The 576,716-nt window shown below is 39.9% G+C and overlaps 5 protein-coding genes and 4 long non-coding RNA genes across 31 annotated transcripts; 4 read left to right on the forward strand and 5 right to left on the reverse strand.

The window, feature by feature from the left end:
- Positions 1–391: 391 nt before the first annotated feature.
- Positions 392–49,716, reverse strand: EPSTI1 (epithelial stromal interaction 1). 3 transcript variants are annotated; one of them, XM_086881217.1, is made up of 13 exons: positions 49,611–49,716; positions 49,400–49,518; positions 39,268–39,326; positions 37,216–37,299; positions 33,287–33,360; positions 32,572–32,655; positions 26,973–27,046; positions 15,779–15,872; positions 12,461–12,544; positions 9,674–9,747; positions 7,633–7,730; positions 2,493–2,524; positions 392–999 (listed from the first exon to the last, which is right to left on the reverse strand). In XM_086881217.1, exons 2-12 carry the CDS (start codon positions 49,489–49,491, stop codon positions 2,505–2,507), a joined length of 837 nt encoding a protein of 278 aa, XP_086737343.1. In that variant the 5' UTR covers positions 49,492–49,518; positions 49,611–49,716; the 3' UTR covers positions 392–999; positions 2,493–2,504. The 3 variants fall into 3 exon arrangements, with proteins under 3 accessions (XP_086737343.1, XP_023791480.2, XP_086737344.1); XM_023935712.2 differs by having other exon boundaries at positions 49,400–49,643; XM_086881218.1 differs by lacking the exons at positions 39,268–39,326; positions 49,611–49,716 and having other exon boundaries at positions 49,400–49,543.
- A 3,395-nt stretch (positions 49,717–53,111) lies between these two features.
- LOC147654173 (uncharacterized) lies at positions 53,112–57,140 on the reverse strand. The gene is made up of 2 exons (XR_015284579.1): positions 56,652–57,140; positions 53,112–55,501 (listed from the first exon to the last, which is right to left on the reverse strand). It is a non-coding gene; the product is annotated as an uncharacterized LOC147654173 (long non-coding RNA).
- On the forward strand, positions 57,131–79,627 carry DNAJC15 (DnaJ heat shock protein family (Hsp40) member C15). Of its 3 annotated transcripts, none has more exons than XM_023935804.2 (6): positions 57,131–57,470; positions 63,800–63,851; positions 65,230–65,303; positions 71,943–72,019; positions 73,890–73,960; positions 77,050–79,627. In XM_023935804.2, exons 1-6 carry the CDS (start codon positions 57,369–57,371, stop codon positions 77,118–77,120), a joined length of 447 nt encoding a protein of 148 aa, XP_023791572.1. In that variant the 5' UTR covers positions 57,131–57,368; the 3' UTR covers positions 77,121–79,627. The 3 variants fall into 3 exon arrangements, with proteins under 3 accessions (XP_023791572.1, XP_023791649.1, XP_023791725.1); XM_023935881.2 differs by having other exon boundaries at positions 57,351–57,640; XM_023935957.2 differs by having other exon boundaries at positions 57,363–57,759.
- Positions 79,628–80,666: 1,039 nt separating this feature from the next.
- LOC147654174 (uncharacterized) lies at positions 80,667–93,922 on the forward strand. Of its 2 annotated transcripts, none has more exons than XR_015284577.1 (6): positions 80,667–80,866; positions 82,700–82,813; positions 83,342–83,432; positions 87,433–87,572; positions 88,534–88,831; positions 90,310–93,922. It is a non-coding gene; the product is annotated as an uncharacterized LOC147654174 (long non-coding RNA). The 2 variants fall into 2 exon arrangements; XR_015284578.1 differs by having other exon boundaries at positions 80,678–80,866; positions 87,446–87,572.
- A 16,903-nt stretch (positions 93,923–110,825) lies between these two features.
- ENOX1 (ecto-NOX disulfide-thiol exchanger 1) lies at positions 110,826–463,443 on the reverse strand. 16 transcript variants are annotated; one of them, XM_086881222.1, is made up of 17 exons: positions 463,147–463,443; positions 389,857–389,933; positions 351,150–351,227; positions 241,469–241,603; positions 240,500–240,637; positions 209,220–209,393; positions 207,321–207,527; positions 200,397–200,630; positions 190,053–190,265; positions 176,620–176,726; positions 173,190–173,307; positions 153,121–153,305; positions 137,939–138,046; positions 133,399–133,455; positions 117,901–118,003; positions 114,835–114,920; positions 110,826–111,780 (listed from the first exon to the last, which is right to left on the reverse strand). In XM_086881222.1, exons 4-17 carry the CDS (start codon positions 241,476–241,478, stop codon positions 111,649–111,651), a joined length of 1,872 nt encoding a protein of 623 aa, XP_086737348.1. In that variant the 5' UTR covers positions 241,479–241,603; positions 351,150–351,227; positions 389,857–389,933; positions 463,147–463,443; the 3' UTR covers positions 110,826–111,648. The 16 variants fall into 16 exon arrangements, with proteins under 16 accessions (XP_086737348.1, XP_086737346.1, XP_086737354.1 ...); XM_086881220.1 differs by having other exon boundaries at positions 463,143–463,222; XM_086881228.1 differs by having other exon boundaries at positions 240,500–240,634; positions 463,143–463,221.
- On the forward strand, positions 277,141–281,481 carry LOC147654175 (uncharacterized). The gene is made up of 4 exons (XR_015284580.1): positions 277,141–277,249; positions 278,025–278,066; positions 279,727–279,926; positions 280,340–281,481. It is a non-coding gene; the product is annotated as an uncharacterized LOC147654175 (long non-coding RNA).
- Positions 463,444–483,613: 20,170 nt separating the features above from the next.
- Positions 483,614–493,134, reverse strand: CCDC122 (coiled-coil domain containing 122). Its single transcript, XM_023936858.2, is given in 5 exon segments — positions 483,614–485,954; positions 489,197–489,313; positions 490,418–490,816; positions 492,457–492,589; positions 492,863–493,134. Coding segments are annotated over 4 exon segments (792 nt in total). The 5' UTR covers positions 492,571–492,589; positions 492,863–493,134; the 3' UTR covers positions 483,614–485,792.
- Positions 493,135–494,676: 1,542 nt separating this feature from the next.
- Positions 494,677–507,245, forward strand: LACC1 (laccase domain multifunctional purine nucleosidase 1). 3 transcript variants are annotated; one of them, XM_086881234.1, is made up of 7 exons: positions 494,853–495,045; positions 498,383–498,978; positions 499,262–499,431; positions 499,550–499,731; positions 500,212–500,377; positions 500,940–501,165; positions 501,614–507,245. In XM_086881234.1, the coding sequence occupies exons 5-7, from the start codon at positions 500,239–500,241 to the stop codon at positions 501,786–501,788; spliced, it is 540 nt and encodes a 179-aa protein (XP_086737360.1). In that variant the 5' UTR covers positions 494,853–495,045; positions 498,383–498,978; positions 499,262–499,431; positions 499,550–499,731; positions 500,212–500,238; the 3' UTR covers positions 501,789–507,245. The 3 variants fall into 3 exon arrangements, with proteins under 3 accessions (XP_023792459.2, XP_086737360.1, XP_023792531.2); XM_023936763.2 differs by lacking the exon at positions 499,262–499,431 and having other exon boundaries at positions 494,878–495,045; positions 501,614–501,823; positions 506,416–506,513; XM_023936691.2 differs by lacking the exon at positions 499,262–499,431 and having other exon boundaries at positions 494,677–495,045.
- A 37,002-nt stretch (positions 507,246–544,247) lies between these two features.
- LOC147654176 (uncharacterized) lies at positions 544,248–546,075 on the reverse strand. The gene is made up of 2 exons (XR_015285477.1): positions 545,673–546,075; positions 544,248–545,484 (listed from the first exon to the last, which is right to left on the reverse strand). It is a non-coding gene; the product is annotated as an uncharacterized LOC147654176 (long non-coding RNA).
- Positions 546,076–576,716: the final 30,641 nt, after the last annotated feature.

The following is a 576,716-nucleotide window of genomic DNA, read 5'->3' on the forward strand; positions in this document are numbered from 1 at the left end:
GCTCCCATATTGCAAGGGCTATATCATGGTATGCCTGCATGCTGAACAAAATTGCTCAGGAGACCTTTAGCTTGGCCTAAGACACACTTAAAAATGCCACAGATACTTTTTCTTCTCTGTGTGGTTTATGTAACATGTACAGTGAACCCTTCTTTTACATTAGAAGTATCTTGGTCATGCAGGTGACTTTTACAAAGCATGTTGTCATCTGTCTCAGGGACAAGGAGACAGAAATTAAATTCCACTGGGCTAGAGGGACAAAGAAAAGCAGGAAACTAAAGCTAATGTTGGAGTAGTGTTCCCCACTCCTGTGACAGAAGTTACCATGGTAAAACAGGCAAAGAGAAAAGATCCTATCACAAAACATATGGAGAGATCAAATACACCTCAGTGTTATTTCAAACTGTATTTATTTCTTTCATGTGTTGTATTTTTCTAAGAAGTTATTTAAAAGATACCATCTACAATGCATATTTTTCTTCTTGAGTGTCTGCTGTTGAGTACAACAGTAAAATAATTTCACAAAACTTCCACAAAAACAAATAGAAAACAAACAAAACCCCAGCAACATTTCTCCTTCCCTTCCCAAAAGAAAACTCTCTACCTGCTTTTTTAGATTGTCTCTGAAATGTTTTTTTTCTGCATATAGAGTAGCAAGTAAACACATATATTACTACAGTTTCTGCAGTCACTTATGTCTTCTTTTCTAGAGATCAGGAAGACCAGGATAATTACATTTTCCAAGAGGCAAAACAATTTATGAAAAAAAAAAAAAATACACGTATTCTTATAAAAAATTAAAAAGGACTTTCATAATCAGCTGTTTCAAATATGTATGCATGAATAATGACATCTGAAAACCAGTCTCTGCAGATTGCTTATGAAGAGTGTGCAGCTGAAGTCAGAGTAAGAAAAGAAATGCAATAAAGAGCAGTTTCTTGGAGCTTTTACGAGGTCATTCGGCCTAGGCCAGATAAAAGTGAATATTTCTGCAATACCCTGTAACAAGAGAGAAAAAACAGAATTAAGGTTTATCTTTTACAGCAAAAACAAAATTCAAAGTCAGCTTCTCAGGGATTAAGTCCACTGGAAAATAAAGTCTTCCTTTTCTTCCAACAGGTTTTAGCTTTTAATTATGTAAAGCCTTCATGAAGGGATTTCTATCTTTTTGTAAATTTAATTCACAAAATGTCCTAATTATCTGCAGACGTATTAATAACTCTTTGAACAATATATTAACATAGCAGGCTGAAATGTGTTTTCAGAACAAGAGTTATGCAAGGCTTAAAAATACACCCATCCATATTTCGTGAACACTTCATAAGTAAATACATTATTGGTATTGTAAATATGGTGAAAAACAACAAAGGATCCACTGTGTTGAACTCCTTCAGCTGTCCACAGGTTATAAAACCTAAAAGAACTGTGGACTGCAAAAAATAGCCATTTCTGCCCCTCCAGGGAATTGCCTTTATCTACACATTGTCCTTTCCTTAGTGAATTTGAGGAAATTTTTTAGTAATAATTTTACTTCTCATAAAACTGAACAGACAACTCATGGGGAGTCAACAATATTATTTACATACTGTCTTCAGAATAAAGCCCTGCTGCAAAAATATTAACATAACTGTTGGAGTAGCAAATGATGAAGAAAGTCACATAAGAATATCTAGATTTATGGGAGAAGTGTTGGAAGCAAGAGGCTTTTAAAAACTTGATTATTTTAAATTTGTTTTAATAAAATGCCAGCTCTCAAAAAAAAAAAAATAAAAAAATAAAAAGAGTTATCTGAAGCCATCTCCTAAGGAACAAAAAATCTTTGTCAGTACCTAAACTTGCTTCAAAAGTCTCCAGGCCTAGAAGTAAAGGCTCTGCAGACATACTTGTATCAGAACTGAGAATCAGAGTAGGGGATCCCTTTCAAATAGGAACACAGCTGCAGTGGGCCTTAAGAAAAGCACATTTTAAAACAGAGGGCCTGATTTCTCTGATTCAATAGTGGTGTTTTCCTGAGAGCCTCCACAGATATGAACACTCTCCCTTTCTGTTCATGAGAAATAGTTGGAAGAGCATGGCCCACGACAGTATCCCCTTTCACTTAAGAACACCAGAAGTTTACAGGTCACCTCCTGCACTTCCAGCCACACTCCTCAGCTGTTCAGGTTTGTCTAGGCACAGTCTATAATGCAGAGAACATGGCTGCAGTGAAGTTTTAGCCTAAATATCAAGGCACTCCCAGAAGATGCCTTCAATGCCATAATCTATTCTTCTTACCTGCAAAACATGTTATGTGATTCTTTACAAAAATCATGTTTCAGATTAGGTATGTACCATTGCATGGCCCCCAAACACAGTGCTGGAATGCATACATTTTAAGATCCCTTTTCATATTGTTTCAAAATTAAACTATGTAAGTAATCATAATGAGATGTCAAATTCAAAGCTAAATTAATACTGGTCCTAAAAAGAACAAACAAATTTATTATTCTTACCTTGCTCCTCTTTTATTCCAAGTAGTTTGACTCTTGGATAAAAGAAAAAAAATGCATTAGTATGGTATAATGTGCAATACAATCACATATTTATGCAGGGAATTATGGTTTTCTAGTTGTGTGGAGCTTTCTTAATTATTTGAAGCCCTTTTGAAACTCCACTTAAAATAACAAGCAAGCCCTTCTGCAAGATTCCAGTCCTAGGAAGAAACATATTTGATTGGAACTCTAAATAAATAGCAGGATGTATTGACTCAAGAGATAAACATATCTTGCTTCTGCTAGGGAAAAAAAAATCTAAAAGTATTTCAAATATCTTCAGATACTTCAATCCTTAACCTCACACAATTTGAAAGAGTGAGAAGTTTCTTCTGTTCCTGCCCAGATTGCCACTATTCTCATTTAGGACGAGACTCAGAGCAAAGAATGATTGAGCTCAAGATCAAGGCAGGTGGAACACATCTGCATATGATGTTTGACAGCCTTGCCAGAGGCTGTAAATTGCTAAACTGAGCTATAGCCTGCCTGGACATACTCATGTGAAGTCCCTTTATTGATGCTGATACTTCTGCTAAGTAGTTTCCATATTTTCTGCCAGGAAGGATAAGCATGTTGTTCTCAGTAAAAAGAAAATCCCAGCAAATAAGAAAACAGCCAGTTTTAGGAAACAAATTAATAATCTTTTCAACTCAGATTGCACACAGACTAACCAAGTTAAAGCTAAGTTAGCAAATCACATTATTCATTTAAACAAATGTAACCACTGTGGATTGCATTCTAGAACCTTCTTATACAAATATTATTTTCTCAACATTCCCATGTTAAGCGAAAGCTTTTTCTTTGTTTTGAGAAACCAGCATTTTTATGCAACTTGATCCTTCTGAAAGTATATTAAAGATGGATTGTTTACAGAAACCTGTGGCATGCATGCTGGCCTTGTGGCTTCAGGGGCCTTTGAGCTGTGGCTCTTTTTGCTGTGCAACAGTAAACTTCATGACTTGTTCCCCCTTCAACTGATCACAAATAGCATAAATCAAGTACTGGTTGAGACTCCAAAGAAACTTTCCCATGGGTCATTCTGAAAGAACTAAACAAAGTGCAACCCACAAATCATGTTTATTTAAAATAGTTTTATCTGTAAATCATATTTCCTCAAAAGAAATTTATCCAGCATCTTATTGAGTTCCTGTTCTGCACATGGGAAAGGAAGAGAATGGGGTTTCCTGTCCCACTACACCTGTGTATTCAGGGCATAGTTGCTTTCTACAGCAAATATCTAAAATTATGCACCCACTGAAAGAGCAGAGTCAGCATCCAAGGGAGCATTTCTCATTCTTATGCATCACACTGGATATAATGGACATATAAGAAAGGAATATGTAATATGTCACCTTGCCTTCTAGGTCCTGGGTTTGCTATGGCTCAGCAAGACAACTAGTATTTCATTAAAGAAGAGTAGACTTATAAATTTCATATGTTCATGATGTGACCTCTCCCTGTTTACAGAATAAACAAAAGGGTACTTGACAGTGCTCTGTTTTCATGCAAAAAATTAACAATGTCTCTGTTACAGGCTTGGCATGCATTGCTTATGGTCTCTGCAAATCCCTACATCCCTGAATATGGGCAAATCTCACAAGGCAGTGGAAAACAAAAGGTGCAGCTGTTTTAAAGTCATTCTTTTGTAACAACAAAAGTGTTTTACTGATCATTTGTGCCATAACAGTGAACAAATACTGTCTCAGTTCTAAGTCCTGGCTGAGTAATGCGTAAATTAAGAAGAAATTCTTTACAGTGAGGGTGGTGAAGCACTGGAGCAGGTTCTCCAGAGAAGCTGTGGATGCCCCATCCCTGGAAGTGCTCAAGGCCGAGCTGGCTGGAGCTTTGAGCAACCTGGTCTAATGGAAGGTGTCCCTGGGCCTGAGGCAGGCGGGTTGGAACCAGATGATCTTGAAGGTCCCTTCCAACCTAAACCATTTTGTGATCCCATGACAAAACCTTATTTATTAAACTTTGATATTGAAGGGACAATGGTTATCCTCCTATCCTAAAAGGTTTATCCTTATGTCAAAGGCAGTGCAAAGGGCATTAAAACTTTTTTGATACCATACAGCAAGACTCGGAGCTTTCTCAAGGGTGCAGTAGCTCACAGACAGAAGTGGAACATCTTTATGTTGTTTACCCATCAAAAAAGGAAACTACATAGCCACCCAGAGAGTGCCCTGACATTTATAATCAAAATGGCAGAAAAAATTACATTCATGAAGATCCTTCATGATACAACAGCTTATAAATATTCCTAATAAAACAGAAAATGTCTGGAGGGCATTTGAATAAATGAAAACTCATTTCCTATTGCTTAGGGGACAATTGGACAATGGAACTGCTCTCCTGCCCTCTGCCCACACATATGCAGTATATTCAGCCTCCTCCCCTTTTCTCCATGCCTTCTGTGATACCCAAGTCCCTTCCTGAATCCCCTAGCCCCCAGGAAACCAGGGCAGAGCTGCAGCTGCTCTGGAGCTCTGCCCACGCTGATCTGCCAGAGGGCTGCAGTCAAATAATGCAGAGAATGCACCACCCCTCAGAGCAGGCACTGTTTTAGGCTGTCTCCTATGCTAGTCACTGCTTTTCTCAAAACACACAGAAATTTAATTATCTCTGAGACTTATAATCCCTTTTAAATTTGGCTAAGATTGGCCAGCAGCTGGAAAACCTTATTACATGCAGACAGACAGCGTGATTGTACAAACTTCATTTCTTCAGGAAACCAGGCTAATAGAACTAACAGTGAAAAATAGAGTAGGTGCATCGACAATAGAGCACAACTTTCAGTTTCTGTTAAGTGTGAAGTTGCCGTGACTGTAAAGAGTTCAAACAGGAAAAAAAAACAAACAAGCACGAAAGAGAACAAATATTTCCTCTTTGGTGCCACTGCACAGATGGAACAGGCTCAAAAATTACCTTCAGGTCTTTACTTTGGGAACCTTTTTAACTTCTTTTAATCTTAGTATATAGTCTGACCTGTTTCAGTTAGTTCCCTTGTAATGTAAAATGCCAGGCTGCAGACTACATGACTTGTAAGCCCTGCCTGGAGTTCAGTCCTTTTTGTTTAAAATCCCAAAGGAAAGGAGAAGAATTTTGGTATAATCAAAGGCACTAAGATTGCTGCCTCCAGCCTATCTTTTAAGAGATTATTTTTCTTTCTTGTACTTGTTACCAATACTCATTTTTAAATTCCTATCCATTATGACATATTCTTTCATAATTTAATTTTTTCCTGCTCTGTTTAGGCTTCAAATCTCACATTATAACATAAAGGCAAAATAGATCTAGCATTACCCAACAGAAGGCAGGCTCCTTGGGAGTCATTAAGTAAATAACAGAGCAGTAGATTTATCACTTCTATACATGGGGTTTTATTGCATTTGTGTTGATGCATTCTTTGAATATATATGTAAAACTCCCCCCTCACATGGGTTGGCTGCACACACCACTGAGTCATCTGTTGTTAAAACTGTGCCTGGGCTGAGCACTCTCGTTTCCTGGAACCAACACCCACGCTGTGAAAGAGGGCATGTGCATCTGGCTAAAGGCAAGCCCCTGCCCCCTCTGCAGACAATGGCAAGGTTTCCAGGGGTGAAGGCAGGTGCTCTGATGGAGATGCTCGAGTAAGATATTGGGGCTCTGGGCTGTGTTATGCATTTCCTTTGGAGTTTATCAGGAAACAGTACACAAATGGGGATAAAAGACACAAAGTGCCCTTGCTGCCTTTGTTAACCAGGCACCATGCATCAGGCTTTACCTTTTGCACTTTCACTGCGTATCAGGTGGCTGTGTCCTACCTGCAGCTTCTAATTCTGCTATCTGCAGACTTGTTGTCCTTCAGGAGGTGGCTCAGGCCTGCCATACACTCTGCTCTCTCACTGACACTCTTTAGCTAGCCTGGACATCTGCAACTTGTCTTCCATCAGTTTCTGGGCTGCCTGACGTGTTTCAGATGAGTAAAGCTGCTAATGCCTGCTCACAGACCTTGTCGGAGGTTGAGCTAACCTGTCCTGTCTCCTCTCACCAAGACCAAGAACTAGTACAAGGTTCTTGAGCCCAGGGCTTGCCCAAAGCTTGTAGTAATGAAGACATCCTTTTCCCATTTCCAGTACATGGAAAATTCCACTATCAAGAATATCTGCTTTTTAACCATGCCTTGACTTTGGAAATGCTTGAACTGAACTCTTTCTGGTATTCACTGGCCAACATACACACCTTCACCAACTAATCCAATTCAAGATTTTACATTTTATCAGCTAAACACCTTTATCTACATTATCACACACACTAAATACTCCTAGACTCTCATCATTTTGCTTCTTAGTCTTCCTAACTCTTCCATTTCTGTACTAGGGTCCTTCCATCAATAGAATTTCAATCTAAGGGAAAATTTATGATGGGGAACCTATATAATTTTTTTTTTTTTTTTACATTGAAAAGTGAAATTGTAAACAACAGTCACATTAATATCTCATTATGATAGTTGAAAAAATGAATGGATGTTTAATAAATTATGGTCAAGATATCTTTTCTTCAAAGAATCCTTACAAATACTGATTTTAAATCAAATGTAGCTGAGTCTTCTTTGTCATAATTTTATATAGGTAAAAAATGAACAGCTATACATGGAAAGATATAGATAGATAGATAGATAGATAGATAGATAGATAGATAGATAGATAGACAGATAGATATAGAAATTTGGGATTTTTTCCTTCCAACTTCAATATCATATTAAAGTATTTACAGCATATCCAAGCATCTTTCATTCAAAGACTTAAAAAAAATCCCAAGTGATTTCACTATCCCAGTACTGAATTTAAGGGAGTGCCTTGGATGTGGCCCCTTGAAGTGAGTGCCTCACACACAAGGCCACTGGGTTCTGCTGGAGGAGCAGCTGTTCCTTTCTTCTCCCATTTGAACAACTTATATTTTAGACAGAATTTCTTCTTGAAAGGTACTGAGGACATCCAGCAAGGGCTGTAAGTTCTATCAGGCAGGCTAAACACACACAGACACACAATAGTGTCTGGAGAAAAATTCAACATTTAAACAATCTCATTGCTTCTACATTCTGTACCAAATAACTTACCAAGATGCCATTGTTGAGGTAGTCCAGTATTTCCAGGGTGGTAGATATTATTAGACTGTGTTTTGTTTTGGAGTCGGTCCAGGAAAGCATTATTTACCCTTAAAGTACAATAAAAAATGAATAATGACTGAAGGCACCTGAGAAGTTCACAAACTATTGAAATTTAACATTCTGTGAGTGGCTTTCCCTTCCCATCTGTTCAGTGCCCTATATCTTCTATATTTTTCAAGCCTGTGCTGAATAACCATGGACAGGCATGAGATCAGGTGGATTGAATTTTCAATTCACCAGATGCATCCTTATCCTGGGATCAGCCTATTGGGATTAAAAGGCACACCTCTGTGCGCTGTCTAAGGCACACAGCTGTCTACACTGCTGTGCATAATACACTATAATTCTCCATAGAAAGATGACCTGTGTGCCACCACCCACCTTTTTAGGGAGGTTACATATCTTGAAAATTCACCTTAGGTGATCTTTCAGCCTTCAGTGCACAAGGAAAGTTTCTAGAAATACTGATTTCCTAATAAAAATGTAAAAACCCACTTAAGCTTGTTACTAATAGAGACAATTTATGCAGCTGACAACTTTTTCTACCATCTAGCTCTGAAATTCTAGCATTTTCTTGCACTGCTTTATCAATCTGGAAAACATGGACAAATACAGAGAGAGTTTTCTTCAATTTGTTTTAAATATTTTCACATTGGGATTGTTCAGCATGGAGAAGAGGAGCCTGCAGTGTGACCCCACAGCAGCCTTTCAGTATCTAAAGTGGGCTACAAGAGAGACAGAGAGGGACTTTTTACAAGAGCACGTGGTAAGGGGCAAGGGAGAATGGCTTTAGTCTGAAAAGGGGTAGATTTAGATTGGATATTAGGAAATATGAGGGTGCTGAGGCACTGGTACAAGTTGCGCAGAAAAGCTGTGGATGCCCCATCCCTGGCAGTGTTCCAGGCCAGGCTGGATGGGGCTTTAAGCAACCTGGTCTAGTGGAAGTCTCTACACATGGCAGGGATGTTGGAACTAGATGACCTTTAAGGTCCCTTCCAACCCAAACCATTCTATGATTCTTTGGAAAACTCTTTCCCCTTGATTACTGCTTAGGACTGACACACATGCTTGGACATGACTGCTGTTTTACAAGGATGTTGGTAAGAATGAGATAAGAAGCAAAATACTGGGTTATTTCTGTCTAGGGATATGAGATGGATTGAATCAAAAATCCTTCATTAACTTCTATGGGTAATTATTTCAATGTCTTTGCTGGAGAGAAAAAAAAAAATGAAAGCAGTCTGTAGAGTGGTTGCCTACAGAAGTTTTTTTTTAATATTTACATAATGATTAAAAAAATAAAAATAAACAAATGGTGGTTTTACATTTGAGCCTGAGCATTGTTTCTTTTTACCAGCAGAAAACAAAGCTGAGAATAAAGCTGTGCTTCAGGGTAATGAAAAGTCAGTTAAGTAACAGAAGTGGAAGATGAGAACTGTTGAGCACAGAGAGGTCACAGCAGTGAGGCACAGCCTGGGGTGCAAAGAGATGCAGCTGCAGAAGGCCTTGCTGCACTGCAGGTTCCATCTGAATTGATATCAAATCCCACATTTAGCTGTCTGCTAACCTCAGAGACAGTCAACCACAAGATGAAGCATGGACAAAGTAGACCATTCTAAAATAAAAAAAAAGATACAGATATAAAAATATATAGATACCTAGGTTCATACACAGGTAAAGTGTGTCCCAGCTGAAGCTAGTGTACTAGTAGTCATCCATGAAACTACTAATCCTTTCTACCCTATGCTGTATCCTATGCTGATAGGATAAATAAAGTGAGAAAGGCACTCTGGGTCATACTGCATGCAGTGAGCAGTTGTAATGGTGGACATTAGTGGTTCATTTGAAAGGAAAGCTAAACCAGAGATACCAGAGATGAGGTCAGGGATCCTCACTGCAATAGCCCTCTAAAGCATGAGTGCCTGCAATTCTGAGACCCTTTCCAGGTGGAAATTCAATTTGAGTGTATTCTGCATTTTTTGCATCATACCTCCTCTGTTCCTTTTTAAGTGCTCTTGTCCTTGTTTCATCTTCCTGCTTTTGTTTAAATTCCATTAATTCAGCCTGGCGAAGATAAAAGTGAAAAACGAACAAATAAACAAACAAACAAACTTACTTTTAATTAACACATTTATGCTGCAAACCCTATCAATTCCACATGATGTTAACCTCAGTTAGAACCAGAACTTCTCTCAGCAGCATTTTACTTATGTGGCAGCACTATGTTAAAAACTGAACTGGTTTTTCTGTTCAGCACATGGATGATTTGTTTGTGACTTAAGAAGTGGGAAGTTATAGGATTCAGACATTTGCAGTCTTACATTTAAGGGGGTGTGCCAGACACACACTTTGGCTTCCCCTTGTCCCAAAACACAGATTTGAATTTCCCGATGTGTCCGAGGGGGACAACAGGAGCAGACACAGCTGTCATGCTCACATGGTAGGAAGGAGACATGTCCCTGGCCTCCTGCCTCTCCAGAGTACAAACAGAGGATGAGATCTGGGGTATGTGATGTGGTGTGTCACCTCCAGCTCCCTGGGGCTCCCCAGGGTGAGGAGGGAAAATGGCACTTGTTGAAAATGGTGTGGTGGAAACATATACAAGCTCCCAGCACTACAGCAGACTACCAGCCTTATGTAGTATTAAGGTATATAAACAGTGTCAAAGGGAATTATTTTCAGAGGAGAGTTTGCTCATGCAATTTCAGCCAGAACTGTGAGGAAAACACAGTTGGTATGACTCTGCTCTGTACATGTGCTTGTTTGCCCAGCTCCTTCTGCCTGCAATGCACCCAAGAAGTCGCAGATCTTTCTGCAAAGTAGATTTGGCTTGCAGGGCAAGGGGGAAGGCATAGGAACAGACACATTTTTCATATTTTCCATAGCAACTGCATAGCAGTAGGAATAGAAACTAAAATAAAATGATGTGGTTAGATAAAAGTTTCAATAACTGAATGGAAATACAAGATTTTTTTTTTTAAATCAATTTAAGTGGAACATTAAGTAAAAACTATGCAATAAATGTATGGAGAAAATCAATAACTGAGAATGTGTTGTGTATCAATATTTGTCTAGCCCTAAAAGAAGAAACAGGATTAAGAAATAAAAGAGCCAACCTCAATTTTCACTATTTTAAATAACTATTCAACCTGAAAATTAAAAGTCAGTATCTGACTTTCCAATATGCCGACTCCTCTCTTGGAGTAATGTTCTGAAATATATTGTGTGTATATGATGCGGTGTTCAAAGTGTACTGAAAATTTCTAAATCAAGCAATACATACTAAAACCTGTTCTGAAGAAGAAAAAAGGGAACTGACAATACCTACACATTTTATAGCTACACTGTGCTAGGAGGTACACACAAGACAGAATTCACAATTACTTTAATAAATATTAGTTTGAAGTCGAAACGAGCCAACATATATCTGAGGGACAATTATTGGAGCCTTTAAAATACATATTATTTACAGTAGGTTTGTAAGTAGTGCATTACTCTGCACAATAGGTAGCAGCAACTGTGAAGGCAAGGAGACCTTGGAACCACACAGCAAACAAGAGCAGCCTTAGAAGCAGCCAACACCTCCTTAGCAACCCATGGAAATCACTGAAGAGTATACAGCTCTTCTCAAGTCCCTTAAACCAAACCCATGAATTAGGGGCATGCTAATTTACATCTGTAACGATTTTCTCTTTGGAAGAATCCATGTACAGACTACAACAGAAACCAGCCTTACAGCTATCCAGTCTGGCTTTCAACATTTTTCTTCTCTATAGGCTCTGGGAATAAGCATGTACCTGGTGGGATAGCAATTACAAGGCTCCATTTTGCCCCACCTTTTTTTCCAGTATCATAGCTGTTAGAATACTATGAAATGAGGACACAACCCCAACATGCAAAGAAAGATATCCATGAGAGGGGATGAGTAACTTCTCCAGCTCTAGAAGAAACTCAGTGCATGGAAATTATTTTGCTAAAATTCTCCAACTGAGGAAGTATCTTAATTTGTATGTTAGTAACAGCAGAGGCACAGCAAGTGGCTCAGCATGTGCTCACATGTTTTCAAATGATTTGCTAGATTTTCAAGTGCTGTTCTCCCTGTACTTTCACAGTCAGACCTGGAGCCAAGACCGGTAACTTTGCACAGTGCCATCATCCTTGGTAGAGTAACTTTATGTGGGTATGGTACCCAAATCTATACCAGAGAGACTACACATTTCAGGCAATGCATGATGCATGTGCAGAATACGGAGTCCAAAGTTGCAGTTATGACATGCCTGCCTTTTAGACAATTCAAAACTCTTTAGCTAGGTAGTCAGCAAGGGCACAGAGAGGCATACTATAATTAACAGCAAATCTGAGAATTTCCACATCCCCTTTTGAAAAAGCAGCTCTCAGTTCTCTAGAAACAGACAATTCAGAGAGATCACCCTAGATTTCTCAGTCAGATGACTTCTGCCTGCAAGAGTAAACTGGTTTCCTTAGCCTATGAAGCTGGTTGCCGTGGTCAAAAAGCCCTCTGCACAATTATTCAAGTGGAGAAGTGAAAAGGAGCTCATTTTCCAGAAGCAAACAGCCTTGAACTCAGAAGATAATTGTCCTGTCCCTGTTCAAATTTTACAGCTTGACTCATCTCTCTCACAATATTTGAAAACAGTGACTGAATCACTTTTGCTAAAGAGAAACTCTGTGCATAGGCTACAAGTAATCAATGTATTTAATTGGTTTCACAGCATGCAAAAATGATACAATATGCAAACTGTTAATGTATAATTACCTTCCTCCGTTGTTCTTGCTTCATTTCCTCTAATCTTCTGTTTTCTTCCTCTCCAAGAGCTTGCTTGTAAGCATGGCTTCTTTTCTATAGTTCAGCAGAAAATAAAAACATATTGGTGTGGTGAGAGAGGGGCCAAACTCCCAAACCTTATTCTCAAATTGTTATATGGGTAACTAACAAACACAAATAGTCAAATTATTCCAGTTACTTAAGAAACAGATTAGTCTCAAGACTAGAATTTAAGCAAGAAGTGGCCTAAAGCCTCTCAGTCACTCTGTTTGAATATCCACCTGTGCACCACACCCAGGTAGTCATGGCAAGTGCTATTCTGTGTCCCAGTGACAACCATAAAGATTCCCTGAGCAGAAAACACACAAAACACAGAAAACACAGTTAGGATATATGATAGTGAGATGGGGTATTCTGGGCAGAAAGAAAAGAAAATATTACCAAGATAAAAAAGAAAAATGGAGGTCTTGTTACAGAGGGGAAGACAGGATTTTTTGTGGAGGTAGGGCAACAGGAGAGATAAAACCTGCCATTATTTGTAAGGCATCAAGAAAGTTAAAAATGTGAACTACACATCATGAATAATGTACTAACTGTGCAATAGGTTTTCAATACAATAACTACCCCTTAAAATAACTTTACAATACACTACAATACTACTATAACTAGCCCTGGTCTTTCACAATTTGCAATTGTTTGCAGAAAGTCAATCTACAATTAGGGTCTTTGAGGATCCTTAGGATATTATACACTGGAACTTCTACTGTAAGGTCTTTGAGCAGGGACATAGTGTAGCACACTAAAAAATGAGCCAGAATAATTTAATACAAGAATTGTGCAGGTTTGACTTTAGCGAGGAATTTGTTACAGGTCTACAGAACATTCCCAAAACTTGATATATGTGTGCAGAATGACACCATTAGAACAACAGGCACATAATTTGCTAAAAAGACTGAATAGAGAAAGCAATTATTAATAGCTCAATTTTGAGCTAGGAGAAGTTGCTACACGTGTCCAGGGAGACTCATTCTGGTTCTGATATTATTCATTACTCTCCTTAATGGCTTTGAGAATTGTGTGGAGAGTATGTTAATCAAGTTGGAAGACAATAAAAATCTACACAGGATTGGTCACACTTTGAAAGACAGGATTAAATTTAATTATGAGCTTGATTAAATAAGCAGGGCCAAAAAGTCATCAATGACAGAGTCAATCAAAATAAGTCAAATTTGTTCATGGAGGTGAAGTAACATTTGGCAAGGATAGTTGAGCTAGATGTGCTAAATTAATATCACTATCCAAGAAATTATGTGAGAGGAAAAAACTTTGATCTGCATCACATTGTCTCAGATCATTTTCAGAACAAGATTTTCAAATTTTAAAAAATCACATACATGTATATATATTCCCCCTTTTAGCATGCATGTTAGGCACATCCTAAGCTTAACTCTTCACTACTTCAAATACATTGTTCCTGAATCTTTTAATTACTCCAGGCAAAGGACACATTCAAGGTAACATCCAAATTAGAGTCCTAGTTTTCCTACTGGTTTTGCATTTTGGTGCTATGCCAAGTTTATTTAGATAAGAACTCACTGCTTATTGTGCTTTGGATTCCTGGCTCAGAGGACATGTGTATACCTATAGACAGGACCTTATCCAGGCTGGGAAGACTTTGCTAACTTCATTGCTGCATTACAAACAAGTGATTATTTGATTCACAAAGCTACAGAAATGCAGCCACACAAAGGACAAGTATAATGTCAGCTGGTACTAAAGAGCAATACAGATAAATGTTGTATTTTATCTGCTTGGACACTAGTGGAGTGAAAGACGAACTGTGGGATGTAATTTGGCACAAGGTTTTGAGAGACCTGTCAAAACATGGAATGAGAAACCCATGCACAGGGAGGTGAAGCAGAAGGCCAAGGCTAAAAAGAAGACCTGTAGAACTGAAAGAGATCAGTGTTCCTTCAGCCATCCACGCACTTCTGTATGGCTATGAAGACAGCATACCAAAATGCTGAAATCCAAATCAGTCGTGGGGACATGACCTCACTCGTCTTCACAGTTCAATGCTCACACCATACAAAGGCTGCAGGACTAGGCCTTCCCTACCAAAGAGCAAACTCCCCACTGTTTGGAGCGCTGGATGCTTCAAGAGGGAGGTAGAAGTGGCTTCAAGACATCTTTTCTCCCTTTTCATATCCCTTCATCTTGGTTGTTTATCCACAAAATACAGTCTGAAAGCCACTCTCCTGCAACTGACCTTCTGTCCAGCGGTGCTGGGCAGAAATTGGCACTTTCTAGCTATAAATCTGCCCACATTTGCTAAAATGTCTTTCAGGTTTTCAGAGATACAAAATATCCTGAAGAACTAAAGGAGAACGGAACCTATTTTCAATATCACCTTCCCTTTTCATGCAATGAAAACCAGAAAGAGGTACACTAGAGGCAAGACAGACGTGTCATATACCCTGTTGGCAGCAAATTTCTATAAAGGGAGGATTTTTTTCCCATTTATAAGGCATCTGAGGATGATCTTCTCTTCCTGTTACCCAGCAGCTGGTGCTCAAGGCTGTATACAACAGAGGGCTGCCCAGACCAGATAGTTCCAAACTTCTGCTGAGTTCTTCCCAATGTAAATTTCTGTCCACCTAGCTCCCTGTTCTCTGTCCTTCCCCAATTACAAACCTCTCTACAGGAGAAATACTTCTCTCTCAGGGTTAATACTCCTCACTGAAACTTTTTACATTAGTAGGAAAGCTTGGTTTAGACATGAAGAGACTAATTGTATGTGAAAAAGCCTCTTAGAATCAATTAGAAAACTGAAATTGAAGCAATACTTTATCTATTTCCTAATTACACTGATACTTACCAGACTAGTTCAAACTGGGACAAAGACCCCAAGCAGTGTATGGAATCACTTTTAGGATGCAGTGAGAAACTAGCTTCTCTTTTGACTAGATTTTTAATGCAGTAAAGCATCTGCTCACATGAACTGAGATTTCATAAAAGCTTAGCACCAATGGATGGGTACAAGGCATACGTAAGATTCTCACCTAACCAGAATATAAATCTGGTTCTCATTTATCAGAAAGAGATCTGTGAGCAGTCCTCTACTATGCATAATACCCTGCCAGTCTGGAAGAGACAAGGTATGCAGTCTCATTCACCCAAGAAAGGCTCCTTGGTACTCACTGAGTTACGTCTTGGCAATTAAGTTCAATTAGGATATTCCAACATTACACTATTGACAGCACCTGGAAAGTTGATAGAGAATACAGCACACGCTATGGTTTTGCTTACCCACGCTGTAGATTCTGGGCCAGGATTAGCAATCTGACAGGAATCACTCTTTGGCAAACCCACGTCCAATCTGTTCAGTAATTCATTGGTTTTGCTGTGAAGAAATTCAATCCAAATAGAATTGTTAGTGCTTCCATAAAGATAAACACAGCTTTTTATTCCACCCTTGGAATTGAGCCTAGACATTTTATCATGTGTCTGCTGAAAAACATCACAGGTAGAAAAAAAAAAGGTTATGGAAACAGACAAATGGGTCAGAGGATACAGAACCCATACAGTAGATAAGACATTTGCTGGGATGATTTTTTAAGCAAACAGTTATGGTCATTTGCACACTTGGGGTGTACAGTGGCTATGCTTTCCTCATTGTAAAGCTCCTATAAGACAGAATCACATACCACTGGACTTCATGAGGATGCAACTCAGCTTCACTGAAATGTTGCAAATCCTTCTACAAGATCTATAAATCTCAGATAAGTACTTTAAAAGATTATTTTCGGGAATTTTCCTTCACAGTTAATGCAATGCAGCCTTACAACAGATTACTTTATCAAGCAGGAAGGCTTTCAAGCATTTTGTACAATTGAAAAAAATTATTGTCTTTAGTTAATGCACAACATTTTCACTTCTTATTCTGGCAAGGACAATTTTCTTTTTCCAGCTGCATGCCTAACAAACCCAGAATTTCAAAGTAGCATCAATTTGCTCACAGTTTTGACCAAGTACAATTAAATTAGGTCACAAACAAAAACAAAGAATGGGAGTTTGTGTGCTGTGGTGAGGAATCAGTTTCTTAACCTGCACTCCCAGGCACGTATATTGAAGTCTTTTCTCACTCAAAGGAACAGAGTTAGAGGAAAGAGGCAATTTTATTTCTGTGTACAGCTTTGGAAAACATGAAAGCATTGAAGTGAGAGCAGAAAGAGTGCTTCAAGAGATATTGAATGCAAAGATTTACTCTTCTCACAGGGCAACCAGCTAGCTCTGTGTGGGAGAAGATGCCACTGCCAAACTTAAACTTAGGAAAAAAGCTTTGGCTGCTGAAGAGTGACTCTGATTAGCAGCTGAAACAGACTACCAAGTGTGTTTTTATATTTCACTCCATGATCTAAAACTGTGAGTAAATACTTTATCAGTAAAGTATCCTGCTGGTCAGTGAGGAGTGATATATTGAGAAGCTGGGAAAAAGAACAAGAAGCCACAAGTTCTTCTCTGCTACTCTATGCAATACAAAACCATGTTACCACTTCAGGTATGAAGTACTTGCTCAGGTTCTAGCAAGCCAAGCTTTTAGAGTTTCACCATTTCCAGTTCACTCCCTTTCCTCCATCACCTAGGTAGTTAACAGACCTCAGAGAATGCACAATAAAGAAAGAACCGGATGAAATACTGATTTCCCTGATCTACAAAGTACCTGTATATAAAGGTTGAACAAATTAATCGTCCTCTTATACAAGTGTTAAGCACTCAATTTTTTTTCACAAAAGACGAGTTATTAAGTGGTAAGATGGCACAGAATAATTTTGGGAATGTGAAGATTTAAATTGAAGATTTTGTGTTTCCTTACCTAAGATAAAACTGATCAAATAATAAATTTTATACACCAGGAAGACTAAGAACTCCTACAGAAAATCTGGAATATATTTGAGAGGGTTGAAGGTCTGTAAAAAAACATGTGGCAACTTGGTACTATACCTAGATGCTCTAATTCCTTATTGACAGTAAGACAATGGCATGGAGTATGTGGAATTTCTCATTATTTGCATAAAAATGTGGTAGAAACCATTGAATTTCCCAGGTCAGTACACTGCTAGGTGAAAAGCTTACTCAGTTTTAGTATCAGAAAAGATGAAAAGAGTGGAAGCAAATAAAGCTACTCAGCACGACTGTGCACTGCCTTTGAATAGAGAAATACCTGACTTCACCAAATTAAGTAATACATTAATGAAGTGTTCCTGTCACAAGAAAGGGACTCAGATTTCTGAGTTTTCTGATGAAAGACAGGTCAGGTCTTATATATATTAATCTGTTATGTGCCATTTCTATGGAAACCCAGCAATGTACTCAGGGCTGCCAGACAATGTTTGAATGGTATTTTTCATAATACTAAACCTGCAGTTATAACAATGCAGAGCATAGCTTAAACCAGGCTGCACAGAAAGAGAATTCAGGGAGATTACTGTTCAATTAATGTTCTGGAAAGGAAAGTAGTATCTCCAGAAGGAAATCAGCATATCAATACACAGTCAGCTGGAACAACATCTCATTCACTTGCTAAGACTTCAAGGGCTAATCAAAAATGCTAAAATGTGCTCCTCTAAGCTTAGTAACATTAAGGAGAGTATGAGATGAAGAAATTGATTTGAATACAGCAGAATCCTCATACCCTTCAAACAAAGCTAGGCAAAAGGAGATGACAAGATTTAGACCAACCAAGAAGGCACCCTACTAGTAGGCTGCTAGCCTGAGCTCTGACTACACCTAAGCATCAGTCTGAATAGAACCACTGACACTCCAGTTAAGCTGGAGAGATCTTACGAGGATATTTTGTCTTGGTACCCCTGTCTCCCATTACACCACTGGGAAAAAACCTTTTGCTCTACTAATTAAAACAGCTTCCTCCTATACTGTGCTCAATAGCACCAAGCACTACTCTTAGCATGGGAACTCAGCCATCTATAGTGCGGTAGCTACTCTGGAGTAGTTTAGACCTGTCCCAGACAGCACTTTCACAAATAACTCCTGGCTTCTGTCCAGGAATGAATATGAACCACAGCTCCCAACAGGCATTTTAGATGCTGCCATACCATTTTGGGAGATAAAAAAGTTTTCTAGCAATGGAAGCAGGTACTCCCAGGCCTCAGAAGTGACAGTGTTTGACAGTGTTTAATTTATCAGTACAGATGCAGAAGTGGGGGAATGAAGCACAATACTGGATTTGGGGTTTGAATAACTATTAAGAGCTGTCATGGGAAAATACTAACTGCTACCAGGATCATCGAGTTATGTGCTAGAAGGGGTTGGTGCATTACAGTGGAAGTCAGCCCATGTTGCAGATGCTGTCTGCATCCTCAGATCTATGGCTTTACATTCCACAGCTACTCTTCAGGCAGAGTCCTTTTTTAAAAGCTCCTATGCATAGCCATTTATTTGAAGCTCAACAAGTATGTGTAAAGTGCAGAGCCACGAATTTGCTAGGTGTTCCACTGTGAATGGTGTAATTGAGGCAGCCTGCACTCACAAGCTACTTGTGAGCCCACATGCATTTCTTACTCTTTGGGACTAAATGCTGTCCACATTCCCTCTAGGGTGAGATATGGGGATGGTTATAAAAGCCAGAGTGAGCCAAGGTTCCTCTGGCCTGTGGAGTTCACATGCTCCAACAAGTTCACCAGTTCTGACAGCTGAGAAGCAGGCAGCTCCACAGCTGACTCCAGAATGCAACTGCAAAAAATCTGAAGACCCACAACGATCTCATTGCAGGATCCAAGGTCTGAAATCCTCTGCAGAGTAAGGTCTTCAATTTTGTGTGTCATCTGCTTTTAAGTACTGTCTCATCTACAAGGAAACAAAAGTCTTGAAAGGGATTCATCCTTAGGGGCATGAATGAGGATATGGAATCAGAACCCTGCATTTTCCTGCGTCCAGGAGTTGCACAGCAGCACTTGCTAAGCCTTTCATTTGAGACTGTATTACTCTCAGAACAAAGACAGAGAGAAAATAATTTTTCTGCCTACACATGAAGTTCTCAGCTTTAGGTCTTCTTTAAAGACCAACATTAAAAATGCATTAATTAAAAAGATTTCTTGTAATCTTCATTAGTTCTTCCCAATGGAACCAGTGGCAATTAATTCTTTTGCTTTAATTGATGGATATTGAAATACCCATATATCAAAAAATACACTGGCTTTTATGCCAGTACGTTTGGGAAAAAAGAAAAAAAAGCAGCAAGATACTTTTGCATATATCATAAATCTATTTATTTCTCTTGACAATTTGTAAAATATAATGGCCAATTCTGAGTGCTTTTGAAAACAAGATAGCTCATGAACTTCTTGTTTTCTCAAGCTGCAGGATCTCCACCATTACAATCCTGCTCTAATGAACAAGCACAAATGCTGAGTCATTCAAAATTAGTAATAAAAAAATTGAAATAAAGAACACCAGAGCAGGTAAATCATCATAGTCATTGCAAAGAAGAGAGTACTTGAGAAGAGAAGAGAACTTGAGTAGTCACTAAGACTAGAGAAGAAGCATTTAGTGCTGAGTAACACGGACTCGTGAGTTTCCAAATTAATTGCCTGCAAGCAACACTAAAGTGACATTTCACCATTTTCTTCCAATTCTGCTGGAAAACTAAGAACCGTGTATGATGCATATATAATCTTAGTTTCACAAATCTACCCAGAAGTTTCATGACAATTTTTAAAAATAGCAGGACTCTCCCTCTCAGAAAAGAAAAACAATCAAACAACAAAGAACTCAACCCCAAATTTCATTCGAGACACCTTTTTGCAGCACCAGCAACTTCTTCCCACTCCAGCATACTTAATTGGCTAAGCATAACAACTATTCCTCAGCTATTGCAGAAATTAAGATCAGTTGCATAACCCTACAAAAGCCTACCCAGAAGAAAAGCTGCTTTTCATTTCAGTAAGATCCATGGTGGGTGTGTTTTCACTGATGCCCTTGTTCCTTCCTCAGTGAGAGCTCTGCCTTGTGCATTGCCACGTGTATCTTGGTCAGGCATTTGCTGTGACCCACAAGGTAGGCTGGCTGGTACTGGGGCCACTGGCATAACAAAACCAGATGTTAAAATAGAAGAAGCTCTCCAACACATTCTTGATTGGAACATGGAGAGATAGACTCCAAGAAGAGGTGTAGGTGGGAATTTCACTACTGAAAATAATTTGGTAAAGTGGGAATGAAGCTGGGGGGCCAATAATACCATTTGTGAAAATAATCCCACCAAAGATACGTGGCTTTTGCTAGTGCACAATTACACATGCTTTCTCTCACGTCCCTTCCTCCTTGCAGAGATGTGCCACAGTCAGATTACTCTGTTTAAATAAATTCAGAAGTTTACACGCAACTGCCCTGTTTCCCACAGCTGGACCATGGTGAGGGGCAAGGTAGTAAAAACATCTTAGTCTGTCAGGAACAAGCATGCCTTCAACTCCACAGGGATCATGGCTCTCTTGTACCTCAATTCTTACCCTGAGCTGCAGGGCAGAGTCCACTTTTTGGGTAAGAATAATAAAGAGATGTCAGCCATGTGCAGAATTTCCAGCATGAACTAATGTTCATTTCTGGAGTGTGTCTAGGTTGGGGACCCATCTTTTGTTGGAAGCTATATGGTAAAAATTTACATTAAATTATTAACACATCAAATTCATGTATGATGTTGATGGCTCTTTTACAATGCCCTTTATGATGAAGAAATGTCATTCTCTGGATATTTAGTCCACCTGCTTTCCTCACAGAAATCATCCCAGTAGTCACATACCAAGCTTAATACAGTATTCACAGATTTCACTGGCAGGAATGCAAGATCATAGTACAGATGACTTGGACAAACCTAATGATAGTTTTCAAATACTGCTATCTTTGGCTAGGAGGATTTCTTGTCTGCAAGTTCTTGAGCATCTGTTCCTGAATTTGAGGATAAGAACAAAAAAAGTGGCACTAGTTCATTTGAGGTATATGGCTTCAATAAAGTATAAAGATAGGTTGTTTAAAGAAAAATAAAAAGCAACTTTCTCAGCAGAATTATTTTCATCACTTCCTACCCACACTCAAAACTAATCTATCCTCTCAACCCACCTGCTTTTTTTTGTTTCCCTGACTGGATGAAATAACACAGCTCGTCTATTCGTTCCTCCCACCAACGCATCCAGTATTCCTGGATGTTATTTTAGGTGTGAGCTTCATTTATTATCTGAAGTAATAAGCATAAATCCAGTTTTAAGGAAAATGCAGTTTTGTATAAGTCTATTGCATTCCATTCTGTGTGCTCCATCTGCATGTGCAATCTGCTTCTATATTTTCAGCCAGCTTGCATGGGCAGATTAATGCGCACAATTAGAAAGCAACCTCACAGGCGTTCAATAAACTCCTTTCATTATTACACTCAAGAGAGTCCCTTTGGATGTCTATAAAAGCCTAGTTTTCTGCCTGTTAGCTAAATAATTGACAACGCTTAAAATAATCAGGAGCAAATGAACAAAACTAAGACAATTGTGGTGAAAAGAAGCAAACAAAGGATTCTCAAGGCTGCAAATGCTTTTTGTGCGAGCCTTCTTTCATTCTCTTTAGCAACCTGTATTAAAAGTCTGGTCAGGTTTACACTTGCACTTCTGTGGGGAAAATTTGTTGCCAGCCTGCTGTTTGAACCACACATCATAGGGGACTGAAAACTGGCAAGGACACTAGCATTTATCCTGTAAAAATTGATAAATAAATAAAAATTCTGTTTTGATTCAGGTTTTATTCTCCTGCATTTTATGACTTTTGAGAAAACTGCTTTGGCAGGCAAGTGTATATCAGTTTGGTTTGGTGAACCTCCTGCATTGTGTTTGGAATATGCACTCAGAGACACTCTGGCAAATTCTGTTTCCAGCTCCAAATTCTGAGTAGAATTTATTGAGTGTGCACATGTACCCGAGTGCAGTAGTGCCAGGAAATTTTACAGGAATACAACCTTCACAAAATAAAGAGGCATGAATATGTAGCAAAGGGAAAGATGAAGTGACTCAACAGTCATCACGTACTATTAGAAAGTAACCCTATTTTTTAGACTGCTTTTTCCATTACATAAATAGGTAGGTGGCTATTACAAAAACAGTGTAGATGGGTATTAGAAAAACAGTGGACTCCATCCAACACTACAATTTCTGGAAAGTTGAACACAAATATAATAAAAGCATCTAACTAGAGACCTGAGTTAAACCGCCTGGTAAGACACCCTAGAGTTCAGACACAGACTCACACAGCCTGCACAGCAAGCCTCTGTAAACACACAGTCATGACATATCCATCCTCATTACTGTTTAAATGACAACTGTGGTGTGCTAACTAAACAGGGATCTCCTGAAAAGTCCTGTTCCTTGTTTCCTTTTGGAAAGATGGGCACTCAGTTCTTCCCTCACATGGATTAGCAATTGCAAAGTACAGACTACACGAGCCTCCGTTACCTTCTAATGCTCTCTGACAGAAACACAATCAGGCATATAATGCAAAATGCATCCAGGGTACCATGACTTAGAAGGAAGGACTCCATTTCATGTGTAAGCAGTTTCTGGTAAAAATCAATACATACTTCCCATTTTCTAAATCTGGCATCTGCAGGGGCAGAACCACAGCAAACCAGTCACCAACAAATCCCTCATGTGCTTCTCCTCTGTTAGCATAAACTACAGTCATCCTGCTATGCAGCAACTTCTCCACCCCAAAGTCTGCTCCTGTGTGCCCTTAAGGCTTTTAATACACAGCAACTTCAGGAGACACCCTGTGAGTTTTTTCTGTTTTAGTCACTGAACAAAGCCTGAGTCCACTGGGGTCAGAGGAGGAGGTGATCCCAAAATTGTGAGGCTTGCAGACTTCTTCATGGCAGTCTGCATGCCTGTCTAGACTACATTCTCACAAGGCACAAACACATATTCAAGCAGCTGTGGTAACAGATACAGCTAACTTTCAAGGACCTGTTGTACACAAAGATAACAAGGCTTTCAAGAGATAGGAAAAAACTATATTCTGTAGACAGCACACAAGGTTACAGACAATCTTTCTTTTTAGCACTCACTTCATGTTAGACCCTTTGAAAAGGGATTTCAGTGAGAAGTTCTTGTTTTTAATAGTGAAAGGAATTTAATCAGAAAAACGAAATTCTGGGCAGCATCATACTTTATTGTCAGAGCATGTTAATGACATGAGAATCTTAAGTGCCTTTCCTTATCAAATAAAAGGGACACTTCATGCAGGAGAGGTACTGATTGGGCTGTACCCCTTGGAGGCTGATACAGCTGGAGGTGGTGATCAATTTTAAAAGGTTTCCCAGTTAATGAGACTGCTGGTAGGCATTGATCTCCTCAGGAAAACTGTGATGTTGCAGCTACAGATCTTACAGAGGACAGACTAACAAGGGAGCTTATCTTTTGAAATGGCTCTATAGGCCATGACTTTGCAGAGGTCACTGCTTTATATGCAGCACATGACCTTCCTTCTCCCATTCCCAGCAGGCAGTGGAGATCAAAATACTCCAGCAGAGACAGTGAGGAAAGGGGCACAACCTCATATTTGTTCTCTTCGCCTCTAGACGAAGGGTCTTAGAGGAAGGAAGTAATGAGTCACTCATTTTTGCATGGTAGGCAAAAGCACATCTCTAAATACCAAGCACTTCTATGTGAACGTGTCACTAATAACCAGCAGTACTTCAATGGAGTAACTTCACAAAATCTGAAATCTCACTTTTCATTACTCTTGGGTGCTGCGCTCCTTAAAGCCAACGTCTCTTAGCAATGCATCCTCAACAACCTCCAGTGGTACACCATCCTCCTCCTGTGCTCACCAGAGAATTCCTTCAGACCAAGGAAGGCACTAGCGTCACTGTGTCTGCTGAGAAATATATTCTATGAAGGTAGCTCAATGTCCAGCTGCAGGTTGAGCTCTGAGGGGCTGGAACCTGAGCCCCAGGCAAAAGGCCATGAACTGCCAACCTTTTGCATAACCAAGGGCCTGAGAGCCTGTCACATGGCCAGGGGAATGGATACTGGGAGAAACAACAGGAGCTGACAACCCCCAGACTTCCCTGTGCTTAGACTGTGAGGAGAGAAGAGCCGATGGGTTCCTTTGTTCAGAGTTCCTCCTTGGACGCACAAGCTCAAGCTGCTATTTTATTATTTAGTTACTGCACCATGATTAAATTATTTTAAGTATCTGGACATCTGAGACAATGCAACAGGAAACCTGGCTTGAACCTGGTGTGACTGTGTGAATGTGGGGGTGTAGCTGCAAAGGGGCCTCAGTCCCAGCTCAGGTACTGCGAGGGCGACTGACAGAGTGGCTCCTAGATGGCCAGACAGGAAAGTTTCCTGAGCACTGCAGCATGGGAGGGATTTGCTTAACCAAAATTGTATTCACTGGAGGTAGGTTTTCCTCCAGGGGAAGCATCTACAGGGCCCTCCTGGTGTATGTTCAATACATGGCACATACAAATAAAGTTCTGATAGCTGAACTCAAGCAATGAAGCTTGAGACACTCTAGTGATGAGTCCATCTTCACTTTCAGTTGCATCAGAGATGACAGAATGGCACCAGGTGCCCAGGCAGCCAGAGCTCCTGCACCACCTGGGGACTACCTGACTGCCCACATAGAATCATTTGTGCTCTACAATCATCAGGTCCAACCATTAATGCAGCGCTGCCAAGTCCAGCACACAACCATTTCCCTATGCATCACACGTACAGGTTTTCAAATACCACCAGGGATGGTGACTCAGCCACTTCCCTGGGCTGCCTGTTCCGATGCTTGGCCACTCTTTGGGTGAAGGAATTTTTCATATGTGGCCGTTTCCTGTTTTCCTGTGTTTCAGAGGCTTTGGGCCTGCTTTTGAAAAACCAAATTTACTTTTAATGGAAAAGAACACTCAACAGCAGAATTCATTTCACCCTAAGCAAAAAAAAATAAAGACAAGAAAGATGAAGGAAGGTATGTGTCATTCATAACTGAATATGCTTTAAGAGAAGAAATCAGATTAAATGGGACGCCAAGAGCCCTGACAACCGCCTGAGGAAAAGCAAGGCCCACAACTGAGGACCTGGCACTGCAAAGATCTGATGTGTCTGTTGTTGATTTAGGCTCAAAGAGAATCAAAATGTCTAGTCTGTCAGAAACAAGTAGAGATCTAAAGTTGTGAGTTCTTCAGAATTCCTGAGGAATCAAGGTGTGTGTGTGTGGGTGGGTGGGTGGGTGTGGGTGTGTGTGTAGGCATCCACACCAGGATAAACAGCAAGCCAAACACCAATATCTAGAGACAAATACTGGCAACATATTAAGGGAAAGAGCTATGCCTAAAGCCAAATGGGAAGAAACAAAAGGAAAAATACAAGAAAAGCTGGAATCAGTGACAAAGCACTAAAATGTCTGTAGCTTAGAGAGCAGAGCCTGGGCAAACGATGAAGGAACTGGAACTAGCATGGGACAGAAGGGATTTCTTTAAAGGTCACAGAGGAGGAAAAAGCAATCAATCAGGCTAAGAATACTGGTGAGTAATTTCAGAAGCCAATGATAAAAAAGGTAAAGGTAACTAAACAACATTGTGTGCTAATTATGTGATAGAATCAGTTTAGATCAGTTAAAAACAAATAAATGGGATAGAGTGAATGGGAAAGGCAGGAACTTCACTGCCAATGGAATTAATTATACCAGGACTTAGGCCGTATCTAAATCTGACATTAAGGAGGGATTCTTGGGAAATAAGTCTTTACAACAGATCTCCATATTTAAGTAGGACTATGCTAAACTAAATAGAAGAAGTCCTCATTATTTACATGTGGGTTAGACATCTTTATTAATCAACAAAATAAATGGGTGGAGATGTAATTTAGATTCTGTTTTGATAATTAGTCTTGGATTGAATGATTATGTATCGATTCTGTTAGAAAACGAAAGCACAAGGTAATTTTATAATTCACAACTTTCATTTCAAAGTGTATGGTTTAGGAAGCTAAGAGAGGTCTACAGGACAAGATTTCTCACAGAAAGGTGTGGAGGAGGCTTGAATATTTCACAGAATCATAAAATCATTGAGGTTGGAAGGGATCTTTGGGTGTCATCTTGTCCTACCCTCTACTCAAGTGGGGCCACCTTGAGACAGCTGCCCAAAACTTGTATATGTCCAAGGATGGAGAATCCACAACCTGCCTGGGTAACCTGTACTCATGTTCAGCCACTCTCAGGGTAAAAAAGTGTTCAGTTGGAACCTCTTGTGGTTCAATTTGTGCCCATTGACTTGAAGTCAATTAAGTCAAAAACTGAAAAAAATAGCAACAGAAAACAAATCTTTTCTGAGCCCCAAACCAGGAAAAAAATTCAAACAAATAAGATAATATTAACTAATAATTAAAAACCCAAAGAAATAAAACAGAAAGACAAGTAGATAAGGAATTTTAGGTAATAGGTTTCAAATTTTACTTACTACTTTTGATCTTCAAGAAGCATCTCTCTTTTTTGCATTTCTTCTTGTCTTTTTTTAACTTCAAGTCTTTCTGCCTAGAGCATTAAAACCAGGAAAAAAAACCCAAAAACAAACATCATATATTTCAATTCCAATATTTCAATATTCTGGTTTTTAAAAGATCTATAGCAGGTGCGTACAGAAGTGACACAATCTCAAATTTAAAAGTATTCACTCATGAACAAACATCTCCTAGTCAAGAGACCTGTTTAAATTAGAAAATGACCTGGTGCTCCTAGTACCCATGTACCCAAAAGGCCTAGTGAGCCTTCACAGCTGTCATGTCACAGCCCTGCTGAGGGACATCTTGGGGAGCAACTGATGCAACCTTGGTCCTTGCAAGAAGGTAGAAGGCCTAAACCACTGCACCAAAGCAGATGATAGTCCTGTGGCACTGACAGTGCAGTGATGTGAATACATGTAGCCCACAGACCTGACCGGCAGGAGCATTAGGTACTGGATAGTTGAATACATGCTAAGGCGGATGAAAGTGGAAGACATTTGTACTTCACCAACATTCCTCTGCCTCAGATACCATATCTGGTGGAAGAGCCAACCAAATCCTTGACACGTAAAACTCTTCTGTAAATCTGGATACCACACAAATGATTAAGTCTTTTAATACAAAATTGCGCATAATTTCCAACATGCAGTTCAAGCTAAATTCCCATGAAAAGGAGGCCAGCCAAATTTTTTGGTTTGTCCATAGTATGCAGCTAGGTCCAGAGGGAAGAGCAGTTAAAAGGCAGTTCAGTGTATGAAAAGCAGAAATTAGAAGTGGCAACCTGAGATTTCAGCCTGCTATATTTCAACTCCCACACTGCAGTTGGTGGGGGGATGCTCCAGTAAGAGCTCCCAGGAAATGATCACAACAATTCGCATGTGGAGCAAAATACAGCCTTGGACTGTCACTCTGCTTGTTGCCCACCCTCAAAATGAAAAAAGGCAATTGCTTGGTAACCCAGCAACCAGACATTGCTCTGAACAAAGTTCCCTGGAAATTTCAGACAATACCTTGCAGAGATGAGGAGGGAAATGTAGGTGAAAATGGCCCCTGTGGCTAGAGCCCCAAACCAGGGAGAGAACACTGCCTGAGCAGAGATACTTTGCAAGGAGAGGTAGAACAGGGAGGAAGAAACATGTAAGGGGGTAAGGGGTGTTAAGAATAGAGCTGAAACTCCCATTTCCATAATCTTCTTCCTGTCCTGCAATGAAAAAACATTTCAGAAAAATTACAATTCTACTGGCAATTACTCAATTACTTTGCCTTTAGCAATTTCAGGATGTGTATTTTTTAATTGGATAAAGAATGTCTGTCTGGAAGAGATTTGCAAAACAAGTGCAAATTCCTCCTTTGCATGCATTCGATTAAGAAAAAAAAAATCCTTTCAGATGTCTGCAGATAGGAAAAGAGCCACTATGTTGTGTGATGATATAAACTGCTGGAAGGCAAAAGACTTAGAAGCTGCTATTTGGAAAAAGGCAGTGAGAAATAAACAAAGGAGGAAGGCGAATCTCTGAAAAAGATCTCCTGTTGTTCACTCATTTGACATGCAGAGACAGTGACAGAACGTATCACATACTGACGCAATTCAAAACTTTAACCAAACTGTAGTAAGGAGCATCACTACACAGTATGGGTGATTTTAGTGTTCAGGGGATATATTGTTTGCTCTTAACCTAGACACAGTTAATGTTTTAGGCAAAAAAACTCCCACTCATTTATGCAGCTTCACAGCTTAAAGGAAAAGAAAGGAAGGAGGCAGATAAGAAATCTTATGGCTTGTGTTATTGGCAAAGGTGATGCTGGTACCCTCAAGGCACCAGCCATAGCTCCCAGGATTTTCCCCAATACTGCCCAATACCGCAAGCTAATGCCTTCACCTCTGAAAAAGCATTGGATGTGGGATCCACCATCATATTGCAAGGCTCATGAAAGTTAAAAAAAAAGAAATTCAAAAGGTTCCAAAAAAGTCTAAAGCTCATGGGGCTTGTTGTGGTATAGCTCCTAGCTAGTGATATCTAGAGAATGGTGATATTAACTTTGATAAATACAAACCTTCAGTAGTAACCCTGTCTCCCACTAGATGAAAAAATAAAGGAATATCCTGCAGCTGCTCTACCACCAGAATAGTGGTACCTGAAGAAAACTCCAGCATATTAAAATTACTCACTTGTGGCTGGCATGGCTATTTTTCACTCTGGAAGTTTACTCTAGGACACCTGCTTAAGGATGCACACAAGTGACAGGCAACAGGACGGGGGCATTCTCTAACTAATGACAATGTATCAGTAGACATTGCCAAAGCACTCCACATTTGGCACCATGTTCAAAAAGCCAAGAGTGGAACAGCTGTGATATTGAAGGTAAACATGTTGAAAAATGTTAGCAGAAGGTCTGTAAAGTGCCTGGTTTTAACAAATTCCTGAAAAAAGGCCGCTCATGCTGATTAACACAGTCAAATTAAAGAGTGCATGATTTGATAAAAATAAAACTAAATTACAGCTTATCCTAAATAAGAAAGTTTCTGAAGATGGCAGGATATGGTTTACTACATAATGTAAGAGAAAAAACATTGCATGCAGTGGAATTACTCTGAGCTTTTTCACTTCATATTGTTTGAATCTCCTAATACTCAGTCAAGACTTAAACTATACAAGGGAAGACTAAAGGAAGGGTAACAGCAATAGAAATTCAGTGACAGGAAACAGAAATATCTGTTGCACTGGAGTCATCCAATTTTACATACAACACAAATGATAAATGTTTAACAAGAAGGCCAGTATCAGCTGCTTGCTTATTTTTTGGGGAACTTTGACAGTCCTTTCACCCAATAGACACAAAGAAAATTATGATCCAATCTGGTCAAACACTGTGATGTGAAGGGCTGCACAAAAGATACCAACTCCAGATATCTACTACTAATGAGCAAATAATTAAAAAAAACTACCTCTCATGTACTCCAACACTTTCTGTGGATTAGACACGCATCTCAGAATCAGGGAAAAATACAGAAAAAGGGAATTCCCTGCTCATGTTGCAAAGCCTTTTCCGAATTATTTCACTGAGCACTCAGATCATTAGCTTTGAATACCCAACCTTAGGCAGCCCATGCTTACCCCATGAACAAACCCCAACAATCCCAGGACAAACTGCCTGTCAGGAAGTACGCGGGAGACCTGAGTATCTGTTTGCACAAGGTGGCCCTGTGGAGCATAGAATGAAGAATCTTTCTTCTCTCTGGAAGCTGGAGAGACACAAGGTAGATGCCAAGCTGGTCTTCCTGCAGCTAATAACCCCATGGTTAATTAAGACAGGCAGGTGGACTTGTACAGATAGTAAAGCAGACCTTCTGTATTTGGGTAATGCTTTGGCAGACACAGTTTTCACTTGTTCACAAAGATAATGGGAAAGGGGATGCTGCTTTTCTCTGCAAAACCAGCATTAAAACAGTAACATCGACAGATCCTAAGTTCACAAGCAGCACTGGCTTATAGTACATTATCCTTACAATCAAGGAAGAACTGAGCTGAGTGTCAGCACCCATTCTAGTCATCGCACATTAGTCTGTAGGGCTTCACCATTCAGACTGTTGGCAAAGAAGCCTTCCAGCTGTGAAAGTTCCAGGGCTCCTGCTGATAAAGCTGGCTAGCTATTATCTCCTCTCAGACTGTCACACAATTTGGTTTTTATTGAATGAATAATAACCTTAAGCAAAAGAAGGGCTGGCCAGCAAGGAAAGACGGCCTGTGAACTTGCAGAAAGACATGCTCTCAGCCAATGCCCTACAGGTGCAGTTGAATACAAATCTATCACTTCAAATAAAAAGCTCCTTTCCTCTGGTAAACAGAACCCAGCGCTGGTTGTACAGCACCAATAGGATCAGTGTCATTCTCAGGTCTTAGGAGCCTTTCATCTGTAGACAGGGTGAGATAGCCAAATTGACACCTTCTGGTGGCTTCTTAGCATGCTCTTCTTAAACACAAGGTTGAATTTTTAATACCCAATCATCTTCCACGAAGAAATTTCCATCAGCTCAATCATTATTGTGGAAGACAATCTGAATAAACAAATTCAAACTAAGAGTTCCCTTTCACACACCTCTGTTTTGTTCAATTGCTTTGTGGGTATCTGTTTATTTAGTCAAATTAGACAGTCTGTTTGGCAAAGATGTTTGCTGTGATGTTGCATCCTCCTTCAGAAAAAAATGGATACTTACAGTTTTACTACCTACAACATCTATAAAGATTTTATAATCTGTGGGAGTGAAGGTAAGGAAATTAAAGAGCATGAAAACAAACCTGATACATCAATATATTTTCCAGGTATAACTAGAAATTATAGCAGTCTTGTAACATTTTTCTTGTCCAATGGCCGTGGGCAAACAACATATATTAAATAATTAATGCGCTCTCTTCCACTGCTATCATCACTGCATCTTGAGCTATATGTGGGATGGTAATGTTAAGCTAATGACATTTTCAGGTAATAATATTTATTGTCCCTGTGAGGTGTTGTGTATGGGCTTATGCCCAAGGTATAATACTAACCACTGAGAGACCAGGAACAGACTAACCCTTACATAGAGGCAATTACAGTTGTTTTTGTTTATGCATGCCTTTGTACGCCAATCAGTATTGATGGCTTTTTAATTAACTCTCAACATTCAGCCTCTGCACAGAAAGCAATTTTTACTGTTGCGGAGACAAAATTTGCAAACCTGAAATCTCCCTTTCTCTCCTTGTTAATGAGCACATCAGTATTATGCTCCCTCCCCTTTAATTTTTCATTTAAATTCCACACTGCATTCTCAAGCAAGTATTACTTGGTTGCCACCAAGGAGACACAAATGAACTTTTACAAAGGGTTGTGCAGCACAAAGGACAAGAAGATGCTTTGTGAGAATAACTAGGGAAAGCAAACAAATTCAAACTAAAAAAAAAAGAAATTTTGAAACTGGGCTATCATTAGTGTCAATCATATGGAGAATATTAGAAGGAAGAGTGGTCTGACCTATTAGCAAGACACTTGTGTTTGCAGGCAGGGCTGGAGGGGCAGTTGAATTTCAGGGTGCTCTTAGTACAAAGCAGGTAGACTACACTAACCTTTCCATGATCTGGATATCTTTTCCAACCTGACAGGCTAGATTTTCTAGTATTCCCATGTGCACAGGCAGTTATGGATTTCTGTAAGGTCTTTGTGCCAACTGCTACAATCCAATCTTAGAGAGGGAGCTCATGCCAAAGTGAACCATATAACCTGCACACAATGTTACTCCTGACCTTTGTGTTCTCCCCTTCTGCTAACTCTGCCAGATAGATACAACTGAAAGGCTGGAGTTTCTGATGAGCCAAAGGAACACTCAAGCCCACAAAAACCCCAGGCAGGCATTCTTCAGTCAGCTACAAAGAGGAGGAGGAGGAAGAGGAGGACTACTTTTCCTAATTCCTCAATACCACCCAGGACCACTGTTTAATTTAATTAGCAGCTCCATATAGTTCCGCAACCATCAAGACATGAACTGTTATATGTCTTCAAATCTGCAGTAACCAGATTTACCTTTTCTCTCTGAATTGCTTTCTTTTTCAGGATTTCAGCTTCTTCAGCTGCCTTTTTTGCTTTTATATACTCTTCTCTCTTGTGCTGCATGACATAAACATGGGAAGTTATTTTATGTATTTATGTATATCAGGAACATATAAGGGAACTTGATTGCTATAATGTACGTCTTTCAAATCTAAAGTGTGTTAGGGGAAAGTTTCTGGATTTTTTTCCCCTAGAATAAGAAACTGAATAATGCAGGCTGCACAACAGCTACTCCAATATTGGCTTTAAGAAGGCTGAGAAATCCAGGACTGATAAATGGGCATCCATGCAAGGACTCACACAGCTGATTGATAACTTACAAGCATTTATACCTCTTGTAGCAAGAACAACATTTCCACATAAGCACGGGACAGGATGGTACATTGATCAATTAGTCCAAGCGTAAGCAGCATGCCGGAAGATACAGCACAGCATTTAAGTTGCTTTACAACTGTTCTGATTGTTATTTGAGATATCATCTGTGATACAGATTGCTACATATTTATGGAAAGATTTCTCATTTTCTTTGGTGCAGAACATTAGTTGCTGATTTTCTGCTGCTTCTTTCAAGTTTTGTGACTTTCTCCTGTCAAGCAGCTGCGAGTTCATTTTATAGTCATACGAAACACTATAAGAAAAATTTTCTTTTGAGTTCTAAAAATAAACAAACACATTTATTCTTACTGACCTTTTTCTGGTATTTAGATTGCATGAGACTCATTTGCTGGTTTTGTCTTACTTGAGTCTCTGATTCGTTTCCACCTTAAAAAAAGCAAAAGCACTTTGTATGCACATTTTAAGTACAAATGCCGGTCATTTCAGAATACAGCAATATAACAGATTGGATGTATGTATATACAGGAAATTTTTCATAATTACAGTAGCTGCCTGACATTAAAGAGAACAGATAGGAGACCTTTTTGATAATTTTTTTCATCCATCAAAAGCACTTGCCTCTTATTTACAGAGCACCCATTGTATCATCCATTCTGCCAACAAATATGTTCCTACAATATATGATCAGTTTACTGAGGAACTATTCAATTTTCAGAAAATCAGTCATGCTTTGCAAGTAAGTTTTCATTTTCACATCCAGCTATCCCCACCTTTGCTCAGTTTGTCACACACATACATTCAGATAGTCTATTGCTCAAAAGTTTCTCCTTTATCAAACTTAGGATCTGGGACTCTGCCAGCTCTAATGGGATGCTATAATTTTAATATTTTCTAAGTAATGTCTTGGGGCTTAAGGAAGAATCTCCTTTATGAAATGGAAGTAAAAGCCTTTTTCTACAGACCTCACATTCATATCCAGGTAGTAGAAGGTGTCCTTTTCCAAAGCCATGGACTCTCTTTTGTGAATATCTAAAGCTCTAGCCATGATGTTCAGCCTTCTATAAAAAGAAACAAAACCCCCAGTAACAAAAAAAAACCCAACCACACAAAGAAAGTGATACTAGGTCTTAAGGGATGGAGTGACTTTGATTCTATTATTCTGCTCTATTTTCCAAAGTATTTTATTGCCATAGAAAAGGAAATAACTTATTCCCTTCTGTTGTTGCAAAAAATAACAGCAACCTTCACTCTGTTCTGAGGACGGGGGCTCTATTTTTCCAATTTATTGTTCTCATGAGAAATTCCCCTCTATGTGACTCCTAATTCTATAGAAGCAGCTGGACCAATCTGTGCTACCTTAGGTATCCTGATATTCTGGGCTGTACCGAAAGCAGCATGGGCAGCCAGTCAAGGGAATGTCTTCTGCCCTACTGTTCTGCTCTGGTGAGACCCAACCTGCAGTGCTGCATCCAGCTCGGGAGTCCTCAATCTAAGAAGGATGTGGACCTGCTGGATTGAGTCCATAGGAGGGCCCCAAAGATGATCACAGGGCTGGAACACCTCTCCTGTGAAGACAGGCTGAGAGAGCCAGGATTGTGCCCCCAGGAGAGGAGAAGGCTTCAGGGGAGACCTCCTGGCAGCCTTTCAGTACCTGAAGGGGCCTACAAGAGAGCTGGAGAGAAAATTTATGCAAGAGCACACAGTAGGACAAGGACAACAAGGACAAGACAAGGAGGAATGGCTTTAAACTGAAAGAGGTGAGATTTAGATTGAATATAATAAAGAAATGTTTCACTACGAGGTGCTGAGGTACTGGCAAAGATTGCCCAGAGAAGCTGTGGATGTCCGATCTCTGGAAATGCTCAAGGCCAGGTTCAACTGCATTTTGAGCAACCCGCTCTAGTGGAAGGTGTCCCTATCCCTGGCAGGGAGGTTAAAATTAGATTATATTAAGGTTTCCTTGAGACCCAAACCATTCTATGAAATGTAAGACAACTATACTAGGCTTTTCAGGAGGGATGACTCTGTCCAAATGTAGCTCTCTCCTTTTACTAATGGAAGGTAACTAATCTTTCGGAGCTGTTGTGACATTCAGTGAATGGGAGATCAATTCCCTAAGTGTGGCAACATTTCTATGGACACAAATAAATCCCTAAGGTAAGTTCTTAAAAGAGGGTGGCCATGCAGTATACAAGCAATAAGCTTAGAGTAGTAATAAGCACACAGCTGCCATTGTAGAGTGTCTCTTCCCCAGGTCCAGAAAATAAAACTGCTGCTAAACAGGTTTTGAAACCTCTTGGATGCCTAATCTTCTCTACTTTTAGCCTCTTATTGACAACATTTCCTTTATGCACTGTAGTGTTTTTGCTGGTACTGGTGGATATTGTCTTGGAACAAACATTTTTCCAATCATTATTAGAAATTGCCTATAGCCTTTCAGCCAGGTTTAATTCATTCAAGTTGGCTTGGCTATAACGTGTCAAACACTTCACTGAAGCCAAAGGGTGTTGTGATCATATAAATAATGCCAGAAAAGAGACTGTTGCATTTATCAGGCATGATTTGTTGCTCCACTTGTCCTCTCCACGGAGGAGAGCAGAACTTACGTCCTTCATTGCTCTCACCTCTCCATGATGCCTGAAAGTTTTCCAATCAAATATTACAGAGTTGAAACCCAGAATACTTATTTCCCTATGGAAAGAACAAGTGTTAAAAAACTTCAACTTTAAAAAACTTCAACTTTAAGGAACTTCAACTTTATTTAGAGATTTGAATTAGATGTGTAACCCCTTAAAATGACTCTGAGAAAATAACACGATACTTTTTTCCTTTAATGAGTACCTACAGCGGTGAAATTAGAGATGCCGTTTTAGGTCCAAATTTGTCCCTGTGTGAATGATATGTTCTAATAATCTTTGCACCTCAGTTCTTTTCAGAGGCACTGAACACAGGTGCCTGTGTCTCAGTCTCAGGAGTCTAAGTGGCAGCTAGAGAGTGACTAATGACATCATATTTTCTTACTTTTTTTTTTTTTCCCCTTAAGTTGCTTCTTTGTCAAGATGGATGTGGGGCCAGAAGTTAAGACTCCCAGCACTCAGTCACTGAAGCTTTAAGGGACACCCTCAGTCACACAGCCAGCACATACAGACCGCTCTTTTTTTTTTTCCAGATGTCACTTTCTTCAGCAAAAAGCTCTGTGGTCTTCTTGTGACAGAAGTATGTCTTCCAGGAGCTACTCACAAGCAAACGGCAGATGTTCCACTTGAACTCACAAAGACTGTGGCCATACAACTGCACATGATGGCAGGAATACAGGGCATTGCCACCACTGCAAACAGCTGTGACTCAGCTGCAGGGCAGAACAGGTGGGACCAGGATCACCTTGACCCAAAAATCACCTCTGGGTTGGAGTCAGTTCAAATTCCACTGCTGTCTATTTTTATGCACTGTATACCTCCACAAACTTGTGTAGCCTGACAGAGAAAGAACTTAATTTGCAGGTCAAAGCAGACCACATCCTGCCCTGTGTACCCCAAATTCTCCTACAACAGCCACAGTAAGGAAGGGCAGCTCTTCTTTTCTAAAACTTTTTTTAACTAAGTCTGAAATGTCACTAAATTCAATACTTTATAGTGGTTGCAATTCAAGATATTTCCTACACTTTCCCTCACCCATCTAGAGAACATTTTGGTTATCTTAGAAAACACATCAGTTATGTTCAGGGTGTCTTAAATTCTTGCAGCTTTTTACCCTGTTTTTCATTTACTTGTCTGTTTTTATCTTTATAAAATTGATCATACAGGGCTTCATGCACATTTAGCCTGCAAATGCTGAAGCTGCAGGGATCACTTTCGCCTCTTCAAGAGCCAACAGCCAGAGAAGCACACATAGTAAAACAGAGGAGTTTTTTTATGGGTAACTGGAGGATCTCCAACATGCTGTCCATCTGCACACTAATGACAAGTGTGTGCCCCCCTCCGAGACATCAACCACAGACAGTGTAAACAGCAGGAGGGTTAATCCACCTGTTTTCCCCAAATGTTAGTACAGATTTTCTACTCTGATCTTGACAGATTTCGTGAGTGACAATCTGTGCTGTTTTGTTCAGAAACATCTTCCTTGCCATGATCATCAAGAAGTACAGAGCACATACAATGGGCTCATGTCAGCCTTTATTGACACTGAATTTCTTTATAATAAGTAGTGAGAAAAAGTGAAAAATGTCTCATGTCTTGGAAAATTAAATTCTGCATTTCTCAATTGCTGATTTACATGTCTTACCCAGTCTCTGTGGCACCAACATAATTGGCCCTGGCCTGTGTTCTTTCTTCCATTGCTCCAGGTCATCAAGCTCTTTCTTAGCAACTGGGCAGGTATAAAAAGAAATAAATATACAGAAGTTAGGGGAATACTAAAAAGCAGCCATTACTACTAATTGCATGTAATCCTGAAGACCATCCAGGAACTTGGTCTCGAGGGATGCAGACAATCCCACAAGAGGTTATGCAGTCACTGCAATGATCAGCTAATAAGGCAAACATTTTCCCTAACTTGAGACTGTAATGGTGAGCAACCCTAGGACTCAACCCCAAAAATAAAGCTGAAACCAGCTAGAAGAGTGATAACAGACTGCTTTTTAACCTCTGGAAACCTACAGGTATATGCCACAGTATTTACTCCTGCAGGTAAAGCAGAAGTTGTTACGATGAAGATGTTATTGCTGCATAGAGGGAAATCCTTGTGGTGTAATGCTCCCCAGCAGGGAAATGAAAAGTAATTTTCCCTCCCAACCACATGCTCCCTAAATAAAAACAGGCAGAATGCATGAATCAGCTTCAAATTGAGACACTTCAACATAGGCACCCACATGTGAGATGGGCAGCAAGCTCCCAGGGTAGTCAGTGGAAGTCAATAGAGCTGGGGTGCAGCCATATGCTCTAGGATGGCTAATTTCACTTCTCTATTTGCTGACTGGCAGAGGAAAAAAAAAAAACACAATTACTTTCAATAGCAAGGCAAATGAAGCCTATGGAAAGAGGTGCTGTGTTTTACACTAGCACTTGAGCTGCTCTAGGGAGCTTATTTCAGTCTTACTAACTGTATATCCCAATGGCTGGCTATGGCTATCGGAGGCTAACACCAGCCCTCCTCTAAGAGGATAAAGCCAGTATTTGGGTAAGCTTCTAAAGAGACCCAAAAGACAGAGAACAGCTTTTTATTTCACCTTTAAAACAAGCATTTAAGTAGAGACTGCATTCAGTGAGGTCCTGTTCCCGCCAGTGTCTGAGACAGAAATGCTTGACATACTTCAGACCTTTCACACTGGTGCCACAAAGTGAAAACATATCTTTATCACAGCAGCAGCATCTTTGCTGTTAACATTACAGTCAGGTCTAAGATGATCTGCTGCTATTCTTCCTTCAAAAAGATTTTAAGTCCATTTTCTTTCTTGCAACCGAAGAGGAAACCCAACCCATACCAGCCTTCTGGTAAAGCATTTCAGGCAAACTCACAATGTTTGAGAAGAAAGGATTTAATTGCACTGTTTCCTTGAGGACTCAACACCTGAGAAATGCTGATTCACATTCCTTCAGCTTTCATGTCTTGCATAAATCCATGTTCAGGTGTGTAGGACTGCTCTGCTCAGTCAGTCACCTCTGAATATAGAATTTATTTCACAACTGACCCTTGCTGTAACTTTGCCAATAAAAGATTTCAACATATGCCTGATCTTTCTGGTAGAGGCTTAGTGTGTTCATTCCTGCTTAGCTACTTTCACCAGCACGACTCAAAGCCAAGCAAAAGTGAACATATATCCACAAATACTTTCCATCTATAATGACTTTTACCAGATTCTGTAAAAGACTCACCTGCAATCCTTAAATGCATGTTCAAGGACCAACAGCGTCTGCAGTTACTTTTGTTTCCACATGGGAGTATCTTAAAAAATATTTATTTATATTTTTGTTCTTCCTCCTCCTAACTCTGAGACTGTTCAAAGTTACCCAATATTAATTCAATCCTGTAAAAGTTGGATAGAGCTAATTCCAGCATAATCTTGTAGAAGACATCATTAACAACTCTTGCACTGAAATTACCAAAACCCTTCCAAACAAGATTTATTCTGCATGAAGTGAAGCCAGATGATGAGTCAATCTTAAGAAAAGCTACATGATCATGGAAAATGCTCAGAGCACTGGCATTACTGTCATAGCTGTACGTATAAAACCGTTGTAAAAATGAGGATAAAAATCGCAAGAGCAATAAAATGCTAAAGCCCTGAAATTATTCAAGTAGAAATAATGTGTTACGAGATTACACAACTGAACTTACTTTGTTGCAACTGTTTTCTTCTGGTTTCATTTGGAGTTACCAAGACATATGGGCCAACACTAAAATAAAAGAATACACTCTTATTTTTCCTGTTTACATAAAATCAGGACTAGAAAGAGTTCCTTCATCAGCAGAGTCAGTTTTCTCCTCTTGTAGCAAACAACTTCATATGAAAACTAGTATTTATTCTGATTCAGCCCTTTAGGAATTTTTGGTAAGTACTCTAGAAATACTTGTTATATTTAGAATTGGCAGCAGATAGCAAAGATAATATTTTCAGGAACTTATAGCATAGCCTTTGCTGTTCTTATTCAAGACTTACTCTAGACGGCTGACCTCAGATCTCATGCATTTCAAATCAAATCACTTCCTTGAATCAAAATGTTCCATGTGGAAGACCACTGTCTACTGGGAAGAGCTGGAAGGCCCACCCCTTACCTTGTGGGCACCAAGCACCTTGTGGGCTTAAGCAGTCTGCCCAGAAGCTGCCCAAGGAGTGTGCAAAGTCACACTGTTTGTGATGGACCCAGAGGACTTACTCTCAGCCGGAGCCTCAGTTTCCTTCTCAGCCTTTCATTTTCAGGCACCGGGAATTCCTGGGGCATATTCATCTTGCTGTGTGACTCACTGAATCAGGACAAGGGCCTGTTTTGCCAGAGTTAATTCAAAATGCAGTTGCTGTCTCAAGGAGCTATCGATCTAATGTGACAGCAAAGAGGCAAGACAGGGTTCACAGTGTATTAAGAGACTCGAGGTGATCAAAAGAGTGATGAAAGCATGTCAGTTCCACTTGGAGAAGACAAAGGGTTTTATCTCCATGGTGTATTGTGTGAGTAGGAGTTTACATGGCTCCCACTCAGCAGAAGCTGTGCCATGGGGGTGAAGTTTACCAGAAATGCACTAAGTAGCAGTTGGCCCCACACATCAGAGTCTTGGCAGGGTTTTATACGCACATGTGGACGCAAATATTTCATCTGGCTGCATTGCAGGGAAAGCACAAGGAGAACAGCTAGCAAGGAATAATTAGGGGTGAAGGCTGAACCTCTTCAGGAAGGGCCATAGGGAGTGGCTAGAGGACAAACTAGTTAGCAGAGATTGAAGTTGGCAGTGGAAAAGTAATGGAACAATAAGGCCCAAGACTAAGGCTTAAAAGGGGAATGAAAATCATGCAAAAAGATCAAAGCGCCCAAAGCTGCCTGCTGCCATATCAGTGTAATTCAGCATTTGGTAAGAGAGTATTTATATCCAATTACCTCTTTCTCTTTGAAGACTTATTCTAGGAGGATGTGGATTAATTTATGAGATTAAACTAGTAAAGATAGAGCCGTGAGCTTTAATGGTGCCATTTAATATGATCTTTTCCCTTTCTGCCAGCATACTCTGGTGCCCCCGAGATGGTGAGACTGTTCTGCACGTCTCCCCTGAATCCCAGACCCTCAAAGGCAGGAGTGAAGAGAGCAGCAATGCCCCGCTGGCATTCACCACACAACTGCAAACATTGCTTAAAAGAAGCTTTGACAACACATCTTGCTTATGGCTTAACATTCCCTATCAGAGATGTTGTTTCAGATTTTTCTCTGTTTGATTGAGTAGTAGCATTTCCAATTTATCCCAAAGTGCCTTTAACAAGCTGCTGCACAATTTATCTGTTTCAAGACTTTTTTAATAGCTTTTGTTTTTGCTTCAGATATTAAGATCATATTTCTCTCAAGTTCATACACAAAAATTATTAAGTACCTTTTAAACTCCCCTCCCTTCCCTTTGGCAGTGATAAAAGTGGATGAAATTGTGGGTTGCAATGCTACATATCTTCCCCTCCCAAAAATCGATCAGTATAGCTAAGATATCACACTGCTTCACAGCACTAGAGGGCAGAAGAGTTTTTATACCATGTACTTTGATGATTTCAAACAGCATTTGCTGGTTGATTTAAGTTATAATCAATTTTTTTAAAAAAGATCTCAGCTTGTCTGAACATGTATGAGAAATCACGGTATCAAATCTAGCCCTTTTGGCTAGATTTCCTTTATCTGCTTCTGCTTTTTGGCTGGAAGGCTCAGACCTCAGGAGGCCAGGTGGGGCCCATTCTTGTGGTACCTGACCGTGGCCTCATCATCAGCACCTCAGAAGGACTGTGCCTGAAATATAGCAAAGATCAATCCGTTTACAAAAGAGGTAGAGGTGACAGTACATTTACCATCTGTTATCCAGAGAGCAGATTAAGACTCAGTGTGTTTAAAACAGTGCTTATCTAAAAGCCAGACTGGTTTCCATTTTATTGAAAAAAAGGCAAATAAAGTGAGGATGTCAAGTCTCCAACAGGGGAGGGAAGGGGAGAACGGAACACCAGGTTTTCTTTGCCTTTTATCTAATGCTTTTAGTTTTTAGAAATTATAAGGAAAAGAAAAAAAGGTGGTGGGGAAGCATTATTGAGTTTACCTAATTTTATGGCATTCACCTTGGTCTCTGGAAAGATATGTCAGAGTGTGGATTTGGGTACTGGTATCAGAATGGCCTATGCTGAAGGAGGGCAGATTTAGGTAAGATAGTAGGAAGACATTCCTTCGTGCGAGGGTGGTGAAGCACTGGCTTAAGTAAGTACATGGAGCATGTACATGGTAAGCTTCCTGTGGGAGGGGTGAAAGTCAGGGTACAAACTGGCTTCTTGCCTTTTAACCCTACAGGAGAAGAGCCAGATGAGCTGTTGCCTGAGGAACTCTGCCCTACCAGTTCTAAAATCCGCACCTAATATCCTTTGTTTTCTTGAGATTCTGTTTTTGAAGGGAGAAAAGATAATACAAAAACCCACCACCAGCTTTCACCTTGTGTATTTATCCAGTTTGCAGGATATTGTACGTCATTTCTTTGTTCAGGAAAAACCTCTGATCCAGTTAAGCCTATAAAACCCACTACAGCCTGTCAATTTAATATTCCAGTCAGTTTCTAAGTTGCCACAGTAGCCATAAGTCTGGAGCAAATTATCCTACTTACCTGAGGAGCAATTAAGGAAATGTGAAGATTTTAAGCTATCAGTGGTGTGCAGAATTTTGTGCTTTATACCAATATATGAAGTGCTTCAAAATCCACAGACAGAAAAGATTATGAAGAATTTAACTTTACAGTTTCCCTAATAATGATTCTAATTGTTACAAGACTTAAGCATATCTTTGAGGTAGGGTTGTTTTATAAATACAAATGCAGAAGTCACTGGAAAGGGGAGAAAGAACATCTTACCCCAGTTACAGCTCTTCAAAAAAGAAAAATCATCTTCTGCCTTTATGGATCATATTAATCTTGATGAGTGTTTTTTGTTTTATTTTCTCTGCAGAAAATGGGAATGTATTGACTCATTACACAGACTGAACAGATATTAATGAGAGTAAGAAAGTTATAACCCAATAAGACAATGTATCTATATTGAAATTTAAAAAAAAAAGTAACCTCCTATGATTTTTCAAGCAGATACACATAATATATACCCTTGTATATAAATACCTAGGTAACAATCTATCATTGTGGTTTAACCCCAGTCAGTAACTAGGTACCACATGTCTGCTCACTCACTCCGCCCCTCATGGGATGGGAGGGATAGTTAGAAGGTTTAAAGTGAGAAAACTCATGGGTTGAGATAAATACAGGTAAAGCAAAAGCTGCACACAAAAACAAAGCAGGGCACAGAATGGATTCACCACTTCCCATGGGCAGGCAGGTGTTCCACCATCCCCAGGAAAGCTCCATCACATGTAGTGGTGACTTGGGAAGACAAACACCATCACTTTGTGCATCTCACCCTTCCTCTTCCCCCAGCTGTGTATGCTGAGCATGATGCCATATGTTGTGGGGTACACCTCTGCCAGGTGGGGGTCAGCTGTCCCACAACTCTCACAACTTCCTGTGCACCCCCAGCCCTCTCTCTGGTGGGGTGAGAGATAGAAAAGGTCCTGGCTCAGTGTCAGCCCTGCTCAGCTGTAACAAAAACATCTCTGTGTTATCAACACTGTTTTGGTCACAAATCCAAAACACAGCCCCCAGAGTGACTACTATGAAGAAAATAAGCTCCACTCCAGTCAAAACCAGCACATACAGAGAGAGATACATAACATTTCAGTCAGGAGAAACATGCAATTCAGTCATAGATAATCTGTAATGATCGTTTATACTTTGCCTGATCAGTAACATTAGGAACACCATGTCTGAACACTTAAATTCTGATTCGTATGTGTAAGTCTACTCTCCTAACTAGCTCAAGGACACCTTTTCAGTGCTTACAAGGCATTGACCATAGCAACTTTTGTTCTACTTTCTTTCAGGTTTGTATAAAATAGTTTATTTCTAAAACTGAAAAAAACATCTGAGGACTGCTCTTCACTGGTAATAGTTTTTGCAGAGCTGTGCTCTTCAGTTTTTCCTCAGGTCCACTCTAGCCATCTGCCACAGGAGAGATTTTCAAATGAAGTGTGAAATAGTTTAAAGAGTTACAAAAGGAATGGGTGTTACAAACTATTTCCAGTTCCACTGCGTTTTATACCGTGGGTGCATTGGCACATGAATATCACAGAGCTGAAAGCCAAATATCTTGCTCTGCTGGGCAGAGTGCTCTGCATAACAGACAGAAACTAAGTAGAATAAAGTTGGAGAGCAACACAAATGACTAAAGCTTGGAAGGGAGACATGGGTAGATTCAGTCTGAGGAGGGACCTAGGGAAAGATGCAAGTGAGATACTGCATTAGATAGTATGTTAAGACTGAATTTAAAAGATAAAAGAGACCAAACTTCCAAAGTCAACTCCTGAATTTCCTTTGAAGATGCAATAACCTGAACTTTGTGTTCCTTTATTAGGAATTGCTTTAAGAGCAGTCAAATCCAGACCACCACAAAGTATTGTTTTCACCAAGGCTCCTGTGCCTGTTGGAGCAGCCACATGCTGCTGAGCAGTGCAGAAGCTGCCAAATTAAAGGACTACAAGATGCCAAAATCCAGCAAGCAGACAACTGTCCTGTAGGTATCCCTATTTTGCAATGCACACACAGCCAGATGCTAATGATAATTGACAGCCACAGCTCTAGACCTCAGCTGAGCAATATGCTCTGTGTCCCAGCAGTGTCATAAGCAGAGCTTGAGGAGAGCGTGCAAACCTTGCTTGCAGGCTTGGAGCTCTGGCTTTCCATCTTTATCAGTGGCAGCATCTTACCAGTTTGCAGCTCAGAGGCAAAAGTGATTTACTGGGGCATAGCATTACACACTGTCTGATTCATCCTCACTGCGTGTGTGCCCTTAACACAAGAGGCAGAAAATGAACTACATTAGCAGGAAATGTTTATCACCAAAAATCTACCTCCATGGATTTTATCCTGTGTTTTCCACAGGCCAGGAATGAACTTAATTACCACAGTTCAAATTATGCCTGGAAGATTATTAAACCAGGATAACTCACTTCTGTGTCTGGTCCCTTTCATTAAGAACAGACAATATTTTTGGCCTTGTGAGGCTTTTGGTTAAAGAAAATACTTAAATCCTGAAGAAGTGAATTTGCAAGGGGGAAAAGTGAGAAGGGAAAGAGCAGCAGAGAGCAGCCCAGGAGAAAGCAAGAGTCAGAAATCTGCAGGAAAGAAACAGACCTGAGGTTCTGCTGTTACCCACACTCTTGTAGAGAAATTCCTGAAGTTAAAATTTGGTCCAAAGACTAAAACTTAAACTTGGAACTGAATTTCTAACAGTTTAGATGAGGCTCAGACTCAGCAGCTTGTTGTGGTCTTGGCACATCAGAAAGAAGGGCAGGTGCTTCAGCCAGTACTCTGTTTTGGACAATCTCAACCAGCTTCTAATGATCCAAGGAAATTGCCACCCTGAGGGATCAAATGCTGTCAGCCCACACTTGGCTCACAGCACAGCTTTCCCTCCTCTGAAAACAGTAATGTGCTATTAGTCAGCCTGTGATTGTGGTCAGATTACACCAAAGGGGCAGATTTCACTGTGGCAGTGTTGTAGATCAGCATCAGACCCAGCAAAGTCTAGAAAAGCCAGACATGGCCAGGCTCATGCTGTCCTAGGGCAGCTCAGTTCCCTCAGTCCAGCATCATGTCAGGGATGTAGGGAGCATGCCAGAGCCAGCTGGAGCCGCCGGTAATCCCTAGCTGTGAGGAGCATGGAGCATCGTACGTGGGCAGGCCAGGCACTGGGCTTGGCAACACCGAGGGCTGAGCCGAGCTATCCCCTGCAGAGGTGTGCAAGTGTTGCATGTCAGGCTTGCCAACATGCCTGGAGAGCTCCACAGGTCAGATGCCATGTCACATGAACACTGAGATTTGAGATAGTGGCGTGTTCATCTCTGCTTCCTCCCTTTCCTTTTCAACAATGTATTCCCTCCTCTGCTGTCTCGGCATCAGAGAATTTGTCCTTACATCGCCCCTGCCCAAACGCAGCATCCTCCAATACATTCCTTATTCATCATCTCACCACTGCTCCTCATCAAGCTATGCATCAAGAGAACCTATCAGGGCTTGTGCAGAACAATCTCTTCCAAAAAAATCTTCTAATACAGAATTTGGAAGGACTTCCTTCCCTCCCCCAGGCACTATACAGAACAGCAACCCCCACAGTCCAGACTAACAGTATAGTTATTGTCTTACATAGACCCTGCCACCAATCCTGTGCCTGGAGAAAGGCTGGCTACTGACCACAGGAAAGCCAGGCATCTCTGAATTGCTCCACTGGGTTGTAAACATTAGTACATCAGCCTAAAAGACAGAGTTGGGAGATTTCTCCTGTGCAGCAAGTGGAAAGCTAAACTCTGAACAGATATTCTATAATTCAAATTACCTGTCTTGCACTCCCACCTGTGCCTGGGCAGTGGGCAAAACAATCATTTTGCTAAAAATGTACCTACATTGCTGTAGACTTTTTTTTTTTATTTTAAAGAAACTTCAGTTCATTAAAGAAATAAGAAAATCAGAACTGCTAAATATAGTCTGTCAGCAAAAGGATGAGGGGTCTTATAACAACATAGATATTTTGGGGTTTTGTTTTGTTTTAAATTCAGGATTAAGATTGGAAAAGGAAGGAAAGAAAACTGATAGATTTGGCTCCAGCAATCAAAGAATACAATTTCTCAAATCAAGCACTCTACCAAGTTCACTCTCCTTTCAAACAAAATGATGAGGGACTGTTACCAGCTGTGCAGCAATATATCTTCAGGCTTTATTATTTTGAATTTCAGTTTTTAATGGATTTTACCAGAACCAGTATTATTCCTGGCAGCTTTAAAGGCGCTAAAGGCAGACTGCTGAATGGGGGCAGCAGTTTCTTTTTCAGGCACTAGCTATAGTTCACCCTCTAATTTCCCCACTTTCCTCCACCTTTCTTCTGTACAGACTTTTGTTTCTGAATAGGTATGAACGGGGGCAATTTGGGAATTTGCTTTCCTCAAGTTAATTTCATGGCACTTAGCAGACACATTTAAGTGAAGCCACTTAAATGCAAGCTTATTATATGCAGTTTCAAGTTCTTGTAATCCTGGTGACTTTTTTGTCCATGCATGGCCTGAAACCACATTCTATGTATAACTGGATGGGGATCTGCAAAATGTGACTTCAATTTTGCATTTAAACAAGAATTTTTCTTAATAAGGACCATTTTATTGTCACTTCTCGTCCTTGATATATCATAGAAGGGTTTTCCCAAAGCAAAACTACCCTGTAATATCAGCTTTCCACCTTGCATTTTTAATAGTCCAGTTTGAATATTGAGCACTGAACAGGACTGCAACATGCTACATCCCACACATATTTCTTGTGTCCAATCTAAACAAAAGGTCCCCTGATCCAACCCTAAGATGCTCCTGAGATGTTTTCCCACTGCCAATTTCTCTCACAGCCTGAGACAGAGAGTTTGCATGGAAACAATTTACACGGAGCCTTTAAAAGAGACTCCAACTCCTGCTTTGCTGGCAGCAAAACCATATGCCTGTCTGTTTCCAAAAAATAGCAAGCAGAAGCTGGAATAGAGACACTACTTGGCACAGAGGCATCCTATTTGGGCCCCTCATGTTTCCCTCTGCTATGCATATTCCAGAAATCCTTTAGTAACACTAGTCTGAGCTTTTTTTTCTTTTACTGTCACCCCATGACTTCAGCTCTCCAACTGCTCTTGTTATCCCAGAGCCTGAAAATGTGGACCACTCTAAAGGTGTCCCAGTATTTTAGTTTTAAAGGTCATATTAAAATGGGTTGGTGGCTAAAAAGGTGAGTCAGCTTTATCACTGCCAAAATGATATTTTAATCTGAAATCTTTCTTGAAATGTAACTTGAGCAAATAAACAAAGTAAAAATGAATGAAACAATTTTTTTTTTCTTAAGAATAAAGATCTCCACTCCTCTGTTTCAGTATTTCAGATGCTGTCTTCTCCTTTGATCTGTGTTAGTTAAGGAAATTGCAGTTTAAGTGGCTTCATCCCATTCAAATGCCTGGTAGCATCCCCCTTCTCAAGGGACAGATGCAAACCCCACTCTCTTTCACTACATTTTTTGAGTACATACTATGTGGTTTCTGTTTCAACCTGCCTTTCCCCTATCCCTCTTCTCATTAACTGAATACTAATGCAGATTTTAATTTGTACATCTAAGATTTAGGAACTAATTCTTTGTTAGAACTTTATGAACTCACAGAGAGAATCTTTTCACATGCAAAAAATACTACTTAGTCTTTGCAGTGGATGCACACCAGCTTTATGTCTGCAAGAATCATGCAAGATGAAAGAGGGAACAGTAATTATACGTGCCCTGGCCTTAAATTCTGCAGGGAGCTCTGGCAAACCAATTGATTAATTATTCACCTAACCTATACCAGGGGGTTTGTATGCCAGACAAAAACTGGGTAAAGGCAGTCATGCCAATTGAAAAACTCCCACTAGCCCTGCTGCCCCCTCCTCCCCCGGAAGAAAACCCAAACAGCAACAAAATGCACACATCACAACTACATAAACAAGCTGGGGCTGTCCTTGCTCTACTGTGGATACCTGGCACTGTGAGAGCAGGCAAGCCAGAGCATTTTTCACATTTCGAAGTGGCGGAAAATAAACAGACTATAACTAAGGAATTGCTGTTTGCTCTCCTGAAAGTCAGACATTAAAGCACTGATGGATTTTAAAGGGGCTCAGCTCTTAATAGTCCCTGTGTCATTACTACCCAACAGGCAAGCATTCATGGGTTTCAGTGGAAAGCTGCTGACCTCTGCTCACCATAAGCTGCCTGCCACCTGCTTCACAGGTGGCTCCACCTTCTTCATCCAGAAATAAGGGAAAGGAAACTGAAACAGTTTGCAGTTTTGCCAGCTGCACTTTGAAAACCGGAAAAAAAATAAGCAAGCTAAGCAAAGTCAGCACATAACAATAATGACAATCTTAGCATTATATGCACTGTTACTGAGAACTCAGAAAAAGCACATTTGGGGAAAAAGACTAAACACTTAGCTATGGTCATCTAAGCATATTTAGATTAAACGCATGTGTATAAAATACACACACACACACACACAGAGCTTTCAGTTTCTATTCTGTATTATATCTGCAAGACACAGTTTATGCAAGCTATTGCAGGATTGCCACTGGAAATCCAGAGATGGACTAAGCACAGATTCCAATAAAGCATAAAATAAAATCAAGAGCTGAATCTTTGGTTTTAGTTTTGTCAGCATGAAGTTTCTGGAAGCTGTTCTGTGTCCTTGACTGCATTCAGAGCAGTGCTGGAATGCAGCCTATATCCATTTCTTAAGCCAAAGTAAGTATTTTTAGACTTTTCAAGATGAAATATTAGGAGAAACAGAAATCAAGGAGATAGAACCAGATTTGAAATTTCACTTTGAAAAAAGATGCCAAGAAACAAACACCACATATTCCAGTATCCAAGGTACAGAACTGGCCACACAGCACAGGGTGTAAGCCATGCCACCAAGAAGCCTGCCAGAACAATTCAGGTCTCATGTAGGAGGCTTCAAGAAGATGATGACATGCTGCTTGTGTGCTCAGCCACATTTATGTTCTCTATAAAGTATTTACACCCTTAAAGGTGTACACTTCGAGTAAGCTGGAGAGCAGACACCCAGTACAGGTGAACCATCTTAGTCCTTGTTACTTACTACTGATGTTGCTGCTGTGGGTGGGATGATGCTTGGCCTCTTCGTTTCTCTTCAGAAGCTGCCAGCTTCTGGGCATTTTCACCTTTCTCCATTTCACTGTTGCCGTGCCAGGGGTTACCCTGAGAGGAAGATGGAGTATGGGAGGCAGTAGCTGTCCTGTACCTGCTGCCTTCCTTCCATCCCCCAACCCCAGACATGGTTTTACAAGTACCTTCCCTTGATAGAAACCAGTATTGCTGCTACAGCTAGGGAGGCATTCAAAACTTTGGAGTTACCACAAATCAGTTTCAATTCCTGGTAAGCACCTCCCCTTCCTGAACTTTTGACTGGCAGGCATGCCAATACATGTACTGCTTTCTGAGGATCCTCCAGCTGAAGCTGAAGTTTCATCATCTCAGTCACAGCACTCAGGCAGAAAGGGAGTCAGAAGGTGACAGCAAAGCTGATCTGTACTAATAAACCAGGTGACAACAGAAGCAAGGGGAGGTCTGACATTTTTCTGATATATTTCTGACATACATTTCTGATATATTTCTGACTTTTTTTTTAACCCAGCCCTTCCCTGTGACAGAGGGAATAACTCCTGGGGGTGACCCAGGAGTAGTTATTATTATTATTATTATTATTATTATTATTATTATTACCCATCCCTGAAGGTGAAGGTAACCCAGATTTTTGCTAATAGATCTCTTGGGGCAGGTTTGAGTAAAAAAACACTGAATGATCAGTGTTTGCAAATATATATATATATGCACATATATATATATGCAGCTATATAGCCATTTTTGGTTACTATTATCTACAGTAATATGACAATATGATAGAATAAAGATATAACTTAAAATGTGCAAGAGTTAAAAAAGGAAGAAAGAGAAAGGAAGCCTAAGAGTAGGAAGATACATAACAACCACCCCTGGATTTACAATGAGACTTGAGTGTTGCTGTTGGTGGAAGTGATGATTGAAGGTCTTGACCCATTGATGGGGGGTGTGTGTAAGAGTGGGCAATTTGGCGTGGTGAAAAGCACCATCCTGTCTCCACAAGATCTGCCTCTCATTGGCCTCAAAGCCCAGCTTGCAGGCTCTGACAGTTATAAGTTCACCCCCTCTGTCTCATGCAGACCAGAGGTTTGCCACTACACACCCAAAAGCTCATCTCTTTCTTGGGGGGTTACAAATGTGGTCTCAGCAAAGCACCCTGGTGCCTTCACAAATGGACAGGTTTTTTGAGTCATAGTCCAGTCTCTCATAAGTTATTTTTCTGCATGAGTGTACAAAGAAAGATGAAAAATAAACTAAAAACTAACCTTCAGGTAAATTTCAATGCAATGGTCCAAAAAATTCTAATTCAGCCTTTCAATTCTGCTCAATCAGAAAACTTCTTTACTTTGACTTTCCTAATTCTACCTGTATAGAGGAAAAATACATGATCCACTTATTAAAAATAGAGATCCTTTGAGTGATCACATCTAACCAGTGGTAGTGTATCCATGGGATCTGCAGGGCTGGGGATAACCAGCAACCTTCTTAATATCATAAGTAAATAAAAGACGTTTGGCAACTTCTAAGCCAAATGAAAAAGAGCTAGCAGTGCTACTCGAGGTTAACTCAGCAGAACTAAAGAGATCCAGCTCTGCACATGCAGAGCTCATCCCTCTTTGTCCTCAGTTGATCAAGGTGCACTTAAAACACACCACTGGCCAGGTGTCCTGACTTCCCAGACCACCTAGGTCTTAGCAGCACTCTACACACACACAGGGGAAGGAGTAAAGTAAAATGCCATATGGAAAACCACAGGCTGCCTGATGGTTATAACACTTCTTGGGACCCTGCCACCAGCAGCTCACCTCCCAGAGCTTCCATATCCACAAGGTTGCGTCTCCTAGGGCTGCCCCAAGAAGGCAGCACCAACAGTCTCGCCCTCCCCCTGTCCCTCCTAACATGCTCTGCAGCAGAGACGATCTTCATTTGTACACAAATCATTCTGCAGACTTTGGAGACTGCAAGGGCAGTGTGCTGTAAAGGGATGGACTGGTTCATAGTCCCTTGCATCACTTCTCTTCACAGATAGATAGATAGATAGATAGATAGATAGATAGATAGATAGATAGATAGATAGATAAATAGATATTTAATGTACCAGGTGCTGGCAAATGAAAGCAAGCATGAAGCTTATTTCCTTCTGTAGAACTGCAGGGTCAATACAGGAGATGCAGAAGCACTAGAAGTAGCACAGAAATGATACCAAAGTCATGTCTGATGACTGCAAAGATTTGTGGGATAACAGCTGTGCCTACAGACACCCTATCTGGTAAAAATCCAGCTTTGACATCTGGAGTGTTCTTATCCACGCAGATTGATGTCTTAATAACCCATATTTAATTACGAAAATTGATTATAATTAATGTGGCCACTGCTGCTGTGTCTTCAATCCTATAATCCTATATTGTTATATAAAATTCAGATCTAGTGTCATTTTCCTGTTGAAATTTAAAAACTTTTGGCTGAAAACAGTAACTGTAGAATCTAAATATTTATAACTATATTGCTCAAAAAACTGGGATGTGATATGAACCTAAGCACTAGAAGCTTGATCACTTCTGTTCCTTCCAATCCCCATTTATTTCATAGCTCTGTTGTGAACAATCCAAACTAACTCTGTCCAGGACAGCATCCAAGTTTGGCTCTAAGGATGGTTCATGCAAGACATGACTCTCAGACAGTCAGTATTAACAAGTGTACCAGATTTACTTTGTCCACCCTAAACATCTCTTCTTCACTATCCCAGCAATCTTAAACTCAACCCACAGCCCTTGTGTAATACTCCAGTGTACCATTCATCAGCCCTTCAGTTTCGTGCTACTCAACCACAACATTTCACAGGATGCAACCCAGCTCTTACCTTGCTTAAGATGCATTGAGCTGAAATATCCCCAAAATAATAATCAAGCTCTAGCATCATGGCAATACCACCTAAGGCTGTCAGGACACTCGGAGTTTGGTAAGGCTGTGCATATTGCCTTCACTAAGATCAACCCAGCTGCTTAGCTACTTCTAGCCTAGTGGAGGCTAGTCTTGGGCAGCATATATATGAGACTGTACTGGATGTATTTAGGAAAAAGGATCAGTCTCCAACCCTGTTTTATTTAGAGTTGTAGATGTTAAATAAACACTAAAACGTCAGAGTGCCAATGTATTCAGTCTCCTGAAACATGCAAACACCACCAAATTTCAGCCCTTCCCAAATCTTCCATAAGGATTTTAATTCGGTACTTCTATTTTTCTAGACCCACAAAATACTAGCTGCCAATTCTACCTGAGGGGCTGTATTTATATTTTATTGTTTCAGATCCCTAACTGGATCCGAGGCTCGATGCACTGGCCCTTGCTATCAAGTGAGCACTCACACAGCTGGTGTGAGGACTCCTCCCTCCCCACCAGTAGGAGAGGGGAGAAAACAGGAAAAGGAGAAAGAAAATTCATTTGTCGAAATAAAGCCTTTTTGTCTGTAAAGCTCTATTGCCTTCAGCTATTAACAGCCATTTTTTTCTTTTATTTTGTGGGAGAAAGAAAGACAGAAAATGATCTTTCTTTTGCTCTGAGAAAATTCCTCAGTGGACATGTGAAATATTAAGAATCGTCATATTCCCTCCCTCACCTGTGTTTCTCATGAAGTTGCAATAATAAACCAAAATAACTTCTGTGGAGGAACATTTTGTATTAAACCTTTATTTCCAACTCTGCAGCACCATGAACTATACCAAAAATGAGAGGTATCAGAGACATTTTCTCACTATAAAGGATCTGGGTCACCCATGTCATCATTTGTTTGGGAATTGTTAGATAGGATAAAACTCTCTTCTGTGAAAGAAATAGTATGTATCAAACCCCCCCATGAAATTAAACCACTGTAATGTTCCCTATCTTTTTTCCTTGAAGACGACTGTTCATTCTTCATTATTTCACTGATTGGTTTATGGCATTTTAAGGTTTTGCATTTTTAAGGGTTATTTTTTTTCCACAACTACTGACACGTTTCATTAAAAGCTAAGATTTTTATTTAGCCCAAAGATATTAGAAGCCTAAAGCCTGAAGAAAAACATCAAACTGAAGGAGACCTTTGAAAGGACAGCAAGGACAGGCAAGCTTTTTTACAGCCCACTCTCTATTTTTCTCAGAAGCCAGGAAATGGTATCAGAAGGCCTTGATTGCTGGAGAAATGCTTTTTCCTTTGTCATCAGCACTAAAACACTTAGTCCAACAGCTGAATATAATGCTCAAGGGTTCACATACAAAGCTTTTTTCCCTGGATATTTTGTCTAAGTAGGTAAGACACATAGCTGAATATACTACAGAGCATATTCAGTAATTGATCATTGGGAACATATCCCTATATTTTAGAGCAATGGCAAATGAGGGCAAATATCCCTAGAGGAGTATCTATAATTAGAAATGCTTATAGAGTTGTTATACCGTGGTGGCAAAATAAGAATTGAATTTTTAGAGGTGCATTTTACCCATGTTTTCCTGACTGAGTACTTTACCTTGCTGTACAATTAGTCTGATTGCTTTCTGCAGGGTTGATAGCACTAATTGTTACAGCTGTGGGTGCTGGAGAAGAGAAATTTCTCTGCTCCCTGGAGAGGAGCCCCGGGAGGAGGGTAAAATGTCAACATTTTGTTTAGATTTATTCTTGTTTAGATTGAGGACTGGAATTTGTCAGGTTCAGCAGAAAGAATGCCATTAGCTTTGACAAGTGCGTGTGTGTGGATTTGTTGGGTAATCTATTTAGGAGATGTAAAATGCTGCACACACTTCCCATTTTATTGCAAAAAGCTGAAATTGACGGTACCTGTCAAAAGCTATCATCTTCCACTCTCTAAAAGAAAATTGACCCTTGCTTTCTCTACAGTATCCTTCAGTATTACAGCAGGTCCACCTCTCCTTTAGCTAATACTGCTTCAGCAAACAGAAGTGGGGATTGAAAATATAATTAACTGAAGTCCAGAATTTGCTGTATTGATGTCCACTGGCTGAAGATTATTGCCATGTTTTAGGAGCAACTCTTTATCCAGAAGAGCACTACACATATCTATGTTTCTACATAAATAAGACTAAATAATAAAGTAGGGTTGTTTAAAAGGTCTGATGTTACAAAAACAATCAGGACTACAAATGAATGTTTTATACCATTAAAAATGCCTGCAAAAATCTACTGGAAAAGGCAAAATTAACTGGTAAACTGCACAAACAGTATCAGAAACAAAGACCTCTAAGAGCTATTGCTGCAGCTGTGTGTCTGGAAGGAAAATCCTTGAGAAGACCGGCAATATTAAAATAGTATTTGCAATATTCCTGAATAGATCTTTTTCTTAACAGCTCTTAAAGCATAGATTTACTTATTCACAAAAGCTATGTGAGCTTTTTGGCATATCTACCATCTTCTTCAAGGAATAATTATACTCTTTAAATTCCTAAAGCCCGTGATTAGTTCCAGCTTAGGATTTTATATAATATACTACTTTGTGGTACCTAGTCAACCAAAGGTGTCATAGAGACAATTATAGTGTCTAGAAAGAACATTACATTCTTTATTGTGTTGTTTCCAAATACGTTACCTAAAAAAATTTGTAGAAGTCCACAGCTCATGCCTCTTTTTACTTTTATAGTGTATTGTGGTAATTAAATACTCAAATGCTTGTAGGAGAATTAACTCTTCCGACTTCTAATCCTGGCTGGGAAGATTTATTCTTCATTCATTTGTATGCACATGACAATTCAGCAAGGCTCAAGCACTGACTTTTCCAGTTTTATATGATATGCCTCATGATTTCCTTGATAACTTTCAATTATACTCTCTTCTCTGCCTGACCTCAGAAACTTTTAATCTTTAGGATGAAACTTTGGTCCCTGCCATTCTAATTTCACTGATCGGGTGCTACATTTACAGGTTCTTAGGAAATTCTCAGTGCTAAAAATCCCAAACACACGCATGCTCCTTGTTATCAATTTCACAAGATTTAACCTGATATCCATTTCTAGATTCTCCTTCATTCCTGACAGAGACTCTTGCCAGCGTGGATCCTGACTGCAACATGGAATACTGTAGCACAGACTGTTTAGGAAAATAATTTATAGGAAAAGTATGCAGACAATTAACTTCAATGACATAAATCTGGACAACCTTGCTACACATTAATAGTGACAATATGCTGGAACGTACCAGTGTTTAGGATTGAATTAAATAGTAATGGACAGATTGTCTCTACCAGCACCATCCTGTGCATAACGTAGCACACAGCTGTGCCACGCTGAGAGGAGCTTCGGGAGAGAACCATAACCAAAGACCCAGCTGCTTTCATTCCTCCCCTCCTTGCTTCCAAGGAAAACAAACTACACTGTTTCACTCCTGGCAGGAGATACATTTTCCTCCTGTTGATTATCTGGTTTGCTCTGAGTAATCGATACGCTTCCTGTGGCTCTCTGTCCGGAAAGCAGCAGCGGCAGTGTGGCTGGTGATATGAAAAAGATGTTTTGAGCACTGTTCTCCATCTAACAGCATGCCTGGATGTATTTGTATGGACCATATTATGACCCAGTATCTTTAAGAGCCTAATTTTGCTGCACTTACAATGGCATAAAATATTTCCTGAATTCATAGATTATAGTTTCTTTCCAAAGGTGATCAAGCACCTGTCAAAAGGGCAGATGCTTTTCTGGATTTGATGCCAATAAAGGAGGAAGAACTTGGCTGCTGTGACCAAGAGACAGTAGTATTTGGGCAAAAAAGCAGAATTACAGCATTGGATTAATGAGAAGAGAATCTGACCTGTTAAGGAGTCTCAGAGATCAGCCTGGAAAACTAAGAGACCCTAAATTCCAAAACTTTCAATTTATTGTTTTTTAAGCTGTGCTTGTTCATCAATAAAGTAGCAAGTGACATACTATTCTGCATCAGTTCTATGCAAATAAATTAATAAAAAAAATAGTTGGGGACATTTTTATTGATTCTAAGATAAGTTTTAAGTTTCTGAGAAATCCAATTCCACTGAAGGTCTAAAAGAATTAATCATACATGATTGTATGCAGTATGCCCAATGAAGAAGTAAAAATGAATGCATTTCTTCACAAATGGATCATCATGCAACTTACAATGACTTCTGTTCAGTAGAAAGTTAAATTTATACGTCTTTCTAAGGTTAATGAAATGCTGAATGTGGTCAGCTCGCCTCTATGGTACTTTAGAAAGATACTTAGGAGACGCTCAGAAGAGCAATCGTCGTTTGAAATAGGAGGTAAGAAGAGTAACTCTTTTTGTCCAGTCACACCTCTTAGCACCCCGCAGATAATCCAGTTCCATCGCCAGCACTACCAGGCAGGAGGGAAGGAAAAGCAGAGCAAGGAAGAGCCACTTCAGTGCTGTACGGACACGGGGCTGAGCATTTTACTGATTGTGGTCCGGGACGAAAGGCGATGGACAACTTCTGCACAGGGAGGCACCGGACGAGGAGCACTTCCAGAAGGGTGAACTACGATTCAAAGCGGCAGCATTTGCTGGGAGTGAAAGTATAAACACAATGAAACATGTACAGACATCGGCTGAGGTGCAAGCATGTAAATTTTAAAATGCATTTTTAGAAGTTTATTTTTTCTTCCCTCAGATTAATTACGCGTTGTCCTTTACGTATCACCCCCCGCCTCCTTTCTAAAATCCTGTCTCCTGAAGATGGGCAGGAATAATTTCCGTGTGGCCTGAATTTCCCTGTTTTCCCCCCTCCTGACTTATTCGTTAATGCATTGATTATCCCTAATGTCTACATTTGATTATCCCTTATCGCTCCGTTTCCCGCTTATCCCGGCTCGCGGCGCGCCTGCCTTAGCCGCGAGGGAGGAGGCGCTTCGCGCTCCGTCCTGCCGCGTTTGCTTGTCCCTCCGGCCGACCCGTAGTGTTCGCTCCTCTTCTCGCCATCATGGAGGGCGCTGCGGCCTCCGCCGAGGGCCTGCGCTACGCCGAGTACGCGCGGGCCCCTACGGGCGCCGGCAAGGGCCAAGCCGAGCTGGACCGGGGGCTGGTGAGCGCATGGCGGGACCCCCACCCCCGGGGCCGTGAGAGCGCTGCTGCCCCCGTTCTGCGCTGCCCTGCGGGCCAGGCAGGGAGCTTGGGGGACAGAGGGTGCTTGGCTCGGTGCCGCGCATGCAGCAGGCGTGGCGTGCCAGCCGTGAGGGGAAGGGGGCACACGAGGTTCGTAAATGCTCGTGGTCCCAGGATCGACGGAAGGCAGGGGCTCCACAATCAGAAAGTTTTATCACAGTTGTATCGATGCGTAACACGGCGGGGAAATGTTCGCTCTGACCTACTGCGTAAGGACACGGCAGAGAGTTGTGGATAAAGGGGTAGGGTGAAAGGGAAGAGGGAAAAGAATATGTGAATTAAAGAAGAATAGAAAGACAAAAAGAAAGAGGAAAAATGAGAGAAAGAGAGCGAGAGAGAGTAAACGAGATCACCAGTCCTGGTTCCAGCCTCATTTCAGCTGATGAAATGTCCTGGGGGCACCTGGGGTTACATGTATGGATATGTTTCCTCTGCCAAGACGACAGATTTCTTGCTTTCTGCCCAATTCTGGAAACAGGCTGGAGAGCTTGGGAGGTCTTTGGTGGTCTTGATCCCCCACTGCAGTCTGTGCCCACTTTGCTTCATCCTTGCACTGTACCGTGCTGTGCTATGTTTATCTCCAGGAACTAGAACAAGGAAAAGCGCTGCCCTACCTCTGCATGCGCCCCTTCTCCAGACACATCTTGTTCTTTCCCAGGGCATGTTAATACCAACAACCCTTGGTGATTACCAGCAGTTCTTGTCTGTCACTACCAAGAGTCCTTGGTTGGCTCCACAGCCAGTGGGTGTTTGGAGCATCCACATTAGCTCCTTATATTCTGGGCTTCCACAGCAACTCATGGGAGCACTTTAGCCTGAGCATATGCAAAAAAGGCTGAAAACTTGTTCTCTGCCATGAAAAGGTGATACCTGACGTGTTTTCACCCACTGTGCAAATGTTACTACCACTGGCAGGTTTGAATCTTGAAGGTTTCGTAGAGCTCTGTTTCAGAAAAGTAATTCTCATCCAGTACTTAGTAATGTGGGAAAGGCTGGGTGGAGGCAGAGTGTCTCCAAAGTTTCCTATGCTGCATCGTGCTCTCGAGGAAAGGATGCTGCGACTTTCTCCCACTTTTTCATTCCTGCCACTTCAGCTAGTTCAGAGAACTGTGAGTTCCCATTGAAAAAGATGATTGGGAAAAACACACGGCTTAAAGGCCCAGATGGTGAAATTTTCACATTTTTTAAATGGCTTAAAAGTCTTACTTGCCTAACCTAATTGTGTATGTGGAGTTGACTCTACAATATTTCTACTTTTTTAAAACACAGTTTTAAAAATCACAGTTCTCTAAGTTATTTATTCATTGTTACTACAGTCTAGGACTTTTTTTTTTTTCCCCATAGAAGAGTCTTCTTATGTTTTAACAGCAAGTAAGTAATCTTAAGAAGCTGTCTCTGAAACTCCTTATTGTTATGGCCGTTCTCCCTGTGGAATGCTAGCAGGGAACTCCTAGAATTTTGTCTAGTCTTTGGGCCTTCTTACCTGTCTGGGATAAAAGTTGCATTTGGAGTTAGCGTGGCTTGCTTTGTTGTTGTGAGTATTGTCATGTTCTTACTGAGGTCTGAAGACTGAGGTGGGGCTTCAGAGGACTAAAATCTGGACATCTACAGTTTTCTATAGAAATTTATTCTTTAGTCCAGGGTATTAGCTGAAAGTCACTTGATCAGGGTCACATTTACTCTTGTGGTTGTATTGCAAAAGAATTTGGAGCAATGGAAGAACAGTAGCATCCTCAAAGATCATCCATAGGAGCCTTTGTTAATTAATACATACTGAAGAAGATTGATTTGAATACCTTATTGTAATTTTTCTATTAGTGAATCTTGCCCTGATTCAATTTTGTTTGAAAAAACCACCTGGAACTGTAGCGGTAGCTTTATGTACAAACCAAAAAGGTTGCTGTAAATTAAAGGACACAAAATGACATGAGAATTGTGTCAGTATGGAAAACAGCATCTAGCTGAAATTACTTTTAATTCACGATTGGAAAACAAATTAAATTTCATAGGAAGGACAAGACTGGGGGGAAAACACTAGATTATGAAATCAAATCAGTTGTGCAGAATTTATAATATAATCCCACTTCAAAATGCCTCCATATAGTGTTAGTAAGGTGGTTTGCTCTAGAGCGGTATTCCGATAAACTGTAGCTACTCTTCTGAGGAATAGAAGCATTATTCTATCTTCCATACCAAACAATCATTTATATTTCAAGTCAATAATTTTTATTTAAGGGAATATCTATTTGCAGAAATACTTTTGCACACTTTGTTAATATACTTGTGTCTCCTACTTCTTGGCAGTGTACAGAACTAAAAAAAAACCCACAACAAACAAACCAAACAGTGAAAATTTTCAGTTAAGCAATATGTACTTGTGTATTTATGTGAATATAGCTACATACTTCCTATTTTGCTGGTCCATGATTAACCATGGATTAATTGCAAAATGTCATTCAACCCGTGAAAAAAAATTATTATTTTCTCTCTACTTTTTATTCTGTTCTGCTCACTGAGGCAAATGACTGTAGGGCTCCTGCTGTGTATGTGAAACTTAGTGGTGAGGAGAGCAAAATATTTTTAATTTGACTGAGAAGGGTGTTCCACAGGCTGTGGTAGAGGAACCAGTATAAAATCCAAATCCTATGCAGGCAGATAGGTTTTAACATTTGGAAAGCATTAGCATTTGTAGTCCATTGTCAGATGTAAGAGTGTTGTGCTGAAGTTTTAAAATGATGCATTTGAAATTCTCCTTTTGTTTTTATATTTAACTTTTTTTTACTTCATAGACGCTCTAATGCTAAGAATTACATATGTAATTTTATTTTTTGGATATGTTTAAGTTAGAAGGGCACCTTGCATTGAGGATTTGCAAAAATAATATCTCATCCTCACCTGTTTCTTCTGCTAAAAAGTTAAGGCCACTGGAGAATTAAAGGAATAGGCAGAAAATCTCTGTTCTCCAACATACTGTGTGTTAATATGCTTTATCTCTTTTGTTTGCCAAATGCTTAGGTAAATCAGGTCTTGTAGTTGCCTTTCTAATGCTTGTGTTTTCTTATAATCATATCTGAAAAGGATTAAGAAAATTCAGGTTTTACGGATTTAGCATAACTTTTTCATTAGTTTCCTTTAACAGGGTTTGTTGCCGAAGACAGAATTATATAGTAAAATTAAAATACCAAGATCAGCAGAATAGCATGGAGTTGATGACTAACCTTTGGGAGCTGATTCATTGAATAAAGAAAGGGACAGATGTTAGTTTTTAATATTCCATTTCTTTATTTTTCCCTCTTGGATCTTAACGTAATGATTTCATTTAAAATCCACATCTTAGAGGTTTCTTAACAGCATTTTTGGAGGGGGAGGAAGGTCAATTCTGTCATAATTGAAAGTCAGTGTGTATGCAGTTATTTATTTATCCCTTATGAAGTGCAGTTTCAAGCAATAGGAGACAAAAATGATCATGGTGGTATTTGTATTAGCATGCTGTAAATGAACTGCTGCCTTCCACAGAGAGAGTGAGTTGCTTTCATTTAATATTGACGTGAAAGGAGTGCATTTAATTAAAGCTTTGGACTTTACATTTCAAAGCACCAGCCTAACCTTGACTGATTCTTTTAAATATTCAACTGAATTGAGTGAGCATGGAAAAGGAAACTGAGTCAGGTTGGACTTAAAGAATTTACTGGTTAGTATTTGAAGTTGCCACTGTTTTTATGAGAGTCTGTGTCAAGAAAAAGCCAAACCTGCAATCTCACACTGATCCAAATTCCATTTTTATCACATATATATGGTTAGAATGCATGTATACCATAACAAACATTCAAGATGCTTTGATGTGTCAAGTTATCACTTATGTGCTAATATGTGGCAAGAGACTCTTCTCTAAGATGCTTATAATGCAAATACATTGAGTTACCGTAAACCAGTATTTCTCAAGATTTTCTGTTGCCTGTACCTTACTTAAATGTGTGGACAGTCTTTCATTCCTCTCTGGCTTGAGGTTTGTACCGCTTCTATGAAGTTTTCTGTCGTGTTTTCATTTTCCCCTTGGTCCTGCATCCAGCTTCTATTCAGGGGCTGCTGCTATGATTTGTTTTTACCTGCTGTATTCCTGGCAACAGTGGCTTTCCAGCAGCTGTTGGTGCTTTCCACTGAGATTGGACTATAGCATTCCAGCAGACATGGCCGACTCTGTCAAAGGCCCTCAGGGGTCTCTGCATTGTGCTCCCTTGTGCAAAAACACTTAAGCTACTTCTACACTGAGCTGACAGAATCTTGCTATTATTTATTTGTCTCTGCTTGGTCTTGCCTGTCATGAGCATGAGGTGTCTGCTGCTAATGCCTTGTTGGAGCCTGCATGTCTTGTAAACTGGTGACTTAAACCACCTTTCTGGTGGCAAAGCAAGTATAACTTAATTTGGACAATCACAGGCTAATAATTATTTCCTTTTTTTAATTTATTTATTTTTTTTTGCCAGCATCATCTCTTTCACACATTGTTGAGCTCTTAATTGACTGTAACCACTTAGTAAAAGATTCTTGCTGTCAGTATAAATAAGTCAGGGAAACTCTTGAATATTAATCCACGGTCACAAACCACAGGACAGAATACTATGGAATTCCTATAGGGTTGTGCTATTTCCAGAAAGGTCGCTGTTTGTGGTTCATGTCCAAGTGAAGGAATTTTTTTGAATGTTTGAATATTGAGAGCCTGGGAAATCTGATTTGTAAGAAGAAATGAAAAGAGTTTTAGTTTAGTGAGGAGATGAACCGTATGCTTCACAATTCTGCATCATCTACCATTTACGATAACATGCTTAAACTTTTTCCTGGGGAAAAGATGAGAGGAAATTTTGTGGAACTGAAAGGAACAACAGACATAAAGCTACTACATTATTTTTACATTCAGAAATGAATGCTAATATTGAGACTGAAGACTACACTGAAATGGAAGAGCTAGATTACTAAAATGTAATATATATGCCTAAATGTAATATTTGCCTAAATGTATAGGCAAATTTCTAAGGCAAGAATTCCTCCTCAGGTAGGTGGGAAGTCCAGATGCTAGATCCAGAGGAGTACAGCTGCTTCTCGGAGACCTCAGAGGAGGCTGCGACTTCTGTCCTGAGTTCACAGCCAAAGCTGTAGGAGCCACTAAGCATGAGGGCAGTGCCTGCATCGTGCACAGCTGCCTGTTTGCTGGGCAAGTTGCCAACCCATGATCTAGGCCCTACTAAGCCAGCTCTAGGAAGGGTTTGAAAACAGTAGTTCTGAACTCTTCCCCTGCTCCCACAGTCTAGAAATGAGGTTGGGTACAATCAAAACCAGAGTATTTTAGCCCCAGAAACCTTAGTGGCAAAGGCATTTTGGCTCCAGATGCAGTTATTAGGGCATTCATATTGAAGTTGGAGCTTTAAAATCCTGTCAGAATTGCTTGTATAAAACGTATAAACCAGTTATGGGATAATTGTGGAAGTAAGTCATATATAGAAGAGATAGTCTCATGATAAAAGCATTTTTACTGCCATTATGTTTTGAATTCAAGATAAACCTAATCTGATTTCTCAGGTTTCCCGGGGGAAAATTCAAGGCATTATTGAACTGTCATATGATAAGACAGGTAATGCCGCAGATGTTTATTTCCTTTGTTTCAAAGATTACATGGAGGCTTTTCAGAAGTGGAGAGCTTGTTACCTTTCCTGAATTCTGCAAACATGTGAGAAGTCAGTCCTTTCTTCAAGGTGTACTTCATGCCTTTCATCAGCTTCTTCATCAACACAGGGATACTTCTTACCCTTCTTGAAGTGCCTGACTTTTTCAAGCACTGTGTAGGAAAATACATAACACCTGATGGGAGTTTTGTTAGTTCTTCATGTTTTTGTAATAAACTGATACTTTGTTATGTACTGTATTGAACTAGTCTGCAAAAGTAATTTTGAGTTATCCTGTATGGCTGTGTGCCTTGTGTTTTTATCAGTGCATACTATTAGCTGCTTTTAATGTATGTTCACTGATTTGCTAGTGGGTACTTCAAGTTAAACCTGATGTATTGGTGTGGGTTAATATAATGAACTATAAAATCTAATGCAGCCTGTGGAATACAGAACTTACTTTGATCCCTTTCATAAGTTATAAATGAAATGTCCACATCAGACATCAGAAATACTCATTGTTACAGTAGAAGGTACATATATACCAAATTAGGACTTGCTTGTTATTCTGATTCCTGTTTCTCTGCTTTAGGCCAGGACTATGATAGCACTTGGGCTTGGTGTTGCGACTTTTGCATTTGCAGGTAAGGTAAATTACCAGTGAAACTCTCACTTGTGAGCTGCAGTTTCTGAAAGGGTTAAGGAAGTTTTTATGAATATAAATAGTGGAAAGTGGAAAGGTTACTTGAGAGTACTATGGAGAATTATGTCCACCTACAGTTCCTGTCCCTTCAAAGTCATAAATTCCGAAATTATTTTTGAAAAAGGTGAAGAAAGCTGAAGAAGGTAATTTTTTTGACAGCAGCTAAAATGCTCCATCTGCTTTTTGTCTGCAAAATAAAAGGCAAAAAGTTTATTTACTTAATAACATACTGCAATGTGGAGGCCCTTTAGTACGGAAGAGTACAACAAGATGCTGTGATGTGAAGGTGATGCTCTACAAATTGAAACAGAGGAAAATAAAAGGTTTTAGTGACTATCGTGATTTATCATACTAACTGTTTCCATACTACATTGTTTATTACTCTGAAAAATAGGTTCTAGTTTGAACACAGGGCATGAGTTTAACACGAAATAATGGTTAACAGAAAGCATTAAGAAGAGAATGAAGTAATGGTACATCACAACATTTCAACAGAGATACTCTAATGTGGTTTTAAATTCTGTGTTAACATAGGCACATGCTTAGATCGCTAAAACTTACAGACACAATATGTGTTTTAAGAATGAGTGTGAGATGCTATTTGAATGAAGCAGATCCACATTTTATAAATAGTTTTTCTAATGTGTATAATAGTAAGTTACATTGCTAAAGAATAGTTAATAAGAAGAGAGGATTTACATGGAAAATCCTCCAATAACATGGCATAAATCTTGATTCTGGTATTGATAGACCTTCTTTGTACTTCTGGGAACACAGCCTTACAGGAATACCTCCAGTCTTTCCTAGCTATAAGCATTCAGTGCTAGTGGGGAGTTGAATGGTTCTGAATCCCAAAAGATCATCTTTTTGCAACAAAATTAAAAATGCAGCATGTACAAGGTGTGTAATTAACCATACAGCATCACAGCAAGAAATGTGTAGTACATGGATTTCTTTTTTTGAAGATACAACCTTTGAACAGTATTTAATAAATAATGTATTCCCAAAGCTAATGTTTCAAGCCACCGTTTTTCTTAAAGTTCACAAGGAGATATCTTCATTTACCGTATTGAAATGTATTTAAAACTATTTATTAGTGAGTTAAATAGTGAGTAAGCACAATGGGTCTTTGCAGTCCAGGACTAGGTTTTTAGATGCAGTATACTAAAAATTCTCCCTCTCCCAATAGTTAGGGTTTTTTTTAAACCAAAATTCTTTCTGCTATAAGCTGGTGGACATAAGTTTGAGCTTGTTTGTGGGTTGATTTTTTTTATTTTTGCATTTCAGTGAATATTTTATTTAACCTCCATCTTTTTCAGGTCGTTATGCTTTCCGTGTTTGGAAACCATTGGAGCAGACAATTACAGAAGCAGCAAAGAGGATTTCAACTTCTGTAAGTTTAGATACTACTTCATGCTAAATTTATGATTTTGTATTTCAGGTATTCAGAAAGGAGACATTTTATGTTAAATAAAGTTAAGTGCCAGGTAGATAATTTTTTTCCTAGGATAGGGATGCACCCTACTGTGTAAGTTCTGGCATGCTGTCTGCTATATTTTAAATCCCTGTGGATGAAGCTGTATCAAACAATGTTTATGAGTTTGATAAACTCAGTTGCAGTTTTTTCTGCTGATATTCCTTGTTTTAGAACCCGTTACTAGTAAGTATAAAGATAAATTGTTCAAGTACGCTGTGAGAAAGTCACTAATTCCTAAATACTGCGAAGTGATGACATGCAGTTTTATTTCCAGCAGCTAAAAGTGAAAGAATTTAGTATTTTAGATACAGTGTTAAAAATCAAGAAGACAAATTGATTAACTTCTAGGATGGGTTGCCATGGAGATGGGAGAGCTTATGTGCTGGTTAACATATGAGTTGTCTTTTTCTTGTTCCCCAGCTAATTTGAACTTTCAACCAGGTTTTTGTTCTTTGGTTTTGCCCTGTTGGTTAAAAAATACAATAATGAGGTGAAAAATCAGGAAGTAGAGTGTTGTGGGGGATGCATATGCAGGGAATATTTGAGAGTGTCTTCTTACTGCTTCAGTGGCTATGTTTTCCTCTGGTAAATAAATGCATGTGTTCCATCCTGCTTGATGGAAGTAATTCCCAATAAGATAGATGTCTGCTTGTAGCAGTGTGTTCCTTCAGAGTTCATAGTCTGTGTACACTTAACCACTGCAAAAGAATGCTATTCCCTTCAGGATGCTGATGGGTGAGCATGTTCAGGCAGTAGTTGTTGCAGATTATTATTTTCTGAAAAATATACTAAAGGTAGTTTTTTTTAAACCATGATTTTAGCATTATACCTACTAATGTTAGGCCAGTTGCAACACAGAGCCTGTCTAGACAGACACTGTGGTCCAAATTTATTTGCCATCTGTGCTTGGTGTTCCTGTGCTAAAGGTACAAGCTTGATCAAGGCAAGCTTCCTGGGGAGGAGATTCAGTTGTCCTTTTGGGGCTGGTCCACATTTGCTTTTGCTTGCCAGAAACAGTGCTCCTGGAAAACTCTTTTTGCTCTCTGTCCCTCTTGTTGCATTGCTGTTGTGAGACCAATGCCAAATTTTTTTTTCCTATTAAAAAAAAAAAAAATAGATTTTGAGATATTCCCAAGTTTCCTGCCAAAACAACAGAGGGGACTTGAGGTACTGTGAATTAAATTGCTTTCAGATGATACAGATGCAGGCTGACTTGCAGGCTTGCTAGATGTAGCTAGCAGTACATGTGGCTTCAGAGTATGGAGTGCTTCAGTCTTCACTCTCCCTCCCTAGCAGTTTTACTCTAGCAATTCTTTTTCTATCCATTTGTAGATATAGGCTAGAGAATCTAAATTCAGATGCATTCACATAAGAAGGCAGGCAGTGACTCTTCTTTAACACATTGAAATGTGACATGCTACTGCACGGAGAGGTGTCTGTTCCTAGGAAACTGCACCCCTCAATACTGACTGAGCCAAGCTCATTACAGACCTATCTCATTTTTACCACAATGACTTTGACTCCTGCAGAATTCATGAACAACCATAAAGAGCAAACCAGGAGCTTCTGCATTCTAAGTGTTCCTAGTCCCTGGAGCAGTATCCTCTGTCTGCCTTCACATCCTGCCTTTCTGCCCAGAATTGTGTGTTGTTTTCCAGTAGGGTATCTCTTCTGCTATTCTATTTCTGAACTTGAAAATGCAAGTTTTCAGTGTAAGATGAGCTCTACTGGAGACAGTAAAAACTCTCTTCCTGTTTGCCATTTATTTTGTATGTTTGCTGGCTCTATATTTGTGAGAGGATAGTGATAATATTTTTCTTCTACAGCCATGGTCCAAATTGAAGATACTTCTAAAATTCTTAGCCAAATTGATTTGATTTTTACTACTGTACAGTTACTGCTGTCTTGGTTTGTATTTTTTAATACTTTTTTCTTCTCCCTTTAACAATGAATTTTTTTCTTTGAAACAATAGAGAAAATATTAAATGCAAAGGTCCTATGTAAGTGCTTGTTCTTCAAACTGCTTTTAGTAGTTTTACATTACTTTGTGGAATTTGAAGCTGCTGGGTATAATTTGTGAATTAGCGCTTTTGTCTGTTTCTTGGCAGCTTATTGCCCTTTACACTGTAATGACAAAGGTTGTCAAGCAGTTGGTACTTCTTCCTGTGCTTACTAGAAAAAGTATCTCGTGACCCTTAGTGTCTGGGCTCAGTGTTACTTTGCTGGCTTTCTATGCTATTTGAAGGGACCTAACTTGGTCACTGTAATTTTCAGTGCTTATTCTAGCTTTCTAGAATGAAACCTTGTCCCTCATGGCCTCCTTTTTCTTGAGAGTCTGTGAAAGCTGCCTGTTTAAAATGTAGCTGCCTCCCTCTGTATGCCCTCACTCTTCCTTCTCCTTTTACAATGCATCCCCTGCTCTGTTTGCAGTAGAAATCAGAGCTGATGTTGGTCCCTCCCAATCAGACAAGGTAATACAGATGCTGTTTATTCTTTCTGTCTGCTCACTAATAAATGACTTGGGAAAGGTCAAGCTGAGCAATTATGAAGTGATCATTTAAAATGCTGCTTGCTGTATCTTGAGGATTTTACATTTCCTATTTACTTATATAAATAAGTAACGTGTTCAGTCAACAACTGCACTTAATCTCTTCGTCAGAAATAATAAGCAGAGACAAATAACAGCTTTATTCTTAATTTTTACCTCTCATTTAAGATAGTTACTTCATATTTAAGAATATATATTTGTAAATGCTTCTGTAATTTAGTCTTGAAGTTTTCTACCATCTTTCTTTTAGTGGAGAGGGACACCAGAGGAAACATTGTCATTTCCACCCTATGACAAGTCATAATGCCTGCTCCCACAGAAGTGATTTTTTAGTTTGAGCATTGTTTTGCCACTGGTGTCACAAATGGCAAACAGGGACACTGTTTTGTTTCTGTGTGTAGTGAGAAGAGTCTGTTGCTGCTAGAAGGTGCATAGCCCTAAATAGTCATTTGGCTTGTCTTCCTCAGAATTAATGCCATTAATTAAACTATTAATATTTCCTTAAAGTGTGAAATAAAGAAGCAGGTATTTTAGTAGCATTCATTACCTTTCTTTGTGGAATCAATGATACTGAGGATTGAAAGACAGAGAGACAAATAGGTAGAAGATATTGAATATAGAAACAGCAATTCTAGGCCAGATGAACTGCTAAAATACTCAAATCCCACAGCCATGAGACTCTGTGTTCCATAAGAAAATGATGTCTTCTGTAGCACGTCATTACGTTTTCTCACTGCACTTCCCTTATTGGATCTGATTCTGCTCAGACTCAGAGAGTTCTTGATTGAGAGGTAAGGGTAGCAGCCATCTCTCTTGTCCTTAATTGAAAATAAAGTTTCCAGAGAACAGTGCAGTCCATTTTATAAGATTTCTTTTCTAACTAAAGTTAAGGAAATAAGAGTTGATATTAGCAAAATTGTATATTATATCACAGCATCTAAATAGTTTGTGGTTGTGGTTTTTTTCTTGTGGGTTTTTTTTTTTTTTCCCTCTGGTGTTTGTTACCTTTTTGGTGGAGGACTGTATTGGTCCTGGAGCAGCAACATATAGTTTCCAGAAATATTCAGTAGTCCATATAATGTAATGTATGATCTCAGTTTTGGTGTTTTCAGTCTCTTAACTGGCATGGAAACAGTGATTTTGCTTTCCTTGTGGTATGAAAGAAAAAGTATCTTGGAGATGTCATGGTCCCTATGCATTGGATTTTTGTATCTGGTTGCTTTTGTGAAGATCTGCAAGACTAAATAGATGTTTGCAAAGCAAGTGCAGCCATTTTCTGGCCCTCCCTATGCCCCAAACCTATTAATAGCATTTGTTCAAAAAGGAGAACTCGCATAAATTCTTAAACAGTAATAATGTGCAAGGAAATTAAGTAAATTAAATGATACCTCCCCCCCTTCCCTCAAATAATATAAAAGAATGAAGAGCTCATTTCAATGATTTTCCAGTACAGAACTTTCTTTGCAATTGCTGGAGCTAATAAATAATCAGGTGTCTAGAACTGTCTGTTCATCAAGTTCTCGTAACAGAAAAATATCTTTCCAGCCATTAGAATTTGCAACTAGGAAAAAAATGTTTCAGTTTGAATAACGTGCAAAAGTGGTTTCATTAGGGAGCTAGAAATTTGCCAAGGTATTGCCTAAAATGAAGTCTCAGTGTTTCTTCCTCTTTTTTCTAACCAACAGGAAAAAGTTGATTAGAAACTTAGGAAAAATTTCCTTTTGCTTTAAATTCTGCTTAGGGTGGAGATCTTAATTTAAGAATTGATTATTGTTTCTACATCCTTCACTTATGAGAAGAAAATATTTTTTCTTGGAGACCAATTCAACAAACTGTTTTTGTTTGTGTGTGGAAAGACAGAGGTAACAGAATTTCTTTTTACATTCCTTTTGGAGGTGAACCAAGGCTTCCTAAGGTTAGAAAAGTGTCAAAGAAGTAGGCTTTAAAAACATGAAAAAATATTTCTGAATGTAAGCCTGCAGCCGTCCCTCCCTAGTCTCTCATTTTAAATAGTGTTTTAGATAAAATCTACCAAGAACAGAGACAAGCTATGTTAAAGAAAATTCAAATGTTGTTCTTCTGTACATTAATAGCAAACTAGTGTTCTCCTGCATTAGAGCTGTATGTCAGAGTTGAAGGGCAGAGAAGAATTCAGGAAGCCATCTGCACCTAGACTGCTCTGGGAGCATTTGTTTCTGGAAAAACTTCAGAGAACGTTAGAGTACACTTTTCTCTTTTGCTTGTAGTAATTGTTGAGCATTGTTGCAAATTTCTGTGCAGTTTTGCTCTTCAAGGGTGTTAGCTGTTGGCCATTAAATTATTGACATCATTTCCCTTTTGAGAACCAGAGAAGCGCTGTGTGTTCCCTTAGTGTTGTACCCTCTAACCTGTCATGCCCATGTGCACTATTACAGACCTGGCTTGTGGTACCCTGTAGTTACAGAAGCGGCTGCTCCACAGATTCTCATTGTTGGCATGGCACATCCACTATCCTTTCAATAGTGTTACCATAGTGGTTACTTTATTCATGGTTTGGGCTGGGAAGAAGGAAGACAAAATTAGTCTTGGATCATAACAGCACACTAAAAAATCTCTCCTGTGGTTGCATGTGAGTTTATGGTAGCAATTGGTGAAGTATTTCTGAACAATGCTTTTGGGTGAATATCTCTCCTAAGCTTAAAGGCTTTGCTTAGATATCACAGACAGAGCCCTTTAAATGCTATATAATGGTTTTGAAATTGTATAAGAGAGCTTGTGTAGACATAAGGCAAAATTCTCACTGAATATGAATGGCTGTATTTAGTGAGAAGAGTGTTTTTTCAAGGGCCAGGCATATTTTACTTGGGGGTAAAGGGAATACTTAAAAATAGTCTCAGCTCTTGGGCCAGACTTCCCTTTGATAGCAACAAAAGAAACCGATTTTCCCCGGTTGATAGGTTTTGCATTGAGGAGAAAACTTCAGTGTTGTTGAGCAATTTCTGTGTGCCAGTTCCCCAAGGCTTGGAGATACATCTGGTACCTCTGGGACTTACAGAAACATTCACATTGTGATCACTGCTAACCATCAGTGTTGGGTTTTTTTCATAATTTAAAATAGAGTTATGGTTGACAAATATACTTTCAACCCATTCTCAATGACAATTGCTGTAATGATTTTCTCTCATCTCCATCTCCTTTTTAATGTTCTTTTCCCACTGTTTTTTCTTTCCCTCCTAAAACAGTGGATAGAGTTTCATACAACAGTGAGTTAAAAAAAATTAACCCCAGATCCTGTATCTAATAGTTGTCAGTCACTGGTTCTGAAGGAAGGATGTAAAGGCTTAGGATTTCCCAATATATTTCACTATTTTCCAGTGTTCTCCAGCTCAGTGGTTTCCTGAAATGAGGAAATTGTGGCTTTATGCTAAGCCTTCTTTTTTTTCTTTTTGTTTATTTTCAGAGTTCCTTCAAAGAACTCATAATACACTTTTTTGAAGTAATGTGGAAAATCTGTTCATGTGGAAATCTGTTCTTGTCTCTGTTGGGGTTTTTTACATACTTTCTTTGTAGAAATATCTGGAGTAATTGTCCATAACATCCATAGATGCCAAAGTATTGTCACTTTTGGCATTTTCCTTTGCGCTGGTACCAGTGCTGTTCTCAAGAATTATCCTACTTTCCCTCCCATGCCCTCCCCAACACATGCACTGTACCTACCATCCTATGCTGGTATGTGCTTTGATTCCAGGCTTTTTTGCCTGGAGGCAGGATTTTAATGGTTGTAGCTATTAATATCCCTTATTAGCAGTAGAAAATTGTGAAGACACAGGTATTTATTTTTAAGCTGTTTTTCATATGTGTTATCACTCAGGAGAAGTCCTTTCATATTATCCGATTTCCAGTCGTTCCATGCCTTCAAAATAAATTATAGACGAATATAATGCTCTAAATGAGGTCATATAACTACAGTTTAGTCCCTGGCACCTTGTACATGAACTAATTATTGCTTTTTTTCCCTTTCTTCTAAGAGTTTTTCGTCATACTATAAAGGAGGATTTGAACAGAAAATGAGTAGGCGAGAAGCAAGTCTTATTTTAGGTGTAAGGTAAGTGTGTTGCATCAATATGTTTTTACTTTAGCAAGCATTGAATGAAGTAGATGCATGTTGCAAGAATGTGGAATACTCTTTCCAAAACAATTTTTGTAAAACCAAAACTTTTTTTTGTAAAATACTTAAATGCTTAGAAATTATTCTAATACTCTGCTTAAACTAAAAAGCAAACAATAAAATGATCATAAAACATGTGACTTTTGTTTGTATTGAAGGCATGGTAACATACTGCAGTGGAGAATTGTTCTTGCTGTACCCTGGGTCCCTTTCAGTTGAGCTACTCCCCAGCCAGGATTTCCTACCCTATAGCATTGCAAGGGAGACTTCATCCCAAGTACCAGGCTCTGCACCTGTCCTTGTGGAAATTTGTGAAGGGTTCCATTCCTGCAGCCTCTTGAGGTGCCTCTGAATATCAGCCCTGCCCTCCAGCATATCAGCTGTTCCCACCAAAGTGATAGACTTCTCGGCCAGTTGGTGATGTTAGAAGGCTGTATGACGTTGGTGTGACTCAGATTGTGAGTCAAGGAAAATGTGATTTTGATATTATTTTTTTTTTTCCTAGTGATAAAGAATCTTTAGAGCTTATTGCGGGATAAGCAATAGCTCATAAACCAAGCAAATTTGAAGTAAACCCCTCTTTTCACAGTTGCTTCTTTGAGCAGACCTGCATGATTGTCTGTAATATGCAATTGCCACTTTTCCCCAGCTATGGTCTGGCCATCTGAGGTTCTAAATGTGGTATAACAGCTTTCCTTTTTAGTGTTAAAAACAGCTTTACAAATCAAAATATAGATGATTGTTATTTATAGTTGTGTGATAAATCATTTTGGTTTTGTGTTTATATAATCCAAGACCTTTCACCCTCTGTTTGTTTCTTACTTTCTAGGTTACTTTCTGTTCAATTGAAGTATTCTTTTCTTAAGCAGTTCTGTGAACTATTTTTGCAACATACCCTAATTTCACTGTGACAGAATAATAATTAGAAAGGTTGTTTACCTCAGGAATTTAGTTGGGCTGACACCTTGCATTCAAGCTGTATCTACAGAAAGATTAATTAATTGAATCATCACTGATTAAGAAGTCACCTGAAGTGGAAAACACTTATTCATTTCTGCATACTAACAAATTATAAAAAACTGAACCATTCAAACTGTCCTTTTGCATACAAGAGCCTTACAGTGTTGGCATAGTGCATCAATAAGTGGTTGTTTGTCTGGTAAGGTACCTATTCTGTATTTAATTTAGGCCAAATACATATTTTATGTATGTCATTGAAGTAAACAACATTATGTAGGTAGCACCTGTAAATCAACGTGTCCCTGAATGTAACACGTTGAACAGATTTGCAAAAATAACACATACAGGCATTTTTTTTCAGGCCCCAGCAAGAAGAAAAGAAATATTTATAGCTGCTGTAAAAATATTTACAGTAGAACAAAATGTGATAATATTAAATATTTGTTGTTTTGTCACTGGTCATAAAGATATTTATTTTCTTGGAGGAAAAATTGTGTTTTCTGCATTTAATGCTAGAATAACCAACCAGATATACTCTAGAGCTGCTGGGGCTATCCTATTTTTTCCCTCCCTCAGATTTTTTTATTTTAAATGAGTAGAGGTACTGAATTTTCCAAAAACCTGAAATCTACTTGTGTGTGTCAAATACACAGGCTTTTGAAAAATGTCATTCTCTTTGCCTTACATGCCTTTGTTGTTGTTGCTTCCTTGGAGATGCAGTTTTATGTTTTGTCCACAAGATGGTGAAAATCTCAAGTTCTAATTATTTTTGAAGCCAGTATAAACTGTTAATTTTTAGCATGAGTGCTCTGGCATTTCTTGTAAGCACTTCAATTTGTTTTTGCAGTCCATCTGCTGGCAAGGACAAAATCAGAACTGCGCATAGGAAAATCATGATTTTGAATCATCCTGATAAAGGTAAATAATTTTTACTTTTCTTAAGTAGGACTGGAACGGAAGAGGCTTAAATGAGATCCTTTAAGTTTTCTAGCTGTGTAAATAACCACATCAAGTTCAAACATTTGTTTTTTATTTATTGACTTGAGCTTCTGTGTGTCTTCTCTCAGATAAACTGAGCTTTATGAACCAGTTTTACTCATTTTTCTTTAAAGTTGTTTTCTGTACTTGTGCTGCTTCAGTTAAAACTGTGAGCTCGGGGACCAGTTTTCCACACTTGGCAAAAACTTCTTTAAAAATAAGGAAAAATATGTTATAAAAATTTACATTAAACTAAAATTCCTGTTTTGAACTGTTACAGGCCAGTTGTATGCATGAAGGTAACTTTCTGTGAGGAAATGTTTTGCAGTTACTAAGTACATCATTGATGAATTTCAGACTTCATGGAATTCACTTGGAAAGAATGTAAAGCTGGGCACTGTTGCTTTACTGGCCGGATTTTAATGTAAATTTATCTTAGAGAAAGGCTATTATTATAACTTTAACTACACTACAGCTGGTTGAGAAAGAAAGCCCATATGTTCATTGCTGTTTCTACTTTAAAATAACAGATGGTGAAGAGTTGCACTGTATTTCAGAAGTCAAAAGGGGAAATCAGAGGGTTTTTATATCTTTTTGACAGAATTACAGGCTCCCTACCAGCACCCCATTTTAAGAAAATGAAAAAGTAATTGTGACCACTGGCCATGGGAAGTGTTGAGTTCATGCTTTTCTCTCTTCACCCCTCAGTTTAGTTTTAAAGCTGTCCCGCTTGTTTAAAACTTTGATTTTTACTCTTTTTATAATGTATAAGCTGCTCAGACCTAGAAAGGAAATTCTCTTCTTCATTTCTAATATATTTCAGTGGTCAAAAGTCTCTTAACCATCAGAGTCCCTATTAGGTCAAGTTTTATTAACATTGAACTTCTAAGTTTGTTGTAGCAGTATGTGGACATGTGAGCCAGAGAGAATTGTGAATCTCCATGTGGATATTGAGTAGATCTGAAGAGATGGTTCCTGTTTGAAAGATCCTAACAACCCTAACAAAGATTTTAATGCTGTGCTCTTGTTTTCATGCCCCTGCAGCTGGGGCATAGTGTAGATTTGGATGGATATAGTGAGCCCTCCTGCATGAAGGTGAGACAGAGCATTTTCTCAGTGGGAACACCAGTTGAGGGGATTTGTGCCTCTCGATACCCCTGAAGCTCTTCTGTCATGGCTGTAGAAAAAAACCTTGTGTAATATCTTCAGCTGCAGAGTGAGGGCCTGGAGTAATCTTGAACATGTGGCATCACAGAGAGGCTTGTTCGCTTGTGTATAGATCACTTCTGGCTGTGGGTAGCACAGATGTTCATTTAAAAATAATATTCAATGGTACAATGTAATTTTAAAATAATATTTTGCCACCTGGAGTTGATAGAAGAAAGAGCAATAATTGCAGATTTTACATTGTGTATGTTCTGAGAGCCAAACAGTTGGAAAGAGAAATATTAGAAATAAATAAGAAATATATAGAAATCTGCATAATAGCAAGACCAGAGAGTACTATTGAAATGTTTGCTTATTAATCTTCACAGTTCAGTTTTAACGTGTTTTTACATTGATACATTGTATACTATCAGTTATAAATTTTATGAAAGAACATTTCCTCACAGAAAAAAAAAAAAAAAAAGAAAAGAGAAAACTTTTGGACTTGCCTTAATTATAAACAAACACTTAGGCAATCATGAGATTGAATTTCCTCTCATTGGAGGGCTACAAAATTAATATGGCACTTAAGGATGTAAATGCAGTGAAAACACTTCCAACAGATTTGAATTTACTTTAAGATCCTGTATTCTAGACACTTAGAAAATCAATGCATGTTTAAAAATTGTTTGGAATGCATTGTTTATTGCAGGTTTTAGTCTTTACTGTTTGTTTGATCCTCTTATCTACTCTGTGGAGGAAGCAGTAGTCAATAGAGTAATCCAATTCCTTGTTACAAAGCTACTTGATTTTAAAAAAGGAAAAAAATAACTTAATTTTTCAATGGCCAATTCATTATGCATTCCTTGCCCTGCCTCACTTTCTTCCAGTGTGGCTTATTTATTAGAACTAGAACGCTCAAACATGACCAAACCATGGAATTTTTTTTTTTTTTTCTGGTTGTTTTACCACACCATGAAATGACTTTGTACTGATTTGGATTCCTCAAGCAATGTCCTAAAAATGTCTTTAAGCAAGCCTCACGTTTTTATTTGTATGTGTCTACAACTAACTCTGCATGTTTCTTCTATCATTGTCTTTCCTGATTAATAGAATGAATTAAATGGTGAATGAAAAAAAAAAAATTGAACAAATGCCTTGGAAAATGCTATGCAGTGCGCAGTACTGCTGGAATCACATTTTCACATAAAAGTATAGGTGTATTATAGTAAGTGGTAAGAGACTGATATAGACCTTGCAGTGTTTTTGGTGAGTGTAGGCAGATGGTTGGCGCTCAAGGGGAGAGTGAAAAAATCCCAAACACAAAAAGACTGCTGAACTGTAATCAGGTTGTTAGATGGAGCGTAGAGCAATGACAGTGTTCAGCACTAGGAGTTAGAAGGCATACCATGTTTAAATAGCTTTAATGTGATGGTTTCTGGCTGGTAACTCTGGGCATCTCACACAGGAGATGTTCACACAATAATTCTTTGTCAAAGTTATTTTAAAATTTTACCTCTCAGTTTTTAGGATGAGTGGAATTAATAGCTGCCAGGTTTGAGTGAATGTTCAGGACAGGTGACCTTGTATACATTTGCAGTAGCATCCCACTGCAGATCCAAATCACAGGCTGTAGTGATTTCATATTCCAGTCTTCTCTCTGAGACAAGTTGTTCTGTGTTATTCACAGTGATTTCAGTTTTGATTACATTTCTCATGTTTCCTTATCAATTAGCTTACTTCTTGTCAATGTCATTTGTATCAAAAGGATTTATGTAGGAAAAAGCTAATGAAAGTGAGTAATAAAGAGATGCTGCAAGTGAGGTAGTTTGGTACTTAATACTAATGTGTAAAGAGTATTCCTTTCCCATTTCTCTTCTCAGGTGGATCACCTTACTTAGCAACAAAAATAAATGAAGCAAAAGACTTGCTGGAATCCAGTGCCAAAAACTGAAATCCGAAGCCTTGGGTCACAGGAGATTCAGCTGCTCCATTGTGCAATAACTCTCATGTCTGCTTACTCTGCACAGTTTCTTAACATTGATCGTTCATATTTATTGTAATAATTAAAAGTTACAATTATTGAAAAGCAAACTGAAATCTTTTACAGCTGTGTAAAGTTATGTACAGTTATGTCCCTGCAAGGAGCAAGGAGTTGGAATGATGATTCTTATGGGTTCCTTCCAACTCAAGATGTTCTGTGATTCTGTCCCAATTTTAGTGTATTCTTACTGAATTATAATCCCTTACAAGCTTTGAAAAAGTTCTTTTAACTGTGTTTTTCCCAATATTTTTTCTTTCGGTGAACTTAGGATCGTTTAAAATAAAAATTTTTAAACAGTCTTTAATATAGGGTTGTTTCTTCATTAGTAAAGAAAAAACCCTATATTTAGGGTCTCCATAAAATCTGTGACAGTGGATTGAGTCACAGGAAATATGACCAACCTGTTTTGGCAAGTTTCAGCACCACCTTTCACTTGAATCTGTTCATTTGGGAAGTAGTAGGGTTTGTTGTGTGAGCTTAAGTTTGAGAGCTGCAGGACAAAATGACTGATAGGACTACAGAGTGCAGCTTCTACTAGGTATGCTAATGGGGCTTGGTGCTATGAAGGAGGATTCTTGGGTATGGTTACTTCTTTTACATATTTAAGGATCTCTGAAATTGTCAAGTAATTAAGACATGCTTTTACATCAAGTCAGAGAATATGTTCAATCTCTAGCAGTTGGGGTAAACATGGGGTTTTCTGCAAGGATTTTCATGGCAGTGGGATTGAAGAAGGTAGGTCCATGTGGCATGATTTAGATGGATTTTCCAGGCTGCAGCTTGCCTAGGTTAGCCCAGTTGTGTGAGCCTGCTGTAGGAGTGATACAGCAGGGAACAAACAGGAGAGTACCTGCTTTGCACATGGCTCCAGAAGCACTTCTTGGCTTAGTTCTCCAGTAATGCCCACATTACTGCATTATGCTTCATATCCCAGAGCATACATACCTCCCTCCTTCTATAGCATCCTAGCAATCTCGTGCTGTCTTTGGGGAATCCTGAAGTCATGGATCTCAGAGAGAACAAGTTGTAATTGACAGCTCAGGGTAAGTGCTATCTGGGACACTTGGCTGCTGCAGGTTACTACCAGTAAGTTGTCTGCAGCTGTATTACATCTTCTGAGCATAGACAGTCTAGTGCATTCAGTATAAGACTGAAAAAATTCTGGTGTCCATTCAAACTCAAATCATTAGAGGTACAACAAACAGCTTACTGATGTGATACAAATACAAAATTTACATATTCCATTTTCTAGGTTATTTACCCAGAGGTAAGTGGCTAAGAGCAGTTAATATGAGGTTGGGTGCTTTAATTATTTATTCACCACAACATGCATTTGTAGTTCATCCAGCAGTGGATGTTCAGATTATGTGGATTTTTCCTTGAAAGGAATCAAAAAGAGGCATTATTTTTTATCAGGTTCCTCACACTTTGTCACAATTCCCTTACTTTCATTAAAGGGAGATGAAAAATTCCAAACTGACCTTAAAAGAAAATACTAATTCTAAGTACTTGAGAGACTTTGTTGCAATTAGAGTGGCAAGACATATGGCACAATTTTACTGGATAAAGCAAAAAAGACTGCCAGGAGAAACCTGCCTAGGAATAGCATATGCTGTACAGGTACTACAATTGCATCATGGTGATCTAACACAAGAAACTCGAATGAAAATGATTGATTCCTATGCAGTAGCTTTAATTGGAACTTGTTACAGGAGTAGCCATCAGTTAGTGTACATTTAGGGTTAAATAATTCTTTTCACTGATGTAACAGTCCATATTGGCAAAAAATAGAAAGAATCATGACAGTTTTAATTTTGGGAGGAGACAATTGAAATGGTGGTGTTCCTAATTTTCTCAAGTGGAGTCTGTGATATGAATCATTGTGAAAAATCAAAATTGATGTGAAATGGTAGGTGGTAAAAACATTCTGCTTAATGATTTTGAGCTGACTAGCTGTTGTTTTCATATAGCCGCCTTATTCTTCCTGAGTAAAATGAGTTGCAGAGAGCTGTTCTAAAGTATCAGTTAAAACAAAGGCATTAAAGATGGCTTCTTGCTCTGTTCTTAGAAATGGACTTCCTATGTCTTTGTAAGAAGTAGAGGGTTTGTTTTTTCTGTGAGATCTTATTGTCAGTCATTTCCTTACTGATACAATTATTCGTATCTAATTATTTTGGATGAAGCACTTATTTCTGCCTTTCAGTTATGAGAGATTGTCCTTAACAAAAATAAATAAAACTGAGTTCTAGTTCTGCTTTCTCCATTTTTTTTTCAGAGCAGGCTATTGACTAGTTAACAAATTTGATAAATTAACAAAAAAAATCAGCAGTTTAACTGGCTCGTCCTATCTCTGGAAAATGCTGTAAAATGTATGAAGCTAATAAAGAGCAGTTGTGAAAACATCACATATACAATAACATTTTTTTTTTCTTGTCTGTTTACTTGCACAGCTTGCTTTACCTACTAAGTAATGGTTAGAAGGATGAATATAGGACAGGGAAAGGCAAATCATGGAAGTGCCGCTCAATTTGTTGTTGCTGATAGTCAGCATGGCAGGCTGAGGAATGTCTTTGGAGACTGCCTTGCAAAATAGCACCTGGATTGATGCTCAACTGGGCTAGGAAGAACAGGATGCTACTATTTTTAAAAACATAGCCTGGTAATTTAACCTTAAAAATATTCAGCCTCTTGAGACTATTTTCTTTACTTGTCAGATGGGTAAATGTTTTTTGTGTAAGAAAAGTACATAGAGGTTGATTTATTCTGGTGCAATTTCTGTCCATCTGTAGTACAAACAGACTCATTTTTCTTGTGTTGCTTTAATGTTCAGAAAATGTTCATCTGTAACTTCTTAGCTTGGGAATTCCCAGGTGTTTTTCTGCTTGGATGATAACCAGTCCCAGATATCCTCTACAGCTTCAAAAATCAGGCAGGACTGAATGCATTTATATGTCATTGCTGCAGGTGATTCCCAGTTTATTTAATGAAGCGAGGCTTGCTCATCTTGCCTGGTTTTTGCTTTTAGTCCATGGGTGTTTTACCTAGTATTTCATTCTTTACCCTTCATACAGCAGAGTTAGGGTTAGGTCTACAGAAACACCCAGTGGAATCTGCTTATCTGCCTGTGCATGAGTGCAGTTTACAAAACCTTTCCTGGCTTAGGATGGGACTGCGATAAAATTGAGACACAGTTCACAACCTTTGCCTGATCTTAAGTAGTTTTACAGGTAAAAATTTACTGTCCTGTGTGCTTGGATTTTTGCTTCTGCATAGGTGTAAAATTACTTTCTTGCAAGAACTGCTCAGTTCAACACTTTTCTCATCCTTAAACCAACAGATCAGGTGTCTGGTGTCTTCAGTTCCCTACAAAGCCTGATTTGTTATCTGTGGTTGTAGGTTGCCTCATCAGCCTGGGTGTGAAAATCAAAATATCTGACCTGCTACTTAGGTGAGACTAGTGATGAAGCTGGGCTGAGGAGGTGATAGCACTTGCTCTGCTTCCTGCTGCAGCTGTGCCTTGCTGCAAAATGTAAGGCTCATAAAGCCTGCAAGATTCCTGAGTACTGAGCTTGGGTCAGCTTCAAACTCCGAAACTATGTCTAAACAACTTAAGGAAATTCACCAGCTTGACTTCTTAGGAGACTCACTTCCCACAGGTTGGTCTTTAGGATTTTTCCTTTCATTCAGACTCTTCTATGAGCTTCTGTATGCTAGTCTGACTTTGGCAAGCAGCATGATAGACTGGCACTAAATGGCCAGCTAAACTTCCCAGAATTTTTAGTTAAATTATGACAAAATTATTGTTTTCCTTGGGTCATAAGCAGCATGTTTTTGTGTGTAGATTGCAAAGACTTATTAATGAATTTGCATCATCACCAGCACAATCTTGGGACTTCTGAATTTTGTCATTTCAGCAATTGCTCTCAAGCAGCAGGTTGTATGTACATGTATGTATAAGCATGCACATGTTTATACACACACACACAGAACTTTTCTGGATCCTCTTTGGAACTTTGCATCTGTACTGGGGCACACCTTTAAAAAAGAATACTTCTCCTGATTATTTTTTTTTTTGATAAACTAAATTTTCCAAATCATATCAAGACAGCAAAAATAATGCCAAAGTAAATTAGAGGTCTTAATTTAATTATGTGTATAAATAGGAAGCCAAATTAAAAAAAAATCAATGCACACCACCCAAATGTCTCCAATTTCTATGTTTTATTGAGTAAGTTCTCAGTGTTGCTCTGGTATGGATATGTACTGTGTAGTTACAAGTCTTTTAAAGAAACAGTGTTCTTATGTCATCATACTATATTTGCGCAAGATCCTTCTACCCAACTTTTTTTAAATGAGGCAAAAATAAGAAATGTCAGCTTTTTGGGATGTTGCCCAAATTTTTTTTTCTATTTGCAAATCATTACAATTTAAGCTACATTTAAAATATGCTTTTGTATTTTACTCTGGGGCATTGAGTAGGAGGGAGGGAATTCTAAATTGTCGTTTGATGTCTTACTCATTGTTAGTGGTCAATGAACCATGGATACTCATGAATACTTGAATTGTCAGCCTAGTTAGCACTACACCAACTTCTTTTATTATTAGGAAATGACAAAACTATACTTACAATGAGAAATATCATTTTGACAATGGTAACATCATCAGATTAACATTCTTGGGATTTTTTCAAGAGTTATGGAACACAGAGTAATTGCTCTACAGCTTCATGTGACATTGAAACACCTCTACTTTGCTATTGCAATTTCCTTATTTATATACTAGCTTATACAAGAAGAGGTTAATTAGTTGGATTTTTTTAATAAAACAAATATTGCATCTAATAAATTCTAGTTTTAAATAGTGGCAAAGTTCTCCAAAATTACTGTATGATGTAAATATTACATAAAGCATGGTTCTGAATACAGTGATTTTTCCTGACTGTTGGATTTGTTCTTGGTGTGTGAACTTGGGTGTTCCTTACATCTGGCAGGTGAGTGAGCAGTTTATGGTGCAAGGAATCCTAGAGGTCCTGAACATTCCAGTGAATATAATTTGACTAATACAATGTTAGGAATAAATTCTTCACTATAGGGGTAGCGAGGTACAAGTTTCCCAGAGAGGTGTGAATGCCCCATCCCTGGAAGTGTTCAAGGCCAGGCTGGATTGGGGGCTGACAACCTGGTCTAGTGGAAGGTGTCCCTGCCTATGGCAGAGGGGTTGGACTAGATCTTTAATGTCCATTTCAACCCAAACCATTCTGTGATTCTGTAATATAATGAAAGAAACATAAACAGAATTTTAGTGACTTCATGAAGTTGTTGGAACGACTGGGACCAGATAGAAATGGTTAAGGGGCTTACTCTCTAGAAAAGCTGTTTTGTCCTGGGTCTTTTCCTGTTCAACAAACTTTTCAGTGACCTGGAGAAGGAGGCTGAGCTCTCTCATCAAGTTTACCAATGATGCCAAACAATGTGAATCACTTTTTACAGTGGAGGGAAGAGCTGACGTTCAGGGGAACCTGAAGGGGCTGCAGGAACAGGGTGGCAGGAACCCTTCATGAAATTCCACGAGGATGAGTGCAGAGCCAGGTGCCTGGGAAATAAGTGCCCCTCGAAATTCTAGAGACTGGGGAATGCCAGGCTAGGGAGCAATTCTGCCGAAAAAGGCCTGGGGCACAGCAAGAACAAGAGCTGGTGGCATGCCCTGGCAGCAGGGAGGGACAGCAGCCTGCCAGCTCTGTGAACGAGAGCTTGGTCACCAGATCAGCAGAAACAGCTCTTCTCAGCCAACCACGCCGTGCTGTGGCATGCTGTCTGGAGACCTCTGAGCAGCATAGACATTGGCCAACCACAGCAGGTCCAGAAAAGGCCACCCCGGTGTTTGGGGGCTGGAGCACTTCCCTGTGAGGAGGGGCTGAGGGAGTAGGCCTTGTTCACCTTGAAGAAAGAAAGTGCTGATGGGGGGGCCTCAGAGCAGCCCTTCAGCATCATAAGGTCATAAAGAACATGGTTCCAGGCTCTCCAGAGTCCTGTGTGGTGGGAGTTTGAGACAAAAGGGGCACAAGTTGAAAAGGGAGGTAGTGGTTGGACATAAATAATACTCTTTCACCCCACAATCCCACGGTGCCACAGGTTGCCCAGAGAGGTTGTACATTCTCCTTCCTTGGGAGTTCTTCAGGATTCTCTGTTCTGACCCTGCATGTGGCCTTGCTTGGAGCAGCAGGTAAGACCAAGGACCTCCTGAAGTCCCTTCTAATCTGAATTGTCCAATGCAGTGAGATCCAGTGGGGAGGATAGATGGCAGAGCTATAATAACAAAGGAGTCGCATTCAGGGAAGTATCCTGCAGTAGCTTTATGCATGGCTTTTGTTTGCTTGCCTTTTATAAAGTCTGAAGTACAGATGAACTTAGAATCATATTTAAAATAGTATTGAGAGCTGCACAATACAAAATGAAAGTATTTTAATACCACTCTCTCTCCTGGAGCCAGTGCATATGGGGACTCTGGGTCCAGTCTTGGTTCTGCTGGTCCAGTCAGTCCTTTGTTCTTAATACTGGGTGATGGGAAGCTGCCTAGTCTGCACTGGGCCGAGAACAAAGATGTTCTGCCTTGTACAACTGCCAGTGGTGCAAACAGACAGAAATACCTCCTGAAATCAGCACCTAGCTCCCATGTTGGACAGAGGGCCAGCCCATAATTGTTGAGTGCTTCTTGCACCGGTGTCAGTGAGAGATTTTATGGAAGGAACTGCTGCAGGGGACAAATGAATCACCTAAGAGAGGCTTAAAGATCTGAGTGCTGAGTTACTGACAGCAGGTCAGGTTTCTTGAATGAAGTAGAGGACTGCCAGATTCCCAGTTAGGTTTATTTTACTCGCAGCTGGGGGAGAAGCAGTGTGAATCCCATTTGAGATAAAAAAAGTTCTTTGCAAGCTCAGATTTGTTGTGTTTCTTCTGGTCCTGATGTATTATTTAACCACCAGTCCACATCATTCTCAACAGCACACCCTTTCAGCAGGGGCCTTAAATACCTGGCAAAGCAAGCTGGGATCCAGGACCTGTGCCACAAAGCAACATCTTCAACTTCCTTATGTGCTCAGTTGTCATCTCCATATGTTGCTATTAAACAAAATTCAGTGCTTGGCAAGTTAGCTTTGGTCTTTTCCACCATTAAGATACAATCCTGCAGATATTTTCAGGGCTCCTGCCTTCCCTTCAAGCCATCTTCGCAATAGCTCTGAAAGTGCCCTCTCTACCTGTCTTTTACTTCGTGCAACCACTCTAGCTCCATTCTTCAATAATTCATGATCTTGCAGGAGGTGCACCAAAATGATTTTAGCTACCTCCAACTTTTTTGGACAGAAAGATAATAAAAATGATTTCACAGTAACTAAAGTAAGTCAGTTCATTGGTGCAAGCACTTAAATATAACTTATTAGCTATTCAGGAGGAAGGTTTTACTAAAGGTACAATGCATTTATGTTTTGAAGTGCAGCTCAGCTCCTGAAAAATGACTACGTAAATAAGCACTTGTCACATCTTATTTTTGTTGTTTTTTTTCCTTCTCCTTCTAAGTTTGTTTTTTGCTGTTGACCCTGTTGCTGCCATGATTTTAACTGTGAAGTAGCTGGATCTTACTCCTAGTGGAGTTAATTGTCAGCAAGTTTCACTTGTGTGTTGCCACTGATGAGCTGCTGTTACAGGCATTCTAACAAGACAGAAGGCACAAGTCAGTGTGATCCATGGCATAATATGACACAGAAGCTTTTGGAATATGATGGTTGAGATAAAAAGATCAGATTGTGGTCCAGTTTTCTAAGTCTGGGGTAAAAAGAAATATAACTGAAAATACTGAGGTAAATCCACAAAATATTTTAAACTCTTAATTTCCACTGGACCTGACAGTGTGCCAGTATGTCCAGTGGGGGATCAAGAGTCACTTTGGCTCCAACACCATCCATGGCTGATCTAACTTCCTAGTTTCTTGATGTCTGGGCATAGGGGCTATTAGCACTAACAGACTTAATTCTAACAGTGTGCAGTGCTAGAGGCATGGCATAGTCCTGAGGAACCAGAGGTGAAATCAAGAAAAAAATACAGCTGCAGTACTTCCCAAATCTGAGGTGAAGGAACAGCTGGGAAGGTGTTTCTAGAGTACAAGTCTGACTGCAGACATCATAATTAAGTTACTCAAATGTTTGGCTCCTTTTATCTGTTTTGGATCTTGCTGTTAGCACCTTGGTACTTGTATACAAAGAATACTTGATAGCACAATCACAAAAGCAATAAAGAGCCTTACAAAGACATAGATCTAAGGTGACTCCTTCTAGTGGAATCTTACTTTAAGCACAATTTCAATGTCACGTATCATAATTGCATCTAATATTAGAGACTGACTTAATGCAACACAATGTCAATGACAATATAAAGGCAATCATGAACAGAGCAGATAACTGAAAACTGTTTGGGGGGATGGAAGGAAGGATTACGCTGCAGTGAAGACTTCTCTAGACATTACAAACCTTTTTCAGTGACACACAGAGGAATTTTTTTTTCTCTCCTAAACTGCTGGAAACTTTTTTCCTGTTTCCATTTTGATCCTGAAATCTGTCCAGAATCTCTGAATGTGATTTAGGGTTGGGTTATTTTTCCCCTTTCTCAAACTTGTGAGTCTATCTTCTGCTAAGCACTGAAGTTACATATGTGAAGTTGGTTAGCAAGCTGAGTATTATTCTATATGATATATTATATTATTATAATATAAAGTACCATCAGCTGCTGAATACTAAATACATACATACAAAAGTTTTGTTCTTCCCCTCAGCAGCACATATCCTCCCACCCCCCAAAGGAATATGGTTTAAAAGGTGTGAAGGTAGGCTATTTTGGCTCTATCAAAGTCTGAAGACAGAATGAAAATGCTGCACATCTTCCTAAATGACTGACTGAGAGTCTCTCAGATTTTTTGTGGGTGTAGGTACCAGCAGAGTGGCCTGCTTTTACCAGCTTAAAAGTGCGTTACCACGGAAGGCCCCTGTGGCTTGCACGTGATTCCTTCTTGCAGCAGTGCTTGTGATGGGGCTGTAATTTCAATGAATTGAAATGACATCAGCTGTCCTGCACAGTCTCTGTCTTGCCCTGATGTGAGTGCAGAGGTGCACACAGAGGTGCTGGAGATGAGCTGCCTTTGGCAGTGGCACTTTTAGACCTGCTTATGGCAGGCACGCACAAGCATCCTCCATGTGCTTCAGGTTTGTCTTGCCTACAGAATTACAGAAGGGAGCCACAGACTATCCTGAGTTAGAGGGGACCCACAAGGATCAGTGAATCCAAATCTTCTCCTCTTGTGTCCTCTCCTCAGCAGAGGAATGGATTTACTTATGCTGAAATTTATACTTACTGAAATTCTGTGACAAAACTAGAGATAGCACTTTACAGAACCTGTATAACCAATGCAAATGAAAAACTTTTGCAGATGTTAACACAGCAGCAGGTGAGGGTTTAGGTTTTGAAACATAGAAGCTTGCCTGGCCCTTTCTACTCATTTGAACAGCTTCCCCCTCCTCCCCCTCCTTCCCACCATACCCTAAAAACACCCAAACAACCCAAAACAAATGCAAAAAGCAACCAACCCAGAGGTTCAGAGGGAATCAGTTGTACTCCAGTCTCACTGGTTTGCCATTAAAACCAGATTGCTGGACCTGAAGCTAAGAAAAACTTTAAAAGTGACCCCATTGGAGTCTAACAACACCTGAATTATCAGCATCTCCTACAATAGAATGAATTTTCTTTTTTTTTTTTTTTTTAGTGGACTGCTATTCTAATAATGCTTTGAATGTCAGCAGTGATAACTATTTCTAATTAGTCCTTCCAATTCTGTGAGGAAGGAAGAAATCCATAATACAAAACTAATTCTAGTGAGGGATGGAACTCTCCTCCTAAGAAACAGTGCTCCAGAGCTGTTTCTGACTCCAAGAGCTGCAGGGATTTGCCCCATGGGGACCTGCCTGACACTTTAGCTTAACACTTGAGGGTTTAAGTGACCCTACAGAATATAAATCAGCTTGTGCTGCTTCAGCATTAGCTGCTGAACAGCCAGTGCATGGGAAAGTTGACCTCTTTACTCAGGTTAGCTTGAAGCTTAGTTGAAAAAACACCTATGTTTTGTTGGATTGAGAGTGCAGGTGGGAAGCACTCCTAAGTTGATTCTATTTTGTGAAAAGTCCTCTTTTAAAGGCCTGTCCATGGATGGCAAGAAAAAGCAGAGTGCTGAGATGTCCTTGGTGCCTGGCGAGCTCCTGGTTTGGGATGTCCCTGGGTGAGGATGCTGAACTCATAAGCAAATGACATTACAGCCCTGAAAGTGAGTCTACTCCTACAAGCTTGTCACCAATAGCCTTTAATAAATATGCAAGCCTAGTCTTTTACATCACAATCTGAAAAACTGAAAATATGATAACTCTAAAGCTATTAATGATACCAATGTCTATGCTGTGTGATTCCAGACCAAAGAAGAAAAGCCATAGTAAGTGATGGCTTACACCTTACAAAAGGGCTGGAGTTGAGAGCTTGGGGGAGACAATAATATTTCCCGAAATGCAGCAGAAAGAATGAACATAAATGCTTTAAAATTTTTGAATGACTCAGTGTTTCATAAAAATGTGTAGGGGAAAATGATTTCATAAAAGACAAAGGCACTGTTTCAATTAAATAACTCATCCTTGCCTGGAAAAGCCACCCTCTGATTCACATTTTCCTCTGCTGTGTCCATCCAGCAGAGGTTGCTAATGATTCTGATAGCAAGTTATTACAGTCAGTAAAGGTAAACTGAAGAATACAGTTTTTTTTTTTCACTGACCTTTGTGCCTGCTTTTGTATCCCTGCTTGCACTTGAGGAAAAGCACTGAACAGGTATAAATGCCCTTCATATCTGATGCCTGGTAGCCCATAGCTATACCAAGGCAGCCTGGTAGAAATGAGGCTGCCTTGCTTTTGTTGCTTTATGAAATACTCCTTTTATTTTTAGTTTTTCTGCAACCAGCAAATTGCTAATGCCTCTGACTGGCAGGCAAGATTGCCTGATCCTCATTGCTGCAGTTTTTCTACTAATGCCTAGGGCTGAAGAGAATTTTTAACAGCATGAAAGACAGGCTGTGTATGACGAGGCAGTGGATATGAGTTTGTGGAGTTTTTTCCTGAGGACTTTGTTTCAGTTTCCTTCATGTCATGTATTATTTCTAGGCTTGTGAATGAGTAAAAAAAAGAAGTGTATGTTGTTATTTTTATTTTTTCTTTTAAAAAGAAATTATCTTCTTTCTTCTAAGGTGATTGACATGGTGGTTTGTGCTTCCAAGGAGAATATCTCTTCAGTTTTCTTTTCTTTAGCAGCCTGCTGGACACCTTTGTGGAGGTTCAGAACACTTCTATTTCCAGAAAAGTGGAGTAGCAACAGCTGCATTTTTCTGGCAATCCTAATAACCTGCTCCAAGTTGCAGGAAGTGGAACCCAAAAAGTTATCGGGGAATCGAAGCCATGGGGTTTCCTATATTTCACATCATTTGAATATGAATAATGAAATTCAGCAGTCATCACTCTTCATGTTTAAAAAGTGTATGTGAGCAGGTAAGCACTTTAAACAAGAAATGCAGTGCCAAAGTAATCTCTGCCATAATATCCTCAAATTCCCTGGAGTTATAGCAGGAATTAACTTGCTTCATGAGGTTTGAAAATTGGAGGAAAGAATGAATTAAAGCTTTCTACCAGAAATTCCAATCAACATTAAAGAGTTGAATGAATACTACTAAACATAAATCTAAAGAAAAAAAAACCCAAACAAACCTGCTCTTACCTGCTCAAAGATTTAAATGGATGTTTTTCATCTCTGTGAGTGGCTTTCCTTAGTGAAAGTTTTAGTAGCACAAATAGATTAGAAGAATGAACTTTTGGGCTAGGCACAAGTGTTAAGAGGAAAGAATTGGTTTTATTGCCACATGAACATTTGCATGAACTGTGCAAACGTGCTTAACCACTGACACAGTGGAAGTGTCAGCACAGGTCTTGTGCTTAAACTCAGCTCAAGTATTCTGCAGTAATTGGTACTGCAGCTACAGAGTAAAAAATGATATCAGCAAAATAAGTAGGAAAAAAGGAAATTGCAGATTGTTTGTAAATATATTTTTGAGACCACTAATAGAAAGTAATTTGTAGACTTGAATTATTCACTGTTGACTACTCACTGAGATTTAGCTCATTTTTAACTTCATCCATTCAAAATGGAAGTATTTGCAATCTTTCTAAACATGTCAGGTATGAAATCTGTGTCCAGTTGCCTGACACTAAGAGATCAATGGGAAGCCTTGATGATTAAGCCATTTGAAGAGTTCAGTACAATTCAGCAAAACAGTTGCAACGTCTATAAAGACAACAAGATTTAGTTTCTGGCCTGATGCTGTGATAAAGAAAGTGAAACCTTCTGTATTGTCCATCTCCTACAGATTCCTTTCTTATATTCATAATTGAAAAAATTACTGGGAATAACTTCAGTGTTGTCCTTCTGGGGTTGGGTTTTACCAGTCTGCTGAAAATGCCCACTGAAGGAAGTGGTTTCTCTAAAGACATTTGACCTTTAAGGAGAAATAACCCCATACATAATCTTCAGTGCAAATTTTTATAGCTGCTAAGCAACTTTCCAATGCAGCTGGCCATTTTTATATCTTGAAAAACTGGTAATGATACAAACAGTTGATTATGGTTTACAATGGCAATAAACCTCTCAGTATTGGTTGTTACCAAAATAAATTGCCATTCTGTTAAATGTTAAATAACAAGTCATAAACTGCTGAAAACAACCAATTTCTTGTGGATTATTGCCTGAATAAATTTTAGTAGGAAGTGCAGATCATGAAGTTGTGATCAGCAGATCAGGCCTAATGAAATTTTATATATTTTAAAAAGCTGAAGGATCCTCAGAATATGATGCAAACTGTAATGCCAAATAAGCAACAGAAAATAATTAAGTCTCCTGGTAGTTTTGGGATTTTTATATGAGACTATTTTTATCATCTGACACCAGTTCTTACTGTTTTCCATTGTTTCTTCAGGTGTTCAAAAAACCCAATCAATGCCAGCATGCTGAGCCCACCGAGAGGGCAGACAAGAGCCTGTTCAAATACAAAGCACCTACATGAGAAGTCTGCTCAGAATCAGAAGGGATATAATCTGCTTTGGAGTAATTACTACTGCTCATCTCAAAAGCAAAAATGCCATCAGACATTCGTGGCTCAGGTACCATCTTCCCAAGAGTGAGTGACAGAACTTCACCATAGCAACGAGTGTTATCTCCCAAGAATAACATTAACCTCCCTTGTTACTAGTTTTAAGTCTTTGGGTATAAACAGCAGTTGTGTGCCTTTATTGTGCCTTTTCATTACTTAATATGTACTGGGTGTGCATTAACTGCTGTAAGACTGAAAAGGACATCACCAGAAGAGAAAGTAATTAAAAGGATGGAAATACAGCCATTAATAATCCAGTCCTGTAAACATGATCAGGGAGAGGTCTCCTGTTCATGCTCATGAAAATCAGACCTCTCCACAAAGAAGCCTGGCAGAAAGCACTCTTCAGCAGCAGCATCCTCCCCCTCGCTCCACAGGTTGATTTCGAATCAGTCAGGGAGAGGTGGGAGAAGAGAGCAAAAGGAGAAAGGGAGAGAGGGTTATTTCTATCTCTCTCCCTTTTCTTCTGCACCTTCCTTCCTGCATACTTTTTTTCTCAGGCAGGGTTGAAATCCAGGAAACTTGAACCAAATATTTTAGCAATTTTAAATTGCTGAATTATGCATTTTTTTCCGGAATGTCACTAAAGCTTTTTCAAGTAAAGGAGATGAAATTCCCCTCATAATAGCCTTGTAGGATACAGTGATATCCTGGGAGTGCCATAAAAATGCCATTAAGAGACATTTCATTCTGGCTTCTGGGGGCTCTACACTTATCTATTTTGACTTAAACTCTTTCTTCCATCTCTGCAAGAGAGGAACATGACACAGGAGTTGCACAAAATGAGCTCAGATCAGGGAAGACAGATTGTAAATCGAGACTTGCTAGAGCTAAATCATGTTCTCTCTCTTGATCTCTTATCTGATAACTTTTATCCAAAAGGTATTGAGGAAGTTAATTGCAACTGCTAAGATGAATCTTTAGGAAATATCATTCTCCAGAGCCTTCTTTTCCCTGCTCTCCAGACCCCGTGTTGCATTTTTTTCAAGGCCTCAGATATGAAATGGTTATCTTGTGAATTTTAACATCCTTATCCTTTCCTACAGAACTGTTCAGATGAAGAAGAAAACTGTAGCTTTTTATTTGCAAGGTTTAGGACTCCAGAGAAGTAGTGCATGAGGGGGAAAGGCAGCAGCTTTCTGAATTCAAATGCTTGCTCTACTTGACAAGCTAAAGACAAAGGGAAAAAATGATGTTTTCTTTTTAGAGACTGAAGTACTATAGACAGTATTGGATTAGAAACAGGGTGAAATTCCCATTGTAAACTTCTAATTACCTTATGTGGCATGACTTCTAGATACACTGTCTTGCAAAGATACTGAAACTGTGAGCACACATTAAAACAGCTTTGCGCATACAGTGAGCAGGTGCTGGTAAAGGTTGTGGGAGATCTAGTTACTTGCTGGAAATGGGTATCATAAAACTATTGGTGGAAAAATATTGCAAACTTTCCCATTGCCAATAAGTATTTAAATATTCTCAGATCACCAAATTAACAGCAGAGACAGTAGTTAGTTATTTGACCGAACACAGGCACCAGCAGACGTGAACATTTGAAGGAAGACAAAAACATAATCAGTGGCTGTTGGGAAAGGTCAGGTTATATCACACTCAAAAGGAGAGCTCTTCCCTCACATGTGGATAGGAAAGACATTATAATCCATGCAATACATTCATGTTTATGCAATGAAGTGGGCTAAATAAAATTCGTAGGAAGAAGGAGGTTCCATCTGCTTTGACACCGATGCAAGCACAAACAGCTTTTAACATTTTGCACACTCAAAATCAAGTAAATTACCATCTTCCTGACAGCTTCAGCAGTGGCATGAAAGCTGATTTGATACAGCATCAGATTTTGTGTGTAATCTGTTTCAAGATCCAAGTGGTTTTATATTTTAATGTATTAAATAAATGGATAAAAGTCTGGATACTATGTCAGAGGGTGCATAAGGATCTTGAATGCTGAAAAATACCTTACATTTGTGGACATATGGGGATGGAAAAACACTCCTAAAACATTTCTGCTATGTGGCACAGACAGAAGGACAGATGATGTATTCAAATTAGCACTGGATTCAGTGATCTAGATTTTCCTCACTCATCTTGACAACATGCAATTTGTATATTCACCTCCAGTATCCTAGTATCACCTGTAATTTTTGAACTCTAGTTGTATCTGGCATAGGTACTGGTAAGGCATTAAACAGATATAGGTTTCACAGCACTGCTGGCGTCTACAGTGCTTTTGGACCAGAGCCTGTTGTTTTTCATCAGCCAAGGAAGATGGTGAGTCCACAAACCTAGACATGAGTAGGGAAGATGCATGGGAAACAAGGGCAGTGTCTGTGGGTCTGTGTGTTAAAAGTAAGTAGGTTGAAGCTAGGGAGGACACTTTTTCTAAAGGAGGAAGAAGATTATCTATCCTTTATTACAGAGTTTTCCTTCTGGTGTTTTTCTGTTTGCTGAGCATGGCAGAGCAGTGATTCGTTTTGAAATCTAGCAAAAGAAGTGAGTTTTAATTTTGTTTGCTCAGTTTCTCAAGAGCTGTTCTAAGACTAAGGTTAAAGGACACTGAACAAATGCAGGCTCCATTTGTTTGGAAATTACTTAATGGCAAATATATTTCTATTATCCAATGACTGTTTTTTTTTATATTTTGGCTGATACTTTCATCACTCAAAGCAATCACCCCTTGGGTTGTTTCTTTACATACAAGTGCAATCAATGCAAAAACCCAAAATCACAAAAAGCGGTTTTTACACAGTTATATTGAACTGCATTTTGGGCAGTAGGAAACGGGGGCTCTCCAGGAGGAAAACCCTGGAGAGATGTTAGCAGAATACCATTTTTCTGAACCCTGATTCTCAATACACTTTGAAGGAGGTAGATGTTAAAAGGTGGAGCTGCTGAGCCAAGTGTATTTTCCTCTATATTTGCAGCTAGACAATGAAAGAGGGTGACTGTGACACACAGAACAAGAACTGAAATGTATACTCAGGACCATTCCCCAATTATTCTCATTTTGTGAAGCCAACAGAAACCTCAGTAATGGCCTTGCTGTGAAAGGGAGTTTTGAATGGAAGTTTGTTTTATGACTCTTAATTTATTTCTCCTTCAGTTGTTGGTCTCATGACTGACTCCTCCTTCCCTCTCCCACTCACACTGTGGCGTCATTCTGCAACAGCTTTCCTTGCATTTCACTGTATGCAGCCTCATAAATCTTACTGTGAAATGCTTTGGTACATAGGCAGTGAGGAAAAATCTGTGTAACAAGCCTGATGCGCTAGAAATATTTTGTATGTTCCTCTACAGAGGATAGAAAGTGTAAAAACACTAGGGAAGGTATTCTGCTGAAAAAAATTATTACTGTATGCTACATGAATGCTGTTTGAGAGCTAAAAATTCCTGCACATAAAATAATAAAATGTAATGAACACCTCTCCTGCTGGAATCCTACATATGACATAGCTCAGCTTCTATTTGGGTTGAGGCTTGGTGGGAAAAGTTCAGGAGGGGAGAAAGAGAGTAGCCCTCAGACCCTTGCAAGCAGGTGGCACCCTGCCTTTCTCATTTGCATGTTTGGACAGTGTGTGACACAGGGGTCCCACAGGTATCTCTGCAAACCCTGAGCCCACACTTGAATGACACACCAAGTGGTGATGGATGTGCACCTGCCTGTCCCTTTCTCAGGCTTTGCTCAGAAAAAGGAGGTGCAGCTGAGGCTGACTGAGGTGGGACAATAGGAAAGAAGATGTGGTGTGGCCAATGGAAGTAGACCTGGGCTGCCTCTGAAGTGCCCTGAATATCTCAGCTGGTGTGCACACATCTCTCTCTCCCATCTAATGATGGGAGGGAGGTCAAAAGAGCTCAGTTGGAAACAACTGCCAAGGATAGCAGTCTTCCAAATTAGTGTGCCTTTTGGAAAGGAGCAAAGCAGTGCAATTTTGATGAGAAAGGCTGCTTTTGGTTTGGGCTTAATCATGCAAGGTGCTGAGTGCCTTCAGTCCTCATTCACATTGATAGGAACTGACTGTCCTCATGCTACCTGGCAGGCATGGTTGCTAGGTCAGCTCTCATTCCCCTCTCCCCTGCAGCCTGTCACTTCACTTCCTAAAGAATGTCTTATTTGATGTCATCTGCAGCACAGGGAATTAATGAGGTTTCTTTCAGAGGCTTCTCATTTATCCCCAGAAAATCAAAGGGACAGATGTTTTTCTCTGCTAGAAAGTAAACCTCTAAGAAGATAACAGAAAAGAGCTGGTTGGATGCTTGTAGCATCCCTGTCCCAGACATGCAGAGGGTGCTTGGACCTTGGACTTTGGGTCTGTGAAAAGAAGGAGCAGCTGTTTGGTGTCTGTACTCATGAGCTGTGGTTCTCCTTTTTTGTTTCATTGGGTTTCTAACCCTCAGGGACCACCACTGACCACATCATTCCTTGAGAAGTGGATGCAAGGCACACTCAGTGTCAATGACAACTTAATCATCTGGTCTTTGAAAAGCGAAAAGGCCAAGACAAATGCTTCTGTTACCAGGAGAATCATAGTATTTGATAAACATGGACAGCATGCATCTATGCTGAACTGTGCAATTCACAAAATGTAAATGGGGTACTTATCAGATGGATTATTTTCTGAAAGCACAGGCAAAATTACAGTAATTACTTTTCCTCCTGCTACATTATCTGTATTCCCAAGAAACTTTATAACTTTATGCAGAAATAAATAAATATTTACTTAAAAGATCAGAGTAGCTGAGTAAAGTAAAGTTCCCTTCACTTCCCACAAAAGCAGCATTTCTCTTGAACAAAAAGCTGTTCTTGGCAGCATGAGATTTTTTACTGTCAATGAAAACTTCTTCCAAGTAGATCACTAGATATTAATCTAGATTTTCAAGAAGCTACAATTTCCTTAAATTTCCACCTCTTTGACATGCCCTTGGGTGAGAAATGAGTTCCTACTATTCTTCCTTCAGCAACTGAGTGCTTCAGCCCAGCTTTTTAGATATAACCACCAAGATTATCACCTGAGAATAATCAGTATTAAGGACCCATATTTTTAATGTGAGATAAAGATTAATGTACTTTGTCACTCCACTTAGACTCCCTTAAACCCACTCATATACATGCATTTCATTATATTTTGTGATTTGCAAAGAATAAATCTAAAGAACTAGTTAAAAAAAAAAATCATGCATCATGGCTTGTTCTGCTTATCAAACTGTGTAGATTATGGTATAATTCTAACACCAAATGGTTCTACAGCATCATAGGGCTCTGTAGACAAATAATAAGCAAGCTTTATAACACTTCCCCATCCATCCCAAGTGTAAGCATTTTAACCTAGCTTATTTGGGTTTTTTTATTCTCACATGTGAGAAGCAAACATTTTCTTGGGCACTAGTATCCTTTGTTACTCTAGAGTGATAGTGTCCATAGTCTTTTATGGTTTTGTCTTCAAAATTTCCCCACAAGGTAGAAAGTGATGTTTTGTTATAACTGAGAAAGCGAAGTGCAGAAAAGTTAGAAGACTTTCCTCATGGCCACCTGGGAAAGTAAAAAGGGGTCAAGAGCTCAAGCTATGAATTCAGCTGGGACCTTCTCACTCCCTTTCAAGTAAGAAAAATGGTTCACAGCCACTTTTACATCTCTGACCTGGGAATAATGCAGTGTCCTCACAGGGTACATCTGGATCTAAGACAACCTGTCTGACTGTACACTGAAACAGCCTCAGAATGTTCAGCCTGCTCATCACAGTCTTCTCCATGAGCTGTGAGAGTGGGTGCAAGCAGCTGGGTGGTGCTACACACTTGAGCAAAACATCCATCAATCCCCTTAGTGATAGCACCAGATAGCTAACTCCAATTCCTAGGACACTGCTTCAGCCTCTGAACTAACCTTCTTCCTTATAAAATACAGTTAATATGCAGGTGCTGTGTGGCTGGGCAGAGACCTTGTAACGTGAGCAACATCACGCCAAAAACACCCATTTGATTCTGATTAAGAAATCAACACAAAGATTCAACCTCATCCAGCTCAGCCCATGCCCTAAGCGCACAGAGATGATATGAGAGACATTGCTGTTCTGTAGCACATGCGTGCAAATAGTTGGGAAATAGCTCAAAAGATATCAAGTAACTAATTGAGCATCATGACTGCATCACTGCATAAACTCCTTGAAAGAGCAGCAAAGGGTGAAAATTGCTGATGGCAATTTCCACAGTAGAGTAATTTAGCTCAGAGGCAAAGAGAGTGGTGAAGGAGAGAGAGAATATATATGTCAGCGTGGGAGAGGGTGGATTGGTACAAGAAGGAGTGCATTAGAGTATGTGTGAGTGTGGAGGAGTGAGTTTCTCAGAATTAGGGCAATTTCTGCATTCATAGTAGACCTTGCAGAGAAGCTGCATGTGTGCATGTGTATACATATATACAGTTTTGAGCTTGGCCATCTCATGGTCATTAGAGTTTTTTAAGACATTTTTTTAGAATATATTTCCAGTACTTGCAAGTATAGGAGAAAAAAAAAGCCCAAAACCTTGAGGGTGGGATTGAAAGTCAGCTGAAAATGCAAAACTTAGAAGATGTACCAGTGATTTGGAAAATATATAAAAGCAGCAGGACTCTTTCTTTTTTCAGAAAGTGGAAAGATGGAGATGGGGAGACTGTTGTTATAACTGCCTCCTGGAAAGATGCTGGCAGTGTTTATCAAAAGAGGAAATGTATGGTGGGTGGGCATTCCACCTCCATCTCTTGGCAAAGGAGAACATGTAGAGAGTCCTGAGCCACTGACAATAAGGAATAGGAGTTTAATTGCACAGATCCATCCTTCCTCTATCACCATACCAGTGCCTTCATGTAGGCAAGAAGATAGCAATACAGCAAGTTTGCTGTAACCCAGGGTCTTTGGATGTAGAGAGGAGAACACTTAGAAATCAAAGGTTAAACAAGTGAGAAATTCTTTTCAAAAGCAACTTGGTAAAAAATGTCTCTTTATTGAGATGTGCAGTGAAGTATATCCAAGTTCTTTACGCACACTGCATCTCTCCAAAATGTATGCCAGGAAAACAGAGTCAGATGTTTAGGCTCTGGTTCCTACTCATTGCTGGTTTCCCTGGTAATCCACTCTAGCAGTATTCCAGCTTTGAGACTCCTAAGCACAAATTTTTGGGCTCATTTCCAGTCACTTATCTTTCCAGTGGGAACAGTCTATTTCTTACTTCACCCACTTAGGCACAGCAATTTATACTTCTGATTCATGCTGTGGCGACTGAGGGGAAGATTTTATAGTGGTAATACCAATTGTCCCCTATCCCACAGCAAGTTTAAAGTACTTAACAAAACCTCAGGAGGTGTGGAAATGCATGACAGGAAAATAAAGTGTTCATGTAAGTAACAGAATCGTCCCTTACATGTCCCTTAACCCCCAAAAGTCATGTTCACACAGCCAAAGTTTCTTCTAATTAAGAAAACACCTCACAAGGCAAGACTTCACCTGGAAAAAACATTTCAAATATATTCTCATTGGTCATTGATCATAATAAGTAATTGATCTTTTGGTCAGTAGCTAAAAGATTTTGCTCTGACCATATTAAGCTAAGGAAGAATCTAAGTGTACATTCATCTGTCTGTATTTCCTCTTCCCTTTCAGTGATTCAGTGCAGCGTTGGCTAAGGATAAACATTTACTAAAATAGTGGAATAGCTACAATTCTCACAATTTTCCACATTTAAAAACTCTCAGCACCAGTAGTTCCTATGATCAGTCCTAGAATCACATAAAGGATTAAGCCCATTATTCCTTGATTTTGTCCTTTAGTATTACATCTATAAGGGAAATGGATTGAAGTCCTGAGATCTGGGCTGTCTGCATGCTGACCTTACAGGGCACCACCAAATTATTGGAGATGAATGTTTCTCTCAAAATGCTGTTTTCTATTATGTTCTTCTTTAGGAGTGAAAACCACCTGGGATTGACTGTTCAAATGGAACTTGATTTCTATAAGCTTTTCAGCTTTATTGCATGCATGTGGCAATAATTACTGGCAAAAAAAGTGCTGTGTGGATTGTGTTTTACCAAATGATTTAGGTATTTGTGATGGATGTCCACTTCTTTAAGTTTTGATTGCAAAATCACTCTATGGAGAAAAAATATAGATAAGTGTCAATATTGTGTAACTGAGGTAAACATGTCTTGGTCTCCCAAAAGCTGCTTAACTGGTTTCCACTGTTTAAATGTACTCTTGACTGTGGACTATTTAAAACTCTCCATATGAATTTTTAAGTTGGTTCAAAGCATTAGGCCACAATCTCTTTGGAGTAATTTAAGGCATAATTTAATGGTAATGAAGTTAAAGATAGCACTCAAAATAACCCCTTTAAGATGCCAAATCATTAATATACACTTGCATAAATTCCATTTCCAAATGAAACCTTTTAAGGGATTCTAAAATGTTTTGCATGCTAGAATCCAATCCAAATACATTCATGCACACCTCACAGTGAGACTATATAAAATAAAATAGTGAGGGAAAAGTCAGCAAGACCCATAAGCCAAAAGCTACAGGTTCCTCAAAGCAAGTTTTTGGCTATGGATGGAATCAGGTATTTTTAAGTAGACTAGAAAATTAAGTAGGAATTTTAGGTCTCAGTGTTCACCTTGGCTCTGGCAGGCAGATATGGTCTGTGCTAGCCTAAGCTGTATCCCACACAGATGAACTTGTAGGTGTCTGCGTGTCTGCTATCATACACGCAGTCAGTGGAGTTTGGGGAGCCACCCAGCTGGCTGGGTATAAAAGTACCTGTCTCTGAAACAGGCACCTACATCTGGGGAGCTGAATAGCAGTGCAAACTCTCTCAGCCCTAGTGGCTTGATTTTCCTCTGCCTGTAAAGGGAACATAAGCACTCTGCTCACACACCAACCTTTGGGAGTGTAAATTAGAGCTTCATCCATTGCAAAACCTACATGTCTCTGAGCTAGGTAGGCAAAGGCTCCTGTTGTGTCTGTATGACTCCCTCCTTGTAGGCATGGGTGTGTTTAGACATCACATGAAAGGCACTGCAGAGTGAGAAAAACTGGATGCTATGCCATGCTGTTCCTGTGACTTGGCTGCTTCTGCACTAGGGAGCACTGGACAATGAGGTTCAGGTTCCCAGATTCCAAGAGGAAGGACCATGCAGACCTGCGAGCCTCCAGCCTTTGTTTCAAGGCTCTCTGTGTTTCTGTTGCAGTTTGGTTTAGGCAGGAGAAGCTGCTCGCTGCACAATGCTGAGCTGGCCCAAAGGACATTCCATGGAGCAGCTCCAACTCAGTCCTTCAGGAGAGCACTGAGGACTTTGGAAAGCACCGTGTCATGAACACAGTTCTGAGCTTCTCTGTGGCCCCAGGAAGGGCTTCATTAATTTCTTCCATAGGTGTCTCAGCCCACTCCTTCAATTCCCATTGCTTAGTGGAATTGGCTTCTCTGTTGATGGCAGGGAAGAATACCAGCTTCTCTGGAGTCTAGGGTCTGACCCTCATATGTGGATGTACTGAATCCTTACAGAACTGTTTGTTTTACAATTGGCTGTATATTGGTACTTTTAAAAGGAAATATTCCAAACATCTTGTACAGGATCATAAAACACCTATTTTATAAATTATTTTAAGATGCATTTAAGATGTGGATAGATAGATGGATGGATGGATGGATAGATAGATAGATAGATAGATAGATAGATAGATAGATAGATAGATAGATAGATAGACAGATAGACAGACAGATACTTTTTTTCTCCTAAATGTCTGGGATTAGAAGCAGTATGAAAAGTTATGTAATGTTTAAAACACCATCACATTCTCCTAGCTGGTGATAAATATGGATTTTGATGTTAGGAATATGCTCCTCTATTAATCAGATCAACTGTTTGTTTTTTTTTTTAAAGTTTGTCCCTTTAAAAATGTACTTGGAACCCCTTGGACATAATGTTTTTGCTTTCCTCAGAGATCCTGAGATGATATTGAGTTACCAGGGAAATTAGATTTGTCAGTTTTATTTCTGGTTGCTGTCTACATTAATTTTATAATTAAAACCCAAAGATGTGTGTCTAATATGTACGAATCTACAAAAAGCAGAAAGAGGAAGAAGTGTGCTTAAGCCCATACAAAAGAAGTAGTTTGACACATGTCAGCGCTACGTTTCAGTGCAAGAAAGGAAATATTTTTTGGCAGAGAGCTCAGAGAACGTGTAGGCAAACCAAGCAAAAACTCGTGAATCTGAAAATTAGTCTGTGAAGTGTTTGTAGTCACAGTCATTTTTTGCTAAAACATTCAAACACAAATTGTTGGATTGCAGATTTGGTATGCACTACGAGTTTTGCTCATTTATACACAGATCATATATGTTGCATTTTGTATATAAGGCTGGGATATGGAAGGAGAAAAACTTGATTCAGGGAGCTCCTCTCCTACCACATATCCCCTCAACTTCATCATCCCCTGATTCTGATCTTCAAGAAATCTTAACCAAGGGGAAACACACATTATTATCCACCACATACATTATAGAAAACTATTTACTTTGTCTGCAGCACCACGACCTTTGTGTGACTTGTCTCCTTTGTAGATGCTGTGAATAAGTCACTGCCTGTGTGTGTCAGCAGTGGCAGTGTTCTCTGTGGACTGAAACCTTCAAGAAGCGATGTTGCTTTTGAGGGTAGCAACACCAAGGAGGTGCTGTATCTTTTTATTTAGGGGCACCCCAGGAAACAGCAATCACAGTCCCTGCTACTGAAACCACTCTATAAGTGGCAATATTTGCCAGCTGTTTCCGTGTTGCACAAAATCAGAAGGCTGTGGTCTAGCATTTCTAGTGAGCCACAGCTGAAGATGGGTTCATAAACTCAGCACCACTTTAATGAGGTGGCAGTGCAAGATTATGGATGTAACTGAGCACTAGATCTGTCTGCCTGAAAGCTAAACTGGGATGAGATAAAGTCACTGCCAACCAAGATTCTCCATCTCTGTGCTTTGAGTAAAGACATCACTGGCTGGATGTTGTAGCCCTTGGTTTTCCAGCAGCTACCTGCAGTGAGGACCAAGCACACTTTCCCCACGCTTCTTCCTCCTCAGCTGACTTCAGTCTCACATCTCTTGTCGTGATGCCTGAAAAACTGTGTCCCTAGTGATGGGTGGAAGCTGGTTCTTGTTTCCCAGCATAACTGGGCTGAGAAAGCAAGGTCCAATCTGTTTACATGAGACCTGCTGTCTGAAGGCTGGGTTCTGCTCCTGCCTGCCAGGTGTTGGACAGAGGCTTTGTAGCTGCTTTTCCAGTCATATGGCACAAGCCTTGAGCCACAGTTGCTCTCCTGAATTTAGATACTGTAGGAGTAATGTCAGTCCCTGAGGCTAGGTACTGCTAATCTGTGGTCTCAATTAGACACTGCAGTTTGGACTTCTTGTTTCTCCTGTTCAAATGAAAATTTAAGTATGTGGTAGCTTTTGGTCTATCAGGATAAAATTACTCTGAGTAGGCAGCCTTTCATCTTTCAAGGCTAATTAATATTATCCATTTATATAAATCTTTATGGGTTCTCAGTTGCACTTTCTTATTCCTTTCTTCTTTGTAAACTGGACAGATTGGCATTTACATGTAGATTTTCCCCTACATATGAGATTATTGTTAGATGTATTTAATTATGTGTCTTGGTAGATATTTTTCCTTTGTAATTCACCTCTTCCTGTATGACTTGTACTAAAATTAACAGAAATCACATAATGAACAAACTAAAAGACCTGATGTGCCGAGGAAACAAAAAGCCATCATCCACTCGAATGGTCTGGAGACTTCACACACACGTACACAAACCCATATCAATCTGCAGACAGAAAGAGAAAGGATAAAGGCTGGATTAAGAAGACCTTAAAAAAGGTCTCCTTAGAATCCCAAGAAGAATTTGCTATACTTCAAGGCCTGTGTTTCTTCTGCTTCCTTATGTTACTCAGAGTGTGAGAGGCTCTCAGACTTTGAATTCAGAGGACCATGGCTCTCAATCAGTTCCACACAAAGGTCTGAGGACTGTCTGAAACGCCAGAGTTTAGAGTGCTGAGAAGCCAGGTGTGCACTTACAGCTGCAGGAAGGGGATCAGTCTGGTAGGTGCCCTCAGAACATGTCAGATGGATACAACCTTGCATGAAGTGATGGCACCTGGGACAGTGGGACATTTTGCCTATCCAATAGTTCAGCAGATAAAGTGCTCATCTGGGCAACCAAAGATTAGGCTCTGCACCCTGGAGTTAGTTGTGTGGCTGACATCCCTCACACTTTTGTCTCTATGTCCACATGACAGTGAAAGTCCTGGCATGGATGACTTTTAAAAGCAAAGTCTTGGTAGCAAATATGCATTGTGTGGCTGGGTTTTAGAGTGTTGCTGATTAGCTTTAGTGTTTGGTTTGGTCACAGACTCTCTCTGTTTGCTTGGTGACATCTCTCAGACACCCAGTAGTTCAAAAAATGAAAGTCTTAGCCTAAGTCAGTATGTTGCCATATAATATAGCTGTGATTTGAGAGAACTTTTAGCAATGTTTTATGCTCTGTGTCGTGGCACAAAGTGGTGATTTCTCAACATCTCTGCTGGGAAAATAACCTTGGTACTCAGGCATAGCTTTAAACTTGTGCACCTCCTGCCTAGCTGCAAAACCGAGACTTTGTGTATCCAGAGCTATTTTCTTTGTTACTTAGTTCTTGATGTATGCTGTTACACTGGGTTCTTGTGGGATTTTGTGTTGCTTTTTTTTGCTAGCCTAAACATTCTCTTTAGGTTTGTTTCACAATGCATCAAATAAAGAGAGTTAATGAAAACCTTACTTTAGATTAGTTACACAGAAGAACAGTAGCATTGATTGTGGGCTTGCCCACAAGGGAACTTCTTATAACCTGTCCAAAGCCTTGAATTTCTCACACGACTTAATCTCTGGAACACCTTTTGCTTTCTCCTGAATATGTTTGCACATGTGGATTGGGGAACATGAAGCAGGTGTGGGCCAAATGGGTCTGGGAGATGAAACCTTATTCTGGTTATGTCTGGAAATGTTTTTGCTGCTCCTTTTCCTTTGGAAATTGTAGATAAAGTAATTTCAAGGCTTGTAGCAAATTTAGGAAGAAGTTGTCCAGGTTCTTTCTCTGGTTCAGATCCACCCACTATTGCTGCAGATCACCCATAGTTTTCTGTTGATGGTACAGCTTGTTAGCTGCCTGTAAAAAGCCTTGAAATACCTCTAAATTAATTTTCCAGAAGAAACCCTGTAGGAAGACATTCAGAAGAAGGCAGCCCATATTTCTTAAGCTGGAAGCAGTAAGCAGAGTGTTTTGAACTGGGCAGAGGCTGTACAGTCACAGCTGTGATGTCTTCTGCAGCCAAATTAGCCTGTTCACTGCTTGTGAGGATATGTACTGTCTTACAGTCACACAGCTGGCCATTGATTAGGCCTCTTTCCCCAGACCCATCCAGATTACCCTCTGATGTCTTTCTCAATGCTGCATGTCACAGAAATATCAGCATTCTTGAGAGAAAGACAAAAATTTAAGATCTCAATCCTGAACATATACAGATTTCCTGTCTGTGTAACCAATGTACGTCATTGAACTTCTGACCATCTGCCCAGGATTTATTCCTGTAAATAAAAAGCTCTGCACTGCAGAAAAGCAACAGTTCTGTGTGACTGCCCAGTTCCATTTCACCTGGGCACACACTTTCATACTTTTCTTTGTACATTTGAACTGCACAGACCACAAAAATCAAACAAAGGCTGCAAATCCTGCATTGTTCCTGCTCTTAACTGTAAATGTTTGAAACAGTAGGGATTTCAGACTTCACACTGAAATCTCTTCAAAGGGGAAGACTAATAAAGTACTCATAAAAGATAATACTTTTTTTTTTTCATTGCTTCTCCATTTCCCTGTGCTTACCTTTGTTTTAAGAGCATCTCATGTCTATAAACTGCAAAGGGTTTTCTTTAGACTTAAAAAACCCATCTCAAAACATTCTGTGTAAATATAAATTTAGCTCTTCTCTGTCTGTTCTAATAGGATGAACCTCTTTGCCAGCTATGTACTTCCAAATCTTCTTGCTCACTGTGAAGATTGAAGGAGAAGAATGGGGTCACCATGGTATATTTGTGCTTCAAGAAAGCCTGCCTTCCTCTCCTCTGTCATTGGATAATTTCCTTAAGACAGTAGTTTATCCATTTTACAGATCACAGATTCAAATCCAGTTCTGAAACTAAATTTTTAACTAGCAGAAGTTCTGTGGACTCAGATCAGGGTCAAATGTGCACTCTGCAGATGTCCCCTTCCTCTGCAGTTTGGACAGATGAAGCAAGGACTTCATAGGGATGGAAATGAAAGGGCAGGTGGTTTCTGTACACCTCTGGTGGGACAATATTAGATGCCTTGGCTGTGCTGCCCTGTGGACAAATAAAACACCTGTTTCCAGAACTGTCAGTCAAGAACTTCTCAGGGTAGGAGATGCATTTTAGAAAACTTGGGCTGTTGAGACACCATATGGCTTCTTTCTCTGTCAGTATGTTTTATTGCACAAAACTGGCTTCCAGTATCACCCTGCAAAGCAGCTCCTGCCTTGCAATTCTTTATTAGACAAATCAGCCTTGAACAGGTGGCACGATGTTTATCCATGGCTGTTCTTCTCAAGACAAAAGTGTATTTTCCACCCTGGGAGACTTTAGCTTTTTTTGTCTCCATCTAACCAAAGTGACAAGTTCAAGCAAGGTGACAGCCAGTCAGAATGCAGGGGTGGAAATGACACCCTGAAATGAGTCCTGATTACCTGGAAAATACTTGCTTTCCATGGGTAATGTATATTCTCACTAGCCTTCAAGAATAAGAAAAATGTTTTTGCTAACATCACCATCAACCAGTGAACTGGTAGAGCTAGAGATACAGATTTTTCTTGCAGAGAGGGGCTCCTCTGCAATTGGAAATTAGTATTATCTGAGCTTATTATTGGGATAAAGCCAACTGCAGAGTACTTTTGGACAGTTCCTCTGTAAAGAGTCTCAGTTACAACATCTGAGACAGCTGACTCCATGGGCAGAACCAGCTGAGGAAATGCACAAACTCTCATAAATTCAATACCTCCATAATTTACAATGATTTTTACTATGAATTTTTATCTCTTCTTTTTCCTTGTTCCCCCTCTTAGTTTATAACAGGCTTCTGGGATGTCCTGGGATTTGCGTGGGTTTTTTTGATGGAACGCCAGGTTCTAACAAAATCCCTCCAGTCTCTATTTTTAATCCTATTTTATGGTCTTCTGTTGCTTCGCTCACATTTCCTCTCAAAAGCGCACCATGTCTCCCCCCTGTGAAATGCAAGTCAGCTTTTAACGTCAGCAATCAGATCTGCAGAGTGTACAAGTTTTCCAGCCTCCTCCCCAGACACAACCAGGCTAATCAGCTATATTCAGTAAGGAGCAGTGATAAAAACAGAATTGCACCAGAGGGTTAATTTTTAAATACAACAACTCTGACATGGGAAACTTTTTTCTTTTCCCGAGGAAAGTTAAATAAAAAAATAAAAAAAGTGAGGGAAAACTTACCTAGTTAAGTATATATTACTACTATATTGAGCTATTTCAGAGCAACTACTTGAGAATTAATCTTTTTCTGGCCTGAAGTCCTGGAGCAGCCCTTTAGATTCATAGCCTATCTTCTTCCAAATTAACTGGTCTTTGCAGACAAGCCCTCAGCTAACTTATTCCAAAATTCTAAAATAGACAAACCAGAGTCAACGCCAATGCCCAAGGGCCTAACTCAGCCAGCTTTTCACATTAAAGGCATTATGCCTCGTCTGCATCAGACTTTTAAAATGTATCAGCTAATATGTGCTAATGACACACATTTAAACCCTAGTCTAGACAAAGCCTGTGCGATTGCCCTCTGAATGCTTGATGCGATCCCAACACCCTGACAGCAAATCTGATTACTCCATTTTAATAATGAAAGGCTATAAACATCTGAGAGTCATCCAAACCTGCCCCATAGCGAAGAACAGGGATCTAAGCCTCAAATTATCCTCGTGGGGTGAGACCTTTGGCCTTGCACAAGAAAGCTTGCCAGTGGGGATAAAAAAGCCAGGCTTTAGCAGACAGAAATGTTTTTTTTGCAGAGGAATCTGTTACACCAGGATGAAGAAAGCAACACAACAGCAATTCACGTGTGTTACTGCTTTGACATTGGTGATCCTCTCAGAGTCTGACAGGAATAGGAGGCAAAGAGCTGAAGTGGAGCAGAGATGTGTCTGCATGTCTGTGTGCTGTAAACTGATCAGTTTAATTCAAGTAACAGTCTTTTCCCCACACATTTTAAAGAAAGTTTTGAAAAATTGGAAAGGATATTAAAAAAAAAAGGATGCAATGATTCGAGGAAGAGAAGATAAACGCTTTATAGCAAAACACTTAAAAACTCAATCTGTTTAGCTTATGAGAAAGAATACTGAGAAGTAAATAGACTACAATATATAAATATCTTCACAGGGAGAAAATACGCAGTACTAAAGGATTATTTAATCTTGCAGAGAAAAGCAAAACTAGCTAGAAGAAGCCAGAAAAAAATGAAGTTAGGAAGTTAGGACCCAATTTTGACAACACTAATCTCTTCTAAGAAACTATCAAGCAAAAAGCATCTTTTTCATCAGTTGGTAACCTTGATTATTGCTGGGTTCTATCATGGAAAGTGTATTTTAATCCACCATATACTATTGGGATCACTATACAATTAATAGTGACATGGCTAAGATACGAACAGTCTAAGTCAATGAGTTTTTTTTAGGCTTCAATGTTATGTGTATAAGAATACATAAATTGGCAAGAAGTACTTACCAGCCAGCAGTCTGAGCAAATGGTTGTAATATGTCTGTGATATGACTGCAGGAATGCTGTCTGCTAGCTTTAAAGGAATATATACTTTTTTCCTCTTGCTGCCCCACAAATATCTCTGTTGAAAGGGCATCTGACATTGGAGTCAGCCTATTAAATCTGAACAGGCACAGTCTTACCCAGTGTGAGACAAAACACTTAATTGAAGGTACTCCTGAGTGTATCTATTTGATTTTGCTTACAAATTCAATGTAATGGGTTTATATAGTCAGAGTATCTGTACCTTGTAAGCATAATTTCCTGAGCTGGCTGATTTTTCAGTCGATTTACTTGTTCTTGAAACATTCAGTTTTAAGTCAGTAAATCCGTGGTCAGTTTTTGCTGTCCAAGCAGTCCCACACAGAACCAGAAAGAATTTGACTCTGTTTCTACTTTCTTTTTGAGGGAAAAGTTAGGGCAAAGAGCTGAAAAATTTAGCAGGATAACCAGCGTGACAATTCAAGGAGCAGCTTGTACTCTGTTTAAAAAATAAACAAATAAATAAATAAATAAATAAATTAATTAAAATATTATAAAAGCCTCACAATTTTAAGGCTGAAAACTGACATGAAGTTGTTAAGTGGAAAAGATGGACATCAGTTCTACATCACACCTGGATAATTATTGGTGCCAGAGGCACCAACAGAATATCCAAAGCCAACGCTCTCCTTTCCCTCCTTCTCTTTCCAAATCTCCTTCCCCAAATCAACTCATACCATCATCATAAGAAATTTTTGTCGTACTAACACTGACTGTCAAAGCCATTATGATTTTAAATAAAACAATGCTTGCAAGACCAGAATCTTTATGTAAACAAACCACCCATAATGCTCTTACAACCAATTTTCTAGCTTTAGATTCCGTAGCATTTGCTGCACATCATGTGTAGCTAAATGTAGCATAGCTTGATACAGGATTTTCTCTAAATCTCAGTATATCTGTTCCTTAAGTGAATGTGATGCTCTGGCAGTCCTAAACATCCAAGTTTTGCCCTACACACACACACTTCAATAAACAATTGACTCCACTGTGGACGAGGAGATATTAAGAATTTCCTTTTCAGTGATGGGGATAATGCATACTTCATCAAACATGATCAAATGTAAAACATCTCTTGTGGACATAAAATGCAGTTTAACAGAGAGGTTACACTTATCTCCCTTGAATGTGCAGGGTTAAATGCACATTTGTCCAAGAGGTTTTGCACAGTGTATCTCTTAATCCTTCTAGAGGGAATCAGATACAGTGCAGCAAGAGGCTGGCCCCTCTAAGCTGATGAAAGTCACCCCTGCCATCAGACCAAAACAGTTCAAAGCTGAGGATGGTCTGAAAATCTTTCCTGGGAGAACAGGAGTTCAGGCCAACCTGACTTAAAACTGTGCAAAATGCCCTCAGCATGTTTGGGCAGCTAGAAACCAAATCCTCCTGCTCCACTAGTCCCTATTTGAGAGGAGGGGATGCTGCTATAACTTTCTTCCATAACTTGCAGTTGTATGCCAGACTGTTGCTCAGTCTCATCTCTTGAGCTCATGGTTAGCATGATGTGATACCTCTTTGGCCCTTTTTTTTTTCCTCCCCACTACTGTTGTGAAGATCCTTTTAAGTGCAGCTGGCTTTGAGTTTTTGCCAAATGTGCATCTTCCTTCAACCTGACTCAGCTGCAGAAACTTGCTTTAGGTCTCGTGGTGACCTATAAGGATCATCTAATTCAATTGTCTGATCACGTCAGGGCTGACAAGAAGTTAAATCATGCCATTAAAGGCATTGTGCAAATGTCCTTAAACACCGACACCCTCGGGGCATTGATCACCTCTCTGGAAGCCCATTCCAGTGTTTGGCCAACATCTCAGTAAAGAAACGCTCCCTAATGTCAAGTCTAGGTGGCTTTCCTGTATCAAAAAATCCTGTATCAAATCCTGTACTGAAAGCAGCTTTCTTGTTATTAATCTCATTGTATTTACTGCAGAACTCCCAGCTGGGCACCCTAAGAGTCATCCTAGGGACATTTCAGCACCTAAATGATGGAGCTCAACATTTTAAGCCAGCTTGCTTAAAAAGAGCACACAAAAGTGAAAGCTAGTTCTTGGGGCCGACCTGACACTCATTGAAGATGGTTTTCAAGTTCTCAACTGGTATGTTCCAATATTTCAGGATGCCTATATGCTATTCATACTCAAAGTTTAGATCTTGTTTGGCAGTATCTAAAAGCCAATGAAAGAGGTTCCCTTTTAACTGGTACAAGAACTAAAAAGGCACTCTTCTAAAGCTCTGATGGTCCAGACAGACATGAAAAACTCATGAAGATAAAAAATAAGAAAAAAACAGGCAAAACAAATATAGTGATTACATTACAAGGTTCTGTCAAAAAAAAAAAAAAGTTTTCTGACTGTATTTGAAGTTGTTTTGTGAGAGAGACAATGATCTAAAGGGAAAAAAAGGAAGACACAAGGAAAGGAAGGACAGAACATAATGAATCAGTATGGCATGGAGTATGCTGAGGTGGAAGTTTTCTCACATCTCTTCTCCCCAGCCTTAGTGGCATCCATACACATTTACGTTTCAGTACCTAAATACGAGCTGTCAGACCTAACACATTTTTGCCAGAATTATTCATGAAACTGTATGATCTCAAGAGAGGACAGAGTTGTTACTTGGATTAAACTAGTTAATTTTCATTAACATAACTGGCATATAATTACTAGTTTCACCTGAGTAACTTATCACAGGCTCTATAGCAACCATAATTGAGATGTACTTGATTTTTTTAATTTTGTGCGTACTGCCTGAAAGCATAATTTTTTCCCCATAATAGACCTGCTAAGCCTCTTTCTTTTCCCCTTTTGTATGCAATTAGCATTTCATTTAATATTTCCATATTCCAGGTAGATGCCAGTAGAGAAATATGTCCTAAAGTACCAATCACTGAAAGCCATGTTGGAGAGTTCCTTCACTACTAAATGCATTTGACACTAATTGCTGTTTATTGAAGGACCTGAGTGAAACATCACAGACATATATCTGGATACTCCCTGCAGCTGTTTCAGTTTTCTGTATTTCCCACTGTTGGTGTCCCACTTCCTAGGACCAGGTCTCTTGTGGCTGGCTCCTCTGCCTGCACAGGGGTGTGGCAAAGAGGGGGCTGCTGTTTCTTACCCAACACAACAATGAAAACAGGAAGCTTGAATGTGTTCATTTTTCACCTGTCTGCTTGTTGAAAAAAAAAAAAACCAAAGGTCCATACTGGTTCTTCCTCTACTGATATTTTAAATTATTTTAATCTCAGCTAATATTGCAAGCTCTTTTTTTTTATAATTATATTTCATTTAACCGAGTTATCTGCAATTAATAGTTCAGGTAGGGGAAAGATACGTTCCAGGAGACTCTTGCTGGATCGATTAAAATTCAATAACGTCCGAAAAAATACTTATACAAACAATATGGTAGAAGTCATATTTATTGATAAAAATTAATATATCTGCTATAAAATTTGTAACAGTAATGCAACTGAATATTTATTTTGATGCATAAACCTGAATGTTACATACCAAATACAATACAGTAACACTGGTTTCCTCCTTATTTACACGTTTATGAAAATTGATATGCAATCCATGTTAAAAGAACTTGTAATGGAGAATAGTTACATTAGAAAAATAATATTCTTGATAAAGCATTCTTGAGGACTCCAATCACATTTTCAGGCCTCTTTCAATAAGGCAAAAAATCCCTGGTACAGCATATAACTTAATTTACAAAATACAATAACTTCAGACACATCTTCAAGTTTTCTTTTGGTATGCTTTTCCTCACTGCAAAATTACTCAATTCTCTTACTAAACAGAAAGAACTTTCTATAACAAAACTTAATGAGTTCTACTACATATTACATATAAATCGCTGTAGCTTAGCGACCATAACTGGGCAATCTTTCTCCTTAGCTGTTTGCTCAATGAGCTTTTCTTAGATGTAGGACATGTAGTATTTTGAAATCATTATGACTGTGGTATCTTTCTTCAGTTTTCATAGGAAACAATCTGTCACATTTTGAAACTTTTTTTTAAAATTTTATTTTATTTTAGGAACTGGTGCACAACTACATTTCCACTCACAAGAGAACGTCACAAATGTAACTAAAATTAGGCTTGGATAACTTTGAAAACATACTACTATGTGCCCAAACCCAAATTTCTTACTTTAATACTTTATAACCCTGCCATGCTCTAGGAATTCTTCTTCTGCATAGCTTCATTACTAGTCACAGTCAGACAGTTTTAATTCCTTCAAAGGCACAAAACTTCCACCTCTTTTCCAGTGTTGCTCCTACACCAGTGAATTCTTGTTTAAACATGCGTGGCAGTCTCATCAAAAGCATTTCTATCTCATTTGCAGAGATCTGAGAAAGAAACAAAGGTAAAAATTAAAGTGAGAAAGCTGCTCTGTAGCTTATAAAAAAGAAACATTAAGAACAGATATAATAGGGGAGCAGGGGAGAGGAATCCAGGGCATATGAAAACAGCCAACCATTATTATTTTTTTTTTAACCTCAGCTTGACATGAATTTCCTGACTCCAAAGCAAGTGCAGATTCCTCACAGGAATAATTTTGCTCATGTGGGTGGCATCCCACTGTAAAGCAATGACAACTGCCATGTCAGGGTTGTGGCCACAGTGTGGTATGAAGTCCATCTAAAAATTACAGTCATGGGTGTTCTTGTGAGGAGGAGGAAGCAGATGGGACCTTATTCTTCTTCTTATCCAACGCTTTTGAATTCTTCTCCCAGCTCTATCAGTTCTTCTCCTTCAAAAAGAAGGAGCTCCCTGCTGTTACTGAAGGCTGACTATCCCTGGAGCCATCTTCCCTTGGTCTCACTCAATTCTGCAGTCCCAGATAATTAAGAGTAAAGCTCCCAGTTTTGAACTGGTCAGGATGTTTTCATCTTTCCAAAACCTTAATGACTGCTCACCTTCCTAATAGGCAAGATGCTCTCATTACAGAAAAACTTTCACAAAAGCAACCTTCCTGGTATAATCAGTAGGGAAGACAAGAAATGAACTGGCATGGAATATGAGCCATTTTATCCTACTGCATCTAAAGTGGTGGTCATGAAAGGAACAGCAAAGAGATCTATGGGTGCTGCCTGTTATCCACAGGCATCTCCACGGTTTGAAAGGCTTCTCTGGAAATAATGATACTTCTGCTTATTAATACTAGTAGAAACCTTCCATGATGAAACCCTTCCTTTTTAAAACAGTCTATAAACATAAAATGTGCTAATTATACCTCACTACACCCAAGGGGGTTGAAAAAATATCTATTGCTTCTTATTTTTCTGTAGGGGTTAGTGCAGCAGAAAGATTAAATGATTTGCTAAAAGTGGCACCAAAACTCAGTGTTGGAGGCAGTCTAAAGCCTCAGCATGATCCAATCCATCTTTTAAGTACTCACGTGGCAGCTGTGGGTTTCTGGTTACTTTTGTGCAATGTATCTGAGCCCTCAGCCCACACGGGTATGCTGACCTTATCATTCCTGTTCAGGCGAGGAATGACAGGCTAACCATGGAAAGTAATTGAAATTCATCTCTGAAATTGCATCTCTGGATCGTGCTATTAAAAAGTAATTTGTTTCTACAAGCAGCTGCTTCCAAAATAAACCAACGAGGTCAAATTTTGCAGCTTGTGTTTATTATGCAGTAGGTAGGTCCAGCGGTAGCTGCAGAGATGGAGACAATGCTCCTTCCTTGAGGGCTCTGTTTGCAAGTCAAGAGGTGCCCTGGCAGCCTCACAGAAGCCCTCAGGTTACTCATGTGAGCAAAAACTCAAGGACGGAGCCCACAGTCATGTGCAAGAAGGGACCACAGCACTGCAGGGTGAGAATGTTGAAGAGCTCTCTGGGAAGAAGCAATGAGCAGCAGGGCTGGAGCCTATAGAGTCCATAATTTGGAAGATTCCTGTTATCACTCAAGAGATACAGAGCTGGAGAGGTCATCCAGGGGAAAAAGCGGTTGAAACTTGGCCAAATGCTGTGTTAAGGGAGGGCTTGAAAGAAAACTGAGGAGATTGGACAGACTGGGTGATTCAGGACAAGATGAAGCAAAATGCACCTTTGGCGGGGCACAGAGAAGCAGAAGAATGGCTGGTGTGAAGCTCTGGATTAATCTTGATAATGAGATGCTCTTGATAAAATCAGACATTTAAAAAAGAATTCAAATTCACCAGTTTCTCCCCTCTTTCTCCCCTCTTTCTCCCATCCCCATCCCCATCCCCTACTCCCTTTTCATTGTGTGTGGCTGTAAAGCGCTAGCAAACCTAAGTTGCCGTGGCCTGAAGGCAGTGCCTAACAAATTCATCATCCTTCCTCACTCATCAGTGCAGCCTGTTGTAGTTCCAGTGAGCTTCTAGGTCAGGATCCTCTCTGCTTTTAGCTCTAGGCTTTTTTGTAGAAACACAGGAAAGATCCAGGATCATCCAGAAGCATGAAGCAGCCCATCAAAGCAGTGGGAAGCTGATCTCATCTGTGGGCTGAGAGTACTGTTCAGGAGCAAAACATTACCAGAACCAAAGGAGTTGTGTTACAAGAAGATCTGGGAAAGCACCATCATCCAAGTATTGGCAGATGTGGGACAGAGCTGTGGCTGGATGCAGGGTGTCCCCTGCATCTGAGTGTCCCTTGCAGCCTGGCATCCTGCAGAGCTGCTGTTTGGCACCTGGAGTACCATTCACCTGATCATTTCACACTTGAGCTTCTCACCCGTGACTTGCTAAATATTCAGTGCAGAGGAATAGGCCCTTTTGGGGGCTTGATTTAATTTCATTCTACAGCAGAAATTAAAAAGTAAATCAAAGAATCTTATCTTACAGGTATGTATCGACTGTAAGTCTACTGTATGATCTGATGCATTAAGCACTTTGCACACTCTTTTGTGTTTGCCTCACTTTTGTCTTTGCCACAGCTTCACTGAAATTGGTAAGGTCACCCAATTCCTTTATGTGGTCATCTCTGCTCCCACATGGAGACAAAAGACATGAAACATGGTCCATTCCTGTGTTCATGAAGGTTCAGTTCAGTATGACACACGACTAACAACTTCTCAAAGAATAAAGGGCTATCTCCAAAAACTGCACAGTTTGATGGCCGTGGCCACACCTGCCTCCTGTTCTGCTTTTTTTCTCTGCAGCTATATTTCAGCATCATATGTGTCATAAAATCAGCCTAGTCTTTGCCATTTAGAGCTCTGCTCTTCTGTGCCACAAAGGATAGCTAAGCAGTGCGAGGCAAAGACCTCAACACGAGCACGTGCACTGTAATTTGCAAATGAATAAAGACTGCAAACCCCCAAGCCCCATATCCCATTATCTTTCTAATGGAAATGCATGAAGAGTTTAACCTGCAGTAAAGAATAATACAATATTTCTAAAGAGAAAACAGATTTTGATTAAATTTTTTTTACCCTAGAGTCCAACTGCTGCATATAAGACCAAAGGTACTCTATATTGGCTCCAAAAGGGTGGACATGAAGAAATGTGGATATGATACCTGTAATAAAAACAGACACAAAGTATTAAAATTACCTCAGACACCGTATCATTAAAATAGGCAAAATAATTCTGAAGAGTCTGTTCTTGAAGGTTTTTCAATATGAATTATGATTCTTATTTTCCTTGCGGCACCCAATAAACATAACAAAACAGCACATTTTTAATACAGTCATAGTAACATGCTAAATACAATAGCTCATCTTCAGGAAATGACAGCAGTTAGCAAGTAAGTGACCAAGATAATATACTGATGAATAAAGGAATTTCTAAACAAAGCCTTGCTGGGAGCATTTCAACTACTAATTTTATGCTTGATTTACCAATATAAAATTGTGGATATTGTAATGGTAAAATTATTGTTTTTTTCCCCTTCACTGGATTCTGTGTTGTGAAAACGTATCATACAATTGTGTCAGAACCCTCACTCCCTCAAATTTTTCTAGTAATTATGCAGATGCTGGTTATGAAAAGTGTTTAATCCGTATTACCCCTAACTGCTGCTGAAGAAAACACAAATGCTTTATGACATATTTGCTTATTTACTTTTTCTTAAGAGAGAACACTTTCTGTCTATCTTCATTGTTGTTCTCAGGATGATTATGAGAGGTATGGGAATTAAAAGTGGCTTAGAAGGAGTCAGGATCTAAGTCTAGAGATTTTTTTCTGCAGTGAAAATCAAGTGCCAGCATTAAGAATGATGACCAGAGAAAACAAGATTTGGGGCAGCAGTACTGCTATTAAAAGCATTATCCAATTTCTCCTCTTCTAAGCACACAGTGAAAATACAAAATGGCATGTGTGCTACTTGCTGTTTGGGGAGAGCTGAACTGTAAAAATCAGAACAAATATTTTCAACTCTCTTTGGATGGGCTTCTTAGTTGAACCACCCTAGGGGAAGTTTCTTATACTTAAATCATAAACACCAGGATTAAAAATGCTTACAAATGACAAAAATGGGTCACTGTATCTTGTGTACTGCAGGCCATACTGCTTTCTTGATGCTGAATGAATTAGGATAATCTTGGATTTCATTTTTCCCCAAGTACTGGCCATGGTTGAAACTGATAAGCAATATTTAACGCATTTTAGACTGGCTTTGCAAAGAACACCTTTTTTCTCCTCCACTTTTCAAACAGCATTTACAAACTTCTGATCCTGCATAAGGAATGGCATGTAAAACATATTTTGCTATGGCAAGTCCTAGCAGCAGTAACCTTCCTTGTGCTGTGGGTGACTACAGGTAACCACACAAGAGCTCTAGAAGCAAAAGCCAAGACCATCACACTTGGATGAGATGACTGGAAATCCAATTTGTACTCAAATCATATTTTACTAGTGTTGTTGCATCTGTTATGTGATTCCCATGGCTTTTTAATTCAGGACATTCAAAGCCAGCTCTTTCATATAATGTAAATAATAAGTAACTTGCCAATATTTTGTAGTTATTGACTGGAGTTCCATTGTTTATATTTTTTTTCTTTTTTTTCTCTTTTCCTCTAAGACAACATTGTTATTTTTTGAAATACAGAAAAACTTAGTGAATGGATGGAGGCAAGGCCCATTTTTCCGTTGCCACACCTAATCATGCCTCAGAGGAAGAGATAACATGAAGTCCATCTTGAGGAATCTTTAATCTTTGAACTGTGAGTCAGTTGTGGGGGGGTATTAAGAGCAGCAATATCTGAACTGAGGTTATTCGGTTTATCTGAGTGTGCCACTGAACAGCAGATGTATGGGACCCACTTTGGGACACTGCCACTGTTTGTTACCATCAAATAGTGAGTGACCTAGGAAAAAAGTTTGTTATTCTGTTCTTAAAATCACATGCTTGCTCTCTTTCTCACAGAATGAACTTTGAAAAAACCAAACACTGTCCCCTACAATTAAAAGTTTCAGATTTAATTATAACAAGCGGAATTCAATCAAGTCATACATTTCTGTGCATTCCACTGTTTTGCATCTCACTAGTCACAGGGAGTTTGTGTAGTAAGCACTTTAAACATTTAAATACATTCTTCACCTTCAAATGACCTCTTTGATCTGAACTGAACTTGTGAATTGCTGAATCTGTGCCTCAGCAATAAACCAGCAATCTTCCTGCCTAGGTGATGAAAATGAGTTGCATTTAAACAAACTAATGTAGTTTTGGAGCCATCATTTATCAGGGTACCACTGATATGTGAAAAGACCAAACCAAAGAAATTAAGCCCATTCTTTCAGATCAACATTTCTGTTGCCATGCCAGAGGGCACACTTTGGAATTGTGGGCTTTGTGCTCCCTGAAAACTTACCCCACTGAAACCAAATGCAAAATATGCACAAGTCTAAATGGGGCCTGTTCCCTCCAAGGGTAGCATGGGTACAGCCAGTTCTGTGTGGCTAAATGCCTGATACCAGTTAGCTGGCCCACTGCCTATAAGCTTTAGCTCTAGGCACTATTTAAGAGTTTATTTTAAAAGTTTTATTCTAGGTAAAGGGTATGACAGTCCTTGTGGTATTCTTTATAAATATTCATATTGCTAATTCCCTCACCTAATGTCAAAGGCATAAATCTGGCTTGCTTAATACATGCAGTATATGTATTTTCTTTGCTTGGTAGTTTACTAATATTATTTCCACCCCCTTTTCCTTCACCACTTTGTCTAATAATCATGTAACAAGCTATACAACTCTGGCCTGCTAAATCTTGATGTAAATAAAGTCATCATACATTCATGCCGCAAGTCTAAATGCAGATCCTGCAGTTTTGTCATACCTGAAATCCTTTAATTAAACTGCAGAATTTTTCAGAAAGGCAAAGTTCACTTGTATTTTAGGATTTTTCTTACTAAAAGCCATTCTGAACACAGATAAAAAACCAAAAATCTATTTTTTCTTTTTTACTGGTATTAGGACAAAGATGTGTGTAAACATATATGCAAAACAGAAACCTGTTAGAAAGTGTTCTCTTCTCAAAAATCTTCTTTGAGTTATCTTACCTATTAATAGTGCCTCTTTCTCTGATTTTAGACCTGGGCTTCGTTTCTCTGAGTTTTTTTCTCTGTCCTGGTTGACCAATGCTACTGTCAATACATTGATTTCCTATAAAGTTTAAAAAAAAACAAACAGGTGGTCATGTAGATTCCATTTACCTTGATTAAACTTGTCTGCTTCCTTTCAACTCTATAAAAAAATAATTACTTTAATTCACATCTAAAGACAAGACAATTATAAATAATTGATTTGTTTACAGAATATTAAGACATATTTTGAACTACCTTTTTGCCAAGTGCTGCCAAGAAGAGAAATTTTGCTTGCAGAGTAAGTAATAACTTTGTTGCTAGTGCTTCTTCATTATAACAGCTGGAGAGATTGTGCCATAAAGTGTGGGGATGGTCAGAAAACTCACATTTTCTAGCTATTAAAGCTGTAAACCAAGACCGCCTCCAGGGAACATGGATGGAGACATTCAGCTACAACCACAAGAGTAAATTCAGCAGCCACTAACAACATTTCTAGCTACTAGAGCACAACCCTTTGCCCTGTTACACTCTTCAACCAGGGCCTGGCATTGGCCCATCCCAAGCAATTCTCAGGTATTCTCAGGTTTGGGGGGTTGGCACATTTCAGGAAGACCATTCCTAACGGGTGGTTTGCATAACACTATCTTGTTTTAAGGACTGAAAGAGCACCAACCTGAAGGGCAAAAAAATCAAGGCTCCTACCTGGAGCTCTTTTTTTCTGGAATCAGGTGGCCTGAACCACCTAAATTTCATCTGAAGAGATCATATAGCAGATACTCCATCAGAAGTACCCAGGCAGTTGTGTGACTGGGTATATGTGAATAAATTATTTCCAAGGCATGCAAGTGGCCTCAGAATGTACTGCACAATATCCAAGCGTGTCCATGGGCTGTTTCCATGGAGTAGCCAATGTGCAGTAACTCGTTCCTCGGTGTGGCAATGACTCACGCTGCTGCATCTGCTCTGCGAAATGCTCAGCAGTTCCATGCGAAACCTCGGAGGCAGAGAGCATGGCGCTGGAGACACGGTGGTGTGAGGTGGGACTGTGAAGGAATGGTGCTCTTGTTCTGTTTGAGGGAGTCAAGGTAAGCTGCTGGAGGTTGCGTGGGACTGGGCAGCCTTAAATGCAAGCAAATATGTACTATGTGGTGTAACGCTGTGGCTCATTTTGGACAAACCCATGGTGTGGTGCCTTGCTTCAAAATTTTTGGCAAATATTTTTGGCAATAAAAGGGGATACTGGGCTTGAGTTGCTCTGAGGCATTTCTGAAGGTGTGAATCATCCATGCTATAAAAAGACATAAACTCCAAAATTTGTCAAATGTGCTTCTTTATGGATGACTAAAGGCTTCACAGTCTGAGGGGCTGGTAAAAAGAGTCACATGCTTCCTCATTTTTAATTGAAAAAGAAACAAACAACATAACCCAAAAACCCCCAATGAAACAGTCTGTGCTCTTCATAGGTCTGCTCCAAGGGGGAGCTGCCAGACAGGCAGTGCCTGATGGCTCAGATGCATTCAGATGGAGTCAGGTGTTTCTTCATGTCACAAAGAAGTGAAGCTGCTGAGTGTCAGCTAAGGAACTCTATGTGCACATAAGTGACATACACACACACATGTGCATCCTCAGCCCCCAGCAACACGGGGCTCTGACAGGCCCTGGACCACACCAAACGAGGTGTGAGGTCCACTGGGTCATGCGGGGTTTGTTGCAGCTGTAATGGCCAGCTGAGGCATTTCTGCTGGCCACAGATCTATGTGTAGCTGTGCATGTGTCAGCCTTTGCTGGCTTTTGCGTTAGTAGAGACCAAATAACTTTTCAGTTGTATATTTTAGCTTAGGGAGTCTGAGGTTCAGGTGTTGGCAGTGATCCTCCCTTAAAATAATGGTGTTCCTGGGTGCTCTAGCAGCTACATCACCTTGCCACTAGCACTCCTGTAGTGCTGTAATACACAAGGCACATTATAGCTTTTAGAGCAGCAGCATGCTCTAAATTGTCCAGCACTGTTGATTCTCCTCCTGACAGAGCCAAAGGCTAATGCAAATTCTGATCTACTGCTGCCCATGACATCCAAAAGCAGTGAAAGGAAATCCAAGCAAGAAACTGAAATAAAAGGTGTTTACCTGACTTTCTCCAAGAAGGCAGTAATGACAAGGGGGTTACAGATCAGAACAGAGCTGTATGACAGATTTTGTGATACTGCAGCAGAAAAGCAGAGCAGCATATGCCACCAAAGCTTGTATAGGTTAAGATGTAACTTTGACTTCATCAGAGATAGAAAAGTAGTCTAAAAACAGCAGCTCCTGAGAGGGGAAAGTGGGAACAGAGAGATGTGTATTTGATATAACAGGCACCAAACACACCACACTGGCAGTTTCAGGTGGGATTAGAAGTTTTGTCAAGCAGTGATGCAGAGAAAAAAACTATAATCCCATTGGGAGCAATGAACAGATGGATTCTCATTTAATGCCTAGATTTGAGCCTCTGCAGAACATTTCATATGATTTATAGGACAGTGTAAATGGATGCTAAAGGAAGTCACATCAAGTCTTCCTTAGCTGTATGTTGGAACAGAGGATAAAAGAGTAAAAGTTTTTTTATGGGGAAGCCTGAGGAAATGAGTGGCAAAGATAGATACTCAGAAAACCAGAGGCTTTAGAAGAAAGTTGCAGGTTCTTGGAGGCTTTAAAAGGAGAGGTTTCTGCCATCCAATGCTACCTGCCTCACAGAAGATAATAAATTAGATCACCCTGATGTATTCAGCTGCCAAAAGAAGTTTGTGCAGGCCATGAGATACAGGGTGTGCATAGTCACATAAAGTAAATCAGAATTCAGTAGCAATGCTGCTAGGAATTAATAGTGGTTTAAGAGAAATGGCATAATTGGGTCTAAAAAATGGGTGTGAAATTCACCCAGAAACTGGGCTAATTATAGCGTAAGTGAAAACCTTAAGAATCTGACAGCATACTGCAGATATAAATCTGGTACCTATGAAGCCTTTACAACAAATCCTCATGCAGTTAATTTACACTTTTTTAGAGGCACTACTTATGTCAACCCACAGAAACAAGACTTTTGAGAGTACAAAGGTGAATGAGCCAATAAATAATTGGAAAAAAACAGTTAGGTCACCTCTCTGACATGAGAAAAAGCTACTGATCACCAGATGCCTGAGGAAAATTATTTAATATATACTGCATTACAGTATTTCCTTTCTTTCCTGGAGACCATTCTTTATTTGGCAAATTATATTTTCTGAGGCCCTAAGCAGTCTCCTTCAGCAGGTTTCATTATAAAAGGAATATTTTGCTACCATCTGTCAGTTACTGCATTAAAGGACAAGAACAGAGCTGAGCATGTGCAAACTGGTACTTATTAGAAATGAAATGACCTTGCTAGAACTAAACATAGTGTGTGAAAGGCTTAATCCAGGTTAAATCACACCTGGAGATCATTAGGGACCTGGTCCTATTTATTATTCACAAATTATGTCAGGTATTGGAAACCGAGGAGGACCAATTTGATGACGACAGCTGCAGAGCTGCTCAGTATGAATGCAACCATTCTGTGTGATGCTTTCACCATTGCCAGCTTAGAGCTTTTTCTCACAAATGACACTTTAATCCATCAGCAGATGATGAAAAGCCATGAGTTTGCCTCATGGGATTGAAATCCCTGTGGCTCTGCAGATATCCCTTGGGACCAGCATTTTGATTCACAGCTCCCTGAACCAGGGAGGGAGAAAGAGGCAGAGAGACTTTCTGGAAAACTTTCATGAGAACTTGCTGGATGAAACAGGACAGCAAATAAAAAATTTATCCCATGGACTATTAATTTCCACAAGCAGATCTCTGACACCACCATTGACACAGAGCTGATAGGTGTGACGAGTCATACATGGCAGTTTTGCACATGGATGTATAAAGGCTGCAAGGTGGGAGAGAAGTTTGGTTTTCATCATTCACTCAAGTATCTTGGCTTCTTTTGGAAGAGGCATGGGCAAATATATTGCACCAAAAGTTGCCTGGTCTCATTGTCCAGAGAGCAGGTGGGTCTAACACTGGAGACACAGCAAATCACAGCGTGACTCCTGAGAGAAATGCACTTGCTAGAGGAAGACACAGAGCTCCTGAAGAGTAGAAGAGATGTGCTGATATTCTACAGAAGATAGTCACAGATCCTCTAAGAACAAAAGGCTAGCTCTGCACTCCAGGGCTCTAGCAGATAAGAAAACTCCAGATATTTAGGCTGGATAACTTGGGTGTTTCTCTCCCTTCTTGGTTTATTTTTTCCCCTATGCAAAAGTAAGATATTAAATAAAACTTTCTCAATCTAGATAGCATTAATCCTCTTCAAGTCAGTCTTGAACTAGTGCAAAAAAAGCAGACAATATAAAATATTTGTTCTTGCCTGAAAATATACACTAGCTAGCATCACTAAAAATGGGGGGAGTGAGGACTTGATATTGTTCATAAACACTGAACAAGAGTTGAAGAGGGCTTGCACAGCAGCTACCCTACCTGGAAATTCCCCTGGCCAGAGTGCAGTTCTATACCATCTGTTGTTCAGGACTCTCCTTTGAAAGGCAGAATATAGGATTTAATGACTGTGACATTGAAGATACCTGACACATGCCCAGGATGCAATGACATTCAAAGACATGAAATATTCCCTCCACTCTCTGAGTAATTTAGGTATTTGATAATTATCTTTGAATCTAGGGGGAACAATGACTGCTTGTGTACTGTCTTCAAAGACCTCATTTTCTTTGTTGTAGTTTATGGAATTCTGAAGAATTGTGTGGTGAGGGGGTAAAAATAATATCGAGTCTTCTGACAGGCCCAGTAAAAATCCCATAAACTTACCAGCCCCTGGAAAAGTTTGCATTTTTACTACATGTACAAAGCCAATTGTCTGAGGCATTAAAACAGTGTCAGAAAAAGGAAAGACTTGATGTTTGTCACAGCAGGCAAAACAGAGCAACTGCTGAATGTTGTTAGATGTAAGGGATACACCACACTTTCTCATCAGCCAGGGGATTTATGAGAGAAAATGAGTAGGAGGAGAAAAAACTATATCTGAAACATAAGCAAAAATCTTGCAGGCTATTAACAGCAGGCCAGAGAGATGCTATAAGCTTGAAAATAAAAGGTAATTTTAAAATTCTGGTAGAAGAAAGAGCCATGCACGCGATACCAAATCCAGCCTATAAGGTATTGAAAGGCATACATGTGTCTGCTCTGAGCATACTGAACTGGGTTTGGAATTCAGGTGAGTTTGCCCAAGTTGCTTATTGAGGACCAGGCAGGTTTGATTGCAAACTTGGGTCAAAACTGGTCTGCAGCATGAAGAAACTAATGTATTTAATTTATTTGCATTTATCTGTGAACCTCCTATAATCTGGTATAGATGGGTTCGCCTTGCTAGTCGTTCTTTAAATGTACTTCAGAACTACATCTGAAAATTCAATCTTCCAGTTTTAACCTGAGTGGAGCATAATTCAATAACCAATCAAGTGAATGGAAGTCTTGCAATACTTTCAATGCACATCAAGTCAGGCATCTTAAATTTATGGGGACATGCAAGGTTGAGGTACAGGACAACTGTACAGCTTAGCATGGTTGTCAGCTGAGAATGAGCTACTGTCCTTGTCTATGTTCTTATCCACAGTGAATTCAAAATTATTCAGTCCAAGTCAAACTATTCTACAGTGAAAAAGCTTATTTAAATTTAACTTAAATCAAATTTCCTTGCAAATGTGGTAACGTATGAGTACACTCACAGGCAGTGATTGTGACTCAGATGATCAGGGCATCACAAAATCAGGCAGATGACCTTGGGAGATCTCTAGTCCAACCTTCTGCTCAGAGCAGGATCAGCTGCAATGGCAGAGTGTGTGGATGTGCATTGTAAAGGCAGCAATCCAATGGCTCAGGAGTTTCTCAGCAACATCCCAGTGCTGCACCCTTATCAAGAGAGGGGTGCCTCTGTCCCTGGCAGGAAGGATTTTCCAACCACCATCACTTGCTCCATCCTTGTGATACTTGCGATTCATGTTTTATTTCCGTAAGCACAAAGGAATACCATTACAGACTGGGAAAATGTGATAACCTAATCAGAGAGAAGAGAGTCCCCCGCCCCAGGTCCTCCCAGGGCTGTCACAAGAAAGTATCAGCCCCAGGGGCCGAACATGACACAGTGAACATCAGTCCACCTTTCTGAAACAGAGGATGTCAGGCTGCCAGGATTCAGTAGGATTCAGCATCTCCCAAAACCAGTAATAGATGGTTTGGGCCAAAGGTCTCTTTCTTTAATGGAACTTGCTCCCCTTCATTGGCTACACACGGTGTTGCGATGTGTGAAAATTTGGTTGAGTGTCTGAACTCGGAAAGTACCTTATCCTAACTTAAATAAACATCATTTGTGTTACATAGCTCTTCTCTCAGTCTGTTATCTTCAGTGACTGTTTCTGACTCTCTGCTGACTACTCCTCTAAAAATACTCTGACTAGAAAATTGCTCATAATTTTGATTAATATCATTCTTTTGTTGCTTCAAATGAATTATCTTGTGTCGGTGTATTAACTACTTCCTTCCTAGAAAGCTTATCTTTTACATGGTCCTGACTCCTTACAGCATAAGAACTGATTTTAGAAAAGTGGCTAGCACTAATTTAAATGGCCTTGTGACACACTGTCTATATGCAGAGAGGTTTCTTGGCTTTTCTATTTGTATTGGGATAACTCAGTTTACAGTAAAAATTTGCAGTGGTGCATCACATATGAAAAAAATAAGGCAAGGAATGAGGCATCCAACCATCTGCCCAAACCTAGGGCTCTCACAAGTAGCTAGTGCCACTGTTAGAGTGAGCACCAGGTCAAAAATTCCTTTAAAAAAGCCTTTGCTTTTCAGTGTTTTTGTTTTTTTTACTAGGGTCTTATCCTCCTCCTTCTACTACCTACCTACTGATGCAGAAGGACATATTTGCCATTCACTGCTGGTGGATATGACTGATCTATCATTAGAAATTATAGACACCAGGTTTCATTTTTTCATTCAAATCAAGCCTAAACTTGGTAAATTATTTTTTCTATGCAAGAAGCCAGTGTTGGTTTTGTCAGAAACAGCACACTGCAATTACTTTTAAAGGACACTCATATAGAAATTTACTTTAAAATTCACTAATATAGTATTTACTGTTATTGTAAATTTAAGAGTGCACTGGTTTTAACAAATAAACTGTTGAAAACTTGAAAAATTATCTGGCATTAAAATTATGCTAACAGCAATGTAGGCAAATTAGAACTGTGAATGTAAGACCTTGCGAATGAAAAACTTCAAATGGAAGGATCTAAGGTTTGTTTATCTGATTTATACTACATAATAGAAGCATTTTCAGGAGCGAAGATTAATTGTATTATGGTGCTCTTGACATTCTATTTTTCTGATCCATTTGCCAGAGAGATGCTTTCAACTTTTTCATTATAAAGCTTTTACTATTGTAACTTTCACCTGCTGAGTTTTAGGCAAGTAGCAATAATCTGAAAATGCTTTTCTCATTGAAACTATCTCTTCATATTTTTTCATTGTATTCAAGCACATTTATTTTATGGGAATGTACATACGCAAAATATGGAAGACTAATAGGAAAGTTACTTCATGCTCATTTTCAAAAGTATGATCAGGTTGCTTCATTTTCTAAAGCTGGATTTATGTGTAGGTTCCTGGTGACTTAACACAGATGTTTTATGTGATGTGAAGGTGGTTGCTTTGCAAGATAAAAGGTAATTGTCATTTTGCACATTTTGTTTTAGGGAATTGCAGAAAACCAATGGCTGGCTGAATGAAAGCATCACTTGCCCACCAGCTCTGCTGAAGTTATCGTAGGAGGAGGTACTTCATGTTTACTTGAGATTGAGAATTTTTGAAAACCCTTTGAAATGATCTTTAGCACAAATATTGCTCTTGCAATCTTTTCAAAAGAAAAGTTAAGAGAGTAAAACAAATGCTGTTAGCTTCCCTTCTGAGACTTGTAGAAGTTTTTAAAATGACTTGGTTGAAATAAAAAGTAACAGGCAGGGAAAACTAACCTTAAATGTCTTATGAGAGTGAATGGCTTTCTTCATGGTTTTGTATTTGAAAGATATTAACTTTAGGAATCTCCACATCTGAATATGCCAAAAAGTACTTAAACACTTTGGAATTTTTGTTCCTTTGAAGTGGGTCTTGATCAGGATGACAAACTCTTTCTGATGTTCCTTAGAGTGATTGGGAATATTGTTTGATGAAAAGCTCAACATGACCCAGCAAGGTGAGCTTGCATCCCAGTAAGGCAATTGTATCCTGGGCAGCATCAAAAGATTATCCAGCAGGGTGAGGGAGGGGATTCTGCCCCTCTGCTCTGCTCTGCTCTGCTCTGCTCTGCTCTGCTCTGCTCTGCTCTGCTCTAGGGTGAGACCCTACCTGTGGTGCTGGATCCAGCTCTGGGGCTCCCAACATAGGAAGGTCATGAACCTGTTGGAGCAATGCCAGAGAAGGGACATGAAGATGATAAGAGGGCTGGAGCAACTCTCCTGTGAAGACAGGACAGCTGTGGTTGTTCAGCCTGGAGAAGAGAAGGTTCTAAGGAGAGACCTTGGAGTATCTTGACGTACCTAAAGGGGGCTGCAAGAGAGGTGGAGAGGGACTTTTTACAAGGCCATGCTGGAACAGGACAAGTAGAAATGGCTTTATACTGACAGAGCAGGTTTAGATCAGATTCAAGGAAGAAATTCTTTACCGTGAGGGTGGTGAGACACTGGCATAGTTTGCCCAGAGAAGTTGTGGATGTCTCATCCTTGGAAGTGTTCCAGGCCAGGATGGATGGGACTTTGATCAATCTAGTCAAGTGAAAGCTGTCTCTGCCTGTGGCAGGGGATTGCACTAGATGATCTTTAAAGCCCTTTAAAATGAAAACCATTCTATGAAGAGTGGCTCTTAAGAATACTGAAGTCCCTTTCTCACTTCTGTCACTTTTTTCTATTCTGTGAAAGCCAGTTGGAAGGCACGTGAGCGTGGTGTACAACCCCCAGGAGTGCAGTAGAAGGCTTGTGGCTGAAGCAGAGGTGGCCCATCATCCTTCAGGTGGTTGCGGGGGAGCCTGAGTGCTCTGACAAGCCAATCTGCCTTGCACACTGTGTGGGTTAAGCACACAGCTGCATATGTATAAGGCTGAAAGTTATTCCTCACTAGAAATGACAGGATGACTCCTGTATACGTGTGCAGTATAAATACTCGGGGAAAATGCTTTGGGATGAAAGGCTCCACATAATGATCAGATATTATTAAAATGTCAGGTAGCTCTGAGCATTGAAGATCTGTCTCCCTGTGGAGCTCATATGAAATTTAAAGTAAAAAAAACTTTTGTGATTTGCTGAGTGGGTGGTGAATGGGTTTTATCATTGTGTCTCAGAGTTCTCTTTCTCCTCCCTCGGATGATCAGAATTCACTGCAATCAAAAGCCAAGTCACTCTGACACTCTTAATTAGGGACAAGGGAAGTGGTGTGATTTCTTGCTGCACATTAAAAAAGGGGTTATTTCTACAGCCCAGATCCACTTCAGGCAGCACATTCTGTGTCAGAATATACCTTGGTCTGCTCCCTGTTTGGTCCCTGTAGGGTTCAATCATAGCTGGAATCTCATAGAGACTCTGATTTAGCCAGCAGAGACCATGCTAATGAAACTCTTGCTGTCTTCTGTAAAGGCAAACCAGGGCTGGGGTGGCAAAGGGGGGAACTTGGGGAGATTTAATCTACCACTGTAAAAGAACTTCTAGAGGCTGAGTGGGCTCTTTGATAATATCCTAAACAGGCTGTTAAACTTCTGCTACTTTTCAGGCCTCGTGGTATTGAATTCAGGAGGCGGTCATTCCTCATGCCTGTCGCAGGAAGTAGGAAAGCTGCTGATCTGTGAACGGTCAGAGCTGCTTGAATCTATCATGCTTCACGTGCCTTAAAATGAGGAAATGAGAAGAAATTAGTGATGGAAGGGCTACAAATAAATGTCTGGAATGGAAAAGGTAGGGAGTAGAAAAGAGGCACAGCCACTCCTCACGCCCTGGCACTGGCCCCACCAGGACAGAAGAACCTGAATACAGACAGTGAAAGTGTCTCTCAAAAGCCCCTGAGACTGCTCCAATCCTATCAGGGTAAGGGTCCTTGCACCTTCTCCTAATGACACACCCATGATGAGAAACCAAACCCCACTTCAATCTTCTCAAGGACCTGTCCTCATCCCTGCACTCTCCATTATTCCTGCCCACTCTCTTTATACACCTGCAGAAGGGAGCAGTTACAACAAAAGGGGCTGGAGGGTAACCATACTCCATGCTCTTTCCTTCTCAGGCAGGGCAGAGAGACAAACCCCAGCTGCTGGCAAGGGCTGCCAGGACCTTTTCCTTATCCTCTGAAGCACTCAGGTGTCATGGCCTCAGTTTCTGCAGTGCCCAATCACACCCATGTGCTCCAGAAATGCCTGCTGCAAGGCCAGACGACTTCATTGAGGGGAGCCCAAGGAAGGTACTCAGTGACTAACATCAGTTTGCTGAGGCAGAGGTTCACAGTTTACAAACCTGGGAGGCTCAGACAGGAGAGAAACACACAATTCCTGACATGTGCAAGGCCTGCACTGGGGTTTTCTGGCCTGTAATTTTAGACTCAAATTGCTCTTATATAAGCCATATTGAACATTTTTTATTGCAAGCCTGTGCTGTTCTGGAAAGAGCAAGCCTTTTGAAGAGTGGGATTACCAGGAAATGACTGTTGCATGGACAAGGAAGTGAAGCAGAAGAATCAGCAATCACTTGGGATCTTCATCACCAAAGATGATCAGCTTCTGTCCCACACTCCCAAACTACTGGGATGATTTTGCACTCTTCTAGCTCCTACTCCTCTCCCTGTGTTCAGGACCCTTTCCATGTCACCTGGCTCAATGTGATGCTGCCACATCAAATGGCATGTGTGTACTAACACACACACTGAAACTTTCACAGCAGGCACCTTTGGATGCCTAAATTAAAGCTTTATATAGTGAAGCACAAAGAGTGAACTCTGATGAGTTTGATTTTTTTAATCTTTGCCTGACTTGTTGCAATAGGAAGCCTTACTTAACCATTTTTCCTTTGATGAAGATCATCAGCGATTAACCTACTCCATGAAAAGAGAAATCTAGGGTGTAGTTAGGAATATCATCACTTTCAGTGTAATATAAAGTAAGCAATGCAGTGATGTATCACCCTTCCTTAGAGTCAAGGATCATCTGGAAACTGCTTCAAAATCAAATACAAAAGACAAAAATTAAAGGAAGAATCAACATTAAATGTAAGATGCTTAAGTTGAACTCAAGAAATGCTCTGACAACAGCTTCAAGCATTCAAATGGAAAAATGCATCCCTGCTTAATATTATTGATTTTGTGTCTGGAGAAAAACCTGGGAACATTGTGTCCAAGCCGCGGGAGATGCTAACTGAAGGCAGACAGACAAATGCGGTCAAAGTCAGTACTTTGTTCAAACAACAAAACTCAAACAGAACAAAAAGCTGATCAAAAACCCTCCTTGTGGTAAAATCAGTTTCACTCTCTGAAATATATTCATTTCATTTTATTATGTTTTGGTGATAATGAGGTAACCCTAGAAGTCTTTTGGCAAAATTCTGACTTTTTAACCTGATGGGAATTTATTTAGTGACTTCAACAATGTCAGGACTTTGCCATGAAATTGCAATCAGCATTCAAAATGCTTCCGTGGCCATTATTCATGTCTTGCTTTGGTATGAATGTGGCAAACTGATACTCTTGATTAGAATTTTACAGCACTTTTATAAAGGGTAGGAGTTATTCACAGCAGCCATCTAAGGAAGGCAGATAGCTTACAAGGGAGAGAAACAAACTCCTGGAAGATCACCGAGTAATTCTAAAATGAGACTTGTATAAAAAAAACCACAAACTTTCCTTTCTCCACTTACAGTAGAGGGATACCATGGATGTTAACTTTCTGACCCCAAACCAGGCCACATATTCACTGTATTTGCATGCAGTGCCATATCTATACTGAATTCAGCAGTGAGCAAAAGGAGATCTTTGATCAAAACACAGAATTACTTTATATACCAGGGGCTTCACAGAAAGCCACTGAACTTATAGAAAGAGTAGAAGAATAAATTGTCTTTGTAGAGTTAGCCACAAAACATGTGATTAGCATTTTCCATTTGCAAAGTGGTCTCTACTCGAGCACAGCTCCCAAGCATGATTATTTTTTTCATGTTGGGAGTATTCAGGTCCCAGGAGTCTGTGAACATCCTTGAAGAGGATTATATCTCAAATTATGCAATCATAATTGTCCAGTGGTCATTATTTTCACTTCAGTTAAGACAGAGAAGTGAATGAAATACCATTTTATGCAGCAATGAAGAGGAAATGAAAAGGGGGTCAGATTAGAAGCAGGGACTGATCTCTTCCAAAGCACAGGACTGATGGAAATAAGCACTCAGTGACAGCACCTCTGGCAGTGCTGGCTGTTGAAGTCTCTGTTAACACCAGACCAGAATCTCAGGCTTTGTGTACTGCCTGAGCCCGACATTTGGCCTTTCCTGACACAGAGTATAGCTGGGAAATGTCAACAGCCATAACAAATATTACTGCATGTACCTAGCAAATCACTCATGAAACACCCTTATGACTCTGTAAAGAACCTTGTAAGATGGTTTTGCTTTCTGGAAATAACAGATGTACTGGCAGTGCACTAAAATTTTGGTCTACCCCACCCCAGCAGATTTGTGCATGAACTGACATGCAGGGAATGTGACATTGCAATTGCTGCAGCCTGTTAGTCAACTTAATTAATTTTTCTGCAAAAACAAGAGAAAAAAAATGAATGTCAGTTTGTAGGTTGGGCATCTATAAATTAATTCAGGAGGGAGGTTTTTCTTTTTCCAAAGGTGTCCAGATCCTTGTCTCCCTTTCAGGATGGTCAGGATGATGGTCTCACATAATGAGCATGTAGAAGACCAGGATTGGTCTAAGTATACATTTTCATCTGTATCTGCTTTTGCTGAGAAAAATATTTCCACTTTTTTTTTTTAATTAACGCCATTTTCTAATGTAAAAGATGATGCAGTCTAGTGCCTGTGGGAGAAATCCTGAGAGAAGAAAGTAATCTTTAAGGTTACAGTATGGGCTTTCTTGATGTGTATGCACTGTGCCTAAAGTTTCTTCTGTCCTTTCTAGGAGCCTCATTTTCTGCAGAGTAAGTAATCTAAATATGCCACAGAGTGAAGATAAGACTGTGTGTTCAGTGTACAGGCATACGTTGCCATTTTTCCTTACCAACACCTCCCACTATTGCTCGGCATGTAGAGGTATTTCATTTGCTGAATTCAACCTGTCATCTGTAACAAATATGTCCTAATCCAATTATATGCATCACAGTTCACTAAGAACCACGCAGGAGCCACCAGGCCTTCTTCTCTTTGATCATCCCTGATTTGCAGTGGCCAGGGGCAAAACCCATTGAGTCTGCTGAGAATATATGTGGAGACAACCTGCGAGGCACAACACCTGAGTGCTACATATTTGATATAAATGACAATTGTTTAAAAGGCACTTCAGCTTTCATTTTACAAAGTTCATTATCGTAGCAAATGTTTTAACATCAGTTCTTTCCCTCTATTTCTCTATTTCCATTTGTACTGCTGTGCTTTCTCTGATTTCATGGTGGTATTATTGTTGAATACATGGCTGCGACTGTGACTCAATAATTGTAACTATCTGGTTTCCTTCTTTGCCATTAATCTAGGTATCGACTTCTTTTCTTAAAAGTCATACATTGCTGTGAGACCAGCTAGGGAAGAGCTCATGGAAAAGAGGGGCAGAAAATAGAGTTTCTATCCTATGGAAAATTCAGGCATTTGAGGAACTTGTACAATTACAAACTGGATCAAAATATTATGTTTTGAAAAATTTACTATTATCCAAAGATTCTGAAATATTTTGTTTTAGATATCTGGGAATGATGTACTGAAACAGTCTCTTTACAAAAGTGAAATGTTTCCTTTTAATGCTATTTCAATATTTCTTTATATTATATAAATATAAAACTTTTGAGCACTTCTGTTTATCCAGTCACATATAAGCTGAAATGGTACAACTTGAAGCTTTCGGGTAATTTCCCTTTAAAACATTTCAGTACTGCAAAATGTAATTTCATCTATATTTTTGGTGAGGAAGCAAGTTCTTTTAGAGAGTTTCTAAGACTTACATGTAGATATTCCTCTAGGATTTCCTTTGGGGAACCTGCAACCAGCGGTTGGACAACGAACAGTTTTTAGCTAGTATATGTGAATATTTCAAGATCATCGTTGGATTAATGTATTTTTGGTTTGCAAACAGAATCTTTCAAAGGGACAATGGGATGCTGTGCAGACAGACTGCAGCTGCAGATTTGTTGGAGCTATCAGACAATATTGAATGTCTCCTGTCCAAATGCTGAGAGCTACGAGGCTCTATCGACTTCACTGCGGAAACGAATCACAATGAATGAGATTTAGGAAAGGATTAAAAAAACGAGGACAACATTTCCTTATCAAAAATGCAGTTCACAAAATTTGAGCCTTCCATTCAGGTTTGAAATAAAACTGCTTTCCTGACTGAGCCATTAGACAACACATGGACTAAAATAGGTGATAAAATATACTAGTGTTTAAACTGTTGCTAGTTCACTTGGCCAGCAGGAAGACATCGCATATAATCGATTTTAATATTCATATGTTTTTGACAAAGCACAAGACTGCACGGTTCAGATGACAAACATAGCAGGAAACTTTACTATTTTTTTTCTCTTCCTCCCTCATGGAAATTGCTGTTTTGATGGCAATCATGAAGGGAATAACAGAAGCAATTTTTATTTTTTTTTTTGGCAGCAGGCTTTAAAAAACACAACCTTAAGAGTCCTTTAATGTTTTTGGACAAAATAATGATTCAATGAATTAATTTAGTCCTCTTGTGAAAATTAACTTTCAAAATTTTACACATATACTTCACTTCACTCAGAACTGAAATATGGCCCAGCTGCAAGGTGGCAGCCACAGAGACAAATGATATAACTTTGTAGCTTGAATAATCCTGGACAGGACACTAAGGAAAAGCATTTCTTTTGCAGTCGTTTCCATGGTATCTTTAACACCCACATAGAGCAAGTAGGACACTGGTTGTTAAAGTCTCATCCAAATAAATCCTACAAAGTAAATTGCATGGAACCCAATTTATCTACCTCGAATGGAGTTCGCTGGGATTTGAACCTGTGGCTTCAAGAAAAAAACCCAGACACTTCAAACCTGATGTGCAAATCATTCAGCCATTCTATCAGCTTTAAGACATACATAGTAAATTTGAGACCATACACATACATGTACTAAATCTATACATAGACAAATGTACCTACATTTGCTTGAGATTCATCATGCCCATTGATTTCTGCTAATTCCTTGGCACTTTTTAACTGCAAAGAGTAAAAAAAAAAAACAACAACAAAACAGAACAAAACAAGCACATTACTTCAGTATTTCACACAGTTATCTTTGATTTATTTGAAGGAGCATTTTATAAAGCTTCCAATGAGAAAAACAGATGGAGCATATAATTCTAATGAGTTTTTGCTCAAACCATTTTGAAACCAACATACTTAAGGCTTGATAGGTTGGCAAAAAAAAAAAAAAAAAGATAAATAACGGGACTGAGTCATTATTTTTTAAATAATAAGATTAGAAAGTAGTTTCAAGGCATAAAAGGTGCATAGATTTCTCCCTCAAGAATAATAAACAATTTAATTTCCCATTGTTGTTGCTATTAATTTAAACCTTACAATATATGCAAGTCGCCACTAGCTAAATAGTGTTTTGCCAGTGATTACTTTTGAATGATATATTTTGAGGTAAGATGCCGAAGTGCTACTATACATTGTCTTCCTGACATCGTACCTGACATGGCTCCTGGGGATGATGGAAAGGCAGGGGAAGTAAAGAACAGACCCTTATTTTAACCAGTGGCAGGAAGGACTGAGGAGACATTGCAAATATATGACCTGAACAAAAACTCTTTTTTCCCTCCTGAATTAGCTTTTAGGGAAAAATCCAGGATTACATTGGGAATTGTAAAGATCACTCTCAGGAGATTTAAGAGAAGTCCTAGCTCACATCTTGAACCACAGTGAAATATGCTGCCATTCATCCTGTGACTGAGCAAACAGAGCAAAGAGGAGACACCGCCGCTGTCCTGAGACTAGGAGCCATGGAGGTTTTTACACTTAAATGAAACTTACAGAATCATTTGCTCTTTAGGTTAAGCTCTGAAGAGTCATACTTTTACTGTAATTTAATTCACAATAGATATCATATGGAGGAGGGGGATGGAGAGAGAGGGGAGGGATGGGGAACAATAAACACAACTTTCCTCTGAATTCCTTGTTTGCCAAAGAAGCTGAGTTTGATGTCACTGTTGATTCTACAGCTGTTGCAACAGTCCTAAAATCCTGATGAAATGGAACACTAATATGTATTGATCAGTATCTGACTCAGAAGTGTTGGTGGACTACCCATCCTAGGTGGGGTTGGTTACCCTCATCATATTTTTGCTAGGTGGCAACAGCAGCTGAACTGAGTGTGATTCAGCTCCCAGCTGTTCAGTTTCCAATCTGACAATTAAGGTAAGCAGGCCATGGTCTGTTTGTACCTTATTATGCAGGGCTGTGAACTGCACCAATTCAGGAACTGCTGCTCAAGCCACTAAACCAGCCCTGATGGAGAGGGAAGAGGGCAACACTTCCTGATAAAGTAGTACAAACGATATCTGGGGACTGCAAAATCATCAGTTCTCCGGGTCCAATTCACTGAAGCTCATCTTTCAAAAGCCTCAAGAAGTCTGCAATTTATACTGACAGCAGGGTGGTGCATTTCCAATGAATGCTACCTGTTTTCCCTGCTCTGAAAAAATAACCGTCCTGTGAAACCACCTCACGGTGAGGATAGCTGGTAGGAATGAGCTGTGATGGCTACTTCCAGCCAAGCACCAGAATGAGGTATTTATGCATCACAGTGTGACCTAAAGAGCTGTTTCCTGATTCTGCCAATTCTTTGTTGAAGAAATTCATCCAACATGAGCAGTTCTATTAGGTTCAGCTGAGTTTCTCCTCTGAATATGAGGTCGGGGAAGCATGCTCAGTTTTGTAAAACTGCTCTCCATGCTGATGCAAGTGTCCTGAGTGCTCAAGAAATGCTGTTAATTGCTTACGCTTTGCCTTTCCCAGAAGAGAGGATGCTTGAACCTCTCCATCTTTTTTATTACACACCGTGGTCTGAAAAGGATGCTAGGGCTCAGGCAAGAGGGTGCCTGCATCCATGCCAAGCTCTGCAGGAGGAGGTGAAGGTGAACCAGTGGAGATAATGCCGGAAAACTTAAGGGTAGAAAGTGCACAGCTGTATTCACACAGGTAAAAGGACTGAAGTTTAAAGGTTAAAGGCCTTTTTTTCCCATTTTTTTTTTCTAAATTATTATTTAAATTGTATTTTTCTCTCATATGTTAAATGGGGAAATGTTGGAATAGGAAGCTCAGAAAAACATACAATATTGGAAAAACAGGATTTGCCTCGGCCCCTAGCCTGACTGCAGGGCAAGTCAGGGGCGAGTGTGATGTTAGCAGTGGAGAGTGTGCTGAGGCAACACACAGACCTAGTGGCAGCGATAACCAGGAGCCTGCCTGGAAGAAGGGGTGAGGAATCAGAAGTATCTGATAAATCAAATGCTGTGGTGGGGTAGGCCTGACTCAAATCAGCGGGCGTGAATCCCACAGCCAGCCAGAGCTGATGGCCACGTGCTGGGTGTCATTCAGAAGCCTTTTGGCTACAGCATTGTAATATGGTTCACCAGCAAGCAGGCTTCTCCCAGCAGGACATCCCAGCCTGGATGTGGCCAGATGGGTGCATGGAGCAGCCATGCTCAGAGAGAGCTGCACCTCCCCGTGCAAACACGCCCTGAGAGAGGCAGGACAGGATCCCTTTGCCAGCTTGGGATGAAAAGGCAGTTTTCAGCAAGCCTATCACAAAACCAAGCCATAAAGTCAAGGCAGGAGTTCTGTGCTATTTATTTTTGAAAGAAATGCTCTATTTACTTGGCTCGGCTGGATGATTTTCAATACCCATTGTGAATAAAACATACAGATAAGCTGTGGTGTTTGTAAAGGAAAGCTGTGAGTCTTGGCAAGAGGGGGTCATTATTGCTAGGGCTTCTGCTGTTCTGGAAACTTTTGGAACTCATTCAGGGTTCTTGGAGGAGCACAATGGCTGCCTAGCACTCTTCAGGAATTCTGGCTACTTACAGTCTTGGCCTTAGGCGTGTTTCAGAGCTAATTCTCAAGAGAAATGCAGATCCATCCTGCCTTTCTTCCAGCTACTGTTTTGCCTGTCTGCCTAGCATGAGTGCACATTTGATTCGCAATTACAAAGAGTCTGCAGAGATTCAGAGGTCTGCCCTGGTGGTCCCTACTGAGCCTCACACTGCAAGATCTTCCTATATGTTTTTGCAGCATATAATTGCTACAAAGATATAAAATAACTTCATGCAATTTCTGGTTTTCTTTTTTTCTTTTTTTAAAGAACTTTATAATGCTATACCTTCAAAGCCATGTGAAAATGGAAATGAGATGCAATTAACTCAAGAGACCTGGTAGAATCTGTGTTTATAAAGATTCTGTCATTACCAAATCCACTCTTCCTCATGGCATTTTCTGTATTACAGTCTTGCCTCAGCTTTCATTTAGGTTATCTCTGTGACCATAAGTCCTAAGACCATGTATCTGAACATAAAAGCTTCCAGAATCTAAATTGTTAGTTTGTAGAATATATTTGTCATCAGATATGTTCAAAGATAAATGTTAAATGTGGAACAATGTCCCAGCTTTCATAATGAACATTAAAAAAATCTGAAATAAACATAACTTACTTTTCCTATGTGTGCATTAAATGTATACATCTGTGTGCGGATGTATTCAGACACACATGATGAAAAATCTTGAACATAAGAGTCATCAGCATTTTAAATCTCTGTTACCTGAGCAATTCAAGACCTTAAATTGTAAATACTTAACCGAGACATTAAACATATTAGCTGAAAGTTTATATAGAAAGGGTTAAAAGAAGGTCCCAAAGCAGACACTGTGCCTGTGCAGCACAGGCGGGGATTTTCAATTTCAGTGTGTCCAAGCCAGACAGTCTACACATAAAATACATGCTTTTGCACACTGTACTTGCACACAATGCACTGTTTCTTCTCTAAATTTACAGATTTAGGTCCAGACTTGCTTTTTGCTGTGTAGCTATCCATCTTACCATCCCTATAAAACAATACTATCAAATATATTTCTCTATGTTATAGTACACCTTAGTATCAAAGAAGGTAGGATAATAAGATTTACAGAGATTTGATTTTCACTGCCTAAATAAGTGCATTGATAACTACTTTTTTAATGCCATTATGATAATGCCACTGTAAGTTTTTTATATATTAATACTCATGTAAATTACACAGGAGATGCCAAAATGGTTTTTTTTTGAATACTAATCTTAAAAGAAAGAGCTGTTTTGTCTTAGTTATATTTAACTCCCCCAACATTTTTTTTTATTCAGAGCGAAAACACTTAGCACTGATATCCATGTAGGATACATAAGAGGAAACACTACTCAAGACATGAAATCCAGTATTGGATAGTATAAAGTAAGGATCCCTTTTCACTCTGTTCTCTCAAACTCTGTTAGGCTAATCAGAGCAGGCAGACAGGCCACATAAGGTTAGGTCTTGCTCACGGCATATCCTGTGGTCAGACTCCTATGGATTTTGGAGGTGAAGCCACGAGACTTTCAGAGCTAATGGTTTTGCCTTCCTTCCCCTTAGCATGCTTAAGCCAGCATTTTTCTCCTGCCAAAATCACTCACCTGTTCCTGAAGGACTTTAAGCATCGCTTGTGTGTGTGTTTGCTCCTCCTTTGCTTGCTCCAGTTCAGATTTTTTGTTATTTAATTCTTCCTGTATGCTCAGCAATTGCTGCACAAACAAAAGAAGTTTCTGGTTAGCCTCCAAAGCAGTTTAAAACCCCCAGTTTGACAAATACTCATTTCAAACAATATTTTGCAGTCTGCTCCTCCATTTAGATTGTTGCATAATCTGCTGTGTCTAAATGGACCAGAGGTAAATTATTTTCATCTGCATCTCCGTCTGCGGCAGTGCACCACAAGTAATGCATCTGCTAATGTGCATTAAGCTATTTGTTACATTAAAGCAGAAAATCCTGGTATAATATGTCACCCACAGAGTGACTGTCACATCCATCTGAACCAAAATCTTATTTGTAGACGTATATGTGGTGGTTTTAATAATACTGGGGTAAACACTATGGTACATAAATAATTTAAAAGCACAGTCTTTTAATATAATTAGTCATTGGCCCACAGCCATTTTCATTCTATGCAAAGCAATATTCTGGAAAGCTTTCAGACTGACTTGCCAAGAAGACAAAGGCCTTCCTTTTTTATTTTTTTATTTTTTTTTGTCTTGTGCTGCAATATTTCATTAGATCAGGAAGACTGATGCCCTACAATCAATATATCAGCCAGGAAGACTGCTGATCTACTGTCAAAACAAAAAGCTATGACCAAAATCTATTTTTATGAAGAGAATTCTAGGATGAAGGAGCATATTTGAAAGCCCAAGTCCCCTGGTCTTGGCTAGCTTTAGATTCTGCATAGATTTATTGTGACTGCCAAGAGCAGGTCAGTAGATTTAATTAATTCTGAAATAGTTATATGCTTTTGTATTGATGTGAAGCATGTTAGACACTGATGAAGAGCAGGAGCAGACAAACAGGTTAAGAAAAGAGTTAATGTGCTTTCTCTTAGTGAATAAGAAAGGAAACCATGATTTTCTGGGGCAACATATTGCTTGTAAGCACACTCCATTTAAAGGACTAATTGAACTACTAATTGCTTTACTAACATGCATTACTGATTTAGCCATGTACCTACATCTAAAGCTTAGTTTATGGTTGTGCTTAGGGCTGGTGGCTGACTCAAACTGATGTTGCAGGTGTTCAGCCTCTTGGTAAGTTACAGACAGCAGACTTAGAAAAAGTCTTAGCCTTGTTCCACTGCACTGGAAGTCCCAGGAATCAAAGGACATGGTGTCAGCATTGTTTTCAGAGTGACTTGGAAACAGATGACATTTCAGGGACTGGTGGAGTTATTGGTAGTGTATTTCTGTTGTAAGTGAACATCAGTATGATGGATTAATTCAGCCACTGAAGTAAAAATACACGTGGGTATATGTCTGATTATATCTCACACACTCTACAGTCCAGCTGAGTTGGTTAGCTTTTTGATGGATCATGCCGCCTGGACTGTTCCCTGGGAGCCTTCAAGAGACATTCTGATAAGTGTTTTCACTGTAGCACAGCACAAGATCATTTTGAATCTCAAGATTTTTCCATGAAATAAATAGGTCTCTTCCACCGAGGCTCACACCCAACCAACTTTTTTGTGGGAAAGTCTACTTTGCCATTTCTCAGACAGGGACATGTTAACCTTGCCTGTTGGGTACTACTTCCCACATTTTCAGAAGATTCACTGGATTTATGTACACTGCCATAGGTCACACGCTGACACCTATGCAGGTTCAGGGTACATGCAGAAGGGACCATCCAGTCACCCCATGTAAACTCATGTTATAAAATACCTTTAAGGTTCACCTAGAATAGTTCTAGCTGATGTCTGCAATTTAGAAAGAATGGACCCCAGTCCTCAGAGGAGAAGCAGAGAGCACAGGACACCAGAAAGATGCCGTAAGCCCTCTCAATGGTCACTAGCTGGAACACTGAGGTGTGATAAGGAGACACCTAATAGCAGCTGGTTAGATGTCCTCTCCTTTGCAGCTGCAACCTGTTTGACTTCACACACCTGAACATATCATGAGAGAGGAGTCTTGGGCCCTATTTCAGAGTCTTCTCTGAGCATTTATGTCTCCATATGGCACCAGTGTGACCAGACTCCACCTTGATCCTGCTTGAGAGAATTTTACTCTAGCTTCTGGGAGAAACCCTACAGGCCATCCTTTTGAACAACATAAATTCACATCTGGGAGATACCAAGCGAGTTTTCAGTTCATCTTGCCCCTGAATAACCTTTTACTACTGAATGACTGTTACAAAGAGGAAACTAAGATTGACTCTTGGGTAGAACCTGTTTACACAACTGAACTTAAACCTCCTTCTCTATCCCACCCACCCCTTCTCCATGGTTCTCCCATGGCCATATTTTGCTTACTGTGGATCAGCTCATAAACTTCCACTGTTTTATTTTCACATCTCCCACTGTGATTTCCCACTGTGATTTAGCCTAATTATATATCTCTTCTTTTGACCCTGACTTTTCCTGTTTGGCGTTTAAGGCAATTTTTCCAAAACTGTCTGAGTATGGGAGGAATTGGTGTGGAAGACACTGAAAGCATGAGAGAGAGAGGGAGATGTGATGCTTTGCATCTTTGTACTTGGCTCTGGACCAGCAAGGAACAGGAATCCCAGGAAAATATCCAACATTCTCAGTTTCCCTGGGGTAAAAGAATGTGCATTCTTATTGGAGTATGAACTACAAAGCGCTTGATATGAGATAAAACCTTCGAGCAGTCTTAGTGGTTAAACTGTCAACTATTGAAGGTTTACTGTGTGTGCATAGGCTTCAAAGACAGTAAATGTGTCCTATTTTCACAGGGGTGGAAAGCAGAGTAACTGTAACTAAGATATCCTATTCCCAGTCATACATAACATTTTTCATTCACAGGACTGGGACCTTCCCATTCAACCTCCAGAGATGTCAAAATTTATTAAAATTTGGAGCCATCCCTTGGGGGTTTAACTTTCTTTTTCTCTCCCTCATATTTATCTCTATAAGCTGCAGAACCTGCTAATTTTGCATGGGTTGGTTTTGGATAATTCTTTTTCCTGAGTGGTTGATGCTGCCACCAAGAAGTTGTAACAAGGAGTTGTACCTGCCAAACTGCGTATTTTTCTCTTTTAGTCTCATTTTGGAAAATGAAGAAATAATAAATGTGACTGAAAGAAAATATCAGCCTAAGACAGATGAACAGCCTGAAAAATTTCAGCACAAACACGTGATGTTTGGCAAAGTTAGAAGCAAATGGGAAAAGGATCTTACACTGGCAGAAATGAGACAAGTTTCATAAAAGGGACTGCTGTCATGCCTGCTTATAAGCAGACAGGCTTTCCATAAAGATTATAATGAATGATGCCAAGATGCAGGTATTAATTATTCAAAATTACTTTGTTTTTCATACATATATCTGCTTATTAAAAATTGATCCTATAGATATTTCTTCTGCCCTTGAAATTTCTCGCAACTATATACCACCATCAATCAAAATAAAAACTTATTCTTGCTTCCAGTGATTATGCTGTCTGATACTGTTCCACCTACTTTGCCATCTCACACAGCCTTTCTGCCAGTTTCCCTGTGTAGGAAGCTGATCTACTGCACCAGTGCTCACCACAGCTACGCAAGTGTTTGTTCTTTCCATTTTGTCTCACATCTCTGGCCATTCCATTTAAGCCCTGATGTTCCCAGCTTTGTGACACAGCATTCAGACAGAAGTTTCCCGGTTTTATCAGGCAAAGAATTGATTTCATGGATTTACAGCCAGGAAATATCTGGCTCATATTTCTGTTTTATTCCATGTCCCCTGTGTGCAATACTTTGGGTCTGCAAGGGTGCCCTGCATGTTATGCGTCTTCTCCCTGAACCAAAAGGCAAGTGTCGGGAAGCAGAAAAGCGTATCACAGAGCTCATCGCAGCTCTGATGATCCTGAAGAGAGAGACACCTGCAGAGCTCCACCAGTAACAGCCTGGAAGCTCAGCTGGTCTATGTGCAACCAAAAGTGTTTGTCACCATGACTGCCAGCTTGACCCTAGGAGATGGAGCTGTGTAGCAGCTCAGATCAGACAAGATCAGACTTGCAGACATCACTAATATCCTCTTACTGGTATTTCCAAAGAGGAGATAGGAAAGCCAGAAAGAATTAACCTCCTGGTTGCCTGTCCAGAGATCAATCAATGCATTTCAGACCCCCCAAAAAATGGAAGACATTGCTTCCAATGGCTACTCTGGAACTAGTCTGTGTAGAAATGGTAGATATCACTATTGAGTGTTAATCTTCCTTCATTCACGAGGACCAAATCCTCCCTGTACATAATAAGCCTGTAGCTAATTCCATTATGTAGGGCAAAAGAGGGTGTGTGTTTTATTTTGATTTTTTTTTCACGCATTCCCACTCCAGAGCTGAATCCCTGCCAGAGACAGTTCAGTACCACCCATATTGCATAGATCTCAAAAGCATAGACAGAAAATTACCATCTTAAACCAATCTTCGCAGCTTCTGAAACATTAAATATAGATGGCATTATTGAAGCCAGCTGAATTACTCAGGCTGTGTACAATGCAGTACCAGTGTGGCCGAGAATGCTAACAACTGAGCAGCACACACTGCCTTGGAATGTATGAGAAGTCCTAAAGGGAAAGTAATGGCTTGCTGTTGTGTAGCATTGTGCAGCCATGAAACACTCCTATTTCCTCTCCTCCTCCCTGCCCACAGCTCTTCATTGCTCCCCAAAAAGGCAGTGTGGATTTGAATATAAAATATGGACATACCTAGAAGGGTGGTCGCATCCGAAGCCTGGTTGGACAGACAAGGATCCCATAAGGAAAGCATGATTTCCAGCATGAAACCAACAACTTTGCACGCAAAGAAAAGGGAGGCAGATCAGAAGCGACCACAGGCCCTGGGGCTGTACTTAGGATGCTGTAAGGCTGACAGAATAATGAAAAAGGAAAAGCAGCATTTTCCACAAGTTTAGCAGTTATACTGCTGAATGGTCCTGCCCCTGCTATTTTGTTTATGATTTTCGCTACAGCTGCTGGAAATAAAGTATGTGAAGGTCATAAAGATCTTAAAGAAAGGGCAGTGAGGAGGAGCAGACGAAAGAACACCTCTGAGGTGGGAGTGCTGACATCGAGCACAGGTTGTGCAGGCAGTTTCAGCAAACTCAGCCTGTTCAGCCACAAGAAGGAGGCACAGACTCTCCCATTTATGGAGTAGCTGCAGAATGTCCAGAAATGCTATCCATTAAAGGTCTCTGAAATTAGTGTATCAGTCAAACAGGGATGCTCTTACACAGCTTAACTGAGCCAACTCAGTTGAATGGTCATCTTCAACACTCAGTGAACTCGGGCAAACTGGATTCTCTTGCCCACATAATGTGTAGGATGAAACATTACTCATATTACTCTCCACTTGCTACCTATAGGAGATCTATCCCTATACAGGAAAAATGGATCATTACTAAAAAGGAGTAACTATTCATGACTAAAAAGAAGGTGAAAGTTGTCTCAAATTGGCAGGCTGTATCCCAACCAATGCTACCAATCCCAACCAATGCTACTTTTTTCAGTCTAAAAGAACCAAGGCATGCATGTAAAACAGTAGCCATGGGAAGCAGAACTCACTTGTGAAAAAGTGGAGTCCTTTCCCTGAACCTACACAAGAATCAGAGAGCTGAGAAGTATGAAACCACAGGCATTCAAATGCCTGCAGAGTTCACCTAAAAATTAAAGCACTCACTTAGGATAGCAATTTCTTACGTTTTATTGTTTTTTTTCTTTTTCCCCAAGTAAAACCTTGTTCCATCTTTTCTAACTTTATTTTATATAAAGAAAAATAAGTTCAGAGTTTGCCAAATGGAAAATGACAAAAATCGCAAGGAAATGAGCGTTTTGAAATTCTTAGAAGCTGTTCACAAATACAGAGGGATAGGATGGCAAATGTTTCCTTTCAGAATCTTCCTTAGGTAGAGGAAGAGAAAAAAATAATTAAAATGAAATCAACTATTTGCAAAATAAAAATAAAAATCCCTCTCCCAGTACTCCCATGGACTGTCTGGAAGAGTGTCTTTCTCTTTCTGCAAGACAGACAAGATTTCATATCACAAATGGCCAGCACATGGCAGGCTTGAATAATGAGAAAGTGACTTCCCAGCTGAGCAAATATGCATTAGTAACAAGACGCTGATGAGGCCTGACAAATCACCAAGGAAACAGGAGAATGTGAAAGACAAGTCAAAGAAGCTTTAGAAATGAGCCCTCAAGGAAGTTAGCCATGTTGCAGCAAGGCGTTATTAAAACAAAGAGTATGGCGGCGGGTTTGGGATTTTTAAGGGATTTAAAAGAAACACAGTGTAATAGTGCAGTTTCTCACCCCTGCCAGCTCTCAGAGACTGGCTGTATCCCTGGCTGCATGGATGGCACTGTTTGGATGGATTGTGGGGTTTGCAATGACAAAAGAGAGCTGCTGAAGAGCTGCACCTGGATGAACAGCCCAGCTCCTGCTTGACCGGCATTCACCTGCAAAGTGAGTTTTCCTGGCTTTTCCTGCCTCTGGCCAGAGGCAAAGACCACGCTGAACATGTTTGCTCCGCAGGTTACCCACCTCAGAGGGGGCTGGGGACCTGGACACACACCTGATGGAGGAATGCATATGGCACCACTAAAGAACAAACTTGTGCAGCTGCTTCCTTAGGGAATGTTTGCCATGCTTCCCTTCCCCTGCTATTAGACAGACTCCAGAGGTTCTAAAGCTCTACAGTGCTCAGAGTAGTTGCAGGCAGGCCTGTATCCCAAGAAATAAACCAAAAGAGAAAACAGACAGATGGACACAGACATGCTGAAACTACCTAGAGGGACAGAGGAGGTGGCGTCAGGCTTTTCTTCAGTAAGGTTTGAGGACAAATAGACAGCAAGAAACATTTTTATTACACAGGAGGAAAATATTCCACAGTGAGGGTGGCCAGCCTCTTAAGCAAGGGCTCTGAGAAGCTGTGGACTCTCCATCCTTGGGAGTACCAAGACCATAGCTGGACAAGGTCCTGAACAAAACTGAGATGACTCCAGAGATGCCCCTGTTTTGAGCAGAGGTGTACATGACCTTCAGATGTGCCTTCTGACTTCAGTTTTTCTAGGATTCTAGAGAAAAGTTGATAGATATCAGAGAATTAGCTCTCAATTTCTTTTGTTTTTTTGAGGCTTAGAAATTCAGCCACACCAGCTACAAGAGGTAGTGTTAAGAGCTGGGCAGCAAAGAACATGGGTGGTGCAATGAATGGTTTAAGAGACAGCCTACAGCTTTCCTCTGCCACGTAATTTTCAATGTAACTCTTACTCATCAAGAAAGACAAGTTGTCTTCAGTCATCTATGGACTTTTGAAGCAAATGAAGAAAAGACCAAGTCCTTAGGAACCTTACAGAATCAATCCTTCATCTCAGAATTTAAATTTACTAATAAGACATTTAGCTCTATAGCATCAGGGATCCCTCTCTGGGCTCTGGGTTTCACAGCAAGTTATGCAAGGTCCCTTATTTTGGTGTTGGCCTGTGAAGGGAAGAAATCTGACAAAAGCCCATTGTACCTCAATAAAGCTCCCTTATTTCTTTGCTAAATGAGGTGATTGAAATATCACATAGTCCTTGACTTTACTGACAGCAGGTGAGTAGATCCTGATCCTGATCCGAGAAAGCAGGCTGATCCCAAATGAGCATCATGTTCCCTCTGCTCTCATATCTGTCCTCCAAGGCAACAAGGTGGCACCTTGCATGATGCACAGTCAAAGGAAGACATGATTATCTAGTCATAACAACATCTTCAGCCTTTCACTTGTACTGTCCATCGTGGATAACTCTCCACCAGTTAATGGCATTTTTGCAGTGTGATCCCATTTCTTCCTTCATGGGACTGAAAATGAGCATGATACAGCATGCTTTTTCTCAACAAACCAGCACAGATCTTTTAAATTTTGATTTAATATTCAACAAAAAATATTTTATTTATTTTGATGGGGAATAAAAATTTGATTAGAAGAGCAATATTATGGAAGAGAATCAATTTACCCAGTGTAATTTCCACTGAAACACAATTCCTAGTAATGGCAACAAGGTTCTTAGCACTGATAGCATCAAACACATCTGAAAATTCTAATCAGCAAGCCAATGCTAGTATTTAGGATCTTTTAAAAAATTCATGTAAGATCACTGGACTGTAAAACTTATAAGATTTGTCCTTTACCACCACTAGACTACACAAGCATGTTAATGAAGATATTAGTTGATTTATTTCATATTATAAATAAAATGTGTGCACCCAATTATTTCTCAGTGAAGGGTTTATTCTTGCTGCCAATCTCAATCTAGCTTTATCAGCACTAGCAGGAAAAAAGATGCTACTTTCCTACATCTTACCCCTAGAACAGCTGTTGGGAATATGGTGCTTAAAGTATCTGTGGGCCCTTATTTACACTCCCCTAATATTACTGAAGTGGTGGTTGCAGAAGTGGGAAATCAAACACTACTTTCAATAAAGAAAGGTTGTTAAACAGAGAAGAGAACCCATTTGGCTTGTCTGAGATCTGGTAAATAAATAGCACTTAATTGCCAGCTGCTCCTTTTTTCTTTTTTTTTTTTTTAATATAATCAAAGGAGTAAGTGTTTTCTGGAAGTTTAAACATGGATTGGACTGTACAGAGCCCTGAAAAGCACCAGAGAATTAAGACAACACTTTTGGGAACATTTCTCTATGTCCTGGGAGATCACATATTTCTTAAGCAGTTTTCAAAATATCAGCCACTGGGTGAGAGAAGGAACAGGCATGGAAGTGAACATCTGTAGGTTGAATCCAGTCCCTCACATTTAACTTGTAACCATTCCCTATAAGGTTATCAGTACTGGAATAAGGTTATTCCCTATAAGGTTATGGAGTATTACTACTCCAGTGCCACTTTTACAGAAAAAAAAAAAAAAATCTAAGTGAAATTCATACTGCAAGAGGCAAGAGTAGCAATTGAAAACATTTCCACAGTAATTACTCCACTCTGTTTATTTACCAGGTAAAATGCAAATAAAAGGGATATTTATTTTTTATCTCTTATATTTATTCTTCTTTAATGCTGCTTTGGAGAAGAATCAGTTTATAGTTGTGCATAAGTATGCATTGGTTGGGTTGTATGCTGAATAGGTGTTTGGTGAGCAAGAGGTAGATGGAATAAAAAAAGGCCACAAATCTCCTCTGCACTTAGGCTATATTAATAAATACAGCCATAACATGCTCCATCTATTCAACAATGATCTTAATTTCAGCACTAAACTCCTACTAGAAACTGTATATTTAAAGGTATATCATTGTTATAATGGCCATGGCACTTACAAAGCACCAGATTCAGCAATTTTCAGCCACCAGCAGTTGTGTCTGTGGCTTCTGACATTTCAGAAGGTTTGTATGTGACAAAAAGGAATGGCTGTGACAGTTAACAACATGTGTGAAGGATCTGAGACCTGCAGACCCCAATGCCAGCTGAGGCTTACTGGAACTTAATAGGTGGTAGATTGGTTAAAAGACTGATGAGGAAAAAAAAAACCTCACAATGCCCTCCCCTACTGTCTGTTGCAACCTCCTGAACAGAAATGTTCTTTTTGTCCCTGCTCCCACTGAAAGAGTGTGGACCATGGGAATATTAAATTCTACTACTTGTATGAGAAAAAAGCTAGGAAAAAAGGGAAGGAAATACCTCAGCAGTGCCATCTTTGCTTGTAGAAAAAAATTCTGCTAGCTCCATCTGAAAATGGATTGGCTCTGCTCTAAATGCTGGGAATGGTAGAAATTCAATCAATTTCAAAGGCAGCATAGTGAAGCTAGCACTAGTTACCTTTGGATTTTCTACTCAGAAGAGTTACTATATTTTAGAGGTACATGGTCTTGCTGAAAAAGCTGATAGAGGCCCCTTGTGACACCTCAATTAGACAAAAGGGTTGTAACCTGTCTCCCCATGATGGAACTGTGGAAAATGTGTGCTCCCCACAGTCCACATCACCAAATACGTACCCTGACCACTCTCCTTGGAGGGAGCAATGAGCGTAAAGAGGGAGCTGCAGTGCACTCCAGCAGCAATTCCTACCCTCCCAACCTCAAAAGTGAGGCATATCACAGACAAAACAGTCCTACCCTGCATGAACACTCAAAGCCTGAAATGAGGTTTAGGGCTGGATATTAGGAAAAATTTCTCCACCGACAGGGTTGTCAAGCTTTTGCCCAGGGAAGTGGTGGAGTCACCATCCCTGGAGGTATTTAAAAGATGTGTAGATGCTGTGCTTAGGAACATGACTTAGTGGTGGACTGGGCAATACTGGCTTAATTGTTGGATTTGATGATCTTAAAGTTTCTTTACAACCTAAATGATTTTGTGATTTTATGATTTCTGGTCATCTGGCATTTATCAGAGTTCTTTAAAAAAGGTGTATCAGTCTCAGATGCACATGCTATTTATTTTACATGTTAAATGATTAGTAAACTGCAAAAGTAAGTCCTCAGTAGGTAGGGAATGCCAGGAGCAATGTGGCCTTTGCAGAAAGACCTTGAGTTGCATATTGAACAGCAAGGACAGGAAGGTATTGAACAGGTGATGATTAACTGTGTACTCTCTGCCTGCGGCACCAAATGGGGAAGGGTCTCTGAGGTATACAAAGAAAAATGCACAGGCAGTGGTTCTGGCAGCTCCTGGCTTCTGAGTGTTCAGGTTCACAATCTGCATTGCAATTCACAATAAATTGGCGTTATCTGGGGATAAAAAGAAGACAAAAGTGGACTTTTATCACACTGCACCAGAGTGACACCCATGTGGGTCATCAGCAGGGCCAGAATATGTTCAGTCTCATGCTGACACATGCTGAGCTGAGTTGGTGGCACTCCTAGCAGCGTGTCAGCCTTTATGTCAGCCCTACACCTGCCACACATGACTGTCACCTTTGTTCTGGCTTTCCAGCTTCAGCACTAATTTTATGAGAGGCACTGCAGCACATCCCCTGCTCCTGCAATAACCCCGTGCATTAATGCACCCCTGCCAGCGAAGGGGAGCCTGTGCTGTCACTGTTTGGAGTGTGATCACAAGCCCAGCCAGTGAATCAGGCTCCTTGGGGGCAATGAGGTGCCTCTTACATGTCTCAGACACAGCCCAGCATGTGCAATAGCAGAACTGTAGGCATTTGTGTACCTTTCCTGGACATAACACAGATGGAAGCATGATTTAAATGGGGATTTGTGGATGACACCCTTGCCTGCAGGAGCTAAATTCAGCCCATCATGCTCAGGGAGTTATGAGAGGAAAGAACATTATCCTACATTTACATGATGCAATGAAGCACCATGCAAAATTACCAGCCTATTGGCAAATGTATCAGTTCAGGAATCAGCACAGCTACACAAGCACGGCCCCATGCCTTGGCCAGTTAAGCCTGACAAAAAAGGTGGAGCTAACTTGTTAAATTAGAGCCATGCTAAAGGAGGTGTGCTCTGTAGACTCAGGACTAACTTAAGGCTTAAAACATTGCACTGATGGCTGTGCTGTGCAAGTGGTTCATGAACAATCCTGGATGCCCAGTAAAAATCCAAACTTTACTCAAACACATGCTAATGAGTGTCATCTCCTACGCAGCAAACTGACATTTTTTCAAAGGCTTGCTAACAGTGTGAGTTTCAGACATATTGTATAAAGGATCTGGAATACATCATTAATTCAATAGAGACTCACTGTCAGATCCTGAGCCTTTGTTTCAAAGCATAAAGGTGGCAAGCACATTTCTTCAAGAATTATATTTGATGGACAATATACAATAAAAGTATATTTTCCATGCTTTGTTCTTGGAATAGCTGAAAGATTTTGCTGAGAAATTTTTTCAAAAGAATTCTGCTTGCTATTTCACATGGAATACACTAAACTAAATGGTTAAAATTTGGAGAAATTATATAGCCACCAAAAATCGAGCCTTATAATTTCAAGCATTAAGCAACACTACTAGGTGATATTTTCTGCATTACCTTTAGTCATGTATCTGGTGAAACATTTTAGATAGAGAGGCAAGATTAAAAAAATTCCTACAGCTGTGCTGTGAAGTGTTGCAAAAATAGTTACAACTAAAACATCCTTTCTTGTGATCACAGACTTTTTTAGAGCATACCAAACACTGCTGGAAAAAGAGCCATTCAAAAAGTGGTATGTGCGTTCTCATATAGAAATAAATTGAAGGCAATACCACCTATGCAGCAGTGACAAGTTAATTCAATTTCCATCTCAAAATCAGGTAAAGTGTATCTCATTTGTTACCATGGATACAAGACATTATTTCCATTTGTTTGAGATCTCACAGTGGGTATGAAATTAAACTGTGACACAGTTTTATGGAGGAAGTTGACTAAAACCCCCATAAGTTCAATGTTATTAGTCCAGAGGATTTTCTTTTTTTAGACACAGCAAATAAGGAGGTTGCTACTACTGTCCATAAGGTACACTTCATAAGCAAACATCTGTGTGATTTTCCTGATGCTTCTTTGGATCTGTGGGAGTGATAGAAGAGGAAATAAGCATCCATTTCATCAGTCCTGCAAATACAGGGAAGAATCCTGAAAAACATCCAGATGGTAGAAGTACATTAAAAATACATTGGTGTTGTGTTATTTGCTATTGTTTGGCACCAAATATGTTTACAAAAAATGTCTTGATTCTGAAAATGCATGCAATTTTTCTCAGATAAATCTGCTTTTCAGGCTGAAGCTCAAATCACTTGCTCTCTTGTTTTCAGAGTTAGAATAAGAAGTGTATGAAAAAGTGGGGGAGAATGAAGAGAAAAGAAGATGGAGACACGTGAATTTTAATGCTGACATATATGAAGGATTCAGGAATTCAGTGGCATTCGGTTTACCTTGTCTGAAATTAATTTTAATATATACAAAAGGATAAAAGGGAATACAGGTCTTCTTGTTAAATTATTTATACTCAAGTCTTGGATATATATTTAATATTTCATAGTGAGACTTATTTCCATAGATGCTGAGCACCTGCTACACTGACAGATTTCAGCTAAGGTTGTCGTCTCTCAACATTTACAAAACCAAGCTGAGATAAAACTGAGTCTACCTAAATCAAAGGTTTATTTCTACATATTCATGCATTAACTGCATGAAAATCACAAAGGTTATGGGATGTCATGACTATGGCTAATTACTGAAATCCAAAACCCTCATCCATCTGCTTAACTGACTGATAATTTCCCACCAAATATTCTGAACTTCACCTCCCATGCTTTCTGTGTTGCTGCTCTCCTCAGCATATTGTCAGACTGGATTATCTGTAGTGTCTTCTTCAGCTCCTTGGGCCATCTCTAATTATATCCCACTGGGAGCAAGTGGGTCTGACCCTGAGATGGCAAACTAGAAAAATTGAGAACCTCACAGTAAAACTGTCACGAACACAGAAACTCTCAGAGGAATAGGGACTACAGTGTCCACGGACAGCTGAACAGAGAGATAAGTCAGCCACTCTGTGTTATTGATTTGCATTATTAACATTTGCTTGAAGTTCAATAAAAATCTATTTATATTCTACAGACTTGATTATACTTTATCCAGACACCAGACAGAAAATTATAACGCCAAATGGGTGCTAGGGCTTTAGAATTTTTTTTAGTAGTATTTTATGCCTATTTTTTACTAATTTTTATGGAGAATTAGCACCAGGATGAAATATAGCACAATCTTTGCATATGGTGTTAAATTTATTAAAACCATGATATTTAAGTATCCATTTATATAAGGATAAGATCATGAACAGACCTAAAGCTTATCTAAAGAATACAGAAACCTCAAGTATTTTTGAGTAATGACTTAATTCTGAAGTCTGGGAAAGATTTTATTCCTGAATTATCAATTACTTATTTTCAATTTTTAAAGCATTTTGGTCAGAATTATTCCACCACCCAACAAATCACCCTGATTTTGTAAAACTTTGCAGGCTTAAAGTGGCTTGCATTGATATCAATATGTGTGTAGGGTTGCCTTGTGCTTTGTCATTGGGTGTGAGCTGGGATTTGCAGATTTGCTGGATTCGATGGGTAGGTACCAGGACAGCCATGCAATTTCTAACCCAACAAGGCAGCTCATATGTAAATGAGTATCTCCTGGGTTTTGCCATACAAAAACAGCTTAGCACAGTCTGGAAGCGGGTACAACTTGTCCCCTTGTGGAATCTAATAACCTGGGGTGACAGAGGAGCGTGTGCAATGCTACAGATGAAGGAAGCAAAACTAACCTGCTCATACCAGGCTGTGAGGCTCCACTCCAGCTGGGAGCACAACCCAGTTCTGTGGAGAGCCACTGCCCTTGTGCTCTGTCACGTACCAGCTGAACACAAGTGCCTGGGCAGGGAAGATGCTGCACACACATGCACACTGGATGAGGGCTCCCGTGTGTCAGTGGACATGTCAGACAACACAGTGGGAGCAGTCTGGATGTGCTTGCCAAGACTCACCCAGCACAGTGTCAGGAGCACACTAACAAATAAGGGATAATAATTATGATAAACTGACACCCCTTGCCCCTGCAGAGACACAGTGCAGTTTCTTGTTCACTGGTGTCAGAGAAAAAGCTTTTTTGCTGCACTAAACCACTTAAAAACTGTCTGAATGGAAAGGTTACATCCGTGGGTCAGCATAAATGATAATAGCTCAGGAAACAGCACTGATGTTGCTAATGATTTGCAAGTTAAGGAGGGTAGTCTGGACATGCCGATATCTCAGTCATTCTCGAACAATAGCAGAAAAAAAGATGCAGATGAATGCAAATGAAGACACCACAGAACATTGACTATGATACATTAGACAATTTTTTTTTAAAATTTCTGTGCAATACCGGGGCCAGCTGGATTGTGAGAAGAGGAACAGAACAATTTGCTCATAACTAGCAAATGCATAAGGAGTTTTCTTGAATGATCAATGGGTTTGCAGTTTATGAATTCCTAAAATGACTATGCCTAAATATATCCCCAAATTCTCCTCCCTTTTCCCCCATCTAAAGTCCCCATGATTTTCTGAAAAGAAATCAGGACCTTAATGTACAGTCTTGAGTACAGCAGAACCCCATTGGTACCACTTTCCTAAAACAGAAGATCTGTTCTTTTCCTCCTTAGCAATACCTGCTGCATGCCTTGCATTGTCTGCTGTAGGAACTGCAGCTGCTGGTCCTTCGTAAGGCTTTCTTCTGTTCGGAAGAGCTGTCCTTTCTCCTGCTTCAGGAGCTCCACTTCATTCCTGTAAGCATCCAGCTGCCATCGAAGACTGTCGTTCTCTTCCTTTAGCGCATATGCTTGGGCGGCTAGAGCTAAGAGAAAATGAAAATGTGAAAAAATCAGTCAAATGGATTGTTTCTTTTCAAATAATACAGAGGACATTGTCTGGAGAGATGACAATACAGCTGGATGCCAGTGAGACATTTCGGAGCTGAGACAAGACCCAGCAGAGCTGAAAATGATTAGGTTCTGGCATGGATTGTTGCTGGGAGGTTATTTCCTGGGATGGAAGAAGCCATAAAGTGACCCTGGATAATTCAAATGCTACTTGCAATCTGGCTGCTAAATTTAGGCTTATATTTTAGGAAGAAACTGGCATGCAATCCAAGGGCAAGGCACTCACAAACTTTACAACCTTTTCCCAGTGATGTTATAGGAATTGATACAGCCATTTAGTATTTATACTTGCACAGTGGCCAGATGTTCCAGTCAGGTCTGTGCTAAGGAATTTTCCCAATGTAAAGTTGCTGGATTTAGTCCCTTGAGAGAGGAAACATGGAAATTTCTCTTCAGCCTTGCTATGAACTACTTCACAGCAACAGTTATGAGGAACCATTTAGACAGAAAAATGATGTAATAGAAAAAAATTATATAAAATGCAAATGCTGAAAAAAAGTGTTGGCACTACAAGAACATTACTACATTAAAGGCATTGAAAGACACTTAAGTCATTTCCTTAGGAAGCTCCATTTGGCCCCTTTTCAATTTAGAATGGCATTTTTATTATCATAACTGATAGCAGGTGTTTGTGAAGAAATCGATTAGTATGCAGGGATGGAAATTACATTTGCCAAATGACTTGCACAGTCTGCAATATAAGCTAAAATTTGTGTAGCAAAAGGCAGAAGGCTATAAAGCATGTAGTAGGAACATTATTTAAATAAATTATCCAAACATAAATACATATAGGGAAAGGTGGCATTCATTAATTAGGGATGTGGCTATCATCCTATAGAAGAACCCACTCCTGGTAGTATTTATATTTGGCAGGAGCAGTGGTCATTTGGCATAGCAAACTGCTATACCATGCTATTTTCCTTCTTGGAACCTGGTAACACAACAGAGTAGCTGTAATTAAAAAACAACAATCTACTATAGCCAGTTCTATCAACATTTGGTAACTGAACCACACAACTGATTTGCATTCCTGATTAAATGATTTCAGGCTTGGTATCACAGAATTCTTTTTTGCCCACCTACCACAGAAGTATGGTTAAACTCCAAATTATATGAAATTGCATATTAACTCCATTTAATACTAGGCACCTCTAGACTAGACCTTCTGCAGATAAAGAGTCCCCAGTTCCCCATGATAACATGATTCAGCACATTTGTGAAATTATACCAGCAATTAGGTAGAATGTCACAATATTTTATTAGCAATAAAAATGTTTTATCTTTGGTAGGACAAATCTACCTTCATCTCAGATAATTTTTACTAATTTTAAAGTATTACAAATGCATTATTCAAAATAATGTACAGTCAGCTACTATTCAAATACAGACATGGATTGGCTACCGTGCTTAATTTGGGTACTTTACAGAATCTCTCTGCAAGATTTAGCAATGGTTACAGTATTGTTACATCAAATTAAGTTGTTCTGAAAAGCATGTAATCATCCTTCCATGAGAAAATTTACCATCAAGAAATTGCACTGATGAGTCCAATGGGAAAATAAGAGGATGAACTATTTTTTAGTTTTTATTTTTGTAGGAGTCAACAAGCTACAATAAAATAAAGGATTAAAAAATAAAAAAAAAGAGGCCAAGCAAACAGAAACATCAGTCCAAAAAATATTTCAAGTCAAAATTAAATAGTTTGTGTTGGAATGGACCTCTAAAGATGATTTAGTACAGCTTGTGCAATTGTCTCACCACCCTTATCCTAAAATATTTCTTCCTTATGTCCAGTCTAAACCTACCCCCTTTCAGTTTATAAACTGTTTGCCCTTGCCTTGTCTTGTCACTACAGCCCCTGGTGAAAAGTCTCTCTGTCATTTGCACTCTCTAATTTCTACCAATTAGACTCTCATAAAATTTATATATATATAAATATTTATTTATATTATATTATATTATATTATATTATATTATATTATATTATATTAATATATATATAAATTTATATATTTATATATTTATATATATTTTTTATTTTTAATGTAACACTAACTTCTAGCCAGAAGCTGCCTACCCTTCAGCTCCCTGAGAACAGGAATAAAGACCATCAGGGATGGACTCAAGTTTCTACAGTGGCTCGGCAGCAGTAGCTCACCTTCTGCTCACCATTTATTCCAGCTCTCAAAAAACTTCCGAGAGCTGCTGCACAAGTGGGGGCGTGAGGCCAGTGTATTTCCCCACTTAAATGTGGGTTCTGACCCAGGGCGAGCTGAGGTTCAGACTGCCTTATCTGGAAAGGCTGCTTGACTGTTTTCTGTGCCTCACTACAGCCTAATTGGAGGACTTCTTCTCCTTTTTGTACTCCTAGGTGAGTTCAGGCTGTTAAGTGGGGTTACTGACAGCAAGGGATGTCTGCTATGGGGTCAGCAAAATAGGAGAAATAAGAAGGGCCACAACATCTCACAAAAGCTAGTAACCTGCATGTGACGAACCTATTAGAGTTCAAAAAATAACTAATCCAAATGGAACAAGTCACAATACATAGGAGCAATGAAGGTAACTGCCCATTTACCCTGTAGGAACGCAATGCAGGTTTTTACTGTTCAAAAACAGAGATTCACCTCTGAATGCTCTTATGTCATTACTTAAAAAAATATATGTAATACATAATATTAGAACCTGCATAACAATAATTACATTGCAGGGCTACCAAGAAGTTCCATCCGAGGCTGGTGCCCTGTTCTTTTTTACACACCAGAAGACAAAGGCTGGGTCTAGAAGACATTACAATCTATTTTAAGACAAAATGAAAACATCCAAACTACCTAAAGTGAGAGAATAAGAATACAGGAGAGATATGTTTCTGATAGGCAGGATTCCCTCAGGTGTACAGTGCCTTATCAACATTATTAATCACTCATACACAGCAAATAACAACAGGGTCCAAGGTAGAAACACGTTCTTAAATAAGGAAGATGCAACACATAGAGCAACAGTGTAACAGAGTTTTAAATGGCCACAAGCTTTTAAATTAATTATTTTTAGATAAGAGTCCATAAATGATACAACATTAACTACATGTTATATATTTTCCTATTTAATTTAAAGCTACAAAGAGTTAGTTCCTAACATGTATGGACAGAAAGGTTAACAGAAAATGAGAGTCAAACAAAAGGAAGACATCTGACAGACCTCAGGGTGTCCAGCTCATTCAACATTGGGTAACTCTTTTAAACAACATCAGACACATTCCTTGTGTTGACCTAACATAACTATGATTTTGAGATATTCATGTTTTAGTGTAACAAGTTTAAAATAACCCTGAATTCATATCAATGTCTTTTTTGATTCCAAGCAAAATATCTATTCTATATAAACATCCTATAATTTATTTTAAATTATATTTCAATTACAGCAATTATATATAATGATAATGTGATTTATTATATAGGATATAGAGGAAAGGCACTTAATTGAATATTAAATTAAAAATAGAGGAGAATTTTGGGGGAAAGAGAATCAGAATTTTAAAAAGTTTTTTTTTTTCAAATTTTGCATAAATTTTTGTCAGGAGTTCATTGACAAAGCTGGTAAGCGCAGTTTAAGTTGAAAAAAAAATTGTTCATCTAATCTCAAGCAATTTTACATTTGGTAGTTCAGATATTCATCTTCAAAATCCCTCTCTGAGGCACACTAAAAAACATCTTTGGATAAGAAGACAATGAATGCTGAAAGCATTTACAGAAGAACTATATACAAGGAATCTATATCAAAAGAAAACTGACAACAATCCCAAATAGCTGCCTGTGCCACAAGCAGAAGAAAACATTCCTACCTAAACAAACACAGCTGGAAAACAGCTCAATATTCTCTTTACAGCATTTTCACTGAGGGATGCAAAATGATACCTGCCAGCCTCAGAGAAGCAGCTGAAGGAAGATTAGACATATGTATGTGGGGGAAACCTTTGCACTCATATTTCAAAGACTTCCAAGAGGTTACTGTGATTTCTTTGTGCTGAGGCAGAAGTGCTATATTCAATTTAGCAACAGCCTCAGTGGCAAGATAGACTCCATTAGTGGATCCAAACTAGGTCCAAATCAAAAAGACACCCTTTTTAATACAAGAAATGACTGGCTGATTAGAAATCTAAGGACATATTCATTGATGGATGTCTCAGAAGAAACAAGCAATTAACTTTATTTTTCTAGAGCATCTACCTTGGATAGCTAGGAGAGTGTGTACTTTCTGACCAGCACTGATCTGTACTTTTCACTTTCAGCTGGTACTCAGTGACTGCATTTGACCTAATACATATCAGGGCCCACAGGAGCCAAAGCAGAATAAGTCTTCACAGGTGATATGGGGTAATTGTAGACTTTTATGACCCACATCATGTCATAGTGGCCAGGAAATAAAGCTAACAGCCCACATCTCTGAATGCATTTATTTATTGAGGACATTAGCGAGAATTCAAAATTTTCTACCATTTCTACCAATGCACACCCACACTGTGGATTACTCATTCGATGATGCCCTAATAACACTACAGCTAATGTTAATGACAGTCTGCTAATTTGCATAATGAGGACACACTGGGTTGAAAAGCATAAGCAGTAAGTTATCTCAAGAGCCTGAAAATATCTGAAAGTAGTATCTGAAAAAGAAATGAGAAACGCTAAAAAAAATAACAGAAAACCTGCGTGCAAATTCAGAGTAAAGGTTTTCCATATGTCCTCCTAGAAGAATTTCTTCTACAGTTTATATTTCCTAGAGATTCTTCTATATTTTACAGAAATAGATCATAAATCTGAAAACTTCTGTGATGTTTGTCCAGCCTTTTGGTCTAACCAGCAGAATTTTTCAGGGTTTTTGAACTGTAACTGATGTATTGATATAGTGAGACAGATGCCTACCCCCAAACCTTCCTGCTGTTTGAGTCCTACTAATGCCATTATCTAGATTTCCTTACTTGAAAATGAAGGTTTACATGATATAAAGTTTCTTTTGATAACAGCAAAAAGAGAAGCATCAAAACATGTCAAAATAATGGATATTGAGGTAATTTATTTCATCACTCCCGTTGCTGAGCATTTCCAATGTCAAAAAAACCATCTTGCAAGACACAGCTACTTCTTCAGAGTTTTCAGCTTGAGGGACTGAACAAATGTGAGTGGAGAAAAATAAGGACACAAAGTTCACAACTATAAATACAAACAATAAAAGTTATCCCTGGCCTCTAGCTAGCCTGCTTGTTTTTCAAATAGGTGAACTGTGAAGTAGTACAAGCATGTGAAAATCGTCAAGGAAAAATGTTTCTGGAGGATCTGGAAGGACATGAACTGTGTTTTGATGCTGTAGAAAACAGGGTAAGTTATAGAATAATGGCATTTGCCATTAGGAAGATAGTCTTTGCAGAAGTACAGTTCGGATTGTCTTAGGAGATACAGTGGGTAGCATCCTTGCTCATGGCAGGGAAATTGTAACTAGAGGATCATTAAGGTCCTTTCCAGTCTAAACCATTCTGTATTTCTATTATTATAACTACATAGGACCACTGTCCCCTTATTCACTTTTATCCTCTAAGACTGTGCTTAGTGCTCCATCCCACTGAAAATTTTAATTTTGTGCTAGAGTCTAGGAGTCCCATTATGATCACTCAATGGTAGGGTGTGTGTATGTCAGTCAGCAGCCCTACACTTTGGGATGTGTGAGAAGGTCATGTTTGGAGGAGTTGTGCAAGGTGGTGGGAAGGAAGGCACAGCCCTCATTGCAGATGGCAAGCTGCATGGCCTCTGAGGTGAAGAGAGACACCAAGCAACTGGACAGGTGATTACCAACATCTCCAGCACCAAGTGTCACAGCTGACCCTTCTCTCTGTGCTCTCCTAGAAACTTTCAGATAGAGGAAGACTTGGCAAGTACACCTTGGTTGCTTTGAGGCATCTTCTTGGGTCCACAATATCAGGATCCTATAATATCAGATTTCTATTCTATGAGTCATCCAATATCTAAAGCTGTTTATCATCATTTACCAATGATCCATTTACCAGTGATCCATTGTCTTGAGTTCCCAGAGAACACTTGCTTCTCTTTATCGACACACCCCAAATACCTGATAATTAGCATAGAGCTCAGATGTCAATGACAAGTGCATAAAAATATGTCTGATATTAGCAATTGAAAGCAACCTTCTTCCTATAATGCATTCTTTAACAAATACTTGTCCCATAGTTGCCCTCATTCCTGCAAAAATAAACTATGTCACTTGAGTTTTTTTAAAAAAACACAATTTGCTTACAGCTTGGAAATAGTTAGCTAAGTTCCATGAATAAACTCTAGAAACAGAATTTGCATGGTGTAAAAATAAATAATTGGGAGCAATTACAAGCTAACCTAGCTACGAACAGTGTTTTCTTTCCTCCTTCAGACATAATGCAACCAAACAATGAAGAGATTTCCACATTATTCTCAACTGCTAAGCACACTTCATTTGAATGTCTTGGTACTTGCAAATTTAAACTCTGAGGGCACTAATTATCCTATATGAGACAGGTTTATTGTCATTAATGTTAGTGGGGTTTAGACCCTGCACACTCGGAGGGAGATTTACTCTTTTGCAAAACCTGTTTAATCCAGGTGCAGTTGCTTCAAAGTCCTTTCCTTACCATGCAGCCTATATTCAATGCAGAGAAGCTCTTTATACCAGTTACATTCATGATGATACCAGATGTGCAAACTGAATAATCATGAGAATTATTTTCAGGTTTCCTATTCACACAAAACTTGGTAGGGAAGGAGGGAAGGAAGGAGGGAAGGAAGGCAGGCAGGCAGGAAGGCAGGAAGGCAGGAAGGCAGGCAGGCAGGAAGGCAGGCAGGCAGGAAGGCAGGCAGGAAGGAAGGCAGGCAGGAAGGAAGGCAGGCAGGAAGGAAGGCAGGCAGGAAGACAGGCAGGAAGGCAGGAAGGAAGGCAGGAAGGAAGGCAGGCAGGAAGGCAGGAAGGAAGGCAGGCAGGAAGGCAGGAAGGCAGGCAGGAAGGCAGGCAGGAAGGCAGGAAGGAAGGCAGGAAGGAAGGCAGGAAGGAAGGCAGGCAGGAAGGCAGGAAGGAAGGCAGGCAGGAAGGCAGGAAGGCAGGAAGGAAGGCAGGCAGGAAGGCAGGAAGGCAGGAAGGCAGGAAGGCAGGAAGGAAGGCAGGAAGGAAGGAAAAGAGATCCATGAAAGTTTGGAACTAGATGATATATGAGGCCCCTTCCAACACTAGCCATGCAATGATTCTGTGAGTCTATTAATTGCAATTTTATCCATCCCATTCAGGACAGACCTCTTCACATTTGAGAAATTAAAGTGTTTCTCTTTGAAAATAAACAAAATCTTCTTTTTAAAAAGAAACAAAATTTCTCCCTGCTTAGCAGACATCAGCAACATCACTGCTCTTTCCTAGGTTTATGACACCTGTGGCTCACCAGTAATTTAGGAAGGCTTATTGTATAATAAAGCACATCTCTTTGCAAATACCAGAGAAGGTGCAGGGAAAGGGAGGACCTACTACTGTCCAGCTGGGACTAATAAAAAAAAAATGTAGACAAATGCTGGCTCTGCAGGGGACTAAGAATGCCCCAGAGAACAGCTCTGCCAACTCCAGTGGTATTATGATGAGTCCCATGATAGCTAACAATTTATTTAAAGGCTTAGAGAGATCACTGAACACCTGTGGTTTAAGTTTCTGGAGTAGTGGCTTCCAGACTTTCTAGATTGTGGATCAGTACTGGCTCTTCCAATTTAATCATGCTCTCACAACCTGAGTTTCAATTAAAAACACTAACAAGACCACTTAATCTAGCTGTTTTAGCCAGTCCAAGGAATAAAGATGTAGATTACTTGGAACAGTCTTACAAGTGATCATTGACTCCAGTGGTCATTTGGGATAATTGATTTGGACCTTGTGGCTGCAGAAAACCCACTTGAACAGTGATCCAAAGGTTGCAAAGATGCAAGACTCATTTCCCACTTTAAGCCAATCTTCCTACCCCTCTTTTTGTACCCTTCTCTCTTTCACCTTTGCACTGGTTCTGTTCAGCTCATCTTCAGCTCTAAATTAATGAGTCCAGCTATTTGCTCATTTGTAATTCCCACTTGCCTGACATGGTCAGATGTTTCTCTCTTCCCTCACTCATACTTATTTTGCACTACATTCTCTAGTCCCCTGTTACCCAGATCTGTCCCAGGTAAATTGCAGCATTAAGCATTTTGGACTTTTCCTACAAAGATGTCACATCACATTACTGAAACGAATATTTGGAATTTGGAAGAGGCCACGTTCTTACAATAATATCAAAGCCTGACACATTTTAGGTTTATTTTACTTGACAGCAGCTCTTTGGAGAGCAGGAACCTTACATAGCTTCTAAATGATATTTTGACAGTTGCTAGTTAATCTGGCCCATTGAGACCACTTTCTGCAGGTCACCTCTTTAAAGCAAAGGGCCCTTTCTTCCTCTACTTTTTGGGTTGCCATGATATGCACTGATACCACCTGACTTGGCATATGTATAAGAGGAGACAGGAAAGATAAGATGTGGCTCTGCACAGACATCTCTGATGGTGGACTTGAGTTGAGTTGGTTAGGAAGATGGAAGAAAGCCATCACAGCAGTATAACTTTGATCAAAAATAGTAGCAGTTCTCAGGTATTTTCAAAATTTCAGATTCAAATTCAAAAAGCCACTTAATTTCTTATTAGTGTATTTGGTTTCTGATGAGGTGAATTTTTTTAAACTTTGTGTTTACCAGTAACTGCTACCTCAGTTAAATATGATCAATCAAATAATAAATCCCTTTTAGAGGTTCTACTTTTTTTTTCCTAGATGAGAAGGACTGTTACAAGAGTTTTATAGATACTGTTCTTTAAAGATGCTAGCAAAGAAGTGGCTTTTTCCTCTACTAAACATTTTAAAAATAACTGTATTCATGTAATACTAAAAATGAGCAGAGGAGATTCTAGTCTTGAGGGAGCAGGAATGAAGAAAATAAGAAAAGTGCTGGTGACTGGGGAAATACCCTGTGGTACTGATGACTGACTCCCACACCAGCAATGAAAAACACTGCTTGGTCTACTGGTGCTTCGCAGCTGAGGGCATAGACATTTGAACTCTGCATAGCAGAAGAGATGCTGATGAATGCTGAATGTTTCATATATGTTACATAACCTGATATATATTGCACAAAGGTATTGTATGAGTGCATGTACATGTGATGCATAAATCACTTCGGGTATTCAAGGATTATTGTACACAGGTAAACCTCCATGTAGGTGGGTCACTGATGGTTACTTCTTAGGAGTCAAAGTGCCTCTTATATTTTTATTCAGACTTAATCAGCACTGGCATTTACAGACACATGGCTGCATCACTGCTGCTGGCATTTGAACTAGGAACCGCATTCAGGCTCAGCATCACTGCGAGAACTTGAAAAAAATAATCTGTAGGATTTATGAAGAAAATGCCATTGCTGCTTTGAAACAAACTTGACAGTGTGCATGTGAATCCCACAATTTGTCACATTCATTAAGGAAGAAAGAGCTGATCTGAGTGGTTTGAATGACTGTGGTGATTTGAATTGGTCTGATTTATAATAGACAAATTTTGTTCACAAATGTAAAGTGCTTTCTATAAATGTGGAGGATAAACCACTTCTGAAAAAAATTCTATTGCACCTTGAATTGCAGGAGGGCATTTATCCAGCTATCTCTCTGACCTTGTAGTGGATTAGAGGGCTGAGTTAATTTTTCTTTTAAAATCATGCATAGTACTGAAAGACTTGCTCAGTTACTTTTGCCTTAGATAAAAATGGATTTTAAATGAGAATACATTTTTACCCCTTTATGCCTTAGAAGGCATAAGCAAATGATGACATGAAGCTTGTAATTTTTGACCCTCACATTCAGGGACAATTTCTTGAGCAATTTATCCCTTATGTGAATGGAAGAGTGTTCAGAAGAGCTGTATCTGAAAGCCCAAACCTCCTTTCCTCCCCTCCTTCTGCTTCCACAATATTCAGTATATGCAAATAGAGGCCTCTGTGCTTTTCCACAGTTTAACATGTTTAGCAGGTATTTTCTCAGCTTCTGAAAATTAAACCTATTGCAAACTTGCAGATAACTGTGTTCTATGTGGCTTAGTTAGGTACTTCCAGGACTTTCAGAAACAGAAATTTTATTGAAATTTGCAGAGTGTGTAGCTTTGAAGAGGTAAGTGTGAAATAGTCCTTGTAACAGATTTTGTGAGTAAGCCATGACTTAGGACATTTCATCTGCGGGTGTTGAGCAGAACGTGAGTGCATACAGTCCAACCATCAGGGAGCAGCTTGTAAGATCAAGGTTTTACAGCACAGACATCTCAAAATCTTTCAACAAAACATTATGAGACAGATGACTATCTCAGAACAACATAGAGAGAGTTATTGCTTTTTATCATGTTCTTCCTTGACTGTTAAAAATGCTCACTAGTCTCCAGATAAATTGAAGAAGGGGGATAGTCTGTATCTGACACATGACAAAGAAGCAATGAACAAAGTGGTGTTAGGAACTAGCAACCACCCAAGTACCTCCAGAGAGGGACCTGGTTGACACGTGAGGTGGGCACTTGGTTGTTGTAGAAGCAGCCCAGCAATCACTGGATCCAAGTGCTGTAAAGACATGCTTGCACAGTTCTTGCACCCAATAAAACTTGCAATGCATCAAATATTTGGAGGGCCGTATAAAGAAAAAAAAGGTTGCAAAATATTTTGCCCACTGAAAGGCAGACAAACAATAAAAAACTCAGTAAAAAATCCTAACTTAAAAAGAAAACAAAACCAAAAACCACCACCAACAAAACAAAACACTTTTCTGTATGCTGGTGTTCAAGGAGTCACCTGCTGGAACTACCAGAGAACTGGAATAAAATGGGGCAGTATCTAACTCTTCAGTCTGTCATTTCACATCCTAGAGGACAGTTCTTTGTCTTCTCTTCCCTCTGCCATGAATCTAAATCCAAATAAGACTAAAAGAAGATCACTCACCTCCAAGCAGCTTTGAATCCACTTGGCTTTCAAATTTATGAATCAAATCCCACAATATACTCGTCATGAAAATGCTATACTATGGATATTTGTCATTAGTAAGAAGCTTATTTTCTTGAGATGGCCTTTATCCAAAATAAGAGCAGGACGTCATGAAACTCCTCTGAATCTGAGATTCATTCACCAAAGTAAACTAGCAGTATTTTGGGGATTTCTGTAGCCCCACAGCTTCAAGCAGGAACTCTTCTAGGTTTGTTTTTATCTCCTGGCACAAAACCACACCACGGACTGCCAGTCGGCTAGACACGTGAGAAAGTAGAAGATTCATGCTTTGAGAAGGAAGCTTTTAATGCTTTGGAAACTTCAGCCACCCTTGCATGTCTCATGACACAAGAACGCTCCCCAAACCTGCAATTATGAGCTTAGAAGTTTGTACTGACATCAGAAAGACTCTGCTTTCTGATCATTATCTCCTCTGACATGTTAGCAATGGCTGATGATTCTTGGAAATAGTGGCAGGTAAGAAGGCACCTAAATCTTCACCTCAAGCAAATCTGCAACTTTCTCTAATATGCCAGGGTGAGAAGGGCTTCTGAAAACAGGGCAATAAGGGCAGCGTGATTAAGAAAATGTAACCCCTAGATCTCAGTTTAAACAGTAATAGAAATGATCTTTCATTGGAGGTCAGAAATAGCATTTAGGCTGAAGCCACTCTTGAAGGAATCTGTTCTTTGTACTCTGTTCAGAATCAACCACCTTCACTGTTAAAAATAGGGCTCATTCTATTGAAGGCTAAATATGAAAGAAAATGTACAGAAGTTTTATATTGGAGAGGGCACTGTAAGGAAGGTCACTTTACAGAAAGCATGAAATGTAATTTGGAGAAGAATGCTAATACAAGCTATATCAGATTGTGAGGAAGCTGAAAACAGCATATGTTCTAATATTGTCTTTTATTGATTTTGCTGCCAACATCCCACTTCAACAATGTTATAGCCACACTTCAGGACTCTTAATGGAGGGGGATGGAAAAAATCAATATACAGAGCTTGCTTCTGCTCCCATTCAATTCAATGTGAGTTTCATTATTAAGTGCAATGAGAAGAGGACAGAGTTCAGACTGTTTCATCACTTTGTGTTTGTTTATTCTTTCCCTTTTTATTTAACCTCCTAAGGGGCAATGTATATTTTATCCTATGTTTTAGAAAAGTCCCATTTAAATAGGGCAATCCCCTATCGAACTGTAAGTTTACATGTTGGAAATGATGCCCTGTTTTATGAAACCTAATGAAAAATTATAGCCCGTATCCTGAATTGGAAAAGTAATAATAAAAGATATAGGATTTGAAATAAATTCTAATAACAAAATCATTTTTTTTTCTTAAAAATATTTTCATTCCAATATGAAGAAAATAAAAGCAGTTTAGTTTTCACTGACTTGTAAAGTATTACTTTCAATGTACATTGTTTTCTCAATTACAAATAGAAAGGATGCACCTGAGCTTCTTTTCGCTATTATTTTAATGCTATTTACACAAAATGAAATATGCTAAAATTATCTCCAAGAATTATAACCATCATCTTCATTCCAACAACATGCTGTTAATTTTGTTCTAGCATGAATGCAAAACATATTTTAACATGCTGTCAAAAGGAGACACTAAGAATGTCAATAAAATAACACTAAAATAAATGTAAATTTAGACTGCTGTCACAAGTGGCTGCTTGGTTTTGTGAAGATGTTAGGTTGCTATAGCGTTTTCCATAGCAACTTTGCATCTTATTACATAAATAAACCCTCAGTGTCCTTAAAGCTTACTAAAAACAGGATTAAATCTATTCTCATATGTAATGATCCTGCATAAAACCTTATCAGTATAAAATACCCAGAAAACCTGATAAATTGTAATCTAGATAATAGTACTTCTGGCAGTGAAAAAGCATCAAAACACAAGAGACTTGTTTCATAGTAAACAGGACATTGTCCTACACCCCATATTGGGCAAATGCCTTTGAAGTGCCTGTTTCCTCCAAAATTTGGGAGTTAGATTAACCCCTTCACTGCTGCATTCACAGGACCAGCAGAGACCTCCATCCCACAGCCTATGTGTTGTACATGACCTAGAGGAACCGGCCCAGTACCTGGGACAGGACAAGGCTGCCTTTATTCCCCAGGGAACTACATTCAGCCCCAATTCATCAAGACCTTTCTGCTAAATTCACCTGCACAGGAAGCATTATTAGAGGCAAATGGACTTAAGACCAGGGGTGTAAAATTAGGCCCTTGCCTACATGTGTCCTGAACACCAGCCTATTTCTGTAAAAGCTGTGGGAAAAATGGAATGCATTTTATGGCACGCAATTGGAGCCTGCCTGATGATAACAGCTCTGAACTGGCATGCTGTGAAAGACACTAGAGCAGACTTTTCCCAGCACAGAGGAAGTAATCATCTTGTACTGCTTTCTAGTGATCACCCCTGATGGTTCCAGGGAGCAAAGCTGATTGTCTGCTGTGCTCAGAGCATTTCGATTCGAAGGGAAGTTACTCTGCTCAGAGGGCTCAAAAGGGTTGTTCAGCTGTCTTCTCTGGCCAGAGAGGGGACTGTGTCACTACAGTGACAATTCAGAGCCTCACATTTTAAATACATTCTTTTCTTTGAGAATACTTCTAAAACCAGGTTGGTGGTGTCTGTTGACAGGGCTCACTTGTTTATCACTGCAGGGCTGCTTATGATACCAGCCACTTATGGCTTTGAAATGGTACCGCTTTATTTAAGGAATAAAAAGCAATGTTAGCCCATTAATTTCTGAAGTAAATACATTTTGTTATTTTTCATTACGTTTATCAATAAGTGTTTAAAAGGACAATTATGGGTTCATTAAATCCCAATAAAATCTGATGCCAAAAAGCCATGGGACAGAGAGTAATGACAGAAAAATAAATCAGACTTTTGTTTGAAACAAAATCTCCCATAAAACCAAAAGGTTAGTCTTACAAGAAAGGAAGGGAGAATTATCTGATCTCTGAGATCAGGAGGAAAAAGGAGAAGATCTGACATGAGATTTGCTGTGACACTTGTTCAGTTGGAAACAAAGGAAAACCAAAGCTCAGCCCCACGCAGCTGGGGCTTCGTGATTTCTATTCAGTTTTAACAAGCAATATAAAGCTTTCCTACCAGTTTAATCCACCTATAAACCACAGTTTCCGTTCCATGTGTGTATCACTGCGTTCACAAAAGCCTTAGAGAAAGTAAAAAGAGGATTCAATTGCAGAGAAAAGATGAATAAGCATGACGCAGATCACTTTGGTGTTATTTCAGGCTTTCCTTGAAGACTTGCCAGGCTTGCAACTTTCAAGACAGATTTGTAAACAATATCCCAAAGCCTGTTTTATGCTGTGTGGACTAGGGTGGGATTTTCAAATACTGAGTTTCACAAGGACTTATACTCTTCTGTGAGATGGACTGTCCACATTCAGGCTATCTCTTACAGCAAGTGACAGAGCTGATGCTGCAAAGGATGTGCAAAGAGGACAGATCAATTCAGGAAAGCATTAAAGATCCAACTTCAGTGTTTAAGTTTGGCACCTACTTTAGATATGTTTGAAAATGCTGCCATGGAGGATGACCTAACTTGCAAAGCAGCACCAAACTTACGTGTTCAAACTGGGCTTGCATTATGCAACTTGCAATTTATTATTTGCACACAGCTTCTAAGACGTTATGAAGCTACCTCATCAGAGGTAGTACAGTGGTGGTGAAATGCTCCAGGGGTCCAATGTGTAGCCTATTGCAAGTCTGTTGAGCTGGAGAAAGGCCTATACCAAGAAATCTACTGTCCATGTGGACAAAACAGGTAGTGGCTGAATGAAAGAAAGAACCATTGTCTCCATTCGACACTAGAAAATTGAGATAACACAAATTCATTGATTAGTCCAGGCAGGGGACATGTAGCAGAGCTGGGATTTGGCCTAGAGCTCTGGGATCCCAGTCAAACACCTTAATCACACAACAATATTTCCTGCACCCCTCTCCAAGTGCAGTACATTTCATTGTTTTCCACAGCACCAGCTCCAGTCTCTCACTGAAGTTGGAGTTGCTAGAATTAATGGTATGTAGCTGTGCACTGCAAAAACAAAAGATTAACCCACTTCCCCTTAAAATAACAGGTGCTTTGTAGACATAAACCAAACTTCAGCTCCTCTTTACAAAACACGTCTTTACTGATTCTTAAAATCACTTTTGAGGCTTTTACATGTGGTTCCTTACTCTCCGTGCTAGCAGGTGGGAGAGGAAGCATCCATAAATCCTGATCATTCTGAAGATTTTTGTATATCCTCTAAACTCCAGCACTGAATCTCTTTTTTCTCCATTGAGCTAATGCTCCAGTAGCTGTGTCTGGACTTTCAAATATATTAACTGAGTTGCCAATCATCATTATTATTTTTTTTCTTAGCAATCTTCCATCTTTACTTCAGCAGCCCTCTTGTCTCTTTCAAACTCCTAAATCCACATTGCAGAAAAGGCATTGTTTAAAGGCTGAATTTTGGGGGCAGGGTGGGGGGGGAAGTAATAGCTGGTCCCATGAGTCAGATTCACTCAGTCCCAGGTTACCCTCCTTCCAGCTTTCCCTGGAATGCAAATGACTTTTAGTCTGTGAATCTGGGAGGATTTCCTATAAACCCGGCACATGTGACAGTTGAACCAACTTATTGGCTACCCTAGGGGGTTTTCAGGCTATCCTTGTGCCACTTTGAGATGATCTCCAACATAACAAACAAGTAGTTTCCTTGAAGATTCAGCTTGCAGAATAGAGTAGGGTACTGACTAAGCCTGGTGAGAATGACCTGTAAAACACCTGGATTAGCAGGTCTATGTGCAGGAAGCAGCGGCCCAGGCCTGCAATGCCAATTAGGGGGTGGAAGACAAGTTTAGGAGATTTTAGATGCCAGTTCTCATTCCAGCTCTGCCACTGAGTCACTGATATCAATAAGTCAAGTTCATTAATAGCTAGCAGGAGCAAAATTTGCAGATGAAAGAAGAGGATTTAAGTCTAGAACACTTTGCAACAAGTCCCTGTAGACCTCTTCTGATTGTCGTGAGACCAAATTTCTAGTTTCTAACATGAACCATAATTTGATCTCCTGCATGACTTAATATGTAGCATGACTTGAAGAAAAATGCAAACTATTCTTAGTAACAGCTTCTTCATCCCCAGATGTTATTGTGTGCTAGGGTGTCAGCTACCTGTAACATTCCTCTGTGTCCTGCTTGCAGCTGGGATAGAGTTAATTTTCTTCCTAGAAGCTGTATTTTGGATTTAGTATGAGAAGATTGTTGGTAACATACTGATATTTTAGTTGCTGCTAAATAGTGCTTTCTCTAAACCAAGGACTTGTCAGTTCCCCATGCTCCACTAGTGAGGAGGTACACAAGAAGCCTGGAGGGAGCATGGCTGTGACAGATGACCCAGAGTAGCCAGTGGTATTCTATACCACCGAGCTGCAAGTATGCTCAGTATGTAAACTGGGGGAGTTGGCCAGGAGGGGTAAATTAATGCTGGGGACAAGGTGGGCATCGGTCAGAGGGTGGTGGGAAATTGTGCATCACTTCTTTCTCTTGGATTTTATTTCCATCTCTCTCTCCTTTTCATCATCATCATTACTACTATTATTACTACTACTATTATTTTTACCTATGATGATCACCATCATTATATTTTGTTCAATTATGAAGCTCACAACTTGCTACTTTTTTTTTCTGATTCTGCTCCCCACCGCACTGGGCTGGGGGAGTGAGCAGGCAGCTGAGTCATACTTAGTTGACAGCTAGGTAATACCACAACACTCTGAAACCACAAGTCCAGCAAATCTGGACAAGTATTCAAGCACTGAAGTTACTTCTTCTCAGGGCTTAGATGTGTTGCAGTATGTTTTCAAATGCTGGGGCTGGAATCCATCCTCTTTTTCTCAGGGTGTTTAATGGGTTTATCTTCAGATATCCTAGAGGAAAGTTTTCATTCTAACTATCTAGCTGTGAGAAGATCTGATGTGCTCAGTGTGTTTTCTTCCAGGAAAGAAGAAATTATGCTGGGAGACTCCTGAAACTATGCTTACCAAGACAGAATGAGGTCTTAGAACCCATTCTAAATTGTTGAATTAATTAAGCCTTCTTGTACTAGCAGTGACTTAACCAGGCGAACCATTGAAAAAAAGACCTGACGCAGGTGTTGAAGCCTGAGGGAATCTCTGTCACTTATTATAGCTTTAGGGTCATAACGTCCCAGCAGTCTTGCTCAAAAAGTCAGAAAGGGCAGGCTGAAAAATAATGTCCTCAAGAAAATTGTTGGAATGGCAGGACACACAGTCCAGAGCTCTGGAACTCTCCAAATCAATCCATCATGTCTCATTGCTTCAGCTACTTTTGGATTTAGACTTTTAAAACTTTATGTGTGCATGCTGGCCTTAAATTGAAGAGGCACAATATCCTCATGTTATTCAAGTCTTGCTCTTCCCAAGGTTAAGTACTTGGACAAAATTTTTAAGAAAAGGGTTTAAAAATAATGAAAGTGACAATGTTTTCTTACTGTGCAAGATGGTTTCCTGGTGACAAAAGACTCTTTAAAAGACATGCTTCATACAACAGAGGTTACTGTGAATACAGATAGCCACTCCAGAGAGACCAAATGGTGGTTCTGGAATGACGTACTTAGAAAGAGAGAGAAAAAAAACCAAAAAGTGAAGGCAGCTAACATAAATTGTAATTTTAAAAAATGGCAGAAGAAGGAAAGAAGAATCACATTTCTGTACCTAAAAGTAATAATCAAAAAAAGTCCTTTTTCAGTTTATTTTAATTTACCAATATTTCATACCCAATAGCTCTTTTGGTTTAATTCCAGGTTCCTTTTATTGTCATTGACAGATGAACCAAATGCACTTGCTTTAGCTGAGAGTGTGGTGTTGAAAGAAAAAAGCCATAACATTAATTTGAGAACTGGATGACTCTGTATGCAGCAGGATGGATCAACTTCACTAAGTTTAAGAGGATGATGAATGGTACAACAAACAATGATGGACACGTACTCAAGTTGATTCATATTGTTAAATTTTGATTTAGAATGAAACACAGTACTGGGTTTGCTCAAGTGCCTACATTGTAACAACACAAATAACCTGAAATTGTTTGGGATAGAACGCTGTAGAAATCTCAGACATCAAAACTTTTGACAGTAATGTCTTTTTTCATGCATGAAAACCAAACATGCTTTCCTATCTGTGGTGCTACAAAATGAATGACCTTCACAGCTCTGCCCTAAGCATGCATATGTTAAACCTGGCTGAATTGGTAAGTACTACAGTTCAAAACATTCCTGCTCCTCTTCTGGCACGCAGGCTATATGTATTTCTCCCTCTCTACCTTCCTGTTGTTAGTTCTAATGACTTTTCTGCATGAGAGTGGACACAGTCAATGTAAAATGGTTAGATAGTCATAAAAACTGCTGATTCCTAGCAGTTCTGGGTCTGCAACATCCCACTGTTTCAGCTTCAAACACTCTGTTAATGGCATCTAGAAAATACAAATCCATAAAATTAGCCCAGCAAAATTTAAGGCTGCCCTTAAGGGGTTTTATTGTTGTATTTTTCTTCCAGGAAAAATATCAAATCTCCCCTCAAGAGAGAGGTCACAGTAAAAATTTCTTTGCTAGAATGACTCCTTCCTTTGGTCTGTACTTCTGGGAACCTTCAACCTCATACAGTATCTTGTCACAGAAGGAGCCAAAGAGTTCTTCTGTCTGTAAATTTGAATTCATACCTTTTGACTGGCATACCAAGACTTGAAATCATTGAATGGATTAAATTCTTTCCTTTCTTACTAGGGTGCCTGTATGAAAAGGACTAGATCAGGTCTACCCTAATGAAGACTCACAGTTTATTTCCATATTATTCCTTCCTTTTTCATTTTTCTGAAAGTTCACTGCTGCCTGGAATTTTCTAGTCATGCTTTGGCTTCAGCTCCTGAAAATTTCATTCTTTATATGAGTGTCTAAACAAGCACACCCTTGTTAGCAACTCACAGATGATTAGCCAATGCCAAGAAATAGACCAAAGCCTACATCCAGATCATGTTACCAGTTAGTAACTGGCAGCTTCTGAGCCACCTCTTGATGTCTGTCCTGTATAGCAGAGTATTTGCAGAAGGCTGAAAAAGCTGCTTTTCTTATTCACTTTACATCCACCCTTGTTCTTGGACTCATGATAGCCATCTAATGAGTGTCTAATTCATGCAGAATGCAGTACCATACTGTGAAATAGGTACCCTTAGAAAGGCAGTACACAACCATAAAAGCCCCACAGTTAAAGTGTTGTTTCTTATCGAGATTAGAGATTTTTATGTGCTTGTTTCAAAGAAAGGTACATCTCAGAGGATACTGACCAAAGCATAAATTGAACTGGTCTCACAATAAAATATCGTTTCTACCACGTAATGAAATGCTGCCATGCAAAGCTGTGGAGAGTGCAGTAAGGAAACACAGTGCTTCCAGCAAAGGGCAGAACTGGAGAATTTTCATCATTACAGAACACAGCAGGTGACAGACATCTCCTAGAGACAGCTTGCATCATTCAAATAACTAATTTATGAGGGTTTAAAATAAGATACTGTCTTATATAATCGGGTATTAACATGTCACTTCTCATATGTTTTTGTTTGCTTTTAATAAAACAACACTTGCACATATTTACCTGAATCATCTACTCTCAGCTTTTTACTGGGATTGTCACCACTGTCATCATCGGACATTTCCATCTCCTCTTCCCGGCGGATTCCCATGAGCTGTTCACTGTGAGCATTTCGGAGCTCCTAAAATCCAAAATTACCTTTTGTCAGCATTAACTTCCATAAAGTCATTATGCATTATTTAGTATCTGTTTTTAATACTGATCTGATTTTATTTATACATCATTTATCACTGTAATCATATATATTTGTGTATGAATATTTATAAAAACAGTAGCACAGGGAATTCTTCCTGTGAAAGAACTGAGTTTATCAATGGTAACACTCAGGGAAAACAAGAGAAAATGTGACTTTCCCTATTGAGTGATCTTTAGGTCTGCTAAAAATAGGAGAATATTTTAACATCAGGGATAATAATTAAAACTGCTGTATAAAGCAGACTGATAAAGAGATTGTCAGCCTGCTTAAGGGATAGCTAATTCTTGCTTCTCTCTACCACTTGGGAGTATGATTCATTTGGCCAAATGTAGGTGTCTCCAACACACAAAGTTGTATTGTACATTGTATATTGTCTTGTATATTGTATATCAACACCCTAAAAGTGCCTCGTTCTGTCTTCTGACTGCAAAGGGAGCTGAGAGGAGGCAATGCAGATGAAGAGCGGTGTATTTGTAAGTGTCTCATGCTGGTCCAAGGAATCTCACCCTCTGTCCCTATGCCCAGACTGCCTTGGATTTAAAAGACCCAGTCCCACAACGTTGGCCTGGAAATCTTTGCATCTTGATCCAAAATGAGCAGCAGCAGGGACAGCTCGGTCTCCGGGTGACCGCTGCAAGGGCAGGCAGGCAGCCCCTGCACATGTCACCAGGAAAAGGATCAGCAGGCAGGCAGGCTTTGTGGGAGTCTAGACAGTCTTTGTTCTGGGTAGAAAGGCTGGCGCGGGTGTAGCGGCTGCCTTTTTAATGGCAGCACTGAGAAGATTGAGAGGACTCTATTTTGTCCTAATAATCCTGTCAGGTGTAACATGGGGATGCTGCACTGTGATTAGTGTAGGCTTTGTCCACCCGCAGACAGCTAATTTTTCTGCCAACAAAGAGCTTAATTCCCAAAGAGGTGGTTTGAAGTCTTTGAAACAAGGGAGAGTCGTGTGGAAGGAGGAGACAGCATTGAGGAGTCCGACAACAGCTCTGTGCAATTAACAATAATCTGTCAGAGACGGGCTGCGTGAAAAAAAGGGAAGGCGTTTCTCTTGAGCTGTAAGCTTGGTTCATCGGCAGATCTCAAATATTCTGAAAAATGTACCTGTACTCATTAATCCCAGCAAAGGCAAGGAATCTAATTAGTGGGTGTTTTATAGGGGAATGATTTCAAATTTAAAAAAAAAGAATGTTTTTAAAAGGCTAAATTGTAAACCAGTGTCTAATGAAATCAGAAGTGACTCTGGAAGACACTGGCAAGACATTTCTGAATGCTCGATTGGAAAAGGCCACCTGCACATTTTCCTGGAGAAGAACACTGCATACATGAGCAGACATCCGCTTACATTTACTCCCTCATTAGTGGACAAATGTCCTTGATGCATCAGTGTCTACATTATCAGCAAAGTCAATAATTTTCTATGCAGAATGTTTGTGTGTACGAGTCTTTTCTTTGCCTTGGGTTTCTAGCAAAGCTCTTCTAAATTCAGGAAAAAAACTGGAAGGTGATCAAGTAATTAAACAAATCAGCAGATAATACCATGGTTAGAAGATACAGTTGAAATCAAATATACTATTTGGTTTACTTCCATTACATTTTAGATCTGAAAAACAGGCATTTCCAAAATAGCTTGGTTTAACTAGATGCTTTACATAATTTTGAATTGTTTTAGTTGTCCTCCTCTTAGAAAAACAAAAGGCAGTAATTTTTGAAAAAAATTAGTAGAGAATTAACATTTCTGGAAAGTCCAACTCTTATACATTTCAGTTTATTAAATACTTAGAAACCAGCAAATGAATGACACACCACATCCCCTTACAGAATGTTAGTTTAAGAAGGGATGATCTTAATAAAATTAAAATAATCTTCTAGCAAATGATATTTTCATATTTCTCTAAAAGATAAGACAAACATCAATTCCCAACTTCCCAACTTTCAATTGAACAAAGGCATTATCCACTATGTATATGAAATATTTGTGAACAAAATGCAAAATACAGTTTGTACCAATAAATTATGCTAACATTTTATTTTAAGTGTCCCATTATTGAAGTAATTTTGTATTCACCATAATAGCACTGATAATAAAGTATTCATTTGGTATTCATGTGGATGTTACATTTAGTGCCATTGGTATTCAACTGTAATTTAGCATTAGTTAATGGACACTTAAAATGTTATCCAAATGATTTATATCACAGCACTTCAGTGTTTCTCAAACTAAGTGTACAACACTTATTTTACAAGTGTACTACAAAATAATTAAATAAGTGCACCTTACCTTCTAAAGTTTTTATTCTGAGACAGAGGAAAATCATTTAGAGGACTGTGATAGTAACAATCAACACACTGTACCACATGACGGTAAACCAAGTGTATGTAAATTGCTCATATTAAAATTTAGAAAAAAAAAAAAGGAAGAAGAAAGAAAACAAAGACAGCGGTACTTACTTTTTAAAATACAGGCTCATAGCGTATATACTGAATTAAAATCGAAAGCTGGATGACCAAAACACAGGATGAGGTCTAGCACTTCCTTTGCTGCCACACACAGCAAGGGGAGTTAGAATCCCATTTCCTCTGCTCATGCTTATGACAGTCACACATGCATGGTCCCACATTGCTAACTCTGTGTGGTTGTATGATTACATTTATACTGGTTTCTTTCAAGCATAATACTTAGAACCAACACAAGCGATGTATCTACTTTTTTAAAGATAAACATAGAACAAATGGGAAGGAATAGGTCACAGTTATGGACTTAATATTCTTAAGTCATTATTTAGGAAAGAAATTTTTTTTATTTTATTTTCACTCAATGTCATCTTATAATGACCATAAGATGGAAGAAAAAAAAAATCTTTGCCACAGAATTCTTCTTTTAAAAACAGATCACGATGACTCCTAAATTCTTTATATGAAAATATTGTTCCGAATTTCACTACTTCAGTTCATTATTTTAGATAGTAAACATAATCTTCTAATGATTTCCCAAATTTTGCGTGAAAAATAAAAACACATTGCTCCCTGTCTTCATGCTATTTAATGCCTATTACCATAATGAGAGCAATGGGAGCAATTCATACTGTAGACGAGACTGTAAACGGCCAATTGATTAACAGCTGAAACGGTAGCTGTAAATATTGCCAAATACACTATGTCCAGCTACAATCACACTCGTTCTGTGTCAATCCAGCTGTGAGATGATGGATAGAAAGTAAAAATAAAATCACCAACCTCAGAATGCTTTCGCCAAATGTCTATGTTCTTTCGCTGGGCCTTCGAGAAATGGTCCCAAGCTTTTTGTCTGGTAGAAGCGTTGAAAACGGCGACAATCTGCTCAACTTTGGTGAACAAGGAAGTCAAACAAGACAAGCAATTTATGTTGTGATCACTATAGAGAAGCAAAGCAAAGACACTAGGAGTCTATGGATGATGTCATTACTGAAACAACATCATCAATATCCATCCAATGACGTGTCTTTTGTACTTACATTGCATCAATGTTGGAGATGTCTCCCTTCAAGTCTGCCTCCATAACTTTAGTATACACAACTCTTAACTATGCACCAAGAGCCAGGCATGCAGCTGCTTCCCTGTGATGTCTGCTACCACTCCCTGTGCTAGTGCACGCCTCTGCGTGCGTGCAATAGGTGTGTGACCACAGAAATAACCTTGGGACATCCACCTGACATGCGTTCCCCTGCGGCAGCAGCGTGCAGACGAGCAGGCTGCACGAACGGAAGCGTGGAGGGCTGGCAGGCTCTGCTTTGAAGGGTGACTACCTGATGATGGGAGCTTGTCAGCAGGTGGGAAGTGCTAAACCGTACATCAATCCTGCACTCTGTGGCCACAGCTGCTGCTTCTCCTCTATTCAATATCAAATGGCTCACCTGTGGTAGATCAGTGCTGTCTCCACAGCCTATGTATGGTTACTTACATGGACACTTTTTTCTTCCATATAAGATGAAGAACAGATGTGAAATAGGCTTTCCTGATTCAACTCTAATGAACTTTTTCTGAAGCTAAACGTCAATATTTAGATCAGTTATTTAGGATCATTAAGATCCTCAAGTTTTTAGCCATTTGCTCATCTCAGTTGAGGAAGCTTTCCTCTCAACACTCTTTTCTTTCCCCTCAGTTACTAGCAAAATTATCCTTCCACAACAGTGACCTGCCTAAAAATGATTTGGCCAAGATGTAAGCCAACTTGATCCCAGAACAATTAACTGAAGAAAACACCAATAAACCCAGATTTTCTACAAACAACCTCAGCTGTGCTACTGAATAAGCAGCTGTGCCAGCCTATGAAGTCAAACTGAAAAATGCTTCAACTCTTTGACAAGGTTCTTTCCTATCTTTCTATTTAGATTCCTGTGAAAACAATGTCTTTTCTTTATCAAGTTGCAGCTTGCATCACTTCTTGCTCCTATCACTGAAAAGTGGTGGTGGGAGTGCTGTAACACCCTCTGCCCTGGTCTGTTATCTTGCTGATCTAGAGCTTCTCTCATTCTTCCCTAAAGTCGGAGATGTAGAGGATCTTATTATACATAGCAACCTATCCTTCCTAAAACAGTGAGCTCACCTACTAAAGCAGAATCTTTCACCTCTAGAACAGAAAGTTAATCTCTCATTTGAGCATATTCTCTTCTATGCTTTTAGATTCCAGAAGATTACAACATTTTCAATGGAAGTTTTTCTTTCGAGAATGATTAATTACCTTCTAAAGTCACAGAAAATAACTGTAGTTCAGTTTCTTTTAAAATGAATCCATGGAGGTAGTTTACAATAAAGGAAGTGCCTCAGACCTATTGTGATGATCTTATTCATTTGCAATCCATTCAACTTTTAAAAGTAGATGTGATAATTTCAGCCCATTAGAACTTGCTTAGACTGAAGAGTGGATGTATCAAGGAAATAATGCTTCATATATTTTTTTCAATTAATTTGAAAAGAATGAAAATGGTAAAGCACTCTATTATTATGTGTATAGAAATTGAGGCTAGAATTTAATTACTGTCGTTCTGTTGACGACCAGGTGCTCAGAAAATTTTGCTTAATTAACAATCTGTTTTCAGTTTGCAAGTGGAAATTCAAGTAGAAAAGATTCACAAAGATACGAGGAAGAGCTGGTTTGCCATTTTCCACTAATAAGTATTAATAAGATCATCTGAATTTTGAAAAACATTTGAACTTTAAAGTGTTTAATTTCCATTATGTGAACAGGTACTAAGATTTATCAAAAGTCATTATCTGATCATTTCAGAAACTTTTCTCAATGGAAACAAAAGCTAGGAAGATGCCACAGCTTCTTCTTGTATAACTGCAGTAGACAAAGTGAATATTAAGAGGATCTTCTTCACTTACCTAACTGGTTGGAATTAAAAAGTAAGAAGGGGCAGGATAGTATGAGTATGACATACTAAAAATCAAGGCATTTAAATAAACTTTATGAAACAGGCATCAAGGGATAATAAAAGGGAAAATGTAGAGGTGAATACTAAATTTGTATATATCAAGGACCAACATGCCAGTGCTCTATTCAAAGAAAGTGTCAATGTATGTATAGCAATTTCAATATTCACAGCAATCTAGGCTACGAAGCTCTGCAAATTCCAACATAAAAGGTCTCCAAGACATTAGAGCTAAACAGCAGCCAAGGCCTTGGTTTGACAGTACAGGGAAGTACTGCATCAAAATCCTGCATTCATGTGCTATGAGATGGCAATTTAGTGTAAACCTGCTCTGCCACATTTGTTCTTGTTGCACCAAGATTCATTTGTTTTCTCATAGATACCTTGGAAGCCTAAAGATGGCATAATGTTTGTGGCTCTGGGGAGTTGGAAGACAAAACATGATGTACCCATTCCTGATCAGTATCGGATTTGTATGGGTAAATGATCCAGCAGATCACAGCCCATAGGAATGGTAGATTCACCCCTAAAAAGCCATGAAAGGTCCATATTAGCTGACCAATTCCCCAGTTCACTCATGTTAATTCCCCAGTTAACTTATGTCTGGTTAAACTTGGCCAAAGAGAGGCCCCAGATTTTGGGCTGATATCTCCATAATCTGAGTCTCACTGCTGATCATGGTTTTCAGATTATTTTCTGATCTCCAGGAAGAAATTTCCAAAACTATATAACAGGTCATATCTATCTCTCTAGGGCACCTTGAACTCCAGAATGCACTGTAGTGTCAACTGTGACTGGTAAGTAGAATTATTAAGTAACATGAAATATTCATTGTCAAACATCTGTTAGTGAGTTCTATGCTATATCAAATTTTCATTGACCATATGCAAAGCTGTTTCCTTACTAAATTAGGATTTAAAAAAACACATTGTTCTGGAAGGGTCCATAACATGTCATGTTCTTCCCATCAATATAACTTACAGGATGTAAGTTATTTCAGCTTTCCTAAAGACTTATTCTGTGGCTGCTAATTTAAGTGGCATATTTTGGACAAAGGATTACTAGCTATTTGTTTTTCTGCTGTGTTATAAATAGCTAGAAAGACCCACACAACTAAGCCTAGAGTGATATGCAAATGCCAATGTTTAACAAAGGTAATGTAACTACAATACACTTTATTAGAGGTGCCAGCTCACAGTAAGTACATTAATAGAAAATCTAAGCCTTGGTTTCTGCTGCCATAAGGAATGCTACCTGGAAAAAGTATTGCTATCAAGTATAAATGTAAAAACAAAACCCGGAAAAACAGAAAAAATCCCTTAAACAATGCCTGCAGAAGTTGAAGAGAAGATTGTAATAAATGCAAAACTAGAATATCTCCAGAGCAAGAAAATATTTGATACAGGATATTTGAAAATTGTACTACCAAAGAAAAACAAAACTCAATGAGAACCAAAGTGTAGCCTCGTCTGCAGATTAAGAGGTAGAGAGAACTCTTTCACCCTGTATTACATTTATCAAAGAGTCAATTTTAAATACATGATTGAGTGAAGGCTGAAATTTACCTCTGGGTTCAGGAGTTAAGAAGTACTCAATTTTACTTTGCTTATTACATTATAAGCTGCCATGCATATTATTTTATACTATATATTATAATATATATAATTTATAATAGAAAAAAAGAAACAAAATGGAAACAAAAAAAAATGTGCTAGAATAAAAACAAAAGCCTTGGCTGGCAGATGAAAGAATCGGATTTCATGTAGAACTTTACTCTAAATTCCACCAATTAAGGACACAGGATGAAAATGGCTTTGCACTAAATTACTGCAAGTGTCAGAGTAGAATATACGGCAATTTAGCACCGAAAAATTCTGTAAGAGTGCGACAGTTGACATGAAGGGTAAAAGAAAAATTCCACCCATAAAATTACAGTGTAAAGGAAACTGTTACAGTAAATGTATAACACACTTTTCAAATATAGAGTCGCAGCACAGGGAGGATATAGAGTTGGCGTGGTTTGGGTCAGAAGCCCTGTTGCTGAATTCTGACTAAGCTGCAGTCTGCCAATCGATTTGGCTCCAAGCCCAGCAAACCAAGGAATTACAGTAGTCAAGGCTGGATGCTGTAGTGAATGAATTAGTCTCCAGGTCAGTTTTGGATAGGGAAGAGAATACTTTTGGCAACAGTCCTGAAAGGCGTTTGGTAATGAACTGAACAGAACTTAGCATTAAGTCCAAGGCTAAAACTTGAATACGTAAATGACATGTGACATTAGTAAGAGAAATGGTAGACAGATTGTAGAGTAATGAAAAATGTATTATTTTAATTAATTTCAGCCAAACACTCATTCTTTTGGTTACGGTACTGTTTACTTTCAAAAAAGAATTTGCCTTTCTCACTTTGAGAGCTGAAAACCTGCAGCCTCTCCCTGTTACTCAATTCTCATGCCACAGACGGTGAAACAGATGTGATTGCCTTTGACTAGCAGAGGAAAACGTAAGAGTTGGAAATATCACCCTGGGGAAGACTGCAGATAATGCAAGGGATGAGTCTTAAAGTAAAGTAGACCACAGCTGGATACATAAGCAAAGGCCATTATAGATTGTATAATGAAGATACAGGTTTTGACAGCTATGCAAAATATCTCACCTGCCACAAATAAATGCCTTAGCTGTTTCACTTTGGTTTTGGTTTTGTTCAGGTTTTCTGTTTGTCTGTGTTTTTTAAAAACACTTTTTAAAATCCACAGTTATCTGCAACTCTATCGGACACATTCGGTTTGCATGCTGCCCAGATGCCTGTAGGTTCCTTAAGAATAACATGATAAAGGAGACAACCATAGGACTTCATTATTATATCCCCAAATTCCACCTTTTTTGACAGACTGAGAGAATGGTGCCTACAGTGATTTATCTCCCAAATAATTTTGCTGTGTGGGTGGTCAGATTGCAAGGATGTCATTCCTCAACCTGCCCTTCTACCAATAACTACATCTGTACTAGCCATCAAAAACTGCCAGGGACCATTCTTGTTCCCTGAAACCACGTGCACAACATGCTGAGTGTCGTCCCTGCAGCAGCAGCACTTCTCTCTTCCCAAAAAGATGTTTTCCTGGGAAACTACTTGGCCTGTATCAAACTCTAAACTGTACCACATTTTGTAGGAAAACACTAGCTGACCCAGAGCATCAACTTTCTAACAGACAAACAGTATACTGTACACACTCAGCTTTATTTAACCCTGCAGACAGTCAGGGGGGTCATCCCTTTCTAGCAGTCTCACCTTTTCTGGTCTCATCCTGGTACAGAGGTCTCAGCAGTGAAGAGAGCAATTACACGACTTACCAGAGGAAGAAGGATGTTTTCCTCTTCCATCTACCCTATCTCACCTATCTGAATACTAGAAAGAATGTCCTCTGTCTAAATTATTTCTACATTTCCCCTTGACTAGCATTTGAGATGAGCAGGGCGCGTGTCTGGGTTCATGCTTGGTCCCTCTTCCTGTTCCATCTGACTCAGAGTGGTTCTAGTCAATCTGTTTGTATGGGTTATTAAGAAGCTGAGTGAATGTCAGTGGTCTATACATGGGTGATGCAGGAAGAAATACTTCTTTCTAATACAATAAAGAGATCCTTCCACATAGACAAAGAAAGAAAAAGTACTTATACCACAACACTTACTATAACCCCATGTCTTGTAAGAATATCAAAATCCTGTGTCAGCAGCCATTGTTTTTCTTCCTCCTTCTTTCAGCTAAGAAACCCAGTGGGGAACAGTGAAAGAAGGAGCATTATGGGGATACTAAAAGTGCTCCATTTATAGGATTCATACTGAAACCTGTGCAGTAATTTGTCTGAGGTATGTATATCAGCAATTGATAGTTCTAGAAATACAATGCTCCCTGTTAAACCTTGAAATAATAAAAAAACCCCCAACAAAATCAATTCAATTAAAGATAGCCCAGTTTTCCCTGCAAGGCATTGCTGGAAAATCTGTCTACAATTTAAGCTTTGAAAATCTTCTAGGTTGTGAAACCATGGTTTAATTTACAACAGAGAAACTGACAGCTTAGTGTAACCGCAAGAGTTGGTGCCATGCCATGCCATAAATCACTCGGACTCAACAAGACCATTCACCTTCATGTCATTTCTCAACACACAGGAGCCTGACATCAGACCAGCACAACACAGTAGGGCAAGTACAAATGTACAGTACCTGCTCTTTCAACGCCACCATCTTACTTTACTGAATGGACTTTATGGACCTTGTGTTGACAACCAGGAAAAAAAAAACAAAACAGAAAAACCTCAACTTCCCCCCTCCAACTCAAAGGAAGATGAAGTGAATCCTGCTTTCTTCATTAGCTTGACAAGATTGCAAGCCATGCCCAAAGTACTACAGTAATTAGCTGTTCTTTCTTTTCCTGTTAGGCACACCTTTCTTTTCAGTTCCCACATGTAAAAATAACAAAAGAGGGAACTACCATTTTTATTAAATCTGGTTAAAATGAGAACTCCCAAGGAACTCTGCAATGTAGGAACATCATAAATGCGACTAAACCATTGCACATCCCATTAAGTGAAGTAATAATTATGCAAGAATCTTGCAGATTGAAGTGTTCCTAGGGAGATCAGGAGGGCTATATTTGTTTGGGGCATAATATGATTTCTTTTGCTGAAGGAAAAGGATAAAGGTGTGGATGAGGAGGTTTTAATGCCATAGCCTCTTCTGGCAATCAAAACAAAAAATTGTCTCACACACTTTAGGTGTGAAATTTACTTCTCCATTTGTTGCTATACCTTATGTTCCCTTGCCTGCCATGACTTCTTCCTTCTGTATTTTTGTTCCTTCTGTGCATGTCCATCTTTCTCTCCCACATAGTCTATCCCTTTCCAAAACATTTTACTTGCCCCATAACATCTCTGTCATCATTACAAACTAAATAACTTGTAAAAAATCCATTGATTTGACATGAAGCATGACTAGTGCACACTGAAGGGAACAAGTATTTCAATCACTCATAGTTGCATAGGATTATTCATAATTATAAGGTTTATTCAATCATTTGTAAGCAGTCTGAACAGCTTTAGATGTGCAGACCACATGGTATGCACAGCCAACTCATCCTTTTGGATGAAACCTCCATCTTTCTTCCTTGCCTAATGACTCTTCCCTCATCCTTTATTTCCACAGAACATTTACAGCTCAGTTCTGTGATGCATCAGGCCCTTAACCCTGTCTCTATTCAGCAAGGCAAATCAAAACCAAGCACAGATTTCCACGTGGCTAAAGCATGTGCTTCTTTGCCTTGAACCTGGTGTCATCATCTAGGAGAAATGCAGATTCCAGGCAAGTGGCATGAGTTGTCAAAATAGACTGAAATCTCTTGGAAGGCAGTGCTTTTATTTTTCTGCAAAACACCATGCATATTTAATGGACTACATTATCAAACAAAACCCCTTAAAAGTAACAGAAGAGCTTCTGTTGAAATTCTGGCCATGCTTAAATTGGTATCAAGATTCATATTGACTTTAGGTGGAGTGAAAGCTACAGACAATAGAAGGAATGCAGAAATTCAAAGAAAATGAAACACAGAAGAATGAGCTATGCGAAACACTACAAATTGCAACCACAAAAGGTTATACTGCCAAAAGAAAGGGAGGAACTACAAGAATGCAAGGTAAAATAAAAATGGGGTCTTTCATCTCTGTTCTCTGCCCCTGCCACAGCATCTTCTATAGAAATGTTTTTGGGAACATGTGTGTATGAGATACAAAATCCCACAGACAGGACAACTGAAAAAAGAATAAAGAGATCCAGCTGAGCTTTACTGGACAAATTATCAGTATAGAAACAAGCCAAGAGCACACTGACTAAATGAGCTAACAAAAGGAACTGGATGGATTGTAGAGGTTATTTTCTACTTAATTTTTTTTTTCTTTTTTAGAAATGCATCAAGGTAGAAAGTAATAGTGGCAACTAATGACATGAATGATTAATGTTTTTGTATTATAATGGCATTCTATGACACCAGCTGAGAACTGGGCTGTGCTGTAAAAACACATTATATGACTCAATCTCTTTCACAAAGAGCTTAATGATGACCTAAAAATTGCACATAAAGTAAGCACATATTTTTGAATTAGTCAGTGGCAAAGGAAAGAAAGACTGTAAGGCTGGACAATTAAAGAGCAGGAAAATCCTTTTAAAAGTTGTTATTAATGTGGAGCAATTCACCGGATACTCTGGAAAGCATGATTGTATATAAAAGATCTGACTGTTAAGAGAATTTTAACCAGCATGCTTTCAATATCTTTAATGAAACCGGCTTAATTTTTAGTACTATGAGAATAGTAAAAATGGAAGGATTTTTGGGAGAAAGTAATGAAGTATGGAATTTAAAACAAGTCAGATGAGACAGTGATTTTAGCAATCACCATTATATCAATGTATATTCTATGTTTTCTAATGCAAGAGAGCAACTTCTGAAATGAACCTGCAAAGAGAAAAACAAAACTGATGCCAATCATCTTTTTGAAGCGAGCTCAAAAAGGATTTGTAACATTTTTCTTACTTTTTTAATATTAAAAAAAATGCAGATTCTATCTGTGAAGGCACTGATAATGTTAAAACAGATTAAATCATATCCAGGGAGATAAGAGAATGAAAATGAAGAAATCTGAAAGGAGAAGAATTATATTCAGTCTACTGAGAATGCTTTTCCCTTCAGAACTATTTAACTACAATTTTTTTATTTTTTTTTGGACAAGGGGGTGTAATTTGTATCAGGTACCTGCCACCTATTTGATAAAAAGTCAATGTAATCAAATGTACCTCTGGAGTCCTTTAGTAGGAAGAAAACTCAATGTGACAATTGTGTGATTCTCAAAAAGGGGCACATGACACACAGCCTTATCCTCAAACCTTTGATTCTTCCTAAATGGACAGGCCTACTGAATCAGCTCAGAGTTGAATCTAACTTTACTTCCTGTTTCACAAATAAGGTCTGAAGACGCTTAGCCACAGGCAAAGCAGGTAAATCATAATCCATAGAATCATACAGTGGTTCAGCTTGGAATGGGTCTTAAAGATCATCTGGCTTCAACCTCCTGCCATGGGCAGAGACATCGTCCACTAGACCAGGTTGCTCAAAGCTCCATCCAGCCTGGCCTTGAACAATTCCAGGAGTGGGGTATCCACAGCTTCTCTAGGCAACCTCTTCCAGTGACTCACCACTCTCACAGTAAGTTTCTTCCTGATATCTAATCTAAACTGGTTCCCTTTCAGTTTAAAGCCATTCCCCCTTCTTCATGTTCATCCTGGACATCAGGAAGAATTTTTTCACTGAAAGGGTGGTTAACCACTGGAAGAGGCTGCCCAGGGTGGTGGTGAAGGCACCATCCCTGGAGAAGTGTTTAAGAAATGACTGGCACTTAGTGCTATGGTTTAGTTGGCATGGTGGTATTCATTCAAGGGCTGGGCTCAAATGATCTTGGAGGTCTTTTTCAGCTTTACTGATTCTATGATTCTATGTCATAAAATCTGGCCAGGGGGCTCCATGATAAAAACCACACTCCCACTGTTCCCCCACAGGCACACGAGAGACTGATTCATAGTCTCTGATGGGGAACTGGTTTCAGAGTCCACGAAGTCCATTAATTCATTAGTAAAATGGACAAAAACGATGGAATGTCATAATCTGCTCAGTAACCAGTCATGGGGGACATCTCTTCATTACATCGTGTGTGTAACCTGTGAATTGTATACTGGGACACTTCCACCACCTTGTGTGTCTTACTCTAGAATAAGGAATATGGAATTTTTATTGACCTATAGGTATTTTTGTCAGTCAAGGGAGACTGCATTTAATAGTCTGAAAATTCAGTAAGAGGTAGGCAAAGTTCACAGTGCATGGAGAATAGAGTCAGAGGAGGTAATTGCAGCTTTGATGTAGTCTAAAAACCACCAACACCCCAAAAGGGATATCTCTAGGGCCTCCATTTTCCTTAAACATGACAGTCAACCTCTGTAAACCTTAGGCTGTTAGGTGGTTTGGGAGGAAACGCAACACAAATTTAAGAAAAATCAGGGGGCAGTGTTACATGTATCTAAGATGTGGAGGTAAAGTAAATGTCAGACCACAAAGACAGACCTATCCAAAGTCCCTGAAAACAACCTGTACTTTAAGCACAAATTGAAATCTAGAAAAATCAAGTAATTTAATAAAAAGAAGGAAGTGGACATTTTTCTCTCTTTATCCCTTAAATAACTGAAGAAGCACCATACCAAGGCTAAGACTCCCTGTAGCACTTAAATCAGGTGCTATAAATTTGTGATGTGACAACAGTAATACACTTTATTTCACAGATTATCCTGGCACAAGTTCCTTGATCAGGTAATTAATTCACGTGTTGAGCAATTGACCCAAATTTTTAGGGGTAATCTTCTCAGTAATCTCCTAAATACCTCCAGGCACAAATTTGTAGCAGGGATTTCAACTTCTTTCGTAGTTGGGCCATAAGATGAAATGTTCTGGTCACAGTAATCCTCATTAATAAGAAAGTATTTTCTACAGAGACCCACTAAGACAGAGTGTGTGTATGTGTGTGAGTGTGTATGTTCCAGGTGAGTGCACCTGAAGCCAGTTTTTCTTTTTCACTCCCCATAACATTCATTGCTGGCATTTTTATCTAACTCCGAGTTCTTCACTGATGCTACAGCCGTCTGCATCTATGCTGTACACAGTAAGTGGGATTAATCTGCTCTGAACAGGGCATGTAAAAAGTGGGACATCTGGTTCAGAGCTAGGCCCCCTGTGAATCCTCTATGGGCAGCAGAGAAAAAATGGCATATCCAAGGGATGATTCATCTCACTGGAAGAGCACCATGAGGTCAGTTTGATGACTCATTCCATGGAGATTCTTATTTTTCTCTTCTGACTGCAAAGAAAGCCCAGAATGGTCAGCTCCAAGCTGACATCTGACCTAGTTCATGAGAGAGGACTGCCACATGGTATTTTTAAAATACTGTAATATTTATGTCAAACGGCCACACAGCTGCAGCATTACACTAGACTTTTGGATCCTCACTGAAAAAGAGCAGAAGTGGGTTTTGTCACTTTGCAGAATTTAATAGGCCACACACACCTATTTTGGACCTCTTGTATTTTCAAATTCTTCTTCATAAAGCAACTGACATATTGTAACCAATTATGCAGGACTGTGGAGCAACAATGGAAAAAGATGTATGAAAATCATTCCTCAGATCAATTCAAATACAGATCAATTCCTTTGAAAAAGGGAGACTCATGTCAGAATCTCCATGCCTAGCAATCTTAGGCACATGCATGTGTAAAGGAAAAACATCACCCATCTGTTCGCAGCAAGTTTGCAAGGAATTTTAATAAGACATATTAGTGCTAATAATGGCCAATGTTTATGATGTTTATAAAATAAACAATGGGGAACATCTGGAAAACTTGTAAAACTTGTTCTTATAAAATCCATAGTGTAACACCTTTCCCTGAGGCTGCTGTTTGCTGACCTTGTCCTCCTAGGCAAGATCTGTCAGAAACTTTCTTCTTCCAGACACTGCTGTTACTGTGGCACTAGGAAACTCACATTTTCAAGCCAAAGCTATTTCTGTTTCTGTAAATTCAGCATTCAGCACATTACAGGAACAAAACAGATAGCCCAAACTGCAAATTTCCACCTGAAACTACAGGGATCTCTATTTCCAAGTGACAGATGTTCTACAACAGTTGGTGACAAATGGGCTAATTTAGACTGATTTAACTAAAGTTCAGCCTGCTGACAATGGGGGACTTTTTTAAATGCAGCTGAAGAAGGCATTTCTGAATGCTAGAGCTGGCTGTCGCACACAGAACTAGAGAGGCCCTGGTGTGAACTGAACAGCCCGCCATGCGTGGTGCCTGCATCTCTGCGCCTCACACTGGCTTTCAGATGCTGAGACGCAAGAAAATATTGCCTAGCAAATAACCAAGGGAATTAGCTGGTCTTTTAAATTTACTCTCTGAACATATGTCCACAGAAATCAATGTATTTGGCCCAGAATCTTTGTTTCTAGGTTCTCGCATCTAAACCCTTAAATTAGGATATATGCCCTATGGTGAATTGGTCTTCTGAGATGCTGAGCTCTCCATCACTTATGCAGGAAGCTTCACTGGCTGCTCCACTAATCCAGGCAAGTCCATCCAAGCTTATGCCTTCAATCCTAACTTTTAAAGGATGTTCAGTGAGGAACAAGAAATAAATTGCACAAAAGCCTTTAGGGCTTTTTTATTTAAATGTAAAGATTAGGGGTATGATTCAGAAATTACAATGTAACGATTTCACTGTCTTCTATCTGGTAAATTATCTTGGGTTTTGTTCTCAACTGGCACATGAGAGCTGGCTCCAGGATTCACCTTTCTGAGTATCATAGTGTCTCTTCCTTGAGGAACCATGAGTAGACATGTTAAAAAACACCAACAATTACATCAATTTTCTTTCTCCTTTTTTCCTTGCCTTTTCTTTTTTTCTTGAACTTTTCACCTCCCTCTCCTCTCCGAAAACTTCTAGGCAAGTATCCTGATCATTGTTTTATGAGGGAACCTCGTTAAAGTAAGTTCATTGATTGTATTTCTGCACTAAGGAAATAGCTGCCAGCACTAGATATTTAAGACAGTTTATCTGCCCAATTAATACTTGCATTGTATCAGCCAACCAGTCCTGATGCCAGCAGCAGTACAGCATACTTTTCTGATGTGGAGGTGGCCTTTACCTGTGAATATATCCCTAAAAGTTACTGGATTCTACTGCCTTTTATCTACACCCAGGCTAAAAATATTACCTAATTGTGCTCTATTCTGTAATTGACCTAATTAAATACTGGCGCACACAGTACTACAGGCCACATATCCCTTCTCTCAAAAAAACCATGATCTTTTCTCAGAGCAGTGAGGCTTCTGTCTTGTCCATTCTTGAAGTGTTATGTCTACACAATGGTAGACATTGTGAATAGAGCACGTCTTCATCTATTAATAAAAAAAACTACTGAAACTTTGCTCACCTTGAATAATAAGTTCTTAGGAATGGTCCTTGATCCTCCAAACTGCCATAGAGTATGGAATAGGATGTGAAGTAGAGCATGACTGCATTGCAACTACTTACCCCCAAAAAAACAAGCAAAATGATAAAACCACTACCACCACCACCACCATCACTACAACACTGACAAAAAGGGAGTTACTTACATTGAGTGAGGATCCCTGTTAAGGCATTTTTGAAACTCTCCTTGGCTTGCTCCATTTCTTGCTCGTGAGCTGCCTTTTCGTTCATCAGCCGGCGAACATGGCTGTTGGCTGACTGCACCATGGAATAGAACTGGTTTGCAGAGCGACGATTCACCTCGCCTCGCTCAATCCAGGTGAGCAGCACCGTGATGGCCTCGGAAAACTTGCTATCATCTAGAACAATCAAAGCACAGGTTTCAAATTGCAGGCATAAATAGCCTGCTGAGAACACATTTTCTGCTCCGTGTCACATTAAAATCACCATAAATCCTGCTTGCAGTATATCATTTTGGGCAACTTTTGTGTCTTTTGTTCTATCAGATGTAAGAAGCCAATACAGCCATGCAAAACTACATAAATCTTCCTTCAAGACTTGTCTTCTCCTCATTTTAACAGCTTTCTCACAACAAATAGCAGCCTCCTCCCCTTCCCTGTGGCCTGAGTCTTCACTTTCACAATGTCTCCCTTAAGCCATTCAGTGATATGGAATGACCTTACAGCGGGAGTGAGGAGACCTCTGTGGTACTGGACTCACTGCGGAAATTAAATGTGTCTGTGTTAATCTGCTCAGCCAAAAGCTCAGTCTTGGAGCTTGGGCTCAGCCATACTTCTGTCAACAGATTTCACTGACATCATGTTGTTAATTAAGGAACAATGTTGAGGCTGAACAATTCCTCCTCAAAACACTGATTAATTACAAGGGACTGCTTTGAACAGATGATGTGCCTGCATTCATTTTGTATTATTTGTTTTGTACTATTTGTTTTATGTTTCGCATTATATATGTATTTTTAAAGGATTCCAGATGAATCCAGGAAAACACCTAGATTACAGCTTCATGTTTACCATTCAGGTAACGAAAGTTGATTTTCTCTGCAGAAAGATTGCCAAAATTGAAGGCTAGATTTTGTACATTCCCTCCCCAGGTAATCTTCTTTCCTTTGACAGTGCTCTCAGCTTCCTCAGAAGACTCTAAGCGCAGCATCCATTACACTTTAGGCTTCATCAGGATTAAGAAGAAACATTTCTTTTTAAGTCCCATTTAGACTGAACTGCAAGAAAATATTATTACAACGGTGTCTTCCTGTGGAACCATTTTTGCTCAATTCGATATCAATTTTTCACCAGGATTTTATTCTATAAAACTTCAATTTCCCAACAACTCATTTAAAACATTTCATCAGGTCCTTTTTGGTTATGTTTCTTTATATATATTTCAGATGGTATGCATACCTTTCTGTAGGAGACAGTATATGGTTATGGTGGGAAGATGTAGCGTAATCATAACCAAACCTTAAAACAAAAATTGGAAAATACTAAACCCAGCCAACTGTGTTACAGGATACAGAAAAATGCGACACAGTTTGTAAGACTCTGCATTGCATGTACAAAAAATATTGAAATACTAACTGCTAAGTGATGATTTTGGCTTTTATTCTGAGTTAATAATCACTTCCCTAAAAGGCGAGTAGCCTAAAATACAGAGAGGAGTAGTGACATGCTCTGTGCCCACAGCCTCTGAAGAAGAGATTTTTTCATTGCTTGATCTTTAACATCTTATTAACTGAAACATGCTTTCAGCTACAGCAATAAGACTTTCTCTCCACAGCTGAATAGGCATGTTCACCCAAGATCCCTCAAGAAAAAAACTGCAAAATAACACATAACACCCTCCCTGTGTACAGTGGTATATCTGCTGTAAAACATTAACATGCGATTCATTATCACCATTTCATTAATTTTTTGCCGGGCAGGAAGAGTCAGATGGGCATCCTTTCTTTTCATACTTTCCCCTTGGATTAGATGCTACTTCTGAGCTTTGCTGAATACATATGAAGCAGGACTGTATTAAGTGGCTCTGACGAGTAAGGTTGGCTGAATATAGACCCCAGAAAAGCCAAATGTAAACAAGACTCATGCAAAGCCTCTTCACTGCAAGAAAACACAAGGATAAGGCTCTCCAAAAGACTTGGGCAAAATCTTTAGCCTGCTGAATTGCAAAGGAACTGGATGTCAGAGATTCAATATAGCCAAGAACTCATCCCTGGAACATAATGTTTATTATAATTACACTAGTAAATAAGAATAACCAGTAATGGTTTCTGGCAATGTTAGCATGTTTCCATGCATGAGAAAAATCAGCAGCACAGAAATATCCTCCCTTTTCCTCATTTTAGTCTCTCCCCAGTACTCATTTATGTGTTGTTTTGCTACAGAGTCTCTGTGAAATAAGAACACACTCCCCTTGTTTTGTTTTTATCAGGCACAGTGGGTGTCTGTAAGGGATGTTCGTAAACATATCATCCTTCTGCCACATAGATTCTACCCATTTAAAAGGACATGCTAAAAACAAGTATGTTTTCATCATACTGTACTTCCAGGGAGCTGCAGAGGTCTGTGGGACTGCTACAGTTAATTCACAGCTCTGTATGAGCAGGAAAAAATCCTTTCATTGGTAAACATCAGCATCTTCATTGATTACATAATTAGAAGGTACATTCAAAAATCCTAGAGGGTAATATATGCACAAGAGGAGCAGATTAGTTAATAAAATCTTTTCTCTACAGTTTTAACATTTATTTCACCTTAATTTCTAACTTATATATATTCTTGTCATATCACTCACTGACTGGTATAAGGTAACTCACCGTGAATCCATTTTTTTCATCCAGAATACAGTGACTCTTTCTGAGCAATGAGATTGCCTTAGAAAATCAGATTTTTATATGAGATTGTTCATTTCTTTTTTAGTTAGTAGATAAATAGTAGAAGAAATGCAGCAATGGAATCTAATTTAAACAGAGCATGAACTGCCTTATGATTGCAGCCGTTCATTAAAAAAAAATAAAAACAAAACTCCTAATTCTGTTCAAAATTATTCCCTCATGGTAGGATGCACATAATTATACACTGTTTAAAAACACACTCTTCAAATAAATTCCTTTATATAAGACATGTTCCAATATGCAATTGTTCTTTTAAAATAAAGCATGCAGCAAATTATTTGTTACTCTTAGAGCTTTTTCCTCCTCCAAGTCACAGCATATTCTAAGTAAATAAGGCAGGCTTTATCAGTCCTGATTTTGCTGTCTGTTTAATGGTGAGTTGAACTGTGCCCCAGAAGTGCCCGCTTCCCTCAACTGGCGGCAAAGGGAGCCTGGGTTGGCCTGCTCCTGCATCAACATCTCTGCAACAGGCCCACATTTGGTCAGAGAAAGCCCAACCATTCCAGAGGTGCACCTGCTGCAAACCCTCACCCAGCACCTGCACCCTGCAGGGTGTCCCCATAAAGGACAGCTCTGACACAGGGTCTGACAACTTCGTGTCATTTGAGGATTACCCATCCATCGAGGATGGCTTGCTGGGTCGATAGAGATTTCCAGGTGCTGCCAGACTCAATCACAGGGCTCTAGAGATAAGATATTTCAAATTCCTCTTATATCAACTAAAATATTTGACATTTAAATCCTAGCTCACAACTTAGACGAAATGGAAGATAAAGAAAAGAAAATGCATTCCTAGAGCTGCCCAGAAAATTGTTAACAGGAATATTTCTATGAAAAAACTGAATAATTGTTGACAAATATTTTGCATTTTTCTGCTTGTAATTTGACCACCTCTAAGCAAACCCAACTAGAATAAACATTTAATTGAAATAGCTGTAACAACAATTGTTACAAAATGGTGTCCTGGGATAAGATGTTGGAAACCTCTGTTTTATTTTCAGCCTATAGAGTTTTCCTCGTGTAACACAGGGCAGAATTCAGCTCGGAGTCCCCTCAAATGTGACTATTTATCTCTCAGTGTTAAGCACCTCTATAAGGTGTTTTCACAACTTAGGTGATGGTGTCTATGGTCTAAGCCATTAGAAAGGATAAAGATGATTCCATCACTCTGAAGCCAGGCATTCAATCACTCTTATTTCTATAATTTGTACATTTATAGATACATTGCATCCCTTCAAGGTGTTCTTGTGAGCACTCAGCATGACTGTGCTGCAGGGCAGGCAGAGAAAGGACAAGAGCGGTGGGATACGTCCCTCCTATTTTGCCTCTGATTAACAGCCTGTCCTCTGTCAGCTGCAGCAGTGCCATGGGAAGATGTGCTACCTGCCTCATCCCCATGCTCAGCACTACCCCTTTGCTCATGGTTACACCACCCTCAGTCTGCTTGGAACTGCTCAGCTGCTCAGACTCCAGTTCCAGTTTGTCAAACTGGGCCTGGTTCAGTTATAGCAGGAAGATGGCACCATTCAGTTCAGGATGCAAACTTCCTCATTATGTAAAACTGCAGCCAGAGCAGGATGTATGGCCAAAGTTACTCTTAATCTGACTTCTGACTTGATAATTTATTAAACTATAACTAAGATTTCTAAACTGCAAAGACTGAATTCAACAGGAAAAAGACTAAACCTTAGGAGGTGACTGCTGTGGCTGAATCAGGTCAGAGAAAAGGTTCTCTAACCTCTCTCATCAGCAGGCTCAGCCCAGCTCCCCTGTGCATTGGGAACAATTTGCTTCCCAGCACACACCACTTCTGGTGCCAAAATGACAACCTATTTTTCTCTTGGCTTAAGAGCTTCTTCTGTACAGAGTGCCTGCCAGTGACCTAGAAACACAACTCTTCAGTCTACTACCATCACCTTCTTTTTTTCCCTGCTCAAATCCCTTATATAATTGTACCATGCATCACACACATCAGTCTAGTACTTTTGGGATTAATAACATTTTTAACCCAGTGGCATTGCATAACAAGTGAGAATCAAGAAATAAAAATTCTTACTGCCAAAGGGTTCTTTTAAAGAATGATTAATATCCACCTTACTATTTTTTAAATAGCCTTAACTTCATGCTATAACCAAGAAACTTTTCCAGTTATGTAACAAATGTCTAGCTGACACTAGATTTGATAAAAATACGTCTATATGTTCACTAAAAGATATTTTTAAAAGTAGTTTCTCCCCCCTAAATAATCAAACTCTTTTTTTTCTTTCAAATTAAATCACACAAGATTCTTTCAGGGGTGGGTGTTTCATGTCAGACACAGAAATCCATTATCTTCTCCTGCTGATGCCATTATTTCCAATGAAAAGTAATTATGAGGGTATTGAGTTTCCTCCTTATTTCTCAAAATCACACCACAACCTTTCAGATCAGTGAGCTGCCATTTCCCAGCTCTTTGTAATTAACTTGAGTAATTTTGCAGTGTGGTACATTTAATCCAGTGAGTTTGTATTAAAACCTCAAAATCTGAGTTGATACAATACAGGTGAGGAGAGGGAGGATGCTTTTAGTACTGCACTGTGTTCCTCCTGTAGGCTTTGGGAGGGAGGTGCCCAGGGAATTGGGTTACCAGGCTGCTGATAGCTGAACCCACCTTATGCACTTCTGCCAGCAGACAAAAGTGCCCTCGCACTGTGCCTGCTCACAGCCCCTGTGCGAGGCTCTCGGAGCCAGATGTATTGTGCCACAGCAGATGTCAGCAGCATATGGAAGAAGGAAGGAGAAAATGATAATCTAAAACCAGGAAGGGTGCGTGAACAGATTTGATGCTAAAGTGTTGAAACATGTCTGTTTCAGGGCTCTGTCCTGACATACCACTAATAAAAAAAATAAATGTCCGGAGTCTCAGCATTTAAACCTGACATTCACTGGTTTTGTTCACAGGATCTCGCTTTGCCTCCCCTTCTGATGTAGCTCTGCACTGAATTCAATCCTTTCTGGGTGAGACTTGGCTCCCTGCATAACTGCACTGTTTCTGCAGTGCTCCACCAGTCTGGCTCCCAAGCGCAGGGTGATCATGAAAGCAGTGTATTTTCCTCCTTAGAGAAACATCCTATCTCCCAAGCAATTAAATGTTGTTTATATTTCAAGCGATGCACAGGAGTTGAGATTGTCAGGCTTGATGTTACCTGAGTCTTGTGCAAGGCACATCCCTGGTTAGTTCATTCTACTGTAACTGCCATCTATTTATTTAAATTTCCAATCTGTGCTCTCTTCAGGGGATAATACAGTGCCTGGCAAAGAAGCAGCTTCTCAATTTTTAAATTATATTTCTTAAAATGAAAAACCATATGAATAACTTCCCCGTGCTCATAAAGAAACATTCTATTAAAAAGGGAGGTAAATTCCAGGGTATTGTATATAACTCTTAGATATTTATGTCTCCTTTGCTCTAAATATTTAAAAAGCTAGATATTCAGATATAAAGAGATGCCTTTGTCAGGTGATAGAACTATTTAGCTACCCACAAAAAGTAAGACAGATGTAGCATTTTAAGGGATCTTACTCGCAAGAAGTGATTTCTGAAGATGATACCATTAGGTACAGATACGCTTGAATTAAGAAAACCATAACGTTCGAAATTCTGCTTTGAAACGCAAATGTCATAAGCACGGATTAAAATGTTTTGTTCCAATGCACCTGACAGAGTAGCATTCCACTTAAAAGGTTCAGCCTATCTCCAGTTGTGTCATGTTCTGGGCACCACATGACTTAACTGTTTATAACGCACCCAGGAAAACAGATGTCAGAGCATGCAAATTTGAAACTAAATATCTACTGACACATTTCACTGTGCAGTAATAACACATCTGATTTAACACTGGGAAATTAAAATCTCAAACACACACACACACACACACACAAATGCTGCAATGAACCAGAAGAAGCAAAAGTAATATCTTTCTAGTGTAGTAGCTGCAGACATGATATTCTGCTGGTTTTGTCAAAACAAGAACTTAGTGTCTATTTTCAAAGACTGTTTACGGAGGTAAATAACATTTATACTTCATTGTAAATGACCTTGGGTTCCCAGAGTTCAGATCTGTGAATTTATTGAGGTATTTCCTCAAAGAAATACAGGTAAGGAGGAGCTCATGCTCTTCATGTTACTCATCTTGTTGGAATACTGGTGCTCATTTCATTCTGATAACTGAGGCTCAGGCAACTGACATGAATGGTACAGGAAGAAAATGTCCATACTGCCAACAAGGAGAGGGTTAAGAAGGACTTCATTTGAAGGAGTACTGAAGATCTTAATAAATAATAAAAAAAGGAAAAAGGGAAATGGAGATACACATAAACCAACACTGTTTGCCACATGCTGAATTGGAAAGTGGTGAAAAATTGGAAAGTGGTGAAAAATTACTGGTCCATAGTTTTATGGGTTTCTTTAATTTTTGCAAAAATCAAGTGTTCAAATCAAGTTCTTTGCAGATATGAAGGGATTCAGGATATTCCACAGAAAATGGAGAGTATGTCCTAACTCCTCACGTGTATGAGGCCTTACATGCAGTGGATTTGCAGCCCCAGCCATCAGGAACTGAAGAACTGGTTCCTTTGTTCTGTGAAGTTCCACACCAGTAGAGATTATACCTGGCTGAAAATTTACAATGAAATCCTGTTTCCAACTGGTACAGAAGTTCCTCTGTGCTCCCTCACCCACAGTCACTCCTGTAACAGGTGACTTCAGGACACCAGAGGAATAGGAATATGCTGACAAGCTGTGGGGCAAGAGCTTCCAGCCAAGTCTGTTATACAAAACCCATGATTTCTTAGTCTTATGCTTCAGTCTACAGAAGGTGAAAAAAAATATATTGTCACCTCTGTTACAGACTCAGTAAATATCTAGACCACATTAGGGGAGTGGCTGATAAGCCAGCTTCATCTCTGCTCACCATAAGATTTCCTTGCTGTCAGGAATTTCCAAGGTTATTTTGACAACAAAAGTTGCCTGGATTCAGACCAAATTATCTACATCTGTTGTTGCAAAGCAGTATCTTGGGTTGAGATATGCTTAGTTATTTTGGCTTACTTTTTTAGCTAGTGTTACTCTGTGAACTTCTGGAGGCACTGCAGGAGTTGAAACCTGCATGTTGGGCACCTGCAGCTCTGTCTCATGAGCTGGCAACAGAGCTCAGGAGTCTTTTGAAGTGGGCACCACAGCAAGGTCAGGAGTTTCCTTAGGAAAACAACTGCAGAGCATCTGCTGAGGAACCAGTCTTTCAAGCTAAATCCTGCCAAGTACAGATATATTGTGATCCTTCTTTATTTTAGGATGAATTGTCCAGGCTTTTGCAGCAGTGCAAATGTGGTGATAATACAGAGACCTGAGATTTTAACTCCAAGTTTTACATATCTGTGAGTGTGTATGTATATGTGTATGTCTATGTGTGTATGTATGCAGTGCTAAAACCACCACATTATGTATGTTCTGCTACTTTCACTCAAGTCCACATTTAAATTGTGAATATATGATGCTGGCTGGACTCCATCTTAGAGGTCTTTTCCAACCTTAATGAGTGTATGATTCTATTACATGAACTACCCTTTGCCAGAGCTGAAGAATTTCCTTTATTGCTTTACCTATTTTTTAGGATGACACAAAGAGCTCATGTGGTGATTCCATGTTGCCCAAGGGAGCCCATAAAACTCAACACCACTATTTTACAGATACTGGCTGTGGTGACACAGGGAAGGTAAATTACTGAAGCCCACCATTGCTTTCTTTACTTTCATTTCTTTACTACCTAGAACAGGGAACAACTCATGTCTACTGAGAAGAGAGGGGTCTTCTCTGCATTCTCCACACTTAACTATCTGTACAGATCCAGGGTTGGTGACTTTAATCTCACAGTAAGGCAACTGTTAACTAGAAGAACTTTTAAAATTTCAATATATTTTTTTAAAATTACATACATTGCTGAAAATTTATTTCTGGAGAAACAGTTATGCACATAGTGTTGGTCCATACTGTGCTAAAAAAATTTTATATTAAGCTTGAGCATATATGTCAAGCTCTGGTTAAATTTCCCTTAGGAGGAACAAAGCAAGATAAATGCTTGGAGTAGATTTTAATTAAGTATGGAAACTTACCATAATGAAAAGAAAATCCTTCTAAATATAGTCATCTTAGACATCTTGCAAAAACCCACATTCAGTTGCCCCAAGCAATGACCAGCCATATGGAAGAAATCGTCCAGACTGCTTGCATTTTCTGGTTTAGTTCAGGAAACCTGTAGGCCTTACTACATAAAGAAAAACCTCCCTACAAAAGATTAACTCCTAAAATATTCAACTAAAACCAGATGGATCTAAAACTGGACTGGAAGATAAGTATGAATTAAAATTTCTTATATTAGAGCCTCTTTTCTCCTGGTCTATCAACCCATCTGGGTTATTTTACCAGTTAGATAGATTAATGAATTATTTTATGGAGAAGTGTATTTGGTGGGGATGACAGTCAGCCAAACTAGTAACTGACTGAGTTACCAGAGTACTCAGAGAGTAGTCATGCAACCAATGCAGTACTCAGAGAGACAGCAGGGTGCATCTCTGCTCCATGTTCCAAGGATGAAACACTTTGCACTGTCCTTCTTCAGCTCCCCAGACACATTTCATAGTTAGAACAGAGGCCAGTGTGATGACAGCTAGATAGTCTAAGCCTAATCTAGATAATTCTGAAATAGTGGCAAGAATCACAGCTTCTTGTGACCTGGCACACAGTTAAGCAGTGTGCTTGGCCATCATGGGGGAAAGAATGCCAAACACAACTGGTAAACACTTGATGAAAATAAATACAACTCTAAGCAGTGTGAAGAGTTGTTTGCTAGATATTTCTTTTAAATTTTGTTACCATGAATAATTTTATTTCTTTGCTTCTTAATGTTTATGTTAGCTATTAAAATGAAATGGATCCTCGAAGTACACCCTTGGAAAATATTAACTCAGTAAATGTACCTAGGAAAAAAAAAAACCACAAGGAAGCAAACACATACCAAAACATGACAGTATCCTGCACAAGTAATTCTAACCCTAGAGAGGGAGTGAAAGAATGAATGGTGTGTGTCAGAGATAAGTTGTGTCAGCTCATGAGGGCAATTTGAATGCCAGCGACAGTCAAATGCATGCGATAGAGTAACCCACACGTTGAGGACTAAAGTAATTTTAAGAATAAGGCTTTTCATATGAAGAAGGATTCTTGCAACAGGTTGTCTTACTGTGAGAATATTTCCAAGATATATGATGGCAGCAACTTAAGAGAAAAGCCCTATCTCTAGCATTCTGAAGACTGTGTTTTAGCTGTTAAAGCACAGGTAGATAGATAGATGTCACTCATTTCCAGCAGGTGGGTGAGTATCATTACCATTGGCATAGAAATGGCAAAGAAAGCCATTTCAGTGGGTGAAAGCTAACGGGGCAAGTAATGAAACACATCAGAAAGAAACCGGCTTCACTGCCCTGGCCTCTGCATGGCTCCTGCTTTTAAGGAATAATAAACTGAGAAGTGGCAAATGCTGCTTACCTTTCAATTTTTCAGCCAGCAAAGCAGCTTCGTGTTCAGAATAATGCATTATTGCTGGAGGTGAAGGAGGGCGCAGTCTGTCTTCTTCCATTTTGCGTCTGTGGCGTTCTTCTCTGGCCAGCATTCTTTGTTTGCATTCCCATTCATAAAAGTCATCTCTTGCCTGAGCAAAATCAACATGAAGGCGACCTGAATCCTTTTTGTCTGTGCTAGATCCTAATCTCATGCGGTAACCTGAAATCAACAAGTAGAACTAACTGTTGCAGGATTTATTTGCTTAAATTTCTCTTCATTTTTTTTCCCCTCTTTTCAAGTGCAGCCAGGTAAAAATGTACATTAACAGATTCCCACATATCTATGCAATATCTATCAATCACCATGTTTTTCACAAGAAGATAAATATCCACCCATTCATTTCTCTTTACAATTTCCTGCATCACCTATCACCGTTGTAGATGAACTGAAAAGTCAACCCTAAGGTATAGAACCTACATTTCTGTTTAGAAGTCTCTCAAAATATATAATTTTTCCACTTGATGGTCCCAACTTTTAAAAGCACAAAAGTCAGATTAAAAAAAACCAATTACTTAAAATGTATCTGTTTTAGTTTGAATAAGGAGTCCTTCATCCCCTGATCCTTTTGAGATCAGGTTCAGTCCAATGTTTTTCTCCACTCCGCCAAAGGAATTGGAAGTATGGGGAAAGGCTAAATTTTCTAAAAAACATGACTACAGGTGAACATGAAAATTGTGTTATGTAAATTCCTGTGCAACAAAGAGTTCCATAACTACAGTGGTGCTAGATCTCAGATTTTGAGACTTTACAATTGCAACCACTATTTTCAAATTCGCCAGTGAAAATAATCTAGCAGCAAATATAAATCACCTGCAAATTAATTGAGTTCATAATTCCTTAAAGTAATTTCTAAAGTAGGGACAGATTTATTAGGTATTTTCAGGACTCCTTTCAGAATAAATAATGAAACCTCTTGTACCTTATCTTTAGGGATATTCTGCATATTTGTAATTTGGTCAATGTATCATGTCCTAAAGTTAGCACACTGGAAAGGCTTTAAGTTAAGGGCTACACAGCAGTACAAAAGGGCCCTGCTCTGAAATAAAACCCTTGACTAGTGTCAGAGGCCAAAAAAATCATGCCAAAGTTATTAGAGGAGGTTTTTGTGGCCATATTTGGGCACCTGTCTTTTTTCCAAGTTTTATTTCTAAGGCACAAATATATACATAGAGCAGTTCATCTAACTTTTAAAATGCCAACTCAGAGAAAGTGTGAGAAAGTTCTACATAGAAAGCTCCAAACAGAGCCTTCAAATGTGGGCAAAATTAATCAGTCTACACAGGATAGCTCTAATTTTTCCATGCCAACACACAACAGCCCAGCAGAGATTTGTCAAATGACGGGATGCTGCAGAGATGAACTCTGTGCTGAGCTGGCACACAGGAAGCTCTTCAGAAATGCACACTACTGCAATCACTGCATAATAACTCCAGGAAGAGGAAACTTCTATTCAAAATGTCAGGAAAAAATGGTGTTTGCTGTTCTTCATCTGCAATCCAAGAGAATCTACCTTCCAGTCTTGTGGTTTGCCTGTGGTTTTAAGAGCTTTAGCACCTCACCACCACAGTTAAAATTCCATTTTGAGCTCCCTCCAGGAATAGCAAAGCTAAGAATTGTGTAGTAGACTAAGCACATCCTTGCAGAAATGCGTACCTAGGCATACTCTGTTTTACTGCTGGAAAAACATCCTGCTGTATGAATACAAGGGATTGTCTGTACTGCAGTACATATGAGACAACAGCTTCAAAGATATTAAATATCCATATATGTAGAGATCCTTCAAAAAAAAAATAATCTGGGTGCCTTTTGATTTGACATTTTCCTTTCAAACATCTTGTAGAGTTTAGCTAAGGAGTCTGCAGGTGAGGAAATTATATTACTTTCATTGTCCAGCAAGGAGCCCAAACCCAGATGAAAAACTCGAGCTGAATGTTCAAGACCAGAAGATATAAAACCTTATATTTCAAAACCAGAAGATATAAAAAACTTCACTACCAAGGCATGGTTTTGGTAGGTCCCTACCAATGGTAGGTTCCTATCAAATCTGGTCTCCAAGATTCAGGAGCTTGGGGTAAAGTAAAACTGAATATTGTAGGAGTGGCAAAGGAGGGGACTGTTTATTATTTTAAATTCCTCTTGGCTTTGCTTTCTCTAGCTTAGAGAAGTAAACACCACTCTTTCCCCTGAAAAGCTTTTTGTGGCCATAGATGTAGCTCTAGTCCCAAGGTGTTGAAGGGAAGAGTTACTGATATACCCTATCCAGTGTGACATAACAGAAGAAGAGCGCGGGTGACCTTTCAGAATTGGGCTCTGAACTAATGAGAATGTAATTATATGGTTTTATCCACAGAGGTGTAGGCACAAAGGAGTCAGCCAAAAGGGGTCAGTGGTGCAGCTACCCTGATAACTGTGACAAATGTTAGCCCCCTGCTCCCCGCCAGTTTGGCGTGCCAGCTGCATTCCTCACACAGCGTTTGCTCTGTGCCAGAACAACATTATCAGCAATGTAAAGGACACTGCCAAGGTGCCAGGTCTCGTGAACCTAAAATTAGGTCTCCCAGCTGGGCTGCACTTTCCAGGAAGACTCAATCTCTCTTCCTCTCCCCCCACCATCTTTCGCCTCCATTGGCAGGAGTACAATAGTTATGGGCAGAGACAGAAATATGGCACTGCAGGAGGCAAAACTCTTGTGGACTTCAAGGCCCCTCACAGAAGCTGAATAAAGAACTAATGAAAAGGACTGTGAATCTATAGAGTTTGTGTGCACTGGCAAAGCTGAGTTGTAATAAAGTGGCCCTCATTTTTGAAGTAAATGGGAAAAAAATGGAACAGTGAACATTGCAGTAGCACTGGACGGGGTTTCCCTTTAGGAAAATTAAATTAACAGATTTTGGAAATTTACCATGAATCACACTGAAAAAATGTGACTGCTTGTTTAACTCCAAAGATTGAAGATCGTCAGCAAGCCAGGTGATTTCCACCAGCACAGAAACCTAGAAGAACCGAGCTAAAAAGGGACTTTGGATATATCACTTAGTCCAGAGCAGGGTTAGTTTAAAAGTCAAATCAGAATGCTCATGGTTTAGCATCTTTCCCTTAACAAAAAGAACAAATGCCTTTAGGATGGTTTCTTGCACCCTCATATATTAGGCTTTGCAGACACCACAGGCACAACCAGTGGCCTGGCCAGTGAAGAACAGACTTCTTGATGTGATGATAACCAGAAAGACTCTGCATGCACAACTGGCAGGTTTTATTTTGTACATGAGATCCTCAGGCACCCATCTGTGATGGAAATTTTGAGCCCCAAGGCAGCTGGGAGGACCAGTTTCTTTTCAATAGCATGTCTCCCTATTGATGTTTGAGGATGTTTGAATGTATGAGAGAAACACCTGGCACTGCCTCCCCTTCATGCATGGGCAATGAATTTTTTCTCCATCTCTTTGCTCAGGGCTGCAGTTAGCATTAACTTTGTGCCTGGCTTGTCATTTTTAATTTCAGGTTTGCACAAAATGGAAGAGGAAAAGACTTTGGGAACTTGCCAAGATCCTCACTTTAAAGGAGCAGAAACAGGAAAAGTTAATGAAGGTGCTAAATAAAAATCAAACAGTATTTTCATATCACAGGTCTAGTGCAAACTCCATGGCTTGACTTACCTTTGAGTGTTGCTATACTGGGGACCAGCCAATAGCTGAGGGCTAACTGAAGATCTAGATCAGAGTGTTAATGGTGATCAGAGAGAACTTAAAATAAAACAAGTAAACAGTACAGAAAGGAAACCCACAGGGGGAAAATAGCAGCACAGGAAAAATGCATACACAGGCTTTTGTAGTATAAACAGGTCTGTGTCCACACACATCTGTTTTCCCATACATTCAAGTCTGGGGCCATCAATATTTGCAGGAGTTACTGAATTATCAGCCAAAAGACTAAAGTACGTACAGTTTTTCTTATGGGGTGGTATATGATTTTAGAAAGTCTTTTCCTTGGGTGATCAAAATACATCTTTAAGGGTTAAATGAAACCTAGCCTTCCTCAAGTTGACAATTTTATCATAGTCTTCTACCCATCTTCCAGTCTCCCTTTTCATACACATTTACTTGGGAGTACAAAGGAAAAAAAACCAAAAAAAACAGTGATTAAACTGCTTGATGGATTTTGTAATCACTTGCTCTATTCTGATGATAAGCATGGGATAAATGCAAAACTTGATGAGATTAGATGGGATAGACAGATAAAACTGATTAGGTAGACAAAATTATCATTATACCAGAAATATCAAAGGCATGACTTTCCCCTAATATAACATACATATTGTATTTGTACATCTCTTTTGTCTCTTTCAGGGAAAATAAAATGCCTTAAAAATATGCTTTGTTCCCACCATTTCAGAATATATAATGTTTGAGAATGGAATAAATACTGGTAAACCACCCCCCCAATATTTCAGTACAAGGAAAACATGCCCCTGCCTAGTGCCAGACCTTCCTGGTAGTGCTGGGGGCAGTCAGTGCTTCATGTTTCATCTGCAGAGTTCAGCAGCCTTGGTAAAAAGAAGTGGAACTTGGCTACAGAGTACTCCTGCATTTCTTTCTCATCCCTGTCAGTTCCACTGGTCCTTTCCCTTGTCTGGATGGAGACAATAGATACAACACTTTGGAAGAATGAAAAGGTGTGGAGGAAAAAACGGATGGGAAGGGAGGCTGTGGAACAGACGTAAGAGGAAGCACAGACAGCAGAGTGACTGTGACAGAAGGAAACAGAAGAAGGAATGATGCATTGGGAACTTGGAATCAAATTTGCAGAAAATTCAGAATGTGGAAGAATGAGGAAAGCGATCTTTCACCTCTGTTTCTACTTGTGTCCCATCTTCTGAGTGAGCACTCCAGAGCATAATGAATGAAGACACACAGCGGCACAGAGAATTTCTTACCTCAATGGCCCTTCAGGATTTAAGGCAAATTAAATAAAAACAAAACTTGACTTGGAGTGAAGCAAAGGGTGCAGCCAGCTGCTGAGAAGCAGGAAACTGAGCTAGGGGAGCACTGGTTCTGGCCCAGGGTGGCAGCATGTACATTTTTGAGCTTTGCTTTCCTTTTTGACAATGTTTTGTTTATCATAATACAATAATACCAGTTCCTACTGAATCTGGTGTGGCCCTCTTCTGTTCTGTTACTAGAGCCCTCTAGACAGAAGCTGGAAGCTGGTAAATGTGCTACTGTTTGTGATGCCTCTAATCTGCTGTAACAATATACAGCATATAAACAAATAAATAAGAAGGATGGACATCAGGAAAGATTGGGGGTGAAGAAATTATGGGAAAATTAAAAAAAAAAAAACCCAGAGTGGAATAAAGATCTGGAATGAAATTGAAAATATAGCAATGTTCCAAAGAAATCTTTACATAGACCCCCAAAATGAGTGATTTTTTGTAGCTCTTCAAATAGGTATTTAAAGCAAGCAGCCAAGTTAGAAAACAAACAAATCAAACAACCTAAAAACCCTAAGGAAAACCTTTGTGAAACAAAGGAGCTAGGCTTTTCCTGATGTCACATTTCAGAAGTTGAGAGGCTTTCTTTTCTCTCTCTCTCTTCTTTCTTTCTTTCCTTCTTTCTCTCTCTGTCTCTCTTTCTCTCTTTCCTTCTATGTAGTCGATGGTGGTTTTAAAGGAAGCTTGTTGCTAGCAGTATGAGTTTCCTATGGACACCTAGAGGATGCTGAGATTCTGTCCTTATTGCTGAAGAGAAGATGTTCAGGGTGGGAGCTCAGACAAGAATCCTGGGTCACTAACACCCTCCCAGGCTCAAAAGGATGGTCCCAGTGGATGCTTTGAGGTCACCCTACACAGACTGGGTGTATGTAAGCCAGTCTATGTCCCCTTGTCTCAGCCAAGGAGGAGCCCCTGGACCTTGTTTACTCAAGAATATATTGCATATGGGTTGAAAGTGTTGCACTACAATTGTGAGGCAAAACAGTGCTTTTGAGCCTCTCCAGGACCCAGAAAGATGGATGAAACAGACTGTGGAGTGGAGACAAACACAGGCAGGGAATGTGATCCAATTCAGTAAGATGAAAAAGGGCTTGCTTAGCAAGTCAGTCCTCAAATGAAGGAAATTAACCTCAAGAAGACACTGACAATCACAGAAGCCTAAAATGTGAAAGCAGATTTGTTTTTCATCTTTTGTCTTAATATTTTTTCCCCTGTGAATTAGAGGCTGGGGGGGTGGGTGGGTGTTTGTTTGCTTGGTTTCTGTTTTGTTCTGGAGGTTTTTTTCGTGTTCCTTTGTTGGAAAATAAAGAGATTCTGAAATGTTACACCCTGTAGTTTCTGTAGCACTCGTTGTCATGGGAGGCAACAGACGTAGCCTACAGATGGGGCTCAGAATCCAACCCATGCAATAGCTGAATACATGCATGCATAAAGACAGACTTTATTCAGGCTGCACCACAAATCTATAAAAATATGCCAGTGAAATTGCCAGCCTATCAGAAAAACTGGCACTGGAAAACAGCAAAGTTCTTGGCCTGGTGCCCTTCCATTTCCACAACCTGTGAGCAAAACTATATAAACCTGTGTAAATTGAAAATAGGATTGTTCTGTGGTGAATTTCAGGATCTGCTGCATTGTTGTGGGGTGGAAGGAAATGGCTTCTGGGTAAGTAACATACAACACCATGCATGACTCTTGGCAGACAGAGAGAAATAACAGATTTGCCCCTTGCCACTCCATGCTACAGCCACTGAGTTCAAGAAAGACTTGCTGAGATAAAAGCTAAGAAAATAAGCAAGCATTAACATCACAAAATACAAATGAGAAGCAAGGAAAATCCATTAAAGAATGTGAAGTACCAGAAAGGTATATGGCTTTATCAACCATGAACTCCTCTGCAAAACGAATGTGACAAAAATTCTTCTTGCTTTTCCGAATTGCTGTTATATCTCCACACTGCTCAAAGACTTCCTGAATAATTTCCTCCGTTGCGTTTTCTGGTAATCCTCCAACAAACACTGTTTTACACCCAGGAGGTCTCTCTCTTGTTGAAGGTGGTGGAAGATCTAAGTCAAAACAGAAATCACACTGGAATACAAAATTTGTCTTTTGATCCATTGGCTCTATTCACCCCTTTAATCAGTTCTGGGCAGCAAGATGACATAGTATAGAGACAGAAGAGAGGGACAAGCAAAATAACTGAATATTGCAGAGATTATCCAAAATTGATTAGTTGAATCTCAACCCTTTCAAGCTTTAGGTGGTACTTCAAACATTAATTCCTGCCACTGCAGGTTGTTCTCCATGACAGACAGTGAAGTCTAAAATGGTCTTTCTTTTCCCTGTACAGCCACACAAAAACTAGAAAAATATTCTGTTTCAAAGCAGAGGAGCTTCTGCAACTGATTTGACCCCGAGCACAGTTCTCAGGCTCTAGTGCAGTGCATTCAAAGCCTGAAGTGCACCATCTCTGGCTCATACCCATCACTCGCCACACACACCAAGTGTGTGGGCTGTGAAAAGCCCATGCTGTGTACACCCTGTGCACTCGGGCTGGACACCTTTCCCTGGCATTAGCATAATTTCATTTCTGTCTGAGAGTACAGGAGCATAGCAAACAGAAAAACAAAGTGGGAAACACAACAAAGTGACAGCATGATGAAAACACTCTGCCGGTTATCTGTTTTGTCTTGTTGCCAGATAATGGAGCAGATGCCTGCACAGGGGAAGGATAACCTCACTGTTTACAAGTGCTCATGAGGTGGAGCAGCTAGAAATGCTGCTTCCATGTATATATAGAGAGATAATGTACACAAACTTACATGGGAAAAACTAATACATTTTTGAAAGCCATATAAAAAATAAAAGCTATCATAACACTTCACCGTATTTATACACAGTGAAAGTTATTCTCTAAGAAAGAATTTGACTAATATGACTTTCTGGGCCCCTTAAGACAGTAAAGGAGGTTACAACCTTGAAGTGTACATATACACATACACACATAGTCACATACGTAACCAGTTTGATTAAACTGTGATCTGGGTACACTGAAAATCCAGAGCACCTGAATATTTGCTTAACATTCTCATTTCACAGTGATAGTGAAAGTCACTGGTATGATGGCTCTGAAACTCAAGGGGCCAACACACAAAATCAGGGTTTGTGCCTGATATCTCAGTGGGAAGAGTCTTCCATGAAGGAACTCTTCAGAAGGAACAGGAGGGAACCTGGTCCCTGCTTTCAAAAAGAAGAAGGAACTCATCTACCATGTTGAACCTCCTGAAAAATGGCAGGAGAGAAGCTGTAGCCCCCTTTCCTTCCATCTCCCTCCAAAAGGGGCTATAGTGAGGAAGTTTGGGGTGCAAGATACTGTGTTCAGGGACACAGCCCAGATTGGTCCCATCTAATTACACGCACCTGGAGCACAGAGATGACCATATAAGCTTTATGTTTTGTGACATCCTGATCTACAAGAAATACAGGTATCAACTATATCAGCTATAAGCAGTGTAGATCTTGAGGATGTTACTTTTCTTTAAGTGTTTTTCTTTTTTGTACAAGCTGCATTGTTTTTTTGTGTGACCTTACAGAGATGAATAAGGATGCTCTTATACCATGCCATGCTTTACACACAAAATAGACCTTAGAAGGAAAGACCACACACGCCTATAATTAAAAAGCATAACTGTTACTAGATTAAAAAAAATCATGCAATGTATTTAGGAAAGTAATATTCTTTCTTTGGTTCCACTTACTTGGGTTTGGAGGGAAGAGCGTGCAGCTTTTGCAGTGAATAATTTCTTTGACTACAGGCACATCTGTTGGTGGTGGTGGTGGCACTAACCCCATGCCTGGTATCATCGGGTTAATCGGAGTGATTCCAGTCATCATGCTAAGGCTTGGATCAAAGCCTGGTACACAGATTGAATCTGTAAGCATAGAACATAAAACCCTGGCTTATAAATCTTGAAATACCTGTTAAAATTTTCTTGTACAGACAGTTTCACTTTAAGTTTGTTTTCCTCGCTTGTTTCCACAAGCATCACTGTGAGAACTAGGAGAAGAGAAAAAGGAAAAATGGAAAAAAATAAAAGGCAGAGAAATAGGGAGGAGAGAGGGAGTAGAAGAGATAAATGGAAAGGAGGGGGGGGTTGAGGAGGAGGGAGCTGCATTCTCAGTGAAAAAAATAAACTACACATAAAGAAGGGAATGTTACATAATCTAAAATATTAACATGACTGAGTAAAACATAGCACATTAATGTGTAAAACCATGCACCATGAATATCTGTTATTATCTGGAATGCAATTTTCTGTTCATAATGCTACTGTGGTGTTTACATTGCTTTCCGCCCAAAGCGTACAAAGAATATAATTTAACGCTGATATGTCCTCTCCATCTAATTGTCAGACAGATTTATCACAATATAGCCTTCTCACATAAATGACCTTGATTTACAAACAATACAGAGAATGATCCATTTCTGTCTGCTCTATAGAAGTCTAGTTAGCCAAGACTTCTAACCAATTTACCCTGGAATATAAATTTTCAGCTGCAAAGAATGGGGTCTTTTTGAACCTCGGAATTAATTCCTTCTTGTCCTGTTATTTAATCGGATTAGTAGATCCTCCTCGACACATGTACTATTAACATATACCACCACAGCCTCATAAAGTAAAATGAATATTTGGCAAGCACTTGCTCTTTCTCCTTTCTGATCTCTTTGCCAAGACTTCCATACGTGTTACTTAAAGCTGAAAGATTTACTGGGGAGCACCAGTGCTTTAACACCAAGAATTGTAATAAGCAGATGTTTCAGAGGAACCCAGAGCCAACTTCTGAAATTCGCTTTCGTTAAAAACAAGGCTTTGGGTTTCTTGAGGCATAATGAATAAAATATTTTGAGAGACCGATCTCTTTGTTGGCATAACACTGCTGCTATTTGGCATCATCAATTATTTAAAAGAAGACAGTTACTTTGGTGTTCTACAGATTTTCTGCTGAGTTTTCTGGCTAGCAACTGGAAAGTATTTAATGATACGTGTAAACATGGGGTTTGGTAGCGCAGGAGCTTGTTTATTTTGAGGAAGCAAAGAGGGAAGAGGGAGAAAACTCCTTCTCAAGCATTTTATGCATAGATAGATAGATAGATAGACAGATACATGAGATTTGAGCTAATTTTAAAAAGGCAGCATGATCAATGAAATGTGACCAGAGAGACACCAGTTTCCTCATCTCAAATCTGCTGCTGAGAAGCTATGTGGCCCTGGGTCAGCCCTCTGACCTTCCTGTATCTTCATTCCTGCATGTATAAAACAGGCACGGCAATATCACTTACTGGCAAGTATTAGCTCACATTTTTATAGCACTTTGCAGGTGTAAAGCACTCTGTGGGGGCTGAAAATTAGCATTATTATTCCTGTGAAACATCCTTAATCGTCTTCCCCGGGAAGGACAACTGAGGACTGAGAACTACTCTTAAGAGAGCTCCTATCTGTCTCAACCGCACGCTCCCTGTTCTTCTTGCACTGACTGTGAGCCTTTACCCCCTTCAGGCACTCCTGTACAACAAGCATAGCAAGTGCACAGTAAGCAAGGATTTGCTTCAGGCTTAGTGAAGACTAGTATTAATGAAAAGTCATGATATTACATTACTTTTTTTTTAATAAGTGGGTTTATGAAAAAGGATTTGCTCTGGGTGTGATGCTTTTTTTTCAGTATCGATGTATATGCATTGCTTTTCAGATTTAGCTTTGAAACTTGGAGCCTGTCGTTTATTCTGCAAGATGCAGTGGTGGCCATATATTAAATATTCATGGTGAATGCTGGAAGATAAAGTTAGAGGTGAAAGGGCAACATATAATTCAAAGAAGTCCTTAGGCTATGCTAATAATCTTAATCTCATTTTTACAAATTGGGCTTCTGACAGTCACAGAAGATCACCCTGTGCAGCACTCCCTGCTGTGGGTGGAGCTCCATCTTTGCTACTCACTGCTAAAACATCCCATAGAGCTCAGTGGAATGCAAAGCAGGTCACCACACTAGCACCCAACACACTGTGCCATAGCAGTCCTCTCCTGGGATCAGGAGATGCCAAATGAGGCATTTTTCTTATCCCTCTGGACAAGTGCAGGGAGCACTACAGTCCCACCCAGATATGAAATTTCATATTGAATCCAATATCCACAGTAGACCTGCAGCATTCTGAAGCATGGGTACAAGACGATGGCAGAAGGCCAAGTTCTCCCTGTCCCATAAGTACTTTTCAGGCCCCATGTCACAGCCAAAGAAAGAGATCACCATCTGGCAAATGCTATCACAAGGATAGCATTTAGATTTTGCTGTCCTTAAGACAACCACTAGATACATTTCAGCTCCTCTCCAGGGCTAGTCACGTGAAATAACAGCAAATTCTGCCCAAACCGCAGGCACGTGCTCTCACCCAGAGCAAAGACGGCAGGTTTCAGTACGGTTTTCAGCAGTTTTCTGAATTTTCCTTTGGCAGTGGTGCAGACACATAGAAAAACAAATCTATGGGAGATGGCCACAGGGAAACTCATGCCCACAAACACTGTGAATCTGGGCATGGGGAGGGAGAGCTTTTAGGCTGCATGCTAATCAGAACAGGTTTTGAATTAAGCAGAATAAAATTATTTGCCACTGATTCCTGGCACATCCAAGGAAATGTGACTTTGCAAGTAGCTTTGCCTGCGTGCCGTTAAATAAGTAGACGGCTTTGTCATCAGTTTCTTTTACAACTAGAATCAATCTACAAGAGCACGAGCAAAGTGCTGGGGTCCAGTCCAACACTCATGGAATGTCCTTCTAGGAGTGCTGTGACTCCATGCCTTTAGAAGGAGATTGTGCTGAGGTGTACTGAAGGAGGACTCAGTCAATTCTTGAAATCAAATTCCACATGTTACAGGCACTAATCCAAGCCCTGCTAAGGTCAATAGCAAGACTGCTCAAGGAATGAACAGATTTTAACCCTGACCAGGTTTACTTTCTCTGTCCTCCTGAATCAGTTGCTTCATTTTCCCAGTGTGTTAAATTGAGAATGAAATGCTTTCACACACAGCATGACCACTGAGAGGATGCACAGATTCCAACTGCTGAACGTCCTGGAAATGAAAATCATTCTCTGAAACTAAAAACTGTTATTATGCATTGCAGTGATGGAAAATCCAGATGAATTTCTAAAGAGTGAAGCTCTTGTTAGGACCCCTGAAGAGACTGGTGGTGCTTGCATCTCCAGAGAACCTGATGCATGCCACCTGGATATGATTGACAAACAATGAAAAGAGATGGGGTGTCCAAAGGAAATACTGGTCTGGACTCTGGGGTGCAGAGAAAAAAGACCGATAAAATCTCCGTAAAAGAAAGTCAATAAATTTGCCACATCTGTGATAGGATCTAGAAGAATCCCAAGTTTAACTATATTAATGCTATTGAGTGGTGCAATAATAGAAGTTGGATATATAGCTCTTGTCTAGAAACAAGGGATGATCATCCATCAGCACCACCACTGCAGTCTGCTCCAGGTCCTGGCAAAATGCCCAGCTGGAGCAGGGCCAGGACACCAAACTTAGCACTGGAGGCAGCTCCTGTTGAACTAACTGCTAAGATTGTTGGTCTTCAGCATGAAAGGAAATGATAAGAGTTATGCAAGGTTTTTCAAAAAATAGGAATAAATCCTGCCCACACATGAATTTTTAACAGATCCCCTTAAAGACGTGATTATTATGATATTGTAGATAGTAATATGTTACACTAACCAAAAAGATATATTACATTTATAAGCAACACATCTGAAGAGTTAAAAAACCAATATTTTATGCTTTCAGTGATCGTGGCATCCTTTTTAAAGGGATTGCTATATATTTATGCAGCTAAGTAAGAGTTTATATATTATGAAAAACAATCCATAAGAAGAGACAAAATTTTCATTTAAAAATGTTAATTAAGAATTACTAAATGAAATCATTAAAATGGAAAGTAATCAGAGATGATAAAGAACTTTGAGAAAGGAAAAACACGTGTTGATCAAGTTAGAGTCCTTGTGGATTCTGTACCAAAGGCCTGAACGATCACATGTTTGTGTATGAAAATAATGGTATTTAACAATATTTTGAAGTCCGTGTTCTGCTTAAATTTGGCATGACAAGTTAATTCCTGTTTCATCTGATAAGAAATTGGAATGGTGGAGAACAATGAAAACCTCTGGAAAGCTAATATTTGGAACTGGCAGTCAGATAGGCAATAAGAAAAACCTTGAACATGTGGAGTATTTTTTAAAGCTTCTTTTTCTTTCAAGTGGAATAAAAGAACAAAACATTTCACAGGAAGTCTCTGAGTCTGAAAAACACAGAAGAAAAATAAAATCCCTTTGATGAAAACTACATTCTAACAAAGTAAGCAGTGTAAGACAATTGTTTTTATTAGGGTCCATTTTGGAAGGGCAGGAACAACTTTGTCTTCCATGAAATTAGCCACACAATCCTGTAGAACCATCCTCATTTCCTTCTTTGGCAATGGTTGCTGACTGAATCACCTTACACTTTTGCCAAATTATTGCTCTGCCCAGGTAACAGGGATGTTTACTCCTGCCAGCTGTGCTTTTGTGTATTGCATTCCATCACCAATACTAAGTTACCAGCACATTTCTACCAGCCCTTGCCACAAGGTATTTATCTGATCAAAATCACTTTTTAAGCGTATAATCCCCTCTACAATTCACAGTATTAGCTCTTGGGTGCGTGTTTTTATTTTTTTATGCCAGCAACTGGCAATTGTTTCTGTGGAGTTTTATGACAGCTGCCAAGTTGTATTTCTGTTGGATGCATAAGAATGTCCACAAAGCAGGGGTTTGTTTTTGAGCCCCTGCTCGCACACATGGAAGGTTTCCACCACAGACATCATCAGCCATGTGGCTCAGACCTGCTGGTCAAACACACAGAGAAATGGTGAGCACTGAAAACAATCATCTGAGCAACAAAACAACTAACAAAAATAATAAACGCTGAAAAGGTTCCCATGGCCTGAGAGTGATAATTTTTCACCTAAAATTTTTTCTGTTTTTGTCTGTTTTCATGCCAACATGAACTGGAAGGACTAGGGTTGTCCTGTCAGCAGCTTGTGGTAAATGTATTAAGAAGCTTTTTAAACTTTGTGTGTGTTTGTGTGTGTGTGCACATGTGAAGGTGTATATTTGGAGGAGTGAAAAGGAGTGAGTTAAGAAGGGCCAGGAAATCAGCCTCTTGACCTCTGGCTTTCTCAGCTGGCCAGGGGATCCCTATTAACACCATTCAGCAATAGCTACATTCTGTGAAACAGAGCCTGGTCTGTAGTAAATACAAGTCTCTAAGGGAGTTTTGACAAGACAGAGGGTGAGGGGGAATCCAGATGAATGTTTCTCATTAATAATCAATGAAGTTATAATTTATGTGAGCTCTACAGTGTCTGCCAGACCCACTTCATAAACAAAGGCCTTGTAGCATCATCAAAACACTTGCCACTTGAAAATTACATCTATGAGACACATATCACTGACAAAGCTTTAGGGCTGTATTATTGAACTTGCTTTTTTGAAGAAAGTACTGTGTCTGCACAGAGCAATGCAACAGAAAATCCCAAAACTTTAGATGCAGCTCTTCAGAGATATCTATGCTATAGCTGAAAACACTAAAAGCAAATCTATCCTCCTCTTGATCCCTGCCCACAAAATCACTTGACAAACACTATATTTAGAGCAATATACATGACAAAGACTAAATTAAAGAAATACACCTTCTCTTTTTACAAGCAAATCATGGGGTGAATCCTGGTTCATCTTTTATTGCTGCAGAGCTTGGCACAACAGGACCTCAATCTTGTTTAGAGCTTCTAATGCAATGCAAATAATAGGAGAGAATAACAAATAATAATAATACAACACAGTGTTACGACAATGGATGCCACTCTCCTCCAAAGATGCAATTTCAACACTGTTGTGTAAAGAAATCTACAATGTTAATGTTATTTCTAATGCTGTTTCTGCTTATGGATAGCTACCAGTGCCTTTTTTACCTCAGAGGGGCTTCAGGCACTCCCTGCCCGTGGTGGATCTATTTAGTTTCCTCTTAGAACATGTTTGCAAAATAGTACCTGACAGACAAGCCTGAGAGTGATCTAGAAAACTCAGGACTTAATGTTGAGGGAATCTGATGATGGCTTGTCAGTTTTTAATGCCTGACAGCTGCATGTGTAAGAAGCTAAGCCAACAAAAAAGTGACTAATCTTAATCTTCATCCACTATCAGCTGCTCTTCCATGTGGAAAACCCTGTTGCCGTTGCAGCAGAAACTTGTGGGGATGAAAATTGAAGTGGTAGAAAACAGAAAAATAACAATGAAAGAAAAATGTGAAGGGAAAAATCAAAATTAATTCAGGGAAAGAGATGAAGGAGAGGGAAAGAGGACAATATTGTCTAGACTGTCTGTGTCCATGCCTTATCCACAGGCTCTTTTGACCTTTGCCAGAATTTTTAAGGATTCATGACTTTATAGCACATCACAACATCAAAAGTACTGACCTTCCCAAAGTCTCTGCTGTTAAAGAAGCTTTCCACAGAATAGGAACAATGGGCTTCTTCCACCTTTTCACCAATAAATCACTTCCTTGCATGGGCTCAGTCACAAGTTCATTGTGAAGAAAATAACAAAAATGCAAATTGTGCACAGTGCCACCTGGTTCCCAGTTAATGGCTCCTGAGCTGGTTTGCAAAAATATGGGGCTGGCCAATATGCAAGATGCAACGTAATACGTTGCCTATATGCTGTAAAATCTGCACAGCTGTTATTTCCTGACTTTCAAAAGTCTTTGTTCACTCACTATTTGCTGCCTGGGGCAATCCTCCCCTGTTCTGAGATTTTTTTTCTTCCATTTCTTCAATTTTGAGCTCATTGCAGTGGGCTATTTAGTAAGGTTAGCTTTAGCCAAACTAAGTAGCCTCTGGAAACTGTTCAGTCTGCCAAATGAACCTCTTCCTAAAATAAAACTTTGCCATGTTCCTTGAAAACAAGATCACCTTCCACTTCAAAGCCCTAGAAGATGAGAAAATAAATAAATAAAACATGATTACACAGTCTAGGAAATGTTAATGGATTTTTTTCTTGCTTGATATCTAGGAAAGTGCTATATTCCAGAAATTTGAGAGGCATTTGTGCAGGCACAAAACGGAAAAAAAAAAGTTTATTAGAAGATATGAGCTCCTAAGATGTAAATGAATACTGAAAAGAAATTGGAGAAATAGGAAAAATTTCAGTTCCCAGGCTATGCTAATACTGAAATATAACCCCTATAATAAATGAAACATAAAAAGCTTTCAGTGTGTAAAAGACGGTAAAATACCGTCTTCTGGTTATTAATGTGACCTCAGAGAAAATGGGTGAAAAAAAAAAGAAATTCAGACATTCCATTGGACATTTTCCAAATGAAAGCAAAAGGGACTCATTTTTCTCATGAACCATGAAAGAAATTCTGGCTATTAAGCTGGAGTTACTGTGTGGATTCTTGGATCTGTGGAATGCATACAAACACTCTCCTTGCCTTCCCAGGGTCACAGGAGTAACAACAGCCTTGCCAAAACTGGAAAGAAGCTGTACAACCCAGAAAGGTGTAGCTGCTGCACAGTCAAGTTCTCACAGAAACACAACAAAAACTGTGCTCTGACAGACTGAAAGGTCCTTCCAGCCCTCTAGCCCAGACACCTACCCCTAATGGCAAGTCCCTAATTTTGTTTAGCACCAGAACAGAACAATTCTGAAGCATAATTCATACTTCCACATAATATTTTCCCAATCTCCAACACTCACTCTGCTGCTCAGGGGCTTCCTAAAGCAGAGCAAGTTTTGTGCCTCCTCCAGGTTTATTTTTGGACAAAAATACCAATGAGCTTTATTGCATGGGATGTATTTCTTTTGGTGCCATTACAAGAGATGACAGAAAGTTGTCCTGTGAAATCAGCTGGAAAATCTTGACTGACAATATTTCAAACTTTTAACCAAGTTGTTCTATGTGCATGCTTCTCTTTTAAAAGCCTGAGCAAACAGCCAAAAGAGAGACTTAAGCTATAATTTTAAATAATTATTCCTAGTACTATTTTCCTAGTCTCTTTTATGTTAAATCACTTAAATAACAGTGTCAAAATTCTTAAATCTACAGTATCTTTAACCCACTGAGTACTAGGAGAAGGTTAAGTATACTAGATAAAGATTTGCTGTTTGTATATGGATGTAGTAAGAAATCTTGATATTTTGTATTATCCTCCACTAGAACTGTTTGACCTCCATACAGTTTATGGCAGTAACTTGTAGGACAATATTTGAATGTTCTGTGCATGAGCAGAATACATGTTGGATTTGAATTTGATTAACTAACTGTTGAGTAAGTAATAGAGTGGTACTTGGTGAATTAATAAACTGTTTATTGGTTAAGAATTAACCAAGAATCCTATCTTGAGAATACTATGCTACATAAAACATGATCTGAAAAGAATCTGGAGTTGAGAGCAGCAAGTAATGCTCCTGAGTGTCTATAGACAGAACTATCTTAATTAAACTCCAATGCACTTGGCTAGATTTCTGCTATAAAAGCCATCTAGCACCTCAGCAACCTGAAAACACTCCTACGTGCTTAGGTCTCACTGCAAACACAGTGTTGGTGACTACAGCTCTTCAGGAAGTTGAGCAATCATTTAGCTTTACATAAGCAGATACCTTACTTTACATTCTTTTAGCTCACATAAGCTGGTACTGTAGCTAAGGGCAGGCTCAGGCCATGGGCAGCTCCATGCAGACCAGAAGGACTTGTGAATTCACAGGGGTCACAGCCAGGTACAGCACTGGGGAGCCACGTGGGGAGGGAGAGTGATCTGTGGTGACAAGGGGGCTTGCACACAGACAGAGATGGCAGAGGATGCAAAAAAAGACACTACAAGCCACTTAAAGACAATCACTTAGCTTTGAGGGATGAAAGCCATATAAACCTAGAGAATGGAAAGTACTGTCCACAGTACTATTCCTTCCACATTCAAAGGAGAAAGAAGGGCAAAAAAGACCGTGGAATTTAGTCACAATTCTCAGTCAACCCTTTTTTCTTCAGCTTTGGATAATCCACAACACCCTCATCTTTGAATGATTTGCAACACCCTCAGTTTTTAGCTAGAGATCTGCCAGAAGGTGAGGTAATAAAGTCTGCTAGACAAAAACAGAATATGTTGCTTATCAAACAGCAGAGGGTTTTTTTATCTTTTTCATTGCTAAACCTGGGATTTAACCTGTGTTCTCAAACACAAATAAGTAAGTGAAAAATATTAAATAAATAAATGCTATAAATTTCCACAGGTTAACAGCGCTTCATCTGCAGTTTGTAATTTCATGAATGTAGTATTGGGCTTGAGCTAAAAAGATTTAGAATTCTAGTTTTTGAAACACCTCTTAGTTAGTGAAGGCTTCCTTTGGCCACCCCCCCACTTCTCAAATTTCACAGGGTTTGAAAATTTTCTGATGCATTCATTGCAATTCAAGAAAATGTTTCAAATTCCCCTTCCATGTATGAATTCAATAATTCAGTGACTGTAGAACTTGATGGTATAAGCACAAGGGCCCTCTCAGCTCTCTGAAGTGCCTGTTTTAGGCAGCCAGACTCAGTGGTCAAATGACCAGCAATGGTGGTAACTGGAGTACTCTCCATGGCTGGTAGAGAAATCCCAAATGGACACCCCTAACTTCATAATAAAGCAATTCCTCTTCATGTTATTTGAGTACAGTAATTATCTCATTGACCAGTTTAGAAGAGGCTTGACATTAAAATAGTGTCAGGAGAATGTGCATCATACTAGGGTAAATAAGGGTGTTCCATATGTCTGAGAGCTGTTACCTCAGCCTTTTAGAAGGCTTAGACAGAAATTTCTGTGTGTTTTGACATCTGGGTCACAACCATAAAGTTTTCCAGCACAAGTACAATAATTAGAACATTATGAATACATTTTTCAGCTCATCTCCACTCCTTCTGTATATCCCACAGAGCAGAAAACCCTTCTTTCCACCATCTGGGCATTCCTCTAGTGCAAGGAAGGTCAGCAGCAGCTAGAGATGCCAGAGTAGCCAGCTGCTCTGCAGCCTCCCTCCCCGGGGCCTCAGTACTGGAGCCATTATCAATGGAATGGTGCGGACTAATAAACCTTGCTTTTGGCAAATAGCCCAGGGGCAGCCAGCTGGAACGGGTTAAATCATCCTGAGGTTCTTTTAAGATACTCTAGGACCTGTGCAGGGCAGTGCACAGAAGTGGGTTAATGCCTCTGGCCCCCAGTGACTCCTTCCATCTCTCCAGTCTCTCACAGCAAGGGGAAATGGATGCCTCAGCTAATAATAAACTGGAGCTGAGCATGTGGAGAACACCAGGCCAAGTATAAAACAGCTGGGGCTCTCAGCCCAGCCATTAGCTTAGCTCAACCACAGCATTGCCTGGAGTCATCTAGAAAATAGGTAAAAATAAGATGAGTAAATAAGAAACTTCCAAATCAAGCAGGAAAAAATGAAAATACATCTTGAAACAAGCTCTTATGTATTGTCAAAGAATTTATTATGACATAGCTTTTATCTCCATACAAACCTCTCAGCATGTTCTTCACCAAAAAAGGGACTAAAAAGATGAGGAATGCTTACACAGAAGGAAGAAGGAATCTCTCTGAGAACACTTGCATCTCTGTACCTCCATACAGACATTGCTCTTGTCTGTCTTTCATTGTGGGTAAAAAGAAAAGGGCTTTATTTCACTTTAGAAAGTAGCATTCTTAATAACATTCTTACAATGTCATATTTCATTACTTAGTTTAACAGGGAAAAATCCTGTCTCAAAAGAAATCAGGAACTTTTTTTAATGAACAGCGTACTAGAGGAAGCAGACTGAGACAGTGTGCACAGAATTAGCTCAACTTTTATTCAATTAAGGAAGAATTCAGGTTTTGTATCTCCTGTGCATAGCACATTTTAATTTAGATTATATTAGTGGTTGTGTGCAAAACATGTGACTTAAAATTCCTGCTGCTAGAAAATTTAATCTGTAATTTCTGGCAGCCTACCCTGAAGGTTCAGCTGCTAATACTGCAGAGCAGTGAACTAAGTGCATAGCAATTTCACACTCATACACAATCAACCCCACCATTCAAAAATTAAATTGGCCCTCTTGGTATTTACAATTTACCATCAGAACACCCTACACGTGACTTTCTTTAGCAATACTGTGAAGCAAGGTTTGCAAACACCAAGAGCAAAAGATATGTTTATTATTTCGGGAAGTATCTATTTTTTCTAAATTAAAATAAAGCCAAATGGTGTCAGACAGACTTTCTTTCAAATTATAATTCTTTTTTATCCAATTTTTAGTGAAAATGCATTTCTTTGTAACAATTGTGATCTAGAATATGTTATCCACATTAAGATGCTTCTTTTCCCTCACACTGTACATTTTCACAGCTACAGTTCTGTCAATAGCTTTATTAATTTTTATTTTCATAGGTTTGTAAAAGTCTACTGTAAAAGTAAGTTCCAAGATGAAAATTGTCAGTGTTGTTTGTCAGTTCAAGGATATATGACAGTATTTCTCTTAATATACCCTTAGCGTATTTTTTCAAATATGAAAGAGAAACCCCAACGAAACCTCCTTCACCAGCTTTGTTAAGCCTTGTTTTACAAGGTGTACAACTATAGTCCCTGGCAGTGAAGTAATATAAAAATAACAGAAAGACACTTGCAGCATGCAAATGTGTTGGGGATAAAGGTACAGACGTATTTGAAATTCTGTGTACAATAAATGCAGCATAACTGAGCAATGTGTAGTTGTATTTGAAATGTTATATACAATTAATGCAGCATAACTGAGCAATGCTCAATAAATAGTGGGTAATTATTTAAGACTGAAAAAAAAAAAAAAATTTGCTAAGATCTTTCCCAAGAGGCTGTCAAAAAAACTGCAGGCATAAAGTGAGAGACAAGGTCTTGTCATGATTGATACAGGTCAGAAGCTGGCCAAAGAGATGGAAATTCAAGAACAGGAACTAACAAACACTTTCCATCTGTGATATAAGTGGTGTGATTTGAGGTAATTTTAATAATTGTATTGAAAAGAAAGAGAGTAATGTTACAGCAAAACATCCATCCAACAGACATATAACTAATTGGCTGAAAATATATATATTTATATATAAAAGGCATTTTAAAGGAACCAAAGACAAGGAAGAAAGGAGAGCACAAGGTTGTCAGTGCTAACAAATCCCAAAAGAGCCTCTTTGCAGAGAACAGGCAGAATGGCTTGTGCAGTAAAGACCTGGCAGTGTGGCACTGTGCATTGAAGGGGTCAGGGAAGCCAATTAAAGGTTAGCTTGGATAAGAGAAAAAGGTATGGGAAAATTACTGAGAGCCTCTTAGAAAAAACCCAGACTCTCACCTAACTTACCATGCTCTGTATTACTCACTCCATCCTCTCCAAGGAATAGAAAAGCACAGCAAAAACAGGACAATGAGTATCATCAGGAAAATTATAAAGTAGCTTAGAGGAACCATGGATGAAAAAGCTTTGGATTGCTCACAGGGGAGAAGAGGCAGATGTGTAGGAGCATTACAAAGCTCACAAATTTTATAGAGGAGGGAGGTGGACAGGTACTGTGGACTCTGTTACATGATACAAAACTGAGAAGCATTTAATGAAATAAATAAAGGAGGTTATAAATGAAGGACAGGTAGGTGGAAACACTTCCTAATTGCAACAAAAATTACTCCCATGAAACTCCATTTTTAACTGAAATTTACTCCATTAAGTGAACGAAGATCTTATCAGAAAAAAAAAGAAAGAAAGAAAGAAATGCAGACAAAAACCACACAGAGAAATACATCATACACCTTAGACAACGAAAATGTTCAAAGTGATAGAACAGGAGGCAGGGTGATCTATTATTAAAATCGTCTGACACTTCCCATTACAACACCCTGTTGTCAGTTGCTTTTAGCTTTACCAATCATTAACAGTTTGGACTGAAATTTTACACTTCGAATATCTGCCTGAGGCTGCAATACTCTGGAAAATTTTAGTCTGAACAACTCAACTGCTGCACAAATGCAGCCAGAGAAAAGTCCTTGTTTTATTTTTATTTCATTATTTTAAAAAAACCTGATGCTGTGTCTCACCAGCTGTAGCCCCTCCAGACTTCTGAGGGAGGATGTAATATTTTATAACTGAAAAGCCTTTGCATTGGAGCAGTAACATTTGCCATTCTCTTTAAACTCTACCTGAAAATTCAGGAAAATTATGCCTTTGAATAAAATTTTATTCACTCATACTCTGAAAAATAGGTCTATTTTTGGCTTTAATAGCTGAAATCACAAAGGATTAAATCTTTCATGAACGTTCTGGATTATGTTTGTGGCTCTGCACAGCAAACAAGGAAAGAGTTAAAGCAGAAAGAGCTCAGCTATTGTTAACATTTGAAATGATTTGTTTCAGCTTTTTATAACTTGAAACCTAAAGTTGCCTTCTACTTTCTTTGCCTTCAGTCTGCGAGATTTCCAGCTTAGCCGGTGAGGACAAATCTAACCTTGCAACACTTGCTAAGATCACAGTGGTTAAATCAGAAGGTTGTCTGAGCAGCCTAAAAGCCTGTCATGGCTGGAGCAGCTAATTGGGTCTTGCCTCATATGTTCCGCCTGTGATTTTTCCAACAACAGAACACGGAAAATAACAATGCCAGCAAGCAGAATTTTCCCCAAGTCTTGCTATTCTTGTCTCTCTCCTCATTTATGGGAAAAAATATCTTTCATGCCAATCCTAGGAGAGGTTTGCAAAGTTCTGAAAGTTTGCCTTTGTTCACTTGCTGACCATTTCATTTGAAACATCTCCACTCTGCAGGAGTTTTGAAGAGAAACCAACTTTTCAATCTACAGAGGATATATCATGACTGGGATGCATCTAGTCCACTCTGAACCAGCTGTTAGCTTCCCACCTAACACCACTTTCACCAGGGAGGCACAAAAACAGCTTTTCAAGCAGCGAGAGCCAGGCAGATGATAGCAGCATTTTGCATCTACTGCCAGGCCAAAGAGAGAACGTGTCAGAGCTGATGATATCCCCTACCCCCCTTTCCCTCCTCTCCACCAGAAGAGGCACAGCTCTCCCTGTTGCTCTAAAAGGGGCACAGAAAAAGGCACATAGGGAGATAGTGGTGGGGAGGAGAGAAGGGACAGTGACTCGCCATCGGCTTGGTTGGCATGGAGTGGATGGTTTCAAATCTGTCGGCATCCCACGTGGTTTGGCTGGCTGAGTCAGTAGATTTGCTCGGGTGCTTTCACACCAGCTGAACTGATTAGCTCTGCGGGTTGCTCTCGGCTGTACTACAGCTGTATTCAGGGGAGCCCAGAGAAGAGGATTTTAGCAGCTGGGACTTCCAGTGACTGCTTTGTTCTGTGCTTTGTGCTGAAGTGGCTGCAGGACACTTTTGAGGTTTGTGGGGCTGTGCTACTTAACACAGACTGCTAATGGGCCACGGGCCCTCTGCTCTGCTCTGCGTAATGCCAGCTCTTAACCACCTTTGCCACGCCAGTGAATTTTTGGCCTTTGACATTTTAGGCAGCTTTATGGCTTATTTGCACTGCTGAAATGGGACAGAAGGACGAGGTTAAGAAAGGTTATTTCTAAGCCTAGCATACAGGCTTTTAATTCAGCCGATAAATTTGCTGTTCAAAAAGGTTTCCAACTGGCTCCTTTGGTCTCTGGGTTCCAGCACTGAGAGGATTTATGTTTCACACCATGTACTGTAGTTCCAGATATTTAAATCAAGAACATACTTGTCTGAGCTTCACGGGAAAGTATACTACTTCAGATAGAATTATGGCCAGCATCTTTATGTTTTGTTGTCACTTAAACATTAAACAGCTCCATGCTGCCTTGTATAATTCTTAAAACAGTCAGGTTTCTCAGATTAAATGCCAGTCTCACATTAGGAAACAAGTTGTGTTCTGGAGAACTAAATCACAAAATAACTATGGTACCAGGCCAGGAATTCATGTGTAATAATTTTTTTCCCCACCTTTTCCAACATTTCCAGATTATAGGTCTTATGTTATCATGAACAGTCATGGTCACAGTACCCCTCCAAACATGAACTGACATCATTCCAAATCACAGATGAGACATAGCCCATCCATCAAAAAAACACCCAATGTGGCAGAAGTAATGGGAAACCCTTCCCACTTTATCTGCCACTTTATAAATCTGACTGCACTTGACTGAATCTTTTTCCCTAGGGCTTGTTAAATTTCAGCAGAATTCTCTGTCAAGTTGTGAACTGAATGTGAAAAGCAAAGTGACCAAACTGATACTCAGCAAAGCTAAAATATATAGTAACACTGATTCTGTAGGTCAGCAAACCACAACTTATTAGAATGATTTTCTAAGAAAAAGAAAGGCAAGAGAATAATAAAAAAAAAAAAACACCTCTTCAGGAATAAAAGAAACCCATAGATCTCAAAAAAAAGGGGGGGGAGGGGGGTGGGAAGAGGATGAAAAAGAAATGGCTGATACAAGTAAAGATAAAAAGGTAAACCACACAGCAATGTCTTCTTTGACATTCTCCTTTGATGGCAATCTACTGCAAAGTAGAATACTCTAAAATAAATATTTTGGACTGCACTTCACACCCAGTTCCACCACTGTGACTACACTGCTACTAGCAGGACTGTGCCAGGGTCCCAGGTGGCAAGGATGGAAACAGAAACTCATTATGGAATAAGAAATGTAAGAACTCTTTGGTGAGAACACATTCCCTGCAGAGTGCTATGAAAGTAAAAAGAACATTTAAATAATACTGGCCCTTGATCCCCTCAAAAGCTGAAAGCACATTTATTCAGCTTGAATTCTAAAATCCCAGCCATGGTTTATAAAATGTGCTTGATCCTTGTGTAAGACCCTTTAGCACTTTTTTCAGAGAAAAGATCTCCAGATGTTATTTTTACAGTTCATCTTAAGCAAATGTATGTGTTTAGCTAAACAGGCTTAAATGCAAGAGGCACCTAAGAGAACAATGATGAAATGCTTGACTTGATTTATGGACCAACTGTCAAATTCTTGTTTAGAACATCTGGCTGGTAAGGTGATTTGAAAACTTTTTCTGTCAGTGAGTATCAGCACAGTAGGCTCTTCTACCTTACAGACAGCTCTAAATTGTAATTGTAATTAGTGGAGAAGTGGCATCAGAGATTATGTCTAAAGTCACATTCAGCTTATCCATGCTCACAAAACATTCATTCTACAGCACTGCTAACATGTAATGTGCAATCATTTGCAACTTTTTAATTAACAAAATATCAACTTCAAAACCTGGAAGTTGCTACCTACAAGCTGCACAGGCAAGTGCAAGTCTCTCTCATGACAGCCCTCCAAAGCAAGCTCATGAGCCTCCATGACAACTTCTCAGCAGCCACTGTAGCTTGGATTTGGTAGCCCAGCTTTCTCTCACATGCATGTAGCCATTCCCTCTGGCTTTGTCACACAGGTCCAGCAGGCATCCTTGGGAGAGAGGAACCTCACCCGCCCTCTGCACACCCCGTCTGTTTCTCAGCCCAGTTTCTGCAGTTCTGCATGAACACAACAGCTTGCAAGGGCATAAATGCCACAGCAACATTCCTAATTCAAAGGTTGATATAATCTAAACTCAACAAAGCAAGGCTGATCCCAGGAAAATTGAATTTTTCTTTCTGTCTTCCCCTGTTTTGCAACAACATGACAACTCAGAGATGACACAATCCAGGAACCCTTTCTGTAATTCAATTCTACTTCTGAAGCAAAAATCTACTTTCATCTTGGGTCTAATCTAATATCAGGGAATGATGAGGTTTTTTGTGAGGGATTTCTTTGTTCCCTGAGAAAAAAAAAAAAAAAGCAGCAGCTTTATTGTAGAAATCACTTTCAGATGAAGTTAAGATAACACCAATCTGGGCCCTCTCCATAGATTCAGAAAGATTCGTATCACCCACACCAAAACATCTAACCACAGCATCTCAGACAGGAGTCTTTAACCTCTGCATATGGAAAAGCTGGAAAAGGTGAAAAAGGTGAAGATTTCATAGAGTGATTTGTCCCCCCTTCAGCAATTTCTCCATCCCCTGAAGGAGATTTTTATCTCTTTTCAAAAGCTATGGCAGAAACCTACTGTCATCACAGGCCTTTCTTTGTCACTCCTGGTGTGCATCCAGTAACAGGGAGGCAGAACCATGTACTTCTTTGCTATAAAGAAACCACTGGGAAATTACTGCATTACCTTATTAAACACCACCAACAAAAAGGAATTAAATTTCAATCTCAGACTAGGTGGAAAAATTACTGTGAACTAGAGAAGCAACTTAGAACAGGCTCATTTTAGTTAGACCACATTAGAAAAGACGCCATCATATTCCTGAGTGGTTCTGCATACAGGCAACAGCCAAGACATTTACTGACAAGGATGAGATCTTCAGACATGTTTAAGACATTGAAGAGTTCCATCACATGAAAATTTCACCAAAGCCATTGAGTAGAAAACTGTTGCAAAAGGGACAAAATGAAAAATGTGTCAGACTGAAATGGAACAGCAGCACTTTGAACGAGGCAAAAGGGATTTAGAAGATGCAGAGCACGGGAAGAGAAGCTGGGGGGTTTTTTTTAGACATTGTGTTTATAAATGATAAGAAAAATAAGTATGGAAGTAGCATATTTGTTTCAATTTCCAAAAGTATTTGACAAGTTTCCATAGGAGAGATTAATAGCTAAGAGGCACAGGGCAAGAATAAAGAAATAAAGAAGTCTTCTGTGTATAAAATCTAGCTCAAATTGTTGCTTTGCCCTTAGAAGACGACTACGTCTTTTACACAAGGGATCCTTTCCTTACAGCCATAAATTGACCATTATCCTGTGGGTCTGGCTTTGGAGGACTACTTTAAAGATAATGCCACACATTTGTAATAGTATTGCTGTAGCTGTAATGGTCTAAGAGCAAAAACAGGACAAGACCTATGGGTCAGTATAGTCAGGAAAAAAAAAAGAGAAGTCCATGTTCAGGTCTAAAAAGCAGTGAACATCCAAGAGAAGTACATGTAGGCAGCACATCCTTTGAGTTTAATTAGATATGTTAAATCAGACAAAAAAGCTGTTTGGCACCTGTAAAATAAAGGGAATATTAAAAGCAAAGTGCTGACACTACAATTATTCTGTAAAGGAATAGATAGGTAAGCCTATGGCAGATAAAAAGATTAATAAAGGGGGGAAAATGATAGTGTACTGCAAAAACAACTCCTTTCTTTGAATTCACCTTTTTTATGTCTACTATAATTAAAATTTTAGTCCCCTGGTTGCCTCAGACAATCAGAAGGCTGGTGCATACTTTCCTAGCTACACAAGTTGGTCCAAGAAGCAATATAAGCTTTACCCACAAATCTTGGTTTGTGCAAAAGGCAGGCAGGGGTAGTACCTGCTCCTAGAAATGCACACCACTTGCTTCCTTGCTCTGTGAGCAAATCTATGTTGGAGGAGTCTGCTGTAAGCCTGCCCTTCTCTTCTCATCTTCTCACTCACAAAGGTTGGTTTGTTGTTGTCAGAGTCTCTGAGGTCAGAGCAGCACAGGCTGTGAGTGGAGCCTGTGCTTTAAATGAAGGGGTCAATTATATGTGATGGAAAGGACTTTTTTTGTTTGCTTTTTTCACAGGTTTTGTAATCTAAAAGACAGATGAAGCCTGGTCTTTTATGGTCAGATTCATTTTCCTTTATTTTACTAACACAAGGGGGAAAAAAATTACAACCTCTTATTCCTGCTGGCTCTGCAAAGCTCTGCAAATGGAAGAGGGAAACTGGGTCCTATTCTGGTCCATATTATTGATGGAGGGGCTCTCTGCACCTCACCCTGGGATCACTCTCTTCTCTGTGTTCATCTCTGAAATTCCAGGGGGAACAATCAAGGCTCCAACAACAATATTTACCCAGCAACATCTTACTAATGCCTTTTACTGATGCCAGAGCAAAAACCAGGTTTGTTACCCTTTAAATCTCAAAATGAGTTTGCAGAGCACAAAGAACTTGCAGACCTGTAAACTCTGTTTTTATGCAGCCATCAAGTATTGTGTACTTTCCTGATATTCTCAATCTATAACACAACTGTAAAAGAAAACTGACAGATTGTCATCTTTTGATCATAAAAACATGCTGAGGAATAAAAAAAGGTCTGCCAGAGGACATCTTTAGCTCACGCTTATTATATACATATGTGGATGAGGCATTGAACAGAGTATCTCAAGGCTATAGATGAAACAAATCTTGGAAGCACAACAAATAACAGGTCATGTTATCCAGCCTAGTGAGATGCAGCTCTCATGCAACACGGCCCACGGAGGTCAGATGCTATTCTGCATTGGAAACTGTGAAATAATTGAATGAGAATAAGGCAAACAACCTAGGAAATATCTGAACCCCCAAACGGTCTTTGAATTCTAGTAAGAGAACTCTGAAAAAGTGCCACTAGATCCATAACCTGATGCCTGTTAGCATTCGGAAGGGAGAACTACAGTACCCAGGAAGAGTGGCTAGAACACGCAGATGTGTGATAATGTTTCTGTTACATGATCCTTAGAATAATGGAATCCCTCTACTGGACTTGAGCAAGCTGAGACCTTCATGCCCATTAGTAGGCATCTGTAGCATTACAGAGATTACATTCAAATCTACGACACTGCTTTGTTGATGGAAAAACAGAGATCAGGGGAATGAGAAAGGGAGGTAGGAACACAACTGTCTGCTAAAAGAGCTGCTGCAGAAAAGCCCTCCACTGAGAACTCAGGGCCTCAAATCCCTTTATGAATAGTTGGAAGGATGGTTAGCTCTTGTGTCCCCAATGAGCTCAGTTGCTGAAGTAAAACACTGGAAGAGAGGCAGTTCCTAAGGGACCCCAAATGGTGTATATGAGTCATTAGCTATCATCTGTTTCCTTAGCATCGCACCTTTACATTTTGAAGGCATGCACACGTGTAGAGACACATGCCACCCCATCAGGTGGTGCTGAAGTTATAGGGAGGCAAGTGCTGGGATCCTTGATGGAGATCCATGTTTGCTTTGAAGGCCCTCTACCTGTAACTTCCAGCAATACATAATAGTCCCCTTACCTTCAACCTTTGTAATGATGGGTTACATGCAAGCCTGTTTCTGCAGAATTGCATGGTTAGAGAGTTTGTTTTATCTTAATTCCAGTTCAAGTTCCACTCAAACACCAACAAAAAAAACCAAACAGAAACACAGTCAGTTTTCTCTTTTGAAGGGAAAATACAGGACACATGTTCCAAACCACATTTAGATTTTTAAGTTCAGAATTAATACCCTGAATTTTAGCCAGAAATTATCTTAGTCTTGAGGTTGAAAGTCTTTAGTCTTGGGAGTCGACAAATCAGTCATGACAAGCCTGAGCCAGCTATGGTTTATTATAAAATCAAGCCTGATTATCTACTTGAGGTAATTAGACAGACCAGAACAAAAGGACACAAAGTTAAAAGGCAACATATGTAGGAAGAACTGGAAGAGAAATCTTACTTTACCAAGGCTGGTGAATAGCAAGAACAAACTTGTACTTGATTTTCTTTTTTCATATACTAAATTCTGGCTAATAACATAAAGGGACCTACAATATTTATAAAAAGCAGTTCATTAAAATCAGCTACTCAGCTTCTCAGCTGCAGATTCCTCCCATTCCCTGCTACATGCATACAGTCCTGAAATCCAGGCACAGCTTCTGAGCTCTCTCTGTCCACAACCCATGGCCTTTGCCTAAGTCCTAGAAGGTTACGAAAGTATTAAAAACACAATGAAGAAAGAAAAGGAAGCTGTGACATTTTTTTTACATTAAAGGACAGCAGCAGTGTGCTTGGGTTTAAGCACAATTAGTGTGAATTAAAAGACAACCAAATCTAGCCACTTTTTCTTGTCCTCTTGTTTTGGTGAATTTATTGCTATTTTAATGAATACTTAATTAATGGTACTGCTTATTATAGTAGATAAAATTTAGGATAATCTGCAATGTCACAAAAATGCTTCAATTAAGTGCACTTAATTAAAGTGCCAAAATTGTTACCAAAAGGTGCCAGAAAAGAAAGTTTCAGTGACTACTCTTGGAAAGGTCTAATGCAAGTCCAAGTATATATCAAGACCTGAAAGAGGAGATTTCCAACAGAAGTGTTAAATACATTTGACAGATGCAGCTCAAAAAGAGGCAAAACTTTAACACTGCAGTCAGCTATAATATTCCACATTTATTGCTACAGAAATGAACCACTTGAAATACAATTGTGTCAGAAAGAAGAAAAAGTGTTGGAGAAGCATACAACTTGCCCTCTCCCTTCAGTGCAGTCTGGACAAGTCTTTTCTGAAACACAGCTTGTGCTACTAGATCTTTACGAAAAAGGTGACATTAAGCACATCTGCACCTTCTCCCACAGTGCTTTCTTCTCTAAATGCTACCAAAGCTCTCTCTCTCCCCTTTCCCAAATCCTTCTCTAAATATCACAGCAGCATAGTCAAAGAGGAAGAGAAGGTAGGAATTGTCTGCCTGTTTCTAATGTGCACAATAGTTTTCCTGTTCTTCAGTGCCTGCCTCAGAATATCAGATAAAAAGAGTTAAAACTGCTTTTTCACTTAGCACCATATTACTGCTCTACCAAGATGCCTATAAAAAACCCTACATAATAGTCAGGAAGCTCCATAATCACTGCTACTTCTCATGCCAATCAGTATTATCCCATTGTTTCCATGCAGTCCCTTACCTACCTGGTTTATCTAAGTGAAAGAAAACAGACCATGTGCAATTTGGGCCAGGATTGACTCTTAAGGGTTCAGGCATTGTTTAGCTTACTAGAGCTCTGTATCTCTAAGCCCTTCCTGAATTGAAATAACAAATAATTACTAAATAATGTAGGCATTGTGGTCAGGAGGAGGAGATTACCTATAAAGGAAAATCTGCTAGAGCCAAGAAAATAATTTTTTTAGGAAAAGAAAAAATTGGGATAAGAAATGTGCAAAACCAGGAAAGACAGATAAAGCTGTTCTTGTTCATGAATAGACTTATTAAATTTCTGAAGCTACAGTAACAGAATATCTTTTATATTTGGGCAGAATATAATCTAAATCTATAATACAGCGTGTTAGAGCATATTGTATGTATTAAGCTTAATTATCTTTCACCTCCATGTCCACTAAGGGAACTACTCCAGTGGCCAGCTGCTTCCCATTACAGAGACATTACTCAGAGCTGCTGTCACGCACATCATCTGTCACCACCAGAGCACGGGAAGGTGTGGCAAATCCATTGTTGATCCGACCGAAGACAACATTAATGAAATATTCTGTTACAAACTCCCTCACATGCCCAGGGATTAGGCTAACTGAAACCAAACTTTCTTCTTCAGTGTGGACCATCAAAAGACATTTTTCCACACTGATCGGTTCTGCTCATATTTCACAGACCGACTCCTGCCTTGAACTGAATGTGCATCTTCATGCTCTTTGTGCTACCTAGTTCTCATGCTATGAGCAAAGGGCATTTGAAGCACAGGTGGCAGAAAAGAAAGAAAACCATGCTTATGTTCTTCTCCTCAAGCTGAAATATATAAATTAAGCTTCTCATGCTTCCTCTCCAGGGACCAAGCTCTAAGCATCAACCTAAACCATTCAGAAAAAAGAGCAAGCCTGACTAGGGAAGAACAAAGGATTTTATAGCCTTGATTTGGGGTTGCTGCCTTGGGATCCATTCATATTCAAGTCTACCCCTCCCAAGAAGTTTTGCTCGGGGACTGCCCCAGGCAGTGCCATCTGCACCCTCCTGAGAACCCTGCATGGACAGAGCTAACAGTCCTTTGGGACTGTGTGTCCATCCCCTGAGGACCACAGCCAGAACCTGCAACAGCTTTGGCCTAAGGGCTTCAGGTAGCATCACCTTCCCTTTGCCACCTAGACACCAGGACTATGCTCAGCAGCTCACCTTCCAGCAGCCTGCCATTAATGAGCCTTTTTCACCCCTGAATTTATGTATCCTGGTATTAATTCATCGCCTTTGATTAGTTAAAATGGTCTCTCTGCTTTTTTTATTGATTTCTTCCCAATACTCAATATGCAATAACTCAGTTTTTCCATCAGCAAACTGTATGTCACCCAGGCTACACTGGGCTCCCCATGCTGGCCAAGGAACCCGGGATCCTTGGAAGGGAAAGTGCTGCAGACAAAGCTATACTCAACAGAAGTAAACAGTCAGTAGCAAATGGTTCCCAACAGGCTCTTGGCTTACTTTATACAGTGGGATGCTCATAATTACTCATGGGCTTTCTGGTCTAGAATAAACAAACACATGGAAAATAATAGGAATGGAGGCTTTCCAAAGCAAGATAAAAGATGGGGAAAACTTCTGCAAAAATAAAATATTTCCTTATATTACTTTATTCTAACATCAAATAAGAACATGCCAAACAGATTGTGGGCGGTATAATTAACAACAGCCAGGAATTAAAAAAAAAAAAAAAAGCCTAAAACAAAATGCCAAAACATCCAAACAAAATGGCTTGCATCATAAATTTACTCCAGTATTTTGAGACCATTAAAAAGAGTATGCCAAATAGTAATCAGTTTGTTTTCCTAAACTGTTAACTGGCTTGGATAGAAGTATAGCAGCAGAAAGGGAGATATTCCTAAAAAAACCTCCACTCCACATTCAACACAAGCTTTGCAGTTAGCACTTCCCTTTATGTGGCCCTACTCACCTCTGAATCTTGTTTACTTGGGACATTCAGCCCTTCATACCATGTTAAAAAGTACTATTTATCTTCAAGCACCAAGCAGATTTTAATCATTATCTTCATCCCTGGCCTCAATTAAGGTCTAATATAGAGGAGGTACTTGAATGACCTAAGAGGCACACTTAACCCTGATAGCGTGTCAAAAGGCACTCGAGAGTTTCTGCCACATTTCCTCTGGCTGTCAAATCTTTCTCTCCTTTTTCTGTTGTAAACTGGCTGTGTTTGTTCCTAGCACTTTAATGTCCCCTGGAGTGAAGTCTCCTTGAGTAACACTCACATGATAGAAAGTGTGATTAACTCTGCAGGCGCTTTTCAGGTCAATGAAAAAACCTACTTGTTACACTAGTATATAATACTTTAGAGATGTTCCCAGTGGCTCTACACACTGGGATTCCCACAGTACCTATTTTCTCTCATCCTTGCTGTTCTCCTGTGTCTTGGTAATAAAAATACGTAGTTTGATCTGGGTATACGTGCAACACTAATCCTTTAGAGTATGTTTCATACAACTGCAATTATTCTGATGGGTCATTCAGATAATTTGAATGGTTTTTCTTTTCCTCTTGACTAAAATGTTTCTATAGTGAAGATGATAAGATAGAAAGGAATTAAAAAAAATTAAGAATTTTTTTTTTTTTTGAGCATACCTTACTACATTTCTTTTGCATCATAGGCAAACTTGTTAACAAAACACAATGCCAAAAACAGGTTGGGAAGCCATAAGAGATGAAAAGGTGCCGTCTGAAGATACCCTGTAACCTTGAGAGGATTGAAAAACCTATGGAAAAATGTGGATTTTATTAAGACTTTTGATATCTTTTTTTTTTACTGCCAGATGCCAAGCCAGTGCAGCATTCAGATAAGGGGTAAAGACACTGAACACTACTTTGCCATGGGGCTGCTGAACTCTTCAGCTCTTGTGGTCTGCAGCTTTCACAGGCAGAGGAACCTGAGCCTCAGCTTGTGGAGTGCCTCAAACAGCTGTCTGTTCACACCAAAGCTTACATCTGGAGAGTGCTAAAATTCAGTCACAAATTATAGATGCTCAAGCATTTTTTTTTCCTTGGAAAAGTGAATATCTTCAGCTTATGATGCAAGTGACTCACTTCAAAATTTTTGTGGATAGACTATAATGAGATGCAGGAGTTAAGTGTTAATTACAGAAAAGGAAGCTGTGTTTTGTTAGGCATTCTCTTGGATGATTCGAGTTACGGACTCATCAGCACATTGGATTAGTGGCTAAGCAATGGAGTGTAGAAAAAAGGAAGCTTTAATAGGTAACAGGGCAGCAGGGGTAGAATGAAATGAGACTGCCAGATGGCTAGTAGTGGCTCCAAGCCTTCAGTAATGGAGAGGCCACAGAAGAGGTGGCCACAAGAGAGTCGGCAGAATCCTCTGGCCAGCTGACTTCTTAAAATCTTCAGCACTGTACAGTCTTTCTTTGGGGAGCTGCTGAATATAACCAAATATATCTTGATTTTCTTCTTGATTTGATTTTTCTTCATTAATGTTACCCAAAATGGTACACAACCAGAACAGTGAGGAATATGTTTACAATTTAGTCAGCATATGATGACCTGCAGTGAACAATAATTAATAAAGCATGCCTGGAATCTGAATATAGTGATTGTCTTTACTTACAGTCTTCATTCTGAAGAAAAAGAGTCTGACTATTAAGACTCCAAACACTTGTAGGCCTCAAGCTAATAAAATTCTGTGGAAGATGTTTAACCTTGTGTCTTGAGATTTAGGAGTCTCTAGATCAAAGTTTCACAAATCTTTCTGTTACCAAAAAGTACATCTGGGGTTGCAGTTTCAGGATTTTAACTACTTACTGTAGCAGCTATTGCTTCTACAAGTGAAGTTTTCCTGAATTATGACTTGATTTGGATAGATAACTTCTAATTTGGGGAACCTCATTCTATTTATTAATGATCAAGAGGCAAGAGCATTGAAGAGAGCAGCACTTGAGTACTGATTTGCCTTGTGGATCTCTCCCAATGAAGTATCTGGCACCCAACACTGTCAAAAGCACAGTCCTGAGCGAGGTGACCTGATTGGAACTGACAGCTCCTATGTTCCACTGAAATCAGGTCAAAAGACAAGTGTGTGGGGAAAGCAGAGACAAATGGAAAAACAGAAAGGTTGATGTAAGTGCCTAATATTTCACAACCTCTAGTGTCTTAAAAATACATGCCTGAAGCCACAAAAATGGTGTTCCTTTCTATATCTTTTGGTAAGCAAGATGTTAGGCTTCGAATTTTCCTAGTCTCTGATTTCACTAGGATTTTGTACAAGTGGCCAAAGACTAACTTCAGGGGAAAAAAAAAATAAAAAAACTGTGTGTCACTGAAAATTTTAGTACTTTGAGGCTGAGGCATATTGGCCAGACTGCTATGGTGCAACATGCCTTAATAATTATTCTGTAAATAAGCAGAAAGCATCAGTTTTCAGACATACCCTTGACTTCCAGGCAGACCTGTAACTTCCATCTTGGATGTCTGCCCTTGTGGTTTGCTGTTTTACTCTGCAAGATCACAAATATGCATCACAGGGCATGAGCTTAACATAAAGGCTAAATGAATTACCACTTGAGTACCACTCTTCAGGTTCATTTGTACTGGGGAACTTTTTGACATATACCATTTTTGACTCACAAATGTTTAGGTCATCTGGAGGAAAGTGCCTCAAAATTGCCTCCTGTTTCTGAGAGCACTGCTTAATTAGTGAAAGGAGAACTGAACTGAACCAGAGAAGTAAATAATTTTCTCAGCAAGAGATCTTCCCTTAGAAAACAGGTGACCTGATGGCATTTGCTGAAATAAATGGAAGTGCGAGAACTCTAAATTCAGGAATGTCAAAATTGCCTTTAAAAAGTAGCAGTGCAAAGGCAAAATAAAACATTCTTGGTTAGCTTAGGTCACTGAGTATTTCTTATAGTCCTAAAATCTAAAAAAACAGCAGCCTTGAATGTACTTGAAAGATGTGCTTGAATCAGAGTTGCTGAGTGCAAAAAGAGGATTTAGTTCTCAAAAAGATGAACTACAAACTAACCTTCCCCTCTCACCTGACTATTTTTCTCAAAGTCTCAAAGCATAGAAAACAGCAATTTTAAGGCCTGAATCATTCAGAAGCAGTTTAACAGATTGCCTTCAACTTTTCCAGATCCTTTTTCCTCTGGACTAAAAGCAACCATGACAAAGTTCAGCTGAAAAGTTACATTTTTTTAAGAAATTATAACCCGCTGAAAGGGGAAATTTAGACTGAAAATACTTTTCAGCTGTAAGTATTCCACTTCAATCTTTAAGACTTTAACTAATGTATTATTAAACCACAGTTTACGGTATGAATTATGTATATATAATGTATAAATGCATATAGAAGTGTATATGTAATGCAGTAGCCAAATACCTGGAAAAAAAGTAAGCTTTCTGAATAAGTGTAAGCAAAATATATGTAAACACACCAGACATATTATATAACTATTAACAGGATACCATCTTTACAAATGAAAGGTACTGACATTTGCCCAGATCAAAAATCCAATTTTACAGCACTGGGAGATAAGGAATTAAATAAAGTTCAGATATCACCTAAACTGGTATTAAAAGGTTAGCAGTGCTTAAAATTGATTAGTTACCAAGATCAGACAGCCATGATCCCAGGCTGAGAGGAGAGTATTGGCCAGATGTTTTGGAAGCTTTAGTTGTCATTTTAGCAGACTCTTGAGCTAGACAAGAGCTTCACAGATTGCAAACTGGGGAGCAAAACTGTTACAAGGCAGACATCCCAGAGAAGTTAAGAACTGCTGGGAGATGAAAAGTCTTGAGAAGCCTCTAAAAGGACTTAGCAGTTCATATGGACTCTATACATTGAGAACAAAAATGCCCTGCACAGCAATCAGGAACTGGTCAGTTTGGGGAAGGAAAGTTCAGGAAAGCGTAAGTCCTTCAAGCACTGATAGACCAGAGGACTAAGAGATATGTCAGGATGCAAGTGAATACCATACTCCAAATTTCAGGCTATGGCAGGATATATAAAGATATCCAGTAAAAATCACAGTCTCTCCAAGATTAGTCTAAACTACTCACTGCTTTCCTAGCTATCAACAAGGCTGGGGACAAAAAAAAAAAACAAAAACAAAAACCACCATAACATAAAGTTTTAAAGATGGGCAAATAGCACTAGGACATGGTTGTGTCATTTTCATCACAGAGAAATGTAACAGATGACAGCAGAAAAAGCAGTTGTGACTGCTGACAAAGCTGACTTCATTACTAGGATTAATAGCAACAAAATGAAAAAGCCAGAAATAGCTAGGGACTAGTTAGATACTTGGGTGAATATAATGATGCAAACCCTCACTGAACACAGATACAGTAAATTTATTAGAACAAATAAATCTCTAAGTATTTCTATGGCAAACTGAAGTTTTGCTATTAGGGATGTGCCATAAAGAAAATGTACCAAAAACATATGAATCTTAAGGAAATATAATGAAGCATCAAAGCACCTATTTACCTTGAAAATACAAAGGAGTCTAAAACAAAGAAAAACAAAAAAAAGAAGAAAGAAAATAAGTTATTCTGCATCTATAGAGAAATCAGGCAGCACTTCAGTAATTAATATTTATTACTTATGGCACCTTTCATACATTGAAAATGCTGAACAAATATGAACTGACTTGTACAACATCTTTACAGTACGTGATACACATAATTATGGAAATTACAGCAGGGGGCTGTCAATGGTGTAAAATCCTGGAGATCTTCCCTTGTGGGGAAAAGCACTGCACCTGAGATGAGGCTGCTATGTAGGGACTGCACAGCACATCTGAAGACAAAATCTACACCAAAACTGAAAATACAGAATACAGCAAGATGAAAAGGCATGGCAAACTTCCACAGCATATGCAACTAAGATGCTTATAAATGAAAGCAGCAGAAGATGACTTTGACATGTGACTATTTTCAGGTTGGAGGTAATCACGTTCAAGTTGAGCACAACACCTGCAGGCAAATCCCCACCAGAAGATGGAAAAATTTGTTTCCCCATCAACACATAGAATCATTAAATGTTCTGGAAGGGACTCACAATGATCAAGTCCTGCTCCTAACTCCACATGGTACAAATTATAGCATGTATCCAAGAGTGTTGTCCAAACACTTGAACAACAGGCCATGACCACATCCCTGAGTAGCTTGTTCCAGTGCTTGACCACCCTCACAGAGAAGAACTTCCTCCTAATAACAAATCTGAACATCCCCTGATGCAGCTTGAAGCCATTCCCTCACATCCTATCACTGGACACAGAGAGAAGAGATCAGCATCACCCTCTCCACACACCTTCATCAGGATGTTTTAGACAGCTACTCCTCAGCTTCCTCTTGTCTAAGCTGAACAAACCTAGTACCCACAGCTGCTCCTCAGAAGTCCTCTAGTCCCTTTCATCATCTTTGTTACCTTCCTTTGGACACACTCATCACTCATATTGTTCATATGACTCTTACCACACACAGCTCTCATGGTGAGGCAGCACCAAAGCTGAGTAAAGTGGGATAAACACTTCTTTTGAGTGGTTAGTTACATTGTGCCTAATGCAACCCAGGCTGGCCCTTTTGGCCACCAGGACACACTATTGACTGATACTGAGCTTCTCCATCAACAAAGCTCTCCAGATTCTTTCTGCAGGGCTGCATTCCAGCCTCTTCTCTCCCAGTCCACTCCTACATCCAGGATAACATAGTCCCAGGTGCAGAATCTGGCATTTGTCCTGATTAAACATCACACAGTTGGTGATTGGCCAGCCCTGTAATCTGTCCAGGCTCCCTATAAGGCCAGTCTGCCCTCCAGAGAATCAACAGCTTCTCTTTTATTTAGTATCATCAGAAAACTTAGTGTGGATTCAGCTTCTGCATCCAGGTTGTTGACAGAAGCATTGAAGAGAATTGGATCCCAAGGAGTGGATGGCTTTGCTTGTTTCTTTTAATCAGGAGCATGGGGTTAAAGCCAGAGATCACCAATCAGTTCACAGCCTCCACCAGCTCAACTCTCTGCTTGAGACTGATTCGTTATAAATCAGCTTTCTTGCAGCTTAGTGTACCAGCCTGTAAAACAGGTAATTCAGAGCCAGACCGTCAGCTGTGAACTGGCACAGCTCCACTCAGTTCCCAGTGTCAGGAGGGAGCAGATTTGGCCAAAATTAAGCATCAGGCATCCCTGGTGAGCAAGCAGAGTGATTTACATGATGACCTGGCTCACTGCATCCACATCTATGTGGAAAGGCGCAGGCATGACAGGATGCTGCTCTGATACAGATATTACACAGCTCTTCTTGAGATGAAGTGGCAGTGCAGATTCCAGAGGGAACCTGTCATATGCCTAGCATGTGGCTTGTGTCTACAGGGCACCCACCCATATATAAATAATGCTTCTCTACATCACAGGAGCAAAGAAGTTTTAATGTTTCCAGCTAATCGGGCCTCTACTGTTGACAACAAAGTCTGCTATGTCCAATCTTATCTGTAAAATACTGCTGGTTTCGAAATACTGTGTTTTGTGGGTGTTACAATAAGTGTTCCCTTGCAACACTCTCCCAAACTATGATTGGGAAGTAAATGACAAAGTCTAACAAGAACAATCCTTTGACATTCAATTTTATGGAACCAGTCAGAAAGTAAATAAGCACACACCTGACAGGACAGCTTCATTTCACTAATACCAACTGAGCACATGAACTGGACAGGCTTCATGATTTTCTGCCCAATTAACACAACTCCAAAATCTCCAGTCAAGAGTTCTCAGCCCAGGGTATTCCTTGGCAGAACCTCAAGACATCCTGCTTGAACAGAGAAACAAAAACAAATGTTCCTCTTACATGACTTGCCTCCTAGTCTTGACCCAGCATAAAGATTGATGGTTTAGCTGTACAATACCCCTGAGAGTTTTAGTTTTTCACAAGGTTAATATATAATATGGATTACATACCTACTACAAGAAGAGACCAATACACAGTATGCAATATTAATCATAGGTGATGTTTTCAGAACATAAAAATATAATATCCTCAGAAAACATTCCATATATTTTTTTCAAAGGACACAAAGAATTCATGACTGGTGCAAGTGATGTTTTTTAAAAAAAGAAAAATCTTACCTGTCACAAGCTGTTGTCCTGCTAGTCCTACTGGAACCATCCCCAGATTATTCATAGCTGTAGCCCAAGCCGTGGGATCAGTGACTGACATGTTAAGCTGTGTGGTATCTATAGCTATACTTCCCAAACCATCAGCTGCTGCAAGAAAGTAAACATGCTGTAAGCAGAAAAGCCAATGCACCACAATTTTTAACCAAAATTTTCAGTAACAATGAGTTTCTCACCGCTTATTTTGGGTCTGTTTTATTTCTTAATTATGATTCACCTTTTGATCATTGGTAACAGTTCTTGGTATTGTATAAAGAAATTGTAAACATTCAACAGATGTAAAATGGTACAAGATGAAGAGAAAATTATTTCACCATGAGGACAGTCAAGAAGTAGAACGGGCTGTGCAGTCACCATCCCTGGCACCTTTCAAGACTCAACTTGATAAAGCCTTGAACAGCTGGTCTGACCCTATCTCTGACCCTGCTTTAAACAGGAGGTTGGATTGGAGACCTTCTGAGGTCTCTTCCAACATGAATAAATTGCCTTGCAACACTCTGATAGACCTTAATGATACATAAATAGTTGTGGAACTTGCCTGACACCTGTGAGAACCAAACACAGCCGAAGGAAAAATCATTTTTCCATAAGGGGTAATTTTTATTTTGAAAAACTTTAAGAATACATTATCCCCTAACCAAAAATAGATCCAAAAAAATCTATTCACTATAGCAAATACCAAATTTTCTAAAACCAAAATAGAAATATCATTAATACGGTGAAAATAGACTGAGCCCATGTATGGATCTTCCTTTGATCGGGAAGAGTGGGTCGGGTAGTTAAGGGATGGCACCTTTCTGATACTGAAACACCAGACACAAGATGTAATCACAGATTTTTGCTTCTCCCCTCCCCAGTCACACCTGAAATCAACTCTTTCCAGTTATTTTCTTATGGCCTTTGCAGACCTGAGATATTTACCGGCAGCCATTGCTTTTCCCTGGATCCTTTTTCTTCTGTTAGACTTCTTCAGACAGGAATAATTAGCTACTGTATTAGCAGCATCTTGAGATGGGATATCACCAAGCACAGGGCCCACACACAGCTCATTAGGCTCTGAAAGAGAAAAGATGGAAATGAAGTCCAAGTGCCAGAGCTGGAACACAACAACGTTTGGGAGGCACTGGAAGCTCCTGCCCTCTCCCTCCGGATCACCAGCCCCAGCTGAAATGTGCACACATTTCACAGCCCCCATAGAGGCATTCCAGCAACCACTCGTCCTTGCCTGCTGAACAAACAGGACCACGTATGAACCTGTCAGGCCGCTGAAAAGCCCTTCACAAATTAGGTCTTATCAGCAGCCACACAGCCTCCTCGGCATGAAGGCATCAGCTGAAGGAACATATTAAGGGATGAAAACGATTATTTTTTTTTTAAACTGTTAACAATTAACTGATGTTGCAAGTTTCAAGGAAATAGTTGTCTGTACTGAGATGGAAAGAGGAAAGAAAATATTATGCAATGACTTAGGGAATGGAGCCTGCAGACATGTGGCAAAGAAAACCTAACAAAGCTGAGGATGATGCCTGCTCCTTAACTAACACTGCACCCTTGACTCACAGAGGTTAGTTAGCTCAAAGCAAAAGTGCAGTATCTGCTTCTATCTAAGACACATTGCTCATCAGGTGTCTGTCAGGCCATGAATGTTTCATAAGGCCAACTTCTTGCTGTTAGTGTTGTTATTTGGGAGGATACGTTAGCACGTCGCTCATAGGAAAGGAGGCTGAACAGGTGACAGGTAAGAGGTGTAAGTAAAGTCTGTGAGCTCCCGGCATTTCCAGCAGGGACAGAAAACACTGGGCTGAGGATGATCACATACACAAGCCCGTTACTCTTAGTGCACCAGGTACATGGGACTGTGGGTGAAGAAGGGCCATGTTAATTTGTTTTTGGCTGTCCAGTAGCTTAAGCGGTCTGATCCAGGGTGTTGGGTACCAGGGGCCAGCAATTGACCAGAAGATTACAAGTGTTCAGGGAGGTCATTAGCACCGAGCAAGTGAATTTCAGTGACTTGTTCAGCCCTAAAATAGCTGTGCTGACTTTAAAAAACTGCTTGAAGGACCATAATTAAGAGGTTTCCAACATGCAGACCCTAAGGATTCCTCTATAGAAAAGACACAATTAACATAATTACACTATATTTTAGCTTGGTACCTCCCACACCTTTTTTTTTCTTTTTTTGCATAAAGTACAAGTCAGAAAGTTTTAAGTTCCATTACACTGTACACATCATTTCATAGGAACATGACCAAATCAATGGCTGTAAAAGTAAAGAAAGAGTCAGGCTGAGACGGTGGTCTATGTTTTTTTGTATGTTGTAATTTACAAATAACCAGTATACTAGGCTAAAAAGCATTTTGTTCAAATCTACAGTGGGTCTACTTAAAAGTCAATATTTATCAACCCTTAATATTTGAATTTGCAATTCCAATTCTTATTTGATCTCCACTACTCATTATACATAACATAAAATATTTCATCATAAAATTAGCTTTAAAAAAACATCTATAAACACCAAACAAACATTGAATGGAAGTCCTCTGCAGGGAATGTGACTAACATAAGGCAAGGCAGCCAAGATTTATGTCAAGTTTTTAAAAACTGGGTGTCTCCTGTTCAGCTCTTAAAACTTGTACTTAGCCCTTTCCACTGAGGCTATAAACTTCTGACCACAAACATCTATTTTGAGGTTAGGGCTGGCTGAATTATTCCTTGTCAGTAAGTTATTTCTCAAGCAGTGCAGCCCTCCTTGCTCTTTATGAACACAGCCAAATCAATCCCGATTTACAAATATATGCTGAATAGCCCAGACGAGAGTGGTTCACCTCTTCCCCTGACCAGCAGCCTTGTTGCCTTGATGAAGGAAGGAGCATTTAAAACACAATGGTGATGAAATGCCTCTTCATAGCTTGCTGTGTGCTACTAGCTTGTCCCCATAATGCATCACCAAAGCTAATGGGGAGGAAGGAGGTACTGCCCCATGGTTTTGGGGCATCTCAGATAGGTGTGATTTGCTGGGATAAGAGGAAGAAAAAGGGGTGTTGGACTCTCTCTGCCATCCCCCTCACCCACATTTTACTGTTAGGTGAAGTGTGTACCAGGTGACAGCTCTGCTGCTGAACGCTACAGACTTCTGCCCAAGCCCACACTGCAGCTGCACCAGTTCTGCCAGAAGTGCAGGATCAGGCACTGGGCTAGGAAAACACACCTCAGTCTACTGGGAGTGACTTTCTGGTGTTTGCCTTCTGACATGTTGTTCACATATTTCAAATTCTGGAATACTTTCATGAATTATCTATAAGCATTTGTTAAATTCCTTGCAGAGGAAGAAGAATATAACACCATGAATATGAATGAAAGCAGAATCAGTAGGTTAAACGGGTGAAACTCATGGTGTACTATGAGGTCTGCCCAATATGCCAAGGAAGTCTTTGCTCAAAACATTCTCTCATAGCCCACCCTGGCTCTGGGCAGCTTTGCTTTCTCTCTGACCATCAGGTCTACTGTTTCATCAAAAGTACCTGGATGCAGTGCAGGGCGAACCAGGGGAAAACCCATAAAAGAGAACGTGAGGAGCCTAAAGTGGAACTAGTTCTATCTAACCAAGAACTGCTGCAGGCTATTTTGTCAGTGGAAGAGAGCTGAATAACAAGCATAAATGAACCTATGAACACTGAATAATTTGCAGTAAGCTGTAGGCAGAACTAATGCTCCATACTGAAGGACACAGATTGCAGAAACTAGCTCTTTTAAAAAGAAAAGTACTAATTGTGAACATCCCTTCTAGTGACAACTCAGCGGCTACATTAACACAGAGCAGCATAATATGGCTAAAATAGTCTCACAGGCATTTCATACCCGATTTAGACTCAAACATTAGCTTTTGTTTAAAAACTTCTGAAAATTTGTACAGAGAAGGTTTCAGTAATGTTTAAAATAAAGTCAGCTTTTGGCAAATTTCAGCATTTCTTTGTGTAGCTCAGACACTGCACTGTTATACCCTTCATGACACTGGAAACAAAACAAGCAAGGAAAACAAACATACCCACTGTCTAAGTCATAAAAAACAAGATCATAAGTTTGATGAGAAATACATCCACTAGGAAAGATTCTTGCTTTCTGAATAATAAATTCAATCACTGTTGCTGGTTAAACAGGCAAGAAAGCATAAGCTTATGCAGGGATCTTGTGTAACCTGAGCAGACATTAACCAACACCATTTCACTGACATCACACCTTTAGAGAGCATTCCTGATTTACAATTCACTAATACTCCTCAGGGCATTAATGACCTGAAGATATATGGAAAAGAAATCTGTTTTTATAAACACTTGTGCATGGGAGTAGTTCTACTCCAGGGGAGTAACTTCAGAAGCAAATAAAGCCATAATCCTGATTTACAGGAGAAAATGTATAAAATATTCTAGGGCCTGCTATTCCTTGATGTTTGGGAGAGGGAGACATTAATAAACACTTCCTGATTTGAGAACTTCTGATTAAAAAAATTTTGATGCCAAACATTTTGTAAAGAGACTTCATGTTATACATTTTTGGTGGTCTCTCTTTTTGCAGACACTATGCAGGTACCAGCCCTTGGATGGTGAATTGCAAGAGACATTTAGATTTCCCTCAGACAGGTTGTCAGGAAGATAAAGCACCCTCAAGTCCATACCAATGAGCACTTCTCAGTCATAGCAGTCATAGCAGATTGTACTTAGTGCACATATTTTATACCAGGCAATTAAATGCAGTTACCCAAATGAATACAGAAGTCAGTTATACATTGTGCATCAATTATCACAGGCAATGAATGCCATGAGACAAAGAAATTAACGCAACATAAAACTAATTCAATAACAGCAGATTGTGAAGTTAAAATCCTACCCTTTAGATATCCATAACACCACAATGAGTTACGACACAGAGCAAAGCTGATTAAATGCACCACTGTAATGAGGCTCTGTGGAGTGCCCGGGTCAGCAGCCAGCCCTGGGATGCAAGGAGGAGCTTCTCTGCCCAACTCTGACACTGACCTTCTGAGTGACCTTCAGTCATCTCAGCTCCTTGTCTAATTTTTCTGACCACTAAATCCTTCAAGGAAAAGACTGATGGCATCAACCTTTTGAAACCTGGGCATACAAGTCACAAAGTCATTAAATGCTATTAGGGCTCTTGAGGAAACACAGATGGAAAGGAGCCATGTGGAATCTTGTGAACTGTTACATCTAGGTGAGTTTTCCAGTTCTTAAAAGAATGGCAATTTCAAAGTGTTTGTTACTATTCACTGTGATTCATAGGACAGTGGTCATTAGGTTAGTCACACTCCACCTGACCTGCCAAAGTACAGGTCATTTATCAGGCTACCTCTATCTGTCTTCTAAAATATATCAAGTGTTTTGTACTGGTTCTTCCCAGTGTTTTTGTTTCTCCAGCTGCATACAGGACTCCCAGTGAAGAAGGGAGAAACAGAAAGAAAAGCTAGACAAGGATATGCTGCAAGTCACTATTCATTTCTTTCTGCCCATCTCACGATGAAGAAGAAAGATGGGAGTAGCAACAATGAAAATGATATTTTTGTGCCATAGCCATCGTATGTGAGCTACATGAAAAAAATGGCATCTCCAAAGTGATTCCAAGGATGGCTTTTAAAAATATTTTGATAGTACTGCATATGCAGTGTTACAAGAAGAGACATTGTTTTGCATGGTTAATGGCAACACCAAGAAACTTCACCTAAATTCGGAAATTCAAAACAAATTGAAGGAAAACACATTTCTTGCAACAATGTGCAAAAAGACATTTACTACAGCAAGTGAAAAATTGCATCAGGTACCAAAGCTTTTTTTGGAACAAAATCTGTTTTTCTGGAAGGGGATTCTAACTCATGCATCTACTGTATGCTTCATCTCCCTCCTCTACTGCAAAGACCAGTTGGTTTCCAGCATCTCCAGAGTCACTCTGTTTACATGGATTTTTTTGCCACATCTCCTTCTTACAGGATGTCTTTGAAAGCAAAGATTAATTCTGCAGGAACTAGCACTTTTCTTAAGAAAACAGCTTCATTAGGCACAGGCTAGGGAGGGTACGCTCCCTTAGAGCCTAAATAAGAGCTCCGGTTTTGTGTTCACTTACATAATCTTCCCAATTTTTTGTCTTATGAATTATTTGAAACACCTTTGATCATTCTGTATTATGCCATTAAAAAAGCTACATTGTCATCTCATAAACTTATAAAATATGTGCTGGTGCATTAAGACCTTTAATTTTTAACTATGTGTACCGAATATGTAGGTTTTCCATGATTGCAAGGGATCCTTTCCACCAATTTTCACTGAAAAAACTGTTAATGAGTAAATCATGTCCATACTGATAGGACTAAGACAACTTAGAGAAAAAGCACAATATATTTACAGTTTCCCTCTATATTCAACAAAAAGAATTCTAAAAAAACATATTTTCTGGAAGAACTGCTCATTTGAGATGCCGCATTACTTAAATCCGCTGTCCCAGCACTTCTTGAAGATAACACATGGTACACACAAAGGCCAGACTTCCCTTGGAAAGCAGAACGCTGCAAGATTTCAACAGAGAAAGAAAAATAAAACAAAGGTCTCCAAGATAAACAGGTATTCTCTGGTGATGTTCCTTGAAAGGTCACTCAGTAATATTTCATGGTAAATCCCAGACTTCACTGGAATCTCAGAGCAAAGCCTTAACAGGTTACAAATGTGCTTTTTGTTTTGCATGTATTTTAGCAGCTGCAGTCTGATTATGCTGAAGTCTATAAATAACAGAATCTGGAGACACATTAAGCAAAGCATTATAGAAGTCCAGCTTACTTACTGAAAAAGCGTATGCAGTTCCAAAATCGTCTGGAACAGGGAGAAAAAAAGCCATGTTGCTGGCTAGTAATGCAGCACAGCCTTGATAAAAACAGGTCTGATTATTCCTTGAGCACAAAACACTGTTGTGAATTGATGATTGCATCTCTGTTTTTCAGCCTGCCAAGATGGCTTGCAATTGTGACTCACTTGCTTCCCATTTAAAAGAACAGTGACTTACTGACTAAATTAGGACAATCCTTTCTTTAAATGCGGCATTTTAACTTCATTTGTATTTAACAACAACAAAATATTCTGAAATGTTTTAATTATTTACAGCAGTATTTTAATAGCAAGCCTTTTATCACACTACTTTCTACTAAAGGCCAGTGATTATTTTAGAAACATGACATCCCACACCACTGCATTTCAGACAAAAGGGGAAGCATCCGAAGAAAATTTTGAACAAAGACACTTCAGCAACTTCATTGAAAGGCTGAATACTGAAATGAGAGGTGCTGGAATGCCTTCTTGATGCCATAAAGTACCTAGGGCAGTCATATGGGCTCTCGTGCTATTTCTTGTCTTTTTGGGCTTGAGAGAATTCCTATGTAAATGCACCACACCTATCAAACATATTCTCTCACTCACTGTACCGTACACAGTGTTCTTGCTTTATGTTTACTAAACCTACATCAAGTAGCTAAAATACAAGGGGTTGTTTGGTTGAGTGTTTTTAAAGAAAAACTAAGACAAAAGGGGGAAAAAAAAGAGACCAAAGCAAGTTGGGACACACTTCCAGAAGAGTATTTTAGCTTCTTGGCTAACCTGAAGTGAAATCATTCCCATGTCACCTACTGAAAAAATGAACAGCTTGACAGGCAAGCCCTGTCTGTGGCAGAGCCCCAGCGACTGTATCATACAGACCATCAGAGGCAGGGGTGCCTTGCTGTTGAATTTCCAAATGAACACAGACTGCTGTCTCCTAGTCCCAGAAGATCAGGATACAGCTGAGTTTCACATGGTAACATTATGTATAGAAAGTCTATTTTAAGTAACTTTTTAGAAATTTCTAAAATGCATTCATTACCATTTTTCTTCTCCCTCAAAGTCTGTATAATTGAACTCCTGGAGTTAAGGCAGCCTGTCTTTTCAGGCAGACATTCATCAGGGGAAAAAACCCCAGACCTGTCAGTTAAGCAATTTTCTTATTTTTAAAATACACTTTTATTATGGGGTCAGATTATGGCAACAGGTGTCATCTAAATGTCCGTGGCTAAGCGCGAGGGTGATCTGCAGAGCACTTTTTGCAGTGTATTAAAAATCTAAAGTCATATTGATTAAAATTTTATACAATACCATCACATATTCTCTCAGTGAGGGGTGTTCAGTGGAAGTCTGTTTTGTTTGTTTTAATTCAAGGTTTCTGGTGATAAATTTTGCTTAAGAGAAAAACCCACTATCTCTTCTATCAGGTTACATCTGTCCTCACTCTGAAAGCTGCCATCCCCTTTTAGCACATCACACTCAGGATATTTTCTCCAGCTACAAGCTCTAAATTGCCAGTGTGCTCCCTGGGCTCATTTATCTTGCAATCCTCCCATCCCTCTTAGTACACCTCCTGTTCTCCATTTACCTCATAATACTTTTTCTTGCTTTTCTTTGTGTTATTTTTTCCATCCATTGACTCCACACTCCTCCTACAATGTAGGCACATTTCTTGCCTTAATCTGCCATAGGCCATTCTCTCACTCAGAGATCTCTTCACAGCCAAGGTGTTACTGTTTGTTACACTGTACTGTTGTATTAGGGAAGGGAGGGATTCACCTCACCCAAATTCTGCCAATGCAGATATTTATGCTTGAGCTTTCTTGCTGTTGTTGTTGCCAATGGGGTGAACCAGATATTTTGCCAGCCTGTTTCTGACACCTACCTTGCCAGGCAGCGAAGCTCACCTTGGAGGTACACATCTCACTCCCTGGCTGGAAGTCTACACTGCAGTTTTGGATATGAACATCTGTTTTGTCAGACACCCACGGGATGAGATGAGCTGGGCTGAGCAAACTGTGCCTTGGGAGCTCAATTGTCACTCTGCTACCTGCATGCCATATGAATCCTAGCAAGACACTCGGTCCTGAGGGACTTGGCTCCCACTCCTGTCCTTTGCCTGATAACTCTGGCACACTGAGCTGCAGGAGAACAGAAAGCACGACTCAGTTTGCAATAGCTCATGAGAATGTCCCCAAATATAGATACATACAAATTAGAGAGAGAGAGATGGTTGTCTTTCTGATTATTTTTCTGCCCATCCCTAGTGAATATGCAAACATATAATTATTAGTGTTTGACAGCAGGAGCTGCCCACTCTAACACAGTTCCAACAACTGTGATGCCCTATATCTGCCTTTTCTCTGGAGAGAAAATACATCCTGGACCTTTTCTTCCTACTTCCAAATGATGAATCCCATCTCCTCATCCCCATTTCCTTACCAGACACTTAACTTTCTTGCTCCTTTTAACTCCCATTTTAAAGATCAGGGTAAATCACACACCTCTTGGCTACCACAGTCCCCTGTTTCTGCCCATCAGCCTTGCCAAGGCTGCTCCTGGCTCTCTTCATCATTCTTGCTGTATTTGGGGACAGCATCTGTTTTTGAACCAGAAGTGAGGACAGGGAGCTCCCCTCTGTCTTTTCTGATTTACAAGGTAGTTTGCCCTAGATAAATGAGGGAAGCAATGAATATTTTCCATCTCCCATAGGACGAGGCAGAACTTCCAGGGTCTTTGTGCTACCCATGTATGCCCATTAGCTTTCCTCAGAGGCTGAATTAAGTTGCTAAGCAGAGCCAGGAATTTTGCCTGTTTTCTAAACAGTTGTTTATGGGATTACTAGCAAGTTACATAAATTTAGGATTATCACATACTGTCTGGGCACTGAGGGAGAAGGAATTCCACAGTTAATGTGAGGTCAGATCAGGAAAACAGCAGCTACTATGTGTGCATCAACTATGATCGGGCAACAAAAATTATTTTGATGCTTCTGCCTTGTAACTGGCTGTCAGGGGATCAGGATGGAGGAGGTTAGGGCTGCAGATCAGGGTGAATATAATGATGCTAAAAGCCCTCCTTCCCTCCAGGTGGTCCTGCAATATCTTTACTGAGACAACAAGCCTTCCACTCCCCTTTCTCTGAAAGGTCTTCTTGAATGCGCATTTCTTTTCTTCAATTTCAGTTACAATTCTTCAGGGCAGGAAATCGTGGATTTTCCCTCAGGCAGGACTAAAACCTACTGAAAATGTGGCATTCCTTGGGCTGTAATTGGACTGATGCTGCCTTTAGCCAGGTACCCTCCAGGCAGGGATATCAGCGAGGCAGCACAGCTCTAAGACACAGAGACAAGGCCACCCCCTTGGCAGGCTTCTGCATAGCCCCTTGTACAGCCAGGCTTTCATCCCATTTCAGGCTTTTAAGGTGCCACTGTGTTGTAGAACTAGGAATAATGGTAATTGTATCATCTTTCTCTCTCCTCACGCAGCCCTTCCACCTCTTTCAGGTAGTTATAATCCCCTCATCCACCATTTTCCAAAGTGTTGTACATTTGTTTGTCTTTTCTTATTTGAATTATAAGCTCTTCAGGGTAGAGAATTTCCCTTTATCTGTGTTGGTAAAGTACAATGTCAATTTACTGCACTATATAAATATTTTCTAATAACAAGGGCAATAACAAGAATAATGTATTTTCTTTACTGCAATACAGTATTTCTAACCTTCAAGATACAATCAGAAACAACCCAAAGTCAACAACAAGACCAAAAGATTTGCGGAACCTTTAACCATGAAGCGGAAGCCATGAAGCCACTTTGTGGAACTTTGGTAAATTAGTTACTTATATTCATAAATAGCAGTAAAAATTCTTGCAAATTGACCCTCTGGAAAATATAAAGCAGAACATAACCAGTGTAAACCAGCAGAGCACTGCTCCACATGTGTATTATAAGGGTCACAAATGGCCTCCTAGTTACTTTTTAAACAAATGCAATGTTAATACTTTCACTGCAACATTATGAATAAAGCATTTGGCCTGTAGCTATGAATCTCATGGCTTTTGACTTGTTTGTTTACATTGTCATCCAGAAAATTTATATACCATGCTCTCTTGGAGTCAATCTTGACTCACCCCTTGAACATGCAGAGGACATGGCCCGTGTAGAGGGCTCTGGGCTGCAGAAGTTTCCATCAGCTTCCCCAGTGCAGTTTGATGGCACCACTCACGACCCTCCCTACAGCAGCACAGCGCTCTTCTGGCACACAGGAGGAGAACGGGGTGCCAGGGTCGGTGTCCAGGCCTCTCTGGCACCATCTCTGCTCATGCTGTTAATGGTTTCTTTGTCCTTTAAAGCTCTGAGGTATCAAATTAATCAAAATATAATGGGGATGGGGCAAGAGATTAAACTGACAGGAGTATGAACTGCCCTTGTTTATCCAGGTGATACTACAGGAAGTGCAAAGCAGACACGTGTAGAGGACAAAGCCCTGTCCTTTGAATTTATGGTCTGAATGGAAAATGCTTTGTGAGACCACCATATTTCTGTCTGAAATATATGGTTTAATTTAGGAGTGCCCGAGTGACACTAGCAGCCTCTGATATATAAGTGGCCAGGTTAAATGACCTCTATGTACTTTCTTGCCTGAAGCTCCGAACAACAGCAAGTGGAGCATTTTGAATGAGTCCTATTTCTTATCCTTTTAATTGCCTACTAATATTTCTCTTGGTGGGAAAGACTTAATAGAGCCCTTCTGCCTCCAAGTGTCTTCCAAACTATCCAAATTGCAATTCAGCCAAAAAAAAAATATGGGTCTTCAGTTCTCTAGAAATGAAAAAGAAACTTGATGGGGATCCAGGAGATTTCTGTTCCTCATATAGCTCTGCAACACACCTTTGGCAAGTAATTTAAACCATCTATATCTTGATCTCCCACCCATGAAATGGTGTGATTATACTTTCTTTAACTCAGACTTTATTAATCTTGCCTAGTCAGGCTGTGCTTATGGGGTATGTCCAGCATCACAGGACCATGACCTGGGCCTGCAGATAACACAGGATTGCATTAGGCCAAGGAATATTCTAACCCCATAAAATCCATAACTAAAGCAGAGTGGAAAAAACAAAACAAACAAACAGAAAAATATCAATTATCATAATTTCCTATGGAATCACTGTTTATCTGAATGTGGAGAAAATAGCAAGTTTCCTTTAAAAGCACTTGCAATGAAATTCACACTGTCAGGTGTAAATTACAGCCTGTATCTCATCTTGTTCTATCTACAGCTCCTTTCATAGTCATGCACAGCACCAGTGTACAAAAATATTTCCTGCATGTGATCAAGCAACTGTGGGCACATAAGATGCAAGCAAAATAGGAGACTCAACAAAAAATGTTTACTGGTATCTTAAAAGAAAACTAGAAGTTTGTAATCATGCCATTTCTCAATCAGATAAGGTGAATTACAATTGTTCTTGAAAACACAATTCAAATAAATCGAAGAAATATTTTCTTTAAGAAGTTGCAGAGAACTGAAGTAGCTAAAAATAAATGACAAAAAGAAATAACAATCCCAGGAACACGATTATATTTGCAATCACAAATATAGCAGATCACTTAAATTAAGTCCTGATCATAATAGAGTTGCTCAATGGAATAGCATGGGAAACAGGCTTTTCATCTTTTTTTCCTCAGTGCTTTATGCAAGATCTTCTGGTTGCATATGCTCTACGACATCTAATAGATTACTTCAGACAAATATCTACATACCACAGTAAACTCTGCAGAAACATGGTTTCAATCTATACTCATCTCCGAAACAGTGAACTCCTCCCTGAGTCCCATGGATTGGCGATACTGCGGGGTGCATCACTGGCACACAGTGAAGCACCACTGAGTTTGGGAGGAGTCACCAGATGGAGTTGTAGCACACTGTCATGTTATTTCAGGGTCCATATTTCAGGGTACAAACAAGATTTCAGCCTGGGTAGAAACTCAATGTTGTTAATCTTCTTTAGGACAACTGTGGCTAGGGGCAAGGAAGTGGCGTATTTAGTTTAATTACACAGCCAGAAATGCCTGAGCTAGGAAATTCTCACTTTAAAGTTGGCAATTTCTTTTCATTCAGGAATGGTTAAAATGTCTTAATTGTTAAGTTATCTGTACAAAGACTGTACCTCAGGTTTTCTACCAATTAGGTCTCCAAATGCTTATCAGATGGTGAGGACTGGATATCTGTCACAGCACAGAGAGAGAGAAACAATAATTTTCTAATTTTCTAGCTGATAAAACCCTTTTGGGGCACTAAAATTAAACATTTGCTTGTTCAAATAGGGCCTGAACAAAACAGTTTTGTATGACTTCTCAGTGAATGGAAAGAGATGCCATACCTGCTGTGCATGGCTACAGAACTTCTGAAGACTCTGCAGACAAGCCACCCGACTCCCCTGTCATGTCTGGCACAGGTTTTTGCACTTTACAAGATAAGGCGATCAAGCTTTGACCCCTAGCTTCGTCATAATCAACATTTGTGCATGTAAATTCAGTTTAATTGGAATTTATTCATGTTTCTAAGGGGAATTTAATGATGGAAAGATTCATGCTACATCACATCTCAGTGGTACAAAGATTCACACATGCAGATCCATCACTGAGAATGGCCTGACCTCTGTTATCATTAATTGAAGCATATTAAGAGACTTAGCAGAAAAAAAAAATCCAAATATGAAATGTCAAGAGACAGATCCATCTAGTTTCGTATCCTGTAGTTATAATATACCTTAATTACAGTTAATTAGGAGATATTGTTCCTGGTGGAAGATCATCTGACATAGTTTCTGTTGGTGATTAAACACAGAACGTTATTTGTTGAATGTGGGACCTGTTTATTGTGACTGTACAATTCTATCTGGAGTATCATTCCTGCTACATAACAAAACAAAAGAAATTCATAGGTCAAAAATATTTCCCTTGACTCATGATGCTTTAATACCCCCTGCTGCCTTCTTAAATTTTCCACTGCTGATGCCTTAGGACTCCAGCACATGATGCAGCTCCCACTAAGGAGGGATGCAGAGCCTCTCCTTGGGCTTCAACTGAGCCACATCAGATCCTAAATGAACAGCAGATATAGGAAAAGGCTGAGGGAAGACAAGTGCTACAGGAATTGACCTCTGTGGAAGAACAGTGAAGTTGGACAGAGAATCAATGAAGGCTTCAGTACCATTTGTGAAAAAGTAATCTTTGATTTATTGGAGCAGTGCTATTATCTGGAATCCTTTCCTCATAGAGTGTAAAATACAAAAATTAGAAACTCAGGCTGAAGGCATAAGCTCAGCTTCTGCTGGCATCAATACGGTTTGCCCACACTCATTGATCTATGGCTATATATGATCCTGAAGTACGTTTTGCTGGGCTGTCTGGGATCTTTGCTCATGCTTAGAATAGAAATGATGGGATTGGTTTTGTCACTGAAAAGTAAGCAGTGCATATCTTCTGCCTGAAAAGCAAGCAAATTAACATTTGTGAAGCAATCTTTTTTCCTCAGTTACAAGAAAGAAAAAAAAAAAAAAAAAAAAAAGCAGCAGCATAATTGGCTAGATTACTTGTACTAGGAAGAGTCTTGGTTCTCACAAACTCTGTGCACACTGGTTTCCTAAATGCTTGTTTACTCTGAACAGCAACAATTGTGATAAATCATTTGCTATTTACTCTTCAGTGCTACTATATGCTTTGGGCAAAGATTTTTTTTTCCTGCTCATTATTTATTTATTTTTAATAGCAAAACCACTCTTTTAACACATTTTTGCATTCCCAGTGATGGATTTTATCTTTGATATGTGATCCAGATATTTAACTACCTCTCTCTACATCTCCCATGAATTGTTTATACAGCCACTTGGCAGCATCATTTGCATATCACAGGAAAGATCCCATTACATGTTCCCAGAGGTGCGGTTTCACCAGCTTTATCACTTTCTGCCACCTATGCACGTCTCAGAAGCTGAGTGTCTGGTTAATCCAGAAAGGCACTTCTTGGCTACCAATAGTAATTAAACATTAATGGTGCAGTCACAACATTTCCAGCTACCCAGAACTTATCTTCCCATTGTCTTAGACAAATATAATACCCAAAAATATATTCATCTTTTCATACAGATTTTTCTGCCACAGGAAAATCACAGATCTTTACCTTTAATGCATTCTGTTCAGCTGTTGCAGACTTGACCAAAAATAATTAGAAAAGGAACAAATACACAAAGGAAATAAAGTTGGAAAGAAGAGAAACATTCTTAGGACCAGAGGATCTGAACATAGCACAAAAGAGCTAATGGAGATGTGGAGCTGGACATTATATTCGTTCTCCAGACTCTTGTTTGGTGACTGAATGGGACAATGGCTCTAACAGCAGGCTTCATGGTGATGAAATGCCGATGTTTGGGTGAATTCCAGATTATTCTTCACCCATTGTATGAAACATTAAAAAATGACAGCAGTGTAATTTTCACTGAGAGGAGCACTTACTCCAAGAGCACTCTAGCAACATCAAAACATACAATCACTAGGGATCGGGCACAGGAATTAAAGGGAAGGCAGAACCACAAGTCAAACACCAACTAATTTCCTTGCATAAAGCACTGCTGCCTCCAGATGTTTTTTCCCAATAAGCAGACAAACAGTACTGTGCCTTCAAACAGAGTTTTCAATGTACATTTGGGGGAAACAAACATTGCAGGTACCAAATTTTGTTAACTTTGATTTTTCCTCTGCAAATCCACCTTGCAGTAAAGGACTACTAACATGAAGTTTCAGAAATGCAAGCTCTGGATGAATTTGGAGAGTCTGGGATCTAGTGTAGAATTATTAACAAAAAGAGCCTTTTCAGAAAGTGCCCCACACAAACCAAGTAACACCCCTCCAGCTGCTTTCAGTGCAATAGCCAACCCATCATCTCCCTATCTAGCAATAAGAAAAAACCCACAAACTCCTCAACACCATAGAAGTCTTGAAGAGAGAGAAAGGGTTGATTCACTGACAAAACTAATGAGCTATTGAGTCAGCACCCTTTGAGTCACAAAGTCAACCTCAGTGAACATTGATTGAAACTGGTCACATCCCACAGCCCAAGACTGCAATAGCCAATAGTCACAGTGACAGAGCAAAAGGGAGATGAAGCACAGCTGTCCTCTCAAGTCCAAGTATAGCCTGATGGGCAGGAAGGAAAATCAGAGCTGTTCCTGCCTGTTTAAAAGAGAGCATTTAGTTTTTGAGCCTGTCAGCACGATTCTTTTTGAACGCATTATGTTCACTGACATGTCACCCTGACATTTTGTTTAGTAGTACAAAAAACCCCAGAACCTAAAACAAGAAGTAAGGTTATAAAATCAAATATGATGCTCTCTGCATGTTAAAAGAAGTATTGCTTCCACAGAGACCTGGAAGCTCAAACAGCTGCAGCGCAGTGCCACTACATGAAAACCAAAAAATGGAACTGACCTGGGTTTCACGGTTCAAGCGTGCCGTGGCAGGGATCCCGGCACGACTCCCAAATTCAAAGCTTGAATAAACACAGTTGTAGTTTCTTGAAGTGGATGCTTTTAATGTAATCTGAAAAGGGTGAGACAGGACATACTCCTGAAACCCATGTTTCTTAGGTAGAAATTCTGCCTGGAGAAGCCCAGCTCGTGCCTGTTTGCTATTAAGACTGCACAGCAGCGAGGGAGCGTCTTTGAGTTCACATACTTAATGCTCAGTGGTGTGTCTGCGGAGTGGCAGGAAATAAACAACAGTGAGGAGGGGTTAACCAGAGACCTGCTGGCTAAAGTCTATATGCCTGGAAGCAGAAGGGAGAGGGCTGCACAGTCAGATATAGTTCAATTGTTTCTAATAGGGAATCTGCCACAGAGCCACCAGGCACAGACAAAGACACCTGTCAAAGGCTGTACCTGTTTTACATCTCCCCCTAAACCCAAAATAGCAGTTGTGCATCAGGTCATTTCAGTTTTTCTAAACTGATCTAGAACATCTTCCTTATTCCCAAATACAGCATCGCTAGAAAACCATACAGTAAACAGAAAAGATCAAATAAGCCACCTATGCATGGTTCTCCATCACATCTAAAACTCCTACATCACACCCTAAGATATGTTCTCTAACTTATTTCCTAAGACAGCTGTGTGCCTTATGAAATAGTGTCCCCATTCTGCCATAACTGCATCAAGGGAACATCCACACAGATGGTCAGATGCAAGTAAAAACGTCTCTGAGCCTGATAGGAGACAGTAAAGTGAAAATCCCTTTACTTGGAGCCTATCTACCAAAATTTCACCACTGCACCAAGTCACAATTGACTCAGCAGGCAGGTAAAGGCAGTGCTTTGTGAAGCCACCAGCCATATATGCAGACAGAGATATGGACTTGGGCACAGAGCACAGCATGAGTCAGAGAGTCCAGGTGTGGGGATGGCTCGAGAGGAAGAGGGACAGCAGCTGCCCACTACGTGTGGCAATGTGCAGAGGAAGAATGAGCTAAGCTATGCTTCCAAAGAGCTCCTTCTGCTGCAAGATGCAAAGGATGCAGCAGACATGTTCCAGAAGATCCGTCACAAGCACTAACATTGGCAGAAATCAGATACGGTTGCAGACATTTCACTCTAGCTTTTTGCTAGCAGCTTTTATTAGAGAAGGAATCTCCAGACCTGGGATACTGCCTACCCCTCCCCCAAAAAAAACAACAGATTAAACCCAACTCTATGAACTCAATTGGTGGACAATGGTATTGAGGAAACACCCAGTAGCAATGGAGGAACATACTGTAAAGTATAAAGCAGTTATGTGGCTGCATGCATTTTTTACGTACAGAGTATTTATAGATGCTAACCCGGGCAATTTCATATCTCTAGCTATTTACTCTATGCTTGTCAAATGAAATGGCATTTTTCATCCCATTTTGACTGGAAGAGAGAATATGTTTGGATTATAAATTGTTTAGAATTACTTGTTAATGCTGTCAGCTTTTCTGTATCTGCTTGTAGGAGGGACAGGAGGGAGAAAACAAATAATACATTACACATAAAACCACAGTGGAGAAAAACAGAAAGCAAGCTGTTTTCAACACATTTAAACTGTTCAAATTAGAAGAATCAGTTGCTGTGGAAGCAGATCTGCAGCTGAATGAAACCTTTCACCTGTCCAACATATGAAATATTTATTATCTGAGGGTGACTAGATTAAATAAGCCAGACATACAATGCAGAAAGCAGATCATGGCTCATCACCTCCATGATTTTCACAGGTCCTGTGGCAGCCAGATTAGATTTTGCCATAGAGAAAGGGAAGTGGGTTCAATTGCAGTATTGGGTGTCAGGAGAAATAAAACTAGAGGAAAAAAACTTCTCAATTTTAATTTAACCAGGTTGGTGATCCTCTGCTGTGTTTAGTAAGGCTGGAAAATGTTATAATTTCCAATTAGAGAGAAGAGCCCACTCTCTTTAGATAATTACTTTTCCAATAAATTATTCTTGGCCACTTGTTTCCCCATAAAAAATGCCTAGTGTTTTTGCCTTGTCAAAGTTGTTGGGTTATTTCCCCTTCTTTTTTATTTCCTTACTTTGTGTGGGTTGGACTTAATATATTATGGGGCTGAAACTTGGCAGAGATCCAGACACAACAATTTGAAAAATGTTCATACTAAAATTCAGTGATGGCATTCCTTGTTCATTTTATCTCAGAGCCTCCCTGATAATTCAGTCCTGCAAAATCGAGAATAATTGATGCAGAATTGGGTATGTAATCCAGGTCATTTTGTTTTTCAGAAAAAAACATTCAACATTTCTTTTGCTGTAGACACAACTCTGACTATGAACAAAAGCCAAAGCCATTATTTAAGAAAGTGATAATTTTGCATAGCTGCTTTCAGCAGGAAATCACACTTGGAAATTATATTTTTTGCCCTTTATCACACTCGTTTCCCAGAAAATCTGGATTTCTAAGACCTTTGGCATCCTTACTATAGTTAAACAGCTTTAATGTCTGCATTCTAAGATGCTGAAATTGTCTAATTAAGCTAAGGGGTAAAAATAAAGCTTAAAGTCCATTGTTATTAATTCATAAATGATACCATGATAAAATATAATTCTTCTAAGTCTGGTGTGTGTGTGTGTGAAGTGACTGAAAAGTTGTAGAGAGCAAACACACAACACCAAAATATGATCACTTCTTTCAGTTCATGCCTGCTGCATTTGGCAATTGCATGAAGATTTCAGCATTAAATATTGGATCAGGTAATGTGATTTCAAGTCAGATTTACAGACTCTTGGGTGCTGCACAGGACTGATCCTGCCCTAACAATTAAGGCAGCAGTGAGGTAGGAACAAGATGGGGAGGGGAGAAAGAACAGCAGAAGAGGCAACACAATATCCGAGCAGTGCCACTGGACTAACTGTGCCATCACAAAACCAATGACATGCTGCAGAAACCTGGGGATTCCTGGCTCCACAGTGCAGATGACATTTCTCTCTAGCCTCTTCCACAACACAGTAGACCTTAAAATATTAATTAGTCCTCTCTTCCAGTTGTGCTCTTCTGGCACTAGTCCTGTACCTTAATAGGTGCCTCTGATGGTGCAGGGCAGGAGCCCTTTCCCATACCTAGCACATAATACTCACTTATACACTCTGGATTTTCCTAGTCTCAGCCTTCATTTTCATTGCTTCTGTGCAAATAACTTCCTCCACATCTGTTACAGTCCCTTTGCCCTCTTGCAGCGTGCTGCGCTTACACTTTCCCAAGTTTGCCAGAAAGAGACTGCTAGGCTCCAAGTGCACCAAAAAAAGCACAGAACGTGCCTTCTTTCCTGCCTTTCCATCTGTCTGGAATACCCTCCCTTCTTTCCCACCGTGGTACATCAAGTACCTTCCCTTTCTTTGAGAAAACTGAGAATCCATCTGTTCGGCATGGTGCTCCATCTGCAACAACGGCAAGTCCAGTGATGTGCTGCCAATATTTCAACAAAGGGCTCCTCTAAACCCATTCCCCTGAGTCAGTAACACAACCCACGTACCCAGGGTGGGGATGCTCACAGACAGGAGGCGTGTGGAACTGGCAGGCTCTATTCATTTGGTTTTCCCATTTCCACAAAATGCTTTCCCATATCCAGGGAAAGAGGCAGCACCATTTGGCAAATACATTTCTGTTACATGCCTCCTACCAGAAGTGTTAATACTTGGGAATAAAAAAGTAATAAACAAAAGAACCCACTTTGTTGTTGAGACAGTTGCAGAGTGTGCACCTGGACAAAACACAAGGGATGACAATGGTAGGGAGGGATCTAAATCCCTTGAAGGGACTCCTCAGGACCATATCTGTGTCAAGCAAATTAGTGAAAGGGCCCTGGTTAAAAAGAAGGAAATCATGCCAAATTTTCCTTTTAGTGTGAGCTAGAAGAGGGTTGAGCTTTGCAAATGTGCCTGGTTAGTCTGAGGACAAGGGTGAGGGAAGAGGGGTAAACAGTTAATGCAGACAGTTTTTCAGAAAGGAACCATACACCGCTTTTGCATTCATATTTCTGTATCGGGTGTGAATACATTATACAGTCTGTAAATACATATATACTTGTATGTATAAACACACACGAATTAGTCAGTTGCTTTTACGAACTTTGGCTGCTGCCTTTGCTTCAAAAGCTGTCCTATCTCAGGCATTTTAGAAGTCCAGGCTTAATAGTTTTCCATATGTGGTTATACAGATGTTGATACACACAGTCCAGGATGCTCTGACTGCAAGTACTTTGGATTGACCACTTTTCCTGTTGCTTTTTATTAGCTGCACAGTGTTAGATTTATGACAAGTTTCAGAGACATATAAATGGCCAGCTGTTCAATTAAAGTCCCAAAGTTTTCAGAGGTGACAGTATAATGTATTATTTGCTATTTTTAAAGAATAAAAAAATCAGCAGTTTTTTAGAATGGTCTTCATATAAAATAGGAGTTACTAGATTTCCACTCTGCATTGGAACACATGATCACAACACTTCAAATCTGTTACCTTGATTGCTTTTTAAATAAGGAAAATTAAATCAAACAAAAAACCTCCAAAACCCAAGCCAATCAACCAAACAAAACACAATGAAACCAAAAATGGGACTCAACAACTCAGTCTTCAGTTCAACAGATAACTTTTGTTGGTTATTAAGAATAAAGAATGCAAGATTAGCAGGAGTGGCTGCCATCATATAGTTTAGTTTGATAACATTAAAATATAATACATGTGCAAGTTATAACACTAAATAATCTCTATTTATATGCCAGGAAACAATTTAAAAAGTATGTTCTGCTTTTGTCTACTTTGGCTGCCACATAAATGGCAAAGTGTCAAGCTTCTTACCTAAAAAAGCAGGCAATGCTAGTGTGTCTGTCCTGTAATGAGTTCTTCCAGAAAGAAATCCTGATCCTTATCTAGCAGAGCACATCAGCACATTTTGGAGGTCACCCATCTGTAGCAAAACACTCTGGAACACGTTTATGTTTAAAAATAATTTGCTGAACAGGCAGAGATTAGGCAGGTGCCCAGTCAGTCTGTTGAGCTGTGACCTGTTTTAGGCTCCCACAAGATGCTGTGCCATGCTCAGAGCTGCCCTGCACAGACACCCCACTGACTCCAGCACCACAGGTCCTCCACACAAGAATTTTACAACCATACCACAAGAAAATAACAAAAGGCAAGTACAGCCCAAATCAAAGCGTCACTGGGATCATTCCTCTCAAGCCAAGAAAGACAAATTTTCTTAAGCAGAGGGCTGGTGTGGTCTGAGACACTGGAACACTGCTGATCCATGGCACAGACATGCAGAGCCCCAAAAATCCACCCAGCTGAATTGGCAAGGCATGATAGCATGGGTGGAACATAAAGATCATCCTCTTTTTTTTTGCAGACAACATGAATAAAATGAGGCACAGACAAAAACCCCGAAAGTTAAAATCTGCTAAAAATCTCCTAAAGCAAAGCTATGACAGGAATTTGAAATTAATCCAGATCTACTGAATTCTACTCTGATTCTCCAACCATCAGACCAGTAACCCTCCTGCCTTTGAAGGAAGCATTCAAATCATAAGTAAAGCAATTTCTATTCCCATCATGTTAGCAAGGCAAGGAAGTAAAAATGTTTTGCAAAGAACTGTCCAAGTTACTTGTCACACAGAGACAAGATGAACCAGTTTAAGTGGGGCAGAGAGTTTGACATTCATAGGAGCATTTTCCTCTTCCAAGCAGGTGCATGTTAGTTCCCTTCACACCTTTCTCTGTTTTCTTTAAATCTCTTATAATACCAGTAATGTGTCCAGTCCACTTTCATTTAGATTTGATCTTGACAAAGTATCTTATCAGTCTTCTCCCTAATCCATGCTCCCAGAGTGATTGCACAGAAAGTCAGTTCATTTTCCCAGAGTGAGTTCTTTATAATCTATACAGCTCTCATCTGTTTAAATCATGTGAACAAGAATACAACATTCCATACAAAAAGCTCACTTTTCCTTTTGGAAAAAAAAAGTTCCTGCCCTCACTAGTGAGTGAGCAGGAACACAAAGCCACCAGCCTTAACTTGAAACCAGAGGGGTTATGTTAGGTCATAAGGGGTCCAGTAAGCTTGTGAGTGGGATGGTTTATAATATACCATGACTTTGAAACGTTCTGTACTTTCAGGCTTGTAAAGGGATATCCATCATACAAGTCAAGTTGGGAACTACATGAGAGAAACTAGCTGGGCCATGTTTCCTTTAGCATTTGTACTGAATTCTCCTCTTTGACCTGAGTCTACTACTGAGCCACTTTTTGGCCTCGGTGTACCTTGTGCACTCTGTGAACCCTCCTTCTCCGTGGGTGCCACAGCCCTCTGCAGGAATGAAACCTGATGATCTAGTCTTGAGCTCCTACTACTGGGCTACCACTGGGCTACCACTGCACCATCTTTCTTTGCAAATGCTGCTTGCAAAGAGGAGGGAAGATGGCATTGAAATGCATGACTGGAACTATCTTGTACTAAAATTCTGTGGTGATCATGTTAGTCTGATCCTTTAAGCAGACCACAAGCTTCCAAACTGAGAATGTAAGTGCTGCTGATAGGAGCAATTTAGTGACACAATAAATACCCCAGTGTGAACACTGAAAACTAAAGAATGTCAAACTTCTCTCTTACCTTCCTCTCTCTGAGAAGACCTATTTCTCAAAGGACAAACTTGTTTCCAAAAGCACACATTAGCACTGAAGCTGGACAACCCTGCACGCCATTAAAGCATTGGCTGCAGCAGTTTCATCTCCAACACACACCTGAAGGACCCATCCTCCTCATTTTTTTTCTACAGCCCTTGAATATTCCAGCATTCCAAAACAGTATCTTTCAGTCTCTATTGCAGTACCTATTTATTTATCCATAAACTGTCTCCTAGCAAATATAGGCACATGTGTGCACACGTGTGTACTAAGAGACCAACCAACCAACCAGCAAGCCAACACTGTATATTTATACCTAGCTTCTGACTTGCCCAGTATCCTATTTTAAATTATCTCTCCTCAAATATTTTCTTCACATTCCCTCAAACTTTTTTACTGCTTCAACTCTGTATACAGCTGCTTCTTCATGAGGCAATTTTGTTGCTCAGTTAACTATCACATTAATCAGGTGAATGTGTCTCTCCCTAGTATATGTAACAATTGCTCATTAAATCAGGTCTCCAGTACTGTTGAAAAATAATTAAAAACCTGTTTCCAATAAACAAGCTATAAAGGCATTAAGGACAAAATAGTGTGTACGAAATGTATTAGAAACACAGGGAAAGAAAATTCTGACCAGTCACAGGCTGGGCAGATTTAGCTGAATACTGCTATAATTGCTCATAGTGTCAGGCTAGTAGTAAAAAGAAAGTTATAAATATTCACTTCAGATTAACAATGAATGTGTTGTGGCTGAACACAAACGCCTTTTATGTTTGCTTCCTACAAAGAGTCATGCAAAGCAAATTCAAAGCTTGTATGCTCCACTGTTTGTTTCCAGAATAGGAGGTATAATTGATATGGGATTTACACAGCTTGACAAAGCAAGGGAGGCCAGGCTCCCCAAATCTTTTGGATCCAGCACACAAAGTTAATTAAATAAACTGTAAAGGAACTGCACCAGTTCCCTGCAACTTCTTCATCTAGCACCATGCACAAGGATACCTAATTACAGTTTGTCAGCAACTGAGGTGATGAGAGAAACCTGCCATCAGGCAACTACAAACAAATATAATCTAGAGGTAATAATACTTCCATTGAAGGAACAACAGACTAAATTTGTCAGGTAAGTAATTAACTTTGTCTTAATTGCTACACACAAAGTGAAACGATACAGTAAGATCTCAGTGACCAGATAAAATATGTCATTTTCTCCCCACCCAGTGAACCATGCAGTGCTGAACAGATGAGTCACCTTTTCCTGCCTGCATTAAAGGAGAACAATTGGAAAAGATTTAAAATTTAGTTTGTAAATTGAGCCATTTTAATTCACCTTGAAGTCAATCACCCCAAGTTAGTCACTGATGGTAGAGGCAACTTAGCAAAAATGAGCATTTATAATTTGCAATTCTTCTATATATGTTTAGTTAGCATTGTGGTGGCTAATTTACTGTTCCACTTAATTAAATACTGCTAAAATTATACTTTAAGCTTTGTCTCATATTTTGTTAGCACAATTACAATCTAGAAGTGATTTTATATCAATCAGTAATTTGCTCTCCGGCAGTGTAATTTCTTGTTACAAAGCACTCATCTCTAACAAGGTATGCTGAGTGCTCCTGACACCACAGCAGCCACTCACCAGGGTGAAACTGTGACCCCAGAATAAAGAAACAGCTGTCCTCCTCCTTCCCCAGGAGGACTCCCATGGCATGTGACACAAGTCATATGAATACACTATAAGCATATAGTTGTGGAAGGGTACTCCTGAACCATGGGTGTGCTAAGGAGGTGTGTGCTGAGGACACACTGCCATCCTGCACTGCAGCTGAAGAACGAGCAGTAGGACCAATTTAATTCAATAGAAAAGCAAGAACCTGATAATAGAGAGATGATAATCAAATCCACAGAATTAGCAAATAGAAAAAAAAGTGAATAAAACCTCACACTCACTATAGCCGAACTTCCCCCATCCTCTAGAAAGCAGATGCTTCTTGTAAAATAGCAGAAAGAAAAGGGAAAGGAGGACAGCCTGACAAGCAAACCAGGGACAGAAGTGAGATATTTATCTTGATTTTGTATCTGAGTGCTCTTCACACATTTCTGCAAGGTTTAGCTCTGCACTGCGAGCTTACTCAACACTTACTCGACAGTAATCTCCCAGCCACACTGTGCATTAAATTAGATGCTGTTTTCCTGGATATTGTTTTATTGTCTGCACTTCATGTGTAAACATTCTCTGTGCTGACTTTGGTACAATGCTTGCCTCTTCGGGAGGCATGCACATCTACACAAGCATTACTTAAACTCACACAGAGCATATGCTGTGTGTAACAAAAAGCTTGCACGAGTGCATCTCTTCTAAAGTTTGCTGTTCATTAATTCAGGGCAAAGAAAGCTTTTCAAAGGGAATCCAAATCTACTGCTTTTGGAAATCAATTATGTCTTAAATAAGCGTCAATCATCATCTATCCTAAGGGCAATATCTTGAGAATATTGTAATTCTCTGCAATAGTTTCTTGGAGATTAAAGCATATAGATACATAGGGTATTAGATATTTCTAAGCAAAATAATTAATTGTGCCTATTTTTTGCTCAACAAGGAGGTAATAGAAAAACTATTGAGAATTAAATACAATTTAAAGCAGTCCTTGCCCGAGAGTAACCTGTGTGTGCAAAACATCTGTTTTCCTATAAAAATGCTTCAGGAAACTTTCATGGAAGAAGACAAATTGTTTTGGTCTCTCAAAAATTATAATCTTGGCTGCTTACCATTAAACTATAGAATACATTTTGGTTTGTGAAGCCAAAGCTTTATTCCTCAAAAGCTTTATTCAGTAGCCAAGAAAGCCAACGTTCAGAAAATAGGAGTGAAACTTAACTGATTTGTTCACAACTCCTTCACTGTCTTTTATAAGTTTGCAATGACCTGTATATTGTACTGATAAACAGCCCTTCCTGGCTAAGTAAATAATACTGATGAAATCCATCTGGTCTTTACTGTACATGTTTCTTGCAAGAAACATCAGTTTTCACAGGATTGCTTTCCTTTTTCCCAAGAAGGCAGAACTGTGCAGACCTGTCCCAAATGACAAGGAAAAATACACTAGTTATAAAGCCAGATGTTTCAACAATAACCATAAGATGATGTGGTAGGCAGAAAATCCCCATGTACGGTATTTATGTTAAACTATCCTGGTTCTGTGCTAGTTTCTACTCTGTTTATCAGAGGAAAAAAGAAACATTTATTGAGATACAACTAGCTTCAGAAAAAAATGTAAACCTCCTTTGCAAGTTGAAGTTTTGCACCCTCATTCACTTCCCAGGTTGTTTCACATCTAGAAGCAGTGCTACTGGAGTGTCTGTCACAATTGCAACCCAGTTGGATCTACCAAATCAAGGAAGTTTCATCTTTTTCTTGTTTTCCTTCATGAGACAGGTTTGTCCTATTTCCAGACTTTTATTACAGAACAGATATATTGAAGTCTGTTGAGCTGGTTTTGGCTGGAATAGAGTTAATTTTCTTCACAGTAGATGGCAGGGGGCTATGTTGTGAATTTGTGCTTAGAACAGTGTTGATGGCAACAAAGAGATGTGTTACAGCTGAGCAGAGTTGACACAGAGTCAGGGCCCTTTCTGCCTCACACCCCACCAGAGAGAGGCTGGGAATGTGCAAGGAGCTGGGAGGGGACACAGCCTGGACAGCTGACCCCAGAGGGATATCCCAAAGCAAACAGTGCCATGCTCAGCATATACAGCTGGGGGAAGGAGAAGGAAACAGGGAATGTTCAGAGTGATGCCTTTTGTCTTCCCAAGTCATCATTACATGTAGATGGAGCATGGATGTTTGGGCATGGCTGAACACCTGCCTGCCCATGGGGAGTGGTAAATGGATTCCCAGTTCAGGTCTGCTTGTGTGCTCAGCTTTTTTTAAAAAAAGTTCTGTTAAACTGCCATTATCTCAGCCCAGGACTTTCTCACTTTAACCCTTCTTATTCTCTCCCCCATCCCACCAGCAGAGGGAGTGAAGGGATGTGTGGGGCTTAGCTGGCAGATGAATTAAAACACAACATCCGCATAAGACCTAGAGTTCATATTCTATATGTACATATTCCATAAACATACCCCATCCTTTTCTGCAATATACTATAAATACATTGTGTGTTAAATACTATACTATAAGAAATATACCATACTATAAGAAATCCTGCAATACAGAGTCTGTTTAACCACCCTAAATCAAGCCAAATTCATTGACCAGAATTTCAGCTCATAATACATTTCATGTTGCAGCATTTTAAAAAGTTTATAAATTCTCTACTTAGAAAATAAAATATTTCGTAACTTCTTAATTTGCAAAAGCACACTCAGGTTATTTAATTGAAAAACTGCTTAAAACATAATTATATTTCAAACAGAACCAATTTTAATTCTCAGTTTTTGACAAGAGTCTTTAAAAGTCTCGACTTTAACAGCTTCACAAAGAAAATCTTTTGGGACAAAAGTATTGCAAAAGCACACTGCAAAAGACATACATCCACTAAGATGTAGATTATTAGAAACAGCAAGAAGAGATGTTTATATTTATATGGAAAACCAGACCTATCAGTGGTAATAATTACATTTATTAGACTTGATCTTATTTTCAGTATGAAAACAGGCATGTTTTAATATTCCAAACTACCACAGAATATTTTTATTTGTTTTGTTCATTAAAAAGAAAAGAGAGGAAAACACTGCAAATTAATCTTATTCATGGATACAGATATCTCTGCTCATAAAATCAGTGAGCTCTCAGCACATGTTTTCTACTGGGTATTATAAACCAAATGTATGGTTCCAGAGAGAAGTATATGGTTTTGCAGTTCACTGAATCCTTTCTTTAGCAACCTTTCAATTTCTCATCTAAGTAAATGAGAGAAAAACCCAGTAGGTTCTGAAAACAGACAGAACATTTCTCCTTTATTTAAGAGTTAGATGAAAACAGTAAACTACATAAAAGGAACAGAATTCATAGGAGCACAGAACACAGGCTGGGGGGCATCTTCAGCAGTCACTTGGTGCAATCCCCTGCTCTAGGTATGACCAAGTCAGATCTGGTTGCTCAAGACTGTCAGGTCTGACTATCTCCAAGTGCAACCTGCTCTAATGCTTGGCTACATTACTGTGATTTGGTTTTTTGGTTGGTTTTTTCCCCCCTAATATCCAAGGGGGATTTCTCACATCACAATTTATGTCCATTCCCTCTCCTATCACTTTCCCCTTACAAGAAACATCTGGTAGGGGGCTTCCTTATATCCCCATTAGACAGCTGAAGTCAACATTTAGATCCTGACGATAACATTTATATCTTTTCTAGAAATCAAAAATCTTTTGTGGAAAAGCTCTTGCAAAGGCATGCTGTGCAAAAGACATAGCTCCACTACTGTGCAGAAGATAACAGCTGAAGATAACAAACACCAAACAGACTCAGTTGTCTCAGTTCCATGGTGTGTGTCATACCCTCTATCTCTATCAACACTCAAGAAATCTCTAAAGCATTTGTTACAAAGAAAAAACATACAGGTGATGTCCAAGCAGTGGCCAAGCCAGCTGACAGATTATCTGCTTCAAAGGGCTTTTGATCAAGTCCTTGTTTTACATGTGTATTTGAATGAACAGTAAGGAAGGAGGGGAAAGATTAGGTGTATCACAGAGCTGTTGAGTTCAGGTATCTCTGCTTTCAGTTTAAAGATTTTTTCATAATTAGAATTTAAGCATCTCAATCCTTATGATATCAGACATTATACATTGATGTCTTCAGAAAAAAAGTATCTAAATGTCCTGGTACATAATTTGGTTGAAGATGAAATGGTACATTACATCTATCTGTTCTACAGCAGGAGTGGAAATCTTTAGATTTAATTTGCCAAGTATTTTGTTCTTTCCTGGTTACTGCACCCAGTGACCAAAGTACACTGTGTACAAATAGCTGGTAAGTGGGAGAGAGCACACTGTCACATTGCTGGCAAAGCACTGATCATTGAACACTTATTAAAATTCTAATGTTTAGATACATCTTAACTTTCAGCTTTCAGTGCTGGGATTCATCTATATCTCTGTGTACCTTTATTCTTCGACATTTCATGATTTCTCTTGAGATTATAAGGAAAAAGAAGCTGTTTATACAGCTGTATTATACACATCAGATCCAGAAATTGATTCACTTTCCAAACAGAAACATGAACTAATAGGATGGTGAGATTGTGAATCACATATTCTGGGGCTTTAAGGCAAGCTGATAGTCATAAAATTAAGTTCCCTGGAGACACTGAAACCCAGCAGAGCATATTAGAGTATATTTTCTGAAAAATTTGTAATTTTTTGTCCAATGGAATACATATTTTGAGTCAAACTTATAACAATACAATTATTGCTGTCATCATCACATACTGATTTGACTGCATTTTAAAAAGTCAGCTACCAAATAGAGAATTTGCAAGCATTCCTTCAAAAAGAACACAAAGCCTCCCATCACTAAGCCATCTCCAAGCTTCCTTGTTCCCATTCCTCTCAAGCAAGAAGTGCATTCACTAGCTCTTAGATATGAAGTGGCTGTAAGTCATTAGTATTTCACTTTTTCAAGGACCTTATTTTTTCCCCTGTGTTTTTAAGGGCAGTCAGCCAGCAACATTTGCTGTATGTGACAGACATCTGCGAGAAATGCGAACCCACACAAAATTCCAGCTTTCAGACAACTCAAGCTAAATTACTAACTTGAAGTTTCAATATAAGCTTGCTGCTGGATGCAGCAAAGACTCAGCACAAATAAAGGCAATACTCTGTCCCAGAGATGATATTAGACACAACTAAAACAAGCTGATGTTCTTGAAAGAGGAAGTTCTCATCTGCTGATTTCTCTGTTTCTTTTACTAATTATTCCTCGAGTTTGTTGCACCTTCTACAATACTGTGATGGAGCAAAATTTTGACTAATAATAGCATTTGAAAATTTCCTGAAAAAAGGAAGAGGTTCTTCTGTTATTTTGATACATTTAGATACAATGAGGGATAAAAAGTGGATTTATTTGAATTTTAGGAATCAGAGGGTCTGGCACTTCAGACATGGGTATGACGACAGGAAAGGTGCTTTGTGCTCTTTAATACTCTCTCTGGACTATGTGGATGAGAAGATCTCATAAATCGCCAAATCAAAAGGGAGATAACACCTTGAAAGTAAGATAAGTCTTCATTTGATTTCTCAATCAAAATCAAGAAGATTTTCCAGTCAAAGGAGAAGTTTTCAGAAGGCTCAGATATATAATTATAGTATTGGCATCTTTAGTTGGCTTGAAATGACAGACATATTCTTAGCCCTCCTAAAAGCTCTTAAGACCTTTCTTAGTTAAGGCCCCATGAGCTTGAAATTATTTTGAAACAAGTGGCTTTATAGCAAAGCTGACCTGGGGACTTGCCTTTAGCAAACTCTATTCTTTGTGTAGACAGAAATGGAAAGCTGACACACCAAGAGCACAGCAAGGCAAGTCAGGGAAGGGATTACAGTCAGAGGTTGCTTACCTGAGACAGAACACAAACCAGAAACACAGCACTGGATGATGCAAGACAAACTAAGCAAGAAGAAATAAATTTGTGAGTTAAAACCGCAGAGATAAAGCAGATGCTTCACAAAGGAGGTTACTGATGCTGGAGGTATGGAGGGAGGTTCCCATGTCTTGTGGGAGTTCAGCTGAAAGATGGAGTGGGAGGAGGAGAAATTCCACATGAGATGTGAGAATGATGAGAGAAGAACACAAGCGCAAAAGCAAAGTGAGAAGAAAAGGTCAATAAGATTGAAGTAAAATTACAGTGAAGTGCTTCTGAATAGTCTTACAGTTATTATATAAATTACATACTTTATCCTTAGCTGTTTTAAGAAGAATTGTATTGAAATCAATATAAAATTATCAAGGTACTCCACACAAACACCAGATTGGGTAATGTACCTGCCCTGCAACACTTACCATCAATCTGAACTTCATAAATCTCACCCATTCAGTCATAAATAACTGCCCAAAACCTCTGCCAGATCGGCACTATTTCCAAATTTCAGCTATATTTACACACCCACAGTTAGCAGCTGACAAGTCATATATGAGGGAAATTGCCTCCCTCTAAAAAAGAGCTGCTGTCAGAACTGCTCTGTTCCACATGGAAATAATTCAAAGGAGTTGTCAGGAAAGAGCAGCTATACCCAGAATACTTACCACAACAGACATTTTTACTCAACACCTATTGCAGTATTTTTTCACTACTTTTGTTCAACTCCTGAGTTAAGTACCAAAGATAAGTTTTCTCTTTTGAATTTTTTTTGAACTTCTCCTAACTTCATGAAGCTAGCTGAAAGAAATAAGATTAAAGGTCCAGGCAGTGTTTTTAAAACTTCAAATACAGGAGGCAGGTAGACATTGCCCAGAGATGGGCCCTGTGTAATTTATTAGTTCTTGATAACCACTGACAATACTTGGAAAGGCAGGGATGAGATAAGCAGTCTCACCTATGTCTTGGTGCTGCAGATCTGGTGGAGAAGGGGAGGAAACTCTTTACATTTCAGAAGCCACCACCTTCACACCTAATTCTGGCAAAGACTTCAGTGCCTCCTCTGGGAGGACCCTCTGTATTTTCTTTTTCTATATCTTTTTTTTTTGCCTTTTCCTCCTTCAAAACACCAAGAAGAGATGAATGTGGAGGGCAGACTGCCTTTTATGAGCTGGATTGATACTACAATGCTGGATGGTGACAAGTCTGCAAGCGCCAGGAAATGTGAGCTCAGAGACTCATATCCCAAAGAAAGGAGAATGCAGAGGGAGAGGGATTTTCTAGGGGGAAAAGAGCACTCACTAATCATAAAATGGCTTGGGTTGGATGGTACCTTAAAGTACATTTAGCTATAACCCTACTGCCAAGGGGAAAGACACCTTTCTCTAGATCAGTTTGCTCAAAGCTCCGTCCAACCTGGCCTCAAACACTTCCTGGGATGGGGCATCCACAGCTTCTCTGGGAAACCTGTTCCAGTGCCTGCTACAGACTCCTGCACCTTCCCCCCAGCCCCATTGTCTCTGCAGAGCTCTTCACTCCTTTTCCCCAGCTGTTCTTAGAGAATTGATGGGGCAAGGTAACTTTCTCCACACACAGCTGACCTCTTGTCTGTCTAGGACATCTCCAGCAGCTCAGCCATTACCTCAAACCCCTTTCCCTTATTCTCTGCATCCTAAGCTCACCCTGATACTGCAAAGCCTCGGGCTCTGTCTACAGAGGCAGAAAACCTTGCACTGGTCCCTCACAGAGTTGAACATCTGAATGGCACATGAGTCCCTCTTGTGACATGTGCCACCTCTTCAGCTGGGCAAAGAGATGCAGGAAGGCAACATGCCCTCACATCCAGTTTTCAAGTCCTTGCAGTGACATGCCACTGGGCATGGGGGATACCAAAATATAGTTGTACCACCCAAAATGGCACTTTATGCTTTCATTTTTTTCAGTGTAAATCCTAAATGGAAATTTCCATAATTTTACTTTGAAAGTAGTTTAAGTAACTGCTTCATTCCCTAATCTAAGAAAAGGGAATACCATAAATGTCACAGCAATTTCAGTTACAAAAACATTCATAGAGATTTTAGTATCACCTCCTATACGTGAGCAGTACTTCTCTAAGTAAGTGAGACCATAAAAACCAGGTTTTATTGTTAGGAAATATTAACCTTGGTGAAATAATCAGTATTCCTGATATCTCTGGCTTGGTTGACATAGATACTCGTTCCAGATAAACCTAAGATAAAAAGATGAAATGCAGCATTGAAGACAACTTGTGAATTTAGGATAACTAGTGAATTTTGGATCCACTGAAAACATTACAATGAAATGAAATACAGTACTTCCTTATGTGCCAAATATTCTGTCTGGTTTTGTTTGGTTCACATAACAACCCAAAATTCAGGTATCCATTCTTTTCAAAGCAGCAACTCTCAATTTCAGATAGAAAGCATGAGTAACTAATATTATGCCTATATATATACATAGACATGCCAGCTTTTGGACTGTACTGTGCCACGAGTTATCACAGCTGTAAAACAGGCTGGATAAACTTGAAAAGAAAACATGGACAGAAATCCTGCTTTGCTGAACAGCGTGCCCAGTAATGATCTCAGCTCTTAGCACAATGACAGAATCCCTAGGATCTGCAAAATTCCCACCCTGCTGTATCAGAGTAGGTTTCCTTTTCCCTCTTACAATTCTTTAGACTCAGGGCCATCACTCAAAGGGTTTGAGGACTCGCAGTTCATCTTCTTGTTGTACAGTCAGTCAGGGTGGGAGAAAAGATGGGAGACAAACTTAGTTTATTTATCCTAGGCTGGCACCCCTCTTTCTGCAAAGCATCTAGTGCCTGCCTTGGCTCACTCCCACAGGTTTCCTAAGCTGTGACAGAACGATATGGACATAATCCTTGGCATTTTGTCACTGGTGTCCAAAAGGTTCTCAGCAGCAACAGTGAGTATTGTCCAACATAATCAGACATTGAGTAATGTGAAGCTAAAATAAGACAGAGGGACCAAACAATAATAGCTAAGGCTCCCCATCACAAATGGATCCAGTCCACGAACCAAACCAGATGTACAAAATGCTCTCACAACCAGCACCATGCATTAAATCCACAGCCTCCTACCCCAGGGCTCTGCTGGGCATTTGGCAGTCTCTCCCCAAACGTTTAGCTCCCTTGTTCATTTTCTCCTTCAAATGACTGCTAACCTGCTAACAACAAGAAGCAAACATGTTGACAATTTGAGGAGTCCTTTAAGTCCTTTAAGAAGGAAGAGCATTTTTTATTTATTTATTTATTTGATGCTCTAAACTATGCATTTCTCTGTCTGTCTTGTTCTCATCACACTTTACTCCTGGCCAAGAATTAAGCTAAGTACCACTCTTCATAGGCTGCAATTAAAAAAAAACCCAAAAAAACCAGAAAGCATTGCTAGTACCTGGATAAACAGTCACTAATTATTTAAGTGTGCACACCAGTACCATTTCATCTGATTCTGAAACGGAGCCTGGGCATATATTCTAGGGATGTTTGAGATGGGAAGTGCTCAGTATTTTTACAGAAGGGTGATGAGTGCAAGTACCTTAAAAATGTCCATATGGAAGACTACCCCAAAGTCTTTGTCAAGCTTTGAACACAGATCTGTTCCATTGCAAGAAAGTTTGATCCAGGTATTTTGGAGGGTAATAGAATAAATGCAGTGCATTACCCTACAAGACACCAACCACTGAAAATCACAGCACAGTTTTATCCAAGATAGTTCTCCTCATTGCAAAGTAAATATACTGACAAAATCCAAGGTAAAGCCTGAAATACAATTGTTTGCATGTGGGAAATAGGAATAAACTACACACCCAAGCTCATACCTGCCCACCACCAGATGAGCTGTGAGATGAGATGAGCCTCAAGACAGGAGCTGTTCGCATCACTCAGGCCACAGCTTCATCTTCTGTAGCATCATGTCCCTGGATTTTTTTTTCAGATACCAAGAACAGGCATGAAGTTACTGACCTAGTCCTATCAAGGTTGACCATTCTTTATGGAGCAGCATAGAAAAGAAAACAATACAAGAAGTCAACAAGCATCTGCTTTTGAAACCTTTATCACACCTTTTGGGGATTTTCCTCATCCCCCTAGCCCATTAATTTTGTAACAGGGACTGCTGCACCTACTGAAGTTTTACAGCTGAACTACAGAGAACCTCTAGTTTCTGTGAATACGAGAAGAGCAAGCAAAGAAATAGCTACATATGGTTACCATTTTGTATCTTTATCCATTTTTTTTGCCTTTATTATCTGCACAACATCTTTGTTGGAACTTCTTGATATTCATTTTAAGTTTAGCAAGTATGATAAAGTAACTGAGATAAGTTGCCTCGCTAACTTAGACATTACGTCAGCATACCCTTTCCAGAAAGGATAAAATATTTATGATGATTAATACAAAAGACATTACCAACAGAGCATTTCAGGAACATCAGAACAGATTAAAATTTAAAATAATAACATACCTAATAGCTTTCTCTACTTTGGGATCTGAAGGGCTGTACTGAGGGTCTTTTACCACTTCAGAAATAACATTAAAAGACATTCTTGTACAATTTGTACTTAGGTCTAGTGTGAAAGTCAAGTAAAAAACAAGCTAAATTCAGATTATAGTCTTTTTAACTCACCAATGGCAGGGAAAGTTGATGCCATGTTTAATATCAGCAAGCACCACCTGTGTAACCTGAAGCATTGCTTATTTCATTGATGTAATGAGAAGCAATAACCCTTTGGGAATGATCAGCAGTCCTGCTTGATCAATGCCAGCTGAATGTGGTGTAGATCAGCTGCAGTGTGGGATGGAGCTGTGAGATGCCTTGCTGGGACCCTCTTCCCCCACAGCCCAGCAGCTGCTTGTGCTTAGGCCTGCTCCTCACTCCCTGCCTACACTGTGTTGTAGCTGTGCTGTGTCTGGCCACAGCTCCTGCTCCTGCACTGCCACCCTCATAGCTTTCCTGGCCATTAGAAGCAACCCTGACACAGGGATGTGTGGAGACATCCCATATTTCCCATATTGTCCCATATACTCATAATTTCTTAGAAAAGTTCTCTACTCTTTTTCAATAGAATTATAGAATCATTAGGGTTGGAAAAGACCTTAAAGATCACTGAGTTCCACCATTAAACAGTAACCCAGCACTGCCACCTTGATAAAGGCCAGAGCTTTATCAGCCTGACATTTGCTGTATGACTGGCACTTCTTGTAAGTCTGAAATGTTCAGCCTGGAGGAGACTGTGGAGAGACCTCATTGTGGTCTTCAACCTCCTCATGAGGGGAACAGGAGGGGCAGGCTGATCTCTTCCCTGTGGTGACAGTGACAGGACCCAAAGGCATGGCCTGAAGCTGTATCAGGAGAGGTTTAGGTTGGATATCAGGAAAATGTTCTTCACCCAGAGGGTGTTTGGGCACTGGAACAGGCTCCCCGGGGAAGTGATCACAGCTCCAGCCTGACAGAGCTCAAGGAGCATTTGGACAATGCTCTCAGACACAGGGTGTGACACTTGGGGTGTGCTGCACAGGGCCAGGATCTGGACTCAATAATCCTTGGCAGTCCCTCCCAACTCAAAAAATTCTATGGTTCTACAAAAAATACCAAATCTCTTGAATTAAGTGGTTTTACACACTGACCACAATCCAGTGAAATCTTTGGTTTCCCAAGGCTGGCTGAGCAATAAAGCCAGGCTGCAGCTGCGGCCCTCAGGATGGAGAAGCGTTTGCTGGACAGAAACAACTGAATCTTCCCACAGCCCATCCTGGGGCAGTAGAGGGAGGCATTCAGAGGCTGGAATGCTTTTGAAAGTAAGGCTGTGCAAGAAAAGCAGGGTGATATCTGTTCCAGACCACAAATACACTGGGGAAAATGCTGACGAGGGATTCCTCAAGCATCTGTTTATACTGTGTAGGAGAGAAATCTGAGTTGCCACAGAGGACTTAGTAGCACATGCTGGAGGCTTTGTGCTGCCTTGAAATAAATAAATTGATTTTTAAAATTCTACATAAGGATGTTTTCTGCACTCGGTAAGAACTGCACTTAGCTTGCGGGAATTTTACATTATACCTAATCTTGAATGATAACATAAAAATTACCACAGAACTAAAAATTAGCAGATGCTTCTTTATGAATGTCACCTTTTGCTCATTATGTTTCTTAATCACAAACAGGATAACATGAAAACAAATATACCTGATGTGTTAAAAGGACTCATTTTGCAATCCTAAGAACAATTATGAGCAAATTCAGCTGGGAGAAACAGTTTATTTGGAAAAAAAGATGAAAGCTGGGACCTGTTTAAGAACATTTTATCAGACACTAAAAAAAGCCATTAACAAAGAAAAAAAATGAATACTTGCCTGAATCATCACACTGTCCTAGTGAAGTAAAAATAGATATAAAAAATAATCCACATTAGGGAACACAGGGAAATGGATTGCAATTAATATACATTAGGTGATTAAGAAAAAAAATGAAAGTAGAAAAAAAAATCAATGGAATGCAGACTAAAGGACATCAGCAACTTTCTAAGTATGGCAAGCAAAAGAGGAATCTCAGCAATGACATTAGTGCTTTTCTGGACAGAAATTCCAGTAATCCAAATAAAGATGCAGGAAAGTTAAACATGCTTAATAAATAGATTGCTTCTGCTTTTGTTGGTGAGAGGAAGCTTCTCTGAAGTTTACTCTTCAACAGTAAGTGTGCCTCTCTGCCAAATGCATGTTTTCTAATTTCAAGGTGGTTCACTTGGATTTTCAACTGTTTTGATGGTCAGTGTTTCCTTTTTATTGTCTTCTACAGTGCTTCCATAGAATGAGTTTTTCTTCTCTGCATCATCATTTGGTAAGTGAACCTGAAATGTTTCTACAAAGAAGTGAAGTCTGTGACATTCTCAGGAGATGCCTGCAATCCCTCCATCACTGTCCTCGACCCACCCCTGCCATGATACATAGGTGCAGTTTACTTAGCTACTTTGATGTTTTTATTTACACTCTGCTATGATAAATACTTTCTCTGCTTGTAAAGTAGCTTGGAAGCATATTAATCAGCTGTTGTATCAGCACTTTTGTATAAAAAGCTAAATTAGGAGGTTTTGAACCACCAGAATTTATTTTTAATTAATCTTAGACAGAGAAATTCTCTCTTATGGAAGAATGCTAAAACTATGTTGGTTTTGTAAATGGAAAATAGGATAACCAAGGCTTAAACAGACATATAAGCCCTTCATCAATCCCAAACAAAAACCCAGAGTGCTTGCTATCAGAATTCATGCCATAAAACTATTCTTTATCTTGCCCAAACAAGCTTCACTGATGACAGGGATTCCTGAACAAGACCACAAAAAAACCCCTAATGGACTTGGTTGAAGCAGAAAGCATCCAGGAACTTGGAGCAATTTTAAAATAAATAAAAAAAAAAATTAAAAAGAGAAAACAGTAATCAAAAACTAAAAAAAAAAAAAAAAAAAATTAAAAAAACCCACATAGTATTAATCCTTATCAGATGCCTTGTATGTCCTCCCAACTTTACAGGGCTGTTTTCATTTATTTAAATTTATTTATATTTCATTTCATTGTCTACTTAAGTAGAAAAAACAGTAAAGAAATTAAGCTGAATAACTACGCAGCTAAAAGAAAAGTCACATTTGATGTATATGGGTATCTTCTAGAACACTATGTTTTTATTTTTAAAACATTTTGGGATACTTTATACATCTTTGGGTTGGTTCTTTTTTTTTTTTTTTTCAGATTGAGAAGTAAACTTTAAAAAAACCAAGGAAAAATCATGCTCTTTATTCAGCATTAAGTCCTTATGAAGTCCAGAGCCTTTCAGTGTAGGTGCAGAAAATGACACTGCTGTTTCCTTGTGAATTGCTTTTAAATGCTTTTTTGTACATAGCTCATATTCATCTAAGAAGCTAAAGAAATATCAGTGCAATGAAGGCAAACAGAAATGGTAAACTTTCTAAAAGTTTTGAGGTTTCAAATGTTTTGAGGTCATATTTCTTTGGTAATTTTTTTAAGAAAAGGTGAGACAATCACTGTTGCAAGGAAGGAAACTTCCTATGAGCAAATATTTATGGGGTGCCACTCACAGTTAAAATAAGCTTTTGCAACGTATATGTATGTTATGGTTAAGACAGACCATAACACAAGGTATTCATACTAAGGTATGAATTAACTTTTGGCTTCCTATGTTGTAGTACCTTGAGCAATATTTTCTTTCCCAGAAGAAATAATCTGGCTTCTATTTATCAGTCATTCTGATAAAAAGGGGACTCTCGACACATCCAAAGGCTGTGTTTAGGAAGCATTATTCGCCCGTGAGAGTCACAGATCGCTAAGCAGATTTACAGGCTTGTACAAATGTTAGCCTCGCTAATCTTTGCTTAAGAGTAAGTTGAGTCTGATACGACAGCCCAGCAGCTTTCAGTATTGTATTGAGTTACGCTCCACTGCTCATAGTGTCTTTTCTTCCTGCTAAATGATCAATCTCAATTTAGGAATTGGGGGGAAAAGAAAGATGGAAGAGGATGGAGAGAAGGCAGTCCTAGTCTTCGCTTGGCCCTCTGTAAAGCACAACAATTCCAGATCCCCTGATGGTTTCTGTGTTGAACTGGGGCCACAGAGAATTCCAAAAAGCCTTGCATGAGGAGGGTTTGAACAGAGAGTGATTAACCATGTACATCACAGATACTTGCAGGTAATAATGCAATAGATTTTTAATTAATACATTCAAAGCATCTAAGAGACTGCCTCATGACTGTGAAAGTCACTAAAAATTTAGATTATTTATAAACAAATATTTTACTTTCTTTCTTTAATTATTCTTCATAATTTCTCTCTTACAAATAGGGAATATGAAGCATCAAATTCTGCTTTCCTATCCCTAATTATGTATGATTTGTATAAAGAGAAAACATTTTTCAGCCTTGACTGATCTACAAGTTGAATTACTGCGACCCTCTTTGTCAGGTGAAGAAGCTCAGCTTGCTACTCTTAGCAAGAATTTTTTTTTAAAAAACAAAAAGGAAAAATGTGTTCATTTATAATTTTTAAAAGAATCCTGTTCCTTATAAAAGAAAAGTCAATAAACTAAATCATCTCTCTACTCAGAGCTGCTCAGGCAAGAAGCAGAGGATATAGAAGAGGCCTTCACACCTGGGGCAAACCTGAGTGCTCTCAGAACAATGAAGATGCAACTCTTGAAGCTGAAATCCTCTCCAGTAACGCCTTGTCTCCAGGCCTGAGAACTACGACCAGCAAGAGTGTAACCAGCACTTTTTCAGTTTGTGCTAGCATGCAGAGCTAGTTCTAAATTACATACAGCAGCACACCTTCAGATACCTGTGTATCACATTCAGCCCTGGATTACACCTGGGAGATTATACAAAGCATGGGACGCCAGTGTACCACATACCCTCCACGTGATACTACATAAACATTTCACCTTGCCAGCAGTCTATAACAGTGTCAGTCCTATCTCTGTCTGATGCTAAAACAGGCATGTCTGTCTCTCCAACACTCACTGATCAACTACTCGGAGCAAACAAAAGGAAGAGGCTTGGCAATGCCATCTCAAACCTTGTAACCACCAAATCAGAAATTTTTATAGAAATACCATTATTCTTGTGATTATATAATACTGGAAATTTACTCTGCAGAGTACAGCCATCAAACATTCTAGCTGCACATGTTCCTGCATCCCCACTGTTGCAGTGGGCCTGCCAAAGTCCTGTCCTGCCAGCTAGGATTTGACATGCTGTGAAAAGAGACCTTGAAATCAGAGTTGCTGTGCAGCTCGACTTGCTGATAACTGATCTATATGAGATAGCATGACAAAATGTGAACAATGATGCTTGACATCCCACATGTTATCACATGCCAGAAATGTTTGGAGGGTGGAACAGAATGACATAAAAAGAAATTATGTGCAGCATACTTTTCTTTCCACACTGGTTAAGTGACATTGTTTTGGCAGTTCAGTCTGATGCAGTAAGTACAGTATCCTATATATTTTCTATTTTGAAGAGATACACTAATCTGACAGAGAAAAGATTTGACTTCCTTTCATTCCAGTTGAAGTTGCATATATTTAAATGCAAAGTACACATAATTTAGACAACTGCCTGTAAATAATCTCATAGACCAAACTCCAGGCCATCACACTTGTTTCTCTAAACAAGGTAGAAAACTTCAGTCTCTCCACCAGAATTTTCTCAGTAGAATCAAAATAAACATATATTAAAGCAAGACAATATATAATTATGTGTTTTTTTTCATAAAAGCAACAACTGATGAACACAGAGCTTTTTCCAAATCAGCAATTGAGAGCATTTTGCAGCCTGGCAGAGAAATAAGTGGCTAAAGCACAGACATTGCAAAGTTTCATCTGCTAGGGATCAATAGCTCTGGGATATAGCTTGTGCACAGAAAAAGCTTTGCATCCCTCTCCATTAGGGGTCTGCCTACTCTAAAAATTAGACCACAGAAAAGAGTGGAGGGGAAACAGGAAACAGTCTGCCTTGTCCCTAGAGAAAAAATGTTTAGCTTTCCTTGGCAGAACTTTCTTCCCTTTACATTTCCCAAGTTTTAATTGTTTGAGGTTTGTTTTGGTTTTGTTTGGGTTTTTTTTTCCCCACTTCTTTTCCAGCTCTATCCTCAGTCTGAGAAAAATCTAGAATTCCACCCAAATGGCTACTTTCCTATTTAAACATACTAATGACTGCCTTTCTCACAAGTTTTTGTTTAATGTATTCCTCTCTGTTTTTCCGAGAAGTCCCTACTCCTCTTTCCACTTTGTAGGAAACAAACGCTTCAAGACGAGGAGCATCCTGAGGGCTCCTTCTCAGCTGACACTGTCATTATAGGGGTGGTGTGCCATCCCTGGCTGGGCTGTGATTTTATCTATTTTGCATTTTCTCAGGAGAAACAACAGCCTTTGATCCCCCAGCCATGCACCTGCCTTTTTACCTGTGCAGTCTTACGTCCAAACACCCGCTAACGACACTGCAATGGATGAGCTGTGTACGCACTAACTCAGGAAGTGATTTGGTAAAATTAACATTTAGAAGCAGGCACCAGTAGTTATTTCACACATTATTAACTTATATTACAATTCAAATAAGCTTACAGCTGGCAAAAAAAGTCTCTTCTGTAAAGTGATCTCAAACATAATAGGCTTAATCAGAGATAAATTAAATTAGTCAGTCATGCATACTACAGCATATTAGCACTGAGTAGTTATTAAATACATTTTCTGTTATCAGTTGTGCAGGCAGTATTGTAACAAACAAAATGCATGGGAAACCAGTAAATAAACTTTATGTTTGGGAGGCTACATATTTGACACTTCCTAGGTTTCATCAAATGTTGCACGATCTTTACCACTATAACTGCCACCAGGTTAAGTCCCCATAAATGATTCAACTTCACTCCCAGGCAATTAGCCAAAAGCAGAGCAGACAGAACTAATGAATACCTAGACAACAGATGTTCAGCATAGTTTTGTGTTTTGGAGGGAATTTCTTTCACATCAGTTTTTGGAAAGAAAAAAGCATTCATGGATGAGTCATGGCTGGTACACAGTTGACAAAGAGGAGACAGGCAACATTTCTATTTCTTACAAAATTAATCTTTTTGTTTAGGGCTTTTCAAAATTTATTTTCTCCCTCTGTTTCACAACTACAGTTTGAAAAGTTCTTCTACTTGTGTACAAATATTGAAAAGCATTGCTGTTGCCTTGCTGCTATTTTAACTTCCTTTTCTATGGCTGTTACAGCAGCCAGCAGCATCACCTTCCGCTGAAAATTTGTGTGAAAAAGAATGCAACACAAAATCACTCACATGCACTTTACAAGAGGAATCATTACTTTTGTCATAGGATCCTAAACCCATATTTTTGTTCTCTCATCCATCTTTCCAAAACCCATCAGTACAGTACTTGGAAATATCATAACTTGCTGAGCCTGACCCAAAGACTTGGGAGCACATCTGACATTCTCTTATACTCTGCACATTTAAAACTCAATGTAAGGTGACAAGAACATTAAGCTGCCCACAGACCAAAATGTGAAACTAATCAGTATCTGTTCTGAGCCACAGGTACGATAATTGGAAAATTAAAGTGCCTGTGAACTGCTAGGGCTGGCTGCATCAAAAAGCAACACCTTGAAATGATTAATGAAGACAAATGTATGCAACTATTTCTATTGACAACAACTTCAGACAATTGCAGACTAAAAAAAATAACACTGTAGTTCTCATTTATTTTCTCTAAATCTCGCTGCTTCCAAGAATCACTTGCTAGGAAACGTGTAGGCACTCACTGGTTAAAAAGTGTTTTAACTGGAAGCTCCTTTAACTCAGATGTGGAAAACACAGGTTCTTTGCCGCGCCTCCCGTAACTACTGTCTGTGACAATTCTGGTACAGGGGACATCAGTCACGACAGAGGCATTCAACATCACACCCTTCACCTGAAAATGCTAACATGACCTCTAAAAGTAAAATGCCTCAACTAATATGTGATGGCAGCGCTCAACAGGCCTCTTAAGAAAATCATTCATGGCAGTGTTGCTTCAAAATGTACCTTTCTTTTTTTACTGCTCCCATCACATCCATCAATGGCATGGCCCACTGGATGAACAGGATGTCCTAATGCACACCATCATGAAAGGGGCTACTGCCATGGCTCTGAACTGCACAGAGCAGGGGCTCCTTTTCTTAGGTGTGAAAGGGGAAGTGAGGCTAAATAAACTCTTCTTGAAAAGTAAATGGTGTATACTTACACACACATTTATACACACATATATATACATATATATATATATATATACACATTAATGTGATTTTTTTCAGATTCCTCCTCCCTTTTAATGTCCTGACAGTAAAAAAAAAAAAAAATAAATTATTCAGTCCTCTGAGACACTGGAACTGAGTCCCAAGCAGAAAAAATTAAACATTATCTATTTTTAAATGGAACTTACTGAATCTTATTAGGAGAATCCTGACTTCCAGGATTTTGATAAATTTCCTAAGTCAAAGCATGTCACATAATAGGAAGTCACACTGGAATGAAAATTTTGCACTACAGCCAATGAGTATCAGTTAATTCCTGAAGAAGAAAGGCTTCACCACTTTGAAGGCAATCTAAAGTACAAATGACCAGCGCTGCAGCCAGAGTATGTTATGACTATTCAATTACACATACATTCAGAAGCTTGGAACTGCAACCAACTGTTATGTCTTTATCGGGCATGGACATGTGTGGTTGTGCTACCCATGGAGCTGTATCCATTTCTGCTTTATTCCCCCACACACTTTCCCCCACCATTTCTTAGCAAGACAGTGCTCAATCTGTTTCAGACAAGTCTTCTTCAGGCCAGGCTTTTAAGAAAAGCAGTAAGAAAGGTCTGCAGCAGACAAGCAGAATTTCCGCATGTCTGTTTATTTCCATTAGAATGTTGTTTCGGATGAAAATACACTTGTGATGATGCAGCTGTCCAAAGGCAGGATGTTCTCACACATTACGTTTTCTGTCCTTTTCTGTTACCCATGATGGAAAAATATAAAGTATTATTAAAAATTTATAGTTGTATTTAAGGTACAGTTGGGAAAAAGAGACTGACAAAGAAAAGTCTCTGTGCAGACACAGGTCTATATTCGAAATCTAGTCAGCAAAGGCAGCAGAGACAGGAAGTTTTCAGATGTAAAAAAATAGGAAATCTGGTTTCATTCTGCAGCTCTTCCAAGAATTTACTGCATGACCTTGGACAATCTCTGAGGTAAAACAGACAAATCTCTTTGTGGTTTAGACACCATTAGATAGGAGGAGAAACCTTGAGCCTCTGTGAGAAACTTTACACAGGATGCTGAGAATAAAATTTATGAGCATGTGGTGGGCTGAAAATTGGCCAAATGGACTTAGAGAACTGTGATCAGTGACACAAAGTCCAGCTGGGGACTGGTCCCTTGTGATGATTGATACTAGGGTGAGCACTGTTCAGAATCTTCATCAATGACCTGGATGATGGGGCAGGGTGCACCCTCAGCACATTTGCAGAAGACACCAAAGTGAGAGGAGTGACTGGTACACCAAAAGGTTGGTCTTCCACCCAGGGGGCCTTGGACAGGCTGGAGAAATGGGCTGACAGGAACCTTATGCAGTTCAATTAAGGAAGATGTCAAGTCCTGCCCCTGGGGAGGAATAACCCCAAGTACCAGTGCATGCTGAGCCATAATATCTGGAAAATAGCTTTACAGAAAAGGACATGGGGACAGGTAATGTCCCCTTGCAACAAAGGCCAACAGGTCATTCTTTCCCCCCATTGGTGAGGCACAAATAAAGAGCTGGGCCTGGTGTTGGGATCTCCAGCACAAGACAAGACATGGACAAAATGCAGTGAGTTCAGCAAAAGGCCATAAAAGTGCTGAAGGGTCTGGATTATCTTCGAGATAAGAAGGGGTTGAGAGAGTAGGGAGCCTAGAGGAAAGGAGGCCTAGAGAATCTTACCCATATGAATAAATATCTGATGGGGTGGGAAACAAAAAAGACTGAACCAGATTCTTCCCAGTGGCACCCAGTGACAAGCCAAAAGAGACAAACTGAAAAACAAAAAATTCCATGTAAATGTAAGATTTTTTTTTATTTTTTTTTTTTTAAGCATAGTGAAGTACTCAGGCAGGCCCAGAGAGGCTGTGGCATCTCAACCCTTGAATATCTTCAACATTCAAGAGGCTGTGGTCCTGCACGACGTGCTGTAGCTGACCCTATTCTGACTAAAGAGTTGGACTAGATGATTTCTAGAAATGCCTGCCAGCCCTATCCTTTCTCTGATTCTGTAAGAGAATCACAGAAAAGATTTATGGAAATGAGGTCAAGTACTGAAAGTGGAAGTACTAGACCTTTGAGATTATTGAGTCCAACTCTTAACCCAGCACTTAGGCCACAACTAAACCATGTCTCTAAGCACTACACCTAAGTGTCTTTTGAACACCTCCAGGGCAGGTGACCCAAACACTTCCCCGGTCATCCTGTTTCAATACTTAACAACCCGTTCTGTGAAGAAATTTTTCCTAATACCCAATCTAAATATCCCCTACTGCTTGTTACTTGGGAAAACAGACTACTCCCACCTGGCTACCTCCTTTCAGCCATAAGGTTCCCCTGAGACTCCTCTTCTCCAGGCTGAACAACCCCAACCCTCAGCCATTCCTCATTACATCTGTGCTCCAGATCCTTCATCAGCATCACTCCCTCATCCAGCTAAGTGGGTCCCTTTGCCACAAAAGGAGATCAGGTTGGTCAAGCAGGACCAGCCTTTCTTAAAACCACACTGGATAGGCCTGATTCCTGAGTTATCCTGTACCTGCTGGTTCATGGTATTCAAGGTGATCTGCTCCATGACCTTTCCCAGCAACAAGGTCAGGTTGACAGGCCTGTAGTTCCTTGGATTCTTCTTCCAGCCCTCTTGTTTTCTCTGAAGACTTAGGAGAGTTGAAGAGGGACCATAGCACCTCTTTTACTTTACATGACAGTAAAAACATCTAGATTTCTCCTTCTAGGTTCTTCCTTTGCCCTGATGGCATGGGAGTAGGAAAACGGCTTTTCCTGCTTAACTGCTTTATGTGCTGAATTTCTTTGGGATTTGAAGGAGAAGCCACAAGGCTTCTCTGCCCAGTATAGAGCAAGAACACTTAGCAGGCATCTCCCTTGCACATTTTGTGCAGGTATTTACAGAACATCCTATCTATCTATCTATCTATCTATCTATCTATCTATCTATCTATCTATCTTTATATATATATACAACATTATATATTATTATCATTATTACATTATTATTATTATACAACATTATATATAAGCAGAAAAAGATGGATTGATTTAGACTCAGTTTAGAAAGAAGGAGAAAACTATGTGATGGAAGAAGGGTAAAACACAAAAATGAAAATGTAGTGAAGGTAGGTATGAAGGGAACAGCATGAAAGGAATATGGCCAAAAGTAAATGATGCAACCTGACATCTCTCCCACTTAAAGAAAAACATAAAAAAAGGAAAGACTGGACAGCTTTTATCACACTTTTTTTCTGGAGCATTCACATACCAATGAGTTAGCCATTCTGAGGTGCAATTTCATAAGGTCTTCCAAATGCACCAGATTCCCAAAATTATAATGTACAAAGTTTAACTACAGGTTGATCCCTTTCAAAGCTTTGTAAGAAAGGGCATTTTCATAAGTACACAGTCACAACCTCCCAGACATCAATGTCATGTGGTTTCCATTAAGTAAAATATGAATAAAAATCTAATGACAGAAAAGGAAAATTTCTTTCCTCAAAATGTGGAAGCTCACATCCCATCATCACTACAGCCCTAATGTGCCAGTCGGAGCTGAATAACAAGTAATAGATTAAAAAGCTCTGAATATGCACTTGATATTCTCCTCTTCCATTACTCTGTTGCACTCTCTGCTCTTTTCCTGTACTTAGTATTGGATAAGACTTACAGGAAGAGATTCTTCTCTGACATAGCTATTGAAAACCCGATAGTCTGATTTCCATTATTCAGTTTGATTTCTCTCACCTTTCTGAATCCATTCTCACAGAAACATAGATTTCTTAACATCCATTACACAAATGTAACTTCCTCATTATTCACAAGCATAATACCAGCTTCATTTTGCACCTGTTTTTTGTCTCCTAGCTAAAACCTCTTTTAAAGAATATCTTTACTCCTCACTCCTGAGATTTTTTCTTTACCCTAGAGCAGCATTTCTTCTTATTAGCTATGACATATTTTTCAAAATCACCTGAAATACTCCTCAAAAATCTCCACATTTCCTGTTTTATGTCTGATATGCCTCTACTTTCAGATTTAAGAATTATAGACTACCCCAGGGTTCAGATAAGAAGCATTCAGTGAAGTTGTGTATGACCACTGCAGAATAAAAAAAAAAAATCAACTTTATAAACAGAGCCTGGACAGTTCATCAAAAGTATAATAAACTTACATCTTGCATAAGCAGTAAGTAAACTGCCTTATGCATACAGGTTTTGTTGTCTGCTTCCAATGAATTTATCTCATTTTCACTATCGATAAAAAATATAGATTTGGGGAGGCATAAAATGAGTTTAAAGAAGAATTTTTAAAACTCTCATAAAATGATGGATCTACTAAGTAAATACATTGATTTTGAATACAATGAAATAGTGAACATTACTCGTTGTCTGTGAACATGTAGATAGGCAGAGGTAATGTCAGGATTTCCCCTAACAGCCCTGTTTTTCAGTGGTTTCACAATTTGGCCTGCAGACTCTCACTGCAGACTACATTTGGCAAAGAACACTTCAGCCTGGGAGTATTTTCTTGCCATAAATAATTTTCAAAACAAATTAAATCTGGGTCATTTTATATGTAGTTAGCAGTGTAAAGGACATTTTCTATGCTTGTTAACAGTCTTCAAAAAAAAAGGGCTTTGATTTTTAAAAATTTGAAACTTGGCAAGTGATAAATCCATAGAACTGTGCAGTCAAATCACTTGGGGTCTTCTGAAAGCAAATTCAGTTAAAAATAAAGAATTTTTTTTCAGTTTTTTTTTAAAAAAAGACTAAATAAATAGTAATAAATAAACCTAAGGGTTTGACTTGTAAATTTTGAACAGAATATTTACAGTTCTTTTTATATGCGAGGCTTTCCAAAGCTATTCCTGTTCTCCAAAAGAGATTAAAAGAATGTTTCAGCACACCCTTTAGCACATAGTCCTTTAGCAATGCAAAGGTTGTAAAGGTGTATTGGAGAGATGACACCAGAGAAAAATAGCCCTCATCATCTCAGCCCATTGCTTTGCTAATCTGCATCGACAAACCAGTTTCAACACATTTTTAATCCTAAGAAAGGGACACTTTAATGTCTGTGTTTACTCAGCCCTGCTGTCCACCAGTGACTTCATGTGAATTTTCTTATGTTAAATGCAGAACAAATGGTGACAGAATTAATTCCCAGCTCTGACTAATCAGACTGAGATCTGAAAAGGAGATGGACATTCCTCTGCCTGAATCTCTACCAGTATCAAAAGACTGGCAAACAATGTTATGCACTGTTTATACTTCTGCTACCCTGCCGAATTCAAAACCTGTAAGCTCTTCCACAGCTGCACAGACTTGATGTCTTCAGCACATTTGAATAGGTGACAATCACTAAATGCAAAGAACAACTTCACTGCTATGGCTGTATAAAGGAAAGAAAACCCACTTTCCTCTCCTGTAGTTGCACTCTCCAATAGAGTCAGTCAGAATAAAAAACCTGAATTTACTGTAGACACTGAAGTGGAATGGATGGGACTCTACAGAAACAGGAAAGGACCTCCCAAAAGATGTGCTGTTTCACTGTTTGGCATGTAAAAACAAATAGATACCCAGACCTCCAGCTCTTGCATACAAAAGGTTGGTCAATTCCATATATATTAGTGCTGTTAACTGTCCCTTCTTCCTCTCTGGCTCTGCAGCAGAGGTAGCAGAAGGGGGCATGCCTATATTCCATTTACTTAATACCCATCCTACTCATAATATCACACAACCAGTTTGGTTCAAGCTAAAATGCCAACCTCTGTGTTGGGGCTTAGCAGGTATAAGCAGATGATCCCTCTTCTGCTACTCTTCACTTCTCAAGCAGTGACCTCAGAGAATTATTCTTGAATTACCAAGCAATAATTCAATATTTTTGCAAATACCACAGCACAGCCTGTCTGCAAAGCTGGAACTCTGCACCCTTTTGTAAGGCTGACTTTTAGCAAAGTGTAATAATTCTGCTGTGACAGAGAGATCCTGCAGCTATGGAAAGAGTATCCTGGTGCAACTGTGTTTAGGTAGATGGACAGGCATGTACAAGGCTGGTTTTCATCAAGAGAGGGCTCTAGATTGGAGAGCCCACAGCCACCACCAGATACCTGCAGTCCTTTAGATCAGCCTGTTTGACTCTATAGGGTAAGTGTTGGATGGACGAATGGATGGATGGATGGATGGATGGATGGATGGATGGATGGATGGATGGATGGGAGTTTTGTGAGTTTCTGGAACAGCTCTTGGGTTCTGGGACAGCCTTTATGGCTAAAAGGACATACGCACATGGGTACAGGTAAAAACCTTGCACAGAAGGTGTTTCTGTATCCTATTGGACTCTCTGATGGCTGGTAGTGGAATAACTAGTTGATACTTTTAAGGGTAAGAACTGCCTCCAAGTACAGAGGAGGGATGCCTCAGGAATACTTTAGAAGAGCTGGCAGCCATGTGCTTTGTAAGAGTCAAGCTTCTGGAAGGATGTCTGTGGCTGACTGCTTTTCAGTGTCACATGAAGGATTAATCTCTCTGGGGAGGTTGGACTGGATTAGGTGGTTTGTTCAGGGCTGGCAAGAGTGGTTTTGCAACCAGTGCCAAGGCTGGAATAAACTGGAGCACAGCTATACTGAAATGAATTTAAATGCCCAGATATTCAGGGACTCCAGCAGCATTCTGAGGTTTGTTACTTCAGTAACAATTTTTCCAAGCTTTAGGAGAAACAGGTTTAAGAACAGAACTTTCTTAATATTCCATATAAAATAACAGCATTTAAATGTTACATTTTATAGCTAGGCTGTATTGAGTTTTATTTAATACTTGTAACAGAAGGGGCTCATCTGGGAATGTGTTCTTTTGTTATGTGAAGTGGTACAAACATAGAAGAAATCATGTGCAATGCATGGAATTACAGAGGTCTACATGTGAAGAGTCAAACAAGGGCTCTTCACAGCCTTCAGAAACTACAATTCTTTCTATAGCTACTCTGTTTTTAAAAAATTATAATTCACACTAACATAGTGCTTCTATCATCAATGTGTGATTTGGTGTAGGATATTTACACATGTATTAATTAGGGGGAATAATTGATCAAACTTTGTAGAAAAATAAGTTAGTAGCACAATCTTCAAGGAGGTGCCCATAACCTGCAACTCTCATAAACTTCAGTGCTGATATGTGGAAGTTAAACACCTGCAGAAGGCAGGAAATAGTGCTTTGGGCAGTTAGTTTTGGTGTTCATATATTCATATGAACTGTAAAATGAGAACAGACAACTAAAAATATCTTAATAAGGCACAGTGCCAAAAACAATGAGACAGAAACATTTTTCTGGTGAGATTACTCTGCAGTAATTTAAAAGGAATAGTTTAAAAAGTAGAAAGAAGCTAATGACTGCAGGCAAGTTACGTTGCAAATGTGCTTTTCCTTAGCAAGCTGTCACTGTGTACAGAGGTGAAATATAAACCTGTGAGTAAAGAAAATACATGCCTATATTTTAAAATATAATGTTTATATTTTATTATGTCCTATTTTTCAAATGCTGTTAAAATTATCAAGCATAAAACTAATATTTATTCCTCTATTATAAGCACCAAGCTACTCTGCAAACTCAGGACTTACAGCTATACAAACACAACTTATTTATGTACAAAAGGAGAAATATGTCTTGTTGGGAATTCAGTCCAAGTGTGTGGTCATCAGGCTTTAAATCAGAGACTAACAGGAAGATGTATGTAAAACATTTACTCTTCTATTATTACTATTATTATTTCTGAAATTATTTTTCAGTTGCTTTTTTTTTTTTTTTTTTCACTTTCAGTATGCTGCTACTTGTAGAGGTGCACTGGCTTGTGCTCAAATATTTTTTAAAGTAAATAAATAAGCAAATAAACAAAAAGAAAACTCACTCTTGAAGTGGTGATTTGTTAGGGAAAGACAGAATATACCCAAGAGAACCAGACTGCAGAATATCTTCCTTCTCTATAATGAAGCTTCAGATCCTAGGCATTTGCAATTACAGTCCCTTCCACAGCAGGAACTGCTGTTGTTATTGATACCTTTTATAGTCCATGTCATGTAGAGAGGCTCCCAGAAGGTTTGATATTTTAAGAGCAAAGCAGGCTGGATTGAAAATGGAAGCAGGTTGAAAAGCCTGACATTTGTGCTAGTCTCCCCTTAGAAACAACTTCTAGTACATCGAGATATAAAGAATACAGGAAAAGTAAGTTATGACACCGGCCTGGTTTAAACTGATAAAAACAATCCCAACTGAAAATACAGACTGCATTCTTTCCCCTTGAATGGCACTGAAAGAAAACTATACATAAAATATTCACCTTAAACAACTTGAACAACATGCATGTTTTTGATTGAATAATCATGTAGATCTGTAATTGTAGTTTAGAGCTTCACCAGCCATGAAGGCTGAAGTTTTCTATTTGAGATGTCTGCCTCAGGCTCTCTTCCCTTACCTATCCTCTCCTGTCATCCCACTCCCAGAAGTTCAAAAATTAAAATCAACTTGTGTTAGTTCATCTAAACAACTGGGTTGTTTCTGAGAACACGGTTGACATGGATATTCTCTCTGTGTATTTTACTTTTTTTTTTTTAACGTACTACTGTCTCCAGGAAAACACACATGCTGAGCAGGAAAAAGCAAGGTTTCTTTTGAGAAGACCTGTGATCTGCGAAACGATGATTGTCTGTTGTCAGCAGGGAATTCACACATCCTCATACATCTGACTTCTGGTAGCACCAAATTCTCCAAAAATGACATCTGCACTTGAGTGTAGCCCAGCACCCCAAAGGTACCTTCACAAATTAAACTGACCTTATTCCAGGAACACTTCTTTTGACCCTGGGAACTATCTCTAAGACGACAGAGAATCTTTTTCTTTGCCACTCTTTCCCCTGAATTCATGTCCTGTTGCCATAGGAGAAGAGAAAGCTCCAGGGAGGATTCATATGCCCTACCTTTTGCCTCCTAGAAAAGAAGACATTAGGATATAGAATAGACTGTTTAGAGTCAATGGAAAAAAGAGGTTTTTCATGAGGGGTAACTGATCTTAGAAACTATATTTTAGCTATATTTGATGCTACATGTGTATTTGATGATGGTATGAGTTGTCCCTGGAAAGGTTTATTTCTCTGCAGAGGATACAGAGGAAGCTCTGAGAGGCTGGTTCAAATGTCAATGTCTATGTTTCAGATGACTCAAAAAGGATAGACCAAACTTACTCATTTTGATTTCGTGCAAAGAAGTAAATAGCGGACAGAAAAGATACCAAGGTGAATAAAAGATGTAGGAAGAGACAGAAAGAAAAAAGAGAAAAAAAAAAATAGGGACAGAGTGTGACGAGAAAACATATGAGTGGCAGAATAACCATCACTTTGGAAGGTATAAAAGTCAAACTAGTCTGTAAGTAATGGTTACACATCTCTCTTCAGAAGGTGGAATTGATCCTAGACAGCTTCATTTCTCACATTCCTCCGTTTTAACAAAATACCTCTAAAATTCACAAGGAAAATTACTGTCTTAGTCCTCCTTTAATTTCTGGTGTCCACTGAGGGCAGACAGCTTATTATTATCATCAGTAGTTCAACTAACTCAAACGGGAGAGGTATGAACTGTAAATCCAGACATCTTAACCTGCAGTTAGCCTGTGAGTGCTAGCATGTAAGATACCATTTCTAGTTTCTTAGTTTTTAAAGAAGAGACACTCTTGGACTCTTACGTCAAACTCTCAGGAAGCAAGCAATATCCCAATCTAGGCATTTTTTATTATATCCCCTTTAAACAGGGTGCAGATTAGAAATGGGACTCTACATTAATGTCTGCTTCATGCAGCAGTTCAGTATTGGTTATTTTTATTGACTAAGTTTAGAGTGAAAAGTGAAGATGACTTTATTTCCTTGCAGGACTCACAGCTACTTAGTTGCAGAAGGCTGAAGATATTTCAGGAATAAAAGGTGGAATTACAGGGAAAAAAAAGGCCATATGTAGAGGCAGTGGGATTTCAGTGGTGAGAGCCAGTTTCTTCATTTGTCAGTTATAAATTATTTTGGGGTGGATGAGCTATGCTAATCAGAAAACTTCATTTTGGGTTGGAGGTGACATGGCAGGAGCACAGCTATAGATTGAAATCCACTGTGTCTAGAACATATAAAATGCTATGAAATACCCTGAAAAATCAATATCCCAGCCTGGACACTAAAAAATAGGTCAGCGTATTTCGTAAGGCTCAACTGGAACAAATATCTCCTGGGAAATTCAGCTTTCCCATTAACCTCAGGGATGGTTAATTTCCAGATGATTGAAACTGGTTTAACCTGTTAACCATGCCTCTACTTCCCAAAAAATAGATAAAATCTTGCCTTTGTTCCATTCTTTTTCTTCCATGTCTGATCTGACAATGATTTTTTTTTTTTAAGCAGGACCTTTCTATCTCAACAGCAGTTAACACCTCTCCTATTGCTTAATATATTTTGCTAATCAATATCTGTGAGACAGTATGAGTTGGTTCATCTTGCTGAACACTGGACATTTGCAAAGCAGATATTTAACATTTGAGGCTGTTTTTATAGGCACAAGTGAGAAATGGGTGAGTTTTGGCAGCTGGTTCATCTGACCTATTTTAGACATGCCTATTTCTCTTGTCTAGCTATACCACCTTCAGGCAAGTACCACCGCTGCACACATCTGCATTGGAGAGGTTCAAATGTCAGCAAAACAAAATCCACCTGCCACTTAGCCTTTCAAACAGAGAGGCCAAAATCACTAAAATCAAATGGGTTTACATAAAAGTAAAATTCTCTCAACATTTTTAACATTTTCATACACCTTACAGTTCGCTACTGCTTTTTCCTTGTTGTCCTTATCTTGGACAGATTTAGGATATTGAACATGCACAGATAAGCCTCCATGACTACCTACTTTGACAGATACACAGATAAGAATGTACTGTTAAAGTGATTTAGCAAGGTTGAGGTATTTAGGAACAGCTTTAAAGGTGCTTCAAAAGTGGTTTAGTACTACAAAGGCATCATTAAAGCATTTATAGTTTTTTCTGCTTCTTAAGGGGGCATGGGGTGGAAAAGAAAGAAAGGAGACAAGGAAGAAAGAAAGGTGATAAAAGTATAAAACCTCAGCATTAAGTGAATGCCAAAAATAACAAAAGAAGCATATGAGTATCCCCAGGACACTGTTTTGATTTGGCAATTTTACTAAAAATTCCTCAGTTTTACTAAACTTCCAAGGACATATGAAAACTGAATGTTCTCAGTGTTTGTATCTGAATAAAGAAGGTCTCTTACCTCTTTTTTCAGTCACTGTTATCTTCTGGGAAAGCTACAGGTGGGACACTTACAGACAGACTTATGAAGGAGCTTTTCACTCAGCTTTTACTTTTGCATTGTACTTTTTATTGAGACTCACCATTTCAAGCAGAGAACTCTGTAAAATGCAAAACTGAAAAGAGACATTCCCTAGCTTCTGTTGAATGGCACCCTGATGGTTTCTCTTGCTGCAAGACTTCTGCAAAGAGTTTCCATAAAGGATAGCCTGAAAATTGTGTCTAGTTTACACACAAGACGAGTATGTTTAGAAAGTGCTGGTCTGACTGACGGAAATTTTATTTCATATATTCATTGTATGTTTTTAAGCTCTAGGGCTTTGCTCAGACAAGAAGTGCAAGAACTCTAGCAAACTGGAAATACTTTAAATTTTCTGATATAATATATTTAATTTTAGTTCACAGCAAATCTTCTGCTTAGCTGGAGATGAATCAGGTACTAAACAGAACTACATACACAGCTACTGTTTGTGAACACCAAGGGTCTTTATTTTCTAAAGACACCTCTATCACATTGAGAGAATGGCTTTTTCCAGTTTAATATTATCTTTTCAATTCTGATGGAAGTGTCCAACTTGTATTCACTTAGAAACTGCCCTCACTTCCATTCCACGATAATTGATGCAGTAACTGCAGATATCTGATACTCTGTTACATGTATATAAATTATTGTTACAAATTTGCAGAAGTCAAATTCTAATCTAACCACTGCCAAATTCTTAGCTACAAAAGATTTGGTGAGATTCTGTAAAATCTTCTGGGATAAAAGACAAAATGCTTTCAAAACTTTAAAAAATGCTAGTACCTGCAGTGAAAAATAAATTTAAGTAGCATAAGGCCTCATTGTGCTAATTTATGGCTAAGCAGACATGATGCACCTACATAAAAGGTACTCACAGGAAAAGAGGATCTTCTGTGTCACTGAACATATGTGTCACTGAATTATAGTCACTATATGTGTGATGTATGCTCAGGATTTTTGTATTTTCTCTGACACTAATCTCATGGTGATGGAAGAGTCAACATTTCTTTTTACAGGCTACCAGGAGTAATATAGTGATGCTTGTAGAGAAATACATTTAGAAATATTTTTTTTTCACCAGGAAAATAGGTCAAAATTTTATTTTTTCTTCTATGATAGAAGGGAGTTATTATTTTTTTTTCTGTAACATTGAAGAAAAAAGGTACAGATAGAGTCGATAAAAGTTTTATGAATACTCTTATTTACACTGTGCTTAAAAAGAAACAACATCTGTGACTGCTTTATAGTTTCTTTGTTTGCAGACAAAATTTATCTGGTTTACAAGTTCCTTCTGAAAAGCAGCTGAAACATAAAATTCATCACAGCATTCTGTTCCACATTTGCCCTTTTGCTAATACACACCTTTTCAGGCTACAGCTGAGGAGGATCACAGTTCTTCAAAAGCATGGAGGCAAGATTTAAAATGTAAGAAAACTGATTTCCTTAACACAGCTGACAGTAAAATAGTTACTGACTTGTTCAGTGGCTGCAGTTCCTAAAGAAATATTGTGTGACTAACTCCTCAGCCACTGTGCCAGAGTCTCAGGATGAACACTGCCCACTGCAGTCAAGTCCTTCATGCTTTTGTGTTTCTAAACTGGCAGTGCTCAAAACTGGATTAACCACACCATGCACACAAAATCTGAGCGTCATCAGCTCCAGCTCAGCGCAGAACTGAACCAAGAGGCCACAGAGGATACATATGTCCAGCATGAGTGAAAGAACCTGCTCTTCAAACAGGACAGACTTCTGCATGTACAGCCATGCACATACACATCCATAAACACACCAGAGACTGCAGCTTCCCACCAGGAAATCCCTGTTAGAAAGGCTTCTTAAATTTTGTCAGCACTGCAGTTGGGCCCCGCTTCACTTCTCTAATACAGTGACATACTAACAGGTAACGGGAGCAACTCCACTACTTCAATGAATTTGTTACCACCAGGCACATTTCTGAGAGAAACTACCCAAGCAGGCTTAAACCTTATCAAACTTCCTCCTTGATTCTGGGGTTGTACCAGCCAGTTTACAGCATATTTTGAATAATGAAAAAAGCCTCTTTGTGTTTGTTCTTCAGTTGCCAAATTTTCCCATTTGTTAAGGGAGGTTGGGGATGTGCTGCAATATTTCAAGGTGCCAGGAAGGCTTCTGAGCAAAAAACACCACATGATGACAGAGGTATTTTCAAGAAAGATTTGACATTCAGAGGAAAAGGGCAACCCAGGTTGGGGAAGAGATAAATATAAGATGGCAGAACTCATCTTTGTATTTAGATGAGCAGTCAAATCTGATGCTTGGAAGCCATAGGGGATGGATGACATTAGGTCTGCTGTCTTCTAAAAATGATAGTGAGATTTTTTGCAGTTCTGGTGTATAATGTTTCTGCAAGACAGCAGGTATATATACACCCCCAAAAAACTGAAGACTGCCCTGAGATGAGTGAAATGTGTTTCAGTCACTCACTTACATATCACTGAGCAATTTGGAAGACCAAAATTTGACAGTTGTGCAATTCTTCAGGGCTTTCACAGGAGTAAAGCCAAGAGGATCTGTGCATTGCAATGGATGCTGTTCAAGCCTGGAGCCGTGATGCTGTCTTCCAGGATGCCCACAGGGATGTTCCAGCTACAAAGTGACCTTAGTGGCAAGGGACATGAACTCTTCTCCCAGTACTCAGGCAGTTTTTCAATGGATTTTGACAGGGAGTCCCAATTAATAAAATCATATTTCACCATTAAGCATGGTTCAATATCCTTATTTGAAGATTCTGGTGCAATTGTTTTTTTTTCCTGCCAACTAGCTTCAGGTCAGAATTCTTTTTACTTTTTTCTATTGATCTCTCTTCCTGTTGAAGAAGCCTTTATTTGGCCCCATTAATACAAGCTGGGTTAAAAACTTCTCATGCTTCTGGTATTAGTGGTAGCATGTACCATGTTTTGATTAGGACAACATCCCTGGGAAATTCAGGAATTTGTGCAGCTGCATCTTGAAAATGGAATAGTCTATCCCTGCCTGCCCCTAGAAATCTTCAGTTGCCAGGGATGTATGTGATTCAGTCCAGCCTTGTCAGGAGACCTTTGGAACAAGGTGGGTCCTGTTTGGTCTCCAGGTCTCTGTAATGGAGTCAAAAAGCATGACACATATCTGAGTCCCTAGATTCTCCACTTCTTGTCCAGGAAATTTGAAAATCCTGCTGCAGATTACAGCACTATAGCCCCAGCTCCTGATAGAACTGATGTTCTCAGCTGGACTGAGGAGCAGTACTCCTAATGATGCTCAAACTCCAAGTCTTATAGGTGATATTTCCAGTTTATAAAACTGGCATTTTCTAGATTGGTTGAAAAACTTCTGAAGGTTCTAAGAGTAAACAGCAACAGTATGAGCCCAGTTTGCCCACTGGTGTCCTTTCCAGCCTTGTCCTTCACCCTACCTCGGTTATGCAATGACCACTGCATTAGGACACGACACAGGGGATGATTTGGAGTTTGTAAGCAGAATGTTCAGAACCATTCTATTGACAGGTGAAAAGGAATAGAGAGCTCATGTTCAGAGATGTTGACTCTGATGTGCTAACACAAGTAAAATATAATGGGGGGAACAAACCTTTTCTTTTTACTGTTAGCATTTGAAGATAGCATTCTGAATACACTCTGGGATTAAACTTCCTGAGTCAAATAGTGGCATATACCACCACTTTTCAGAGAAGAATGGCCTTTTAAGTGATGCTTAGCAACAGCAGTCTCCATTCTATTCTATTAGCTTTAACACTTCCATGTTCATTTTCTGAGTGCAAAATACACAAGAAGAATTTTATTCATGCTCTGAATGCCAGCATGTTCAGATGGATGGCACTAGGCATAGGAAGCCTTTCTGCAACTGACATTGCACCCAAAGTCTTTCTGGACCAAAAGTCCAAGCCTCCCAAGCCCAAAACTAATGTCAGTCACTTTTATATGGATGTGATTTTCAGCCCTCTATCAGCTTACACTCTGTCCAGAAGAAGCTGTCAGACTGAAGATGGGCAATCAATTTGCAAAGACCAGGATGAACCACAGCCTATGAGAAGTTATGCATTCATGTACCCCACAGAAGCAGACAGAGCTGTGCTGATCAAAGTCTCTTAGGAATGAATATATGTGCATAGGATTTCAGAAAGAGAACAAGGAACATGAAGTTTAATCTTGCAAAAAAGAGAGAGGGGTGTGTGGCTGAGGGGGCAGGGCCAGGAGGTTATTCTGTACCATCCCACATCACTGCCAGGGTGGGAGTAAGGGATTCTCTGGCATCCTGGAAGAGGAGCAGGGGTTTCGGTGGAGGAAATGTGGCAGGAGGGGGAAGTTCATTGTTACCTGGGGTCTGCAGGAGCATTTTGCATGTAAATCACTCCTTCCTTTGTACACTTTGTTCATTAATATAGTTGCCATAGTTCATTTTCTTATCTCACTGCTGTTTCCAGTAAACTTTTCTTATCTCAACCTATGAACTTCACTTTTGTACCTCCAGCTCTCAGCTATGCATCTGAACAGTAAAACCAAAATTCTTCCTCCCTTACAGCTTCAAGTATTTTCATTTCTGTTCCTTACTATATAAATTGACTTGTGTTACCACAAATCACGTTTATTTGGACTGCCATGTGGGTCTGCTGAGTGTTTTAATACAATTCTCTACCAGATAAAAAAAATATAAAAAATCAGCCACTTTGATCAGGACTAAATCATGAAATCAGAGTTCACACATAATACTTAACCTAAATAAAGAATTCATGTGAAACAGAATCTTGCTATCATAATATTTATTGGAGAGGTATACAGGAAGAAAAAATCCATACATGCTTCTCAGGAAAGCATAATTTCCCAATGGATACTGCTCTATTCGACTTGAATCTAAACTAACATTGTAGATTCTAATAGCACTTGGCAAGCTGCAGACACCAGCATTTTTTAACTTAGGCTTATATTTGAATTACCTGGAATTCAGATTTCCAATGTGACCTTTTCAGGGCTTTGTTTAGGAACAAAAAGGGTTCTCACTGGAGAGAGAAAGCACCTTTTAGAGAACAAGATATATCGTTGAGGGTAGAGGTTAAAATAGGTTGGAGCTACTGCTAGTCTAGATTTAAATAAAACAATGACTATGTACATGAGATTTGTTGCTTTCAGAAAACAAGAAGGAAGATTTTTTTTTTTTTACATTTAAACCAAAATTTGTGATCTTTTATACTGTGCTTTCAAGTACATATTTATTCAGCCTGTGCCTGAAGCTTATAAAATGCAGGAACATGAAGGTTTTTCTGCCTGCAATAATGGACACAATAAGATGTACATGACAAACAGAATGTTTTTATTTGTGCCTTCAGTTCTGCAAGGAGTTGTGCACCAAAGAACATAAACAATGAATGTCAAAGCATTTCTCACCTCTCAAAATAGACCCTGCAGTCTTTAATGACCATCTAAAATTCCAGCATATTAGGATCGTATTAGATTTTTTTCTTTTCCCATAGTTCTGCTGATAGAAGTACAGAAAATCTGACTTGCAAAGTGCAACTGTTCCGCTGTGTAACCAGATTTATATTGGAGCTATAGGCTGGTTTTGTTCCTATTTCCTTTATCCTTCCTAAGCTGCATAGCCTGGCATTTAAACTGCCTTTTCACTGCTGAGTTTAGAGAAATATACAACAGGAAATTTCAACTGCATATTTATACAGAAAAGAGTGGAAAGCATGGGGGAGCCAAAAAGAGTTTTGAGTCTTTTTGTGGCATGCTCAAAGACACAAGTGGAGAAGAAGGCCAAAATAGATATGCTATCTAATTGCTAAATATTTACTTAATGCAATCATCATTTATTGAGGAAGAACAAGAGTCCAAATATTTATGAGAGATGACAGCATTAGCTACTATAGATGGGGCTTAACACTAATTTGGGGGAAGAAGACTGCTATGACAGATAAAGATTAGTTTACATTATTCAAACTGATTATGCCCTTAATTTTCCACAAAAACGCAGTTCAAAATCCACCACAGAATTAAGTGGCTCTTCTTCTGAGCTAGCCCCTTCCCTTCAGTCCTTCTCTGCCTGTTTTGTTTATGGATGCAATGCCTGAGTGCTTGGTCCAACATTCTGCATGTGCCATTCTGATGCAAATGACAGAAGACAGGGTAGTACATTCTTTCCTCTTCTCTACTATTAGAGGCATGCCAAAAGGGCAGAAAGAATTACTTTGTTCAGTTTTATCCCTGCAACCACCTATAAGCCTAAAAACTGCTCTGCACAGAGGCAGAGCAAGTAGGAACAGTAATGGGAGAATCTCTCCCATCATCTCTCTGCACCTCATGGGCTCCAGTCAGAAATCCATGCAGGCAATTAAACCATCATCCTCTCAATGGAGTTGAATGATCCTTGAGGCTTTGGAATTATATGTTTTCAATCTACGAAGGTTTTGATTGGGAAGAGAAAATTGGAGTAGGTGGGCTCATAACACAAGGATACAATTCATACATACAACATGGAAAAGCTTTGGACGATGAAGGAAAGCTACCAGCACTGCTCAGAGTGGCTGCAGGAATTAGTGAACATGACAATTACTGGATGTCTAGAAAACACCACTTTTGTCCCATCTAATGGGTCTAATTTATATGAAGTGTATTCAAAACATCACTTAAGGTTATTACCACATCTCTGAAATCATTTCATTCAACTGACTAACTGAAACGCTTTATGTACCTTTTATTAATGCATAAACATGATTAACTTGCACTTTACCCATCTGAAATATTAAAATGTTAAAAGAAGCATAAAACCAGAAAATTACTGGACATTTCCTAGTTGTTGCTGAGTGAGACAGGCAGGTGGAATGAACCGTAACCAACCTGTGACCCTTCCCTTCAATATTAATGCCACTAATGAAATCCAATGTCAATCAGGAACCCCCATCAAAACAGCATGATCACTTGTCATCAGTCCCTTAGAGCAACATAACAATCTGAAAATTGAATAGGAAAGAAGTGCTTTGTTAAAGATTGCCTCAGCAAAGTGGCTGCCTTTATATTCAGCTTATACAACTAATGCTGCATCTGCTTTTGGTTGACTACAGTCGGATTAAATTTAGATCTAACATGAGGTACATACTGCTATACAGTCACCTCCAGCTGAGATTCCATGCAGTGTTGTTAGAAATACATTATTTTTTTCAAAGATGCAGTGTGAAAGCAATTTTGTAATGCTCTAATACAACCAAAACTTCTCTTCCCTTTCCCAATAATATTTTCCAACACTGTGGCAACATGAATTACATAAAACCTCTCTGGGCCAGAAAAGAGTGTTTGAAGAATAAGCAGTACAAACTCAAGAATTCTGCTTCAGATCATTAAAATGAACAAAAAGATGTATTTTTTCTGAATAGCTTAACGAGGTAAAGACAGACAAATGACATGGCAGGAGAGAGGAAATTTTTTTTTAAGTAAAAGAGATTATTTCAAATAATCAAAAGACAAATAAAATAGGTTAAATTGAAGTTTATGCTAGTATTAATGGGGCCATGATAAGGCTTAAAGTAGGTCTGCACTGTCCCATCTGGAGGGACTGTGTTTACACTGTATCCACTTTCTGTAGGCTTTTAACTGGCTCCTTGTTTGATTGCATCTAATTGCTTTATAATTTACAGTTGCTTCAGTTCTTGCATGGCTTTCATTACATGACATACCTATAAGAAAATGGCTCACCAGCAGATCACATGGATTTGCTAGTTGGCTACATAAGTTCTTTTCTCATAAAATAAACGTGTAAATTGTGCATGCTGCTTTGTTGCTGTAGAACTGTTCAGACAGGACACACTTAGGTCCTTCCAAGTTGCTAGGAAGAGCACACCCTGCAGTGAACTGAGAGGGGAGCACAGCAGACACAAAGACTAAGTTTCCCCAGCCTCACTGAGCTAGGGCCACCCTTCATGCAAGCAGGGTGTAAACAGACAAGTTCTCCCATTGATAGCCCTAGTAGTGGGGTAGATGTGGCAATCACTCGAAGGCATCAGAGAATCAGTGCAGTGCTGTCTCAGCCACTCTACTAATATCTACAAGAGCCCAGAGAATAGCAGATGATTAACCCTGTTCTTATAGCAAGAGATGTGAGCAGTGCATGCCCACTGACAGCATGGCTGAGATCCCCCTGCAGCACACATCCTCTGAATTCTGTCCAAGCATTGCACCATTGTCTTTGCAGCACAGACTTTGCTTTAAAAGTCATCTTCTGGCACTCAATTTGCAGAATAGCTGGCTGTTTGGCACCCTCTGCACCAGATGTTATCTTGTAAACTCAGTGAACAGATGCCTATTCCATTGTCACAATAAAAGAATAATCAGAGTTACCACTTAATTCTGTGATTCGAAGTTAACGATATTTAAGATTTATAAATATGCAATAGAAGCATGTTAATTCTGTAAATGTGCTAAAAAAAAGGCATGTAGCTCAGGAATGAGACAAATATTTCATAAATATGCCTAACAATAAGGATTTAATTTATTAGCAGTTTTGGCAGAACAACTGCAAAGAAGATTGCAGTTTTGAAGCGCGTTTGTCTTTTGACAAAGGGGAGGCTGTTACTCAATATAATGACAATACTAGGTTTATTTTCTTTTAACTATTCAAAAAATAACTGTCTGAAAAATTCTCTGGATCAGACTGTTTGCTTCTAATCCCAAGATGGATTTCACACCATACTTGAAAGACCAGACACCAAGGAGATCCTGTTATATTTATGAGGCAAATTATGGCTTCACAGTAATCATAAGTTTCATGGAAGTTCTCAGACCCATGTTTCATAGGTGGATGACTAGAGCACTTCATAAGCCTTTTTTGACTCCTCCACCATGGCTACCTCAATCCCAAGAGTGACAGATGGAAAAAACTAGATATCGAAACAGCAGAAGGTTAAATTAATCACAAATCATCACACTCCATCAATTTATGCATTTATCCTACTCTGCACATTTAAAGCTGAATAAAGTGTCTGGAGGTTTTTGGTTGAGCAAACTGAAGTAATGAAAACAATTTCCTAAATAAAATATAAGCATTGTCAAGAGGTCATAAATAGAAGTCCAGCAAGATGAGTTTCCACCTCAAAAGGAACAGAAAATTGGTTCCTTCAGACCCACAATCAAATGCGCCCATAAGTGAAATTTTGCCTATTGAAACAGAAAGACAGAGCACTGCAAAATGTGATAATCCTGCAAGTTGAAAAGGTTTCATATCATAACCACTGCTGTGACCACAAGGTTAGAGAGACAATTTATATAAACCACACCAGCTTGTTCATCATCTCTCAACAACATATTCATTCAAGACCAGTCCCTGTTTTTGTTTCCCATGAAATCAATTGCTGAAGATCAGTTATCAAGTATGCCAATTTTAAAGAATTTACCATTCCTTCAAACTCATCTACTTCTCTCCCTTACTTTTGGCTGCTTATCTTTCATTGAAAATAATAATATAAAGGAGACAGTGAAACATTCACCCTGAGCATTAAAGTTCAGAGAAAAACTACTGGAAACAGCCAAGTTTTTTTAAAATTATTTTTTTAATTTGTTCATAATAAAAACTCAAAAGTATCAGGCACAGTGGTAGAAAAAAGCTGGTAAGAAATGGTACACATAAGAAGATCTAGAGGAAAAATGTGTCCCTATTCAATGATATTGGTCTAACATCTTGAACCTAAACTGCATAATATTTGCCAATTTTAGCATCCATGTCGATGACACTAATTTGCTCTGGAAGTTAAAGATAAGGGTAAGTGGTGAAGTACTGCAGTAAAGCTTGAACCCATGTTAAAACTGGGAAGAACCAAGGATCAAAAGGAGCAGATGTGTACAGTGAAATAGTTGATGAAGACCACACATGATTCAAACTTCATAACTGTTTTCATTCTGTTTTTATAAATTTAATTTGGACTCATTCCAGTCTACTTCCATGGGTCCAATGTCTGAGAATAGCACACCTAAGCTGAACTTCAGGAGCTTATCTCCTGGTTTAATTACATCTGAAAGGAATCAAATTTTTCTGTGCATACAAATACATGGTAAGTAGAAACAATCAGGGGATTTGCTCCAAGAGCACCCTCTTATTCCTACACCACCAATACCAGTGCATTCTTTGTAGCTCAGAACCCAAGCAATTAAATAGCAGGTAAAATTGAAAACATGTAATTTGAGAGTCCTGGACATGTGGAAAAAGCCAACAAACATGACTTTGTACACAGGGTGATGAAGTCTGCAATAGGCTATTATCAGGCACAAATGAGATTTCAGAGTCACAAGAGTTTCAAGCTCAGCTCAGTGCTCATGAAAGTAAAGTAAATGTGCTGGGTTTTGATGGGGTAAAGTTAATTTTCTTCACTGTAGCTGGTATGGGGCTGTGTTTTGGATTTGTGACCAAAACAGTGTTGATAACACAGAGATGTTTTTGTTACAGCTGAGCAGGGCTGACACTGAGCCAGGACCTTTTCTATCTCTCACCCCACCAGAGAGAGGGCTGGGGGTGCACAAGGGGCTGGGAGAGGACACAGCCTGGACAGCTGACCCCATCTCACCTAAGGGATACTCCAGACCATATGGCATCATGCCCAACATATAAAGCTGGAGGAAGAATGAGGAAGGAGGAGGGCCTTCAGAGGTATGGAGTTTGTTTTCCAAGTCACTTTATGTACGATTGAGCCCTTCTTTCCTGGAGATAACTGAACACCTGCCTGCCTGCCCATGGGAAGTGGTGAATGAAACCTTTGTTCTGCTTTGCTTTTGTGTGTGACTTTGTCTTTACCTGTTAAAGTCAACCAGTGAGGTTTCCCACTTTACTCTTTCAATTCTCTTTCCCATCCCACCAGGGGAAAATGAGTGAGCAGCTGTGTAGTGCCTAGATGCTGTCTGGTGTTAAACCAGAACAATAAATCTAATTACTAGGAAAGGAAGGGAAAGCAAACAGAAATATCATTCTCTCATTGCAAAAGTTCCATCTTTATCTCCTGGTTTCTCTACCCAAAAAAAGATGTGGAAAAATTTAATAGACCAATAGGAAGGTGGCAAGTACACTCAATGACATGGAGCAGTTTCCAGGTGAAAATAACCACAGAGATATTTTCAGCCTGGGAAAGCAATGACTAAGGATGGGATGTGACAGACATTCACAGAATCATCAGATGAATGAAGAGGATGGAAAGGAATCTGTTCATCCTATCTGGAGACACAAAGAACAGAGGCATATCACATGAAGCTACCATGCTACAGAACCAGCAAAAAGATGTGGTTCTTCATACAGCACATCATTAAACTGTGTGCAAGTCCTTGCCACGGGAAGCTGAAACTGCTAGAAGTCTACGTGCTCTGAAAAGCTGACTGGACCAATTCATAGGAATCACAGGAACTTGTCAAGGGCTATCACCTCTGGCTCAGGTGGTCTTTGAGCAATGAAGTGAAGTAGTACAAAGTATTTCTTGGAAACAGCTACACCTGCCTGTCCTCTTGGACTTTTTACTAGGCTTTAATATAGGAGCTGAAGACTGAGTATTAACTTAGACCAGGTTTTGTTCTGACCCAATGTGGCTGTTCCTGCATTAGCCTTTCATTCACTAGTCAGTGGAATAATCTAATAAATCAAGAATCAGAATCAGTTGATTCTGAACAGGGAAAAAAAAACAAAGAAAAAAAAAAAGGAAAAAGTTGACTCAACAAATTTGATTTATTTTTATTTATGCTGGAATATGATACTGGAGACTTAGCTTTATAATCCAAATTTGTGATGGGAAAAGAGTTTACACACCACAGTCCTACACAAAGATGATGGAAAACTGTAAATGTAACAGAAAGTCTAGAAGTTGACTTTCAGCATTCAGAATTATTATTTTTCAGTGTATTTATTCCTGAACAATAAAATTTCCTAGCAAATGAGCATGTTTTTAGCATGTTAAGACAAATTTGAATAAAATTTTTAACACATGATGGAGTAAGAAATATGTCAGCAAAGTGTGCCAGTTGTTAATGACGAACTCTAAATTATGGTAGGCTGAACACTCTCAGCAGGCTGGAGGATTTGATTGTAGTGTTTTGAGTCTGTCTTACAGAATTGCACATTTTGTGGCTCGGACAATATTTATTATACTTCAGAGAGCACAACCAAATACTTTTACTAAAGCAAATATTTAATAGTATTTACTTCATCTTCCTTCCTTCCTTCCTTCCTTCCTTCCTTCCTTCCTTCCTTCCTTCCTTCCTTCCTTCCTTCCTTCCTTCCTTCCTTCCTTCCTTCCTGCCTTCCTGCCTTCCTGCCTTCCTGCCTTCCTGCCTTCCTGCCTTCCTTCCTTCCTGCCTTCTTTCCTGCCTTCCTTCTTGCCTTCCTTCCTTCCTGCCTTCTTTCCTTCCTTCCTTCCTTCCTTCCTGACTCCCTTCTCTTTGGGGTGTTTCCCTTTTCCTTTCTCCTGTCAAAGGTGTATTTGGGAAGAGGTTGCAAAAGTCCTGTTTTCCCCCACCTCCTGAAACACACATGGTAATTATCCTAATTTGAAATTATCCAGTTTTGCAATGTGGCCATTTACAGCTTGAAGAAAAAAAATATGATAAATGGAGGAGTTATTATTAAAAAATTTGGTCCCTATGTTTTGTGAAGTGTGTTTTTTTCCTGCTCATAATGGAGACCCAAAATGCTGCATATGTTGGATGAGTGTCACTAATGCTAGCAACTATTGCTCCCTGCTGTTTTTTCTTTGAGTATAGGATACAGTCAAAATAATATCCTGTATCTGCCACTGCTGGGCTTCTCTGATTTTGAGGGGGAATCAGGTATGTTCCAATTAACTGTGACCCTGATTAATTTATTCAACAAGTCCCATGCACAACCCAGCAACACACAAGTTCAAATTGACAACTGCATCTTGATGAAAGTGGTTATTTCAAGTAAACTGTGACCTCCTGGGAATTTTTCCCCACTTTCTTTAACCACTACCACTAACTAAAACTCTAGTTTCATAGAAGATATGAACAAGCAGTTAATAAGCCAGTTGTCTATGGCTTCAGCCACTCTATGGAAACTAAGATATCGTTTTTAAAGTGATGACATAATTCACAAGGAAACGTTGATTAATCCATCACACAAACTAGGACACTTCAGACTATGAGTAAAAATGCACATTATTCATTTGATCCAATTATTGTTCCAGGTATTATTCTACAGCAGAGACTTCAATTTTTTATTTTTTTTTTTTTTTATCATGAATTTAATCTTGGTGGAAAGAAAAAAAAAGAGGGAAATACGAAAAAAAAAAAAAAAACTAAGAGGTGCAGATAGACTTTGATCTTTAATTACTGGGCTGAAATGCTGCTGTGGCAGAGGTTTCTAGCCCCAAAGGTGTCCTGTGCCACAGTGAAGTCCCTTCCTTACTCCCTGAGGCATCCTTGGGCAGAGCCTCTGCAGGGAAGGGCACTTGCTCATTGTAGCCTGCATACAAAAATTACTATTCTTTATCTTCAGCATCCCTCCAGCTGAGTCAATGGAAAGAAATGGTTTGGGTCCAAACAGTCCTTAGGGTGACACTCTATCAGTGACCTAACTGCTTTTCACCTCAAGGCAAGAGCTGAGGTCTGTGGGTGCAAGGATCTGGCTTCTCACTGGCCAAGAAGCAGCCAGCCATTCCTAACCCTGAAGGCATGAAAGCTACAAATGGTGGTAAATTAAGCACAGGTTAGCTTGGGAGCTGAAATCACATGCAAGCAGGTGGCAACTGAGTTTGGATACCTGGGCTGACAAAGCCTCAGGAATGTGCAGTGCTATACATACAGCACATACATAGATGCAGATAAGATGAGAGCTACGTGTTAAATACTTAAGAGATTTGTTTTAGCCCTGACATTACAGGGTGGGTATGCCTTATACAGGAGTGTTACTCTTCATTGCCATGACTTCATGAACTCTGCAGTGGGACAGACTTACATTCTAAACTTTGATACACACCAACATTCTCTGGTAAACTGGAAATGCTAGCTTACTCAGGCTCTCTTTTTCATCTGGGCTCCTCTACCCAAGGGTTATACTTTTCTATCAGACATTAAAAAGAGGCTCAAGAAAGTAAAGTAGAGGTCTGAACTGATCACTGTACCATTTTGGAACAGTAAGTCCTGTACTTACTTCAAGGCTGGAAATAGTATCTCAGGCACGATCAAGAATGAAGTATTAAAACTGAAAGAACTCTTTCAACACAGACATTGCCCCAGCTTTAACTAAGCATCCAGAAGCAGCGGGTTCATTGTTAGCACATATGCATTCTTAAACATACTAGCTTTTTAAATTTCACAAAAAATGGATTTGGAGTTTTGTTCACATCAAAAGAATTATAACAAAGAAACAGGAGACTGGATTTACGATTAAGAGAAGTAGAAGCACATTCATTTTCTTTTCCAAAGCAAAGCACCATAGGAAAACCAGACTACGGCTGCTGAAGGCATTCAGTGATGAAGAGTTTAGATTAGCATGCAAACAATAAAATGTTTGACTACATAAAAGATAACCTGAGTACCAGGACTATATTTTATGCAAAAACTAGTTATAAAACTGCTGCATAAACGATCCCCATAGGGATAATTTAGGGAAAAATAATCTTGAGATATTTACGTACCTGACAAACACTCCAGACTCTGGGAGATTTTTCTTCTGTTTATATGCCAATCGTCTAAGCCTACAATGCTTGGCCATGATATCCAAAGTCAGGCTGACCATAAGTGCCAGCCTTGATGCTGGGATCAGCCTGGCTATGTGAGAAGGGCTAATCAGCCCAGGTGGAATATCACACGAAAGCAGCCTCCCAGCGCCGTGGCTGGGGTGTTCACATGGCTCAGGTGATCCTGCAGCCTGCCACAGAGACACATCCTAGGGTGATAAAGCTAACAAGACAGCTGGGCTACAGACCACCTGCATTAACGTTTCATCTAAGCAATGGTCCCTAAGCTCATGGCAAAATGGTTGGAGCCCAAGGGAAGCATCCTCCTCACTTTCACTTTTTGTGCCCTGCACCTCTCTAAAAATTATTGCTTCCACCTTATCAGCCTCCCCACTTTTGCACATCTCCCCAGTGAAATACCATGTCCTACCTTGTTCCTGCATCCTTGGTCCAGAGCTCCTGCCAACACAGTGGAATACACAGAAGAGCTGGAAGCTGCTTCTTAGTACTAGAAGCATCACGTGTACCACAGCATTGTACATAGATCTTGTGCCTATTTATTCCATTTTCTTACCTTGCAGAGCTGGCACTACACTTCTCTTGCATTTTGGGCAGCAGCACTAACACTGAATAATCAGCAAAAGAGACACATTGTAAGAGCTTACGAGACACATGTACTTCGCAAGCTGGATTTTGGCCATCATCATCATAAAATGAAAATGGACCAGGTATAGAAAATGTCTGCAAAAATCATTTTGGAGAGAGCTTTTTTCCTTCAAGGGAGATTAGAGGAGCTTAGATTGTTTAGTCTAGCAAAATGAAGTGAAACAGCTAAGGGGAAAGGTAAGGGAGGATGTGTTTGCTCTCAATTAAATATTAATTAATACCTCATTAATTATTAATAAAGAACTATTCAAGATAAAAGGTAATGGTGTCACAAAGCAAATGGATAGAGGTTGTTTGTGAATATATTTAGGCTAGGAATGCAAATAAAGTTCCTAGCCATTAATTTGGTTTGGAATCAGCCTTCCAATGGGAAAAGTGGAAGGAAAAGACCTCAAACACTTCTAAGATGATTCCTCTGTCAAGAGACTGTATGTTCCTGAACTACGTGTGCCAAGAGAGGGTTCAAGCCCTCTAGCCCAAATCTGTTCTTTCATCTCACTTCTGAAAGAAGATGCTAAGACCTGGTTTCCAATGTCCTTTCCTAAATCTTAGGCAAAGAGAAAGTCAGTATTTTCTAAGTACAGAGGGAAAACCCCCATATCAGAGGGTTTTGATTAGTGCTATTTGTATTTTACATAATGAAGTCCACTTACACTGTGAGGTGGAATTTATGGCACTTCACAGCTACCACCCTGGCCCATCTTTAAAATAGAACACTCTGAAGTTCATCTTCACCCTCTATAACTGCACAGTTCTCTTAAGATCCACCTCAAATACATGGATCCATCACCAGAAGCATAAAGAGATAAGTGATTACAGTGGCAGTGGGGGATGTTCCAAATGAAGTTTTCAAGGCAAAATTGTTTAAATCTCAACTGTAGTACTACACTGACAAGCTTGCCTATTGAAAGATATAGGCCAGTGTTCTCTCAGAAACAACTGACCTCTTTAATATGGAGGTGCCATTGGATATTTACACAAAACACATCCATTACAAAAAGTTATTTCCTGATATGAGTCATCCAGCAAGGAGTAAGGCTTTATTGTGAATGATGGGTCAAATGCACTGGGGAATATCATCACATCAAAATATTAGCTTTTACTTTACTGCTTTGTTGGCACAGCATTTAAATTCCATGTGAAAAGCAAAGGAGAGAGTAGAAAAGTCAAAGACATTTGAAATAGAAGGGGAAGTACACAAGAATGATAAAAAAAAAAAAAGAGATCAATAAGGAAAGTCAAGTTTGCACCAATAATTTTAAAGAAGAGTGTTAAGAAAATAAATATGGGTACAGATACATGAGAAATGGACTGTGGTAGTTTAAGGAATTTTAGGGAACTTTAAAGACTGAATCTTGGACTTAATCCCATTTAGAAAAAATATTTCTGTCCAGTACCCATTTCATAAACCTCTTAGAAGTTTTAGTACAGTTCCTAGTGAGAAAAGGATCCACAGAATGAGCCAATATGTGGCATTTATGTAACAGCATTTTCAAAAAGCTCTGACAGTCAGAGAGAGCCATGCAATCGTGGCTACTCTGTGCCCAGCAAGTGGTTCCTTCATAGCAGGGTTGAGATGCACCATTTCACAGTGAAGAGTAATTTGCTCACATCCACCTGCCCCTTCTGTTGAATTTGCTTTCTGCTCCAGCAAGTGAGTACAGGTAATACATAAAACTTAAATGTAATGAAGAAACAAATCCCAGGTTATCCACATAAATCCCTTGGTTTTCCCTTGCTATGATTTAAATTCCATGACTTACTATGTCTTAAACTCCACTTTCAAGGCACCCAAGTAGCCAAAAGAATTTCCTCCTCCCCCACCCCCAACCTTAAAATAGGTTCTTCCGTATTTCCTTTGTTCTATAGGCATGAAAAATAGTTATAAAGGGTCACCAGCCAGGATTAGTATGGTATTTGTCTTGTCTGTGGAAGCAGAACTGCCAGTCTCTCCATCCTCTGGGCACTGTGCCTGCTGACCAGCACAGCTGTGACTGGAAGTTTTATGGGATAACCAATGAACACAAGTAGGTGAGAAAAACAAATTGAGAAAAAACAAACAAACAAACAAAAAAAACCCAGGAAACCAAAACCCCACAATGCAAGGAAATGCACAAACTATTCAATTTTCACCATTTGCAGGAGGTTTTGGTTGTTTGTTTACATTTATTATGTGTATAGGTCCTAGAGGAGTATTGCCTACTATAAATAAGGAAAAACGAACCCCTGCTTCTAAGCCAGCATTTCTGTACTGGGATTTGTGACAAAAAAACATATGATGGGTATACAAAATGAGTACAGAAAATTGATAAACTCTGTTTACAAACCTGTTCCCTACAGAAACCACAGATGTGTATTGAGATGGGCAGATTCAGCAGGCAGGATAGGAATCCAGACTGTCTAGTGAAGCGTATTAGAATAAATGCCTTAACCCTATCTATACTTGCCTCTGTTGAAGTCTGATTTCTGTCTACACAGAACAGGAGATTTTTTATGTTCTGAAGAAAAGTGGTGTGGTGACAGCCACTACCAGGAAGTGTGCAACTGATGCGGGAACCATCGACTGATTTTGTTTGTTCCTTCCAATTATCATCCTTCAGATGCCTGATGGTGATTTGCTGTCAAGGTAGTCAGAAACTAATAAAATGATCATGTCCTACCCTCATTAACATAGTTACCATCACTGGGAATGAACTGAGAAATGAAAGAGAAAAGAGGAAAACAAAGACAAAGGGAGCAGACCCTGATTTTCTGAGGAGTTGAGCGCCTTGCAATGCTGTGTGTGACAGACCAGGAACAGAGGCAGCACACCAGATCAGCATCTACCCAAAACTGAAAGAGACAATTTAGTTACCTGCCAGATATTTCTGACAGCCTACAGAAGAAACATTCCTCTCTGTTATTGACAAACAATAAGATAAACTGCAGTACTGTATCCAGAAGTGTTTCCAGTCAGGAATGCATGTAATTGCAAACCAGATACTGTTTGTTTTTAAATGACTAAAATACCAAAGTAATCTCAGGAACTCCTCTAGAAAATGGGATTTTTAATGAAAAATATTTGCTGAAAAAGCAAAAGTGAGAGTACAGTTTGCCTTCCCATTTGTCTTTTATGGTGCTTGACAAATTGACACACAATTGTTAATTATGGGCACCAAGTGCCACATGATTATGAATAAAATATTCCAGCTGATCGGAGCATAAGTCTAATAGCATTTCCAGGAAATTAAGTAGCATTCTTACAGATACTGAAGCCTACAAATTCCAAATCATGACATAATTAAATTTCTCAAGCAGATATTCAAAATGTTCTTAATTTTTAGTTAGCATTTAACCATATCACGACCTGAACGTGTTCTCTGGAGAAAGATTTTGAATGCAGGCTTTAACAACCACCACATCACAAAAATCTGCAGATCACTGAAAATTATGCAGAAGAATGTAATCTTGGACATTTTTTTTTTGTGCAGGGTGTTCTCTGAATTTTAAAGCAGATAAAAGAGAAAAGTCAGTTTTCACTTAGAGGTTTCAAAAAAAATGTGAAGATACCTAACAGACTTGGGATGAGACTACTGCAAAACTTGGCAGCCAGAAGTGGAGAGGATGATAATGATAACACATTGACAACTTTTGCTCCTTACTAAAATCTGTGAGAACATGTCCCAGACCTCCTCTTTCCCCACCAGAGCTGGAAGGGACTTGTGTCCTTTCCCTGAACAGGTCCAGTCCCTGCGCTGGCACCATCTGCTCACAGGCAGGATCAGGATGGAGAGGGTCACCCACAGGCATAGAGCCCAGCGAGGGGGGAGATCACTGCCATGTTTTCCATCTCCACCTCCATTGCTGTCTGTTCTATGTGTAAGGAGCAGCACAGATTTCAAAGAGAGATCATACCATGTACACAAAGACATACATTTTTTTCACAGGTTCGGAACAAGCTTCAGAAGACAAACACTGTGGCACCACTGGGGGAGTGTAATAGGCAAAGCATGTCAAAAAGTGAAAGAGTGATTGAACCTAAGATGTATTAAAAAATAAAATTTATATTGTAACCTTAAAGGAAAAGTATCTTCTGAAGCAAAAATCCAAAATTTAAAAAAAAAAAGTTTAATCTTGTCAGAGTTTTATTTCCTCTACATGACATCTTGCTTGTGTCAAGTAATAGGAATACACACTGTGTTTTCATGTTTTAATTGTAAACTAAATATGTTATAAATCTATGTAATTTTCTTATCTCTGGAACGTCTCAGTTGTTCCTTCAGCTTTGGAATGTCAGTCCGAACATATCAGCTCAAAGGGTGAGCCAGATCTTACAGACAAAATCTTACAGTGTCATGGAATGACTTAGAAAGGCACTTGAAATTTACAAACTTTTTAGTTCCTTGCTCAGGAACAGGGATAACCATGCCTGCCCAGTGCAGAAGGGGGTGAGATTGTTAGAATGACTGAAAATCCTTCAAATTAAACCAGAGAGGCACAAAGCAACCTCTACTCCATACTTTTCTCCTTCCACACAGGCTTCATCTCCATCAAAATATTGATAAAGCAATTCACTACCCAGCATCACGTTCTCAGGTGCTTGGCACCTCCAGGTTTTCAGAAAAACTGATTCCTCTCTCATTGCATTTTCCACCTTAAAGTAGCATCTTGTAATACAGCAGACCACACCACAGCTCCCTCACCACTATTTATAGAGAGGAGCTGAACCTTCTCTTTCACATCCTTCTGAAACCTCCAGATGTGTGCTCTGGACTTGGGCTAGAATCTGAAGCTTTCTGGACCATGCCTCCTGCTGTGGTGCCAGGCATGTTTGAAGACAGGCAAATAATCAGGTATCTCCTCATCAAAGCAAAGGAAACCACTGCCATCTATTCCAATGGAGGTAGGATATGGAAGGCAAATGATTTTCACAGCTATCTGCAACCAGTTTTGACATACAGCATAAAGCACTGGATATGTTAGAGTCTATGCTGCTTAGTTTCTGCAACATCCTATTAACAGAGCTTGAGGAAATAGTTAATGTTTAGGAGGAGAACATCAAAAGGAGAATGTGCAAAATGGATATGAACTGGGAGGACAAGGGGGAAGGAGTCTGTCAGGGGGGCTTGGCATAAAAAGGGGAGAAGGATGAAGGGAAGAGAGAAAATGAATGAAAAGTGCGTGAAAACATTACTGAAGATCAGAACACATGGTTTGGTCAATAGTTCAGAAAAATGATACAATGTTAATATTTTTGTGGGGTTTTTTTCCCCCTGCTGTTTGAGAACCTGAACTACTAAAATAAATAAAAATAAATAGGCTTGAAAAAAACTTATTCATCCTGCAGCCAGCTTAGCTCGCTGTACAGCTCACGCACCCAGGGTGACAAAGGCAAGTGTTAATGACCAGTTTGCAAAATACGGTGTCAACTTGTGAGTATGGGTTCAGAGGGCACCAGGCTGAAGAATGACATGGACACTGCATGAACAGCTGTCCAATGGGCAATTCCACTCTGTCCTGTATGAAGAAGAATTGAATTCTTGCACATTTAATCTATTAAATTAACTTTTTTGGAGTCAGATTTTTTAATTTTCCGATATTTTTAAAGGCATCTACTCAGCTGAAAGAATTCTCAGCATGAAATACAAATATTTATAAACAGAAGTCATGCTGTCTCCATGCTGTAGTTAATTTTTCACTGTAATTTTTACAAACTGTGAGAAACATTTTATCTATTTGTAGCAAACTCAGTGAATTTTTTTTCTCTGTAGCCAATTCAACATAACTCAATTTTGTCTCATCCTACAGGTCTGGATTAAAACAAAATCCATCACTCCTCCACCTGCTACAAGAGTAAAGAAAAAAGTTCTCCAAAAATCCATAAATCTTCAGCCCACTTCCAAGGAGAGAGTTCTGTGATTCCTGCTCAGTATGACTGATCTCTTGATTTGGAGTTTTCAGACCCAGTCTTCCTGCAGCTATTAGCCTGAGCTTCTCAGTGCTAGCCTCCACAGCAGACCCTCAGGGTCTGAAGCCAAGGAGAAGCTTCCCTTTTAGCTAAGCCCTTCTGGTCCATCATGTAGACATGAGAGAAGTAATTGTTCTGTGTGCAGAGGGAATTTAGCAAATTGAAAGCGAAATAGATGAAGCGCAGGGTTAAAAAAAGCAAACAACAACAAAATCAAACAAACAAAAACCTTTACAGAAGAGAATTTCAATTTTCTCTCCAACCTAGTGAGTAAAATATCTCTCAGTAAGTTCATTTTTACAGTTTAGGCTGTTTCTCCGTAAAGTTAACAATGTCCTTCCCACGTGAGACACTGCCTTGGTGTCTCGTGTGTCTGTTTTCTCCTGCTGCAGCTCAGGCTGCCTCCAGAGAACATCCATCACCATGGGATCCCTGCGCTTTTTGGTCTATCATGGGAAATAGCAGTTATGAAAGACACTGTGGCTTTCCACCATGAAAATGTCTACAGCACTACATACAGTAGAATTATGACTTCTATAAAGAAGGGGGAAAAAAATAACCCAGACAGGATATGAGGAACATCTGTTTATATGAACACCCTTAGGATCAGCAGTCTGAGCATGAGAACCGTCAATATATAGCAGACAAAAAGCACTCAGAGCGCACACGAAGAAATAAGACTTGAAAGGTAACGCTTTAAAATAAATTGTTTCTTCTCAGATCTGAATTAAACCCAGATGATCACTTTAAGTTAATACAGCAACATCATGGAAAAGTGATTTATCCTTTAATTGCCATAATATTATCATTTACAAAAAGCACATATGATTGGCAAATCCGATTTTGTGTACATCCTGAACAAGTCAATTAGCACCAACACTATCTCTGCAATCACTCTCTAGCCAATTGCTTCCCATCGCTTTTCTTTCATAGAAATTGTCTGTACTCATAGTTCTTAATGAAGCAGGTAACTAGTTTTGCATTTCAGTAATCAGTTCCTTCAGCTAGAAAAGTTTACACATTTCAGTTCACTCAATCTTCTGCTGATTTACTTCCATGCACATCAAAATATAAATTTTACTAAACCATCTTTATTGCTACCAGAATAGGCACTTAATATGCACACCGCATTTAGACATGAGTGGAAGTTATAACACTGCTACAGACAGTATCAATAAAGCTCTCTTGTTTTAACTTTAAAACTGCTGTAAAGCAGTGATCATATCTACTAAGTAATATGGCTAAATAATAGAGATTGTCAAAACAACTAACTTTCTTCACACATTTGTCTAAAGCGGGGAAATAAACTTTTGACTATTTTTTTATTTTGCTAATTTCTTTCCAGTCTGCTTCCCATTCCCCAAATCTTTAAAAAATAATTCTGTGCCTGTAATTCTAAAATTATTCAGCAGAAATCCTACAGAAAATGCATTTTGACTTTTGCACATTAATTTATCCCAGAGGTCAGTAACTCCTATTCAGCTAGGAGACAGAAACCAGTACCACTTATCCAATTAAAAGAGCAAAACCAATATGTTTGAATACCTAGTTGTGTAAGTGATTAACTTTCAGGAGAAATTCAGCATTTGTTTATTTAAGTTTCCATGTGTCAAACTCTGAAAAACAAACAGCACTGCTGAAGTTATGTTCTCTTCACAGATAAATGACAAAGAAGAAATGAGGCCAACTTAATAAATTATTTGTTCACTGCATACAATTGGCCCTCTTCTGCCATGTCCTCAAGCAAATATCCCATTGCTTTCAGCCCACAGAACAGCTGTTGCACTGCCTCCTGGCTGTGCAGAGGAAGTTTGTTTAAATAAGGAGCAAGAATTAAGGACAAATTTCAAAACAAGTGAAAAAAAAAGTTAGTACTCTACTCTTTAAAGAATTCTGGACTCATTTTATTAAACTAAAATACATTTTTTTTTTTTTTTTTTTTGCATGGTGGATCTTCAATTTATGAAGTGTCCCATTTAGCATTATTATGAAAATAGACTTCATGGCTTTTAATTGGTTTCCTTATCAGTCCCAGAAAAACAGTTTTTAATAAACTAGGAGTGGACTAACTCATTCTGCTAATTTCAAATCCATGCTCTGCAGAGTAGAACTCAGATATAATGTGGCTTTTTTCAGCTTAGGCAGGAATGAGGAACAGAGAAGAGAGGGACAAAAAAATAAAAAGATACTAAAAGAAAAGTATTCTTACCAAAAATACAAACTCACTCCTGCAAAGCTGATAAAACTGTACCAACTTCTTCATCCAGAACAACCTCTCAGAGACATTTGGAATTGTGTCTGGATTCCCAGAGGATGCAAGAGCACAGGCAGAGCTGGGGATTTGTGGGCAGCTCCTCAGCTCTGGTGAGGTGTGTGTAGGGAAGCACAGCTTGAACCTGACTGAAAGGGACCAGGAGAGATGTTTGGGTTAGCTCAGTCCTTGTTATCATATGCCTTGCACCAGCAAGGCAATGCCTCTGCCCTGGAATGTGCTGCACAGGGAACTGCAAACGTTTGTGCAGACTTGGAAGAACCTCAGGCAGGGATGGTGGCTTGCTCCTTGCAATTGTGTCACATTTACTTTGTGTCCTGCCCATACTGCTGTGTCAGTAAGGAGGGAAATGCAGCTCTTTGCTGTTTTTTCTCCTCAGACAGAAGTAATTTCTGGAGAACTCTGTACTCACTATACTAGATCATATGTCTTCAATTACTCACCTGCTCTCAGCATTTCTGGGAGAACCACTGACTAAAACCACAAGAATTCCAGGCTTTGCTGGGTCTTACCTTGTGTAATTCAAGCCTGTCAGCAGGATCTGTGTCTGCATTCACATTCAGTCTCTAGGCAATCAGTCCTGCTTTGAATGTCTCAGTGAATGATGTATTTATTATCTGTGCCCAAGCTCACAGGGTTTTGTCTGGGAGAGGAGATGGCAGTGGGGAGCACAGACTGCTGAGTGTGATTTTTAAAAGCCTCTACCACAACTGTAGCACAGTGGCATGGTTCTGACTCCAAGCATGCAGTGACCACCCTGGATGGGTCTGGCACGCCGGAGCTGCAATCCTGCAAACCTGAACCTTTATCATGTACCCCCTGTGCTGCCCAGACATGACAATAAATGGCTTTTTCTGATGCAATTATCCATCTCCTTTTTATTAATTATAAAAAAAAGAAAAATCACATCAAAATGTAACAGATTTCTAAATACACAGGAAAGGTCTCACTCTGTCAGCCTTGCACCTCAGGGTTTTAATGTGCCTCCCTGGGACTGTATGGCTCTTGTGAACACAATTTGGGGCCCTTGTTAACTCAGTCACAGATTTACACATCGATTTCAATTCTGTTTTTAAAGTATGGAATAGAGGTTCCAGCCTATCCTTACCAAGGCATTAAACCAGTTTAAGACCTGACCATTTGGTAAATCTGTGATGCTGCTATCTACTCCAGTAAACAAAAGCCCATGGTTAATAATAACAATAACAAGTTTCTGGGCTCTAAATCTTCAATATAATTGTCTGGCTCATGAGCACAGACTCAAAAAAGAAGGACTTTTTGACCATCTCCTGGGTTTTGCAGATTTCTTTTTTTTGATTTTTGTTTTGTTGTAGTTTTTTTGGGTTTTTCTTTTTATTTTTTGGAGGATTTTTTTTTTGTTTTGTTTTTGTTTGGTTTTTTTTGTTTGGGTTATTGTTTTTTGTCTGGTTTAAGTCATACTTGGCTTTTTATGTTTATATTTGCTTCCTTTAGCTTGGAAAATGGCCCTCAGCTAAGGACATCCTGCCACCTTTATTCAGAGTGCATGCACTGGGTTGACTTTTTTGAGAGAGTTAGATTCCTCTGAAAAGTCACCTTTATTGTCCTTATGGCAGACCCCAAAAGAGATGTAGACAGAAGGAAAAGAGATGTGAAAAACCATTTGTTTCTTCTCAGAAGACAGCTATATCAGATTCCTACTCCATTTCCTCAGACCAAGTGAAGGCTACAGGGTAATGAACAGGGATGCCTTTAGGAGGGACTGCCGTGCCAGAGGCAGTGGGGAGATTCCCAAAGCAGCGGTGTGTGCGCCACAGCCGGATGGACACAACGCGCCAAGTCCTGCTGGGACTCCTGCTAGCGAAGAACAGGTGATGTACTGGTGTAATTTAAAAGATACTTTTGGGCTCAGTTCCAGCAGACACAAATTAATTCCCCCAGAGCAACTCAAAACTGAGACAGCACACCAGTTCCCAAACAGAACTAACAGCTTTACTCACTCTTTCCATTTTTTTCCTTGTTAACAAAATATCAAACTCAATCAAAATATCAAAAGGAGTACAACAAACACACATTTTACCAAAAGCAGTATATTAAATAAATTACATCATCCAGTCATCAAAATGTGTGCATGTGTAAGCCAACCATATACAGTTGTTTTTGTTAGCTTGCTAAATGAAATGGCATAGGCCAAGTCTAGCAAAATGAAATCTAATTCTTCTCTTACATGTAAAGCTGTCAGAGTTTAAGAAAAATAATCCCACATGATGACAGCTGACTCTTATATTTGAAATTATACATTACAAAGAATTTATCAGACTTCATCCTGGATTTGGTTTAGGTTTCATTTTCCTTCTTTTTTTTTTATTTTTCTTTACGACTTAGGACAAAGCCAAATGCTGCTGAGTCTTAGGTTTAAAAAATGAAAACGTCAGGGTTGAGAGTGAAGCCCACATCTATTGCAAAGCTTCAGAACTGTAAGGAAGAAGTGTAAAAAAGCAATGTAGAAACAATTGAAGCAGAAGTACCAAACATCTTCCTAAAACACTGGCCCACCAAAAGAGCTGGTGTCTCTGTTTACAAAGCAGAAAGCCCTGTCTTGACTACATGTGAATTTCATTACAATCCATTTATGTTATCGGCTGAAATTGCATCAGCCCTGCAGAATGCATAGCTCAGGGATTAGGAGTGGGTTTAATTGTGTTTCTTATAGGACAGATACTCTGGCAAGAATTAATCACAAAATTTATTTGGTGTCCCCTGTCTGGTTTTCACTGATATGTATCATAGAAAGAGGTCATGGATAAAGAATTGAACAGTCAGGAGATCTGATCATCACTGCATGTGAGAAGGAATTTCCCTGAACAAGATTTTCACATGTTGCTGAGCAGCAATGGAATATATGTACTGCATCAGCCACACTGGACTAAAGTATTCAAGTGACAAATTGTGCATTACCAGGATTTCTGTGCTTCAGTAAAAAACTCCCTGTCAGTGTCATGAGAAGATGGTTCATCCAAGACATTAGCCTTAAAATCAGATGACATCTGTGATCCCACCCACCACTGCAAACATCCTCTCCCCTAAGTCACCACAAATGTTACTAGTGTCACAGCAGATTAAATTGAGCTTAAATGTCACAGGCGACATTTCTCGTGCTGCTGCAACCCTCTGTTCCAGCTGATTTTTTTTTCCACTTGCTCATTCTAAAAAGTATTAGAGCACAACCTTTATTGCAGCTCCCTAGAAACTGTAGTTAAAGTACCAAGGTTAATTCAAAGTTTTCAGATTTCTTTGAAAAACAATGCATGGCAGATGTCACAAAGGATTTCTAAACTCTGATTTTCCCTATGAGTAATCCAGTCTTACTCATATGTCTCAAGTTTCTACCTTAGTAAGAATCCTCATGTTTAGTAGGTGTGTCACATATGTGCAGAACATAAAATAATTCCTATGTTGCTGTAAACAAAATCAAGCATTAACCTTGAGGCTGTATTTATGAACTTTTGTTGTTCCTTAAGAAAGGCAGCTTTTGCCTGTTAGAGGAGGATCATGATTTCAGCTGGCGTGGTGGGTAATGCTCAGCCCTGTGTGTCTTGAAGCCAAATGACTTAAAGTCATTTGCAGAGCTCCCACTTCAATGTGGGCAGGCTTGTGCCTCCCCCCAAAGCATTGTGCTGCTCCTACAAAAATGCCCCAAATGGGCCTTGGGAAAGGGCATGCGACAGATTTTAATGAGATAAGTGACTTGGAAAGAAGACTTGGAGCTAAATTAAAGCTACTGGGAAATAGTGTCTATGTCATATTGTGCTTCCTACCCCCTCACCCCTGCCTCCCAATCTAACATCCTGCAGGACTGAGATCCGTTTTTCCATCTTTGGCAATGTTTTTGGTTGATTTTTTTGTTTGTTTGTTTGCCTTGGGGAGATGAGGTTGTCTGGGCTTTGCTTTTTAATTTCCTGCATACAGTTATTCAACTGGCCAAATTATATCTTCCAGAATTTGAAAACATTCTGGAAGAAGTTAGAAGTTTTTACCAGTGTTTTTACCAGTGTCATGCTAGTGACTTCAGTATCAAGAGAAAGAAAGGGGACATGCAGGAAACAATGAGATCTGAGAAGCTGCCAAACCCTAGGAACTGGAAACTTCAACTACTCGTGTGCATAGGGGCCAAAGAGCTCAAAGGGATAAAACAAAAAGAAAAAAGACAGGAACAATTTCTGAGAGCTTAGAAGCTTCCACCTGCATCAGGTGTGGAGCAGAAGAGCAGTGAAATCCAGTGGCAGCCACACCTGAAGTCATGATAGCTCATCTTGAGTACAGCCAGCCCACATCACCACACCTTCCTTCACTGCTTATGGCTGCTGTGCTGTCTGGAGAGAAACTTCTTCAGGCTGATCCTCACCAGCTGCAGCACTGCACTCAGAACCCTCCCTGCTGTGTGGATGTACCAAAGGTTTTGCAGATTCCTTCCAATTAACATATCTCAGACGCACCTCTCACTCCCAGTCCTGCTGTTAAATTCTTATCTAGGCTCTCATCACATCATGTCTCAATTACTCCAACATCCTTTTCCTGGCCACTGACAAACTCATTCATGCCCTGATGGTGTATTGATCCACAGTGCTGCTGCAGAGATCATTCCCCAGCCTGGCTTTCTTTTCACTCATCTTCCTGGCTCCTTTTCATATCAAACAATCAACTGGCTTTCACTTTCAAGGACTCTTCCACCTTATTGCTCATTCTATTCAGCATCCAAAAGTCAACTCACACCTGAACAGTCGGCAGTTCCTGCTTCTACTCATCACTTTCCAACTTTGTAGTGTCTCTTGAGACTGTCACATTTGTCAAAAGTCTCTGTAAAAAAACTACTTTGTTGCAGCCCCTCAACCTGTCCCTAGGAATACCTTTTGGCCAAAAAAACCCTTTTGCCAACAGATATGCTTGAGCATATCAGTGTTTTTACCAGTGTCATGCTAGTGACTTCAGTATCAAGAGGGGACATGCACGAAACAATGAGAGAGTTGAGGGCTCTAATGGTTGTCTGCGATGTCCTTTTGTTAAGGCTCATTTTGCAAGACAGGACATGTACGACATCAGAAACTCAGGGAAACACCCCATGAAGTCTCTTCCCAAAGTAACCAGGAGCATACTGAGATACACTGACACACAACACTTAATCTGAAAATGAAGCTGTTTCACATGGTTGCAAACTTTTCTTTGTCTGTTTGTGCAGCATCTACCAGTATCTTTTTATCCTTGTCTATGGCTGACATCCTACAGTAATGCAGCAGACAACCTCCAACAGGTCTCTGATGGGTTGTTATAAAAGAAGCTAATACAGGAACTAATCAGCCATGAATGAATGAAGGATAATGTCACAGATGAAAAATGAGCAGGATACAGGAAAAAAGGAATAATGTTTAATTGATAGCTTCCATCTTGGAAAAAAATAATTAACAGTTCCTTTGAGATTTCCTCTTGTCTTATGACATATCATAAATATATGACAGAAGAGAAAAGCATTTGTGTGGGGAGGGCTACAAGACAGTGGAAACTGCAGATAACTTTTATTTATCAGCTGAGAGTCTTGAGAAAAACTTTAGAGAGACCTAAACTAAGGTAGCATACTAAAAACAGAAATTTCAAGCAACAATTACTGGAGGACACAGTCCGTGCCAATACACATTATGTGGCCAAGCATTACGTGGGTCAGCTTTCAGACCAAGGAAAGTGGTTGTTCCCCTCTACACAGCCCTCATGAGGCCACATCTGGGATGATGTGTCCAGCTTTGAAGCTCATAGTGCAAGAAAGATACTGTCAGTGAGTACAGCAGAAATCAACTATGAGAGCAGGAGGTGGAGCACTTGGCACAAAAGCAGAGGCTAAAGGAGCTGGGTTAGAGCAAGGGTGAAGCCACACCTTCTTGGAGTCCACAGTGCAAAGACAAAAGCCAGCAATCACTAGTTGTACCAAGGGAAATTGCAGCTAGACACAGAAAATTTTCTCCCTAATGAGAGTGATGCAGTACTGGCATAAGGGTCTAGAAGGCCTGTGGAATCACCACTCTTGGAGAGTTTCAGAATTCAATAGGACATTGCCCTGAGGGACCTAAACTAATTTTGAGGCTGTCTCTGTGTAATTGTAGCATTGGTCAAGACCCTCAAGATGTACTTTCTTTCCATATCAGGCCAGATAAGTAAATGTAAACCCTCATCATACAGAATTAAGATGAAAAGATTAAAAAAATGCTTTACATAGGTAAATCTGAAGCATTCAACTGTTTTGCCTTTTGTGTATCATGTCCAGTTCTGGGCAGCCCAGCAACATGGGCTTGCTGGTGTGTGTCCAGAAAAAGGCCAGAAAGATGATGAAGGGAATGGAGCATCTAGCTTGTGAGGAGAGCTGGAACTCTTCAGTCCAGAGAAGAGTAGGCTCAAGGGGATCTTTTATCCACGTATATAAATATCTGAGGAAGGTCAAGCAAACAGTGCCAGACTCTTCAAAGTGGTACTCAGAAATAGGATAATAAGCAAAGGGCACATACTGAAACACAGGAAATTCTGCCTGAAAAAAAAACAAAAAACCAAAAACCAAACACCTTTTAACTATATTGACTATATATTTAACTATATTGAACACTGGATGAACACTGGCATAGGTAGGCCAGAGAGGTCATAGAGTCCTCATCCTTGGAGATACCCAAAACCTGACTGGACACAGCTCTGTTATGAGCAGAGGGGCTAGACTACATGATCCCAGAGGTGCTTCCAGCCTCCATCAGATTCTGTGATTTTGTGACTGTATATATTAGATAATGAGACTGTGAAGATTATATGACAAGATATTATATGACAAAGGATTTCTTAATTTCTTTCCAACTTCCTTCATCCTTTCTCTCAGCTACTTTTACAGCCAGTTTAGAACTCAAGGACACCCAAATTATGTGTTACTTCCTGTGTTCCTATGAAAGTCCCTTCTTTTTCCCCTCTCCAGATAGCTGTGTGAGGTTCAGCCTGGGCAGGCAGACATCTGTGATTCAGAAAAATTTCCCACCAGCAGGATTCCCAGAGATGTGGACAACAAAATAACAGAGAACCTCTCATGGCCCATTCACCATCATGCAGCTTTCTGCCTCCCCCTTTCCTGTGACAGCAGCCACTCACATGGAGAAACAGCATGCAAAAAATGTAAGTTCAGATAAATATACAGTTGCCGATTCAAGGTCAGAACAGTGTTCTCTGCCACCTCTCCATCCTCTCCTACAACATTCTTCGTTCACCAGAAAAAAAACATGGCAAGATTAAACACGTCTGAGTTAGTAGATTATGATAGGAAATGCTGTCTTATCTTCTGCTTTTCAGCAACACACATTACAAATTGTCTGGCAGCTATTCACTCATTCACTCTCTCTGTAAATAGCTATTCAGCTAAACTTGATGGAGCTGTACAAGTCACCAAACTCTTACTGAGATTTTCTGCACACAACTGCCCGGTTGGAAAACTGGCGAGTCTCAAGGGCAAATTGCACACGGGAAAGGAGAGGCTGGTGGGCCCTCCAAAAGATCTGCTGAGTTCTGGCCAAGTAAAATTCACCTGCTTGCTTGGTGCATGTGTTTTCATTATTACACTGTCGCCTTAGGTGACTGGTGAATCTGCACTGCTGACACAGAAACCAGATCTGCATCTCCTGCACCGCTGTGCGGCAGAACAGGTCAGGACCGCGCCGAGGGAGGGATGTGCAGCTCCTCTCGTAAAACCCTGGCTCTGATCCAGTCCTGCAAAAGCTCCTTGACCATCGCTGGGAATGCTGACACCCCTGAGACTGACAGAAAAAACTCTGCATTTTGCTGGCTTTCATACAGAGGAGTAATTTGTCCCAAAGCCCAGAACGTGGAGCAATCTCTGGTGTATTTGGTTCGATTAGAGAACGTGTTAATTATGGTAATAATGCAACTAATATGGCTTAGAGAAGCAAGTCTCAAATAGTGCTTATGATTTCCTGGTTTTCCTTTGCATGCTGCCCAAACAAAGTGTTGATTAGAAATCAGCATGAATTTAGGTATTTACGTATTTAATTTTTGTTAAGTGATCACTTACATTTCACATCTCTACAATTTTTTCTTTTTGTGCATATAGCATTTTTGTACCTGGAAAGGTGATAAGATAATCTACACCTGCAATTTTCTGTGTTTACTGAAGCTTTTCAGGCTGTACCATAGTTACATATATTTTCTAATTATGAAATCAAAATTTGAGAAAAGACCTCTTATGATAGGGTGGAAAAAAACCTGGATGCCTAAAATTATCTGTCCATTTTGAAAAGAATAGAGTTGTTCCCTCTTTCTAAAATCACTGTTCTGTGCTGCTGACCCAAAAGTGACATCTACTGTCTTTTCTGCCTGTGAATCTCACCTTCAATGAACAATTTTTTTGTCAACTTTTTTCTCACTTCTCCACTCTTATCCACTTTTCTATGTAGCCAGAGGAAGAGGCGGAAGACAGTTATTATACTTACGGCAGGGAGAAAGAAATTGTGTGTGTATTCACTGCCAGCAAACACAAAGCCCCATTGTAGACAGAACAGGGCCATGGAAAGATCTCATCCTAGAAAATGAGGCATTGTCATCATGATCCCTTGCATTTCCCTGTGAGGCTGGGACTTGGAAAACATACAATTGACACTATTTTTCCTGGTGGTTGAAAGGGTAGGAACTGCCAAAAAACCACAGGAATTTAGAATTAATGTCCAGGCAGTGCAAGGGTGCAAAAAAGATGGTAAGAATGAGAAAAAGAGCAATCCAGACTCTCAGGAAAGGATAACTCCCTCAGCAGAACAATATATTTCTTAAGCACCAACATCCATTGGCTTCCTCCTTTTTAGCCTATAAATCTTGCCAACCACCCTGACCCACTGAGACCTTAGATGGAAATACAGTAATTTAATTCCAAAGTAATCCATTCTTTAATGATAGAGCATGCAGGAAAAGCTTACATGGGCTTGTCTGTACATGTAATTAGTAGATCAGAAGAATAAAACAATTAATTTCTCTCTGACCAGTTCAAGGAGATAAATGTTTATTTAATTCTAAATTGTTTCTTATTTATTTATTACTTCTTCTAGCCCAAACCCTGGTATATGATTAGAGCTGAGCAAAAAGCAATATTCACATCCCACAAAAGCACGCTAATTAGAAGAGAACCAAAGGAATCTGCATTGGAGTGAAATTAGCAATTTCAATTGTTCAAGATTTTTGCAAAAACCTTTTGTTGAAGTCTGCAACCTGCCAGTTGCCACTACAAATCTCAGGTGAGTGGTGTGCACTCAAGTACAAATTAGTCATAGTTCCCAGGACAAGCACTCATGGGTTCTGACCAGAAATTCCAGCCTGGATTAGATAGATCCTTCCACAATTGAAAGCAGCTGGTGTGTTTCCCCACCTCTTCTTCCTTTCCTCAGAGGAAAACATCTGTTCCTAAGGAATGGAGAGGTGACTGAAGCTCCCATTTGGCTAAGAGGACTGGGCAGCTGTGATTATGTCAGGCAGTGTGAGATTGTTCCCCTCACTGGGCAGTGCTGAATGGGAATGCAGAAGCAGACAAAGTCCTTCTGGAACATCATAGATACATGTCAAAATGGCATGTGATGGCAATGAGGATTTTCTCTGATGAGAAACTTATTCCTCGAAATGACCAGCTCTAAAATTCATCTCTAAATGCTAAAGATAAAACTGTGCTGTTGGGAGTTACAGTCTGTTCACCTTGCATGAATACTAAATTTGTTCTTCTTCCAGGAAAAAGAAAAGAGGAGAAAAAAATACCTCACCATATCAGCAATTAGAGCATTATGTTGGGAATCTGTGCTATACATTCCAGGAATTTTAGAACTGGTGTGAATGGCAGGCAAGGAGCAAGAGAGATAATGATTGTAAAGGCAGAACATTGTTTAAAAGAATAAATTAATCCATAGCATATCTGAATGCAAAAAAGCTTAGCCAATGCTTCGCATGGAAACCCTCAGTGAAGGTGAAATGCAAAGAAATATATTTTAGTCATTTTGGGCAGCCGTTGACAGGTAAGATTTCCTGTAAAAGGGATGACAACATTGACCTTTAGAAAATTATCACCAGATAGCAGAACAAAGCTTCCCTCTGTTTATCCTTGGGGGACTGGGAGCTGCACACAGACAGGATGCCAAAACAAGACAAAAAACGCCTGGTATTTTTCAGTGTGCTGGAGAGCTACATGTACCACGAGACAATCAAATTTGAAATAAAGCTTCAGGAACACAGAAATAACATGCTCATGAAATATCCTGGTTTTTACAAGCACCAGCACTCTGGGCAGAACCCTGCCTACAGAAAGGGCTCCATTAATTCCTGTTAATGGGGTTGCCTCTCTCCAAAGGTGATTTTTCAGGCAGACTGAAAAATTACAAGGGAGATTTGTCCCCTGACACCAGGAACCTTTGCTGACTGCACACAAAGAAACCAGGAGGGAAGTGTCCTAAAATTACACCCTGTGGCAGCCTCTTTTAACAATAGGCAGGCAGGCACATGAATTTCAGGAGAATTGTTTTAATTACTCATACAGACTCTATGGATGAATTAACAATTTCCTGTTACATTCTCATAGCTCCAGCAATCCTCATGGCCTTTAAGACTCAGACTCTGAAGCAACATCAGCCAAGCACCCCCTACCAGCAGGGAACGGTGAAGTCCCAGCTCAGATGGGGAGGGCACAGGGGACTTCTGTCTTCTGACACCTGGCTACCTGACTACTGAAAGGAAATAAATCCTTAAAAGCATTCTCATTTAACTATCTTGCCCCTTCTCTTTGTAAAGTACATAAAGTGTACTTCTAAAGAGTAAGAACTCCCTTTCCTTTTTTATTCCATTTGATGGGAGTCTTGTCTAAACCTGCCCTTTACAGAAGCATGGCAGAAACTAGTTGCTGTGTGCACTGCTACCAGTGACCCCTTGTGGAAGCAGATTATCTTCTCCTGGTTCATAAATCTACCTGTCAACCCTACCTGGAGAGCAGACAACTCATCAGTATGGATTACTGAAACCACTTGCTGCAGAAATAAAGCTACAGGAAGATAGATTAAAAAATAAAACAAAAGATTCCCCTTGGGGTGTGACAATTCCTTAACCTCAGCCTGAGAAAAAAATACAACCTTCAAATGGAAAACAGTGATCCAGCCAGATGCTTGGAAGAGAAACATAGAAAAATGGCAAAGGATCTTCAGCAATGATGCTTGATCCAATCTGGTTGAGAGCACAGGTTTACTTTACGGCTCATATTTATCACAGCCAACAAAGCTGAAACTGTACATTCCAAGGTTGCATCTATATTTCAAATTACAAATCCTTGTGGTAAGGGGATTTAAAATTCCACCATAAAATCTTGGTCAATGTGATCACAGGCCAAGGGCACTTTTCTTCCTTTAGTATAATAATGAAATATTTTGTTTATGACACTGGTGACTTACAAGTGGATTTAAAATAAGAACCTCAGAAAGAAGTAAAAAAAAAAAACAACTCAACAAACCACTCAGGAGTGATTTCCAATGTCATCTACATATTCTAAGCTGCTTACCCAAATGTTTGTTAGAAAAAAAACAAGTTTGATCCATGATATGGTGCAGTGACTGGCAACAAAGATTATTTATATCAGGTTAGAAGCTTTTTTAATTTAGCACTTCTTTTTCTTTGGCTCCTGCACAGTGAGTTTTCCACATTAGAATTCACAGCACATAGCTCTGTGATTCCTGAACGGAGAAATTCATCTGATCCTGTTCAGGTAGCAGGACAATGACCAATTAAAAATCCATCTCTCCTGGAAGAACAAGAGATTTAAGAAGACAAAGGTTGGTCCAGGTATGTTGTCTGGGCATGTCTAGTTGGCCCTGCCTGTCCACCTAAAGCAGCCGAGCAGAGAAGCTCAGCTCCTAGCCTTTTCAAATCACATGGATGAATCCAGTCTCCCTCCATGCTCATCTTGACATTTCCCCAGCAGTACATGTCCAAAGGTACATAAAAATGAAATTTTAGACTATTAATTAGCCAAGAATGGCTAAATATATAGCCCCAAGGCTGTCCATGCTATGTCAGCACAAATCCACTGCCTTCTATAGGCTTGTTAGCTCACCTGAGTCAGCATTACAATCTGTATCATTACAGACAATCTCAAATTTCCTGACCTTTTCAGGTGTGATAATGTTGATAGAAAATAAAAAGAGCTGTCATTTCTCTTTCTGAAACCCTTTTTCTCCTTGAATTGCAGGACCCTGAATCATGGAGAAGAGAAAGCTTATTTCCCAGTTGCCTAAGAGAAAATGACACCTGAGTCCAGACTGATGTATGCAGGAACACCTTCTGTTATAGCCAAAGGCACGTATATTGCTCAGAAGGCTTATATATTTCAAGTTTAGCCTAATAAAATGTAAACATTGCTTATTTCTGTAACTTCCTCTTAAACTTTCAATAAAAGTTTTGAAAAGAGTTTCTCTTTCAAATATATATTGGTATAGTTTAGGCTGTTTTCAACATCCTCCAGTGTCATTGCAAGGAGCTCCCAAACCATCAATAAATTAATGCCTGGGTTAAGTCTGCTTTGTGGACAGTAATTATTTGGCCTCGCTTTACAGAACTGGAGTAGACCAGGGTTAAACCCCTTACAAGGGCCCACATGTCAAAACACTAAACTGAAAAATTCAACCAAATGCTGCTGAGCTCCACTAACTCCTGTTTATACATTATCAGCATCTCTGCAAAACCCCTAAGCACACGTACTCCTGAATGACTTTAATGACTGGTGATCATGCAGAGAGCTGGGACATAAATAAACCTCATTAGGGAAAGTTACATTGGGAATCAGATGTGCACTGACTGCTGTGTTACCAGCCCAAAGTATGCTCCTTTCCCCAGTAAAGGAAAGCCAAAGCATTTTCTGTTTCACTGAGGAACCAGCTACCCTAACTGCTTTCATTTACTGATGGGTGATGCTGTGCGCAGATCATATTGTGTCTGTAGACATTTGTTTGCTGAATTTTCAGTAATGATATCTGTTTGCCACTATAACAACTTAAGTGCCACCTTCCAGGTAGATTCCTTTTAAAAAATACAGGTAATTGAAAAACCTCACTTGGCATAATTTCATCGCCTTTGTTCAATCTCATTTTTAAGTGGCTGACCTTAAATTCAGATCAGCCCCAAAAAAAAAGGCCTCTGGCAGAGATGTTTGTAATGCATTTCACATGAAAGAAGGAACATATAAGCCAACAATGGCAAAACAGAGCTCAACAGGATGCCCGCATTCTGAAAATTTCATCCATCGTGCTCACTGATGCACTTTTATCTCATCTTTTTTAAGGGATCTGATCCTAAAAAGCCTTCCTCTTACACACAGCCTGACAAGTTCATTGGAAAAGCCTCTGAATATAAAGATACCTTATGAGCAGAAGTTTTGGAAGATGGCATGTTTACATATTACAAGCACAAACTATAAGCACAGCGGTACTCATCTGATTTATCCTAACTTCTATGCCTACAGTACCCAAACAGGACAGCCAGGAGGGACACCCACACGCTGGCACATCTCACACACAGAATCTCCCCCTCTGGGAGGAATTGGCACCCAGCAGTACCTTGCACCAAGGTGAGCAGGGTACCTTGTGTGTCGAGGAACACCGCCACGTGAGCACAGCTATGAGGAAGCAGCTCCACGTGGGAATGCTGAGCACTCTAACTGAGAGCTACACTATCAGGGATTAAGGTCAGTAAGCAATGCTTTCATGTCAGTGCTGCCAGCCCCATGGGCCAAATGTCCTGTCTAAAAGCCTTCATGGCTGCCTGAGCCCATTTAAAATAAAAGAAGTAAGCAAAGCAAAGAAAAACAACCATTTTTTTGTTTACAAGGGAAACAAAGTAATCTTTCTATGTCAATTCTGAATGGCAGAGAATAAAGTCATTTTACCCAAATGTGAGCAGCACCTCCAGACTTCCCTACGGTTCTCTCCCCATTACTTACAGCATATAAAAAGGGCAATTTAACTGAAAGAGTTTATATTTGGGGCTTTTTTCAGCACTGTTTGCAGAAACTAGCAGATGTCGGTTAATGATCTTTAGACTTTAGATCATAAACCACACTCATTTCAAACACTGCAATCCGAGTGATTATTTGTATATCATTAAGCAACATTTTCAGAACAAGCTCAGTATATTTCCTTATTCTTGCTTTTAAATATTTCTTGTTGTTTCACTTAAATACAAAAACATTGGATAACCTTTTATCTTATATTTTTTTAATTTACAGACTATGGGCAAGGTTCTTTCCTTCCTTTCATTCCCTCTTCTCAGGAAAGCAATATACAAGCACAGTGTCATTACAAAGTGCAACATTTCTTCAGCTTCACAACATGCTGACACAAAGCAAATGACATTTGTCCACACTGAAGTTCTGGGTGAGTATTAGAACTGAATCTTATGAGTTTCCTTCTTCACAGAGTTACAAAGCCGCCAGTCCTCACAAGGGGAATGCTTTTTTTAAACTCCAGAAATAGAGTAAGATTTTTTATTTGAGAGCGAAGATAGATGGGTTTGAGTCAGACTAGCATGAGTATACCTGGGTGTGCATATATTTAGTAAGAAGAAACTGTCTGCATTTTCAAACATAGAGAATCTGCACAGCTATATAAATATAAATACAGATATATGTATGGAGACAGCAAGTCTTACATGCACCTATGCATGTATATCTACCTATATATGCCCAGCTACGCATAGATGTTTTTAACTGCATATATAACAACACATGTTAAACAGTATAATGCATACACATATACAAAGTAATATTCTCCTTCATAACGTGAAGTGAGATTCAGCTTTATCTAAATATCTACTTTAAATATTACTTAGGCCTCTGATTCATTAGAACCACACTTTAAAAATTAATTACATAATATATGCTGAAAAATGCCTAGATACATGACAGATAAATTAGTTTCATTTGAAAACATGTAGTGTATGAAAGAAATTAATTTAATAAACATTGTGGCTCTCATCCTGCAAAAGCATATATAAGTCCCAGTGAGTTCAGTTGTAATAACTAAAATTATTCATGGGCAAAAGAGTTTGCAGATCAAGGCTATATATGCGATTTGGTTGTTACATTATGTTAATTTTTGGATCTACTATTTCACCATAAAATCTGACAAGGCAGAGTCATTTATGAGACATAAATATAGAGAACTGAATTATAGGGAGTCCTCTACATACATAACAAGATCAATTATTAATTAACATTCAGAGATGAAGATATGTTGCTGTAGAGAAATTACTTAAGGGCGTCTACTGACAATGCTGGTCATGGGCTGGGATCCTTTCCATTCCCTCCATATGGGTAACAGTGATTTAAACACAGCACCTGGGTACAACTTACAACACACTTACTGCAAAGGGGATCCCCCTTCCCTTGTCCCCCCCCCATTACAGTCAGCTACTGTGGCTGGAACTAGGCCCAGCTATAGATCACATTATCCTGCTTAAAGAAAGATAAAATCTCACCCCTTGACTGCTGCTGTAATTCAGGTGCAGAGCTACCTTTCTGCTGATCAGATCCTGTGCTGGTGCAGTCAGCAGAGCTCTGCTGGCAGTAATGGAGCTGTACAGATCTACACCTGTAAAAGACCCACCTCCTACATGCAAATTAGGTCCAGACCACCAGCAACCTGGCTGGACCTGTAGGACAGAGCTCAGCTAATTAAGATAATCTAAAAAATTGGAACTGAGTTTGAGTATGCTGTCCAGACTTTCTCAGCAATATATTCTTTCCTTTGGGGACTCACAGAGGGTAACTCAGCCCACATACCACACCAGTATGGGTTCATCTCACTGATCTGTGGACACTTCCCTCTGAGCTACTCACTTACAGCTCCCTTCACTGTTAACAGAGAGAAACACTTCTAGGTTGTGATGAATCTGATTTATTTTGCCTGTCTATTTAAAGCTGAGATTATTCTTGTCCTAGAAATGCCTGTTTGTCTCCACTGGCTATGCAGGGTGACTAGCTCTCATGTGGGTGACAAAAGTCCTCTCACCTATGTGACAGCTTCACTAGCAACAGTGCTCACACTTAGCAAAATAAAACACAAGTACCAAATGTTAACTGAAAACAAATCTTGAACAGACTAATACATGCGTATTTCAAGATACAGATCTTAATGCAAGGCAACAATATTCTTCTACTCTGTGCTTTCTGGACAGAGTTTCAGGAGTATGTAATTGCACAGGAGCAAGCGACATTTATCAGCATCAAAAACAGCAGCAAAACTTGCTTTGTGTTCTGTTTTTCAGCAGTCTTCACTGGAGGAAAAATTTTAAAGGACTACAAAAAACCTATTTCTCATAATCTTCTCCCTACAGGCAAAGCCTTTCTGATCCTGAAATAGCCAGAAATTAGTTTTAATTGTGAAGCATAAAAATTAGCATGATTCTACTAATGTGTTTTCACTAACTGTTATAAGTTTGCAACACAAGTCTACAGATACCCCAACAGGGCAAAATGGGATAAAACTGGATGCCCCAATAAGATTAAATATAGGAAACCGTTCTTTGTAATGCTATAGCCACAGCATAATGCATTCATTAATGCATTAAGCATTCTTAAGCAGCCTAATGGAGACACAAATCCACAGCCAATCAGGTCACCTCCGCCTCCACATGGCTTCATTTTGCTGAACCCTTAAAAGCCTTGTCCCATATTTTCTATGGAGCTGTCCCCTATTCCCTTTCAGCATTTGTAGTTACTACAGAAATAATGCATTTTGCTAGGTGGTTAATAAAAAGTACAAAAGGAATCAGCTGGGTTACAAAATTGATGCCTTCCCCACCACCTAGCAGGCATTAACATTAGAAAGCTTTCTCAAGAAAGAGGAGGTTAGAATAGATGACAGAGAACACAGTGGAAAATACCAATGTAATGTAAGCATAAATGCCATTAATAAATCACAGGCCCAGCACATAAATCCACATAGCAATTCCCAGAAAGATTGTCCTAATCGATAATAAATACATAACTCCCTGAATTTGCTAATTCGTTTTTGGCCGGTATGGACCCACTCCGTAATTTCAAAGCGCTGTCCTCTAACTCTTTGTGCTATGTAAAGTACACATTTGGACATGCTGAATTCTCTAATTAGTCTATAAATACTTGACTTTTACCCACGGCTTTGGTAAGTGTGATAATTGCTGGGGAAAGGCCAAAGCATTTATGGTCAATCAGATGATGAGGAAAGGAATATGGCCCTTTCAGCGAGTAGAATGCAAGGCATTCTGTGGCAAAGCAGAAGCTATTAGCAGGATCAATATTTCTCCTAGTACCTTAATAAATCATTATATCAAAGAACAGTTGCAGGATGAAGAAAACCTCATTCTACCAACAAGGATGCTCCCAAATCAACAAATAAAACATCATTTAAATTACAAAGACCTAATTGGTGTACAAAGGCAAACGGCAAGCATAGAATACAGCCTCTGATGCTAGGCATGTAAACATTTTAAATCATTAGTGAAGGAAGAAAAGCAGAAAGACAAAGAAACAGCTATGCTAAGAGCTCTCCATGCATAATTTGCAAATTGGTAAATATGCATGAATCCACCACACCGCAGCTGACTGATGGCACCATGTTTGGTGTAGATATCATAGGTGGCAGAAACAGAAGAGCACCTGGAAAACAGGATGGCCTTTGATATCTTTATTGCTGACTGAAAAGGAATCCCCTTGATGTTATTTGCATGGAGGCTTTTTCCTCTTCTCTTCCTTAGCTAGCAAAAATCAGCTGAGATTTGTAAACATTAGAATGAGAGAAGGGAAGAAATATCCTAATGTCTACTTTCAAGTTAGAGAGCGCCTCCTCTCAGCAGACATTGCTTACCCAATACAGCCATCACCACATGTACCCACAAAGCCCTCTTAGCCACGTGACATAAATTAGTTTTGTCCAAGAAACAACTGGGGGACCACAATCATGTCCTGAACAATAGGCAACCCCCTACACTTACACATATATATGTGCACACATACATGGCAGAGAGAAGAAGATAAGGTGTAGTGCTGCAAACCTACATATGTTGCTATGGAGCAGACTTCTGCACTGCTTGTGAGCAGCCACCAGCACCTTTTTTTTTTGGAAATGCCAACTCTCAGCACTTTTGTTTTATAGTGTAACCTTTCAATCTAATAGAGAAATTATGTAACCTAGTGGGGAAAGAGCCACTAGAGTAATAACCCCTTGGGTTCCACCAGGAGAAAAATGTAATACACTGTTGTAAGCAGCATTTGGGTTTATTCTTTTGTTTCAGTAATATGCTTTTAGTTCTTTATTGAAGGAATATTACAGAAAAGCAAATGCTTCTCAGTTGTTCAATTGCTACTTTTGATTCCTGTCACAGCTTTGGAAGCTTGTTCCTAATTTTTTTGGAGGCAAAATTGTTGCCTTTGTGAAGACTAATCATCTGTTGAAGGAATTTAATTGTGGAATTCAAAGTGGGTACTCTTTGCTTCTCCAGTTCACATTTCATAAGCTTCTATTTCCATAGATGTGATACTTTAGAAGGTCAATTGTCATATGTCTGGAAAGCTGACAAGAAAGTAAACAATGCCACATGGGAAGGGAGAAGGAGCATCCTGTTGCTACATGGTATCTCCTCACCCCACTTCAAACAGCAGGCACCTTACCCATCTATCAAAATTCTCTGGAAAAACAGAGTTTTGGACATATGGCAATAGACCTTGCAAGGTTCTGCCCATCTGCATTTCCAATATATGACTGGCTCTTTCAGTTAAATAAATATAAAAATGGACAGTGCCTAAACTTTTCATGCTCTGAACTCTCTATAGAGATGTATTTATTTTCTCAAACTGTAATTTATTCTGGAAAGAAAAATGGATCAGTTTCTCCATAAGTTACGCCTCAAATCAGTTTGTTGGCTGATCCTCCTGTTGTAGAAAACATATCAATCCTGCTTTACAGAGCATAATATGCAAACTTTAGCAGTAAGGAAACTGCTGTAGTTTTTATACTTAACTGCCTATAGCATCCCAAGAGCTCTTCCTCTCTTCCTGGGGAGATCACAAATTCCTCAACTCATCTCATGCCTACAAACACACATCAACATAATTTCTCTGGCAGCATCCCAGGACTATTTCAAAAAGCTATTGAAAGTGCCCTTTTTTGCCAGCATCCCAATGTATTACTTTTTGCTTGGCACATATCAGCTTTGTGGACTGTAAACCTCTGGAGGCAGGGACTACTCCTATTTGTTTATGTCCTTAGTGACCTAAAGGAATTATCAGCTTTATTCATCAAATTATCAGCAGCTGAGGGGATCATTGTGAGCACGACCCAAACTTCAGCCATCACGTCCAATGGGATCACAGGGGGAAGGCTAATGAAGTCCATGTGCCCTCTCAATTCTATTATCATAAAAGTCTTTGTCCAGCACAGTAAAAAGATGCTCTTCAAATAAATAACCAAGAGTGACTGGGATGGTAGTATATGGATTTAGCAAAGATTCAGGATTTTCTTATTCTAGTCAGCCTGAACAATTAATTAACAGCTTTCTTCTTTGTCATTAATTTTGTTGCCATAGTAGCCTCTGTAAGTGGTTTCTAACAAACAAGGAAGATTTATCTGTCACACTCTAAATCGATCAGAAAATGAATGATTTCACATTCATTTTTGTTTGATAATGATGGGTAAAGCACAGTGAATCATTACAACAGCGTTTTCTGAGAAGTATAACGTGTCTGTTATCTTAAAAAGCAATCCTAAAGAACAGGCCCAGAGATTAAAAGTGAAGTGCCACTTCTATGTAAACAAAATACTGTTTCCATTAAGAAATGACAACAATTTATAAATAATAAATAGAAAAAAGTTTCTAGATTTTATTTTTTTTTCAACTCCAATTAAGCATATTTTGCTTGGATACACTTCCACACAGTATGTTTTTGCTCCAAATTCACAGCTGGTGAGAAATCATGGAGAAAAACATTGTAAGATAATTTCCTAAGGAACAGAGTTAAAAAAATTAATTTAAACAAAGAAATTTTCTTCTGCTTTAAGTTGCTTGGATTGTAAAAAGAACAGCAATCCACAAGGGAGAAAGTAGTGGGGGTAGGTACATGTCTGCAAACTAAATTCAGACTAAGTTCTGGCCATCATCATGTGCCAGGGGTTTGGATATATTTAGAGAACTACAGGCTGCAACCTGCAAATTGGATCAATATGTTTCTTGCCTGATAAATTCCAGGAGGGAGATAACGGGTGCATTATTGGAAAAGATTGCTGTTGCCTTTCTTGTAGAGGACAAGGTAACAGATTCTCTTAAAGCAGTAACAGCTCTTTGCTTCTTCACCAAACAATGCTTGGAAAAGGAATGTCATTTCAAATCTTGTCCAATCTATAACTTGTCTCAGCTGGAGTGGGGACCAGAGAAGAGTTGGCAACATAGTCAAATTACTCAGATTTACTTGATTGATTAAGAAGCTAGTAATAATCCCAAAGGCAAAATGCTCCAGTCACATCAGTCAACTCTTTCCATGAAGGAAAACAAAACAAATATTAAGGCAATGGGACTTATGTTCCTCATTATACTTGTCACTTTTTACAGCCAAGCCAAAGTGGCCGTGAAGATTTTTTCATATTATTGATACCCAAAGTAATTGACTCAGCTACAGACCACAAGATACAGTTAAATCTTATTCAGATCAAACTTTTTTTGTTCTTTATCTCACTTCTTGGAAGACCTAAAGTGAAAATTTTCGGTCATCTCCCACATTGAACAAGGAATACGAACAAAGTACTGAGGAGATCATGTAGTTATGAAAGCCACAAATATAGAAGAACATCAAGACAGCAAGAACATGCAAAATTTTCAATTTTCTAGTAAAAACGTTTCCATTAGTATGCAAATTTTTTTATTGTTAAATTTCTCTCCTGAGACCAGCTCCTATAAGCTACCGAACTGTGAAGACAAAACACATAGAAATAAGGAGACTAAGGAAAGGGGATTTGCCTCTGGTAATAGCACTGCACTGAGGGATATAAAGTTCCAGACATTGGTGAGTAGCACAGGGCCTTGTTTCTGACCCATTCCCCCATCCACCACATCCCTCCAGCTGCCTCACTTCAGTCATTTGCCTGGCCATACCCGAAACCATACTAGGGTCATTAAAAAAAAATCTTGGAAAAAAATGGTTCTTTTAACTTGAATCATTTCTCAGTTCCCACTTACAAAGAATCTGCTGAGCCTTTAAGCTCTGCCAAAGGGAGGGCAGCCTCTGGTGATGAGTGTGGAAATGAGAGCTGGAAGGCAGTATGCTCCCAGATCAGATCTGTGTAATACAGTATCGAAATAATATAAAAATGCAGCCTAAGTGCAAAGAGCAAGTCTGATTCTCGTTCACTGTGGTTATTTTTAACTGAACCTCTGCCTGTCCATCTATTACACCTTTCCTGGCAGAACAGGGGCAGCAGCAAATCTGAACCCACTTTTGAGCCAGCATAAAAGTTGGAGAGAAGTCACAAGAGGTAATTTCATTACTGGAAGTTTAATGAAAACCAGCAGCCGGACGGTGAAGCTGCACACAAATTGCTGCCTAGGGAGAGGGAGGCAGGCAGAGCAGCCAACGTGAGCCGTGCCTGGGAACAGCCGATGGGCAGGTGTGGGCAGCCCTGCCAGCTGGCACCAATGCGCCTTCACAGCACGGGCTGCCCCACGCCCGAGGGGTAGCCGGGAAACTGAGGTGGGACTTTTAAGGGACAGGAGACAATAATCCACTGAAGGAGGCTTCTTCTCTGCACACAGAATACTTTGTTTCCAGGGCTCTGTGGGGCTTTAAATGTTGTGCAGTCTACTGTAGCAGGTGCCTGCACGGTGCGGGTGATGACAACAGCCTGCTGAGTGTTTGTTCTGTTCTGGGTTGGAGACAACTGGAAGCCACATAAACTCACCAGCAGCGCTGAGCCAAGTTGACTGCACTGAGTCAGAGCTAATGAACACTGCCAATCATGGCAATTTATTAGTTTGTACTCAGCATCTTGCTAACTGTGCTACACAGCTTCTGGTTGGCTTGGAAAATGGACACAGGGAACTCCTCCACTGTGTAGAGGTAAACCCTTAGCCATAGGCCTATGGACTCACACTAGGCACCTGAATCCTGCTAGACTGAAATATAAACCAAGGATTTCAACATTGGGGGAAATTCTGCAGAAGGGAGTACAAGTGGAGGACTAAGGAAGTGAGGAAAAGCCTCTGAATGAGCCACAGGCTGCTAAGTTAAAACCCTCTACTTTGATTTAGACTCCACAGTCTTAAGCACATCATGCATTCATTCACTGGTGAGACTGTCAGCAGTCAAGTGAATCTTCAGAATATCCAGTGAAACACCTCCAAAGAGAGAAAATGCTGTCATGAAGGACATCTATGTTGACTTGTGGAGATTTTTTTGCTACTTGAAGACCTTGAAATACTATATTGCATTTGGCTATCAAACACTGACTTTTTTTCTGGAAGCCCATGCTGTGGCACTGCAAGCTGCCTGCTGACTGTAAGGCTCTTGACAAACTTCCTAGACAGAAATCCCAACTCACTTCAACATGTACACAGAACTACAGAGATGGAAAAATCAAGAGTGCATTAATGGTGGAAGAATTGCAAGAGTGACCATTACAAAATCTGGAGGCAAAGGCCTCTAGCAATAAAGGGGAATGTTCCTGGAAGGATTATAGAAAGATCAGAGGCTCAAAATGCTTCATGCCCCAGAACAAGAGAACAGCCAGATCTCTCTGTATATCTACACTTCATTGGGAACAGATAGGGTATTTGATTGATCTCACTCATGTGTGACAGACACAAGAGCCTGACAGGACCTGGTCTGCAGAACTTTGGCCATGATTTCAGAAACATTGCTGACAACCCTCAAAAAAAAAAAAAAAAAAAGGAATATTGAGAAATTACATAACCCATTGCAGAATAAACTATGTCTTTAATCTGTTACTCTGTAATCATCTCCTCTCTCTTCTCCCCTTGTTTCCTTGTCACATCAAAAGAGTAAAAAAGCTGGGTGAAAAGAGCAACACTCAGGATGTTTTCATGGACTGACAGGAATACAGAACATCATGATTAACTTAAGTGAATTAGTGGCTCTAAAGCATGAAAGAATGGCATTATTAAGCAACTAAGACTCCTTTAAGCAAAACACATGATATCAGCCAATTTTGCAAACAGGATGCCATATTTCAGAGTTAGCCCTCTCCTAGATTTATTCCTTAACTTTTGAGTTCAAGATCCTTGGTCCCTCTGAAATGATTTCTTTTTTTCTCTCTGGTGCTGGTTCTTGTTTCAATTAGATCAGGTCAGGTTTTCTCTGAGACTGTAAGAATCTGTGTGCAACTTGTCATAACTACCTTCAACTACTCTTGTAATTCTAGTGCCTCTGTGAAGTCCCATATTATGAAAATTGTCTCCCAAAGCCCTTCATCTATACATTAATGTTTTCAGAAATTCCAACAACTTTTGTTGGGGGCTGTAAAGGCAGAAAAATTTACTACTAAAACCACTAAGTGCAATAGTAAGAAACTACAATTAGCAAGAGGGAGAAGACAGTTGGTTTGCCACACATCAGGAGGAAAAGCTATTTGCAGAATCAGTGGTGATCAGAGAGCCACAAAAGAGAACACTGAAGACAAAGGCATTCCAATTCAGTTTGTAATAGGAAAAAATAGATTAGAAAGAACTGAGATAAGTTAAAATTTTTCAAATTGTCTAGGCCTTACAAATTTTGCCCTAGAATACATATATCACTGACTGAGAAAATCTTAGAGCTGCTGGCAATTAACTTTGAGAGGCAAGGTCAGAAACAGTTAACTTAGCAAACACTCGGTGGGAAATAACCAAATAGGCTCATCTTGCTATGCAAGACCTCAGGTTAGCCAGTGGATCACAAGCCTCAACAGACACTGTCACATATGCATGAATATCAGATTGGAAATATAAAAAAGAATGTTAACTACAAGACACAAGAGGGAATTTTGCCTTATTACTTTGTTTTGGAAAGAGTTCAAATATGTCCTTAGGTGAAGTGTTGGATGTCACGTTTTAAGGAGGACGTAACTGCCTGACAGTGAGTACTCTTAAAAACATGACCAAAAATTGAAGGAATAACTTGTTAATTAATGCAAAGAAGACAAAACCTGGGGAAACATGGTGAAGCACATTGAAAATATGGCTGCAAGAACAAAGGTTGCAGGGAGGAGAGAAGTAACTCACACATTGAGAAAAGAAAAAAAGCATTTTTCTAATTGTAAGGGAAATTAGGCATTGGAATTAATTGCTCAGAGAATCACCATTAGTGGAGGCCCTCAGAAATAGGTCAGCCACAAGTCTAATGGGAAGTGTCAGTACAACTGATACAGCTGCAGGACCCTCAAGCAACTTCCTAATTTTCTAGGATAGTTCTAGGAAAAAACCTGTGGCTACTTAGATGAAGAACATTTTTTTTAAATTCTTGGATATTTTGAGCAATGGTATGTATTACCTTTTCCTTGGTTAATTTTTAATAGTTTTCTGAAGGCTCAAAGTTAAAGAGTAGCTTGACCCAAGATATTCTTTCATCTTTCTACTTTCATTTTTGCCATTTGAGCAAAGTTGGTCAAGATTCCTCAGATTCTCATAACACTTCTTGAGCTCAATATTCAGTGGTCTTTTTGGGTTTTTTTCTGAATGTGGGATCAATGACATTAAGTAGGAACACATTCTTTCCTGAATGGTTGCCTACAGCCATTTTTGGGTTGTTTCTTCTATACAGCCAACAAACCATATTAAAGCTGACATGGTTTCCTTTAAGTTTTGCTTTTTTATTCTGGTTAGTTTTTTTAACTTGTGGTATCTACTAGTCACTTTCTCTGTATTTTCCCTTTTCTGAAGTGATAATTAAGCCTAGAAACCTGAGTCATTCTGGAGCAGTGTAACTTGGGACTCCCAATCCCAGAAGTGCTTTATGTGCTACACTTCAGCCAAGAAAAAGGCTGGAACTTTACCAAAATCAAGACTTTGCCTTACTATTACTTATGATATTGATTCGACTTTGCTCAGTTTTGAGTTCTGAACAAATCTTGGTCCTAATTTAAGCTAGTGTCAAAGAGTTTTTACAAGGCTGACAAAAAGGAGCTGGATACACAGGCAGTTTCTAATGTTGATAGCATTGTGACTATATTAATTGCAGGACCAAACTCACCATCAGTCAGGAATTATGTGGCCGGTAGGATTAGGGTAGTTACATCCCCCTGCACTCAGCACTACTGAGGCCACACCTCAAGTGCTGTGTTCACTTCTGGTCTCTTCAGGTGCTGGGGCATGCCCAGAGAAGACCAAGGAAGATGGTGAAGGTTCTAGAGCACAAGTCTTATGAGGAGTGGCTGAGGGAGCTGGGGCTGTTTGGCCTGGAGGAGGCTCAGGGAGATCTTATTGCTCTCTATAACTGCCTGGAAAGAGCGGGTACTGAGGTGGGGTCAACCTCTTCTCCCAAATAACAATTGACAGGACAAGTGGAAATGGCCTCAAGTTGCACCAGGGGAGGTTTAGCTAGGATATTAGAGGAAATTTCTTCATTAGAAGAGTTGTCAAGTATTTAAATAGGTTGCCCAGGGAAAACAGTGGAGTCACCATCCCTGGAGGTTGTTAAAAGACATGTACATGTGGCACTTAGGGACATGATTTAGTAGTGGACTCAGCAATGCTGGGGTAAGGGTAGGACTTGATGATCTTAAAGGTCTTCTTCAACCTAAATGATTCCAAGATTCTATGATTTGCTCTCATGTAAACTAATTCAAAAGAATCCTTTAATGTTTACTATTTTAACAGGTAGCCTTTTTCCATACTTTAACTAAAAAAAGCAGGAGAAAAGGACATAACCCTGCCAACATTGTTCTATGCTGTGGTGGAAAAAATAAAGGCTTGGTTTTTAACTGTTCATTTTGGTTGGAGCTTGGCCATATGAATAGTCCTTGTTTTCTAAGTACTAACTCATCAAGTTTCACTGCTGTTTCTGGAGACTTGAACAGTAGTGGTGACAGCGGATTTCTCCTCTCAGCTGGAGAAGATGTTTTGACTGCTTTTCAGAAGTTAAATCAATTCATATCTTTCTGTATATGGCAAGAGACTCTCACTGGATCTGTAGCTTATGACTTTTATCTTCTTTTGACACCTGCTTTGGTCAAGGGGATTATTCCTCCTGGAAGGTGTCAATACTGATGATGTTCAGTTGAACAGCTGTCCTCCCTTTTCTGTTATTATTATTCATGAGGTGTGATTGATTCTTCTGAGGGCCTTAGGGATAAAAAACTTAGCAGTTCTCTGTTGTCTTTCTTTTAGAGGGACCTAATGGACAATTATTGTTTCTTAAATGTGCTATGGCCACCATTTCACCTCATCTATTGCTCAGCTATCTCTGTGCAGAAAGAATGTGGGCAATGAAAAGGTGCAAGATGTGCCATTATCCATATGCTGAGAGCCATCAGTTGCACACTTAGTGCTTCTCCAACAGTGTCATTCATTACCCAGCATCACACTGAGAGAGTTTAGCTGATGGAAGAGAGAAAAGGCACTAGCAGTGACTCTTTACACGCAGCTGAGACAAAATATGGGGTCATTTTAGCTGAGGGTGCAGCTCCATAATTAATTATTGAACTTCTAAATTCTGGGCTTATTTTATATAATTTGTATTATCTGAAAGTCGCATTTATTGACTATATTCAGCTTCTTAATCAGCACTTGTATGAAGAATTTATGTAAGGAAATACATGGAAGGACACATGGAAGGAAAAAGACAGGAAAAAGTATTTGAAATGGGAACTGTAAGATCTGCAGATGCTTATTCTGAAAAAGAGATGAACAACTTAAATCAGCTACAATGTAAAGTCATTTTCTCTTCTAATATTTGAAAGATTACCATAAAGAAAGTTATGTTCAACTGTTCTCTAGCTTCACTATAAATAAGACTCCAAATGGCTTCCTGTGGAGCAAACAGCACAACATGGATTTTAAAAATACTCAGGTGTTGTATAGGTCTGGAAGAAATTACATGGGGTGCACTGAAATATTGTTCACTGGAAGACTGTATAAACATCTCTCTCTGATTATCTAGACAACTCTATCTGCTCTTTCTGGTAGTGAAGGCAAATGAGCCAAATTATCTTTGGTGTCCCTAAGGTGTTCTTCACCATTGACACTAAAGATCTTCCTTCTTTTTATGTTATGGCTCGGGAATTAAGATCGGCAAAGATTATCATCAAAGTGCCACTTAACAGCAGAAGATGATGGCATGGGAGTGAGACAAGAGCCTTACTCCTAATCTGAGCCTATGAAAACTTGGCTTCATTTGTAGGAATCTCTCAACTGGTTTCCCATTCTTCTAGGAAGCAGCTAACATTAAACAACAGGGATTTTAGGATGTCTAACATTTAAGGATGTTTCTGGACTGTTCCTCTAGCAGAGGAGGTACTTGTGACCATTCCTAAAAATACTTTGAAAATAACTCAAAACATAAAATCCAGTAGAAGGTCAATCTGCTGCCTGGGTTGGTTGCTGGTTTGTTTTCCCTGCATACATATGAATTTCAGTCTCTTGCAGTTCCTCTGGCCACAGCTCTTACTGAGGTGAGCAAACTGCCATTCTAGGTTTCCTCATAATAACTTGTTCTGTATCTTGCTGTGGGCAACAAAAAAACCAGAGCTGGTGGTAACAGACACTCTGAGCCAACATTCAAAAATTAAAGTAACAAATGCATATAAAATCATCGAATTGTTGAGGCTGGATAACACCTCCAAGACCATCGAGACCAACTGTTAACCCAGCACGGCCATGCTCACCCACCCTGTCCCTAAGTGCCACATGTTTTTTGGACACTTCCAGAAATGGTGACCCCGCTACCTCCTTGGACAGCCTATTCCAGTGCTGGATAATCCTTCCTGTGAAGAAATTTTTCTTAGTATCCAATCTAAACCTTCCCTGGTTCAACTTGAGGCTGCTTCCTCTCACCCGACCACTTGTTACATGGGACAAGAGATGAATTCCTACCCCACTATACCCTCCTTTCAGGCAGTTGTAGAGAGTGATAAGGTCTTCCCTGAGCCTCCTTTTTTACAGACTAAACACCCCCAGCTCCCTCAGCTCACTCCTTACAAGACTTGTGCTCAAGTCCTTGCACCAGCTCATTGTATTTATAATTAGCTCGTAAATAAGACTCATGATTTGGACACAAGAGTCTTTACAAAATCACAGTCTTGTTTGGATTTCTGTTCTAATAAAATACAATTCTCCCTCCATGGCAGCTTTGAGAGATTCACTTCCCCCACCTTCCTATTTTATCTTCCCATATTTCCTTCAAGCATCTAGCTTACAGATTTTCTCCAGCTACCAAACTATTTTTTTCCATCTTTTCAGCAATTAAAATATATGCATCAAATGCATACATGGCATATTTCCAGGCAGTAACATCCTTCCTGCCTTTTTGTAACCAGGTAATTTACATATAAGATGCACAAAGATAACCATGCTCCTCCACAGTCCTTGTTTGTGCACCAGCTCACTCCACTTTCTCATTGCAGCCCTCCATTGGAGCCTCTAGTGGGACAGCTGAGCCCTGAGCAAAGCCTGGAGGCACAGAGAGTTTGGCCTTTCTGGCAGCATGCCTTTAAGGCATGGCTGCATTTTTATCCAGTGCAGTAGCAGCTCCATGTGCGGCACTGGTATGGAGATCAAAGGTACAGCTGCCATGATTACATGCTAGGGTGGAAGTGCCCTCCCTAGACTCTTCCTCTCCCTTCTCCCTTTCCCTCCTATGTTTTTTGACAGATTGGTGTTTTGCCAGTCATGATTTCTTCACTTGCGAAGCAGCAAGACAACGGAGCAGTGCTCCCCCCACCAAACTTGCCCAGGAGCCAGCCCATGCTGACCGTGTGTCCAGGAGGTTGTAACAGGAGGACAGGGCAGAGGAGCCCAGCCCCAGGGATCAGAGGCTCCTCTGACCATGTGGTAGCCATGAACTGCTATCACCACTTTTGTTTTTCTCTGCTCCCTGTAAAACCAAGATACTTGTTTCACCACAGAGGTGTCGAGGGCACAGGTTTGAGGACACCCCAAGAGGTATTTGGTGACCTCAACAGAAAACTTTAGAAACTCAAGCAATGAATTAATAAAACTCCAACAAAGCAAAAACAAGTAAGAAGCCTCTCTAGAGAACAGGTTAAGGGATCATATGCAGGAAATAAACAAGAGATTGAGAAAACAAGAGGAGGAGATACGTACAAATGACAAAAAAACGTCTTGATATTTGCAGTGAAAGATGTGGGATAAGTGGAAATAGCTGACCCAAGTTAAACTAATTATTTTAGCTAGATCACTATCCTGTTTCCATTCAATGTCAATACCAGACACTGCAGAGAAGTGGTACAAGAGATACCTACACAGTTGAAGAAGTTTCACACAGACCCCGGGATGAGGATTGCTGAGTTCAGCCTTTTGTCACTGCTGTGTAACTGCTGGAGCTTCCTCACAAAGGTAGAATATGAAAAATATATCTGTGATGGCATTTTTATTGATGTAAATATCCATTAATACCTTATAGATACTACTAATAATACTAATACCTTTTGATAATACCTCAGGACAAGACTTTCCAAGGGGAAATTACACCTTCTATCTCCTTTCCAGTAGAACTGTCTTGCCTTTTAATTTAATTTGTTTTCCTTTGCTTCTGCATTATAATGAAAGTACAGCACACCCATACCCAAATACTTTAGGTCACTTAATGCACATACATCTAACATGTACATTTATCAAATCAGTATCATATTTATCCTCTTTTTAAATGGCACAATACTAATTTGTATGTACATCACAATTTTCCAAGAACTAGAATGCTGAACAAGGAAACTTTTAAAATGTGTTTTAGACAAATGACTTGCCTAAAACTTCTCCACATGGCAGCTGTTAATTGCATTTGTATTACATTATTAAGACACAGGCCCAATCTCACTTTGCTTTGGCAATTTTAGCAGTAACTCTTGGAAGCCTTAGGTGAGCCATGATTCAAACAACACTCATAGACAGGTCTGGAAAGGAAGAATTTATAAAGCTGCTGTTGCTACTAGTAAAGTAAAATACACAAATGCCAACACTGCAACTAGTTTTCTCCCTTCATGCCAAATGTCTTCCAGTGTTTTGCACTTCTTTGTCCCCACCCCCTGTCTAAGAAAACCACAAATTTTGCCTGAAGGGATATCATCATTAAAGAAAGAAGCAGTGCAGTCAAAGCCTTAGGATGACACAGATCATTCAACAGTTGTTCAATTACACTGAAAAGCTACTTATTTTTGAACACAGAGCTTTCACTCAACACAGGCCCAAGGCACTATCAGATTCGTATCTGCAGTATCTCAACCAGTCTGATGTAGGGCTTTGGCTCATTACGGAAGCTGTGCCCTTGTGTGAGGTTTACATCTAGGTTCAAAGAGTTTCTTAAGTGTCTTGGAGCTGTGTTGGCTTTAAAAGGTATTACCAAATCACAGCCATTTCCAAGAATGAATTAAAAGTTGTTTTGGATACCTCTCATCCCCTAAATCCATCTGACTTTGTTTAAGGTTCACAGGCTACTTTCCCTGCAGAATTCCTACAGACTAATAAAACAGTATGTGACTACAGAGTCAACAAGGAAAGCAGTAACACCCACAGTATGCCAAGGTAAACCAAGCAAATTAAATACAGCATAATCCAAAATGAACATTTTTGAAAATTATTATTTAGGGCATACAATTCCTACAGATCCCAGGTGTGACCGATAGGAGGGTATGACCACCCAGATGGAAAAGTTGATTCCCACAGTTTTTTCTTAGCAGATTTCTCTAAAAATGCTGTTCAGTAGCAGCTTTGAAAGCAGTAAGAAATCAAATTTTTCTCTGTTATACAGCTGCATAGAAAACCATATTGAAATGCAGGGGAGTGTTTTCTACCCTCTAAATCAGAGTGATTGCTGGCCACACTATCATTTCAGCTGACAAGGACACAGCTACAGGCTTCTCACCACTTCTTGCCATGCCTACACTACAGGAGTCAAGGCATTATTATTATGCTCTTTTTACAGTCTCTTAAATATGAACTTTTTTTTTTCATTTTCGTAAACTTTCCATGAACCTGAGCTCCTCCTGACCCAAAAGCCCCAATAATTCTGCTGATCCTCTCCTAAGTGTGCCTCTGAAAACATCCACAGCTGTAACTGTGGTCAGCTGCTCACATTTGAGCAGCCTGGGTGGAAGCAATCGATTGCAGGGCCTTTTAGGGTAATGCAGCTCCAAAACATACTGAAAGGCATAGCAGTGAGAAGAAAATGACATACAGGTCCAATTCCTTTCTGCAGTTCAACTCTATAAACTGCAATCATTCACTTCGAAGGAAAGACAAATGTGTTACTCTACATCTGTACAGCACTAACAGAATAGAGTTATGTCCTAAGTATCTGGCAAGAAACAAAAATAATTTTTCACAACACTTTCTCCAGCATAAAATTAGATTTGGTTTGCAGGTATTCAAGATAAACAAGATAACATTCTAGCATATGCTGAAATATTGTCCTGGTTCCAGACAGGGCAGGGTTAATTTTTGCAGCAGCCAGGACAGGTACAGCTAGGACCCAGAAGTTATCCTGTATGCTTCAGGTCATCTTCCAAGGACAGGGGGAAGAGCTCGCTTCTGGACTGGGGTAGCAGTGGCAGGGGGAGTGGCCATGTGTTGTCAGCAAGAAGATTTCTTTCTCTTACACATTCTGTCATTAGTATTGTTGCTGTTAGTGTTCGTTTTCTTATCTCATTGCTGTTTCCAGTAAATTGTTCTTATCTCAATCTGTGATCTTAATCTTTTGTGGCACTCATTCTCCTCACCAGTCCACCATGGAGGAGAGAAAAGGGGAGGGAAGGAGGGAGAGAGCCAGGGAGAGAGGAGGGGAGTGAGCAGCATATAGCTTGGAGTGGTTTCAGTCTGAACACTAAATTGGAGAATATAATTCCTAAACCATGACAAATAGTCAGAACACAAGACAGTTTACAGACCTGTACACAGGAAGGTAACTTCTCAGTGGCCCCATCACAGTATTTCCAAAGGAATCTCACAAATTCTCATGGCCAATCCTACAAAAAAGCGGAAAGAAGAGTTAAAACTAGGAAGTTTCCAAAGGAAAAGCAAATAAGATCAGCTCTCTCCTTGGATACACAATGCTAAAAGTCAGAGTAGAATTGGTTTAGAGGATGTTAAACATTTTACACTACAGAAGCAGCTAGATCATAACAATTATATAAATACAGCAAAGTCCAAGTTAAATAAAATGCAAAGTGGTAAGTTTTTTTAAAGATACGTTTCAGGGTAAAAATTCAATGAATATATGGAGCTGGATTAGAAAAGAAGAGAGAATATTGCACCAATTTATATTCCCTTTGAACTGTCTGTAATACAGACCTTAAAGTGCATTTTCAAACATATGACATATCACAGAACCAGACACTTATTTCTAGCCATGGCACTTCTAGGCTTTTGGGAAAGGAGAGCAGAAATAGTCTAGTGGATTTGTGCCGTGTGACAAAGCATCTACTGATGGGCTCTGCCCATCATCAATAAACAATTGGGTTTTTTTGCTTTAAATGAAGGAAAGAATTTCAGCAGTAAACAAATGCTTCACATCTTGCATGAATATTTCAACAGAATCAAAGCAAACCTGTCTTTTCACACCTCCTGCAAGTGCTATTCCAACTCAGAATACAAGTCACAGCCTGAGATCTATCAGTTGCTAAGTTTTCAATCATGACAACCATGATACCATACATAAGGGATGGTGACACACAAGACACTAAAGCTTCCTGCGATACTCCCCCCTGGAATCCACACTCATTATTGTAAGGATAATGATCTGGGTATCCCTGAGACCAGTTTTTGCACTTTTTGTATAAATATGACCTCTTGCATAGGACATGAAATTTAAAATCATCTCCTTCACGGATATCATTGAGTCATTCCATTACCTCCGGGACAGATATGAATTATGCATTCCTTGATTCTCTTTAAAATTTAGATGCGCAAGGGGACACAGAAAAATCGAAATGGTACTAAAAATATAATGCATTCAAGAAAGAAACAATCACTGGTATGCTACTAACAGCTACAGTGCTCCGAAGGCTCCCTGACTGGTCAAGAAAAGCACATAAAGCACTGAAACATAACAGCAGGCCTCCATGCTAATGGCTGCTGGTGACAAGGGCCCATTGAATGTCACCGCTTCACATACTGTGTAGTGTTCATTTCTCTTATCTGTGTGACCTCTCCTTTGAAATGACTGATGAAACTCACCTGAATTAGCATCTTTGCTTCTGGGCATTTGCCACCTAGAAGGCATTTAGTAACATCTCTACTAAATACCAAAATAAAGCACTGGGGGAAAAAGATCATGATCTTAACAAAAAATAATCACTATATCTGTTAAAAAATACTCCGTGTGTATGTGCTCAGAGGCAGCAAAAGGGCTGCTTCTCTGAAGGCTCCTTGTTAGTTTTGTTTTTTTTTTTTTACCTTGACACCCTTTAGGAGTACTGGCTTGTCAAAATACATGCATTCACATTGCATACTTGGCTAACATTTTCATAATTGGTGTGAATAAAAAGAAATAGCTGTTACTGCAAGAAAAATAAAAAAAGCAATGCCTCTGTTCTGATGCCCTGCTGCTATGATGACCTATTTCACACTAGCATCTGTTCTCTTCTCATGAACCACTCCAGATGTAAGCTGGCAAGACAGCACTGCAAGTATGTTACCCAGACATCCACTGAGCGCTGCAGATGTTTTCTTCCATGCTTCACATTTAATGTGTGCCTGATTAATTTTTTCATTATTATCTCAACTACTTGGCCCACAGATTTTCCTATGAAGTTTTCAGAATCCGGGGTCTAATTTGCAACCATAAGGAGCAGCTCCCTTTGTGTAAACAGGTTCATTAATGTCTGGAATAACCAGTCAACAGAGCCTTGGTCTGAATTGCCAAAAAAAAAATGCAAACTTCAGTAATCTATTATGCCTTGATAATATTTGCCTGAGGATTTAACACAATGTTTATTTCAATTTCAAAATTACAGATGTTTGCAATATGCAGATGCATCAGTCTGACCAAAAATATTATGCCCGTTCTCTGCCTCAAGCCCTTGACCTGAATGAGGTTAGTGACAGGGATATGAATGACTTGAGTGGAAAATGAAACACAAAAGTAGTTTTATCGTGAAGTACAATATTTCTTCTGTCACTTAACAATTTTTTCTCCCTCAGAATTACAGGGCAGACTGCAAATCTTCAAGGCTAGCAGTCACGACGACAGTCTAAGTGCCATTTAAAAGAATAATAATTTATGAGGCGCCTTGGTAGAATAGCAAAGGTCACAGAGTAAACTCCCCAGGGAGGAGAGGATGACAAAGGTCACAAAGATGACTGAATACTCGCCTACAGAAAGGAATTTTCTTGGAAGGAAGATGTTTTCTTCAAACAGCTTCATCCCACCTAATACACAGCTCCTCATCCAAATGAGCAGTTCACCCTTAAGTCAGCTAAAAGGCACTGCTTGCAAAACACACTTCTGAAATTCATCGATTAGCAGCTTGGCCTTGTCCCCACTGTGGGCCCACTGAAGTGCTGGCAGGTGGAGGACACTGTGGGTCTGTCCCACAGGGCACAGGGGGAATGCCTAATGCCTGGTGTGATCCCACATGGGACATCAAGCTTGAAAACATCTCTGGAGTCTTTGCAAGGCAGTCCCCAAATAAATGCTGCTTCTGTGGCAACTGGTACCATTTGCAGGCGTCCAACAGACCACCACAGACTGGTGCAATTTCCTGTGGAGGCAGTGTGAGGAGTTGGTAGGTGAGGAGCCTAAGACACGCAGTTGACACATTGCTCCTGGACACTTGTAAATACACACACCAGCCATCGCTCTGCAAAGCAGTTTGGGCAGCTTTTCCTTGCCACAGCTATAGCATTCCCCTTCTTCGGATGCTGCAAGTACAGAATAAAAGGCAAGCATGAAGACAAGCAGGAACAATTGTTTTTGGCACAGCTCCACTTTCTGCCGAAACATCTCTGGGCTCATAAAATGCACATGAACTGGTGGGAGAAGCTGATGCTGCAAACCTGAGAGTAACCAGTGGTCGCTACAAAGCATCAGAGTGATAAAGAATAGTTTAATCTGAAGCCAGCATGCAACACAAGACAGCTCATCTCTTCAGAAATGTGTGGCCATAAACATTTTGAAAACTGACAGTTTCCAACTGCTCATGATCAGTTGTGGGAAGATTCTGCAGCAGGATCAAAGGCTGGCACTTGTAGAGGGGGCTGGCACAGCTCTGAGGGGTACCCATGTAACAGGTGCTGGTAAAGAAGAGGTTAATGACTTCTTTGAGTATAAGGGATTATATTTAATTTCTGTAGGATAACTGTGAGAGCCCATCTTGCTGGTGTTTGACCTCCATGCCAGGCCTCCCAGTTGATAAAGAGGTACCTGAGAAGCAAATAATCATTGAGTCAGATTATCTAAGGAGTGTTTGAGGACCATTACCTATTTTCTATACTAAAATCAGGCAATTTTCTGAAGGGGGCAGATACCACAGACATTCACAATACCTTCATTCCCTTACTCTGGCAGTCCCTGGTCCATCACAACAGCCCATGAGGCCTTTGGCTGGCTGCTCAGATCACAGAACATTTTTTACAGACTCAAAACTGCACACTGATGACAGCAGAGTGTGCCTTTGGGAGAAGGAAGGGCAGAAGGCAAGTGGAAGGTGGGATGCAGCTAACCAAGACTCCAACTGAACCAGAATCTTTTATCCTCCACATCACCTCCAGGAAGGAGGGAATGCCACAGAAATGTTGCAAACACATCAAATAGCTCAGGCAATGCCCACTCCTGAGTGACAAATCCACTGGGCATGCTGCCAGGCAGCCCTCCTGAACCTGCCTGAGAAAGGGAACCAGCATTTCCACCATGTGATTTGCCTCACGCTCAGAGCTGCTTACTCCAGCACGGAAGCCCGCCCTCAGTGCCAAGCCTTGGCAGGCTCTTTGCAAGGGGTTTCGTACTCTCCTGTGTTGGTTTTGTATGCCTTGTCTTCCTTTATTAATTTTAAACAGAATGGGGGGATGTAAATTCACCATTGGGGATATGTCAGTGTTTGCTCAACATGCTCTATATACCTTTATTAATTTTGTATTGAATGGTGGATATGATTTCACTCCGGGGGGAAATCAGGGATAGCAAAAGGTCTTTCCCACAGCAGGACAGCAGTGGGAAGGGGAGGTAATTTCTCTGTGGGTTTATTTTGAGTGATTTATGTGCTTCCATGGGTTTCTAAAACTGATGAATTTTGAGCTTTCATGAACAGGCAGTTTCAGTGCCATGACCCACTGGCCTAAAGATGCTTATTAGCTTAATGTAGCATTTGTTATTCAAGTCTTACTGCTTAGAGTAGATTTTAAAAGCAGCAGATGATGCCTTTTTACAGTGCAAGAACAGTATGTAAAGAGGTAAATTTAAAATATTTCAAAATTTCAAAATTGAGACCTATTTCCAAATAAGACTTATTCTTTAACGGTACAAATGCATAAATACCATATGAACCACAAAAGAGTTGTTATTTGACGCAGATTCACATGGTTTAACTCTTGGCTACAAAGTTTAATTCTTACCTCACTGCAAAAATTTCCTCTATCTCGGAAAACAGCTTGGCAGCCTGTCATTTCCAACAGAGCAATTCCCGGCCCCCAAACAAGCCAACACTTGGCTTGGAGCATGCAGGGATATCCTCAATGTCCTGGATGGATGGAGATGTTGCAGAGTTGCTTACTTGTAGACAGCTCTTTGCTATCAACCTAATTCACTCAGTATGGTTACACTCCATCATAGCATATCCCTTGTTTAGACTCGTGGTCCCAGCATATCTTAATTCATCAGTATCATGACAGTGAAGGGAATGTCCCCTTTCTGTCTGTCCTGCTTACTTTTCTAGGAACAAAAAATATTTTCAGAGGAAAAAGAAAAAAGCCTCATGCCTCCCTCAATTTCCAGAGATTCTTAGGTTGCATTTTCTTCATACTCAGTTTTGCCAAATGCAATAAAATAGTGAACAGCAGTATCCTGATCTGTGTCTGGGCATTTCACGTATGACAGTCAAAAAGCACAGAAACAACAGGTGCTGTTTATTGTTCAATTCTTGAATTTCACCTTCATTTCACTCTGTGTTTTTTCACCCACATTTCTGTAATGCCAAGTACAGAGGCTGCTCCACTTTTGGAACCCTCAGAGCACGACAGGTGTCTTTTCTTCTACTGACTATCCAAGCACCAAATCTGTGAGTTCTTACCTCACCTCCGGCTCTACCAGCACCCAAAGAGTGAAACCCAGCCTCATGTTTACTGCATAAGGCAATTCAAATGGTGATCCCTCTGTACTGTTGATTCCTCTGTGACTCCTCAGTCCAGGGACCTGTTGTGGGAAGGTGGCCATGGGGTGAAGCTATCAGTGAACAGCAATTTGGGGAATCTTTGCTGGGTAAGGAAGATGAGTATTTTCATGGATAGACTAATGCTTTTGTTTGCCCTTCTCCAGGCAGCTGTGACATGACCAGACAGCAAAAGACCTGTTCCACTGATCAGAAGGTGCCACAGTAAAATTTATACTTATAAAGACTTACTAGGATTTATGCTGCTGAACAATGCCTTACTGAGACTGTTTCTCATAACAAACTTCAAATGGTGAACTGAATTAATTATCTATTTGAGCAAAACATACTATATGCTTGAAACTGAATTATAGACTAGTTGGCTCTCCCTACACATGTACAAGTGATTCTTTTCCTAACACGGTGCAGCTGGCACATGAAGTCCTTGTGTGCCTGACGGCAAGGGCAGAAAGTTTCTGCACCAAGAAGCACAGTTCCCATTTTGAGCACCAGAAAGAGCAGAACTGCTCCATTTGAAAAATGAGTGATGGAAACAGGAGACAAAGGGAATAGGGGAGTGCAGCTGGCTGTCATGGGCTCTCTAGGTCAGCACTTTTACACCTGCTGAACACAGCTGGATTTTGAACACATGGGAGGGAAAGAGGAAGGGCAGGATTTGGAAACTGGCTCACATCCGTCCAAGATGATACCATGCAATCCAGAGAAAAGGTAATAAATACCAGGTACATGTCACAGCACACAATGCTAACAGCCTTTAATAATGGCTAATGCAATGATACTCACCAGCCTCCTTGCTGTGCTGCCAGCAGCTGGGTGTTACCAAGGCAGGCAGGCAGGCAGGCAGTGAGGCAGGGAGCAAAGGAAGACAGGCAGCCCTGCCTGACTCTGAGCATCTTGTTCAGGATCCTGCTTACTGACCCCATGTAGGAGTACAGGAGTCAGCCAGTCCGCATCATTTGCCTATTAGCTGTGTCCTTATCCTGGTTTCAGCTAGGATAGGGTTAATTTTCATCCTAGTAGCTGGTAGAGCACTGTGTTTTACATGTAGTATGAGAACAAGGCTGATAACACACCGAAGTTCTAATTGTTGCTAACTAGTGCTTACACTGAGTCAAGGATTGTTCACGTTCCCCTGCTCTCCCAGTCAAGGAGTTGAGAGGGAGTATGGCCAGGACAGATGATCCCAAATGATCAGCGGGATATTTCATACCATAGAAGATCATGCTCAGAAATGGGCAGGGCATTTGGTCAGTGGGTGGTGAGCAACAGTATTGTGCACCACTTGTTTTTCAAGGGGTTTATTTCTCTCCTCTTTTTTCATTACAATAACTACTATTATCATAATTAGCAGCATTATTTATTGTTATCATTAATATTAAGTTTTATTTTACTGTATTTATTAAACTGTTCTCATCTCAACCCACGACTTTTACGTTTTTTCTCAATTTCCCTTCCCACAGGGAGGGGTGATGGGGGATGGGGTGAGGGAGTGGCTGCATGGTACTTAGTTGCTGGCTGGCATTAAACCACAGCAGTCCTGGACAAACCACAGGTCAGCAGTGGTATTCTGTGCCCAGTTCCTCTCCAAGACCTCCAAAAATAGAAGAGGAACTGGCTAGAGTCTCTGTCTCTGTCCTTCACCTTCCTGCAAGCTGTCATGCTCTCCTCTATTTCTGTGGGACTGTTTATAAAACTTTGGATGAGAATTGCATTCAGTTATTGCATCTCTTCACTCTGGAGAAGAGAAGGCTTGGGAGACCTCATCACAGTATTCCAGAGCTGTAAGGTACAGCTACAAAGAGAATGGAGGTGCTCTCTTCACAAGGAGACATAGGGGAAAGACAAAGAGCAACAGATAAAAGTTGTACCAAGAGAGGTTTCAGCTCAATATGAAAAATAAATTTTACTCTGGGAACAATCAACCAGTGGAACAACCTCCCAAGGGATGTGGTAGAATTTCTGTCTCTGGAGGTTTTCCAGATGCAATTAGACAGAAGAGTGCTAGACAATCTCATCTAGGCTTCTTTTCCCACAAAGTGTTGGACAGATGATCCTTTGAGGTCGCTTCCAGCTATCCACCAAAATCCTATTTCTCTGGAGACTGATTCCCAGAGCTTCCCAGCGAGACCTTCAAAGCTACCCATATCATCTGATCTCTCTCTCTCTCTCTCAGGTTAAGGTTGTCACAGAATAACATATTAGAAGGGACCACTGGGGGCCCTCTTGTGCTTAAAGGAGATTGCTCAGAGTCTTCTCCAGTCAAGTTTTACACACCTTTGAGGCTGGAGACTTCACAGACTCTCTGGACAATTTGTGTCAGTCTTTGATCACACCTATAGTGAATTTTTTCCCTCCAAATACATACAGTCAGAATTTCAAATGTTCCAAATTGTGTTGCTTCTTTTCCTATCATTGTGCACCTTTGAAAAGAGTCTGACTTATGCATCCCCTCCCATTAGGTAGTCTTAGACAGCAATAAGATTCCCCAGTGACCTTCCCTTGATCTGAACAGTCCCAGATCGCTCCACTTCTTCTCATATATCCTCTGCTGCAGCTCACTGTACATCTTGGTGGTCCTCCAGGGGCCTTGCTTCAGTCTACCTACGCCTTTCTTGTACTGGGAAGCCCAAAATCAAATACAGTACTTCAGGTGTGGTCTCACATGTGCTGAATGAAGGACAATTACTTTCCACCAAGCTAGGTCCAGCTAAAAGTACCCAGGGGTCAACAGAGCACAGAGCTAGAACAAAACAAACATGTGCCCAAATATGAGCAAAATATACAGAGTTTTACCATGACTGGAGTAGCAGTGAAAGAGAGATTAAAGTCAGCCACCCAAGCCCAGAGCAGTAGCAGGCTCATAGGCAAGGCAGTCCAGCCAGCTGGGAGAGACTGTACAGATATGAGGGGAGAAAAGTAGAGAACACCACAATATTTCAGAACATATAACCACTTAAATCAAAGCAGCTACAACGGAGCTTAAATTACTGCTGATCCTAACAGGAATAAAAAGAGCAGTAATTTCTCCATTATAACATAATGGAGAACTGTATCATGCAAACACAAATTTTCTTATTGTTAGTGTAGCGTGAGTAGACACTGTACAGCACCACCATAAAATGGGCCAAAAGTGGTATCAACTGATTGCAACACAGAATATATACATTAAGACTGCAATCCACGCAATCTTTGTGAAGAGATTCCATATTTGCATCTGCTATCCAAACCAATGATATCCTGCAAATTAAAAAAAAAGACAAGTCTTTGCTTGGCAAAGTTTCATCTCCAATACACAATCCCATAACCTCCATATACCTTGAAATGAGACCACTAATAACAGGATGGAAAAATTTCTAAGAGATACCACAAAGAAAGCAAGGAACAATCAAAAGCAAAATTCAGGTTTCTTCTTACTTTATTACTGGAGGGAAAGAAAAGGAAAGAAAGAGGCTTTTATGCCAGGAATAGTACTCAAAGCACTGGAGCAAAGTTTCTGATCAGTTCAATGATTTGGGAAATCTGCCCATGAAATAGAAATTCCGGTTAACGTTTAAGAAATTATTCAGATGAGTAACTGCCTGCCATGGACACTTTTCTGCCAACACAGATTTCCTATGTGGACAAGACTTTCCCCAAGTCCCTTCCAATGAACAGAAATATTGTCCACCTCTTCCATTTCCCCAGAAGGAAGGCATTAAAAATGTCAAAAGCTACTAAATTCTATAAACTTACTCTTTGCCCTCTGTCAAAAGAGGCGTATTCTGATTTCTTTTGTCACTGGTTTGTTACAGAGTTACTTGCAATAAAATCTTATCCTTGACCCAGCAAAATTCACGCAATGATGGTATCAAACAGCAGTATATGGTTTTTTGGACTGAACTGCCTCCTTTAAAACCAGAGTACATGACTCTAGACACAAAATACTTCCAGCAAGGGTATGTAAGACATGTTTGTACTTATTTTAAGTAATGGGATGAGACTAGGGCCACACAGTGATTTTTTTGTGGTTGGGAGAAGTTAGCAGCTCAACTGAGGTTGAAAACTGCTGTCTTAAACTACTCAGAGCGAAGCCACATTATGGAAATACATTCTTTTTTGGACTACAAACTGGAGGAATGAGCAGTGCTGGTGGGGATTCCACACCTACTTCTGGCTAGAAAAACTGCCCTGATGGAGATTTGCTGGAGCTCCTTGCTGGCCTCTACCTTCACTCACAGTCATGTGTCACATAATTAAGCCTGGAGGGGATATACGTGTGTCTCATCATGCCTACCTGAACATACAAAAAAGGGTCTGCTTGAGCAGAGTGGAGGATTTCTGGATTTCTATCAGCAGGAATAAGTGAGGACACCTGAGGGATTCTGTGACACCACATCATTGCAGTAACGAGCAGGTAGATGCCCTTGACAGAGGGAAAGGTCATTATTTTTCTGCATAGTTTTCCTACCCACATCACCAGGCAGCTCACTTCCAGTTTGGCAAGCTGCTCTTTAAGCAGAAATCAGCCTGACAGAGACTTTAAGAAATGAAAGTATAATTAGGATCTGTTATATTTGGGATGTGTCTTTGTCATGTTACCGCTGACTTTGGAGCCTGCAATTACTGGCAGAAAGCTTTTAGCAAAGACAAATTTGAATGAAATAAAAAAAAAAAACAACTCATCCAAAAAACAGCAATCATGTATCAGGGTGTGTCATCCAAGGGAGCGTCTTAATGGCATTCTTTAACATCCCTATGCACATGGAAGGATTCTGTAGAACTAGCCTGTGACCACTAAACACCAAAGAGCAGAAGAATTCTGAACTGGAATAAATTCTTCAAGCACTTGTTCTTGAATTAATACTAAAATTGCAAAGTGTCTATACTCCAACCACAATAGCTACATAAAGTTAAGGTAGTTTGGAACAAAACAAGTTTCTCCTGTGCCTGCAAGTGACTTGTATGTGCATTTGCAATATGACAATTGCTAAAGTATCTGAGTCATGAGCTGGTAAAGGAAATACTAATAGAATAATGGAAAAGTTGCATGCACAGGCAACTCTTACACTGAAAACTAAGTACAAACAGAGGTCACCTCTGTAAAAGATGAAGATAGGGCCTCCAGTAGCCTAATCCTAAAAGCCATACTCTCAAAAGAACATCAGCACCTTGTGCAGATGAATTTCTGTGTTTGCAAGTACATATTAAAAAGTATAAAAGCAAGACATCTGTGAGGGATGAAAGCTCTCATAAATCATTTGCAAGACCAGGGACAGTCTGCATGTACAGCAGCATACACTGTATTTTGCACCCTACAAACACAAGTGGGGCTCTTCCCTGAAATACAAATTTTTAGTTTTGTAAATGTTCTTCAGTTAGAACGAAATATTCCAATTCAGTTTTTTAGGCTTTCAAACACAGACATTGTTAAAAAATTAGAAAGGGATTTTTATGGGCTGGAAGGGGGTTACAAAGAAAGCCTGAGCCTGCTTTGAGAACTGGTTCACAAAAGAAGTCCTTACACATATTTGACTACAATTCTGCAAAGACAATTCTCCAGATTTCTGCAAGGTCATTTCAGGTAAAGGTTTGAAAAGCACACTGTTTCTTTAGATATCCGGGTGTATATCCAGCAGGAATTAGAATAGCAAGAAAATCTGTTTTGTTTTGTCTGCCTGGAATCTGTCACCTTTTAAATCAACTTCTTAAAAACACTAGTTTCCATCTGCCAACAGCACCACAGTATATATATAGATATATATATAGTGCTTCAAGTGCAGAAGAGGATATGAAGCCCCTCAGAAATCCCATGCTGTTCAGTTTAGGACATATTTTGATGATATTTCTTACAAAAGTTTCCAAGTGATGGCTGTGTCAGCAAGCTCTGGCACAGAACAGCAGCCAGCTGGGTGTGGACTAGACAGCATGTGGACAGGAGTCAGGCTGAGGACAGCACTGGAGCCAGAATGGTTGTATCTGTACTGGAAATAAGACTCTCATTTCTAAAGCATTTGCAGCATACACCCCCTCTAGGTAAAAAAAAAAAAAAGAAACCAGAAAAGACACACTTGATTTTAAATTACAGTCTTTAAATCTACATTACTTAGAATTACGTTTTAAGAGGATTTATGATGGGAAGAACAAAAAAAAGCTTCTAAATTATTAGCTGCAATTTGGAGGAGGATATCACAGAAACTATGTTTAAAGGTCTAATCCTGGCAGCTCACATACATGTAAATTGTTCTGTACAGCTCAGTTGCACCCACTTGCTAGACAGAGAAAGGTGTGCAGGTTTGAACTGGTTGCATTATCATTGGAGAGATAATCTCCACAGAGAGCTGGAAATGTCCTGCTTCAAAAAAAAACCAAGAACAAGTTAATATATATTTGCAGTGCAGCTTGGAAAATCTTATGAAAAAATATTCTTAAAGATCTTTTTCTCCACTGAACAGCTCAGAGAAGTATGTCCCTGACAAAGGCCCGTAAGGGGCAAAAACATTGGTTATTTGTTCTCTTTTGCACTTTATAAATGAAGCAAACTACAGTTAATGTATTATGCATGTCTTTCAGCATATTTTTATTTAGCCTGTTTTGGTTTGCCGTGCCTTGGGAACTTTCACTTTGTTTTGTTTTGCCTTGGGAACTTTGATTTGATTTTGTTTTTCTGGTTAATAACAAAAGTGAAGTATTAGGGCAGGACATCAACTAATCTACAGCGTGTGAGATTTGTTTAAGTTTCAATGAAACAGCCTCTCAAACGTCTCTTTTCCACTCCCTTATCTTATCAGCCACCAAACCACTCTCAACAAGCTGGCTTGTCAGAGGAACAGCACGGGCCAGTTGTTATGTGTCATTTCACTTCCCGTTAACATGATCCATTGTTTCACCTGCAAGAATAAGACAGACTTTTCCAGTAACACACTATAGGGTCTCAGTTTGGGCACAGTGTCCAACCTGTGCCTTATACCATTTGAATGACCATTAAGGTTGTGATTAAAATGGATAAGCAATTCCTCTGTTGCAGGGAATTTACTCCTACTGCAGAACTGAGAGAAAGTGAACAGCAAAACCTGCAGGAGAAAGAAGGGGAATAGAGGAAAATTTCCAGATTAGACAGTCACTATATTCACAACTCAGTAGTGCTTTTTAATATTATTTGGGGATTGGGGTGGGGCGGGGGGGGGGGGGGGGGGGTCCTCTTTTAGCAGCATACAGGAAGGCTGAGGAGCAAGAATGGATTAAAGAAAGCAGGACCAAAGAGATGGGAATGCATGTTGAAGGGTTTTGATGGGGCTGAAAATCATATTCTGAGTAAATAATCAACAGAGACAGAGAGTGGAAAAAAAAAAAAAGTTAGAAATTATCTGCAAGGGCAGGAGTACAGAAATGAATGGTCACACAGCAGCACTGATGGGTAGGCAGGCTCTCCCCCAGCAGCATTTGTCTCTATCCTGCCCTACCCCACCACCTATACAACACTGATATAATAAACTGGTATTCTTGGGTAGCTAATTTCCCCCTTGTTTTGATTCCAAAAGGATATCTTCATTCAGTCCCAAACGTTTTTAAAACTCTTTTCCAGGCTGGGGCAAAGACAGAAGTGTGCTTACACAGGCAAAATCCTGGAGGTTCGCTTTTTATTTTCTAAAGGATATACAGAAATTGTCAGTTTGTATGTCCCTGTCTAGACATACACAAACTCCTCCTAATAAAGCTGCAAGACAATTTGGACTGAACCAGCTGTTTATTGCCTCTTCAAGGGCTTCAAGCTTGTTGGTTCCATACGGCAGAACAAGTTATTCAGAAACTCTGAGTGGAGACACTGTCCCAGTCCTTCAAAGGTGGTGGAAGATGGTTTCAGGATGTCATCCTCCTTTGTCCTCTTGTTTGAGGACTAAATCAGTGTAATTCCTCTACTGTGAACAGCACCCAAGGGTGGGAATAATCTGTTTGCAACAAGAAATTTGCAGTTTCTCCTCTATGTGGCCCACTTTATAACCAAGTTTTCGTTCTTCCTACCACTGATTTTGTTTTTCTAGTGGTGATTGTGATTTTTTTCCTGTGTGTTTTTTTAATTTATATGTATGTATTTATTTACCCTGGATCTGGTGGGACAGTGAAAAGTTGCAAACTAGGTGCTGAAGAGAAGCTCCTCAGATGCAAGCTGAAGGCACTGCCTGGCTGTCCAGGTGAAGGAGAAGGGAATTGCTTCCCAGTTAAACTGTCTAGCTCTGCCAGCCCCCCCACCCCCACCCCCTGCACTCTCCTGAGCTGTAACTTAGTTGTGCAGTTGTACTCTTACCACGAGGCGTGCCCTGGACACAGGTAAATTATCTGGGAATCACACTCTGATAGGCTTGAATCAAGCAGGAACTTTCCTGGCTCACAACCAGGATGAGCTGAAAAGGGCTGGGAAGATGGTTCCATAACCCTCAGTGGCAACTCCCACTGGCATCTTGGTATTCCTCTTTTGACAAAGCTTCCCAGGCTACATCCTATGGCTCCTATAAGATCCACTGGGAATTTAAAAGACAGTTGCTAAAGATGGATTGAAATACAAGCTGCTGAAGTGCCTTTTTGGTGATGTTACTTGTTCTTGGGTCTGATAGTTCTCATCAGCAAGGACTGTAAATGCTGACAGCTGAGATCAGACTGGAAAACCCAGGTCTAAAAGACAGCTAGCACAATTGCTTAGGTTAACCCCAGGCTGCCCACCATGATGGATATCTTCAAGTGAGGATTGCAACTGTCTGGCACAGAGCAACCAGTAAAAAGAAATATATCTATATCTATATATCTAATTCAAATAAATGGAGCCCCTGGGAGAAGATGCACCTTTTGGCTGGCCCTGAAAAAGGGCCTTTTGCCTGCTTTAGCCCCAAAGTCTTGTGGTGACATAAGAGTATTGAGGCCAGAAGGTATAAGCTGTCTGACCAACAGCCCTGAAAATGACAGCACTGAAAGCCATTATCAGGTCTCAGCTGGCCACATGTGGCAGCATTATCTCTGAAAACTACTGCTTCTGCAGTCACTGCTGCACCAAAGCATTGGACAATCCTGCTAAGAGCTAGGTCACCAAAACCTGATTTTTTGCTTTGTGGTTGTCTGCAAAATAAAAAAAAAAAAAATTCTGCAACTTCTGCATTAAAGAGAGATTTTCTTAACAAAGAAAAAAATTGTGTAGTCAATATTAGATTACTCATCTGGACAAAAACCTTCATCCACATTGAGATAAGAGAAAGAGTTTCTCTTTTGTCTCAGCTTTGCCTGTAACTTAAAAGAAGTTCTTCAAGGAAACAACCACCCCTTTTACCTCTTCTCTACCGAACCTAACATGTGGCATCTGAAAGGATTCCCTGTCCCCTTTGATGTTAGTTGGAATTCATTCTCATCCACCCTCCTGTACAGGCTTGTGGAAGTGTAACTCCACCATACCCACAGGAAGCTTGCCCCAGCTAAGGAGGCATGAGATACCTCAACCACCTCAGTGCTTGTTACACAGCCCCAGCGAAAGCCCTCCTAACTCCAAATGAGCTGCCACAGTGGCAGGGTGCAGTGTCACACCGGCTTACCTTGGGCCCTGAAAGCTGCCTGTTTGCATCAGTGTACCACTGCTCCTGATAGCATTGGATCTGTCTCTTAATAACCAGCTTAATGAGGCTAGAAATGGCAGCACTGGCATGTCACACCCTGCCACAGAGACACTCTTTCATGCTGGGAAATAATCAGTGAAGTTGTGACTCCTCTTTACTCTGCTGCTACACTTGGGCTGCAGAAGCCCCAAGGTGAGGCCAGAATTTACTGCTCTGGTTCTGCCATTCTTCCAGTTCCTCCCTTAACACTCAAGCTGGAGTTGGTTCCCTTAGTAGAATAAAACCCAATCCAGCCTTTCCAGGCTGAAAAGGAGAACAGAAAACCTTGCTAGAAAGTGATATTCCACAAAACCCTTCCATCAGCTTTAACTTCATGCACCCAATTCTTCTCAGCATCCTCTTTCCAAGCAAACAACAGAACCATCACACACTTATGCTAATAAAGCAAATGTAATATCCTCTTCCTCCCTGTTTTCCTTTCTCCCTGGGGTTGATATATTAAAAAAGGGACTCTCTAAATGATGTTTAGAAAAGCTTCCAACTATTTATTCACTTTCCTTTATCACTGTGCTGAGGTTGCACCCAGCTGATACAGAGGTTTGGTTTTTCCAGCTGGGAATCAGACTGAGGCACAGCAGCAGAAGCAGCAGTCAGATCCCACCGGCAAGACACAAATTTTCAAAGCTGTTGTGAGTATGAACTCATTTAAAAATCATTTAAGAGCCATTTAAATTAATTACAAAAAGAAAAAAAAAGTAAGAAAACTTACCTCACTAACAGCTTTAGGGTCTGTACTACATCTCATCTCTCAGGCTGGATCCCAGATGGTCAGAGCACCAAATTGCTATTTGAGTTTTAATTATTCTTGTTATTATATTCAAGGTATGTCTGGAGACAAATTATGAAGCCTCTTATGAGTGGTCAGGAAGCAGGCACACATAAAGAGCATCAAAAGGCCCTGTCATACCTTGCACTGTGGCAAGGCTCAGGTCACCAAACTGTCCCATGCAGACCTGCCATGACTAGAAAAGCCACAGGCATACACAGCATTTGAAAAGTCTTTGCCCAGCTAACGTTCATGCAGCATGTTCCCCACTGGAGATGTTTCTGGTATTGACTTGAGTCTTGGTACAATTCTACTTCACCCATACCGAGCGAGTAAAGTGCAGAATGATGGCATATGGGAAGAAATGCTGGTTTCCTGACATTCCTCCATCCCCTGACCTTCATCCCACACTCAAACCCACACCATCATTGACACCACCTGTGCACCAGGCTGGGTGTCCTAACTAGCTTCAGGATACAACAAAGCCAGAAAATAAAAGTCACCCATGAGGAGAGAAACAGCAGCTTGAACTCAGGTCTGAGGCAGAGGCAAGAAAATGGGTAGACAGGCACCCGCTTCAAAACCTTGTTTGGCTGGTATGTTGGAGGTATTCCAGTTGCCTTTGCCATATTATTAATTCATGCCCTCTTCACACATCATTGCCCGACTTAGAGTTGCACAAAACCTAAACATATATTAAAAACACTATCATTGCATAAACAGCTCATTAAAATGGATTTTAAATGGAGACTGTAAAAATAAAATAAACAAATCTAAACCAAGGGTAGAATGCCCTTAAGATTAGAGATTTATGCTTGACTGGAGAAAACAAACGAGAGACAGTTCTCTCATTTCAGCCCTACAGATATGCCTACCCAACTGTATATCCTGAACAACCTAGAAGGCAGATCCAATGTGATCCCTCTGTGGGAAAACACTAATCTCCTTGCTTTCACAGACAACAAAAAATAAACTTGAGCATTTGCTAGTTTGGTTAGATTATTCCAAGCAGACTCTATTTTCTGTAATTCCTCAAAGTAGATCCTTTTAGAGATATGTTTATGTGCTCAGCAGTTGTCCTGCACTTCATCCACCCATTATCTGAGCTTCAAAGTATGAGACAGAAGCTGCTCCACTTGATAAAAAAGACTGGTCTGATGCTTTGTTGTAAGACTGTGTCCACGCTAAGAAACTCTGCCTTGAGGCAACCAATTCTTCTAACTCAGTGGGCATATATCAAAGAACAGTTTGGGTGTGAAGGGACGTTACAGATCATCTAGTTCCGACCTCCCTGACATAAGCAGACACCTTCCACTTGACCAGGTTGCTTAAAGCCCTATCCAGCCTGGCCTAGAACATTTCCAGGGATGGAGCTTCCACAGCTTCTCTGGTCATCCTTTTCCATTGTCTCGCCGTCCTCACAGTAAAGAATTTCATCCTAGTATTTAATCTAAACCTGCCCTCTTTCAGTTCAAGGTCATTACTCCTTGTCCTTTTCACATGGCCTTGTGAAAGTTCCCTCTCCAGCTCTCTAGTAGGATCCCTTTAGTTGCTGGAAGGTGTTATAAGGTCTCTCCAGAGCCTTCTCTTCTCCAGGCTGAAGAACCCCAACTCTCTCTGCCTGCCTTCATCAGAGAGGTGCTCCAGTCCTCTGATCATTTTTGTGGCCCTCTTCTGGAACCACTCCAACAGGTCCATTTCCTTCTTATGCTGGGAGCCCCAGAGGTGGATACAGTACTCAACATTACCAAAAATCCTCCGAGACTGTGTTTTAAAGCAACTGAAGTGACCTGAATTTTACAGCAGTATTCACTTCTGCATAGATGCAGAAGTATTTTGAAGTGTTCAGGATATCACAATAAGTAAAGAGATTGACCTCATTCTCTGCCCACTACGACTGCAAACACAGGATTTGACTTTCTGACAGTATTTTAAAAAAACATTTGTAACTACACTTACAGATCACAATTAACAGATAAGCAACCTAGCCAAAATAAAGATAGATCATTTAATGCAGCAAATTCAATATCACATTTAATGCTTTGGAAATCTTCCCTTCTATCTGGTTGCCAGGGTCAACATCTGCCTATTAATCTTTTTAGAACAATAAACATATCAGTTTGCAGCATCGTATTATATGATTATGGGACTGGCTATCAGAAAGTATGTGGCAACAATAAAAACTCAAAAGTACTTACCGCTTAATATGCTTGAAATCCAGCACTTTGCAGCTTAATGTACTACTACTGAGAACACTAGTTACAACATCTAATTTCCAAGGGACATGAAATGTTCAAACCCAAGCATGAAACAAAATTAACTAGTCCAAACCACAAGATTTTGAAGAGTAGTGTAAAATAACAGGTTTTTCCATTATAAACAGTAATATTTAACATTCAGTATCCATGATTCTAAAACAAAGTCCTGCATTTTGCCTTCTGTTTTCTTACTCATTACCCCACTTTGGAAAAGATGCCTCACATCTATTCTTTCTATAGTGTCTTAATAAATAAACGATTTTCAGACATCTTAATAGTATCATGATAAAGAGCTAGATTTCCCAGCATCTGTAATAAGAGAAATTACCATTTGATTCCTCACATGTTTTTTCAGAAGTTCATTTTTACTTGGACCTTTAGCAAACCATAGTCCTTTCCACTCAAGGGTGAAACACCAAACATAAGGAGAGGAGAGGGAATTTCCCAACTCTGTAGCTCTGGTGTGAATCACAAAGGAAATTTTACACTTCCTTCCAAACAGATGTCATGGCAGAAGAAGTGGACACACCCTCTGCAGATGGATCTTCAAATGTCTCAATGCTGACAAAACATGTTTCAATTGAATTTTACATCCAGAATGACCCACTTCCATTTATCATGCAACTGTTGCAGCATCCCAGCAAAGGCTGTTCAACTTTTTCCTTGACTGAGCTTTCCAGAGTTGGGAAAGGCCTGTTAGGCTAAAAGGACCTCAAAAACTACCTACCAGCTCAGTGCTTTTCCCAGAAGAAATTCTTCAAACATTTCTACAGTAAAAAGGAATGTTTTCATGCTTGTGTAATGCTTTAATCTGAACTAAATGTGTCAGATAACAGAGCAATATCTGTTACCACATTCAGTGCTACCAGTAGGGAGCCCACCACTCTGAACATCACAAAACTTTCTCCCAAATGGTGCCTTTTGGTTCAGTGGAGTTTTCATGGAAGACCTAAACAAAACTACTCTCAGTTGGACACTTTCTCAGAAATCTGCCACAAGGCTCCTGATGCCACAAAACTAATACTGCTGCTGGTAAAAAGGGGAGCAATCCCATTGATGCCAGTGGTGCTGGCATGTGGTGCAGACACCAAACAACAGCATTTCTTTTCTGCCTTTATTTCCTTCACCTGCTGTGTCCACCCTCACACTTCAGCACAGAAGCTTATCCACTTTGGAGGTGGTTGGTGTTTACAGTATTGTCTTGGCACACCATGGAAAAGCAACAACGACGGGTTAAGTGTGCTATAATGTGACCTCAACCCCTCACAAACTTCATCCACTGTAGCTGCTGTCTTCAAAAGAGCTGAGAGCTCATGCTGCAGCTCATATGTAAAAATTTCATTAGGTTCTTTCAGTTAACAAAACAGCACTGCAAAAATTAGAATGCTTCTGGCTGCCTGCAGATATTTTAACAAAATGGAAAAGAATATCCTTCAACCCACTTGCAAGTGACCTGCATTTGCTCTGTTGATAACAGCCCATGTTTCCTGCCACTCTCGCACAGCTTGAGAAGATTTGTACCACTCCTACTGCCTAAGCTCCTCTTGAAGAAAAACATTTCTCAGGCTGCATGAGCTCAAAAACATGAACCTTAAGATAAACCAATCTACCTTTAGACAGACCACGTATTTGGTAGCATGATGTTAAGTGTGCTGAGCTAATTAGGAGCTGATGATTCTTCTCCACAGCTTCTATTAAGGGAAAATTCATATTCTACCCAATCAAGGTAACTAGTGACTAGGGAGGAACAAAAGAGACCAAAAATCCTGTGAGAACTGTAGTAGGAATTTTTCAATAATTATGCTCTCCCTTTTTACAAAACCTCCAAATACCTAGGAAATCATGATCAATTCTACTTCATGTAATGCATCTGCTGCATAATCTGCTGGCTAGGTCTTTGATGTTCTGAAAAACACCAGTAACTGTCATAAATAAATCCTCTCTAGTTACTCAGCTGCATAGCTCAACTAATATTTCACACAATACCACCAGTATGAAAGCCCACCAACTCTTTGACCTGCTGGTATAATTGGATTAATTTTTTTATGTTTGAAGGGAACTATGTGTGGTGTATCACTGGGGCTTCCATCTTTCCCTTCAGTCAGCAAACAGCTCTGCTGCACATTGTGAGGAACATTTGTCTTTTATGACAAAGCCATGTCCATGTTATAGTCTTGCACAGAAATCTTACACAATGTCAGAAGTGTCCCCTCGTGTCTGGGGAATACTTTGTCCAGACAGATAGAAACCATAAAGCAATATGGACAAACATTTCACCAAGAACAAATGACTTGTTGTAGATTTGGTTGGACTACTACTAATTATTTCCATGTTGTTTACTTCCATGGCCCCAAAAAGAGGGGTTTTTACTGATGTTATTAAGTTGATACATTTGTGCTCGTAAGTTGGAAGTCAGAAACCACTGTTTCACATCTGCTCTTTTTCATTTTGTGCTTTTCAGTTCCAAGGTTTCTCGCTGACTGCACAGCACACAGCCCCTCCTTCTTTCTCTTCCCTTCCTCTCGACCAAAAATAGGGAAAAAGCCAACCCACATCAAACTATCCTAAAATATATTTAACTTGTACTATCTTGCAAATACTCCTTAATATTTTGAAAGCTTTATAAAAATTCCAAAATTTTTTTTGTGCCTCTATTTGCTCTTTTCCAATAAGCCCCCCAAGACAATAGCTGAAACACACAGTTATTTTTTAAATAAGCCTCTGTTGCTCTTGGCAAATATTTAAGCAATGTCTTTTGCCAGATTCTTTGCCAACATTAATTGCCTGGCTCCTTCCCATGGGGTTTACAGCCTTGAAAGTGTACTCACCCAGAAATGCTGGGGAAAAAAGGGAAATTAATGTAATCGGTAAGTTAAAAAGTAAATATGCGAGATCAATATTGCTTACAGTACAGCCAGCATCCCTCAGCATGACTCACATTAATCCAATACGGATCATACATAGTGCTTTCAGATGAAGAAGCTACAGCATCTTGAAGTCCTAACAACTTTTATAGCATGTCCTTGAAGTGTCCTGTTCCTTTCATCACTGCTGAGAAAATATCACAATCCCTTTACATTTTCTACCCATAATAATAGTAGTGTACCCATAATGATAGTTTCTCGGCAGTGCCGAGGAAAGAAATGCAATCACAATAACAGAGAAAAAAACCCATGATTCATAGGCATAGAAAGTAAATCACTAGGAAAGCCTGTCTTGTCCTTCTCTTTATTTTGCTCATAGGCCAAACAATCTTAATGAAGCCTCCTCCACACTCACTTTATTGTTTGCTCTCATATAGAGCACAGTCAAACTGCTTAGTTATTTTTAAAAGCTATGCTGAAAGTCCTGCATGGGTTATACTGGATGTTTGCTGAAGACCTGCCACAACTGAAGGTATCAGAGCTAGAGGACAGCACCATGCTCTGCTTTGTGATTTACCTGCTGGTATCAGGTAAAAGTTGCCAGTGGAAAACTATGAATGATGATTACTCCTTCTGGGTAATCCACATCAGAAAAGGAAAGGTGCTGCTATCTAACTGCCTAACTTCCCTCTAACTTTCAACATACAAATGAAGGTTGTAGCTGCCTGCAATTTTATCTCTTTACCTGAATAAAGGTGATAAATTACCCTATTACATTTTCATATGCAAATTTGAAGCTGGATTGATGTCAGATGAAGAATCTGCTTCGGCAAGTCTTCCTTGCTACATATTTTGTCAGGGACCTTTATCTGGTAGAAGAAGAGAATAAAAAGCCTTTGGGCAATGGGAAGCAAAAAGTAGAAAGGAGGAGAGAACAAAGGAGCGTTTGCAGCACTGAGACATTACTGCACTGCCTTAGTCTGTTTTTCCTGGTTGGTATGGGTTGTTACAACAAAGTAACACAGATATCAGATGACAACATCCAAATATTTTCCTAGGATCCCTGAACAGCCAAGCTAAAGCCTTTGCCATTGCATCTTCATTACTACCTGGAGCTCCTCAAACCAGCTAGATGTAATCGCTAGCCTGGAAAAAGCTGCCTCTCCCTGAAGCAGGAATTCAGAGTGCTTAGAAGGGGCTTCACCACATTTCCGCTGGTGTTTTAATCCCACTTTTGGCAGATTTGTCCCACTTTTTCTCCCAACTTTGCTCCATGCTATGCTCTTCTACTTTTTCCCTGGTTTTCTTTTTCTCTTTGAGCGACCTCTCTCTCCACCTCTTCTGCTACTCTTCATGCACAGCATAATGATGATGAAGATGAAACAACAGCTGCATCAGTCACACTCATTCCCTCCTTCACTCTATTGACAAGCCTAAAGTCCAGTTCCAGCCACTTCCTGCCACTCAAAATGCTTATTCTTCTCCTTTTAGATAAAAAGTTCTTCCAGACATAGTCTGAAATTACTGAGAAACTAGTATGGACTGGGGAACCCACTTAGAGACATATACAAACAACACATCAGCAAAGAAATCTCATATATTGAAATTTAAATTACTAACACTAATCAAGTCAGCAATTTTTTCACACCACAGAAGAGATCATTCAGAGATCTCAAAATAAGAGGTCAGTATGCAAATATAACCAAGAAACAAATTTAGGTCAAATCCTATCCCAGAATAACCATACCCACTTCCCACAGAGTCACAGTGTCTAAATGAAAAATAATTCAAGTTTTAACCTTGTTTAACATTCTGAACAAGGGTAATCTAATAACAACCATCAAGACCTTATTTCCTGATGTCCAAAGCAAATGGGCAGAGGAATCTCTGCTAGAAAACCTGTCTTTGTTCAACCTCTTCTCCACGGATGTCAAATCTCTTGGGCTTGTGAAAGGGATGTAAAGGAAATAGTTTATACTAACTCAGAATGTGAGTTGACAAAGTGAATGGACTCATGAAAATCCTTAACAGCTGATGCTGAATGGCTTAAACATATTGATTTTATGTAGACCTGTGGTGGTGAAATTTCAATATAAGTTATAGTACTACTGTAGTTTGTTTTTTTTCTTTAATATCTTTTCCTGCTCATGGATCCATCTATTGATGATGGGCAGGAATAATCCATTAAATTTTTACTTTAGGGGGTGTTTCTGAACTATATAGTTTTTGTAACAAATAATCCCTTACTTCTGAATTTATCCAGCTGTTTTGAAAACTGTATGTGAAACTAAAAAAACAACATGTCCTTCTATGGTATCTTCAGACATGCTCTTTGGAGAACTGAGTTACTTTTTGTCTTTTCAACCCATTTCTTCCTGAACACCAGAAAGGAACTTGAAACAATGATTTCTTCCCCCCTGCCACTACTGAAAATACCCCAGTAATTTCATATATTTTCCTTTCAGACCAAGAATCTTGCAACCATTTCACGGCATGCCAAGTACAGGAGTGACCCGATACCAATACATGACAGAACACTAATAACAGAGAGTTGTGGTGGCAGTTTCTCAGACACTATAACTTAATGTTAACAGGAATAGACTACTGTGGTAATCCTCCAGAATTCTGTTATGAGTTGTTTAAATGTATTTATTTAATGAAAACCAGAATACTTTCTATATAAACTCTGCAAAATTTCCAACAGCAATAGACAAGAAACAGATCTGTTTTCTTTGAACCTGTAAAATCAGATGCCTTAAGGTAAATAATTGCACCTCTGAGTTGTTTGGGAAGGGTGTATTTTCACGTATTTCCATGGTCTTGAGATTAAATGAATATCTGCTTCATACTTCCCTGCAACTACATTTCAAATAAATACTCAGTGACAATTCTTGCCAAGTCTCTCCAGATTATTAAAGATGCACTGAGTATTTCTGTACTTCTTTGGAAGGGAAAGGTATGGGCAACACACCCATCATCACTGAGGGCTTGCATCATTGCTCTGAGAACATTTCCATCACCTCTGGAAAAGCTGTGATTGTTTGTTGCTATTTCTTTATCTGTCAGGTTCTTGTTCCATTCTTGGCAAGAGGAATTTTATAGCATAAATCTTTTGCAGATAGAGTTCTTCTTAAAACTTACTTTCAGCTGTATTTCATGTTAGAGTTTTAGCCATTTTTCCTGCCATCAGCAGCAACCATGCTTTAACAATCAGCTACTATTCACTTTGCAAAACAAGAATGTTTCCAGGAGCATGAAGATTCGCCCAGAGTGTTACTGGCTCACCCTTTCTCAATCTTTGTTGAGATGTGCCATGATGCAATGTCATTCCTTCTCAGCATTTCAGATTTCAATTGACAGAACATACGTTTTTTCAACTCTTACAAAGATTTTAGCATGACTTTTCCATTTATTTTGTTTTCATTCTCTTCATGCACAGTTAAGAAATTGTATTTCTTAGGTAGGGTGGGTCTAAAAAAACCTAGAAACCCAGCTTGCTTTCTATAACTGCTTGTAGGCAGTGGGAACGGGTGCCAGTTACATTTGGAAGTATTGTTGTAGGTAATTAGGATCAGAGAGAATGTCATCTGCATCCAGTCAAAGCAAAAGACTCTCAGCAGAAGGAATTTTGTTTTTCTATCCTCAGAAAGACTCCAGCTCTCTGGTCTCCTTGCTGTGTAATGTTGCTCCTGCCATTTCCGACAGCTCCAGGGCTCCTTTCACACCCTGTCCCACCCTCTTCCTTGAGATGTGGGTTCGGGATTTCATTTCAATTTACTTGTGCTCTCTTCCTTGAAAGTATCATTAAAGAACCTACGTGGGAGAAGCCCTATTTAAATCCATCTAGGTTCAACAATGGCAATAAAAAATGATTGCATGGTTAAGCTCATAGAAAGCAAAGCACAAGACCTGGGCCAGTATTCTTTTAATCAAATAATTGCTATTCAGGCAAGTCTTTCTATGCAACAATTATTTCTTTTTAAAAGCCCCCCAAAGTACTTGAATGAACTCAAGCACTTGAGTGACTTTATTTAACTACCATCATAATACTGCATTATAAATACATTGGAATATTTCTTAAGCTTTGTATATATTTTCTTTCCTAATCATACCACTAGAAAAATAATACCACACTCCGGGATAAAAGAAAAAACACTGTTATTGGGAAGAAGCTTCTTCTTTAGCTTGCCAAGCAGCTACCAGCCTTCCAAGCAGCAGAAATGGCATACAATGGGGTTGCTATACAACACAGTCAGTGGGGCTTGGAGAGTTGTTTTGCTGTTTCCAAATGTATAATGACTGTTCTGAAACGACTGTGTTTTGCATGAGGAGGATTTGAAGGGAAGCAGGTGGCCACTAACAACAGTAAACATTGTGCTGCCGTTAGGGATGGAGGAGGAGGAGGGCAAGAAACTGATGGCAGAGTATTTTGTTTCCCTATGACCATCTCAGAGAATCACTGCTGTGATACATTATCTCATCTACAATAACTCCATAACCTTTTTTAAAATATGGTAATAGCAATATAGCTAAATTGGTTTCTTGCTTTCTCTAGATGATTTCATCATCACAAAATTTTCATATTGAGTAGTGCTATGCATGAAGTGTCATCAAAGACTTTTGCATTGTTATAATATAGGCAATACAGAGGAAAGAAAGAGAGAGAGGGGAAGGGGAAAAAATTGAGGTTATTTACTTGTCTTTAACAGTCTTGGATTACTTTCTGAGTATAAGGAAATCCACCATACTATGTAGACATGACAGTGTCTGTGCTTCATCAAAATATTTTTAAACAGCAGCCTCCTTTATCTATATAGCATGGATTGAATTCTACTCACCATGCAATAATTTCAGAAAGATTTTCCACAAGAAGGATGATCTCAGACTTGACAAAATCCATCTTACCTTGTGCAGGCCACCAAGATTATAAAATAGCACAAATGCATCCAGCAAAGTGCCCTTACCAGCATTTGCTTGCCAAAAGAGATCTACATTCTCAGTGAGGGAGGGTTAGGAGCATTTGTGGTTAAATGGGAAAACATATTAATAGCTTCCCTGTTTCTTCTCCTCTGCAGGCTAACGTACTTCAGAAAAGAGATTTTTTTTTCAAAAGAGCAGGAATATGTCTGGAAGAGCTCCTTGTTAAACTACTGGCTACATACAGATAATACCATCCTGGGGACAATTTTTTCCAGCTACTTTTAATGTGAAGTAGCATTTTCAAAATAATTTTTTCAGACAGCTCTTCCACACGTGAAGGGCTTGAATTTTGATGGCCCTGAAGTAACAGTAATATTGCCTTTGCTGTAGAGCCAGCTCTGCAAGATACTAAATGTCCTTGACTTTCATTATTTAAAATCACACCTTTCCTGGTAGGATTTTACACTAAAAATAATCCTTTTAGGAATGCAGAGGACTCAGCTGGAATCCAAAAATAATAATAGTAGTGATGTTAATAATAATTCTAATAATGAGTAGTTTATTGAGCCTAAAAGAATTTTACCTTACAAAAGGAGATGTTCCCTATCTTGGTTTTTGTAATACAGTATTGACATTTCAGCCCTGAAGAGGTCATGCAGTTCCCCACCAAACTATTCTATTTTAGCACAGGTATCATCAGATAGAAACTATCACACATTGATGTTAAGAGTTTGGTCAAGTGCATGTTTGTTCATCCCAGGGCAGGAAACTCTCCTTCAAAGCAGTGTGAGAAACTTCACCCCTTTCACAAGCAGATGCCTACACGCCTTCAGAGGGCAGCCGTCACCCTGAAAACTCAGTTTCTGAGCTTGCTGACATGGTTTTCTAAAGACTTTCCCAGGACAGTAACTGTAAACATAGATATGTGTACATTCTTTCTGATACACGTCTTCTGATAGACATCTCTCATGGCCAGTGCAGTAAGAAAGTGTTATCCTGACCATCCAATCCCTGGCCGTGGTCAGAAACCTATAAATCCTGGGAGGAAAAATAAACTCTGCTCTTTCTTTCACCACACCTCGATCTGTGTCCGTGTGATCTATTCATGTTCAGCGGCAACAGGCAGCCAATATGGATCAGCAAAAATGTAGATGAAGATAAACATCTAAAGAGTCAGCTAGGACATACAGCATCTTCTACTTAAAAGCCAATGTTGGTATTTTGGAAATAACAATTATTCTATCAACTGATGCATGGTAAAGATTGGCAAATGAGGCTTGAATTCACAACTACTTTTTCTTACACATTCAGATATGCTAATACAGCTAACTTACGTCATGTTGCCTTTTAGCTTCTTGAACTGTTCTGTTACTCTTCTGTTCTTGTATGCTCCACTTGTGCATTGCATAAGTATCACTTATTCAGTGAGGAGAAGGCAGGGGAGAGTGATGAACCTCCATTAAAATGGAAAACACGAGCCCAGAATATTTCATCTTAAGCATAGAGAGAAATTTGTTTTCTGATGAAAATAAAACAGACCCTTGAACTTAAAAGTCAATGACAGGAAAAAAAAAATACCATGAAGGCATGATTTATAGTACTAAAAGAAAGTTATTCAGGAGTCAATAATTTTTCAAAAGGATTAACAGAGCATATGCAGCATTATCCATAATGAGATAGGGTAAGTATAGGAAGCTCAATTTGCAGGCTATTTGGATTCAACTGATATTTAAACTGTTGATATCTAAAGTGCCGTTATTGTGACAGTAAAGGCAGAGGTCCTGTAAAGCCTTTGAAAATTACTATAGTTCAGGGAGAATTGTAAACATTGCAACCCTTTTCATATCTAGAGGGATTTAAACTATACAAGGATGGTTTAGATGACTAAATTTCCTTTTTTTTATCATCAGGACACAGGGGCTGGCAAAAAAAAAGGCATCAAGGTATTTTTTTGAATTCAGATATATCTGCCTCTGGGATTCAACTAGGAATTTAATGCCAAATGGAAAACAGTAGGTAAGCATGAAAGCTGAAGTAATTTATCACTGCTATCTTTTCAACAGATAAGCATTTCTTTGTTTGAACAAACACACATTACAGTACATGAAAAGAAAAATGTTTTGGACAGCACAGCTTCCATGGGGCTTCTACATAATGAAATTTCAGAAAACATTCAGTATAAAAGTTTTGGTGCACAAAGAAGATTATTAATTTTCCTTCTGCATGACAAATAGATAAATACCTCTATGCTAAACACAATTTTAAAGCACCATGCACTATTCAAGTTCATATTTTCAATGCTTCAGAAAGCACTAAGAAAGGTACTCAAATTATTAATTGCTTGGCATATAAAATTAAAAAAGGCCCAAACAATTCAATTGAAAACCAATTTAGCTGATAGATAATAACGCCTGTTTTTCTCTAGACTGCCACTTGCAAACCAAACATTGAAACACCCCGATTCCTTTCCATCTCGTACATCAGTACCAGTCATAATGATTACACAGACCCTCTTGCTGTAACATCACTGACTTGTATTTCTGCTGTCAGCAGCAGGCATATCACCAATCTTTTTCACTTTTGGTCATCTCAGTGTCTGATCAATTGGAATTTAGTGAATGGCTCTTTGGATGGTGCATGTCCCGTCCCAACTACTTTGGCTCAGCAAATCAAAGAAAAAAGAATTATACAGTCCTTTCTCCTCCCCAAATGCTTATGAGGGAAAAATACAATTCCTAATTACATTAAATTCATTAAATATAGTACCATGAATAATAAGAAGTAGAAATAAAGATGGTTGTATTTGTACCTATCAGGTAAAATGGAGGAGATTCTAATATGTAGTCAGATGGGCTTTATTAAGTGATAAAGACAACTGGAATCTGGAAGAATTAGTATTAGAGGAAATAAATTATTATTTGATTTTCTATAGTTTTCTCTTCTATGTGATTAATGAAAGGTAGCCAGGTATCTATTGCACTTAGACTCTAGTGCCAGATGTGACTGCTGATACCCTGATCCTATCATAATGGAGGGGGGAAAAGAAGCTTTAAGTAGGATCAGAGCGTATAGCAAACCAAAACCACTATACCAAATATTTCCATCAACATAACCAATCTGCAAAGAGACAGAAAGTAGGTGGTCCAATCAACCCCTTGCCTGCCACAGCTGATGGCTATTGGAAAGAAAAGGAGAACTGAGTTCTCTTAAGAGTAAATTCAAGCACGTAAAATAAGGAAAAAAGAACTGGAAGACCATCTGTAGACAGTGTTGGGGAAGAACAAAAGTCAACAGAAAGGATCCTAGAGGTTCCTCTTTGTGTCACTGAATCTTTGAGGTAACCAAAGAATTTACAAAGGAACAAAGAAAATACCTTTTGGAGAAGAAAATACCAAAATACCTTTTTACAATGGGAAGGAAGGAAGAAAAGACTGGAAGCAAAATGTGGAAGCCAGATACAAATAAAGTTAAATCAGTGAGAGGAGAGAGAAGCTGCACTGTTTAAAGTATCTTGTCCATTTTATTTCCATGTTCTCAAATGCAATGTCAAAAGCCATGCAGTTTAAAAAAAGTGAAGATCTAATCCGGGCTCGCAGCCCTTGCACATCCCATATGGTGCTAACTTCCCTTTTGCCCTGGGCCTCCAAAAACACTGAGCCCTGGTATTCAGACTTGAGGATAGAAGCAAATCTCTGAAGAAGACCATTCCTCTCCTAGTCCTTTAAAGACTTCTTAACCAGAGAACACATTTTCTGCATGCTTCAAAACTTATAAGGATTTGTATTTGAGATTTTAGCTTTGAGATTTTAGCTTATGGCTTCCAGAAGATGCCCAATTCAAGAAACTCAACTGATGGACTTGTAAATTTGTCATATGCTTCTTGAGATATTCACTGCTGACAAATATGGTGAAGCTATGTACATTCTTCCATGGATGATAATCCCTTGTTCCTTTAGGAAAGACAGTGAAGGGATAGTTTTTGGCTTAACATGACACGGTTCTGCACACCTGACCAGGCAAAGCCTGGCACAATCCCAAACCAGCCTGTGAAGAGGCCAGAACAGTGCCGTAAAGAAGCCTTCACCAAGGAGCAATCTAGGAAAGACAGGTGTATGAAGGTATCAATGGATGAATCCACAGCTGGGCCATACTCACACCAGAAGCATGAATTTCTCAATAGGCTTTTCCCTTTCAGATTTTCAAAAGGACAATGAAAAAATTCATGTCTACTAAACTGGAGGCAAGGACAAATTCAAGAAAGATGATGATGTGGCATCATGAGGTTACAAACAAGACAACAGTAAGTCTGCAGCATAAGAAAACTATATAACCATTTTCTGAGTTGCCTGTACTTTCTGCACAACTCAGAAAAATACCTATACTCTACCAAGAGAGCATATTGCAGCAAGTCCCCTCACCGGTTTAGGGTGGTTGAATTTACCTTTCCTTATAAGCTATCTGAGAGACAACTGTATATTGTGCAAATACAGTTGGGACACGCATTAATTTCAAACCTATCAAATAATCTGATGAGATTTCCCTGGAGATCTCCTAGCACTTTACAGCACTGTGAGCCATAATTTACATACTTATTGGAAATAACGTCTGAGCCCAGCCAAGGCACAATATTCCCACTGAGAGTTGTCATGACGGGAATGGAATCAATTCATATTGTCACTGGACATATCCAGGGTCTTTTTGGTATTACTACCATATACCCAAAAATATAATTTAATCCATGACAATACAGTATACCATATAACATATACTTTGGGGTGTCCTAAATTTGGACATAGATTCCTTTTTACATATGGAGACTTCAAGTCACATTTCCCTGTATTTACAGAAGCCTGATGCAGCTCCATCATCTTCAGTGGTCGAGTTCCTGGCTTTCACCCCAGTGGAATAAGAACTGTATTTGTGACATAACAGAAACACTCAAGATCCTTTTAAGATGCCATTTATTAGAGAGATAGACCTTAATCACAATGAGCTGTGATGCTGGCTGTCATATTTTAGAGGATGAGCAAGAAGCTATTTTTTTTTTTTTATTGCAGTTAAATTAATTCACACTTCTTATGAAGTTACTTATCTATTTTAAGCATTCTCCAGGTGGCTGCTGTTACCAGATGTGGACAGATCCCTTTGTGCTTCACTATAAAACCAGCCATGCTGGAATTTTTGGATGAACTGAAGACTTGCCTATGTTAAAATCATTTTTAGATTTCCAAGCCATTCTCCAGAAAACTTTCACAAATATTTCTGACTTATTTTTGCAAGCAAATTTTCTCCATTTATAGTTGATCTGTTTTTCTTACCTGATTCATACAAGCATGCTTGTAACACTGCAATTTGTCACCACGGAAACAACTGTTCGGTCACCATAGCTGATGTCACTGAATGACTCAAGTATGAAAATCATGGAAATTATTGTTAAAAAACCCCAAAAACATCAAGCAAACTGCTTTCTAAACAGTAACAATTTGAAACTACCCAGAAAGAGATTCAATTAAATATGATGCTTTAGTTTCAGTTTTCAGAAATTTTCAGGGTTTTTTTAACTTCTTATGTTTCTCTGCAGGTGGCAGCCACTGAATAAAATCCTGTAACATGCGTTCTAGCAGACCCATCTTCTAGCCATAACCACCACAGCTCACAGTGAGATTGCTGCAGCCTCAAACCCATCTCTCCCAAAACTTTCACAGGAGGCTGAGACACAGCAGTCTTCTCCCTGAGGGTATGCTGAGACCTGACTTGTCCACTTAATTAGCCACTTAACCATTCTAGCAAAAGAGGCTGAACATGCAGCTGTCTGCAAACAGCCTACCATTGCCCAGCAGCTTTAAATATTATATATCTATATCTTTATCTATCTCCATTTTCCTGACAGAAATAACCGCAGGCCAGAAATCTTTTCAGCTGCTGTGCCCTACCCATGTGGATGCTACAGTTATGTCTATTTTATGGATCAATGTTGATTTTCATCCAGGATTCTGCAAAGCTTTGAGGCAAAAACCTTGGAAAGGGAAAGAGAGATACCATTTCATAATCCTGGGCAGCCTTTTGGAGATGTACCCGCAACTCAAGTACAAATCCAGAATAACCACATTTTTATTTAAATTGCATATTTCTGCATTTAGTAGGAAAGTAGATAAACTCATTATTATTTAGTTTGGCTAACTTACAAATTTCTTATAGCTACTGGTAACACGGCTAAAAATGGCATTCCAAGGTGATTCTAATTTTAGAAATAATAATAAATATTATTTACCGTATTAGTCCTAAAGTTCTATAATTTTGTCACATTTTGCATTTAAAGATAAGCTCAACTTTACTTCTGAAATTGTACCATTGATGCTTCCTTAGAAGCAGCCACTTTCATCACTATCACATGTAAAATCTCTGGGGGATTAAACTTTAGGAAACACTTTACAAAAACCAAGTGCCTCTAATTAAATGTAATTAATTTACTAGTGCCCTGAAATTGCAAGTGTTTTAAAAAATAATAAAATCCTTGAGCATTTTCGCTTTGCATGTGATAAATGCTACAATCACTCTTTTAAGTAAAAATATAGAGGAAACAATATTAGGTGACAGCAAAGTTCATCGCAGCAGGTCAATTGAGATTGTCAGGATTCATTAGCATGTGTGTGACTGGTAAATAATTGAGTTAATTTTAGGCTGAGTGACATATTTAGAAAACTATGAATCACCTTATTTTGTGAATTTAATCAACTTTTGCTCTTCCCTGGATAATTCAGTGTACATCTGCAATATTAAGTTGGAACTGACTCTTTACTCTGTTGCCCTCACAAATGCTAGTGGTTTGCAAAATTTAAAAAACCATCAACTGTATTAACCACTGGCCTCCAAGAAGGATTGCAGCACAAATAAAACACTAAACTACAAAGAAAACAAAAGTTAAAAAATAAACAAGCACACAAACAAACAAACAAAAACCCTAGAAGCTGAAGAAGTTACTTTCTTCAACTGAAGTTTTGTCTAGATTTATGCTGAAATCTCAATTTGCTTTGTCTCTAAGAATAAAAATGCTAAAGTCCACAAGACAGCAATACAGAATGATTATTTCTCTGGAAACTTTCCAAAAAAATAGCTTCTGTTTGAAAAATTTAGTCAATCCTCAAATGCTTCTTTGTGACACTCTGTTAGCCCAATTATCTCACATTACAAAACAAAAACATTGCACTGCATATGGATGTTCCAGCTTTGGCTCTGAAAAATGCTACTTTCAACAGCAGGAACATCTTTTTTCAAAACAGCTTCATTTGGAAGTAAGTCACAATTCCTAGCTAAAGTGAGCTATTAATTTATTTTTCATCAGATGTTTTCTGATCTGTTGAGGGTTTCTCTTAATTTCTGGAAGACATACTATTAGCACTAGATTTAATATTGAACTTCACAATATTTAGGTAACAGTGGGCTTTTCTATGTAAAATTTGAGCTGTGATATGCACTAGCAAAAAGGGCAATTACTCTTCAGTTTTGTATTTTGAATATGCAAACAAGTTGCTTGTGGATTACTAGCAGCTACAGCTCGGGTTCTGACACTTAACTGTTGCTAATACACAAAGCAATTAATGTAATTATAAATATGAGGAAAATATCAACACTATTTACATTAGTTAGTTATTAGGAGGTAAAATACTTTGTCAGCTGTAATACAATACAAATTGCTGAATGGCATTCAATACAATTTTAACACACATATATTCAAAGTACTACCGTTTATATTCTAGGTCTGTCCTCCAGGGATCAATTTATGATACTCTGTGCTGGGTATTTTATCTTGACAAAATAAGGATACTTTGTTCATGTGTAGCTACATTTGGCTACCACACACTTTCTTCCAGATCCAACCCTCACACAGTGAATAGGGATACACATCGGGATGCACGGGAGGCATCATTAGTATCTACACAAAAAAAGCACCACACAAGTGTGCACCTGCCTCTCCAATTTGGAAACATTTTCCTCAGGCAAAAGCATAACAGAACCAACAGCAGATTGTATCCATTCTCTTCACTGTTGGCATTGGTTTCTTGAGTGTTCAAGCTAAAAATTCCACTTGGACATTTACCATCTACACCCCATGCAGGCATGGGACATAGTGACAGGCAGTGACTCTGCTGTTTGGGAAGTCTACTGAAATGACCCTGAAGGTGACAGCCAGCTAGGTGACTAATGTAACATGGACAAAACACACTCACACAGGGGACTGCTGCTTTCCTCCATATGCAAATTCATTAATCCATTTAAGTGGAAAAAGCGCCTTCATTTTCCTTCATTTTCTTGCACTTGGAATTAAAGTCCTGCTCAGAATTAATGGCGTTACAAACAACAACCAATCTTAAACAAGACTGTTTCAAAGCTCCTTATTAGTGCTTTACTTTTTAAGTCTGACAGTTGTGTCACCCAATATTGACATCCTCAATTATTAACACCATGTGTTACTGGGTAGCATCCGGCATGTTTAGCAGCAGGACTCGGCCACAACCATTCCAGTGAATTAAGAGAAGTTGATCCCAGGTACCAAAGTTGTGTCCTTGTAATCACCTATCATAAACACACATTTTCCTAGCTCTGCCAAAGGAGACAAACAGTTGCAACACCACACCAAGTCAGAAAAGCAAAATAACTTTGATTGATAAAAGGGACAACACAGCAGAGGTGCACATTACTAAAAAACACAGTGCACCTAGATAGGAAAGCAAATTAAAAATGAACAGGGAACTGCTAAAAGCTGACACTTTCCCTAACCAAAGCAAATTGCTACTGCCCAGGTCATAATGGCTGATGCACAGTCCTGCTTTATTTCCCAGCTGCTCCATGAGACTGATTCAACCTCACTGAAAACAATACAGTCCTTTTTGGATACAGTCTCAAGTAAGAACAAGAACAGACAAAATATCTCAGTCTAATTGATTAAACAGTTCTGCTTAATATCATTATCAATGGTCTGGGTAAGGGGATCAAGTGCACCCTCAGTGTCCTTGCAGAGGACACTAAGTTGGGTGGGAATGTTGGGCAGGAAGGCTCTGAAGAGGGGATCTGGACAGGCTGGATTTATGGGCCAAGAACAATTGTATGAGGTTCAATAGGGCCAAGTCCTGGGTCCTGCTCTTGTGTCACAACAACCCCATGCTACAGGCTTTGGGAAAAATCGTTTGGAAAGCTGCCTGGTATAAAAGGACCTGGGGGTGCTGGTTGACAGCCAGCTGAACATAAGCCAGAAATGTGTCCAGAGAAACTTTTCTATCAAATCATGGTCAGATAAGGGAGAAGTCCTTCCCTACTTCTTCCTACACAATAGAAGATCCATGCATTACTTTTTCCTGGTAACACTAGTAAGCAAAAAGTCGGTTTGAAAGTGTTTCCAAAGAGGTAAAATATTTGTGTTTTTAAGAAAGCTCAATGCAGAATTCAGACTATTTCCTGACAGTTGGTATCTGAAAGTTCTTTGTTTGATCATAATGCCTTCATTTTCTTTAATGACGACTGAGTTGCTTAGTTGGTCTAGAGTATGTATTCAGTATCCTCCTTCCAGGTGTCACATCTCAACATGGTTAAAGCCACTCTGCATCTCTGGAGGGGTCACAATACACACCTTCAAGGCTACCAGCCACCTCCCTGGTCCCTCCAGGAGGGGACAGCCAAGGAACTGTCTCCACAATGGGTGACCACTACCTGCTGTAACTCGACAGCAACACCCATGCAGCAGTGCTGAGGTGTTCCATGCCCTGTGCCAGGGCTTTGTCCCATGCACAGCCCTTCCAGCTGAACTTCCCAATTTCTGCCTGCTTGTCACATTTAACATTACTTTCTGTGTTTAATGTTTCAGATTTGTACGAAGTTTAAAAAAAAAAAGTTGGAACGTGCCAGTTATTCCTCTGAGGTTTCAGAACACCAGCTTTTCAGTTCTTCTGCTATTTGGCACAGGTTGCCACAGATGGAAGACAGATATCTGTCCGCCAAGGTTTAAAGAGGACCAGCTTTTTTTGTTTAGACATTTTTGCTGTTCAGCACTTCCAATCATACAATCAGCCAGACCAGCCCTTCCCTCCACAACAAGTGCATTCACAAAATGAACAGGGGAGACCATTGCCTGCACAAGATTCACACACCCAGAGATGTCTGGGGTGCATTGGGACTGCCTTTACGGATAGTTTCGGAAAGAAAGGGGCCAACTTTTTCTAGCCTGACTTGAAAAGCTCTGAAACTCACATACCCTTCTACTGCAAGAGAGCTCATTTACTGAAAAGGAAAACAAAGTCGTCCAGTAGCCTTTTCAGCAACGTCAGCCAGGAAGGTTTGCTAATTCTGAGTCGTTCCAACCCAAATATCTGAGGGAAGCTGTTGCATTGGAGCATGCTCTTGCTAAATCAGCTGTGTTCCCTTGCCTGCTGATGGCTGCTGACTTTGACCTCAAATACTCCAGCTTCCTCCCCCCAGGTGTTACAGTCACTCTCTGCTATCACACCTGATCTTTCACAAAAGTTTCTGCACCTTCCAGGCTTGTCACAACATCCCTTTGAGCATCAGCTGAAGCCAACTTGACACAACAGATTTCCTTTTTCTCTTGGAGACACACATATGCCACAGCAACTGCAGTTCACCACCTATGCACATCAAGCACTCCTGAGCACGCCCAAGTGGGATAGCACTCTTGCAAACTGGGCAGCACTGCTGCTTCCTTTTCTTCACTCTTTTTTTTTTTCCCCTTTTAAAGTAGAAAGTTGTTTAAAGCAAATCTGTTTGAGGTTAAGTTCCTAATTTAAGCTCAGTGAGCTGTTTTATGCTGTGTCCAAAACTGGCACAGAAACACTGTCGACTTTTCCTGGAACCCTTGTGCACAGCCTAGCAAATGAAGCTCTCTCTTCTGCTCCAACATCCCTGGAGCCTGAATACTTCAAGGCTTAAATATTTCTTGCTTATGCAGAAGGGTGGTGCCTGCATGAATGCAAGAAGTTTTCAGGAGCAGCAGAAAGTAAGCTATGTCACCAAAGTCCTGCATTGCTCACTCCTTTCTTCCTTTCTGCATGACATCTTGGGGAAAACTCAGGGAGAAAATGAATGCTGAAAAATGACAGGCACTGGGCAGTGTCTGGAGGAAGGCAGGTAAACTTGCCACCCCAGGGACAAGGGCATGGCTGGCAGGAGGGGAGAATCCAGACGGCTGGTTTGCTCCCAGCTGGGGATTAAGAAGTCACAGGTGAACCAGGGCCACGTGCCCTACTAATAGCAGCAGCTTTCTGCTCAAAATAAGAAGCAGGTTCACACATTTGTTCTCCAGTTGGAGTCAGACGTAAGCTGCAACACAGATGTTCACAGGGCACAAAGGGGACACCCAGCAGAGATGGCTGCAAAAGAAAATTTATGGGAATGACAGCAAGTTGCCTTTTACAGCAGGCTCTCCCGAGAGGCAGTAAAAAGGAAGCTCATTCCGCTATGATTTCTTTTTCCTGAAACTCCTCCTTGTGTAAGGTCTCACTACAGCTAATCTCCAGAGACTGCAAGTGAATTAAGAAGAGGAGAAAACATGGGAAAGCAAAATAAGAAAGCAAAGTAGAAAACAAAGCAGAAGAAATTAGAGTGAAGAGAGAGTATCACAAAAGGGAGCAGTAAGGGCACATCAATGGAGATGAGAAATATTAGGAAAATGTAAACATCAGAAACACTGAACTTTTGCACACACTGTGAAAGGATGATTAGACATGGGATCCTCTGGCAGGCTGGGCACAGGTCTGAACATCCAGGAGCTGTAGTAGTAGGGCATTAGGTGATCCAGGCAGGTACCTGACTCCATACATGAATTGGAGACAATGGTCCTTCTCCAGCTTTTGCTAAATATCTTGGGACCTAGAGGTGAAGCACACTACGAAGATATGTTGCATTCAAATTCTTACAGAATAACCAATAAAGTGCAAAAATCCATCTTGTGAATTTCATGCATAAGCATTTAATCTCTCCCCATTTCTAAATCTCTTCAAAGTTTCTCACACAGATCAAGGTAAGTCAAACTGTTACATCCAGGTATTCAAGAAGCCTTTCACCATTTCAAAATGAACTGAATCTCAAAAAAATTGCCTAGGTCTATGAACCCTTTAGAAAGAATAAGAACTTCTAAATCTTCTCTCATTTATCTTTCTCCATTTCTAGGATTTCAGCAGAGCTTCAAGACCCATAAAGTGTGATCTGGCTTTTAAAAAAGAAATCACCTGAAAATTGCTTTGCTATATGCAAGAATGTATTTCTGAAATTGCCTGAATATTTTCTGTAAATGATTGAAGTGAGATGTGAGCGTCACTGAAACACCTAAGAAGAAAATTTCCAGGAACTTCAATGTACCCAAGTTTTCAACCTTTATGGTCATTTCCTTCCCATATTTAGTAATATTCATTCCTTTACCACCTTCAACAGCTGTAAAGAAAACCCTTAAGGACACACAGATGTAAATATAGATGAAGCACAACCTTGAGTATGGAGGGATCAAGAGTAGAACCACATTCTCTTTCTGATTTTACCTTCAAAACTTGCTTGTGGAGACTCATCTTTTTGTTCACTCTGAAGTTAAGTTTGTGGGTTGGGCTAAATATTTCTCTCTGAGCGACTGTGAACATCAGACCCTTCCAAATTTCTGTCCTACAATAACCACGTGTTATTGAAAATTCAGCCCGAAAAGATCCATCACACTGTCCCTTTCACAGCAACTGAGATTTATCAAGAGCTGTAAGAAGCTTAGCATTAAACTGTCAACAAAACTCACGCAGTCCAAACCATCCAACACAAAACAAATGTATCCATTACACATACCTATTTATTGCAGATACTTTCCAAGTCTCAAGAAGCATATAATCTTGAAGAACTGCTTCAAGTTCAGAATCCAAGATCTGATAAAAAAAGATTATATATATTTAAAGTCATTGAAAGTATATGGCTTAATCATATAAAATGAAAAAAAAAAATATTGTGCAAAATTACTACTTAGAAAGGAGTCTATGAGCCAGTCCTTCTGAAGCTGTGCATCGCCTGAGAAATGTTGTGGGTGATAACAATGATAGTATGGTAATTCATAGTACATTACACTTAAGGTAGATAACATTGTATAGATTCTTAGCCAACTTCTACACAAGAAATTAGTAGAAAAATAAAAAAATAAAAAAAAAATAAAAAACCAACAAATTTTCAAATAGCAATTTTGCTACAATCATTTGCAATGAAAAAACAAAACCAACATACTGCATATGAAAAACTGCCAGCGGCATATCAGAAAATATAAATGATTTAGGAAACCACAAGCATCCTTATGTGCATTTAAGCAGTATTCTGCCTTTAGCTTGCAGCAAAACAGTGACATGAATAGGGAAACCATATGAAAAATCAAGGGTATCCTTAAGTGCATTATTTCTTTAATGTCCAGAAATGCTGAACGTGGCAGTTCTGTTATGGTGTGAAATTCTGGATGTACATTCTTGTAAGGGTACATATAACACCTAATCACAATTAGTCCCAGAGTCTCTGTAAATTTTCCTGGTGATTCTCACACAGTGACCCTGAGCATAATGCATTTGTTAAATCTGATGTGCTTAACAAAGCAAAAAGAAAGAAGATGCAGCAGTAGAAAGAAACAGGCTCAGCAGACTAAGAAAAGACACAAAGGAGAAAAACAAAATATTAAAAATGGGAAGAAAGTTTATGTGTCCAAATGCACTTGGTCTGATCTCTGTTCTGAATAGCCACTATCATTAGTACATGCTCCATTGAGTATTTCAGCAGCACTATTGGCAGCTTGGCATTCTGTAACAAGAAATACCATTTCACACAGGACTACCACATAGCCACAGCTCTTAAAGATAATTAAGAGCCTGTACTAGAAAAAGTCTTGTCTCTTTATTTCCACAGAGTTTTTCCTGAGCTTTCCACTGCAGCTGTGCTACTGGTACCTCCCACATGATTCCCAGTGAAGGCAAAGAGAATCAGCTGTAGAATTGTCTGTGCCCACTATGCATCGATAGTCACCTGGCTGGGAGTACCTATATGTCCCAACTGAAGAGCAAACATTTGCTTTTCCAAAGGATTGGCCCGCCCAAGGAGTCCTGGACTCCCTCTGTTCCCTTCTGTGAGCTGGTTATTTTCAAGCAGAGAAATGAAATGTAAATATCAGCGTGGATAATTATTTCACTGCTCATTTTTTGCAAGATAATCAGACAGGAAGATAAAACTCACTCTGAGGAACAGAAGCAGTAAAATTTTTATCCAGCAACAGCATGAAAGATTCTGCCAATTCTTCTTACAAAAGCAACAGTTCGTTGATTTGTAGCTGCTGCCTACTTTCATGTGCAAGAACAACAGAAATCCCTCACCGGTCTTCTCTACATATTTTCAGGCAATCGCTACAAACATGACAACTTCTAGGATTATTTATTCCATGCACTGTGTAGCCATTCCTGCTGTTGATGTCAGCTGCAGACAAGCCAGGCTCGGAAGCTCAGATTCAATTACACAGGCACGAGTAACATCACTACATCTCCACCCTTTGCACCTCCTACTCAATTCCCCAAAAGAGATTTCCACAATAATGCATAATCACAAAGAGAATGTCATTAAAGTGAATCTCAGCCAAATACCACTTCTAAAATGAGTGTGAGCTACTTACAAGATAATACCAATAAAAATCTGCAAGATCAGAAGGTGGCCAAAGTTTACCCTTTATTTTCTACAGTAGTGTCTTCCTTTTTTTCCTACAGTAATGTCCTTTTTTTCTTCTACTTCTTCATCAGTTAGCTTTGTAACAACTTTTCCCACATAGAATCACAGAAAATCTCCAGTTGGAAGACACCCATAGAAGGCACCCAAGAATCACTGAGTCCAGCTCTCTGCTCCTTGCAGGACTACCTAAAACTAGGCCAAATGACTATGAGCACTGTCCAGACACTCTTTGGATTCTGACAAGCTTGGTGCCATGACTATTTCCTTAGATAGCCTGCTCCAGTGACTGACCACTCACTCAGTGAAGGACCTTCTTCACAGAACTCCATCTCAACTTTCCTGCAACTTCATTCCATGTCCTTGTGTCCTGTCACTGGTCCACAGAGAAAGGAGATCAGCACCTCCATCTGTGCTGGCCTCTCTTGAGCACCCCCTAAGCTATGTCTTCCCTCTTATTTATCCCCTTCATTTCTTACCCAATTTATGACTGCCCACTTTACCTTCACTTGCAAGGCCTCTGCAGATGCCAAGCACTCATCTTATTACACCTTAGCAGGAATTACCACCCATCAGATGTAGCATGTTAACCACCTAAATGTTTGCTGCTCCCTGGCTGAAACACCTTCAGCCAAGTGACCTTGACAATAGGCAGAGATTCCAGGGACTGAACTGTCAGGTCCTGCAAAACTTGTGTCATAAAGGTAACCTGCAGCTGTAAAACTCTACTAATTCGATAATACATGAAATTATATTTCTCAAAGACACATTTCAGGGGATTGTTGACCTGAGAATTTCTTATGACATATTTGCAGAGAAATGTTATGAATTACTGCATGGCTGAGATAGCTACGTGACAGAACGTCTGCAACCAAAGATAAGAACAATTGTGTGTTAAGTACAAGCACACAGTTTGCTGTGCATAATATTAGCAATGTTTATTTTAGAACTGACCACCCACCTGACTGTTCCAAAAAACCTCCTGGAGTTGCCAAAAGATGCCAGAGAAAGTTTTCACTTGTAGGAGACTTTCTGTCTTTAATAACACCAGCTGTCACTTTTACAAACAAACATCATGCCCTTCACAGTTATCCCATATTCTGCAAACACCAAAAAACCCCAAACTCTCCCACAGTTAACAACATCTGCTTCGCTTACTGATTCTGACAAACTGAAGGACAAAGGCATGATTTAACAGATTGCTCCACATAAAGCAAATGCAGTCCACAGAAGGATTCATCAAATGCCCCTGTCAGAGAGCTTTACAAAGCACAGCTTAATGAACGTATGCAAATTGCTATAATATATAAAATGCTTGATACCACTTCAACAAGTAACATGTCTATGAAATCTATGGAGAATGGTAAGATAGACCAATCTAATTTGTCTTTGAAATAAAGTGATCTGGTTCCCTCCAGATAATTTCAATCTTTTTTTTTTTCTTTACTGCCTTGAAGCACACATTACATACAATGAACCGCTGCTTTAGGCAATGGAAGATGTGATTATTCAATAGAAAAAACATTCAGCAAGAGACAAACTGGAAGCACACTGGTATTCTTCAGTATTTTCCTTCAATGTTTTGACATGCTGGCACATTTAAAAAACTGTTTTTTCAAAGCCTCGTTGCATTTAAACAGTGCCTATTTTTTCTGCTGTTGCCGGATTTGAGGTTGAAGCCTGAGTACAAGTCAGGCTGATATTTACAGCATGAGGAAATGCTCAGAGATATGAAAGCGCATCAGAAAACAACATACATCCAGGATGATCACTGCTGTTGCTGTTTTCAACATTATTGATCTAGAAATTGGATCTTTTTTTCCATCAAGATAAGGAAAGAATAGCTTATGAGCCAAAATGATTTTCGATGAAAAAAATCAACATTTTCTAGAGCTTTATCCCTTCTGAGAACTGAAAGTTCTTTTCACCAACTGACTTGAAAAAAAATATAAAAATACACTAGTGTTTTCTCAAAGAAGCTAAAACCCACAATCACCCTTTAAGAACCTTGTGGAAAAATAAACAGAACTTCTCTAATTATTTTACTTTGGCCAAAAAAAACAACAAAAAAACACATGCGAAAGAACACATCACAATATGTGCATCAGAAACTAGAAGGTGCAAAGTTCCTGGATCTTGGCTTTACCATTTATATCTAAGGCCAGGTGGGTGTGAAAGAGAAAGAGGACTGTGAAGTACCACGATTAACTCTTTGTCACTCATGCTGGGACTGTAAAAGGAAAGCGAACACTGGGTAACACTTTCTTGGGTGGTTCTTGGTTGTGTTATGTTAGGAGAATTCCCAGTGTAGCAGTCTAACAGATAAACGCTTTCAACTCTTATTTTATGCCCCAGTATGATAGAATCACTTAGGTTGTAAAAGACCTCTGGCATCATAGAGTCCAGCCATTAACTCAGCACTGTCAAGGCCACCACTAAATCACATGGCTAATATTCACGTCTACATGACTTCTAAATACACCCAGAGCTGCTGATCCAACCACTTCCCTGGGAAGCCTGTTCCAACACCTGACCATCCTTTCGATAAAGAAATTTTTCCTCATATCCACTCTAAACTTTTCCTGTCACAGCTTGAGGAGGCCATTTCCTCTTGTTTTATTGCTTGTAACCTGGGAGAGGAAATCAGTTTGCAACTTCCTTTCAAATAGGGATAAGGTCCTCCTAAGCCTCCTTTCCTTGAGGCTAACCAACTTCAGTTTCCTCAGCCGCTCCTCACAAGACTTGTGCACTAGGTCCTTCGTGCATTAGATGTTTCTTTTTAAAACAGAAGTAATTGCTGTTGCTGTCAAAGCTAGACACAACTTTTGCTCAGTGCCTTAGGCAAAATGACCAAGATGAACAGTGCTTGGTACAGGATTCTCAAATCTCTCTATCATGGGACCACAGTTTCTGCACTGAGAATTAACATTAAATTGTAAAATAAGAGTCCAAGTTGGAATACCATGTCAGAAATGTATTGTGATCTCCTCATTTTAAAGGCACTAACTTGTAAAATCCTTTCCATTCTATTACACTAAGTATTCAGTATGTGCCAGGCGCTGTGGAAAAAGCTTTTATTTCTGTGCAAATGAATATACATTAGAGTGACTGTTTATAACATTTTTCCAGATTTGGGTTTATATAACTGACAATTAAGCGGTGATATCTTTAACACTATGTATCACTTCTAGATGCCAGTATCACTTCTAGATGCCGGTTAGCAATATTTAACAAAGCAGGCAGTTCTCATATTTATGTATTGTTTTCGTATTCAGATTTGGTCCTCCAGCTTTGCATCCAGTTGAACACTAAAATCAGGGAATAAATGAACATGACAAGCTTTCCTTTATTATACCTCATTTCTCAAAACAACTCTTTCAGCTTCTATCATTACCGTTCTTATTTTAAATTTGTTCCTTTTAACATAAATCTACAAGTACAGAAAAATCTCTCCCTTTTTGACTGTGCATCAAGGCCAACAGATTCACAGCTGATATAGGTAATAAAGACAAATTAAGGAAGTTCCATGTCACACCTCCCCTCTTATCTCCTGAACTTATATAAAATTATACTAATTATCATAAGTAAAAATAAATGTACTAACTTTTCCCAGAAATAGAGAGAAAATTATTATTCTTGGGAGTCAGTCCTCTTACAGCTCCCTTAAGACGTAACATCTAATAGGTTTTAGGGTACAAAAAGAGCCTCTTACACAGATTCCAGATTCAGTATAAGGAAAAAGCTTCAATAAAGTATATTAACCCGTAGACCATCACTGACAAAATTACAGTCACACTGTGTGCAATGGAGTGTGCTAAATGATAATGCACAAAAACATTTTTTTAACCTGTTACTTTGTGGTGGTTTGTCAGGGTTTTTTAGTTCAGGAACAGCAGCACTTAAAAACAGGATGTACTGCTTTAACAAAATAGGTGGGAAGCAGAGCCAGTCCACACAGTCCCACATCCCTGCCCACTGACAGATTCCTGCCATCCACTGTGATGCAGTGAGGATATTAACTCATCGTGTTATGGACAAACTACTTATGCTGGACAGCAGCATAACCAGTAACAGCAAATGGTTCTGGGACAACCCTGAACTGACAGTGAAGTAGATGAGAAAGTGTAATCCTTGCCTTGATAAGGTCCTTGGCAAGCTGGTACAAACCCATGTTACCTGTTCAAAAAAGAAAAATGACAAAGTTTGTTCGCTTGCAGACCTTTTTCTACTCAAGGAAAGTGAATTTCCAGTGGCTGAAAATGCCTTCATTCCCTGATCTCTGGAAAAATGCAAAAAAGGACTCACTGCCCTGAAGTATGTCTCAAAAGTACTATCCTAGGTGCAAAGCCTCCCAACCTGAAATATTTCTGTAGAAGTACTGAGCACCATTACCTTGATAGACACTTCTGAAGGGAAGGGTCCCCCACCTACCCTGAAAAAGGCAGGGGAGGCACACAACATTGCCACTACTTTTGGTTTGACAATGCAGAGCCTAAGCCACCTTTCTCCATCTCTACAGAGTGTCTGAGATACAAAGAAATGTGCTGCTGTCGCTCAGCCTAGAGGTTGGAATAGAAATTTCATAAGGAAACACATACCCTCTGGGGTGTTTTTTGTTTTAAAAGCAAGGCAGAAGCACTGCACTCTTCATCCCAGCGAAAGACTGGCTAAACAACTTTAACCCTTTACCTTTTCTAATTAAAGTGACAACTCTTGGAAACTCCTATTCAAATCATCATAATGAATGTAAAAAAGGGTTTCAGTAAGTTCAATATAGGTAATATTTTTTACAAGACTTATGAGGACAACATGGATAAATCCAGTATGACCATGACATTAATTTGTCCTGGAAAGTCCTTAAACATAGCACCAAAACATCTGAAGATTATGATACCCCATTCCTACATAAAAGGAGGAATCACTCAGAAATATCCACCAGTACCATCCCGTCTCAGAAACCACAGGTAAGTCAAAAAATCTATAGGAGAACCAAGAGGACCATCAAGTCCTCCTTGAAATAGACACCTATTATAATGGGGGCCAGATGCAATTCACAGGTGTGTGTTTACATCACTTGAAAGAAAGAAAAGGATAATGTTCCCTTCTGTCACAGAAACAAACACAGAAGATGGAGCAGTGAAGAGAGGCAAGATCAAAAAACTTGAGAGGAGTCTAGGAAGCCTTCCTTAGCAGTCAGTCATGCCTGCAGTTAGAAAAGGAGGCCAGGCACCAAGATGTCGTACTCTGAAAACTCTCATCCAATGAGGAATAGCTTATCAGGATAAGAATTACTAGCAGACAGGCTAGTGGCAGAATTAGCTCACCACGGTGATGATAAAACAGAGTGAGGAAAGCAGGGCAATTTTAAGAAAAGGCAGCTAAAAATACCTGTCTAACATACACTGCTCCCAGTCCTTCTCATCTCCAGTATGCTGATGCTTCAAAGTTAGCTGTCCCAACAGACAGCCCTGTACTCTGTCTGCCAGTGTCACGATGACTTATAGCATGCTGTGGTAGGCTTGCAGTCTCTGAGGATTTCATGTCTCTGTGAATGATGAGGATGGCCGCATTTTGTTCCAGTTACTGTGAATTAGGAGCAGAGCCCACTGACTAGCAAGCATTCAGCACAGGCTGAAAAAGGCTGCGAAAAGGCTGGATACAGTGCTTGGGCTGCAGCATTGAAGGAATACACTTCTCAGAAGGATGAACTGGGTCTTGTCCAGGTTTCTGTTCCTGCTTTGCCCAGGAGAACTGACGACACAGTGTCTTTTCCATAGAGACACATGTCCTTCCTAGCATCACCAACAAAAGACCAAGAGCAGACTCACACATGTTTTTTAGGAAGGGACATCCCAAACTCCAAGGGTCTGGCAACAAGGAAATTCTTGTACTCACCTTGGACTGCAGCTTTCTGGCATCTGTTAATAACCATCAGGAGCCATTAACCACTGCATTAGACATGAAATAGGTGATAGTGGAGACACATGAGCAGTGGCCAGTCTCCTATTCAGCCCCCACTAACACTGTGACCTCATATTGCATACCTAGCTGGTTTTTTTTCAATCCTTGCAAATGCTTCTTCACATTCTCATAAAAACTTCCTAAATTTACCAAATTCTCTCTTCAAGTTATTTTGGTTTTCTTCTCAACTAGTTTATTCCAGAACTTGACCCTCTTGAGATGTTTGAAAAAATTCTGCTAATGTTCAGTCCAAATTCATTCAGAACTAATTAATACATTATCTACTAATTAGAACATTATCTTGGGCAATTATTATCCCTCAGTTTCAACAGGTCTTCTCCTCCTTTTCTGGTCTTGCCCTCCAAACAAATTTAGCACAAAGGTTTTATTTCCTGGACAGAAGTTAGCCAACCACTGGGAAAATGTTTTTAAGGTTTTTTGGGGGGTTTTGTTTGTTTGTTTGTTTGGGGTTTTTTTTTACTAATAAACAAAAGGCAGATGCTGATTTATTTTCCTAGTTACTCCAGTATAAAGCAGGAAAGGTTGGACCTGTATGGAGAACAATCCATAACCTAAGGCTAGAGGTAAGAACTGCATCTGAGCAGCCATCTGCCCAAGGCTGCAGTGAGGATTGTGAGCATTAAGCTGTCAGCAGAGAAGAAATACCTGATAAAGAAGGGAAGAGCGATTGACATCTGTCAGGTAAGAGCCATTTTTTTAGAGGCCTTTGAAAATGAAAGGCATTGATCATAGATTTCCTTCAGTCCAAAGAAACTTAAAAACCAATATATCTGGCATCTAGACTCATACTCTCTGGGTAAATGCTGTACGTGCTTCAGCTGAGATCGGACACAGAGAAGTTCAGTGGGAGGGGGACTGGTCTCAGCAAAAGGCTCCCCAGGGAAGTGGTTACAACACTGAGCCTGTGAGAGCTCAAGGCACATCTGGATGATGCTCTTAGTCAAATGGTTTAGTTTTAGGTTGTCCTTCAAGGAGCAGGGAGTTGGGCTCGATGATGCTTAGAGGCACCTTTCAACTGGAGATATTCTGTGATTCTAAGCCTATGCAAAAGGCAATTTCATCCACCCCATCATTCAGTGTAACCATCATACTTGTGAGTTGAATTTAATGCCATTCAACTGTGTTAGGAATGGTCTCAGGACACACAATGCATCAAACCACTCTGCTGCTGTTTTGAAGCTGAGGTGTCATTGCCATGGCCAAAACTGACTCTCCTCACTTCTTGAACCACAGTGTCCAAACATCCACACACCCTCTATTTAAATACCCAAGGACATCAGGTCCTGGACAAAGACCTCAGAGAGAAATGCACACCCCTAGTGCTCAATTCCTCTTATCCTAAATGTGGATACCTAAAACAGCTTAGATTAATTGCATGCAGCTATAGGGTCCAATGATCATAAAAGGAATCTAGGGAGAATAGCTTTGATGTAGGCATTTATGCTTCAGATAAGAAAGTTGAGACAAATCTTATGACTGAAGTCTGCCTCAGGAGAGCTGGCATTCAGACAGATCTGAAGGCACAAATACTGGTTCAAAGGATGGGTTTTCAATGACATCATGATCTAATCTGTAAGTCTTTATTCAGTCCTGCCTTTTCTATTTGAATACTAAATAGAAGAATTTGAGATTTGGCTCAATGATAGCAATAAAAGTCATCAGGAAGGCTGATTTATAGGAAAATATTAAAATAACTAAATATGTATAGCTTGACTAAAGCCACTATTGAAAGGGAAATATGATAATTATCTACAAGCTCTGGAAGGATACACACACTAAGGATTTTTCTAATAGGGTTTTTCAGGAAAATATAGCTAAGAATAATGTGATTATACTAAGCAAAGTAAAGTGTAGGCTGACAGGGAAAAATTCTTATAATGAAGTGTATTCTATTGTAGAATAATCTTCCAAAGGAAATTGGCTGAAGTCCAATCACATCACAAAGCCTGTCCATAACTGGACAAAGATCTGGAGAGGACAATCCTGCTGCAAGATGGACTAGATGACTCAACAGTGTTTTTTCATTTTTAAATTCCTATCATTCTGCTGTATTAAATAATCCAATAAATCAAAGGGAAGAGGGAAATAGGCTTAGCAACAATTGCACAGCTGTTTCGTCCTCGAAGTCTGCAGGCTGCAATCAATGCAAGACACACTGATTGCACAGAGGGAGGAAACATCTGTATGTGGTCAGAGCACTGTGTTAATTCAGGGGCTACAAAGTAGCATGCCTGATGTCCCCTTTTCCCCCTCTTTATACAATAACATTGACAGAAGAATCGACCCTGTGTTGTAAATGTATCAATCATGATTTTTGCTGCACCAGCTACTCATAATTGGTTTAAGCTTTCTTGATCTCAGATGCCAACCAGTGTTAAACAAAACACAAAAAATACACAGCCTGTGGGCACATATTTCCACTGAAATAATCTTGCCACATGTTGATCTACAAGGAGTGGGGCAACAATGTTTTCTTAAAGTTGTGATACTCATTTTTAAAGCCAGGCAATATTTTACTCATTAATTTTGAAGAGGCTTTGACATTTTGTAACTAAAATATCCTGCAGAGAGTCTGTGTTAATACACAGTCTGTTTTCTGTTACAGATAAGCCACAAGTAACAAAAGTCTTCTTAAGGAATGACTATTCAGTTTAACTATGGATTTAATTTCTCTCTCCAGAAAATATTAGATGGTCTTAATAGCATGCATATATCCATAAAATAGATTTCCTGAAAAAAGTGCTTTCAAGTGTAACATTAGCTTTCCATGACCAATTTCAACTCCAGTTTTCCCACAGAAGTTGCACTGTGATGGTGAACAAACCCCTTTACCCACTTCACAGGAGAGGTCTGAGACGTCAGAGAATCTAGTTAGTATGTATAGCAGGAAACAACTTTTCTAAAAAAAATATATTAATATCATCTGAAGAATAAATCTGCATACCATAGGGTCTTTTGTCATGCTTTGTTTTACTTTTTGTCATGAGGGATTTTTTGCCTCAAGTGTTTGTCTTGGAGTTTGAAAAGAGGTGTCTGCTAAGGAAGGCAGCAATCTCCCTTAAAACGGAAAAATGTAAACCCCCTCCCTCCAAATTACTATAATTTTGAAGTCAAGGAGCTCTCAGGCAAAGATATGGGAGTAGGAATTACAGCTCTTTACTAGCATGTATAAATAAAAAAAAATAAATAAACCTACAACTTAACAGGAAAATTAAAATAAAATGCAGTAGCACAAAACCCACTGACAGGGTCAGAATACAACCTGACACGCTGTTTGTTGGTCAGGGTGTTGGTAGCAGTCCAATTAAATGGTGGCTGCAGTCCTCCTGCAGTGACAGATGTGGTTCTGTTAAAGCAGTGATCCCACAGAAGGCTGTAGTTTTCCTCTGGAGGTCCACTGGAGGTGTAGATGGGTCTGGCCTTCCTCTGGGAATCCCCTGGAGAAAGGCTGCCTGTGGTGTTCGCAGTCTCAGATTCTATCCAGGTAGGAATGCTTGGCTCCTCCCCCTGGGTGGAGCACCTCACACTGGGATGATGTAATTTTATCAGTCCTGCAGTGAGACTCACTGGCCCATTAACAGAAGAGATCCCCCTGGAGTTCTGAGGGATGGGTCATGGAAGAGATAAAGAACACTGCCCCAGATGGTAATAGAATACATACTCCTGGTTACATCTTGCATGGCAACCTAAGACAGTGTTCAATCAAGCATACAACAGCAGAGACAGGATTTCTGTTTTTCAGAAGAAGGAATATTAATGGAAATCCATGTCTGCATAACAAAGCAGTGATCAACAGTTCGCAGTTTACACCACTCATTCTGAATTATTCACGTTATTTCTCCCTGATTTCTTTCCCTTTTCCAATGAACTTCCCAAATGAGAACCCATATTAATATTTTCATACTTTCTTTCCTTTGTCAGAGTTAGGAAAAAGCAAATATTAGAATTTTGATCACACACAATCCTTCTGAATGCTTCTACATGTGAGATTTTTTTCTTCTTTTGTTTTAAGATAATACTCAACATAAAGCATGGTCCACCCTTTAACCGATGCAGCTCCTAATTCCTACTCCTAGAGGCAGAGCTACAGCAATAAGGTGGCAGCTGTGACCCTGCAGTCTACCTGCACCTTGCCTCAGTGGAAGGAACCCACTGCTTTTAATGGGTCTGAATTTATGAGAAAAACCGGCTGCTGCATTTCAGTTCAAAGGGGTTGGGCACACAGGGCTGCTGGATGGGGCTCTAAGAGCAGCTGGATGGGGCTCTAAGAGCAGCCTGGGATGTGTAGATAATGGAAGATAATCAACAGGCAGGCACTGGGTCCCAAGGACAGGTCTGGAGACTGCACCAGTGTAGGTATATGACCAGGGCAGCAGGCAGGGAAAAGGAGAAAACTGGGAAAGGGCCTGTATGAAGCAGCATTTTATCACCTCCAAATGACCACAAGGCAGAAGACACTGCCTACCAGAAGACCCTGAGAATGTGATGGACTCATTTCATCCTGCAACTTTCTGGGCAACCTGGGCAGAGCTCTGCATTTAAACCCAGCAACAACATCTCTGCTGCTGCCCTTGGGCTTGATTTCTGCGTGATGTCTAAGCAAAAACAAAGAGCAAATAGCAAGACCTGAATCCGATGAGACAGAGGAATGGAAAAGCTGATTAAAGCATTTTCCAAATGCCACACAGAGGAACACATGAAGGAAGAAGTGGAATGTCTCTATTTTACTGTTATGCACTTACTGTAACACTCAGCATTAAGTACCAGAAGTTTTTGAGGTCATTGTTTCAGTGTGCTCACTTTTAGGAAACCAAAACTGATACGAAGTCCTACCACAAGCTCAGATTGTTATGTAGAAGGTAATGGAAAACTGATAAATTGAATGGAAAAAAAAAAATTTCCACAACAATCCCCCCCCCCAAAAAAAAAAACAAATAAACAAAAAAACACAAACAAAAAGAAAGCCATAAAAAACACTCTACCAACCAACTAAATAAATATCTGCCACACCAAACCACTTTTATTAAACTGAAAAGAGAAACTTGAAGGCTAGAAAAAGCCTTTGGAGGCTTGGGATTTTGTATGTTAATAGTCCTACTTTGGGAGGATATCTAGAGGACTAGGTGGTGAAATAGAAAGGAAGAAGCTGGACAAGTTGGACAGAAATAAAAAGCATGGAACAGTTGCTCTTATTTGAGGGTAAGCAAAAGGAAACTATCTCAGCTGGAGAAAGTAGAGATGACTCCAAATCAAAGGTGCACTTTTCAACTTCAAATTTCTCCCACCCCCTCATATCCACCATGAGAGAAGTCATGGAAAATTAAACTGCATGAAGATTGAGGGGGAAAAGCTTTCCTTTTTCTTAAAATCTTCCAAATTGGGAGTCTGAGTTTTAGGACTAAATCACAATGAATAGCACTTCACTTCACTTGAGATGTATATTTTAACCCACCATCCTGAAGACTCTTTCAAGGCTTTGTTTGGATGGTTTTGAGTTTAGGGGATAAGGCAGACAAAAGCAAACACAACGGGATAATCATTTCACAAAGTATTCACAAATATTTCTGCACTGTGTCCCAGGAACTGTTAGGGACTACTTCGGCTCTGCATGTGTAGTGGGTGACACATTCAGATCCTCGTAGAATACTCCTGGGCTCCCCCTCCACTTTGTAATATTGAGCAAACATAACAATTATAGGACATTTTCAAATTAGAAACATTTACACAAGACTACCAAAATTGTCTTGGCATTCTGAATTAGAAGAAAAGAAGACTATTTGATTACAAATGAGATTCTTAGATAACTATATACAGAAATCCAGTAAGTTTATATGCATTGATTGTTGCCACAATGTTGAAGTATCTGTGAGAGCAATTGCTTTACCCAATTAAGGCCCAAATTGTAAAATTTATTCATGCAGTGCAGGCATCTCATATTTTAAAATTGTTCCAATCAGTTAGATAACACTCCCTGTCTGCACAGGAAGCCATTCAACAGCTTTAAGACAAAAATCTTTCCAATTTTTCTTTCAGTCACAGAGTGGGTTGGATTTTTCAGCTTAAGCCTTCCTAAGACAAAGAGAACTAAATACTGAAAGCACTGTACAAATTTAGTAATTCAGAAAATGGGAGTTTAGAAGCACATGTCTCACAGGTTCATCAATAGTGAAGGCCCAGGCTGTTTAACCACCACAGGCTCTTTCATCCCCCATGCAATCTTAAAATATCATCTTATGGTTCTCCAGCATTAGATCCCTCTATAGGCTCAGGTAAAGGGAAAACAGTTGTCCACAAACTGTGAGTTTTAAGATACATGCAGCAATTAAGCCAGATTAATAATAAATACAAAAGAATAAAGGGTCCCATCTCTCACTTAGGGAAGAAAGGCACACTCTGGCACACCAGCTTTTGAAAGATTTACAACCCAAGCACAGGATCACAAGGTCTGCTGGCTACACGGTGTTTTCGCATGACTGAAAGAGATTTTCTTGCCACTAATAACACCAGTTTAAATTTTAATGGAGCTGTTCTGAAGAAAAATAATTAACATATGGTTGACTTCCCATATATTAGAGAAAACAATAATAGCAACTAAATCAGTATCTTCTGTATAATTCCAGCTGTCTGGGTCATGATGGGTTGTGCATCTGACTCATCTCACAGACATGCATGACATAATGAGAACAAACACAAATCGTTTGCAATGTCAAGGATTAGATTTTACCTAAGACAGAGGAAATAGGACCATATTATGAGGGACTACCTAGGAAGCAGCAGCCAGCCAACCATTACTTCTTTGAACCACAGAAAATCCCTGACAGGTGGTTAATTGATAATACTGTATCACAAGGCAATCCCTACACTTTCAGCTTGATTGCTAGTCTTCAAGTGAGGGCACATAATCTTGGCTTTTCACAGTGCCTCAGTTTAAGGTGTCACTCTGAACACTTGGTTTACAAGCCCTTCATCCCTGCAGAGTTAACTTCTTATAGGGAATTTTTATCTGCTAGAAACAAGGCACAAAGCAATCTCAAGCTATGGCAGTGCCATAGAGGACTTCTCAGGATGTGACGTTCTACCAGTCATGGCCACCAGCACAACACTAGTAGTTGTCAAAGAAAAATCAGGACACTAATTTTCATCCACCAAAGAAGCTCTTGTCAGGACCTCCTAGCTTATGTTTAGGGATGTTAGCTGAAATAAACTAAACGGGGAAATGATTAGTGGCACTGAGTCTGGCAGGCGGGTTCTTCTCCTGGCAGACACTCGGCAGACTGTGGGTTCGACTTAGTCACAAAAGGAGGATGTGAAGAAGCCCAATCAGATAACAAAAATAGTCTGCAAAACACATGCTTCTACTTGGGATTGTATTTATTAACACAGCAATTCAAGCAGTCTTATTCTTAGAACAAGAACTAAAATAAACAGAACAATCCCAACTGTCAGAGTACCACCCATTTATCACGAGGGTTCCTGTGTTTGAAGAAAAACAGAGGCATCTAAACAACCACCACCTCTTGTCTAGGCCCCCCTAATTTCAGTGGGACGAAGCAAGGAGTATATGGCAACTGGAGTCTTGACTGAAATGGCTGGTGAAGGACCAAGAAGAGGATGGACTAAATCCAAGAGTGGCTGTATTACATTTCCACACCATGTGAGGAGAGATCGGTAGTGCCAAAATGCAATGCCAAACATATCTGGGCTAAATCACTCTCTGAAGCTGTCCTCTTATCTGGAGAGAACAGGACCCCTAAGTAACATCTGTAGGATCACATCTGGATTCATCCCACCACCATCTTGGCAAAGCAGACTCTTTATAAAAATTTAGCATGCCAAAGGATTAATATACCCATCCTTTAACCCAGATGTCCATAAAATGATTGCTGGGGTTCAGAAAATATGAGTGGCATAGTAGACAAACTTCTGCTTCAATCAATCAGCTTTTCATTAACATCATTCATCCCGTCCTCTATATTCTGAATAAAATCTGCTTTCCCTCTTTACCATGCAAATTCCTCTTACATAATAAATACTGCAACACAATAAATCCTTCAGTGTCCCTTTTCCTTCTAGGGAAACAGTCTCTGCACTGCTTTATGCTGAAAATGTTTTTCAGACTTCAGCACAGGCATTAACTGTGATATTTCCTTCCTGTGCAAGCACATCCAAAGACTGTCTTTTTCATTTTCTCCCTGGTAAGGAAAGGTATTACCATCAAAAATCTTAGGCTTTAGCCACTGACCTGTGAATGACTGCATGGATGAAAGCCCCTCCTAGAATTATCCTAGTAATGAGAAGCCTAACTTAAGACCTTCCTCCAGAATGAACGATGCATGAATGATAGGCTCTTTTGAGGGGGTTTTTTGTTTCCTTTCTCACCTCTTTTGTTCGCTGAAAGATTTTCAGACATCATCTAAAGAGGAAAAAAATCAACAAATGAAATCTCAGCTTGTTAGGGGCTTTCAGCCATAGAAAGTGTACAAAAAGAAAATAACCTTGAACTCTTTTCTTCTAGGAATGTTGTCAAAGCCAGAAAATGTGATCCTCTCCTCATGTAAAATGGGTGAATTTCAGAAATAAACCCCAAGTTTGGACTCGTCTCTAATTTTCATTCATTGATTCTCTATCTCTACAGTGAAGGAAAGACTAAAAATCTCTGTGTGCATATGAAGGCAACCATCTGTAAGCAAAAGGACATTATCTGAATGTAAGAACAGAAAGGCAACAGAAGGACCTGTTCCTGTAGTAATTGCTGTCTGCTGTTACAGCGTCATTTTGAGTTGTCAAAACTTGAAACCTAAAATAAACCCCACCAAGTTTTCTTCAATGCTTTTCTGTGTCACACTACTTCTCGTCTGAATTGCCTTCATAACTTCAAATTCCTCAACAGCCTTGTTACTGACTTTCAGGGAAAATGCCAGAGAGACAGATTTAATATGCAGCTCCAAGACACTTCCTTACCCTGCATTATTACCTCCTCTACTGCAAGAACACTGCTTCTCCTGGGAAGAATTTGATTTCCTTACTTATCAACACCTTCCTCTGCATGTCAGCGTGTTTCCTCTCACTCTCCTTCAATCACATAGTAAAAAAAAAGCCTAGAAAAGGTGAAATGTTGTATGTGTTAATGAAAGGCTGATTAGGAATTGACTGCTAATAGAATAGATGCTGCATGCCATATTGCTGTGGGATTTGCTACCAACTATCAAGCCAGAACACGTGTGCACAGGTAGCAAGTATACCATGGAGAGGCACTTGTGCACCTCACTATTAGCCTGAAACAGATTTTCCAGCATGCAAGCAGTGACCCGTTAATAGCTTACATAATGGAAACCAACACCAAAATTAGTCAGTGTGCTTGGCAAATTCAGATCATTAACCATGAAAAAGTGCTTCAAGTAGATCAAGGGAGAAACACATACCCCAGAGAACATTAAATAGAGAAGTCTTATTAGCGATGAGTGAACAGGTGCAGTATCCCTCTAGATTTGGCAGGATGGACCCTCTCGCTTCCCACAGAGAATTCCTGTCTGAAAGACTAGGTCCCACTTCTCACAACAGAGAACAAGCTGGACTCTTGATATCCCTTCCCAGGTACCCACTAGCCAAAAGGGAGCTCTGTAAGAAATAAACAGGAGGATAAAGTACATGGCTCCTACAGCTGCAGACTCACCAGCTGACGCAGCTGACTCAGCAGGAGCACACAGATCAAGAGCAATCTGTGCACAGATCCGTACTGTACACAGTTGATAAGGAAAGACTGGGGCCCTCTGGGAGGCACTCCAATGGTCTGCAAGCCAACTGGGCTTCACTAAGTGGTGGCTATGATGTTTTTCAGTAGGAAGTCAGACCAAAAGTAAAACAGATGAGTTGTTTACCATCTCCCCCATCCCTCCCCCCTGCAAAAAAAAAACCCCACCAAGCCAAACCCCAAAATCAGAAGCTACAGATTGATCATTCCAATTAACAATGTCACCAAAAAAAATAAAATTGAGAAACAAAATTGAGATAATTTTATACCAGGGCTGCAACTGTTCCACTTGAGTTGACTCATGGCCAGCATTTGCATATGGCACGATAACTGCATTGTCATGGTGGTCGTATAACAGCTTGAAATATCTGCAGAGGCACTTACACCACAGTTTTGGAAAGCATGGTCTAATTGTTTTGACCATTTCAACCAGATATTTCAAAGACTTTTTTTTTTAAAAAAAATTTAAAGGTGAAGACATGCAAGGCAAAAATGTAGGTTTCCACTGACCCAAACTAGTCCTATATGAAAATGCAAATCAAAATATATTTCATGTTAACTCAAAATGTTGGGTTTTTTTTCTAAAGCATGTGTCTTGGGCTGCCATGCAAGATGTAACCAGGAGTATGTGTTCTATTACCATCTGTTAAAAACAGGTGGGACAGTGTTCTTTATCTCTTCCATGACCCATCCCTCAGAACTCCAGGGGGATCTCTTCTGTTAATGGGCCAGTGAGTCTCACTGCAGGACTGATAAAATTACATCATCCCAGTGTGAGGTGCTCCACCCAGGGGAAGGAGCCAAGCATTCCTACCTGGATAGAATCTGAGACTGGGAACACCACAGGCAGCCTTTCTCCAGGGGATTCCCAGAGGAAGGCCAGACCCATCTACACCACCAGTGGACCTCCAGAGGAAAACTACAGCCTTCTGTGGGATCACTGCTTTAACAGAACCACATCTGTCACTGCAGGAGGACTGCAGCCACCATTTAATTGGACTGCTACCAACACCCTGACCAACAAACAGCGTGTCAGGTTATATTCTGACCCTGTCAGTGGGTTTTGTGCTACTGCATTTTTATTTTAATTTTCCTAGTAAAGAACTGTTATTCCTTCCCATATCCAAGGGCCTGAGAGTCTCTTGACTTCAAAATTTTAATAATTTTAGTGGGGGAGTCATTACTTTAAGGGAGGCTGCTACCTTCCTTAGCAGACACCTGTCTTTTCCAACCAAAACAGCATGGTGTAACAAGTTTATTTAAAACTTAATTGCCTGCCCTTCAGTATAAAGAGCACATGAAGAGCACACTTGGTTCTACATCAAACAGCTTAAATCATAGAATTTCCAGAGACATAGTTTTCAGGATATACCAAAATTGCTTGAAGAACTTACGTTTCATACCTTCAGCAATCGTCCACTTCTGTTCAGGTTCTCAGCCCTAGGTTTTACCCAGGAGATATGACATATATATAGTACTTCTCCATATTTCATTTTCATGAAATTGAAGTGACTCCTTTGATATAAAAAATGTAATTTCTTCTCATAAAAGGCCAATACAAGGGCCATTTGACAGGCCAGGATGTTGCACTACTGTTTGAGATGCCTATCACAGCGAGCAAGTCTGGCACTACACACAATGCTCACTTGGCTTCATTTTCTTATCTATTTTATGTGCATGAACAGCTGGAGATGGACGTATAGAGGCTTTAACCTTCTGCGGCACATCTAAAAAAATACACAACCAAAATCTATGCAGCTGTGAATGCCAGAAAGCCATCTGTATACAAGTTAATTGCTTTTGGTTTGAATAGTTTCCATTTTTATCCTGCCATCTACATTTGCACCTATTCAGTGGTTCAGTTTGGATGTAGCAGGGACATGAACCATGCTCCAAACCAGCTCTTCCATCTCCCAGGCCTGCCTCGCTGCAAGCCTTTCCTCAAAATCTTTTCCTCCTTTGAGTATTTTCTTCCCTCTATCAGTCTCAGAAATCAAGCAAACAAGCCTAAGGAATGCTATTTACATCAACACTTCTGTGGAGTGCATTACTAGACTGAGTGGATGACAGAAGCAAAGCAGAGGTTTATTTTCTGGTTTCCCAACCTCACTTACTTTCCAGTGACAAAATCGAGCTGTTCAGATGCAACAAATTCAGCTCTGAGCAGAAGGAACAGCAATGTCAGCCTACGAAGCACCTGATTGCTTTGAAAAACAACCAGCTGTTCCTTTTGTTCATTAAATCTGTATTTACGCATACGTATGCATGTATAATAGATTAACAATGCAAATCTTATACCAAAAAAAACTCTGACATCTACTTAAAATCTTGCTACTAATTACAGATGTGATTCAGACCAGTGATGTACTTCTAATTAGCAAAAACAAGCAGTCCTGTTTTCCTTGGAGGAAATGAGTATGGCCTAACTAGGGAAAATTAAACTAAAGCTAACACTAAACACTTTTGCTCTGTACCCTCTAAACAGTTTTTGCTAGCTCTGACAGATCTTTATTAATGACCCTATAAAAGCATCAATATTATCTAAGCAAATCCACTATTTTCTTCAACTATTTTAATCTGTACATCTCATCTCAGAATGTCATTTCTGTCAGAGATTGAGTGCAAAGACGGAAGTTGTTTTACGGACAGGCTTAAGCTTGAAATATTTGCTGGAAACAAAACAAGTACATGGAAATGCTACTAAAGAAACATGCACAAGAACTCTTCTATATTTACAGAAAGTGCTCTCAAAAAAAAAAAATAAATAGAGCCACGTCATCCAAATCTGTCCTTTTATAAATATGTAAGTCTTTTAAACATTGCTTGCTGGCTGTAGGAGCAATAACAACAGCCTTGCGGTAAGTCACTTTGGCCTTCTAGGTGATATAACTAAACTAAAACACTTTTTATTGTGACCTTTCCCATTTACTTTACAGTTACTGGTCAAAAGTACAGTGTCACCCTGAAGACATGCATAATCAACTTTATTTTCCAATCTAATTGAGAAATGGAGCTGTTAATGTCAAGAAACATTAAGGAAAAGCTGCTCCACTGAACCTGCTCTATCTAGCTACCTAGTGCTAGATTGTTGTGATAAAAAACTGCTCCACACACTCAACAGAGCACAGGGGATCATCAGTTTGCAAGGAGGACACAAATATTTTCCTGCCCTTTTTTCCCCATCCCATCACTGGAGTCCTTGCATCCGCAGCACACAGTGAGCCTGGAGGCACCATGACAGCTCAGGGAGCCCCAAAAACCCCTGGGAGACATGAGCCCTGACCCAGCCCCACAAAGGCAGTTTTCACCTTGGGGACCAGAGGGGTCACCCATTACCAGAATTCCATGGGAGAGGCTATTTGGGTCACCCCATAGCCTGTCCCCATGAGCAAGGCCACCAGAGGAGATGGCTATGAGGGACCAGGGGAGTCCCAGCCAGCTGCTGGAGGGCCTGGATGTAGATTGGGACACCTGTGTGGAGAAAGAGCACCCAGAACCAGCTACTGGATAATTGGCATTTGGAAGACCAGCCGCCAGGGGGGTCTGTAGTGTGCATTTGTGTCTCTTTGTGTGCCAGGGGGTTTGTTCTGAAAGCTGGTCCAAAACAGAGGCTTTGGCAGCTCATATGTCCAGGTGCCAGCAGCAGCAGAGACAGGGAACAGTGAGTGTCCATACTGTATACATATACACATTATATACTCCCTACTAAGAGGTGCAAGTCCTGGGCAGCCAGAGAGGGGAGCAGGATGTGGTCATTGCTGCAGTTCAAACTTGCATGAGTACAAAATGTGTCTGTGGATCTGTGCAGCTGGCCATGTATATAATGTAAACTGCGTGTGCATGCCCACTAGCACGCTCCTGTAGGAATAAAGCCCAGCCCCGCTGCTGCTTGGACACAGGGACATGCAGCTCTGGCAGCCTCATCTTAACTGGACTGCTGGATTCAGCCTCCCCATAACACTTGGGAGTTCCCAATAAATGCACTATCCATCATGCATAAACTAACATTTATTTGGAAATAAAGGGATGTTACAGAACTGGCAATTTTCCAACAATCGATGCGATCATGGTCCTCTCACAGTAGCTGTGACATAAGATGGAATGTCCAGACTAAAAGATGGTCATGCAGACTCCAAAAGATCTTTTGTTTAGAATGAGTGGTTTTTTTTTATATATTTTCTTTTTTCTTTTTTTTTTGTTAAAAAAGTACATTAATTGCCTAGCATCTGCTCTTGCTGTCTTCTCCCATTTCCTTGTCTACACACAGCACCAAACTGAAAATTAAAGGAGTGGTTTCAGGTCAGACCACTGCACCACAGCACTGACTTCAACTTTACTTATTGGCTCATTTAAAACTAACTTTCAGCATATACTAATAGATAAAGGAACATGCTCTCCTATGTAAGAATAATGGACAATTTTAACACAATTTATGGCCTATTCTATTTCTCCTGTCTGCAGTAACAGGGAACTTCAAGAGCAACGGGTCATCAGAGACTAATATTTAGGGATGACTCAAAGACAGATAATCTGATCTGCCTCACAACAGATTTATGCTACACCTACTTTAATAGAGCTACTTCTAATTTGTATTAAAACAAGATCAACATCAGGTCCCTGGATTCCAGCAACAAAATGTCCCACCAAGACAAAGTTATAAAGTATCATATACCACATACACTTGAGGTAAACAAAGCCCTTTGGCTAAGTAAACAGTAGAGAAGCAGAGAGAATTACAGCTTTTGGCTTCATGATTTCTACTGTACAGAAGAAATGTAATTTTTTGGGATACAGACAGTAGCCAACAAGTTTTTTCCCCTCAGGACAGGAGGGGAGAAATTTCCACACCACGGAAAACAACAGCAGTGGCTGAACAAGGAGAGTCTACAAAGACATCATGAATTAGCAGAAAACTACTTTGGAAAGATAAGATATTAAACATTTTCTGTGGGGAATAAGAACACTGGAGATTATTTACTTTGCCTTAATTACTTTGGCACACTGCTAGATTAGTTTTTGTACGTTACTAGATTTCCATACCATCATTTAACAAATGCAAAGAAGGGAGTTCATGTTCTGAATATTTAAAGTTCACCCTATCCATATTATCTTGTCCTGAGCTGGAGTTTCTGCCACTCATTTCACAAATAAATAAGACGGCTACAGCTTCACTTCAAAAATTATTTTTTTACAAAAATAATCTACAGCGATGCAAGCAGCACCTTTAATTTATGTGTATGTCATTCTCGCTTGCCTTGTGCCTACCTAGATGCATTTTGACAAGAATTCACTGTCGATATATACAATATCAAAGCAAGGATAAGCATCAAGTTTCACTGAAGCTTTCAATCTAGATTACATTAGGTCATCCTCCACTCTTCTGAACACTTCACTTTGATGGAAAACAGATAATAAGCCAATTTCCAGAGGGTTATAACTTATAAAAACACAGTGTAACATTTGTAAGAAGTTCCCTTGAAGGCTTTATGAAGTGTTTAATAGGCTTTATAGTTACGGACCATATTACTGAACAACACTAATAAAATAGCAGTTTTAGACTCTCCAATAACTAGAGCACAAATAAACGTATGATATACATATATATATATATATAAAAAAAGATCACTAGTCCCACTGTTTTGATACCAATATGAGATTTATGAGAGCCTGTGCTGAAACAAAGATCCTGTCCTTTCCTTGTCTCTTTCCTATTGCAAACTGTTTAAAGAAAGCCATTTACAAGAAATCCAAAATTTCCCAGCCTTGAAAAGAGCTGTCTGTACCTAAAACAACTGCAAACAATACCACTTCAGCACATCTAAACAAACAAAAGTCTATTCAAGAAACAAACAGAGGTTAGCAATGGGATTTTCACCTGAAATTTTCCCCAAACTAATTTGCCACATTTTATTTCCCATTAGGAGGTTTGGCCACAGTACTGTTAAAAAGCTTTGGATTTCCCTGCAGCACTGATAGAGTGGGGATTTTTCTTTTCTCTTCTTTATGTGTGCAGTATCTAAGACACTCCTCTCCACAAACATAAAATTCCAAAAATAATGAATACCATTATAATAATAAAATGAAAACTGACCAAACAGTAAATACCCATGCAGCCATAAAAAATTCAAATGTTTGATGCCTGGAGGATTACTCCACGCAACATGACAACAGAGTTAATTTAAAGCCTATTGGGAGAAATTAAAAGGCTCAGGTTAATTATTGCTTTACAGCTGAGCTGGAGGCATGAAAAACAGAGCAACTGAGAAGAGCGTGGAGATAAGCAACCAGGGTTTCAGCCTGTCTCCTCCCTACTCCCCATCTGCTCTCAGGCCGGGCACCACGACAGGGCTCTTCAGCAAGCAAAGAGGCCACTTCAGAAGGCCCTCTCTTCCAATAGCTCGTCTCTTCGCGCTGCTCTTCGCTGCATGCCCCCTGCTCGATCCCCAGCGTGCCCGTCCCTCACAGCACGAGGCAAAGAGTCTCACCAAGCCAGCCGCTGAGACCTTCCCTGACACCCGTACCAAAGCTACAGCAAAACTAGTAAAACTAGGAAGCATTACAGAAGTGGCAGCTCGCAAAGGAGATGTTGAGAAAGGTTTCATTGTCAACAGAAAGCAAAACAGCAAAGGTTCTGGGAGACAGGCACTTGGGGGGTTCTTCATCGAAACTACAAGTTTTGCAGCACTCTGTGATAAAAACACGAAACCAAACAACAAATTTGCCAGCTTACAGCAAGCAAAGCAGGAAAGAATGAGCGCAGGAAGATGGTAAAACACATAGTTTTTAATATATCCCAATATATTTTAGTATCAGGACTCTGAAAACACTAGTTACAGTTAACAGCTCATTACATATTACTAAGAAGATAACATTTGTTGTTAAAGTGAAAATATTTGTTTGAAACTAGTTTGAAACATGTAGGAAGCAGATATCTTACTAGACACATATTTAAATTTTTATGTAAGAAGAACCAAAATCTTCACATTGAAAGCATGCGCATTTGGACACTGTGACAGGTTATACTCTCCAGCAAAATTTGAGAACCTCAGGAGAGGATTAGGGATTAGACAGACTTTTTTTTTTTTGTTAATTTTAAATGAGAGCTTGAAGACAAAGAGTATCTAGTACACGTAAAATTCCTTCCAAGTGGGAAAAAAAACTTATCTGTAAATGACTAGAGCTTCCTGATGAAAACTAAGATATTTCCTTGCTAAGAGTCTGAATAATTCAGTTACCAGTCATTGATCTCTGAAACAGCCATGATCCATCTGCTAAAATCAGGGAATTGCAAGTTTTTGTGTTAACTCTTTTTCATATTTGAGTAATAAAGTCTGTGCCAAAAAGCAAGGACTTGCAGGAGGTTCAAGGACAGTATCAATTATTATTATCTTCACTGACAAGGCATTGGTTTGCAAGGCTTTACAGAAGGCAGCCTAAACATTCTGAGTACTTGTAACTTCATTACCTAAAAAAACCAATATCATCTATGCTTAAGGAGAAATTTAAACCCTCAATTATCTTTAAATTTGCAAACCTGAAAAGTAGCTTCATTTGATCAGCAGACTCTTCATATTCCTTGGATATGCACCTTAGCCAGCAGCTTCTTCACCTTTCTAGCAGAGCTGCATGATGCTGTAGTGGAATTGTCTCCTTCCCACCATCAGGTCTGGCAGAATTTGGTCTTTCTGTTAACAACAAATGCTCCAGAGCTGGGTAAGAGTTGCCAAGGAGAGCTCAGCAATTTCTCATTGTTAATCCCAGCAGCAGCACTGACTCTGATTAGCTCTCAGGGGAATCATTTCCTCCAAACTGAACAGAAGAAATCATCAACAGGTGATGAATAATGTACTTCTGGTGAAACAAAGTCACAATACTACTTTTTCTCTCTATCATGCTGCTGTAGATATATGGACAGATAGACAAAAGTACTACTATAGATTTCCATATAGTATTGTAATGATTATTTACAAAAAGAAAGATTTAATATTCCAGTAGCATTAATCATAACATTATACACATTTTCTAGAGAAACTTCAAAAGCATGCATTCACATATATATGCTCTACCAAAAAAAAGCCCAAATACACACACAACAGCAACCTACAATTCCCATTAAAACTGCTTCATAAAGGACATACCCTCAAAGTACATATATGTTACTTTTGAAGATTTCTTCAGCATTTTTAAAAATAAAATAAATATTAAAACTTGCATTATATTATACTTTTGTCTCAGAAACAAATTAAATTCTGGAGAAAATTACATAAAAGAGGAAGCTGTGAAACACGGGGTTTTTCAGCCTTTAAAAAAGGATGGTAAGCAGAGGTTTTACAGCTGTCTATAGCTACCTAAAAGGCAGGTATTGAGAAAATAAAGCCAAACTCTTCCCAAAGATTTAAGGTGGAAACACAAAAGGCAACAAGCACACTTTTTAATAAAGGGCATTCTCACTGAATATAAGGGGGTGGAAAAATTTCCAAAAGAAGTTTTGATACCTCAAAAAAAAAAAAAAATTACAGTTTACTGCTGCTAATATTGTTCTGCATCTAATATAATGGAAATGCACCTCTATTGCATAAATTTTACATGACAGAACATTAGGTCATTAAATAACAGTGAACATCAGAGATCACGCAGGAAAGTCATTCTTCAGGCTCTCACTAATAGGAATCAAAACCACAGTATGCATCTTCCCCCTAATTCCATTTCATTAGACATGTCATAAGCAGGCCCTTTGAGCCATGAAAAGGGAACAGACCCCACTCTGACAGCTTTTCCTAGAACTGGTGAATTAAAGCACTTCAAAGAGAAAAATGACACCATTTCACAACTTGAGAATCCCAAAGGCTGGCCAGCACCCAAGACTGAGATGGAGGCTTTGGAGCTAAAAGCTCATGTGTTACAAATGAGCCAAAGGACATGACTTTATACATAAAAGAAAGAAGATAAAAGAGGTTTAAAGTTACTTGGGCATGAGGTCCAGAAAAGAACATGGAATATATATTTGCCCATAGTTTACAGTTTCACTTCTGCTTTATCCAGCTTTCAAGAAATGTACTTCACCTGGAGTATCCTGGCCCTGGACAAAGGGCCCGAATGCCGCAGAGTCTGGCTGCGCTCCCACCTTGCCATCGTGGAGGTCCAAGCTCAGGGCCCCACTCCCAGCTTGAGATGACAACACCAGAGAAGTAACCACAGCTGTTCTAAATGTTAGCATTGTTAACTGTTTCACTGCTGTTCAAGGCAGATACTGTAGGCTTTTACATCTCTGCAACAGTCAAAAGACACTGTTGCCAAAACCACAAGGTTCAAAGCCTCCCAGTGCAGTGGAATTTCTTTAGCACAACACTTGATTCTCTTAAAATTAAGCAAACCTAAAGTCTGGCAACCTGACCTCATTAAAACAATGTTAAATCTATTTATTTAAATGGAAAACAAATACTCAGACATCAAGTATCCTAGCTGTAACTCCACATATTTTATTTAAGGAACCCTAGTATGATAAAATTCTAAAATGAGACACAATTCTTAATCTGCCACATCAAAAGCATGACTGCTTTCTAAACCCTTCACAAGGAAACCAGTTTGAGCACAAGAAGCCTGGGTTAAGAGTTACAAGGCTCTTATTTTTGCTGTCACAAGTGCTGACTGAAACTGTATGCGCCAAAATGAAGCTACAAGATCAAGGAAGTAAGGTTCACAATGAAATCTGAAAGACAGCATTCCGGTCCTGTGCAAGACACAAAGTGGCTGGCAAAGTTTCATCTCCAGCACAAACAAGCTCCAGCTCAGGAGCACTAAGGAGAAGAAACACAGTGGATGGTGCTAACTTACTGTTTCAACTACCACAAATTTCAACTAATCAGTGCCACCACCGCAGTAACAGGGAAAGAACTTGCTAGACATAGAAACAAAAAGACTTTTTAACTGATCCTATTCCTGATGAGACATTTTCTATTTTAGACTTTGAAGATGCTGAGGAATTTGGTTTCCTGAGCAAGTGGGCAGCACTGTGTAAGCAAACGGACAGGAATGGAGCTCATATCATGAAAATGAGGAAAGCGTCTTTACACCCTGGTTTATTCCATTAACTGAAAAATACTTTTAAGTCAAAATTGGTGGGAAAAAACCCCAAAATCCTGTGGGGATCTTTGAAAAGGAATTCTGTTGGGGTCTGAAAGCTACTTGAAATAAACTAATTAAGAACATAAAGAAAGAACAGTGAACGAGTCCACTAAAGTTCTAAGTGCCCACACTATACAGCTGGAAAGAAACTGGAGAAGCCAGATTTCTAAAGAAACTATTATTTAATTGGAGTAACAGAGACTTGGATAACCCTTGTGGAGGTATAAAGAGGCACTGCTCTTTCAAAATGGTTGGTGTTGCATTGTACATTAAGAACACATAGAATTGATGTAGTTTCAGGCCATAGGGAGATTCAGATCTTGGAGAAACAAATGGTTGCAAAGTTAGAGATGAAAAAACCAGGAACACTCCCATGGTAGGGATCTGTTGCAAACCACCAAACCAGGGAGATCAGGGAGGAAAGATTTTTTTCAACACTGCCAGAACCATCCAGAGTACACGACTGGAATACTATGTATTTTAACTACTCCCACATCTGTGAGCAGCTGAGAAAGAAATACATCAGGACATTTTGTTCTGCAAAAATTCAAAATAAAATGAAGTCAGCTTTTGACATAGAAGGTAAAAAGAGCACTTTAATAAAGGGAGGAGGGGAATAGGAGGTTTCTTCCAATGTCATTATAAAGTAAGAGAGTTCATAATCCTGAGGATGCAAAACCACAAAACAGCAAAGCATTTTTCAACAGCAGGTTTAAATTAATTATTAAAGTAGCAACATGGGTGCTGTCTAGTCAAAGAAACCCTCAGAAAACAATTGCTGAAATCACAACGGAGCAGCATATTGTGTAGGGCTCCATGGGGTTGTGTTTCAGGTCCAATGCCATCCAATATTTATATCTATGGCTTCAGCAGTGGAATAGAAGTTATGTTTATGAAATTCTCAGACAATACTGAGCTCTAAGAGACTGCAAGTATTTTGAAGGCAGGATCAGGAATCAGAAGGGCATGGGTAAACTGGAGAGATGAAATGAAATTCCGGTCCAGATTGTAAACTAATTATTTCTACAGTTAATGGAGGACAAGTCAATACAGTTATTGGTGTTTGGGGACCTAAATGAGATTCTTCATCTGACCCTCAGTAAGGCATGTCCAATTGGCCAGGCTCCATTGACTAGATTGGGAATTTAGTGACAGTGCTAACATATGATGTACATTTAGGCATGTACACTCAAATGTTTATAACCTGATGCTGGGTCCAATCTACAGTTTAAGGGTGGCATAGGAATCATTTAGTAGGAACACATGCAAGGTACTTGGGTATCTTAATAATTAACAGTATAATTAATTGCATAAATAATGAATTGTATAAATGCAGGAGGAATTACTTTTTCAGTTGCATTACTGTACAAGAGGATCTCAAGGAAAGAAGACCTATATTGCATAAATATTCAATACCACTAAAAAGCTACAGCATTAGTGAAGTAATCCTCTCTGAACAGAGTTGTCTTATGTTCAGTTTGGGGCATCACACTCCAAGAAAGATGCAGAATAATTGCAGAGACAGATTTCTAGAAAACTTAACCTATGAGGAAACATGGACAGAATGAGGATTGTACAAAAAAAAAGACACCAAGAAGGAGATCTGTAAGTTGTTATGTACCAAACTGGCTGCTGAAAATAAGAAACATCCACGAAAGACAGAGTGATAAGCAATATGTTCAAACTGCAGCAAGAAAGATTTTTATTTTGTAACAGTAAGAACTGTGCCACACCGGAATAGAATGTTTTTAAGAACAAACCAGGGATCTGACAGAATATAACTGATCCTGCCTTGGGATACCAGGATAGCCTAAAAGATTTCTGAATTTCTTTTCCATGAGTGCTCTTGGGGGTTAACAAAATTCAGAGCTACTCATCCCTTGGTCAGATGCACAATTGTGTGTGCCAATGATGTTCAGCAATTCCCAGGGCCGGGTCACAGAGGAACAGCTGTCAGATTGATTTTTTTTTTTTTTCCCCTGGCACTTCATAAGTTGGAACTTGTGGCAGATGTGCAATGATCACCACATCTTCACACAGTACGTCCACTCGGTATCCCAACACAGACCTTCAGAATTATTAGCAGTGGGAAAGGAGATCCACTGAGCTTCGTCTGCCTTCTTGCAAAGGCAGAGAATGAATGGGTACTGCTCAGAACCATACCCTTTTGTCTTATTCATGAGTAACTCTGAAGTGAGACCACAATAACTGAGCAGTGAGATCCTGGACCACACAGCTTGCTGATGCAGTATACTTCCTTCACCAAAGCTACCATGATTGAATAATCTAGCTCCCCTTATCTTACAGCAGACATTATTATTAATTTAGTGGTAACAATTACCTCTCAGATATCTTTTATTAGAGGGAAGTAAAGGAAAGACTGAAGTATTCAAATCTAATTCAATATATTACAAAAATTACAATTCGTTATATTACAAAAATATTACACCACCATACATTACATATTACCATGATTTTCACAGCTCAGTATCATGCTCTGTTCAGGTCAGATGATGTATGAGACAGGTGAGAGGTGAGAAAGCCTTTACAGAGTTCTGACAATAAGGACACCTTATTGACCACAAAAGCTATCAAAAGACAAACTCTGCCTGAGTGTTTTCATGATTACTAATAAACTTTGAAAAAAACCCAAAATTGGCCTATGAACTCTTTTTGTGGTATTCACTATACATACTTCAATTTTACTCTGTGTCCACATTATGTTTTCATGGGCAATAAAATTTTCAGAAAAGAATCCAGTCCAACAACCAGAGTAGCTATAGTTGCCAAATGCCTGCCCTGAAGTAAAACAGTAGAAAAAACCCACCTATTTAGTAGTAGAGAATGCAAATGTCTCCATAAAAATTTTACCTATTCCTGTAGCCAAGGGCAACTCTGGAACAGGAAATAACATCTTTAATAATGTTTTTAAAAGATGGCGTTTTGTTCACTGACTGTTTCTGAGAAAAACATCCAAACAAATCTCATCTGGTCCTCATAAACCCTCTCCAATGCACTTTCAAGAATATTTAAAATAAAAATAAGTTATATTTTCATACAACAAAGACATATGACCACGTGCTGAAATATCTTGACCAAACTGAGATAACTGAACTTTCTTCACCCCAGCAGTTTATAAAATGCAGGATCTAATAACTTACTCTCTTTTTTCTGTATGAGCAAAATCTCTAAAGGTTCTTGAGAATTTACATTTCAGACTGGCAAACAGGGTCTTCTTCATTGACCTTATTTATTTTAAATTATTCACCCACTTCAAACACTCTAGGATATTCCTGCTAAAGTGAAGTGGCTGAAATTCGTACAGCTTCATATAAAGACATCAAAATGCCTCATAAACTCTTTTCCTCTTCAGGAACGTTCTTTCCAACAGCTATATACGTACCTATACATATCTATCTATATATAGTTGAGACTTTATTTTCAGTTTTCTTAGCATTAATTCAGCTCATTAACTTCTGAACACCTCATGCAAGCTCCTGCAAGGAGCATTAAGCCCTTGCTTAGCCAGTTTGATGAATCTCATGCACTAAGGACACAGCAGGAGATCACTGTGTCCAGGTGAATTTCACTACCTTATCATAATGGTCCTTGGCTGTAAAAATGTGAAGAAGCATTTCAATCTCAATCAGCTATGCAGTGTAGTTTCTTCTTCTATCCCCAGTCCCACGCTTCTGGACACAAGGTGCTGGATGATCTCAGATAAAGGTCCAGACAAAAGCACATCTTTGCAAACAGGCTTGCTACCCAGTAGAGAAAGCTTTAAGCTAGGATCATGAGGATATGGTATCTGAATGCAGAGGTAAATGAGGAAGCAGTGCAGATAAAGGGGAAGGACATGTTGGAGAAGGCCATGAAACAGAGCAATTCAGGCTTCTCAGACAGTGATAGGCACACCACTGCACAGAGCTTGAGCAATGAACAAGTAGAACTGGAAGTTTGTGTATGATAGCACAGCTGTGGCATAATCAGAATCCCAGATCTGAAGTAGCACACGTGACCAGTTTTTGCATCTTTATTTCCTTACTTTTCTACATTGTCTAACCTCTGAAAGCAGGAGTGCACCATTCTGGCTGTACCACAGGTTAGTTCACTCAATGGAGCAGAGAGAAGCAAAAACAGGATGCTAAGCCACCTGGAGATCCATCCTTGTCCAATCCTGAGGTCAGTCAGACAGCAGGAAAAGTCTGGCAGAAAGCCAGAAATGTCAACTTTAGCCCACTGATGGTCTTTTCCTGATGGTAAGCTTCCACCTTTCCTTTCATACCGTATTCAAAGGACTCTATCATACTGTTCTCCAATATTGACAAGGGTCTGGCCCTTCACGGCAGTCACTAATAACTTAAAATCCCTGACAGAAAAAAGTGAGACACATAGGAAATACATATAAAATAAAGGTCTATGTATGGAGTCAAAGACTCTAAATATTCAACTTTCTAAATTAAAAATTATACTACATTCACCAGAATACTATTAGATCAGAACTTATAAAAACAAACATAAGAATAGCTGCATGAAGAATGCAGAATCTTAGGTTCTTCAGTAAAGTCATGGAGTTTTTTCCAAAAAAACTTTCCAAAAGTTACTTATCTTCCACAAATTATTGAGATTTGGCATCAAGTTTGTTTTGGCTTTGGGGTTGTTTTTCAGAAGTTTTCTACTGATTCTCTTTATTGACAAACATTCTTTAAAAAGTATTTTTAAACAACATTTAGGATTTTGTCAATTTTGTTCGCTGTCATCTTACAAATTAGAACACTGAACAGATTTCATTTCCTTAGTCTAGCCATGATCAAGTCTGGGACTACAACAACAGGCTAATCTTCTGCCCCAAGTTATTATTCCATGTATTGGTTTTCAGATGTCACTTGGGACCTTCTACACACACACACACAGAAAAATCTCCTAGAGTCTCACACAATGAAATAAATTCTCTGAGCAACTGGAACAATAATTGGGCGGGTTTTTAACATAAGTTCTGCTCCAAACACACTTTTTAATGTGTATTGCTAGTTTCTCTGAACTGTTCACTTCCACAGCTTTGTGCCAGTTTACATGAATTGACAATCTAGATCCCAGAAATCAGTGAAATCTAAAAAAATAAAGTGAATTTTAAAGTACCCCCTTGTTTTCCTGAATAGAGATGAAATCCTAGGGGAGGTTGTGCTCTCTTTACTATTCTTTGAAGTGTGCATCACAGGAATAACTGTTTAAAAGAGGAATGAACAAGTGCTCATCATCTCTAAATATATATATATATACATTTTTATTTTTTTTTTACTTAGCTATCAATATGATTTATGTAGAAATTCTCATCTCTGGTTATTTGCAGTACAGGATAATCCAGAAAAAGAATTTTTTTTTTTTTTTGTTCTCACTGATTGTCTTCAAAAAGAGCTTATTCTCATCTCAAGTATGGCACCCCAACAAGTGTGTAATTTTCTGATAGTTATCATTGTTCCCTAAAGCACATAACTACTACTCCAAATCAGTTTACATCCATCTTTTAAATGTTTCCCCAGATCTAAATGTTTCTGGCAATGAAATCAGCAGTTGAAATATATTGCATCCTACGGTCTTGAATTGTAGATACATGATAAAATATACATGAAACTTATATAGATGTTTTGTTCTAAAACTCCTTCTTAATCAAAGGAGTACCAAATTTCAGGTGACTTCCTCCTCTGCTAGCTTCCTATGGGATACTGACAGCATCTGTGTCCTTAATTTCCCTTCATTTGTGCCTTATCTCTGCACAGCATCAGCAAACAAAAATTCCCAGTGGACAAGCAATAAATCTACCATTTCTGCTCTCAGTTTGCCTTCCTTCCTACTGTTCCCATTAAACCCTCTTCCTCCAACACTAAAATCCCCCTTGTAATCCTTCTCCCTCTTCCTTCCCCATGAGAAGTCTTGTCTAAGACCAGAATGAGTAAAACAAAGCAGGTAACATCCTCCCCTGTCTCAGCTCTCCATACCCTCTTGTAATCACTTTGGACAACATCACTGTCTTATTTGTTATGGAAACCACAATATGGATGACATTTTCAACTCAGATAGTCTCTCAAATCCCAATTATGTGTCAGTTCAGTGGATTTGTTCTACACAACCTCTCTATTATATAGCTTTTCATACCCATTCACACAGCTCATGCTCCTGCCCAAAAATCTTATCAGATCCATCATTACAGGCATTCTCTTCTCTATATCTGACACACAAAATCTTGCCTGTTGCAAAGGTTGTTTTCCTTTGTCATTCCCTTTAACCAGATCACCCCTTTGTGTGTCCAACACAACTTGTTCTCACTTCCAAAGATTCTTTACTCTAATCTCACACCTTTTATGGTGGTGTTAGTTTCCACTGTAGTAGCTAAACATTTCCAAGCAGAATCCACTAAAATACGCTTTTTTGTGATGCCTCCTAATTTTATTTATTTAATTATTTTTTTAATGTGCAAAACCCACCACTTACCATGCTGGTCAATACTGTGTCACCATTTCCTTGTACTTCTCCAGCCTTCTGTTCCCTTTTACCTCACCGCTCTTTGGCTGCTTTTCTAAATAGCTTACATACATCGCTGTCTTGTGCCCTCACAAATGGAGGGCCTTCATTTATGGCTTAGGCTCCTAAATACTAAGACCTGTAAATGCTATTGGTAGCCTATGAGACTTTGTGAGTCTATGGAAATATGGAGATGAGGGTTACTGTATTTGAGACACCAAAAAGCAATCAGGTGTCAAAAGGCAAGGCTGGTTTAGTTGCTGCTCTTGTCAGATTCAAGCAAATAGTTGTCTTGAAAAGAAATGCAAGCCTACAATCAGGCCAGAGCAAGGAAGGTACATAATAGCTATACTTTAGATGCAAACAATTTTATAAAATATACTGTACACATATACCCACATATATACATGTACTTTTGTGGCAAAATATACATATGTAACCTCAGAAAAACAAAACCTAATAGATACAAAACAGACTCTTGCTTCATATTTCAACATCTTAAAGACAGCAACTCATCTTCCAACACCAGAAAGTGCAAAATCATCTCTACATTTAGTATCATTTCAGATAAGCCCAGTTCCAGCTCAATAAGAGACCAGCAGTGATTCACTACTTATGAACCAGCAGAAACTGTGGGGAGGCAAAAGAAATTTATACCACAATTTCATACACGACTAATTTTAAAACATTCTTGGCTGCAACACATCCCATTAATTGCCAACTTGGCACATCTTTCTTAAGGCAAGTAATTTAATGACTGGTCAAGGACCTTGCAAGAGTTACCAGACCTGATTTTTACCTGCTTACAAGTGACAAGCAAACAATATGATCTTTAACTTCACCTTACTACCTCAGTTTTAACAATCCTGTCTTACACCTGTGTATATATATAGGTCTTCTTCCCTCACTGTCAAGCTGCATTGAACATGTCACAGTCTGAGCCCAGGTCACTGAGAGAGAATGACAGAAGCTACCAACATAAATTACTATTACCTCCATAAGGGCATGCATGCACAGTAAAAGACAGCATACTTAATTGGCTGTGTAAGACAGCTTAACTCTTCATTTCATTAAGTAAATTCTCCCTCTGTGAGGTATTAGGAGGAAGTCTTCCCATCTTCCCTTGTTCATTCCTTCTAAACCACTATCCTACATATAAAAGAAGGAGAAAGAAGAAGGCAAAGAGGAAAGCTTTTAAGGGAAATGCAAACAGTCTGGAACAATAATGGAAATAAAAGACTGAGAATAGGAACAAAATCCTGGAAGTTTTTTGTCCTCCCTGGAGAACATGCAGCAAAGACCATGAGTATTTCAAACACTAGGCTAAATCCTGCACTAAAAGCCTTTAATGTTGTAGAGGTTACAGGTCACCTTCTGCTGTGGTGTGCGCTGCATGCCCACACCTAACACATGTATGCTCAAAAAAACCACTATGAAATATTTAAACACTACTCCAAAAATACATAACACGTAATAATACTTTATAATACACAACCACCATGTATATGTACCTCTGGTCAGCCACTTGCATCCTCAAACATGCAGGTAGTTGTTTCGCTTCCCTGTGCTTTATGGGAATCCCAAGAGACTGCCACAAGGCAAATGGCATTCAGGCACAAAGTATTTCTTTTTGTTAAATCACTGCCATGTGTCAAGCATTGTTTTTTTGGTATAAAGTACATCAGCCATATTTATAAACATAAAACAGAGATCAACTACATGTATTCTCAAAATTGTCTGATGATATCAAAGTAGCAACATACAGGTTTGGGAAGAATAATGACATTCCTTTTATTTTGAATGAAATTAACTTGCCAATCTCCAAAACTCATTTAGGAAAGTATTCTGCTCCACCAGGTATATATCTAGATATGAAGTAGTTAAAAATAATGGAAAGCATGACATTTTAGATTATCATCTGGTAAAAATATGACCTTTATGGAACAATTACACAGCAGAAGGTAGAGATACTGAACAGGAAAAAAAAATAACCCTACAATGGCAAGGTAATTAATAACACACATTATCACTACTTACAAAACAGAAGCAAATAGTTGAATTTAGTTTCACACACTATTTTCTTAAAAGAATCAAAACTGGAGACAAACTGCATTTAACAAGAAACATTTCTGCTGTTGAAAGTGACACGGAAATAAAGCATGCCAAGAAGAATTTTTGTAAAAAAACCCCTCACAAAGTCAGAGAAAAATCTACATTCAAGTATATAGTTCAACATAAATCCACAACAGCATGAAATTAGGCAACTGAAAAGTAATGACAAATGCTGCATCTGACACTCTGTCCTCATCTAACCCTATTATGCCTAAGGACTATAGCATGCGTAATATATAAGATCACACATTCTCTTGGACACTAATGTAATCACCAACAACAAAATGAGTTGAATAGTTTATTTTAAGACCTGATTTTCAACTTTAACTCCTACTTTCCATTTCCAGGTTTATTCAAAGCTGCAAGGTGGGTTATAATCACTTACCCTGGCTACATTCTTAGAGAACAGAATAAAAGAAAAACACACTGTAAACAAGGGAAAAAAAAAAAAAGAGTTCTGTTGGAATCAAATATGGGTTTAGGGACTTCTAACTAATATTGAGCATAATCACAATATATAGATATACAGAATAGAAAGCAACATCCAAAGATGGATGTATTTTGGAGGAAATTTCAGAAAGACATGCAAATCTACTTAGTAGAAACCTGGGACCCAACAATTTCATTCTGGAATCCTCATTACTCCATATTCTCCACTTAAAGCACAGAATTTTCTATGGAGAGCATCACTTGGTATACAAAGGGACTGAAAGCCTACCAATGAGGAGTGAGGAAATCACCATCCTAAGCAGGAAAAAGTTTGTGGCAGAGACTGGAACTGCCTCTGCCTACTGTCCTGCCCATATTCCTGCCACCTGGACTACAGAAGCATCAGGGTGCTCTATTCAAGATCTTCGATAACTCTGCAACTGAGGCCTCATGAAAATAACCAGCTGCTGGCTGAACTTCATGTGAAGCTCATTCAGGCCAAAAGATAGCTTAAAGTATCTAACAGGACCTTATCAAATACACTGGAGGTAGTTTGCAACCTGAAATACATCAGTCATGCACCTACATGTTTGCTGGACTGAGCCCCAAGCATACCAAGCCCATGAATGAAAGAAGAAACATGACATTATTAATTTTTATATTATTAATAATATAAAAATATATATATTAATAGTATAAAAATATAAAAATATTAATTTTTTAATTATTAATTTTTTGAAAGCAGGTTTGAGCTTCGGTCTTCCCAGAGACAACAACAACAAAAAAAATTAAAATCCCTATCTTCTTTTCATATAGGTACACTTACTCTGACACTTTATTACCAAGCCCCTAGCAAAGGTATCTTTCATAAGGAAATACAGGCACAAGCCCTGAGAATCTCTGATTCAGGAGGCCAGAAGCAAGAAATGGGTTGGTCCTGGGTTCGTCTGCTAGTGAAGTCTGCTGGGCTTGCTCTTCACTCATCTTCTTTCCCTCCTTCTCATACTCCAGCTATGGAAGAAGTATTTCTAAGAAACTGGATCCACACATATGGCTGTCAGCAGCTTCCCACTGAACCCGCGATTATGAACCACATAGGTCTAACTAGGTCATTTCCCAGATTCCTCCCTAACATTTCATTGGCAGCTTTTACTTTCTCTTTGTGGATCGTAGCAGTAGTTTCAATATTACACCAACTAATAGAAGAAGTACTGCATTCACCTCCACTGGCAGACAGTAACACATTACATTTGCTAAAAGCCAAAGAGCTGTGGGGAAACAAGATTTTTTATCTCATCTAGACAAAGGAGCACATGAAGAGGGTAAAATGAACTCTACCTGGCACAGCCTTTTTCAGGAAGCTGCTGCTTCCAGCTTGAGGAAACCTAAGATGACCATTGCGAAACAAGAGTTTGCATTACACTTTTCCCATGGCAGCTGTATACTGAGGCCAAAATTCACCTGGAGTGCTGAGAGGTAAACAATGGAGATGAGTGACACCACAGAATAATTGCATCCAGGTATCTGTGAAGCTCTAATCTCAAAACTGTGGTGGGAGGGAGGAGATTGTCTTTCTACAGGGAGAAATGTGTTCATTTAAAAGCTTTCTATTCTCCTCTCCAGCAGTCAGGCCTGGCCAGTAGCTATCCAGCTTGGTGCTGAAACTGTTCTCCCAAACAAATGATTTGCAGTAAAGAAAATTACACAAAAAATTGTAAAATTCTTACAGAATTGGTGGGGAGAAAACAGGGAGAGGGTTCTGGATTTCTGAGTTTCTGATTCTCCTGGGATCACTGACATGCCATGAGATGGTTCTTGTGACCCTCACTGTGATTCACTGTTTTTTAAACAAAAGTTTCTCAACAGCATGAATCATGAATCATTCCATGTGTTGGAAGGGACCTTAAATACCACCTAGCTCCAGCTCCCTGCCATGGGCTGGGAAACCTTCCATTAGACAAGTCCTCAAAACCCCCTCCAACCCAGCCTTGAATACTTCCACATATAAGGGGTACAGAGCTTCTCTGGGCAAAATCTCACCAGGTTCTCTTATCTACACAACTCTTAGGCTTTTATCATGACACCAGTATTTACAACCCTTCACTTTCAGAATACTTAAATTATGCTTCCAAATTTTAGTGGAACCACTGGCTAGGCATTTGGATAGCGGGAAAAATAAAAGTTTTGGATTCTGCTTGATATTCACATCTATCCCCAGGCAGCCATAAAATGAGATATGAGAGTGTCTGCAAAGCAAAGAAGAAAATAGTGCAGCATTGTAAAATTAGCAGCTGCTGACCCATAACTGATTTGCAATGGCAGTATTTTTCAACCTCATTAATGAAGTAGGATCTAGAAATACAAAATACTGACCAAAAAAAAAAGGTTAAATACAGCAAAGGCAGCTTCCTAAGCAAATTATCTAGGCCCTGTTATGGATGGCCTGTCTAAAAACTTTGCAACAGACTGAAAAAACGGAAATGAAAACTTGTGTTATAAAGCCTGGTAGATTTTCATTACTTTCTGAGTACATCCCTTCAGCAGCAACTTACTAAAAGAGCATTTTATTAAAAGTTGATGGGTCATTTTGTGAAACTGTGGCACTTTAGTCAAAATAACTCACTAAAGAAACAGCATGAGTAATAGTGCCATTTACCACACAAATAAATATGTGCAGATTTTTCCTGTAATAACTAACCACACAACAGAGTAGCCTAAAGTTTATTCCACGTCTATGTAGTATTTTCAGACATTGCTCATGATTATGCTGTTTGATAACAAGTATCTGTAAGTGTGGGATTTTTGCCTGCTCCCTTACTTAGGATGGTGAACAGTACTGTCAGGAACCATCATTATTACCTACACGAGTTTATGTCTCTGACAATCATTACTAGCTCTGAGCAGCAAGTGCTGAAAATACTGCACATCTGCTGAAACCCCTGAACAGCCATTTACTTCTTACAGCAGTTGTTTTGTAGAGAGACTTCAGGACGTGGCTACACAAGTGCTGGATTGCACTCTCATACTCAACACTAGCACTGCCTATCTTTTTCTGCACAACTCCACAAGGTGCTTCTGAACACAGGTGGCTCTTTGGTATTGCTCCTTATATTTTCTGTCTCTGCAAGGACAGCCACTCTGCCCTTTTGTCTCTTCATGGGAAGATTACTTTCCTTGCTGTAGTGGAACTACCTGGTTTGGAGCTGATGCTGATGCTGATGCAATAGCTGATGCTATTGATGCCAACCTCATAGTGCTGTGCTTTGCACATGTGCCTAGGAGGGTGTTGGTAACACACTCACACGTTATCTGCTGCTGAACATCACCCACACAGCACCAAGGTTGTCTCTACAACACCCCCACAGGCCAGGAGGCTGGGAGTGGGCAAGAGGTTGGGAGGAGACTCAGCCAGGACAGCTGATATCAACTGACCAAAGGGACATCCCACACTGTACAGTGTAATACTCAGCAATAAAGTTAGGAGAACAGCAAAGGAGAAGTGCATTCATTATTAAGGTGTCTGTCTTCTGAAGCAGCTGCTTTGTGTAGTGGGATTTCTGCCTCTCCCTGAGTGTCTGGACACAGATGGAAGTAGAAACCAAATCATTTTGCTTTGTTTTTATAGACAGCCTTCTCTTTCCTTATTCAGCTGTCTTGAACTCAAGCTATACTTCATCTCATTTTCTCCCTGTTTGCTGAAGAGAGGGAATGAGAAAACAGCTGTATGGCCATCTGGGTGCCAAAATTTTTCTTTCCTCTGTCTTTACTTTGGAGTGTATAGGCCAGGAAAGCTCCTCCTACAATACCACCCAAAGATCACCAAACAAACACTGGAGCTTCTCCACTTGTCATTTGGATATATCAAACATTTTTCAGTTGGTAAGATTCTGTACCTTGCGTGCTCAGGCTGAGGAAAAGGGTAAAACAGCTGCTGTACTGATGCCAGTCTTTGTGGCAGCACTGACAAAAACTCATTGCTTTGTCCTCCATGCTGCCCAGACTTCGAGATCATCCTAAGACATGGCCTAACTTTTCTTTCCAGCCCATTCTAACCCTGTTAGTGACAGGCAGACAGGCTAGGATCTTGCATATTTTTATGGCAGTCCCCACGTAGGACATGCTACCAAGAAATGAGGAACTTTCTTAAACAATTTACCAAACAGACCAGATACGTGTATCTACTGATATACTTTGTTAGAGACTGTGGAAGTTTCAGTGGCTGAACACAGGTTGCTTGGACAAGGTTTCTGCACCTTGCCTCAAAATCCATACTAGATTTAGGCCAGAAGTTTAACTACTGCTTATGAGTAACAGGCCTTACTATCTCAGTGGGTTTTTTTAAAAACCACCTGATTCTGGATCATTTCCCCCACAAAATATTGTTAGATGATCAAATTTATTCTGCTTTTACCCCTTAGTTGATGATTCTTGATAAAACAACATATTTGATGAGTTTTAAAGAAAACATAGGCAACTGTGGTATCACCAGTCCAACCTCATGCAACAGTAGGGACAGGTATCTCAGCAGCAAGAGGGCTGGGATGCAAAATTAAAAGAAGAAGTTGCAATGGTTCCTCCCTATAGAGGACATGCAATTTGAAAGGAAACGTTTGCCAGTATGCCAAAATTTCCTGACACAAATGTGTCATTTAGAGAACACAGAGGCTGGGAAAAGCAGAAGCATTGCACAAAACAAACAACGAAATCTTGTTCTTTCTGTACAAAAAGTCATCTGCCACTGGGCATTTAGGAGAAAATTTTGCAGTGACTCCATAAAATCATCCTACATTATCATGTATAAGGACTTTATTTGCATAAATGCCCTTCACTTGCTGCTCTGTTGTGCTCTTGACAGGCATCAGGGTCAAACCTCCTCAAAGTGGAGCCAGAGGAACACTTGATTTTTCCATGGAACTAAGATCTCATCCTTTGTTTGATGGCGCTTAGGGACCATTGCATCTTTAGTGCTTTTACAGTGTTAGGAACATACTAATCTTTACTAGTGCCACTTTAGAAGAACATTTAAGTTCTTGCCAGCTTCCTAAAGAAAGCAAATTACTGGAGAGCACAAAGCCTCTGCTCCTCTCTAAGTGGCTAATGTGATTCTACAACACTGCAGCTCCAAGTGCACCATTTGCATCTCTCTGGTGAAAGACAGTTTTCAAGAAGTACATCTTCCCCTGCATGAATATGGAATTCATGAGTGGAACAACTTTAGAAAAGAAAAAAGTCCTTGGTAAACTTTTCAGTTGTGAGAAAACTTCATCCAAAAGAAGAGAAATGCCCACATTCCCATGAAAATATGTAGGAAGTGTTGTTTTTGCAGGAAGTACCTAGGGTTCTTTGGATATCCTGGGCAAAGTATAACAGCTTGTTTTTTTTGTTGTTGTTTCTTTCACTTCCTTCTTCATCATGGCCTTCCCCTCTCCCCTGTCTCCCACATGGGTATTTTTATTCCCTGAGCTCTATTCAGTGATCACCTTTATTTCCAATGTCCCTATTTTGTTTCCTCTCCTTTCTTTCTGAACAATCCAATTTGTCTTTCTTTTTTTTTAATGTTTTGCTTCCAGAAACACCTAGAGATTCTACTAAAAGGCACTCTAACCTCCAACCTATTTGTAAAAAGGAAAAAACATCACTAGCAAGTCTCTGTTGAAATTAATAAAACTTCCCTAGGGGCAAAAGGAGATGGGGGTGGGGAATCACCTTTTTGGAAGAAAATTCTCAGTAATTACTAACGGATTTTAACGGGTAATATTATAATTTAATAGTTACACCAGATAGCTATTAAAATATATTATCATATATTAAAACATCTTATTAGGTAGTGTGATTTACTAATCAAAAAAAAAGTGGATCACTAGAGATGAACCATGAAGTTTAAGCAGCAAGATTTTGTTGCTCTGCTGCTGCTGTCAGCTGCGGATAAAAGGGGCATCAGCTGAAAAATGGACCCCACACAGCATCTTTCAAACTGTCACCTTCATGCCACCAGAAGACCTTGCTTCCCTCTAATGTTTTTCCAATTAGTCTGTTTAAAAAAAAAAAAAATACACCCCTACTATTAGTAAGCGACGCTCTGGAAAGAATGAATTTCAGAGGCAAGTGAAGGTCTGTGCACTTACTGCTCAGAAATTCCTATTCCTCTAACTTTGAAAACAGACTCATCAAGTTTAGCAGAATTGTTACTGTACTTAAAATATCTGTACGTGTGTTTATAGATCAAAACTTTGTAGTGCTTTCAAGATAATCAAAATTGATGTACAGCACATTTTTTCTGCATTTATATAACATTCTGACTTCCCAGGAAAACTGCTAAATGAAATGACAAAGCCCAAACTCCAACAGGAACAAATTCACCACTAAAAAGTGATAAAAATGATAAAAATAAAACAGTTCAATTGAGGGTATATGAAGTAGAGAACACACAAAAATAATTGAGGAAAAGATTGCCCTGGAAACAAAGCTATTTCAATTACAGTGTATTTTGATCCCTTTATGATGAACATACATTGTAAATTAAAAAAATATCTTGTACAGCACTAGCTAAAGGAAGTTGTATCAAAGCATTTTTACCAAGTAACCAAACCCATGTTTATCACACAGCACAGCTTTTGTTAAAAGAAAAGATTCTTTAAAATTATAATATTCTAATTGCAGTTAGTTAGAGAATCTTTTGAAATATAAATTGTGTATCAATTAGTCTTCTACTGAAACAATAAAAACTTATGTAAGTACACCCTGTACACAAACCCGAAAACCTACTTCAAGGTCCAGTTCATATTTATTTTCTAGTATTCAGAAATGTTCATTCTGGGTCGAATCCAAGATGGCAAGAGCTGTCAACTGGCACATTTTAACTAAGTCTGTGGCACTTTAAATTAGATCCTGTGCCTCCTGGTGCACATTCAAATTCACACCTCTACTCTTGGACATCTCACTTGCAAAAAATGGCCAGTGATAGCTTTTCTCCATTATTACCAGGCAGAATTTCACCTGCTGCACCCAAATGCAGACCTGACCACAGCAATCCATCCCACTGTCACTTCCAAAATGTCTCCTACTTATGGCTAACAATGGAATCTACAGCTTTTAAATCATGCAGCCATATGTCCTCAAATTTGAGCTAGTAGATATGGAGAGAGTAAAAATATATGTATTATATAATTTATATATATATATATATATACACATACATATATATATATATATAAACCACCTTTGTGTTTCATACTGAAAAATTCTTCTGTAACTAGTCGAGAATTTGGATCTGACTGTCCTATAAGAAACTGTCTCCACACGTCACTAAACCCAGTGCTGATCACACTGATACAACAGCTTAAAATACCTAACCTCAAGCTGTTGAGCTGGGGCACTGCTACTGCAGACAGACAGAAAATCTTGCAGATTAAAAAACTTTAAGAAGCAACACGAGGTACTTATTTGCCAAAACAGAAGCCACAATCTCCTAAGTGGAAAGTTCACTTCTTTCTGCAGTTGATCTCTCAGTGAGGAAGCATGTTTGGTGCATGATGGCTTCTTCACAGGGATCATGGCCCTGGAGGAGAGCTTGTGCACACACTGCCTAAGCTAACGTGCCAAAGACACACGTACCAACAGTCTTCATCTCCTATGGCTGCACATAAGGATCTATCTGAACTCCAGCCATAAATCTCAAGTAAATCCAAACTACTCTGCACAAAGCTCCTTGAATCCAAGCCAACAGAGAAAAGAAATCCAGAGCTTTTAACCACAGATATAAATGTGTTCATGCCAGCCAGCCCAAATCAGTAACTGGCAGTCAACGGCCTGCAACAGCTGACATTTCTTCCTCTCTCTCAAGTCACTTGTGAAGATATACTCATGGGTAAGCTGCTGCAATGAGCCAGAATGTACCAAATGGAAACACGTACCTAGGAAGACCCATTTTCACAAGAAACACTTGTAATCACGAAGAAGAAAGATGGAAATGTGCATTTGTGACCAGCTTTGGTGTTTTAAAACCAAATGGAAGTTAAACTCCAGATAAGCCTTTCCCCTTCTTTTAGCCCCACTCCAGCGAGATAGGGACAAAGGCAGAGACTATGGGTTGAGATAACAAGCTACTGAAAGCAAACATCAATGGAGAAAGAAACACAGTGACAGCAGCAATATGAATAACAGATGTATACAAAAGAGAAGGTGCTTTACACACAGAAGAGGTGTTCACCACCACCTCAGCACAGCTCTGTGTGGCCGCTGGGACAAACACAAAATAGCGAATACCCTCCATAGCCAGTGCTCCCCTTCCCCAAGCCTGAGCCAATGAGAAACCACAAGGGACAAACCCCCAGAATTCCAGATCGTCCACACTGCACCATACATCCTGCTTTTGGACTGCTCCATTCTTCTGGTTTGACTACACACAGTGCTGTCCTCTTCCAGACTCCTCTGCTGGTTCGACTCCACGTAGTCCCACTTGCTCTGGACCACTCCATTTGGCTACACTGGACTTGGCTGGGGCTTGGTTTGGGCTCAGCTCCTTTTGACTCAGTTCTCTGCTGATTTGCTCCCCCACCTGCTTCTGGCACCGGTGCTGCAGCACATGTGTTTTGCTGAGTGCAGCTGTGTCCGCTGCTTGGAGCTGCATTGTTCCTGAGGGATGGGAAGGGATGGGCGGCAGCAGGAGAGGGACAGAGTCTGCAGTGCTGGTCCCAGGAAGAAACGAGGAAGAAATGGGACAAAATGGTGCACTTCTACTGTACAATCCTTTTTCTCCTGAAACCAGGCCCCCCAGCGATGATGTGTATAGTATAGAACAGCAACTGCTTCCCTTGCAAGCAAACCCAGGACACCAGGGTCCATGAGCAGTCCAAAGAGCACCCACAAAATAAACACCCTTGAGGTGAAAAGCAGAGGGAAAAGCTAAGGTGAGATAGAAAGAAACTTCCTCTCCCTTTACCAAGCCCTCTACTTGTTTTAACAAATGAGCCATTAGCATCTCCAAATTATCTGGCCCAAGCTACAGCCAGCTCCCTTTTATCCAAGCCCAGGCTCCAGCCAAACATTAGGAAATTAGCAGCTGGATCCAGCACAAGGGCAGCAGGCCTGCATATCATCAGCCCTGCGACATCAATGAGTCCCAAGCTGCACTCTCCTTCACCACTTTTGTCTATATATTGGCTGCATGTGGCCATGGAAAGGAGCCTACTTACCTGAACCACTCACTACAAAGCCTGAAGGCAGATTATTACCCACTGGGACTTCTCTGACAGAACAGGGGAACAGAAAGAAATGCAAGATGCTAGGTACCCTTTCAAGAATTGTACAAGGATATTTAAAGAGAGTTCTGCATTACCCCTTGAATTAGTGTGAACATTAGCCTAGTCTTTTCCAAGAGAAGTCCACAAAAAAGGCAAGAATGGTCTCCATGGTTATACTACACACAGGTGTGAACTTAACTGTCAGAGAATGAAGAAACAAAACTTCCCAAATACTGACAAATCTTTCACTATCACTTCTGAATCTCTGTCCCAGTACATATAGACAGGGCAATTAACTCTAATGGCACTTTAATTTTCCCATTATCTAAATTATGGCAATAACCAAGTCATATAATAAATTATTTTTCCAAAGACTAAAAAAACTGAATAATAAAGGAGATGGTTTTGTTCTTCTTAAGCTCACTTTCGCAGCCTCTTAAACATCCTGGTAAGACCTTATAGATGTTAACAGTGGTGACTTCTTATATTTCAGGAGAGTAATAGAAAAAAATGGACATATTCCTACACAGTGCAGTATTCCAAATGAAAACCTCAGATTTTCTAACTTACAAGTCAACATTACTTAGCTGTAAAGTGGTATACCTTTTATGACACTGCAGAGTATATACAACCCAGGGCAAAAGAAGTCCTCACATTAAAAACAATCAGATTAGCATATTAAGAGGAGAAAGCAAAGCTGTGGGAACATTTGGGGAGCTTTTAATTTTTTTTTTTTCCTTTAAAGCATTTCAATTCCTCCAGCCAAAATAAACACATTACAGATTAGTTCTCAAAAGTGCTCTCAGCCAAGAAGTAAGTTACCGTAATTTGAAGAATGATGCTGGGAGCTAAGCTAAACTTTAAAAGCCTCCATGGCATATAATAGATGTGGAGGGCCCAGAACACAGACAGCATGTAACTATATGTTAAAGTTTTCTGACCTAATAAAGACGTTCAAAAGACAGTGAGCTAGCTGGAACGCCACTAATGCACAGTCCTTTTACTGTCATTGTGGAATTAAGAAAGCACAATGCTAGCTTTCTCTCGTACCATTCCTGTAATAGAAAAGGCCTTCTACAAAACACAGCCCTCTTTGAATGCACTCAACTCCCTTTGTTGCTGAAACAACATGGAAATGCGGCATGGCAGCATCCAGGGATACTCACCACAGCCAGGCAGCATTCTGCTATCTGTGAATGATTAAAAAATTAAATGCCCCAGACACTGAAAAAGAGTATCTTCTTAACCAAAAGTTTTATGGGAGGGGTAAACTGGAAGAAGCTCTCTCAAAATTCAGTGAGTCTGGACCTGGGAAACCAAGCTGCTTGGAATCTGTCTCAGGGAGGTCATCCAGGGACACTGGACCCTACAAATATTACTAACTTGCACTTACACAACTTCCACTTTCCATACATGATATTACTTAGAATGAATAGAAAAAGAGGCAAGCAGCATGGAAGGTATGTGCTCTGATCATACATCTACAGCATTATGCTCAGGGAACTTCACGGATTAAAGCAATGCCTACTCTGTGTTTTATGCAATAAGAATTAATTGATAATCATATATGAGTACCGCCAGAGCATTTATAGTTAGTGAATAATGTTCTTCAATAAAATATTAGTACTTAGACGATAGAAAGTATAATTTGCTTAACTTATAATAAAGTTGCTACTGAGCTTCTTTTAAAAAATCCCAGTTCAACACAATATGAAATATATGAATAGTATTTATTACAGTTACACCCAAATTCTTAACTGCACACCCAGAAAAGGCACCCCTTTTTACTTCATATATTCCCCTCAAAAGTGTACCTTTGAGTGCGCTCAAAAGGTAAATAATTTCTTAGGATTGAAAGTTATCAGAAACATGTCTTTTCTTATTCTTCCTCAAAACTGAATCATCATGTCTTCCCAAGGAGAAAAGCAGACCTAAAGTACATTAACATAATCATACCATTCTTCAGTCCTCAAAGGCACCCTCCAAAGTTTTCTAGCAAGTTTATAGGGAAGTTGTTGCTTCACTGGTCAGGTCTCAGCTATCTTTGGTGCTCTGTATCCTCAGAGATCAACAGAATGCATGAAGTAGGTGTAGCAACTGTTTTTCCTTTCTTGCTTTTACTTGAAAGATGTGCTGGATGGTCAGCATTTCTTCTCAACTTCCATCTGTTCCTGTGTCAACACAGCTGAAGGTCAGTCACGAGATATCTCAGCTGTATAGGTAGTCCATGTTTTTCTAAATTATTGTACAAGAGTAGCTGCTGAGAGAGGCTACAGAAAAGCTGCTGTCCACTATGCCCACAGTACCAGGGATTCCACCTACATGCTGCTCCCAGCTGAAGGACCTGAATTGAGTATGTAACCATCCTAGACTCTTTGTCTGGGCAATCCAGAGAAACACGTATCTTCAGAAGATGTCAGCCATGCAGACCAAAGCCTACAGCTACAGATACAGACCTACAAAGCTATCTGCCTCTCTTAACACAAAGGAAAGTTGGGTGATGTATGTTTCTAGAATAGATGGCCTTGTTAAGCACTTATTTTTAAAGTTACCTGGCATGAATTCAGGCTACTTTTTCTCAAGACACAAACTCCTCATTTTCTCAGCAACATCAAAGACATCAAGAATATCTAGGACACATAACAGTTTTGGTCATGTAGTTTACTAGACATCTTAGAGACTGATGCATATGACAGTTAAAAAAAACCAAAACAACTGAGAAAAATAAGAAGGCTGTGATGACATTCTCACATACAGACGTTCTCAATAAATATACTGCCTCTCTTGCTACCTCTCCTAATTCCAAGAAATGGCAGTCTAGATTTTCATGCCCTGTTGGCAATGCTGTATGCTGCAGAAATACAAGCAGATGATTGATGGGGTTTGCACTATGGAAGCCCTGGATGCTGGCACTTGAAAAAGGATTCCAGATCTCTGAGCCACAGCAGGAACCAACAGAGTCTGTAAAACCATTTATTTCGGATTTATATGTAGTGTCTGACAAACGCAACTCTCCTATCTTCTATCAAAAATTCTTCTATTTTTGATTACAATAGCTTTGGTTAACAGAAAGTATTTATACTAACTTTTGGCGAAGCAGGTATTCAGAGCTAGGCAATGTTTGGGAAGGATTCCATTGAAAGCTTTCATGGAGTGTGAAGGAGCTAGTGAGTGCTGGGAGTTTTTCAAGAACACTCTCCTGGAAGCACAAAGAGACCATCCCCTTTAAAGGTAAGGGAAACAGATGGAGCAAGAGATTCCTTTGGCTTAACTGTGAACTTCTGAGCCTGCTCAAAACCAAGAGAAGCGTAGCAGAGATGGACGAGAGGACAAATATCAGTTGAGAACTATGGGGCCAGTGTCAGGAATCTGCTATGGTTGCAGAAATTATGTCAAAGATGCAAATAGAAAAGCAACAGCTCAACTCAAATGGAATTAGGCCTAAGATGCAGAAAACTACAAGAATGAGTTCTTCAGATATACAAACAAAAGGGAGGTACAAAACAAAAATACTGACCTGCTGTTAAACACGAAAGATGAATTAGTCACTAACAACAGTGGCAAGGCATAGGTTCTCAACTCTTTCTTCACCTGTTACCACCAACAGTGCTGGACCCCAAGGCTTGGAAACAAAAAGCCAGGTTAATGCAAACACAGAGCCATTTTCAGTGATAGAACAGTTTGTGAACTCAAGCTTGACCCAACATGGGTCCTGACAATATTCTCCTGAGGGTTTTAAGAGAGCTGGCTGATGTCATTGGGAGGCTGTTCTCCATAATTTTTGAGAAATCATGCAGACTGGGAGACATCCCAGGAGTCTGGAAAAAGGTTAATGTCACTCCTGTCTTTGAGGACTTAAAGGAGTATCCAGAAAATTAAAGGATAATCAGTCATATTTCATTACCTTGGAAAGTTATGGAATGAATCTTCCTGAGGGCTATCACAAGTCACAAGAAGCACATAACTGGGAAAGGTCAGCATGAATTTACCAAGGGCAATACATGTTTGATAAACCTAAACACATTCTCTGACAAAGGAATCTGCTCAGTTTATATGGGTTAAGCAATGGATATTGTCTACCTGGATTTTTCCAAGACTATCAATACAGTTTCTCATGGCTTCCTCCTTGAGAAACTGATACATTGAGGTCTAGACAAGCAGTCCATGTGGTGGGTGGGAAACTGGCTGACCACCAGCACTCAGAGGGTGATGGTAAAGAGCTCCTTTACAAGCTGGCAACCTGTGGGGTCTCCCAGGGATCAATACTGGGTGTACTGTTGTTTAATGTCCTCATAAGTGATCTGGATGATGGGATCAAGTGTACCTGGATGAAATCTGCCAAAGATATCAAACTGAGCAGGGAAGTGGGCACTTTGAAAGGGAGAGCCATTCCACAGGAAGACCTGGATAGGCTGTAAGAGTAGGCTAACAAGAACCTTATGAAGTTCACCAAAGATAAGTGTAAATACTTGCACCAGTGGAAGTATAATCCAGCAGTGCTGCACAGTCTGGGATCTCCCCAGCTGGGAAGCAGCTCTGTGGAAAGGGAGCTGGGGGTTCTGGTGGACAAGCAGATCAACAGAAATGACAAGTGTGCAGCTGCTGTTACAAAAGAAGCCAACAGGATGCATCATCAAGGGCATCCCCAGCAGAGATAAAGAAGGCATTGTCCCAGTCTATTCAGTGCTTGTCAGGCCACACCTGGAATACTCTGCTCAGTTTTGGTCCTCACTAAGCAAAATAGATGTGGACAGGATGGACAGGGCCTAGAGATAGGCCACAAAGGTGATGAAAGGACTGGGAAGCCTGGCACAAGCAGAAAGGCAGTTCTCTCAGCCTTTCTGGAGGCTTTGTTCAGCCTTGAGGAAAGAAAGCTTTTCACCATGCTCCAGTACTTAAAGCTACAAAGGTGATGGAGATCCCTTTTCCAATCAGTCACATTGAAAAGACAAGAGGTAATGAGTACAAGTTAGTCCTGGAGATATTGCAATATGACAGAAGAAGAGCCTTTTTCACAACAAAAACAACCACACATAGGAATAATTTCTTCAGGGAAGTGGTGGATTTCCCAACATTAGACACTTCTAAGATTTGGCTGGACAGGGTGCTGGGCCATCTTGTTTAGAATGTGCTTTTCCCATAAAAGGTTGGTTGGACCAGATGATCCTTATGTTTCCCTGCTATTCTGTGATTAATAAGAGCATAGATTCCCAATCTATATAATTCAAAACACAATAGGCAGTAAAATGCCATCTATTTTTTTCTAAGGAAATATATATTACTTGGACAGTACATTTTCACACATTTTCAAAAAGTTTGGATAGTTTCCCAGATGACTGTATCCAGGTCCCAACACATCCAGCCAGAGTATCCCTAAGGCAGTCCTTGCACTCTACCTGAACCACATGTCACATGCATTTTGGATAACCCTCCTATCCTTTATTTCCTCAAAGAAATGGGGCCTGGAAATGCAAAGATACCAAAAACAACGTGCTACATAAATCACACTCTCTCCCAACTATATCCTTATAGACACACAGAATTTATAGCTCAGAGCTAACACAGTCAGGTTTACCTTACTTAGATTTCTATTTCTCTGCTTTCGTTTCCTCAAGTACATTGAAACAAGACACCTAGCAGGAATATGGAATTGTTTTTTCCCCACATATGATTCTACTGAATAACATCATGGTTGCCCTATCACCCATATGGGACATTTCCTTCCCTCTAGGACAGACAGTCATGCAAAGCAAACTGCTTTTCTGAAGGAGTCAGCCTAGCTTCCTGGAGTTCAGCAAGTTCCCTAGGGTCTTATTTATAAACTTACCTTGTTCTGCTTCTGGAAAAATAATGAATGTTCCCACTGCTTTCCCTGCACAGTAATTTGGCTGAAGACTTTTCCTAAGACTCCAGCACCAGTAGTTCCCACTTTGGTGGGCACCATCAAGGCTAATGGTCATCCATCACTCCTGCTCCAGGCTCCAACTGCATATCGCTTGAGGCATCCCATGATAAAGCAACTGAACCAGAATTCATAAACAGAATGCTGATACTACAAAAATACAACAGTTTCCAGACCAACCTGCTCAAGGAGTTTCTGAAAAAATCAAGCTTTTCCAGAAAAAAAAAAAAATCCCTGCACTGAGGCAAATAATCCTCTGTGATATTTATATGACATAAAAGTTTGTGCAGCCAAACAAATGAGATTAGAAATCAAACCTCAGTCAGAATGATACTCTTATCACAATATAGCAGCATTCTGAAGAAACAAACTATACATTTTCCTCCCTTTGGATGTGTTTTTCTAAGAGCTTGAAAAAGGAACACCAACATTTTTGGTGTAGAGAACATTGAAGATTCAGTCAAAACATTGAAAAACTGACAACAAATTTTTTAAATAAATAAAATAAGTACTATACTGCACACAGAGGAAAATAGTTGGACTACAAAGTTGTTATGAATGCTATTGAGCTTTCCTTGGCTTTCACCAAGACAAAGGACCTCATTTCCTTAACCAAAGCTAGGGGTGTAGAGGAGCAGAAATGGAGGGTTTGAGGCAGGAATTACAGAGCTGAAGTCAGAAAAAGGATCAGGAAAAGGACTTCCCTCTTCTTTCCTTCCTTCACTTTTAAGAACTGAAAATGCTTACATGCAAATGTTTTGGTTGTGGGTTTGTTGTTTTTTTTTATTATTATGTACTCTTCTTGTCACTTTTAAATCCCCTAGACACAATTCTATGGAAGATGAATAATCAAAGATATATTTGAACATAGTCTCTCCAAAATGATGAACAGCAATTAGCAACGACCTTTACAGAGAGGAGGATCATAACAAACAACCACTGGGATAATTCACCCATTCATATCATTTAAGGGAATGACACCACGTAGAGCCCATAGAAATGAAGTTGCACCATACATCTCTTTTCCATGACTGTAATGACAATCCAGAGAAGTGTGCTGATCCTGTGAATGTTCTTATCCTGATCATCTTATCTCTGAAACAAAAGCTCAAACATAGAAAAAGGAAGAACATCTTCCAACACTAACTCCAATGCTACCATAATTTTAACTTAAAAAAATAAAAAATCTGTGGTATAGACAGAAAAATAATAAACAACGTTTCATAAACTAAATAGCAAAACTAAAGAGAGTTTTGCTATCCTATTATCCCCAGATAAGTCTTTTTGCAGGGAAAAATTCTCGAACCTGGGACTGTATTCTAACTTAAATACACAAAAATGGCAGAATGAAATGTTATCATACAAAATTCAGTACTACCCATCTTGAAAACTGTAAATCTGTCCTGGTTAGATGTGTAGAATGAACATTTTAGAGCCTTTTATTTAGGAATATTTGGTGTAACCTGACTGGTATGTAACCTGACTGGCTGATAGTTCTCAAAGATCAATTTCTTCAACACAGCAGACCCATGTTCTGCCAGAAGTACAGCTTTGGTTTAAAGCTATTCTGAATTTGATCCCTCTTTGCAAAGAACAGTTTGATTGGCCTGGATCAGCTTCTGGTTCACCTACAGCAGAGAACTTCGTGCTACAAGTTTTCTCATTATCCCAGATCCTGACCTAGTTCTTTTTGTTTCAAAACAGAACCAAAGCTTGCCTGGTGCTCGCTCCCTGCAATAGAAACTTGCAGCAGTTGATCTATTTCAGGTCCTCTAACACTTCCCTTGGGTCAGGCTCTAGCTTAGGCAGGTTAAGTAGATCATATAGTATGTTGTCTATGAATACTAATGTTTGTTAGGAGCACCAACACAAGATTACAGATAGATTTAAAAAAGAATATGCAACTATTCCAGATCAGTAAAAGGCTTGATTGCATGCACTGCACAAATAACCAAATAAAGTGGCAGTCAAAGTCGCTGCTTTGCCAGAAAATTCCAGATGAAACTGAAACTCATTCCTGAAGAACAGAGGGAAGTGCTTGTATTCACACACACAAATCCTGCCTTTTCTTTTCCTCCCACCTGAGCCCCCATTGCTGCTAAGTGCCTAAGAAGCATTTGTAAGAATAATCCCTACCTAACAAAGTCTCTCAGAATTGGTAAGGCAATACACATGACTTTGCACAGAAAAGCCAGAGACCAAGCAATAAGCTTTCATAATTTCTCTTTTCAATTATAAATAGAGGTAGATATGATGACAAATACATGTTTGAGAAAGCTTGAATGTACTGTTATATCAGAACAGTATGGGATATCAAACAATTCCCTTTCCACCTCAGATTACATAAAAAAAACAATACTCAATTTCCCACATAAATGGCGTGTTTAATTTTTAAAAGCTTGATTTTTTTTTAATTTTTTTTAATTCTTTGTGTGTTTTTATATTTTTTTATCTTAACTGTTTCCTCACAGGGCTCTGTTTATGCTAGGATAAAGTGGGGGTCTTTTGGCCTTGAAGGAATGGTGCAAAGATTATCTCTTTGAACAGTGCCTGTCAGGGGACTGAAGCAAAGGAGAGTAAATTGTACCAAGGGAAAATGGAAAGGGGACTTTAGAATGGATTGGACACACAGCTGGCAATCAAAAAACACAGGACAAAATCCATACCACTGCATTGATTAATTTTCTTTTTTGACTCCTTGTTTATGTACTAATATAGCAGCACCCCCAACATATACCATGAGATAAGGATATAATAAAATAATTTCTGCTTGGGGGAATCAAGATAAATGTTCTTACTGAGCCAAGTAAGACTTTTTTTTTTTTCTTTCCCTCCCCAAAAGGAACCCACTGAAAAGCCTTTCTGGTCACAATGCATAACAAGAAGGCAGTTCAAGACAACATTAGCAATTCTCACGAAGTACTTGCAGAGATGGTGAATTCATAGCTCAGTTTGATATGGGCATCCCCTGTGTCCATCTACCTGTATGACAACTACAAACATTGCACACTTCAGGATCCTGTCACCACAAATCCAAACCAAAACTCACATGTATGCTTTAAAATTTGAACTGTCTCTTCTTCACTATGGCAGGGATGAACCACTGGCACAGGCTGGCCACAGAAACTGTGGATGTTCCATCCCTGGAAGTGTTCAAGGCCAGACTGGATGGGGCTCTGAGTAACCTGGTCTAACTAGTGGCATCCCTGCCATGGCAGGGGTGCTGGAACTAGATGATCTTTAAGGTCCTTTCCAATCCAAACCATTCTATGAATCCATGATTCTTAGGAGCAAGTGTTTTATGCGCAATAACATTTTGAATATTTGTTTTATCCAGTTAAATTTTTAGAGTTGAGTACCTTATATTCACCTTACAGAGATTTACAAGTCACGTTCTATTACCTTCTGATTGGCAAAGAAAAACATGCCCAGCCATCTCCCCCAAGAAAATGCATTTATAAATTTCCAAAAACACATAGGTGATACATAGGAATTGATGATGAAGTAAAAAGCAAGTTACCATGCCAAAACTACAATTTCTACTAGTGGGCAAAGCAAAGCAAGAAAATGCTTGTATAAATCCTCCAACTATGCTCATCACTCTGCTTCATTTACATGCATCCTGGTCTTAACATTATTGAGATTTAGAATTAATGACCCACTGAGATTTATAGGGCCAGTTACACCTCTCAGCACTACCACCTTGGGGGCCTCCACAGCCTTGAACAGACATTAGAAGGTCACCCAGAAAACACTCACTAGGTTCAACAGACTTCAGATGAGGCTCTTTGCCTAATTAAAAAAGAAAAAAGCACTCTAAATAGGAGATGCTTTGAAAACATCGCACATTAACCAGTATTTTTGTAAACTCACTGTGCATTTTTTTTTTGAGGGAACTGCTTAAAAGCATTTGCTAGTTGAGTCTAGTTGGGTTTTTTTCTCCATCTCTTCCAAAAACATAAAAATACAACTGGATCTAGCACTGGTCATTACGCAGAAGAAAATGACAGAATAGTTAATGTGTGTTAATGTAAATGTGACAGATCTGACTATTGAGTGATATCTAGAGGGATGGCTCAGTGCTCATGGAACTGTGAGGAACTCAGCAATGTTCCCTAGGAAGCAAGAAGTCCTCATATTAATATTGCCCAGTTGCAGCAACTGTGGCAACTGAAACCATTTCTGCTTGCAGACATAACTGTGCACAGATTGCTCAACTTAGACAATTCCATATGTTCTGGTGTTTCTTTCCCCCTCTTTCACAGGCATGGCTTTCTTTGAGCAACTCACAGTGCTGAGTGATGCAAGTCACCAACCAGTCACCACACGTGTTGCACAACAGAAGAAGGTTTTGAAATGAAGGAAAAGCAGAGAGTTTTTGTAACAAATAGACTGATAGGTTAATAGATATTCAAAGAAACTCAGAATTTTTCTTCACTTAGGAATTTTTAATGAAGAGAAAAAAAATGAATAAGTAAACAGCTAGTCAGGCTTCTGCCTGGCATGAATAAAGTCATTCAAGTACACACAATTTATAACAGAAACACCAACAATCACCTTTAACTACAGCATCACTGCCAAATAGCACCATAATTAGGCTGGAAATGCTGTTCTTTGAGTCATGAATAGGATGTGCTCGGCCTTGTTTTCTATATAGGATCATGCCATCCAAGCACAGGCAGCGGCATTTATTGAGAAACTCCCTGAAAGATAACAACAGATTATAAAAGGGGTTCATGTAAATTTTGTTAAGAACAACTTCAGACATTATTTTCAATTACTGAGATAAAATCATGGCTTCTCTCTGGAAGAAAAAGGGAGAGTTTTTTTTCCTATACACTACACAGAGCCTATAAAAGCTTTAAGAATAGTCTGTTTTCATAAACAGTACCAGCTGCCTACTGATATTCCTTAACTCTGCTTTTCCCTCCCTTAAGTCATTTTTCCTATTATTTTCAACATTTTGGTTGATCGATTAATAAAAGGCAGCTTTCCTGCCTTTCCTGCTCTAGATAACAGGTCACAAAATTCCCTTTACACTGAACAGGTTTACCTGATCTCAAGAATGCTAACTGATAGTTTTATTTTCTTTCACCACATCTGCAGGGCTCTGGCCAACCACTGACTTTTTCTGTACCAAATTCTTCAGTGATTCCAGAGAGCATGAGGATGACAGCAGGACACGTGCATAAAGTTCCAGTCCTTCTAAGTTTGCACAAGGATCTGCAGTTAATTAACCAGAAAGTCTCTGTTAACATACATTAAAAAGAAAAAAAAAAATAAAAATTTACCAGCTTATCTTTGGAAGGCTGCAGATCTAGGGGAAAAAAGGGACCATCTCCAGTTCTCCAGCTCCTCTAAATTCGCTAACAGGTTAGCATCCTTATTTAATAAGCTACACATGCATCCCCATCTGATGCAAGGGAATACATCTACACTGTCTACTTTAGGCATGTAACTCTGCTATGACTGAACCTTGTAATTGCAGGGTTCCTGTACACTGAGCAGATCCTCACGACACCTGAGGCAGGCAGTTCAGAGCCCAAGGGGTTGCACTACACATACTGCATAAGCTGCTAATTCTTGCAGTTATGTTACATGCCCAGAGCGAGTCCGTGTGCTCCCTCCACACACTTCAGCAGAGCACCACGCTTCAGGCACACTCTATACACGAACGGAGCCCCTTTGCTATTTCAGCCTTGCTGCCTCATTTCACTACCTGCACCTCCCTGAGTAGGAAAAAATAAATCTACATATGCATTATGCCTCTTTGGGCAACAGAAGACCTCATGAGTTCATGAGCAGAACGCACACAGAAATAAATAAATAAATTATATTCATTTTCTTTGGCATAGAAACCTGGAAACATGTCATGGAGATTTATTAGCCCTCTTAAGATAACTACTCAAGATACTGATGGAGTTGACAGTACAATCTTGTCACTCTCCCGTCAGACCACTGTTGGCCTCGCGCACAGCAGAACTGCAGCTCCAGAGCAGTCTAGCCCCTCTAGTACATCCCCTTCCTCTCCCAAGGTACACTTCATTAGTCTAGGGAAAAAAATAGAATCATCTATATTCCAAATAGCAGAGGTAAAACAGGAAACATGTATGGCAGAACATTTAAGGATTTACTAGACTGAGGAGAAAAGCTCATCTTTGTTGAGAAAGTACTGTCATCTGTATCCCTTTAAAGACAAAACCAGATGTTTCTTCGTCATAAGCCCTCACAAAATGATTGGCTGGTCACCTGCTGTCTTTCTGTACATCAAGCTAATTTTTCAGCACAACTTGTTCACTTAAATTGCCCAAATGAAAGTCTCTCTTAAAATAAAAAAAAAAAAAAAAAAAATCTGTTGCAAATAACTCCCTAATCTGCTATCCCTTCAATAGGACTGAAGTGCTCTTCACAGACATAGTACACAAGCATCTTGAATTAGCAGGGAACTATTTTTAAATACATGAAGGATAAGATACAAAATTAGTTTCATGGGGAATGAGAACCTCAGAGATTATTTGCTTTCTCTTAATTACTTTGACTCACCACTCACTGAGCTTTCCAATAGTGCTACCTATTTCACACTCAAATTTTGATACTTAAGACATGTGAGACTGTTTCTTGAACATTTAAGATAATGGACCTTGGCAATACATAACCACATTTCTCAAATTGACTTGCCCACTTAAAAAATAATTAAATATACTGTATGGTACAAATTTCCCTGTCTTTGGATCAACTGCTTCAGATTAAGGATTCCTATATAAAAGCAAATCTTTCTTTGTGCAAAAACATGGACATTTGGACAAACTGTACAAAACTATTACACTTCAACAGGCATGGGTAGCCTCTTATACTACTGATCATATATAATACAAGGAGCAAAACAGAGACTACTATTAGAAAATTACTTTTGAGAGCAAGGTGATAGGAAAGCCTACCCAAGCCCTCAACTCAAGAGAGAAACTTGAGTTTCTAAGCCTTTGAACAAAGATAAATTAAGGGAGGCCATATAGCGCTGCTGGGCTACATCCACTACTCACCTTTGCTTCCTATTACATGTGCACATTTCTATCACTTGCACAGGATACAAAAAATGAAATCTAGAGTAGTCTACAATTCTATCCCTGAAGAAATAAATTAATTAGAATCTTTAGGACAGAGCTACAAAATATAAAACAGTGGGAAAAGCAAGTAAAAAGGATGAAGAGAGAAAAGAAAAGGAAAGCAATAGGGAAAACAGTGCATTAAACAGAAAATAACACAGCTGAAATATAAAGACAGAGAGGCTGTGGTAAAAAATACATGGGACAGACAGACATAAAGGAAAGGAGAAAGGAGGATTACACAAATGAAAGAAGACAAAAAGTGATAGAGAGATAGGCATACAGAAGTGACCGCTTAAAATTTTAAAAAGCCTCAAAATCAACTGATCAAAAAAAGCCCATACAAACAAACAAACAAACCAAACGAACCTATACAAACAACCACAACTCTACATTCCTTCCCAAAAATTACTCTAGAAACCAGAGCTGGAACAAAAGTAAGTGGAATTCATTTCACTGACTAAAGAAGTTTCATTAGATTTCATGTTAGGGTTCAGCCCTGTCTTCAACAAGCAGTGGGATTCTTCTGCCAGAACCTCTCAGGTCCTGTGGGATTAAGGATGAGCTGAAGCAACACCTGAATGATTTTCTGCTCTGAGACACCTGAGATACTGCATACCATAGCATCAGCTCTGGATTTGTAAAGATGACTAGTCTTGACTAGGTAAGAGAATTAGGCAGTAGAAAACCCATCAAGATACTACATATTACTGTCACCATGTATATGAAGGAATGACTTCTCTCCCTAAGCTGAGTTAGCAAGCAATTTATTATTCTATAAAGTACTAATAATTCCTCTATCAGCTGTCAAAGACTTACTCATCACAAAAAAAAATAATAAAAATTAAATATATATATATATATATATATGGACTGGCAAAGAAATTAGCAAAGGAATCACCATGAAGTGGATTTTTGAAGGCTTTCTAGGAGACATGGTAAGAACCTTTGGGTTCCACTTCCCACCAGTGGGAATATTGCACTGTTCCAACAAAACAACCACTGGAATGGAGAGAAAAAAATGGGAGAGACCCTCAAAAGAATTTCTCTAATCACTTATTAGAATACAATGAATATTAACAAAAGACAGTACAAATGCTCTTGAGAGCTGAGTATTCCTGGGGTTTGGATCTCTTCTTCTGGGCTGTTAAGGTTGCTAGGGAATTTCACAGTTGATGGTGTATTTCCATATGAATGTTTCAAGAAGGGGGAAGGGTTTGCAAAACTGAATTTTAAGCATGGAGTTTTCTTTGTGGTTCAGAGGGAAGAATCTGATGTTCTTGTAAAGCTGAAATAAGAAGCTTTCATATTTAACGACAGATTATCAAAGATTTTTAGTAGAAAAATGTACACAGAAAACGCTTTATGAAGCACTGTGACAAAGCCCTTGCTTCTCCTACTATGGTTAGTGCACCAGACGTGCCATTATACACATGCTAAGGTCATCCAGTAGTCTACAAACAAGAGCAGCTTTGTTTTGCTTTAACAGATAAAAGCAACAAGTTTATTTTGTTTTAAACAGATTTTATGTCCATTTTTCATAAACCATTTAGAAAGCACATTGCTGTGGACTTCCCAGTGACAAATACACTGAGTCACCAGCAAGTGACAACACACTTTGTACTCTTTGACATGGATGAAAGAATTCAATTAAACTTTTCTTTTTTCTATGTGGAAAGAGAAACATCTGAGAAAAGTACTTTTTAGCCCTACTTCCTGATAATGAATCTTAAATGATTCTCTGCCTGCAACTTCATCTGTTTCTCTTCCCTTTACTTTGCCAACTTTGGGTGACATTTGTTAAGAGTGGCCAAAACTGCCAGAGATCCCTTCATTTTAATGAAAATAAGTGGATGATTAAAGGAGAAAAATAATAAACCTCCCATGGTTAAAATTCCAGGCACTCAACCTCACATCAGAAAATCCACGGAGCCATCAGCAGTAAAGGAGAACCTGCAAAAAACAAGGTGAGGTCGGCTCCATGCTCACATCACCACCATTTATCTGATTATTTTCCCCATCCTTTAATACTCAAAATATCCCAACTCAAGCAACTCTTATTTATGCAAGCATTCAGTAAATAGAGACACACTTCCAGTGGCAACTGCTGTGACAGTTGATCTTCACACCACAGTATTATCTTAATAAACTCTCTCTCAGCCCCAGGGTCTTTGTTCTCACATAAATGACCTACAGTTGGTCACCCTGGATCTTACACAAAGCATGACGAGCACAGGGGTTATATGAGCTAATTGCATAGTGGCTGCAAAAATAGCATGCTTTCCTCTCTTCAGAAACGTGTTCTTTCTCTACTGAAAACAATTCAAGTTAATGACAGAACTACATATCTGGATAACTCTATCATTAGTTAATGTTACCACCACATGAGCTTGTCTGCATGGTATTTGACAGAGAAATTCAAGTTAAACAGCCTCCTCCAGAATGAAGACAATATTGGATTAATTATGTAACTTGTTACACATTTGGAAAATGAAGATGAATTTCCTTTTTATAACCTTATTAAAATCCTACAGAATAAGAAGCAGATTGTAATCTGTTATTGAAGTATAACTCATAAATATCTTTTGAATTACTCAAAATTTAAATCACTGGGGATTTGAATCTGGCCCCATACATCTTAAAAGAATGTTTGAATCGTTATTCATGTAAACCTCCATGAACACATAATGCACAGGAACTAATTTGTTCTCTAGGAGAGTTCAATATTCCCTGCCAAAAGAACTCGTATTCTTGTACTTCTAATATACTACGTTATTTTTATTGGTCTACGTGCTACTTTTACTACTAGTTATGGAGCAAACATCTGGAGAAAAGCAGAAACTAGGCTCTAATGGACCCTTAGTCTCTTCCCCACATGCTTCCCAGACCTCAGGCAACTTTCTTCCTCTGACTGAAGACAGCCACTGGAAACACTGCAAGAAGTCCACAAAGCATTTACTACGAAAAACACAAACCGCAGACTACCAAACTAACTTTGTAACATGGTTATTCCTCTAACACAGTCCAAAACTGAAAGCATACAACTCAAAATATACAAAACCACAGTAGCTGAGTAGTAAGTCTCTAGACAGTAAGATCTACCATTCTTTTAGTTCATTTTCAGGGGCGTCTTAACAACTTGGGAAACAGTTACATAAGCTTTTTGAAGACAAATTAATTTTCTCTCTAGCTATTCTTGTTTCATGTTTTTACACCAGCCAGGTTTGAACCTCAAGTTGTGTTAGCATGGGATCATGCATGATAAAGTGAATTTATCAAAATGTCTCAAGCCTAACTGTGCAGCATGGAAAAACGCCCCACACTTAGCTGGACAGAGAAGAAAATTTTCAAGCCTCAACCATCCACGTTCAACTGCCTGCGTCTCCTACAACTCAAATGCTAAATATTCCACTGCTCTGACACAAACAGGGGTAACAGACTGATCATCTGGATTTCAGTTTAACTTAGGAAACCATGTTCCTTCTGACTGTCTCACTTCCTGTTATCCCACTCACTGTAGGGCTTGGTGAGAATCACAGACAAAAAAAGCTGGAAACAACCATGCAACAGGATCAGTTGCATTCTTTCAAGGCAACACAGTTACAGCTATCAAATTCTTTAAGACCCCAACTGATAAAGACCCCAACTGATAAAGCCCCACACTGTTCACACAATCCATGCTAGGAACCCTCTGCATCCTTGCCACTAGAAAAAACTTATTAAACTTATTTTTTTCTTGCAACATATTCAGTCTATTACTTTTACTCTAATCACTGTGGGCATTGTGGACTTTTTTTTCGTAGGTCAGACTTCTTCCTGTCCTCCATCTTCACGTAAAATATTTAATCTTGCAATTCAGTTTGTATAACTACTGAGAGCTCCTTCAATATTTTTCTCAGATATCTGATGTCAAGTTATTTCCAAGCTAGGTGAAGAAAGTTTCCATCTGAACTGAAGCACCATCGGGCTGTAGCTGCTGGAAATCCTTCTGAAACCATCATTACATGCCTTCCTAAGATTTCCACTTCCCTGGGGAGTCTCTGGGGAATTTTTATATTTATATAAAAATATAAAATAATTATATTTATACCATGCAGTATAAAACGTCCTTGAGGAAGTCACATTCAACTTCTGTTTAAACAAAGTTTCATTATTGAGGACCACATAGTAGAGGCAAAAGTGAAAATAAGATCTTCCTCAGATGATGTCCATGAGTAACTGAAGGAAGGAAGCATATATACTCTTTTTCATTTCCAGCCAACTTCTAATCATACAGACAGTTCTCTCTCACCAAGATGAACTCAACATCAGGACAAACCTACCTTCAAAGTTCTCATTTCAGTTTGTTTCTGCTACTACTACACTTGCTCCTCAGGCACTTACAGAATGCCTCCTTGTTGTACAGCCATCGCGCGGCATCCCTTAGAGACATGGCTGGGAGCACTACAAAGGTCTGCATTTTGTCTTGCATGGATGCTCCTAGCCACTTTCTGAACACTTTTCATATTCACTAAACACTTCACATTAACAGAAGTGCTGTTTCATTTAGGTTTGGGTTTTGAGTTTTGCATTGCCCTTTCCCATCATCGGTTTAACAGCGAACTAGTGAATTAAAATGTCTTTGAAAGGGCAGTACGTGCAGACTTACATCTCACTCTGTATTGCTCATTTTGTATTAGCATGAAAGGAGGTTTCCCACCAACTCTGAAGTCTTCATTTTCCTCGTGTTTAAAACATGAGTGGCTCTTGCTCTTTGTCCCCCCAATAACAAAATTATTCCTCTACAACAAAATTACATTGAAGTGCCACTGAAACCTAGAACAGTGACTTCAGTGATCATCACAGCTGTACTTCAATGATGCAAAGGTTGTATTCAAGCTTGAAGCTATCAAGGTTGAAGCTGTAGTTCAATGATGCCAGGGGTCTCATCTTCAGAATTACCAAATTCAACCTTCTGCTTTCAATTCAATATTTACTTTCATCAGGTAGCTTGTCTGATAATGGAGAATCAAGATAAACTTATTTTCTTCATCATTTCAAGATGACCACTAGTCCTTTCTGCTTAGCTACTCATGCAGTATTTATACTTGAGGTATAGAAGAACTGATGGATTACAGTGAATTGACTGACTTGCTTCAAACTACTCCCTCGATTCTTGGGCAAGATGAGCCTGAAAATTATTACTTTTATAATTTCTGTTTTATATATATAGTATATAACACCAAACAGAATCAACTTTGTTAATGTGGAAAAGGTAAAGATAGGTGTCAGACCAGCAAGCTGGCCTTATACAGATTTGCCCATCGGATGTGCTACCTACTCGCAGCTTTGAGCAAATGAAGCCTGGTCTGATGGTGCAGGTCTCCCTTCTCATCACTTTCCATGAAGAGCATGCATTAAGCAGCTACTTGGTTCTTTCATTATCAGCAAGGCTTCTTTTTCCTTTTCCCCAGAGACTTCATGCAGTTATATAATCTCCCTTAGTATTTTCTAAGAAACTGAAAAAGAAATTCCAATTTTCCAGCCTCCTTTACTTAAAAAAATGTAAATAAGTGCCTTCATAGGGTAAATTTACAGCTCCCTTCTCTTTTGTAAAGGAAACAGTACAAACTACACATTACATCTGTTCTGTAAAATGATAAAGAAGTTAAGCAAACATATCACGAAAAATAAAACTTAAAAAACCCAACTAATGACATATGCACCATACCTGGTTTCACATATTTTTATGTAATAGTGTTAAGCTTACAGAATTGGCAAGAAACTGTGTAGCTAAGTAGATTGGCAACAGCACACTGAGGCTCTTGCTCAAGTTGCACCCAGGTCCCTCTAGGAACTGAAATGGTATATTCCCTCACAGGCTGTCAATGAAATAAATGGTAATGGCTCTCTGGTTCATATGAAATGGGAGATTACACTGCAGAAAATGATTCATCAGCACAAATGGTATTTCCTCTTACTCTGAAGATACAAATAAACTTGAACCAAAAAAATGGCCAAGGGTACCTTCATTTGCTAAAATTAAATTAACCAGAGAGATGCTCATTTTAGGCAAACTAATGGAAAGACAACATATAGAAGATTCTAAATCAAACGTACTTTCCAGGATCTTTAAATCATCAGCTTTCTTATGGAATAGCCTGTCACCAGTACTTCCACATTATGCTCTGCCTTGAAGACAGTAGCAGCCAGAAGGGCGTGTGCATGAGAGGCATAAGGATGCATGAACAGACCACCCATTTACAGCTAGTAAATCCAGAGTGCTTGCTCACATCCATATCTGCCAGAAGAGGACCACAGCCACCCCCTGATGTGTCTGTAACCTTACCACCCTGTGCTGTGATCTCAGCAGATCTCACTGCTAAGCAAAGGTCCCACCTCTGAGAAAAACTCTAATAAGATTGCTTATTCAGAAAATACAACTCTCTCTTCTGAGTCGTGCCAACATCTATCAGGAGTCATCAGAAGAGATTACCCCATGGACCTCTAACACCAAAATACCTCTACCACTGCAGAAGGAGAGGGAATGCTTCACTTGGTAGAAAATAGCAAGCTCTTATTCTATATACAGAGCAGCCACTGAATTAGGATATAACACAATTTCACAGAATGTCAGACCAGCAAAATATTAGGAGGCAATCTGCTGCTTTCAGATGAAACAAACTTATTTGTCATTGCTGAAATACTTCTTATAAGGGCAGAAGAACCAGTGCTCGTTCCAAGAGCATGTTCTCATTCTGGTTATTGCAATCCACCTCCCTAAATTCACCCCACGCCTTTATCAGCTCCTTCTATTTCATTTCTTCTTTGCTTCCCTGACAAAATACTTCCTAAAAGGAATGAATAAATCTAAACAGAATTGTTAAAAATACTATTAAATCCTCACTGTATTCTACCCCAGGCAGAGCTGTTATGTCCTGAAGCATTTTTACACTGTGTGTAGGGCACAGGTCCCTTTAAAACCTACACAGAGAGAACCTGCCATACCAGAATGGTCATATATTATCCACTCTGGACATGGAGAAATTGTTCCTCCACAAGTACTGTCAAGATCCAGTCTACCAAACCCCACATCCTAAATGGTAACACTATGTTAAAAGTACCTGTATAAAAGCACTTTAAAGCCTCATTTAACTTAACGCTAAAAATAAAGATCTATTAACAGAAACAAGTTGTAATTAAGATTACTGTTAACCTAGCTTCTTCCTGCAAAGGGAAGATAATAATCTTACACTTACACAGTACCTTTCAGTCTAAACTATCCCATCCAACAAGCCTGATCTTAGACACGTTGACACAGAAGAGTGTTATTAACATACACAAATAATTCTAAGTAAACCAATCTACACAATTTGATTACCAGCACCTACTAAGTTTGATCTACTTGATCAATTGTATGGGTTCTATTTATCTGACTTATCCATCTACCAACAAATTATCCATCCCAAAAAAAACTGTCCCTCTAGCAGAAGCAATGCATTAGTAATCAACCTCAGTCTAAATCCTTATGTTCTGCCTAAAAAACTTCCTTCAATTTCATCCCTTCAAAATGAACCTCTTCTCAGCCCTCCATCACCAATCTATCCACCAACTCCCAGAGACAAGCACCAGAAAAGACTGAACCTGGCTTACCTCTCGAGGATTTCTATAGAACCAAATACACCTGGAGTGTATTGGGAGTGAACTGGTTTAATAAGACAGACCAAATTTTTCCACATTATATTGCACGCAGAAGACTTAAACCTGTCTTCCACCACTTCAAAGCACTCCTTTCTTGCACTGTCAGGTACATAAACCAAAGGTCAGTCTCACCAACCAGCTCTACCCTAGATCAGCCTTCCCCTGTATGTGATATTCCTGCAGGATTACTGTTTTAATCATTAACATGCTAAAAAGGATTATTCTGAATCACTTGTTTTTACCTTATGGTTACCAAAATAGGCCTTGTTTAAACAGTTGGCTGTCAGGTATCCATAAAGCGCAGCAGAGGGAAATCCACCTCCTCCTCTGCAATTGGCATGGCTGTTGGAAAACATTCCCTGATGATATCAGTCTGCAGAACATTTTTTTTCTGAATGCTTGCTTCGAGTAACATGAATTGCAATAAACCAGTGTATTAACTTCATTCCAGGAAAAGGTTCCACAAGAAAGCCATCATTATACCTTGAACCTGCACATTCCCTGACTAAGTCTTCTCCAGTTTATACAGATGATGATGGAGACATTTAAAGCAATACACCCTTGGAAAGGCCATCTCTATGTCTCTCCCCTTTTCTCAGTCTCTTCCAGAAAACACACCACTGGTGGCAGTGGTCATCAGGACTTGCACTGCACAGTGACTAGCCAGATCACAGGAGACAGCTGTGCAGAGATCAGGGCATCATGATGAGAGCACAGGAAGAAAGGAGCAGTACCTGCTATCCATCATTGCACCTAATGGCAGTAAGTGTCCTCAAATGATAAAAAAATATGCTGCAGAAACTGTCAAGAAAGAGGAAGCTGTCACCTCTATGCCCTCTACACATGAGATGCTCATCATTTCCAAAAGGAAAAACAAATTAATAACCTACAGCTGTTTACTAAAAAGCCTACTGTAGCTAATCCTCATACATCCACCATCCCATCACTGACTCAGCCTGAGCCCACATGATGACCCTGTTCTGAATCCTGCATTACAAAAGCACAAAACCCAACCGCCTCAGCTCTGGAAACCAAGTCAAGGTTGGCCAGCCTGGGATCTGACCTCCTGCAACCTTCAGCTGAAACTAGAACAAAACAGAAGCATGAAAAGGGGCTGTTAGGTCTTGTACTTCATCTCCTTGAAAATACAGGATTGCCTTCTCCAGTACACCTGCCAACAATTTGCCTATTCTTATTTTAAACATCTAAAGAGTCGTGGGGGGCTTGCACTACAAACATACTAATATAGGCTACAATGCCTTTTTCTATTACTGAGTTTTGGCCCAGAATTCATCTTAAACTTATATTTCCTCAATCTCTCCATTTAGTCCTAAGTATTCTCTCACAGAAGGCAGAAAAAAAATCTGACTGCTATGACTGAAATACATTTCAAACAGACACGTAGCTAACCCATCTTCCCATATTCAGTACCAGACTAGAGATGTCTATTTTTGAATATTTCCCTTCAAGCTAGTTCCCCCAGACCTGTGAGTATTTTGTTGCTCTTCTTTGAGCTTCAATCAAATTGTCAATATCTTCCTGCTGATATTCAGTTTTCACATGTGCTCACAACAGATTCTTACAAAAATGGAATCCCACCTCTTTGTTTGCCAAAATGGTATCTTTTTCTTGATAGCTCAAGCACAAACCATGATCTTCTGTAATCAAATCCCATTCCAGACTCATTTATTAATTCTCAATCCCTTCCTAGCATCACTCACCCACCAGTAAATTCTTGATTTGATACCCCTTGCCCCAAGAACTTGCCTTTTCCCACTACTTGCTCCCTTCACTCTGCTATCCTGGAGGAATTGTCCTGAAGTTCTGTTTACAACAAATCAAAGACATCAGTATCAAAGGTTTTGTCCTATTCGACAAAGCATTTAATTACATGCCTAACTTTCACCACTTTCTTAAACACAGTTGAACTCAGCAAGTAGAGATGAGCTTAAGCACACACATAAAAAAAAGAAAAGTTGTGTGTCCAAGTCAGTGCTCGGCTGAACCAAATCCTCAGTTTCCATAATTACTGGGATGGTTCTACTTTCTGTATTTGGCAAGAATTGACAGCACAGTGATTTAAGGTAACAGGATTTAAACAAAAAAAAAAAATAAAAAAGCTTCAAGAGAGTCCAAAACTGGCATCATTCTTCTTAAAAGAAGACAGGAGATAAATACCTAAGTAAATATCCCTCAGTACAGTAATCATGAAGCCTATAGGTTTAAACACGCAGTAAGTTATCTCTATATTCTCATTACTTCAGTACCCACTTTGAAAAACAATAATAAGAGAAAGCCTTGTGAAAAATTTGGAAAGGCTTATGTATCTCAGCAAGATACGCAGCACATTCCCTGATAGCACATTAGCCCCAACCATCATTGTGCAGTTGAAGAGAGAGAACAAAGTTTTTCATTTCTTTACTCCTGTCTCCTGAACACCTTTAAATGAAATAGACATAACTCACTGTTCCATTTAAGATGATCTTTAGTGGAGAGAAGGGAGAAGAAGGTTTTTGGTTAGGATCATGGGTTGGCCGTCTCCATCAGTGGCCAACCCACATTACAGCAGACAGAAGCTTTACATTCACCACCAGCAAAAAATGCAGTTGGTGTAAAAGGATTTTCATGGAGAGTATCTAAAATCACTTCCAAATGTCTTCCGTTGTTTATACACAGAATACTTCTCTCCCCTTTGTTTTTTGTTTGTACTTTTTGTTTTATTTGCTTCCTTTCATTCTGCTGCCTGGCAAACATAGGCAGAGGCAAAGCAGGGACTGCAATTAGTCAGCCATATCAAGCTTCATCTGTGGACTACCTAATTGTAAGACTCAAGTTTTGGGAGTAGTGCCATCTGAGAAAGAAACGGAGAAGAAAAATTGGAAAATGACTACTTCCTCTCAATCCATAAAGCCTTCCAAAATTCAATTAGCATGCTCTAAACTAAACCATCCACACATGCTACGGCACTAAAATGTGTGATTTCAAATACAGACAAGAAAGTAACTGCTCATAGATATTTATCAGAATTATAATACTCTGACCATTCCACTTCAAGCCTTTTTATTCAAGTGGCATCTGTTGTAACCCTTTTGTACCTCAGTACTTGAGATGAACCAGGAAAATACCTATAGGCAATATAAATAAATTGTCTGTGACTGCACATGGGATCTCTTAAATAATTCTGTGAACCCCTAAGTCACTCAGAGAACACCCTTCCCATGCCTAGCGTGAATATTGTTCAATAATGCATACATGACTAAGTTTGCTATCTTTCCCTACAGTTAATTTTCCTTGTGATTTTACAGTTTCCCAGACTGGAATAATATTTTCACTTTCACAGAATCACTGATGCAACCAATAGGAAAACTGCCTCTGTTTCAGTTCACTGTGTGATGTCTGTAAATACTGCTGGATAGTGAAGACTTGCAAGTAAAACTCGGCAAACACCTTTTTGCCATTTTCTCCTATAAAAGAGAGACAAAAGCATAGAAACTTCTCTGTTGCATCGTACATACAGCTACACATCTGTGCCTGCTCACCTCCTTTTCCTATTTACCTTCCTTTTCCAGCTCAGCATCTCCAGCAGCTTCCAGAGCTCAAACACCTGCACCCATCCCAGGTCAGATCTCCAGCTTGCACTAATGGATTTTTTCAGATAGATGGCAGTGCACAAAGTGCATCCCAGATTGATTCAGGGTCGAGATGCCATTTCAGTGCTCAGGCACTTTAACTAAGGGAATTACTGCATTATCAAAAGCTCTTTTAGAAAGATGATGGCTTAGGACCCAATCCTGCTGCACTGTGATAGCACTGATTCCTTGGAAGTGCTGAACTGAGTGCCAAGAATGTAAACATGGCAAAGAGGCACTTAGATTTTACTTCCCATTCCTAGGAGCCACAAAAGATTTTTCTTCCAATACATTCTAATAAACATAGTTTTATAACACAAAACTAAAGGATGATTAACAACACAAAATCCAGAAAGATATTGGATGTTGGATAAAAGAGATAATATATCTGATTTTCAAGGGTCTGCAATTGCACAGATTTAGAAACAGTCCTGCAATAAGAACAGAAAACTCAAAATCATTCTTAGTGGCAAAAATTCTACTTAATTTTGTGCCCTCTTCATTCTAACAGACATTATTATTAAGAGACCAGAGTGAAATTTAAACAATTTAACTGCATTTACCCCAGCAAATCTTTCTCACAAAAGGAAAATATTAACAAAGTAGCTGAAACAAATAGGAGTGAGTTTCCCTATGCAATTAGTACTTCAGTATCTACTACTTGGGGATTTCGACATATAGCTATCATGATGTGGAAGCATCCACCACCGTTTTGTTTTCTGTTTGCAGTAGGGGGTTGCTAGGAAACAAAATACTATTGTCTGATTTCATGATCTATTGCCTGGTTTGCCTGGCAATAAAGTCTTCTAAATCTATTACTGGATTATTTTATATTTTACAGTGAGATTAAGACTAACATTAAAACACATGCACACAGAGAAGAGAAGTAAAAAAATGCCTCAGAATTCTGGGGAAAGTATGTATATATTCCAGGCTGAGGAAGACAAACTATACTGAGAGAAAATGAACTCAGGCAATCTGGTGATATTTATACATGCACACACTCACACGTGTATCAGCGTTCCTTGACTGTATCTATAGTTTTGCTGACTTGTCAAAGACTCTTTCACTTCCAAGGATACAAAGCGTTCTCTTACTACTGGAGAGCTACTGTACACTGCAAGTTCTGTAAATACCACATGCTGCAGAACGCCTGGTGGGGGCAAGCACACATGCCACCGTAATTCTTGTTCTTGGAATTCAGATCTAGGTTGTCCCAGTGCTTTTATTTCTTTACATAATCTTTCTATTATTTTTTTTTTCTTGTACATTTGGACAGACAGAAGAGTCAGAAACAATTCCCTACTCTCCCTCTCCCTCTTCGGTTGTAATATAAATAAATAAATTATCAAACAGAGAAATGAATAAAAGCACCAGGAAAAGAGATCTAAAATTGAAAGCCACAATAGCAAATTTCATGTACTTTTGACCGTGGCAAGTCTTTGCAAAATAAGAGAATAAAAGATTATGAGGCAAATGTGGGTGCCTACCAATGCAATTCCCACAACATGACAGGAGACCTCAACTGCAAAAAACAATCAGACTTAAAAGCTGAGAGACAGATGAAGAGAGTTCAGCACAAAGTCACAGAGAAGAAGGTTTAAAAGAAAACCTGCAGAGTAGTTATTATTCTTTTATGTATATCTACAATTTCACACCATGCACAACACGCGCTATTGCAAAATCCTTTCAACTTACTTATTAACGCCTATGCATTTTATCACTCCATTTTAAATTTGAGAAAAAAAAATGAATTAGGTTCATTGCAAAAAAAAAAAAAAAAAAAAATCAAAGCTTTTGAGACATTACAGCAGAACTCCCAGTGATAAGGAAAAGAAAAAGAAGCAACAACACACAACATAGAAAATACATAGTTCATGGGAAGGAGCTGAAAGCTTCTTGCCTCTCCTGCTCAGAGATTAATTTTTTCAACCTCTATAGTTTCTGATAGTTTCCTATCAGAAACTAGGAGCCCCCACCAAACCACATTTAGAATCAAAGAACAAAAGAGTAAAATGCAAGCGAGCTTCTTCTACCACAAACAACAGCAAGCTACTTCTAGCAATTAGATGAAAGCAGCGGAAGATGGACATGACCCACAACCAATCCCTCTCCTGATCAGGGTCGAATACGGCTGTTCCCCAGCTGATACCCCGCTACAGTAACACTGCTAGTTACAAAACGGAGCACGGCTCTCGGTGACACCGCTATCCTGTCACCTACAGCTTCACAGAAACCTGTTTTAAAACACTCTCTCAGGGAACGAGGAGAAGCAGGAGAGGGATGGGACAGTCTCCTCCTGAGCTGCCACCAAAAACTGTTCTGCCAACTGCAGGGGGGCTGCCGGCGAGCTCGCAGCCGCAGCCACCCAGCTCTTAGAGGGAAGGGGGGCAGCGGGAGGGACCCCGGCTCCGGCCGCCCTGGGTGCGCTGCCCGCCTGCCCACGCGTGTGCCCCGGGGGAGGCTGCCCAGCGAGGCGGGGGCAGCGCCGGGCGCGGGAGCCCCGGTCTACCCGCGCTGCAGCAGCGACTGCAATTAAAAAAAAAAAAAAAAAAAAAAAAAGGAAGAAAAGAAAAAATAAATAAATAAATAGCCCGCTAGCTGGAATGGGAAAATAAAAGCCCAGCCTAAACAGGCGGACCCCAAACAACAACAAACACCAGGCGCCCAGGAGAGCAAACTTTCAGACTCACCGGGAAGAGCCGGTGCCCGGGGGGCGCCGGGCAGCGGCGGGGGCGGCGCGGGGCCCCGCGGGAGCGCAGCCGGAGCAGGAGCCGGGCGAGGCGAGCGCCGCCGGCGGGGCTGGGGCAGCGCGTCTCGCCCCGCTCCCGCCGCCCTCCCCTCCCTCCTTCCCTCCGTCCCTCCGCAGCGCCGGGAGCCGCCCGGGGCGGGCTGCCGCCGCGGGACCGCCGTACCTACCTACCGCTGCCGGTGCGGGGCCGCGGAGCAGCGGGAGCCGCCGCCGCCGCCCCCCTTCGGCGGCTGCCGGGCCCGGCGGCGCTGCAGCAGGCGGAGGACGCCCCGCGGCGGCGGGGAGCGCGGGGCCGGGGTGCGGAGAGGCGGCGGCCGCCGAGGCACAGGCAGCGCGGTGCTTCTGCCCGTCCGGCTGTGAGAGCGAGCGTGTGTATATGTGTGTGTGTGTGTGTGTGTGTGTGCCGGGGAGGGATGCTGCAAGGGACCGAGGGAAAATTCTCCCCTCCTAGCAAAGCCGCCGACAAATGGCAAGGCAGGTGTGCAGGGGAGGCAAGGCTCCCGAAGGAGGAGGAGGAGGAAGAGGAGGAGGAGGAGGAAAGGGGAGAGGGGCGGTGAGAAGGGCGGGGAGCGCACAGCCGTCACAGCGTCCCGGGGACAGCGGCCCCGCCGGGGAGGTGCCGGGCGCGGCCCCTGGGGCGGGCGCTGGGGCCGCTCGAAGCGGGGTGAAACCCGCCGCAGCCGCCGGGAGCTCGGCCCGCTCCGCCGGAGGGGCGGGGAGCCGGCCGCGGGTGGGCGGCGGGGAGCGGGCCCTGCGGCGGGAGGGGTGCGAGCTCCAGGCACCCCAAGCTGAGCATCCTGCCGCAAGTTTTTCCCACCTCAAACGCCCCGGGTGCTAAGCACAGCATCCTGTGCAGCTTGATGAGCTGATCGGTGCTTTCTTTGGGAGTCCTCCCGTGAGGAGTAGTTGCGTGTCTTACCTGCGAGATTTAGCCGTGGCTTTGAACCAGCATCTTTTAGGGAACACTCTTAGCTAGGGTCTGGTTTTCTGCTTATTCATCTCCCTGGCAGGAGACAACCCTCAAGTGTGGCAAGTGCATCTAACCTCACCTTCATATCCGAGAAGCCGTGGAGCAGGCGGCCGAGGACAGCTCTCCCCAGGACAAGGCGCTGGGCCCGGGGGTGCTGGCAGCTACAAGTGCTTCCCAGAGCAAAGCGCTGTTCCCAGAGAGGTTGCTGAATGCCTTGTCTCAGCAGAGAGTTAAAGAAGGCTTTTGCAGCTGCACTTCTGCTCTCAAGGACAGTGCTGGCTAATATGAACTCTTCCTGCTATTTGAAAGGGAAAAACCTTCTTCTTTCCTGGCCTGAATTACCATGCAGGGCTGCTGTAAGCCGTCCCTTTCCTCTGTAGAGATGGCTGTGATTTAGTGCCGGAGAAAGCCTTTGTATGCTCATTTACAATGTGTTTCCGCACACTTCTAGGTGGCGACTAGTTGGCAAGTGAAAAGTGGTTGTGGCTGAAACTAACATCAAGTATTAAATATTGCACACAGCCGCTGTGATTTCTAGGGGTAGGAAGAAAATCTGATAGAAAGATCTCCTGCCTATTATTTTCTATAGAACTTCTTTCACCAAAGCAGTATAGAATTACATCCACAGGTGTTGAGCTAATTATATATGCTTACCAGCCATCAGTTTGGGTCTACCAGTGAGCACACTTATGCAACAGAAGCAATTTCCACACCACTGGGCTCATCTGATTTAAACAATACTGGCTTGTGTTGCCTCTGTGCGTAGTTTTTTTTCCCTTCAGTTGGCAGGGTTAGTGTCACAGCTTTAGTTTGAGAAGTGACAACAAATAATACTGACACATATTATACCGAGCAACACAAGGACACACATGGAGGACAAAATAAGGAAATTAATGCACTGATTTAGGTAAGGAGCAGGAGCCACTCTTGATCCAGCTGTGCAGATGTAGATTACGTATTTACTGACTGGTTCTTGCTTTGCTTTTTCGTGGTAGATGGCTAAATAAAGAAAAAGTTGCTGGAAGAATTTCTGTTAAATGTAGCCCTGATGAAAGTAAGACATAATTACAGCTTGGGAACCCTCTCCTAAGTTCTTTACAGTAAAACACACATTTTTCAGTCTTTTAAATCCCAGGCCCTAAGCCTGTTCACCCCTAAGCAAGCACCTTTTGAAAAACACACAGAAATCCCATGGGGAAACTCATGCACAACTTGTATTTCACCTGTAAACTAGCATGCAAAATCAAGGGCTAGTTAAAAAAAAAACAAACAAAAAACCACAAACTTCAGGGCCTGAATATATTTCTGAACTGTATTGCCTTTGGCTGTGTTGAATTTGCTTCTCCATTTCTTCCTCCTAACACTGAATGCAATTGTACTTAGAAACACAGATAACAACAACAAAACAAGGTTTAACCACACTCCTCTTGTCAGTTGCATAAGCCTTGGTTGATATAAAACAGAGGTAAAAGAAGATACTTCTGCCAGTACTGGTCTTGTTTAATGTAACTGAATGAAGCATGTTAATGAACACTTGTTAAGGTTATTTCATTATTGCAATTTAGGGTTGTCCCCTCATTCATTGCCACAGAACTGCCTGGACAAGTGCAAGCACACAAACATGGATGCACAAATCTGCAGAAGGTATTACTGTCTTTACCGTGTTTCACTAACACGTTCAGCATTTATTTTTTTATTTGCAGGTTGGTACAGAGATGAGTTCCAGCCAAGACTTCACTTTGTTATGTTCTGAATAGCTCTTGGGAAGTTGCTGGCTTGACCCTGGAGACTTTAGAGTCTAATTTTTTAATAACTGAAGGATTATTTTTTTTTTAATTTAAAAAAGGACCCATTTTAGCTGTCGCATAAGCATGCATTATATCCCAAGACTTCAATCGGAGCTGCACAGACATATCTGAGAGCACAATTAGGCCCTCTGGACCTTTTAAAGCTTCAAAAATAGTCATGTGTAATTCCTTCTTCTGTGGATCCTGCAAGCTTTAAGAGAATTTTTGAAAGCTGTAAATTCCTATTTATCCACTAAGAGGCTCACGGGCAATCTTCCCCTAATGGAAATAGAATTGTAAAGCTGAAACATTAATATACACAATATGATACATTAGGCAGGGAGACTCGTCGGAGCCAACAAGAAGGCACAGCGGCCCTGCCGCAACGGAGCCACAGCCAAGCAGGTTCACTCCACTTTCTTCGCTTCCTGCATGCAGGATTCACTATCTGACTTAATATCATTAATACTGCACACTTCTCCCTTTAAAAATTAAAAACAAACAAACAAACAAGAAAAACCCATCTGACCTCTGAATCCCTCATCTGCATTGGCTGGCAGCTGGTGCTGGCGAATCGGAGGGCACATTTTGGTCTAACTGCAAGACAGCTATTCTTCAATAACCGCGCTGTTAATATGCAAATCTCAGCCCTCCGCCAACTGTAATCTCCCGCCTCTGATTGGCTTCAGTGATGAAAAAGATCCAGGTTATTTGTTAGCAGGGAAAATATGCTCTCCAGGTTTCCCCTTAAGATGAAGCATTATAAAGCCTCAAAAACATGCAGGCTAGCAACAAATAACAAAGCAAGACAAAGACAAGCCAAGAAAATGAGATTAGAAACACACTAAAAGAGAAAACTGCATTTAAAAATTTTCCTCATTCTTCTTCCTAGTTTTCCCTCGGGAGTTTTGCCAGTGACTGCAGATGGGCCATTTTTGTTAATTTTTTTTTCAACTCTTGCTTTCTACATATGATGTTGTACTCAAGTTCACAGCAGAAGACTTGAATTTGTTCTGAGAACATAATTTCTGTACTGGAAGGCATGCATGTGTCTGTCTTCCTGAGTCAGCTCTGTTGGCTGGCAAACAGAATACTAGGAGGCAATGTATCAACATGTATTGATAAATACCTTGATACCAAAAATGGAATGGAGCAATTGAGCAACAAGCAGGCCATGGTTCAACACTCCAAAAGCCATTGCAAAAACCAGCCACCAATATCTGCACCAATATTGCTTTATTCCTCACAGAAAGCCAGACTTAGCTAACCTCTGAATTTAGCAGAATGTTTTGTGTAAAACATGAGCTGATGGGAATGCTCATGCCAACTAAACTGTTGAGACAAACAGCTCATTTTCCATCAGTGTCCGATACACCATACAAGAGGAAGACGTGTTCTCCATTATATGGTATAAAAATTAAACAATTCTGGTAGTGTTAAATTCTGAGGAACCTTTGCAGAGCCGGGTTTGGCTTAGGAGTCTCCAAAGCAGGTGTGCAGCCACTCTGCTCCTCCATCTTTGGCTTTGTTTTGTGAATTTTCCTTTATTCGTGTAATTCACCCTTCCTGAGACATAACACGGTGCATTGTATTTACTCCTGTACAGATGCAGCCAGCTCTCCTGCATACTGCTCTGAGGTTGGAGATGAGACCAAGTTGGTAATTTCTTAGATCAATGTGTCTGGGCTGAAATTGTGTTCCCAGTAAAGGCAGTATTAATTTTATCATCTATTTTGTCACAACTGTGATTTTGCTTCTCAGGCCTGGCAGCAGAGTGTTTTTGTTTAAAATTGATTTTAATTTCCCAATAAGATGAAGAAGGCCAGGTGCTGTTAGTGTTCAGCGAGTGACTCTTTTCTTTCCTCAGGCTTTTCACCAAGGGGGAGCTAGGTAATTTTTCTGTGGGTGGACAATCCCTCTGACTAAAAGGAAGCAGACTTCTGTGCAGTATGGTCATCTTGCCTGTTTCCCACAGGTAAAAGCAGGTAAGGCAGCTCCTTGTACAAATTACTAGACAAAAAGTGAAGCACACGCACTTGTGGGGAACCTGCAGTGAGAGTGTGACAGGGTTACCTGACTGCAAGCCCTTGAATACCTGGGAAGGATGGAGGGCTGAGCTCAGAGTGGGCTTCACACAGGGCTTTTGATTAACTTGCCACAAAGAGAGATGCTTTAAAAAATAGAGAGATATGCCTCAAAGCCACTTTCCTTTTCTGTCTCACGCATTTCAGATACAAAGATAATGGGAACAGCACAGAGAAATGCAGGCAGATAACTGAAACTAAAGGTTAGAAGGAAAAGATTTTGACAAGAAACACATAGGCTTCCCACAGCAAAGGTCAAATACTGACCTCCATGCAAATTAATGCCACTTCAGCTATTATAAAAGAACTTCAGTATTTCAGTTTCAGAAGAAGTCTGAAAAATGCATTATGCAATCCCTTTATTCTGTTGGGGATTTTTCCTATGTGATATGACTATCTCTTCAAAATATATATAAGGATTCTCATTCAATAAATAATAATAAAGGTGGGAAATAATTAACTCTTAAATGTGGTCTCCCTGGTCTTGCTTAAGGGAAGAAGGGGAGAAAGAAAACCCTACATGCTTCAGCAGGCAGAACTACAAGCACGTCCAACCAGATAATTGACAAAGCCGTTGAGCCAGCACAGTGTTAACTCTGTTTTAAGCCTCCTCAAATCATCTAGCTTTAGAAACCATGTAACTTAATTGGATTGCTACAGACCTGACAGCTCCCCGTGTACCGTATGCTAACGGATTGCATCGCTGCCGTATGATCGGATACGTGAGCTAATGCTGCCAGTCCTGGGAACTGCCACTGGCCCTGAAGCTTGTTTTCCTCTTCCAATCACTATCAGAAAATGAAAACAACTGTGTTCCTCTCCTAAGTGTGAAAAATTAAATTTAGGAGAATTCAAAAACCACCACATACGGGAAGCAGGATATTTGGGCCAAAACTCACATCATTGGTCACGTAGATGATTGTCCACCCTGTGGCCAGTTCCACTGAAACTCCAGTTAACTCAAAGAGGCTTCTCAGAATAATCACTCTGACTTAGATAAGGAAACAGTCTGCTGAAAGAGATTTTTATAATCCCACAGGAGAAAATTTGAAGATGGTTCACAAGGCAACACTACATAAGCTCAGTAAACTCAGGTAGAGAGACAGTGTGGATAATACAAGCTAAATAGCAGACTGACAAATTCAAAAATGCAGTTTCATTTTCCTTGCTAATGAAGCAAAACCCAAGACTATTTGTAAGCTGTAGATGTCCCCAAGGCATAAGTCACAGGTAGGTGCCAAATCATCATCAAGTCTGTGAGAATTAACATACATCTCTGCCTTTTGAGTCAGAACACACTCCCTGGCTTCAGAGATTTTTCAAAAGAGAAGATTGGTGTTTTGACCTTTATTCTGTCTCTTTGCTGCTGATCTCATGAATGCCTGTTATACTTTATCACTGTTCTACTGATTTTGTACTTTTTATTTATAAATCACTCCAAGCAGGCATAATCCTTGTTCTTAATTCTTATCCAGATATTATTGCCCCATCAGGGGGAAGGGGGTGTACTCAAAGCACAAACTTGTTCAATTTTTCTTATATTAATGTCAATAAATACTGAGTTAAGTAGGTACTGATTATTTTATGGACAAACATGTGTTTTTTCAGCAACATCATAGGCAATTTTCAAAACAGATAAAAGTCTGCAAGATTCTGCATTCTGCAAGATTCAATTTCAGTAGGCTAGTCCTGATTTTTGTTCTTGGGGCATGGGGGAGGAAGTTTGTTTGTTGTTTCATTTTTTCTTAAACTGTTCATAGTGACATCTTTCCAGAAAATGATGTATAAAGTTACAATGTCCAGACACTCTTGTCTGAGGGCACTATCACCATTTTTTCCTCAACTGTCCCTCTTCTTTTTCCTTAGGTGATAAGTAGTCCTTGTGCAATCCTATCAGATAGGCTGTTAAAGGATTATTTTTCCCAAACTGGACCATTCTTTAAGTCAAAGACTCACCCTGACCTACCTTGCCTGCAAAGATCTCCCTAAGTGAGACTATAAAAATGCTTCCACTGTTCTTTGTCATAACTACATCACTATTCAAAGTTTCTACAAGCTATTAACTATCTGTACAGTCCATCCACATGGATGCGTACATGCATACTTCCATCAAATAATGCTTAATTCAAGCAACTCTCACCCCAACATTGCACTTTGGTGCTGTAAATAGTCTAGATTTTTACTAGGAGGAGATATTCTGATTTTTTTTTTCCTTAGTTCAGCCATCACTGTGATTCAGCCACAGGTAGGGTGCAATACACAGCAGTGCTATGTAATGTGATGATCGGGAATGGAAAATAAAGACTAAAATATTCAGCTGAATCGGCAACTGAAATTTCCATAGGCAGAATATAATTACCTAAGCTGGCATTCTGCCAGGACACTGGGGTTAACATTATTACTCCTACAATACTCCTATTTATGGGTAATATGGAAAAAAAGTAGCAACAGGATTTTTTAATTGAGCCAGTGTGAACCCAACTACTGTAGGTTGCAGTCCAATTAAAATTGACAACCCAGTGAAGCAGATACACATACCACAGAGATAAATATAGAAAATCCAAGTTGTTCTTTTTTCCTTTGTCTTCTCCTCTTGGTGTGTAGGTTTTTTTTTTTCCTGCTGGATATTTCATTTCATTTTCAGAATCTTTTGATGCCAGGAAACTATCATTGACTGGAAACACTTACTAGCTTTTTGCAGCCAGCTTTCGTAACTTAAAATAAAGATGGAAAAATATATCCTTTTAAATGTTTCAGCATTGCATTTCTTTCCTTTTCTACAGCATACAGTATTAAAATTACATTGGCTGTGCAGCAGGAGATTAGAAAGAGCAACAGCTTTTAACCTTTAATAGTAAATGATGCTGAAGTCACTAAATCTGTCTTTGAAGCACACAAAGTGCATGCACTATCAATTGAAAACTTGGAGCTAACCTTCAAGCAAGCAGTCTGATCCCCCACCAAAAATGCTGCAGAGGCTAATTCCTGAAAGGCAAAACTACTTCCTTTTCTCTTTCTTTTTTTTTTTCTTTTTTTTTATTTCGGGAAAAATAAATACTTGAAATGGCATAAAATATATTGCACTGTTTACTCCTGGTTCTGCATTATTTACTCACATGAGTACATCTTTCTCAGACACATAGGACCATGCAAGCAGCCACCGAGGTCAGTGGGACTCCTGGGGAATTACAATTCCCTATTTGGCAGAGGTGTTTCAAGGCACACTTCATTAGTGTTCTGAAGCACTCTGAGAGCCCTAGATAACAGCTGCTATATGTTGTAATAAAATACAACTATTCATTATTACAGAAGAGCTAAACCATGTTTGTAATTGACCATTGCTTGATTCTTTTCTGAAGTTATTGGGTTTGGAGATATGTCTCAAAGTAAATCTATTATTTAACAGAATGGAGAAAATAAAGCAGCAACGGGTGTGTTTTAAGAGCAAAACAGAAGACAGCTCCCCTGGGCTGTATCCTATTGACCTCTAGTTCCATTATTGTTTCTAAAATGTTTTTCCATTTAAGGCATTGCCACCGAGTCCTTCCCAGGAAGCTCTGGGAAAGGATATAAAGTGAGGTCTCTACTAAGCTTGTAAGTAACATCTCTGAAAATGGAGGGTTGATTTATGTTTTACTGACAGCCAGGTTTAAGGGGGGAAAAATCCTCCAAGCTTTGCTTGTGAATCTTCTATAATATAATAAATAGTGCCATCTACTGGCTCTCCTTTGTTTTTGAACAGTGTCTGTGCAGTATAGCTACTGCAAGTAGCATTAAAACACCGAAGAAATCAAGCCAACATGACTGTAGCTAGCATACTTCTTGGATCTTGGAATGATTTACAGGAGTTTCCATAAAGCAAACAGCCTAAAATGAAATAAGAGTAGCAGGAGAGAGAAAAAATTGCAAGATGCAAGCAAAGGAGGAAAGGCAGGATTCCAGCAGACATGTGAAACTGGATTAAGGGTTGATACTGAAGACGGATATAGCTAAGCTGAACCAGATGCAGCCATCCCAGAGGACAAATCAACGATGAGACTCCTCAGAGAGAAGAGAGCTTCTCCAATCCCTCACAATTAATTTTCTGTTAGAAAAAGAACAGCCAATCATGATGGGTTTTTTCCTTTCCGCCCACTCCGGTTTCTACTATTAAACAAAGTAGAAAATGTAAACAGCCCTGACAGAAGAAGTATACAGGCAGACAAAGATGTAATGGGTCAATTTCTTTCTTACAGTTCAATATTTTTCCTGATTGACACCAGGAGCAAGATTTGACTCTTTGGCTTATGCCTCAGAAAACCACATGAACTGTGGCATGTTCTATTAGGTACACTAAGCAGTCTTGGCATCTCATGTTGGATCAAACTGGACTCACTGTATCAAGGAACTGCCAGAGATATTATTTTTATTGTTGCTCTTAATGTATCTGGATAATTCGCTTGAAAAACCAAAATTGGCTGTAGAGCTATTTTAGTTTCATTTCCTAAGAAAAAGAGACTAGTGCAATCACAGTATCTGGCAAGGGAGATACAGTTGCAAAAATACACAATTATGTCAAGCGCTTCACAAAAAAGCAGTGGCTGTTAGTGCCCCTTTGGAGGAAAAAGCACAAACAAAAGTTCTTCTTAGATATCACACAACCCCAACAGATACAAATCCACATGAAAGTGCTCTCCCTCAGTTTGAATTGTCATAAAATATGTTTGTCATGACAGTCTTCACCCAGTAGAAAACAGATAAGCAGGAAAGGATAGGAATGCAGGTTATCGGGGCTTTTATTACTACAAATGGAACCCACATCAGAGCAAGGTACATCTTCTTGGGCTTCAGCTTTATCTCCTGCCAATGAAGATCATGTTTACCTGTGCCTCATGGAGTGATTTTAGATTATAAAAATATAAGATGTTGGAAACCATCTCTTGACACAGATGTAGATGTCATAGTGTATTCTGTTGGAAGGGACCCACATGGACCAGCTCAAGTCCAACTCCTAAATGAATGGCCCATATGGGGATCAAAGCCACAACCTTGACACTTCAGCACCACTTTAGCATATTTTTAACAGCTGAGAATCAGAAGGGCAAAGATACACGAACAACTCTCACTGCAGAGTCCCATCTCCCCTCCTGGACCCCAAAATAGGATTTTGATACAGCCTGCATAGTAGGAGTTTTGACAACAGGCACATACAGAAATTTCTGGCAATGCAACTCCATTTTGGAGTTGTGCTGGAAAAGACTGGGAATACTGGAATTACTGTGCAAGCTCTTCAGATAGCCCTTAAGATGAGAGGCTCCTGAAATGTAAAATCACAAAACACAGGTTAAGAACCCTGTTGCCACATTTGTAATCATGACTTATAAAAGGGGAGTAACAGGGGACCACAAAGAAGTTTATAACTATGTAAGTGGTATACATTTTGTGATTAGCAAGCAAATCTGCTCTAGCAGAGTCTGTTTTCATGTCAATGTGTGTATTTTCTCAGTTTAGTTTCTCCAGTAGTTGATGGCCCCATATCATATCAAAGTCCTAAAGATTTGGTACCCTTCTAGATACAGGTTAAGGCTTTCATTAATCTCCTTTTCCATTTTTCGTCAGTATCAGGTTACTGTAAGATTTTAACCTAATGAAGAGGACATTCAGCACATTGATTCCTTCCACCACGCAGGACAGTTTCTGTCCCAGTATGGATGTGCAAGGGTAGAAGCTCTCTTTTTACCACCAACTCCAACCCACTGTCATAAATGGCTCCCAACAAGTCTGTGGTAACCTCTTAAGAGGAAAGACCTAGTTCCTGTAAGAAAGGTGCTGGTAAAATATTCCCATCCTCCAGCTCCTGTAAGAATTTATTTGGACAACATGTAGCATTGAAGAAATTGGCCCCTTGCTGCTGTGCATAAAGGCCACAGCTTCCAGCTCAATTCCTGGCTCCCAGAACAGGCTGGGAACAAGCATGAGCCTAGGCAGCAGATGGGGACATTGCTAATTGGTCTGTTTTGATTCTGGGCCATCAGCTGACAGTCACTTCGCACTTCTCTCTCAGACTTGCCATGTCAAAGAGCTACAGATATGGGAACGATAACAAAGGAAGTGGAAACAGCAATCACTTCAGTGCAGACAATCCCTTTTCCTCTACTGTGCTGACCAAATTTATAGCAGAATGCTGTGAGGCAGGTTGGACTTGGCAGACAGCTTGCAGACCACAAAACGTGATTTTTATTTCTTGAAGTGTCAAGGGACAATGATTTTACAATATTTTTACCCCAAAAAAAAATATTTTTTTACTTAAAAATCCTGGTGAAAGCTACAAATGAAGGAAAGTAGAAGGTGCAAAATAATATGCTGGGTGAAAATTACAGTGGCTCATAAACACGGGATTAAAGCTCAGTGAAGGCTGTGAGTGCAACAGAAGTTTCATTGCAAAAGCAGGATTCACAGCCAGGAGCAGGAATAAAAGACTGCAGCTGAAACTGGAAGAGAATTCAGGAGCATGTTGGAAACAGTGGAAAAGTTTGAGAGCTGTTACATCAAACTGTTCCAGTTTAAAAAATAGCACCAGATTACAGTCTTTATACTATGTAAGACTTCAACTTTCACATTTTCTTCCTCTCCTGAGATTACTGACTACAAATCTTAGTAATTTTGCAGTAACAGTTGTGACTTTGTCTTCTGTAACGTCTCTGCCATATTTTGCAGGCTCTAGGACAGTAAATGATCATGATTATACTGCTTTAGGGGAGTACAATATCAGAGAGCCTGTCTGCATTTCACTTTTGAGCAAAGTTGCTAAGTTCTCTGTGTTTTTTAAGATTTTTTTTGTTTTTCATTAAAATGAAAGAAAATTACTCATTATACATCAGCCATTTAATATGCAGTAAAACAAGCAAAATGTTTATTGAGCGGAAGGAGTATACTGCCACAGGTGCCTAAAAAGGAATTTTACTGTCCACGTGGATCTTCTTAATTATCTCACACGGAAAACATCACCCTCTAGAGGGCCAAGTTCTATTCTTTCATTTTTGGTGGAGCTGTATATTTCTAAATATAGGAGATTGTCATGCGAAATGCCAGCAGAACCATCTGTGGAGTACCTCAACAAAAAAGGTAATTTGAAATTCAAAAGCAACTGTTTGCCTTGACTTTTCTGAATGTAACCACCTCTGTCTCAAACACAGGAAGAAAGGATTTGTTGTGGCATCTCCAACGCCAGCAAAAAAAAACAAAAACAAAACAAAAAAAACAACCTCTGGGCACCACTGAAGGGCAATTCTGCTTTCTTAGAGCAATTAATTTCACCAAGACATTTACTTGAGGAGAGGGTGGATCCTTCACTGCAGGTGATCTGCCTTGCTACCCATTCCACTACAGAAAGTCTGTTTGCAGTGTGGGTGAGGGATCTGATCAGCTGGCACAACACCAATCGCAGGCTGTGGAGGGAAACGAATTACTTGGAATCCCAGCACTAAAGAACTGGTGTATCTGCCAAGGAGTGTCGTTCCCAGCTGGAGTTTACTAGGCACACCTGCAGAAGTAAGAGGTTTCACGGCTGTGAAACAGACCATTCGCTTTCACGACTGCTAAATCCCCACTGAAGGAGTACTCCCACTTGGCTATCGATTCAAAGTAACTGTCAGGTTAACCAAACTTGTCCCCAGCTACACCCCAAAGGCAATTGCGTAAACGAATGAGGAAGAAATAAAGCAGGCACGTATTTCACACTGGTCATTTGGTCTCAATAGCCAAAGTTTCCCTTTTGTTATCACTCAGAAGTATGCCTCGTTTTCCATTCAGGAGAGAAAAGAAACTCAACCAATGTATTTCCAATCAGTTATTCAGAATTTCAGGATTCTCGGCTATTCTATTACACATATTTAAATTTATTTTTAGTATACTAGCAGATGTTTTCTATTAGCAGATCTTCTCATTTATACTTGACCTTCTATACATCATTAATTAAAAATGTTAACATAACAATATGTCAGCTCTTCTTGTGTTCCACTGCTTCTAAAAACAATGTTGCATTGCTGTTTCTCTGATCAGCGGCTCTTTTATACTTTTATGACAGCTTTTGTGTTGTTTGTTTCCCAATGTACATTATTTTCCACAAGCAAGTATTAAAAGCAAATAGAATTCTACTAAATGGTATCAGAAAATTAAAGTATTTGGGGAGGACACTAAAAAAAAACTTTAAGACTCCCTTGGTATGAGAAAATTAGCACTCTCAAAGGTCTAAGTAAGCATGGTTAGTCTCTGGTGCCAATAACATAAAAAGTAGTCAAAATCCCTTCTATCATCATCTAGTAATAAAATGTAACGCTAAGACAAAAACAAAATAAAGTAAGCAAGCAAGTACTTACGAGAGAAGCAGAGAATTCAAAGCCATTCAAATGGAAAGGAAGCCATCTGCAGCTGCTTGGGCAATATGAAGGCAAAGTGAGTTAGATTAAGTTTTCAAAGTGACAGATAAACACCCTACAGGTGTAACTGCCAACATATGGTTCCTTTTTCCACTCCAGACTCCAATTTACTGAAGTGAGAGGGCTTAGAGGACACAAAAGCTGCAGTGATTCAGCAACTGATCTATTACATCCTAATCTTCAACAGAAAAACAGAAAAGCTTTGAAATTCTTAATTAATACATTTCTTAAAATGGAATAAGCATTCTCTGTAGCTTCTTTTTAGGTACTGAAGGAAAAGATTCAAATCCACCAAAAGACTGTGATTGCTATTAAGAACTGAAGTGGTGTTATTGTAATGATTTACTTTTGTAATGAGTTATTTGTGATTTCACACTTTGATCCCCTTTTGAGTAGTGAGGTGTTTCTCTGTTGTTTAGTGAGTGTTAATTGCTTCAGTGCTGCATTAAATCGTTGTTATGCTGGTTTTCTTGAGTGGAAGAATGAATAATTGAATAATTATAAAGGAAAAGTTCATTCAAATGGGTATGGTTATAGAAACAACATTTTCCACCAATTCAGGTAGGTGTTGTGTACAGTAATGCAAACAACCTGTTGAAAAATGTTTTTTTTCCGATCTAGAAAATAAAATCTTTTCTACACTCAGCTTCTCTGAGAAGCAGACCAGGGAATTATATCAACTGCATTGGGATGACTTTCCTCTCCACATGCTTCTGTGAGAAGCCTTACTCTGGGTAGGATTCCAAGTTCAGCCATAGGACTCTGCTGTTATTATGGGTAGCTCACCAAAACTCAGATTCTCAAATGAATGTAAAACCAGATCTTGAGGGTATTGGAGGTTTAAGAACTGCTATACACCACTGAAGAATAACAGAATACCTTACAGAGCCTGCAGCATAACGTGGAACATTAATAAGAAAACTCTCTTTCACTTGGGACTTTCAACACATTCCTTTCTAGTGCAGAAGACAGCAAAACGTGGGGTCCCATGATGCTGAATACACTTAAGCCATTAGATCACAGAGTGAAGGAGAAGCTGCAGTGTTGAGCTGCAATGGGACCTAGGTGCTACCTCTCCAGCTGCTACACTTACTGCCTTAAAGAATTTAAGCAGCTACTGCATCCTGTGAGGAAGCACTGGAGTCACCATGAAGAAGAGAAAGAAGTTCCACGGAAAACTGAGCATCAAACATATAGATTAGTTCAAAGAGCCAGTTAAAAGAAAGATTATGAGATTCTTCTGACACTTGAGGAGTTAACAACAGGATCAGTCCTTCAGATCTTTTGGACAGGTCGCTGTCACATGAGTTAACAGACCCTGGCAGTAACATGGACTTGTTACTGTTCTCCAGCAGCTGGAGCAAGACAAGTTTATCTGCTGATCATTGAGGATTTTTCAGATTTAGGAACCTCATGTTCCACTACAGGTTCTGTAGTATAAAATGGACACAGGCCTATACACTACTATTTTCCTCTCCCCAATTTCTATCACTTCTACTCATTGCAGCCTGTGTCAATCTGCCAGTCACATTCCTCTGCTATACTTGTCAAAGTTTATTACTTTGTTTCCAACCACTGCTCAAAGTTTTTCTGGTCATTAGTACTAATTTTAAAAATCCAGGTGGCAAAGAAGACTCTGGAAATTTTCACTGATAAAAGTATTATTAGCAACTGCTGAGTTGAAATTCTGGAATGCTAAAGACCTTTAGCTAAAATTTGTTTAGGGCAAGAGGTGAAGTAGTGAATGATGCAGTGGCAGTACTACAAAGACACTGCTAGCCTGTCTGTATATCCTGATAATTCAGAGGCTAACTGTGAATGTGCTAAAACATAGAATATGAGAAGAGAATAAAGCAGGGTGGGAAGGAGGGAAATTCTTTATAGACCATGAAACCATAGCTGAATTATTTCTTATGACTTGTCTGCAGTGAGAGGCAGACTGTGGGGGAGCAATTGTCTTGCCATGGGAGAATTCAATTTCAGAAATGTAGCATGGAGGTCACACAACTTATTAGAGTTTCTAAAATTATTCCTTGCTATCCTTTAACACAGAAAGTATTATTGCTCTCAGTGCAGAGTAACTCAATTATGGTCTCACTACGATGGATAGAGCTACACTAATTCCTGGCCTGGAGTCAGCCAGGCATAACTGGAGATAATAGATGGGATTTATGTCATGTAATTTTAATCATCTACCATGAGTTTAGAACTATTTGCCCCGGACTCTTTCTTCAGGCAACAGAGGCAACATGCTAGAAGGCAGCATGCCACCCTTCTTAGAGCCCTAGGAAGTCTCATCTTACCTCATGTTAGCTATCCAAGAAGTAGATTTCTTCCCATCCAGATCTCCTCCACAGTCAGTGCAAAGAGCAAAGCACCACCACAATGTGAGCTTCTAAATAGACAGGCAAGGTGATGCCCCTGAACGTTAGCAGATGCTGCAAAATGGCTATTTTTCCATAGTTGATGAAAATTGTGAGTCTGGAAAACAAGCAGATGGAAAATAACCAAAAGGAAAATGGGAGTTCTATGAAAGAAACTGAAGAGACGCTAAAAAGGAGAGTACTCCATCGTGAAAGCAAAATCCTTTAGCCAAAAGCTTACTCTGGTTCACTGCAAATGGAAATGGCTGTTCAAGGCAGCTTCCCACTGCTCCCCAGTGTAACATTCAGGAAAACATGACAACATTGAATTGTTACATTACTGAACATAATATATAAATGAGAAGTTTGCAGCCCAGGAAATCAATAGGGAAAGTTAGAAATGCAAAGGAAAATATGTGGCCAGCAATAAGTCAATAAAGAATCTTTACTAATAGTGATCTTTGTGGCTGTGATGGCTTAAGAATTTAAGGCTTGGATGCATCTTTCCTTACTTTAGACATCAGAATAATAGTTATTTCCATCTGAGCTAGTGACACTTCACTGCCTTTACAGTTAACTGAGAGAAATGGGACATTTTAGGGTACAATTCCTGTCATCCTAAAGCAACTATGTAAAGCAGTTCAGATTAAGCATCCCTACAAGTGTTTCCTTCCTTCCATGACTAAAAAGAAATAACCATCAGATATAACTGGGAAAAAACATGAGATACCCAAACTCTCATCTGCAAAAATCCTTCTTCACTTTCCCAACTGCCCCAGTTAACCCAAAATAAATGCACGAGCAATTAAAGAAGTCTTAGCAACAATATGAACTCGTAATTTGAGAGATGTTAATAATTTTAATAGAGATGCACAAAAGGTAGATAATGTATTAGTACTGCACCTGAGGCGGGGCATTCCAATCCTTTAGTAAATATGACAATAGAAATGACAAAGCCTGAGGATAAAATTTTAATCACGAGCCTCAGATAGCTTTTATCCAAGGGGATTGAGAAGGCTACTGGTCTATTAGTGTAAATTTTACAGGAATATTATCAAGTCAGGATTCAATAGATTAGAATTCTGTGCCAATACTCAAAAAGAGAAAAATTCTAAAAGTCAGCCATTATATGATTGTTATCCTGAAACTGTCCTCCTTCTCCCCTTAAAATCCCCTGCCAAAGCTGTCATTTTCTCCACAGCAAGCAGCCATAAAACAAACCTTTAAATAGTGTAAACAAAAGACTGTCTGTGCTGTTTCTGGGTTTATATCACATGAAATAGGTATTTAATTGAGTCTTTTAATTTAAGAGTAGTCGCACTAGGATTCCTTTGAAGTGTCTGGGAAGAGCCAGGCTCTGCCATAAGGCATGCAAGAGCTGAATCAGCTGCAGGATGCCTTCCTCTTGTCAAGTATATTGGAAGCCTCAAGCACTGACATTCATACCTTATGTTTCAGCTTTCCAGAACACTGACCTTGAGACAGAACTGCAGTTTCAGGCCAAAAGATTCAGTCCAGGCAGAGTTATTTAAGAAGCCTGAAAACACAGGCTTACATAATATTTTGTAAATCTGTAACTATCAACTGTCATCAGTTTTAGTCAGCTGTGAGCCTGATCTGATAATTCTGAAATATATTCTTTATCAAAGAGTGGGAAGACAAGGATTTTAAACAGAATAATTTTTACTAAGGAGATAGTGACCTAAGCAAAAAATTGTAGCAGACAAAACCAAGTATTTTTAATTATTTTTAAGAAAATAATTGCATGCCTTCTGTTTGTAGTGGGCTTTGCATTATAACTGATATTAAAACAGAAGGTCTGAGAAAATTTGCCAAATTAATCCTCTTTAAAAAGCAGATCAAAAATTAAGAATGAATACATTAAATCCTCCAGTTATTGTAAAAGTTGGAATGTGCAGCATCTCCGTTTTATCCCGCACTTTTAGGAAAAAAATAGCATTTAGGATTATATATCATGTTCTGTAGAAATGTTAACGCTTCTCACGATAAGGATTGACCTTCAAACGCGGAGGATGAAAGGCGCCTTTACCATGTAAGAAGACGTTTCACCACTGGAGGGAAGCATTGGACTTCAGTGCCAGTGCGGGGAAGCAGCAGCTGCGTTTCCAAAGCCGATGCTCGTTCCACCCCAAAATCTACCCAACCTTGCTGAAATCACGGAAAGTGATAGATTGCACTAATTAATACAACGTGCAGATGACAGAAAAACATCAAAGCTTTTATGTTTCAGTCAATAAGTATTGAATAAATGGTACATGACATTTATAATAAAATGGGAGATTAAGAAGCTTGCTGCTCTTGGAAAGATTTACAGAGAATTTTACTAAATTCTGTACAAATATTTAACTATTTTAAATTAAAAAGCTACTGAAAAAGGTAGAAGGAACTCATGTGGTTTCCTAACAAGAGAAATATCTGTTCAACACAGAGTATTGTCCTTTGCTTGGTATTGTAGCAACCATTTTCAACAGAATTATTTCGTGACACAGTAAAACTGTCTCTTCTGTTTGCTTTCATAGAATCATAGAATGGTTTGACATAGAAGAGATATTTAAAGGCCATCTAGTCCAACACCCACTGGAATGAGCTGGGACATCTTCAACTAGATCAGGTTTCTCTAAGCCCAGTCCAACCTGACCTTGAAAGATTTCAGGTATGGGGCACCCACCACCTCTATGGGCAACCTGTGCAAGTGCCTCACCACACTTTTAAGACTGTTCCTCAAAAAGTCACTGCTTCCACATGACTCAGAGTTACATGCTACAGCTGCATTTTAACAAAGGATCTAACAATTATTTGCTAATGATATATTAATGCATTTCAGAAAATCAGCTAAGAGTTCTGAAATTATTTTTTTTTCCCACCCTCAGCAGCATTATGTACCATGAGTGCACGATGTGGTCATGATTCCTCTTCATGAAGAGGCATCCTTTTCTCTGAAGCATCATGTAAGAACTATAGTAGAATATCGTGCATTAGCTGTCACATTTATGCACACAGTTCTGCAAGTGACTTTCCTGAGGGACAAAGCAAACTATTAGAGAGGCAAAGCAGCACAGCACTGGTGTCTATCCTCAACCCTGCTTCCCTTCTCTGTTGTTCTGTTGCTCTGTTGTTCTATTGTTTATCTGATGCAGCCTTGATAAGAGCAGTGACTTTAGCAGGTATGTCTGCATTATCTGACACATTTCCTCTGCTTCCAGCACCTGAGGTTGTTGAGTCACATGAAAGGGTTTCCTGTGGAACACTGGCCTACAGCATGTGGAAATACCTCTCTTTATCACACAGCAGTACATTTGCTGCATGCCATGTGTGATTCAACAGCTGTGTATTTTCCCTGTCAAGTGTGGAGTTCCCCCAGTATTCTCCAACCCATTGACATTGTACTGTTGGAATAAATCCAGTTTCCTGTGCTTTAAAGTTTTCCTAGGTGGTGGGTAGGACTCATGGGTGGCAAGTTTTCCCACACTTAGTTATTTACATGCCCACTGCTCATTGCTGTTTTACTGTTCAGAGTGGGCAGTCACTCTTCTTGTCATTCTCTGCAGAGCACTGAAGCCAGAAATTCTTCCCTTAGTCCCACACCCATCCTCAGAAATGACTGATACGGGTTCAGCAGCACAGTTCTCCAGCAGGAGCTGGGAGAGCTTCATGCAGTAGGAATACAAAGCTCATTCACTAAGTTATTTCCCAAAAATAATAAACCATTCTCCTATTGACTATGCTTGCTTGCTAAGGGGGAAAAAATGCCCTGAAATCAAACTGCTACTGTTCAATGTTGTACCAAGAAAAATATGCCTCAGCAGGTTGCCAGGATTTGTTGAAACTAGACATTGTTATAAAAGGCTACATAATTTTTCTTTTTTTTTTTTTTTTGTTTGTTGTACAGAATGTTGATAATATAGGGAAGGCAGTAATTTATATTTCCTTGTTTCAGCTGACTTTCTGTCTCCAGATGAGGTTTTCTCCTAATTAACTGTAATTCCCGAGTAAAATGTTTATACCTTCCTTATACTTATTTTCTGTTGAACACTGAATGATAATTTGAGATGCTGCACCAGGGAAAATATGTAAGTACTTTGCTAAATAAAGTTCTGTTTAATGCAAGTGTGCAAAATGTTTTTGATCCTCTAAAATGTGGTCTTTAGCACTGAATACAGATTTTGGGTGTAGTCAGCGGCTGAAGTAGAAGTCTGGTGGAAACTGAGGGCAAAATTTCCAAGATTAAAAATTAATCAATTCACGGTTTAAGGCAGTTGAGTTAAACACACGATGTGTTTATGGGGAAAGAAAGATTATAATTGTGGCATTTAACTAGGATAGTGATGTGAGATGACAACAACAATCAGTGTTTGCATGTAATAAAATTTGTTTTTTCAATATACATATTTAAATGAACTAAGTTGTGTCTCAAATACTCTGGTAACTACTGGGGATTCCCTGGTAATAGCTGAAGTCTCTATGAAAAAGATCCTTGGCCATTTGTGATTCCTTCCAATTCACATCCTGGTTTTACCAAGAAACTCATCTGTGCAGGCCAGAGAGGAGCTGTTGTATGGTTTAGCTGTGTTCCCATATGAATGGAGGGAGCTTTGGAAATTAAAGTACATCTCAGCTTCCCGCTTTCTAACCACAAAACGTAGCTACAGTTCAAGCATGCATACTGAAAAATGAAGTTTTACACTGAAGAAAAAGCAGGAATATGCCTTTGGTAGCTGAGATCCCATGAAGAGGTCAAGTTCCCCAGTAGGCAAAAATACTGTCTCTCTTGCACAGAGCCAGGAGTGTAAGACAACTTAGATCATGGATGATAGGAAAGCTTTTGTATAGAAAGGAACATTTCTTCCACGTGTAGCAGTAAAGGGAATATTATACACAGCCCTTGTATGTACCTCTGTTAAATTATATTAAACTATTTCAAAAAATGTACAAAGAATCATAGAAGCCATTTGAGATATTGGAAATCACTGAGATTTATGAAAAGGAACAAGGAAGATGTAAGTCCAAGGTATTTATTTGAGATGAGTGAGTCATTCTGTACATGTGTTGATACACAGAAACCGCCCTAATTCCCAGGGAAGTAATAATGAACATCTTCATTGGTCAGAAAGAAAAACAAAGGTGTGATATTGTTGTTCCATTAGAAGGTTTGGATTGTTTGCTATAGTTGTTTTTAGCAGGTAATAAATGCAAGGCTAAACTGTGATATTAGACCATGGTAAGAGCTGTCAAAGTGAACTTAGCTGAAGTAAGACAAAAAACATATTTTGATGCATTAATTGTTCTGGAGCAGAAATAATGATAAACTAAAAATAAAAACAAGATAATATCAGTGGTAAAAGGCATACTTAAGGATACATCATCTTAAAACCCTGAAAATGTTGGATGTAGTACCACTCTGGGGGATACATTAGCTAAAGCTGTTGGTGAGATCTCACAATCAATAGCTTTAGAAGGCTTGAACTATTGAACTCATCAAGAACACAGCACATCAGTATTTTTACTTATATCATTGTACTTGATATACTCCTTTCATTTGGTGGATGAATAAACTGAAACTAGGAACCGTGCAAAATAAAAGAAGAGAGTTAATTGCTGAAACTAACAATAACACAGTAAATTCTCCAGCTTTTCAGATCAGGACCCTTTCTAGAAGACACATGCATAAAATGGATGCTATTTTGCTCTGTGTATGGATAAACAATTGTAATGTCACAGTTTTGTGCTATATACTCAATAAGACTCAATATTCAGGACATGATATTACTCTAGCATAGGATATGGAGGTTTCTAGTACTATTTTATTGCTTTAATGAAAGCAGCCTGGTTCATATTATTGCAAAGGAAAAAGACTGAACAAAAAAGCCTTAAGAGATGAATAATGTTGAGAAAGAGCCCTAATGAATCAAGATATTGCTTAAAATAACTTTATATTAAGTGAAATGTAAATATACATGAATATATGAGGGTAATAATATTACTACACTTTAAGCTTTGCTTTTGTAAAATAATATATAAGCAGTTTAACATTTTTCACAGTAAATAGTCAAGTCTTAATTTTATATTAATGAGTAAGGTAAAGCTAAGTAATTTAAAACAAGACCTTAAATAAAAAGCTACTTCCATAGAACAGATAAACATTACAAGTTATGTCCAAGCAGAACTACTGCCTTAAGTGTAAGAGTAGGGAAAGTACTGTAAATTCTTCAAGTGCCAAGCAATAAAAAAATAAAGGAAAATAGCTGCTGTTCAGTACTATTTTAACAAGAATTTTTAATATGTTGTCATTTACATTGAGTCATCTTAGATGATAAATCACTTAGATGGTAGATGGCTGATATTAGTTAAAATCCTCTAGACAATAAATTCCTCTATCATCAACCATCTGTAACACATTCCTGTTTCTTGAGGGTGAGTTATTCCATTTTAAAAGCTGTCCAGAGATCATACCTACTCACTCCTCTTTGCTAACATCTTATCCTGGTTTAGGGTAATCAACCCAGAACACATCTATTAGACCAGTTGAAGTCAGACTATTTGAAGTCCAGTTCTGAGTATACTTGTTCCAAGGTCTTTTACAGCTGGACAGCCTTTGGCCCCTTTGTCCCCCATGCCAGAACATCCTGGCAGACTGCAACATTTTCTAGATGAGTTTCCCACAGAGCAAAATCCAGGCCATCAAAGCTTTCAGAGTTCCTTAGAAAATTGCAATAAAAAGGGATGTGGATAAAAGATAAAAAAACTTTGGTCTCTCAAGAGCACAAATATATACCAATATTAGCTTTTCTGCAGGAAAAGCAGCATATATCCCAACCTTCAGAGACCAAATGAAATACACAGGAACTCCCAAAATCTTGTTTGGTTGACTTTCAAATAACTTTTTAGATAAAATTGACACATATTTTGAAAACACCTGGAAGTTTCAGTAACTTTCCTCCTGAATAGTTCACTTATTCCTGAACAGCTCAATTATTATTTTAATTATATTTAATTATTATTTAATTATATTAATGTGGTTATTAGTTTAGGCCACAAAATGAAAGTGAGAAAAACTTTAAAAAGAAGAAATCACTAAGGCCTGACTCAGTTATCAGGCTATTTAAGATTTGTAGCATTTCCAGAAAAAACTCCCCTGCCTGTAAAAGATTATGTGCATTCTAGCTTTGTTAAGTTTGTTACATGTTTTGTAACTCTGCTACTCCAAGACACTTTCTTAGTTCTGCGGCCTTCTTCTCCAGCTGCTGAATGTTCCAGTGCCATTGTCTTTTATTTGAATGGACTTTGTTCAGCTGGCAATGCAAACGTTTTAAAATAGCATCATATCTTTTATTCTGTACCTAAAAAAAAAAAATAAAAAAATCACTTCAAAATTTCATTCAAGTAAAACTATTTACAGAGGTGATTTCAGCTCACCTAATTCTATCCAAGTATATATTCTGACATTTGACCAAGTCATTCCATGTTTATTTTTAGCTACCAAGGAGACAGAAACACCTAGGAAGCCATTCATCTGACTTATTTCGGATGTTCTGGTTTAGGACATGAATCATGCCTCACTTTCCCAGTAAGGAAAGAAAAGGTATGTCCTAAGACCTTAAGTGAGAAATTTTGTGTGGATATCTGCTCTGTTATGTCTAAAATTTAACCACCCAAGGACCTAGCATGTCACAGTTCTGGCACAGCTTTGCACATGGGAGATTTGAAGCTCTAAAATGAGAGGTGAGAAAGAAGAAATTCATTCTTTGACAAGCATGTTTGGGTACCAATGGGAATACAAATGAGGTAACCTTCATGGCTATAGTAGCACCTTTGTAGCTGCACTGCATTTAAAATGACACATTCTTCTTGGACAGGCAATACTGTAGTAATGCAGGACTGTCAATTCTGCCCTCATTGCTGCCTTATGTGGAGAAGAATGGCTGCTGTAGATAATCCTCTGAAAATTTGCATTCTGAAGTGTTAAAAGAATGAAACACTTACTACAATAAAAATGGAAATAATGGGCATTCCCTTAATGAAATTTGGGCTTACTTACCCTAGTTTAAATGGCATATGAGTGGTAGTGTATAATTACTCTTGTGTCTGCTTATTGAAGCATTATTACACTGTATTTCACATGCACATGATGATGTACAGCTGCATCAGAATCACAGCACTGTCAGTGATTCCTGCAAATCTCGCTGCCTAAATTTCACAAATAACTAGGAAACTGCCTCACTGGTGCTCTATAAATTAACTGCCTTCTTTTATTGGCGATGGCTTGTCTTCCTTCATGTTACTTCACTCTCCACTATAATTGCAACTTTTTGAGAGATGCTGTCAGATTCACTCATCTGAACGAGTGCTTAGGGCATCTGCATCACTAGGACTACGTTGTATGACACTGAAACATCTATGATCAATATTATCTGCATTTTTTTAGAAATGCGTCTCTAGCATCATTATTGGGAACAGTCTGTCCCATCTGCTGAGGGAGGGAGCACTAATATGCTTACTGGAGACAGGGAAGGGACAACATTGTGGTTTTTATTGGATCTTGGGTACATGAAAGTCAAACACTAGGAAAAAATTGTCTGGGCACTCAGGGTATCTCCACCACCAGGATCATTTAAGGACAAGATAGGCAAGAATCTGCCAAGAGTAATACAGTCACACACTGACACAGGGGAAAGAGGGCAGCAGGGAAACAGACAGTCAGTCTTTTGGCTTGGGTTTTTTTAATTACTTTTACATAACAAATTTTCTACTATTTGTGGATATCTTAAATTATCCTCATAACTGAAGCCTTGACCCTACACTGATAACCACCCTGATTTTTAGCTGACAACCCTGTCCAAGGCTAGGAACAGGATCTGCTTTTCAAGAAATGGGTGATGGAGCTGGTGCTCAGGAAAGAGAGTAAGACAGTAAGTAAAGAGGCTGCTTTAAGAGTCACAGAATTACAGAATATGCTGAGCTGGAAGGGACCTATCAGGACCATCAAGTTCAACTCCCAGCCCTGGACAGGACATCCCCAAGTGTCACACCATGTCTCTGAGAGAATTATCCAAATGCTCCCTGAACTCTGTCAGGCTTGGTGCTGTGACCACTTCCCTGAGGAGCTTGTTCCAGTGCCCAAGCACCCTCTGGGTGGAGAACCGTTTCCTAATGTCCAACCTAAACCCCACCTGACACAACTTCAGGCCATTCCCTCGGTCCTGTCACTGGTCAGTGCCTGCCCCTTCTCTTCCCCTCATAAGGAATTTGAAACTGCAATGAGGTCGCTACTCATTCTCCTCCAGGCTGAACAGACCAAGTGACCTCAGATGCTCCTCATACAGCTTCCCCCCGAGGCCCATCTTAGCTGCCCTCCTTTGGATGCTCCAAACAATTACATCAGGTGCCAGCAGTCCCTAGCTGCAGCTCAGTAAAACCTCATCCATGTGCCTAGTATCTCATTCCTGTGCTTGAGTATTCTTCCCCAAATTGTGCTGAGGACTACTGGTATAAATATTCCTGTCTATCCACTGTCAGTTCTTATATTAAAAACTGGACTGTTTTCAGGAGAGTTCTTAATAGAAAATAATACCCTGAAAGGCTCTGGGTTTGAACCTGTTACCTTCCGAGACAAAATGAACATATAATCCAAAAAACTGAAGAACAAAAGTAAAGGTTAACTATTTAATTAAATTGATTTCAATAGCAGAACAGAACATTATTTTTAGGCTACCTAATTTAGCTTTTGGTTTAGAGAATTTTCTTAGGAGGATGTTGCCTTGGTAATAAAATATTTTCTCAAATGCTGATAAGCAGACCTATTCTAAAGCAGCTGTATTTTGCATTTCAGGTTAAAAAATCTCTCTATTCTCTGTCACATGAAAAAAATTATTCTTTCTTTCTCCTACATTTTACAATTGGCAATAGACCTAACCTTAGATCAGTTAATCTTTATATTATTAAGCTTTGCTCATTAAATTTAGTGGTATTTATTTGAACTGACAAGTTAAATGGTATGAAACTTCCAAATTAAAAATTATCTAATCATACAGGGTATTTTAGTAAGGAACAAAACAAAAAATATAGTTAAATTATTTAAAAGAGAAGGTCTTAACTATTGATCAGAATTTTATCTTGTCAGCTAATTAGGAGCTGCTGTGTTATTCCTAATTTAATGTCAGTTCAAATTAGGGAGACTCATGGGAAGTCCATTTTCCTGGTGCATTTGATTCTTCCATTGATGAGTTATCAAGTCATGAATAATCAAGTCAGCAGTGAAATGTAAAGTATTTCAGAAGTATTACAGAAATTTTAAAATGTGCATTTTCTTTACACCATTCAGTGACCTCTTCTTTTCCCAGGAATCATTCCAGAAGTTCAGAGATGAACTCCTTCTCAAAAGACTTCAGAAAAGAAATGTTCTTCACAATTAAGCTCTGAATTTTAGAAAGACTAACAGTACCCAGAATTTACGACGGCATCATTACTGCATATACTTGAATAATGTATAGCCAGCAAGGGTGTATAAAGTACTTCAAACTTCATTTGCATTATCCACATTCTGTCAGGAGAACTGCAATTAAATTTTATTCCAACGACTCACCTCAATTTCTTTTCTAAGCTTAGCATGCTTTTAATTCTCTTCTTCCAGCAGATCTCTTTTTTTGTTGATGAAGTCTTTCAATGTTGTGATTTCGCTTTTTAACAGTGTGATTTCTTCCTGCAGATGTAAGTCAAGATACAGAAATCCACTCCTTGAAAGATTGTACAGTTCATCCAAAACACTTATTAAAATGGTCTCATTTTAACAGTCTCAGTTAATAGAGATGAGATAAAGGTCTATAATAAACAGCTTCACAATAAACCTATTAACACTAATTAAGATGATAATTTAGGATGTGTAATTAAAAAATAACTATTAAATATTTTATCACATTGTTTTACACATGTAAGAATATATACTCTTGATCTGAAATATGAATACTACAACACAGGGCTTTGAGCTCATTTTGGTGGTCTTTATTTAAAATGTAATTAACTGCAAAATGGAAGAATATTTTATATAATATTTGAGATATATTTTTCTTTCTGAAGGGAAAATACAATGTTAATTAATCCTTCAGTATTGAAAGATCTATTGTACAAATTTTCATCAATTTACATTAATAGAGTACCATCAAATTTTCAATAATGCAAGTTACATCAAAGTTGAAATCTGTGATCCCATTTCAACTTCTTACTTGTATTTGTCCATATATTGGCAAAATTCCATGGTGAAAAATTTCTGTGTAGTTGTTATTAATAAAAATTGCAATAGGGTCAAGTAAATCCAACAGTGTTAGATTAGGATGCCAAACATATTTTTCTTCTCTTCTTATTTCTATCACCATCTCATCAAATCTACCTCCTGTTGGCAAACAGCCAAAATTTATTTTGTTGACAACAAAGTTTAAAGAATATTGTGTTCTCACCTGAAAAATGTAAAAATATGATAGTCTTCCACAGAATTCTGAAAAGCGTCCATATAAGTTTATCCAAAGATAAAGCTTAATTTACAGCTCTGCAATATTTTCATATCTGAGTTCATTCGATCACACAGTACAAACCTTTTTTTTTTTACTACATTACACAGATAACAATACTGATATTTTTCACTGCATACTGAAGAAAAAAATTATCCAATTAATGCAGCATTTTGAATTACCTATATTCTCTTGTAGTCAATCCCTCATGAACCATAAACTTATTAGACAAAACAATCATATATGAACTATGTCAAAATTATTTCACATAAAAGGAAAAAATCAAAAAGGAAATATAGTACCTGCACTTGTTTCATAACAGATCCTTCTGGACTCTGGAGATCACATATTAACTCCTCTTTTTTTGCCTTTAATTCTTCCACAACTGCTTTCTTTTTAGCAAGTTCAATCATAACTGGCAATTTACTTTCCATCTCCCAAAACAGATGTTTATGATCCTTTATTTTTTCCCGATATTCATTATTTCTTGCAAGTATCATCTCAAACTCCTCTTGTACTGTTTCTGCATCACACCTCAATTTTAAATTTTCAGAATACAGGGCTCTGACTTGGGCTTCCAGATTTTCACACTGATATTTTGTCACTTCTATGGCATCATTTTGCAGATGTATTTCCCTTTCTGTTGTCTTTGTTTCCAACAGAATAGAATTAATTTCTTTTTCTAGTTCCTGATACTTTGCCTGTAAAATATTTCAGTGTTCATTTAAGAGGTTTGTCTTTTGGAAGAAGATATGAAATGTCTAGTTAAACATTGAAATTTATATTTATTCAACAGTCTTTTATTTCACTTGTCTAATGTGGTTTGAATGGAAGATAATTAGACTTACATTTTTACATTTCTTAATATCATCATCTTAGAGGCACAATGTAAGAATACTATCTTAGTCTTCTCCCCTTAGATTGAGTCTAAAATATTAAATAAGATACCTTAGAACTCACTTTTAAGTTCCTCACAGTTGCAAGATATACAGGACATGGAAGATCAAACCTAATTCTAATGTTTGCTTAGAGCTGGTTAAGTCCTAATCAGACTAAAAATAACTAAGGATGCCAAAAATCCCTTGCAAACCCACACAAACACAGAGGGGTTTGTCAGGTGATGGAGCTTAACTAGACTGTTCAACTGAAGTTTCTTATCCTGACTTCATCACAGTAGTAGCTGAGAGTTGAATTAATCACAGCTACTTTCAACCCTGTAAGAAATATGTGTCTAGCCCTAAAAAGGCCTCTACATTATCTCACTGACGAGAAGTGAACAAAACCAGGAAGAAGTACTTCAAACCATCATAAGAAACCACAGAATCATCAAGGTTGGAAAAGACTTGTAATTACCTAGGGCTTTAAAGTTCTGTAGGTCTTTTTAAAAACTGATACATTTTTAAGTTGTTTGATCACAAATTATTGTTGCAGCATTATCAGCATTATGGGGTACAGGACAAAAGAATCTTTTGTAAAAAGAGTCTTTGTAGACTGTGGCCAGTCTAGTGATATTCCTAAAAACCACAAAATTTCACTGCTACTTCAGAAATGTTATCTTTGTGCAAAATTTCAAATATCAATTATTTCAGTTGTAGAGCTATGCACAGATGTTTTAATTGGAACTCTACTATTTCCATTTGCATTCTTCCATGCTCAAAAATGTCATCTGGAATAATCTTTTCTCAGACTTAAAAGTAAATTTCTCAATAGAAATTTGATCTTGAAGGTTAAATAATAATTGAAAGCTTAATAAAAGAGAAAAATTATCACAGAGTCTTCACAAAAACTACGCATATCCAGTGTTCTACAATATAGTACTAAATAATACCAGTATTTAATAACTATTTAGGATACCCACTTCAAACACAAGGGGGGAAAAAACATTTAGTAAAAAAAAAAAAAAAAAAAAACTGGGGGAAAAAATATATATATATTGTGGTGAAAATCTAAAAGAAAAAAAAGTTTTAACATACTTACCCCACTTCCCCCCCCTAGTTTCTTAGGAAATTATGATTAAAAAGAAATTCAAAAGGTTCTAACTTTGCATTTAGTTGTTGTGGATTTGCTCTGTGGGCTCAGCTCCGTATTTTTAGGTATTTTTTTCCAAGTAACAAACCAACGTTTTACCTCCTGTAATGAAGACTTAGCTGTGTTGTGGCCTTACAAACAACAATACACATCCAGAGTTTTGGCTGAGCCTAAATGCCACACACATGAACAGAATAGCTGCCTTACACTTAAATGCACTCGCCCTATAAGTACCATCAGCTTCTCTTGTTCAAGGAAATACTTCATCTAATGAAAAATAATTGATTAAACTACTCTAAACAAGGTTCATTACCTGCAACTGGAACAGCACTGTTTTGCTTTTTTCTATATCTGACACCTGTGACTGCTGCTGCTTTGCAACTCGCTTCACAACCTCAGCTAGTGATGGGGAATTTTGCTTGGCCATTTCAGGCAGAAGCGAAGAACTGGAGGGATAAAAAAGAGATGAATTGTTTTATCTCCGTTCCATTTAGTTCTTGTAGACAAAACAATATTGAGGGCTGCCCCGTGAGATTGCAGATGGATATATTAATTTCATCTGGTTCATATTTAATTAGCAAGAACAGGTTACTCAAAGCTAATCACTGAGAATTAGAACACTTTCTTGCAGAATCTCATTAACTACTGCGGCTGTTCTTCCGGTTTCCCTGCAGAACAGATCCTCAGTTTGCGAGCACAGCCGTAACTTTTAAAAGTACCCTTAGAGTGTCTGAAATGCCAGAGGCCGTGCTCTCGCCTTCACCCGAATGCCCGCCCTGCCGCGGCCGCCACACGGCCCCTGCAGCGCCCTCAGGGCCGCGCCGGCCCGGGGCCTGCGGGAGCCCAGGGCCACGGGGAGCCGGGAGAAGGGCCGATGCCGCCGGGAGAGGGGCCGATCCCGCCGGGAGAGGGGCCGATGCCGCCGGGAGAAGGGCCGATCCCGCCGGGAGGCGGAGGGAAGGCGGCGGGCGGGATCCCTTAGGAAATGTGTGGCTGTTTCACCACCCGTGGCGGTGGTGCCTCCCGGTTCGCCCGTGCTTGAGGCCAGGCTGCTCCGCGCCCTGTGCTCCCAGGTTCCCGAGTTATCCCATTCAGTGTATTGGACTGCACTTGCTGCCATCATCTGCTGTGCACAGAACATCAAGTTTTCCCGAGCACCACTGTGTTACAAAGGAGAAGAGATGTGGCCCAGTTTCTTCCGGCCTATGCCGTGCCCTTCTCTGTAGCCATGGACTTGCCTCTGGCCAGCTTTTACCCCTCCACGAAATTCTTGGGAATTTGAACCCTAACTCGCAGTATTTTCATAATTCAGTTTTTAAATTTACCTATTTTGTATTTTTCGTATTTTTCATATTTTTATAACATATTTAAGTTAAAAATATGAGTATCATATGTTGTGTTAAGCAACTTAATTTTATATATATTATATAATTATTTATTATATAATATATATATTATATAATACATATTATATATAATATATATAACAATAAGAAACTTACATAAATAAATATAAAAAATATATATAACTTTGTAACAACTGTTTTACAAACTAATTGCTCATCTCTGCATATGACCTATTTATTTCATCCCCTTTTGGAAGTGGCATAAGCTGAATGCAATATTTCATTCCGGAGATGTCAGTTTGTCATTTTTCAATATTGTTTTGCACCCTGAATATTTTCTGACCTTTTCTTTCTCAGCATTCTGCACCAAAAATAACACCAGTAATTAGTTTTACTTCCTTAGTCTGGCTGAAGGAAAGAAAATGATTGCATTGGTTTTTCTCCTGTTAATTTTTAATGACCTAACTCGGTCACATTTGGCAGTGGGGTGGAAAGCCTCAGAGATGACCGATTTCTGCAAGCTTCTGGAAAAGAGATGTCTGGGTAAGGAAGGGCAAGGTCACCTCATCAATTCCCTTCTGGAGGGAGAACCAGGATTCAGTTCTCATCCCCCTGTCCAGCACAAGCTGATGGGAATGGCAGGAGGGGAAAATGGCAGAGCACTCACCATGTGTGTTTTGGACCTGGAAGAAATGTAGGTTTACTGTGGTTGCAGGGAAAGGAGGAACAGGAGACAGCAATTTATGGGAAATTAGACTTTACTAATTCCTCTGTCCATTAAAAATTACTGTCCTTTTTTTCTTGCCCCTTTCTTCCATTGTCATATATTTAACAGTCATGACTATGATTTTAACACAACTGAGGAAACGTATTAATTATAATTTGATTCTTGCACAAAGCCTGATATAAATCCCTCATTTCCTTGCTTACCTTTTAACCTTTGTGTCATCCTGTCAAAGATTACAACCTTTTCACTAAGCTGTGTGAAATTCCCGACTGCTGCAAGGAGAAATTGCCATCCTCATTTGAGGCCTGTGGCCCCAAAAGCTGACATTGTGCAACCTCTCTGTCTAGGTCCAGAATATACTTTTTTGTGACTGGCTGCCAAATTCTTCAGTGAAACATGCAACTACAGCTCAGAAAAGGAAACTCCTTCGCTCTGCACAAGTTTTCCTTTAACTTCTTTGTGGGGTTGTCCTGCTTGGCTGTGCCGTGCGTCTGGGAGTTGGTTTGCGGTTGTGCAAAGCTGGTGCAGCAGAAGGTGTGATCACAGCAGGGTTAACGCAGCTTCCGCGTCCAGCCCTCCCCAGGCACTTGTTAATCATGTTGGTGCCTTGCGGTACAGTTTGTTCTTTCCGGTGTAACCAGCAGCAAAGCAGGGTCCCGTCAAAAAAGAAGAAATACAGGTTCCCACTGCAGCCTTACACAGCGTAGGAATTTCCAGCTTGTACAAATCAGCTCCCAGATTGAAAGAAGTGAGATATATAAAGCTGGAAATGTCTGCGTATTTTATCTCAGATGGTACCTTTCAGAATTTAATAGGATTGTCCACCTGTGTAAGTAAACTCCTGTGTTTATGAAAACTGTGTGCGCTTCAGTATTTTCATTGTATGGGGTGATTTCTGTTTCTTCAACCTTACCTAAAAAGAGGAAGAATGTTTTATTTTAATCCAGTTTAGGAGGCTTAAATGTATTTCTTTTTCCTCCTGGTTTTTGTATTTTCTTTTTTTTTGGTTTTTTTTTTGTTTGCTCTTTTGAAATATTACACATGTGCTGTTATCTCTGTTCATTTGGGCCTCTTCAATGACCTGTTTTCTTTCTCAGGGCATCTCTCTCTGGCAGATGTTAAATATCTCCTGCCATTTTAATTTTCAAAAAATTATGTCTGTTCTCTCAGTTTCTCTACTAATATAAGATGACCAGCAGGATTCAAAGATGCAGGAAATTGTCAGCAATCTTGTCTTGGCCAACAGTGAACTTTTAGAATTAGATCTCTGGGGTTCTTGAAAATTGCTTTTTTTGCATCTCTTTTCTACACTGGACTGTCTCTTCTCTGCAGCCTGGTTTTATTTCCTTCCTTGTTCTTTTTCTGTATTCACTTTGCTTTTCTACTTTTTGCTCTTGTTACCTTCCTCACATCTCATATTGTTATTGATTGTTTTCTTTGATCTACTTTTCTTGATATCTGTGCAAAAAAGTCTCTTACCCTCCACATGTTTGTACTGTCAGTTCAGGGAGCGAGAAAATAGCTAACTTGGTGCCCTTGGCTTCAAGTTTGTGCAAGTATTTGTCTTGAACTGTGTACCAAAATGATCAACTCCTTAATAAATGTACTTACTTCTTTGGATGTGGCTTCAGTGGGACACTGGGACTGTAGAGCATGTTAATTAAAACCCAAATAAGCAGGAATACATCTCCCATAAGCTAATACGTTGCTGTGCTTGGCAAGCATGTGTTTTGAGAAGGGTTTTTTTTGGAGTGACTTAGAAAGGAATCAGTTTTGCTATGGTTGTAAGCAAATTTATTCTGACACCACTGTCCTCACTAGGACTCTGTGATGCAAAGCTGGAAGGATACGAGGGTGAATCAGCCCCATTGTTCATATGTGCACATCCCAGTAATTGCCCCTGTGGATTTTTTGCAGTGCATAGACAACTTCATAACAACGTAGGCAATTACCTCTCCCTCATCAAACACTTTCCTTCCACCCTTCCCTTGGTGGCATTTTTCTGGGTAAGTGCGAGGATAGCAATGAACTCTATTTACCTTCCACTACTGACATACCTGAAGTGGAGCAATAATCTGTTTTTGCACTACACCCCTCTGTTGTACTGTCTTTCCTGGGACTATTAGCTATATCTAAATTGGGATCATGTCACTCAGACAGGCCTCCCACAGAGAGTGTCAGGGTAGGGAAGGAAACACTACGATTTCCCAAGTCGTGGTTTTTGGCATGAGTCTGTTTCAGCACTGTTTTCTTAGCAAGCTCTTTCCTCTAAAATTATCAGCTGTGCATAAATAATACTCTGAGCAAAATCAAAAGTCATAAATTCCTTGGCAGTTGTTTTTATCTGCTATCACATTTTGATATTTTCAGCTCACCTGTTTTGATAGTCACTAATTAAACTTTGTAAGTGTTCAATTCGCAGAAAGGAAAACATCATTTTCAGTCAGGATTATTTTTCTTCCAGTCTGGGGGAAAGAACAATGAAGAAAATACAGAATGTTTTCTGTAAAACCTTCTCTAAATAATCTGTCCTTTAAAATCACAAAGGTCTTTGACCTCTCATTTCAGTGGAGAAACTCTGGAAATCCACTGACTGCCATAAAATGCCAAGGAGTATATCACACCTACCATAATGATAGGCCAAGTACACACTGAAGAAGTATTTCTTCAGGATAATGAAGTGATGTAAAGCCAGAACATTCATGTGGTTACAGGAGAATGAGATCTGGGGGCAGGAAAATTGTGCCAGACGTTATTTGGTGTGTTTAGCTCTGGCAGCAGAGCATTGATTTCAAAGACTTAAAAGATTCTCAGGTTCTCTGTTCTTGCAAAGATATGAATTTTCCTACAAGTGAATTAATATTTATGCACAATCTGTTGCTTTTAAAAAAAAAAAAAAGTGGTGTTTAAGAATACTCTGAATTATTATGGGATCTTAGAACTATTGGTAAAGGTGCATATATTTCTCCTAGATCAAGCACAGTTGAAATCTAAGTAGGTATCTTTGAGGTTCCCAAAGCAGAGGGATCTAGCCTTTTGTTCTAGACCTGTGGATGCCTGCACTGGAAACAGAAAGATTATCAGAGAGAGAGAGAGAAAAGAAAGTGAGACGCTTCTGAGAGGATATGTAAAATAGGCTCTTATAGCAACAGAGAGAGGAAAAGATGGATTGACAAATTTCCACAGGTAGGCCTAGGCAGGCTTGGATCAACAAAGTTCAGAAAAGTGAAAAAACTAACCACCAAAACTGGAATTACAACATGGGCCACAAGACAAAATGTGAATGAAAGGATGATACTGCATAGGCTTTACACATCTTGATTTCAGAGCAGAGTGCAGCTAGCAGAGTGAAAAAGTTGAGTCAGGAAGTTGTGCACAGTATTCTATTGCTTTAATTTAGTTCCAAGTACTTCTTTCATTACTAGGTAAAGTTTCAGTAACCACTACTGATTTCTTGTGCATGCTGAAAAGAAGAACTATTGTCACGTGCCCCTTCACACAGAAGTCAGAAATTAGCAAGTCAATGCTTTTGGAAATGCAAAAGGGAGAAATGCAAAAGGTCTTGTGAAGGCCTGGGGGAAAAAATGTTATTGCCCTCACAGCTCAGTACCCTACTACCAGGAGGGGTAGCAGAGGTGAGCTCCACCTCAGCCATAAGTATGTTAAACACCTCCAAAGAAAATGTTACAGAAACTCCTCTAGTCTCAGGAAGTTAAGGGACCTCTGTATTTGTTTGCATCATGGAAGCTGGAGGACAGCCCTTTAATCATGTCAAGAAGATCCAGTAAGCTAATGAGGGTTAATTGATTCAATATATCTAATTTTATGTACCAACCTTTCATCATCCCTGACCTGGGAAAGACCTGAGGTAGGTGGGGTGGTAGGGATATACTGAAACACTTAAATAAACACATCATTAATAATTAATTAAAAATTATAACAAATATAATTTGTTATCTTTATAATTAAATAAATACATTTCTGATGGTTTTCTTTTGTTGGAATTTCTTTTGATGCAGCTGGGAAAACCTAAGTCAGTAATTAATGCTATGTACCTTCTCTACACAGTATCCCTCAATTAAATGCCTAAACATGATTCTGTGTTCAGACTAACAGTGCCGTTCTTGATTTTTGTTTGTTTTTCATGTTTTGTTACTACCTGACAGCTGAAGAAACCTTTAAATATCCTGGAATATGGTGGAAGCAGTACTGATAGATATGTTCAGCCTCCCAGCCAACTTGCAGAACAACATCCAAGGATTACTACACAACACTCTGGAAGCTATTGAGAAATGTTCTGCCATCCATGCCCCATGTGTTTATGTCATGTGTTGCCAGAGGCAGGGGAGTGAAAGGAAAGGTGAGCAAGAGTTCTTGCTTTCAGCTCTCAGAGGTTTTCAGAGTCTGAAGAGGAGGCTGGAGGTGGTATGTGCTCAGACTACAGCTGCTGCTTTGTACACCGTCAAACAGAGACTGGATGAAAATGACCTGAGCATCATCAAAGTTATTCTCCCTACCTTAAGAAAAGACTTAATGAAAGTATATATAGACCACCTCTTTACAGCAGTCTACCAGTTTGAATTTGAGGATTTACAGGTGGTATCTGACTGTGAAAACCTGCGGCTATCTGAACATCAGCATGAAGGGCAAACGCTTCCTTCACAGGACGTGGCACTCATCCACAGTGAGATTCAGATGTACTTGGAAAGCCTGCCAAGTCTGAAAGGGGAGCTCACCATCCTCAGATCTTCCCTGATCCCAGGTAAAGAGAGTTCCAGACAATAGTTCTTAACAGAGTTTTTAACAGAAACTTGCCAAGCATACTTCTTCAAGGGAGTTGCAAAATGGGTAAGATTTGGAAATGCCTTCAGGGATCAAATAACTCTATATGATGTTGTAATAGTGTATAATGTGTATAAGAGGAAGAAGTGTCAATAGAAATGCAGCAAAAGGCTGACAAGACTGTTCAGGCCTAGCAGGATCCGAGGAAAGACAGTCCTGGGTTTAGTGAGGGCAGACCATAAAATCTTCTCCTGTCTGTGTAGGAATTACACATTTCGAGAGTTACTATCATAATTTGGAAAGGCAGGATAAGAGTTTCTGCTGGTCTGCAGCCACAGACATGCCTGATGTCTCAGTGTCCCTACTGCAGCATGATTATGAGCAAGAAGGAAATTAGGAATCCTTACACTTAAATGCCACAGATAAATCCAAGGTAAAGCAGTTCTCTACTTGACTGGCTGATTCCATGTCTCTTCAGTATAAACCCATGTAACAGCTGGTTTGATCTTGTTTTGAAAGCAGTTGTTTGTTGTGTCTTCTTGCCTTGCCAGATGATATTTTCTTACATGGGTTCACCACAAGGACAGGAGGGATCTCCTATATACCAACTCTAAGCTCCTGCAATCTCTTCAGCAGCTCCAAGCGGAGGGATCCACAAGTTGTTGTTAAAGAAAATCTCCGCCGTCTAGCTAATGCTGCTGGATTTAACCCCGAGGCTTTTCACAGAGTCAAGGTATCGTACAAAACAATGGATTCAAGTAAATGGCTCAGATATTCCTTCATATATCACTGGCTAAATTGTAGGCATTATTCTTACCTTTGTCAACAAGAACTTGTGATAAGCAGGACAATTAATACATTTACGCTGGCATCTTATCTGGGGGAATAGCCATCCAAACTATCAGCCATTTGGCACAATATGGAGAAGCAGCACTGATTCTTCCAAGTCTGTTCTAATATTTAACTTACCACAAAGTAGAATAATCAGATAAATGATCAGAGCATTTTCTCCTAAAGGAAAAATACACCATCTTTAGTGACTTTCTACTGATACATCTGCATGACATCTGAACAAGTGAGCACCTGATTTCCATGCTCACTTAGTCAGTTAGTGCAGAAGAGTATTTCATGTCAAAGAAAAAACCTGGTACTAGTCAGAGCTCAGTTGTTTTGCAGCCATGTCACTGTCCACATTCTGGTTTTGTTTTGACAGGTTGATCACGCTAATGCTGTGTGTATTATGGGAAAGACAGAGCCTGACAACTATGATGGAATAGTTACGAATCAGAAGGGTGTCACACTGGCAGCTCCAGGTGCTGACTGCATACCCGTGCTGTTTGCTGATCCTGTCAGAAAAGCCTGTGGTGCTGCTCATTCTGGTAGGAATTGCAAATTGCACTCCCTTGTGCAATGCTCAGGTTTCCTGGGACTCAAACTGAGATACGAGAACCCAAAGCTGGGCTTTCTTCTATCTGTTCCAAACAATGATAATATCTCTAGCTTGAGCCTGGGGTTTTTTTTCCCCCTAAAAACAACATTAAAACACTTGGACCATATTATAAAAATATATTTCTGATTTATTTATACTGTATTCCCACTTAAATGTTTCAAGCACAGAGGAACTGTGAGTTGTGCTATAATTGCCCAAACCAGGACACTTGGGGAAAAGAACTCTGGAATTCTCTGTAGTTTTCATCTCCACAAAATTAAATTACAAAACTGATTGCTGTTAATCTGTATGTTTGGGATGGGGGGGGGGGGTGGGGGTGTGCGGGGGAGAGGGCAGGTTCTAAGCTAATTTAATATTAAATATAATTATTTAATTTTAGATGTAAATGCATCTCCTAATTTATACCTTTAATAATTGCATATATTTTTAGCTGCTAGAAAATTAAAAAGAAAATGTATACCAATTTTTTTCCAACCTCTCATTTCTCACAGGATGGAAAGGCACATTGTTAGGAGTGTCTATGGCCACAGTGAATGCTATGGTATCTGAATATGGCTGTAACGTGAAAGATATCCTTGTGGTGCTGGGCCCATCTGTGGGACCTTGCTGCTATAAACTTCCTCATGAATCAGCAAAAGAATTTCATAGAATTGATCCAAAGTGTGTAAGACTATTTGACTCTGCAAGTCCTTATATTGATATCAGAAGAGCAACAAGGTAGGCCTCCTGAGGGAGAAAAAGACTAATTCTACATTCATTACCAATAATTATTTTGATACTGTATTATTCAGCCCTAATATGGTGAGGATTCTCAACAAAGTACTCTCTAGTTTTTTGCAGATCAAGAAAGGATACTTTTGAATGAATGGTATTTGCTCACTTTTTCTGGATTTCAGATATTATTTTATTGTTATACTGTTATACATTGTTAGTTTATGAATTACAGACAAAAGTTCAAATTTAATGTGATTTTATGGGTTGCAGGAGAATAATTTTTTTAGTCTAATACTCAAAGAAAGAAACAAATAAAGCAAATGAAAGGCCCAATCACAATATTGGTACAGTTTGGTTTGTTCAGTTGGTACTTGAGGTTTTGCCTTAACAATAGTGCCTCATGGAATGTATGTACAGAAAATAGTATTTTCTGTTTCTCTTTTTTTTTCAGGATTCTTCTTGAGAGAGGTGGGATCCTTCCTGAGAACATCCAAGATGACTCTATCACAGACCAGAACCAAAACATCACTTTCTGTACTGCATGCCACCCTGATAAATTTTACTCTCACTTTCGTGATGGCAATAACTTTGGGACACAGATTGGCTTCATATCAATCAAAGACTGAGAAAGTGTCTCTTTCTCTAGAACAGCATTTAAATAGTAAGTCTGCTGCATTGTCTAGCATCCTGCTCTCCTCATAGAAGTTTTTCCTCCTTTCACGGATTTGCAGTAGGGAATCCATGGGTCTTGAGATTCTCCTGCTTATTTCTTTCCTTGACCTTCTGAAACAAGAATAAGTACCTGTGGTGTGGGGACAACAATTCTTGTGTGAAGCAGGGTGCAAAGGAAACAAGGACAACCCACACTAGTGGCAAAATCCTTCTATAAGACCCAGATACAAGCTCAAAGTTTATGGATTCTCCTTGACCAAAAATTTTCCAGAATCCTCACCATCTTAAGGTGGTGGAAGCCCAAAAAACGCCAGTCTTCATTAGTTTCTGGTTGAGACTGCTGAATGTCACTATGTATGACATTGCTAATACAGGAAGGGAAGCCAGTATTGCACATTACCTGTTTGAGACACCCAACTTTGATAGTTTCAGCTGAAGCCTTACAAAATTTTGTGCATGGGATTAATTTTCTTCTTTGGATTAGTTTAAAGAACTCCAAAACATTTAAAGAACTTGTCCTATGGAAAATAACTTGAAAGTGAGAAGCAAGCAGGCTCCTTTGGGGCAGACACTGAAAATATATGAACTCTCACCATTCTGTAATTTTTGGTTATAGGAAAAGTAGGACTAAAACCCTTAATTTATGATGTGTATGTCCAAGTCTCCTTAGGATTTTTTTTTTTTATTTAAACAGTGGTGCTTTGATAATGTCATTGATAGTCTCAATAATGCCAAGTTTTTCACTAAATATCTAAAAAGTTCCCTTAATTTATCCCAAGTTAATTTTACTGACCAATAGCTGGATTTATTGTCTTACTGAGCAAAGTGCTTACTTTGCACTAAGTGTGCACTGTTTGCTTTTGACCATAAAAAAAAAAATGCCTCTAGATTTTACAATAGACGTGATGTTTTCTGACGCGCAGACAGCGAAGGATTGCTAACAGTAAAGCTGTGCTAATTGCGGCTTGAAGAGCTGCCAAGCACAAGCCTTGGGCCAGCGGCTCGCATGACGTACTTTCTATTTTGGATTCTGTGAGCTTTCTCCAGTCTGACCGCGCTGCCCACTAGAGGTCAGTGCTGGCTCGCGCTGCTTTTCCATCCTGCAGGGATGGATGGATGGATGGATGGATGGATGGATGGATGGATGGATGGATGGATGGATGGATGGATGGATGGATGGATGGATGGATGGATGGATGGATGGATGGATGGATGGATGGATGGATGGATGGATGGATGGATGGATGGACGGACGTCCAAACCATATGGTTTGCAAAGCACCACACAGCACATGCTGTTACTTTTGCTTCTACAATCATCTGCCAAGTCACTCTAATATCTGTGCTTCTGGAATAATCTGTTTTCACTTTGATTTGGAGCTGACTGAATTAGATATTTCCTTGTTTTCTGGAAGAACAGACATTTTCTTAAAAACTTCCTTTTACCTGTGAATATTTCTCAGAGAAGAGCCTGGCTCTTCTCTGACTTCTTTCAGAAAATATACTTCTCTGAGTATTTTCTCTGACTGTAACCATCTATGAAAAAAATATGCTTCTGCCAACTATCTTACTTCTTCAGAAATAATATTTTTCTGCTGCTGTAGCCCTGCAGTCACTGACAATTTTCAGTTGCATTTTTAAAACCCTTCCATTGCTTTTACCATTCATTCAGCTGGCTTCAAACCAGAGGCTCGGGATCCAACAGGGGCAACACTCACACTACTCTGTTTAGAGTTGCCAAGCACATTGCTGCACAGCAGGTGTGCATGGTATGTATTGCATGTATTATTGACTTGTTCTAAATATAGGATAGTTAAATACAGGATAGGATAATTATACGGACACTGACAGCCTTATCTTGCTGCACTAGTTAAAAAAACCAACCCAAGAGCCTACCTTCACCTTTTAGTTCTGTCCCTTTGCTCTGATTTCTATACCACTTTATGGAAGCCAACTGACGTAACAGAGAGGTAAGGTACCCTTCTTGAAGCTATAGGGGCAGTAGCACTATACAGCTTTCAGTCCCTGCACCTGAAGCTCAGCCAAAGTGTGTCTGTCAGTGGTGCCCTTCACCTAACCCTCTTCCCTTGTGGATTAAGGGTATGCCATCAAAAACAGCTGAGTTACTTGGTTCTGCAAGGTACTTGACAGCTGAAGCATCATAGGGGCCCATGTGCCTGCTGTTATCCCATTTCACCTCAAAGATGGTTTTAAACTAATTCATTTATCTTTGCAGTAAGGAGAAAGATCTTGCAGTCATGCTCCTTACCACAGTTCAAATGCCCGACAGTATATTAGGTCATATTAATATGCTACTGATAGTAAGTCCTGTCTTGTTCTTATTTGCTCAAGGATTACAATAGAGATTTTATGTTTAAAAAAATACCATTTACAGGTCATGGTAGGGCTATGCAAACTGGAGAGAACATCAGAATGAGCAGAAACATCAAAGGCTTTATCTTTTGGAAGACAAATCATTACCACATTTGTTCTTTTTTTCCTTTTACATTAATTACATAGACTGTCAACCTTTCGAGACAGGAAACAGTCTTTTGCACATGGATGACTGAGGTGAAAAAGTCCATGACCAATAAGAAAATATTGTAAAGTTCAGTCTCACATCAGGCTAGGCTCAGTATCATAGCTTCTTTCAAAAGTCCTTGCTACAAAGGCATGGCAATCCTGGTATTAACAAAAAAAAGTTTTGAGGAAGGGCATGATAAGAAGGAGACTAGGCTGCTTCACATATCTGTTTATTTACTTTTCATTCTTGTTGTTCACTGAAGGAGGCAAGCACATCACCGTGATTCAGGGCCTCTAGAGAAGCTCTCAAAATACTTCATAGATTGTTCAAGTGTACCTAACTAATTATCAGGTCCCATTTATTACCCTAATATCCATTGAATTTATAAGCTGCATTTTCCCTATTCTTGTTATTAAATAACATTAATTATGATAATGGTGTGCCCTGAGGAGAGCACACAACATGATCACATTGAATATTGGTTTTGCTAGTTGTTGCTGTGCAATTAACATTTGTTACTATTGTAGATTCTCAATATGGGCCTCTTTATTTACATTATATACTTGAATGAAGTGTACTAAAACACGTCTGAGAAAGACTTTATTCACTGTTCCAGTAAAAGAGGGCATTTCTAGCAAGGCATTCTGCCTGGGGAAGCAGTGTGAAATTTCAGAGGCACAGATCGAAGCCTGAGGTAATTAGTGAAATGTTTATCCAAATCAAGCCAATTATTGTGACAGGTATGGCAAAGTGGAAAACTATTAAAGAAATGAGATTAAAAATATTTTTAATGCATTTGTAGAGGTCAGTTCCATCAGTGACTGCTGGTCTCTGTCTACTGACAACCTGAGGAGACAGGATGGGAGCAAGGCAGTTTTGAATTTGACAGCTGCCTTTGTGACTGGCTACAAATTCAGAAGCCATGGGCCTGGATGTTCAGCAGAGCATTTGGGCACATCTTGACTCACAGAAAGTATGTAATCCCTCCCAAATTACAAGCATTCAATTACAGGAAAGCATCTCCTTTCCCAGCAGTATCATGGACTTGCAAAGTGGTCGTCTTTGCACACTTTGTTTTCCTCATGCTTATCTCTTGTGCATCACTGTATTTCTGTCCAGCACCACTCACAATTGCCCTGTGAGGTGTGAATGTGGTCACAAGCAGCTGGAAGACACAGGTGCCATTCTGCTCAGAACAGCACCAGTGCTGCTTTCTTTGTATACTTGTGCTTTTTTTTCTTTTAGCAGCAGCATGAGACTTCTTGCTCTTGGCACAATGTCTTTATCACTATCCTCCAAAACATTCCTATTTTATAGGTTTCCAAAAGAGCTACCACTTTCCAGCTTACATGGCAAATAAGTCAATATTCCTAGATTCCCTCACTGCTGTCCTCATTTCCACTCCATGTTCAATTTGCTGCTGGGCGATGCAAAGAGGGAGATGAGCTGTGCTCATTTGTCCCGAGGCCCAGAGGGGCTGCGCGTGTGCACTCGCCTTGATGTCATTTGTGTGATGCTTTTGTTCTCTGAGTACCAAAGTCCTTCCTGAACTCAGACCTCTTGTGCAACAATATTAACAGGACAGTGCAGTGTCATGAGTAGTAAATCCTATATGTGACAGAGGAAATAGTGTACTGACCTGCTGAGGGATTTACATACCTCCAAAGACAGCAAGCTCTGCCTGTGAGGCTGGCTTGTTCCACTTTCCGTTTCCAGCAGGTACTATCCAGTGCTTAAAGGTGAATGACTTGTATAGATATGTATGTGGATTTAAAAACTGTTCTGGTTGAATATATTCTTATATCCATGATGCTATTAATCATTACCCAGTGTAATGCCTTTTTATAAGATACAGAGATTTTGCTGTTGTGCTTACTTTAAATATACAGTGCCTGTGGCTGTGCTGCTAAAAAGCATGATTATGTATTTCCCAAAGGCATGCAGAGAAATAGGAAGCTAGCTTTTTTAAGTGATCCCTCTGATCTTTCATTAGTAAGCGTTTAATTTGCAGTAGCATCTTGCATTACAAATACTTGTCTGTCTGTCTTTGTCTGCAAGCTCTCAGGGCTGAGAGGAGATCCACAGAAGAATTTTGAGGGCATGATCTCCAAAGGACAGCAGGACTGAGTTCTCTCTCTTATCCTTTTACGAATGCAGCATCATGTCTCCAGGGCAACCTGAATTCTGACAGTCATGGGAGCAAGGACATGGCATGGATATTCTATTTGATTCCTGCAACTGAAAAGAGATCTGATACAAAAATCAATATGTCACTAAACTAAGAGGGTTATTTTTACAGTTAATTTTATATAAAGGTACATTTTCTCTGTTCTTGTGCAAATGTAATTCAGAACTGCTAACTACTGTGTTTGTTTTGTTGATCTTTCCCCTTCTACATGTAGCAAAGGCCCAAACAAACTGAAATAAATAGGTTGCAACATAAAAATAAGGGGTGAGCCTACCATAAAACTGAGCATGCATTTTATAAGGGAGACTGAAAACAGTGTTCATATTTCAAAATGTGTAATTTTTTGCAGTATTTTTAAGCAGTGAATCATAGTTCTGGTCAATTGAAAGTGATTTTTCCAACAACAGCTGTCTGAAATAAATACCTTATCATTTCTCTTTGAGGCACTGAGCTCTATCCTAAAGCAATATTGAAGCATATGTTGCAGCTAAAGGAAAGCATTTCTGTTCTGCTTTGGTTATCTTTCTTAGAAATAGGTGAACGTGATTTTCCTACACAAGAATGAATCACAAAAAACTCAGCTGTGAAAACAAAATTGTGACAGGTAACTCAAACACTTTCAGTCAATTTTAATATGTGCTTTTAGTAAGTGCTTCATAAAACTATCATTAAAGAAAACTGGGTCATGCAGATGATTTTATTTTGACTCTGTGCTTTCTTCTTTATATCATCCCCATAAAAAGCTGCAGGACATAAAAGGTGAGTCAATCAAAAAACTCCTTAGAGAGGCTCCTTTAGGTTTGTGGATGTTTATTGTTGCATTTGATACTTGGGTCTTACTCAGTTCCCTCAATTATGCTGCAACTTGGATCCATGGGTTCCCTCAGCACTGACACATTCTGGCTCACGTAACTCCATGCTAGCCATGGCAGAAACACAGATTCAGAGTCGATACTGATGTTTATGTTGTAGCTTTTGTTCAAACTATATGTTGCTGACATAAATGACATTGCAACAAAAATATGGTGTGATGATGGTGAGATATTTTGAGAAAAATCTCCTGAGCAACCCTGCATTCACTTAACGTTTTAGGGCCTAGGTTAGCAGCAATTTTTTGCTTTTAATGAGACTGGGAAAGTTCAAGATAGTTCTGCACTCTCCTTATCTAGTAGATGTGTTCATCAGAGTGACATAGTTTGGGTTTTAGAATCTTGTCCCATGTACAATTATATTTCTCTAATTTCCTTTAATTATGGCTTCTTGAGAAGGGACTGACTATATATATTGGCTAAGAAGTGCAAACTTCAGCTGACCCCTCTTCATTAGTTTATATTACTATTTAACATAAAAGTCTGTTAGAAAATACAGGCACAACAAAATGGGAAAGTTGGACTGCTCAAACTAAATGTTCTTTTAGGAGAAAAAGATTTAGACAAAGCTAGTTTCAACATCTTCAGGATGACAGATTTCGATACAACTTTTGAAGCAGCTCTTATTTCCTACTTTGAATATTAGGAGTAATCTGAAATAAACTTTAATTGAAGAAGTGCCATTGCAAATTAAAACAAATATTAAAATCTCAATTTATGCTGAAAAGAGCCCATCTTCCACAGACCTCATCTTATTATTTATGTATATTTATCTGCATGAACCAGTCCTCTTATTTCTTCAATAAATATTTCCTTCATAGATTGTAGATTGTTATATTCCCTTCAATAAATGTTTAGCTAAGTTTTACATACAACATTTAGCTCCATTAGTCTTTCCTAAGATGACCCTTCAGCTCCTAGTTCTCCAGATTCTGCCTTATTAATGTCAATTAGGTGTTCATCAGTTTTCACTTACATGCACTTTTAGAAGGAGAGTGACATTTGAACTTTGTACAGAGACTTGTTTTTTGTTGGTTTTTTTTTCTGATAGGCTTTCAAAGTGGTGTTTTTAGATTAAAAAAAAAAAAAAAAAGCTTAAAACAGTCTTAATTGAATGACCTTGGTTTCCCTCTCTTCCCTATTTTCCAAAAGAGTCATAACCTATTGCACTTCAATTTGGATTTATTTTAGGCTTCCCAGCTATAACTCATAATTCATCACATTGTTCCAGAAACAATCTTCATGAAGGAGGCTCAACCCAGAAAGTGAAAAATAGTTGTTATTTTTGAGGCTGACACGGAATTTATGGTAGGAGAGCATTTATAACTTAAGCAAAAACTTTTTAAGTATCTGAGGTTGAAAAGCTGATACTAGGAAACTAAAATAATATGGAAATAACTTCACAGTTTTGCAGGGAGAAAAAATATCCATACGTGCGACACTGAAAATTCATTCCTTGAATTATATTCACATCAGGACTGGATGCCTTCATACATACTCATTTATCCCTAGCAAACTGGGAAGAGGCTAGAAGGAAAGAATGATGTTGTTTTCCCACTCTAATAAATTATAGGAGAAAAGAGGTATACAGCAGCAATCCTTTTAGCAAGTGAGTTAAAGAATGCACCGGCTAATGATGAACCACTTTCTATGGAGCCAATATCTGAGACTGAAAAAGCAGCCAGTCACTCCCTGGCTCTGCAGCAGCCTCAGTTATACACAAACAGAAGCAGGGAACAAAAATCTCATTTGGGATGCAGCTAGCCTGAAACAGATATCCATGGTGAGACACTCTTGGATACAAGAAGCAGAAAAAAGACAGCATCATGATGATAAAGACATTTCTACACCTGCCTATTAAAGATTTAGTGCAAGAAGAATTTATCGATGTGGAAACATGGCCCCTACCTTATTGTCTGAGCAGAGAGTGGTTCTGCCAAGCATCTTCCTGTGGGTCGCTATTCACCACAGTTGCTAAAGCTATTGAGGCTTCTTCGTGTGGTAGAATTCTTCCCCAGAACCTGGAAGGGTTGGAGTATTGAATTCTTATAGATTTATTTCAGTTCTCCTCTTTCTTCATCCCTAATTCAAACCCTGCTACAGGCATACCATGCACTCACAAGCTTCCAATCCATGCAGGCAGGGAGAGGACCACAGTTAATTGTGGGAAACAGATTAAGATAACTGTCTGTATTATCTGCATGCAGGACTCTGGGACCTTGCTGGGGCCAGAATAATTGCAATGAAGGGCAAATCTGCCCTTGCCCACTGCAGCTGTATTTCTGAACTGAAAATGTGGAAGAGAAGCTGCTTTCTGATATTTCAGTCAGCTTGGCTAACAGCCCAATTTGGCAGACTTGGAAGATTTTCTATCATAATATTTCTCTGAAGTAAGCTTTAAGAATAAATGGCATAATTTATGTTTGGCTCAAGAGATGAGAGTCTAAATTTTGAAGAATCTTTTCTTGTTTGTTATGGAACAAATCCCAAACTTATTGCTTAGAAGTCCAGGCACCCTGCTGCTATGAGGCCCCATCTGAACATCTTGAGTAAAGGGGGCAAGTACTCTCTTGTGTGAATACTTTCTAACATTTCTAATCTCAGCTATATTAATTACTGTGGCAGAAGTTATTTCACAATGGACAAGGCAGATCAACCTCCTGATCAGTCCTAGAAAGGCAGAGAGGACAAGGGGGATAAATACTGTGAAACTACTCCTTATTTGCATGGCAGCCACTTAAGACTCTGGGCAAGGCTTCAGGCCTGAGAAAAGGTAGATCATGGAGAGAAATAACCCTGTTATCTTGGGTTCTGATAGAAACATGTGGAATTGGCAAGGTTGATCTTTTGTACCTTATCCACTGTATATTTTGCTTCAGTTTGTGCAGTACAAAGTTACCAAAGTACCATCTTGAGCACTACTGGTTTTGAAGCAATAAACATTTCTGCATCTTTTGTCTGTTCTTGATCCTGCCTAGCTCAGCCATATTGGTAGTAGTAGGTTCAAGATTTTGAGTGGTGAGTTTAATATGTATTCCACACTTCTCATAAGAAAGCCATAAGGAAAAACTTGTAATCTGTGAATTTGTGGTGGTTTTATTCTCCTTCCTGGGCGATGCCACTGCCAGAGACAGCAATGCCGGTAGCACAGCTCACAAGATGAGCAACTCTACAGACAGTGCACAGAGATCTCAAGGGTCTAGATATTTAAGATCTACAAACCAAGAGGCATGTAGGATTGTGTCACATTTCCAGGCCCTGAAAACACCATCCCATAATTTCAGAGCCATGAGACATATACCAGAGGCTCTCAGATCTGAGGAAGGAGAAGGGGAGATTTCTAGGAGATGCTCAAAGAATGGAAATCCCATGGCTTTTCCTACTATGTGTTTCAGGGGCATCTGCAGCAGGGTTTGCGTTTGTCATGGAGCACCCCAAATGCACAGCATCTACAATGAAAAAACAGTGCCTTTTCATGAGTTTTTGGAGACAGAGTTGGTTTTGGCACTGTGCTGTAATAACTTGTGACCCTCATGGTCTCAAAAGTCATAACTGTCTACTTTTGGATGCTGTAATGTTCTTCCACAATTTTAGACTGGCTATGGATTCTGTTAGAAGGCTCACTGTGTGAAAGTGAATGCTTTTCTACATGGTAGGGATATCAGAATTCTCAAATTTTGAATATGCAGTTTCTACAGACCAACTCAGAAAAATTTGAACAGTGTCCTGCTTCCTGCCTTGTACATTGTGGGAGGCAACATTTTAACTCTTGCTTATTTTGTAGTGACCAGAGGTAACATTTGAAATTGCTGTAGCATTTCTACTTCTGTTTGCAGATTGCAGATTTCATAGGTGTGTTTTGAATTGGATGATATTTAAAATTTTCAGCTTTGAGGACTGATCATGAGAAAATGTTTTGTGGATGTTATGTTTGTGTTTTAAATTACTGATCAGCTGTGATTAACCTGATTAGTCCTTTGACTGGAGGAGTGTGAATCACCTTCCCTCAGGTATAGCTGCTTGGGAACTGAAAGTGTATTTTATGGACACAAGTTCAAAGTCCTCATGATAGGCTTTACAAGTGCCAGCAAAAAATGAATAAAACTTGTGAAAACAAGAATGTGAACTGTAAAATCACTACCAAAGAGAGTGTGTTTAAATATTGAAGTGAACAATCCCAGATAGTTTGGAGCGAAAAATTTGCTTTGTTTATAGGGAGCACAACATCCCCAAAAAAATACGGGAGGATGGAGTGTTGTTAGCCAAAAGCCAATCTGCCATGGCCTCTCTCTTGTTTCATTTAATTCATTTAATGATGTGCATTGTAGTCTTCTTTCTCCATTATCTAGTATTAACTTCTAATTTTTTTTCATCATATTGGATATAAACTGAGATGATACTGTTTTCTGGTGGTGATGATGACAGTGCTATTCAAGCCTACCACTCTGGGAACTAGACCTGGGTTTTGAAGGACTCTCTGTGAACTGGACCTGGAAAACATGCTTTCATCAGTCTGTAGGGGGATATCTTAAAGAGGCCAAACTCTACTCCATACTGATTAACAAAGAAATTACTCCAGAATGAAAACAAGCATGAGTACTTTTGCGAAAGAATATGGTGGTAGGATCAATATATGAAATTCATACATAGAAAATATTTTGACCATGATCACAGAGTTATAGGCAGAAAATGTGAAATGTAGCAATGAAGTTGAAGGTCTCCAGTATCTCAGAAGAGATTGTTTTGCACTTGAGAACATGAAGACAAGTCCAGGAAGAAAGATTCTTGGAATTCAGAGGAAATCCTGACACATACAGATTTCTCTGCCGTTTGAATAGAGGTGCCAACTCATTTGAATGCATATGCTTCCATCCATATTTTTATCACTTATTTGCATGCATAGGCACACAATTTCAGCTATGCATCTGTGTTTAAAAATGCACACAGGAGCCATGTATGACTCTGAGCATGTTTTTGTTAATATATATATATATATATCATGCCAGCCAGCCAAATAGCAATAATATTTCTCCTGCTTGCTCATTCTTGGATGGCTCATTTACATGTTTATGCAGCTCCTATTTTCTTTGTAAAATAAAAATCTATGAAGTTATCTGCCTAGGCTTTCACAAGGACACAAATCACTAAGCTTCTGATTTTTTTTATTAATTCTATCCACTTAATTTTTGCAGTTCTAGCCATTCCTGAAAGTGAGGCTACACCATCATTCATTTGTTTTCAATGAATGGCTCCAGAATAAGCTCATAATTGTGGTCAGCATTTATGTCAACACCATCCATAACTAAACAAAAATTGACGAATATCAGCTTTTTTATATTTAAATTGTAGAGCTGACTTACTGTACTATCATACTAAATTACTTAACAGAAACAGAAATAGATTAAGATGGATTTTGGATTGGTTTGATTTATTTATTAATTTTCTTTAAAAAAACAAGCAGGTCACTGGTAAAAGAAAAAAAAAAAAAGAGAAATGTAACTAATCAAAACAGACTGCAGGTTACAATTAAAGTACAGTCACAGGATTCATTGCAGTCACAGTCATGCAGTTGTGACCTATGTGCTCTTTCTCTCTGCTTTGTACTCAGCTACACTGTGCTTTATATAGATTGAAAGACCTACAGGGAAAGAGTTATAGCCTGGATTGTGGAACAGCCTTTGTGCTATGCCTCCAAAGGCAAAATGCATGTTTGTACCAACATCAGATTATGCCAAGAGGTGCAAATCCAGCTCAGCTATCAAAGGAAGGATGAACCCAAAATAGAAAATAAATTAGTAGCCTAGCATAAATCTTCCCACTTCAGCACTAGTGCTGGATATAAATTCTGATGGACAAAAAAGCTTTTCTGGGACATCCCAGCATTTGAGCATGCACTCCTTAATCTGAAACATTTTGGGGCTTCCTGCATTTTGAAAGAATACACAGCTGACTTTTGCCCCATGGCTGGGGAACCAAGGATGGGATTTGCTCACGCCTTTACAACCCTCTTTAATGGAGGATTTTAGAGAAAGTCAGAGTTACACTAATCCTGAGTGAAAGGATCTCATGATGCATAGTGATGGAAAAAGGAGCAGTTAGCAGTTATGTCAAGGGAAATTCTGATTGCATGGAAGTTGGGGGTTTTTCCTTCCCAGTGAGGGCATTACACAGCAAGGCAACGATATCTGCAGCCATGGAAATTTAAAATCTCAGCTAGAAAAGGACTTCAGCTTTTCATGTCCAACTTTGAAATTATCCCTGCTCTTAGTAGGGCTTTGGAGCTCCAGACTTCATTAAATCATTCTGTGACTTTTTGACTTCAGAGAGATGAAACACTGATATTTACACTTGATTTAGTCAACCAAGATCTCCTTTATAGCCAGGAAAGAAAAACTGGGTGTGGTTCATTTTCATACTGTGCTATCTAGGTCTGATAGGTTGCAACGCTGACTACAGAAGGTAGTTAGCACGGGTTTGTGCACCTCCATGGCATTTAGATAAGACCAACACATTTTACCTTTTGTGGAGATGTTTGGGCAATGGGGATCCAGAACTCACAGGCTGCTTGATCTCAGAGGAACTTGATGGGAAGTGGGAGCCACGAAAGTCCTCAGCAGATGCTTGGTGAAACCCATATTCTCACTTATATATTCTAAATATTTTTATTTCTATATCATGATAGATCCTGAAGGGCTCTGCAATGGTCCTTTTATTGAATGAATTCAACTAAAATAAATGTTTTAATAATTTGTATGCGCTGGTGCATCCTTTGGGGAATTTCCAGTTTTATTCCACGCTTATTCAAACAAAAAAAGTTTTAGAACAGAGTTCTCATGAAATTTTACTTTATTTGGAAACTTGCAGGGCCCAAATAAGGGTTGAATGCTGAAAAAATATTTTTTAAGCTCTTCTATTCATGTTGAATGAGACTATAACTATGCTAGTCCTGTTGCAGGTCTGCAAGAAAGGGAAACCAAGAATAAGAAATATTTGCATTGCAGTCAATTTGTTTACCTGACCGATAAAGTAACAGCTGGTGTATCAGGGTCACCCTGCATTGTGTGGGTTGAAGAAAACACATTTAGAAATATATTTAAGTGCAGTGGAAGAAAAGGTAGAGTGTACCTAACAAATCCAATGCTAAACCTGTGACCTACATCTGTGAGCTCTGGAAGCTCATCTAGAGGGGCTTTCTTACCAATGTGGTTGTGAAAAGTAAAGCTGTTTTCTTAGCCAAGGGACACTTTGCCAAGAGGAGTCAGAGTCCTTTTGCTGCCTTTCCTCTGAACTCCGTTCTGACTCTGACAAATGGGGATTTGGCATTTGCCAAAACAAGGACAGTAACAGGCGTTTTTTGTCAGCACATGGGAGCAAAGCCATTAAGATTCTTTTTTTTCCTAGGAGGTACCAGTATGTCTCCCAAAACTGTACACAGAGTTTTAATTAAGATGTGATGTTTACTACCATCTTTCTGAGCCAGAACAGATGTTGCTCTCCAGCAAAAGGCTCTTCCAAGATGACTGGAGAATTCAGTGACATATGGAAATTAATGGGATTTTTGTGGTCAAATTTATCTCAGCATCGCTTTCTACGAGGAGGTCTTGAATCCTGAGTGCAGTCTTTGGGGCTCTTTCATCTCGTAAGTCCAATGTTATTACTAAAAGCAATAAAGCAATGATGAAACCACTTCTTTCAAGGTGCTTAGAAACATTAGTGACTATTAATAACTACTGGGTAGTCAAAAAGCATCTTTATGCCAATAAGTGAACTCTCTTTCTCCTAGATGATACTGACTTACCCAAAGTGTGGGAACAATCTGGTAGGAGCAGTGGGAATAGTCTTGAGTAGTATTTGAGTGTGGGTGGCTGCCAAGCCGTGCACTTCCCACTGGTGGATGGGCTGAGAGCTCCGTGAGACGTCAAGTCACCAAGCTGTGCCACGCTCTGTAACCTTTCCACACTATATGGTGAGCCTGCACCAAAAGCAGGCTCAGCCTGGCAGCCTCTGTGTTGGTAGGACCAGTGCCAGCTGTGACCTAAAAGCTGAGGATTGCTTCTGCCCAGTGCAGAGCCCCAGCTCCCCCATCCCAGCTGCCAGTAGGGCTCCCTGGTGTGCATTTGCCCTGGATATGTGGGTTGGGATGTTCCAGAGCACAGAAAACACTGTGCACCCATATCTTGAGAAATACTACTAAAATCGGGGAGAATTTGGCCTCTTCTCTGTATTGACTCCACACTGAAGAAGAAAATATTTTATGGTACTAACAAGAACACAGCTCAGTTCCTTGGTCCTGAGGCAGACAAATGTCAAATGTGTACAACTAAAGGAGAACTTGTTTTGAAGGCAGATCAGCTGCAAAAAATGAATTGGCTTTGCTTTTCAGATCCTCCTACGAGTCCCCAGAATACTTGGTGTGGTTTGCAGTTATGCCATCCTATTTCTGAGCATGTCTTCCTCTCTTTTGTACTGACAAAAAAAAAAAGTCCTCTTCATCAAAAGAAACAAGAGTCTTCATGTGCTTCATGTGGGTAAAATCAAAAGGAGAGTATATGCAGGTATGACTGTTTTACAGATAGGTGCATCTCTGTCACAGGATAAAGAGGGGTTTTGTAAATAGCCTGGTGTTCCTGTATTGACATTTCCTCTGCAGGCAGCGCTCCAGCTTTGTGCGAGCGCCTGGCACTTGCACACAGCCCTACTCTGTTATGGAAAGCCAGGCATGCGTGAGCTGATCACTGGAGACAGGCAAGGAAAAGCGGGACCTCAGAGAAGATGAGTCAGTTGGGGACAGGGAACACTGCGTCTTTTGTGGAGCGGTGTTAAGAGGGAGAGGGAGGCGAGAGTGATGCTTGCACGGCATCCCCATGGCCCCCTCTCGCTCCTCAATCCAGTGTCAGAAAAAGATGGAAAAAGGTGGAAAAAGGCAGACCTGCTGGAGCACGGCAAAACCGTGCAGCAGGAAAATGAAAGCCTTGGGGGGAAATATAACTCCCATGCATTTGTGGAATACAGGTCCTGGAGAGGAAGAGTGGGGGAAATCATGCTGCTGCTGCTATGGAAACCAAATCCTCCCCATCACAGGGAGGAGCTGCGCCAAAGTCCTGGCCAGCCTGGCTGCTGCTCACATAATAAGCCAGGACACCCCCCCCCCACCCCCCCACCCCCCATTTCCTACCTCTCTGCTCTCTCCTAAGACCTTAATGGTTTTGAGGCTTTGTGTACAGAAATGAAGGGTTATAGAGCTGCAGCGGTGTTCAACCAACCGTCCTGGCAAAATATATCCAGGTCTTTCTCCAAGAAATGCCAGAGGCTTTCTAGTTATTATTTGCCACTACGGGAATGTGCTGGGGTTTTTTGCTCCCCCCTTGAATCAGATTGAAGGGAGGATAAAAAGAGGTTTAGAGGCATCACCTGTGATTCATGTCTGTCTCTGTGGCTTTTTCCACTCCTGAGGCTGGATGAGAGATACCGTCTGGAGAATTAATTTTGGAATGGGGCTCCTGCATGCCAGTAATCTAGCAGAGGAAAACATGCTTCCTACCCATGTTATTTCTGCTACATCCATGTCTGAGGAAATGAGAGCAGGGTTTTACCAGTGAAGGCAAGGGAGAGTGAGGACCAAGGAAAAAAAAGCAAAAGAAAAATTGTGATAAGGACTGAGCAGGCCTCTCGTTATCTTTTCTTGGTCTGTGCCTTTTCCAGGCTGCAGGGTATGAAGAGTGATTGCTCTCCAAGCCCTGGATTTAGAAATAGCTTGCCGTTTTACTTTTTTAAACAGCAGCTGTGCTCATTACAATGTGTGTTCATGGCAGTTTTGTATTCATCAGTTTTCTTATACCAGAGCCAGAGGTATGCTGCCCAGTGGGTTCCTGCAGATAGGAAAAGCTGGTAGTCATGTACATACTGCATTATCCTTACACAAGTCCTTTATTTCAGAGAAATCTCTTAAACAGGCTAATCTGCAAATAGAAGTGAAATAGAGCCCATGGCATAAAATGATCATAATTGAGACCCCTGCTTGGAGGGAATCCTGGTACCTGCTGGGATGACAACAGATGTGTGTGCTGAATTTCACAAGAGACAGAAGAACAGTCCCTATAACAGGGGCCAAAAAATCAGGTACTGTGCCAGTAGCATAGGAAGTTACTGGAAACTGGGAAAATACATCAGGGATGTCTACCTTATTCTTTAATTATTCCCTTTGTATCCATAACTAGCTGCTGCTGGAAAGCCTGAGTGCAGATATTCTGGTAGTCTGACACAGTTCCCTCTGTGAGGAGTAGTCCCATTGAACCCAAAAGCACCAGTTATTAGTATATTATTGTGAATTACTGACAACTATTTACAGGATTTTGACTTTATTGAGGCTTACAGGATTTCTGCATTGTGGTAGCTCTTCAAATATCAGTGAGGATAAGCCATGTTCATTGTGAATGCCAGCATCAACCCTGTCCCTGTTTGCTGCTACTGAAAGTTTCTGGGGGCACACCAGCCAGCTTGCAGTACAGGCTGCAAGCATATTTTAACGATGACTAAAGGAAAGTAAAAGTAAAAAAAAAAAAAAAAAAAAGAAAAAAGGCATCTGAAGGCAGAGTGACCTGGTTGAGAAAGGAGGAATTTCACTGGTCTAATGATCAGCATCTTCTTCAAAGACAGGAAGACAGGAGCAAGAAGAATGTTAAATATTTGTCCTATCTGCATCGTTCTGTGACAGGAGATTCACCCTCAGTTATGAACCCATTTTTTTTACAGTAGAACTCCTGCATGCCTCACTCCAATGATTTTCAGTGAAAGGTCAGAAGGAGGGGGGCACTGGTGCAGCTAATTCAGCAATTGTGCAGAACCTGCTCTTAGATTCTTGGGGTTTTATTCCGAATTAAAAATAAGACGCAGTTGCTTACTAGGGGATTACTGAATGTCCTGTGTTCCCATGATACCTAGAGGAGGCTGACAATTATTCTCCCTGGGTTTTCCCTGGAGCTATTTTCTTTGCTGGCAGGGAGGAAATTGTTCATGTTTCATTTGCACTACCGTTGTTCCAGCTGCCAGAGCAGGAATGTTTGCCTGCCAGCCTGCATTGGTGGCAGCGGCTCCTGTTCAGACCTGCCATCTGTTAGCGTTATTCCTGATGTCATCTGCGTCATGGCAGCTCCTAGATGGATGTCCCTCTGTGCTAGGCACTGTTTCACTGTGTCAGGAACAGCAGAGGGGCAAAACAGAGGCAGGTAAGAGACACAAGGGGCTGGAGAGGGGCTGTCTACCCCAATCCCTTTGGCAGGCTGGGAACAGGGCCTTGAAGTACATTTTCCTGTTTCTGCCTCCTCTTGGCCTTTTACTGAAATACCTCCTTAAGTATCCACCGTAAATAGCAGCTGCAGCACAACACAAGGGTCTGCAAGTCCCTGATTTACAAAACAAGGCTTTTTATAAACATCCTCATCCTGAATCCTTGAATGATCTGGAGAGATTAAAGAAAAAAAAACCAAAAAAACCCAAAAAAAAACCCACAAAAAAAAACAAAAAATCCCCCAAAAACAAAAAAAAAAAAAAACCCAAAAAACCCCAAACAAGCAAACAAAAAAACCAAGGATGAATTTTCCCTTAATTTTACTTGATTCTTAGCCTATCTGGATTCTCAGTGTTCAGGAGAGTATTTTTTTGTCGGCTCATTGCTTCCCACAACGAACTCTTTTAGGCCGAGTTTAGCCCCATCACGCTGAGCCCGTGATTTAGGAAATGAAGCCCGCTCCCGGCTGGCCAGCCCTTGGCAGCTTGGGCGACTGCGGTCAGAAGCAGCCCTGCTGGAACCCCCTCCCCGAGCTGTGGCTGTCCCCCGCAGCCTTTCCCCTTCCCTTTGTGCGGGCGCGGGAGGCTGCAGTGCCGGGGCGGCACCGCCGGGCGGCGCCCTCCGCCCGGACACGCGGCCCGCCCGGGCCCGGCCCCAGCGCCGCCCGGCGCCCGCACCGCCTCCGGAGGCAGAAATCGCTGCGCTGCTCCCGGAGACTGCCAGGCCGTCCGCCTCCCGCCGCGGCCGGGCACATACCCTACCAAAAATGAACATTTCCCAGTAATGTCAGCCCCCAGGCCTCGGGGTTACCCACATAGGTCCATCAAATACGAGCGCCCGCGTCACGGGTTTCTTTGAAGGGTGAGTTGGTAACTCAAAATGCTGCTAAACCGTCCAGGGTTGCATCCAAACTCAGGAGGTTTTTCATCATTTACCGCATTTGGATTGGTAGGAAGAGTTTGTTTGGTTTGGTTTTCCCCTCCTGTCTTGCTTTTGGTTTTGAGATTACATTTGTGCTTCCAGATGCTCTAAATGATTCAATATTAAAAAAAAATCCAAGCAATGTTTTTCTTTTGTTTGTGTTTGTATCTATATCATGTCTATTTTCACTTTCTGAAAATAATGGATTTTTTTTTTTTTTTTAACCTTGAAATCTGGATATTTGATGATTAGCTGTTATGTTTTTAAGCCAATTGAATAATTCTTAAGAAGGATATAAAAACAAGCAGGCAAGAAAAGAAACATTTCAAATCCTATCAAACAGAAGTCTCTTCTGCATTTTCCATTAATTCAGTTCCTTCAGTTTTTGACCAAACATCATCCCAGTAGTTCTCCCAGTCCTTATTTGAGCACTGCTGAGGCCAATGTGGGGCTACCTGGGGTTACGTAGGAAGATCTGCCACGAGTCCCAGCCTCCACATCATGAAGACGAGGGATGCATGCAGGATGCCACATCTCCTTTCTGTGGGAGACTGAGGTGACAAGAATGACTTTAGGGGTGCTCTACCGTCTCCCCCGGTCATGATACGTGAGTCCAGCTTCAGGAACTGGGAGTATTCCACACATCCCAATTTCTGTGTGGCCAGTCTGTCTGCTATGCCTGGCAGAGCCACTTCCCTCCTTCACCTTTCCCAGCCCAGAACTGAAACTTCTGTTGTTATTTCTCTGTGTGTTTTGGAGGAGTCATTTGGACATGACTTTTTGCCATTTTAGAGAGCAGGCTTCCTCCTGCAGCCTGATGCTTTTGCTCACCACTAGTGCATTTGGAAACAAAAGACTTTAACAGCTTCAAGCAGGACAGAAGGTTTGCCAGCATTTTGGTAATGAAATTGGTTTCCTTTACATACATTTAAAGAAGATGCTTCTGTGGTTGACAGCCTGAGGAATGTTTAGTTTTCGTTTGTCAGATGACTTAATATATCACACACACACACACACACACACACACACACAGAGCCAGTAATCAATAGTCTAAAGTCAGACACCATGCTTGGAGGAGGGACTCAGCATCTGGGGAGACCCTCTAGTCCAGTTTCCCAAAGTTATATAGGGTCCCTAAATCCCATGGAAGTCAGTATTCCTATGTTATCTGTGTGGACCTTGCATGAAGTGCAACTGCAATGTTTTTGTTGTCTTTGCACTCTGTTTCAGCATGTTTAAGGTAGATCAGGCCAGGCTGGCCCCAGAAGTAATGAGCTGAAAGGACACCCCATGGACGTGTATGGGAATCCATGTCTGCACTTCCCTGCTGTAGAATAATGTCCATTGTTTTCTCTGTCCTTTGTTTTTTAAGACAAAACCCAAACAAACCCACACAAATAGAATATGGCCTGCTTTCCCTCTCTTTTCAAGATCAGAGTCAAATTCTTGTAGTTCTGCCCTTTTCTCATAGGCCCTTTTCCCAAGAGTGGTAGCACAACAAACAAAGCTTTTCTAAAGAATTATAGGCAGCAAAGTGTCCTTCTGCCAGTCCCATCCTTTCACTGGCTTTGAATCCAGAAGGGCTACTCCCTGCCAAGCCTAAATGAGCTGTGTCAGCTTGGGTTTGGATGCTTGCCTTGGTCCCAGGCATTTTCTTCCACAGTAAACAAAGCACAGGTAAACAGAGCAGCTGCTGAGGGAAGTTGGTTGGCAGACCTGCCAAATGGCCCATCACCACTTTGTCCTGGCTGCAGAGCCAGGTGGCCCATGGCAGCCAAGGCCAAGGCTGAGGCAATGAGGGCTGTGCTTGCACCTGGAAGAGAAGAGGCAGCCTCTCCTCCCACAGCCCTTCAAGCCCCATGGAGCACGAAGGAGCAGCCATGCCCTACCATCCCTTTCTGTGCCAGAAACAGAGCCATCAGCTGCAGTCCACTCTCAGAAAAGCCCAATGCAGCCTTGTCTAACTTTTGATCAGCCTTGAGCTTGACGCCTGAGTGGGGGCATCCCCCTGCCATGCATCACCCGGTCTCTGAAACAGCACTGTGCCTACCAACAACACTCATCTGCTGTGAATTGCTGGGTGGAGGCTGAAGGCAGGGAACAAAAATTCAAAAAGATCTGCTGAGCAGCATAGATGCAGCCCCACAATGCTTCTTTTAGGGGAACAGCTGCCTTTTTCCCTGTGTGGTCTGAGCCATATATACACAAGGACCAACATTGTTGCATGCTGTGGTGCAGGTATGAAAACAGCAACTGGCTGCAAAAGTTTCACATACTTGGATCCTGGTGCAAAGCTGGGGAGGGACAGCCAGCTATATTCCCCTCTAAGGCTCCCTGCCCTCCTCAAGTTCCAGCTCTCTGCAGGGAAACTGAGGACTCACCTCCCAAAGCCAAACAGCTTTCTGGGAATTATATTTGTCCCTTCTACCCTTGTAGTCAACATTTTAAGGGCTTCTTCCCAGATAAAAATAGAGGGTGAGGGAATAACCTAGCTGTCTGTCCAAAATTACTTGGGAGAGTAAAAGGCCTTTGTGTGTACTGCGTTGTTTTAGGATATCTTTGCATTTGTCTTTCTATGATCACTGGAGGGCCCATTTGAGGCTATATTAGGGACCGTGCCAGCACCTCATAAAAAAGTTAGATGTGTCCTGAGGACCCTCCCAGGAGATAATGACAAGAGATCCAAATTGATGAGATCCTAGACAGCATATCTAATAAAGCACACTGAAATGATCATCTGCCTTTTTGGCAGGGGTGTTATGTAAATAAAATAAAACTTGGTTGTTTCTGATTTCTGTGCAGTCATTTTTTCTTTCAGATAACACAACTGAGAAGGCAATTTGAGAGGGGAGGAAGAGCTCATTTCTATCACTGTGTCTGAAACCCAGCTGTAATAGTAGAAATGGCTTTTCTGTCTTCTTAATTTTTCAGGTTAGGACTTGGTATCTTCTCAAAATACACGCTGTTGGCTCATATTAAACCTGCTCTCCACAATATCACTCCAATCCTTGCGTGCAAAGTTGTTTTCTCTCCAGCTCACAACCCAGCCCATAATGTGGCATGGAATGACTGTGTCCCAGATGCAGCACTTCTCACTTTTTGAAGTTCTTGTCAGCTCATATCTCCAGACTGCTGTTTTCCTTCCAAACAATACATCAGCTCTCCAGTTTATCAACTGTTCTGTGTAATTTGGTACCATGAATTTGCTGAGAGTGAGTTCTGTCCTATCATTTAGGTCATGGATAAAGTCATTGAACAGATAGGCACCCTTGTTCCATGGCCTGGATGCCACCTGAATTTCATGCTGCTCATAACAGGCCTTTGAACCCAAAGGTCCAGCCAAATTTTAGTCCAAATTATTGTCCACTTAGACAGTCAATGCCTGAACAATTTAGTTGGGAGGATACTTTGGGAGACTGCATCCAAGATCTTTCAAAATTAACATCATCTCTTCTCCCATTGTACCCTGAGCTGGTCATCTGATCATAAAGGAAAACCAGGTAAGTGAGACATGATCTGTCCCCAGAAAATCCATGCTGGCTGATCCAAATCACCCTATTGTTCTTTGTGTGCCTGGAAATGTTCCCTATGACCTTTACAGGGACCAGAAGGTGAGAAGTATTGGCTTGTAGGGCAGAAGGTCTCACCTCTCAACAAAGTCTCACCTTCTCAAGAAGGCTCTTCTTTATTGGCTTTCTTCAAGAACACATTTGAGACTTTTGCCTTTTTTCCAGTCATGGGAATCTTACCACAGCCTCTCAAGGATGACAGGGATTGCACTTGCAGTGACATTCACCACCTCTCTCAGCCCCATATTATTCATCACATCTTGTCCTGTGGACTTAGGCATGTCTGATTGATTTAGGTGATCACTTTTGTCAAAGGCTCTGCTGCCCCAACTTTGCCACATTCATAAATGCCATAGAACAAAACCAGAAACTACTGCTTAGCCACCCCAGACATTTTTGATATCTAATCAGGAGCAAAAGTTTGACTGTAGACAGTAGTTTAGATGGTTTGAATTTTTCCTTCCCAAAACTACTCTATGGCCTTGTCTTCATTTTTGTTAACTGATGTTCCAACTTTTTTTTTTTTATCCCTAGCAAAACACAGAAAAAACATTAAATGCCTCAGAACACTGAACCTCTGTTTGAGTAAGAGCCTCTTCATCAGCTCTGTAGAAGTGCCCACAACCATCATTGTTCTCTCAGCCTGAAGATTGAATAAATTCTGATGACAGTAGGCTGGTTTTGAATTACCATGTGATGATGACTGGAGACCAGGAGCAAATGGCTGCTAAAAGCAGAGATATGCCTGGGAAAATAAACCAGTTGTGAGTTGTTAGCAAACAACACACATACACACAAGATCACTTTGAACACTCAGAAGAATACAAGTTACTTTCTTCAGAGTGCAGGTAAGATTGAACAATTCTTAAATTCACATGATAGAACTCAGTAACACCATATGGTCTTGGCTAAAATTATTTTATATTGTAAGAAAAGCAAAGCCATCCCATGGAAAGCAAACCTTGAACCAGTTATGTGAGTGCTGCTGAGGGAGTAAGAAACCTGAACTTGATTTCCTGACCAGCCATAGCGCAAGTCACTTTTTCAAGATATCTTATCTATGAACTTTAATAGCTTTGAGAATTTGGAGTTTCATTTCTTCATCTGTAAAATTATGATGTTGGTAATAGCACCTCTGTGTTGTGAACTACTTGGATACTGTGCTACTGGTGATCCTATCAATATCATAACATAAGTTAAATAGAAATTGGATTGATTTACTCCAGACTGCTTTACCACTGTCTAAATGCAACCCTTAAGATCAGTAGGTGTTTTTGCTCACTTTTAATGTACTATTTCCTATTTTTAGAGTGTTTTTTTTTTCTTCTTCCAGCAAACATCACCAGAAGTGTCACACCTTAGAACTGGTTTCTTTAACTTTGAGGAAAACAGGACTTACCCTGCCACTTCCTAACTTTTTTTCACTGTAAGAACTACTCTGAAATTATACCCATGTAGAATAATACGGCATTTTAACACATGCTGGTGAAATATTATATGCCTTTATATCACAGCTTGATGTTCTGGCTATACTTTATTATCAGGAGCATAATTCTTTGTTTTGAAAATGAATTTCAAAAATTATAGCTACAGTACACTTGGCCATAGTTGGCTATTAGCCATGGCCATCACTTGGCTTTTGAGCAGGACGGGAAGTGTGCCAGGGAAGCAATTATTCTAAGTAAAGAAGAACTTGATTCTGTAGAACAATTCCTATTGTAGAACTGCATCTATTATTTCTACCCTGCTACAATCACAGAATGCAAAAAGGATGGTGTGGGATAGATGGAGAAATGGATCAGCAGTCAGAACATCTGTCTTCTCTCCCTGGGTGTGGTGTCCCTCTCTTCAGCTCTAGCACGGGCCATCACTGTTTGCTTGTCTCCTTGGAGGGATAGTTTTTTCATTAGCTATGGGTGAGGTTCTTGCTGTTTAGTGGAACCGTTGCTTGATAAAAAGCAGCCTTTTGGGTTTTTTTCCCCTCTACCTGGGGCCTGTTTCAAGCTTTGCAAAACTAAAGATCTGTCTTGAAGCATGATTTGTGACCAAAAAAAAGTTTGAACATTGTTTGATTAGACAAGTTGAAGAATTATTCCTGTTGTTACAGTGTGGTTCAGATTTCCAAACCTAAATCCACTCCTAATATGGGACTCCATGCTTGTGAGGGAAGAACACCAAGATTAATAAGGCATTCTAAAGTCTATTTTTTATTCTTAGTTATAACTTCAGTGTAAACAGATTGCAGGAGCGTGAGCTTCAAGAGCTGGTGAGCCATCAGAGATGATAATTGGAGTTTCTGGCTGTGGGGAGACACACACACACACACACACAAATCCCCACTGCAAACACAGTACAGCCTGAGCTGCAGTTATGGGAGCCATTGCTCCGTGCTCATTTTCATTTCTAGCCAGTAAAATAATTCACTATATCAATAGTACATGGGAGGCATGGATGCTAATTTACATTCCTTTGTAAAGGGTTTCAGATGATTATACTTCCCTCACAGCCAATCCTATGCTAATGAGAACTCTCTGATTCCAAAACACAGCCAGGATTAATGTTCATGGACTCTGCACCAGGGTAAATGACCTGTGGCATAGCTTTAATTAAGGAAGACAGCCACATAATTAGAATAACAACAGCTTACTATCAATTTCTGCAGCAAGTCTCGGCCTCCGGGTGATACGTCATTTGTGTGCACCGCCTGCATGTGGGTGGACTACTACATGAAAGGCCCAAAAAAGAAAGCTTTGTCATTTCTAAATGGATATTACATAAGCTGCATTCTTTGTAGAATCCCTGAAGCAGCAGTTGCAGCTTTATTATTGCAAGAAGAGGAACAGAAACCAGCATTGCACAACAGAGACCTGAGGAGAGATTCATATGAACTGATCCTGGCACTTTTGGCCTGCCTTTCTGAGCAGATATAGTAAAAGATTTGGTGATGTCTCAGTCTAGCACCTGGCAGCTCTCTGGAGAGAGGATTGCATCTTAAAATATCTGTGTGCCTGGCCCCACTCCCCTCCTTAACCCAGAGTATGGCATGCCTTGCAGTGACAGATCCTACCCTCAGGATTTTAGGCTGAGTTTTTACTTGTGAACTCTGGTGAACAGGTATTTTTTGCTTAGAAAAATAAGTCACCATTATCCACTAACCCTTGTGCTTTGCATATAAAGCTTTGCATGAGGCTGATTGGCTCTCAACAAATTGGCTCTGACAAGTTTGTATGTGGACCCTTTCTGGCAGTGACTATCTTCCTTTATTGTGTTTGCATGGCACCATAGTAAGACATGCTTTTCTAACACTGCATATGGACTCAAATTGTTTTACAACATAGATTCTTTAAAACTGCATTTTAGACCCCCACAAGCCCCAAACCTGGTCCTAAAGCAGCTCCTGTCCTGACATGTCATGACTAAGCCTCCTGGCAGCGCCTATCCTAGTGACCCTAGACACTCTACTGTTGTTCTGACCCTCACCCATCTCAGAGTATGTCTACTTCTCTGCCTTGACAGCCTGCCCAGCTACCCCATACAGTCACAAAGCAGAAGGAATCTTCAAGGGTCGTCTAATCTTATCCCACAGCAGCATGCATAGTGATGGTAGATGTCTAACTTCCTTAAAGAAAATTTTATCTGCAGTCTTTTTAGAAAATCTGTTGCACTGCTTCACTGTCCTTGCAATTAGAGAGCTTTTTCCTTATGTTTCAGAGAAATCTGCATTGCTGCAGGTTAATTCCTGTCCTAACACAAATACTTGGAGGGGAGATTAATTCCTTTGTTTGGAACAATCTTTCACGTGCTTGGAAAAGGTTACCCTGCCCCTTCACAGATGTTTGATCATTCTCACTGGTCTACTTGATGTCTCTAGAATTGATTAACATCTTTCCTTAAGTGGACTCTATCTGCTTTTGTCTCTTTTGACTTCAAGTTTACCTGGATTTTAGAAAATTGTTTTTCTGCCCATGCACACAGGAACTTGTAGACCCTACAGAAATAAAAAGAAATTTTGTTACATAAGAGAAATAAGGACAAAAATAATGATAGAAGCCTCTTAGCTGTATAATGACTTCAGTGAATAAGGTGATATAGACATAAATTAAAATAGTCAGGCTTTTCATATGATATCCAGATGAGTTGCCTCACTGTCAAATCTCTGAACCTTAAAAAATAACATTTCAGAGATTTGGTTGCAACATGACACAAGACTGACTGAAGCTCTAATTAGTCTGGTGGACAACAGACTTGTTCCTACAGAACAGGAAGCTAATTATTTTTGCTTATAATAAACTCTTTAGATTTCACTCGTAACATCTGCTCTTCAGCACTGGCACAAACACAACATACAGACAATGAATAATTATATTAGCACCACAATGTTACCAGAAGCGGGGTTTTATTCTAAAGTAAGACTTCATTAGTCAACACTGTAATAAAGAACAGAGAGTTAAGTGCAGTAAATTCAATTATGAGTTGTGCAACTGTGATTGCTTCATACAGAAGTTTGGGGAGCCTGTAGTTGGTTTTCCTGGTCCTCTGTGATTTGGATAACATTTTTGCATGAGTAGGACAGATCTTTACTACAGATCCAGCCCAAACTTTCAATCTCCTCTTGTTTGTCTACACTGGCATGCAGAAACCAAAACTTTGCTACAACGTAGGGATATAGGTTGACAAGTAAGTTTTTTCTAAGCAACGTATTATTTTGTTTGAGCTGCCTAGTACTTACTACCTTGTCTCAGAGTGTGCCTCGGTTACTCCAAGGCACAATCAGCAATTTCTTGCTCTCAGTCTTGTGTGCAGTTATGAGTAAGAGAAAGCACCCAGAAGAGTACCACGGGTGACAGTGCCACCCCCTCATCTGTACATATGTAATGAAGTTAAGATTAATTTACATGACTAGGCATGGGTTAGAGACAGAGCTCAGCTTTGACTTAGTTGAACTCACCTCATTTTAGATCACTTAGGTGATAATTCTGTTGGTGCTTGTTCTCTTGCACAAATGATAACTTCTCCCCTGATTGCCTAGAGAGGACTCCTAGAGGAGTGGTTTCCAAAGGTTAGGACCAGCAGATTGCCAGTAACCTTCAAGCTTTCCATACAGTAAGAAAATTAATAATAGGTACTATTTCAATCTGCTCAATTTGTGAGCCACCACCTCTAACCTTTCAGGACAAAAATCTGTGGGATGTGCCTTGTACACACACGCACAAATAAAAGAGCAAAGGCTGTTTGCCATGGCAAAGCTCACGCCTGCAACAGTTTGTATCAGATGTAAGTAGCTGCTCACCTGGTTAAGCAGAAGAAAAACCGTGTCCACTGTTAATATGGGGACGAATGTAAATACACCGTCCGCGGATGCTCGCTTGGACAAGCACTCAAGGTTGCGTGCTTCTTCTTACACCAGAACAAGCTGCCTTTCCCAAAATGAAGTTTGGGGTTTTCTTTACTGGGGTGTGTGTAGCTGTACCTCTCATCTCTTTGGGATTCCCCAGCTTTCATTTCTTTGCTTTCCTTGCTTTAGGCCATGTGCATGACTAACCTGTCCTTCCAGCTCAGAATTGTTAAACACAGCTCCTCCCTGAAACCATCAGCTGCAGTCCTCAGACCTGCCAGGTCCTGTGTGTTTTAGCACGAAGGTCCCACCTGGCTCCCTCACTATCCATCTTTGCTAAATGCATTTACAATGCAGAGTGGTGTTGTCTCTGCCACCCCAGGATGTGCCACGTCGGTATCGCTACTCACGGGATCTTCTGATCTCCTGGCAGCTGGAGTAGGAAAGGCAGGTTGTACAGGCACTGTGCAGTGTCCCCATTGTTCCCTCCCCAAAGGAGCCCTCCTAAGGGTGCATGTGATCCTCAGGAGCATTTGGAGCTCCTCATCATCTTGTGCTATTGGGAAGAGATGGGCTGTGATGCCTTCTCAGCTTTCTGAAATTAAGGTATATAACAAGTCAGACTTTGAGGTGGGTCAGGGTGCCAGGCTGATGGACAAGCACATTTAGGCACTTTGATAGGCAGAGTTCACTGCCCCTGCAGTGCTTCTGGACAGTGATAGCAATGCAGATGGGGGTTTGGGCAGGATAACCGAATATAAATGTCTCATTTATAGACACATGACCCTGGCAGCAGGCTCCTTTAGTGCTACTTTGTGGTGCGGGACAGGTGATGTTCAAGGGATAATATAGAAAGTTTTGCTCAGTGAAAGAAGCTGTCTAATGAAGTAAAAAATTACCTTTACTGAGACACTTCTAGCAGATTGCATTTATTGGAGGTTCACTATGGGTCTGTTATATGCTTTACTTTGTGAAGATTGAGAGAACCTTGAGAGAACAATTACTGCAGGTGAAAGACAGTACAAGTGCAATTTGTACTGCAGAAGCCTTTTACAGTAGATAGGGTGAACAATGGCTTGGAACTGACTCTTTCCTTCCATTGACTATAATTTAGGAAGCAGAATCTCATTGGCTCATATATGTATGCCAGAAGTTAATAGGCTAAATCCCATACTAAAAGCAGAATTAGCAAACCTAAATCTAGGATATGGATGTTCCTGTGTCTCCAGCTGCTGAATGAAGTGATCTTTGTGTCCTGTAGTATGTCTATAAATACAGACCTATTTTCCAACATTGTTTTTTTCAATCTGCTCTGAATTAGAGAACCATATCCCTTTATTTCTCCATCTCTGGATTCCCAAGGCTGCCATGAAGCACTGTACCAGTGATCTGCTCTTCTTCCTTGTCTGTGATCTGTGAAAGCAGAAAGTCCCCACATGTGACAGTCACATTCCCCAAGCAAGTGACTTGCACAGCCCCAAGCCAGCCAGGCAAAACTATTGTTTTGCTCAGTTCCTCAGGAACTTGCTGTGGACAGGCAAAAGCAAAGGGAAATACCACTAGGCTACTGCCCCCGTGCCACAGTGGAAAGGGCATCAAGGCAAACAGGTTCATGGCACCCATTTTGAAATACTCAAACTAAATGAATAAGCCAAATGTCGTAGAAATCTTGGTTGTTTGTATATCTCAGGGCCAGGAGAGTGTCTGTTTGAACACATTTGCCAAGGGTTTTCTGCTGGCCTCAGTTCTCAGGTCCCCATGGAGGGAGCCACCCATCCCAGCACATGGATCGCGGGGGGAATGTCTTTACCCCATTTTGTCCTGGGGAGGATGACTGCCACAGGGGTTAAGAGGAGAAGAAAAGGCCCCTTGAGTTTTTGCAATGCTCTTGCAGCTGTCTGTGCTCCCTGCCAGAGGAACAAAACAGTGGACTACGTTCATATATACAAAGTGAAATGGCTGACCTCCACCTTAATGAAACACCTCCATGTTTCCCATTGTTTGGCAATATGCTTTTTACTTTGAATCAGGGAAGATTTTGGCCAAGCATAATTGCTTCACAGGATGTAGCAAGGGCAGACATGGAGAACACCTTATCGAAGGAGCAGGATAAGCTTTGCTGGTAGAGATTGGATTGCCCTGATTTCACTGATTCACAACAGGGTGAGTTACCTATCACATCAGTAAGAAAATCACTTTCTCTTTCCTTGAAGAAGCCAATCTGATACTATGGTATACGGTATATGGTATGTGGTGTATCAGGATCTGTGCTGAGATAGCACAGGAGAGGAAGGTTGGACTTTGGTGAATCAGCATTTGGTACCTAGAACCTTGTTTAAAAGAGGCACTTTTTAGAAAGCATACTGATGTCTACATTTCCATCCACTCTCAAATAGAAAAAAAAAATGGAGAAAAAAAAGGATATGACAAAATCCATTGGTAGGAACATGCACAAAAAAACCAAAACCAAAAACAGTTGGAATTGACCCTTGTACCTATTTCCTAAGCCTAACTCTTCTACTTTTTCCCAAAGGCATAATTTCAACCATCCAATACAGAGGGATGTGGTGGGAAGAATATCAAGTTTTTTTCCCTACAAGGTTGGTGAACTGGAGTCACTTGGGAAGGTGGTTCTCAGGAGTAAAAGCCCCTGTGAAATGGCCAGTGCAAGCTGATTTCAGGATGTGTACTTTTGCCCTGAGATGGGCAAAATCCCTTCTTCCTCAGAAGGAGGCTCCCTTTATCTCAGTTGAACTGGCAGTGATATAAATGATAAGGGAGAAGGGAGTACCAAGCTGGAGATAAACTGGATGGAGGCTTCCTTAGTTTCTGTAACTGCCAGGATATTTGAACATCCTTTGCCTTGTACTTTATCATATAAAATAGTGTAAAGGACTCTGAAAACAGGCAGGGACTCTGTCAAGCCAGAAAAATGTTTTTTTCTTTCATCCTTTCTGAAATAAATCAGTCCATACAAGGCAACAAATCAGCAGTCCCACTTTCTAAATCTTTTATTTTCTTGATTTTATCTTCTCTTACGGCATTGCATGAGAAACAACTGTGCTGCCGTTCAGGATGGTAAGAGTGCTGGTGGGATTAGCCTTCAGTCTAGCACCCTCCTGGCTTTCCTCTTTCCTTGAAACAGCATACAGTGTCAAAATCATCTCTGTTTGAAGAACAGTACAGAGTGATAAGCAATTTATGTTAGGAGTACTTTTGCAAGGCTTTCTCATCCCAGTTCCCAATATCCCCACATGACTAATTCTGCCTTCCTGCTGTGAGTGCTACTGGTTCTACATGTGAAATTAAACTCTAGAAAGCATTCCACAGCAAGAGGGGTTTGCTCTTTGGGTTCAAGCTCTGCCTTTTGTTAGGAAGCATGCATTAATTGTTTAAGGCTAACTGGTTTCACTTGCTAGACCTGCTCTGATTTATAAGCAAAGCAGCTCTTGCAAAATATGAATCATCAAAGCTCAGAGACTGAAAGAGTAGATGAGGCCACCCTCTCCATTCCTTTGCCAGGACAAGCTCACACACAGCTGTCTGTTCTGTGTCTGGGGTAGTAAACATTTGAAGAAATAGGATATCCAGCACTTCTTGGATACTTTTGGCTGAAGAACCAAATGATGACTTCTGACATATTTCTCCTAATTTTCTTCAAGTCCTGTAACATCTGTATACACAAAACTTAATATCATCCAAGAAAAAATATGAAGCTCACAAAGAGGAGAAAACAAATAGTTCAACCAGTGACAGGTGCTGTGTTAGGTGTAATGAAATTATTGAAAAGGCTCTTTTTTTGTGGAATCTACACTAACCTCTCATCCACTTAGCTCTCCCTCTCTCTGTTCTCTCTGCATCATTCACTGTAGTTTGTTAAAATTAAATCAGGGTTTTTGTTCCTGTGGTCTGTCCATGAACTTTTTTCTTTCTCTTAAATCAAATCTAACAGAGAACTCATTTTACTTGTACTCAGATCATATTCTCCTTAGAAAAATACTGTCCATTTTTCAGTAGCACTAATGTGGGCTTCAATTCGCTTATGTCCTGCTCTGCTTTGGATGTACTGGATTCCCTCTCAATTTAATTTTAATTTAATTTAATTGCTGATTTAATTTCTCCCCCTTCCCTGATTGGGGCATCTGGGAGCAATTGGAGTGACTTTATACTCCTCTTTGGTTTCACACATTTGCTTAGTTTTCAGATGTTGGCTAGACAGACAGAGAGTTTTGTATTTTATTTTCTAGAGATCTTAGCATGGCGACAGCTTCAACTTTTGTGTGTGTTGTTGGTGTGATTTATGATTTTTGTATTTTCCCCACACTAGCTGTCAGTGTCAATCTTTTCCCTGTGCCAGAAATGTTCCTTTCCTCCTATGACATTAGCTGTGATGTATGTCACCATTTGCATATTGTTTAGGACTGTGTCACACCTTCATTCTGGCTTGCTGTGAAACCTCAGTTATCGCATTTTGCTTTACAACTTCATTGAGCCAAGCTCCTATTTATAGATATAGATTAAAATACATGGTTCTCTTTGGATAAAACAAATGGTCTCATTGGTTTAAGTGTGCAAGTAGAGAAGCTTTGCAAAATCAAGAGTATACGCTGTAGTGACAATAAATGATTTAAAACAGGGTCACAAGCCTCATTTCTATTTTTACTCACAGCAAGGCCCTTTCACAAGACAGGGTCACCACAAATTGGAATGTGCAATCCCTCATTACAGCTTGAGCATAATCAAAAGGCTCAGAACAATAAAACCAACCTCAGACTTCCTGGGCAATAGAGATGTTCAAAGCAGCATCGGTGAGGCAACGCCAGGTGGAGTTTATTAAACTGCGACTTCTTACTGAGCTCTGGAGCAATCAGGTGCTCTTAGCAGGTTGACAGAACTGGAGGGTTTTCTTTAACTGATTTTTTTTCTGATTATTAAATCATAAATCTACTGACTGGGATCATAGAAAAGTGTACAGCTTTCACCACATTCATTGCATCTTGGTTTGCAAGGGGAGGTCACCGATGGGTCTCACACACAAAATTACATTGCACAGGAATATATGTTGATAAATGTAGGCTGAGACCATTTTAAAGCAATTTGCATTAAGGAAAAACCCTGCCTACAGAAACATATATGCAGTAAATATATGCGAGCATATATATATATGAGTCTCACAATGCCTTGAGAGGGCCAGTCTGTATCCTTCTGTTTTGCTGATTTATGAGAACTGTAACTCATATTTAAAAAAAGGCTGATGTGTCCATTTTTGGCCATGCTGGATTCTAGAGCATCCTGCAGACATAGATGAATTAGTGTTTGATCTCATTCTGTTTTCTAGGTGGCACTGGCAATCTGTGCTATAAATTCATGTGGTGCCTGGAGGGTCTCTTTCATTTCATTCATTTGCGTTTCCCACTGGCAGTTCTGGTTCAAGCTACAAACCTGCAAAGCAAACTGATTTGTAACCTAGACAAATTGCAGAACTGACAACCCACAAAAGGGTCCCAGGAGGTGGTGAATATATTCTGAAGCCCTGAAATTAAAAGAAGAGCAAAGAAATAAAATTAAAAAGCAAAAAAAATTAGTATAAATCTTTAATTTCTTTTAGTGCTATCTTAAAATGGAGTCATCCTATGGCTACACCAAAACTGTTTGAATCAATTAGTTCCACAACAGTCTGTACCATTTGTCTGCACCTTTTTATGGTTTGAAACACTGCCTGTGTTCTGCAATGTACCAAAACAGAACCATGATATTAATTAGGAGATTGTGTATATAAGTACACACACACCCCACACATGTACACACCAGATCTTCCCTCTTCTACAGAAACAGCCAGGGGCTGAGGGAGCTGCCTCAGGGAGCTGGGACCTCACCCAGCTGGCTGTGGTCACTCAGCCATATCCAGACCTTGTACCAGTGCTTCAAGAGATTTCCCATATCTGCATCAAGGATCTGCCCTTTACCACTTACCTGCCCCCTCTTGATGAGTACTTCAAATTGCTCAGGTCCAGAGTGGCACTAATGTAGTACATCTTATCCAATCACCAGGACATATGTGAGTTTCAGCCCCTCATTTGGCACTATTTGTTGTGACAATTTAATAAAACAGTACTGTATTTTCTCTTTTTTTATGCTTGTCTTAATGTAATGTTGAGCATAACTGAGAGAACCAAGACATGAACTCAAAGGAAAAGTTCAGAGGCTAAGAGCTGCTTTTAAGCCTTAGGAAATGCTGAAATGGAAACAAAGCAGGAATTGTCAGACATGTAGGAAATCATTTCTGCTTGATATTCATTGAAGACGTTGGAATTGTTCCAAAGAGGAGCTGGTCCATTAAACCTCCTAAGAGTGTCTGCACTGAGTCAAATCAAAAGCCCATCAAGACACTATCATGTCTTTAACAGTTATTGGTAGCAGCTACTGAAAAAGAATAAAAGAAAGAGGTCAGGGAAAGGGGACCTACCTCACCTCTAATAAAATCCATGTATTAGGGACTTCTGGAGCTATTCTCTACCTTACCTTTTAAGGCCCGATGCTCACAATCTCTTTTATTGACCTGCTTGTACTTTTGGTATTCCAAAAGTTTATGGTGGTGAATTTATGGCAGTGAAAAATTTATGGCAGTGACTCGCCTTCCTGAATTATGTTTTGTGTGAAAGAGTGTTCCTTTTAGTTCCTTTGAAGTGTTCTGCCTGATCATTTAATTCAATGTCCCCAGCTCCTTCCCTGCAGTGAGCAATTACACACTTTCTGACCTATCTGGAAAGCTGCAGGATTTTACATTCCATGTAATTTTCTTTTCCCTGCTGGAGAGTCCCAGCCTATTTACTTTTCCCACATACAGGAGCTGATCAGCCTTTGGTTTTCATCTATGCCTTTCCTACAGTTCGACTGTAAGGCCCTCAAGAACATGAGAGAGTCCTGCCTCATCTGTAAAAAGTGCCTTTCAGTGCTGCCTTCATCTGACACAGCCGACATTACAGACAGTCAGGAGGAGAGCACAAGCTGCAGAATTTATGCAAAGAAGTACAGTTTCTGCATTGTGCACTGGAAAAGAGATAATGCCGCTCCACCAGTTATATAATCTATTTCTAGTTTCCACTGGCCATGCAGCACCAGTGACATTGCATTGCCCAAGGTTGCACTGGGCAGGATTAACAGCAGGAGATACTTCAATGAAAACCAAGCACCAGGAAAGGACTGATGTGTTTGGATCTGCTTTATAGCCTAAGATGCAAAGCAAGTAGGAATACTCTGGACTGGTTCCAGCTATATTGCACAGTGGCGTCCAAAGATATCAGCACTAAAGAGCCCTTTTATTTTCCAAGCCATGCCTCAGTAGTCAGGAGAACTTGCTCAGTGGGCCTGCAGCCAAAGGGCCCAACTGTCTGACTTTCTGAAGCTGATGTTTACTGTCTCTTGTATCACAAAGCTGCTGCCTGGAGAGCAGCTGGCTGGAGGTGTCTGGAACAATCCCAGCCACCGTTTCATAAGAAACTCTTTCTACATCTCTGCTTTCCCACAAAGGCTCATATTTTATGATTGCTGGTGGGCAGGAGGCTGATGAAATGCATAGCTGATCTGAAAACATAAAAAGGCAACAGGCAAGATCTAAAAAATATACCAGTCATGGTTAGGCCTGTGAAATCAATAACACACATAGTCATTGTGTGAGTAGGAACAACAAACTCACTGCACCCTCCACCAGCTGGTTTCCTGTCTGTGGTGTAATGGGTGGCAGTCTGGGTGGTAAATTTACACCTTGCTACAAGCCAGATTATAAATTCATTGTCCTCTTCTTTCGTCCCCCTCTTCTACATGCCCTCCAGAGCTAAGAGACAAATTGTACCAGATTCATTTTAACTGCATAATTATTTTTAGAAAGCTTCAAATGTCACTTTCTTGTGCCTGAGAACTAAAGTTTTTTTGAAATCAAATCCCCCCCTTGAATCAGAAATGGGGAAAAATGCAGTAGTGTCAGCTTTGACACCTTGGCAACTGTGAGTTTCTCTCTTGGTGGTCCCTTTCAGTTTGGGGGGATGACTTCAGGAGTGAAACTAAATTTGCCAGCACCTTCATTCCCAGTCCCCATGCAGAAAAGTGGGATTCGTATCTCCCATGCTCTCCACCTGGCAGACAAACACCCTGCCAAAACCAAACTGAAAAACAATGAAAAGTGGTGAGTCAGTAATTACTCATCCCTGTCAACATTACCCACATGCCTGCTACTGTCTCTGTGTCACCTCCTTTGCCCTGAGGCCACAGGTCAGGGCATCTCCTGCAGTGTTAGAGACCAGCTGTGCAGCCCTTTCACATCTGCTGATGGTCTGAACCATTGTAGCTGCTTCGTAGTCCATCTTCATAGATCTGTGTGGGCACGAGTGCTGTGGCTGTCCCTTCTCTCCACAACGTGTTGCTAAGTTGATCTGAGTCCCAGATATACAAAGGCCAGTTTACTCCAACCAGTTTATTGAGGATGCTTCACCTTCCTACAGTTGGAATACCAAAATTCTCCCAAGTGATCAAGAGCTGTAGATCACCACATACATTCCCTGAAAAGTCCACAGGAAGGGAAAGGTAGATGTCCTATTTGCTTTTTGACACTTTGGGGTTTTGCAGGTAAGAGACAGAGATGCTGGATTTTCTGGCTCTTTTTCTTGACCATGAGAGATGCAGAAGACCCAGCATGGGGTGGAGTTATTTATATATAACATGCTCAGCTCAAGAGGGAGGTGTTAGCTGCTTGTGAACCACCCTCACCTGCTGACCATCTGACAGATAAGAAATAGAGTTTAATCTAAACAAGAACAGAGTCACATTTTTCCAGAAGAATTTCCTTAAAACTTTTACAAATATGAGTAAATAGGTCAAATGAGGAATACACAGTGTTTTAGAAAAACCCCAACCTCCTGGGGCTACCTCAGCTACCTGAATATTGCTGTGCATTGCAATGGCAAGACAACTGTCATCAGGGCTGTTCCTTAGAGACGGCTGTGGCAGTGTTTATCTTGTTGGTTATGGGGCAGCCTGTGTATGTGATTCATGAGAGATAAGCTTATCTACTGAGAGCTCCTTTGAGAAGCTGGAAACTCATTCCAAGTGATACATTCACTGGTGATGATAAATGTAAAGGGAAACCAAGCGTACTATTTTTTTTTTCCTTTTTGAGTAGTGTGTTTCTCACATAAACGGACATGAAGATGCTGTTTTGTAACCTGCTCTCCTCCTGAGGACAGAAAGAGAGCACAGTTGCTTTTAGTTGAGTAAAACATTGTCAGTGCACAGCCCAGAAGTTTCCAGCTATCCTGGCAAGCAGCCAGACAAAAAAGATTGCTCCATTTTGAGTCTCAAGTGTCATTGAACTGTGACATATTAGAAAGAATGGCCTTGGTTGGAAAATATACATTGACCTATGACTCAGCTAACTGCATAACAGAAACCTCTCTCTCTGTCTTCTAATTTTTACAGCCTAGGAGAATCTTTGTTTCTGATAGCATGGACCTCATCTCAGCAGTGAAACTGCTCTCCGAGCAACCTTCCTAATTGCATCACATACAGCCTTCTGCTCCCTTTCACTGATAATCACCCAAGCACCTTGTGGCTAACAAGCAGATGCAGATTTTGCTTCTGTGGGAAGTGCCATTAAAGAAGTATTAACGTACTTTGGATTTCTGTTATATAATGAGGGGTTTTATCATCCTTTGTGTAAAGTTGACCATAGGCACCTGCTTTTTATTTTGTATTTCATTCCAGCCCCCCCCCATCTGTTCTCCCTCTCTGCAGAGGAAGTAAAGAAGTAGGTTGGCATCTGATTAGCTAGGGCTTCACAGACAAGCACTGGCTCACCTCCAGTTCTAGGATTCTTGTTCTTGTATACAATCTTCAGATGTGTTCAATGCTATGCTGTGCTCTGTTATGCTACATTACATTATTCTATTCTATTCTATTCTATTCTATTCTATTCTATTCTATTCTATTCTATTCTATTCTATTTTCTTGCCCTTGTCTGGATTCCAGGTCAGGTGATGTGTACTTCAGATGCTGTCCATCAGATATATCAGATGTCTGTAAGTCAGATATTCCATAAATGTGCTCACCATGGCAAAAAGCCTCCTCCTCTTTCCCACCTCCTGACTAATCTGGAGTGCTCCATGCCACTGTGGGGATGCAGGCTGAGTCCCTTCCAGCTGGTGTGCTGCTGATTCAGGAGCAACACCCATTGCCAACTGTTTTGTGGATTAGATATGCAGGAATTGCCATGCCAGAACAGGCCACTGGTCCATCTAGTGGCTAACGTAAGATTTTTTAGAGAAAGACATAAAAGGCTTATAATGAATCCAATTAGTCAATATTATACCAGTGGGGGATATTTCTCCCTGACCTCAGCTGGTTATCGGATTATGTACCCTGAAGCAGGAGGATTGATAGTCCTTGTCATTTCAGTGCATCCGGAGTAGCTGCAGATGCTCTGCTTATTCATATTTATGTTTAGGAACAAATTCAAGTCATATGTAAAGTGTGCGACTCCTCTACTGTTTCAGTGGTGTCAAAATAGCAGTGAATCAGATAAATTTATTGATTAAAGACATGCCTTTGAACATGGAAGAAAAATGTCAAGCTTTGATTCTTTTTTCTACATGCTAGGAGACAGATCGGTTCCTACAGAAGAATGTTGCTTTCACTGTGATATTCTTCAGCAGATTTTTTCAGTGTGGGCACAGCAGTTTCAAAGAAAACAACAAAAACCAAACAGCTGGCATTTACTGAGGCAGACTTTACACAGGAGTGAGATCAATCTAAGGAAAGTAAACCTCAAGTGCCTACTATAATATTGATACGTACCTCAGGTTTCAGTGGTTTTTAATGCATTTTTAATGAAGAAACGCTTTTTCGAAACACAGTATGGCCCTTCAAAATATTGCCATGGTATTTTCTGCTGAATTCACCTGGCTCTAAAAGGTAACACAGTAGCACTGAAGATAGGTATAAAACCTCCCAAAATCCCAATATTTAGTATGAATGTGACTTCCATTTGTGGGAAGGAAGCGTGTGTGTGAATGTCCATGGAGTTCGTGCAATTATGGGTCTGACATCAACCTGGTCTGCTGTTTACTATGAGAGGTTGCTGAAAGCTGTACACAGAGACCAGTTTCTGATTCATTTAGCCAGTTCTCTTTGTGATGTTCAGGGTGACTCACTGGCTGGTGTTGGGAACATAATTCATCTTGCAGATTTCTCCTAGTTTTTACTATGATTATTGCTTTGAGTATTTACTGATTTACAAATTAATACCTGCACTCAACACTTAACCTCATGATTACATATCTACTCCCTGCTGAGGACTCCCCCAGGTCATCTAGGGGCTTTTGGGAGAAGCACACGTACAACAGGTGTTGCTATTTTGGAAGAATGTTCACTTGTATAAGTTGTGCACAGTATGGTTTTGGCATTACTGACATATTCATTTTTTTAAAGGTAGAGAGGCAACAGGAGAGCTGCTGTATAAATCAGAAGTTAAAGTGTTTGCAAAAGAAATTACCTCTCATGCAATTAAACATTTGTTAATATCTGGTGAACACCTGCACATACTATTCCTAAAAATAACATTAAATTCCAGTTTCTCCAGGAGAAATATTAGAGACCCATGCCTCTTTCCTATGATGTGGTACATTTGAAAATGAAACAAAAGTGTGGTGCTTGGGAAAATTCCAAAAGCTTTTCCAATTCATTATTTGCCCTTCTTTAATCCTCTGAGTTCATTCCCTGATTTGTCATTGTGTTGCAATGCTTTTCTGCAGCTGTCCTCCCCGTATTCATGCAGGGTTTAAGTCACACATTGCATCCCAGGCCCCTTGCAGGGTTTCAGATGGCCAATTGCATTTGTGCCAAGGGGATGCACAGAGGGAGTATTTGCATCACCTGCCATTAGCACATTGGAGCACAGTGTCCTCAGGATGCCCTTCCCTATGGGAGAAGGAGGAGAGGCTGTTCCAGAGACCAGCGCTGAGGCCAGTCTTGTCCACTCGTGCATGGGATTCAATTTGAACCAGCCACCTCTCTCCCTGGGGACCTGCTCAGAGCAGACTGTTCTCACCACCTGGTTTGGGTTGCCTCTCTGTGGAAAGCTGTGTGACAGAAAAGCTCAGTGAGCACCTGGACTAGGACATGTCTGCTGCATGGCTCCAGATGAGGAGTTTGGAATTGTGCTCAGGTGCAGTAAGATAGGTACAAATGTAGAGTCTCTGAATTCAGCTCCTCTTTTGAATATCCATCTGAGGGAAAGTCTCTCCTTCTGCACTGCAAATTAAGCTTGGAAGTTGGGTACAAATAATAGCAACCCACCACAAACTACACATGGGGAGAAGTAGGGCATTATGGTTTGCTGGAGGTTTGGACACACTTTCCATTTGGGTTATTCTGGGATAATAATCAATGTCTGGTTTGTCCTTCCAGACTATGACTCAGAAGCCTATCAGTCTACTCTAAAATTTGGATGAACAATCAAAATCTAGACTGAAAATCAAAGATGATGCAGGATGGCATCTATCTCCTTTTCACAGCATGCATCTTCATATGCTCTCAGAATATTTCAAAGTGTTTTGGCACATATTATCCCAAAATGTTTGTTTCAGCTCTGGCAGTTAATGAAAACTCATCAAATGCAGTATTATATTGACATTTAGATGCATGCCTTCTCTATTAGTAGTTCTTCTCTATTCATTTCCATGAACATAAAAGTTGCAAAGTTGAGCCTTGGTTTCTGATTTATGTACTGCCTGTTCCTAGCACAAGGATTTTTGTAGAGGATGAACTGCAGCAAATGAATTCTGAGCAGAGTGCCAGAACAGCTACTGAAGTGACCCCAGACACAAATTTTTCCCACCATATCTACTTAGAATTTTTTACTATTTACAAAGGAGTTGGCTGAAAAAGCCCTTTAGCTTGAGTATGTCTAAAGATCAGTTTATTTTTTCCGACTCAGGTCCTGCAGGACTCCTAAGGATTCCAGGCACCAGACAGCTGTGTTTAGCCTTGCCTGTTACAGTAATGTCAAGGAAACCTATCATAACTGGCAAGCCTTCTAAACACACAAGTGCTTATGGATTACAAAAGGAGAAAACAGGCAGATTAAAATAAACTGTTACCAGACAGAAAGACACCCACCCTCTTCCCCTATAATTTCTTTCAAAAAGCCCCAGGAATTTGCTTTGATCAGACTTTAAGGTGAGAGCAGGTCTCCTGGAAGTTATCTTCAAGCTAACAAAATAGTGATAAGCAAGGGAGGAAATGGAGCCAAGATACGTCATGTTTGTTAAAAGACAAAAATCTGACGATTGTGACAAACCCTGCTAAGATCTAGCAGAGAGAACACTGCAGAATGAGCCTCACTGGGACCTGAACAGGATTTCCATTCTCACACTGTTGGTCTGTTTGTGTGGCTTTGGGATTTGAGCTTCTCTGGAGGACCCAGAGAGAGTTGAAAATTCAGCCACCTCTGCCTGGCTTTCCCCTTGCTGGGATAGAGTCAAAGTATAGAATGCAAGTGGAGAACAGAGAAACAAGAAACAAACCCCAAACCAACCAACCAAAGAACAACCCCACCTAACAAAAACCCACCCAAACCTCTCCCTCTCTACTGGTCTCTGTTGAGGAGCTGAGTCACTGAGTGATTTCAAAGCCAAGACATGCTCATATCCAAGCTTCTTGAGACACCAGGAGAATGAGCTTCCTAAGGGAAAACTTTATTTTATTATGGAAAAAAAAATAATAATTTGGTCCACTCAGTCAAAGCCACATTAGTATGCATCACTTTACCAGGCTGCTGTAAACCCATCTCCACTAGCCAGTTGAAGGAGGGTTTGTGTTGAGTAGCTGGAAGAGCCTTATGAAATTGAGCCTTATTTAATTTTCATGGAGAGCTTCCAGGTTTCAAATGGAGTGAGCGAGATGAGAATTTGCAGTGAAAGAGCATGGTTCCATCATCCTTCAGCCAACGAGAGATGGAAAGTCTCCCTGCCACAGCAGGAGCAGCCAGATCAAAAAATGTCGCTAAGATGGGAGTCACCACCATCCCTAAAAAGGTACCCAGGAAAGATGGGATGCACCCCCTTCGTAGAGTCCCTCCCTCTTTACATTGACTGCAAGAGAAGCACAAGTGATGTTTTTGACTGCTTGCTCAGTTTTATACCCCTAAAATCTGTGTCTGGTCAAATATCTCAAGGAAAATGGCTTATTGCCTCTGCAGATGCCAAGGCCATGGTGCAGATAAGCAGAGGACTCCATTGTGTTATTGGCCAGGGCTCCTCCACCCAGCGATATTTAAGGTAAAGAAGCCCAACAGCACAAACAGGATTTTTGTGTGTGCAACTATCTTGTTTGCCTGGATTTTTAATAGTAGCAAATTGCTTGACAGGACATTTAGAGGAAAGTGAAAACAAACAGTCTTCTGTCTGGAGTTTCTCTGCTGGTACAGGGTTTTTAACCTGAGAGCCCAGAGCAACCTAGTCACATGGAGAAAAGGTCAGAAGTGGTTATGGCTCTGAAAGAAACTGGATGCTTGGACTTCTGCTTAGCACATGATTTTCACAGGGCAGTTTTGTTCCAGCTGTGTTAGATATAAGGCTTAGATAAGAACTACAAAACACAGACAGTAAAAGGACTTTCTATTGAAAGTTGTGGTGAATACACTAAGGGTATCTCAGGACTCACCCTGGTGTATTCAGGGTAAAAAGGAGAGTAAATGCCACGAAAAAGGAGTGTGCCTTGCACATTAACTCAGAACATTTGTATTTTATTTGTTGTTGGCCAGTTCCTAACACTGGTTTGAAACCATTTACATGGCAGAGAAACATTCCCATAGGTAGTTTGCTATGTGTCCTGAGACCCAAGATCCCTTTGGATGCAGTTGGTGTCCAGGCCATTACCTGGCCCTTTCAAAGCTTGCTGTTCACTAAGTCTGATACCCATCTCTAATTGTGAATTAATATGCTATTAGTCACTGCCAGTCTTGCTTAAAAATGTTTTCCTCAAATTCCAGACAATGTCCTGCAGCTTCTGCATCTTCAGATAAGGTACAGAAGGGCATTTTTATGGTGTCATTTATGTACTCTTTGAATGTTACATCAGTCTTTGGCTTCATTTCCCCTGACTTGGCAGCAGGATTGTTTTGCTTTATTCCTGTTTTCTCCCAAGCCTTTACCAGGCGCTGAGTCTGAGCTGTCAAGGAAGGTAGGAGAGGGAAGTCACAGAGAATTGTCATAGTCCTTGGCATGCTGCACCTTGGTTCCATCTCCAGAGCAGGAGTAAAAAGGCAGCACATGCACCAGAGGAAGAAATGAAACGGGGCCCTTTGCTCAGCCGAGCACCACAGCTGTTAGACGACAAGAGCAGCGCTCACTTTCCTTCACAGTCTGATGGCCTGCGCAGACATCTGCAGCTCTTGGCTTTCCTGTTTTATGTTCCTCCTCATGTTGCTGCTTCCTTGCCCTTCAGACCTTCCTGTATCCCAGTCCATCCCACCTCATCCCTGCCAACCACTGCTTGGGGCAGATAGTCTCTCCCTGTCCAGGTGCAATGTGGCTGCTGTTTCCTCACCTTTCCTAGCCAGACGTCATGCCCACATCCAGCTGCCACTAAGCAACACAGCACAAAGCCAGCAGATTTGCATACATCTGTGCAAACTTTCTGTGAGGTCTGAGGGGCTGAGTTTCACTTTGGGTTTCAGGCTAATGTGGAGACAGACAGCGGTGGGCACCAGCAAATATGCAGAAGGTATATGTCTCATCACTTCTGCTTGCCAGGTTGGGTATTCCACTGCTGGAAAATTCACTGTCTGCTTGTATTCAAAAGTTCCCTTTAGTGAGACTAAAATTATTGTCAAGACCTTGCTGCTTTTGGCACTGATACATGTGAGGGAGATCTCTGGGATCATTTAGTCTACAAAAGAAATAGCAGTTTTGTACCAGTTTTCAAATAGGATAAATATTGCAAGCTAGGAAAAGGGTATGCTCTCTATGTCCTTGGAGAGAAAGACAAAATGGGAGGGGCTTAAATTATCAATACAGAAATTTTGCTTGGGTACTAGGGAAAGCTTACTCATGGTAAAGATGACAGTGCAGCCATGGAACAGTTTATTGAGGAAAATAGTGTAGCCTTCATCAAGCTGCCAGAGCAGGAGGTGGCAGAAGTCCAGCACAGATTAGATCCATATCTGACTGCTGGAACAGGCAGATGGACCTGGTGACCTCTCAAGGTCTCTTCCAACCCTGTTTTCTCCGACTTGTTTTCAGTAAGTAGTAGCAAGAAACTGCAATCAGTGCGGTTTTGGAGGCTGTATTAGGATGGGTAAGAGAGCACCTCTGCCCTGGGGAACACAGAGAGTCAAGAGAGATGAGACAAAGTGTGTTTGGGGGGACAGAGAGGCAAGAGAGGAAAGGCAGGTTTCCCAAAGCTGCCTAGAGTCAATCTTACTTTTGGAGCCAACATCTACTGGCTGTCTGATCAGAGACTGGTCAGAAACATTAGGCTTTTGTGTTTTCAGCTGGTCTGAAGTTTGGTGAATTTTATATTGCTTTCAAATGCTTGTGATATTTTGCAGTCTGTGCCAGAAGGCTACAAAACTTCCCATTCTGCCTTTCAGAGACCCTGAAATATTTCAATTTCCTTATCACATTGCTTGTCAAACAAGGTTTTGCTCAGATAGTCCCCAGGTGAGATTTTCAGGTGATGGTTTTCTGCAGAGGAGCCCAAGAGCTGAGGCAGATATCAATCTGATTTGATGAAACCACTGAATTCTCCATCTTTATTCCCTTTTCTCCATGGGAGATCAACTGTCTGCTCATCTGTGAGGTTAAATCCCACAGCACTCAAGACACCTCCTCACTGTGAAGAAGCTGCTGAAGAACCGGGCTGCAGCAGCAGCTGCAAAACAAGTGAGGCTGCTCCTTCAGCTTCACCTGTGGAGATGAGAGCAGTTAATAAATTAGGCAAAATAATATTTATATTAATCATTTGCTCTTTTGGTGCTCCAACTTGCAACCTGAGGGACTTCCACAGACCCAGCTGGAGCTGTCACATTTGGCACTTGATTTTGGAGCAAAGAAAGCAAACACATGCACAGACACGTGCTCAGAGGCAAACACACCTGTCCCTGGTCATTCCCTGCCAGCAGGAGTGGCAGCTCCCAGAGTGATGTTATCCCCTGGAGATGGGGGAGCTGCAGAGGGGGCTGGTAGGAAGTGTTCTTTTAATTTCCACGTTCACCAGACAAGCAGTGCCCAGCCCTGAGCTGGCCGGCAGGGAGTTTAAGGTAGGTCCCACTTCTGGCGGCGTGGGAGAGCCTCAGCAGCGTGGGCGGTGGGAGGCGGCGGCACATCCACCCCAGGGGCTGCTCTGCTGGGCCAGCAGCAGGGGAGGGGGTGCTGGCAGCTCTCAAGGCACTGCTGGCACGGCACAATCAGCCCCCGAGGTCTGGCAGGTGGACGGGCTCTGCCAGATCGCCTGCGAGCCAGCAAACAAATCAAGCGGAGTCGATGGTGTCTCCAGGCAGCTCAGCTCCCGCAGGTGGTGTTTTTATTTCCAGCAGCAGGGGAGCAATGCTGAGGCTCTGCAGAGAGGCAGGGGAGAGGGAAGCTTGCCTTTGTTCACTCCGATTTCTTGTGGAGACACCAGAAGAGCCCAGAACTGGCATCATTGCTTTCTGCAGTGCAATTCTGCCCAATTAAGGAGAAATTAAAAAATAGATTTTTGCCCTGGTTTTCTTTCTAGGAACTAATCTGACTCGCTGTATCGTCATGCATTCCTTACAGACCAGCTTATTTCAGTTTACCCAGTGCAGTGCACAGCTCTGTGCTCTCTTCTGGCTGTGAAGCCACAGCACCCAGTTGGACCTTGGTGACTTCCCAATATCTGCAACGGGCTCACTGCTAGGAGCCCACTCTGCTCTTGGTCCAGCTGCTCTGCATCTATGTAGGGAAGCCCAGGACAGCTGGAACTTGCTCTTTTCAGCAATGAATGATATTTCTACTTTAGTGGGCAGTGGTGTTTTAGTGGTGTTTAGTGGGCATCTCTGGGGAATATCACAGTCTGCAGGAGGGCAGAGTATCCTCCAATCTAGCTGCTGGTTGACACTTGGTACTTATTAGTGGCAATTATTAACAGGGAGAACGAAGTCCATCCTCTCCCCTGGGAGTCACTGATGCTATTTAAAATAGCAGAACAACCAAATCAGGAGAAGAATCTTAGTGATATCAACTCTCAAACACAACAACATAGCAGTACTCAAGCCTTTCAAATAACCTTCAGTTTCATACACCAGCCTGTTTCAATGAAGAGCCATGCTTACAGAGTTCCCCAAAGACCAAAAATCTCTGGTTACTTCGAGCAGTAAAAGTACTTTTTGTGCTAAGGGGAGCTTGCAGGTACAACATCTTCAGGATAAAAATTAATCTAGCTGGAAAGCCTTTAACCCACCATGAGGTGGTGGAAAAATTGGCTTCTGAAAAGATGACAACAGGCTATGTCCTAGAAGCTCTCAAAAGTAACTGTGCAGTTGACTGAAGTGAGTCACCACGAAAGCCCATGTGATTTGGAAATGAGAATTGCTATCAGTATAATAAAACCTACATGTTTTGTGTAAATCTACCACCTCTGTTGCTCTCCTAACCAAGGTCTTCACTTGAGTTCACTTCACAAACCCTGCATACAACCTAGAGCCCGTTGGATGTGGGCAGTCATGGCTACAGATAAAGCACTGAGCACTTTGAATGGTTCCCACCTGAACACTGAGTGAAATGTGTGCAGCAGCCTGTGGGGTGGAACTGTGCCCCGTGGCAGGTCTCAGCAAACAGGGTACCAACCTGTAGTTGCTTCAGACTGATCTGAACAGTGGCAGGGTAGCAGAGCCCCTGCAGATAACCAGTGAGAGAGGGATGTTCGTGCACAGCACCATCTGGCATAGCTGGAGCTGGCCCTAGCTATTTATTACTCTGAAGAAAACCCTAGGAAAATGTGTTTTTTTCTCTGTGTTTCACTGATCTATCAGGAAAGATGAATTGACAAGCTAAGGGCATCTTGGCTAGCAAAACATCAAAATAGCCTCTGGGTCAATGGTGGGACTGCTAAGGCCATTACTCTTGACTAGAACTTCAGAAAGGTGGAGGTTTTTAAAAGTGATTGAGGTAGCAATTTTATTTTATTTTTTTTTTGTCCCTGTAGTATGAATCTGAGAAATAATCTAAGCTTTAGCAACACCAATATACAGATCCAGGCATTAATGATAATTACGATAAAATTATAGGAAAATTGAAATTGTTGGGATGTGATCCAAATTCAGGCCTCTGTGTAAGGCACAATCCACATTAACTGAATCTAATTAAAGATGTTTACTTGGCTAGAGAAGAAAAAGAAATTATAAGATGATAGTACTGACACAGATGCTTCTAGAAGAGGCAGGGGGTAGGAATAGTTTAAGCTGGCATTCACTGCAGAGAAGTATCGGTTCTATCTCAGCCTAAGTATTTGTTAGTGTTGAACCAGTTACTGCAGTGGTTATTTGGTCTTCTTGAGGGGTGTAAATAGAAGATATTAAAATATAAAATGAATATTTATAAACAACATTTTCATAAACAGGCACAATGGATGCACATGCAAAAACTTGTTTGGGTGAAAACAAAGAGTACTTGCAGCTGCTGGAGTGTGAGTAGCTGCTGGAACTTACCTTGAACACAAAAATGTTAATTTGCATAGTTAAATGTTGGCTTCAAGCAAGCACCTGGATTTGATGCAATTAATGGATCTGGTGGGTGCTGTTCCAATCACCCAAACACCCATGAGACATACCTACAAAGTAAGGGAAAAGACAGAGTAAATATCATATTTACCATCTCATTTTAAAGCTTTGCTGGCTTGTTTGGCCATTTATCTAGGTCTTCAATAACCCACTGAAGTTCTGGATTCTTATCTTTTTTTGGTAATGAGAATTTGCAAGTCTAATTTCATAATAATCATTAATTTACAGGAACTAGGGTTTAAGGAGAGCTCGATTCAGGGTCTAATGAGGATGGAGAGGGTCAGCAGCCACTTAATGCTGTTACTTCTTTGGGAAACTCTGGGATTAAAGCAATGGCAGAATAATTCATCCTGGAGGCTCAGAGCAGTCCAGGCAGGCATTGTTCCCCAGCTTCACAGCTCTGTGCTGAATGGCATCCAGCACTATCTCCTTGTATTCCTGCCAAGAAGTCTCCTGCTAGCAGCAGCAGCCAGGAGCATTGGCCGCATCCAAACAAGAATCAACAGGATCTTGGTTTTCTTCGTGTCTGTTTCAAGGCAAGATAACATTTTAAGCCTTCACCTCATGTTGAAGTGAGGTACATGTACGTGCAAGGGCTTTGTGTGAGGTTTTGAAGGACCCTGGAGCCTCCAGAGCAGCGATGGAGGATGATGCGAGGTTGAAGGAGCTCCCTGTGGCACTGCTCACAGCTGCTCTCTAGTTTCCACACCACAGTGTGAACACCCTACCAGCTCACATTCAACTCACCTGGTGGAACTCTTAATACACTGTAGAATGTAGGTATGCAAAGCAACACGTGTGGGCATTGAAAGGCTGGCAGGTGGCAGGGCAGCCTATAATTTTACATAATAGAAACACCTTGTTAATGCCTGGCTCCTGCCGTTCACAACTTCTGCATACAGACTTTTTTTACCAGGTTCCCCTTGGACGTTCTGGCCAAAATCAATGTGGGTACTCCTTTTGGCCACTCCTCTTCCCTCAGCTCTGTCCAAGAGAAGTGTGGTTAACCTGTCACCCTTCTGTTTCTGCCTGTACCATTAAAGATGTAACACTGCTGTAGCTTCCTTTGCACATCTCAGTCCTTGCTGTCTCCAAGTGCAGAGACTTCTCTCTGCACAGCCATGGCAAGGGAGCCATGAAGCATGCTAGCTACACATTTTAAACATGTTGAATCAGCACTGCAGGTGTGAGGAATAGAAACCAGGACAGTCTTCCCAGAGAAGTCAGGGGGTTGGCTAGAACCTTCTGCTGTAGTCCAGCAAAAAAGCAAAGTTCATCAGAAAGTATAAACTTTTGCAAAGTCAGAAGATTTGAACCTGCGATGAAGTTCCATCTCTGGGATAAGCACACCATTCTGTTTTCTTCATCTCTTATGATCCAGTAGATACAAGTCTATTTTCTCCCCTCTTTCTCACAAAAGACATAAAGATTTGTTCACTCTGCTCAATTATTTTCATTGCTCATCATGCTTAATATTCCTATTTTGCCCCTGTCAGGAGACAAACAGTCTGGAAAATGACACAGAAGCAGCACTGGGCTTTAACAGGTTGTTCTCTGGAATGTGTCAAAAAAGTTTTGAAGGACAAAAACTAGTAGTAGTAGTAGTCAAAAGAGATGAAAAATAGTAATAAGAAAAATCTCAGAGTCAGAGAAATTGTCTTTAAAATTCTTAAAACAAAGGTGCCTTCTGAGGCACCAGGGAGCCAAGAGTTGAAAATAGATTGACATTTCTGTGTTTCTTTTTTGACACTGCTAGGGTTGATTAAGTGATAATTAGGCCAGAGAGTGCACCAAGAGTCACTGCTTCATCCTACTCCTTCACCCCTCAGGACTTGTCATCACTGAATAAAGGGCAGAAATTATGCTAGAAATGCCTGCAGTTTTGAGGATGTGTAAATTAAGAAGCTTGTGCTTTTTCATGCTTTATGGGTGATTTGAGGAAAATCAGATTTCCAGACTGATTCCCACCTCCATCCCCAAAATTAAAGGGGATCAGGTTGCATGCTCTTTACTAGCAGGATCTGGAGTCCACAGAGCTGGTGCCTGGACTTTAGTTGTGTTTACATTTCTGTCGACTTAAAACAGGAGATACACAAACATTGCCCACACAGAGTGCAAAACAAGGACAAATATCAGTGTATGACACGCTCTCCCCAAAGACAGACACTGAATAATCCAGTAATAAGTATCACACAATCTATTTCAATCTCTCTCCTTCTCCACAGCTGAGATTTCCAGTCCTAGAGGGGATGCACATTTTAACCTTTTCTTTTTTTGTTCTCACTCAGTAAAATAAATCTTTTTTCTTTTGTAAATATGTCACAAGAAAACCTCAGCCCCCAAACATTAAAGACTGGAGAAGTGTGTACTATAGGAGAATTGTGAATATGCATTTGAAAATTGCCTAATCAATTTACCAGATTCCCAAGTGAATTTAATTTTAACACTTGTTATTTAATTTTAGATTCTTACATGAGGTTTTTTGCATATTCTAATTCCGTGAAGTTTTTGTGGAAAACTAATTCTTACTTAGAATACAAATTATTCTGTAGTCAAAAATATTATTAAATATTTAGAATGTAAATAAACTATGACTGAAAAAAACCCCTTACATTCTAGAAGTTAGTGTCTCCCATTTATTTGCAAAGAAATGATTTGTTGCATAGCTCAGGGAAAAATGAGCTCTGAGCACAGCACCTACAGGGGTTTTAAGTTCTTGTTTAATTAGAATATGAGTTAGGTGCATGTACATGAATTATATGAGTGTATCTTGTAGCAGCCATTTCCAATTTCCTACCATTCAATTGCTACCATTACCCACATAGCTTAAATAATGTCACAAGATCCTAGGCAATTTTTATCCTGGCTTTTTCGCTTAAAATCTATAAAAAAATTTAACTTAGTTTTCTCTCTTTAGCTTCTGGGAGAGAAGAGCATGGGGATGGCAAACAGAACAGAGCAGGAGTGTGGCCTAACTATAGGCCTGATAAAACTTGAGCAAACGTTTAACGAAATTGGCTACTGTACTTACCTGACTCTATTTATTCCCCACCCCCAGAAATATTCAAGGTCAGGTCAGATGGAGCTCTGAGCAACCTGGTTTACTGGAAGAGTCTCATCACAGAGGGGTTGGACTAGAAGACCCTTAAAAGGTCCCTTCCAACCAAAACCATTTAGTGATTCATTCCATTAGAAAGTATGGGAAGTTCACAACTCATTAAACTGACTTTTTTTTAATTATTTGTGGCTGATCATCAACCCTGTAGCACCTTGCATTCCAACACAGAAAGGTTAAGCTCATTTCCTATATCCCATCTGAAATTACCATAGCCTAGCACTGAAGCCTTCCCATCTGTCTTGGATTGCACATGCAAGTCATCTTCATGAGGAAGCAGACTTAATGCAAACCATATTTAAAGACTTTGTGTCTACAGTGTATCTGACTATACAATACTTTTATGAGACCAAGCCAAAAATTGTGAAAAGCCTGACTCCTCTTTATTCTTGGCTTCCCACTAATTTTGAATCATCACTTTTCAATGACCAGCTTCAAGCTGAGCTTTGCTTAGGTATCTCATTTCCCACAAACAGCTGGAGTAGGACTTACCTCACATGATTTCTGATGTCTTGAGCCACCAGTGAGTTTTCTTAGAGTTAATGGAGAAAAACAGGTGTATCTGTAGTGCTTTGGTTCATCTTCTCCTGCCTGCATTTCCATTCCCTTGCTCTTAATATGTCTTGTTTCCTGCATTACAAATGTAAAACACAGCAGGACAGATGCTGCATGTACCTTCCTTCCAATGAAAAGGAGATGAGTAGTATGGCCCCAGCTACAGGGCCTTAGCTGCTGCCTGAAACTGTATTGTTTGGAATCTTTTTGCTCAGGAAGTTGTCTGATTCCATCTCTCATGCATCAGGCAGGACAAGAGCCTGTAAGTGCCCTGTATCCCATTTGCTGCTGGATGGTGCCCCACCAGGCTAGCAGGGCTTCTCAGAGGCACGGAGAGGCATGGCACCTTAGGAGCCTCCTAAAATTTTTAGGTGCCTCTAGCTACCACATGGTATGCACAGCACCTGGTGCCACTGATTCCCTTCCGTAGCCATGGCAAGGACAGGCCTTGTAACACAACAGACCATCAGGAGGCATTTTCATTTCATTCCCCAGCTCTTTTCAGTTGTGCATTTGAGTGCTCAGCTGTTACCACCCTGAAATATGAAAAACTTAGCCAAGAGGTACCTTTAGCTATTGTAGCTGTTGGCTCACTCCTGGGAGAGGCAGGACTGCATAACTTATCTGATGTTTCTTCTGCGTAAGAAGAACATATTTTCGAAATCAAAACTCAAGATAGGTTTGTGGTAAGAGTGCTGAGATTCCTGAGATAGTTCTGTGCCCGTGCCCTGGCGGTCTGTCTGATAAACCCTGCTGAAGTTGCTCCTGGCACCCTCCGACCGGCTGGCAAGTGGGTATATTCCTCTCAATGGAGCGATTTTCCAGTACCAGAGCTGAGCTGGAAAGTGAACCTGGAGGCACAACTCATTGGACTAGCACCTGTGGAATGTGAAAGGAATCCAGACACTTAATTCCTGGGTAGCTCTCTGGAAAATCCCTGCCTTGCTGCTCTCAGTAGCTTTAGCAAGCCTGAGCAGCTGGCATTGCCAATGGGCACCGGAGCAGCTGGGACAAGGAACACTCATGGGACATTTCTCTTTGCAAATGCTTTGTGCCACAGCAGAGAGGCTGTTTCAGGGACCTGCTATTTTCCTGGCAAGCCTGTGATTAAGGCCATTGGTCTTAGTAATTATGAAAAAATAATAATAATAAAAAAAAGAGGGAAATGTCTGATGAAATCCTCTGTAAAGAAAATCCATTTTAACAGGCATGAAATGTTGGGTTGTGATCACTCCTGTTGGTACCCGGCAAGGGAGGCAAAAGGCACACACGTCTGTGAGCATTTGTCCCTCTAAACCTTGTCAAGTGAGACCCTTTCTACAACTCACAGGGATCCCCCAAAGAGCAGTGCACCCCACCTTATCATAGTGTATAGGAGCAGCAGAGTGAGCCTCCACAGGGCCCTGTCTTAGGGGGAATATGGCAGAGCCAACACCTGACTTAAAATGGTCACATTTCAGTGAGATGAACACACCCTCCCTTGTACATAAACATTTAGCTCACATGGCTGGAACATATGGACTGTTGTGTTTGTAAGTTCAGTGCTCACTATATACCACATAAGGCAAGTCTAGTTAAAATATACAGAGTAAAAAAGGGATATTTTTCCTCATGTCACCACCCCTCTCCAGCAGCACTGCAAACACCACAAATATCACTACATACAAGTAGCTCAAGTGGTCCCAAGTTGTCGTGGATTTACTCTCACCTCCAGCTAGAGTATTAAATCAGCAGCTGCGCCTCTGAAGATTAGCCATCACTCAGAAAGTTCCTGATGGGTTGTCAGTGGCTTCTTAATCAACTAAAGAAACTCTTTTAGGAACAAACAACTCCCTTGTCAGCAGATGCCTGGCCAGCGCACAGGCAGATGCTAAGGTCTTCCAACAGGGAGAAGGGTCAAACTCAAAAATCCCGTAAATTTCCTGACTTAGATGAGACCAGTCTCATTGTGGCTGAGAATGGGATCGCCATAAAGACACCAAAATAGTTATTATTGTCATGTTTAGTGCAGGTAATGAGAAATATCTCTTGGATCTGTTTGTATTTCTTTGTATGAAGCATTCTTGTCAGCGTGTGTTGCAGGAAATGACTTACTGAGCAAATTGCAGTGTGGGGTTGGAGTATGACTTCCCCAGGTGGGAAAGCATTTTACCCTAACAAAGGTTAATGACTTGCTGGCAGTTCAGCCAGGTCATTATCAGCGACATCTGGCTGCTGCCAGGCTGGGAAAGGATGGCTCCTGCCCACCAAAAAAGCCATCAGCATCCTTAGACAGCTGAAGGCAGACACTATCCTTGGGGCAGCGCTGCGGAAAACGTTTCCCGAATAAATTAACACCAATAATCCCGGGAGTGAGAAGCGATTTAAAGAGAAGCCTGAGTCCCCAAGGAAGGGGACGTAAAAGAACCGAGGTTTTCTGTCAGGACAAAGTATTAAAGACATGAATCTTAGGTAAAAAGTAGGGTCCTTGGATACGGCTCATTAGGCGAAAGTGAAAGAAGTTCTTGGAGCTGATGGCTGATAAGCAAATAAGTGCTTGAGCTTTCGTGCTCTCCCCGTGTCTCTAGGTCCTTTCAGGGTGTTGTTTGCATTTAGGCTCTGTAAATAGGCACAAGTGCCCGCTGTGTGTTAGACTGGTGTTAAGGAGAGGAGAATGTGTCTGAGGCACCCGGCAAACAGCAAAGCTATTCCCTTTGCATGGCTGCTGCAATCCTTAACCTTAAACACTCAGTGCCCCAGCTGCGTGCTGGATTCATTTCTGTGGGTGTTTAGATGGAAAAAGAGGTGCTCTCCACACAAGTGCAGGGCATATATATTAGGGAACGAGAAGGAGGAGTATCTGTCTGGACCTTTCCAGAGACCTGGGTTAGCTGGGAAAGGACATAACTCTCCAGCAAAACAGTAGGAGAATGTTCACACCCCCGGGGTTTTAGTAACACATTAGCAAATAATATTGCATTTCAAGTAACAAGACTCCAATGAAATGAGTTATCATGCAGAAGTTTAGGATCGGATGATATTCTTTCCCTACAAGAATTTTGCATACAAGAATCCTGCATGTTGCCATGGTTTAGCTCATCACATGTATGTCAACATCTTTTTAAGGTGGGCATGTTTTCCTAAGCCTGTAAGGATGTCTTTATACAAAAAGGCTCTAATTTGCAGACATTTATGAGAACATACAGCTCTCAGGGAAATTCCTCTGAAAAAATACAGCGGATCATACCCGTACTGTGAGTTTGTCCATGCACACAGGATGGTATTACAGTGATCCCAGCCAGCCAAAACTTTGAACTAATCCTAGCTCCTTTCCTCCTCTTTGTCAGGGACACATCAGCACATACCAGATGAAGATGTCCCACATGATGTGACCACTGACACCCAGGTAGTGGCTCTGGCTGGGATGGGGTTAATATTCCCCTGGAAGTGCTGTGCTCTGCACTTGTGTTTAGGAGGGTGCTGGTAACACACCACGTGTTGCCTGCTGTGAGCAGCACCCACACAGCACCAAGGCTGTCTTTCCAACACCCCCAAGGGCTGGTAGGAATTCCATGGGAATATTCCATAGGAATATTCCATACCATATGACACCGTGCTTAGCAATAAAAGGTAATAGAAAATAGGCTGGGGGGATGATTCATTACCGAGGTGTTTGTCTTCTGAAGCAGCCACTTTGCATACTGGAGCTCTACTTCCCAGGAAGTGTCTGGACATTGCCTGCTGATTGGAAGTAGAGCATACATCTCCTTTGCTTTTGCTCTGCTTCTGCACATAATCTTGGCTCGCTTTTTTTTTTATTATTATTATTTTTTTTATTTGACTGCCTGTATCTTGACCTATGAGTTTTTTTCATCTTATTTTCTCCCTGTGTCCTGCTAAGGAGGGGGAATGAAAGAGCAGCTGGGTGTGCATTTGGCATCCAGGCAAGCTCAGCCCACCACACCAGCTATGGTGCATTTGGTCCCAGACAACTGAGTGTGGTTTTTTGTCGTAATCCCAGATGAGTGACTGGAAAAAGTCTGGACTCATAAAGACAACTAAACGTTCTTTAAAAATTAAACCAAATATATGAGGGAGAGAGTTCTTCCATCCTCTGTTCAGTGGAGCAAGACTGTCTCTGTAGGATTGTATTACCCACTGACTTCTTCTCCTCATGACAACAGGATGAGTAGTCGCTTGTGCTAATAAGGCTGCCAGAGGAATGATGTGAGTGGGAGCCATTCTCTTCTGCAGACCTGTTCTTGTGACCCCACAGGAATTCCTGAGCACACACCTATGCCCATGTGTATTTGCCCAGACCAAACATATGAGGAGCAGAATGGGATTCATGTTCAGTTCAGTTAAACTGAAGCGATGTAAATCTAATACTGTCTGTGGCAGTATTTAGTACAGTGACCTTAAAACCTAATCCAAACTCATAATTTTTTTACATGTTGTTTTGGGGTTGTTTTCATTTTGTAGATCAGCTTCTTCAAGCCAGATGAATTGTTATGTGATTAAGGGACCTGCTCAGAGATAAGGGATGAGAAATTTGCCAGCCCCATAGATTGATGTGCAATTAACTGAGTTATTTTAACATCTAGTGTCATAGGTCTTTTATTCATAAAGGGGTGGTATTTTCCCCTTCCTTCCATGGAGGGAGTTGCACAGAATGCAGCAAACACCTGTAATGATCTTCAATGATTTTAGCTGCTATAAAACCCACAGTATTAATGGCAAAAGAAAAGGTATTCTAAAATGATTTTAGCTGCTATAAAACCCACAGTATTAACGGAGCCACAAAATTTTGTTTCAATGGAAGCAAGAACTTATTAAAAAATAGCATTAAGGAGAGCATGTCCTAAACTCTAAGATGTATTTAATGTCTATATTAAAGACTGTATTAAAATCCTATTGATATTATTGGTGATTTTTCTTTTCACTCAGTGAGATAGACTCCACATGCCTCATACACTTTCAGATATTATCCCAGACTGGAAGAGTTGCTGTTCTTTCCTCTTTGCCATAAATATGTAGCTGGAACTTGTGAGATCCTTGGCTGCCTGGCAGGCCTTTAAAATAAGGCAGGCAAACTGGAGGAGTGTAGCTTCTTTCTCAGTCTTCTTGTGTAGCATTTCCTGTTTGGATTCCCATGGCAGAGCCACTGGTGTTTACTGAGTTTTTTCTCTACTACAGCAGTCTAACAAACAATGAAAGCTGACAGCTGCCTCTGTCTTTGCATCTGCAGTGGTGAAACTCACCCCAAACTTTTTGGTTCCTCTTCCACCCCCTGGAAATTCAGTGAATCATGGATGCTCATGGAGAGAAAACCACTAAATTTAACAGTGCTTTGGAGCACTGTTCAAGTTCATATCTCTAAAAAGTAACTGGCAGCAGAAACACCAATGAAATGCAGCTGTGAACTCACTCCCCAGGTCTCTGGCTTGCTGCGGTGCAATAGTCACTGTAACACGTACAGCCTTGGAGTAACTGAGTGGGTGGATATGAGAGTGTCTGTGGCTCCTGGGCACCTGTTGGTTTCACTGTCAGAACCAGAGAAGGCTTATTAAAAGACATGATGTAGTCCATTTATTTTAGTCAGGGGTTTTCAGCCATGCAATTTGATTTGCCTGGGGGTGGCAGGTTGTACAGGACAGTTCCTTATTCAGCCTCAGTTTTCTAATGCTGTAGGTCACAACCTTATCTTGCTTGTTCCAGAGCCCTCCTCCCAGTTCACCCTTCTACACCAGCATACAGCTACTTTATTTTTAGATAATTAACCTTTTCTTTTGCCAGCAGTAGATAAAGTGCAGGGCTTCATAATTGATGTCCTGTTGTCTCTGACACCCCCGTGGGGGCTTTCAATCATTGTTAGAGCTGGAGTCCCAGTTTGAATCCACGACACAGTGCTGTCTTATTATTTACCCTGAGTAGAAATGCAGCAGAGATCGATGAAATGAATGATTATTATTACCCAGAGCTGACTGGAATTGAGATGCTGAATGATGCACCCAAATGAATTTTTAAAAAGGCAGAGGTGCACAGAGGCTGTCTAACACCAAGTATCACTCAAAAACGCAGCTCCTGTTAGGAGGCGAACGTCTGACTGCAACTGGATTTTCAGTGCCTAGTTAGCAGAAAAACACAAGAGATTTTATTGACTAGAATTTTCTCAGGAGGCATATTTATAAAAGCAGCACTTAAATATTGAAATAAAAGGTAGTGCCCAAGTCTTCAAGTAGAGCCAAGAAGATAAGCAATGTCCTAGGCAAGTCCTGTCCCGCAAGACTGGTTTCAACAAGCAGGCCTTGGAAATCAGTCTGTTGGATATTGGCTGAATAGAACTTTTATCTAAGGGGTGCAGGGGCTTTTAATCTTCAGATTGTTGAGGGGTTTGCCTTTTATGAGCACTGTAAAAAGAACGTGATTCAGAACTGCGCATCATAATTTCTTTGTACTTGTGAACACTTGGAAAGTCAGCATGACCTGGGATTGCACCCGATTTTTCTAGGAAACGGGGTTCTGTATTATATCAGAGTATGACACTGAAGGTGCAATGTAATATAGTGTTCAGATATCATAAAATCTGCTGCTTGCTGTACTTCCTTAATTTTGGCTAATCTGCACTTTGATTAGAAGTAAGCATTATGTCCAGAAGAGAGAAAAGGAAATCCTTTACTTTCTTCAGCCACAGACAGGGAAATTCACAGGTCATCTTCAGATTCCTTTCCAAACCCATCATCATTGTCCTATCATCTGGACAAATACATGATTTTACTGCAGTGGTCAGGACCTGTTTAGACTCACAAGCTCAGTTTACTGGATAATGAAGGTGAGATTGTCAGAACAATTGCTTGATGCCTGAGAGACTTAGGCACTTTGTTTCTGCTGTGAATGGTCATTTCCTAGTGTAGGAAAGAGAGAGACAACTCTGTTAGTTGGGCTGGCCCAATAATGCAGTTGAGCCCTTACACCTCACCACTAAAACCCAAATGCTCTTTACTCTTTGCCATGCCTCTGCAGAGCAGCAGCTGTGACCTGGTGAAGGTGCCAGGTGGGAAAGCAAGGAGCTGTGTGATCTGTTCTCCATCACCTCCAGGTCTCTCCATTTTCTTACCCCCTCCCTGCACCAGCCCCATATCAGCAACAACACACAAGGGCACAACCCCGCAAATGGGAAGGGAGACAGAGGGCCTTGCCCCAGCCTTGCTCTGCACAGCCTGTCTGGAATTTTACTGAGCTATCCAGAGGCCTGCCTGCCCACACTGAGTAATTGCATTTTGTTGTGGCTGGTATAAAATACATTGGAAACATGTGTGCTAGAAGGGCACATTAAACTCCTACATCTCAGTTAGTGCGCATTTTTTCTGCCGTTTTATTTCGATTTAACAGGACAAAGGAGACCTTTCAATGAGGAGCTCTGGCTCTCTTGTGTTTCTCTGTTTTCTTCAATGGGCTTCAGGAATGTGTATCAGTGTCAGAGCAAACACTGGGCTTACAGGTTCAAAGGGACTATTTTGTTCTGGCTAAATCACCCCAAATGGCAACCTAGGGTAGCATCCCCTCCCTTTAGGACATTTCCAAGTGACTTGTGAAAAGGGGGCTCATCTCTAAGGGAGCATTTGATGTCAGGGCAATACTTAATGAGGAATCTCTGTCTTTCTCAGCAGTGCTTTGTGGATATTCTATCTGTCAGAGTCACATTCCCATATCTACTCATGGGACAAGTTTTCTGCATTGCCCAGGGCTCCTGGCTACCTATCTGAATGGGTTATCTCTTGGTTATTGGCAGTGGCACTTAGGACCTGGTCCTATATAAAGCACCAAGGAGCTACCTGAGGTTTTTCAGGATCAGTCCCTGGGCTTATGGACAGGTCCCATTTTGCCTTTGTTTGGCTCCTCTTTGTGCAGCCCTGAAATCAGGAGCTGATCAAGGAAAGAAGCCAGATATGTCAGGTTTCATTATGTCCTCAGTTCCTGATAAAGGATGGGGATTGAGCAGCCCAGTTCTCACAGTTTCCAGCTTTAATCGGCCACTGTGCACAAAGCAGTGTTTAAAATGTTGCTTACACTCTGCCCTGCAAATAAAAGAAGTCTCCGACAGAAGGTATAAAGTATTATGTTTATTCAGTGAAAGATAGCAATCATGAACGTTAAGCTGGGTTTAAAAGCCTTGGACTTTATAAGGGAAATTGACTTCAGTTTAATAGGAAAGAAAGGGAGAGGTGGAGGGGGTGAGAGGAACAAGAAGGAAGTTTCAAACAAAAATGTTCCAAAACCCTGTGAATAAGGGTTTAATTTTGCCTGTTAAGCTTAAACAACTTTCCATTAACATTCCTTATTGAGTACTGTAAATGGAAAAAGCAAATAAACATTAGTCTGTGGCCTGATGGGTCGTCAGTGATGCTGTTCATGATTCTTTTCCTCTGCCAGTGAAAGGGAGGGTGCCAGCAGCACCACTGCTTGCCAGCCTGGGCAGACTCTGGGCTGCATCTCTGTGCAAAGCAGGCAAGACAAAAAGCCTTATTTCACCTCAATGCTGCCCAGAGTGGGGACTGATGTGGGGGCTTATAAAATGCTCCCTAATGGTTTCCAAAGGAAAGCCTTCTGCCATCGCATCCTACATGCTCCTGAGCTGGTCATGTTCTGTTTTGCAAAGTCAGAAGGGTTTTCTGGAACCCACCATTTTCAACTTCACAGCTGTAATAAGCAAGGACATCTCTTTAATTTCCAGTCTGCATTTTATTGACTTATTTATTCTTATCCCAGGACTCACTGTAGTAGTTCTGTTCTCTCTCTCTCTTTCTCTCTCTCTCTTGTGTTTGGTCCTTCCCCCTCCTCACTGGTTAAAAATACATGAACATCAGTTATATAGCCTTTTGAGACTTCACACTGATCTAGGTAAAATCCTCTAGATCTTTCGTACAAAAGACATCTCATCATTGCACTCTGGTCTATAGCATGACTCAACAGACTGACATCAGTAAGTACTTCACCCACTTTCTCAGAAATACTTGTACTTTTCATCTCATCTGAGAATTTGTCCTGCCACTGATGTTTCTTTCTCTGTTGCTGTATCTTTCTTTGCCTTGTTTTCCTTGCCATTCCTGTATCTTCCTTTGCTTTTCTTTCCTCTTGCTGTCTCCACAAATTGATGTGTAGGAGAGACACTTTAAGTCTTTCTTTCACCTCTTAGTTTAAATTTCCTCTTACCAGGAACAATATTTGAAGTCAAGTAAAAGAAACTTCTAAGAACTTCCTGAACCTGTTTCAGTCTTCTCCAGATTCCAGACATAAAAGTTTAGGCATAGGAATATATGTCTTCATGAGCAAAAGGTGACAAAGGTCCCTAAATATTTATTGGAAAGTTAGAGCTCAATTCAATGTCTAAAGTGTAGCTGTCTGATGCTATTTATGAGACCAGAGGTCATCTAAGACATCTTCACTAAGCTTGTAGATACAGCACAAGAGCACCACACCTTTCTGGAAAAGCATCTCAAACATAGGTGGGGTCCTCAGGGGTGTCTGGAGGCCTGTGCTTTGCTAACAGAGTCAGAGCAAGGATCACAGAGCTATTCACGTCACCCGTGCCTGTCTTCCCAACAGCTCTGATACAGCTCTGCAGACTCTGCTGACGGCAGAGCCTGGTGTTAATGAGCCACAGGAGCTGCTGGCAGAGGCAGGAGCTCTGAGACACACTTCCCATGTGTGCATCCAAATGCCTTGTCCCTTGGATGAATGTGGGTGAACGTGCTCAACTTGGGTTGCAGGGCTCCAAGGGGGTAGCTCAGAGCACCCATTAACTGGATAAGGAATTTCTGCTCTTGGAAGCAGAGGCTTCCAGTGAGATGGTATTTCTATGGAGGAGTGAATGAGGAGAGGAGGAAGACAGTGAAAAAAACAGGAATGGAGGAGTTGTATGGGATCTTGGGAAACAGGTGTCCATGGCAAATATTTGTGGAGGGGTGGATTATGACTCAGTTACCTTTCAGTTAAAAGGCAGCATAAGCAAAGAAAAGCTTCTAAGTAAGATTTTTAATTATTTATTTAAAAGGAAGAAGCCTTGGCAGACTGAAAGAGCTAATTATCAGACAGCTAATCTCACGATTTGAATGTGTGTGTGTGAGTTTCAAATCAACTGTAGAAGATACCTTAAACTTCTATTCCAAGAAAGAAGAGAAAAATCCAGCAGATAAGGATTGCTATCATAACTGATTATATGAACTTGCTATTCATATAATGAATAATCCAACATGAAGAATCGTAGAAACAATTAGGAAACGGAGAGAGAGAAAAATAAGAAAATTATCTTAAAATTTATAGAGGTAAAAGCAAGATTTTGCAAACCCCGAGTGAACTTTAGACTTGTGAGAAAGGATGACACCTTCACTGGTTATACAAAAACTGGAGAAGCAGGAAAGTTGAGCATTATGGGGTGAACATTAAAAATATTGTAACTTTGTTTCCAGAATCTATGTAAATGTGTTGCTTCTGTTTTCCAGGGCTTGGGGAGAAAGACGGTGGTTTATGCAAATGGAGTTTACTACATGGCTCTCAAGTGTTTATGAATTCATGAATGGATAACTTCTCACTGGGCTTTGAAAAAACCAGCAAACAATGCCAGGTTTGGTAACAATTTTTTTAATGAAATTCACAGTTTAGGGATGATATTACAGAAATGGAGAACAGCAAAGGTAATATCTATGTTTTAGAAATGTAAAAAAATTACATGGAAACACACAGGCTTGATCATCTGATCTCAACCAATCACAGGTCCTTAGAATGAAATAAAAGAATGTGGCTAACAGGCAAATGAAGAAATGCAGCACACTAGACTTAAGTGACCTTTCCTTGGTAGGACAAATAAAATTAAATGAATTATGCATATCTATATTTAAGTGAAGTATTTGAAAGGGGGCTACATAGACAATTGTTAGGTGAACTGGAGAAGGGGACTAACAGAAGAACTGCTACAGAGAACTGGCTAAACTTGGGTCATAAATGGAGCCGGCATTGAAAGTCAAGGTTTTATAAGGGAGGTGCTCTGATGTGGCTGGTGAATTAAGAATTTCCTGCTAATGCAGAGAGGAATTAGAGCATCTGAATAAAAAGGATGTGATTCAAGGTTCAATTAACCAAAGATTTTGCTGTCAGCAGAGAGCATTTCTGAAGAAAATGACTGAAAGGCTGGCTGACTAGAAGGCAACTGCAGCAAAAAAGCCATAAAAAAGACAAATGTCATCTTAAACATATCAGTATATGCAAAAAAACACCAGGAAAGCAAGTATGCGCTTTTAGAAGATGTTGTTGAATTTTAGGTGCAATATCTCAATTAGGTACAACAGGGTTGTATTTGGTTAGGTTTTTTCAGGGTATTTTTTTTTTTGTTTGTTTAGTTAGAGCAGGTGACGAGGATGCTTTACAGCATGTTAGATTTGTTTATTCAGCCAACAGTGGTTTCTCTCACTCCAGATTTCTTCTCCATGTGACTCAGAGTCTCTCCTTCACATATCCCAGCAAGTCCTGCCAGCACTGCCTGGCAAAAGCCTGCCACATTTGTCCCACCTCTGCTTTTTACATGATTCTATGTCCCAGATACCAACCATGACTTGTCTGGGAAATGGTAAATCATAACTCTGGACTGACACATCATATCTGTAACTGCAATTAAAGTTATTTTAAAAGCATCCCTGTCTCTCCTACACACGGCATTTGGCGGGGGAGTGCAGATTACTGTGCATCTGAAGCAGAGTAATGGCAGTGGGCTGGGCTGGTTCCCACTCAGGCTTTTGCCCTTCTACTGTTGTCTTGCTCACCCACCATATCCTGATACAGCACTGCAGGAAAAAACATCTGCTTTGGCTGCCTTTGCAGACTGTTTGACCTGGTGATATGTGGTCATAAAACCATCCTAAAACCTTTGCTACTCCAGGTTATTGTGTGAATTTGTGCTAGCTGTTCTGAGCAACTTCACAGAAGAGAAAAACAAAGGATGTTTTCAGGTTTTAAACCTTAAACTGAGACTCTTGAGATCAGACCAGAAATAATTATGAAATCACTACAGATAAAAATTAATGGCTGGCACAAGTTTTGGTGCAAGCACTTACTCACAGAGGATTTATCTGCAGGCTCTTCTGATACATCAAGCTTCTTAAAACAAAAAGAATTAGAATAGAAGTCAAAGGCAAAACTCAGTGAAATTTACCTACAAAAATACAGGCTTTACCTGAGAAACAGAGAACAGCCTTCTGGAAGCAGTGATGAGCTTTCATTGCAAGTGTGGGGTAAGGAGAGCCAAAAAAGTAATTCTTGCTTGCATAAACAGGCAGGTGACAAGTAAGGAACATAGTTCACCCCTTTGAAAGCATAGCAGTTGCTGGTAGTCAGCTTCAGCTTCAGTTTCATAAGGGAGGAGACAATAAAGGCAATAAAAAATTACTTGTGGGCTGGGAAAAATGTCTGCAAATGTGAAGTTGAAATTTTAGCAAAGAAAGGGCTGCAAAGTGACTATACTAGAGGAGGCAATTATGTGGAATCAGGAAAAGATGCTCTAGTTGGAACATAAGATGGAAAGAGATACTTGGGAGAAGTGCAGATTACTGACCCCATTGCCACATGTATGGGTGAACTGCAATACACGGTGCACAGGTAGCACAACTACATCATCTAATGTTCCTCTTAATCCTAAATTCTGTGAATCTTTGAATCATAAAACAAAGATTTTTCCCCCATTCAGGATTCCTATTCCTCACCAGAGAACAGAGCAATAGTCCTCTGGAAGGCTTTCCACTGGCTTCAGGGGCTGTGGGCCAAGGCCACAACATAGCAGCGAAATACTTATCTTTAGAGAAATATCAAGTACCAGTAGTGGCCTAAGAAATATCCTTGCTTCCAGGGAAGTGAAATTAATATTTTGAAAGATGGATGAGTGCTGTCTTTTCTACCCACAAAGACTCAGAAAACCTCACCCAAATAACCCTTACAGATCCTGGGTGGCATGCTGGGGCGCTGCTGACAAGACTCTGAGCATCTCTGAGGGAATTAGCTCTTCACATTAATTTTCTGGCAGGCAGCTTAGGACCAATCTCTTCTATATATTACCTTTGATCTGCAATTTTCTTTCTTTTGCCAGGGCTTAGCTCACTGCACTGCCATATCCTCAGGTAAAAACCATGTGAGCTCCGTTGTGCTGCACAGCTAGAGAGATGAGCTTCTCCTCTCGACCCTTGCACAAAGCTCGAAGGTTAAAGCTGTTATGAGCTCCTCACTGGGACTGACTAGCTAATTACCAACTTCAATTTCATGCACTGTTTTTATCCATTTAGCTCCTAATGAAAGGCTTTGATGCTGCATTTAACAGAAAAATTCCAGTTCATGCTCACCGGCTTTTCAAATCTTCTTTGCCATGAGAGGAGAGATGCACTTTTTGTCAGGAGGCTGAGACCTCTCTGCTGAGCTGTTAAATTCAGTGTTAGGTGCCATAGCAGCAAGAGTACATTGCATTGTTCACCATAAGGACTTTATACCATCCAGGTTCTACTTGCATATGTGCCACAGAAAAAGACAAGGATGAGGAAAGACCCAGGTGCAGATTTCTTTGTCCAAGCACTGTTCTGTGGTGGCACAGGAGAGGTGGGCAAAGGAGCACAGACCCTGCTGCAGTCATTGGTGGGAGATTTCAGTGGAGGTTGCTCTTCTGGAGCCACCTTGCTCCATCTCTTGCTCTTCACAGCCACTGTGGTTTTAAATGACATGCCAAATTTAGGCCATTGGATTAAATTGGTAAACCATGCAAGGACGAGAACAGCAGTTGGAGTCTGGTGCATCCGGACTCCATAAATCACACCTGAATTTCACCAGACTTGCTTCTTTGAAGAGTGTCTTCTTAGGACCATGTGTAGGACAGCACAGGATTAAACACATGTTTAATCCTAAATGCACAGTTCTGGGTACATCAAGGGGAGGAAACTGATTTCCTGCAACAGTCCCATGGATGTGGCCAAGACCAGATTATGTGTAACCTCTGTCTGGCAGTGATCACTATCCAGGCTTGTGACCCTGATTTTCCTCAATTATGTCATCAGGGTAATTATTTTTCCCCCATTCTGCCTGAAGGCACATTTCAGTTCCAATCTGTCCCAGCTGAAACAGCTCAGCTTGGTCTGGCAAAGAGCAGCCTGAAGATTTCATTACGTTGGATGTTTAACTCTGATACCGAGTGTCTGAATGAACCCTTTCTTTCTTTTTATGTCTTCAAACATAATGGAACCTACTAAATACCATCTTCCTCTACCTCCACAGCACTGCAGAAAGAGCTCTTGCCAACTACATCATCAGCTGACAGTGAGGAAAATGTCCATGTGATTTCATAAAAGCAGTGTGAAGGGACAGAGACTTCCCTGCTGTTCCCAGGAGAAGATCTTGGGTGCATCTGGAGACTGAGATGTCCAAATGGTACAGTGGAATGAAGTTAGGCTTGGCGCTTGGTTGTGTCTGCAAATATGGCACAACGATCTCTCTGCTGGGTGCTTCTTTACTGGGGGTTCCTTCCAAGGAAACTTTGAATAGAAAGCATGAACAATTTGGGCCTTTTTTGTCTCTTGCTGCAGAAAACAGCCAAGCAGCATAGACAGCTCAGTATCAAGGCCTCTGGGCTTTTTTGGTTTTTAAACCAAACCACCAGACTTCAGCAAATCCTCCTATTTCAGCATAATTTCAAAACAAGAGTGAGAATCCTAGGGTTCACCTATGACCTAACTGCTCAGAAGTGCAATTTTGTTTCACTTAAAATTCAGGCTAAACAGTTTCAAGCCTGAAGAGAATTTACTTAAGCTTTGTCAGGTTCTGAAATCACTTCAAAAAAGGTAAATAATCTCTGCTGAGTGACTGCCCATCCTGGAGGGGTGTTTACCAGGGCTGACTAAAAGCAAAGCCATAATAGCTTTGGGTAGAACTCCCTCAACACCCCACGGAGCCCCTGTTCCCCTCCCAGCTGACTAACGCTATTTGAAAGTCTACCTCATCCTCCCTTTCTGTGTGTGCTACTGGGAAATAAAGGACAAAGGAGAGGCAAAGTGTGCCATGAATTGCTCCTGAAGATGGCTGGAAAACTGCAGTCCGTCACAGCCCACCTCCCACACAGACCCACAGCAAGGATTAAGGAAATCAGAGTAGATCACAACACTCCTCTGGAGTGCTGGTTCTGCCATGCAGCAGCTGTGCCTCGTGAAGGGAAGGTTTGAAGCTTTAACTGCAACCAGAAAACCTTCCCTACAAAGAAAACACACAACCAAAAAGGTGAGAGCTTAAACTCTGACACCAGTGACTTTAAGCCATGTCTCAATAAGGCAGGCAGATTGTGTAGCCAGAATGCTATTCAGAGGTGACATCAAGCATTGATTTATTTCCAAGAAACCTTAATTACATTGTTCAAAGTCCTGAAAAAGAAAGAAGGTCTTGGAGTTATCAGCAATTCGATACCAGGCAACTGATAACAAAACCCATCAGTGATTTTGAGCTGTTTTAATACACTTCTTGATATATTTCTTAGAAAATAAAAAACAAACAAGAAAACAAGACAATCATCAAGAGATATGCTCTTTTAATCTAACTAGCCAGTGCAGCATGCTGGCAGCAGCTTGTTCCATTACCTCTCCACACTGTCAAGGCTTTATGCTTCACTTATCTGAACAGATGAGCAGACAACCTCTATTTCCAGAGCATCCTTTGGATTTTTTTTGGTGTTTTGAATTAGTGATGCAAATCTAATTTTGCCAAAACAGGCCTAGACTCCATTACTGAAGGAGCACTTTCTATGTGGATTAACAAGGCTGCATTGTGCCACCGTCTGATGTAAGGTGCAGAAATGCCCGATTTATCAGAATATTAAATGCAAGAGCCTGTTGTGGTTTCTGTCTAGCCTACAGAGTGTACCTTTGCAGTTCTGCAGCTGAATTCCCTTCATCAAACACCTCATTACCTTGGCAAAGTGAAGGGAAATAGCAACTTAAATACTTCAGGAATATGCTGCTTATACATTAACCCATGAGCTGTAGCCGTAGGAATCAGACAAGCACCACAGCGTATCTTTTGTTTAATGGAAAATCAAACCAGAAAAAAACATGTTCCTGTTGAGTCTGGGATGCCACTCCTGACAGAAATGAGTGTGAGGGAGGAGGAATGATGTTGGTAAGGAATTCAGTCTATTTCTGTACTGGGGTACCCAAGAGCCTGTCTGAGGTGCGTGCTCCCACTCTGTGCTGAAATAAAATATGGGTATGTGCCACCCACCCCCGCCAGACTCTGGTGTCCCCAGTGGGTCTGCAGGCTGGACAAAAGCTCTGACAGTCTGCAAAGTCTCTCATCTGCACTTCCAAGGGAATATGATCCCACAGTATCCCCCATGCTATTCCACTGGCCAATTTAAACAAAGACCGGGTTTTCTTTCTGACTGAGTAAAATCTGAGTGACCTTGTAGAATTGCTTGTTCCTTCATGGATGGGCTATCTTATGGAAATCAGTGTGGGTAATTTTTAACTATTTTACGAAAGTATTTGTAATGGGAAAAAATTGGAAATTACAGATAGATACTCCAATAGAAGGAAGCACCTAGGAACAGAGTAGCTATCTTCAGGGTCTTGCAAGCCAACATACCATCCCTTGTGACACTGTCCATTTGCAGTGAAATTGCCAAAGAAGAGAAAACTAAATTGCAAAATATCTCTGTGCAGTGGGGATAATGCATAATCCCTTTAGCACAGGGTCACTAGGAACACAATATAGGTCTATTGAGGCTTCAGAAGTTATATTTTATCTCAAAAACCCTCTGCCTCAAAGGAATCATTGCGTGGAAATTCTGCACCTCTCAAAACAGAAAATGCTCCCAAATTTATCTGGAAAGCCTTTGCCATCATCAGCATTTTAGCTGTGACAAACAGGGAATAGTTGCCAGCAATCAGCTGAGCAGCTGCCCCACCAGATGAAAAAGCTGGATAGGATGGTGACCTCTGATTTTGTGGCTCATGTGCTGTAAAGCTCTGCTGTGCTCAGGACTGATTTACCTGCCACAACACATAGGAAATAACAGTGCCATGGGCTGCTGTGTGCAAACCCAGAGCTGTTATGCAAGACTTAATTTTCCAGAGAACTGTAAACTCCAGTGAACTGTGTATCTTCTCTGTCTGTTGTTGTTTATGTGCCTATTGATTTATCTATCCATCCATCCACCCAAAAGTAACTCACAGCTAGAGACTTCTCAAATGCGGTACGAATGTTTCCATGTTCCTACTTCCATTCTCCCAGGAGTTATTTTTCTGGCAGTTCACAAAACTCTTTGTCAGTATCTATAAAGTTAAAAACTTAATTGTGCAGAACTAGTAGTTATTTGCTGATGGAACTCTGCCTACTGGTTACAAAGATTGCCAAAAATCATCGGCAACTTATTTTTGGGAAAAAAAATTGAAACAGAAACGGTAGATTTTTATTACACCAGGACAAAAGTTACCACATTTTCAAAATGTACATTCATTTGTATGTACTACTAATCACCCATTTAAGCAAAGGGGAGAGCTACTGCAGCAATCATATGGTGGTTTGAATAACTGGAAGAAAAGGGTCCTTTTATTATGGAAGTAATGGGAGTAGGTATAGTTCAAGTTCTTTGTTCATTCTAGACTGCCCTACAGCAGATTTTATGTACCTGCTAGGGATGAAAGGAACAGAGAACATCCTCAAATATACCTGAATCTCACTTTAAATCCCCTTGAAGTTCCTTCCCAGTGCAGAAATATTTGAGCATCCCAGCAAGTCCTGTCTGTGCCAGTGAGCTTTGAAGACCTGACCTTGAGGGTTCTTGGCCTAGATTGATAGACACATATAACTCTCACTGAAATGGGACTAAACAGGGGTTAGTGAGGTGATGAAGAGTCAGTTCCTCATTTTCACCATCTAACTCAAAAAGATATGGGGACATAAAACTGGGGCACTATCAATTGCAAGTCATTATGTGAGATCAGCATTGAAGGCCAAATCTAAGGCAGGCAGATCTAATGATGCATCACTCAAAGGGAGCAGGCAATAAAATGTTCTTGATCTTTGAAGATATTATATGCTCATACAGTTGCATAAAAATTGTCTTAAAGGGGATGCAATTATTTTAATGATATGCCTAAGCTGGATCTGGGCAGGTGCAAATGGCAAGTTGTATTTCTGAAAGTGCTTCAGACCTTTCAAAATAATACATTTTTGGAATTTGTGATTATACTGAGAACATTAGCTCAGCTGGCATCCTGAAAGACCAGGCCTGAGTAGAATAAAATCTGGTGACTTTGGAGGTCAAACAAAGCAGTTAGCAATTTCTGCTTGAAGAAAGGAGCCCAAGGAGAGATGCAATGTCCTTTTTTGGGTTTTCTTGTTGTGTGCTGTTTTGGGGATTTTTTGGTGGGGTTTTTTTTACTTGATTGTTTGCTTTTTGTGGTGGCTAAATTGCAATTGATCCTTATTCAGGTTGAATCTCTGTGTGTGATTTTCCTCAAGATGTTTTTGTATTATGCAGACCTGGGTAAGTGAGCCCTGACTCTTCCTCTTTCTTGTACCTGGTGTGCTTTCCATTTGTACCTATGCTAGGCAGTACAAGTACAAGATTACCCAAGCAGCAGCACGGCTTTTCTTCATTCAGCTGGTCTAAGTATAAATGATTGAATGAAATTAAACATAATTAAACATAAAATTAGAGTGGAGTTAGGCCATATATCATGTTTTGTTCCCAGACATCAAGCTCTGAAAAACAGAAATTATGTTTTCTGAAACCATGACTCTTATCTCAGTTGCCCAAGATTAATTTCTATTTTCCCTTCCTTCCTCCCCTGCAGCCTTTTGGGCCCAACTGCCTGAAATTTTTCTTATCTCTCTTCCTAAAATGGACCATATCTCCTTCCCTCCACTTCTTTCTCACAAGCATTTGTACAGCCGTTCCTTTCCACAGCAGGAAGCCAGAGACAGGTCTGCTCTCATGATGATTGTCAGAAGAATCAAGTTGTTTAATTTCTGGTTTGAATTCAATGTTGACCCTGTTTTGACAGTCTCTCGAGGTTCCTCCCAACCTGAGTAGTTGTCTGAGACAAGCCCTGAGACACTGACCCCAGGATCACATCACCAATTGCCTGCAATCGTGCTCCATCACTAACCAAAAATGCACATCAGAGCATCGCACACAGAAAGCGCAGGCAGAGGTACAGCTGCCTAAAATCTTTGTGGAAAGGCAGTAGTGGCAGTCCTGACAGAAATGTTGCCCAGCCCTGAGACCTTGTCAGTTCTTTGTGCACAATGAGAGCTGCCTGCATTGCACATCTGGGAGAGCTGCAAGGTGGAAAGACAGACAGGACTTCTCTGAAGTCAGCTACGTGTGGATTTTATTGCAGTCCCAAAAATCGAGGAGTTGTATCGGGTGCTGCAGCATACGTGCTAGAGAAGTCCACTTGTAAACTCGTACTCAAAGTGCCCCTGCATCCAAGGCAGACAGGAACATGTGCACTGAAACCACTTAGGGAAAGGAAAGGAACACAAACAAACAGCCCCAGGGCTTGCTTGCGTATGGTCTAGAAGCAGACTTCCTGTGAGATAAAGAAAACTGCTGAGAGTTTAAGGTTTGATCCTGACCTGCTCACAACTCCAGGTTCCCAGGAATTTTAGGAGTAATTTGCACAGAAGGCTGGCTCCTCTGCCATCACCCAGGTACACAAATTTGTATTATGTTAATTACTGCATTTGGTGCATTTGAGAGGTTTTTCAATCATCTCTTCTGCTGATGATATATGTAATAAGTCAGAAGTGGAAAGGCCCCAAATTAGCTAAGTGGCTCCCTTCATTTGAGGATGACTTATTATTCCCCCCTCCTGTGAGAAAACACAATGTTCTATAGAAGACTGAGAAATAAGGTTCTATCAAGTCATCTTTCTCAAATCCTTTTGAGGTCCTGTTAAGATTTGAAACCGAGAAGCCCATTTAAAGTCATTCCATTTCACCCATTGTTAATTTTATTTATGCTGAAATACTTTCAAATAATATTTAAACAGTGTGACAGCAATAGATGTGCAGATGGTAAGTAGGTAGGTAGGTAGGTACAAGGATAATTTATGGCCCAGAGAAAACTGAAAGCCAGTTTTACTAGTTATAAATTATGCTCTTTGTGTTTCAGATCTTTATATCCTAGTTAACATATATGATGCTATAAACTAATTCTGCCCTGAGACAATACATTCCTTGATTAAAGGGTATCTTAAGGGAATATTTATTGTATCACATAACAGTAAAACTCTTTTACTTAGCAAATAATTCCAGATTTCCAAAACTGCATCAAACCAAGGTTGCATTGGCAATCCCATATCTACTTCATAGAAGCCACGTTTCTCCTTTTTACACTGGATTTTTAGAAAGTAATAATAAAATATTGGAAATATGAACAAATAAAAAATATTCAAGCCTTTCTTGGAAAAATAAAAGGAGTTTATAAGTAGTTGGACATATTTTCAGGTATGTGGATGCATGCCATTATTTCACAGAAATGGGGATATGGAGCATTGGAAGGGATCTCAAGACATTTTCTGGCTTGAGTGTACCTAGACTATGTGACATTTATCCCTGAGGATATACAAAACCATTTCTAGAATGTTCATGAAGGCAGCTTATCTGTTTCTTGAGATAAACCTATCCGTGTGGATGGTTGCAAAAAGCCCAGCAGACAATGCTGAAAAAATAGGCAATATGAGAGGTACCAGGAGTGTAGGAAAAGTGGTGATAAACCACTTTTGTGGTTTCACTTGCTCATAACAGTATTGTGATGCCAGCAAACTAACCCAAATATCTCTTAGGAGAGATTTTTCTAAGAACTGGTCTCTAACTAGTTCTTAGAAAACCCAGTGAAGCTGACTGCTCTATTGCTTTAGCCATTTTCTTTCCAGTGCCCTTCCTGCTGGTGCCTTATTTCTCAGGGCTTGATGTGGAAAAACGTGAGGCTGGGGACTCAGACAGATTCCTCTACCAGTTCCTCCCTGGATTGCATCAATTTCCTGGCTGTGCTCATGCATCTGTGAACCACTGGGTGCAGGTGGTTTGGCCTCTGTGCAGTGGCACACACACAAGCCTCCTGTCCTGCCCATGTCATGGCTCTCTCCTTCTTCCTGTGCAGGGGTTCTGCCTGTGGAGCAGGGACCAGACCAAGTGACAAGCTCCATGAAGGCTTTGTCATAGGTGTGCCACAGCAGCCGCACCCCCAGGCCTCAGTGGGTGCTTCAGACAACTCCTGGCATGTCACCTTTGGTCTCAGAAAGGTGTGAGAGGTGATATGTGTCCTCGTGGAGGGGCACTATGGATCACTGTAAAGGCAGACACAGCAAGAAGCCAGATTGGTCAGTCAAATTAGATCCATTCTCTTCTAACCATTTTGTCTTCCTCATTCTGTTCTTGCATTTACAAACCTCTGATTTCCTCTTCTCTTATTTTAGTAACCATCTATGTCCATATTTACTTTAAGCACTTAATAGTGTTTTTTTCTTCCTTTGTAGAAAACTGGATTGATATCCAAGCCTAACTGAGGGGTTTTCCTGAATCTATTTTCTTTTTGTGACTTTTAAATATAAGTCTCAGTCCCATTTCCCCTGTTGTATTCCTTTTTCAGTCTCCAACTTTGATGGTTTCAGTAATTCCTATTTTTTTCCCCTCTTAACATTTTGAGTTGCATTTATGCATACTGAACTGCAGTCCACTATCTTTTGCAGACTGTGTAGTATTAATTTATGAGCCATAAGCTGAAAACTGATGCTGTACCATCTTCTTTCTGTTCTAGAAACAGCAAAACTTGATCCATTTGCACCTGAGATTGTGTGTGTTACAAAACACTGTGGGAGCAGAGGTTGTCAGATATTGCCTGGGGAGCCCAGTAATCACACAGAACAGTCTTGGGTTTTTGTTTTGTTTTGTTTTGTTTTTTTAAAGGAAGAAGGGAAGAAAGTTGTTTCTGATCAGTATTGGTGCTGTGAAGGTGTTCCCCAGTTTATGCTGTGCACCCATTGTTTTGCTCAGACCCACAGGTTTTTGAAAAGCCCCATTCACAGAAATCTAGGGATGGGAATGCAGAGGTCAGCGCTGGTGCTCCTTGGGATGGAGAGAGGTCGGCAGCAGTTCTCTCCATGACTCAGCCTGCTGGAAATGACAGCCAGACTCTTGCTTTGTCCTTCCCATGACACAGCAATCTCAGAAGCAATCTCAGATGAAAAGTCAGCATCATTCACAAGCCCATGTTCTCTGTGCCCATCCTCAAATGGCTGGCAGAGATGAGATTTCTCAGCTCAGCAATTGCCTGTTTTTCCCTGCCAAGTGGAAATGGACCCAATCACTTTTGTGCAGGCAGGCTTTACCTTGGCTATGTTCCTTTAAATCAAAGCATTTGCAGCTCAGTAAGAGCAAAGTATATGTACAATGAAAGCCAGGAGTTCCTTTCAATATGGAAATGTTTCCCAAAATGACTCAAATTAAATTTCAAAAGAAGAAATTCATAGTTCCATGAAATTTATAGGCGCATTATAGACAAAGAAATATATTGCAGGTTAGTTGATTTAGTGTTGATCCTCTGGGCAGCACTCAGCAGAGCAGAGGAGGAATGTGATTTGGAAATACACTGGAGGGGATTCAGCAATACACTGGCAGCACCGAGTTTCATCCAATTTGAGGGGATTTTCACTCTGCTTGGATACCGTAACTAACTGGGTTTACTATCGAATTACATTTCTCTGGGTCTCCTGTAAATCTGAGAACTAATGAAAATAAATGCAAATACAGTGACTTTTCCCTCACTGCGCTCCCATTAAGCCTTCAGCTATTCTGACATAATTTGTTTCTCTTTTACCGTCTGTGTTTTTACAGGCTGTGCATGGAGACCAGAGCTTCCAAATTGTGGGAGGACACACACAGGAACAGCCCAGTGGGGAGCAACCCAAAATCCAAAAAGTGCCGCTGGGTGGATTTCAAACGAAGCCTTTTGTCTGGCACCAGTTCCTGGGTCTGTAGGTGAGGCTGACCTCCGTGCTAGGGCTAAAGGAAGGCTCTGGGAGTTTGGAGTGTATTGGGACCCTCTGTCAACACCTGGCATTTGAAACAGGACCTCCCACCTCAGAGGTACAAAAGGTTTGCATGTCCTGTCTGCTGGGCACAGCAGACGATGCTGGCTGGCACCAGCAGGTTACATAGTAGGTGTTGCTGGCCCATGTAACATAAACTGGCAATAAAGATAAGTGACAGTCCAGGTGACTCTTCCTCTCCATTGTGGTGGATACATTCAGGAAAAATTGAACAGAAAAACTTTTCTCATTCTCAAAAATTAGATTCCTTACCTTCCATTAGGCACCAGAAGGAGAGAGCCAAAGGAATCTAATCCTGGTGATTGCACACAGCCAGGCTTGCTTAATGTAGCGTGCAAAAACCCACCCTGAAGCCCGTGGCAGAGGTATTGGTAAGCAGACACTTGAAAATGCTGGCTGCTTGTTAACGTTTAACAAGCACGTCCTCATCTGACTCAGTGGTGCTGGGCTTTGTTTATCTAATCCCTAAATTCTCCAGGAGAAAAAAACTCCCTTTATTAGCCGATGACAAATAGGTAAAGTGGAGGACCTGGAAGAATCTTGCTGAATTTTCTCTGTCATAATAAAGCAGCCTATCCAACACAGCCTTCCCTTTATGAGATGAAGCAGTATTTTAGACTGATTTAAGAAAATCTTATTCCCTCTCACATGATGGTGAAAGAAGTAATATTTGTCTGTCCTGGAGTTTGCAAATGGATTTGAGAACTGTCTTCAAATTACCATTTCTGCCAGACTCATCTGTGATAGAACTCGGGAACAAGTGAGGAAGCACTGTTTTGAGCCAGCCTTAGTTTAATTTTAGACAGGAACTCATAGTTCAAATCTGAGCCCAAACCATCCTATATAACCATATAAATGGAATATAGCTGTGGGAAATGTGTAGGTTTTCTAGCTACTTTTCAATAATCAGACTTTTTGTATTCTATGGAAAAAATACATTTATCCTTTCTCCTGAAAATAATCCTTGTGGAATTCTATGGGTTCGTTCTCCCAGTTTAGGCATTAGGGCAAAGGTTCTTTCTATGGGGAATTACACCAAAATCCTGACTTGGCTGATCAAAGAGTTGCTTTCAAGCAGAATTAGACAGTGGATCTCAACCAAGTCTGCTGGAGTAGGATCCAGTGTCATATTAAGGGTTTATTTAAGTCTCCGTGGCTCAGGCAGAGCGAGTGCCACAGCTGCTCATAGCTCTGTTTCATAAAATCCATGTCAAAAGTGGGACCACGAGTGGTTTTGCTTGGAAGCAGTGTGGGCTGCAGGACACATTCCCCAGTGAAGCAGGATGGAGCAACACCGCTCCAATCAGAGGGAGAATCCCCCATTCCTGACATCTGCTCTAACAGGGTTTACAAGAACTGTAGCACTTAATGAAGCAGCAAGTGCTATTTTTAGACTACGGAGTGAGTAATTCTACCAGGTTTCTTTGATACAGAGCAGTCATTTCCTTTAAAAGCCCATGCCTGGTTTTACAATCTCACTGCCCATCCATGCTTCAGCCAGCAGTTTTGATTTTGTCTTTCTATTCTGACTTTCATCTTTTGTGGTTGCCGTGGTGATAGCAACACAAACATCTCCAAAGGATGAGCTACTTCCCTTGGAAGAGGAGCATCTTACTG

The sequence above is a fragment of the Cyanistes caeruleus genome, chromosome 3 (genome assembly GCF_971803275.1).
Source record: "Cyanistes caeruleus chromosome 3, bCyaCae1.hap1.1, whole genome shotgun sequence".
In the NCBI taxonomy this organism is placed as follows: domain Eukaryota; kingdom Metazoa; phylum Chordata; class Aves; order Passeriformes; family Paridae; genus Cyanistes; species Cyanistes caeruleus.

Coding starts and splice junctions, on each gene's coding strand:
- EPSTI1 (XM_023935712.2), bottom strand. CDS start 49,596: ATGTCTGGGGTTGGGGGATGGAAGGAAGGCAGCAGGTACAGGACAGCT. Junction 12,545..15,778: donor GCCCAGAATCTACAGCGTGG/GTAAGCAAAACC, acceptor GCTGAACTATAG/AAAAGAAGCCATGCTTACAA. Junction 9,748..12,460: donor AGCAAGAACAACGGAGGAAG/GTAATTATACAT, acceptor TATCTTCGCCAG/GCTGAATTAATGGAATTTAA.
- DNAJC15 (XM_023935804.2), top strand. CDS start 57,369: ATGGAGGGCGCTGCGGCCTCCGCCGAGGGCCTGCGCTACGCCGAGTAC. Junction 63,852..65,229: donor TGCGACTTTTGCATTTGCAG/GTAAGGTAAATT, acceptor CATCTTTTTCAG/GTCGTTATGCTTTCCGTGTT. Junction 73,961..77,049: donor TTTGAATCATCCTGATAAAG/GTAAATAATTTT, acceptor TTCTCTTCTCAG/GTGGATCACCTTACTTAGCA.
- ENOX1 (XM_023936074.2), bottom strand. CDS start 275,883: ATGGCATCAACTTTCCCTGCCATTG. Junction 241,604..275,858: donor ATCAACTTTCCCTGCCATTG/GTGAGTTAAAAA, acceptor TTTCTCTTTCAG/AGCCTAATGAGCTGTGTGTG. Junction 114,921..117,900: donor GAAAGAGGCACTATTAATAG/GTAAGATAACTC, acceptor TTTTTATTACAG/GTATCATATCCACATTTCTT.
- LACC1 (XM_023936691.2), top strand. CDS start 498,411: ATGGTGGAAGCAGTACTGATAGATATGTTCAGCCTCCCAGCCAACTTG. Junction 498,979..499,549: donor CAGATCTTCCCTGATCCCAG/GTAAAGAGAGTT, acceptor TTGCCTTGCCAG/ATGATATTTTCTTACATGGG. Junction 500,378..500,939: donor CTGTGGTGCTGCTCATTCTG/GTAGGAATTGCA, acceptor CATTTCTCACAG/GATGGAAAGGCACATTGTTA.